Raw genomic sequence first — 548,865 nt, forward strand, 5'->3', positions numbered from 1 at the left:
GAATAATGGGAAACATATTACATGATTTTTCCTGCAATTAATTAATTGACTGCTGAAGTTCTTCAAGACATTTAAGTTGTGTTTGCGGAAGGGTGTTAGTGAGTAGGCAAGAAGATTAAAAAATGTGGAATACACATGTCACCGCTCTGTGGAGTACAGTATATGCTTGTTCTAGGTACTCCCTCTATCTATATTTCTCTGTTTAGACAGGGGCGTGTCTGTTAATATATTGCAATCACACCTCTCTGACAAAGACAGATCTATCACCAGAAGCTTAACTGTTGCATTGTATAGACAAGGAACCGGAAAAGAGTAAACTAAGCTTTTCTTATACTGCTTCTTTCCGTTGATATAAGCGTTGCAGTTCTCGTTTCCCAACTTTTTCACATAACGTTTGATATATGTAGCCTTTACATGAAAGGTCTGATAGGGTTGGAATTATTTTAACGCTATCAGGATGTGCACGCACATACCCTCGTCCTCTGGCGGACTTGCCTTGGAGGACAATGCGGGCTGAGGAGAGCGCCCTGTAGCAGCGTCGAGCGTTCAGTGTAACGCTAACGCGGTGCTCGATATTGTTACAGCTTTAAGTAATGGAATAGTTTCATAGGTGCTAAACCGCCGCCGGGAAAAGCGTTCCCGCCGCTCCGAAGGCGCTTCGCCGCGCGGCGCTAGCAAACTTCAGGCGCTCAGACCCATTTGGTAGCTGTGGAGTTAACTAAGTGCAGCTTACTGCCAGTTAGCCTCTTTCACCAGGAATGCAGTTTGTGTTTACCTATATAAGGAAACCTGTTAGACTTAAAGGAGCTCGGCAGGGCTGCGGGCTGCCTGCGAGAGGGGCGAGGGGGAGCCCGCGGGAGGGCGGGACGGAGCGCAGCCCCCGCCACGCCGCCGAGGCGAGGCGCCCGCCCGGGAGGGACCGCGTCCCCCCTCTCCTTCGGCTTCGGGAGGAAAAGAAGGAAAAACTGTCAGGGGGGAAAAATGGAGGAGCAGGTACGCCGGGCGGATGCCCGCAGCTGGGGGGCGGCGGGGTGCGGGGAGGCTGGGAGGGAGGCTTCTTGCTCTTGCAACTGCGGTTCCCTCCTGAAATGGCTTGCGGGTTTTACAGGGGCTGCAAAGCAAAAGCCTGCTTCTTGTGTGCGGCAGCATCCGTGCGAACGCTGGCTTTAACTCATCTGGCGGTCCGCCTGCTTCTGACTCGGGTGCACCTTCTTCTTCCTGAAGCGATTCTCAAACTTTCTTATCTCTCGTGGAACACAGATGTGAGCTGGGACTGGAAGTAGGGCTGAGATGCTCTGGGTAGCCGGCTGAAGCTTTCCAAACGCGCTGTGTTACGATCCTATCGTGCCTGGGAAAAAAAGTCCTTGGGTTTCTTTTTTTTTTTCTGATTTTTTTTTAATTACTTTTTTTTTACACCTTAAAATGTACCCTTTACAAAAGATGCGCTCCTTCAGCATTCTCAGGGTTTCGGTGTACTTTATTTTGATGTGTATGAATGTAGCTCAGTCAGCATAGCTGGAATGTGTTTGCTGGGATACAGGGAGTTCCTGCGGTAATAAAGAGGTTTATTTTAAGTGAGTTAGTTAAAAAATAAGCTGCAGGTACTGTTCTGGGATACGGAAGCAAAACTTGTTCTTCCACACTAGGGATTACCCTAGTTCAAAACAAGGATATGCGTTTCTTTGGAAGTATTTGCATATTCTGATAACCTTTACAACAGGCTCCAGGTAAAATCCTCATGGAGAGAGAGATTGTTCCTTGAAGATTTTTGGGCAGGACCGAATGGAAAATAAAGTTGAAAACTTATTTCAAACAGCTTTCTAGCTGGAAGAATACTGCCGTGCAGACCTTCAGCACAGTTACTGTTAAGTATCAGCACGTTAGTTGTGGAAGTTGACTCAAGTTTTATGCAATTATGGTGTAAAATATAGAAATGGAAAAATACTTTCAGTTGATTTCTCTAAGTACATTCTAAGAAAAAAATGAAGTGCAGAGAACGAGTCAGAAACAGGTGGAGTCCATTTTCAGAATGATTTTGCTTTTCTGATCTTAGCAACTGATAGACATATGATTGCTTTTCACTCATTTTCATGGTTAATCATGTTCATGTGCACACGCATGTGAATGCACTAGTTACGGGAGTTGTAGCTACATCTTTCCTAGGAGTCAAAGTGGGAAAGTAAATTACATTCCTACGCCTAAGTGTTTAGAAGCTTACAATGAAGATGATCACTATTCAAAAGCCCTCTTCCTTCTAAGTATTTCTAACTTTTATGAATGAATGTCTACTTGAAATTAGTCATATGGTATTACCTGGTTAACATTCATTCAGAACCAGGCATTGACAGAATTAAAATTCACTTGTGTAGATACAGGCTCTCATGCATTTGTATGCAAGACGCTTCTAAACTCCTGACTTCGAAAGTTTAGTGAGGTATTAATGGGAATGACATGGAACAGCTGTAGTAGTTTCAACAGAGAATTTTATAGGAGCATCAACATTGCAAAGAAAGTAGACAGCAAGTTCCTAAGTGCTGCTTCAGTGCTGAAGCTAATGGGATCATTGTCATGAAGCATCTTTGGTCTTGGTGGAAGTCACCAAGGCAAAGAAAGTAGGGCTGGTGGACCAGAACCATAAATTTCACTTGTCTCACTTCTCATCCTTGTGGTTTTGCGGATAACCTTTATTACTGTGAATTGAGTGGGAGCACAGAGGACAGACTTTTAGCAGGGGTGTTAGCGATCAAAGTGTGAATTTAAAAGGCAGGAGAAGACTCTGGGGGAACGTGCTTTTAAATCACTTTTTCTCGAGTCTCTCCAGTAAATTACATTGTCCCTGTCAGTTTTGTGTCTAGCTATGCCGCAATCGTTAGCGGTCTTTTGATTTCCTAGTGCAAAGTGAGGCAGAAGCCTGGTTCAAAGCCTGCACAGTATATTCTGGGTTGACACGAGCTTACTCTGCCCCAGGATCTGAGCAGCCATCTGTGGCGCCATGCTAGTGCAGGGCTGGTCCTGGCTGCAGCCTCCCCTAGGCGAGCTTTGTGCCTGTGACTCTTCCAGGGAGACAAGGGGTGGTGTGGGCTCTCATCCCTTCCAGCCACAGTATCTGCCTTGCACCCTCCTCTGCCACCCACAGCATATGTAATGGTGTGGCTACAGAGCCTGCAGCATCACGGTGGGACTTGCCTAAAACCAGTGTCTGCCCGAGGTATTTTGCCTCTGCTTGGTGCCTTGTCTGTGGTGTTGCATGTGTTTCCATTGGCCTGGGTGCACAAAAAGCAAATTCTTTTCAGACCAGGCTACATAGCTGGAAGATATATCTGAGGAAAATTTTATCCTTGTTTACAATAAGAAAAGAATTGCGAAGTAGACAAAGCAATTTAAATTGTGTGTTATCCTAAATCACAAGAAAAATCCAGTAGCTATGGCTGGGTTATACAATGGCCCTTCTGCCTGAGCTCCTGCAAACCAGCCTCCTACCCTAGGCACTGGTCTCCAATCTGGGTTAATAGGTGACGTGTTTCTTTCACTGCTTAATGAGCTAGCATTCATTGTGACCCTGTTTTAAAGATTAATTTTTTCATTCATTCAGTGATTTTATCAGTTTTAATAACAGAGCTGTGGTCAGGGTACAGTAATAATATTGGGTTGGATTCTATATTTTGAAAATGAATGTGCTGAACCCAATGAAAAATTGGAATTTTTGTTTGTATGGCAGAGATGAGAAGCACCAAATCATTTATAGGTATGGCCTTTGATTACCTGAACCAAAATTATCTTTTGCCTCCCTGTTGTATTACTGATGGGTTAAATTAATGAGAACTATTGCTCATTCATCACTTCCAAATCAGAGTACTTGATGTATTTAGCATAGAGTGTAATAATTTTTTGTTTAGAAATGAAAGAACATACTAAATGTCTTCACTATTTTTTCGCATTTAGTAACCTGCTCATCCTACAAAGTTGTTTTAGGGGTTTTTTTGTATGTTTGCTTGACTTACAACCATCACTGCGTACTTTCATTTTCTGATTTGCATAATATTTGGAGCTGAGTGCTCTTACACATCGACAAGAGGCAGTTGAGCACATCATGGTTTTTTTTCTGGTATCTTTTCACTTATTCAATAATAAAAAAAAAGACTATGCTTTCAAAGGTGTAACTGGAGAGCTTGAAATAATAAAAGAACATGCTGTACTAGTTGCATGTTCCCTTTAGGGTTTTGTTAAAGGCTTTACCATTCCATTATGCTATCATTTCGTAGTGTAAGCATTTTATATGGCACGTGTGATTTCATTGCCCTTAAGTGACCTTGGTAAATTCCTTATTTCCCCTGAAGCACATGCCTAATTGAAAATTGCCATGTGCAGTTGCAGAGCTCTAAGCAAGAGCTCTAAGAATATCACAAGAGGGAGATGGGTGTCCAGAGAGTGGGGCAAGAGCACTTCTGTAGTATTGACTCTATTGCATGAGGTTAAACCTTTGCTTTGAAGACAAATTATAAGAAATTATAGGAAAGGCATCTTAATCTGTCTGCCCAGTTCATCTGCCTAATAATGCTCCTGTTCAGAGATCATGTGATCGACTAAAAGTGTGTGTTGCTTGTTTCTTTTTTTTTTTTTTAAATTGTTTTTTTTAAACTTGTGTGTCCATCTTGTTCCACTCTTGGGTAAATGTATCTGGAGTTTAAGGTTAAAAATATCATTCCAAATCTGATCTGTGCTTTCCAGTCCAGCTGCTGTCCTCATACCACAGTGCCTCGCTTGGCTCTGCTGCGCCACTGCTTTTGAGGATATGGTTACTATGATCGCAGTCTGCAACCACGACCTAAAAATGAGACATTGTGTTCCCTGCTAGAAGCCTCTAGTCTAGCATTGCATTAGAGCTTCTGTGATCGTACGTGCTTAAGAGTCATGCAAATGAAGGAGGCAAAAAGCTGGACAGTGTAAAGCTAAGGAGTGGCTTAAGAAGGCACTTTCTTGGATGAGAGGACTTTAAACTGTGCCTTGGATTAGAAAAAGAAGTCTTCTGCGACATCTGTATATTTATTCACTAATGTGTAGTGCAATTGTTTAGAACGGGAAAAATGCAAGTATTTTAATTAGAAAGGGTTGAGGAATGTGAAGTGTGAGAAGTCTGTGATGAAGATGTGAAACAGCAGTTTTATCATGCCTTCTTGTATGTTTATTCAGTCTGAAAAGTTCAGAAAACTACTGGGCTGAAAATTAAGCCCCCAAAATTCTCTAGTCCGGTGTTATCTTGCAAGTAGTCTCATTTATGAAAGCTTATCCTTTGAATATATTTTTTTCTTGTGTAAATTCAAAGTTATATTTCAAAACTATTTATCAGAGTTTTGGAATACACACTACTTTGAGACTCGTACAGGAAGGTATTGAAAATATGCACCATGTGTTAGGATCTGAGTTTACCAGGTGCTTAGAGTATATTTCCCTGCTGTTTTGGTGCATTTTTTCTTTCAATAAAAATATTAATATTAAATTCATTTTTGATGGTGTAGCAAGTAATTAAGGGAATGCATAAACACTTCTTGGCAAATTTTTTGTGGTTCCATATTTTAATTTTTTCATGTTAAATATAATATACATTCAGCAAGATAGTTAAGAACATACTTGAGGCTGAAAGTCTGTACATAAACAGATGCATGTTTCCCAATGTATCTATATCTGGGATTGTAACACATGTTCCAATTCATATGCACCTAAATTCTCTACTGAACTTTTTACTAAAAAAGATACTATTCTCAAATTATTGTGTGTGCAGAGGCTGGAACAACTGGTACTTTAGGTAAATCAGACAACATTCATAGGATTTTCCTTGAACAAATTGACATCTTCCTTTTACAGGTTTTTGTAAAACTCCTTTGAGGAGTGAATATTAAATTGCACTTTTTTTTTCTTTCTTTTATTTCACTCAATGGTGGGTTTGATATTGGTCCTCTGGACGTCAGATTTAGGGAGGTGGCATTAAAAAAAAAAGATCCATTTGCTTTTGTTAGACATCAGTATATGAAGTTCAGCTTCATTTAGCATTTGGTGACATTCACATTCAGCGATATGAACGAAATGCCATTTTTGACACCTTGTGCATAGTTCCAGTCATTCCAACAGGCTGATAGCACTCTTGTTGGTACTGCACTGGATTATAGAGCGCTCAGAGTAATAGCTTGGAAGTGTCATGACTTGTCTTGTCTGCCGTGCTCCTCCAGTGATGCATGTACTCCTGCTGCTGAGGATCTAACTTCTGTTCTGTAGCTCCCTAGCCTGGAAAATTCCATCTAAAGCCTCAGATCACGCCTCCTGAGGTGGATATTTTTTTCTGGGGGGGACACACTTAATTTCACCACGTATGAAACAACGGTAGTGCTCCTGCTATGTTAATTCTGTAAAATGAGCAGTTGTTTTACTGCACCTTTCATATCTTTATTGTCTCCTTCACAAGAAATTCCACCCCATTTTAGCTGAGGAGTTTAGGCATTAGCAGTTAATTATGAAGTCTTACCTTAAGTATGGCAACGTACCCTAGGGTGGTTTGGGACATCTTGTGGGTTGTGGGTTCAAAGTTATGCAGCTGGGCTTAACACTCCAGTGGGCAATTCTGGCTACGTTGCTTTTTGCCTTTGATACGTTGCCATACCACCACCATTAGCGCAGTGCTTAGACTGCAAACATCTGTTTGCTTTTACTGCACATGTGTTGCTTAAGATGTTCTGCTTTTACATGATGTAAATCACTGGACTCAGCCGGCATGTATGATTCGTTTACTAACTAAACCTTAAATTGTGTCGGTAAAATATATGTCCTATGGGCTGACATGTATGGCACATACAGAAGAGAAAAATGACAAATTCATGTCTGGAGTCAGTGATATTTCATATTTTAGTGGTTTTTTTTAACTCGTTGAAGGGAGTCGTCATGTAAATGTCAGTACAGAAGAAAAGATTGCTGTGAAACTGGCATGCATCCATATATCAGACAATGATGATGGGAACAGAGAAATGCTCTTGATGTTAGAAAACAAAATGATGAAATCTCTATATCCTTCATTCTAGAATTTCACCATATTCATGGCATGAAATGGAACAAACGCCTATAAGAGAAAACAGATACCTTTTGATATGACCGTATATAGGTTAAAGTGCTCTCTTGATTGGAAAAGTTACCTGGATCTTGAAATCAGCTTGGCTGTTGATCTGGGCAACTTTTCAGCAATAACCTGTAGGTATGTTTATGTTTTGGAGACTTAACTAACATCTTAGCTTTAATGCGTACCATTTCATGTTGTTGGAATGCACCACAGGCTTGTTTTGGTTTAGATTAATGAAAGTGAACTCCATGAAATGACTTACAGTTGTTAGCTTGCTTAATTTTGGAGGTTAACCTAATGTGCCTTGAAGATTTTTTTCTTATGTTTCTGCTCTATGAAGAGCTCAATTTGAACATTTTGTCTATGTCACATGAGAACTAAAGAAACAAAACATGAGGAGAAAATGGAAGATTACAGTTGAGCAGAACCATCAGCTGAACAGGCCTTTACTTGCCCACAGACACTTAAAAGTTTTGGAGTATGCAGAATTGCTGTAATACAATAAAATTAAAATAAAAAGCTCTCTCTAGAAAGGACTTAGAAAACTGAAAAGTTTAATTGATGAAGTCAATATCATCTGCCAAGTTTCCAATACCTCACCCAGGCTGAGGGAGCTAGAACTAAATTTGAAAGTAGATTGATTAGCTGGCAAGCTGATCTGAAATCAGGAAGGTATAAGTGAACCAAAAGAAGCACAAGTCCTTACAGTCAGGGAAGAAAATATAATTTATCTATAGAAAATGGAGAATCATTCAGTCAGCAAGAGAATCCGTGGGCTACCACAAATTAGAAAGTGAGTCACCGATGTGACAAAATGTTGAAATGTGAAAGTCATTCTGGGACTTGTTACTGAAGGTATTGTATACAAGAGGATGAGAGGTAATTATTTTGCCACCTTTCGCTGTGATAAGCCCCCAGCCTGAATTCTTCATTCACTTTTATACATGATACTTTAAGAAATAGACAAACAATCTGGAGAAAGACTAATGGAAATCAAACAAAGTTGTAAGAAAAAAACATGAAGTAGATTGCAGGAACTGAGTATATTTTACTGAAAACCTGGATTCACAGAGTGTCCTGTGCAAGGACTTTTATGAACTAGTATTCTGTCCAGCTGCTGCCTTCACCCAGAGGTCCAAGGAGGAGCTGAGGGCAGATGCTGCCTGCCCACTTCTGCCTTCATATGAGAGCAAAAGGTGAAGCTGGAAGAGTGTGCTTGGGAACCAGCCAGAGCTGGGGGTGGCGGCTACAGCTGGGCAACTCATTGATTTTACTGTCAAAGTGATACTTGCACAAACTCATCTTGGTAAATTACTATCTAGAAGAGAATAAACTGTGCTGTAATGCTCAGACATGGTTATAAATATGACAGCAATTAATTGTTCTTAATCTCTGAGGATGCAACAAAAGGCAATTTGTAGCAATACTGGGTTTTGTTAGATTTTTAGGAAGAGCTCTGCAGCTACAATTGTATTTAGGCACTGAAATGGCTTACCCAAAGAAGCTGTCAGATCTGACATTAGATGTTTTTCACAGACTGAGCAAATACGTGTTGTGGATGACCTAGGTATAGTTCATCTTCCCTGGGAGCAGAGAAGTGACCCCATGTAGACACTCTCAGACCTGCATTTCTGTGATTGCTTCCTAAGACTTTGGCTGTGTCCCTAGCATGGAATCTGGAAATGTTCCCTAATTTCAGACCCCAGTGTGTCTCATGGCCATGTCCCAACACTGTAGAAGTGCCTAAGCTGGGTCTGCATCTGCCCTTTTTCTCTACCTTATGCCCCCAGTTCCGATACCAGGTGCTAGCAGATCAGGAGAGTGTGACTCTCTGGTGCCTTATGGGTGGCCCTTATTTCTAAAGAATAGGCTCAGCCTCAGACTGGTATTATATCTATGGTGTACAAGACAGTGGAGTGTACTGTTGCCCTCTTCAATCATTCTAATACTATAGACTCATTGTCTTGGAATTTGGGAACTTTGGCTACTTTACTTTTAGCTTCTACTTTGTTAATAGTTTCAAGAGTTATAGCCAAGACTCCCATTTTAACATTGGCATCTATTAACAATAAATACACATTTGATATGAATGAATGCAAAACCTAATAAAATCATGACAAAAGCAAGTGGAATAGTTACACATGTGAAACCATTGCTATTTACTCTAAGAAACGCGTACCTTTTCCTCTTACTGTGTAGATTATGTGATGTAGAAATAAAAACCAGAACAACATAATCTTTGTAGATATAAAGTAAGCAGGAATGTAACTACTGCAAACAAATGTGAGGAAGTTAAAACCCCCTTGTGTTAGTGCAGGAGAGGAGGTTGTTCTCCCAAGCCCTGTATCTCAGTCGAAAGTAGATTGGAGAGTTACATGAGAAGGCTCTCCTTGGAGATCAAAGCGTAGCGTTTGGTTTGTTCTGTAAAATGTGCCATTGGCAAGAAATTAGTACATCTACCATGGTTATGTAGCAGTGCTGAGTCATTGATTACTGTCGATCAATGCTGTGCACCGTAGTGCTATATCCATTAAGCTCACTATGAGAAAACAAGGCATAACATTCGATCAGTTAGGACCCAAGTTAAAGGCAATGATCCAAGAGAAGGAGAACGTAAAAAAAAAATAGAAAAAGAACAACTAGATAATGGAATTGAGATTAATTTCGTCTGCTTGATACCTCCCATAACCTCATTCTCATGACTCAGCATTTCTGAGGTCAGTTGTTTTGTGAGATTGGGTAAACCGAATTCCTAAATGATGGTCGACTTAATTCCTAGTGTGTAGGCCACAAAATGGCAAATATTGAACTGCTGACCTTCCTAAGATTATTTCTTTTTTTTCACTATCACAAGCATCTACTTCAACCAATCCATCTATTCACTTGTCTGTGAATAGAATATTTAGCTCTAATGGGGAAGGTGCAAAGGGGTTGCAGAAGGGATATTTGTTAGCAGAACAAACTGCTTTCAACTACGCTGTTCAAAGTAATCTCATGACAGCAGAGGCTGAATATGATCCTACTTCCTTACTGTAGTCAGAGGGCTGTTTTTCAGAACTGTTCTTCAGACCAGTATTTACCCTAAGTAGTGAGATGGCCACTGTGAATTTCACAGCTTTCTGAGTAAGACAATGTGGTTGATGGCTGGAGACTCTGTCTTGCAAGAATGATCCCATAACACATTCTGCTCATTCCCGTTGGAAAGTTACTGTCTTCCACAGTGGTCTCTGACTTAATCTAATCTTTTTTTCCGAGTGCAGAGAAAGGGAACATTGTCTCAGGCAACCAATGTGTAACTGCTGGAAAATACTTGTTTTGTGATTTAAATCATTACTATGACTTTCAAATACTGTCTTTTGGGGTGAAAGCATACTATGGTTTATGTTCATAAGCAAAATCACTATCTGACTCTCATTTCTGAGGTTTAGAAGTTCTGCATCTAAAAATATTTTGCACAAATTAAATTAAACCAGGCTACTAAAATATTCAGTAATTGTAGACAACTGTATAGCCATATGTCTATGCAAAAACAGCTTTTAACATTTTGCCTAGAGGAAAATGCTCTTTCAGATACTTGGACCAGCTAAATCTAAAACTAAAACTTGTTTGAAAGATGACATTCTTCTGAGCAAGGTTCAATAATTCTCCTAGACCAGGGCCATGTCAATGGTTTTTCATGGTTTTATATTCTGAACATATATGTAAAAGTAAAATGCTAATGAAACATGTGACAAATCTTATGCCCAGTAATGTGCAAATACAGTACTAATATTAAAAAAAAAAAAGGCAATGTGTACTTTGTAAAGAGCTGGTGCTTAGTGTTTTCCCCACTGAAGTCATTAAATGCTAGATCAAGAATGATGCATGTGTTATGAATCGGGTTTTGCTCACCTTCTAGGTGTGTGAAGTGTGATGTCAAGCTTTAACTGCTGTGCCTTTCATAATCAAGACCTCAAAACAAGACTTGCAATACAGGGGATGATGGACTGCCCTCCTCTGGAGTCTAGGGACACTTTCTTTAATGCCAGTGGACAGTTTCGTCTGCTTGGGACATTCTTCCAAGGGTAGTTGCTAATAATTATTCTCCCAAGAGCTGAGCAGAGCTCACCATTTTTTAAGCACAACTAGAGATGGCTTTGTGTTTTGTTTTGTGGTTTTTGTTTTTTTAATGACCTTTTACGTGACTAGCTTGCCCAGGAAATGCAAGATGTGTGCTGGAGATCTTTCCCTGCCTAAGGACGTGCTAGTCTGTGTTTAATATCTCCCAGAAAGGCAGTGCTGTGGCCATGAGGTAACAAATCCATGTAGACATAAACTTCTTATTCCCTCCTGTAGCGCCTGTGCTACTGGGAGAAATAATCCAGACTTTGTGGTCTTCTGGTGAGAGCTGTCACCAAAGGAAGGAGGTATCCTGGCTTTTGGGCCTTACTAACATAATTCTTAATATGTTTTACATTATGCAGATGTTGTCCAAAAAAAAACTCCTAAAGCACTGGATCAAGGACTTGTTTTTCCTCCCACGTGGAGGTTGTAAACACTTGGGAGATGAGAACTCCCTGGGAGAGGGAGAACTAAGACTAAATCAAATTAAGCATTCGCTAGCCTTAAAACCTCCACGTGAAGTTAGGCACATCCATTGGCTTCTGGCACTTGCACTAATTTGGGCCTCCTGAACCACGAATAGGTGGAGACAGCAGCTAGGTACTCCAATGTACAAGCACTGAATCAGATTTGTGTTTACCTTGGATTTTTAAACCACAAAGTTTGTCCAAATTAATCACAATCTTTTACCATAATAGTTTGGTCTGGCTGGACTCTGAAGAAATCAGTTTTATAATTTACAGCTGGTGCCTAGGTTGTGTGTTCAAGCCACTCCGTTTTTTAGTATAGGGTGAACTGGGCCATATCTGTTGAACACTGTGCTCGGAAGGTGACAATGTTATACTTTCCCACCCAGGAGGGACTGTTCTCCAGGCTTTTTCTTCTGTGCTCAAGAAAAACATATGGTCTAATTCACTTGGAGGATTCCTTCTGGTGATGCATCAGGCATAGTTAGTGCTTCCTTTCTCTGACTTACCAGCATCTTCATAGTAATATTGGTTTACCTGCAGTCCCTATGGAAGAAATGGCTAATTTATGAACTACTGGGAGCAGAGAGCCCTGTGTTCATGGGACCACGAGGTTTCAAGGCTCTGAATACATGAATTGATAGGTTAGTCCATGGAAAGTGAAATTGTCCTAATTCTTAAAAGCTGCAGATGCATACTCACTATGTGTTATGAAAACTCAACAGTAACAAATACATCTAAAAGCTCAGGGAAGTTTTTCTATTTTGTCCTGCGTTCACTGTTTAAGAGCTGCCACTGCTTTTTTGTGCTCTAAGATGGGCAGAAGTTGCTTGCTCATGTACTGTTTCTGCTGCGGGCTGTGTTGAGTGTTTGTGCCCAATGCGTGACTTCTCTGTTCTAAACTGCACTGACTTAGTTTGTCTTCTAAGTTTCTGTGAAAGTGTAGGGAGAAAGGGGCTTTTAAGATACTGTAAAAGAGAAATATTCTTGACTTTTAGTGTCACGCCTTCTTAGAAATCCCACACTTGGTTTTGGACAAAGGATTCCAGACAGTTGGCCTCTCTCCAAAGTGACTTATGGTTTTACTCTTAAAGGGAGAGAGCCCAGGTGCAGGAGACTTAAATAACAAGGGCTTTAATGTTACGTTGCAACCATAAATACACTTTCCTTATGACTTTTTTGGGTGTGACAAATACTGCTGAGCTGAACCCCACTATTCGTGCATCCTGCGGAATATAGGATCAATCATTCTTCTACCTTCCCACAAAAAAGACATCTCTTTCTGTTTCTTGAAGAAATATCAAAGCTATCTTGAAGAGCTATCTTCACCATATATGTTGTTCTAAACTTGAGTTGCAAGCTGTTGAACTGAAACAATAGGATCAAGCACGTTACAGACTTCCTTTTTCAGTATGGTGTAGCTTTTCCAGTGCAGTGTTTATCTGCTTCATATTCAAAATCGTAGCTATAAAGAATACAACTGTCTGAAAAGTTTTCAAAGGCTCAAAGAAGATAAATTGTTTAGACTGTTTCATCCCAGCATGTGTAATAAAGGATGTTGAGTAATTATTACAGAAGCACTCAAACTGCACTGATCAACACACAGAAATTAATATATGGTGTGTGTGACAATTTTTGGAAGAGATCTGTATCCAATTATAAATTCCTCTCTGGTTTATGAGTAAAATTTATGTGGAATAGTCTTTCAAGGGAAGTGGTAAAGCACTGTGTACTAAACCACTGGCAAATGAACTGTACAAAGTGTTTGAAGGGTCTTCAGAAAGAAGATCTAAGACGACCGGTGGTGTGGATGTGATGACATCATGGAGTTCCCATGTCTCAGTACTGACTTGCATTTTGACAGCTGTGCAAGCTAGAAAGTGCTGTCTCAGAAGCATCAGGATGCACAAAATTTACAGTGTTCAGAGCATAAGAACTCCTTCCTCCATCCCTGTTTCTGATTTTTCTGATTGAGCTGATCTGTTTGGGAACATGTATGCATTGGAGATTCGAGAGAAGCGTGCCCTTAAATAAGGATGGAGCCTCTGCACAAAGCACAAGAAATAACAAACTCTGAAACAGCAAATGTCCCACCAGCTAGATCACCAGTCTGGGTTATGAGAAAGAGAGACCCAGGTCTATCGCCTTTTTTTTTCTTGATTTCATGGGGTGGCATTAGAAGCAACTGTGGGCTTTGTAGCTCTCACATGAAAAACATCTCAGCAGCTTACTCAGAAATGCAAATAGTCATACTTCACATTTGCTGAAGCTGCTGTAAAATGTGCAACCTAGCTCTGCAGTACAGACAAATCTTGGCTGATACCTGTGAGCGTGACGCTCAATGTTGTATTCTGAGTAGCTTGATTCTACTTCAGTATCAAAGGAAAATGAGGTATTTCTGGTTCATGTTGGTTTGTGTATTTTTTTCATTAATTGTTTTTGATCTAAAACATTGGCTGGCCAAAACACACTTTTTTGCAGGACTCATTAATTTTGACTACACTTTTTCATTATAAGAAGAGTAGCCAGTAAAATGAGGGATGTGGAGGAGAAATGTAGAAGCTAGCTTCATAAGCACGGATAGTTTTGTTTTCAGTTCTCTGATATAGGCTCTGAGTCATGCCAAGTTGTGAACAGAATAGGATCTTAACCTTGAACCTGTCACATCTGGGATGGGTGACCCAGATCCTGGCTGCTTTGGCCTGTTCCTAATAGCTCCTAATGTTCTATTCTGTATAATAACAATTTTGTTTCTTTTTTCAGAAGGGCTCAGAGCACACACCTCAGGTGAGTGCCTTAACCATTTTATGAGTCTGAAATGAGGAGTCTTCCTATCTGTCATCTTTTTTTTGTGTTGCGGACCACTTTAAATTTACTTAGGTATAGAATGAGGCACTCCTGAAAGTAAAACTATTTTTGCCTAGCTCTTGCTTTGCCAATCTAAAGTAGTTTATCTCCTTAGTACTTCTTTCTGTGCCTCCTTTCTCTGCAGTAACTCCTAAAAAACCCAGTCTATTGGAACTACCACATGATGAAGCAGGCAAGTATGGCCCTATAAGGAAAATGGTTCTGCTTTTGCAATGACTACTCTATAAGGGAAGTTGAAGGGACCTTGTTTTCTGTCAGACCGGTGGAGCTGGCAGCAGCTTATACAACGCTGTCTGTTCCTGGAACAAGTTCAAATGGGTTTTAGTGTGGGGGCACTTAACCATGTGAGCTACCAGCCTCACCCTTACGATGCATCGTTCAAATGCAACCGGATTAGTAACACAGCACCAACGCCTCTTGTGAGGCCTCTCTTTCGAGAAGGACGGCTATTTTTATTCATTCACAGCTTCATCAGCCTGTCTCCTTGTCCAGGGCCATGAACATTTGTCCCCGCTGTTGCAGATGTGCTTCTTGCTCAGGCTTTGATCCCCCTTCCCCAGAGACACGATCAGTCTGCTGAAAGCCCGTTTGTTTCGTAAACTCGAGCTCTGGCTAAGCAGGGCTTACAGCCTGTTAGAAACCAGGATCCTTGAATCTAGCAGTTTTGTTGTTTTTCAGCTGTGTACATGTATGGTCACACTGAGAAAAGTAGTATGTCACTCACACTGGAACGGAGTGTTGTAGCCTACAGTAAGTGTGCCTGTACCAGCTATGTAAGCTAGCTATGGCGAATTCATCTCACTGGCCAGTTCTACAGCATTAAAGTACTTAATCTATCTCAGAATTAAGTGGTGCAAAGAAATTAGACATCTCACACACAGAGTTTCAGTGTTTAAATGATTTAAAAAGGTTAATGAAAGTGTAGCAGATTTGCATACAGTTTGAAAAAGCACTGAAGCATCACTCCCACGGGAAACAGGGGAAATGGGAGTAGAAGGAATTGAATTTATTGTAGATATTACTTGCTATGTTAGGTCATGCAGACCAGAACAGGGATCTAAGGCCCTGAGCCTGCAAACACTTACACACTTGCTTAACTTTACTACATAGTGTAGTCTCATGTAAGTTAGTAGGTCTGCTCATGGCAATAAAATTAAACGTGTAAGAAAGTATTATTAGGCCTGAAGCCTCATATTTGATTCTAAATATATTAGAAAACCAGGGAAGGGTTTTGTACAATGGCTTAACAGACCGTACTGGTAGCTAGATGATTTTTTTTTTTTGTCTGAATTTTGAACAGATGGCAAAGAGCCTGTACCTTGTAAACTGAAAATATCAGTAATACCTCCCTGTAAGTGTAGCAGTGACTGAAGTCTTACTGCAAGGATGCAGAAAGAGTGGAGTATGAAATATTTTACAGATGCTACCTTTTCCTTTTGCTCTTTTCACAGTTCTGAGATTGGCCTCAAAATGTTTTGACAGTGTTAAAAGCTATTCCCCTCCCTTTACCTATCACAGTTTGCTAACCAGCATTTTCATGCAAGATTTGAAGCAGAATGTTGTAAAGTTATATGCTTTTAGTCTGTAAAACTTTGGACTCTGTCCAGCAGACCGTTTTTACATGGCCTGGATCCTTTTCAGGCAAACAGGATCTGTACTAGGGTGCAAAATTTTAGACAACTGATGCATTCTTTAAAATAACTACAAGTTGGCTCACTGCCCCTTGTAGGAGTCTGTTAAGACTCCCCCACTGCTGCCTAGGAATATATTTCTGGAGACAGGAATTGAGAGTGCCAACAAAGTAACAAATTTGATGGTAACCTTTCTTTCCTCTGGCACTATGAAAATATCTTTGTAATTTGTTAGCCATCTAAGCAAGACGGGTAAGGGCACTTAACACGTCTGCATCAACATATCTGTAATCTTGGGGAATAAATATTTTATGATTTATAAAAGGCAAATATGTCACAAGAAGGTTGGGTTTTTTCCCCCCCCCCGGCTTTAGCGACAGACTGACTTCCCAAATCCATGATGTCATTCACAGAAGAAATTTGTTCCTCGATACGCTGCAAAGTACTTCAATTCAAGCCTCCCCCAGAAATCTGCTGTGGGTAGCAATCCCTGCAAGCCCATCTGGGGGAAACTCTACTCCATCTCCTTGCAAGGATTTAACAGTTGCATTTTTTTGCAGCTTCTTCACTTTTGTGCCCTGTATTCTTAAACCCAGAACTTCTGGATCTTCATTATTCTCTGTCCCTTTTACCTGATGGGATCACCTCTGTTTCTTGCCATAGCTGTGGTGGCAACAGATGAACTGTTTTATCTGTTCTCTACTGTTGGATACAACTAGGAGATAATTCATCAAAGGAGAAGAGTATCAGTCCTCATGGTAGGATGTGCAAAAGAGGGCTGGATGTGTTCATTTTTTTTTTTCTCCAAGGTAAATGGGCAGGTCTCCCTTAGCTGTTGGTGAGAAAGAGGAAGTTTAATAGGGAAGGGTCTTCTACAGGAGAAGAAAATGAGTGATGACTGCTCCTCACCTGACCAGTTAGCAAGGAAATGTGGCTCCAGATTATTTCCTATTAGCATGTCATTTTTTTTTAGACTTTAGATGGGAAATTTGGCAGCACTCTTACAAATATAGCTGCTTTTCCATGAAGTAGTGGTTTGCCTCAATGTCCTTAATCCTCCTTGCTAGACGGCAATCCTTGAGATGCTAGCAGAGACTGAGTGAATGTCCTCTATGTGTCAGCAATGCTGAATATGAGTAACTAAGGCTAGAAAGTCTGTCACACTTATGATCAAGCCAGTCTTTAATTCCAAACTTGCCTCTCAAGGGAACTGTGTGAACACATGCAGATTTTTGTCCTGAGGTTGGCAGGGAAAATGTGGAGTCCTTGGTACTGTTAGCGCTACAAGTGCACTGCCTACTAGTGCTGTGCATGGGCTGTGGCAGTTACAAAGTCACAAAATTACATCCTGAATGTGACAGCATGTGTTTTATCAAGTTTTCACATAACTAGGGAAAGTTGTCTCAGACTAAGCCCTATTTGAGTTCCTTGAGGCGTGCACCGTGACTCTAGAAAGGTACGTGAGCTCAGCTTGCCTTTAAAACCTGGGGGAATGGTGTAGCCAAGCTGAACTTTTGCAGAGGTGGCTAGGTGCTTTGGTCCCTCTGAATTCATAGGAGAAGCTACAGTCCTCCTCCAAAAAACCGGAGAGACATAACAGCCTAGCCACCTGCCAGCATTTGTTTTGCCTTAGAGGACATTCTTCTTTGCTCCTTTCATTCTAAATATAACTTGGGTTTGATCACAGTAATTATACCTTTGTACTGGGCCTGGCTAGGATAAAGTAATTTTTTTTTTCATAGCAACTTATACAGTGGTGTGTTTTAGAATTTTGACTGAACTAGAACTGATAAGACACTAATACTCTTAACTTTTGCTGAACAGTGTTTGTACAGCATCGAGGTCTTCCCTATTTTTCACTGTGCCACCCCAGTAAATAGATTGGGGTGTGGGGACACAACTGGGCAGAAGACCTGAACTAACCAAAGAGATTCCATACCATATAACATCACATTCAGCAATAAAAGGTAAAATAGAGGGCTTTAGGGAATTGGCCACCTCTTGCTTGGGAACTGGCTGGGCATTGGTCTACCCATGGGAGTTGGGGAGTGATTGCTTCTGCATCACTTGTTTTGTTTTCTTTCCTCTTCTTCCACTTACCATTTGCATATTAAACAATTACTTATTTTTGTTTGTTTTATCTTGACCCCCAAGTTTTCCTGTTTTTATTCTTCCATTCTTCTTCCTCATCCCACTGAGGGTGGCGAGGGGGAGGTGAGCGAGTGGCTGTGTGGTGCCTATCTGCCCATTGGGGTAACCCACAATAACCACACTTTGCAGGACTGAGCTACACATCCTCAGACGACTCTGGCATCATCAGTGTTTTGGTGCATCCAAATCTTTCCTGATTTGTACTTTTTTAAAAAAAAGTGTGCAAATGTGAATATCCGGGTTTGTGTGTGCATCAGTGGAAAAAGAAGGAAACCAACTGCTGAAGTAGAGCCCAGCTGAACAATCTGTTAGCATTAGCAGTTCTTTTCCTTTCATAAGCATTTTTATGACAATCTCCTACAAAGGGGAAAACACCTGTAGAGGCTTATTTTAGAGTGAAAATGAAACTTTTATCTCAGTTACTGAACTAACTTCAGACTCCTTGAAGTCAAAAGCTGGCTCACACCCTACTGGCTCACAAGTGGGCCATTTTCAAGATATTTATTTCCATATTTTTATTGCCTCTTTTTCTGTTATATATTGTTTTTGAAAAGTAGATACATCTTGGTTGTATCTATATTCTTTAAAAGAGATCAATTTAAGAGGGCTAAATGTAGCAGGTTTTATAGATGAGAACTATGTAAGTAGATTTAGGAGGAATATTTGTTGCTAGGTAGGCATATTTGGTCTTAACCTTTTTGCAGTGGAACCATAAGAAAGACAACAAGGAGAGGGTCTTGAAAGCATTTTCTTTGGAGTTGGTATGTTAGTTGTCTTGTGAGTACTCCTTGAGCACTGTTAATTATGTTTGAATAAGATCTTAGAATAATTAAATAGGGGTGTGACTTGGCTTTCTGTTCCATTGAGTATTAAAAAGAAGCCGTTCATGTGCAACGAAATACAGAATTTGACTTTTTACAGATTCTACTTAATGAAGGAAACAAAATGAAATTTCTGCCTTTTTTTCTTTGTCTTTTCCAAGCTCTGTATAATAATCATTACAGGAGGTGCTTTAAGTCTCCATAGGCTGTGAAGATGACTATCAAAAAATAAAATGTGGCTAGATAATATGAAAATCCTTTATTAACCTTTTTATTGACAAAATTCATGGCTGACTTTTTTATTAAAGTAGCCCCCCCACACTGCAGGAAGTGCTGGTTTTAATTTAAATATTAAAAACCAGAAACATAATAAGTGGTAAAAAGGAATTTCTGGCAAAAAGTAAAATCAGTATCTCTTTATTTTTTCTAATTTTTTTTCCCCGAGAGTTACCCACCATATTAAGCAACCAAATGTAGGAACATTTCTTGCAGTGTTTCAGCAGGAAATATGTACCTTTGGCTGTATAAAATGACAGTGCTCAGGAAGGTAAATGTATTGAATTACTCCATTAATAGAAAGGAGATGGCGGTACAGTAGTTCTCCCCCCAGGCACTGAGTTTCACAGGTGCTGTAATCATGGTGGGCTACAATGATAGCACTGTAAATGCAAAAATAACAATTTGCAATTAGATGCATTTTTGTGTGAAATGTGATAAATCAAGGGGTGGAATTTGTCAAGTATCAATTCCCTAACAGCAAGAATGTTTATCTAAAATACAAAAACCTCACAGCTGAAATCACTATTTCCTCATGTTTTCACTCAGCTCACAAAAGAAATATTAAAACACAGTTCCTAGAAGGAAGCTTTTTGGTTTCTTTTTTGCATTCATTAGAAAGCATTTGTTATGAAGGCATATTTTTGGCAATATCCATACCTTTATCTGCGTGCTTTCTAAAAACTGTCAGTTTGTCATGGGGGATGGCACTATATTGGTGCCACCTGTCATTTACTCCCTGATGCAGGAGGGGTAGAGTTGATAGATAAACAAGTCAGTTCTTGTGAAGAGTTCTGCACGCCCATTACTCTTGGTCAGTGAGAGGTGTTTCTTCCTCTAAGAGAGGATGTTGGCATTAACTGCAGCATGCTAGCCAGGTATCACTTAATTTTCTTTGATAATGCTAGGAAATGTGTTGTTGAAAAAATATGTAACTGAGAAAATGTAACTCCACAGTGATATAAAAGTTATTTGACCCATGACCTAATATTGGAAATCACATTTTCTTTGTGAATTTAAATATTGCAGTTCTTGGGCTGTTTGCTGAAGGGAGAGGTGGTGTTTGTTTTCAAGTATGGAAATAAAGTTACCAAATGATGCACATACAGAAATGTGGAGTGAAAGACCTGATCCAGACGTCACTTCTCCAGGGAAGCTGGCCTTAAGGAGGTGCCCTGGAAGCACCAGAGAAGTGGAAGAGGAGAGCTGCAGCTGTGCTGTGGCAAGGCAGATTAGCCTGTCCCCTGTCTCTGAGACCATTCCTGCGCCCATGCTTATGCTGCCAGCCATGACACGACCCCTCAGCTCTGAGGCTGAACTGTACATGTCCTCTCTTTGGGTGGATATAGGGTCAAAATCTGAACGGTGCAAGCACAGAGTGCATAGAAGCCTACCTGCTTAGCATCTTTTCTGGGCTGATTGAAATCTTCCAAGGTGCAGCTCCTCCCCAGCTTTCTATGCAGAATTTATTCAGTGGGATGTCGGCTGAATGTGACCACTGGGGTGACAAAAGAGTCCATAAGTACAGACGATGCACATTGATTAGTGACAGTAATATTTTATGTTCTGCAGCATTAACGCTCTTTAGAAATTGCCACATTTTTGTCACATATGGGCTAAAAATATAACCTTTTTCCTTTCTTTGTTTCTCCTGTTTTAACTGAAAAGTGAACAATTAGACTGCTACGGAAAGTCTCCATATCAAAACACTAGACAGGGCCTCTCTCGTTTTCTTTTTCTCTTTGTGGAAGTGAGTCATCCACCTACACAGCATTAATTTTTCTTATCCTGGTGAGTGCTCTGTGGATTCAGGGTCAAAGTATACAGTGCATTCAAAGCTCGTTTTCTGTTCCTCATGGCCCACCCAGGGTGCCTGGGCCACGGAGGACAAGACGATGCATGTCCCCAGAGGGTGCATGATGCCAGGAGCAGGGAGCAGATTTAGGGTCCAGGTCTCACTAAAAACAGTGCTCCTGGGTTATTTGCCCCCAGGATGTGTGATGTGTGAGACCTACCCCGTGGTCCATCTTGTAGGGGTAGCTCAGGGGAGTGAGACCCCAGGGACAAGCAGTTTGCTTTCCTGAGTTATACTCTTAGAGACCCTGCTGTAGGAGTAGTTGACCTCAGGCCAAGGTTTACTACCCTGTATGTTCTTGTTCCCTGAAAGTAGTTTAGTTTACTGGAATGTAATAAAAAATGCTAGTGCTTGAACATAAAATGTATGTGAAGAAGCATGGTTAATGTGTGAAGTGTTAACCAGAGTTAGGCAACAAATGGCTACAGTGGGGGCAGGAGTCTCCTGCCAGCCCCTGCAATTGAAGTAAATTTTCATTCAGTGTGGCTCTGAGTGACAGCCAGGACACAGAAGGAAAACAAACAGTGACTATTATTTTCCTGCTGAAGCAGCTCCAAAGTGAATATAAACACTGATTGTTCAGAGACCATCAATTAAGCTAAGAAGTATTTAGAGCAGGTGCAGAAGAGATAATGTATGAAAAGAGAACTTTATAGTCTTGTATGTTTAAAACAGTTTGGCTTTTTGATGTTGTTGACTGGGAAAAGTATTTAATTGATAGTTGGAGCCAGTGATTCATTTATGAACAGTTTTTAGTTTAATAAACACACTGCAAACATCAAGAGGGAAGGTCAAAATGATCGGAACTTTACTGCCAGAGGACGTTTTATTTATGACTACAGTAATACTGAAAGAACATTTGAACTTATGGATAGAAGTTTATGGACTTTCTTCTTAACTTCTGATTATTAAAGTATAGTTATGCAACTTTTCACATACTTAACTGCCTAGTGGTGTCTAGAGACATTGCTGGGGCTTTCTCCTGTTGGTCACTTTGTAATGATGTGGTTCCTGGGAATTTGAAAAGCCATTTCAGACACAGGCTAAGAGAAAAGAAGGCATTCATTATCTTCACTTTACAGAGGAGAATCTGAGAAACAGAGGAGCAAGGGATAGAGATTTTACGAAGAGGCACACTGCTACTACCAAAAGAAAATTTAATTGGCTTTTCATAAAAGAATTCTACAGATGAAACAGGAAGCTGAACCTTCATCTCCCAGTAGTAATTGAGGATAAATGTGGATCAATGTAGTGTTTTCATCTCTAATCTTGGCAACATCTTATATGTCCCTTCCTAAAATAGGTAACAGTGTGAATTTATCTTTTTGTTTGCTTTTAGCAACTCTTGCCCTGTGTTCTTCCAAGATTTAACTGTTAGTATTCTGCACTTTCATGCTTTCCACACCTTGTTCTCACTGAAATTTGAAGCAGCTTTTAATGGATTTCTTAGCTTCTTTGGCTTCTGTTCTGGAAAGACAGCTTTACTATTCAGGGCTAAAGGTGGTAGAAGGAAACACATTGGGTGTTAATCAGAAGTGCAGCCCTGCTTTACTGAATAGCGTAGGGAAAACTGCTTGATCCTTTTGGCCAGCGTAGTCATTAAACTGGTAAATAGAAACATGTCTTCACTGACCACTGGATCCTCCATCTGAGCCAACCATCGCCTTGGTAAATATATTACCATGTTAAAACTAGCTACTGCTAACAGAAGTGAAGCGACCCCATAAGCAAGGAGTTTGTAAGCTGCCATGGCATGTCACGATCACACCTGTGTTACACGAGGAAGACACGGATATCAGTGAGTGCTCTGCACCCCTGGGCAGTGCAAGGCAGAGGTTGTGCCTTTGAGGCAGCATGCGGCACGGCGGTGCCAGGGCACTGCAATGCAAGGTAACACTGATGCATGGGTGCCTTCCAGCACCTCCTCCCCCGCCCATACAGCTCTGCGTGATGGCTAGGCTGTACCGAGGAGAGATCTGGCAGAGTTATCATATGGTAAATCCTATTTCATACACCTATTATCTTGTGAAAGTTCCCTCCATTAAGACCAGCCAATCTTCCCAGAGGAACTAGAAGATAGCATCGCTCCCTATGGGAGAGAGGAGGTGGAGGTGAGACAAGGAGGCTAATGCCAAGAAGCTTGAGGTCACTGCATTTTTTTATTTCTCATCCCTCTATGGACAATCTTCCTGCAAAATCCCAACAAGATACTGTCTAGTCTGAATTATTGGGAAGGATTTAAAAGAAAAGAAATCAACATCTGATACCAGCAATGAAGCAAATGTTCCCAGTGATTTCATCCCATGTCTCAGTGGGAAGAAAATAAATCCTTTGTATAGGTAGTGAGTTACCCGACAGCCCCTGCGTTGACCAAGTGGGAAGGATGATGTGAGGATGAGTCTTAGGGTAAACAGAATCTGATGCCTCATGGACTGGTTAAATTAGTTAAACATCACCTTATCTCCAACACAAACAGGCATGCATAAAGACACATGGGAACATACAGTTCTTTACCATGGTTGAACATAAGCCTTTATTAACATAAAAAAGAGAGAGTTCTATTTCAGTCAAGCATAATATAGTTTGCTGTTAAATTTGCACTGAACATGTATTTGTACATTTGGTTTTAGTTTATCTCAAACTGTCTTGCCATTTGTTTTCAGTTGATCTCAAACTGCCTTGCCATTTTTAGGCCTTAAATATTTATAAAATCTCTAGAACTCCCCCTCTTTTTTTTTTCCCCTTTGGTTTTTTTTAACTAACCAGATGATTCAGTGATGCTTATCTAGTATATTTTTATGAAACGCATAAAACTTTTTACATAAAAATAACTCCAAACCCCCTCTCTGCTAAATCCTGTTAATGAAGAACCCTATAAAAAGTCAGTTTTCCTGTGAGTATATATAAAAGGAAGGGAGCAACAGGAGTGAAACATTCAGGTTTGTACTTTCAGTGTGTTATAAACAAGAGATGTGAAACCACACAAGCAAGACAATATTTTATGTATACTGGTAGCTGCTTTGAATTTGCTTTTGAATGTAAATATGAATTTAATTAGCCCTTTAATAAAATGTAGGGCATAAATATACTATCACTGCACACCAAGGTTCGCCTTGCAATGAAAAAGGATTTCTTCTTAAAATTTCCAGAAGAATGTGCCACCCTAGATGGGGATTTCAAATTAGCCATGTATGCTAATATGACTATATATATCTTGCCATATGAATTTACAAAATACTAACCGCCATGAGGATATTATTCACTTCTAAAATTCAAGCATTAATTATTTTGCTTTCCAAAGTGCCAAATTATTTTTCCCCATGCAGATGTACTTCAAGTTCTCAAACGCTAAAACAATTAGGGAATTAAAGCTAAGATTAAAATTGTCTCAAAATTAGTTTCCTGGCATGATTTTAATTAAATTATAGAGGAATTTTTAATGAATCTTCCATTCAGAAAAGTTTATTGCTCATGCTTTTTTGTGTGTCTGTCATACAACTGTTCAGCATTCTTTTAATTTGCATAATTAACTTAGATTTGTATTGCCTTCTCAAGATATTTTTCTAAGCCTTGAGGATTTGGAATACAAATACCATTTTAATTGGTTTAATCTATTAAAAATGTAGGCACTCTTTCTTTTCTTTTTCTTTCCTTTCTTCCCCACGCTTCTCTATTTTTTAACCAACTGCAGTTAAAAATAACTCTTTAACTCTGATGTTCCCACCAGCCCTCCCCACCAAAATATGACGTTGTCTGGTTCAGACTCAAAAATTCATCCTGTAGGGATTTTCATTATCATTTCATGCCTAGAACTTATGCTTATAGAAGAAAACACTTTTTTTCTCTGATGGAGAGTTACAGTACATGGTGGAGCTTGCAAGATCCTCAAGCAAAGGCAGCCGGTGGTAGGGTGCCACGTGTTACCTCCACCTTGTGGGAGGGCTGATTTTGGGGTGGGGGGGAGAGCAACCCTGAAATTTAATTTTCTTCCTCTACCTTTCTGTAGGTCATGGCACATGTCCTTTTGGTGTTGAGGCACCCATTGGTGGCAGTGTGCTTTTGCTTTTTACCCAGCCATCATGCACCCTGGAAGAGAACGCCCCTCTGCCACCTGGTTTTGCTGTAATAACCCATGCAGCCTGATTATTTTCAAAATGTCTAAACTTACAGGATAGACTTTTCTTGGCAGAATTAATTTCTTGTTTGTTGAAAAATTCCTAGTGTGCTTGTGGCTTGACATAGATACTATGTGGACTTCTCGTTTTCTTACTGTTTGGATGCTCGAATTACACACACAAGGTAGTTCCTCCGTTAGATGGCACTGCGTGTTTCAGCCAAGCCTTCAGCCACTCCTGCTGCGTTAAATTGAAAGTAATTAACTTTTAGGAGGTGTGTTTGTTATAAAAAACAGTCTCTCCATGTGGGCGTTACTGCTTTGTTCTTAACAGACTGAGTAAAACTGTCTTTCTTGCTCTCTCCTCCCCCCCCCCCCCCCCCCATTTGAATAGCAGTACTGGAAATGCAGAGCAGTAGAAAGTCCACGGAGGGTGTAGGTGAGAACAAAACCTGTATGCACCTCTCTTCTCTCACTCTGAAATCAAAAGGAGTTTTACCTTCGTATAGGTGATTTAATTTGGGTGCCTGTGATTTAAGAAACCGAACATCTGGACAAAGTTTATTCATTATTAATGGCCATGTTACAGGACAAAAAAAAAAAAAAAAAAAGAATCAAACCTTCTTTCTGTAAATTTGGAAGCACACAAAATTATAGAGCTGGCTGTGGCTCCCAGACCTATGAAAGAGGTGTGGATAAATACATGGTTTCTTTTGTGACTGAGCAGGAACTAAGCTATTACATTGACGCAGCTGCTATTTGATCCGTCTGTCATTAAAAAAGAGCGATCAAGTGAAGTGGTTTTTCTTTAGCTTGGACAGATATTCACCTCTGAATAAGGGGCCAGCAGGAGGCCAGGGCAGAAGGTCCCTGGGTGTGACTGGAAAGGTCTCAGGCATGATTTTGGCCTGGCAAACCAGCAACTGTCTTTCCTGTTCCCAGGCATGGTTTGGGCACTAGGATGAGCCAGGGATAACCCCTGTAAGGCGTTATGCCTGTGGTCACCCTGTTTCGGAGAGCAGGAGAATTTAACAGCGTGAATGTGAGTTATTCCATGCCTGTTGGCCTCAGTGCCGGAGAACAGTCCCAGGCTCGTTTAATTGACTCATATAATTGTAGGCACCATGTCCCAACAAAGCATTAAGCAAACAGGCAAATTTACCCTTTCTGGATTTTTCAGCCCTAGCGAGGCAATGAATAGCAGCGGTGTACCTGGTGAATATTTTACAATACACATTTTTGAAAGTGCCACTGCTCTTAGCTTCACCTACAGTGCTTACGTTATAAGTGCCTGTGAAAGCTAGCTTAGTCAAGAAAAATAACAGCAAACGGGATTGGGGCTCAATATTGTATTTAACTGAGAAGACAATATGACACTGCAGGCTGGACTGAGGTGGAGTAAACACGGATCACTACCTGGCTGCATTGTTGACTCTGAGCCAAATACATCATCTTCAGTTTTCAGAAGTGAGTAATGAGTTTTCCTGCTAGCCGGACGCACTTCTTTACAGTGTCATAATTCAGTCACTAAAATGGTGGCCTTCTACGCACCTAAGCCTGTAATTTTTTCAGGTTTGAATCTATAACACGGAAAAGGTAATAATGGTACTTTTCCCCATCCTTTTTCTGCCTGTTCTAACGTACTGTAGGTTTCTCATAACCAGAACTGCTTCTTGCTCTGTGTACCTGGTAGACAGTAATGACCCGAAACACCGTTTCCCAATCATACTTGCATCACATTTTGGCTGACAGAGTATACTTCTGATCCTTAAAATAGTATTCATGTTAACTTATATTAGCTGTATAATATGTTTTTATAACCTATGCATATAAACGAACATACAAATAATGAAAAAAAGTTTGAATCTGTAAAACAGACTTCATAGGCAAGAAAAAGAAATGTATATTTTAATAATACACTTTACACAACAATAAACTGTTAACAGTTCAGCTTTTATAAAGGATTAGAAAGGAATTCAAGCAGGTGTGGTAAATTATAGGTTGAAAGAAAAAAAAACTATAAAAATACAGACTCCTTATTGTTTAATTTCTACTGGATTTCCAAAACTTGAGTTAAGGCTCAATTTACATTTTCATTACAAGCAGTTTTTCAAGATCTTATTTAATAACTTCAGGCTATAAGTTAGCAAGTAAACTATATGCAGATACGATTTTAATTTTGTAAATCTACTTTAAATGAGAAACCTCTAGCCAGTAAAATTGTCTGTAAAACAATGACTGCGATAACCTTTAAACAGCTTGAGGACTAAATTTTTGTTGGTTTTTTCCATTAGTAAAAGGGATTTTTCTAGTATTTTGACTAGAATTCAAGTGTGGCTGTGCACTTCGGCTATCTGTCGTGACTGCCAAACACCACGCACACGTGAGAACCCTGTGCGGCACCCAGAGCGTAAGAGGTAGATGGGTGGCAGTAAGCTCCTCAGTAACTTGGAAATGCTAGCTGGTTACTTGCAATGCTAAAAGCCTGTTTCTGTGAAGCTTCAAAATAGTGTCTATTTTTGTTTTACCCTAGTGCAATGCTTATTATTTTTGCAGTGACTTGTTGCATTGGCTTGCTTAGGTAGGTCAGCCAGAGAATTGGCCTAGTCTCTGGTCTCCTGGTGATAAAACTGCGTTGCCTATTATGGCTCTGGATGCAATGCCAGTTGGTCTAATTAAAATGATCTTTACAAATACAGTTTCTCACACTTCCATGTTTGGAGCCTGATCTTATAGTCCTCATCTATCCTGTCTTAACCTAAATTAATTGAAAAACCTAACTATGCAAAGAATAAAAAATGGAACCTTTTGAGATCAGCAGTTTCCTACTAGGAAGAAAATGCATTCTGCATTCTTTTTTACATATGATGTTTCTCTGTCCATGGAAAAATGAAGTCTGAGAGATTCTGATGCTAGACTTTGTCTATAAGGTAGCAGTACGTGCTTAATTATATTTAATTAGAAAACCTAGTATCTGTAGGACAACATCACAGTTTTCTCAAGTTAATTTCATGTAGACTTGCCAGCCTCATTATCACTCTAAGTGTCCTTTCTAAATCCTCTTGTAGAATAGGAACTCCTGTTTGCAGCAGAGAACTAAAATTAGGAAATATAACAAAGCAGTGAAAGAAAAGGAAGTTACATCCATCCAATGTAAGACAGAGACTAAGTGGCCAGCACAATTTAATGAACTTTTGCCTGGATTTGCCTCCTTTTTCTTGGTCTGTGATAGGGAAGAAGCTCAGCACAATATAAAACCAACCCAAGTCTTCCCTGTACGCTTTATCGTCTGTAGCTTTTCTCATCCAAACTTAGTCTGAACTGCAGCATACAACTCAAATGTACAGGCAGATGCCAGTTGCTGGTAAAATATGTAGAAAACAGTAATATAGAAACATTATTTAGTTAAAAGAATTGGAGAAATTAATCACAGAAGCAAACACAAATTTTAAGATTTGTATAAAGAAGAAAAAAGAAAGGAAAACATGATTAAAAGATAAGTCCTTAAACCAAACCTTCATGTCCAGAGTCCTTGAAGATTACTGGTGAGTTCTGAAGGAATCTGATTTTGTCCGTAAATTGATAGAAGAGTGGAATCTGATTTTAAACTGGCAGAAATGGAGTGAAATAGAGGACTGTGAAGAGCATGTCAGGTGATAGAGCGGTGAAGAAAGGAGCAACAGACACAGAAATGTGTGGGTTGTACCTACAAGAAGGATAGGAAGGGAGAAGGTTCTGCAATGTCATATAGTAGGTCCATGGAGAACCATGGGCAGTCAACGAAGGCCCAGGACAAGAGACAAAAATAGGGGATGAGAGGGCTCTAGCAGGCATCAGCTCTAAGATGCTGTGCTCTGCCTGCTAGCTGGTTTTATTAGCTCTTCTGATAACACAACAAAGGCATCCAAAGACATCATATTTGCAGAAAATAATTTCCTTTGAATGGATACAAGTGTAGCGCTGTCATAATTAACTGAAATTAGGAGTCTCATAGATGTACACCTCTCTACAGGTAAAAATAAACATGGGCTAGGTTTTGTGATCCTATGGCATATAAACAGAAAATACTAAAAGTTTTTCCTGAATTAATTTAAATCCTGCTGTTTATGGGCTCAGTCACTTAGGGAAGAGAGATTTTTCTTTCTTTAGAAAGCAAAAAATCATTATCTTATTATTACCCGAGAATGAAGGGCACGTGCCAAATTTATGCTCTTCAGCAGTGTGTGTCTGCAGGACTTCATTTGGTGGTAGATTCCCATGGGGAAGTCCCATGTCCACATCTGATACTTTCTACAAACACAAATACAATCAACAAAACCTTGTAAAAAAGAGTGAGTTTTTTTCCCCTTCTCTGCTACCAGAAGAGGACTTTTTCCTTAAGGCTACGGGTCCAAAAAGAGCATAACCAGAAGGGCAAGCTATGGAGCTCTAAAATTGTTCTTTTGCATCACAGTGCTATGGCTGCTGTTTGGGGGTCTCTTGCTGGAGTGCCATGTAGGCGTAACTGGAAGTAGCTTATTGCCCAGGGAAGGGACAGTGGGCTGGCACCGCATGCTCAAGCCAGTGAGACTGCCCCAGGATTTGCACTGCCCGCCCTCAGCTTAAGTACATTAGAGATGGTATGTTACAAATTACAGTCAGGTAAACTCTACCAGAATGATCTGAAGGAAACAATGAAAGGATATTCAAGAGTGCTCTGGGGTTGTGGGTTGGTTTGTTTTGTTTCGGTTTTTTTTTTTTTTTTTTTTTAAATGATCTCAATATAACACCTATTTATCATAAAATATTTACTTTGACAGGTCTGAAAATATTATTTTGAAAGGTTGACTAGACTTACTTTTGGCTCAGGCTGTCGTTTCCTTTTTATTACTGCAAGGATATTTTTCTGCCTTTCTTTATTAAACTAGCATAATTGAGAACCCAAATAGCACCCTTGAGACAAGCATAGGGGCTGATGGCAGCTGCATATTAGAGTCAAAATCATCTTGTTATCAAAAATAAATCATGGTCTGTCTCATTCACAAGGTTTCTTTCCAGTGTTTTCTTTTTTTTTGTTATTATGACTTTTCTTCTATGTGAAGACTTGACAACTGATAATGAAAATCATTCTCCAGGCAATCTGAACTATAAATGAGAGATGACTGCATTTTAGGAGTTCAGCGTTTTGGAGGGTATCGTGATCAAGTGCCTGTATCAAATGCACGCTACACAAAAAGGTGATTTTTAGAAGAAAGAAACAGGAAACTTTCAAGAACCTTTTATTGATGGTTATGTGTAACATGCAAAAGGTGGTGCCAGATCAGTACAGGTTTTGTATAAAATAACTGATCACTACTCACGTCATCAGTAGAAATACTGAAATAATCAAATAGCTTCCTGGTGACAGTTGACTTTGAGACTTCAGTTTTTCAAAGCAGGAGGAACTGATCTTACAAAAATATTCTTTCAATGATTTCTTTTAAACGGCAGTGTTGTGGTGTAAGGTGAGAAAATGCAGATAATTTATTGCCGAAGTAGGAGGTTTCTTCCTGCTCAAAGTGTTCACTACAAGTAGTATTATGAGTCTCATTTCTATTACACTAGACAATGCTTAGGTTTGTAAATGAAAATAAAAATGGACCGGCATCAAGACCAGTATGATAAATGTGGAAAATATATTTTCTGTCTTTGTAAGGACTGTAGATAACAGTTATGGGTTAACAGCCAAATATTGCTTTTCTCTGTGCAGTACAAAAGGGAGGAAAGCCACTCAAGAGGACAAAACATTAGATGGGAGGAGAGGGCCCCGCGATCAGTGTGTCTCTGTGGTTGGTGTTACCCACAGTCGTACCTTCAACAGCTTGTTTCTCAGTGGAAATGTTTTCAGTCCCAGCTTTATGGAGTTACCATCCTGAAGAGTCTATACTCTTTTGGGATGTATGTGGGTATACGTGCTGTCCACCCACTGGCAACATGTGTAGGGCAGCTCTGAGATGCAGCAGAGAAGAGGGGAGGCTGAGCAGTGCTTTGTGGAAGGATGTTTGCACTCTACATGACACGGGATTCAGGGAGATGGAATCGGTTTCCTTGCGCAGGCTTTTGGTGTCTGTGCTCCCTCTTGCTCCTTCATGTGGCTGCTGCCTTCCTCCTCTCTTCTCACTGGACTGGGATGAAACAGAAGGGGATTCTGCTTTATTTCTCCTCCAACTGCCCTGCCATACCCCCATGTTAGATGTGGGACTTCCCATTAGCATCACTTTATCTCACTCTGCAGTTGTTTTCAAGGGCTGGAGAAAACATGTCAGCCACTGAGATACTGTTTGCAGAGAAGTGGCGAGCCTTCTGTGTCCTCCAGTGAGACAGCCACTTTCCGGAATACGTGCCCTCTGATGTGAGAGTTCTTGAAAGGGTTTGATTACCCCTGCTTCGAGGAGGAGGTTAGCCTATATGACCTTCCTGCCTAAACCTATCTATGGTCTGTAGTTCCATGGTGGCTGTTCAGGGCGGGGGGGGGAGGAACCAACACCAAAACCATGAAACAACAAGATAAAGATATATGAAAGATAAGGAGATATAATTTTCAGCTGTTAAATATCAGTATGATGATGCAAGATTATTGTTGCAGTACTTCCCTGGGGAACGAAAGCATAGCACTCCTGGGTGAAGCCTGTGGTGGGAAGCATTCCCAGCATGTCACACAATACTCCTGAGACATCGATGATTTGATTATTCTCACAACTTCAGCCACACTGTGTTGCTTAATTAAATAATGTAAACATATACATGCCATATCTGTGCTCACCATTTGGAGAGGCTTTTCAAAGCGGGTGGTGCTTGAAGTGGGAATTTTGTCAGTGCAAATTCGAAATGTGGACTGGGAAAAAGGTTACATTTTTGAAACATCTGTAATCATTTGTGTGTCGTATAAGTTAATTGGCTGTGTATGGATTTTAAGCAGTTGACTCCTTTTCTGTTATGTTTAGCCATATTGCATGTTTTTCATATTTGAAACCTTTACAGTTTTCCTAATATTTGCAGAAACAAAACCTGAAATCCGTCTAAACTATGTGCGAGATTCAATAACATAGTTATTAGCATAGCTAGTATCTGCCTGCTTTTTTTTTTTAATATACCTCTGGTGAAAAGAGAAAAAGGGTATCAATAAAGGTTAAGACCTAACCGTATGGCTTTTAGGTAGCATTATAAAAATGCATAAGAAAATTAGTGGAAAAGCGTCCTTCATTTCCCTGGCATAGGAAACAAACCTATGCATAGAAGTATGTAGTCCAGCCAGGAAAGTAGAGCATCTACTCTTACTACAAAACATAAATTGGCTCTAGGGTTTGAGGTCAAATTAAGCAAAATAAAGACCTTGTGGTACTAAATCAAGAGTGTGTACCAAAGGGGTTTTCCATGCCTAAAATCAAATTAGTTTAGAAATAATTTGCATCAGAATTACAGATTTTGGTAAATTAAAACAGTATCTGTGCAGACAAGCAAAGACTCTTCTTTTAATTCCTTTCTGTTGGTTTATGGTCACTAGTAATAAATAATATTTGTCTGTTTTCCAGGCGTTAAAATGCATTCTTATTCCTTACTCCAGTCCCTTTCTCCTACTGGTTTTCTTTTTTCTCTGCCCGTAATCCTGTGCTGGCTGCACTGAAAGACGATGTCTTCAGCTGTGCCACTTCAATTTTCTTAAATCCCTCATTCCCTTGAGCAGCAAGGTGATTTATTCCTCCTTTTTAAATCTAAACCTCACAGCTTTCTTTGTGCCAATATACCTACAGTCATTTTAAATAGAATAAAATGTGTCCTACCTTGGTGCAGCGTGGTCTTCTTCCTGGACTTCCTCTCCTATTTGTGTTTTAATTGGCAGTAATCTGAAACTAAACAGTCACTTATGGATTGTGGGGGTATGGAATCTCATGCATGTGGGCTTATGGAGTCTGGGAACTTGATTGTATTCAAAATCAAACTGTAAGATACTGAGAGAAAAAAATAACCCTGACAACTAGCTGCCTCATTACGAAGCCAAGAAACAAAGCCCTTCATTGTAGGTTTTCAAGTTCCTACTGAAGTAGATTGACAACACTAATAAACTGATTCCTGTTCGGTGGCTTATGTGCAATATGTAGTTACGAACATTTTGCACCATTGTTGTTGCCTCTGGCAAGCTCTCGAGACGGCTAAGGGTGTCGTGGAAATGAAAAGGCAATGAGCTGAGATGCTTCCCCTCAGCTGGATCTCAGGCATGGTAGCTGCAAGGCGTTAGGGGGCCTGTGCTGCTGTGCCTCAGACTGGTTGACTTGAAAGGAAAATTAATTACACCGTGCTGGGTCTCTTACCTCTTTCCTTGTAGGTAAGGCTCCCAGGTAGGATCCTGAACTCCTTTTTAGAATAAGTTAGAATAAAGCACCTTATTTTTTGAAGTGTTGAACATCAGGGAAGGACAAACTGATTCATTAGCTCTTCACTGCATGAATTTGAGCTGACTTTTGGTTAGTCCCATGTTTGGTCTCTCCATCACTTTCTGTTCTGTATGAAATCAGATTCTACCTGACACTCAGAACAGGAATGTATTTGCCAAAATTTTTTATTGTGGGCTTTCTTGAACCTTTTTAGTTATTTTGTTGGGTACTTTAATGAGCTTTTCAATGCATTATATGTAAGGATTATGATTAGCTAAAATCCTAACATGGGCTAAGTCCCACCTGCTGGTGAATAGCTGAAATTATGAGCAGCTGAGCTAGGTCCTCTTGCTGCCTGGTAATTGATTGGGAATATCATATCTGCCACTGAGTGTTTGTATCCTCTGCAGTGGCTAATGACTTTGTGCCTGGTAATAGGACAAAATCAACCATCCAAAACATTTCAAGCTATCAGATGGAATTAGTGATTACCCTCTGCAAGAGCATAGCAATAAATCTGCTCTATTCCTCTTTGGTCTTTGTGACAGCTAGTGGCAGAGAGACCCTAAATGTAATTGTTATGACTAGTGTCTGCCTGTGCCTTTTCTTCCTGCTATTTGTTCATTAAAGATTAGTGCTTTCTCTCAGTCGGATTGGTTATATGCTGCTGTTTTCAGTATCTTACTGTTTGTCTTTCTCATGTTAATACTTAACACATTTACACTCTGTTCCAGTTATTAGCTCCCCTTGGCTTATATTCTCAGGTAATCTTTGGAACGCCTCCCTGAATTAATATTACTTTCAGTTTTAATATTGAAATTTGAGATTACGAAATCAAAATGTAAGAGTAAGCAGCATCTGAGTTTGCTCTGGACTCTCAAATAAACGGGAATCAGCAAGAGCTGGAAATAATTTCTCCGTTCTCTGTCCTGTCTGATACTTACTCTCAGATGTTGTAGCTCATAGAGCCCTGCAAGACCATAGGTTTCAAAGCATTAACATTTGCTTGCTAGCTTTTCAGTACTGGTCATATTTCTGAACTTTATTTCACACAGTGATGAGTCACAAGTAAAATGAGTGACCTGTGCCACCCCTCTGCACTGCAGGCTGAGGTGCTGTGCATATGCCGCTCATCGGGCCTGCGCATGCATGATCATCTGCTGGAGCACCTCTTGTGCTCTGTGGAGAACACGCCTACCTGGGCCTCTCAGGTGCCTGGGCCAAGAGACATCAGCTCTTTGTGTCTTTATGTCCATAGCTGTAAAATGTGATGGATGATGGGAATGCCTTTCTTTGGGAAGTACCCCAAAAGCTGTGGAGGACACGTTGGGAAGTCCATGGTGAAGCTTTCACAGGCCTGGCTGAGCACTGCTGAGGGCCTTTCAGTGCTCTTATTTCCACGAGTCGTATTTACTGGGTTCTTACATACTCTGTTCTTGGGAACAGGGAAAATGATAAAGTTATGGGTCCGCTTGTGCTTTAAATGACATAATTGCTTTCATTAGCTTAAGTAGGATGGCAGAAACACGTTTTTATATTGTTAACATTTTTCTGAAGCATGAAGCCCTACCAAAAATATATAACCATGAACACTTCTTGCTGAAAGGAAGAGGTATTGAAAAGAAAAACAAAATACTTACCAAACACTTTATAAATTATGAATGAAATTAACAAATTGGCTATTTTTGTAATTAATCTTTCAAAAATGACATGACGCTTAGGCAAGTGAGAGAAAATTTTTTCGAGTTTAGGCTGATTACAGAGATTAGATGCATTGGTAGAAAACAACTCTTTGCCCTTGGACATCAGAATTAATGATATATGGTGTGCTATACTATATATCCTAGGCAAAAGGAAGGGGTAAATCATAGCTGACTGAAAATAGATTTTATTTATTTCAGTTTTTAAGTGGTTTAGCAACAGTTGTAAAAATTCTAGGACATAAAGTTCCATTAATAATACAGCATAAATACATCTTTTCCATTTGTTATTAAGAGATATTATATAAGTCAGTAGGAAGATAGCAAAATATTTTTACGCCATGGCACGGGAATACAAGTCAAATCTTTTGGTAGGAAGCCTGTAGCTCGGTAGCATCCTGTGCAGACTTTATTAGTTTTTTCAGATGTCTGGATTATTGCATTAGAAATCTTTGGTGTCAAATTGTGGAAAATGAAAATTCAAGGCCACAGGTGAAAGAAGCTCTATGAAATCGAGTTTCCAGAGCCAGAAACTTTGAGCAACTTCAGCTTTTCATTGGAACAGGTGTTGGCCCCCAGCTTCCTTGCAAAGCCTTCCATGTGCAATCCATCACAGAAAGTTCAAAGTTGCTTCTCTTTGTGCAACATTTTTAGGGATTTGTAACCTGCTTGGGAAAGGGTTTAACTGCTTATTTAGAATATAGATCCTTATTGCAAAGAATGCATGCTATATATGTAATGTGGTTGTGTGTAATGTGCTGAAATCTCAAAGGTGTGTCTTGTTTGGTCTATGTTACTTGAGCAGTCCTTTTCCCTTATAATCTCAATCTCTACAGTAAAGGTAAGAAAATCCTGCTCCTCTCCTCCACCCAAAAACCCCAAATGAGCCCCAAACCTCAGGTCAGGCATTTGCTTCTGGTGGAACAAACGTGTACTTTGCTCATAATTTAGATTATTACAGAAATCAAAAAAGCAGATCCTTTCTATAGTGTATCTTTTTAGTGCTACGAAGAACATTATCTGAAGGCAGATAAACTGGGTGTAGTTCCTCACAATAGTGCAATATAACTTTATAGAGTTTATGTGATGCATGTGATGATCTGCCCTTTTAAGAAGTGGTAACTGTTTTGTGACAGAAATGGAAGCTCTAGTCATAGGGTCTTACTGCAGTGCTTTTACTGACACTGGGCTTATTCTTTTATATATCTAAGACTATAAATTATTCGTATACTTAAAAATACATTTATGTTTAGTACCTTTGGAAGAGAGATGGACCTTTTAAAAGCAAATGGAGGTTTTGGAATGACTACAGTAGAGTCAGAACTACCATTATTGCTCTTACAAAGATAGTTTTTGGAGGACTGTCATTCATAATGAATTTATTCACAGATAAAACCAGTTCTGTTTAAAATGCACAAATTTATTCACAGATAAAACCAGTTCTATTTAAAATGCATAAACACATATGCACGTGCTGATTTTGTTGATTATATATAAGCATTTGTAGGTTTAATATAGACATCCCATTGACTTATTAAATCACTTAAAGACTTTATGGATATAAGGCAGATGTGGATTTTTAGCAGCATCTTATAATCATAATGCAGTTTAATATTCTGATTGAATATTCTTGAAAATGAAATGCATGGTTCATTGCCTTTTTCATCAAGAGTTTGGTGTTAGACTGGAGAAGGTGTCTGCCTTTCTGCACCCCTTTTCTATCTTGATTGTGGACACCGAACTGAATTACAGGCATATGTTTTATAAGGAAGGTTATTTGTTTTCTGAAGGTTTAGGTAGCATTTTTGGGTGAGTGAAAAAGATATTAGAATTGAACAGGTTGAAAATTTTGCTTTTTCTATTTCTAAATATTCAAAGGAAATTTTGCAATTAAATTGATGTCTTCAGGAATTAATGGGGGAGAAAAAAAATCTCATTTAATTTGGATGAATACACAGAATTTTTCTTTAGTTCACATCTATAACTCCATCCTTTTTATCAGTAAACACACACATTAAGAGAAGAATGTCATAATGTTTTCTTTCTTTGAGAATTTTGGCATGAGAATAGAGTGCGCATTCATGACAGCTGGATATATGACTGACCACAATAGCTGTAAAGGATCAATTATACTTTATTTGTTCAATAATTTTGCTAAGAAGCAAATATCTATTGTAGCTCTGTGGATGAAAAACATACACCAGATTCACAGCTTCAGGGGAGCATCATTATTCACATCAGCTAACATCCAAGAACAAGAGCTTCACTCTCCTCCTGGCCACTCTACGCTAGAAAAAGACATTGGCATGGGGTGGAACAGTGCTGGGAAAAGACTTTCTGCAAAGACTTTAAAGTTACCTTTTTAGTGTGATGTTGCAGGGGAAAACAGTGGAAGTAGCATGGTTTCGTTTTTATTCTGTAAGCAACCTACCTGTTTTTGCTAGAGTTAAGTTGCATAAGTTTCATAAATAAATGAATTTAGTTAACAAGGTGTATATCTGTGTAGTGGATCTGGGTAACCCCATGTGTTACCCAATCCAGATTTGATATGACAAGGAGTAATGGCTTTAATCTAAAAAAAAGGTAGGTTCAGACTACATATAAGGAAGAATTTTTTTACAATGAGGGTAGTGAAGCACTGGAGCAGGTTGCCCAGAGAGGTGGTAGATGCCTCATCCCTGGAAACATTCAAGGTCAGGTTGGACGAGGCTCTGAGCAACCTGATCTAGTTGAAGATGTCCCTGCTCACTACAGGGGGGTTGGACTAGGTGACCTCTAAAGGTCCCTCCCAACCCAAACTATTCTATGATTCTATGATTACGACAGTACAAGTACAATTTTACTGAATTGTAGCCATGTACAACTTTGGTGACTGGTTTCAGCTGGTCACGTAGTGGCCTTTTATAGCCAGAGGATAGAGAAATACTTTCAGAAGGTGCTGAATCTAGTTACAGACACTGATGGTTGAGCAGGAATTGCTTAGGTTAGGATGGCTGGTTATTGCTCACAGCTCCTGGACTGCCTAGTAGGCATGTTCAGAGAGATTAAAATTTTGGGGAATAGGGAGAAGAAAGGGAGGAGGGAAAGAGAAGGAATACTTTACTTAAGGAAAAATGTGTCTGAAGCATCTTAGAGCAAGGAGCTGCAGGAGCTGTGCAACCCACGCTCCTTATAATATTGCTAAGATACCTGCAGCAATTTGGTGAAACTTTTAAGTGCAATGAGTAGAATAAATAAGAAAAACAGAGTTCTAAATGTAAATTTACTTTTTACAGTTTCTTGGGTTTTGTAATCTGAATCTGGTAAACGTTGAAATAGCTTGCCTTTTTGATGCTTCCAACATTAAGCATTGCCTTGTGTGCAGGGTGAAGCCCAAAGCTGGCTTTTTCTAACAAGGACCCTGCTAGTGAAAATCTTCCTGTAGACAAGAGTGGTATTTTATCATCTGAACATCACATACAACCGTTTTAGTTCTGGAATTATCGAGCTGGTACTGACTGCTTTCTGCCACATGCTTCACTGTTGTGGAAGCTTGTATTGCTGATCATAAGATAAGGATTAATGTCAGCAAATTAGTAACAGAGATGTGATTTACCAAATTATGACTTTGCTTACATAACTTAAAAGCATATGGAGAATTAATAAGTTCAAGGGATTTTAGTCCTCAGGATTTTTTTTTAATTTTTTTTTTTATTTAGGCATTTGTACACTTTAACTTACAGTGTGGGGCCTCCTCTACTATTATTATGGTATTTCACCCTCAGTAAATGACAGGCGTTATTGGTACCTAGAGATACATTACACATTCTCTCACTGGAAAGCCTTCATTGCATGCCATTAGATAACAGCATGTGCTCAGTAGCTGTGGTCTCTTAGCAACTAACTCTCTTTCTTTTGAATTCTCCTTTTGTGACCCAGAGGCAGGTCTCAGACATAAACCTCAGCCTGCTTTCCTATTTCCAAGACAGTGAAAACTGGAATGTTTTGGGGTCCTTATATGAAGTCCCTATAGTGCAAGAATATGTCCTTCTAAATGTTTTGCAGGTACTGAAAATGGAGATAAATTTGTATTTCTTAATTTAATAATAAAGCACTATTAGAGTCCTGCCAGCTTATAGTATCGTTGGTAGTGACATGCCAATATATTTTAATATGAAATCTGGCTTTAAGAAAACACATAATTAAAATCTGCAGGTTTGGCAGTATTACATTTATGCAGAAAATGTATAACCCCTTTCACTGATGTAGATTTTAATGCACGTACTTTTTTGGGAGTTGATTTCTTGGGTTTTCTTTTTTTTTTTGGTTGCATATCTGTATTTGAAACAAGGATGGACAAAGGGGAACATTCCTTCTAGGCAGGAGATTAAGGGCTATGCTTTCAAAACAATTAGAGGTTTAAATTCAGATCTTTGTGTGTATGCTCCTAAAGCTGCCATTGGATTTTTTTCTTATTGGAGATTTTATTTGCCTTTCAGTGGCAAAGTGTACTTGCCACTTTCTTTCATTCCTACAGAAAACCCCAGGGTGAAGAAATATTTTATTAATCAAAATTCTTCTATTCATTCGATTAAGGAACATAAAAGAGTTACTCTGGTGTGGAGGTGTAATGAATCATGGTCCTTCTAAACTCCAGATATATTTTTATGTCTAGACAGGTCTGCAGTGGGGAACATATGATTATAACAGAATATGTCTGAATGTACCAAAGAGATTTTTCATAATAACCTTTTTTATTTAAAAAAAAAAAACCCAAACAAAAACCAAGACATGTATATTGTTTAGAAATCTTTCTGAAGTGACGATTCTAGTCGACTCTTCTATGTTAAGCTGATTAACTGTTTCTGACCTTTCAAAGTATGTTGTATATAATCCTAGACGACCACCAAAGTTGAAACTGTTCTGTTAGTTTTGACATTCCCATCAGGCTTCCTGTCTGTATCACAAGCGATCCTAATTCACTTGTTTTTATTTAATTTGACAGGTCATTGTTAACATCATTACTAATAGCAAACTGCTACAAGTTACACATGTTTTGACAAGAGGAGTCTTCAAGACGTGGCAATGCCAGTTAATTAGAATAGAAGGAAAGCGCTTATTTCTTTTGCCAATAAGCTGGTTATCATCTTAATATTTTGGAAGTAGAAAGAAAGAGAGTGTGTTTACTTCAGGAACAAACTTATTTCTGGCTGGCTGAAACCAAGTAAGAACTGAGATGGAAACTTTGCTGACACTGTCATACACATCATCACATTTAGAAAGTTTTTCTTTCTGGTAGCTATTTGTCATGTAGATTTTTGAGTGAATCATCACTCCTCTAATTAGAGCTGCTGCTAATTTATCTAGTATGTTATGACCAAGATTCTTTTTTGTATGCGAAAACAATTTTATCGTTGAATGTGAAATGCGAGCTCATCTGCTGAGCTCTTTCCCTTCCTCAGAGGCAAAAAGTTAAGAAGACACAGATCCTTACCCAGTGAATGCAATGTAACCCAAATGTGAGCCTTTTAAGAGAGAGATTCAAAGACCATCCCTGAAAAGCGTCAGGTGAAGCGCGGTTTAAGGAGTCATTTGGGTGAAAAAATGTTTCATGGATGAGGGAGACCAACAGTCATAAACAGTAAAGAAAGATAAGAGGGTGGGATTATGTATGGTTTAAGTGGCAGCAAATTTCAACATGGAAGAAGACATACAGCACAGATTTTTGGAGAGAAACTGTACAGAGATTTCTTTCTACTTCTATTCACCAACCAAGAAAGCATGCAAATGCTAGACTGGTCTGAAGCTTTAAAATCCAATCTCTGATTACTAAAAATGATTCTATCCTGCTTTGAGTTTCCCATTTTGGTATAAAACTTATAAACTACATGAAGAAGAGTTTGGCTTTAAAACAAGAACTGAGCAAATCTTCAGGAGAAGCAATCTCACAGTCTGGTACTATACTTGGAACAAATATCTATATGAGTCAGTCTTAAAGTGTCTTTATACAAGGCACTGAATCAAAGGCACATCCCATAAGATGTTCATCCATTTCTGATTAGACAAAAGCATTTGAAGGATTTCTGCGTGACCATAGCCCCTTTCTGTCATGGTAATGATCAGACCCCAAGGCCATACTTTAAGGTCTGACTTGTGGTTCTCAGCCCCAAGTGATACTGGCCAGGAGAGTGCTCAGCACCTCCCTCCCTGTCTACATGCCTGGCTGCTTTTCACTGGAAATATCTACGTGTGTGGGGAAGAGAATTGGTGCCTATAATCCTAAGAGTTACAGGCAAAACCAAACCCCACTTTTCTGTTTATCAGAAGTTATTTTCACCAATGCTAAGCAATGGCTCCTGTGCTGGTAGGCACTTGATGGAAATGGGGATCCTGCCACAAATGTAGCGATAGGACTGGTGTGGAAAGCACTTGGGAGGGGAACTGGAGGCAGCGGGTCCTGACATATCTAGCTGCTGCAATGAAACAAGTTGCAGTGGCCTTGGTTCTCTCTGTTCTAGGAAGAGAAAGAGCGAGCATCTTGGGTTGCAGCTGCTTTGTTTGAAAGGTTTGCTAACAAAATTTTTGTGGAAAATGCTTTCAGACAGTAGGGGAAAAAAGCAAGCCGGTGGTTTCAAAACTATGTGCTTCCATTCTTTGAACTGCAAGGAAATTATCCTTCTAGATCACTCATAGGATGAGTGATAATAGTGGTTTACTTTGTTATGGGCTAGGCCATGCCTTTTCCCTGACATGAGCTAGAAAGATCTCTAGCTTACTCTACTCTCTTTCCCAAGGCTACTTTTGTTGCAGTATTATTGCTTTCTAGTCCCTTATGTCTTAATGTCTTCATTTGTCTTACGCTTAATTTTATTATTTTCAAGAAAAGTTGTGTTAAATTATACACCTTGGTAATGTTACATACCTATTATACCCACATAGGTATACACCTACTAGAATGTTACCCTATAATATTTTTATTTCTAAAAGGAGAAAATGAGGACGTTGGGGTAATGATAGAGTGAATAAGAAGGGAGACAAACTTGAATAGTAGCCTAGGCTCAGAGAGTGTGCTGTAGTTTGGCATTTAAAGAAAAGAATGACTCTGAAGTTGCTTTCTTTAGGTAGTAAAGAAAATGCCAGCACAGCAATTTCTCTAATCACAAGGATCGACATTTGCTTTGAGATTGAGCCTGCCTGTTTGTTAATTAGCGTGGAGGAATCACATTGCACTCAGCCCTGCATCTCAGCAGGCCCCTGCTGCAAGATTTACATTTCACAGGGAGAAACAGTCTTGATAATGAAATGATGCTTTGCAGAGATATGTGCAGAGAAGCACAGCTGGATTATGTAAATGTGATTTATCCAAAGCTGTAGCGCATGGGTCCTGTTACTCAGATGCTGATCTATAACTCACTGATGGCTCTTGCGATTTCTCATATATGTGCTCAGTGATTGGTATTAACTTTTAAGATCATTTATTTTTATGTATGCCATAAAGGCTTGCATAAAAGTTAATACGTATTCCCTACATCTCCCCTGACAGCATTTTGCGATGTTTATCTTCTCCAGCTTTGTCATTGGTCACAGCGACGTTTTAAAAGGAGGAAGATTCCTGCTGAATGCATCCCATTTAGCACCAAAATTAAGTGAGATGCTCAGGAACTGAAATGAAACGTGCAGTACCTATTTGCTCTGTTACAGTGTCAGTGTTCTCCTTTCAGCTGGGAGAACTTTGTGTGTTTTTCTCATTACCTGGAAAGAAGCGGAAGTATGGGAAGAGGAGTTTGCAGAACGCTTTAATGGTACTGATGCAGTAGCTGAAGTTTCTGAGCAAGCTGTGCAGTACCAAAGAGCTGTTGCCTTTGTCGGGATTTGCTCCTGACTCATTTGACCCATGTTGCATTCCTTGCGCTTCACCAGTTACCCGTGAAAATGAGGACTCGGGGCTCTGTGCTTGCCAAAGCCAGGGCAAGGCCTTGGCCTTCCATCATTTTTCTGTTTCTCCCCTTTCATTCTTGTGAGGATCAGAACACGTTTGTAGCCCAGTTTCCTCATTAAACAATGCATGCCTGACTGTGCTCTTTGCCATTTTCCCTGTGATAGCTTTGAAACCCGACAGCCTGCTTCAGCCAGGTTTGGCAGAAAGGTGCAGCCCTCCAAGGGGATTCGTTTCTATGGGATTTGTGAGTAGTGGGCCCTGGGCAGAGGAGAGGGACCCATGCCTCTGTCCCAGCAAAGGGCTGAGAGGCTGCTGCCAGCTGCTGCTTGCTCCTGCCTGTGCAACTGTCAGGGGGCTCCAGCACAGGGGTCCCTTGCCTGGCTGGGCAGCAGCAGGGCGATGCAGCGGGGCTGGGGGTTAATGTGTGCCTGCCTGTGTGGAAGGGCATGGAGGGGACAAAACAAAATACCTGAGAAATCATCTTCGGTAACCAGCTTTTTTAATTGCTGACAAAACACAACACTCTTCTAAGAAAACCTTGATTGCTCTTAACTTGAAAATTAATATACTAATATGAATAACATGTCTGCTACATTAGAGTAATCTATAAGGGAGAACCAAGAGTTTCAAACCCCTGGTTTTAAGCTCATCACTTTGGGGAATTTCCTGATTGAATCGCTAAGTTCAAACAGAGAGAAAAACATGCTGACAGCATGTTGCTTTTTATTCTTTTTTGTGCAAGTAAGAAGATTTGAGTATCTAAAATCCCCATTGTATTTTAGGAATGCAAGATAGCGCCGGGAATTGTAGAAAACAGAAGTTACCATTGTTACTTGTTGACCTAGGAGCCTGTTCTGCTGATTTTTAAACAAGGGGGCAGGCACTGACAAGTCATTGAAAGGAGAAATTTGCAGATGGCTTGAAAACTGTGGCCAGAGGTAGAGAAAGCAGAGAGCTAATGAGGTTTGTAAATATGTAACAAAACTCCAGAATGAAAATACGTATTTAACTGATACATGTACGTGTATTTCTAGTTGAAAAACTATGGTCCTCATGGAGTAATTTTAAATTAAATGGTTTATAAACACTGTAAGCTCTGGTCTGTACCTTGTTTAAAAAGTATAATAAAGCATGATGGGTTTTCAGCTTCTTCCACACATCCAAAATGTAAAAATCTTCAGGTTTAATACATATCTCCTATAGGAAAAAAATGCATTTGATAGTGACAGTTGTGAGTTAGGATAATGTAAGAGGGTGATAGAAATACATAAAAAAAGATGCAGCTCCAAATCTCATAAATCTGACTTCACAAATGATAGCAGGAAGGATAGATGTAGGTTTGGCATTATCTGTGCTGTTCGCAGAGGCCCCAGATGTCCTCAGGACATCTAAGTAGTTACAGGCTGATTCTCTGGGCAATCCCTGTTTGTGTAGTTCCAAAAGTACTTCTAAGTAGACAAATTAAGTGCTTCTCATTTTTCTTTGAACTTGAAACATCTCAGTTTGAAATTCTTTCCTTTGAGAAAGACCTGAACTCAGTAAAGTACTTGGTTGGCTCCTCAACTGGAAATGCCCACAGGGCTAAACTGCAGCTATGTTTTAGTGGATCGAAGGGCTGGACTCACAAGGGAAGGCTTAAGCTACTGTAAATTCCACTTAAGTCTCAAAGAAAATTGATTATACTGCTTATTGACTACAGGAGAACAGAAAGATATTCTGCTTTGCCTTCTTTCTTTTTACATCTGAATATTGAACAGCTTTTGCAGTTCAGCCTCTGCTTTCTGGGAGATTGTGAAAGTGTTGCTGAGCCAAGGACTCGCTGTATTTTTCACATACTGTAGTGGAGGATCAGCCGCACTTATGCGTAACTATTCACAGGGTTTCTCATCCCTCCCTTTTTGCTTTCCTCCTAGCAGAACAAGGTAACTGACAAATTAGACTTAAAGGTCTGTCCTTGCCCAACAGCAAAGGTCCCCTCTTGAAAGTCTGTACCTTTTTCTTCAAATGGAGTAATGCAGTATTCAACCAAACTCTTTTTCATTTGCTGCTCGTGATGCTCTTACTCTTCCCACACTACTAAAAGATTGATATTTCACAGACGGTGCCAATGGCAGTAGCTGTTGTGCCATACCTCTCTCTCAGTACATTTATCTGCTGTTTCGCTTTATTTAAATTTCTGGTTATACTTCTTGCTAGGATCTTATACAGCTGACAGTAGTAGATTCCACCTATTAAGTATATGTTAATATGTAAACATTAGTGAAATTTAAAGTTATTCCTGAATTATTCATATTGATAATTTCAATCATTCCAGTGGATGCTTGGAGGTTACTACACAGTGTGTAGTAACACACACAGTGTGTTACTGACAATTAAGTTCTGTGTTTTTCTTTTCTGCAGATATGTTTATCTTGAGGCTTTTGCTTTTTTAATGCACAGAAGAACACGTGAATACTGTAATGGTATCTTTTATTTTTTATTTTTTAAAATTTTTATTTTTTTAGTTTTTTAATTATTTTTTATTTATTTTATTATATTTTTTTATGTCCATTGAAATGATGTTCCCAACCCGCCTTTTATTTGCACAAGGTATAGACTGTGACACTGGACTAAACCAAGTTGCCTAATGCCACACTGACAGTCTGTGGTAGAGGGAGGAACTGATCCAAAACACATGGCTTTACTATTGAGCTATAGTTTCTCTGGTTACTTACTGTATCTTAGTGTGTATATGCTTTCAAAATAATGCAATGTTATGAATAATCTAAAAATAACTGAATCTGAAACATGATTAATTGTCCTTGGCACTACTTAAAGAAAGCCATTAGTGTGCATATCACAGGCTCCATCCAGCTGCCACTGAAGTTTCTGTTAAGATTTCCATTTACTTCATTATGACCTGGAGCAGGCTTCAGGACTAAAAGTGTATCCTGTCCATTTGGAGTAGCATTCCAGTTTAACTAAAGCAGCTAGACGTACAGTTTTTGAACAATGGAAGAAAAAAAAAAGGCCAAATAATTACAAGGGACAGTTCTTTGACTAAATATCCACTGGTGTTTAATTTAAAATGAGAAAATAAAGCTATTGGCTCAGGACATCGGTAAATAACATGCAAAGCCTCAGGAGAGGCACAGATGTTTAAAAAAATCTTCTTTCCATTTTATGTCTGTATTTCCTGCAGAGCAAAACCAAAAATACTAAATAATGTGTCTAGTATCTTCCACAAGAAAGAATTCAGATGAGCATGAAGTGCATGAAATTTTAGGAAATTTTAACATCTGTGACAGTTTGGTGTGTGCTTTGGAATAGAAAGCAATACTAAATGAGAAACATTTAGTTGACACACACGTCCCTCAAGTCACTAGGATTTCAGCTAAGCTGAAGCCTGGAATCCAGACATCAAAACTTGTCAAATAAGATGTCTTACAACCCTGTCTGGTTTTGCCCAGTTCCTGGTCTTATTTCTAATTCCAGAAAAACTAATGATGAAACTCTTGTTCCTGTCACTGAGAGATAGCTGCGCCCTGCTATGAAGTTGCCATCTGAAATTCTACCAGGAATATATGGGCAACACTTGTCATGAAAGAATTTAGGATAAAGTTGAACATAATGATTTTCCTTTGCATCTGCATTACGAGCAACCAAAGATGTCCATCCAACTGATTGTAGCAGTGGCTGAAAACCGTGATGCTTCTGTTTGGCACAGTTGGTGTACTGAAACACTGAGTATTGTGTTGCTCTGTGATTATAGTTGGAAAGGCATCAGGCACCTCAAACCATGAAAAACGTTTCTACACTGGGTTGGTTTTTTTTAGAAGATCATATAAAGTGTATAGAAAGAAAAACCACCAACTTTTAGGTAGTGATGTTACTTGCTTTCCTATTGCTATAGTGACCGCTTGTAAAATATAAGACCACCTTGCATGACTGGCCAAACTGCTTCTGCGTGTTGTCTGCTTCAAACTGCTCAGCCCCGCGTGCTTTCTGTAGATTTGTGAGAGTTGAAATCCAGCTTTCTGCAGTCAACCTTAATGATCTCAGCAATGTTGCTACAATGAAACCGCCTCTCTTCTTTATGCACTCTTTGTTGTGAATATTTCCCCCAAATATTCTTAAGAACTGTTTATTAACTGACAGTATAAAGAAAACATTTCTGGAGAATGATCCAGGGAGTACAGAGGAAAAGCTCCTCTTTAAACTTTGTTTAAACCTTTGAAATTGTGAGCATTACGTGGCCATAGATCTTTTACTAGCTCTGGGAGCTGCAGTTGGTTTCATTCTGAAAAGGATGTATTCAGGATGGAATAGGTTTTCAGAAATGTAGGCATCCAATATATTGCCAAGAGCAAAGTTGTCAGTTACAATAATACAAGAAAATAATTTGAATTCATTAGTATCAGTTATCAGGTTACTGCTAATAATCAGAAGAGATCGGCAGAAACGGTTTAGTGAAGACGTTTGGGAATTGCGTACGGTTGCACAGTTTCATTGTTTTTCTTCAGGTTTTTTGAACAAAAAGTAAATTTGAAGAAACCCTTGTTCACTGCAAGGTGTCACATGCCATCCAGTTTTCAGACAAAATGTGCACAAAAACTATAATATGCATAAATCAGGATCATTCGTGCCAGACATATATTCCCCCTCACTTGATTTAAAGTGAAATGACGATCTGATGGGGAACTCACCTATTTGATGTTTCAGTAAGCTTGGTTCTTTGAAGCTTAAGAAATATAGGCTTATAGGCTTTGGCCAACGTGATACTCCAGTCATTTGTGGCTGTTGCAGTGGCAAATATCTTTAATTTGTAGTTACTCAAGACTTTTACAGAGCATAAAATATTTTCCTTTCTTTTCTCCTAGCCCTTTCCTTGAGAGTTTTTCCAGATTGCTGTCATCCTTGCTGTAATTAGATCATTTCAGAGCAGTGAACGCTCTGAATAAAAACGGTCCGTGTGACAGAAGACAACACTGGAAATTTTGGCATTGCGGCAACTTTTTTTCTTCTCATTAAGCATGGTGTTATATCTCAGATGTTTATGCCTTTTTTTTGAGGAAAACTGACCCCTTTCCATAATTTTTACTTGTGATTGTTTTCTCTTGGCCAAAGGAGTCTTGCCCAGCTGGCATCTCTTTAACCCACCACAAAAGATGTTTATTCTACCTAATTTTCAAAGCCTAATAAACCGTAACACCACAGACCCTTCCTGTTTATCTTCAGACAAGTGGTGTTTTGCTCATATCTGTGCGCTGGCCTTACAATGAAGCAGAACAGCTCACTGAAATCCAGTCCTGAAAATCAAGGATTACTTGTGCATTTCATTTTAGTACAAGCAGGATCGACATTTTTGCTGCAATTGTTTGATCTCCAAAATGGAGACTACTTATTAATTAATTTTACTGAAACCCAAGCTTATAAATGCTGTTGAATGCATTCCTGTGCAGAATTTTAGTCTGAAGTGGTTACAAAAGCGACTTTGGTTCTTGAATAAGATACAGTACTTACCCCTGTAATCCTAAACTTATTGTCCTGACAGCTGGGGAGCTGGAGAGGAGCAGCATTCTCTTTCTTTGTGTTTCACTCTTTGGCAACACTTACTGGTGCATGGTGGAAACACTGAAAAGAATATATCTTCCAAATGATGCTCTCAGCGCAGCCAAAAAAAAAAAGAGAAAAAGGAAATGCAGTAGATTAAAGGAAGAGACTGTTTATCACAACTGCAAATGATTTCATTAGAATTTTAGCAAAGTTTAGTTTTTAAAGGCTCAAGAAATGAAAGTTAATAACTTCCAGCACTGCTTTAAAATTAGAGAGATTTCTAAGATTAAGTGAATAAGGGGTCATCTAGCAGATGAGTGAAAGCTTTAGAAGTTTCCTTCCACATGGAGACTTGACATTACCTTTGGCACTAAACATTTTGTATTTTCTCCACAAGATGCAGAGTCATTCAAGCATGTGCTAGCCCATTTTGTACTTAAAAATTTAGAACAAATTTCATTTGAAGATAGCCTTGTACCCTCCAGGAGTTCAGGTCTCACTTCATACCTGTTGGCAGCTGGCGCTTTTTAAAGGACAAGTATTTTTAGTGGTAAATGCCTACTGGCGAAACCATAACTTGCTAACTTGTATTGGTTTAACAAAAAATTTAATTTGGAAAAACCAAGGCTGAAACAGGATTCCTGGTCAAAATTGGAGAGCAGTCTTTCCTGCAGTAGTTAGTCTCACACCAGGGTTGTGGCAGATAGTCTGGACTCATTGCTATGCCTGATTTGCTGCACAGATGTGAAAAAATCTGATTACATCTAACCTTAGTGATAAGTGAACAATTTTACTTACAGTTTCAGGTACGTACTGCCATTGCTAGCTTTTCTCCATGTATCTGCCTGCATATTTACACACCCCTCAGGTCTGTGTTTTTGGGGTACCTGCTAGATGGACAGGGGCTTGTGGCACAAAGCCAGCAAGGTCAGATGCCATGCATTAGGCGACAGTAACACAGAAAGCCGTGACTTCCATAAAACTAACTACTTTAACCAAGTATCCACAATAGTATTTGGAGTATCAAACAATTTAGATTTGCATAACCCCTCTGTTTTTTTTTTTCTTTATCATAATAATTTTTTTTTTCTAATTTCTTTCTGCGTTTACAGCTTTGGAAAGGCATTTTTGAGAGAGGCGAGGAATCTGTGGCAGTCCTGGGAATAAAAGTCCTGGCTGCAAATCATGTGTCTTGACCACAAACTTTTTCCGTCACAGAAAATCCAATTTTGTCCTGGCTTGTATCCTTGATTGCCTCTTTTTCTTTTTTCCTTTTTTTTTTTTTTTTAAGAAGCTGCAGATTTTGGCTTGGTTTGCATGATGTCATGCGATACTTCAGAATAATGTCTCAGACGAGCAACCTTTGAATTTTAGGAGACAGTATTTTAACTTTCTTCAGTAGTTGGTTTTTTGGTTTTTTTTTAGCAATGACTACAGTTATATTTCACCATTGTCTGTCCAGGATGTGTCTGATCCCATGATTGCTCCTTCATTTTAACAGTCATAAGTATGTGCATTTTTAAAAGGTGTGGAGGGATTTGAGCGTGACAAGAGGTCCTTCAGATGCCAGCTACCATTTAGATTTTTAATGAGTCACTGCTCATGTAAGTAATGAAAGCTGTGAAAGAGAGCTCAATAGGCCAAGTAGGCATTCATTTTTAATTGAATTGGTTTGTTCTTTTTTTTTTTCTCTTTGAGGAGCTGCTTCTGGGCTATTATAGTTATCTTATTAAACATATCTCTTCCACCTCTCTCGGTGAAATACTAGGAGGAAAGTGCTTCAATACTGTAATCTTTCTAGATACTAACAGGTGTTTTTCTGTTCAAGTTCTTAAAGTCCTAAACTATATGAAAGAGTTTTAATACAAAAATACTGTCAAAATCTTCAGATGCATTTTCAGAGTCTGCTGTCTGTGTACAGTTCATCGCTGGAAGGATAATTAGGAACTTAAAGGAGTTGATAGCCTTCCTTTGCAGTGAAGCATTGAAGTACTCAGGAGAAGTTTAAGAAATATGCAGATGTCCCTTAGTTTTGTGTTTCAGCACCATTTTCAGGTCTTGCGTGTTCTTTTTTTGGAGTGCCATGCTCCATAAATACCTGGAATTTGCGGTAAAATTGGAGCACTATAATAATAGTGCTTTGCTGTTCTGCAATGTTCTCTCTTCTCAGCACCTACTGAATGCTGTTCTGACAAGTACAGCAGCATATACAGTGTCAGCAAACTAGGGAATATTATAGGTAGGATCCCAAGTCAAGACTGCCAAGTATCTACTTTGAATTTCATGATCAGAGATATGGTCCTCATTTTCTGAGCTACTATTATGTAAAACATGTTTTTCCTTTCATTTCTATTGGATCATTTACATTTGTATGCCAAAAGCTTGTCTTGAAATGTGGACTTTAAAGGACTGCAGACTTTCATAGGTGAACATATTTGAGTACCTGCATTTGTGAATGGGGTGGAGATACACATGCTTAACATTTGTAATGCGGCCAGTAAATAGTATATTTTAAGTTGTGTTATAAAAATTAAGTATGGAATCACTCTTCTCCCAACTCTCAGAAAGTAAATGAAAGACGGCTAGTGTGTTTGGGGTGGAAGGTGGTCCTTGACACTTTATACTAATTAAGACATCATAATCTCTTTAGAAGAACTATACTTCATTTATCCTAACTCATTCATCGTATTTTTAACTGCAATATATGTGAGTGACATTACAGTGTGGGCAAGGACCATGCTCTCTGCATAGATTTCTTCAGATTCAGCAAAACGGTCCTTCTATTCTGTCTGGAACTTTTAGACCTGAGTTCAGCATATTTTTAAGTCATTAGTATTGAATATATAATCAGAGCTCTTTCTGTGGTACGCTTACTGCTTTAGGCAGGTACTCTCCAGTAATTAAGAGAGTGGGAGGACTTGCAGACTTCATACCCAGGGCAGTGTAGCATGAACGTACTTTTAGCTAGCATCTCATCCTCTGGAGAGCAGTGAATTGGTTAATTATTTTCTGTGATGTATATGTGTCCTCTAAAGTCACAAAAGTGCTGTTTAAAGTAAAGAGTTGGATGCAAACATCAGATGTGATTTGTTACCATACACAGATAATTGCGATAAAAATAATTTCCCTTAAATAATATGTGGTAGATTCCTACGAGATGTGGAAAATAGACTAAATGTGCTTGTGAGTAAATTACCTCCATAATTCATTCAAACAGCACCTTTCATCTGTTAGGAGCAAATTTGTCAGGAACATCATTCTGTAGCCCCAAATCTCTAGCGTACCCCTGATACATCCTCCTAACTCTCCCTTGTTTACTTGTTTTTCTCATCCTCTTTATCTAGCAAAAGAAGGGACAAAGGAGCAGAAAAGCAAAATATGTTTCAGATAAGGCATAGACGCAAAGTATAGGACCCACAGTGGGGATTAGAGAAGAATGTAAATTGTGCAGGACAGCGGTTCAATAGTCTCTGTGCCTGCTTGTCCTGTTTGTTTGAGTCACCTTTTGTTTAGTTTAACAAAACCTGCTGTAATTATAGCATCACATTGTTTTATTACACGCACACACAAGGATCAAACAAGGGCTGATATGATTCTGTTAACAATTTTTAATTCTTTGGTTTTCGTCATATGTTACACCTTAACTGAGCGTAAGAGAGAAACTCTGAGAGGATAAGCTCACATAAAGAAGCTGGAAGAAGCCTCCCTGATTGAAACATCACTTTCCTGCTTTTTCAGTACCACGTACAGGAAAGCCTCTTCAGAAAGCTTTCTAGTATAACGCTTGCAGACAAAAAGCTACTGCATCTTACCTCCAGTTTTCATTAAACTCCTTTATATATATTTGGATTATTCAAACAGGAAACTATTATTTCATAATTATAAAGCCTCTTTGCATTCAGTGGAAAGGTTTTGTGATTATTATTAAATTAGTTTATTAATTCCCATTCTTAGACATCAATTTTTCACCTTTAAGTGAAAACAGACCTGTCTAGTCCAACCGTATAAAATCCTGCCTACATTAAGAAATCTGTTCTGCAAGTCACTTTGGGTCCTCCAGAACTGCAGTAATGTGTCTTGATCACACATTCCCCAGGTTACACATGGGTTTCTACCCCTGCTCTGATTGTACTGTTGTTTTGGTGTTTTTTTATTTTTTTTTAAATTGGGATCACTGTGAGGCCTTTCCCTGTGGCAGAAAGAGTGGCTGTGAAGAGGCCATTATGCTAATCCCTGTGGAGCTCACCATAGGCACACCAAGCTCCAGCTGCTTGGGTGATTTGTCTGGTTATATGGGAGCTGCAGCACTGAAGACTGCTGTAGGGCCAGTGTTACATTTTGGTGCTCTTGAAATTACTCTGCCTTTTTCTTTTTTATTTTTTTTTTAATTTTTTTTAATTGCATATAACCCTCGTAGTCAAATTACTAGTTCATTCTTTTTGGTCTTTAAGCTAAGTCAGTTCATAGGATCAGAGAGTTCATAGGATCAGAGGACAGTTCAGGTTGGAAGGAACTTTTCAAGGAAACCTAGACCAAACCTTTGCTTAGTTATGAGCTCTACATACCTACACGATAAAGCAGTTCTTCAAGGATTTTTTTTTTTATTTTAAAGTACATATTTTTGTTGGATCCTAACTGATGATATAAGTAAGCTGATGATATAAGTAACTGATGATATTTAAGTAAGCTTACAAAAACCCTTCAGCTAACAGAAGTTTTCCCATGTCTATAAAAATTAAATTTCTATATGTGTGTGACTTAGCAAAGCTGACAATTGCAGATTTGTTATATGTTTATTTTTTAAGTTTCATCTACTTCTTGATCTTGTGTTCAAAACTGGAGCCTTTTGTGTCTGCTACTACCACCAGGGAAAAAATAATAAAATATTACTTTGAAAATGTTGTTCTATTACACGATGGTGTGAAAACACTTACCCTAACCCAACTTCAGTCATGTGGTGGGACATATATAAATTATACTTAAAGTAATGGATTTTAGAAGGCAAGATGACTGGAGGGTAGAAATACATTTCTTTCGAGGTTGAATCTGTACGTCTTTCTGTAGAAGATGTGTTTTCTTTTACATGTAATGATTCCTCCACTGAATTGTGCTGCTAGTGCAAAGTGTTAGGTAATGCTCCTCCTAAAAATAACTTACTGTAGAAACACATATTTGTATTTTCAGAAAGGTGTAACAGTGCCTTTTGATTTTACTTTTTGTCAAGTATTTCAGTAGGACAGTTCAGGGATCTGCTGGGTCTTCTTGCACCTGAACATTTATCTCTAAAGACAACGAAGAACAGATCATTACACATCTATGTTAACTACAGTGTGATTAATTAATGTGTCTGTTAATTGGGTGTGTGATGTGCCATGTTCCCTGATAGTCTCATAACTCCATTAGTGCCAGATGTCTGTCCTGCAGTCTTGAAGAACCCTCTTTACTGGTGCTTAAAGTATCTGGTACATCAACAACCACATTTCATGGATCTGCTAAGTGCAGAGATTGAATCCAGCTGTTTGCATTCTGTGTCTTGCTATCATTTGCCAGCCACTCTCCATGAGAGCTGGGCAGGAAACAATTTTCCCATCCCATTAAAACTTTCAGGGTTTAAAAAAAAAAAAATAAAAAAGGAAGAATATTTTAAGGCTGTTCCCTAGAAGGGGAAAACCCCACAAGATTCACCCCTAAAATAGCTTGTCCTTATGACAGTCACTTCAGATGAGGAGATTCAGATTCAAAACTCCAAGTTGGATATCTTTATGAAATGTTTATCTTTTTGAATAAATCTTTTGGAATGATAATTTCCTGATGAGTAGCATTTAATATCCCAAATTCCTGACTATTTCTACGTACCAGAGCCACTATTTGCGCATAGATGATCATTCCTCATTGCAAAAGGTTTTTTTTTTTCCATTTGAGTGACTGCCAAGGCTTTGGGAAAAGCAGACATTGCACACTGATTTCTCTCTCACCACCCCACATCATCCATGCTTCATAAAATATCATTCGGTATATCTGCTGAAAGTATGGATGGAATTTACTGCCCCTTTTTTCTTTGTAGTCGCTGTCAGTGACAAATCTAATAGGAGTAGTAGGTGTATGTCTGTTCCTACAGTGCTTTTTTTGCAAAAGGGGAGGGTGTACCCCGATATCTACCTCTTTCTATTACCCACCTAAATGTCAATTTTAGCTCTAATTTTAGTGCTTTATTATTAATAGTATTACACTGCATAATACACTATTATTTTTATATTCTACTGTACTTGAACAGTACATTATTCTAGGCACTGTACCAGCACAGTAGATGACTATCTTTCACAGCCTAAAACTGAGGATCTAAGGATTTACAGTCCTACTGTATTTAACCCAAATCCCTGCTGCAGTGTATAACTTAAAAGGTCTACTCACTGGAAATTTTGACCTAACACGTACTCTATGGCCATGGAGGTGTTGGCTCTTAAGGGAGAATGGGAAAGGGGAAGACAGGGAAAGAGCAATCTAAATTTTTTTTTTCCTCACCAAAGCTGGGTATACTTTGGGGGTTGAAGGCTAAGAAGGTCTGCAGCTAATTGGCGCAGAAGTGAGAAATAGCAATGTACTGATACACCAGGTAACTACAGCCCTGCAGATTTTCACAGTGCAGATCAGCAACTGGTTGAACACTGGGATTGCTGAAACCAACTCTCTAACGCTGCTTCAGGATGTCCATGTGTGCAGGAGCAGCTTGGGTGAATGCAGCGTACGCCTACTTTGGCACAGAATATGATGCTTTTCCCACTGGATGCAATAATAAGGCTTCCAGCTGTTTTTCCCATAGCTGAGATTTTATCTGCTGGGTCCCAGGCATGTGCTTAGAGTGTGTGTGTCTGTTCACTCCCCTAGATTTTTCTTTGTAGTACTACAAAGGGTGCATTATGTTCATCAGGAGGCTGGAAGTACTGGGCTAGTCTATATGGAGAAACTGTACTGGCACATCTGGCTCTTGGGCATCTGGCATACTGCAAAAGGTTGCCCAACACTGGTTTGCTCTATCAGTACAGCTCTTGGGTGTTCAACACATCACCTTTCTCTGTTACTGGTGACAGTATGATTTGCTGAATGTGATTTGAATGTCTTATTAAATTGTAAGTGAATCCTTTAAAAATGAAGTTCTGTATAGGCAAAATGACTAGATAATTTCTGCATACTATAAATCTCTCTTCTGATTTATGGTTATTTCTATTCATTCTGTGAAAAGATCAGCAGTAAAAGGAACACACCAATGAACAGCTTTTTTGATACTTTCCTTGACTAGTAGTGTATAAATAATATTTGAAAGATACCATTAACTTCCCTGGTGGGACAATAAAAAAGCTAAATAATTCTAAAGACTGGAAATGGCACTAACCACCAATCTATCTTTTATAATACCAATAATAGGGCTGGTACCTTCATGATTATTTTTTTAAAATAATCCGAAAACAAACAAAAAATATCAAGGTATAACTGTGAGCTATAGACCTTGTAGGACTCTCATATATATCTTTTATTTATAGACTCAAAGGCTTTTTTTATGCTACTCCTCCACAGCATAGCTGGGTATCTCATAAAGTTTAATGGCTTTCTCCTAACAATGCTTATCTTTTGAGGGAACAATATCTCCATTATAAAGGACAGGTAAGGAAAGAACAGTGAGCTCAGGATTACCCAAGGTCACAGCGGAAGAACACAATAGTAATAGAGGTGGAGTGCAAACTTCAAAATGGTGTATTAATACAAAGTCTCTCTCTTCACAATATCCCTTCCACTGCCACACACTGCTTATTTATAAGGAGCACCATCACATATTGTGAGATTTAGTTCCGTGTTAATGGCAAGGCGCCTACGATTATTTCTCTTCTTCCAATGCTCTTTGAAAATGTGTTCATCAGTACCCCAGAACGTCGCCTGTGAGCCATTCTTGTCACAGTCACTATTCAAATGACAGAAACACACAGAAAAAAGGTTTGCCTGTATGAAAGGATCCCCAGGATGGAAAGTGACCTCTGGCTGTTAGACGCGTCAGGCTGGTTCGCTGCGTGATCCAGCATAAGCAAGGCTGACTTCCAGCCTCCGAGCACAATGTGTGGTGTGCGGGGTCATCCTCCAGCTCCCCTGCCCCCTGCTCCCAGGCCGGGGGGCTGACCTACTCCCTTGGGGAGCGTGACCCCTGCCAACCCAGCTGAAATGGGCTCAGCGGACTCCCAGCCGGAGTGCAAGGCTCAGAGCAGGGCTTTCGGCAACAGAAATGGTAATAGGAGAAAACTTTTGTCTTTGGAGGCACCGCTACCGGCAGAGTAAACTCACCTCCATTCTCATTTAAATAGGGTGCATATTCAAGACTTCACTTGTTTTAAAAACTCTGTGAGATCTGGAGGAGAGAAAAAGAGAAGCATGCTGCCGAGCTTCTCCGGCAATTAAAAGAAAAATAAAGGGACACTTATTCTGCTGAGGTTTAGACTGTGTAATTTCAGCGATGTGTACGCACATATATACATATGCGTGTATATGTATGTGCATAGTAAGTCCGTGTGCAGAATAAAAATATGTGTTGCTGTAGTTCATCAGCAAAAAAAATGGGATGTCTGAATTAGTTGAGAAAGGTAATCTGTGGAGTTAGAAAGTTTTTTCGTGTGATTAATCTAAATTCACTCAAGTAACCTTGTTGAATTCAGTGGAACTATTTGTACGACAGAGATGCCACATCTCGTCCTTGAGTTAGTCCCACCAAGTGGTTACTCTGTGGGTTGAAATGACACACAACTGAAAACCAGCACATTTTGCATATTTTATACATAACTTTCTTCAAGCACTTATGATATTGTTTCCACTCCCTGATCATGTGGAAAACAAGTGAATTAGCTGCATTATAGAAAACTGGACATTTCCAGGGTACAATACTTAAGATTATGTTACTTCTCACTGTTATGGTATACATGATACTTATGGTTCAAACTGAATTTCACTCAGAGATCATCTACAGTCTGAGGATTAGATTAGTTTGTCCTCCACATCCTTGAATAAGAAAGGGCATGGAAAGGCCTTGAAATCTGGTGCAGATACTTCTGGATATGAAGGTTTTTATCCAGCAGGTTACTTCTTGGAGTTATTGTGACACATAACAGCTCCGTGTAACTTTTTCCACTCTTCAACCTCCACTCACATGCAGAGACCTGGGAGAATCTCTTTGTTCATCAGGATGAAAAAAAAGAGATGTAGGACCTTAGAAGAGAGGTAGGGCAATGATAAAGAAGATGAGGAAGAGGTCAATAAGTGAATATTTTCATATCAAGGACTAGTGCAATTAGCTAGATGTACGTATTTATCTTATTCTTTATTTTAGTAAAACTGTAGCTTATAACCAGCCTTGAAGAAGAATGCATTTTTAAATAATTTAACAGAGCAATGACAGAGTAAATGGATGGAGGTGGTATGCAAAATTATTTTACATGCTACATGTGAAATATGAGGTGCCCTGGTTGCGCTGGCAATTACTTTTTAAAGGCCATTCCTCTCAAGGATTTTGTGATTTATTTATTATGTTCTTTAAGGCTACACTCTTGTGACAATCCTCATAAACATATTAGCTCATGTATAAATAAATGTAACAAATGTACATAAAACTATGAAATCATGAGGGCTTCTTATGTGTTTCAGTTTCTATTACTTATTTGTTTCTTACTCATAGAATCACAGGATGGTTGAGGTTGGAAGGGACATCTGGAGGTCACCTGGTCCAACTCCCCCCTGCTCAAGCAGGCGACCTACAGCCAGTTGCCCAGGACTGTGTCCAGACAGATTTTGAGTATCTCCAAACATGGAGAATCCACAACCTCTCTGGGCAACCTGCACCAGTGCCCAGTCACCCTCACAGTGGAAAATTGTTTCCTTATGTTCACAGGGAACCTCCTGAGTTTCAGTTTGTGCCCATTGCCTCTGGTCCTGTCACTGGGCACCACTGAAATGAACCTGGCTTCATCTTCTTTGCACCCTCCCTTCAGATATTTATACACATTAATAAGAACCCCCTTCTTTTCTCCAGGTTGAACAGTCCTAGCTCCCTCAGCCTTTCCTCATAGGAGAGATGCTCCAGTCTCTTAATCATCTTCATGGCCCTTTACTGGACTCTCACCAGTATGTCCATGCCTCTCTTGTACCAGGAAGCCCAGAACTGTACCCAGTGCTCCAGATGTGGCCTCACCAGTGGTGACTAGAAGGGAATGATCAGTCTGTTATAATCAGGATTTGTTCAAGTTTGTCTGAAAAATTGCAGTGATCCTGACTGTGAAGAGTCTGCGCAGATGTCCCAGATGGTTTTACAGTGCTCTGCCACAGTTGTTAAACAGGCTTACTTTTGAGACAGTGACAGGCTGAGATAATGAAAGCTGGTTAAAAACCAGCTGATATGGCGTGCCCATTAGGTGCTTTTATTAAGCCTTCTCTTCATGTGCCAGCCCAGGGCCAGGTCCTGTTCCAGTACCAGCTGACCACTTGAGAAAATGTGCTGATGACCCAGGGAAGACACAGGACTAGCCCTTAAGCCACCCAGTCGCAGTTCAACGTAGTTGGCATGGAAGTCAGCACCTATCATCCTTCTGGCCTCAGCAGGAGTTGGAACAGACCCTCAATGCCCTCAGAAAACCTAACAGTTGTTGGCGTGTCAAAACTCAAATTAAATATGAAGTTTGTTTGCAGATGAATTGAATATTTATATGAAAATCAAAGCTGCCCTTTTTGTTTTTTATAAAAGCTATGGTTGTTTAAACTCTCTGCAAAAAGCTGGTATGTAGGACAAATGGGATTTCTCACCACATGAGCAGGGTTGGTTTTATACCCCCCTTTCCACTAATCTAAGATGCCTCGGAGAACTGTGTATATGTCGGGATGCATTTTATTGTAGAGCTTAATTGCTGTAAAGGATGATCTCTCTGCTAAATTTGTGTTCGCATTAATAAACTCTCTTGGTAGTTATATAAACATTTACTGTAGTCCATTAATGAAAAGTGTGCTGGTGCAGGTGTTGAGTGTACCACAATAAAATTTTAGCAGTCAAGAGGTTGTTTATTGTACTCAGTCACATATTCTGCTGTACTCCCAGGTATTGAGACTGAAATGGAACAAATGAAAAACCAAGATTAGAGCCTCTTAAAATGGGAAATAAATTAAAGGAAAACGTTTTTAGCCACTGTGCCTTTTTTTCAGTTACAAAACAATGCATGATTAATTTAGAGGAAGCAATATTATTTCTCCAAGTGGACTACCCATGTGTTTTTTTTTTTTTTTTACATAACAAATACTGTTGCCATAAAAACAATGGAAACCAAGAACTCTTGACAACTCATTTTAGGTCTGGTAGGCTTGAATGTAAACTGAGCTGCCCAGAGAGAGTTGGTGGAAGAGTTTACTTGCTGTAATTGTAATAAAGGAAATTTAAAAACCACAATCTGTTTCAAGTCAAAAACGAACGACTGAATATTGTCTTATACATTTGTTTTTTCCCTGTTCTTGGCATGCCTATGCTGTCTAGGCAAGTGGCATTATTGGAGTCAGGATACAGACGTTATTTCTTTCAGATAAGTAAAACTATGTTGTTTCTGAACCCATCAGTCCATTAATTCAAAGCTTGTAGTTTCAGAATCTTTGCTTTACAGTGTAAGAAAACAAAAATTAAAAGCTAGGAATAACTCACACGTAGGGATCGAATCCTATAATCTGTTTGTTTCTAGTGTTACACTTCATTTGGTAAACTTTACGCGCCTAACGGGTTTGAGATGATGTTAAGTGCATTTGGTTATTTTATGCAACATATCTTCATTATTTTTCCCTCTCTAATTCTAGAAAGGTGGCCCTTATCTGATTAGCCATTTTACCTATTAAAATATTATAAAAGCATAACAAAACATTTTAAAAAAGAATTTCGGGGGGAGGTGTTAACGTTTGTGGCTGGCATTAAGTTTTCATCTGAAAACAAAGACTAATGCCATTATTATTATTATATGATGTTATCGTTATAATATTATTTTTGGTGTAAGCAGAATATGGATTTCTAGCCCAGTTTCTAGATGTCATGCATACGTAATAGCGTGTTTTTTAATAGTTTTCCTTCTTAAGGTGGTGTGATGTTCTAGTGTATCTACCAAGTGACTTTATGTCTGAAGGATCCATGCTCTTGAAGGTGCTCACGGTTTTACTCGGTTTAACCATAGGAGGGAGCCTCTCCTCTTTCAAAGTTCTGCAGGAAGATGCAATCATGGGCTTTTGGAGGTCTTTTCCTACCAGTTTGCATCTGGAAGTGTAAATGCTTCTTTTTTTCCCATAAGGCTGATCCACTGCAGTTTCACAGTTAGGTACATTCACATGGGAGTCGAGCCTGCCCGTTCCAGAAACAGCTATGCAGAAACTATCAAACCGCGCTCCCAAAGGATTGTAAGAGTGTGACCATACTCGAACACAAATGGGATTCAGTCTGTGTTAGAAAATAGCTGGATCACATAAGTATTTGCCGGCATCACTGCAGCTGCTGCAGGAAAGAGTGCTTGTTTAGCTGATGCTGCATCTTGTTCCATGGCATCTCTGTCTTCATTACAGACAGTTGTTATTGGACAAGTAAATATTTTGGTTGTTGTCCATTTATCATAATGAGGTTAGGTTTGGCCTTAGCACAAGGTTTACACTGTTCAAAGTAAAATTGTGTTTTAATTGAGTTGATTAAATAGAAGAAAACTTCTGTGTGCGTATATTTAAATATGTTTGTGACTACATTGATTACACTGAATTGGATCAATAAGCTGATATAAGAGAGAGAGAAATTAATCTGTCGAATTAAAAACCATGAAATAAATGTAGAAAGGAAATATATCATTAGAGAAGAAAAAAATGGAGAATGGCTAGAGAAGTTTAATCAAAAGGATGAGTTAAAATGACTGATTATTAAAGCTTAATACCCAAGCTAAATTACATTTTAGGTAATTTAATTTTTTTAATCAATATAAAAGAGATCTAAAAGAAGTTACCCTTAAATTTTTGGGGGGCTCAGAAGTTATTTCCCAGGTTACTTGTGCTTGGTGTTTCAGCTTGGGTCTCCCCTTCATGGTGAGCAGAGATTTCTTTGATGCTTTGACCATCAGGCCTGCCCTCCTCTTCCTCATCTTCCAAGTCTGAGCTGGGGCGCTGGGTCTGGAGATCAGAGATCTCTGAATGAGAGAAGGCGATTGTTGCTGAGATGCCATAGAGATGCAGAGTGCTTGTGGTGCCTGGAGTGAGAGCTCACAGTAAATTCCAACAGGAAAGTGGAGTCTCATTTAGGCCGACCTGTTTCTCTAGCCTTGCAAAGCTGCTTCTCCAAGTTTCTTCCCTTGTTACTCCAGTTCTGGGCCATATTATTGCTTTCTGAATCCTCTGCCCACCCAGCGTATACACTGAAATCTGTCCTGGATAGCAACAAGTTTATCTTACATAATTTTGCACAAATGAAAAAAATCCCACATCTTCTCACAGCAAGAGCAGCGCAGGGTATTAACTCAGGCATTTCTCACACCTAATAGTCTACTACTTGCCTTGCATACATTATTGGACAATGTCCAGATAAAGTAATATGTTATTTTTTCTTGTCATGTGAATGTGATGATAACTCCTAGGAGGAATCTTTAATGAGGGGGTAAATCTGCAACAGTGCTTATGTTACAGCTCAGTACTACAAATTCTTGTTCATATATGTAGATTCCTTGTATGGAGTCTGATTAACTGTAAGACATTGATGATGCTTGTGTTTGCAGTAGTTTGTGGGGTGGTTTTCCATAAGCTATTTATACCATATGTCAGTATGCCACTTTACTCCTTACTTCTTCTCTCTCTTCCCAAATAAATCCAAGTTAACGATATTAATTTCTCTCTGTTTTGGAAAAATGGGCAATAATACCGCTATGTAAATCATAGCGTATATGTTTTCACTGTAGTATTATCCAAAAGTTGGAATTCCAGCTGTGCTGCAAACCTCTGAACTATAGGGAAAATACATGTGTCTCCTCGTCCAAAGAACTTAACAGCCTGAGGCTTCAAGCCTTGGAATTTTTTATGCAGATGTTTGTCTTTAAATACTGAAGGGGTTACAGAAATCTTGATGGTTGGGCTTTCAAAGGCCTTTCAGTCTTCTCAACGCCTATGTGCGCCTATGTGCGTGTGCCTGCTCCTATCAGTCTGTCCGTAGCTCAATTGCGATGGCAATGCCTGATCAATTAAAAAACGTGCAGGACGTGTCTGTAGTATGGATGCCTCCTGACCCCAGGCTGCCCACTCATCCCCGGGCTGGTACAGTGGGCTGCAGAGGATTGGCTGGACTATGGGGATTTTTTCCGGCTGCACAGGGGTGACACCCCACTGTCCAGAATGACAGCTTTGGTTCATCTCTGACCAGCCCTTCTCTGAGCAGCATGCCACATACACCAAAGCCTCTGAAAAGGTACTTGGAATGTGTTTTCTGTTCAATTTATAGAGAGCAACATCCTTCTTGCTCCTTACAGCTTATGGATGGAGGAGGGATGAAGATCTAACATTTTACAAGCCACAGGCTGTTCTTTCCATTTGCTGTTTCAATTTTGTTTTTCTATCAAACTTTAGGAAGACTGGCACACTTGCTGACATTTGCAGGCTAGATGCACCAGCGTTGGCTCACAAGCTTTGAAGTTCCAAGCCAGATATCCTCAGTTTCACACACACGCTCCTAATGTAAACTCACTTGCACTGCTGAATCCTTGCTTTAGTCCAACTCAGAAACAAAAGCAGAGAGTGGGTTTAGACTGAGCCCACAGAGATCAAACCCAAAGGAAATGCTATTAGAAAACCCTTGTCAAAGTGAAACACTGATTTGAGTATTGTTCTGTTTAGAGTGATTCTCTCTAATCACCAGAGTTTCTTGTTTCTTTTCCTTTTACCCAACTATCTTTTTCTACTGTGTTCTTCCCTCACTGCTAATAGTCATCCTTCCCTCTCACCAGGTCATTCCTGCTCCAGTTTGCAGAACTGCCACCACACTGCTTTCTCAGAATATAGATCCTGTGAAGCAGTTAAAGAATATCCCAGAAATTCAACATACATATGTTATAGGCTGATTAAGCATAGATCATTAAACAGCCTTACCTTTGAATGGTGAAGTTTTGATATTATTTGACTGTGTTAAGGAGCCTGTTAAAAGGTGTGCTCTCTAGAGCATCTGCTGACTATTTATGGAACTTATGCTTCTTGATCAAACGCTTAAAAGTCAGCTGATGTGCGTATCCCTAAAGTGTACATTTCCTTCTGTTTATAAAGATATGCTGCCTCCATTTTCTATGCTGCCTTTCAGAATTACTGGAAGTTTCTTTCTAGAAGGTAAGCAAACAAAATCAAAGAACTGTGGTGTATTGCACTAATCAATCACACCAATGAGTCTCAAAGAGCTTAGCAGCCTTTAAAGTTTAGTTTTGCTGGAGTCTTTTCCAGTGCAATTGCCTGCTTGTAGAAAAGGTTATTTGAAATACACTTACGATTGCTATTAAAAATGCAGGGCTATTATCCAAATGACCTTGCCTTATGCTTTTTGTTAATCCAAGAAACACGGAAAGGAGTAAATGCTATGCAAGAAAAAAAAAAAAAAGGTGTTTTCGACAGATGATACAGATAAAAGAGGACATAATTGTGAGCAAGTAGAGAAAAAACTATGCAGCAGAGTGTGTAAACCTGCTGATATTTTGTAAAGCTCAGACTTCCTTCAGGCATTTGTTGTGAGTTAGTCTGAAAGTTATGTTCTGCTACGCGAACAAGAAAAATGAACTCTTGCAATTTTTTAGTGCCTGTTGTTTTCAGTATTATGTCCTATTGTGAGATTTTTCTCCCCCTATGCAAGCGCATTTTAACTGGCTTCCAAGTACGAGGGTGGCTACACTTTTCATGCTTCATTCTTTCTTTTGACAGGTAAAGCGCTTCTCATTTGTGCGTGTCATAGTTAACTACATGCTGGATGGTATGAACTTTCGTTATTTAGAGGTTATTTATTTATAAAAAGTGGTCTGTGAAGAGGTCTTATTGTTTCTAAAACATTTAATGTATCTCCTTCTTTACAATGGGAACGCTCCCAGATTGTTAGAGAGAGACAAAGAAACAACGACAACACTTTAGAAGCTGTAATTGGGATATAAAGGGTTCACAAGTACATCTCTTAAAACTCCTTTTTAAAGGGTGAAATTCACACCACATGACTTTCACCATGCTAGGGTCCCACCTAAATCCCTGAATGGGGTCACCTAAAGCAGTGTGTAATTCTAAGGTGGTTCTTAGAAAGAAAAATAATTTAAAAATTGGAGTTGAATTGATGAAAGAAGATAACTGCAGGTATTCATTCCTCTGTATAAATCTGTCAGATTTTGCTTTTTTTGGGTATCAATCAGTCTCTGGCTTCTGTTTGACTGTCTTTCAGTATTATCACGACTTGGGTACTACCTTACAGAAATTTACAGAAAGAAAAATATTCGTAAATATGAAAGCACATAAATACTGTCATCTGAAACAAAGTGAATCTTTTTGAAAAGACAATAGTATTTTTTTTTTAAGAATGAAAAGGAGTCACGTATATTTATAATAGTTTTTTGCTACTGGAGTAACTTTGTGTATATTTTTAGATAGAATTATGAATACCAAATCCAAAACTAGAAACAATAGCAACATAATTTGTGTGATAACAAATACAAAATATATAAGAACTTTATCTCAAACGTAGGGTAGACTAGTTCTTGTTTTCATAAATCATCTTTCAGAGCATGAGGACCAATGCAGATGGGGTGCACTAATGTGGAACAGCGGAGACTTGGCTTCCTGCCCAAGACTTCCTCAGGCCAGGTAATTTGGCCTCAGTATCCACCCGTAAAATCAGAGATTTGACACCCTCCAGCATTATTATGATGAACCCATTTGATTAGATGAACAAGCAGAAACAAATACGTAAAGATATTAGCAACCTGTGTTCCTCTCTAAGGAAGTAAGAGGCTGACTTCACATGTTAGGGTGTCTATTAATGAGCTCAAGCCTATGGAGGTGGAGCCTTACATTTCAGAGAGTTCATTCACAATCTTCTTTTTTCAACTTTTTCATGGAACGGCAATTTCTTCACAGGCAGTTCTGTGAAATCTGGCAGGTTTTATCTTAAATCTGATAATCTTATAAAAAGATTTCTGAACTCATTTTAGCAGAGAATCTGCATTCAAATACTGAATTTGCAGACATTATTTTTAACATATATGAATCCACTGACATTTTACGGTAATTTTTAGGTAATAAATAAAAGACTTCACATTGCAATGGTTTGCCTCAGGTTACTGCAGTAAGGCCTTTGCCCAGTAAAGAATTGCCCAAGATTCCTGGTTAGGTAATTAAATTAGCGCAGTTAAGAGACCGTTCACAAAATTCACAGTCCAAGTTGGTCATAAATGAAAAAAACATAATCCATTCTTTCCTTCCTTCCTTTGTTCACTGCTGATGTTGCCATTTTCTTAAACTAAAATATGATTTGGAGTAAACGATTGGAACTAATTCCTCTCTTTGGAGCCTCTTTTTTATCCCCTTACACCCTAATCCCAACCAAAGTGGAAATGGATTCCCCCAGCTTCCCAATTTTGAGGTAGGAAAAAGATGTTCCAGGCATTTATTGCACACATTTGGGTCATTTTCACTGTTAAAATGGCTTTGTATGGTGGAAGATCCTCCTCTGCTCCTGTGTCCTCCTTCAGCAAAGCAATAATGGGGAGACAGAGCCATGAAGTCACAACCCATGTTGTGAAAAAAGATCTCATCCATCAAACTGTCACCTCAGTTTTCTGTCCAGGGTCACAGAGGAACAAAGTCAGCTTGTGTCAGGTTGAAATAGCATTGGTAAGTGTTAGTGTGTGTGAAGCTGGTGGTTTGAAGTCTATTTATTTTGTTTGAAAGGCTCAAACAGCATGCTGCCGAGCAGAGGAACAAGCAGGAGGAAGTCTCCTTATAAATTATTACTGGAAGGCTCACAGCCATCATTTAAGATGTGAAATTATGCCATCTGCTTTTCTAGTGCTTTGATTTACTTTGTGGCAGATGTCTGTTTCTGAGTTTCCGCATCTCAGAGAGAGGTAAAACCTGCATTAAAAACTAATATGACAACAGCATTTCTTTAACAAAGATTTAATGCTTTCTTGAAAACCAGAGAATATGCAGGGGATGTTATCTCATTATCTATGGCATGCTTTCAAGACAAATTATAAGAAAATAACACTGTTTCATTTTTCATAAACTGGGAATGTAGATAGAAATCTTTTTTCGTTGTGAAAAATGCAATTCTTTGTTCTGATTTTAGCTATCAAAAGCATTTCAGGGAGGCACCAATGGTTTCTTTTACACTGCTTTTAATTTGGCGATTCCTAATGTTATTTATTTCATGTCTTCAGGGTCTTTTTTCTTACACTTTTTATTATTCATTTTCTAGGGGAACATCTTTGTTGTTATTTGCTCTTTGAAATATTTAAAGTTTATTTACGTGTCCTTTGTTAAGAAGAAAAATCTTAGGCCCAACAACAGCTTTATGAAGTCACGTAGCTAATTTTAAAATAACAACAAAAAAAAAAGGCTAACTACTTCAGCGCAGGCTAACTGAGATGCACGTGGGGAACTCTTGCAAGTACCCAGGGGTGTGCTCATTTCAGAAATTAGCGCTGAGAGGGTGATGAATGGAGATGTGCACTTTTTGGTGCCTTGTCCTGATGCTCTGTCTCTGTTCGGAGTGTGCCGCCCAAGCGCCCGGCGAGCTTGTTTGGATACCCTCCCTGAGGATGGCCGTGCGGCGGGGGGGGAGCTGAGTGGCAGCATCATCTCTTCCCCCACCCCCCAGGAGAATCGCTTCTGCTGAAGTCATTTGGTGTGTGCTGCTTTTTCCTGTGCGAGGATTAGGGAGTAGGAGAATGGCTTTGTGAGGAGGCTCGGAGAGAGGGAGCTGAAGAGAGACTGAACAGAGGGGCCGAAAGACTTTAGCCTTTCATAGTTCTTTCAGGCAATTCATTCTGGGAGACCAATTGCATGCGATACGGCAGCTGGGGCTTTTGTTTTCCTTTCAGCTATATACTGTAGGAGAAGCTGGTAAGGTTATTTTTTTTTTTTTCTCCTTGTTCTACTGTTCCATGATGCTATTGTAATTGCTTTATCGAAGCGACTGTTTGGTGAGGAAGGGAAGTTGGTTAATGATGCTGAGGGTCCCCTGCATTGTCTCTGCTTTGTGCAGCTGCATAGTTTGGGGAGAGGCACTGTTTACAGTAGAGGGGCTGGTTTCCGTTGAACAACTTTGCTGTTATTTCTCCAAAGTTGTTTCAGCCTTTCTTTTGGCGAAGCTAGGAAAATAAGCAAATAAACGGACTCGGCTGTTTAGAAGTGGGTAAATTTATAGAGGCTGCAATTTGTTGAAAAAGCTGTTCTGCCGAAATCCCAGTTTCAGATGTTCTGCCTTTGATGTTACCGGATTTGTCACTCTGCTGGATCAACTCCAAAACTGGGTTTTATTTGAGAACCTTCTCTCACAAATCTTTTCTTCACATTTTCAGCAGGGACAAGATAGGTCACTTGAACTGATAGCCAAAGAAAAGAAAACAAAAATATGTCTGTGTAAGGTGGAAATATTTGGGGAAAGGAAAAATCCTAGGGGAACTCTGGAATTAAAAAAATAAATGAAGGAGCATTAATTCTTGGCACTAATTTTTAGCAGAATGCTCCTGATCAGTGTAAGAGGAAGCATGTGGCTAGGCAGAGAATATACTCTTTCAGAAGATTCAAGATGCACAGGTGCATATCCTGTCTAACTGCACCCTTCCAAAGAGAGAGTTATCATATTTCTCCTCTTTGGGGGGGGGGAGGAGGGGATGGGAAGGAAAAGAAAAGAAAACCAGAAGATCCTGGCTATCCTGTCCCTTTCCCCTCTTCTTGTTATTTTTAGAATAGTGACTTGTGTTTGTCAGAGTCTTTTATTTCCTTTCATATTATCGTGGGAAACTTTAGCTTGAATTGGCTGGACATACGTGAGCGCAGCTTGGGGCATACCATGTCTATTCCGCAGGCAGGCTATGAAAATCCTGCCTGTGACTCAGATGAATTGTAAAGACCATAATTGCTAACAAAAGTTTCTTTTGTGGCCATTCAAAAATCACAAACAAGGTAAGGGGGAATGATTGACAACAGTTACACTACTGATTGACAGAGAACCAAAAACTCGGTCTGTGACTTGGTATGTTAGTTTTTCAAGAAGTGTTGACCTTTTTCACTATTACTCAGTTCTTTCTGGTGGACTATTCCCAACTCCCCTATTGAGGCTAGGTTGTCTATCTAAAATGTGTCTTTGTAATTACTGCCTATAGTCTGTACATCTCTTAACAATTATATGCTTATTTGTTGATGCTGAAACAAAATTGAGAGATACATTGCAATCAGAGCTCCATGAAAGAATGTCTATCTTTTATATGACTCGCTTGACTATTGATTTCAGCTGCAGATTTTACTCTTATGAAGTAATGAAGTGCCACATCCAAATCCTGCAAATCTGTACTCGCAGTTCTAGCTCTTAATAATGGAAGGCCCAAGAAATTCAATGTGGTTACTCATGTGAGTAAAGATTTAGAGACTCATTTCCCAGTCATGAATGAAATGGTTTAGGAAGTGCACAGTTACTATGGTTCTCTTTTGGCTTAAAAACAAAAATCTCCATTAAAACAACCACTAATGAGATTTGTTAGAGGAGCCCAAGGATAGACAAATTCAATGATTTAATATAAGAACGTGGTAGACTTTTGACAGCAGTATTTCAAGAAGAATGATAAAAATGTTCTCTCTCTTCAGCTTATTAACAGTTTTAGAAACATGGGAAACATAATTCATCTCTCTGTGCTGCACCACTAGATACAGCCATGACCCTTGAAATACCACCACAACTGAGAGTTACTCCTCCCTTTGAGAATAAAAGCTAATTTAGCGTGGTCTTTATCACATACTTCCCCCTACTTCTAGTAATAACTGTCAGTTCTGGCAAATGACAACAAACCGATATTTCACGTTAGGCTTCTCCTGGTTTTCTGAAGACAAAGGTAGAGTATCTCCAGCACGCAGTGTTTATTACTTTCACAGCCTTGGTCTCATTGCAAGCAAACAAGGCAGGATGTGTTCCCTGGTTATTGATACACCAGTTAAGGCTCCTTAGTTCTCTAGTGGAGAAACTACTTTGGGTCAGTGTTTCTAAACTGTTCAACAGCATCCTTTAGTTTACAGAGATAGAGAGATGTATTTGCTGGTATTTCTTTCCTAATTTTCATGAATTCTAAATTTTCAAATGTGATTTTGAATTAAAAATAGGCATCTAACTTAAAAGAGCTCACAACTGATATCTATACATGTGGATGGGAAAGGAACTACACTAAAGTTGTTGTGCAAGAGAGTCCTAAAATTAACTCCCTGAAACAGTAAGTGGCTATCCTATAATTTTTTTTATAAAGCAGAAATACATATACTTTTATATGGTCATTATTTTTGGAAAAGGGCCTCTAATTGTAACTGAAAGATCACCACCAGTATCACATTTACTCATAAAGAAGTAAATCTTGGCTATAAATGTCTTTTATTAAGTTAAAGCTGAACAAAATTAATTCCAAAGGTGGAGGGAAACATATATAAGTAAACTTAATGCCCATTTACTCATAAAATTAGAGCCATCTAAACACATTCCATCAGTCATTAACTACCAGCTATTTGTCAAAACTGGAAGGTTTAGGCAGATGAAAACTGTAATATTGCTTCTCAAAACACATACGCATAAAAAAGAAATTATAAGGTTGGAGCTGCCATACTGGTGCTGTGCTGCAATTTGGTGAATTTTTTGCAAGCTTTTTGACATTTCTTAGTCCAGATGTCACATAAAGACCATAGCGCAAAAAAAAAAAAAAAGAAAAAGGTGAGTTTTCTATACTATATGCATACATATGTATGCATTAGTGGCAATTTATGAAAATGCAGTTGGCACACTGCAGATTATTTTCAAGCTGGTTTTGTTAGTATTCTTTTACTTGTACTCTTGCTTGCATCACTGTAAGAGTTGTTGTTGAACAGATCTATAGAGATACATCATGCATCTTCCATGTTAACAAAACACTTTCTATGTTCATTATTCACAGAGGATTCACAAAGCCTACGCTTAGAGCTCATGGCTACCCGTGTTCCTAGAAATAGCTACCTGAAGTGAATGTCACCATAAGCCATGCTAAACACAGTGTAAGAGAGTTCTAATTTTCTTATCCTTAACTGGAAGAAAACACATGTGGGTTCTCATGGGAAGCTGCCATTTTACAAGCAGTAAGCAGCAGGAGGTCCAGTCTGGTGCAACAAGGTAGGAGTTAGAGAATACAGTTCCCACTTGACACAAAGCAACACATTTTGAATGTTGCTTCAAAACCATCTTCATTTTTTCTTTTTAAATTGCTGTGAAAGTAGTTAGATACTAATTCAGTTACTTTTACTCATGCAGTAACAGAACATAGAACTGTCTATTTCTGTCATATATATTTAAATGATACTTAGAATTTTAAATACATCTATGCAATTTTCAAAACTTTATGATGAAATTCTTCATGGTTGCTGATGCATCTTTCTGTTATGCACATCATCCAGCACCTTAGATGCACAGCATGTTCCATAGCTTGGTATTTGCTTTGTTTTTAAATCCAATGTAAACAGAGATAAATTGAACTGCTGAGTAGGAGATCATCTGCAGGACTATTTGAGCACAAGAACGGTGGGACATTGTAACAATATACTGCTGAGGTTTGCAAAGTTCACAAGCATCCCACTATCTTCCCAGAATGTGTTTCAATGATGTATGTATCCCTTCACCTTTGAAAGGCTCTAACAGTTACAAGCATGTTGTCCCCTCTGGATGGATGTAGTAGGTGTCTTTCATCTTAGAAATCTGTCTTTTAGAAAAGTAGTATCCATTTCCATTATAAACTTCCAGGGTTTAAGAGATTGACTTGTAGTCCATTATAAGTTAAAATTTAGCCCACATGGTGTGGTAGACTAGGCAGGATGCTGTCTGTCAAGGTCTCATAGTTGATGCAGAACGAAATTATAGAGACATGTGGTCTTATCCAATTAAAACTTTGACTGAAATGTTAACCGTCTTTTGACTGACACTTTGGGAAAGACCACCAGTGATTTCCTAAGGGGAAAGAACTATTAGCTTCCAACCATACCTGAGTCTGTCCAAGCCCAGTACATTATTAGCTGACATCTATGTAGATTTGTAAGAGCTTTTGAAGTTTTCTGGATTACGTGCAGACAGAAAAGAGATGGATTATTTTTACTTCCATGAACTGGAGTATCATACTTCAATGCTAAATAATGGAAGCTAAGGGTCAACCTGTCAGTCAAAATTCATCTACATTAGAAAAACGTGTGAAGCTTTTTTTCTGCCACTGGTCCTTCTTATCCAGTGCAACCAGCTGTAGAAGTGGTGTAAGCTGAGACTTTGGGACTCCAAGGGCTTTCAGAGCATTCTCAGGTGGCAAATGAAGGAACAATGAATTTTGACTGCCTCTGCACCTCTCCCAAAGTAGTCCTAGAAGGCACGTTGGTGGGGATGGAGCTTACGTTAGGACTTGGATCACAGTTTTAACTTCTGGTTTTTTTCTGTTGAGTTTAACTGGGTCAGATTTAGGCAAATACTGATTGCCTTTTGTGACCTGATTTCTTCCAGGTTGTGGAAGAGATGAATAAACCCTGTTGATACTAGCATAGTGTCCTACAAAGAGACATTGCTTGTCTTTTGGAAGTTCTGTCAAAGACTTTTTTCTTCTTGCAGTTTCAAGGCCGTATATTAGACTTTGCACTGGGTGCTATTCCCTTTTGTAAGACTATTTCTGTACTCCACTCCTTTTTCCAGTCTAAGTTAATAAATTGCCTAGAAAGATGTTTTTGAAATGTTGGTAGATGCTGATAGAATGATATAGTGAAAGCTGGGAGCACGTACAATACAACTTGGGTGGGATTCAGTTCCAGAGAGGCTCTAAAACTTGGGCATCTGTGTGCAGATGTCTACAAGTGATTCAGCTCAAATGACAGCCAACACTATGGTTCAACACTGTTGCCCGCATACAGGCATTTAATGCCATTATAGATGTGTTAAGGTGCCTTAAACATCGACATAGGACTGAGAGGTGACACAGGGCATGTGAACACATTGTCTTTCTGGAGAAGTGGCTCTACCAGGGCATCTGAAATGATGCCAGGCACCTATGTATCAGCCCCTGAACAGGGAGGCCATCTCAGCTGGCCAGCTCAACAGCTCCTCAGGTTCCATTGCTCATGTTGGCTAGCTCATCACTGGCTACAGTGCCACCTTGCACAGTTAGCTTGCCTACAGACAGCTACCCACAATTTGAATAACTGCTGATTTTTTACATCTTCTAATTATGTCACTACTCTTGAAGAAGAAAAAGCTGAGTTATTTATGGTCCAAAATTAATGTGTTCCTGTTCATTATGGTAATAGGGGGAAGATGAAAAGCAGGAAGGAAGGGAAGAAGTGTATTTATCCTATCTTCTCAAGGATTCTACTTTGAATGCTGAAGTTAGGACACTGGGCTGCTTTGTAATCAAGAGAGAGAACGATAGACCTTATCTGAATTATTCAAATTCTGGATAAATCCCTAGCTAAGGGGAGACAAAGTTTCCTTGGACTGATTCAGGTGGCCTCGGTGAGATGCTGACCTGGTAACATCTAGGACCAGTCGATAGGAAACATCAGGTACCCTCATTAGCTCATCGGAAAATGACATACTACTTTCCTAAGGTTATTCTAAGTTCTGTTAATGTGTTCTGACTAAAAGAGACTGTACCCAACAATCCTTTTCAAGATATCTATGGTTCTATTCTAGTCGATTCATCTAATTTGGCATAACTTCTAAATGTACCTACCTCTCTTCATCAACTGCCTAGGACTGTTGCCTCTGAGAAAATAACGTCAGGGAGGGAAGAAACACTTTTGTTTTGTTATGCACCACTTACATTAAGTCCTTTTGCTGAGATATCTTTAAACTTCCGCATTGTGTATGCATATTTATAGTGCTTGTCTAAAGTATTCATGTGTATTTTGAAACAATATACATATGCTCTCCACCTCACAATTCTTTCGTGTGTGCCAGAAAATAATTTCCCTAAATGAACAACCTAAATTACAAGTCCAGTTATTGTCTGTTTTGAGGCTCATAATTAGAGCTCAGATGGTAAGGCAACTGCAGAAGAGAGTTTACCAATTTACATGTTAATCAAACATAGTCTGATGGGCCATGATTAACGTAGGCTCCGTCAACATCTTAATTAGCCAGAAGCACATCATGAGGCATTGGTGCCTGTCTTCCCACCCCTGAGATTTTTTTCCAAGCAAGTACAGGTTCCTCAATAGCTGTTTTCCGTAGCAGTGTTAAAGCTAAGACTTTAATAATTGCTCTAATGAGGGAAGTTAGTTAAAAACTGTTTAGCCTTGTGTAGAACACCTGAGGTAGCACAGCATCTTCATTAGAGGGCAGAGCCTGGCCAATTTGTAACCTGAATCAGGTACAATATTTAATAACAGATTTTTGCCAGAATCACAATGTATACAGAATAAATTTTTTAAGAGCTGAGGATGGTTTTATCTGATTGATTAGTTCCACATGTCCTCAGCCCCAGGAATCTCTCCACAGGAGCCCACATGGAATCAGGATAAGCACAATTTAAGTATGCCTTTGTAGTTGAGTAACCTGCTGAGCAGGACTTCATCTCTCCTACAATGTCTCTCCTGATATTTTGTTTAAAGGCTTGCTGGTCTGCAGCTAATTTATTTTACAAGTAAAAATCAACTTTCTCCATACAGATATGTTTTAAAATTCCTTGAATACTATCAAATATTGTTTTCAAAAGCTAGCCTGTCTGAGGACTAACTCCCAGTGAGACCAGGAGATGTTTAGAATTTTTCCCCATTTGATTCCTTGCTGTACATCTTTCATTGCTGCAAAATATACACGGTGATATGTAGATGGAAATGTTCAGTGTATATTTATTTTTATTTTTAAAAGGAAAATCTTGTAATGAAATGTTTGATTTTAGTGGGAAAAAGTTCTTTTATTGATGAAACCAGAAATTCTACCTCTCTCATTGTACATTCCCACTATCACAAGAATGCAGAATAAAAGTGCAAATAACATGTATGCTGTGTGCAATTTCTGTTCTTGCTGTTGTGATAGCCGGTGTAAGAGCTGCTGGTGGTGACAAGGAGGAAAACATCTGTTGTGTTTTTTGGAATTGACTGCTGACCAGAAGAGGGAATGATTTATGACCTTATATTTTCTATTATCTTCGGGCATAACATTGTGATTTTCTGCCTGGTTTCTGAGGAGAGGTATGAACTGTGTTTGGAATCAGTACCAGTCACTTCATGAGTGCTGGGTGCTACCCTGGCCTTCCACCCAGGGAACTGGTATCACAGCTTCCCATATAGGAAGTCTTTCCTCATTACGGAAATAAAGGGAAGATTCCCTGAGATCAAAATCACTTACCAATTACTGACACCTCTTGCCAAAACAGAGAGAATTTATTAGTGGAAAAGAACCAGGAAGCTCCCTTGGTCTATTTGCCTGCCAATAGCTTGTTATTTCATACATCCTCTCAAAGGCTTCATTATGTTCAATCCATCCTTGTAGGCTTTAGCAGCAGTCTGGCCTCTTATTTAGAGGATTACTTTTTTGGTATTAAATGTTCACTTCATGCTTTTGTTTGTAGTACAAATCATCCTGCTCCCTTCAACTCAGGTCACTAAACAAAAGAAGTACATTGTAAGTAATTATAAAAACTTTTTTTTTTTTACATTTCTGAACATAACTGTAAGCTTTGATCAATGGTAAGAATTTGTGTTGAATGCTTTTGTGAAAAGCTAAACTTTAAGGTTTTTTAAGCCCTGACATTTACCATCATGAAATAAGAATTTCATGCCTTGAGATATAGAGTTTTGGAAATTGCCTTTACATATAGTACTTCGAAATATGTTTAGCTAAAAAAAAGAGCAATTTCAATCTTCATGGAGCCAAACATTAAAAAAAAAAATAATCAGCAGCTCTGTGCAGTTGCTATACTGCATGAATGTGGATACTACCAATATTTCTTAACCTAAGTACAAAGAAATTGTTGGGTATGATCTTTTTTAGCCTAAACACATACTGACAAAGACGCCACTGAAGTTGCTGCAGTCTACAGATGTCATGTGGTAACTGAAAATGGCTGTTTGGATGAGTAACATGACTAGATCTAGGAAAAGTCAGTTCTTAATGGCTGAAAACCATAACAGAAAGCAGCTTATAAATGACACCTTTAAGCATTAATTTTTGAAGTGGTTTTGGTATTTGAAGTTTGGGTATTTTACTTACATTTTAACTATGGACAATAGCTCTGGAAACTCTGTTCTCTCTAAATCTAGAAGGAACTTCTTCTAACAGCAGGTTATAATTTTAGTCTTACTTACCCTGGGGCATCAGTGGAGGTAACTGGTGCTTGGTCGCCATTCTGTCTTTCAGTAGATCTGTATTATTAGTATGTATTTTATTGGTCCTCATTACTTTTCTTTCTGATATCCATCCTGGATAACTAATTAAAAATGGTAATTTATCTCTGCTAATCTCAATGAATCAAAATGTTAGATAATTTCATAGTTAATTCTGAAGGACAAGTCTTTTCATCTGTGCCTTCTGGAGGTTCATGTCTTTTTATGCCATAGCGGAAGTTCACATGCTACATTTAACCCCTAACTGCAACATTTAAAAACTAAGTGAGATAAATCTCTCCTTTAATGACTTAAATTTGGTGTCATTATAATGTTAAAATCTGAAGAAGTCCCAGAAGTATTCGAGTAACAACGCTACAACTAACACAGTGTTTTTCAGTACAAGGATATCTGTACAAAGTGCTCCCATTTTACAGAAAGGAAAACAAAGACAGAGGTTCAGCATTTTGATCATGATTCTGGTATTTCTGAGCCAAGATGATCTCTAGTGTTTACGATCAGAGCACTGGACATCTTTCACCGATGATCCTCTCTTGTCTATGAGAAGATGTTCTCCTGGAATCAGTCCCAGTGAGCCATATTGGGGGAGCAGGTGGGGATTTACTGAAAAGAAGTCACGGCTATTTGAACACTATTGTAGTCGTTAACAATACAGCCATTAAGCTGAACATACACAGAGAGTAAATATTTATGTGACTGGTAATCTAGATGGAAAAAATTGAAAACGGGACCAAAATGCCTATGTTTTAATTTTGTTTCAGTTAGGTGTCTGACTCTTCCTATTATGCTATTTCTGTGCTGTCATCTTTCTATAGAGCCATAGGCTTGGGAAATGCTAGATCAAACTGAGAAAGGTAAAAGTAAAAAAAAAAAAAAAAAAAAAGTTGAGAAAAAACAGGCCAAGAAAAACCAACTAGCTGTAGTCAATACTGTTCAGTGTGAAAAATGTAATGTTAATTCTACTTTTTTTTTTCTCTAGGAGATCATTAGAGTGCTTTATGGTCTTTCCAGATCAATACAAAAGACATTCTATATCTTGATGTGTCTCTATGAATTTGAAAGAGGTGACCTCTGTAGGGGATACTACTGTTGGTTTTACATCATTAATGGTTCCCTTCATTTATTTCTGCAGAATACCTGCACTGTCTTTTAAAGTGGGAATTGCCTGGGGTGACAAATTGAATCTTGAATCTTTGCACCTGATGCCATGAGAGCCTATAAATTAGTTATAGGCTAGGAAGATAGAATCCTAAACGTTTCTATTTCTCATAGAAAAAATGACCCTTGGGGTCACTAAACAAAGAATGAAAAACCTGGACTTGTTAACAAGAAAACAATTAATTATTTACACACATGTGAGTATTTGCCATTAGCATGCATCTTTAGAATTAACATCCTTGTTCTGCTAGATTTACTTCTACCCTCAAGACTCTAGTTGTTAAAAATTGGGTTCGGTCTAGCCCATTTACTACCAGGAAATATGAACAATAGAAACTATAAGCAGGGCTGTATGTGTCCATTGATTTTGGTTTCAAAGGAACCAAAGATTAAGCTGTCTTATTTCAAAGCTACAATAGTGTAGAATCACCAGAAGTAACTGTATCATTACCCGTATGGTGGTTTATTATTCTAGCACATTCATGGCCATGATGAAGCAAATAAATTATTGAGTGTTGTGGGTGATTTCATTTATTTATGTATGTATGTATGTCATTGTTAGAGCAAACAGTAGAGAAAAATCTTGCATCCTAATATGACTCCCATGAGGAAATCTTAATGCCATTCAGCCAGGTGGAGCTTCTATGTGTTTTTTTTCCATTAACTGCCGTCTGCCTATCCATCATAACGCCCTGAGCACTTCTCATCCATGAAAATTCCCTGCTATAGCAATATATAGGCTTTGTAAATAAAGTCTGGCACCCCTAAGGGGAACAATATAGACTTCTAGGAATTGTCATATATTTAATCTGTTTTAAGGCCTGAAAAGTATATTTCTGTAATAAAATATTTTAAGACCTTTTTGTCCTGGGAAATTTCTTTTCCATGGCAAGTGACCTTTACAGGTCCTCTCTGGCAGCATAACTGCTACGGATATGAACATTTAGGACTTTCAAATGGATACAGTATGATGCAGGCATTTTTAAAAGATTACTCCAAGGCTAAAGCACTTTCCCCCCCTGCAATATTTGAGCAGTTTGAAAGCATCAAGGCCCATGTTATCACTGCAGATACATGCAGAAAAGTCCCAATGGCTCCAGCCAAAGCTGCACATGTGGATCCAAGGACAGTACTTTGGTTCTGAAAGTTAACTAGGAAATGAGAGAATAGAACTGGGGTTTGTACAGTGCTTTTCATACTTGTTACACCTCAGTAAAGAACTTCTTCCTAACATCCAATCTAAACCTCCCCATATGCAGCTTGAGGCTATTCCCTCTCGTCCTATCACTTGTTACTTGGGAGAAGAGACCAACACCCCCCTCAATACAACCTCCTTTCAGGTAGTTGTAGAGAGCAACAAGGTCTCCCCTCAGTCTCCCCTTCTCCAGGCTAAACAACCCCAGTTCCTTCAGCTGCTTCTCGTAAGACCAGCTCTCCAGACCCTTCACCAGCTTTGTTTCCCTTCTCTGGACATGCTCCAGCACCTCAGTGTCCCTCTGGTACTGAGGGGCCCAAAACTGAACACAATATTCAAGGTGTGGCCCCACCAGTGCCGAGTACAGGGGGGTGATCACTTCCCTACTCCTGCTGGCCACACTAGTCCTGCTAGTGTGCCAGGATGCTGTTGACCTCCTTGGCCACCTGGGCACACTGCTGGCTCATGTTGAGGTGGCTGTCAAACAACACCCCCAGGTCCTTCTCCGCTGGGCAGCTCTCCAGCCACTCTTCCCCAAGCCTGTAGCGTTGCAGGACCCAGCACTCGTCCTTGTTAAACTTCATATAGTTGGCCTCGGCCTATTGATCCAGCCTGTCCAGGTCCCTCTGCAGAGCCTCTCTTGAGCAAATCAATGCTCCCACCCAACTTGGTGTCATCTGCAAACTTCCTGAGTGTGTACTTGATCCCCTCATCCAGATTATTGATAAAGATATTAAACAAGACTGGCCCCAAAACTGAGTCCTTTGCTTGTATATATGTGTGTGTGTATATCCCTTAAAGTATCCTTTCTGCTGTTCACTTTTTTATGTGGAGGTGAGGGCTATCAGTGCTGGTGCAGGAGCGAGGGTTTTTACCCATGTAGTGACTGGGACATGTTTTGCCTCCTTAACTCATACAAGGCTCCCTATTAATCTGTAGCTCTGTATTTTGGTATTGCAGTGGAAGCTGAAGAAGAAATAATATGAAGAAGTATGATAAGAAGCCTAAAAGCTTCTAAGCTATAGTGTACTAGCTAGAGCTAAGGGAAAATTTGCTGTCCTTTTCAGATCATGCCAGCAGAGTCACAGGCAAAAGTCATCTCATGAAGGAAAAAGTGGAGCAGGGTCAGGGTGCTTATCCATGGGGAAGTGTTGGGAGAAAGGAGAAAGCTGGAAAGGAGGGCCAAGGCATGACCTCTGGGCAAAGGGACTTGCAGCTGCTCCAGGTGCTGAGGGAAGGAAAGGACATGAAGGGCTGAGGTGCAGTGCCTGCTGGCAAGGAGCAGCCTCCCCCGGGTGCAGCCCCCCCCCCCCCCCGCCTCCTGTGGGGCACTCACTGCCCCTTGGCAAAGCAGGCAGCAAGCCTGTTGCCTCTTTCCTGCCCCCAGCAGCCACCTGCTTCCCTTACCTGTGCCCAGGACTGGCTGGCGTGGCTCATATGGCTTGCAGTACTGGCAAAAAAGGGAAGAATAGAAACCCCAGAACTGGGTACACATGTGCAGTTATACAGATGCGTTTGCCAGTGTTTGGCTGCAGGGGAAGTCAGGAAGGCAGGTAACAAATATCTTAATTAAAATGCTGGCATTGTTGACTATACAATTACCTTTTTTTTTAAAAAAAAAGGTAATGTATAGGTGAGCAATGTGGCTAGTGCCTTATTGATAAGGTATCAAGAAGGTACCCAGGTGTGGGAAAGGGGATAGTTTGTGTGTTGTCTTCAGAAACAAAGATTTCTGTAGTCCCTTCCAGTTAAAGAGATGGCAAAGCCTGTGCTAAAGCTAATGAAGGACATGGGGCCAGAAGACTGTTTAAAGCAACAGGTATTTAACCTGTGAGTCAGTGTGTTTAACACAACCTCCTCTGCATCTACTCCACAGAGGAAGGGAGCTTGCAGCAGCCTTTCTAGCTGTAGCAGGACACATTTTCCTCTTCAGGAGCTCCCTGCCTAGGCTGGCATGAGCACCAGGAGGATCTTTTCTTACCTGCAGAGGATGGCCAGCTTTCAAAAAAGCATTAACCTCCTACCAGGCTCCACCTCTTTCATAATCATAATATTTTAGCTTAAAAATCATAACATGTTGAAGACAATTCTGCATTCCTTTTCTCTAGCCTCTGGCTTTCAAATCGTGGGGTTATATTTAGGTCAGACTGTCAGCTCTCCCTCTGCAACAGTCTAAAGACTAAATCCCCTTTAAAAAAGAAAATAAATCTTCAGTTCTCACATAATGACTTGGTATCTGGAGCTGAGGCTTCACAGAAAAGATCAAATAGCCTGAGCCTTGTGACAGAACTGAAAGAAACTGCAACTCCTCATTATCCCATAGAGTAACATCTCAGTTATGGTATTAAAATGGACCAAAAGGACCCCTTCAGGCTTTGAATGTTCCCTGAGACACATGACCAAGGATATAGTCCCTGTGACAGGAGCTAGTACGGCTTCCATGCTGTGTTGTGTCGGTGACTGTCACTTGTGCTCTGGACTCTTACATTGTTCTAGCTGCTTGCTCAAGTGTTACAGGCAGTTAAATTGGATGGTTGTGGCATGCGAAGTAGTAAGAAGATGTGGAATACTGAGAAAAATTAATGACTAATGGGCACAGATGGGGCCAAAAGTGGTTATGAGCAGCTGCTTGACATTAAACCCCTACAAAGTTTGAGAAGAGAAGAGGTGGAGGGACTATACAGAGAACAGTTTGTTCTCCCTTGACGATCTTTCCTTAAAAAGAGAGCAGTATCCTTGGCCCATTCGGACCCAACCATGAGCTCATCTCAGCCTGCACACTCTTCTTCTCTAACAGCTGCAGCTGTGTTACAGCAGCCTCTGTGCCTGTGCTAATGGGATAAAAGCATTTCCATGTGCTCTTTTCATTCACAGAGTATAAACCCCTCCCCACAGCCTCCAGTGTATCCTCATTCAGTTGAAATGGATTCAAATATTAAAGCCTGTTACGTTTAATTATCGCTAAAAGTCTGGGAGGAAACAAAAGCTTATGGCCACTTTAAGCTGTTTCAAGATAGGTACCTATAAATCACAAATGTGCAATCACCTATGGGAAATTCGGAAGCTGGCAGAAAACAGTAATATGTACCAAAGAGAGTGATCATAAAACTTGCACGGTCTTCTTAACCATGTGTGTAGGGTTTTGCAGTTCCTGACCTGGTGAATATCATTCCTTAGTGAGGGCCTCTCACGGTCAGGACCTGCACAGGACAAACTCGCAGCCACGAGGCATCGTGTGGCGACGTGCCAGAGGTATTGCCTGCCTTTCTGGGCTTTCATAAACAAGCCCATGAAGAGGTAGATTACTACTGGGACAACTTTGTGCTTTATCCCCAAAATCATTAAATCCCCGCAATTTCAAATGAAGTCAAGGGGAAGAGCTTGCCTTCAACACTTTTACCAACTAGGTGCAAAACAAAATTTTATTCTGAGTTTTTTCACTTGTGAGAGTATTGAATGAGGCACACGTGGGAAAGTTTTCTACCCATTACATATACCCCTGCTGTCCTTCTATGCTACTTCTGATTTTGGAGAACTACTGCTCTGCATTTTGCATGGACATGGATTAGCGAGTGGACATCCACGCTTTCATTGGAATGGAGCTTTGCGTGTGTATCTATACACTTTTAACATACATTATGTATATACATACACAAACATTTAACAAGGCTGTGTCTACTCTTCCCCTCTCCCCCTTCTTTTTTATAATACAAAAGTTACTGCTTTCATTAAATTATGCTGTGGCAAAAGAGCACTATAATGAAAAGTAATTCAGTTGGGCTACAGTGAGGGGCAGTGTGAAAAAAAAACCCCAATATTGGCGGGTAGCTGGTCTTACGGAGGGGCTGAAGAAAGAAGTTTATTTCCTTCTGTTGTGAGGCTCACTTCAAATCCAAGTTCACAGGAAATCTCGGTTCACAATTTAGCGTCACTCTCTCTTCTCCCATTAGAGTATCCATGATGACATCTGGAAGCCGCAGCAGCAGCAGCAAAGATCCACTATCCTTCTTTTTAAAAGTATTTATATGTTTGTTGAGAAGCAACCACTCAATCAAAATAGAAACAGTGGCTTACTTCCAGTTTTGCACATGTGCCACATGCTGCTTAACATTGTCTTTTTTAATTAATAAACTATTTCAGTTTTCTTCTGATGTGTAATCACAGTACTCTTTCTTCTTGTATAAAATTTTCATGTAAAAGTTTAAAGCCTCCTGTTCCTGGTGGAAAGGCCTTCCGCCTTTCTGTTTCTAAAGACCTTTTTTTTTTAATCTTTAACTTCATGCCACACCGGAAGAAAAGCCGTTACTAACAGATCGGGGAGCTGCTATAAAATATTTATTGGAAGGAGATGCAAAAAAGCATATATCATGTTTTGTGGAGGATGCTGCACCTAGTATTGTGGTCAAGAGCTGAATCACTGTTTTTTTTTCAGATGGAGATGGAAGTGTTTGCTAATGCCTATTGACAGTGTGTGTTGATGAGCTCTAGCAAGTGCTGATAAATTCTCTAAAAAGACTCTAATGAAACATCTTTCAGAAACATTAACATTTGCTAAATAAACATATTTTCATCATCTCTATTGCGTGTAATGGATGGTTTTAACAATGTTTGCCAGCCTTTCTGCAAAGCATAGTACGTGGCCACTGCCTCTAATGAAGTAATTATGTTACCTGACCCTCTTCTTGGGAAAGAAATAGGTTGCGCTTGATTTCTCACTGTCTTACCTCCTGATTTCTGTGAAGCGTCTTGCATCTGTCAGTAGTATTTTCTGTTGATGACCCTGATGACACAGATAAGAAGAAAGTATTTGCTTGAAAAAAAAATCTATTGCCAGTTTTAAATGAAACAAGGGCTACTTCTTTTGGCATTGCTTTTTGATTTGGTCATCTTCTCTGTTCATCAAATGTGCAAGGGAAAGCTCAATCCAAAAGTCTGTGAAGAAGCACAGAGCTGACAAGCGCCAGCTATCACAGTGATCTTGGGAGTGCCCAGAAACACTCTCTTCTCCTTGTTCTACCCATAACCTGTTGGCATGATTGCTTAAAGGACTTGGTGTCGACACCCTCTGCGTGTCTTTGTGTGTTCTTGGTGACATGCTAAGCCAGCGGCTGAGTTTTATTGAGGTACTGAAGTGGCAGATAGTCTTATGCATGCGAGGAGCCATATGCAGTGAAACTGGCCTCTAAAATTGGTTGGTTTCAAGCTCCAGCATTTGTACAGACAGAGGTGGAGCCTTGGGAACTGCCCGATGGTGAGGTTAGTCTGCTCTCTGATGTACATGTTTGTCCTGCTGAGAACCTGAGTGCTCTATCAGAAGAGATGTGCTGGGAGCGTTCAGGAGCATACTGGCAAGATAGGGTCTTTCTGCAGCACGCTCCGGCATGTGCATGTGAATGGCAGAGTGAGAACAGAGGCTCCTCAGATTCAGAATATACTTGGTTCCTAAACATTTCAAGAAACTATTTGGCCTTTGACATTGATGACATACCATAGATTGCTAATAATAGCATGCCTGAATTTTTGTAAGAAAAATAAGCACATCCCTCAGTAATTCCCACACTCCCAGGTTAAATCACCACAATATTTTATTAATGCCAGGGCTGATGAAATATAGCGAAATAGTAAAACCTCAGCTGAATAAAACTTGTTCTCCTTTGAGAGTTCTTTTTATGAGACTGAAAAGAAGAACAATAAGATGTCAGCCAGTCATTTGTCAGCACCACTGCTCCTGGACACAGACAGAGTGACAGGATGCTCTTGTTGTCCCACCCTCTCAACAAGTGTCGAGAACTTGCACAAAGCTTCTGATGTTCTGCTGAATTAGTATGGCAAATGCAGTATCATCAACTACCCTCAAAATAAAGGAAGTATGAGTAAGAGGAAGAATTCACTGAGTTAAGATAGAGGAATTCCTGGAAGGAAGTACTATGAATAGACGAGCTTGGAGAGGAAGCTCAGTCTGAAGGTTAGGTTTTATTGCTTTTGTTTGGTTTTTGTAAGATGAATAAAATCTATCTTCAAGAGGAGTTCAAGCCTGGATACTAATTCTGGGTCTGCATGTTTTCTGAGCACGGAAGTAAGGACTCAGCCTGTTCACACCCACAAGTAGTATGAAACTGATTATTCACAAAGGGAGAAATAGTGGGATTTATGCTAAAATTCGCTAGTATTTACCTCTCATGCATCTAGGCAGAAATGAGTAACAGCAATCTGTGAGTGCAGACACAGATCTAAGCTCATTTAATTATGAGGAGACCTGGGTTTTGCATGAATCTTGGAGGACGTAGTAATTAACAGAATAATACTGTTTCCACAGAGTCATTCTGTATAAGATAGCTGCCCTGGTCTCGAACTCATTTCTTACCTGCCTGGACATGACATTCAAAACTGTGTTGTTTGTTTGATACAAAAATTCAGGTTTGGGTGTGCTGGGTACCTCTTCTGATGGTGAACAAAAAGTATGTTAAATCAGGAAAGACAGAAGGAATATGAAAATGAGCAAGATGGATTGATTTCCACATACTTTAAGTGGAATGGTTTGAGTTATCCTGAGGTTTACTCACTGCCGTTTTTATCCCCTTTATGCTGACTATCAGGATATCCTGTTGCTATAGGCTAATGTGGAATGCACTCTGCTTTAATGGTCAGAGTTCAGCGGTTTCGTCGTATTTTCACAAGCAGAAAGCTGGTCCTCAACAAAAATTTTTTTTGTCCCAAGGGGCCAGGCATATGCTGGGAAGAAAATGTATCACAAATTTCAAGTATGCAAACTCTTGTGGACTTTTAAGACTGTAGCTACAGAGAAATTACAGCATGGAGACCTCATGGTGGTCGTAGTGCTGGGCCATAATGTAGCGTGCTCCTGGTACGCACCAATAGTGTACCTCCTTCACCGACATTCAAACTAGGAGGAAAAATAGTTGCCATTCTGAACCTACGCTGTCCTCTTTCTATGCGCAGAGATCAGCTTTATGCGTTAGAAAGGTTTAGAAGCAGAGCTCGTGTCACATCTCAGGAACAAGAGCAAGATACCTCACAGTGCTGTAGGTGGCGTTATCAGCAAGAATCAATGTAACTGCCTGCTCCATGTGGTTTTTAAAATTTATTTTCACATGGCTCAATCTGGAGTCTGGAGTCTGGAGTCTGGAGCTCAGCGGAGAAGCAACCGAAACTTCGGAACTTCAGCTTTTCCCTGCCAACAGAAAGTTGTTGCAGTTCCTAGAAGAAACCGGTGTCACGGCTGCCTCGGAGGGAGCCCGCCGCGAGCCCCCGTCCCCTTCCGAGCCGTTTGACATCAAAGCTGGCGAACCGGCCTCGGCTACGCGGGCGCCGGGGCCGGTGGGGGCGGGCGGGCCGCGCCGAGGGGAGCCGAGGGGGCGGCGGCCGCCAGGGGCCGCCCTGCGCCAGGCCGCGGGGGCGGCCCGCTTCCCGCCTCCTTCCTCGGGCTGCGCGGGGCCTGCGCCTCGGCCTTCCCCGTCAGCCCGCGCTCTGCCGCTTGCTCTGCCTGCTACCAGTTACGTGGACTTGGTTACGTCAATAAATAACCATTGAAAAGTCAATCCCGAACCAACTCCTTGCTCCCGCGGGCGTCCCCCCTCCCCCTTAGCTGTAAATGAGAAAAGTTTTGGGGGGGTTGTTTTCCTGAGCAGTGCCCCTTTCCGATGTTCCGATAGCTTTTTCAGGTTTTGTGTATTTGTCAGTTTGGTGTTCATGAGTTTGCTACTCTATTTTGACGTAGATGCGCATAGTTGCGTGACAGACAGTTCGTTCTTTTCCCACTTCTCTGTCTCATCATTTACCACCCCATCCACTTTTTCAGGCTTATTCCTACAATCATCATTTATTCTCTAAGTGCCATAAGTACCTAAATACTGAAACCAGTGACAGAATTGTTGCGATAGAAGATATCTGTCTTGGTAAAGAGAGGGTTAGCTGTAGGTTTGGGAACAGATTTCCTTAAAATTGCTAAGCCTTCTGGTGTCTGACTTCACCATCACCTTCAAACTTTGCAAGTCCAGCTGGTGTGCGCTGAGGAAGGAGGAGGCAACAAAAGACATTCTTACACTTCAGAAAGGAACCCAAATACAGACTGAGTATGGATGGGTTATTTTGTGGATAACAAAAGTGGCACTTGTAGAACAAAGATGACAGTTTTACCTCTGCTAACTACAGCACAGAAATGCTTCCTGCTGAATGCTTATTATTGTATTTGCAGATTGACTTCATATGTACCACATGTGCTTACTGTTGTTGCGTTGTGATTTCAAGCTTTTATGAAGTGATAAGCCACATATTAATAGTTTTAACAGAAGGTGCTCTAGTTGTTAACATGGTAACACCTTGCAGGAACAATATGTTATGTCCATTTTTGGTTCTAGAAATGTGCAACATTCTGCACTTCAAAATACATCAGGTAAGTGCCTAGTTAGTACTTAGATCTGCTCAATATATTATCTTCCATAAATTCCTACCCTATTGCTCAGTCCTGCTATAAAAATTCGCTGCCTCAGACTGCAAAATATTAATTCATTTCCCAGGAATCTCTTTGGGTACAAGCTGTGAAAGCGGATCTGGAAGTTGCAAGCACATTTGCTCTTGCTTAATCTTACTCAAAACTGAGCTGATTACTAACACTAGTATAGTAACAGGTGTTCAAATACATCCAAGAAAGGTATTACCCTAGCTTGGAGAAGGGTTTTGTGGTTTGTTTTTTTTTTTTTTTTTCTCCTGATCGCAACAAGGTTATCGCTCGCATATGGACGAAATCCTAGTCACATCCAGCTCAGTAAAAACTGTGACGCTGCTACTGTAAATGAGTTTCATAGTAGCCAGATTCCACCCTATGACTGCAGCTGATGTCAATGAAAATTTTCAAAATAAGATACCATGTATATAATAGTCACAGTAGCCCAAAGAAAGTCAAACAGTGGTGTTTTGATCTTACTAAAAATTAGGGAACTTTATATTTGTTTACATTCCTGATATCTTAATAAACAAGGTAAAATTAAAAGAACGTAGCATGTTAAAACTTTTCTTTAGTTGCATCACAAAGGGGACAGACAAGGCTAAAAATACCAGTTTGGTATCTTTACAGTACTCCTTTCAACCTGCCCTTCTGAGTAGGCAGTGCATGAAAGCATTTGTCCATGAGTAATATCCTATTAAACTGTCATGATTTTATGTGACACATTTTTCTCCCAATTTGCATACCTGACAATAGACTTCCTAAATATTGCCTTCATGTCCATTCATGTCCAAAAAAAGTACCCATCCAGCAGAAACGTTGATTCAAATGTTGGTGATGGGACAATCTCGGGACTGCATCTGAATATGAAACAAAGGGTTCAGGCCAATATAAGCTATATGGTCTATTGCCACGCTAAAGTTGAGTTCTTTGTGTAGTGAGGGCTTGTTGCCTTGTAAATATGTTTCCACAACTCATTAAATCCTCTGAAATAAAAGCTCACACAATTCCAGTACAGTGGAGCAGTCATTTTTCGATTTAATTATAAACAGGCTAGATAATGAGCTACCTAACTTGTCCCCTTTGCTGGAGGAGGAGAATGGTTCGTGACCTCTCCTTTCTCTGAACAGTACTGAAATCCACTTTATTTGAAAGATGAAGGAGTGGAAACTCCTTGACAAAATAAAAGGGGTGCATAAGAAAATGCCAACTGGGCGACTAATATTTTACATAACAAGTAAGAATATATATTTTGTGAAGCTATTTAGTATTCAGCTTAAGAGATTATAGTAACCATAGCAACCCCTTATCACCTGTTTGAGACACTGCAACATCTTAATGAAATGTGCACTGAATGCCCTGCTAATATCTATAAAATGCTGATGATATTATCTCTTGGAGAGAGCTACACTGAGAGATAAATGCGCAAAAATGCTTGAAATTAATGATTCTTCTGTCTCCTATCTGCTTTCTCCTTGTCCTTCTACTTTATTTATATGTATAATTTTTATTTATCAAAAGCAAAAGATTAATGAGTGCAAGGAGTCTCTGGAGGATGCAGGGTGGTGGACACACATCACTCTTCACCCACAGCATGCCCATAATAACTGCCTTCAGTTAAGTGCTCTGAAGGCTTTAGTGGTTTGTGGTGTCCAAAGAGAGGCAACATAAAGGGAAAGGTTTCCCAAAAGGGTTGAACATGGGAACTCACAAGAAGGCACCCAAAAGAACGAGGTAAGTGCAGAACCCTCCCTTGAAGAATTTACAAAGACAGTTGTGCCATTTACTTTATTTGCTGGCTTCTGAATCACATAAAGCTGTAGCAATAACAATCCTTCTGGCTGTGGTGACAGCTTCTGCTGTTTTAGACCTTGCATTTTAGGTGCTCACCCTTCCTTTTCAGCTTCCAAGCTGCAAGAGGTCAGAGCTTTACGCTTCTGAAATCTAAAATGTGGATTCAGCAGGTGAATTTTTCTGTGGGGTTATTCCTGTGCCCCACAGCCCTAAAGCTAGGGATGCCAGGATGGTCTGCAGGGCTCCCCTGCTGAAGTGTCATCACCTTTTCCCAAAGCACTCTGTGTTTAGTCCTTTTTTGTGGTGGACTTCATTTTCCCAGTCTATAAACTACTTTTGAGAGGCAGGTGGTTATTAGTTATCTGAAAATCCCAATGAATTCATAGTGCCTTTGATAAAAGATATATGGAAACTGTGTTTAAATCATGGAAGACTTTCATTTTGAATCCTCAGTATGATTCTTCTTTTTCTCTCACTTCAGTGTGAAGTGCAGTATACCGTCTATGTATGTGTGCTGCCACACCCAAGTAGTCATGTGGAAGGAGAGTAGCAAAATCAATGGTTGCCAAGAGATGTGGTAATTGGGCAACATGGCTTCACAATTCAGCCTAATTCCTCTGTCTGTGCTGAGGGATCTTCATGTCTAATTTTAGTCTGCAGCACCATGTAGTACCAAGTTCTTTACTGGTAATTGAAGGTGGTGGGTGGGAAACTGAGAGCACTGAAAGCATGGGTGGCTGGAGCTGGCAGGATTATCAGGACATCGCTCCCCGTTCCCATTGACATAAAGGACCTTCTTGGTGCCCAAGAGGTGTGAAAAAAGCCTTTATGAAATGGGCATTAGGACCGTTGCATATCACTGCTGTTTCATAGTGTGTTACAGCAAAATACAAGCTAAGGAAGGTGTTGGAACAAGATGGGGAGACAGTATGAGCGTATGTGACAAAGTGTGACCCTAGGGATCAAAATCTACATGAAATGGCTTAGAAGGCATGCATTAACCTTCACTGTTGGGGTAATGTGCAGTAGCTGCTACTTCAGTACTCTTTTATTTTCCTGCTGTTAGTGCAAAATAATGATGTTGGAGTGTGTGTTGCAGTCAGGGGTTAAAATGACTAAGTCTCCCTGTAAATAAACGTGTACTCATGAAATAGGACACACTGGGTAGTATCTGCAAATTTCAGCACTGAAGTGACAAATATAGACTAATAATAAACGGTGGAAGTAAGAGATGCAAAAATTAAAGCCTAGTGGTGAGCATTTTATTTCTGTTCTGGGCTTCATATTCCACAAGTCTTACCTGAATCAGATTTTCTGAGTATCTTCATGAAAAAGTTTAACACCAACTATGAAAATATAGTTTTCATGGACCAGTCTGGTTTTTTTTATTTTAGTATTTTTTATAAGGGTAGCTTATAAAATAAGAATCAAAGGACTGGATTATAAAACTGGTTTGCCTGGAACCCAGAGAAGCACATTATCTTTTCAGTCATTGTCTTTTATTGCCAGTGCCATTTAACAAAAAAAAAAGGAGGTCTGAAGAGGGGACACATCTGGAAATGTCAGCTAAATAAAGTAAAAATTCTTTTGGAAACTGGTAAACCTATAGTATATATGCCTGTAATTAAAAGGAACAAGGTACAGTGGCTCATAAAAGTACCATCTGAAAGTGGTTTAAAGGTTAAAAAGGGCTACTTGGCACAGATAGAAGGGTGAGACCTGACCAGACCAGTCCTCCCAGGGCAGTCCTCCCAGTGGGCCTATTTTTAAGTATATCATTTCAAACCCCTCCTTAGCTGGTGTGCACATAAATAATTTTAAGCAATGCTCCTGGTGAGAAAAAAGCATTAATGCAATAGGGAAGACTCTCTGAAACAGTCTCTTATTTTACTGCTGTGACTAATGCTTTGTGATATCTGCCCACATCCCTGAATTACTTAATTTAAAATCCTCTGGTAAGAAGGTTCTTGTGATTTTCTTCTAAATTATTTGCCTGTTTTTCTCATTTGAAATTAGGAGAATGTGATTTTTTTTAAATGTAAAACTTCCCACATAAATGTATGTCATAGTCAGTACCAAGGGCCTCGCTCAAGCAGAGGGAAGGGGTAGTCATTCGATATTTCACAGGTAATCTGACCTTGACGGTAACCCCAGTGAACTCCAGAAGCTTGTGAGTCAAATCATGAGTCACATATGTTAGCAAATTCTCAGTTGTACAAAGAGGTTTTCCTGCGCGGTCTATGGACTTCAGGTTTGGGTTTAGGCTGTTTGTTGTCATTCCCCAGCCCACCCCCCACAGATCTCATCTCACCACAAACATTGCAATCCATTGGTATCCTGGCTAGGGAAATATTTCGCTTGGTTGTAGGGAAGACCACCTTAAGAGTTCTTTCTCTTTACCAGACAAAGTCTAAGCATATACAGTTATTTTTATTTGAAGAATTTGAATATATTTCTTTTACCCATTCATGCACGCACATACACATGTGCACGCAATTTTCTAGAAATAATTTCAGTTGTCTGCTTGTTGTATTGTCTGATTAATACTGTCTTTCCCACTCTAGCTACTTATATTTAGCCCAGAAACTTGTAGTCACGTCTACAATGATTAGTCTTTTTTTTCGTCTGTCTTTCCTGCTTATGGAAGAGCCTGTGCTGCCCTGATTACAATAATGTTTAAAGATGTTTCGGTATTTATAGATGTATTCTCTCCTTTACTATCTTCAGGATAACAAAGGCAGCTTCAATACACAGTTTGAGAATTAAAATGGGGGAGACGAAATGCCTTGCCCATGGACACACATGCACTTTACATGTTGCAGTTTGTATTACTACTGTTTAAGATACAATCCTGGGTCACTTCACAAGGTTTCCATGTGACCCTGTTGCTGTATAGCTGACAGACAGGAAACTTTTTCATCTCCTGTCCCATGAGGTTGTCTATTTCACAGAAGCCCTTTTTCCACGGGGCAGGCAGCTGGCATGGGTAGCCAGGGCATGAGAGAGAAGAAATAAATGAGAATTCCCTATGGGAATATTCTTGGGGAGGTTCAGCTGCAAAAAGTCATTTTCTCATGCAGATTGTTGGCAAATTTTTCTGCCTAGAAAAATGAAACAAAAGGGTTTAGTCTGGCTTGAACTTTTAGACAAATTCAGCTCTGTTGATCTGTGCTGAAACATCTGATTTCAGGTTGGTGAAATATTGGTTGGTTGTCCCTCTGGTGGCAGTTTGCTTCATGGGATTTGTAGAGAGATGCCTGAGCTCCTATTTTGCCTTAGTGTGATCAAAGTTACGCACCGTCATTGCAAGGAAATACAGCAGAACTTTGAAATATCAAATTTTTCCTGAGAACAAGAAATGGTGCACAAGTATTCCAGTTTTTCATATTAATGCCTTGCCTCACCGGGGGGGGGGTGTGGGGTGGGGTTCAAAAAAATATTAAAATGCCAGTATTTCTTCTGTTTTGGAAAGTTTTGCAACACAGAGTAGATCTCTATAATTCTTCCTGGACATGGCATAGTCCCAACAGTGCTTAATGTTTCTCACTTCTGCCTCTCAGGTTGAGGAAAAACTCTTTTAGAGCAGAATGGCTTGATTGTGAGAATGTTACACGTTTTTCGGTAAACCTGTGGTTAGGGGGTTTCAGCGGAAAGGAAGGACTTGCATGGTTTGATGGTCTCAGCTAACATGCAGATAATGGGACTTTGAGTAGGTATCTGCTTGCTTCAGGAGACAATTTACCAGTTTAGGTTTTACTTGTTTCAGTAAAATTATGGCCAGATGACTCTTCATTGAATTTGTGTGGTCATATGCTTGGACATAACTCCTGGGATAGCAGAATGGTATTGGTTTTGACAGCTACTATTTGATGTTTGGCTGTGAAAGGCATATATCATACAACTTTTGCTATTTGGCTGAATCTTTATTTGCTTAGCTTGAGTCATTGCATGACTGATTTTTGCAGTTGGTCGCTAAATGAGTAGTTGGTACAGAATACAATGAAATAAAGTTACTCTTTTTGTCTATGCTAATAGGGGTTACAGAAACAAGGCAATTCTTGTCTTGTTACTTTATCATTCTTGTTTTCATGGAGGCTTCTTAGGACTGGAATACTAAGAAAAAAATGTGCCATTTAACTATTATCTCCTACTTTAAAGAGTAATGAGGTATAATTATTGCTGAAGTATCATCTAATTGTAAAAACCTAGGAAATAAAATGGAGAAACAACAGTAAGCTGATTATGATTTCCATTTATTTCTGCATATATATATATACATGCTAGAGGACAGATGTTTTAGAACCTCCAAACCTTTATAGCATCCTTCTTTGTCAGACTTTTTAACTTACTATACTTCCATATAATTTTGGAATAGACAGTGTCTTCTTATCACTAATTTATTACACATGAATGCGCATGAACTTGCTCAGCCTAGCAGATCAAGTATCTGCCTCGTAGCAGGTGTGGTAAGATGAAATCCAGCAGATAGTATTCTTTCCATTAGAATACCTTAATCAAAAAGTCTAGTCAGTGTTGTCATTGAGGTAAGTGCAGATGGATTTGTTTTTAACCACCTTTCTGCCTCAGCTGTGGATTACTTAGATTGCATAAGTGGTGGAGGAAGAAGTTGTCCTGGAGACATCTTCCCTTCTCTCTTGCCTGCAGCTGGTGCAGCCCCAAGTGAGGTCAGAGCAGTTTGAGGGATGCTGTAAATAACCAAGTGAAGGTGAATAGTCATCTAAGGACCGCTCCACCAAGAGGGCTGCTTGGTCTGATCTTTCTCATCTCTGCCTCTTTTAGTGATAACCTGACAAAAGGCTGAGTCATCTCGCTTGAAAGGCAACGAATTTCCCAAAGGTCTGCCTTAATAACATCTTTGCACGCTGTGGCTTTCTGTAGGTATTTGTAAATTTAAGGATGTCTGACATTGCTGGTCTTATTTTTAAACTTCTGTTGGAAAACGTGTGTGCATTTAAACACCCACGAGTCAGACACTCTGCCAGGGTAATTAGTTTATCTTCATTGCATTCACTGCAGCTATGTTGATAAAAGCAGTTAAGTACAGCTTTGTGAGATGCAGCTCTGCGCATTCTTATATTCACAAATATTAACAATATATTTTAAAATCATGGTGAGACACTTTCATATCTTGAGAACAGTTTTTCATCTTAACACTTTCGGAATTTTTTTCATTTTTATACTGCCTTTTCAGAAATTTGTCTTCATCTTGCAACCTCATATTTTGTGCCAGTTCTAGAAGTTATTTTTACATTCCAGTGCTGCCTTCAGTTATATATTCTAGTGGTATCTGGGGTTATTAAATAGTATTTTGTATTCTGGACATCCTGCTCTTCCTGCAGGTGCCAAATTGCAACTGCCAAGGGAAGGACTATAAAAACCATTAGAAATGAATTTCAATACCAATAGTTTGGGTGTGAATATTACCTTTTTGTCTCAAAGTGCACCAGTTTAACTTCTTGTTTAGTATAAAAAAAAATCCCCGTGTCTTTATTTTTATCAGTTGTCTGTACTGCAAATTAAAGGCAATCTATTTGTGACTGACTTCATACCCAAAGATGCTGATTTTCAGGCTAGGTTTGTTTCTTTCTAACCTATGCGCTGGGTCATATTTTTCCCTGCTGCAACTCTTTCACTCCTACCATATAATCAGACCCTGGGGCCGGGTCTGTTGCTTTTTGGTACAGCTCCGTAAGGAGGCGGGGTGGTTCTTCTGTCTTTAGCACATATTGAATTCTCTGGGCCCAGAAGGATTTCCATGGCAGCTGGAATTCAGATAATGAGAGAAAGTCCTTTTCTCCACTTCCTGTTCTGCGCTTCCCCTGCAGCTGGTGCAGACCTAGCTTGGTCTGGACTACATAAAATTGTCTTACACCGAAAAAATTCCAGTCACTGAGTAATGCCACATTAGGTTGCTTTGCATCTGGTCCACCAGTTCAAAACTGTGCCTGTGTTTGGTGGTTTTTGGAAAGAATAGAGCTAATTACAAAAAGTTTAATGAACAAATCTGAATAAGCAAAAGTTTCAGATTTTGAAACAGTGCTAAATTTTTGGTATCAAGATTGTTGTCCTTGCCTTGTCACAACTTAAAACCTTCAAACTTGTCCACTGCATTGATAAGCTGTGAACTAAGCCTCATCCCACTATACTCAGCTGAACTTTTCCAGAAGGGGAGTTGATGTGTTGACAAAGAACTCACAATAATTTTAGTAAAAGTATGTGATATTTGTACACAACGTACAATTTGTAACTGGTATTACATAGTGGTGGGTTTTGCCGCATGTTTATAGAAACTCTCAAAGCTTTTTGGCTATGTAAGTCAGCTCAGGACACAAGCTAAAATTACCTCTTTATCTTAAGTAGCAATTGGAGACAGGATTGTGAGTTAGCACCCAACACCCTGAGCTCTCACAAGTACCTGCTGAACTACTTTTGCCAGCTCAGGAGCAGAACAGCATGGACCAGACTGAAGTTCTTGCTGGTCAGTACTGCTGGTAATGGAAACCCAGCTAAAGTAATCCCGCCTTACCTCTGTTTTGATGAATGTGGCAACATGATGCCACGCCATGAGACGTGAGGCTAGATGGAGGGCTTGCGTGACTGCCCTTTTTGCCTGGGAGGTGCTTGATATGTGATAATTAGTGTGGCAGACACCTGCAGTGAGCAGCCAGATCAGAGCTATTGTGGTACTTCTGTGTCTGCTGGAGTCACTGGTAACTCCGAGGGCAGTTTAAACTGAGGTTTGGTAAGGGGGATCCAACCATTACTACTGATAAACAGAGTTCACAGAACATAAAACTGCCAATGGTTTGGTGTACTTGTGGCCCTTTGTCTTTTAACTTGAATTAATTCCATAAGAATCCTCTAAAACAATCGGGCTCTCAGGCATGACTTTGGTCTTGCTTATACAGATCTTTGCTCCCAGCGATGCCTGAACTTACACCTGGCACCACCTCCTCTGGCTGCCCTTACCCCTGTAGGTTCCTACTAGACAGGCTGTAAAAGTTTCCTCCTTCAGGGACAGAACCTTCTTTCACTTCCCGGAAGACTGTATGACATTCTTATGCATGCACATACACTTGGATATAGATATGAAGCTGGATATTCAGAGGACGGTGCAAAAAACAGCACCTGCCTTTTCTTCCGTCCCAAGTGGCAATTCCTCTTCCTCACATCTGGCTGTACCATTGTGTCTTTGCACGCTGACTACCTTCAAAACCAGTTCAAACGTGGACCCTCTTTCTTCCTGTCGTGCCACTCAAAAGACATTCAGACGTTAAGTGCAGAACCTAGTTCTCTGAGTCCACCCTCACTGCTGCCGTGAGGGTTCATCACAAAGCACATTCCTCAAAAGGGGAAAGTGAGTGGCGGAATTCGGATGGGGGCTGTCTGTGACACTTGGTTATTTCAGTAAAAAAATAGTCTGCATCCCACCCTGAATGTGTGTCACTGATGAATTTTTTTAAAAATTATTTTATTTTTTTGCTAACAATAAAATGAGTTTTCAATCTATAGAACTAACTCATTTTTGGATGCCACATTCTGCTGAGTTTTCAGAAGAATACAATTCCCATCCCGTCCTGCAAGGAGTGCGTGTTGTGTATGAAAAGGCGTGCATGTGTAGAAAACTGTTTTATCTTCATAATATTGGAGTTCTTACTGGATCTGTTACTGTTTCCACATGAAACTCTGCAACTGCCCTCAGAATCCCCTTCTTAAAACCCTGAAACCAAATGCAAGCTTTTGGCGTGAATCCTTTATAATCCTTACTCATTTTTTAAGTTTTGCACCTTTTGCTAAACCACAGGGAAGTTTATCCCAAAGGCTCTAATTTCTTCAGAAAAGCATTTTTAAGCTTCCTTTGAATGCATCCTGGAGAGGCTTCTCCTAGATTTAATCTCAGTAAAAGGTCTTCGCGTACCACATACTTATTTCAAGTGGCACATGTCCACTGAGCTATGTTTGGGGAACGGGACGATCGCTCCTGTTAAGTGCTGTTAATGCACCTCGCTCCATGCGTTGCAGCTGCTTCGAGCTGTTGTGCAAGTGTGCAGGACTAGGCTGTCACTGGAAGATCACGAAGTTGTCTCCACGCTGGCTGGTGTGAATGGCTGGTCTTACCCTTATGCAATGTGTTGTGTTGATCCTTGGAGATAGTCCATTTGTGTTGTACGTTAAAGTATGTAACTGGATGCCTTCACCTGAGGATGTGGACCAGGAAAGAGCACAGTCAGCCCTGGATAAAGTGAAATAGTGCTTTAAATCACATTTTCCCTCCATCCGTGCCTCACTTCTGAGCTGGACAGTGCCAATATGATGCAAGCTACTTTTTGGGTTGCACTGATGAGAAAAATTGTTATTGCTTTTACATGGGAAAGCAAATGAATAAATTTTTCAGACTTTTTCTTCCTTTCCCTCTGACATACCCAGTGCTGTAGCTTATCATAAGTTAAAAGGAAATATATTTTAGGAAGCCTTTAATTAAAATCCTGGTAGCACATCATTGTAACTTTTTTTTTTCTGCTGCTCAATTCAGTATAATTTCTTGTACTGATAGGAATTTTTCTGGATAGTGACTACTTTTTGCCTTGGTAGATAAAGCCCTTCCAGAAGCAAATCCATGATATTGGGGCTTTTCTTCAGACATCAGATTTGCGTGATTGTCTCCTGAGATCAAAAGACAGATTTCCATTTAGAGTGCAACAGAGAGACTAACAGGCTTCTTAGCTGATATTAAGTTAGAGGCAAAGAATTTGGAGAAAAGTGGGTGGTATGAATTTTCAGGTTTGTATTTCTCCACTTTTTTTTTCTTTTTTCGCTCAAGAAAGGTGTAACTCAAACAGCAATGACACTTCAGATTTGGGATCTTTCTTGTTGCCTTTTGTTTGTTTATTTTAATGAAAACCACCAAGGGGCAGCAGATAGAAACTGATCACGTTGTTAAAATCTAAAACAAAACAAAACAAAAAGATCTGTTATTATTTTTCTTTAAAGTTGCAGTTGGGGTTCAGTGGTGCACAAGGAACTAAGCTTCAGGAATGAGGAAATCACCCTCTCTAAAGAAGGGAAAGCAGATAACACACTAATGCTAAGGATGATTAAGCATTTGCCACCAAGACAAATAAAGCTTTGCAACAAAACATTTCCAAAGCCTATGGATTCACAGGCGTTCTTCTGTTCCTTCCGGCAGACAGGCACTTGCTCTTGATGTAAACAGCTGTCTGTATTTTACTACTTCCTGCTCATATCATTATGTAATTTACTTTTTAATGTGACATGATCAAATCGGTGTTTCTGGAGTGCATGTGGCTCCGACACGTACGGGATGTTGCTACTTCACGGGGCGGCTGTTGAGTGTTTATGCCTCACTGTGATGTTTCTGTAGTTTCAACTGGACATTTACGTTTTCTTGCTGAAGTCCCGGGAGCCCGTTAAGCTTCAAGCAGACCCAGAGCAGTTAGATGAGAATGGGAATAATCTCTTACACCGCAAATTGACTTCCCTCTTTGTAGCCCTAGACACTGTTTCCAGCTGCTTTCAGTCTTTTAAATCCTTGAAAGCTTTCCTAATCCTCATGTAGGCAGCCTTTATGTGCTCTACCTCCCTCCCCTTCCTCCTGATTGGCGAGGCTATTTCATGGCCCAATTCAGCCAACTACTACATCCCTGGGCTGCGGTTTGAAATAAGAGCCAGGCGGACAGTTGCCTCCCCGCTCCTGACTTTTAATAGGCTGGGGAAGGAAGGTTGGGAAACTTGACATTGTCTTAAGAAGAGTTCCCCCCAGCAAAGGATAAAAAGGGGGGTGGCGGGGGTGGGGGAATACTAGAGGGGAGGAGGGCGGGGGGAAACTTGCTTACGGTGGGAAACTTGATGGATTTCTGCCCTGCCGACAGCAGCGTGGTGTGAGCAGCCCCTTGCCGGCTGGATGGATGATGGGAATCTCACCATGAGGCAGGTAAGGATGGGAATCTCACCATGAGGCAGCTGTCCCGGGCTGTCGGGGCTCGCCTTGCCACACTGGCCCCAGGTTGTGCCGGTACCAACCTCTGCTTTGTTTTTCCCTTCTTGTTTCTTAGCCTTGTCAAAAGTAAGTTCCCGGGGTGAAAAAAAAAAAAAATTAACATATTTGAGAGTTTTTGCTTAATCCTCCCGGCAGGCAGCGATGCCATGCAGGCAGGTCATTGTGCGTTTCGTGTTTGTATGGGGCATGGAAGCGGTTTGCGAGGGACGTAAATCAGTTCCAGTTTGCCATGGTTTAAATGCATTGTGTAGGCTGTCTCGCAGCCCTGTTTGTGACATGTGAAAGGAAAGAACTTGCTGTGTTATAAGCTTAAATATGCCAATAATTCAGCCCAGGGATAATTTATTAAACAGCTCTGCGTGAGTTCCTTGCCTGCCAGTGCTTTAATCTTCTGATTGTTTTAAAATGTAGTACTTTCAAGCTGTCTTACAGCTTCACAAATGTACTTTAAGATGGGTTTTCTAGGGATTTTTTCCTAAGATTATTCAAATGAGATTTTTTTTTTTTAAGACTTCTATTCACCTGAGGAGACAAAAGGAGCTTTTCTTCTCGTTCTCGCAGTTAAAAGGCACAGTGGCAAAATGTTTTTCATTCTCCCTGCTCATAGTTTTGCAACAACAATGTGCGGTTAGAAGAGCCTTGTGGGAGCAAAGAAAACTGGCTGGGCTGTATCTTAAGACTGAATCAGAGATCTGTCCCAGTTTAAAAAGCCTTGCTGCTTCACTTCTGAAAGTTGCAGTCACTATGTTATTTTCTAGGTAGGCAATGGGTAAATATGAGGAAATGAGAGAAGTTTTCTAGGTTCTTTTCTGTGTAGGTGTTATTCATTCAGCTCTCAGTGGGACTTTTATAGTACATGTCCAGGGAATGCATGTGTGAGGGTTTTGCACCTGTAGTGCAAATGTAGCATTTGTTTTCTGCTCACTTTCTAAAACCATGGTGGGAAATCTCAGCTTCCTTGCACCAGTTTTCTGTAAGTTACAGGACATGGGGAGGGGTGAAGAAAGAGATAATATAGGTGGTGGGAGGAAGAAAGGTCTTTCGTTCTCCCACTAGTCAAAAGCCCACTTTTGTAGCTCTTTAAAGAGGGAGAAGAATTTTTGTCCCTGTGAAGCAAAATGAAGGGCATTTTATGTACTGCATAGCTGAAGTCGGTCAGTTAGATGCACGTAGTTATCAGAAATAGTTATCACCATGAGAGGGTACTTTGGCACAGGGGGTTGCCAATGAGGAAGAACCAGAGATGTTACAGGATGGTAATAATAAAAAGTAAAATGCTCTGGGAAATGGGCACTTTACTCTCCTGAAATATTTCTGCCTAAATCATAAGGCTTCATGGGTAGTGAAGATTCATAGATGGTGGGTTAAAAGAGCAGGGAGGATGTTAATGCACACGTGAACTCTCCCTCCTCCTCCAAAAGAGGAGGGAGGGAGACATTCCAGCCCAAAAAGAGGTGCAGGCACAGGGAGGGGGCGGGCAGCTCCAGCTGAAGCGCTGCCAGAGTTTGTTTAAACACCTGCCTGTGAGTGCAGTTTCTCTCTCCTGTGCCAAGTAAACAGTTCAGAAGTGTTTTTCCGGGTTCTTTTGGTTTGTTGTGCACAAGCACTGCTGCTGCTAGGGCTTGGGGGCTTGGGGGATGAAATCTGGGGAGCTGGCAGGCAGGGGGGCAGGGGGACAGAGCCACTGGGCACATCGGCTGCTCCTAGCAGCTGGCTTCATGTTTTTATGGGAACTGAAGATTGTGATGAGCAATGAACCAACTGTACAAAATGTTTAGGAAATCCATTACAGCAGACACTTAGGAGCAGGGAAGTTGTGTGCAGCTGGAGCACTTGCTCCTGCTTCTAGTTTGAAATTGTTATGGGAAAGAGGAATATGCAGATGGTGACTTTTCTGTTGGTGCTTTCGTGGCCCTCTATTCAGAGTAACAGAGAGCTTTTTTCACCTACTCTCCCCCTGGCAATCCTCTCTCCCTACCTGTCCTGTTACTTTCCCTGCCTTTCCCTGCTGCTCCTTCCCCATCCTTACACCAGCTGGCTATAGGGCAGTGAGGAGGTGGGTTAACTCCTTCCTCTTATCAGGCTCTGGGAGCGAGTGCTCTCACTTTGAGAGGCTCTTGGTGGGAGCTATAGCTTAATTTGGGGTTGCAGAGTTAACCCTTATCAAGCAGGCAGGGTGTTGGAATGAAACCATGTATTGTGTTGATGACTGATCTGCCCAAAAGGCAGCCTACAGGTACTGAGGAATAGCACACAGCAAGACAAATGCACTAATTTCCCCAATAGAAGTGCACAAATTACTGTAGAAATGTAATATGCAGCCTGTTGAGTTGATAAGATTCAACCTACTTTACCGCTGTGCCAGGCCAATAGTCTGTAGCAAGGTAACAGGGGTTGGTGTAAACGTTGTGTTGAGATTTGTAAATGAGGTGGTATAAAGAAGTAGTCATTTTTAGGTGATAATTGAAAACCTCAGCAAGAGGTGTCTCCTTGCTCTCTGCTAGAATGACCTCACATATTATCTCCAGTAACCAAAACGGGAAAATGTCTTTTTTACTGCTGTGCATGTGGCATCTGGGAAAGTACACTGGTCACCGTGTACCTGTAAAAGGTTAAGCATCCACAGGAAATACACCCATTTGGGTGTGCTAGTATGTTGTAAGACTAGTGTTAGCAAGCAGAAGTGCAGTTTTTTAAAAGGTATCTAACACGATTGCAAGACAAAAAACCCAACTAACCTGACAAGAAAAAAATCCTTTGCAGGTAACATATTTGCTGCTTTGCAGAGTATTCGGTTGAGTTTATTTCTTAAGAAGAGATTCCTAAGTAAGGAAGCTTGCAGTTGATTGAAATTCCTGTGAAGATGCTCAGACTTCCTATGGTAGAGTGGCAATTTCTTGTGGCTGGACAGAGTTATGTGGCTGGATTCCCTGAGTTTGCTGCAGAACTGGAGAGGGCACTGTGGGCTCTGTTTTAAGTTCCCTAAGCCTACTTCACAGAAAATCAAATGTTTGAGTTTTAATACTTCATTTTCACTCACTTTAGCCCACAACATATCCCTGAAGTGCAGCTCGTGGGAGTGTCATTGACAACAAATGCAACTCTTTATTTTGGCCTCCTGCTATTGAAGTCCCATTGATTTTGACCAGGGTAGACTCGAGCCCTTTGTCACATAAAGAGGTTCAACAAAACAACTGTTAACTGACAGGTCACCTAAAAATGAAAAACTGTGTTTCTAAGGCACATAAAGCCATTACAATTACTTATCATGACTGCAGTCATATAGCTTTTAACGTGCATATAATTCACTGAATGAAAAAATGCTGCATACAATTTCAGTGCAAAACACATGCAAAATTCAAAATCAACCCCTTTCCTTACAGCTGTTTAAGTTCTTAGCATGTGTTTCTTATTTCCTATCTTCTTTTGCATACCTTTTAAAATTCTTAATGTGTTCCTCAGTAGGAAAGCTGTATTCTTATCTTAGAGTGCTGTAATCCTTAGCCTTGCTTTAGGAAATTCTTTTTTAAAGTTCACCCTGGAATGTTTTGTTGTTTGTTTGGTCTGTAAGGGAAGAATGAGCATCTCGGAGAACGCTGCTTTTTGTGTGTGTGTGCGCGCGCGTACCACGCAGAAGAAAGAAAACAAGTGTACAGAGTCCGCAGGCTGGGAGTGTATCAGTTAATTAGTGGCTGGACATTGCTCGGTAGGAAGCCTGGCGAGGTTTTTTGTGCGTGTGTGTGTGTATGTGTGTTGTCTGCTCCCTTTGATCACTTGTGTGGTAAATAGACATGCAGGGTAGCTATAGCAACATGTGCTGTAGGTTGGTGGGAACAGAGGGGACGGGATCCCCAGACAAAGGGTAGTTTGTTAGAGTGGTTGGTTCTGATTAGAAAAAGGTGGCACCAATCAGGGCATTTAAAAACATCAGTTTTGCAAAACGCAAATGGATGTTATCGGTTTCAAAGTAACGTTTGTTTCTGTAGCCCTGAAAGAGCAGATCATATGGAAGATTTGGGAGGAAGGGGGAGGGATAATAAAAAGCAGAAGCAAAACCCTGTAACACTTTTGGATATAAAAATGTTCATGCTGGATGTGCTTTTTCTGGTGTTGCTGCACCATCTATGCCTTTTGCAAGAATGTATTTGTATGAACCGAATTACCACAGATGATGCTACAGATAGTAGTGTTTTTAAAATATGGCTTAAAAGATGCAGTGATAATAACCTGATGTTCTATAGTACATCCGATCCATTACCTTTCTCCCAATTTCTGTAAGTCCCATGCACAATTTGCGATCAGAAGATGCTGTACCTATTTCAGCAGCCTACCTGTAGAGGTCAGACTTGAAGTTCTCAAAACCTTCACTTGATAGAATTTCAGCCTAAAGCTATAAAAGTACAAAACCAGGCATAGCCACTTTCTTCATTAACTTTATGTGGAATACTCTTAAAACAATATTGGTTTGTCAGTGTTGGGTTATTAAGTAACACAGCATTCTGCATTGATGGCAGCCTGAAATACATTGAAATTCGGCTTCATCTCACATCTTGAACAGAGCCCAACCTACAGCTTTTATTAGCACCTGAATTATTTAGATGTGTATCTCCCTCTCTCTGATCCCCACCAGGCCTCCTACCTTTGATGAGATCTGTCTCCAGCTATCTCCCTCCCGCCTGCCCAGCACTCTGCTGCACTGGCTGCCAGCTTCCCACCACTGCCCAGTCCCAGGGCTTCCCCGCTGGGGAGGGACGGGGAGGCAGGCAGCGGCGCAGAGGGCTGCAACAGCTTCTGAGCTCTGTAAAAAGTTATCATCAGACCTCAGAGTCCCTGCGCAGAGTAGCACCAGAGGTAAGGGCTCTGCTGGAGCCTGGGGTCGAGGAAAATAAACTGCTGGGAATGAGGAGCTTGTGGTGGTAAATGCTCAGAGGATATACGCTGAAGCTCAGTAAATGCTTCAGCATTTGGAGAAACAATTTGGTTTGGCTGTGGGTGAAGACTGAGCTGAGGGAACGGAGCAGACCTGTATTCGCATACAACCATGTGAACAGCTTTTTGAATGTGGTTGGAGTTTGTTTGAACTGAATTTCAGACTTCTTAGGGTACTCCGTTCTTGGGTTCGAAGTCTTTTATTACAGTTGTGCAGCTTAGAGCTTGTAATGCTCTAGCAAGCTGTAAGGAATTACTGTATATCCCTGAGATCCCTGGCTTGCAGTGCAGAATCCACCCTGTCTGAAAGCTGGAAAAGGCGCTAAAGGGTAGGAAGCTGATTTTGATCTCTCTTCTAAACAATAAAAATAGCTCTTAATTCTTTGAAATTCTTTCCTATTTGCTGTCATGTCATGACTGTATATCATTATTATTTGTATCTTCCCAGAGGGATGTGGGAGGACAAAAAAGCTGGCAAATAGGCGATGTTTGTTTGGCCCTAAAGTATGATAAAACTTTTCTGGTTGCGTAAGTGTTGAGATAGCTGCGTGCAAGAACTATTTTAAAATAGTAAAACGAATAAAAGGAAGTCCAGGCTTTTACTCCTGGCTTAGTGGGACCGTAGATGAGGAGATCGCGGGGCTGATAGTGTGATAGAATCATGAAAATATTTATGGTGGGATGTTTCCTGGCCACAGAAAGGAGCTGGTGACACGCTACGACACTTGCTCCACATTTTGGGGCAGGGAGGCCAACACATTTTTCACGCCTCTGGCGCCGACAGCTTCCCATCACGCTGCGCCCCGGCTGCCCTGTGCTGCCCGTGCGCCTGCGGGCCCGTGGTGTCGCCTGCCGCCTCCCTTCGGCACCCCTGCATCCTGAGCAGGTGCCCGTGACTAATGGCCTTAACTTGGCTCTTTGGGTCTGCAGGTATTTAATTACTGAACAGCTGCAGCAGGAGCTCAGAGAGACCCCCTACCAGATCAGTAGGTCAGACTCATTTGTGGTACCTGTGAGCTGATGCACTACTTTGAGTCAGGTGAAGGGAGAGCTTGCTCAGATGAGACCCCCCTGAGCATCTCTGGGATCTCCATTTCTGCTTTTTTCATTCGAACCTTTATTTTGAGCATTAGCTGAGATGGGTGCTTTCTTCCAAAAAAATACAGAGAAATCAATGGCAAAATGGTTCTCAAAAAAAGTTCGCTTCTTTTTTCAGTACATTTCCCATATGGAAACATGATACCTCTTCTTTTTTTCTTTGTTTTGGTTTACATTTTATTTCTTCCTGAGAGGTAATTGGAGAAAAAGAAAGAAGAAAAAAAGAGAAAATAGAAATACTATACTTTTACATATATATATATATATATGTAGTATATTTAGAATTGGAGTTGGCAAGTCCAGACACTCCATCATAAGAACGGCCAGTATTCCAGTTTCAAGGTACTCTTCATCACCAAGCAAGTTTCAAAACTGTTGGAGAGGGTTTTATCATTGGAACGTGTTGGGTTTTTCCCTGTAAGATTATGCCCTTCTTGCAAAATCTATATATTCTACAGAAAGATGCAAACTCTGTTGACAAATTCTGCTTTATGGACCACGAAGGTCTACCTCTGTCTCCTGTGTCAGCTTTTTTCCTCCTTCCTGACCAGTCCCAGCTCTCTGGGTAGCTGGGGCCTTGAGCTCTCAGCTTGGTCTCTGGTCCCACCTCACTCAGCTCTGGAAGCAGGGATATAGACAAATATTGCTCTCACTTCTCATGTTTCTGCTCTTGTGGGAGTCATGAGAGGCTGTAGGCGGGAACCTACACAACTCTGTTTATAGTCTCACTGAAAAATACATGTGCTGTAAATTGGAAGTGCAGAGGAGCAACAAGAGTATGGGAAGGGCAGGCTGCCCTGAGCAAGAGAAAATACTGCCCCTTTCAGGGCACCGGGTTTGAACAAAGCGCTTGGGCAAGGACACGTGAAGGCCAAGCACAGATGGGATTTGTCCACGTGATGCTCAGAAGAGTGATATGCCTGGGTTCTGCCGTGTGTTAAGTGGCAGAAAAATTGGTGTGCACTTTCTCACTGACAGATGTTACCTATGCGGACCTTGGTTTTGACTAATCATATGCAACTTTTGGAGCTTAGATTTTGACTTGGATGCAAAGTTACGCTATTCTACCAGCCCTAGTAGCACCTCCTGAAACAAGTGACCATAAAGAGTTAATGACTTCATTTCTAACTGGATCACCTCAGAAGTATAGTTTAGGCAGAGATTTCAAACTGGGAGTTAAGCAGTTCAAAAGTGCACTATATTGTGTTGGTCTAATTAACACAACATGGTGATAAGACATTAAAGCAGAGTGACAACACTATACATAGATAACAGGGGACATTAATGCTTGCAGACACGGTCTACATTGTAAAAATCTGAAAAAAAAGGCTTATTATGTTAGATAGGTCAATGTGATTTGACCTAGTTTTGCTTTGCTGCTTGGAAATTATGTCAGTATTTGTTATGTCATCTCCTTGGATGAACAATTTAACATCCTTTTTTCATTGCAGTGTTGTCCTAATATTTTATATGTATTTACTTACTCTCTAAAAGGATCCTTCAGGCTAATTCTAGAGATCTGAGAAAAACTGATACAAAACAAAACCTCCTGAAACTGGCTTCCCTTTTATATAGGTCCTCTGTGCAACAAAAATGAGTGAATTTAGTCACAGCAAAATTATAGCTACAAATTCTGAAAAGTATCCTGTCCCTTTTGCATGTAAAGCTTATTAAAATTAAGGAATAAAGCATGACTGTGGTAGCTCATATAGCCATGTACACCTTTCCCATGCAGGTTTTTTTTTTCATCGCTAGTAAAATGGCATTTTTAACTTTACCTGGATGCTTATGTAAAATAGAGTGGGTTAAAGGAATCATGCCATATACTTTCCTTGTGAAATGTAAAGTCTTATATGAAGTCATCAGTATTTCTCTTGGAAAAACTGAGGTTGTTTTTTAGTCTTCAACAAAATTGCAAGGGCTTCCCTTCGAATTTATGTTTACACTGGTTGTATTTTTTTTTCTCCTACCATCTGGACTTGTAAGGCAAGACTTTATGTTTGCCAGGACTCAAATTGTGGTACATCAGGGAACAACTAGAGGATTAAATGCTACTGTTCTTTGCTCTAATGGAAAAATAATCTGTTGCTGTTATAGCCAATTACAGTATTTTGGTAAGTGCTAGCAAATGAAAGCTCTGTCTCTTCCTTAGCTTCACCTGTCTGCCCACAGCTATGCCCCTTACTGGTGTGCAACCAATATAGGGTATTGCCAGGTTGCATCTTTTGCTTGATCCAAAATGGGCAGCTCTTAAAGCCTGATTTTGCTTCTGCTGAAGTCAGTGGGACTGGGGAGGTGGGTTGGAATCCTCCTTCAAAAAAATGTTGTATTGTAGTTATTGGAGAAGTATGTCTGTGAGTAAATTTGCACCCTTGTGACAAATGTTGAACAGATCAGGTGATGGAGAGCAAAACCAGGCTTTCTTTCCTATTTTTTAATACAAATTCTATATTAATTCATATTTTCTAGAATAATAAGAGGTTTGTTTTTGAGTTTCAGCATGAGCTTGTTCCTTGCAGTGTTAAAATATTTTAATGAAGTAAGAGCTGCACAGGTTCCTCACCATTTCTTTACATACATCTAATCTTCAAAAGGTCCTGCATACTCAGATTTTTCAGCTCAAGTAAAATTAAAAATTGTAACAGCTATACTTCACATGCAAATGCTCTCACATCCCTTGTTAGCCAGCTTAATTGGAACAAAAGCCTGATAAGAATGAGTGATCAGAGGTGCCTTTTCTGTGCTATAACATTTGCTCTTGATCCCTAATTAAGCCTTGTTACTGAAGGTTAAAAAATCCTCCCATAATATAATTCTCCTTGAATGTCTTGACTGCAAAAGAAACTGTCATGGGAGAAGTCTGCTATTGCTTCCCATGCTCATCCTCCATTTAAAGAGAACTAAGGTGTAAACTGCTTATGAAAGATTAGCGATGACTAGAAATAAATATCACATATCCCTGGAGTAGTAGAAGCACAGGTAATGAATGTCTTGGAGCGTGTGTGTGTTTGTACACGGATCATTCAGGACCACAATGGTTTATAAGCAAATAAGAAAACCTACCTGCCACTCCTTCAAGTTTACAGTCTCAAAAAATGAAGGATGCAACAAAATACAGCGCTGCTGTATCTTGTGTAGCAAGGCTGGGAAAAGCAAATCCCAATTTTTAAAGGAAGATACCTGCTGCTGTTAACCTATGAAGCTCAGTGTGAAGAAGATGCTTGAGGGTGAAGGTGATCGTGGACTGACAACACTATTCATGTAGTTAGAAAGACTGTGCACAGATAGGGATTCTCAGAAAGTTCACATGGGACTCTGGAGATCATCTGGTCCAACCTTCTCTTCAACATAGGGCAGTACAGCAATTTATTCAAACACTCTTGAGTGTTTCCAGCACACAAGAGTCCACCACTTCCCTGGGCAGCCTCTTCCAATCTCCAGCTGCTTACATGGGAATTAAATTTTTTTTCTTGTATTCAGACACAATTTCACTCAAATCAGCTTGTGCCCACTGCCTTTTGTCCTGTCAGTGGGCAGCCTTGTGAAGAGAGTAGCTCCATTTCCTCTATGATGAACTTTTTTAGATATTCAGGAAGTGTGATTAGATCCCCCTTGAGGCTTCTTTTCTCCAGGCTGAGCAAACCTGTTTCCTTCAGCCTGTCTTCATATGTCAAGTTTTCCAACCCCTTTATAATCCTGTTGGCCTGCACTGGACCCTTCCCAGCTTCTCCAACTGAGGGGACCAAAACTGGTCACAATATTCCAGGTGTGATGTAATAAGTGCCAAGTAGACTGAAATAGCCATATTCCTTGATTTACTGGTTGTACTCTTGATGGTGCAGCCCAGGAGACTGCTGGCCACCTTCCCTGCCAGGGCACACCTCTGGCTCCTGTTCAGCTCGCTGCCTGCCACCACACCCAGGTCTTGTTTAGCAGAGCTGTTCCTCAGCCCATCAGTCCCCAGCTTGTGCTGCTGCTTGGGATTACTTCTTTCCAGGTGCAGGACATTACATTTATCTTTGTTAAAGCTTATATTATGGTTGTGTTGAGAGAGTTACTTTACAGCCTCCAAGGGAGGCTTCCTGGCCAACATAACAACAACAACAAAAAAAACCCCAAACCTTTCCCCCTTTAGTTTGATCTTATTGCATGATTGCCCACAAAAGGCTTTAGTTGTTTCTCAAGCATCATCTGTCTTTCTGAACTAGAAATCCTGGGATAGTAGATCATGGAGCTTGTCTAATTTGTCTATTTCCATGATTTTTTTTTCTATTGTCTATGAATTTATACCTGTAAATATAGTAAATTTTGCTTTAGGAAGACAGATTGTGTCATTGTGGTGTGAAAAATCTGGAAACCGTTACTGGAGAAAACAGGTTTGTGGATAAATGCACTTTATTTCCTCGTTTGCCTTGAGCTGATGAGGTAGGCATGCCCCAAGAGAGACTAATAACTGATAATGCTGATTTTTTCCCCTAAGGTTCCCTGGAGTTTTCAGACTAATTCTGGTACATTCTCCTAGTCCAGTGATTCTTTTTTTTACCTCTTTGGATTGAGCCTTGCTGCCCCCCACCCTGTCCCTGCTCTAGAATTTCTATTACTGCCTCCTCACTTCTCTGTCCCCAGTGTTTTGGCTTCTGTCTTTAACCTCCTGCTCATTCCCCAGACATCTGGACAACACTAGAGCTCTCAGGAGCTGTAAACCCAGAGGGAAGAGAGGGGTCTTGAAGAAGGAGGGGAAATGTCATCTCAATCCCTCTTCCTTTTGAATGTGCTTTTAACCTCATCGGGGAGGTAGGCTTTGCCAGCCTGGAACTCCTGTCCCAGTCAGTGTGCAGCTGGAAATCTGAGCATGACCAAGAAAAAGAAAACTGGTAGCACTTTTTAAAATCTTCTCTTCCCTTTCTTCTATCATTGAACTGGAAACGGAAATTTTCCTTGAAAATCCTAAGCCTGAAAACATTTCTGAGTCTTTCCAAACATCTTTTGGCCAGTGTTTGTGCCATTGGTTGGTGCTACATCAGGGGATAACTAAATGGGCTTGCCTTTTTGAGGTACTTGAGAAGAGGTAAAGGAAGGGGAAGAAAAAGCAGAGGGCACCTCTGGTTGTTAGTGTGCTGTTCCTGTATAACAACAGGGAGAGCAGCTTTCTGTTTTTCTTGACAGCAGTACATTTTAAAATACCAGGGTGCATTCCTGAGACTAGACTAGGTTACTCAGAAAATAAAGTACAGAAGAGAGGGACAGAGAGGGGCCCAGAGGGAAAACAACTATGTGGGAGAGGAGACCAGGAGGAGCCTGCAGAGAAGGAAAGGATTACCAGACTTGCTTCTTAAAATTGCATTAGGAAAGCTGAGGAAAGAGCATTTATACAGAAATTGTGAACGAAGCTTGTTTGGAAGCCTTGAGGATGAAGACAGGACTTTAGGTGTTACAGAATCAGAAGTTGCCATTGTAAACACAGATGCATGGTAGGGGAGTAGTTCATAGACTTCAGGAGGCAAAGAGAAGGAAGGCAGTGGGCAGAAAGGTCGGGGTGGGTATAGAAAGCCCCTGAAGGCATGCAAAGGGGGTTAAACGCTCAAAACAGCCATTGTAGCTTCCCATTCTTTCTCCATTAAACTGTCTTACCTCTATCTTCTTGAAAGGACCCTTCCTGATGGTACCTGTCCTTTACAGGCCCCTTTGCTTTGCAGTGAAAAGATGTATTGGGATGATCAACAGATATGTGTTTTATAAATTCTCGGAAAACTGTTTTCCTAGCAATCTTTTCTTTCTAATGGGTATTAAAAAGGCAGTGCAATGTTTTGGGTTGTTGCGTTTTTAATGTTTCTAAAAGCAACTAAAATACAAGGCTTAGTTTTCTGATCAAACTCAAAGATTTTTGTCTTTTTCATTCTTGAGGTCATTACATAGTGTGTAAATAGATGTGTTCTACCAAGTGCTGAAACCTTCCATGTGAGGGCTAGAGGTATAAATAATCAGTTAAAAAGTCAAATATACCAGTAACTTTATATACCTTAATTTCTAAAATTTCTAAGCCAGACTTATGGGACAGCATCTATGTAAAAAAAATATGGGGATGTTTTTTACCATAAGGTACTGTTAAAAAAGCCTTCATCCCAGTTTTAAGACCCTTACTTCTAATGATCTTGTGCTGTGTCAACAAAGGACTCACCCTGCAGAAGTGACAATCTGGTTTTTAATAGACAGAATAACAAACCCATGTTGTTTTATTTTGCAAATGCGCGAAAATTCTTACTCCCCAAACCTAAACTTTTCCCACATGATTTCATGACTGCAGTTATATGGGAAAAGCTAGTATTTATGGAAAGACATTTGATGTTTTGATACGTCACCTCAGTAAAAAGTATTGCAAAAGATGTGATACTAGTTAGAAGCTTATATGACACGGACAGATACTGTACAATGCTGTACTTTGGACGGGGTATAATTCCCAGCCTTTAGAGTTGAAATACGGCTGACTTGATTTTCCCTGCTTTGGACTGTTTCATTTGAAAGTGCTGTGCAAAGACTTATCCACCTGGGATTTAAAGAATATGTGTTAGTGTGCTTTGCTGTGCAGATACACACTGAGCAGTATTGGGATGGTATATGCACTGTAGCAAATCAAGCAAGCTTGGGGATTTAGTCATATTTACAATAGAGGTTTGTTTACTTACTCTGTTCTCTTTCTTGTGTAGGGTGAAAAGGTTATGCATGTCTTCAGGTGATAATAGACAAATTGTTTAATTAATAGGGGTGGGTTGGCTCCAAATCAGAAGGTCAAGAATCTTTGCCTAGTGTGTGGGAAAGAATGATAGTCAGGGTGATTAACACCCAGAGGAAATTTCTTGGAGTTTATTTTGGCTGGTCTATGGTTGATAATTCCCTTGGCTAATGGAATGCCCGGCTCCACGTCAATCACCATTTGCAGAGCTTAACTCTGAATAGCATTTATTGGTCACATATGTTGGCCTGTCAACCCTTGTTTCAGAAACAGGATGCAAAATGGCACATGGGTAAACTGTAGCAATTTGTGTTTCTTTTTCCTATTTTTATGTTGTTGAAAGACTCGGGTTTTCAAAAAAGGGAATATAGGAAGGCTTTTGGTGTAAGTCTACTTATATGAAGTAAGGGAGTCTCCATGCCACAGTGCAGGCAGAAGTCTGAGAGAGGGAGAGGTTAGGAGAACGGGAATAGACAAACATCCATGGCTGTTGCCACTTGTGCCCTAGGCTGACAAGCTGTATAAGACTACTCTAATGATATTAAAGATTGTGTATGGATAAAAATTACAACCTAACATCATACCTTTGGTTGTTGATGATATGCGCTGTTGGCTTGACTTGTTTCCATAGAGTTGGAGAAGAGGATGCTTTTTGTGTCGGTGGTGTCAGTAGAGTGTTAGCTGATATGTGGTTCAGGGCAGCTATGACTTTCTGGTATAGTGCTGCTAAGGGAGTTGCAAGAACAGCAAATCCACACCAGCTAGCTGAAATGAACTGTTAAGCAGGAAGGGGAATTGGACAATGACATACTGGAGAGCCTTTGGAAAAATTTGTCATGCTTTGTTCTTATCTGGAAAATAGAGCTTACAGTGATGACTGAAAGGTGTTTTGAAGTATTCTTGCAGTTTTAATTACAAAGAACAGTAAGAATTGGTGATATTGATGATTTCAGAAGGCAAAAGAGACAGCTTCTCACCATAGGTTTGAAGGGCATACTGTGTCTTTGTGGCATATGTTTCTCTTAAAATGGGACCCTCTTCCCCAGCAATACCCTGTCTTTAGTCTCTCTCCAACTCCCTCAGAAAAAAATCCTTCCAAACCAATCAGCCTATTGAAACAGTTCCATTTTCAGATGACAGAACCCCAAAATAAGGCTAAGTTATGCTGTTCTGGGATGTACCTGGACTAAATAGTTATTTTCTTCAACTTGACTATATTAAAGCACTACATATTCTGTTGTACATACTATATGTAAACCAAAAAAAGGTTGTATTTAATAAATGGCAAAATTAATTGAAATAATTCCTTTTAACTTATTCCTTAAAACATTTCATTCAAGTTGACATACTCCTGAAAAATATGTATATGTAGATGAAACTGAGCTTTTCAACAGGGAATTGTTCTATCAAAAAAAATTGTTCTATTCCCGTGATCTGTGAATGAGACTGAAATACTCATTGGAATTAAAATATCTGGTGAAAGAGGAGGTGAAGATTTCACATTAATTTTAAAAACATAATTTCATTGTGAAATTTTGTGTCAGACCAGGTGATATAAATATAAATTTATGAAATTTAAAATATGAAATATTTTAATTTTGTTGAAAAGAATATTTGTGGTTTTATTGTTGATGAGCAAGTGTCCAGTGGTTAGAATTGCTTAATCTGACGAGTTCTTCTGACCTCAGTAATAACAAAATTGGTGTTTTTTATAATCACAGGACTACTATTATATTTTTACTATTCTGGAAGAGAATGAGTCATGATATGGTGGATAAACATACTTAGCCTAGCCTATAGGAAGGATCTTGCTAGCTACCTTAAGGTAAACATTGCAGGTACCTTGTTTCTTCATATGCTTTTATAACGAGATAACCAACATGTTTATTTTTTTATTTTTTCTTCCCTTGCCGCAACTCTGTGCTGATTCCAATCTCTAGTCTAGTTGCTTAAATATAATTCTAGCAACGACATTCCAGTAGTTCAGAAGGGACTGGAAGAGCGTTCATCCATTCTCCAAACCCTGATTATACAAGTAATGAGATGAGTCATGGTATATCATAAAATATTTAAGGGAGATGGTATAGAAGATCAAAAGCCATAAAAGCCTCTAGAATAACTCAGAATGAGGCTGATAAATTGCTGGTGTCCTTGCACTAGCAGGAAATTCTTGGGGGGGAATTGCAAATGATGCTAGGAAGTGGACTATGCCCATGCTAAGAAGGGCTGCTCCACAAAATAGACTCTAAATCCCCAAATCTGACCTGGGGAATTTCTGTCCAGACTTTAGATGTGTTATCAGTTTAACTTTGAGCATGTAAGGTACGTTGAGCATGTAAGCTACGTTGACCATGTTTTCCAGATATTCAGAATAGTTCATGTCAGTGCATGAAATAATTCGCAGATGTTTTACTATGCCAAAATTTGTCTGTGGTTTAAAGCATCATGTTAAAGGTTTGGTACATGGTTGGTATTTTTAGTATTTTTCAGGTTTATCTTTATCTTTTAAATGCAAATGTGCTGAGAAAGGAAGCCTGGACAGGAAGCTTTGTTACGATTTCATGTCTCCATGTGTCCGTGCTGTAACTGAGGAGTTACTTATTCATCTTGTTTGGGTGGTGGTGCCCAACTCTCCCAAGCTAAGAACATAAGCATAGGTACAAAGTAGGCCCCCAGTTCTACTTTCATGTCAGCTACTATACATCCCATATCCACCTCGGGGAGGATGCAGATTAAATCAGTTTACACTGCTAGTTCTCTACTACCTGTCTATAGTGCCCTCCCAGTGCCCAGAAGGTTGGGGAAGCCTTCCTGCAATTCAGTGGAAAGCATCATAAGGGGGTTCAGCTGCAACTGGAGGAACCACAGGAATTGCCCCAAGAAATCTTAGTAACCGACACAGGAAATTCAGTGTGAAGAATGGTGTGAAAAAAAAAGATAGAGTGAAGACTGTAAATACCTGTGTGAACACAAATTTATCTACCTTATTAATTGGATTTTAGATGTCTGGGACTAAATCTGTGGCTTATTATTTATATCAAAGAAGGGAGGAGGTATATACAAAAGGACCTGCAGAATCAGGCCTTTCCCTTACACACTTTGCATAACTATTCTTTATTATCTGTGCTACCTATCCTGAGACTATGTATGGATTGACATACAAAGCTGCAGCCTCTTGTTGTTGTGTGGAATGCTCACTTTAACTTAAGGAAGAAAGGTGGTGGTAAGGCTTTAAATCAATTGTGGTGAAAAATACTTCTTTTTAAACATAGGTTTGACCTAGGCAGAACAACACAGAACAATGGAAGTAATATCGAGCGTTGTTGCTGTCTGAGAAGTCAGGCTTAGTGAAGGAGTGCTGTGTTAATGTTTTAGCAAGGTCTAATACATCATCAAGGATCAGACTGGGGGAAAGGCACCTCCAGCAGGTTTGGGATTTCTAAGAAAACAATAAAAATTCATGCTAGATGTAAATCCAACAGTACGCTTAGTTTGCAGTGTTCTCCCCTCATCCTTACTGAAAAAAAAGACTAAAATGGAAGCGTTTGTTTTTAAGACAGAAATGTTATTTACACTATGAGAGAGCAAAAGTCTATGCTGCCTATAAAAGACATAGCTTTTAAAAGTGACTTCAACAGGAAATCCAAGTGTGGTATTCTGTAGGTTCAAAAGAAGCTGTTTTATAAATATTTGCAAGAAATTCAGTGACCCATTTGTTATGCTTCAGGGAAGGGCTGACATTCAGAGGGATCTTGACAGGCTTGAGTGGACCAATATGAACCTCATGAAGTTCAACAAGGCCAAGTGCAGGGTCCCACACCTGGGTCAGGGCAATCCTCAGTATCAGTACAAACAGGGGGATGAAGGGATTGAGAGCAGCCCTGCTGGACTTGATGACCGTAAAGGTCTTTTCCAACCTAAATGACTCTATGATTGTTTTGTTGCACTGAAGCCATATAAAAAGATAAATTGCTTCCTTGAAAAGCTTATCGAGTGTAAAAGGATCCCAGGATTAGTAGGATCTAGTTGTCTGTAGGCTTCTATGTTATGGACACCTCTAGTTCATCAGATGAACTGAAATACAGTATCATTTAGGCTGGGCTTTGTTTTACCTAGGATCTGTTATATCGCATTCAAAGATAGATGTTTAAGGCAGGCAGAAAAATCTTGTTTTAAGTTGTCTTTCTGATCTGAAGTCAGGTGAGCTGAATGTCAGTCTTTATAGAGGATGTGACCGATTAAGGTTAGCAGAGTGGTACTACAGTATCCTAGCAGCCAGGGATGATTTGCTCAGCAGAACTGATGCTACAGTTTCTTTTACATGCTACTTTATGATATTTAGTTACAGTAAACCTAGCAAGGGTCCACACTGACAACTTAATTTCGAAACTGTTGACTTCAGAAACATTTCTCCCATCCAGTATGGTAATATGGCTGACAGTTGTATTGGACTTTGCAGGTCTCCTAACAGGAATCTCAGCCTGTGACACAAATGTTACCTGCTTCATATGACACATTTTTATCGTCCTAAATCAGGACTCCACTCATAAGTATCTCCTGTCCTTTCGGTGTCTTCCACTCATTCCCAATCCCATGACTTCACTTTTCCCTGTATGCTCAATTTCTGAAACTACAAGTTCCCTACTTCCCATACTTGCCTGTGTCTGAATCCTCAGTCAGATTTTCCTGAAGGTGCCGAGCTTTTGGCAACTCAGTGTGTGTGTCCACATTAACAGGTCATGCTGGACCAGTTAACAACAGATCTGTAGAGTGAAATAATCGATGCAGAGAGCCCAGTACCCAGACTATGTACGTTTTACTCCCATACTGTATTCCTTCTAGGCACTGATTCATTAGTGGCTGAAGGTCATTATTAAGTGCTCGTCTAGAGCTCGTCATCTGGTTTATTTCATCTGGGAGGATGAAACTTCGCATGCTCCAGCATCAGTCAGCAATGTGAATGAAGGCTTGATTAATGGAGAGAATTGGGAGATTGCTCTAAAAATGTTCTCATGACCTGAGCTAAAGCACTAATGGGAAAACATACAGCAAGCACAGGGGCTTCTGCTTTGCAAAGGCACAGATATCCTTGAATTAGCATATGCATTTGAACTGCTCATTTCCCTAATACCGCTTTACAAACCAGGCTCATCCTGAGTGATGATGTTAACAATGTAGATACAGCTAATGAGCAAGCCACACTCAAACCACTTGTAAGGCATAATGGTGTGACTGTCCCTCAAGTGAGGAGGTTAAGTTATACATGAGTGAACTTGGGTATTCTGAGCACAGTATAAATGGTGAAGGGCAAACTTAGGAGGAGGAGGATGGTTTTGGGTCAGGCTGAGAGAGAGGAGTACTAATGCTAAACAGTGTTATAGTGCTAATCCTTTTAACTTCCTCTCTAAGCTTTGTTGCCAGACCCCTGTTGGGGCCTGATTATTCAGACTTCGCTCTGTCTTCGCGGGCATCTGTTTTAAGCAGAGCTGCCTCTTTCCGTAGTTAACAGCGAGCCAAATGGCAAAAGGTAGCTAGTGTTTCTTCAAGGTGGCAGACAGCTTTTTACTGTTAAAACTTTGTAATTCAACCAAAGGTATGGAATATCTGCTGACCAAGTGTATGAATGTGTTTAGGTAGCTATACTTCTCAGAAGTATGGAAGTATTGTATCTGTGTTGCATTATTTCTTATCTCTGCTAACCGTGGAAGGATCTCTTCTACACAAAAGCTCAGGACTACATAAAGGCACTGTTTTTTCTTGGAGTTAGTGAAGCTATGAAACACATGAACTTTACCCCCTGCCTCTACAAAAGGTCTGGCAATTCTATGAATTTTAAATCCATGGGAAATTTTTGTTGCCCTTGGCTGTTGAGTTTCAATGGCTAAAACTCCTTCTGAAGTTATGCTTGAATGCTATTTTCTTTATAGCCTCCAGAACGACACTTTATGCTTTTCCTGCATTCATAACACTGAGAAAAAGATGAACAAGTGTTCTCTGTTCAGACAACCGTCGTATATAATCTGGTCTGTCTGGCTGTTTGAATGTAGTGATTTAATGCCAATAATTCCAAGAAATTCTAAAATGTGTTTAGCAGTTTGGTGTTTTAAAATCTGGGAATAAAAAGGCTGATGTTATGATTCATGAAGGAATAACACATAGAAACTGGGGCTAGGGCACAAGAAAACTGGAACTGTTTCCTGTGTAATGAGCCATGCACAGCAAAGACTGTAAGGAACGGCTGGCAGCAAAGAGCTATCTACAGTGATGTAGTCATGTTAAGGTCTTGGTTTTTTAGTATTAAAACAAAATTATACTGCAGGAAAATATGGAGCCTGTTGCGCAGCTCTTGTAAGGAAGAAAATCAAACTTCAAAGTGTTGGGCTATCATTTAGAAGAATTGCATCCATCAAATTCTGATTTTAGCTGAGTATTTTGGCGATGGAAGGGGGGAAACTTTGATTCAGGAAGGAAATCGTGGCATACTGGGCACTGGAAATGTCAAGGTACACGTGGTCAGATGCAAACAGCACTTTTTTGGCTATGTGACTGCAACTTCATTTTTGCTTACTGAAGATGATGAGCAGAGAGAACAGCCTGTATTTTCAAAAGTCGCTAGTAACATATTAAATGGATCTGTTTTTCAAAGAGTATTGAGCACTTACTCCTCTGAAAAATTGGACACAAGCTAGGCATATAGAAATGTGTATTCTTGTGTGCCCTTTTGAAAATATAAGACACAGCAGTAAGGAAAGGGAAAAAATGACATCTCCCTTCAGTTTTCCCATCTTTATTATAAACCAATATCATAACCAAAGCCATTCCAAGATATGTTGAGGCTACTGCATCAGAAAACCAAAGATCCCCAATTGAGAGCTCGGGTAGGTCTCTGCATCTGTATTTTCTCCTATAAGGAAGACTGGGACTTGTGTCAGACAATTTACCCACCACTTCCCCATTGGGAATCCAACCTTACTTTTAGCTTAATTATCAGACACACTCCTAACTTTAAATACATCAAGTAAAACCCACCCATAAGCCTTGTGTCCAGATTTCTGTCTGTAGTGGTGTGTCCAGACTGACAGACACAGAAGCATCTTCAAAGAGGTGGGTGAAGGACAGTGTTGTCGAACACCAGATTGGCACGATGTGGAGGAATTCTTCCCTTTGCCTCCTTCCAGGTTTCTTTTGCTGCCGTAGCAACACCTTTCCTTAGCCAAGGAAACAATGGCTCAGACAACACTGTGGTCGTTGGCTGTGCAGTTGCCCCAAGCAGCCCTATCCTGCTCTAGATTTGAGAGACTTAATGTGAATTTGATCTCTGGACATTTAGCTTTCAACCTACTAAAGGTGCAGGTGTGATGAATTCTACCCTCAGTGAGGCTAACGCTCACTCATGTCACTCACTGGGTGGCTTTTGCAGGCTCGGCTGCAGTTAGAAGGAGTAGAACTCTTGTGGCAGTGCAGCAACCTGAACAAATCAAAGTCCGGAAGCGCATTGAAAGATTTCTCAATTTATTTTATGTCAAATTTAATAAAATATAGCTTTTAAGAATTTTTTTAATTCCTGTTTCTGACTTGCATGCATGCGAGGGTAGTAATAATGAGGCTCCCACTGGCCTATAGTGCTTGCCTTGTGGTGGGCTGTGATGAGAAGTGGTGAATATCAGATCCATTTTCCCTGACGGCACTCTGCTAACCAATTCAAAAAACAGTTGTCCTGGAAAAGTCAGCCTGTTCCAGATGCTGTATACCATCACACAGTTCTTTTCTGCTCCCCAAGCACCTGAGAAAGGCAGATGGGGAGGTGGAGGGAGGCTTGGTAATACTGACCATAAAAAGACACCCCTTCCCCCTACGTCTAACCTATATCTTTTTAATGTGTCATTTTCCAGTACAAACAAACATCTGCTTCTGAAATATGTAAGTTGAAAGCAAGACTGCGGCCCTGATTCTTTAACATATGAAGTAACAGAATAAAAACATATATGTGAGAATGCTTTAAAAGATTGTATATTTAAAATGTTTAGTCCTAAGAAGAAGCACTACTCAATGTACTAGAGATCTTTTCCAAACAAGTAATCCATTGGGAGAACTGGTACACTTCATGTGGTACAATAGGGTGATATTTATCTTCAGACCAGACAGAACAAATCTTTTTAAGCCCTTGTGGCCCTTTGAGTACTGGTCTGAACGAAAAGAAAAGAAAGATATTTATCAGAGAATCTCAAGTGGATGGTGAAGCATTATGTTTTGAATGGTTTATATTCTCCTCTCTCTCCTATATATTATTATAAAGTCTGTTTTGCTTTGCGTCTGAAATATGGTGGTAGGATATCCGTGTTCCCAATGCAACATGAAGGTACGTGACATAGGGGTTTTTGTATGACAGTTTTGGGGGAGGGGTGTTACGCAAATGCTGCTGAAAAATTAACATCACTCGCTGATTGAGGGCTCAGATTTCATATGTCTGATTTTCACTGTTAAGAACATTAGTGGTGGCATACACGTGAATAATTCCATTCATAATATTGCCAAATGCTTTTCCCTGTGACTTGGGTATAAAACCTGAATAATATAATTTACTTTATTGGCTTCTAGAAGTGAAAACTATTCTAGCCATTGTGGTCAGTCACTTGAATTTGAAATTTTTCACTGTAAAATTGAGTCATTTCAAGGATCTCTCATGCAACAAGTGTTTTGGGTTTTTGTTGCTTTTTCCTTGTGTGCACATAATATGTTGAGGTTTCCACACAAATGGAAGAGGTAACACCTAAAGAAAGGCTGATAATACCTTGGTAGTGTTTACATGGTTCCTAATTACAAACCTTCTTGACCACATCTTGATTGTGTACAAAGGGTCCAGCCCATCTTCCACCTAAAGACAGTTACAAAGCTCAGTTTGACTTGATAATAAAGCACCCAGAAAGACAAGGATAGTTTCTCACAGAATCATGATTTGGTACTTAGGTTTCCAGGAAATGGTAATTCTTATAACTTCATAATCACAACCACAAATATAATGCAGATCCATAGATCTTAATAATATATGGTTTTTATTTGAGTAGTAGCACTTCAACATTTCAAAATAATTTACAGTAAAATAAGTGGTAAAGGGAGCAGAGTTTCTCTGCTACAGGCGCTCTAAGTTCTGTGTGCATGATAAAATCCCGGCATGAATGCACATCAAAATGAAGTATTAACTTTCTTCTCTTCCTAAGAGTTCAAAACATTTTGATCCTGTGGGATTTAATGTAAGTGATGCTGGATGTTTAGTCTACAGTCTTCTATTTACCTTTGAAAAGCCTAGGTTATAATCTGATTTAGGTGACAATTGAAAGAGCTCAGTAGTCTCAGTTTAGTTCCATGTTTACGAAACCACCGTCACACACTTAACACAGTGCTGGGCATGTGAATAACGGACCTATTTTGAGGCACCCTGGCACAATCGCAGTAAAAGAGGCATGGAGTATAAACTTGGCTTTAAAGAAAATCCAGCAAATTCCTTTCTTTTAAACAGCACAAACATTTTCTGAAAATTCGCAAAGTCAAACCCTCCCCACTGGATGGGATGCCTTTATTCTCACAGATGATAGACTATTCAGCATTGCAAACGGCAAAGCTTTTGGTACTGCTGGAAACGAAATCCTCGGAGGAGCTGCATTATGGCAAAAGTGATTTGCACTGGTTTATGAAAGGTATCAGTATGGCAGAATCTGGCCAAATGTTATACTGTTAGGTGGTCATCAAGTCTGAAACTATGCTAGGTTAAGAAGATGATGACTCCGATCAACATCTTTAATCATCTGTTTACACCTGACCTATCCTGAAGTTGTAGTAGACATGATAGGGTAGTCTAAAACCCTGCAATAATAAATCAATTCATTAAGATAAGTTGATATTGGAATAAACTAAAATGTAGCCTTAAGAAATAAAGGCAACAAAAAACCAATTTATTTATAAAGAGGATGTTTCTCATCCTGCATTATTAAATTCTGAAAAGAAAGCTCTATTGTAGTTTTTGAAAAACACCATGACAGTTAATTTCATTTCTGTAACCAAGTAAAGGCTACATCAGTAAAGGTTTTTGTGAGATACAGAGTAGACGTAGAAGAAGAAAGAGGTTTAGAGTTTAGCACTTCAGGGGGCTAATGCGTGTTAAAGCTACTTCTTGAATGGACCGTAGCTTAATACCAGTGCTGCCAGTCAAGATAGTGATTAAAAATCACCCATCCAGGGAACTGCTTCTGGATGTTGATGTGCTGGGTTGTGGGGATGGAGTTAAGGAGGTGGAGAAGAGGTGGACTTATGTATGTATGGCTGATGTCTGAGCAGCTGAATTTCAAAAAGAGGAAGGGAAAGAGAGGGAAAAACCTTGTCTGGCCCCAAAAGGGAAAAAGAGAGAACAAAGCTTCCTTCAGTAAACTCAGCCAGTCATGTAATCATAATTTCTGAGTTCCTCACAAGAGAGCTACCCCACTATCACTACCTTAAAGAGGAAGCAAGATTGTGAAATCAAAAGTCAGCACTGGAGGGAAAAAAAAATGGTAGCTTGTAAATGAGGCAGGGTTTATAGCAAAGCAAAAACTTTAGCAGTGATAGCAAGACTCCTGGTGAACTACATGGTGGGTGTTTTAATCTGTCTTCTCAGATGCAGTGTGTCTGCCGTTTTTAAAGTAATTTCTTTGTGTCAAAGGAGTTTAGCATTGGTGACAGAATAACATAGTCTTTAATGTGAATATGGAGGAAAAAAATACCTTCCCCCATCTCCCCTGCTGGTAATTCTGCTTTGTAGATAATATCTCTATATTGCTTGTTTGTTTATTTTGTAGAATTTTTTGTAACAAATTACTACCAGATGACTTCAAAAATCAATGTGGAGAAAATACACTTGTTTTCTGGTTAACTAAAAAAGTAGGTAAGTGATGGCTGTGCTGCTGCCTTTTGTATTCATGCATGGCTGCTAAAATATTTAATCTCTAGGCTTTCTTGCACATCTCATCCATGCTAATGGGAGGAAAATGTGTTGGTTTCTGAACTTTTCCAGAGCATATCTCATTGAGTGGCTGGTACACTCAGCTCCTCCAACAGAGAAGGTAACATATTACTGATCATTTTAGCCCAATAGATTTGCTTCAGAGTGGCTGAAACACAAGGAGTCCTTGAGGACCATACATTTTTAATAGAACAAAACAGCATGCCATGAACTACTTTCCTCTGTCCTTTGGATTCATTTCCTTTGAAAAAAGGGAGAAAAATTAATATCACATCAAGTAGAAGGCCTAAGTTGGCAATAAAGAAGATAATTCAGAATATGGTCTACAGTTAAATTTAGGAATACAGATGACAAAAACAAGTCCTATCAGTTCTGTTTCCAACAGACACCCTTCATTTTCCTTTCTTTCTTTTTTTTTAATTGTTCATTTGGTGTTACTGCTTGAGAAATGGGCTGTACAACACCTGCAGGATATTCTACACATTTAGGACTGCAACACTGTGTGTTGTACAAAGGGTCTTTTGCAGAATAACACTTCAGAACCTGGTCTTCCCCCTGCTTTAGGAACACTGTTGTTTCATTGTTAAACTATAACCACATCAAGATGAGCTGGAAGCTCTGCCAGGCTCTGCTGCTACCACCTCATCTTTCATATCTTGTTTATATCTTTTGGACAGGAGACCTGTCATTCCTATTGCCAGGGATTTATAATAGTCCTTATTTTTCTAGAGGTGTCCATAGTTTAGGGAAGGAAAGTACTCCAGAAAATATCATAAAAGTAGTATTTTAACCAATAAAGTGTCCATATGTGGCCGTTTCACATATGCAGTGTTGCTGATTGAGTTGAAAGCAAAAAATTAGATGTGGCTTCTATAAGGGGTTTTTTCAAGGCTTGGTTCTTATGAGCTAGAAATGAGAGCTGCCATTGGCTTTAATCAGTATTTTAGATACTGTTCAAAACTGGGCTAAAATAAGCTACTGAAAAATAGACTTCGTTTCTTGCCCTGGCTTGTGTGAGTATTTTTATGTCATCAAGATCGAATCTCCCCTCACCACTGCATCTGGAAGTCTTCAAAGTGCACTTGCAACGTTAGTGGAAAGGGGGAAAGTGCAGTGGAACAAGCCCTGCCCCTTTTTCCCTGGCTTAAGTAGGTCTGGCATTTGTGAGAGTTTTGAAGGAACGCTGGGTCATCCACTCCTGATGGCAATCCAGGAACCTGAGCAAGCTTTGGAGGAAGTGATATAAACTGGTTATCATCTATCTGTTCACTGCAGTTATACACACCCCTTCCTTCCAGAAAGGACTGGTTTAGCTGTCTGAAGGTCGGGAACTCAGAATGTCCTGGCTGTACTGGCTTTCTCTGAGTTAACAGTGGAAGAGATGGTTACCCACAAACAGACACTCATGCTATCTATTTCAGACATCTGTCTCCAGAAGAAGATATATCCCATCCTGGAGTGCTTATTTCACTCCATTTTCTAGGCAGAACCTAAAGAGCTGGCTAAAACTTTTTCTAGCTTTTTAATGGCTAAAATTAAAGTTCTGCTCTCAGTCATGTCTAGAGGAACTTGTTTTTTGACACAGGAAACTTGACTTAAGCAATACATTATATCCTGCCCTGCCCCCTTGCCCCATTTGCCCTTTCTCAGACCTGTTTCTTGACAATATAATCAGCTGCATGCTACCCAGCTCATCCTGTCCATGGCACTAGAGGTGACCAAAGTTGCTTTTCCTAACTGAAGATGGGAAAAGAAGCTGCAAGAAATCTAATGAGCCAACGAGGTGAGATGTGATGCTGGACCTGATACTAACAAACAAAGAAGGTCTGGTTGAGGATGTGAGGGTTGGGGGTAGCGTTGGCTAAAGTGAGAAGTGGCCATGAGACGGTGGAGTTCAGGATCCTGCATGGTAGAAGCAGGGCAACAAGTCAGATTACAACCCTGGAGTTCAGGAGAGCTAACTTGGGCCTCTTCAGAGACCTGCTTGGAGGAATCCCATGGGTTAGGGCTCTAGAAGGTAGGGCTGTCCAAGAGAGCTGGTCAATATTCAAGTACCACTTCCTCCAGGCTCAAGATCGGTGCATCCCTGCAAGAAACAAGTCAAGCAAAGGAGCCAGGAGACCTCTATGGATGAGCAAAGAGCTCCTGGAGAAACTCACATGGAATAAGGAGGTTTACAGTATGTGAAAAAAGGGACTGGCCACTTGGGAGGAATATGGGAATGTTGTCAGGGTATGCAGAGATGCAATGAGGAAGGCCAAGGCCCACTTGGAACTAAATCTGGCAAGGGATGTCAAGGATTACAAGAAGGGCTTCTTCAAATACATCAGTAGTAAAAGGAAAACTGGGGAAGCTGTGGGGCCGCTGCTGAATGAGGAGAGCGCTTTGGTGATGCAGGATGCAGAGAAGGCAGAGTTACTGAACACCTTCTTTGCTTCAGTCTTTACTGCTAAGGCTGGCCCTCAGGCATCCCAGCCCCCAGAGGTGAGAGACAGCATCTGGAGAAAGGAAGACTTGCCCTTGGTTGAGGAGGATTGGGTTAGAGATCATTTAGGCAAAGTGGATCCTCACAAATCCATGGGCCCCAATAGGGTGCACCCACGAGTGCTGAGGGAGGTGGTGGATACTGTGGCCAAGCCACTCTCCATCATCTTTGAAAGGTCGTGGAGGACAGGAGAGGTGCCCGAGGACTGGAGGGTAGCCACTCTCACTCCAGTATTGAAATAGGGCAAGAAGGAGAAGCCAGGTACCTATAGGCCAGTCAGCCTCACCTCCATCACCAGACAGGTGATGGAACAGTTCATTCTGGAGGTCATCTCCAGGCATGTAGTAGAAAAGAAAGTTATCAGAAGTAGTCACCGTGGATTCACCAAGGGGGGATGATACTTGTCCAACCTGATAGTCTTCTATGATGGCGTGACTGGCTGGGTACATGAAGGGAGAGCAGTGGGTGTTGTTAACCTTGACTTCAGTGAGGCATTCAGCACTGTCTCCCATAACATCCTCACAGACAAACTAAGGAAGTGTGGGTTAGATGAGTGGACAGTGGACAGTGAGGTGGATTGAGAACTGGCTGAACAGCAGGGCTCAGAGGGTCGTGACGAAGGGGGCAGGGTCTGCTTTTGCAGGCTGTAACTAGTGGTGTTCCCCAGGGGTCTGTGCTGGGTCCAGTCTTGTCCAATATATTAATCAGTGGCCTGGATGAAGGGACAGAGTGTAACCTCAGCAAGTTTGCTGATGATACCAAGCTGGGAGGAGTGGCTGCTACACCAGAAGGCTGCGCTGCCATCCAGTGAGACCTGGACAGGCTGGAGAGCTGGGCTGAGGGGAACCTCATGAAATTCAACAAGAGCAAGTGCAAGGTCCTGCCCCTGGGGAGGAACAACCCCATGCACCGTTACACGTTGTGGGTTGACCTGCTGGAAAGCAGCTCTGCTGAGAAGGACCTGGGGGTGTTTGTGGACAGCAGGTTGATCATGATCCAGCAATGTGCGCTTGTGGCCAAGAAGGCCAACGGTATCCTGAGGTGCATGAAAAGGATTGTGGCCAGCAGGATGAGGAAGGTTATCCTCCCCGTCTACTCTGCCCTAGTGAGACCACATCTGGAGTACTGTGTCCAGTTTTGGGACCCCCAGTTCAAGAAAGACAGGGAACTGCTTGAGCAAATCCAGTGCAGAGCTACGAAGATTATCTGAGGACTGGAGCATCTCCCTTATGAGGAAAGGCTGAGAGACCTGGGTTTGTTTAGCCTGGAGAAGAGGAGACTGGGAGGCGGATCTTATCAGTGCTTATAAGTATCAAGAGGGTGGGTCTTAAGAAGATGGGGCCAGACTTTTCAGTGGTGCCCAGTGACAGGACAAGGGTCAGTGGGCACAAATTGGAACACAGGAAGTTCCACCAGAATATGAAGAAAAACTTCTTTCCTTTGGGGGTGACAGAGCACTGGAACAGGTTTTTCAGGAAGGTTGTGGAGCCTCCTTCTCTGGAAATATTCAAAACCTACTTGGATGCGTTCCTGTGCCCCCTGCTCTAGGTGTGCCTGCTCACACAGGAGGGTTGGATGAGGTGGTCTCCCAGATGTCTCTTCCAACTCCTACCATTCTGTAATTCTGTAATAATGGATTGAACAGGTCAAAGCATGGATTTATATTCCAGGTGTGACTCCATGGCAGATGATATTTCTGCCGCTATTTTGGGTGTGGATATCTGTGCTGATGAGGAACTTGGAAAGAGTAGTAAACACTGCAAAACATAATGCAGGAGCAGAGCCCTTAAAATGTCAATCTCGCATGATATAGCAACTGTATTTACTCTAACATCCAGTAGCAGCAAAAATGTTCCTTTTGGCATACTGTAACTGGTTTATTTGTTTGTTTGTCTTTCTATTTTTGTCCAGCACCTCAGGTAATACAATACCTCTTCATCATTTCTCGTGGCTGGAAGGGAAATTATGAATGTTCATACTCTGCTAGGGGATTTTCTCAGCTAGGACAAAGGCAAGCAGAAGAAAAGGTGGTGGGAAAATGTGACATTTACATCCTTACATCCTCTTGTAAGAGTCTGTGATTTTAAGACTGATACAGTAAGTCTCCTGTCAGGTGGAGTTAGCTGCCAGCCAGACTGGTTTCCCAGAAAAAAAGTGGCTGCTGTTTAATAAGTGCACTGTGGCTGTCATTGAAACTTTTGAGCAGATTCTTGTTCTTTGTTATGGAAAAAATGGAATTATTCTCTTTTTGTTACACAAAAATCATCATGATCTTGAATCTACCACAGGCTCATAGATGTTAGTGCAGAATAATCCAAAGGTTTGGCCTGTCTTGTCATCTTTTTTTTTTCAAGTCATGCTCAGATGTCGGATGTTGCTGAACCTGTTTGGCTGCTTTGTGAAATATGGATGGGCATGAACTGCCACCTGGAGCAGCTACCTGGAGCAGCCGCTACTATGTCTGACTAGTTAACAAAGACATATTTATTCTGCTTGGTATTAATTAGATGAAGAAGGTGGGAAAGAAAAGGTAAAAAAAAAGAGAGGTTATTGCATTCCTGAGCTGATAATACATACAGGACTGACAAGTGGAGAGGAAAATTGCAGAGCATAGCGGCTGACTCTGTTGGCAACTGAAAACTGAGCTAAGTCATCAAACGTGGCTAAAGAATAACCCAACCTAGTCCATTCTTCGCAGCCCGGTAACTTTATTTTTTCAAGGGACTTCTGCGTTGTCTGTTTGATCTAAAGAGAACTCAGTAGGATAAATTAGTGATAGCTGTGGCAAATAAATGTTACCTGAAATGGAAGATTGAATTAATTTGCAATTAATATTAAAATGCTGTGCAGCTTCATTATGTAAAGCACTACTAGGCGTTGCATCTGGGTTTTTTTGTGAAATTATTGCTCAGCAGGTCCAAAGCTTAAAATTAACCGTGGATCTCATTGCCATGGGATGCTATGAAGGCCCAGAGTACATATAAGGGCTATCAGAGGAATAACTGATGGGAGACGGGCACACGGATGGCTGTCCAGCTGCCTATTGCCAGCAGTAGAATGGGTGTTCCTGGGAGAGGTTCAGTCAATAACTGGGTTATTCCTCAGTTTTCTCTTAACTCACACATCTTCTATGTGAAGAGGAACATTTGGTCAACCTAGTGTGACTGTTTCCTTTGAAAAAATATGTGTGTGTTAAAAATGTGAGGTTCAATTAGACTAACATTAATAGCTGCATTATGTAGTATTCTCAGCTGTTCTTCTCTGTGGCACATTAGTGTCAGTCTTGTATGATCTTTAGCTTCTGAGACTGTGTGATGGCCTCTTCATCGACAGGAACTTGAAGTTTAACAGCCCTACCACTTAGAGGACTTCATCATTCCTTTCAGGCTAGAAAACTTCATGCTCGAGACCTGGAAGTTTTGTAACAATTCCTTCCTAAAGATATTGTGACTGCTTAAATAACCAGCTGATTTTTCTCTTGAGTCACTGCTGGAGCCTTTGTTCTTAGGTTTACCTGCTAGACTTTGTTGTTATTTAAGCTTTTTCTTTTTCTCTTGCTTGAGAATAAATGCACTGTTCCACATTGGTTTTGAGCTGGGAGGTATGCTTTTAGTTGTAATTTATGTTGTAATTTATGACTGGTTACAGTAGCAGGAGATTCTTTTGAAGAAAAACAGAAAGTAAACTGTACTGTATTTCTCTCCTTGTCTCTTGGTCAGCATTAGCTTTGGGGGAAAACTCCATACATAGACTACAGTGATAGTGAAACTGAGGATGGCAGGGGCTCTGGAGAGCCTACAGCTTTCGTGACAGGCTCTTCTTTCAGGCTGATGGGAGAGAATGCTTGCATGGTCCTTCATCTGTAGTTTGGCAGCGAGCTGTGTTTTTTCTGTCTAGGTGCAGGTGCACCACCCTGATGAAAGCACTGAGAAGAGAATAAAGATTAAGGAGTATGACACAACAGGAAAGTTGCCAGATAATCAGAGATTTAATAATAGAAAAAAAATGGTTGTTCTGTTCCCAGGATTGGTGATCATTTAATTTCTTGCAAATCACGAGTACTTAAAGAGGGAGAGTGATTGATGGGATTAATTAGAGCTATATGTTTAACAAGTGCTCCTAGCTATAATGGCCTTATTAATTAAAATGAACTTTGTAAGAAAGCTCCTTGCAATCCATATCAGTTTATGAATTCTCTCTTTTTCTGTTTTTGAATGGAGGAAAAAACAGATGAACAGGTCAGTAGTGCATACAAAAAATATGTAATGCATTACAGTGATTTATATTTCTTTGGAGAATCAGAAAAACATGAATCAACACATAACTCAAGCATAATCAGCAAGGCCAGCCTCTGTGGAGAGGTTATCTTTAGCAGTCTCTGGAGGTCTGTGTTTAAATTCATCTTACGTGAGGTCTTTGAACTAGCTGTAGACTAAGTATATCATTTTTATGTTTTAAGCAGTTTGCTTTCCATTGAGAACATTGAATATCCATAATCCTTTTCTTTTACACGCTTGAATTTGTAAGCAGTTTCATCTCTTGACTTGGTAAACTCTTACCAAAATAACATAAGGGTGTGTATGTTCCCATACACACCAAGGGTCTCAATCCTGCAGTCTTTTGCAAGTGTAGAATGCACTTAAGTCATTCGACAGGCCCTATGCTATTAAGTAAGAATCTGTGTTCCCTGATGCTTTGTGTTGTTTTGCATGAGCTGATGTTCTTTATTAAAAGAACTTTCTTTTACTAATACATTTATTGGAACTGCTTCAGACTGTGGCTGGTTGTCTGCAAGAAAAAGGCATGAAAAATTCAGGCTAATTGTAATGTGGACAAACAGAGCAGCAGGGCAGCACCTGCTAATAATACTGGTCTTTGGACTGGTCGATCCCAAATGCATCTGGATGAGTGTGAGCCAGCATGGCTGGAGGAACAGTCCAAAGAAGCTGCACAATGCTGTTTAATGAAAGATCAAGGACAGGATATGAGCTGAGGAATCTAAAATCCTTCCAGCTAGGACTTGTGGGCTGCATGTAACTTGACTTGACTATAGATTATCCATGGGCATTTAATATAATGAAAAAAGAGTTCTAATAATTGTAATCCATCTGCACATCTGTCCTGTTTTCTGCATGCCCATTTTGCCAGTTACAAGCTGTCATTCCACACACGTGCTAACACACATTGCCAGCAGAAACCTTTAAAAACCTTATGAAGAGTGTCAGGGCTTTGGTCTATTGTTTCAAGGAAATGAAACGAATAGGAAATTAAATAATCACAACAGTTGTTTATTGTTTCAATAAGAACAAAGTGCAGATTCATCCATGGAAGAAAGACCAAAGACAGTGTGTGGATTTGCAACCTTATGCTCGAATGTCTGAGGTATGTTTTGTTTCACTTTGTTGTGTTACCACTGTATGAAAGAGGGCATTGCAACATGAAAAACAGAAAACACAAGGAAGCAATTCTTTCCTGCTGTTTCCACTTTGCATGAATTTTTAACACCTTTGCTGGAGACCAAAAGTCTGGTGTGACTTCAGACAGGCTTATTCCTGGGCACTTTGCTGAAGAATTTGTAGTTGTTTTCTATTGCAGTTTGCTGCTTGCATGCCATTTTAGATGATGATGATGATGCTGATGATGATGCTGATGATGATAATGATGATGATGATGATGATAATAATAATAAAAAAAAAATGGAGCAACTCCTATCATCCTGTGTTCCACCTGCTGAATTTCAGAAAGTGGGGTCTCCATAGTGTTTGTAGGAAGGAAAGCCTTTCTCTCAGATACTAGGCTCTTTCAGACTGCCCCTACTTTTGGCAAACTCCTGCTGGATGTTGGGTTTTTAAGTTTTGAGTAATATTTGGAGAAAATAGACAAAACAAGTAAACTGCTTGTTTACTGTGAAGTCCGTCTTACAGAGTTCTGCCTTTCCAGAGAACAGCAATTTCTGAAATGTTCATTTTGCACGCGACAGGTTTGCCTAGTCCGGGTCAGCCTCCTGTTGGGGGGCCTGGGCACTGGTCATCACTCAGCGCTGGGTTAATTGACCCCAGGGTTGAGCTGGTCCTCACCCAGGCTGTGAGGCAGCGCCATCCTGCCGCAGCCCTTGGGCAGGTTGCTGGGATGCTCTGCGAGAAGATCCCTTTCTTTCTGCCTTCTCACCCTGCCAAGGCAGGCCCTTGGGAGGGAGAGGAGGTATTTTGCTGTGGGCGCAGCACGGAGGGCTGGCTTTGGGAGCACGGATCCTGGCGGAGGCAGTTAGGTGGAGCGGGTTTTCCTGTAATTGTAGGGGAGATTTTCCTGTTGTGTTTCGGCCACGACTGTCTTGCAGTTGCAGACGCAGTCAGTGCTGCCACCGGGCTACTGGGACGGTGGTGGCTGCTACCGCCTGTCCCGACTGGGCTGCCGGTGCTTTCCGAGAGGGTCAGCGTGGTCTCTGTCTCCACAGCAATGTTTCAGCCAGAAGATATAGGGCGGGATCCAGCGGTGGGTATGCGGCTGGGTGGCTTCTCGGGAGCTGGAGCCAATGTGTATGTGTAGGCTTGCCATTGCAAGTAATTTAGGAAGTATTTTATAATGCGTTTAGCAGTTGTAAGGGAGGAGTTGAGGTTTGTTCTGTTGCTGCAAGGAATTATCTTTTCAGTACTGAAAACTCAGGAAAAAAGGGAACTTTTTTAGCACAGTATTTATTGTCTTACATTTTCAAACAAGGGCTTATAGTTGTCTTGATAGTTGTCATAAAACTAGTAAGAGAGATACAGGGGTCATTAGCATCTTCATATTGTCAACATCTGGAACATTATAGCTCCGTTTTAAAAAAACAGATGAAGGCTGAGATAGATGTTTACATGAGAAAAATGAAAAAAATATGCTCATTCCCTAAAGCTTGCTCCATTCCTTGTGCAAAGTCTTTCAGATCCCATTTATTTATGTGTAACTGATGAAGTTACATAACCTAAAGCAATGACGTGTTTAAGTACGATGGCCAAGAGACAATGTTTTTTCAAAATATGTACTTTTTGTAACTGGCATGCTCAGAGTGATGGTCTGGTCGCTAGTTACTTTACATGCAAGTTCTGTATCCACAAAACATGCCATACATTTAGGAGGGTGAGAAGCATGTATAGTCCACAGGTACAGAATTTTTAATGTGATTTTCCCAGTACAATATTTCAAGCTGAGCAACTGTCTGAGAACAAGAGAAGCTGACATTCAGTCAAGTTTTAAAGTAGATATTAACAAGCTCCCGGAGGCTGGAGATTGTGCAGATGCATGCTAGTAATTCTTTCACAAGTGCTACTCTCTTTATTACAGTAAGAGTGACCTGCTTGCTAGCTGACAGGAAATGTATAACTTATTCAAGTTTTTTGAGATAAACTGTGAGACTGTATATGTTGTTGATGAGGAATGTCTTAAAGGAATGTAACTGAGCTATTGTTTTCTCTTTCCATGCTATCTTAAAAGCTACTAAGCTTTTGTGAGTGACGTTGAGAACGTTTTACTTGAGAGGCCTGTATGGGGTGTTGATACAGCTATTCAGAAGCAACTGCTCATTTTAGGTATTTTTTCGGACTCCCTTTTGGGATGTTCTGAAGACTATCTGCACGACCATTAATTTGAGGATGTCAAGTAAACTAGTAAGTAGTCCAGCCAAACTAGTAAGTAGCCCAACCACCTTTAGCCAAGGGATCCTTTTCGTGTGCATGTGTGTGCGTGCATACGTGTCTCTGTGTTTGGCAGAAGACAGCCATAGCCAGGTAGTGAAAAAGCATTTTCCATTAATTTCAAGGGCTAGTCAGCAAGGCCTTTCCCAGAATCAGGATCAGCACAGGAGAAGAGCTGTACAAACCAAACATCACACACATCTTCGGTCTGGAAGGAACTGGGACTCTAAGCAACGAAGACACTGTGTAGTGACAGCTCAAAACAACAACCCTTTCACTCAACAGAGTGAGCTTAAATTTAATACTGGAGTTTGTGGCTGTAGTACAGTTCTCTGGTTGATGTCAAGTGAAGCACAGGTAAACTGGATCATTTTTTCTTACCACTTCACTAGCTGGATTAGAAACTGGTGTTACCTAGTTTCCTAATTTACTCCAGCTCCCAGAGTGTCTCTCTGGTCATCAGTAAAGTTTAAAAAAACTAGTACTATTATTTACCACTTCAGTTTCTAAGCTACAAGTTGCATTGCTGATACAATGTAGCCCTTTGCTGCTCTTAATTTCTTAGCTTGAAGCAATGAAGTTTTGCCACAGTGTACTTACGAAAAACCTGTGAAGCAAGATTATGTGGTTGTGGTTAATTATTGGTTTTGCCTCAGGTCTTTAAAAGGTCTTTAAAGGATAACATTCTTAAAGGATGTAAATGCATAGAAGAAAATATTTGAGATCACCAGGGTTTATTGTGGTATGTTTCTGTTAAGTAACACTTTCTGAAGAAATAAAATACATGTGGGCGTGCCTCTGGCAAGCAATAAAGCATTACTGGTTCTTTGCAAAAAGCACCAGCTGACATGACTTAGAAAGTCCTCAAGAGAGATTGAGTGGAAACTTGCCACCTTCTTAGCATTTAGTTTTATTGGCAAGGAATGAAGACTAAGACTTTGCATCTCATTGTGAGTGAGGGGTGGTACCTCACTGAACAGACTGGGTTGGGATGCCAAATCCCTGAGTGTCTTAGGGGCAGAACAGCCAGCTCGTGTTAACGACTACATACAGCTGTGTACTTCTTTCTCTTCTCAGTTGATTTTGTCGTTTTCGTTTTGTGTCCTGTTGTGTCAGGGTCAGAATTTTTACTCATGCATTATTTTACTCATGCACTAACCATTTTGGGTTATTTGGCTTAATACTGCCATTTGATAATGCCAAGCAACCTGAGGAGGGGAGTCATAAACTTGTTACTACACTCCTTGGTTCTGTGAGTGGAAGAAATTTATCCCTTTGAAGTCTGTTAGAGGGCTGCAGTGGGATGGCAGTAAGGACAGGGATGAACAGTTGGAAGGACAAGAGTCTTGCACCTCATTTATGATCTGCAGTATAGGAAGGCAAGCTACTATTTTGTCAAAAAACTATGAATAAAATACAGAAGCTGAAGTCAGGCTTGTCATGCCAAGCAGGCTGGTCTTAAGACTTAGTGAAGACTCCGTTGCGTCTGGTTCTCAGTACCTGTCCATACACCCTTCACATGCAGCAGGGACAAGAACCATCTGAATCCAGAAAAATTCCTGCCCAGTAGTGTCAGCTGCAAATGGGTTATTTTGGGATCATTCTCCTGCAACTCAGTTCACTTTTCTGAGTATCCTCTTGGATCTTTAAATACAGAGAATGATAGAAATTAGTCACATTGGAAGAGAATTATTGGAAGCAAATTTGACTAAACAAGTGATTGTTGAGCTCATGAGAATAATGAAGAATAGACGTAGACTCTCCATTCTCTCTTTTTTTAAAGCTCAATAACACGGCAAATAGTTACTTGGTTGATGTAGTCTTAATTTCCTATGTTGTTAAGTTCCTTTCATACCTTGAATGACATAAGCATATCTAGAAAGCACCAATCACTTAATCCTAAAGATAATCTAAAATAGTTTATATGAGATGCCTTTAGATATGCCAGTTTCTTTCTATTGACTACAGAGACCAGTTCAGATGAATGTCACCCTCTGGGTTTAGTAACCACTGTGCAGCAAGAGAGAGGAACTGGTTTCTCATATTTGTTGGGCTCGTGATTTCCTACGAGGTATTTGCAGGTTTCTGTTCTGGTCTACAGGGCCATGGAATGCTCCTAAAATCATTCTGCTAATGGAGAACAGGAACCTAGTACCCCAGGGTGGGCTGGCAGAAGGATGGCCACATCACCTGGCCCTGGTGACACCGGTAGGACGGGAAATGTCCCCACTCCTCTTGGAGCAGGCCTCGGGGTCTGGTGAGGGTTCTGCTCCCCAGATGGAGGAGCAGCCCTGCCAGTTCCCATTTTGTTATTCCTGGGCCCAGGAAGCCCAAGCTCGGTGTTTCTTGTGCCAGTGACAGAGGTTTCTGTCAGAGGTCTAAAATAGATTACCTTCAGAGCACAGATAAAATTTGTTCCTTACCCTACACCCTCCCACTATTCACAGTTAATTTCCTCTTCTAATTACCTGATTACAGTCGTGATTTTTAAATACACTCTTTATTTTATGGAGTTCAGTATACTGAGAGTACAGCAGGCATAAATTAGAAGGAGCTCCTCGATGGTCGACAATGGAGTGGGTTTTTTTTTGCAGTCACCAAAATCTCTTTGTAGTCCTTGCAAATGCACAGAGTATAACTCTGAGAAAGTGTGTTTCTTTTTTTAAAAAAAATTAAAAACCTTTTATAGGCTTTTTTAACAATCACATGTGAGGAGCAGAGAGCAGGACAGCAAGAAGCTAACATTGTGTGCCTTGCAATGCAATAGGGGTAACTTTATAAACACAAGGAGCTTTAGTCAGTCAAAGTGTGTCTTGCAGGTAGTTTAATTCAGAGTCCTGTGAGGCAGGTGAGGCCACACCTTCATACCTGATGAAGCTCCTGGGACATTTCTTGCTGCTATATTAAAGGATCTCTTTGATAAGAAAGCAGACTTGAGGTTCTTCCTTGAGAACTTGTAATGTCATTATGTAGGTAGAGGCAATGATTATTATTTTAAGTAGTATTTATGATCCCTTTTACTTAGCCACAGGGAAAGAGTTCATGGAACAACTTTCTGGAAAGAGAATGCAATAATTTCTTTAAGCCACCCTAAGATCTTCCCCGGAAACTTGCAGTAGCTTAAGGGCCCTGGTGTTCCCAAGCTGCACTAAATTACATATCAATGTGCGTGAACACATATGACTAGAAGGAATATGCCGAACTGTTTCTGGCTATTTCTGTTGCTGTATCACCTATGCTAAAGATCTGGGAGTACCATGTCACCTAAGGCATTACACAAGTGAAATTCCCAGCTGGGGAAATGCGAGAGATTTTTAGCTTTGCTGTGCAAAAAACACCTTATGAAAACTGGTGGGTTTTGGTATTTACTGTTTGGGTAAAATTATTTGACCTTCCTTCTGTTGCAAGAGTAGCATCCATCATCTAGGAAGCTCTTAGCTTGAAATGAGAGAGAAAAATTTTCTGTGGTATATAGCAATTTGTCACCTTTGGCAAGTTTTTGGGGCTCTCCAGTCATTGTTTCCCATGCTGCCAGTATCCAGACTAAGATGTGAACCTGCTTCCTCGATCTTTGTTGTTGGTGTATAGTTTTGATATACCCCAGAATAAATACCAATTTCTCAAATGAAGAGTGTGAATTTAGTTGAAGAGGTTTTTGGAACAGACCTTCAGCCACAAATTTATTAGGACGTCACTGCTGATACCAGTAGACCTATGCTGATTCACATGTGCTAAAGATTAAACAATCCTTTCCTTTTGTTCCCCTAAAGCATTTATAGAAAAAATTAAATCTTATATCTAAAGAATGTAGAGGTACAAGAGTTGCATGAATATAAAAAGTAAAGGTCAAAAAGCATTCCAAATGTATACTAGTATAGATTTATGCACACATGTAATGCTGTATCTAATACTATAGATAATATTAAATCAGCTGTTTATTGATTGCTTTGGGATTTACAGGACGTGATTTTTTTTTTCTTGCCTGTTAGCTTTTAAGGCTCAGTTATTGTTTTAGCTCTCATGAGAAGGAATATGTGATGTTGTGCCAAAGACCTTAATTCTGTGAGATATTCTTGTCTTGCTGAATAACATACAGGATTCCACTTTTAAAAAATATATTCTCCTTCTAGCATAGGTTTTGACCAGAGAGGGATGTTGTCTAGGCTTTATATCACTACAAAAAGCATAACAGACGAGCTTTTGCGGTATTAATATCCTTTAAATGTTGCAGACAACTATTTCAATATCATGGAAACACTGCATATAAATTAGTTCTAGACAAGGTAGTTAATCATTCTTCTGTCAGTGAAAATGTATGAATAGGATGAACTAGTTAAGTATTTGCTTTTTTGCTGAGTATTTGTTTTTGCATATGAGGAGCTGTTGAACAGCGCTGTCATTTGATATTTATTAGTTTCCACTGCTTTGATGAAAAACAGTGGGAAAACAAGTATTTGCTTGCTTCAGGGTGCGTGCAGATTGCTTTCTTTAGCATTATAGAAGTTTTCATTAAACATTTTTAAAGAAAAAAAATCTCCCTCGACCTGCTGGCCACGCTCCTTTCAATGCACCTCAGGATACCATTGGCCTTCTTAGCCACAAGCGCACATTGCTGGATCATGATCAACCTGCTGTCCACAAACACCCCCAGGTCCTTCTCAGCAGAGCTGCTTTCCAGCAGGTCAACCCACAACGTGTAACGGTGCATGGGGTTGTTCCTCCCCAGGGGCAGGACCTTGCACTTGCTCTTATTGGATTTCATGAGGTTCCCCTCGGCCCAGCTCTCCAGCCTGTCCAGGTCTCACTGGATGGCAGCACAGCCTTCTGGTGTAGCAGCCACTCCTCCCAGCTTGGTATCATCAGCAAACTTGCTGAGGTTACACTCTGTCCCTTCATCCAGGCCACTGATTAATATATTGGACAAGACTGGACCCAGCACAGACCCCTGGGGAACACCACTAGTTACAGCCTGCAAAAGCAGACCCTGCCCCCTTCGTCACGACCCTCTGAGCCCTGCTGTTCAGCCAGTTCTCAATCCACCTCACTGTCCACCGTCCACTCATCTAACCCACACTTCCTTAGTTTGTCTGTGAGGATGTTATGGGAGACAGTGCTGAATGCCTCACTGAAGTCAAGGTTAACAACACCCACTGCTCTCCCTTCATGTACCCAGCCAGTCACACCATCATAGAAGACTATCAGGTTGGACAAGTATCATCCCCCCTTGGTGAATCCACGGTGACTACTTCTGATAACCTTCTTTTCCACTACATGCCTGGAGATGACCTCCAGAATGAACCGTTCCATCACCTGTCTGGTGATGGAGGTGAGGCTGACTGGCCTATAGGTACCTGGCTTCTCCTTCTTGCCCTATTTCAATACTGGAGTGAGAGTGGCTACCCTCCAGTCCTCGGGCACCTCTCCTGTCCTCCACGACCTTTCAAAGATGATGGAGAGTGGCTTGGCCACAGTATCCACCACCTCCCTCAGCACTCGTGGGTGCACCCTATTGGGGCCCATGGATTTGTGAGGATCCACTTTGCCTAAATGATCTCTAATTCATTTACATTCACTTCAGAAGGAAAAGGTTTCCCCAACAAAATTTTGTGTACATCTTAGAACAGGATAGGATGGCAAAAATGATACCATTTTCTTTTTTCTTTTCCTTTTTTTTTTAGAGCTAACAGAAGAAATTACAAGTGGTTTTTTATTGCCTATAGCAGATTTTATGACAAGAATGTAAATTTAAAATTTTCCCTTTATAATGCACTTAACAGAAAAATACTGCCACTTTGAAAGCTACAGCTGTGTGTTATGATAGTAGCCTGCTTGAGCACTAGCTGTAGGTTATTCAGGAATAGCATGTGTGTGTTGACTGTAATTCTTCTTGTGTTGTAAACCTAGGATACCTAATGTATGCGCACATACGTGAATGCATACGTGCATAACACATTTTATTACCTTTCAAACTTATGTTCATAGTTTGTACAAATTTTCATTTCATGCTCCTATAATACCAGCTTAATAAATTTTATTTCGTAACTGAAAAAGTTGGCAAGTGTTTTCTACAGAAATTCATAATCCTCAAGTGTTTGATCTTTAATTTAGCCTGTGGTCTTTTGTCCGTTTATGAACATTCCTATACATGGAGGGCCAGTGCTGAGATAGCCTTACTGTAGTAGGCATTCAGTAGTAGCTTTAACCCAACAAATTGTTAGAAAATATTATTAGGAAAAATGCTATTCAAACCTGCTTGGGTACCTTTTGGCCATAATTCACCAAAACACAACAAACTGCAATTTTGCCAGAGAGATAACACAACAAGGAATTTTGGAACATGGCACAAGTTCAGCTCTCTTGCCCAGTGATATTTATTACTAAGATGCTTAAAATTTGCAGAATGGCCCACAGCTCTGTTTCCTCCTTCAATGTCATTGGGTTCACTACAATTTAAAAGTTCACTGAAACAGCTTTAATTCGTACTATGAGCTCCACCTTTACTAGAGTAGAAAGCAAAGCTTTGTAGGACATTGTCTTCCACCACTTTTTCACTCCTGGTAGACTCTCATCTCACCTCTCCTGAAGGTTGTAGGAGCAGCTGGAATAAAAAGGGAGCAGGAGGCAATGCATAGCACACTAAAATATTGCCTGCTAACTTTATTCTTATAGCAAGTAATTTATTGTGCATGGGAGAGAATTTTATAGTGTTTTACTGAGAGAAAGTGGCCTCAGTATACGGGAATTTTTGATACATTCATTTTTAAATGTAGTTTTATATTTTAGGCATTTTACCTCAGATGTTATGTTAACACTTCAGGAATTCCATGCTCTGACTTGTATGTACTGAGTTGAGGTGAAGTATGTTCTTTGTCAACATCACGCTATGATTACTTTGTTAGTACAACAAACATAAATAATTACCCATATTATTGATCATCAAGTTAACCCCAATGAAAAACAGATAAATGTAAAGACCATATCAAGTCACCAGTCACCCCTCTGGTGAGTATTACTAGTTCGGCTGAAATGTCCTATCCAGATCCAACTTTAAAGAATGCAGTCAGCCTTCTTGAAGTATTTTATTACTGTAGCGTCACCAGGTCCTATGGTATTACTGCTGGATGTTTGTCTTTTTCCCAAGGAAGTTAGCAGGGTAATTGTTTTGGACATCAGCTGCAACTTTCTGATTGTCGTTTGGGTGCAGAAGGTGTGCTAGCCTGTGTACGGGGGCCGTATAGGGGTATTTGCTGTGAGAACAGCTCCATGTAGCAATGTGTGGTTTGCAATATCTTTCTAATGGCATGGGAATTCCTCAGAATATAGAAACATGTTGCTTCCTGTGAAGATGTGTTCACAATTCTGGTTCATGGAAGCCTCCCCTCACCAACACTTTCCGGTATTTTTATCCTGCTGCTTCTATATACTGTTTTCTCTACTTAAAAGTGTAGGGATAATCCACAAAACTCACACTCCCAGCAATGAAAGAAACAAGAGTCAGCCTGCAGTCATCCATGGGCTGATTTCAGGGCCACCGAATCACCAAATCTTCCTATAAATAACAATGTTTCAAAGAGTGGTGAATTGCCTATTTTATGTCCTCCTCAGGAAACGTCTTTTTGGGCTTTGATAACTAGGGTCTCGTTGAGATCAGTCGTACAGTTTTCTGGACTTTGGTAGTATCTCCGATCCATAGTTTTTCAAGTATAAAACAAATGGAAGATATGATACAGCATTTTTGAAGCATACCATTGCATCCAGTTATGAAACAGCTTGTCAGATTTTATTTTATTTTATTTTATTTTATTTTATTTTATTTTATTTTATTTTATTTTATTTTATTTTATTTTATTTTATTTTATTTTATTTTATTTTATTTTATTTTATTTTATTTTATTTTATTTTATTTTATTTTTTACCTGTTAGGCTCTACGCGTACTTAACATACTGAAATTTATCTAGTTCAGCTTTAGTTTTAATTTCTCTCATGAAAAGCTTATGAAAAGTTTTGGCTGTGCTTCTGTGCAACTGAAGGCATTAATGCCACCTGCAAAATATGTTGTGCTTAAATCAAGAGGTACAGACACGCTAATTCCACTAGGGTTAGTAGAAGTCTTGTGAGACCAGGATTTCATTTACGGCACTGCTTACCACATAACGCATAACTAATCATTATGTGCTGGGGAGATGTCACAAATCCAAAGTTACTTAGCTATATTTTTGATTTTTAAATAGCAATTGTCTTTTGATAATCACTTTTGCTTTGATATCTGTTCTTAAAACTACCTCTTGTGGGTAGGAAAATAATACTTCTCGTTTCCGTGACATTTTGTTAATAGTATAATTTTCTGCCAGTAATTCCATATTTTTGCAAATATGAAATTATGTACTAGAAATTCCTTCTTTCCTTTCTGTGTCTGGAGGCTGTCTATGTGGCTTTCGATTTATGGGCCATGTTGAATATGGAATATAGAATAAAACCATGTGCATATATAAACCATGCATATTGAGTTTCTGCCTACTCTTCCAGTTTACTATAACTATGGATTTTCTACCACTCTCAAGAAAAAAAAAATACAGAATATGAAACCTTAAGGCAAGGGCCAGTGAGTTTGAAAGATTTTGTAGCTGGATCAGCAGCACACTCTGTACTTCAGGTACCAACCTAAAAGCGAAAGCAGAATTGCAGTTGATTAGAGAGCAATCATTGGATTGTCCAGAAGATGCAGCCCCTCTTCAGTGCCTCTTAAAGGATTCATCACTCAGTCCCAGATGCACTGTGTTCTGACTTATTGGCAACTGCAAAAGAAGACAGGGAAATGTCATTTTTTTCATTTCTACCAGTGTGCTCAGCTTTGATTACCTTGGAAGATAGGCTCCTATTCCAAGACGTTTACAGTCTAAGATCAGGTTTTGGCACCCTTCCTCATACTGAATAGCGTTAGTCAGGGCTGAGCTGCTGCTCATTTAGGTCAGATAGATCAGAATTAGTCATCAGTTGAGACGGTGGTATTTATGTAGAGACATGATGGTGATTCAAGCATCTTTCTGTGAGGCAGTAATGCAAATGTTTTTCTGCTGCTTTTATCTGTTTATCTGTACCTCTCTTTTATACAAGTGCCATAAAAAAAGCCTTTGGTTTTAAAAAGTGCTTTAAGAAAGAAACTGAATGAATGAAACTGTTTGGCACAGAGGGAGCAGGAGGGATTTTGTACAGAAAGGACAGCGTGGAAGAAAGCCCAGTATTCCAGCCACGGTCCTAAGACACAAACTTGAAAGGCTGGCAGGTTTTCACCAGACTGCCAATAGATGAGCAATGACTAGTTTGCCTTTTTAAAATATTGTCCCCTGCCAACCCCAAATCCCCTTCTCCCGTTTCCAGTGCAGCATTCAGCCTGCAGGATAAGTGGATGATGAGGTACACAGTTGTGGTGTGGAAGGGATTCAAACAATGTGAATGAGATTTTGAACTTCTGGGACTTCTGTGATACAGAAAGTGAAGAGGAGGAAAGAGGAACTGGTCTTCATTTGCAGAAGAGGCTTTCATCTCTTCTGTGCTGTGTAGCTATGGCAGAGGAGGGAGGAGGGGAGTTGTCTTCCTTATATCAAATTGCCAGGCCTTTAATTTTGACCAGATGCACCATGCAATTATGGCAGCTGATGGATAGTTATAAATGAATTATTCTTTGGCAAACTGAACTTTGTTTCAAGTATGATCAGCATCACAGAAGGTACAGGAAAGCAAATTTTGTGATGGGGTCAGTGCATTTTTTAAATGCAAAAATTTCTTGGCAGAATAAAAGGACACATTAGTGCAAAGAGGCAAAGTATCCTAATTTCTAAGCATACCTCTGGAATAGACGCCTTGCTGCTCTTCCCACAGAGCAAGGAGGACTAAATACCCATGGGCAGTCTGAACCTTGCCTCTGTTTGTTGAACTTTCCTTTTTGCTGTGGTTCATATTGGGGTTATAGGTAGCATTCCTGCCACTGCCACCGCGCTCCCCACGCTAATTGTCATGAAGTACAGAAGGTTCAAACACGCTTGGTTCCCAAGCCTGCTAATGAGCCCTGAGCTCTCCTCACCCTTAATGAACCAAGGTTTGTTTGTGGGGATTCTTGTCCGTCCCTCCTTTTCCCTGGTCAGGGGATGAGGCAAGAGTTCACACAACCAAACAATGACTTTACAGTGTAAAGACGATGCAGCTGTGCCATCTGAAGCTGTCCTCAGTTATGAGCAACAAAGCTTAAATAGATTGTACTGTGAAGAGGTACAGCTCTGTGAGTGTGAAGCATAGCTTTTGCTTCTGCTTCACTGACCTGTCTGCTTGCGGCAGTGACGGGCCCTTGACGGGAGCTTAGGCAGGGAGAGCTGCGTGGGGCGACTCTTTCAAAACCACGCTCTGTAACGCTGAGCACAGGAAAGGAAGCAAAATGAAGTTTCAGTTGATTTCTGACGGGGCTGTACTGCTGTGTTCTCGAGAAAATCCCATGCCCTCCATTTAAAAGTCATTGATTCCTAATCCACTACAGGTGATTAAAAAGGCCACTAAAGAAAGTGTTGGCTCGTAAGTTTTAGCAATAGAGAGTACTCACACAAAAGTGGATGCGCATGCACACACACGCAAACTACTCCTAGGCAAATCACACATTTGACTATCTCATGACATTTTACCATCTTACTCTCAGAGGCTCTTCTTGTACCAGAGGTTAGGATTGTCAGAAATTTGGGCTAAGCTACTGTTTACCACTTACTTCACCCACCTTCCCGTAGGCATTTCAGTTATGACGCTGTGCAACCCTCCAGCTATATTTCTCTTAATACAAACACGTATGTGGTATATTTTTTGGTATATGTGTACAGGCACATATGCACAAAAGTACAGGTACATATAAATACAGTTGCATATGTTCTTGAAACACATAGGAGGAGTCTATTAGTATATGATATCTTTAGAATACTACATATTATATGTAAAATATCACATGCTTTCCTAGAGAATTATTCCCCATATATATTTAGATAAATATTTGAGCTATTAAACAGAGATCTGTACTCTAAATGCTGTTCACTTGCTATAAAAGCAAATGAAAATTTCAATCTGATAAAATAACTGTTAATTTTAATAGGGATTGTAAGGTTATCAGTTCTAATACTCTGAACTAATCCTTGCACAATGCTATACAAAGGTAAAGTTTTTAAAAAAAGTTTTACTATGAGTGAAGCCAAAAGCAGCATCCACAGAAGAAATCTAATTTTGCTGTAATAGGCTGTTTGAAGGTCATCATTCTGGTTTTTAATAATGCACAGAAACATCTGCTGTTTTCCTCGATAGCATGAGAGAGAAAGGGAAAGAGAAAGAAATTAAGAAGGAGCTTTTGTTTTGCATTCTTAAGTGAACAGGGAGAGGGGGGGAAAGTAAAAGAAGTCCAGTTTTAAATACCTTGATGTGTGCGTGTGCAGGTTCAAAATTTTAGATTGCTCTCCTGCCCGGCGTGGTGGGTTGATAGCCCTGGGAGCAGTGGCGAAAGTTGACAACCCCCCACGGCTGACCCCTCATGTCGTCTCTTGCCTAATCGAATTTTACATGTGTTTCCAGATAGCTGATCAGCTTCCCTGGATTTCGCTGACACCACAGGAAAGCTTTGCCTGAAGATGGAAACACTGGAGTCGGAACTGACCTGCCCTATCTGTCTGGAGCTGTTTGAAGACCCGCTGCTGCTGCCTTGCGCTCACAGCCTCTGCTTCAACTGCGCGCACCGCATCCTGGTCTCCCACTGCGCCACCAACGAGCCAGTGGAGTCTATCACCGCCTTCCAGTGCCCGACCTGCCGCTATGTCATCACCCTCAGCCAGCGCGGTCTAGACGGGCTCAAGCGCAACGTCACCCTGCAGAACATCATCGACAGGTTTCAGAAAGCCTCGGTCAGCGGGCCCAATTCCCCCAGCGAGACCCGCCGGGAGCGGGCGTTCGACAGCAACAGCATGTCGTCCTGCGAGAAGGTCCTCTGTCAGTTCTGCGACCAGGACCCTGCCCAGGAGGCAGTGAAAACCTGCGTTACCTGCGAGGTGTCCTACTGTGAGGAGTGCCTGAAAGCCACTCACCCCAACAAGAAGCCGTTCACAGGCCACCGTCTCATTGAGCCCATCCCAGACTCTCACATCAGGGGATTGATGTGCTTGGAGCACGAGGACGAGAAAGTTAACATGTACTGCGTGACCGACGACCAGTTAATCTGTGCTTTGTGTAAACTGGTCGGGCGACACCGTGATCATCAGGTGGCAGCTTTAAGTGAGCGGTATGACAAGCTAAAGGTTAGTGCTACCTTTCATCCCTCCTAGCCAAGCAGCGTGTGATTGGGAAGGACAGTGCGCTTTGGTTGCATGCTAAATTAATCATTTGGGCAGGGGTTGGGAAAGGTAGGTGTGCAGTCTCTATTTGGGCAAGATACACATACATATCTATAGGTGCATTTGCTCATCACCCTTTAAAAGGTTTCAGATTTTGCACAAGGAAATATTCCTCAGTTGTCCTTTGGTTTCTCTATAGCTAACATAAGGAATATGCAGCATATACTACTATTTAGGTGAATTTTCTTATCTACTTCCAGCTTTATTCATGGCAGCTGGCAAGGTTTAGCGCTGACTGCACATACACAGGCGCTGACTGAAATGTCAGGCATTCTTTGCGTACACTCTGCTGTTGATTATTTTTCATTTGGTTGCTTTCATTGTGAAAAGCTCTTCCCATTGCTGCTGACAGGAGATGCATTTTTCCATGCCGGCTTCAGGGATGCCGGCTGCCCGTCCAGCCAGGGAAACCGAGTGCCGGCTCTGCTCTTCCCATGCTGCCTCCCACCTCGGCTCACAGGCAGCTCGGTCCTGAAAACAAAACCAAAATTGTTTTTGAGCTTCCTGTGGCACTCCCATGGTTCTGCAAGCTCCCGGCACATCTTCTGCCAGGTAGCCGGGCAGCTCCTGCAGCCCCCTGGCCCCGTGTAGGACACCCTCAGTGGTGTGGCAATGGGCAGCCGGGTGTCAGGGTGCTCTGGCAGCTCTCCATGCTGCTGGCGGAGGCAGAGCTCCTGCTGAACAGTGAGGCCAAGGCAAGTGGCCTCCCACCCACCTGGGTCTACGCTCCTCTCATGCCAACTTCAGTGCTACTGCAGAGCAAAGGCAGGAATTAAGTATCCCAATGCCTTCCTCCACCTGCCACCACTGCATGGTCTGCATGTGCCTGTGCATGCCTTGGGGGGCATTTTTAAAGATGGACTGCAATCAAGAAATCACAAGTGTGAAGGGCAAAGCTTATCTGCCAGCCTTCTTACAAAGACTTTTGGAGATGGAAAAAGAAACTGTATTAATAGGTTTAACTAACTGGAAGGGTTTTCTTAAATACCTTCAGACAAAAATTTATGGCTGCACATGTCTATGATAACTTTAGGTGATTGCAGGTTAAATCTGCATACGTACGCTGTGTGGGTTTTGTGCCTCTATGTATGTGCAAACATGCAGATCATATTTTATTATTATATTAACATAATGAAAGCTGCCTCGTTACCTGGAGCTGGTAGCTTCCATTCATCTCTTAAAGACTTTTTTATTTACTAAGGAGGAGGTTTTATTTTTGCTTTCGTTTTTTTTTTTTTTCTGAACTGGTTTGTTATTTAATAGGTCAGAGTTTAGCCATGGATAAAATGGGTCATGGACTATATATGTGAATAGAAGATGCATGGACTTACAATGCTTTTCAATAATCCAATGGACTTATGTCCTTAACAGGTGCTACTATTTAGTAAGCTAACAGTGTATTGTTTATCAACTTTATATGAGTAGGAATTCACTACTTAACATGAAATACCTTCAACATTAAATACTGGATAAGTAAATTTTTGAGGATGTAAAGAAGTAGTAAATGCTTCTTAATGTTGATGCACATAGATATGGGAAGCCTTGAAAGAAGACTTGAAAAGGCATGTATCTTCTCTTGGAAACATTGACTTAATGTTGCAGATAACTAGGAAAAAAAAAAGAGGGGTTTTTGCATGACCTCTGACTTTTCTGCGCAAAGATGCCTAAGCAAACTCTGAAAGGCTATCTCAGACAGGCAAGTATCATTCACACTAGATGTTACCCAGTTTAGCTAACTTGGCAGAAGCCTAAATGAGTACTTTCCACCAGCCTCCTTAAAGAGTAATTCAAGTCCTAATTTAATGGTTAGCGTAGGCCTGAGTCAAATAACTCTTCCCTTATAATGGCAACTCCTAGCATCGTTTATAATATCTGTATGATTTTTTCGAGGCGTGAACTTCCTTTGCACCCAAACTGTTTAAAAGCAGTTTACACAGACAATTATTTGTCTATACAAAATCCAGTTTCTATCCTCTTTGTCATGAAGCAGCCTATTTCACTTTGCTAATGCCAGCAATGACATCAGTCGTTCCAGTTATGCAAGCAATTATGGCATGTTTATATTCTGAGCTCAGGAACAGTAGCCTAGGTGATTTCCATCCAGGTCCAGCATCCATTCTCTGTTCATAAGAACGTAATCTGAAAACTGGTTCTTTCCTTTCCTCATTGCCTCTTCCATCTCAGAAATTTGTGCTGTATTATATGTCAAACTCTGAGAACCAGATTTTCCATTCCATAGATTGGCATTTATCCCTCGGGAGTAAAGGAACGATACCTGTTCATACCAGCATTTTGTCCCTGAGAGGCAAGAATTACAAGTCTGTTTTCATGTTCAAGTCTCCTCCTTCATAAATGGTGATATGACCTCTTGAGTCACTGGTCATGCTGCTAACATAAATCTTAGGTATGAGCTTGCAGATGGTCTTTGTTAACTTACGGATAATGTGTATGTACCATTGGCAAATTCAATGTTCAAGTGGATCAGAAAATCCCCACCTGAAAAAATGGGTTGTTTCTTGCTGCATTGCTGCTGTGGGTTTTTAAAATACATGGGGTTTGATAGATAGGCTACCCAAATTGTCAAAAAAAAATTCTGAAAGGATGCACGTGCAGTAGCCAAGAGTAGAGTGGATTCATTAAAAAATGAGTGGTTAATTGTGTCTTTAAAAAAGAAAAGCAAAACCGCTTCAAGTGACACTTTCTTTCTTGGGTTTTTCTTTTTAAATCAACACATTGTTGATGCTAACAGCAGCAACTGGTGTTGCTCTGGGTGTCAAGCTATGCTAATTACTTGCATTCTCTTCCAGTGGTGTTGCTAATTATTTAAACAATATCTCACGCTTCATTAAGCATAGGACAAAAGATGCCATTACAATCCAGCTCCTTTTGTGGCAAGAATGAAACCCCTTAATTAAGAGTTCTGTACACTTGTCCAACAGAGGCGTCTGTGCTGAACTGTGTTTAACAGTCAATGTAATAGCAATTGTGGACATCTGAAAATGAGAAAGTGTTTTCCTTTGGCAACGACAGCTCTAACCCTGAGAGGTGCTTTTCTTTCTCGACTTGTACTGGGGTAGAGGAGGTTGAGGGCACTTATTCTCTTCCAGCAGCGTCCTTTCTTGCTTAGTTATGTGGCCACATGATATATCTTCACGCTTATAGCTGTTTTAGCGGTTATAGATGTGATGTTGGGTTTTTTTGTTTGTTTTTTATTTTTTTTTTTAAAGTAGATCATAGACAGGTGCATATTAAAAATGGGAAAATGATAAACCATGACCAAAACAGAGAACAGGAAATATCCTGGTGATATGCTGCATTTATGAGGTGGCAGTCAAAATTGTGGTATAAATTAGAAATAATTTTTGAGTTACATAAACAATGAGAGCTTTAAAAATAGAAGGTGCAAATGCTTATGCTTAGCCCACCATATTACCTCAAAGACCATATTTATGGCTAATTACTTGTGACACTGATTCTTTGCTTGTATTCTTGTTACAATGGAAAGGAGAAGACAGTTGAAAAGTACGTTCATTTTTTCAGAGAAAATTCATAAAATTGCCATTGTTCTATAGCTGTATTTATACTCAAGAAAGTGATAAGAAAAATTAAAAGATAAGATTTATTTTGAAAATGAGAGAATATTTTGGGGAGAAGTTACAAGGTGTGGATAGAAAGATATTGCTCATTTAATATTATCAAAGAGTCATGAAGAGGTGTAACAAAAGAGGAAGATGTATTTTTAAATGGTGTAAAGCCAGCATAACTACATTGAAACCAATATTTTTACTCATCTTATGTACTGAGAATCTGGCCACCGACACATATATTCTTACCAAAACATAATTTTGGCACAATTTTGTGGTGCTTAGTCAAGCAAGATCTTTTGTTGAATCGAAATGCTGTAGGTTAGCTGTGGTCCTCCATGTTTTTGTTTGAATCTTATTAGTGCTGACGTGTATTGGGCATGTTTACGAAGGCAGGGCAGTCCTCTGAATGGCACTCAGCAGTTCCAGAAACAAAAGGGAGCTTCTTGTTTGGGAGGTTTTCTCCTAGTTTCAGTGGCAGAATTCATACACTTCTGTCCTACATTGTTGATTCAGGATGCAAGGATTTGGTTTTCTATGGTGTGTCAATTCGATTACTCACAAATATTTCTTTTTGTGGGAAGCAGCCATGAACTGTTTCCACACAGGGAGAATTGCACTCAACTCTTATGAGCCTGCTTTGACTGTGTAAAGGCAGGAGACACTGTCAAGTCCACAGCTTCAATGAATAGAGCGCAAAAATATATCTGCTTCCCTGATACGTATATTATGAATTAAGAAACTTTTTATATTTAAATGTCTTTGCAGAGATACTGGCAAAATACGTGTTGAACCTTTCCGACTATTTTTATTTGGCATTATTTTGTAGTTGCAGCTTGATCATTAACTGGTGTACTCTGATACCGTATAAGAACCCAGCACTTACAAATCTATTCTCATATAAACAGTGGGGTTGACAGTGTGGGAACATTGGTTTTGGGACTTACATATTATGCACATACATGTAAATATGTGTCTATATAAATTTATTCATTTTATGTGCATATTTTTTGTGCTTGTGTTAGTGTATAAAGTCAATACTACATATGTTTGTATGTATCTGTGTGTAGACTTGTTTGTTTAGCATAGAAATACATGTAAATTCTAGTAATGTCTAAGTTCAGGAATATCAAACCTTGATTTTGAATAAATATGCCTATGTTTTAAGTAAATGTATACAGTTTCATATATATATGTAGGCCAGTAAAAACATATTTGATCATGTATCTGTATAATTAATTATATAATTAATAATACACATTGTTTTACTTGGTATCCATTTTTAACATTCCATGCATATATCTTTTTTAGTAGCTGAATATTTTCACATCTAAATGTATAGTTTCCCTGTGTACCCTTAACTTTACTAACTTCCTATTTAATGGAAGCTATTTAACTAAAAAAAAAAAATTCAACTGATATGTAAAGACATAGTATGTCAGTGTTACTGTGATATGTGTTATTAAACATTTACATAAGTGGCACTTTTCCTTACACTGTACTTAATAGATTCAGGGTGTAGAAAGTTACTTTCTATAGTGCCAGTTATACAGGTTTAACACATAGTTGAAACACTACATCCAATCTGACGAAATGTGGAACTTGTAGACTTTCAGTATTATTAGATTATTTTTAGATTAGATGAAGCTTGATATTATTATTAGATTATTATTAGATGTTTGACAGATATTTCATTTTTTATGAAATTAAAATGATGAATGGTCACATCTACTAGTATGGAATATTATCTGGTATTACTTAATGCAGAAATAGATGCAAAAATATAACTAATTGGCTGTGCTTCAGTTTTTGCAAAGATCCAGAAATACTAAGTCGTTGCATGGAAGAGGATCAATGTAGGAATGAACTATTTTACTACAAAGGTTTTCCAGCTACACTTACTACATTAATATGTAAATATTAAGACAGACTTTAGAACATTCTCTCTTTAGTCTAGTGTTATCTCAATTGGCTGTGCTTCCTTCATCTGGTATTTCTTTGGTGGAGCTTAGAAGGACAATTGAAAGCGTCAATACAGTAATAACACATTAGTCCTTTCGGGGAGGGAGCAGTTGTTTGTTTGGGGTTTTTTGTAAATTTTAGACTGTTTTAACATAGTTTGAAGTTCCTTGTGTTTATGACTGTGGGTAATGAGTTATTACTTCACAACAGCTTTAAGTACTATGAGATCGTTTTTATTTTATCTACCTAACATCCTTTAAATAACATAATCCATAGTTTTTTAAAACTTACTTTCACAAATTTAACAGTTGGCAAGTCTTTCAAAAATGTTCGCATACTATTTATTTCCTTCAAATTTTAGTGGAAATGATGGTGTTGAAGGCATAATCTATTCAGGAAGAACAAGAGAATTTAAAAAATTGTAACTAGTACTGCGTTATTATCTTTGCTCTCATGACTCTGGTTTCCGGGGAAGCCAAACTAGGCATTAAGTAGAATGTATTTTCATACTTTTCCATAGATGTGGTCCAAACTATTCAGATAACAGGCTTGTTCTAGCTCTGAATTTGCTTGCTGTAATGACCTCTTGACTGACCCTTTGTTGCTTATGCAATATGATGCTTGAAAATCGGTGATGGAATATAATGCATGGCAGATAATTCCTCAGAATGAGAATTTGTGTTTAAACAATAAAAAGTAAAGCAATAAAAAAACCCAATGAAAATGGAAATTAAGCAAATAGATGAGGTTAAGGGTAAATCATGAACTGTTTAGAGCATTGGGCACAGGTTGACCATTTGTTTAGGAAATGTAGTGTCTGCCTACCAGAGTAAAAAAGATAGGGCTTTTAACAGGAAGAGTTACAAACAAGTGACCTTTCAAAGGCAGAACATTTACAGATTTAGCATAACAGTACATTTTCTTATAACTGATAAATAGAATGAGAAAGCTAATTGTTTTAGTGCTTTAGTGGGGAATGATAAAGCTAGTTGGGAGAGTACGGCTGAATGGAGAGTAGGCTAAACCTCACACTCTTCAGTGGCATTGAAAGGTGTGTGGAAGAGTATGAGTATGTATGCCTATACGTTACGTACGTATATTCTGGACTTATTTTAAGGTATAACCTTATTTAAATGCAAAAAATTTAAAAAAACAATGTGACAGCAAATACCTTTTCAGACAACGGTGAAGGTCGTTAATAGTATGCTTTAAATAGGAAAAAAAAAACCACCCCAAAACCTGGATGCAAATATCTCCCAAATACGCACTGCAGAACACTCAATATTCAGATTTCTCTTAACCTTTAATTTAATGTTAAATTGCTCCATGAAGAGAAATACAAATTACTTTAACTCTGCCCTGTAATGACATACAATCATAAAAGCAGGATTAAAGCATTTTAGTTCTTCATCTTATGTTGAACAATTTTCACAGTCTATTTTTTTTTTTTTCATAGTGTCTGGTCTTAAAACACAAATCCAGGACTGATCCCAGTACACTACATTCCACTTCAGGCTTTACAAGTGTACATCTATTATGATTTTCTTTGGCCGCCTTTCTTCAGCAAAATGTACACTTTCTAGCAAAATGATAATACCTGTATGTACCCCCAGCACTGTGAGACTATACATAGGGGTTCATACCAGCCAGAAACGGTGCTTAGTTTGGAAAGCCTGAATAGTCCATGGAGAGGGAATCTCCTCCAGAAGGTCACGGACTGGAAAGCCGGGTTGCTAAAGCACACTTAAGACTCAAAGCCTGATATGGGCGATAAGATTGTGTGTTCCCTCTTTCTCCCATCTGTATTTACCTCTCCCCAAAGCCAGCCATCCAGCCCCCTATCTCTCTTGGCATCCCTTGACCCTCCACACAAGAAGGCTTTTCTTTTTCTGGGAAGGACGTCGTTGGCCCCAAGAGCAAGCCCCCACACCAAGGATGTGGGGCGAGGGGGTTCCTGCCCTTCACAGCTTTCACATCTCATTTATAATTCACTCTTGCAAATCAGACAGGGCCTGGTCTGTTTTCCTCTTATCTAAAGTCAGTGAAAAATGAAAGAGGAGCAAAGAAAATGGAAAATCAAATTATTTTATCATAGTGAGTGTATACTGAGGTATTCCTAGACTTTCTGTAAATGCTTATTTAAGCAATTCCTACCCTTTTACAGTATAAATGCTTAATTCAAAGCGCGTTGCCTTCATCAGTAAAATTCTTAGAACATGTTGGTTAGCCAATAAGTAAGTAATATATCACTGGCTTTCTTGATGTGCCTTGATGGTGCGGACAGCATTGCTTTTTACGATAGCCTTTTCTTTTTTAATTTCTGCAGGCTGGAGTGAAGTACCACTTACTTTATGATTTTTTTCCCTTTGTTCGGGCTGTTTGCCCTATGCAGTTATCCCAATTCACAAATGTGGAAGGGGAGCATATGCAGGGTTGTTTTAACGCCTTCGACCAAAGCGCTAGAGGAACCGGAGCTCTGTGCTTGCTTCTGTGCTTTACAGATCCCCTCTCTTAAAGCCTACCGACCTGCTTTCAGCTGTCCCCAGTGGCCAAGATGTGACACACTGTCGTCGTGTACTGCACTGCAAAGTTTAGAAAATTCTGTGCCATCTGCTAGCACCTGTATGTTTGCACCTACACCTTGGCTCCTCTGAAAGAGCTCCATGAGATTCTGAGTGCCAAAAACTGGAAAGGGAAGAAAAAGGGACAAGCAATGGGTCCATAGTCAGGAGTATGGTTCTGTAGAAATATTTCCCCATCCATCTCAGTTATGACACTATTGCACTTCTGGAATTTTTGGGCTATTGTCTGTATTGAACGCATGCTCAAAGTTGCATCAGTTTGACTTTGAACGCATCACGGTTTAGTGGTCTGGGCTTTTTTTCCATGCTCACAACATTTGTATTTTTGGAGAAATGTAAATTTCCTGCCAAAATACAGTCTCAGTCTTCACTTTTGAAACTTCGCAATTTTAGCTTCCTTACGATATGTTTGCCATAATAACATAAAGTAGCAGTACGATCCTATAATTATATTTTAGGGTATGAGAAGCATCAAATTCACTACAGATCAGAAATGTAGCTGGAGTGCCTGTGGCTAGCTTTTTGCTTTGTGATTTATCTGTTCAGTTAGTTGTCATATTGGTCTTCTAAACTACAACAGATCCCTCATCTATACCCTTTTAGTGGCCCACAGAACATTGGCTGCAGAAACCAAATGCTAAAAATTTGAAAAGGCAGGGATATTTTGGTGGAGTAATACACGATATGCAACTTCATATCCATATGAAAGTTGAGGGTTTTCTAAGAAAGAAAAAAAAAAAGGGGGGGGGGGAGGGAATTTTTGTGGGAATTTGTGACTAATTTGAAGCTGATGAAGAAAAAAGTAATAAAAGTGCTTCCCTGATCAAAATAATCCAGTTCTTCTCTTTTCTTCAAATTTTGTTTGCATATATGTGGATATGTTTGTGACTTGCCAAAGTCTCCTGTTTTCCCCATGCAGTTTATATTGAGATTTCATGCTATCTACGAACAACAGTGTCAATTCAAACTTGTAATGCATTTGAATGTCAGAGAAATTTTCCATATCTAAGTCTAGCTGATAGGTAAAATTAGTTAAAGGTAAAAAATAAATAAATACAACATCTTTCATGAACTACTAGAGAAACGAAAGCATCCTGTGGCAAAGAAAAAGAGAAGAACCTATGTTGCTGTATTAGTCATACAGATGAGTGTTCTTCTGGGTTTCGGGAGAGCTGGGTACCCTGACAGGGTACACTGTTTCACCAGCCGGCAGCTGCTGGAGGCTCCTGCATTACAGGAGCCTCCCCACTGAAACTTATCTCTGTGCTTGTAGAGTTTTACTGGCTATTTTGATACGTGAGGCTGTGCACCCAAGTGTTGTTATTTGCTATGATAGAGTCAAACTTTAAAAGAGATTAAAGGCAGGCAGCTGTTCACAGCATGTGTGTCTCATGGTAGAAGCATTAAGCAGACTTGTTAGGCTGAGGCTAATGACAGTGTGTGCAAAATTCATTTCCAGATTAAGCCAGCATCATATGGAGTATGTAACTCATTCTAACTGATTTTGAGCAATATCGATCTTAATAAAAAGCTACCAAAGAGAAGAAAACGTTTTGAAAAGTCTATGGATGGCAATTCATCTGAGTAGGTATTTGAAATGTTTTGTTTGTGGCCCAAAGACTCTAAACACATACATGCAAGAAATCCCTTCGAAGAAGTAATTAAAGGAACTATTAAAATATTACAAATAATATTTGGCTGACATAATAATTTTTTTAAAAAATAACATTTGTCAATCCAAAAATAGATGTTTCCAATGCCTTTCCCAATATATCAAACCTGACTAAATTCTGTAAACTATAAAAGGGGAAAAATATATGTGCAGCTATGCAAGGGATTGGTAGAGGTAAGTGCCTGGGAGAGAAAGCCCCTGTGTTTTTCCAGTAGTCATGGACCTCCTGGTCACTGTATGGTCTTTCCTATGGTTCCCGCTTCCTCCACGTACTCAGATGCTGGGGCAGTGGGTCACTCCAGGAAGGCTCTACCAGGGCTGGGGCTCTCCCACTGCACAGGGTGTTCTTCAGCTTGGCCAGAGTGAGCTGCATTTTCTTTTCTGTGAGTAAGCACTTGCTGTTGCACCGAGGGTTAAAATTCATCAGTACATTGAAAACTCTGCCATGTCAGGGAGCCTCTGCATTGAGGCCCTTTTTTTCCCAAAGGGTAATAGGTGCCCACTTAGTGAAAGGACCCACTGGAGACACCTGGTGAGGTTATGCAAACTTTGAGTGAATTTATAGGATGATGAAATCTTTTCTTTCATGTGCCTTAAGTATGGGCAGGTTTTGTTCTCTCCCTGCATTTGATTACAACCTTCAACTTAAAAAAAAAACCTGCAGCTTGTGGGGGGAAGGGGTATTATATTAGACATACAATAATGTTTTCACCCTCTTTTGAGCATTTCTTATGATCACTCTTGAGGAAAAAGTGACCTTTCCCTTCAGATCCACCAATTAGAGCAGCAACCATGAAGGTTTTTTGTGGTTTTTATGTTGCCTTTCCCTCTGCTGAGTTAGCTTTCTTTTCAGAGTTGGTAGACGTGCTCCAGCTCTCCTGAAATTCTGATGCACTGGAATTCTTCTGCAGACAGGATGCTATGAATTACCGTAGCTCTTCTGGAGTAAGAATATTATCAGAGGAACCTTTTTTACCTTTTTAATTTACTTGATTACTTCCAGCTTTATCCATATTTATACAAATTGAAAACCTTTGTCTGAACATGTAGTGAATTACTCTAAGCAATACCACCTCTTTAGATTAATAATTTCCTTGTAATGTCTTTTGTTAAAAGAGGCTGCGTAAAGAGAGTGATCATCTAATAAAACATTTTTCTGAACACCTGAAAAACATTTAAATGAAGTCTGAATTTTGAGCAGTTTAAATGGGTTCTTGCTCTGGCTGCATCAGTTTGCATGTTCTCACTTGAAAGCAATGTAATTTTTCTGTCAAATAAATCACTACTACTCTTTAGGAAAAATCAAACAAACAAAGACACAAGCAAACAAAACCAATTTGGAGTTCTGCTCTTAAATCTCATAATGCTTAATTTCAGCACTGTTAAAGTCAGTGAAGGCTTTAGATTTTGATGTGTACAATATCAAGATAATTGTGAATAAATTAGGAAGTTATTTTAGTCTAATTGTTGCCTTTATTGTGTGCAGAGTTGAGTGTTTGCAGTATAAGAGTACAAGTAAATTGTTGGGTTACAGATAAAATGATTGTCACAAGTTGCAAATTCAGATGTGGGACTGCTTATTTTGTAATAGCTCTGCTTATAGTTAGCAACGAAACTGTCACTCCAAGGAAGAAAACAACAGGGAAGTGAAGGAGAGGATGCTTGTTTTTCACATTTTTTTCCTGACATATTCTAAGCATGGTAGGAACCGCAATTCACCCTGAAGTTCAAGACTGGAGTGCTTCATTGAATGACTCCCGCTTGCAGAATGGGCTCTGAATCTGCTGTCACGTGTTTTCTTTGGAGGCACTCGTTTCCTTCCTGGGGAGGTCTGCAAGGTCAGGCAAATATCCGATCTTGGAAGCTGCCTGTCTCAAGGCTGCTCTCTCTGAGTCATTATTTCTACAGAACAATTCAAAAGAAAAGTCTGTCAGAAATCCTGGAATGTAGCTAAGCGCTTCAGTAACGGGAAGCCATTTTAAATTGGGCATGCCAGTTAGGAAAGTGGTTTGAAGCTTTGGGGGTTTTCTCTCTTATATAGTATATACCTACCTTCAGTATCCTTGCTTAAGAGTCAGAATTCATGTCATTGGTTTCCAGTTCTGCGAAGCAGTAAGAGCTTGATAGTGTGAGTAGAAGGCCTCCTGTCCAGTCTTAAAAATTTTGCCCATTCACTAATTTTGCTTTATATTATATTTACAGTATAGAACAACTTCTGGCCTCAGATGTACCAGCAGAATCCCACATTGCTTCAGCAAATATATTTTTTTTGATTACTCATACTTGCTAATCGTTTATTTATTAGGTACTTATTGACTGTCAGGGGTTTTTCTTATTTATACTGTTAGCACAGAGACTATATTATGGGATCACTGAACTGATTTAACAAGCCCAATGCTGCCAGAAAATGGTTCACCCTGTTACATTGTTTTCTCTCTCTTTCCTGCACAGTGCTGAAGCAGCTCGGGCACCTGTGCAACCCTTTGGTGAGCTCATTCCCTGCCTTTTCTGGCATTTGCTGGCAGCGAGCAGCAGTGGCAGAGGTGTGCATGAGAGGGACCACTGAGTCTGCTCCATTTTATCTCTTTTTAGGCACCCAGCCATCTTCACTGACCGCACAGGTGTACTCTAGGAAGACTGCTGCACTAGATGCTGATAGTAGATGCACAAGTTGGGTGCCTAAAATACAATTTCCCAGCAGCCAAGTCAATTTAATGGCTGGTTTCTGTGGGCCCACCATTTCCCCCCTCCTGTAGTGGTGCCTCCCTACCTCCTCTTCAGCATCTGTGCCATACCTCTCTGATCCCACCTCAGGTATCTGAGAGCTATGCCAGCCCTCAACACTGGTAAAAAAACAACCCTGCACAGTAAGCGAATAATTTTCTGGATGTCTGGCAAGTTGAAATGACTCAGTGATGGGTCAGACTTCCTCTGGTTCTGGCACAAAGTAAAGATGAAGGTCTTACAGAGTAGGTCAGGGAGGAAAGTAGTTGAATGGACTTTAAATATTATCCTAAGCAGGGAGGAGCAATTCAAGCCATAGCTCTTAACTGTGTATAAAATGGGGATATAGCAACCTCTCTGTGTCCAGCTCTGTTAAGCGTTGTTCTCTTTATCAGCACAGACTGCTGTTAAGATGTACAGATGTGACTCCTGACATTGAGTGAACCTTTCTTTTTTCTTGTGTCGTTAAGTGGCCAAAAAGTATTTTTGCTAACAAAAAACAACTGTATTGATAAACAAATCAAAATAAACTACAGAGGTACAAAAGTGGTGCTATAACTATGCCTATACAAAGACTTTTTTCAGTACAAAGGTTCCCTGCAGAAGTTACACCCCTCACATGATGTTAGCACTCTGGCAAAAACTTCTAATATAGCTTCTAACATGAAGCTGCAGCTTTTGTTGGGAACAGTGGTAGGAGAACAAATGTGATCTTTGGTGGTTTTTACCCCCCTGCTATGAATTTTGCCCTATCATTAGGATTCATGTCACCCTCTTGTATGTGCTTAGAACTTACTGTGAGTCTTCCAGACAGTTCAAAAAAATTGATCAAATATTTCACAAATCTGGCTTAAAGTTTGAGCTTGGAAGCAGTCACAGAAGTAATGTTTTAGATTTCCTTGAGAACCCTTACTAAATTTCTATTAAGGATATGATCTTTTCTGCGTCGGGAAAAGTTCACCCATGAAAAATATGGACAAATCTGAGGATTTGTTATTTATGTATTTATTTTGATTTATACACATGACTTTTGCAATAGTCCTGGAATATTCCTTAAAATATAGTGGAACAGAACTGTCTGGTAATTCTCTTTTAACCACAAACCAGCAGGACTTCAATAACTGAGCTGCAACAGGTGTAGATATATCTGATTTTTAAGAACTCCTGTCAGAGCCTTCGCACTTTCTCACAGACTGCAGGATGAAATGGGCTTGGGAGTCAAGCTCACTAAAACAGGGCTATTCTAAACTACATAAAGAGCAAATTCCAAAACACATCAGAACTAATTTGCCATTGTTTTCACCATAAACCATAATGAGTCCTCATCAAATGAATGCAGCTGCTATGGTGCTGTATCCAAAATAATGTAATTAAATTGCTGCTTGGGGAATTTTAGAATAAATTTGGCAGAGACTCGTTACTGGCAATTCAACAGCAAAACATTTATAATCTTATCCAGAGAGGTGATCCTGTGTTCCATCATTCTAAGAACAGAGAGAAGAGAAACAGAACCAGGATGACAAATGGCCAGACCGAAATCTGAAACAAGAAACCGCAAGAACTTAAGGCTAATCCAAGCCATGCTGGAAAGCCTATTGGGAAGGCAAGGGGAGGACAGCAGGAGAAACCTTAGAAGGGTTACATTAGAAAGTCTCCACCACATTACATGGTGACAAAGTCAATGAGGAAAGAGCATCCACCAAAGGGAGCCTGTGGGATCCACAGCTTTGCTACCATCAGGGTAAGAAGAGTTGCAACCTCAAAGTAGTCAAGGGTAGCTCTGGGGCATCATGCTTGGAGTTGACTCATCATCCCTGCCTCCCTGCCTCTTACCCTACAAAAACATTCCCCTCCCCTGTGCTGTCAGCAAGTGTGTGGATGCTTGATCGTAACTTAAACGACCTCCATCTGGGCAAAAGCAGTGTTTTTGGGCAGCCTGGCCTCTAGCTTGATTAATTTCGCTGGAGCTGTCAGAACCCAGGCTGGCACAGGGAGATACAATACACAACTCAAACATCTGTAAAAACTTCTGTGATTAATGTGTGCTGAACACACCAACATTTTCTTTGCTTGGGCTGTTCAAGATCAAACAAGCAGTCATCAAAGTGCCAAGAGCTATGATGAAGTGACTACCAGAATAATTTTCTTGGTTACAGAACTGTAAAACTAAAACCAGTGTCATCCTGTCTCATCAGAAAGCAGGTTTTATTTCTAATTTGTGTTAAAAGTGACCCCAAATTAAATTCTAATTTCAGGAGAGAAGAATTTGTATTGAGGCCAAATCTGAGCCTTAAAAATATTTATGTTTATTAAGCCTTAGTATGCCTATTCCAATTAAGCATATATGAAATATTGCAGCTTAAAGCATACTTTAGTTTAACAGCTATGTTTCTGTTCCTTTATATGCTAGGCAAAGCTCCTGGGATTGTGCTTCCAGTATAAATATTCAGTATTATGGCTTCAGAGTTGGATATCCATGAATATTTAACATTACATGTTCCCAGATGAGTTACCTAACACTTTGGTTCAGGGATAGCTGATCAGATGAAGCCAACAAAGTCCTTCACATTATATTCAAATAAAGTCCTTCACATTATCTTTTAATTTTTAAATTTTTTTTTTTAATTCCATAGTGCAACCCAGTTACTGGCAAAGTTGCAGAAGTAGCAACTGGTGGCAGTGCCAGCAGAACTAATTGCAAAAGGGAAGGGGGGAAGAGGAAAATTTCAGGCTTTTGATGAAAAGCAGAAAAATCATTTGCTAAAGAAAGGGAAGTGTAGAGATCAACTGTTGAGATTAGAGATTAACGTGTTCAACAGTAAAATTCACAGAACACTTTTGATGAGGAAAGACCATTAAAAAATGCTATGAGCAAAGAGTTCAGAGGTAGGTGCGAACCCCTATTATGTATGCATATATATACACACACATACCTCCTTAGAACTAAACTTTATGTTGAGGTTTGATATTCTTTCTACCCTAAGGTTTAAAAAAAGAAAACAGAATGAGCCTGCTGTATCCTTCAGTTGCTCAGCATAGGGCAGTAAACATTCTTTTGGATGGAAATAAAAAATAGTTGTTAGAGCTAACGTTTGGCCTCAAGGTAAATGTTCCAGCAACATAAATCTACTCTAGCAACAGATTGATGTCTCCTGAATTTGAACTTCCAGAAGGGGAAGTGAAAAGAGAAATAGGCAGGGTGGGATTTGTATGTTAGTCACGGATTTCATGTATTAATTTGTTCATGTAGCTTTGCAAACCCAAAGCTGTCTGATATTTAGAAAAACAAATATTCGTGCCTTCTCAGAGGTTTGCCAAATGACAGAGTGCTGGCAATCTTAGCGAGAGGCTGAAATCATTTGTTGCCATGTTGTTTCAGCTCACAATAAGCTTTACGGTTATCCTGGATTTCATGCGTAATACCTTCAGCATTGCTGAAGACAACTGGGTACCTCTATCCCATGCCATGCCCCAGAAAATAGTAGCAGTTGTTCAGCAACTCCACTGTGAGTTTTTTAGCATTACTGGATGACGACTTTGGTTTTGGCCTGTCTGGTCGGGTTAATTGGCTGCTGTAAAGTTCTGCAAAGTCACTGAGAAACTGCTGGCATAATCTTCAGCTTATTGGAAGGATCAGACTGGCCTTATCCTGTAATTTAATCAATAGAGTTGGGTAATGTTTTTAGTGACCACAAATTCATCACAAATGGAGTTTTGATCCTAAAGCTGTTTCCACTTCTGAGTAGAACTGCAAAACCGGTCTGGTGTGAGCTAAAAAGATAGCCTGGAGATAAATTCTAGTCATGTTGCCCCTCTTTTACCCACAGACTTGGGGATTATGAAATTTGATTTTTATCTCAGCATGAAAGTCTTTGAAACTGCATCTCCCTCTGCAAAAGGACAGTGTCTCCGAGGAGAAAATTAGAGGGAAGTTGGAGTGGGTTCTTCTCTTTCCCTCTTCACTGCAGTTTGTGTCTTTCACTTGTGAAGGTAGAAACAATTCTTCCTCTGACCCTTTCCTCAGTAAACTGCAGTAGCACAGTTTGTCCCTGGTGCCATGCATGGTGTCTCTTGTGCCCAGCCAGCCAGAGATGCTGGGCTTTGCCGTCCCTGGGGTCCACAGCCTGGTCTCCTGGCTGCTTTGGCCCACGGGGTCCCCTGCAGCGCATGGCCTTGACACTCACACTGCTGCTGAAACAGCTTTAACAGCAGAGATGTCGTTGCCCACGTTTGCCTTTCTGCTTGGTTGTCCTAGAACCTGGAGGTTCAGTCTTTCTTTAAAAAAAGTAGGAACTCCAGGTCAAGTTTGTTCTTTTCCCAGTCCAGGGTGGGGACAGGACCAAAGAGACACAGCCACGTTTTTGCTTCCAGTATTTCAGTTTGGCTGCTGACCCAGAAAATCAGTTACAGTCACAGACCTACGTAAGTGCAGAATAAGGTAATATTCAGTATGACAGTGGTTATGTCTGGCCTACGCGGAGCTAAGACACCTGCAGAGGCCGCTTCCTGTGTGCTGCTTTATTTACTTACCCCTTTATACTCCTTTACATTCTCCAAAGGAATCCTGTTTTCTGTGCAGGTTTATTTAAAATAGAGATGCAGTACATTAAGAGAATACTGACTTTTTTTTTTTTGGCACAACAGTTCTACAGACTTGTCTTAGATGAAGTTCAGCTAATTTATATACTAACAATAGTGAGCTGATATTTCCTTTGCTACTGAGACTTGGCAGAGAGGACCAGAAGGAAGTGTTTCAATCCAATATATAAGAGAACAGCAAAAGGGAAAAAAAGATACTTCCTCTTTATTATGTGAGGAGAATAATATATTACAAATAATTTCCACCCATTAAAACGCCCTTTTGTTCTTACAGCCTGGTTTGGGATATGTGGTCAGTCCAGTTTTGACATTGTAATACCTTTGCAACATCCCAGCTTTGCTTCCTCATAACTATAGCTTGCCTTTGCATGTCTGATGCCAGCTGCTTACATTCCAAGTTCGTTAACCAGGACACTTATTACTAAAGAGTAGTCATCAAAGTTTGGGCTATTCTGGCCCAGCTGTTGCGGCTGGATTTTTTTGGTTCTCCTCAAATCCAGTCATTTCTGGATACCCTCATCTTTAATCAACTGACCAGCTGTAATTTAGTGAGAGCACTAGTGGGCCAAGTTCTCTGAACAGGGATATTTAAATCAGCTTTCTGTAATTTTGCAAATCCCAATGTAAAATCGAGGTTGAGAAGCTTCCCACAGAATTTCAAGAAAAATCTTTGTGCTGTGCTCTCAGTTTTTTTGGTGTTTGCAGGAGTTATCACTCTGATTACTGAATGGTATGTTTTTGCATTACGAATGTATAATAACTGGAGGAGAAAGAATGTAAGGATTGACACTGTTCTTTTTTGTACACCACCAGCAACACAGCAATGTTTCATTCGTCATGTAAGGGAGGTTTTCTTTACTGGAGCACACAGCTTCTGTGGCCTGTTTTGTCCTACAAGCGTTAGGAAACTGTCTACTAGCAACTTGTCCCTGCAAGCATTATTTCAGCCTCAGAGCACTGAGGGGCTTGTTTTGTTTGCGAACCACACAGTGTAGAAGGGCTGAATTGCTCAAAGGCTTTTCCATCGGAGGCATGCCACAAAGCCTGATGCGTGACTGATTCGGAAACCCTGGGGCAGCGTGCAGTGTAACAGCAGAAGGGACTAGGAGAGACGCTGCCAAGTCCTGTGGAACCCACACCAGGTTTCCTAATGTGGCAGAGAAGGAAAGAAAGATTTCTATTGCCAAGGTTTTAAAAAAAAAAATCGAGGCATGGCAGTAAGTTCTGTGATGCCTTGGGAAAGGGCTGATTTCTGACCACTGATTTTTGATAGCTTCAGGACATAGTTCAAGCAATAAATGCCAAAAGAGTGCTGCTGTCTTCTGTACTTTCGCATTGGTTGCAGCTAAAATCCAGCAGCCTGGGGGCTCGTTTACTTCAGCCTATGGAGTGCAGTCCTGGGAATGAAAATTATCGAAATAATAAGCAATATGGAAAAAGTTGTTTCTGATTTGGTCAAATTTTTTTTATTTCTCTTCATTAAAACTAACTGCTATCATAATGAACCTCTCCTGAGAAGCACTGGAGTTTTTAAAATTTCTAGGACTTTCATCCAAAATGTTACTTTCTATTGCTTAGTTCTTATTTAAATTTACCATTGCAAAATTTCAATCACAGAATAAAGTTAGAATGGGCAAATTTTCTTTTGCAATGGTTATTGTGTGTGAGCCAGAGGTCCGTTCCCAATTCTGTGTTAAGAAGTTAACTTTTTTTTGCAAAATACAGATCCTGGAACTCTAGTAAGACAGCAGCAAAATGCATTTATCCATTTCTGGAAAATAACACCTTACTAGTTTAAATGGAATTTCTTAATGATGAACAGGCTAGATGAAGGTATAAATCTGGTGTTTACCCAGCTTTTCAGCTGACTTTAGCCTGTGTTCTAACAACACACCTTTCTGCGTTAACTCTGCGTCACATCTGAAGGATGTTTTCTATTAGCCTTGTCCATTCTGCTCAAGTGGACTTCAGGGGAGAGATGGGCTCAGGAAACCTGCTGTGGTTCCCCGATTTTGGCTAGCTAAAGTTCAGCAGCATTCATTATTATGATATATTTTTCACATTTTTATCCCTGGCAAGTTTGTAATGAAAAGCTTCCATACACCCAGGTTTTCTCAGGTGAGTCTTCTCTTTCTGGATTGTGCAAATTTTAAAGGCTTTAAGAGAGTGTCCAGAATTTCCAGATGGTAACTCTAATGGATCACACGCTTCTAATTTGGCTGCTCTTCATCTGGAATCTTAAACGCCTTTGGGATTTCCAGCGATCACCACCCCGGCATGTGCAGGTTGCTCTTTACCCGTACACAGGAATTCGGATGATGTCAGAACATCCCAGTCTTCCTGAACATGCACTATATTACATATTCACTCCCAGCTGTGTAATAAACCTTCAGTAGGTCCCTGGGAAGGGTCACGTGCTCCCCAGATGGCCTTTGCAGCCCCAGCAATTCTGTATGCCCTTAATACTTCAGATTTATTGAATACACAGCGAATGTTCACAGCCTTTTGATCGGGAAACCTTGCTTAGCAATAATAGAGTCCTCTTCTATGTAACCCACGCTCCTGCCTCCCTGAATGATCCAGATGATGGTAGACATAGGTGGAAACAAAACCACCAGCAGCGTTCTAACTACAAAGAGATTTTTGCAGAGTGAGAATGGTCCATTTTAATTCTGCTGACCCAATACTCTGTGTTGATACTTCACTAGAAAAACTGGCCTTGTTGGGGAAACATCTCCAGTGCATATTTAAAGTTTATATAAATGCCCTCCAAGCTTATTGGTTATATTAGTCTTGAAGGTAAAAGAATGACTGTGCAGTGCAAGGAAATTTGTCATCAGGATATTGTGCATTCGATCTTTATTTCATTCTTTATTTCTCTATTTCATTCTTCTTTAATTTCTTTATTTCATTTATGAACTAGTAGCCTGTGAAGTTACAGTGAAAATAGTTGGAGAATATGTCCTCTCTTTCTGCTATTGATTCCAATTCACGCAACACTATTTCAATAGGAATTTGAATTTCTGGAATGAGTTGTTACTATATCTACTTGTTTTATTTCTGGTCACAGAGTCATAAGAGACACAAAGTAAGTTAGTGTCTACATTAAAGAGCAGAAAATGATGTTTCTTGAAGACTCTTTTTTTTCCTTCTGAGACAGTATTCTTTCCTCCTGAATTAAGATAATGCTACTTTGATTTTTAAAGTACATAATTACAGATCTTTTGAGTACCCTAATGCATTTTTTTTTTTGCTTTCAGACTGCATGTTAAAAAGGAATAATTGCTATATCTCTGAAATTCATGGTTCTAATACATTTTAAGATATTTCTGAGGCAGGTATTTGGTGGACCTGTTATTTATTGACTTCTTATTTTGAAGAACATTGGTTTTCATGGTTTCATTATAGTTATTCTCTCTGAACATTATAACCTGCTATTTGACTGAAATGAAAGACTGCTTATTTTGAAGATGTATAAATTAATTAATGAAAATTTTGGTTTTAATGTAATTTAATAACTACAAATATTTCAAGCCAGATGTATTTTACTCAGTTAATTTGTAAAAAATTATAAAAGAGAGAAGGAGAGGAAAGAATGAAAGTTAGCACAGAAGATATGTAAGAAAAGAAAAGAAAAGAAAAGGTAAATAAAAGCTGTGTAAAAGCCCCAGTCCTGTACGTGGAAATCTTGTTGTTGATTTAAATAGAGGCAGGAACTTGCTTTTTAGCAGAATGACTGCTTACAAGACATGGGACTGTCATTATCTAAAAGGATTTTATGTATTTGCTATATTTTTTTCACATGATGGAAAACACTCAAGAGCTAAAGACCCCCAGGCTAGCATTTAATATCTAAAACAAGTTTAGTAAACCTCTTATTTTTATTGGCAACCTGCATTCTGTTGCAGCCTTCATTCTGCTGTCAAAAAAATGGTCTTTAGTGAGGTAGAACATGAGCTTTTCATGTTTGGGGACTTGGCAGAGGATGAACATTGAAGTCTCTGTTCGGCATCTGATGTACAATAGGTGATTTCACAAAGCACCTTTGCAATTTGGCAGCATTGTTTGCAAAAGACCTCAGGATTAAATGAGCCTATAGTGAATCACTTAACATTACCCCATAGAAACCTGCCTCTGTAGGTCAAATCAGAAGTTAATTCACTAAAAGGACTGCAGTTTCTCCTTTCTGTGCTGTTCTGGGCTTCAGAGTACAGCAGGAGTTGTCTAGCTCATCTCAGTACCTACTTAATCCTTTAGGTATTGGTGTGAAATGTATTTACAGCTCTGAAATACACTGATGAACTCAGTGAATAGAGATGTGCTGCTCAATGAGAGACTTTAAATTTTTTTTTTCATGTGAGATATGTATCCAGAATCACCAAATTAAATCTTACTGTAAATACTGTGGGTTATGTCTGAGGAATTAGAACTAATATTACCTTAGTTCTTTCTACTCTGGTTGTGACCATCCAGTTTTTAACATTTTATCCATTTTTAGGGGTGTGCTTCAGTTTCTGTACCCTACCTTTTTGAAGTTGGTATTAACATCGTTCTGTGGTGGCAGGCCTGATTCAGGGCTTATTGGCCTCAGCAGAAAAGGCCCTAGACAACTTTGGAGGTCACTGCACAAGTACCACAGGGAATCAATGGCTATAGCCATAAAAAATTTACTGGGATTAATTTGAGTGTTTTGTCTGCATCTTGAGTAGTAAAGTCTCAAGTGAGGTCCATGGAATCAAACTGTGTATAAACCTTTTAAAAGCACTGCAGCAAAAAACATGTGCTTTGACTGAGCACTTAATCGAGCAATTAAATGCCAAAGTACCATGAACTTTGCATTCCGAATTAGGTATCTGACTGCTATTTATTGATTAACTCCACTACAAGCCCTAATAATGTAAATTTATAGCATTTTTCTCACATATCTTTTGTCTCGTTCCATGCAAAATATGTCAGGAAACCTTTAAAATACAAGGTTTTTCTAAAATACATATTTTATGCTTGGTTTGGAGAAAAAAAAAATGCACACTCTTTCAGATTACTTTTTGTTCTATTTGCTCTTGGTTGTTTGATTTAAATTTTACAAGGCAGAGATCATGTCTCCTCTGGTTGTGTAAAGATCCATGGGTAGTTTTACCATACATAGGTGATGGAGGGTCTAATTCTAAGATTAGCTCTTCATAGGTAAGGTACTAAGGAGGCCATGAAACATTATGCATTATTAAATCCAGGTGTATAATTGTTTGCAGGATTGGGGTCTCATATGTGAATTCTTTAGTTCAGGCGTGTTTGATGCAAATGTTGCATCTAATTTTTAGTGCAGTTCTACTTTACTTAATTATCCATGTTTGACTGAGGTATAAGGAGGTCAATTGACTTTCACAAGGTTCATTGAGTTCCTTCACTCAATTCCTCAACAGCCAGCCTGAGTGACCTCCTTATTTAACACTCATGTCTTTTGGAAATTATAGAAGACCTCTTCTTTGAGACTCTTAGAGATACATGTTTACTAGCAGTATTTGTTTGATAGGTTTATAATTATTTCACATATCATTTTACACTGCACTTGTACAATGCAGAAACCTTCAGGATTATAGTTAACTCAAGACATCATGAAAAAAAGACTATGTTTCCAAATAAAGTCAACTTTTCTCAATATGTACATTAGATAAATTGTGGCATTTATCTATTGGCCTAGGTTAGGGATAATGGGAAGCTGTTTATTCTGCCCTTATAGGTAACCTGCCCCTTCAGTGCACTTAGGTCCCATGAGGTGGGATAACTGTGATGGGACCTCCACCTGGAAGAGGTCACAGCAGTCCAACGCATGTTGCTTGCAAATAAAAATTATCCTGCATTTTGTAGTATGATTTGGAACGGAACTTTTAGAGACTGCACATGTTGTCTCAAAGCTTTTAAGAAGAGAGGTGTATGAACAGTAAAAACAATATAGTGTATCAGCCACATGTAATGGAAATATATGGTGCATAGTGATCTCTTGCTGTTTCCAGTTGTACCACTTGCAAGGGTACGGGTCACTCATATGGGGTCTTATGGGATAAAGTCCAGGGCTGCCGTTTCAAAGCACTTAGCAAAATTGCTAAATAACAATATTTTCCAGGAATGCCTCCAAGTAACACTTTTTTACCACAGTACAAGAAACAACAAACTGAAAGCATCCCTTTCTCTTTGGCATATTTTCCACCACATGACAAAGCTATATAGACATGTTAGAAAAAAAGAACGTACTCTTTTACATGTAGGGCTGCATAAAGCAGGGCAGATTCACATGAAAATAGTAAATAAAAAAATAGAAAAAATTATTTTTTTATCCTCTAAATCTCTTGGTATCCTAAGTTTAGATAAAAAATTATTGCATCTTAAACATTGCCTGGGCCAGGATCCATTTAAAGCATTACAGCTAGCATTATTGTGTCTTGTAAGTTGCCATTGCAAAGCAGGAGTGTAGCATGTCCCAAATGTATAAACAACGTGCAAATCAGAGGCACAGCCTGTTACTACTAGCTGTGACTTTATTTATTCCTGTGAGTCACCATCAAATGTTGCAACAGAGATCACAGAGATCATGCAGTTTTTATATCATATAGTGGGTTGCACCTGAAAATCAACTCTTTCAGTCATTGGGCTAGCGTTACTCTTGGAGGATTTTGGAGACTGAAAATTATTTTGGAGCCTATGATAGGTATACCTATGATCTCTTGATTCGTGTCTGGACTTTTTAATATAGAGTCTTTATCCAAACTTTTGAGTTAAGGTTCTAGCTGAACTTAGGCAGGACAGGAGAAAAGCTTTGTCGGAACTTCAGAGAAAACCACGGCATGAAGTGGAAGCAATGTGACACTGCAGAACACCACAAACATTCTTTCACTGCTTCTATTGTGCTCTCTTCTCTTGAAGCACTTCAAAAATGTATCTACTCCCACACTTTCTGTGAGTGCACCCTTAGTTTAAAGCGAGAATGAAAGCATTGTGTTTGCCTCACCCACAGTCGTTGCCAAGCCTTGAGATGGAACCTAGACTTTTTCTTCTGTCAATAGTCAACCATAAGTATTGTGCTCATATTCTAACTAGTAAACAATGCTACTTCAACTAACCGGAAAAAAAAATATTCTCAATTCCTATCTAGGTTTCAGATTTGGGTTACCTGTTTTATTCCAAATGTTTCAATGCTTATTTCAAACAAGGAAGCTGAACAGATGTTTTATTTTTAATTATGTTAGACAAAAGTATCTTAAAAGTCTGACAAAGCATTGTGTCACAGTGGGACAAATAGAGCAACCTGAAACTTCACAAATAATGAATGCTGCAGTGTAACTTCCAATAGAAAATCTCAGTACAGGGCACAGGCAGATCAGATCAGGTTTATCTTTGATCGAGAGCCAAAAGCATTAGGAAAATAATGATAGTCATTTTGTATTCTTTAATTTTCATAGAGAACATGAGATAAGCATTGGAAACGGCTATTATTTTTTAATAGGGGAAATCATTATTAAATTACTTCTCCTAGTTAAAACAAAGCTAAGCCTGAATGAAACAAAATTGTATACTCTCCTCCCATCCTTGTTCTTAATATTTAATAAATTATCTTATCTCCTGTCATCTGCTGTCTAATATTCTATTCCATTCTCCTGTCTGCAAGAAAAATATTTTAAATTAAATATAGTCTAATGGCTGGGCACAGAGCCACTTTTAATACTCTAATTTGCTTCAATAGTTTTTGATCATTTCAGAACCAGTAACTGAATCTCCTGTCACTTATACACATTAATAGGTCACAAGGATTCTTTTTCCATTCTGGTGTAAACTTTCAAATACGGACACTTGTAGTGGTTTTTTTGTTTGTTTGTGTTTTTTTTGGGGGGTGTGTGTTTATTTTTTCTTGTTTTGGGGTTTTTTTTCTTAATTAAGGCATTCCAATCTGTGTTGCAAAGAAAAGAGTTAGTCCAAAGGTGAACCCTACCTATCTCTACAGAATGGTTATTACAGAGATCTATAGATACCAGGGTGATAGGATTGTGTTTAGGATTGGGAGCAGAGACAACTAGGAATTTGCAAATGAGCTTTCTATTGTGGGTTTTTGTAAATCCTGGTATATATAATTATCTTTTTTCCTCCAGGAGTGATCCATTTTTAAACAAAATTTCTGCAAAGAGAGACAGAAATCTCTTGAGGGAAAGAGAAAAGGAGAACCATCTCAGAATAACCTTTGTATTCTTCAGTAGTGATGAGGGACAACTCCCTGTTGAAAGTTCATAGCTGTTTCTATAAGTGACATATATGTAAGGGGGAACTTTGTGAAACTGCATGCTCCAGTCACAGGTAGGCTGCTAATTGACATTTAAGGTGACTTGTTCAAATCAATAATATGGGATACCAAAGTTCAAGTATGTGTTCAATATAATAGATGTTCAATATGTAACTATTTATAAACATTGAAATCACGGCAGGAACATGGACCTCACACACTAGTATATTCATACATGATGAGCAAATTGCTCTGCAATTCAAGAAAGAAAACATAGCTCCTTATAGGTGTAGCTATGTGGAAAGAGTCATCTTGGGGACGAAAGGAAATGTAGAAGCTAAAGCCTAGTTTTTTGTGTTTCTCGTGAAGTTTCTGACCAGTATATTCAGTTAATGCAGTTATCTTTCTACCATAATTTATACAAAGTTCTACAGTCTTCATGCATTTATTGTTAGAATACATTCAGCCAGCTGTGGTCTTCCTCACACACATTTCCCTCCCTGTGCTCCCACCCTTTCTTTTCATCCTTAAACCACAGGGACTTCCTTTCTCAATAGCTGCAACTCTTTCCTTGCCCCCATCTCTCTCTGCTCTCTTTATAACTTTCCCTCAGAGAATATGCATCTAAGAAATTAATTTTTAAGATTTTTGACACTCTGGCCTTTAATGACATTTGTGGGGCTTGACATCTTTTTCTGAGAGCCATACCTCACTATCCCGTACACTCAGGCAGTGCATCTCATCGGCATGCTTTGTTTTAGCTTATTGAAGTTAAGATCAGTCAGGACGAAGCTCTGAAGGGGAGGGAGCTGGCAAGAAACAAACACAGCTTGAAACAGACAGAAAAATTGCCGGGGTCTAGAGAAAATCAGCCAATCGCATGGGTTGAATAATGCATATTCACAGAAGTTATTTAATTTTGTCAAGATATTTTTGACCACTGACAAACATGTACATACACCTGTGTGCTTGTGTCTGTATATATACACACATATGCAGGTATACATTTTTTATATATATATGTGTGTGCATGTATACATTTGTGTAAAACAATGGTTTCAGACATGCTGAAGTTTCTGCTGTGTTCAGCCTTTCATTTTCTGATACAGCTGCTCACATGCTCGTGTCCTAGTTTGTTCATATGCTGATCGTTCCCCATATAGGCTCCTACTCTTGGCTCCTCAATAATGTTGATTCCAGCCTTGCTTTACTCCTCCTCATTGTCCAAGGTACTACTGTCAAAATTGTATGTCCCAGGTATTGCTTCAGCCATGTTACTTTGCCATCACTTCAGTATCCGCCTGTTTTGATGTCCTGAGTTACACCTTCCCATGGTTCCTTTGAACAGCCTACATAATGGTACTTTGGCTCCATCTCCTACATCTTCCCTGTTCTTCTCATTGTCTGAGTGCTGCCATTTTCCAGATACACATCCCCTTCCCACATTTACTCCCCTTACCTAGAACAAAGCTCAGTGATTCAAGACAGTCACTTAAGGCTCTAAGGTGGCACTTCTAAAGCAGTGAAGTCTGATTTTTTTGCTTGTTTAGAAAGGCATATGTCAAGGAATTAAGAAATAATGTTAATAAAAGGTGATGCTAATTTTTCGTGTTTACTTTCGGATGGGGACTAAATTTCTGTCTTGCATTTATACAGCATCTAGTAGAGCAGAGTTCTGATGTGTGACAGGACTCTGCTGCAGGAGATAGAAGAAAGAACACAGTATGTCACTTCAATTGCTTGTAAATTGATTGCTTTACTGTGGGTATTTCAAAACTACTGACTAATTCACTTTTAATCTTGGATCCACTATATAACAGTATAGTAAGTATTAAAAACTGCATGGAAATATTTTAAATGTTAGATTTATGATTTTTTTACTTATAAACATTTGGGATAGTCCTCTAATCATAAATTATTGTTTTTAAAGCATGCTCTGTAATATTTACATAGAAAATTGATAAATTAGTTTAATTTTGACCAACTAACACTCATCAATAAACAATTAGTCATCTGTGGGTTTTGTATAATTATAATTATTTAAGTTAGCCTAAATTCTTTAACATTTAAACAAGGCAGTATTTGAGTAAGTGTCCCTGGAGGGAATGTTTCAGTGCTCAGCTCTTCCCCTAATTGCCATAAATTTCTTTTAACTTCACAATTATTCACTAGTGACATTTTATTTACAGATAAATGTCTCATGCACTAAAGAAGGAAAAGGTCTCTAGCAGGCTCAAAATTCAATGTTTTGTTCTTTCCTCTCTGTTGATTGTTAGTATGTTAACTGAATCTCTGAATATTGATTTATTTCATGTGTTCATTTTTTAATAATTTGAAGGCTCACATCAGGTTATGCATGTTGTAGAAGTGGCATCTTTCAGATGGATTCCTAGTGCTGGGTAACTGTCTGCATAATTACAAAGGAGCTTAAGGGTGAGGACATACTTATGCAGCATGATAAATTCCAGCCTAAGTCCTCTGAACCATTGCAGGAGTTGAGAAAAAGGCTCTCTTCCCATGTGGAAATGGGGCACTATCATTGCAAATGGCAAAGTCTACTTACCTAGATATGATGGACTAGCTGAGTGCTTGGCATTATTCTTTGGAAGGAATTAGCTAAAAAACCAGCTGTTTAGGATAGACCAGTTCTTGGGAACGTTCTTTAAAAGTGCTTAGAGGAAATGTGCCCGTCTATAGATCCAACTGCATTATTTTGATAATTTAATCTTTCTTATTAATTTAGACACCTTCTCCAAATTTGACAGGCACACAAATATTGCAAACATGAATGTGAATCTCTGATAATACAACAAATGTGCTAAAAATGCAAAGCTGTATTCACTATAGTACTTGACTATAATCCTTTCCAGGCCATGGACTATTCTTTTACTCCTCCTGTTACAGCTAGTGATATTGCAGTAGTATATCGCAGTACTGCAATATAGCATACCATGTAATAATGTATAGTGTATAGTATCATATGTATTTTACTATACTACACAATGATATATAGTGGTACCCTGCAGTGTTGTTGGTGATACAGCCAGTATTATTGTAGTACTTTCCAGGTAAGGTTGATAATATACCTTCTGCTTTAAGAGTGGTAGATGTTCAAGAATTTAGCCAAGAATTTATTCTCTGCTTTTATTTCTCCTGTGGCCAGAGGTCGCCTCCTTTCCTGGTATGCATAACCCAGCCCCAGTCCAGGCTGCAGACTCTGGAAAGGTGGCAAGTGCGTTACAAAGTAGGCTGTATGGGCAACAGGATTAACAAACGTACAAGAAGGGTGGTTTGTGCCCGACAACCCCTCCAAATAAGCTTGATTTCTCCCATGCTCTGAAGATTCAGTTGCCCTTCCTTGCAAGGCTTTCTTGAAAACCCATGGGCATCCTCAGTACTTCTTCTCTTCTTTAGGCTACTATCTGGGCAAGCAGCAGTGCAGCACGGGGGGTGCTTCCAGGGTAGCTGCATGCTCCAGTAGGCCCTATGAGTCAGCTGAGTTCATACTGCTGTCTTCCTCCTCAACAGGGTCATTAACTGAGTCCTCACTTCACTACTCAGCAGTCAATTTTAATGAACTTTGTAGGACTTCAACGTACGCAAGGCTTTCGTCTCCGTTTCTTTTTTTGAAACTAACCATTCAGTTTGTAAGCTATTGGAGATGTGGCAGATAGCTGCATTGCTATATAACAGGCAGGCAGGTCAAAGTTAGAGAGAAGGATGAATTTAAATGAAAACCTGTTGGAAAGAAAACCATTTCTATCTTCAAGATATTCTCTCCCTCTAGAATGCTAAAAAGCAGCTTTTTCACCCCCTGCTCTTCCCTCCTTTCCCAGCACAACACCACACAGTTAGTTGGACCAAATTTTTGCAGGTAGTGGCTCTTGTATTTTTCTGTACTTATAAGTGACCACCATGCGTCTAGAGATACTCACCATTCTATAGTTGTAACTTGGCTGTCTATAAAGATAAGCAAACTACAATAGCATGCAAATAATGTATTTCTGACCAGCTGAAATCTGCAATCTGCCTGACCCTGTGCTCATAGAGCTAGCAGTGAGATGCTTCTTTGTGTGGCAAAGCATATAGATACTACAATGGGAGATGTAAATCAACTATGTTGAGCTTATGCAAGATTTGCAAAAGTTATTCAGTAGTTAGGGTGCCCAAAATGTAATGTTTCATGGAAGCCTAATTTTTCTAGTGTTTTTTAAAACCCATGCTTTGTAAAGGTGTCCTTCAAATCCAAGGCATCTGGAAAAACAAATCAGTAACATTTTTAAGTAAAAGGAGATTAATTTTGAGACAGGCTGTAAGACTTTCAACAGTCATAAACCGAAAGAAAATAGTGTAGGCTTTAGAAACTTCCGAGGAAAATGCCACTTAGAGAAGTTTTGTGAGCAGTTCCAGCTAATCTGAGGCCTTATCAATAGGAGAGAGGGTTCTGCTTCACCACTTGCTTCGAGATAACTTGTTATCCACTGCCTCACCATTTCTGGCTGTTAGAGTCATGCCCCTTTGGGCAGGCTTTGTTTTCAGCAGGATTAATATTTTGATGCACTTTACTATATGCTCTCACATGCTGTAGTGCTGATGAAAGGGTGAGAGCAGGAATGCCTCTTTCAACAATGGCATGTGCTTAAGTTATTTTAATAACTTTTGAAATTAAGTCACTAGCTGCCAAAAAGAGTAAGGCAAATAAAACTAAGTTTTTTTGTCTGACTATCTGGGGAAAGGAGCTTAAACAGAGTCCTTCCTCTACTCAGAGAAACAGTGTGGGGTTTTGTATGAGGAAGTCTTTTCTGGAGTTTCAGAACCAGTCTCGGAGTCACATATCGCACACTGACTTTGCTATCTAATTTCTCTCTTAAAATTGCATCTACCTTAAATAAAAGATGCAAGGATGCCATAAACTCTGTGTCAATTCACTTGTTCCTCACCAAGGAACTAACCCCACCTGGGAGTTCAGACCTTGCTGAGAATTCAGGAGCTGTGACAGTATCTCTCTCTAGTGCCGTGATAGGCCAGGTAAGGAAACCTGCATTCATAATTCAGTTGCCTGAATACAAGCATATACACATCGGGGAAGGAGTAGCTTTTCAATGGTCATGTGAAAGAAAGGTGCCAGTTAATGGAAGTAAATGAGGGCATTGGGTTTTGTACTTTAGAGCAAGTCTTTCGGCCGCATAGATAAGTTTAAAATAGACCTTAGAAGGGAATTAAGACACATTCATAGCAGAGATTGTCATGCCAGTTCAAAATAAGCAAATAGAACATAATTAAATTATCAGGTTTAATGAGTAAATAACATTAATTTGCAGCTGGAGTTGACTGGCTGTTTTGCAATTTGAATAATGTTTGACCAAGGAGACATGATCGCACACCTCAGCTTATGCTTTTCTGAGAACTGTCACCAGTTATGCAGTTATTCTATTTCTCCCCTTTCTCTTTTATCATTACATGCAGCATCAGATGCTGACTTTACATTTTTCTTTAGAAAATTCCTTCCTCCTTTTAATACCATAACATCAGTGAAAGGTAGTGATCTCTATAATTATATTTTACAGTGCTTAAAGGGACTTAGTGAGTCAGAATTACTTTTTAGTGAATCCACAAGTTGCTGGCTTTGGTGTGAACACTGCCTGGCAATTTCTGACCCTTCAGCACCTTGCTCTCCCTGCTGTGCGACAGCTCATCACCTCCTCAGCTTTTCTGCTACAACCATCCGTGGAGCTGCATTGCAAACTAGATCTCTCACACAGGTTTAAAGTATATTCCCATTCCCTCCTCCTTTCTTCCAGGGGTTTAGTTTTAACCCAGGCCTGGCTTACAGTGCAGCCACAGAGTGGTGCCAGCAGGGGTAGGGCAGTGGGGAGGGCAGGCCGTACTTCTTAAACTGGCCTTGTCATCACAGCCAGTAAGTGACAATATTGTGCTAAAGACTACAGAAATCTTCACATTCAGTGTTCTTATAACACTTCTGTTTAACCAGTCTCAATCAGTTGACTGGTGCACACTGAGAATTAGCTTGTACAGGCTGCCGGAACATTTGTAGCGTCTGCTCCCATGCCACGAAAACCAGCAAGCAGCAGTACATAGAGGGTAGCTGTGGAAGGCCTCTGGGTACTGCCCTGAGGCCAGTTTTGCGTTGCCTCATTAAATAGAGTTAGGCCAGTATTACTTTTTTTCTTTCATAGATGAAGGAACTGAAATGCTTAGTGATGTAAAGTGGCAAAGGCCAGAGAATGAACATCACTCCTGGGAATAAAAGTCAAGACAAAATATATCTGAAAAAATTGCTGTGTAGTTTTTTTTCTACCAGCCTGTGCTCAAAATAATGTGGCTCTCATAATGTTTTATTTTTTTCTTTGCTGGACGTTGCCAGTCAGAAATGTTTGTTCTTAAGACAAGTAAGTAACATAGTAAACCTGTTATATTTAAAAGCATGCTTAATGTGTACTAGTGCTATATGCCATGTCCAGAATCTCTCAAAGAAATAGTAAATCTTGTTTTACTTAAGTATTTTTTTCACAAGGGAATTTGGATTTGCTGGGAAAACTCTGTGTGTGTTAAGTCAGACATATGAATTTTATTTTCAGAAGCAGTTTTTCTTCCAGACAGTAACTTATTCCTTGAACAAATAGCAATATCTAGCAATGTAAGAGAAATGACTAGCACTGAATAAAAGTATTGGGGGGAACATTTCACCTTTGTCATATGGCAAGTGTTAGATGAAATACCTCTGAACCAGCTAGCAGAATCAGGCTGTGGCTATTTTAAGTAGTCTTAACTTGTGTCTGGATGTAAGGAGCACAAACAGGTGTGGTTATTGCAGTATTAGAGCCTAGCAATGGTTTTTTTCCATTGTGTGATATTTTCACCACATTTGGCCTCTGTGCAATATATAGGGAGATAGGCTTTGGGTATAGAAACAGGGATGGCTGAAGAGAATCATGTTTTACCTGATATTTTCTAAAGTTCAGAATGGCCCTTGCATTTAGGAGTCTAAGTCCCTTTGAAATTCATAAAAGTTAGATATGAACAACTTTTTTCAAAACTGTATTCTAGATGCCTGCTTCTGTAAGCATTTATGAATATCCCACAGAGAACATATTTGCAATTGCAGCCAACATAACTTTGAAAAACATAAGTCAACACATTAAGCCTGCTATAACACCAGCTGCTTCTTTACCTGCTTGCAGTCCAAACCAGGGCCTCAGAACTGAACATACACACAGATCAGAAATCAGTGCAGTTCAGCGCTGTACACACAGAAGGTCTCAACCCTGGTATAGAAGTGTTCCAGGGGCAGCTGGGCTGTAATGGCATCCTTGACTGGGTTCTACCTGGTAATAAAGGTGGAATTGAAACTCAGTGAACCCCCCACATGCTTTTGAAACACTTTGATAGCCAAGACTTTCAGTTCTTTTTTGGTGTGAGCAAAAGTGTTGCCAGGTGGTTGGGCACAAGTTTTGAATGCCGATGGTTGTAGGACAACATGACATACAGGGGTTCAAGGGCAGGGTGGCTCAATCAGGGCAGTGTGGGCAATAGGGCTAATGTGGGGACAAGTCCCTGCAGTGTAGCATATAGCTTGGTGTCACTGCAGAGCAAGGTGTCTCCCACTGTGACCCCAGGTGCCAGAGGGAGCTGCTCCCAAGAGATGGCTACAGCCTAACCCACCTTAAACCTGTTCGATGCATATCCACTGAGTAGCACACTAAAAAATGTCTCCTGGAGTTTTCTGATCTGTTTTCCCATTCTTATGACAAAGTTATGCCACTACTTTCCTAAATCCTACACTTCAGATCTGTCACTATATTTGTACTTGACTGTCCTATATTAGCCTGAAAACTCAGGGCTTTTCATGTTTTTAACATAAGCCTTTAAATGACTCATGTAGAACCTTAGGCTTGTATGTCAGATTAAATAGCACAGCCTCAAAAATATGATATCTGTGGGAGATTTGTCATGATTAATATAATAAAGTACCTTATCTGTTTTTCAAAGTAAATACCAGCAACACAGTTAGCGGAAACACATTCTCAGCTGACGTAAATAACTTTGTTGGAGTCACAATTTACATCAATGAAGGATCCGCTCCTTAAAAGCAGGTGCTTACAATCCTAGACACTTTCCAAAGCAACAAATTGCTGTAGGTCAAAACTGGTACATGTTTTGTGAGAAAACACATTTTGTGAAATAACTGTAATATGAGAAACGAAACCACTTTAATTTCTTCTTTGATTGGCAATGTTAAAAAAAATGAAAAGAAAAAAAAAGAACTACAAACACCACAGTCTTCCATTTTGAGAACTTATTAATGAGAACGCTAAACACTCAACCTAACTAAAGCTGGTGACAAGTTGCATTGTATTATACATTATATTGGTAGCAGGTAGAAGGAAATAATATCAACCCCTAGCACCCTGCTAACTTGGAGAGAGTAAAGATCTGATCCTTACACTGAAATATCCTTAATGAAAATGGAGACCAAACAATCTTATTAACATTGCAGCCTTTTATTAATTGAAAGCTGGATTAGGAGAACAAGTGCTTTATTTCAGTTTCCTTTTCAGAGAAAGATGGGGTGGAATCCTACCTAAATCAAATCAATGGCAAAAAATCATAGAAACAGAAATCACAGGTCAGTAATTTAGAAGAGTAAAGAATCTTTTGATGTATTTCCTTTTTCAGTGTCTACAAAAAAGCAGCATTTCCAGAGACAGCCATTGGACTGTTTATGTTTTTTACTTGTCACTTTTTGCACATAAGCAGAATTCCCAAGGTTGCTGAGAAGAATTTTGAGAAACAATTAAAAACAGAATGTTGCCTCTATTGGTCTCATTTATGTGATGCTGTTGTAATGTATGATTGCATTTCTGCTGGCAGATGGAAATATTTTGCTAAATGGGAAAGTATAGCTGTTATCGTAGGGATCATTTGAGAATTACAAGAATGCTGTCTGGAGCTGACTTTTTTCTCTGCCATTATAAGCCCACACAAAGGCTTGCAAAATTATTCACCTAGAGGCCTCTCCCTCTGAGGGAGACTGATTTCTAATTCCCATCTTCTTTCCATAGACTCAGTCTTCCCCTTTCCTGACACCCAGTCTCAGTCTCCTTGCCTGCTCAGATCCTTTTCCAGTCGTATGTGCTCAGAATCCATGCCCCAAGGGTACCATTCCCTTGGCACTACCTCTGCATTTATTCTGAACCTTTTCCTTTGGTTCCCAGCCTGCTTCGACCTCCATGGATGCTCATCTATTTTTGGTAGGCCTCCCCCCCCCGGACCATTGGTACTCTTGCCCCAGTGGCTCTGCCTTGCAAGGCTTTATTTTCCCAGTCCCAGCTGTTTCCCACCAGTAACTCCCATATGCAGATTCTCATCTAACTCATACTGACCTTGCCCTGGTCCTTCTTTTGCTCTGCTTCTTCCTCCCCTCACCTTAACTTTCAACCATCTCTGCCTCTTTTTCATTCCTGAGGTTATAATTTCCAGTATCTACCCTTCTATTTTACCCTCTCCCTTCCAGGCTCTCTTGTCTGGCTGTACTTCCAGCTCAACCAACTCCCAGTCTCAGCATCCTGCTCGTGCTGCTTTTCCAGCTGTCCATCCCCATTTCTTCCCAGCACCTCCTTCCAATCTAGCCTCACCAGAAGTAATTTTTATCCATTGCTAGTCTACCCAATCCCATGTCTTTGTCAAACTCCTTTCTCTGTCTCTAATCAAACTATGGCACTTGCTTCATTTCAATTTTCAGTTGAACTTCTCTGCATTAACGAGTGGGTCCTCATGGGAGGGGAACTGAGGGCACAGGAGAGTATTTTAGATCTGGTGTATGTCCCTGCCTTGGGGCATCAGGTGGGAGAAGTCATTACAAGTGTATTGTAATTTGGTTTTAATAGCCCTGAGCTGTACCGTGATGGTATACGTACCATCTGGTCAGCTGGGAGACTGGAGCTCAGCTAGCGTTGACAACCTTCAGAGCTTTCAGTTGCAAAACTGTGATGTACAGTTTTTCCAGATCTTGCCTGTATTTGAAAAGACTGGCAGCAAAAGGCAAAAAGGCATATACCTGGCACAGAAACCTCTCCTGCCAAATTTAAGTCCAGCTTTCAAAGCACTGAAGCAGCAGAGCAAAACTTTTTATCATTGACGGCAGCATATTTCCCCTAGCCTGTTTTATGAAATTAGCTGGTGGTTTTATCTGGCATCTTTATAAAACTAAAAATTAAATCAAATCAGGCCAAGGAAACACTGTAACTGGAAAATTTAATCTGGAATGACTGAAGTTTGACATTGCTGTATGTGAAATCAGAATCTAATCATGGAAAATGTCAAATGTGCATAATCACAGGTGAAACTACAATCCCTGTTAATATGGGTAACAGCTTTAAAAAGTCTGAAATATGTTCTGATTAGTTGAGGATAAATTATGAACTGAGCTACATCTCTGGAATTATTACATTCAACTAATGGCTGAATTTAGCGCTTTGTCCATGGCAAAACTTCTACTTTTTAAAACTTGCTGCAGGCAGACATTATAAATTCTCAGCTTTCTAAGTCCAGACATGACCACGGTAATTGCAGAATCTGACCTCATGTGCAAGAGAGGCTGCAACATTTTGCATACTAATTCTTTTATTTCTCCTAAAACTCACAGTTGAACAAGAAGATAGCTGTTAGTGTGTCTAAATCCAGCTATCAATATGCATTATTCAGGGGGGGCTGTTTCCTGGGTTGTATTCAAGAGAAGAGGTTGAGCCTAATGGCCGTAATGACATGACTGTATCTTAATGGGAACACACCACTAGCAAAACATTCCAATTAACAGGGGATGTACTGAGCTGAAATAAATGGTTTTAAGTGATGATCAGCCTGGTGTGAAATTATAAACTCTGTTGTTAGTATCAAAATGACTAATTACAGCTCTGATGCAGAATAGCACTCAAATTCTTAAAACGGTGGGTCTAAACTGAAAATGCTTTCAGCCTTTTGCGAGACCTCCAGGGAAAAATGAAGAGCGTGCAATTTTTAGCCTGCATTTTTATTTAATTGGTGCATTATTTCAGCAGAAGTATTATATAGTATTTCTTTCCTCATTCTCCAGTCTTTTTTTTCAGTTGAGTTTCCACAGGATGTCCTAATTAGTAGACCCATGCTGTATATCCTCAAAAGAATTGAGGATTTCACTTCAGCTAAGTGGCATTTTTGACTGTGGAAAAAAAGCACAATTTAGTGCGACAGAAAAACAAGGCAGCCAGTCTATTCAGGGAAAACTGAGAAATAGGCACAAGTTTTATCTAAGGATTTGTAATTCATTTAGGTGGTGCTCTTTTCTTTACACATTTCTAACACTGTATAGTACTAAATTCTCTTAATTTAATTTGTACTTCGAAGTAAAGCAGTCCACACATCTTTTAAGGCTTTTCTTCCTTTTGCCCTACAGCTTTCATATCAAGTATGCAAATGTTAAAAGCAGTTAAAAGCGGGCTTGAATCTGTTCTCTCCATTGATCGGTTTTAAAATTAAAGCTCTCTGAAACTTTTACGCCCGTCAGCGCAGCCCAGGACTACTAAATCACAACTGTCTGGTGCCACATGCTGACAAGCCAAGTCTTGAAAAAGGGGTAACCCTAGCTTAGAGTGCCGAACCAATGTTGAATGGAGGAAAAAAACCAGGTTTTTTTTTTTAGTAGAGTATATGAAATAGTAAAGTCTGAAAATGCCTTTGAGAAAGCTGAAAACATCCCTTAATAAATTACAATCTCTTTCTCTGTGACAGATTCCAGGTGAAGTAAAAAAAGGTGTGATATTTCCATAAGTGTACACTACCCAGAAAGTATATTAGTCACTGAAACGTGATATCCTGCAGAAGATAAGAATTCAAAGGACAGATTCAATGAAGTTAATAGAACAAGCTATGTAGCTGCATTTTTCACTCATGTTTTACAATTACATAAAATAGTGTAATCAAATCTACAAAAAAAGTTGGCACCTATGTACTATAATGATGACCATATTAGGCATACCTAATAAAGCTTACAAGCTTATCAAAATCCTAAAAGCGGATTTTCCTGAAATCTGTCTCCTTGAATATTCAACCCAAAATCTTAGATTCATAGATATTTATTAGTTCCTTGTACTTTTGTAAAAAGTAATTTGGCATACTTCACTTTTGGATATTATAGATCTTGTAGCTCTGGTGAATGATAATATACAAGAAAGCTTCTAAATAAATATACTTCATTAAGTTCTTTATATAAAAATTATTTAAGGCTCAAATATCTATCTCAAAAGATCTTCAGATTTTCACAATTTTTGTAAAATTTATGTTTTATGAAGACAATAATCTTAATTACAGAATTACAGAATAAATTAATTTAGAAGGGACTTCTGGAAGTTATCTAGTCCAGCCCCCTGCACAATGAGGGCAGGTTGCTTAGGGGCTAACTATTTTGAATATCTTCAAGGATGGGACCCCACAGTCTCGTTGGGCAACCAGCTCCAGCATTTGACCACCTTCAAGATGAAATAAGCCAACTTTGCCATGAGAGCACATGGTCAACTTGTTGTCCACCAGAATCCGCAGGGCCTTTTCCACAGGTGTCAGGGTGAACAGCTGTTTTACCAAGTACAGTGTTTCTTTACAGAAAATCACTGTGTTGTGCTATTAGATGCATCGCTTTTACAGTGATTTCATTTTCCTTCATTCTCATTTGATTTTAGTGCTAGTTGTTTGGCCCTAAGTCTCAAAAATGGTTTTGATGTACAAATTTCATTTGTACCTAAGACATCTCTGAAGGTATCTGTAGAGTACTCTGCAAAATGAAACAAACCAGACTTCTTTTTAGTTTGAAAAACATCCAGCAGCCAATGTCATACACTGGAGACATACCACAGTGCATGTTTAGTGATGGGAATGTACAGCCTTAAAGGTCAGGAACTACTGAAATCTCCGTTCTCAGACACGCAGTTTCAAAATGACATTCAGCAGCAAGACAATAATTTTTCATAAAATGTTTCTGATGTGCTAGTTTTAGAAGTTTGAATTGGGAATGTTTATTTGGTAAGTTTTCACTTTGATCATATATGAACGGGCTGTGGCAAGGGCAATGTACCTCTGTTATGTCAAAGCTAGGCATCTTTGAGTCATTGCTTTTGTTGTCATTGATAATCACGTATATGTTTCTTGAACCATAGCGTGATATCAAATATACCAACACTACTCTGACAACGAAGTAATAATTAATCAATATCTTGAGTGCCCAGATTACTTGTCTGTGCAAGGACATGTTACCAGCACATAGCATCTGTGACAGGAGGGACCTTCTTAGCTTTACAGGCTTCTGATGAATCTCATTCAAAACCCACTGACTTGGTAGAAAAATCAGTATGGCCTTCAGTGGGTTTTGGATTAAAGGCATTTGATCTTAGGGAAACCGAATAATCTGTAAAATAAGGATCATAATGTTTCTCTCTTGTAAAAGTAGTTGAAATTCATAGAGGGAAAGTACAAAGTATTCACTATTACTGTTTTATCTCTATTAAGAGAACTGGTTTTATCCATTTCTATTTAATTACTTAAACGACTAATTTAAGGCATTTTAAGACCTCATGTATTTGGCGTTTCATATGTTTCAGTTGAATCAAAGTGGTTACTATAGAAACAAAGACATTGCATGATTTGAGTTGCTGTTAGCTTTCGGAACAAATACATTATTATGAAAATAAAAAAGCCCCTGAGATATTGAACTGTAAAGTAGAATACGATCCTGATTAATTAACAAATCCTGGGTAAAAGCTAGATTTTTCCTGTAAGTATGTGGAATAGGAGCCATTCTGGCAGAAACAAAAAAAAAAAGAAAGTTAATGGAGCTGTCATTTCAATATTCAATAATATTATCTACAATATGCAATTTCCCAGATGTAATTCCCATATCCTGCATGAAGAGTTACAAAAAACTGAAAGGCTTACCAATGCCAACTTGCTTTTCCTGTCACAGTGTAACTGCAAAATATATAAAACACTTCTAGAAACAGTGGAGCAATTAGGAAAAGAGAGCCGCTCACAACATCAGTTATGCGGGCAGTATATGGCATACTGCTCCTGGCACCTCCCCAGCTATTTGCACAATTATTTTCTTGGCCATCTTGTAGACTTGCATGTTTATGCATGGGGCAAACAGGCGTGCGTGCAGAATGGAGGAATCAAAGCCCCTCAGTCTGGGAGAGCATGACGTCCTGAGGTTTGAGAAGCATTGCCAGGCTTTACCTTCCAACTTACTGGCAGTATGGGAAAGAGTGGACCAGGCCAGTAGGAGTTAGACAGAAGTCAGTTCTTCTCTCTCATATATAACTCACTTTTGACTGTTAGTGACCCTATAATGTTCAAAATCAGGAAAGAGTTGCATGATTGAAATCAGCTCAAACTGGGCAAATCAGCTCAAAATACAGGCATGGAGTCCAGTAAGATAAAATAAAAGCCCAGGCTAACCTGCAAGTTGATTTCACCATAGAATTTTCTAAAACACACCCATACGTGTACGCATGCACACACACACAGAGCCACACTTCGAGGAATGCTTCAATTATAGATACAGCTCTTAAAAAGTACTTAGTAAATCATCGATCATACAATTGATTGTATGATTGCCTAAGTTGGAAGGCACCTCAGAAGATGATCTGGTCCAAATTTTCATGGGAAAGGGAGCCTAGACGAGGTTATGTAGACTATCTGTTCGATTGCGTCTTGAAAAACTCCAGTGATGAGGAGTCTACCACGTCCCTGGGGAGGCTGTTACAGTGAATGATTGTTCCCACTGTAAAGAAGTTCTTACATCAAGATGAAACTTCTCCCAGTGCAGCTTGTACCCGTTGCCCCTTCTTCCTGTAGCTTCTTGTGAGGAGAGAGCCTCTGTCCTCTTTGTAGCTGCCCTTTAAATACAGGAATACTGTGATGAGGTCCTCCCTGAGCCTTCTCTTTGCCAGGGAGTAAAGACCTAACTCCTTCAGTCAAACCTAACTCCTTGAGTCAAGGAAAAGAACAAGGGAAATCGGAGAACTATATTTTCATGGGGTGTTTTAAAAACCGTTGAGCGTATGAAATCAGGCTCAGCCCTCAGTCAGCGTTGTATGACCTCAAAATGCTGTTGTTAATCATGCACAGAAACACCAGAAGAGACTGTGTTCTCCTTCTACACCATTTGCACATGGCATAACTTATTTTTTCCGCATTACAGAGCATGTATGAGTACCTATGTAAATGCATGCTTGTGTCTGTTTCATACAGCTAAAGAGAAGGTGTTTCTCAGAAACAATGATGTTAAAAATACAAACCTGAAGTAATGTACTGGATGAATCAAGTCCGTATCTTGTCTTCAAAGAAAACTTTGTCTGCGATCAAAATCAAAATTAGTTAATTAAAGTCCCCAAATAAATACTTCCTGAGGCTTTACAGTTTTTATATCTTCCCAAAGTGCCATGAAAAGCATACGTATTTAATCAGTATTGGCTCATGTTTTCAGTGGAAAAAGTTTGTCAGCCTTGATAGTAGGGAAAACTTCAAAGGCTGTGATAAAGCAAATGAATAATTTGTCCGGAAGAAGTCTGTGTAAATTGATCATGTTATCTAAATGTGTCAAATGAAATGTTAAGATCTCCCTCTCTCTTTCTCCAGGAATAATTAGATTTGCACATCTCTCTAAATTGCTTTTTTTTTTTTTCCACCAAAATGGAAGCACGTGTATTTTTCAATACCTGAATGCCTGTCATGATAAATGGTTACAGAAAAGTGGCCAGTACTGTATGGGAGGGTTCAGGCAGGCTGATTCTATACTTTCCTACTGTTAGCCCACCTCATGCGAAGACTATCAGCAGGCCATGTAAGACTAGCTCAGTTCTGCATCTTTAATTTAGATATGCTGGACTGGATAAGATGAAAGGGTCTAAGATTCTTTGTATATCTTTCAAAGGTAAGTTACAAGGCTTCATTACTCGTGCATGAGTTCCTCTAGGGGACCATCAGTTCTGAAGTTGGTATTCTGGAGGAAGAGGTAACAGGAAAATGGCACTTTAAAATTATCTTGAATATTCTAAAGTTTCTAAGGTTTTAAAGATGAGTTGGGTTATACATATCACTTGCTGTGCTATGTGATATGTGTTATGTGAAGGGATTGCGGATCCAGATGGTTTATTGTTATTCACACTTCTTTTTCTTAATCAGACATTTACGAAATTCTAAGATATGTATGTACTTAAATATTGCTTTAGTTTTCTACGCATTAAATGCTCTCTTTTCTGATGCCGATTTACCAAATTTACTACTGCAAATTTGGATGTTTAATGTTGACATCAAAGACAAAGCTTCTTGTCCTGATTTTATTAGTAAAATGTTGAAAGCCTCTTGCTATTAGAATATGTGGATCTCTTATTAATTGTTCCAGTTCTCTTGTGAAGACAACACGTAGATCTTTCCTGAGTGTTCTGTCTTTCAGCTGAGAATCTGAAATATCAAGAAAACAGAGAAGGTTTCAACCCAGAAGCTGAAGCACAAAATTATGTGTTAGAAATTGAAACAGTGATAGATAAGCTTGTGCCTGTGCAGAGTGTGAAATCTTACAGGTGCACATATTTGGGCTTCTATTTATACTTTTTTTCTAAAAATATTCTTTGATTTCATATGGTGTGATCTATCTCCTTGCCAAACTACAGCAGAATTTTACATTTTTGATGGTATGTTTTAAATGTCTTGAGAGACCAGAGTTCCGTGGCGCTACTAGGAACATATTGTCACAATCCACTGATTGTTACCGACAAGTTTCACCTCGTATATGCTTTCAAGCTGTGTGTAAACTGAAGCAACAAATGGAAAATAATGTTTGGAGTATAATGATGGGACCTCAAATATTGATGAAGTAGAACTGGCTCGAGTTATGTTTATGGTTTGGCATGCTGCGAATGATTTATTATCATAGGAACATAGTAAAAATAAACTACAAGGGTACTTGGTCCACAATCGTGCAAATATGCCTTCCTGAGCTCAAATTCACTACTTTGAAGTATCCTCATGCAATTGTTCATATTAGTATGAACAATTCATTAGTTCATTCTAATTGATTAGTTCATATTAGTAAAATTAAACACATCTGTTATTACCTGCAATGCTGAAATAAGTGAAATACTCAAGTCTGCTGTGGCCTCCACGTGGGACATTTGCTTTTGGTTTGCTGTTTTTAACCATTCCATATACATTTTAGAGGACTATTAAATATTAATCTGTCCTTCAATTATTGGTCCCTCAAATGATAGTCGGTTTAACATTGAACTGATTATTGCATTTTAATCTGAGTGAATGTGCACTCCAATAGGAACTGAAAAAGAATTTCTTAGCAGGGGAAGGAAAGGAATTCTTTCTTTGGGTGCTCCCCTGGCTGTAGAACACACCCCTCATCCCCTGCGCATTTTCTTGAGCATCTAAGTGACTTTCAGACCTTCCACCCAGAAACTGTTGGCACAGTGCACTGCTGGCAAAGCAAGAGCCAGCAACTGGGTTCAACTCAGGTTCATAAAATCTAGCAGGAGGTGAGGGGTACATTGTAGCAGCAAGTGGGCAGGTCACAGTGTGATCAAAGGAAAAAGGGCAAAATACATAGGTGTTTTGGAGGTAAGAGTGGTGAGGGAGATTGGGATGTCTGGGAATGGAGTTGGGTCAACTGGTGAGGTAAGGGAAGGAATAGCTTTTAGTGTTGGACATTAAATGGTGGAGGATGATACTTCTGCCTGCTGACTATTTCTTTGGTATGCTTTTCTTTGATTTATCAGTCGCAAATACAAGGCAAAAAGGAAGTGCTATTTTTGTTGTGGTTATTTTTCCAGTGGGTCGATATTTAAATTATACTCACACCTGAACATTGTTTTCCAGCCAAAAGCTCCTATTTTTTTTGTTGGTGGTGGTTTGGTTTAGTTATTGTCTTAGTTATTAGTTATTGTCTTTTTTGGTGTTGGGGTTTTTTGGTGTTGGGTTTTTTCTTGTTGGTTCATGAATTTGAAATCTGGAGTTGATCTCTGATGGTGTATTGGCAATAAGGGCTAGGCAGGTCAGAACAGAAATTTCACCTAAGTATGACAGAAATATGAAACAAAATCTGATTCCAAATCATAATCCCTACCTTGCTATTTATACTCATAACTGAGTTTAAACTTAGCTCATCACCATCATATTATTTTAATAAGTCCGTAAGTATGTAATTGCACTAAGATTATTTAACATTTTTCTGTGGTTTTATCCATAGCAACTTGGAAAGTCAAAGATTTCAATATAATAACAACTCTGTAGCTGAAATATGAATCAAGAATAATTATTTCCCTAACTCCTAAATTCAAGATCTGGTGTTTGGTCAAAAGCTTTGTACAGAAAAATACTGAAAAATTATGTTATCGGGCCATATTGACAAGTATTTGAGATTAATGTTTAAGCCTTCTTTTCAAAAAAGTACGTAAGCATGCCTAAACTTTAAAAATGTGAGTAACTCAAGTTCACCATGTCAAACTTCTTTTGGGGCATTTACTCAATATAGTAGAGGGGTTTAGTATACTGAATAGGAAATACAGCAAATGAAGAGAAGAAAACAGAGAGATTTACACTTCTGTCTAGACCAAGCTCTAAATGTGGGCAGCAAGACAATAAGCATGTGCCAGAATGAGCATTAAACTGGACAGATGCCAGCTTTTTTATTGCGAGTAGCCTCTTGCAACTGGAGCCTATTCAGTGGAAGGAAAAGGCAGAGCCACTCAATGACTCCAGTGGCGCAAAACCAGAGCGCTCCACAGTGAAAGAATTTGCTCACAGGGTACTTCTCAGCAAAATCCTGGAGAGTCTGTAAACACAAAAGAATACCATAAAACATAATTGTAAGTGGGGCTTTGTTTAGTACGATTTACCCTAAGTCAGAGTTGGGTCTTTTCGGCTGACGCTTGCCTCATGTACCATGCCGTTGGACAGTGGATCAGCATTTTCCAAAAGAGACTCTGTGCTCTGGCTTAACTTGGGCTTACCGATGGTGCCTGTATGGCTCCCAATATGCTGCCAGAGCAACAGCTGGGAATATATTGTGTTCACAGATGCACCTGTTTCCTCTCTGTAGAGGAACTGCACAGAATGTCACTCCCATTTCTTGAATAAATTCCGTCTGGTGCTCTGTTTAGCCCAACTGCTAGTTGCTGCACCAGTAGCAGACAAAGCCAGTGTGCGCCCTGGGCATCCCAGTCCTTCCAGCTGTGCCAGGAGATGGGCTTCCAGCTTTGTTCTCTGGATGGACAATTAATATCCTCAGGAGGGCAATCTATAGATGTCCTTCAAAGCGCTGTTTGCCATACTGAGAAACATAAATGCAGCTGCCTCAAATGGCAGCTTTGTTACAGGCCAGCAGAAAGAGCTGAATTAGGTTTGTGACAGTTCCAATGGTCTGCTACCTAACACAGACCAAATCACTATGTTGACCTCTACTCCTCACCTATCTAGCTGTCCTTTCTAATCTGCCAGTTCTGCATAATACTGAATTGCGTTTCATACATACCTGGTTAGATAAGATGGAATTTTTCAACCGCAAAATGCAGTAATATGTACTGACTGATTAAAACCAGATTTTTCGATAATGCAACCTCTTAAATAAAATACAAACTTACAGAAATATTTAGGCAGTCATCTGTAGAAGCCAGGACTTTAATAACACTGCATAAATCGTGGTTCTTTAGATGAGCTTTTTGCTTTCTCTTCCTATGAATGTCTGTCATTTTTTATGTGCAAAATGCAGAACTTCAGTTTTTGGAATGAATACTTCCCAGGTCTTGCTTGTGCAATGTTAGATTAGGCATCTCATGAGCAGGAGCTCTTGTTGAACATCTTGTTTTATGTACGTTTCATGTCCTGGGAGTTCGGAAGTAGATGCAGCCAGGATACTGCAGGGCAGCTTTGCAACAGTTCAAGTTCTCCTTAACCCTCTTCATTGCACTGGATTAGCCCATGGGGAAAAGAATGAGCTTATGAATCGTCTAGCTCTCCTCAGTAAGTCTTTAATGACATGCTTTAAATGTGCTTTTTTAACACTTCATCTTCCAGTTTGACTACTGCATTGAAGCGGGGGGAAAAAAAAATCAAATATATTTGGGCCACAAATATTAGCTCATATAACAGTCCAAGACTGGTTTTGGGTTTTAATTTAGTCAAATGCTTAATCTAGTCTTTCTTCAGCCTTGATTCCTGATCATTATTCTAGTCCTTCTCTGATTAATGATTCATTAGAAATAATGCTGCACCAACCCCCCAGATCCCAGCCAAGCCAACATTTTGATATCTTATAATAGTTTGATTGAAAAGGGAATCTTTAAAAACAATTACTTGTCCTATATTCAATTTTGTCACTGTCTAAACAGGGACAAATTTTTTATAACATGTTTGAATGCCCTGAGAAAACAAATTTTCTCTGTTTAAAAGAAAATGGTATTTCCTTTTCATTTTTTTGTATGTTCATTTCACATTATAATATTGAAAAAAAATAAGCAGTGTCATTTCCATCAGCCTGTGTTCTTGGTAGTCATGGTCCCTGTCACAGGCAGAATAGTTTTTAACTCTATATATTGTTTCTTTCCCAAACTTAGTGCTGCACATCAAAGGAAAAACTTTTGTTATAGTGTACTATGGCTCTTGTTCTGACCTTTTTTCTCAGAGGCCCCAGCTGTGAAATTTCTCTTATAGTCTGAGGAAGGGAGAAGAAGCAGTGAAGGAAGGCTAAAGAGCATGGCAGCAAAGCAACTCACAAGGTCGATTATTGTAGTTAAATCAAAGGGCAGAGCCATGGCTGCAAGTGGCAGGCACCCATGGTATATTTGAGAATGTGGCTTTGCGGAAAAGTGAGAGAGCAATTGTAGGTTTTCCCTAGGATATTGTCCTCTCAGTTAGTAAAGATTTTATGTGGTCAAGAACCTGAAATGCTTGGTTTTCCTTTAATTTTCACAATGCCCCATTTTAAATAAGGGTTAATAAAAAGAATAAGTGACATTCCTATGAAATATGGAAATAAGCCCAACTTAGTTAACAACATTTAAGTCATAGTGGCCTCAAATGAAGCTATTTTTATTGCACTTCTAATAAAAATAGTCCTGGACAATTAATTAACAGAACAGTATCTCATGGGTCTTTCCTTGTGATATACTGTAATCACTTGAGGTAAACGTCTTAGTCCCCAGGAGTGTATCAACATCATTGCTGTTATTTCTTTTCACATAGAAATGTGGAGTGCAGTTGTCAAGCTCTGCACATTTGAGACTTGAGGTCAATCATTCCTATTAACCGCAAATGTTACCATTCTCTGGCTGGAGAAATACGGGGTCGAGCATGTGTATCCTACGGAAGAGTAGTCATCTGTTTCAGGGCAAGTACATAGAATAAAAATTAGCTTAAGTTTTTCCATGTGCACCTGGCATGTCCATTTAAATAAAGAACACCAAAGGAAACACTAAACTTGCATACACCCAAAACCTGGCTCAAAACCATGCTTGGTATTCTGGCAGCTCTTCTGGAATTGATTGGCAACCTTTTTAATAAGCTAGACACAAGTCCTGGAGGCAACAGGCCTAGTTCATAGGGTATGTCACCACGACGAGGTGGAAGCGTAACTGGAGCACATGCAAGCATAACTTCTTCGGGTTAGGAGGAAAACAGTTGCAGTGAAGATGTGATTGCATGGACTATGTTAGTGACAGAGTGTATATTTATGATCTCCAGCCAGCCTGCATGTACTAAAGAGTGACCTGCCATGTCAGCACCGCTCTGGTTGCCTTGCTAGCTTGAGTAAGTTAGGATACGATCACACTTCTGCTTTGTGGCGTTTTATTCCTCATCTCCATTTTACTGCAGTGTAACTGTGTGGCTTTTGCTTACGTGCTTTAACCGAAAATATATAACCTCTGTTTCAGTTTGACCATTTGTAAAGAGGTGATGGGAGGATGGGTGCGGTTCTCATGAAACTTATGTTATTACTTAACCTAATTTCTGCTATGCAGGGCTTTGATAAGCCCAGAAGGCTCTCCAAAGTTGTTTTCTTCTTTAAACCAGGAGGTAGCCTCAAAATATGTCTTGCCCTGGTCAGTTCTACACCACGAGTAAAGGAAATGTAAAGTGCTGTCAACGTTTGCTGGCAAAGGGCTTTGATCATGATGGATTTGATGTAAATGGTAAGCAAGGCTGTTGTTACAAAGTACTGCCCCGCAGTGTGTGAGTCTTAGCACATCCTGCAGTTTCAGTGGGTTGGTTCTCAAAACCTTCCAGTGAGCAGTGAGTGGGCAATGCGTACTTATATTTAACGATGGCAGGAAAAAGAATATTTTTTATGAGAAAAAAGGCAGTGGCTTTATTTCAAATGGAATTTAAAATCTCATTGTAGCTAATAGCTGTATGTTTTATCTTGTGGCCCTTTCAACAGACATTTTGTATGGACCAGGAAAATGCCTCTGAGAAGAATATCTCCAGGATGTTTTTGTTTTCTCTGCTGTGACATAAGGCAGGAGCACACAAGTCAGCATTTTTCTTCTTCAGAAGCTTACATTAATTTATTTTGACAGCATTTTCAACCCATATAGTAGCTTAGAACTATCTGTTTGTGCTACCTTCCTATTTTAGACAAGCAATGCATTGCGTGAGACTGTTAATTTGGCAAAGGGCATGGGTTCACATTTGGTTTTCATAGAGTGATAGATTTAAAGGCCAGAAGAGACCATTATGATCAGCTAGTCTGACCTCCCACCTCAATCAGAGCACAAGTCTCATGCAATCGTTACTGCAACAGGATCATGACTTCATCATGAGCTAGACAGCAGCTTAAAGAAGGCATCCAGTCCTGAGTTGCCTATCTCTGATTTTCAGCATTAATTTTCCCAATTTCAGACTCCAGTTCCTGAATCATGTCATTTTATAGGCATGCAGAGTCAAAATGAAACATCATCCTCAACTGTCCTTTTCAATTACTGGTCTGTGATTCCATCTACTTGGATTTGTCCCAAGATCATAGGAATATCTATGTTGAATAGTTGTCAGACCATGCTAAATGGACAGTAAGCATTCTTATTTTGTAGAAATTCTTGATATTGTAGAAATAGTTGCAAAGCACACATGGAATGTCGAGATCTTGGGCTAGGTCTGCAGCATTCAGGCTACGTCAGGAAGCATTCGGCCTGGTTTTTGGTTTTTGAGAGCAGTTTGCATCCACTGAGTTAACGTGCATGAAGCCTGTTCACAGAGCAAATGTACAACAGCTATTGTCCTTCTTTTAAATACCAATCCCTGCATTTCTACAATCAGTTTTTAATAGACAGGTAATGACGAAAATTGGCAAGTGACAAAAAAAAGACAAGGAAAGGCAGGTGGAAATATTTAAGAAATTATGATTTATCTAGAACATTTCCAAAAATATAGTTGTAATTTGGTTCACCTAAGAGAATGGCAGTAGAACATTAGGTGCGAGGAAGGAAGATACTTTGAGTAAGCTTATTCTGCCACTCATTTTCACATATACTCATCACAGTATAGGAGCACACTTTCTCCAGATTTAAAGCCTGGCTACAATTCACTCTCCTAGAAATTCTGGTCTACAGCACTGCATCAATTTTTCAAGATGGCCAGAGCTCCAAATTTAGTGTTGAAATTTTACGCAACCTGGGAATTTTCAGATATGGATGTGAAATGAGTTTGTGACACTATGGAAAGTCTGTGAGCAAGTTAAACTACTTCTGAAATTTAAAAGGCTTTATGGCCCTTTCCAGTTCCCCCTAAGCAGAGTAAAGAAAGAGTGCAGGGCTTGAACTCCACTTCTGTTACTTACTATCATGTGGTAGCCAAAGAGGTACCATGGTCCATATGGGAATGGAATAGGTGAAAGAACTAGAGGAAGATACTGCCAAGAGAAAATCTGGGTAAACATACTGCAAGAATTGGTAGAGTTTTGTGACCTTTAAAACTTTCAGTTCAGGCCAGTTTTAAGAGCTTGCTTTCAGTACCTACCCTAGTGGAACTGAAAAGATTGACATTAATTTCAGAAAGAAGCTGCCAGGCTTTTGCTATTTAGTAAAGCATTAAACATAAACTGATGTTCTTCAACAGAAGTTTATCAAAATTCTGATACTTCTTGACTTAAAAAAACCCCAATCTCTTGCATACCAAACTGTAAAGAAACAAAATTTGGCTTTCCTGTTTGAAAATGACACAGTTTGAGGAGCTAGAATACAGGAATGCATTAACTCTAATTTTTGTAGAGCAACTCGCTTGTTTTGTAGTTATCCTCCATCTTCACAATCAGGAGATGCAGAGGACACTAGGAGGCCTGCGTGAAACCATAATAATATACATGAGTTTATGTTTATATTCACTGGATAAAGAACTTATTCTAAAATTTTGTTCTTTATGTAGGATTTTAAAATATCCTGAATATAATAATAATCTATATATAATCTATGAGTAAATAAATTTCTGTTTCAGAGAAAAATACTTATTCTTCACATATTAATGGCCTTAGGTCAAGACCCTTTCAGGTTTTTGAAAATCAATGCAGTAGTCCGTAAAAGCTTTGAGAACTTTTTTCTTCATAGTGTGTCAAGGTCCCAACTTCATTTACTGTGTCCAATAATAAGTTTGAAATTAGGCAATACCAATCAAGAATTTACATTTTTCATTTTAAATCTTTTGGTATAAAATATTAGAACACGTACAAAATGAATATATGGACAATAAGAAGGTATACAGATGTCCTTTCAAGAGTATATGCATATTTGGACCCCACCCTTAACAAACTGGGGTTTAAAGACGAATGTTATCTGATACTGTAACTGTATATGGTATTTTGACTTTGCATATGAGTCTCAGCTCTACAAAGGGACACCTAAGAGCACAGCAAACATGCCTTTGCAATTAAATGATCATTCACAGTACAGCTTATGGAAATACAAGATACAGCTCAAACTGTTCAGTAAAGAATGCCCGATCTTGTTACTCTTTGTTTTAATGGTCTATAAAATAAATGCAGTGTAGAAGGTATTTTTACAGCCAGAGCTTGTGATACATGATATGCATGGCTTGCTGGGAAGAAAATGCCAAAATTATGTACTTCAAACACCCATCACGCTTCTTGGAAAGCTTACATACGTAAAGCCGTCAAAATCCTGTGCTATCTTTAATGGAACAGGACTGACTGCATGAGCCCTGGTAAATGCCAAAGAACGTAGGGTTCAGCAGTGAAATACTATCAGTTTCATTTGTTTGTAGCCAATATGCAAGAAGGAGTAAGGAGACTGTGTGGCTGCAGAAAGGGAGGGCAAGGAACAAATTGTTTTGAACCAGCATGAAATAGACAGAGAGTAATAGCACCAGAAAACACAAAACACACACGCACATTAAATGCATGTACAGAGGTGGGGGGGGGGGGGGAGGGAAGGATGAGAGAACTCAGGTGAGTTCATGGTAGCTGAAGCGACTTAAGTGGTGGAATGGATACACTGGGGGGAAGCCAGTAGTGTGCAGAAAAGAAGCCCATTAATAAAAGATGAGGAGGGATGAAATTAATGAGAGCTCTGCAGAGACACTACAGCCCTTGTGAGGAGAGAAGCACGGGGCCCAGTTCTGGTGTTCTTGTTCAGTATTTCCTAGATACTGGGGACTGCTCATAGGACAAAGTACAATTAAAAGGCAGGGACTGTCAGCCTGTCAGGAATACTAAGCAAGGGACTAGTCTCACACACTTACATAGGTGAATAACTATGAGGAACAGTTTGTCATGCCAGCAGCTCCCAGGACTTTCAAAATGAAATATATGCCCCTGAAGTTACTGAAATAAATGAGTGTTTAGAGTCAGGACTCTCTTTAATGGCTTACTTCTTATTTTTCTTCTCCTTTTTTATGTACTCAAGTTGTATTTACAGAGTTCTTTCCTCTCTGTGGAAACTGCATTTATTGCAAAGCTAGGATGTTTTCATGCCCGTGTGTTTCCTGAAGATGGGATTTCATGTAAAACAGCAGCTATCTCAAAATGTGTAGTAAAAAGCAAGGAGCTGATAGTTGCAAATTCCACAGTGCACGGTAGGGTCCTGGTCCCAGGGCAGCCAGACTAAGGAGTGGGTCACAGCCGTCACAGACCTCCTTGTCCTCATGTGCTTGGATTTCCTTCCTGTGGATACGGAGGGAAATCTGACATGCAGTTGCACAGTGGCCAGGGTGTGGCCTCAGATGTGGAAGCTGAAAAGCACTCTGATCTCCCACAGTTGCAGATATTTATTGCAGCCATAATCAGTTGATAAACACAGACATAAGCCACAAATTCTCTCTTAAGAGTAATTAGTAAAGGCACAACCTGTAAGTATATATGTCATTCTTATGCGTAGAAAGGATGTTTTTCTTTAGAATTATTTATTTAAAAATATAAATCTATTGAACTAGGGAATTAAATCAATTACATCAATCCCTCCCCAGCACTATGAATCCCAAGAAGAAAGTGTTGACCCATCTACTGGGTCCTTACAAATGCAGTGCCAAAGGGGCACATACTTGGAGACCTCAGTTAGCAACAGGCTTTTAAATTCAGATGTTAGACTGAGAGCAGAAAAAAAGGAGTCCAAAGTGTTCTCAGCCAAAATAAACCACTTTTTTTGGTGAAACGTTTTTAGCCTCCCTGCTGTTCCCATTACTCCTTTTTTCCCCCTGACTTAAACTGCTTAATCTAATTTTTAGTAGGTCCTTCGAAACTCTATTTTCTAGAACTAGCTCTTATCTTGAACTTTTTTGCTCTCTTGTCTTTCCATACTTCATGCATAGACAAAACATTTAATAGACCGTATCAAAATGAAAGTCTCATGTTCATACGTGTATAATTACAAATTCAGATCCTGAAAAAATATCGATTTTTCAACTGTTCACCTAAACATTAAATTCCTCAAAATACTGATGTGTTCTTTTCTTTCTTTTTGACAGCAAAATTTGGAGAGTAACCTCACCAACCTTATTAAGAGGAATACTGAACTGGAAACACTTTTGGCGAAACTCATTCAGACCTGTCAACACGTAGAAGTGAGTACTGACCTCCACCTGAAATACTTGTAAACTTAATTACATTCACTTCTAGCATTCAGGAACAGAAGTTTAAACAACAACAACAACAAAAAAACCAAGGGCAGAACTAAATTAAAATAGTGGTAAACTCATTTGGAGCTTTTTTGCTGATAAACAGTATTCTCAATACAGATGACATCTTTCCCATTCCTTCTTATACCCTTTTAATGATGATATGTTTGTAAGGCCCCACCACTGCTATACTTGAGCACATCACTCACTGTCTGTAACGTGTATATCTTTTGGGGTCCTTTGTGAGGTAGAGTAATATTTGCAGGTGGAAAACTAAGGCAAAAAAATAGTAACACTCAGATCCACAATGATATTTAGGTTTCTATCAGCCACTGATTATGTTTTTTCATCAGAATTAAGTATATAAATACCTATGTGGGCTCAAAAGTCATACATGAAATATATCTATCTTCAGAAGAAGAAAGATGCCTAAAGGCCTTTGAGTTGCCTCAGTTACGTATTCCCCTTTGATTATCACAGAAAATGTTTAGCAGAGAGGGACCTGAATCCGTATTTCCCCCAAATCTGGGAGGTTTTTCAGATGGTCCCATGGAGGCTGCTGCTCTACATGCAAATTAAAATAATCACAGCCTAATTCGGTTATGGGAGCTGACACAGAAAGAGGTAGGAGTCCAAAATGGACTATTTTTTAACAAAACTTTTCCTTTTACTTTTTGCCACTGTATGAGACCTTTTCAGTTCCATATAGTGCATTCAGGTCAACAAAGTCAAAACCACTTTGAACAAAAAGCTTCCGTATCATTAAAAACTTGCAGAAGACAACATGAATTTATGCTTTTTGCCAGTAAATGCAAACATCCCCATGGCATCAAAACTTTATCACCAGTGCTTTCCTCATTGTCAGTCTCAGCCATGAGTCCCAGGTGACACACCAGACACAAAACAATTCTCCCCCTCCTCCATGTAAGTGTGGCTGAGAAACACTGGAAGACTAGGAAAGGCTCAACATCGTGAGGCACGTGTGCTTGTTGACAGATACACTGGATTCATTGAGATACACCAAGTTCACCATTTACAGTGCTCTCAGTTTTCATAAGTTCTAAACTCAGTTTAAGATGGTACGGGAAAGTTAATGGGGTAGGAATCAGAGGAGCTGGCAAAACATAAATACTACTGCTTTAGAGTGGAACAAGCTTTAGGCCTTAATCACAGAAAAAAGGTATTTTCAGTTGAACAGCTAATTACTAGTCAGATTACAAGGAAAACTAATTTTCCCTTTGAAGAATGGTTGAGTTTTTGTTTGCATTACAATGCTGTCTGTTGACAAGCTTCTGCATAAGACCGTTTTACTTCTGACTGCACTGCAGTTCCTGCAGCAGCCTCGTTTATTTAGAGAAGGGCTGTTGTGTTTTAACCCAGCAGGCAGCTAAACACCACACAGCCGCTCACTCACTCAGGAATAGGGGAGAGAAATGGAAAAAAGTTAAATTTGTGGGTTGAGATAAAGACAGTTTAATAGGACAGAAAAGAAAGGGATGATAATAATAATAATAATGATAGTAATAATCATAATAGTTATAATAATAGAATATACAAAATATGCAATGCACAATGTAATTGCTCACCACCAGCCTACCACTGCCCAGCCTGTCCTCTAGCAGCAATGCTGTCCTCTGGCCAATTCACTCCAGTTTATATACTGAGAATGACGTCGTATGGTATGGAATATCCCTTTGGCCAGTTTGGGTCAGCTGTCCCGGCTGTGCCCCCTCCCCTCCCAGCTTGTTGTGCACCCGGGAGAGCACGGGAAGCTGAAAAGTCTTTGACTCAGTGTAAGCACTACCCAGCAACAACTAAAACATCAGTGTGTTATCAACATTATCCTCATACTAGATCCATAACACATCACTACACCAGCTGCTAGGAGGAAAATTAATTCTATCCCAGCCAAAAACAGGACAAGGGCCCACTGTATGTTCCCAACAGACAGGCAGCATTAAATAATAATAGTGTTGTGTAGAAAAGGTATTCCACTTTGAATATGGGTGTCTATGTATGTGAAAGGAAGACAGGTTTGTTCACTGGTGTTACCTGGGGAATAGCCATGGGGAATTTGAGAGAAGGTGGTAGCCTTAACCCAGAGCTTCTGAAATGTGAATATAATTTAAGAGAAATGTAGCTGTGACATAAACTGCAGTAACATAGCCAGCTGCCAGCTCTGCAGACAGGCAATTGGTTTTTAGAGAAGGCTCTTCTTCTTCCTCATAGAGCCCCATGGACGTTCTCCATAGGACTTCTTCTTTTGTATTTTTTTCAGACTAAAATTCAGTGACCTAATTAAGCTCAAGAGCAACTTATGCTTGTGAATAGATTCAAAGTCACTTCTTGAAAATTTGGCATCTGCTTAAGTACCTTGTTGACTGTGGCAATGACACATGCTGCAGAAAAAAAAGACAGCAAAAACCCACCCCCAAAAAACAAAGCGAACAAAAAAACACAAACACAAAACAAAAAAACCCAAGACTGTTCTTCTAAAGAGATCCTCTCATCCATTTTTCTATCTGCTCCACCCCTGTGGAGCCTCACTGACTTCAGGGGGCTTAACACAACCATGAAAGTCTATCCACAGAATCAGACTTGAGGTGTACGGTTTGAGCTCTTTTACAGGCAGCAATAATGTCGGGCAGAACAACTGTAGTATCAGCTGGAATGACTGTAGTGGGTAATGGGAGGCAGAGACAAGGCACGTTTTCTTGCGCTATAGTTAAAACTCAGAGCAAAACTCATGAAGCAGATGGGCCCAGGACAGCATAAGACCTCTTCTTCATTGGTGGCCTATGTCCAAGATGGGCTAGATCTGGAAAATTTAAAATCATTCCTCCATCTCCTCTGCAATCCTGCAATATATTACCAACTCTAAGGTTTACTATTACAAAAAATCCAACTCTTTCAACTGGTAACAGATGTGCTACTGTCCCTGGAGCCCTGTTTTAGAAAATTTCTCTATAGACATAAAGCAATAGCAGCAAAGTTGTTAATGAATTCCTACCATGTTTTATTCATCAAATTAGTCTAATTAGCATTTAAATTAGCTAAATATTAAGAAATGAGCTTCAATCAAAACCCTGGACCTAGGCCACGCTGGAAATCGGGCAAGTGGGGATGTGGAAGTAAACTCTAAAGCTATCTCTCTTTCTCAGAACTCTGTGAAAACTTCAGATATGATGTGAATATTTCCAACATTGAGAAGCTGAGGCTTAGACAGATTTTTAAAGAGTCTGTATGCTTTCATTCTTTGTGCTTCTTCATGACAGACTTTCACCCCAAGCCAGAGATCTAAATGAAGGAAAGAGTATATTGGGTGTAACATTAATGTTACAAATTTTAAATTACAAAATATTAGGAAAAAGTTTCCAATGACTGTGTTAGTGTTGCCATATGAACTCAAAGTTTGAAACCTAACAAGCAGTTAATTTTATATTAAATGTTTTCATTTTTATTTTTGATACAAAGTATTACAGATTATGCTGTAGAATATATTGTATACAGTTTGTAAGCATGCAAAAATATAGGTGGTGCACTGTAAAAACTGCTGTTACATATCTAGATTTTTCTTACATAATTTTAAATTATTTTAATAGTGTTATTTTATTGTTGATTTAGATTTCAGGGGATGTAAAACCAGTTAAAAAAAAAAAAGAAGGGTTTCACAAATAATTTGAACTTTGAAAAACAAGAAAGGAAAGAAAATTATTATTCCTTGGGTTAAAGTTACCAAGTTTTTATTGAGGTGTATATAAACTTTTAAAAAAACTTATTATAAGTAACATTTATTTTTAGAAATAAACACATTTTTAAAAGCTGTTGTCCTATCAGAAACAGAAGAAAATCAGTATTACATGAAAAATGAAAAAGCAATGTCTTTTTTGGCTTTTGATATGGAGCAGAAGCTGATGTTTCTGAACATGAACAACAAACATGCTCTGTGTCTTCCAAATAAATGAATCCTTGCCAGCCAAACCAAATGTTGTCGCAGGGCCACTGTTTCTCATCAACCAAGTGAGCTGTTAACGGCTTCCCATCAACCAACTTCGCTGCAGATTAATTATCTATCCATACATCCTTCGCATCAGGCAACTGAAACTTTATCGATAGTAAAGGCCAAATCCCAATCATTTTGTGTTTTAAAACTAATGTTTATTCTTGTCTGAAAGAGAGTTGTTTTCACTTTTTACTCACTTGAGCAGGCAAGGACTGATCAGGGATGTTCATTATCTGGAAGCTGGATGCCTTCCAGCCGCTGGGGAGGGGGGATCTGGGGCTGCCTTTCATCACAGCAACAGAGGCATAAATCTGGCCTATTTTTAGATGGAGTTTATCAATTTATGACAGGTTTTATCTTGATGGGGGGCCTGATTTTGGGACACTCAAGAAGTCCACTTCCAGTCTTGCATTCCTGAGGGTGGTTCTGGGCATATCAATGGGGAAACTTTTGCGAATAAATCAAGCCAAACTTGTATTCTTTACTGCTTTAAGTACAGCAGAGATATTATTAAGCATTTTATAATATCTGAATGACTGATTTCATGCCTGATATGGAAGTAGAGTCTGTGCTAGTACTTAGTCTATGGCAACGCTTAATATTTAAAATCCCATTTTCTCAACGGGAACCACACCCTGAAAAGTGAACACTTGAGACTGTAAGACTCCTTTCTGTCCCAAATCTTTCTGTTTCGTTAGGAGCATCCTGGCACATTGTTTTTACTCCTATTTTAGACACAACCCTAACATGATTTTTGTTTTACACTTATTTTTCCATCTTTCCACTCTCCCTTACTCTGTAATCCCATCTGTCATTTCTTGGTTTTGCAGAAAGTCCAAAGGCGGTTAATTGGGAAAGTTTTGTTTTCCTTCCTTGGAGACGATGGCAGATCTACAACCTCACGCCTTTGGCCAGGATGCTTTCTGCAGAGCAGCTCTTGCTTGGGGCAGCTCTCTGGGTTGGCCCCAGTGATTCGGCTGTGCTCCTCACTCTCTTTAGGGACGGCAGCAGGCTTGGCTGCATCAAAGGATGAACTGATTCATAGGATAAAATACAGTTTTCTCTACAAACTGATAAAATGGAATAGAAATGGCTACTAATCTGAAATATGTTTATTTGTAGTCTGAGTTCACAGCATTCACACATCTCTTAGTATCTGTAGAAAACTTTTTTAAAAGAATTAAAAACTATCCTGGAGGATTTTATCTTTAAATTCTGTGGACATTCACCCAGTGAGAGAGCCCTCTCACATGTGGCTAAATCAGCATGTGGCTTTTAAAAGTCCATAAAAACATTCCTGAATGCTGTGAAAGCAGCTACTTAGTTCTGGAGCTGTTATGGGGGAAAGATGACTGAGGGAAAAGGAAGTAATGTAAGTATTTATGCTTCAGTATAAATTAACAGCCTAGGTCAAGCCCTCCACCTCAGCTGAGGGAGAAGAGGCTCTAGCTGCATCCAGTTCCACTGGGTGAAACAAGGCTGCAGTAATTCGCTCTTATCAAATGTGCTACACAAATTGCTTGTGTAAACATCTGAAGATTTCTGCAGGAGCCTTGGACAAATCTTCCAAAAACACTGTTGTAAAATTGGAATTGACAGGCCCAGGGTATAGTGATATGGGTTAATCCCTGGGTGATAGCATTCCCGTGGCTTTACTAACCCACCTCCAGGTCTCCCTGCCTCCCACCGTGTGCTGGAGGGGCATCAGGATGGCGGTGCCCTGGGGTGACTTTGCCCACCTCCTCTACCTGCCCCCCTGCACGCTGCAGCACTGCCGCCTCCCCTGTGCCGGTCACGGGCACAGCAATGGGGGCAGCATCCTGCTATGCTGACCTGTGGCTTTGCCAGCTACGAGCAGATCTGGATTTCGCCACTTGTCAGCTGAATCAGGGAAGGTTTTAATGCTGTAAGCGCTTAAGTTCTCCCCTTGGTTTTAGTGTCACAGGTTTTTTCTGGCTGACAAAGTGCTATGTCACAGCAAATTTGCTTCTTTGTCATAGTTTCCAAGCCATGTTGCTTCTATGAATGTATGAGGGTTCCGCAAGCATCTTTTAGATCATGACATAAATTGGTGCAAGGCACAAATTTGAACATAAGCCTCTTTTGCCAGTTACTTTTTTCTAAGTAATTTAAGTATTGTTTCTGGACTTTTTTCTCATCTCTTCTAGGAAATATATGATTAAACGTCTGTTATATAGTCAATACCATGAAGCTTCTCTCATCTGTTATGCAGAAACATAATCTGGACTCAGCTGGAGAAAAAATTGGAGCAATTATCTAGGGGGGAGGGGAAAGGAAATAGGTTTTGCTTGTAGACAGTTTTATAACATCTGTATCTCGGTCTTTCTGTTTGTTTGTTTTGTTTTCAATTCACCAAACGTCATAGGAAGCAAATTCTGGACACTGCTGCAAAATCATTTTTGGTTGTGTAAAGACGGGAAGGCATTTTCCTCTAACTGCGTAACCCTCAAACTACTGCATCCTTTGCTTTCTGTTTGTAATGCAAATGCTCCATTTCTAGCTCATTTTTAAAGATCTGCTGCAGGCTAAATCTCAGCATAAAGTTCCCAGTCAAAATTTGTTTTTGTGTGTGTCAAAGAGTGTTTTTCATAGCCATGTTATATAATCACCAGAAAAAGAGTGGTATAGTGAAAGACCCTTTATTCACCAGCACAGATACTGAACACTCACACATATCAGATATGTTTTAAATGAGTGTAACAACAGTCATGTGAATGTGATGAAAAGAAGGTGGCAGCACCTGGAAAATCCTGCTGTTGCTATTTTTTTGCGTGACTGATCAAAAAGAAATAAGCCAAATAGGAAAATGATAAATAAGGAAAATTCTAGTCTCTGATAAGTCTTCAGCTGCAAGAGAACAACTTCAAATTTAGCGACAGAAAGTCTCAATCAGTTTTTCTATAAGATACATGCAGCATTTCTGTTACTTGCAGGCCAGCAAAATCACAACTCAGCTGTCAGACTGATTCCCCGAGGACACTGTAACAATAAAGAGTCTTTGTCTGTGTCAATAAAAAACAGTGGGTACTCTGTTTTCACTGAGTTTCATGGTACTCACTCCTTGGGATTTGGGACTGTTTCAATCGAGGCCCAAGTAAACTGAGAAGCTCTCATTAGGAAAATTTAGGTGGAAAGCCTGTGTGTAAATCCTGGTGTCTGAACTGCAGCAAATGGCCTTTGTAGTCATACAAAGCTGACCACTAGTACTTTGGAGTTAGGAATCTACTTTGATGGGTTTTTTAGATAGTAGGGAAAGGGCAATGAGTTAAATAAGTGTTTACCGTCACTGTTGGCAGATAACTTGGAAAGAAGATCCACTGAAAGCTGCTTTTTCCTCTGCTCCAGTATCTTCTGTTTTTGCCAAGATCAGCAGCTACATTTATTTGCTATATTTCAGTGCTAGAAGTAACTGACATTTTTTGATTTGTGAAATAGACAGGAAAACATGACTTGAAGGAAATCCAGAGTTATTGCTCTCAATAAGAAACTAACTAGCAAACTTCATGATGTATATATGAAAAGGAAGTTTACAGCATTAGTTTCTAAGACAGTTTCTAATGAGAGAGGGTAAAAGAGTACTTTCTCCATTAACATTGTTCAGATGAAATTTATGGCATGATCTACTTTTGATTTCTAAATACTTTAGTTCTACATTTAATTCCACTGTCATGTAAGTTGATTTCATTCAGTGAAAATCTCAGGTAAGCTTTAGTCAGTGTCTTAATTTTGCATAGCATTAGAGAAAAGAGAAAATTCAGAAATAAAAACTAACAAAACATGCTGCATGGCGTATGGCAATATTCATCCAAGGATGTCCTAAGTTGCATGCCCAGTAAGCCCTAGCCTAGTAGTCAAATATTATTTGCCTAAAAAATTACGTAATTGTCTTCACAAATGTATAATTGGTCCTATATAAAATATTGGTCCTATATGAAGTGTGTAACTGGTCCTCTATATGAATAGAACTGCTGCACTTTTGCATACATTTTATGTACGGAATAGGCACATGCTGGAATACGTTAATGCGCCTACAACTGTTTTGTAACGTCTGGAAATTGGAGGCATAATTATGATGGAGGTCACATGGATTGTATAAACTAACAGCAGTGCTTGCCATTGCCTGTTAAGGCGGCCAGTTGCTGCTGGCTCCATCTCTCCCTCTGTCTCACATCCACACACGTGTATGTGTTCACGGTCTTGTTAGACTGATATTCCTCAAAAAATTTGGCCTTAGACTAAAAAACGGGGTTTAATTCACTGTTAATCACTGGTTATGCAGTGGGTAATACTTTGTGCCTGCTGTCAAAATGTTGTTACTTTTTGGAACCTTCTGTCTTTAAGACATTTGCCTTTATGGGAACAAAATACTCCTGAGTTTCGCCTTTTTCTGCCTAGCAGAAATAGCTGAACAGTAATTAGAGCAGCAAGGAGGCCAAAGACGTTGGTCCTCTAAGAAGTATGTTAAACACTAGGCTAAAGAGCCCAGATCCTGGATGAGAGTTTTAAGTACTGAGCTGTTGGCTACAAGGGCACTTGCTTCATCTTCATCAAAGTACGGGCAGTCCTTTGAACTTCAGAGATTACTTAATTGTTTTTTGTTTTTCTACCCTAAATGAAACACACCAAGTGCAATATTTTGCTCAACTTGAAACAAAGGCTTAATGTCAGCAGGGAAAACAAAATAAAAACAACAAATAAGTAAATATAGTTCAATTAAAAAAATATTTTCATTATTTAGGTTCAAAGAAAGGACTAACATAAAGGACAAAAATAATGGCTGAAAATAAATTATTCATTTGGCCCTTTTACTGCATCTTAAAAAATCACATCCCTGTTAGGGCTTAGTTTCACGAACAGCTTAATCTGATCTTGAGCCTCATTGCTGCCAGGAGCCTCCCCACCTCTGCGTCTGCCCTCCCTGTTGTGTTTCTTTACCTGCTTTCCATGTGTTTGTGCAACATCCGTATTAGCCAGGTGAGCTCAGTCCAGCCATTTACGCAGGTGGCTGCACCAGCTTCTGCGGATGAAAGGAAAACGGGAATACTTTTTTCTTTTTGGCAGTATGATCCCAGAGCAGTATAACCCTGTTACCAAACTGTGGTTTGTCTCTCACTAGATGTCTTTTCTCCAGTGTGCTTTCCTCTCCTGAGAAATGTCAGCTATAGTTTCAACATGATGCTGCATTTGTGTTTTATAAAGACAATACTTGGTTCATTGAAGCAAGCCTAGTTGTGGGCTTTACAGCTGTCAGCATAAGAGTATCTGGAGTAGCTCTTTATAAGAACTTTCCAGATCATCTAAGTTTAAGGGTTTTTTTCATGTTTTTAATGGAAATCTTATAAAAACAATTTGTTTGTTTTCCATGAGACTTCTGGTTTGGTTGTGTTTTGTTTTGTGACTGGATTGTAAATGTCACTAGAGGACTGCTAGGTTTCTTGCTGGTTAGTTTCTCAGCAATGTGTTTCAAAGCACAGCAGGCAAAATTTTTTTAAAAAATATTTTAATAAGTAACATGACTATTTCAAACTTCTAAAAAGATTTACTTTTTATCAAGATTGGGGCAAATAGTCTTATCAGCCTGACCTAAAGCAGTTTAGCTGTCCTGGCCTAATCGTTTCTTCATTCATAAAATTCCTAGGTAGCCAGAGTAAGTTGCTGTATTTTTGCAGTGACCTTTGTTTAACCTGCTCTGAGACTGCCTCTAAACACAGGTCTCCGGGTTAGAGATAGATGTGGAATGCAAACAAAAACAAAGCCTCTGGCACATTTGCAATGGGAGATGACCATTCCTTTCTCTTGTGCCAATTCACAATAAAGGAGTTGTAGATGATCCATTCAGATGGCAGGCTGATTAATATCACATATTTCCAAAGGCACAGTTTGTCATAATAGATAAAATCAGTTTTACACTTAGTCCTGGTTCAGCCCCAGTCGGCAACTAACCACCACGCAGCTGCTCGCTCACCCCTGTGGGATGGGGGAGAGAATCAGAAGAGCAAAAGCAAAAAAAAACAACTTGTGGGTTGAGAAAAGAACAGTTTGTTTAATAATTAAAATAAAATAATAATGATTATTATAATAATAACAATAATTATAATATAATAAAAAGGTAAAAGGCAAAAGGGAAAATACCAGAAACACAAACGATACAACTGCTCACCACCTGCTGACCAATGCTGCCCATCCCCGAGCCGCGACTGCTGCCTCCCTCCCCCGGCCAGCCCCTCCCAGGTAACCTACTGGCATGACGTTACATGATATGGAATATCCCTTTGGCCAGTTTGAATCCGCTCTCTCAGCTGTGCCCCCTCCCCTCCCAGCTCCTTGTGCCCCCGGCAGAGCACGGGAAGCTGGAAAAGCCCTTGACTAGCACAAGCCCTACCCAGCAACAACCAAAACATCGGTGTGTTATCAACATTGTTTTCATACTAAGTCCAAAGCACAGCACTATGCCAGCTGCAGTGAAGAAAATTAACTCCATCCCAGCTAAAACCATGACACTTAGACTAGATAATATCTGAAAAAGCTTTATTCCAAGAGTTGCTTTTGCTCTACAGAAGACTGAATTAAATAACCCATAATATCAAACAGGGATATGAAATGAAAGACGTTTGAATCCATGACTCTTATTCAGTGTAGCCATCCAGAAAAAGAAAGGGAAGAAATGTTTTCATAAATGTGCATTAACCATTACCCTTTGTATTTCCATTAAATAAATAAATGAAACGTGGATGATGTTAAAATGTTACCTCGATGTATTGTGGCTGTATGAATAAATTTATTCACTTTGCAACATGGAGTAATTAAAAAATAAATAGGCCTCTCTCTTTAGATTAATATAATCCTTTAATTCATCTAGAGACTCTAATCCCAGAAAGTGTGTTCCACATCTACAGGACAATGAAGAAAGTTTTCCTAGAGTAAACACGTGCCAGCCATTATATGTCATAATTTTATATTTTTTTGCCTGTATTTCTCGGTTTGGTGTAAGGAGGAATTCAGGCTCAATATCTAGACTGAAATACATGGCAATGATGTTACAGTTGTTAAGTGAAATCATTGCAATTTGCTTTTCTGATGTTTTTGTTTATGTGTGAGTACATAGTAATTCTTTAACCATCAACCCAAACCCCTGAAGAAAAGCTGGTACCTCTTCTCTACCTGTATGGTGACAACTGCAAAGAGATTATTTTTTGAGGCATTGAGACCATTTTTAAATAGAGAAGCTGAAACTCAAATTCATACCTCATCTTCCAAAGACAGGGCTCTTTCTACAACCTACTTTCTTTCATTCTGCATAACCAGTGGAGGACTAGAGAATAAAAATTACTCTGGTTTTGATTAATGTATCCCAGACAGTATAGCCTTAGAAAAGCAGGCCACCTCTAACTTGGGGTATCTTATTTTGCTTGTCATTCAGAGATCATTTGCTGAAAAGACACGTGCGTTTCCACTTGCGGACAAAATTGCCTCACCCATAAGGAATCCCAGAGGGAAGGTTTTGCTCCTGCAAGGAAAATTCTGCTGAGACTCTAAAAAATTATTTGATTTCAGTATATTAGTTGGGGAAGATTTTGTGGGTATGACACTATGTTTGCCTTTGAATTAACCAGACAAGCTCCTCTGTAACCTTGAACCTCTAGCCATGTTGTAGTTGTGTGATTTCCCAAACATCTGCTGGGGACTTTGAAACCACCACATTCATTTTCTTATGACCTAAGCTGCAATTTAACTCAGGTCTCTGAAGATGAAAGCCAAGGATGCCTCTACAGAGAGCAGAACAATTTCCAAAGCAGTTCTCAGCTTGTGGAGATGGGAACAGCTGGACTGCTCTCCCCTTCGGGTTGGGATGGCTTCTTGTTTCCAGCTCCCTGTCAGACATCTGAGGAACCCCCATTTTTCTTTTTTTCTACACCCACACCCTGAGGCAAAGGCCAGCAGTCCCTATCCATCTGTCTGGAAAACCTGGAAAGAACCTTAAATTTTTTTTTTTTTTCAGTAAACTGTCTGAGGTCTTCAGATATTACAGAAATAGAAATAAACTCCCCACAAAAGCAGCAGGACTAGAATCAGTCCTTGCTTGCTTGTTTGTAGTAGAAAATGTTGTCATTTTTGCTAAATTGTAACAACGCCTCCTAGTCAGTTTTAAAACAGTTTTGTGGCATAGAAGTGAAGTTTATAAAACCAATACCAACAAAACACAATGTTCTAGGTTCGAAGTAGTTCTGGACACAGATATCTAAGGAATTTGCTGATGCCAAAACTGAGTGTATTGATGTCAGTGAAATTTTCTACAGAAAGGTGTCCCAAAGTCCAGCATAAACTCTCAGGCAATAGATATCTCAGATTAAGGAGTCAACTTTCATCTGGGATGGAGGAAGTCCCAATTTAAGTCTGCTTTCTGCATGATTCAGAGCCTCCCACAACCAGAGTGAGCAATGCAGTCTCCAGACTTTGCTAATGCATCTCTCAGTCTCTTTTAATGAACTCCTTGGAAAGAGGGTTTGTTTTTAATGTGGAAAAATGTAGAATGTAAAACCTCAAATATTTTCGCCAGACAGCACTCTCATTCCTTGGCCAGTCCCAGCTGGAAGTTATTGTCAGGATTGCTGTTCATCAAAGGATTCAAGCAGAATACAGAACCTTATTCTGGTATTTCTGTAGCACCTGTACAGCTGAGCCCTGCTCCATGCCTGTGGCTCTTTGGTCTGACATATGACTCTTCAGAATCATACAAGTAAATAATATTCAATGTAAATCTCACAAATAGTCCCTTTAGGGCCACAGCTAATATGGTGCACTTAAAGTTAGGCATGTGCTCAATTATAAAGTTATTACTGAATCAGAGGCCTTGTAGGCTGAAAATTTGATTAAGGGGTATTTCAACTTGAGGAAAGCCCCCAGATTAAATGGGAGGTTTTTTCATACAAAGCTCAGACATATCAAATAATTTTGGAATATTCTTTTCACTTTTAATAAGCTTGTGCAAGCTATAAAGTTGGAAATGTCTTCAAATGAAGTTTATAAAAGAGTATACTTTTCAGATTTCAAAGAAGACTAGGCTGCAGTCAGTGTGTAAGAAATCCAAAAGTTTTTTCCAAGTGTTTTTTCTCAGTCTAGAGTTTTTTAAGTTAAGATTTAATTAATACTTTATTAGTCAAACCAAGCAGATCATTAAATGAAACAATGTTGACTTAACCTTCCTGTAACTCTATGTTTCCTGACAGTTACCCCAAAGATTAATTTTTCTGATCAACAAAACAAATTTGTGATGTAAGTGGCGATCGAAGTAACCCTTTGAGCAGAAGATTCTCAAAAATCCTCTGAAGCGTTACCGTAATTAAGTGCCAAAGTCGGCTCTGGCGTGAGCAGACCTCAGTATTGACACAGGAGTTATGCCCATGTGCAGTGTATGTGATCATCGCCCCTGACTGAGCCCGTTCGGGATTCCCTGCTCTTTGGTGGAATTTCAGTCCACTAGTGAAACTGGAGTCAGGGCTGGGGAAACTGGTGCACTGGACAGCTTGTCGAAAACAGCTCTGCAAAGTTTCATGCCAAAGTACAGCGCATGACGGGAGGGTGTGATGCAGCCGGGGTGGTGGGGTGACGGGAAGAGGGGGTATAGGACTGACAGTGTTGGCTAAGACTGACTAGTTCTAGGCTCCCTCAGTGGTCAGTGGAGAGACGCTGGCACTGCCAGAGGCTTTGGGTGAGCTGCTCTGTAGTCTGTCTCTCCTCATAGACCATGGTGGAAAGCCAGGCAGAGCAAAGAGCTAACATAAGGACATGAACAGGCACGTAAAACTGCATGGTGGAAGAACTTTCTATGTCTTCACCTACTGCATGCAGATCTCCCCATCAATTTCATCTGACCCCTTCCAGAATCAAATATATTTTCTCTTTATAATCCTGATATCTTAATTAATAATTAAGTCTGTAAAACATGCAATCAAACTTTAATTTTATGAAGGTTTGAGAAGGATAATCCAAAAACCTTAATGAAAGCAGGCCTTTGTAAACAAGTCCCCTCTTTGCCTGCAGGACACAATGTATTTCACGTAAGGCTATTTGTAAAATTGGCCCTGGTCCAAATTTAGATATATAAGCATTTGTTTAATCTTAATAAGCTCCATAATATGCTTACAGGTAAATGCATGCTTAAACACATTGTTGGAAGGAAAAAAAAAAAGAAGCCTAAGGCAGATCAAGGGGCTGACCGGACTGAAAAATAACCAAGGGGAGAAATATAGTTACTTGTCACACGGAACTGTTCCGTGCTGTTGTTCACCACTAGCTCTTAGTAGCCTAATGGAAAAAGTAACATGGCTCTAGGAGCAATTGGCCAGGGCTGAAGGTTGCTTTAGCCTCTTAGGAAAATGTGTATGGAAACACAGCTCTGAAATCACTCCTTTAAATTTTTCTTTATTCTAGATACAATTAGAACTTTTTGCCTTTTTCTCTGACTCTTTACGCATAGATGTAAGCTATATATACTACTGCTGGTGGAGAAGTACATTTTTCTTGTCATACAGAATGATGACTTTTCACTGAAAAAAATCAGTCTTCCCCAAATAGAGAACACTGTCAGCTGAGAACCAAAACTTTTCTGGTTTAAGTTTTCTTATTTTTTGACAAAAGTCTAAATTTTCCATAGGAAGCTAATATTCTTTGTCAGGTTTCTTTTGCATTAAAAGCAGTTTCACTGGTTCATATATTTATACCGTAGAAAGCTACATTAGCACAGCTATTATTTTCTATCTATCTGATTCTTTGCTGAGGCAAAGTGGTCATAATAAAGACAGTCAATACACATGACCTGGTAATGTTGCTTGGATCTTTGGTAATCTGAATCTTTCAGGAATAACTATACGGACACTGAAAATAATAAACAGTATTTTCAAATGTGAAATTCAGCAAATCAAACATTAGGAATCATTATGAGGGTAATCAAGATGAAGTAGAGAACATATCGTGCCACTCTGTGACCATAGTTTGTTTGCATTCTGAGTGCTTAGTACAGTCGTGTTTCCCATAGTAAAAAGGAGATGATAGACCTGGCAAAGTTTCAGAGAAGAAAAACAAAAAACTAAGGATGATTGAAGGTATGGTATGGCTTTCATACAAGGAAAAACTGAATCACTATACAAGGGAAAAATGAATCACTGAAGACTTTCCAATGCAGGAAAGAAGTCCTGCTAGAGTACAAAACAATGATCTATAAAAGCACAAGCAGCAATAGGTATCAGTAGTTCACTGTCCTTTCCAGTAAAAGAACCTGGGATCATTAAATACAGCTGGAAGGAGACAGGTTCAAATCCCTCTAAAGGAGGCCGTTGTTCACTTGACTCTGAGTTAAGCTGTGGTGCTCATTGCTGTAGGATGGTGGGGATACTTAAAGTTTGCAGGGGTTGAAGGAGAGGCTAAATAAATCCAGAGAAAATACCTCTTTTGAGGATTAGTAAGGATGTAGGAATTGTGCCTTGTTCAACAAGACTGTGAGCTGCAAATGGTTGAAGGATGAGAAAATATTCAGGGGAATCATCATACATGTTGTGACTTCTTCTTAAGATGCTTTGCTAGCAGATGCTGACACTAGCAGCAGTGAGAGGCAGGATACTGTACTAGATGGGCTGTCTATTCTGGTACTTGTGCTCTTACTTGCATTAGTATTCACTGCAGTCCTATACAGAGCTTGAAACTGATCTGTTCAGCACCTCCTGAAGAGCCTTCACTTCTCACTGGTGTCCGCTATAACTGACATCGCTCATTACTTGCAGGACCAGGCTTTTCTCACTTGAGTTAAATATACCTGATGAGTATCTATTTGCAAGTACTACCTCCTACACACAAGATATTCAGACTCATTTCAGTACTTCACAAAATCCAAGACAGGGAAAACCAAATAACACATAGACTATATGTTACTGTTCTCTATATTGTTAATATAGATTAGCAAAGAAGGTCTGGTTGAGGGTGTGAGGGTCGGGGGTAGCCTTGGCTGCACTGACCATAAGATGGTGGAGTTCAGGATCCTGTGTGGTAGAAGCAGGCCAACAAGTCAGATTACAACCCTGGAGTTCAGGAGAGCTAACTTGGGCCTCTTCAGAGACCTGCTTGGAGGAATCCCATGGGTTAGGGCTCTAGAAGGTAGGGCTGTCCAAGAGAGCTGGTCAATATTCAAGTACCACTTCCTCCAAGCTGAAGATGGTGCATCCCTGCAAGAAACAAGTCAAGCAAAGGAGCCAGGAGACCTGCATGGATGAGGAAAGAGCTCCTGGAGAAACTCACATGGAATAAGGAGGTTTACAGTATGTGAAAAAAGGGACTGGCCACTTAGGAGGAATATAGGAATGTTGTCAGGGTATGCAGAGATGCAACGAGGAAGGCCAAGGCCCACTTGGAACTCCATCTGACAAGGGATGTCAAGGATTACAAGAAGGGCTTCTTCAAATACATCCCATTCTACTCTGCCCTAGTGAGACCACATTTGGAGTACTGTGTCCAGTTCTGGGCTCCCTAGCACAAGAAAGACAGGGAACTGGAGAGAGCCTGGTGGAGAGCTACGAAGATGATCATGGGACTGGAGCATCTCTCTTATGAGGAAAGGCTGAGAGGCTTGGGCTTGTTCAGCCTGGAGAAGAGAAGACTGAGGAGGGTTCTTATCAAGGCTTATAAATATCTGAAGGGTGGTTGTCAGGGCAATGGGTCCAGACTCCTTTCAGTGGTGCCCAATGACAGGCCAAGGGGCGATGGGCACAAATTGGAACATGGGAAGTTCCACCTCAATATGAGGAAAAACTTCTTTCCTGTGAGGGTGCCAGAGCAGGGGCACAGGCTGCCCAGGGAGGCTGTGGAGTCTCCTTCCCTGGAGACATTCAAAACCTGCCTGGACATGGTCCTGTGCCCCCTGCTCTGGGTGTGCCTGCTCAAGCAGGGGGGTTGGACAAGATGACCTCCAGCGGTCCCTTCCAACCCCTACCATTCTGTGATTCTGTGATTATATACAGAAAGGAGGAAAAATTACAAAACCAACATTTTAGAAATGACAATTTTAACTCAGGAAAAGGAAAAGGGAACTGTCAAAAAAGGTCTTGCTAATCATAATGGTTTGCTTTCTAGGTAAATGCATCTCGCCAAGAAACCAAGCTGATGGAAGAATGTGACCAGCTCATTGAAATAATCCAACAAAGACGACAAATAATTGGAACCAAAATCAAGGAAGGAAAGGTAAAAGCTTTTCTTCTTTAGATCTCAAGTAGGTCAACACTGCTTCCTCATGCTTACAGCTTTTTGACCTCAGGTACTATTAATACAAATTTGTAAAAGTCCTTATGTAGTCCTTGGCTGCTGCTACTTTCATGTAAAGAGGCATGAATTATATCAAGATTAGTATGCTGGACCTCAACAGTTTATTTGGCATTTCTCTTACTACATGTAATTATGATTTTTAAGGATAAACACAGAAATTCTGTCACCATCAGTAAATTATAATAAAATTATGCCAAATTAATGATTTCTTTGCTCTGTTAATGTCTGAAAGTGTTTCCCCCAAAGTTTTCACTTTCACAAAGTGTCACAACATTCGGTATCATGGCTGGCAATTATTTACATGAATATGTTAGTCTAGATACTTTATTTATTAAAATACTACCACATAAAGAATTTGCTTCAGTCACGTACTTCTTGAGAATAGGAGGTCTAACTTATTTACCAAAAATTTTTTTAAAACATGCAGGAAATTAAATGAAGTGTGCACTTCTAATTAGTGAGGTACACTAATAATTAGTGATAAATATATTGAGCAGGAAAAATCTCTGATATTCAAGTTTCAACACATTTTGCTAGCTACCTGTTAATTCAGAAACACACTGAAGTTGAATTAACGTTCCTATTTACTGGGTACGTGGTGTTTACTCTTTAACTGCTAAACTAACTAAGTCAAATATAAACTCTTCTTGTGTGGGAAAAGCTCAGGAAAGGAATAAAGTCAAGAGCAGGTTAAAGGTTCATGTGCCTGTCAAGATATTCCAATTAACTTGAAACAAAAAGCCTGTAGGCAAGGGCTGACTTAAACATGTTTGAAACCACCGGTCCTGCACATTGTGTGACAGAACTTGAATTTCCTCTTGCTGTTAATAAAATGTAATTCCCTTCAAAATGGAAAAGATGGCCACCTTCATTATTGTTTCAATTCTGCTTCTCTATGGAAGCTGTGCTTCCAATGAAGTTGAAAACCCCATTCGTTTGGATTTGTGCTATATAGATGGGTTGCTTTTAAAAAATCTATTGCTTGCAAAGATATATTCTAATGTCCATAAGAGCATAGAAGATATACCATACAATTGACCCAAAATTTATTTGAATATAGCTGATATCAGAACCTATCTCCTTTCTTTGTTCTACTTTGTTCAACCAAAAGTGATACCAATGGAGGTCCAGTAAAGATCTGGAATGCTTTGCCCCAAATGTTGTTTATGCTGAAAGATTTCGGGGATTCAACAGACCTGTGTGAAAAGCCACAGGAAATTCTGCCCAATGTGCCTTCTTTTAAGAGGGCCTGTGGCAAAGAGTCTTTCTGGAAGGTAAGGCACAGCAAATTTGTCCATAGCCTATAGTTATGGCTACAGAGCTGGAAACATTCAGATCCAAAGTTCTAGCTATGGCTGCAAGGCTGCAGATTCAGACACACGAGTCTGACAATGTAGTGCAGCTCCATCCTTAATCTCATCTGTTGCCCCAAAACCTATAAAATCCCGTAGAGCATGTAACAGGAAAAAAACACTTAAATATCAAATAAATAAGATAATTTTATTGCAGACATCATTCCCACCATTGGGGGATTGGGGAGGTGTGGGGGGGAGTGGGTGAGATGAAACTCTTCCTTTTAAAGTTTATCATGAGCTGTCATCCTGAAGAAGCTATAAAAAAGAATCAAGAAAACAAAAAAAACTGTTCATATGTAGCTATCACAAATAATGACACGCCATCTGATTGCTAAAAGCTCACAAGGTAACTTTTTTTTTCAGTTCATTGTTTCTTTTGTTAATTGATAAGTAAATAAAAAGATGAGCTACTTAATAGTGCAATGAAACTTTCCCTGGTTAGACTGGTGTAGACCAAATTGTAATCTCTGGAAATGCACAGTTAGAGAAAATATTATGGTGTTAGTTCATCCTAGAAGCTGATCAGACCATTAGAATTATCAAAGTCTTTATGCTTTCCCAGCATTTTTCTCCCTTTGGTGTTTCTATCTTTAGAAGAAATACGAATCATACAGGACACTAATCATTTGGCTAGTATTTTTTTTTTTTTTAAAGTTTTCCAAAAGATTTATCTTCCTACTGGTTTCTGTTGTTCGGTAGGTTCACTAAGATAATTTTATCTCTGCTTAGGAGGCAATTATACCTGAAATTCAACTCAGCAACTTCATAGCTTGTGCCCTAATTGCTGAGATTGGGAAGGTTATCTTCATTATAAATTTGGATATTTCTGCCAATCCACTTGGTTGTTAGTTTCCTCCTTTTGCATGTAACTGGCTCTTAATGCCTTTCTAAACTCCAGAATTATTTAATTTCCTTCCTATTTCTTACTCCTGTTCAAACTATGATCCTAGTGTGAGAACAATGGGAAGGACTCCCAGACCTTTCAGGAACTAGAAGTATTGTTAGCCAACATTGTCTTTAAATGGAGGACTGACCGTGCCCCTCCCTAACCTTTCAGTTAATGATTGCAGTCACATCTACTGTGTTTATCTCCATCACATATGTTTGTAGTAATAATAATCAGCTCTCCAGCACTACTCTGCTTTTGTCCAGTTAAAAATATCCAACAAGAAAACACCCTGTTTGACTAAAAACACATAATGAAAAGGGCAGGCATGTATTGTTAGTAGAATTGAACAGTATTTTTCTTTCAAGTTTTATTTTCAGATTGTTTTTTATGAAACTCACCTCAGTAATAGGAAAAAAGTAGTTAATCTGTAAGATGCCTTTAACACAGTTCTCGTCACTTCAGGGAAATGGTTATCTAAATAGCCTTAGTTATCATGTAAGCAGAAAGTACCAGGAAATGACGTTTCTTCTGTTGGAAAAAAAGGCCAGCTGTGCTTGTTTTGGCTCTCCCTCTGTTTTTCATGTGGAAAATATTGAGGCAGAAAGGCTGTGCCTGTCCCCTTATTAAAAATGTTATGTGGCTAGATGGGGCTCACCATCAAGCTAGTGTGAAAGAAGCTCTTGTCAGTAAAGCCGTTCATCTTAACTCCCCCTTTGCATTCCAGCTTTGCCTCGGAAGTGCAAATGCAATCATGATTTGTGACCTTAGAGATGTGACTGCTTTCTTATGTTTCCTCTCAAGGTGGTGAGGTTGAGAAAACTGGCTCAGCAGATTGCGAACTGCAAACAGTGCATTGAGCGCTCAACATCCCTCATCTCTCAGGCTGAACAGTCGCTGAAGGAGAACGATCACGCTCGCTTCCTGCAAACTGCTAAAAATATCACTGAAAGGTAAAGAAGACGTTCCTCTCAATAAACAGGAACACCTCAGTTTAAGGCAGATTTGTTGTCATAGTTGCCACATTGTCTTGTCCTACCGCAAATGTGGTCAAAGAGAGGGGGGTGAATCGACACATTCCCCCAAAACACTACTTTGTGCTGTACCAGTGTGGGAAGGACCTTAATGTAATAGAAACCAAAGCATCCCTTTGAAAAGAGGAGCAGTAAAAAAAGGATGCAAAATAAGAGTCAGAACAGTAACAGCACACACCGATGAAGGAGGTAGAAGAGATGCCAAGCAGATATCTGGTGCTAAACACACTAAAAAAACTATGGGTTTCTGGAGGCAGAAATTCCTACTCCATGAAAAGTTCCAAGATTGAGAAAGAAATCAGGCAGCAAGTACATTCCTTAGAAGAAACCTGGAATTATCTTAATGGATTCGTACTCTTCATAAAATACCAAGCAGCAAGGTAACAAAATGTGTAACTTTGAGAACCTGCAACATACATCTCTGAGGCAGCCCACTTGAAGAGTTGGAGATTCAACAGCTTGGGTGTCTGGAAGTTACGGCAGCTGCTGTGTTGGGTCCCTGGGTGCAGGGAATTTCTACTGCTTCTAGGATCTTAGCTCCTTTTCAGCATGCCAGATATATCGAGGACCCAAAGACAAGGGAGAAAATCTTTGTAGGAAACTGTGCTGTCAGAAAATTTGGTCTGGTTTTCAGTGCAACACTGTGAATGCTGAAACATTCCCACTGAATTTCAGCAGTGTTTTCTGATGAAAAAATGTTCTGTTGGAATTATCAGCTGTTTAGCAATCAATCAGAGAATCAAAAAGAGGAGAATGTATCTAGACAATGAAGAAAACTATTTGAAAGTACGCTTATTTATTTGGCTGGTTTTTTAATCTGGGTTCACATTATACCTTCACATTGTCCAGCCAATTTTCACCAAATCCAAAGCATGAAGTTCCCTGCTCTTATGCATTTTTTAAAAAAATCTATCACTTATTCTGGAGTGCTGTGTTATTTTCTATGAATATCAGGCTTCATCTAAACTATTTAATCCATTTATAAATAAGCCAGCAACAGTGGGTTGCTTGTTATGGGTCAGAGAACTGCAAAACTGTTGAGAAAGGCAAGGCAATGGATTACATTTGGTCTGTCAGACTCAGCCTCTGCTTTGCATTCTGTCACCAAGCTACATTGTGGAACTTCTTTTTCCCAGCTGAAGATGATAGTAAAACTACCACATGAGTACCATGAGCAAAAAGGTAAAGGTGAGGGTCTGGCTTTTCTCAGTGTTTGGTGGAACAAGCAGTAGGGCAGAAACCTGTGGAGGCACAAAGCTTTTTAACTGACTACCAGAGAACATTCAGAGAAGCCCCATTTTCACCTTGTAAACATTAACAGTTGCATCATAAATACAGTCACAGGAGAGATACTCAGAGAGCAGAAATGAAACCAGCTGACATATGTGCCCAATCAAATCTAATTCTTGGCTATCACAGATTGCTGTCTGTAATGAGATGGCTGTGAACGCCCTTGAAATCAGAGAATCATTTAAAGCAGTGAATAAAACTGAGGGTAAAAAAAACCCGAGTGCTTGCAGACAAATTGTAAATGGAAAAAGAGACTAAATCTGATTAATAAATTATTCCCCACAAGTAACTCTCTTAGTTCTCATGTGATGAGCAATATTTTGCTTGCTTTCTAGATTGCTCATGTAACAGTCTCACCAGGGCCCTGAGCTCCAGCCGCTAAAACAGTCTCCTGAAATTATGCTCATTGCATTTCTTCATGCACATATTTCAAAGTAATTGCAGTATAATATTCCCTGTTGTAAGCACAACAGGCAACTATGTATAGCAAAGGCATTACACACACTACAATGATTTAGGTTGTGCATTATTTACAGTGGGTGAAATGCATTTATCCTAGAAAAGCCCTGTCCAACCAAGTACATTCTCAGATAGAGCAGGCAGAAGTACAAGAGGAAATTCAGCCCTCTAAACCTAATATGGTGACATGGGGGTTGAAACTGCGAACTGTTGAGCTTGCTGAAAACTAACTTTAACACACGTACTCACAGCACATCCTTTGCATAGTGCCATATAAAGTCCAAAAAGGCCTGGTGATATGGTCTTCAGAATAAACATGTGCTTTATGGAGGTACTCAGAGAAGCTCTTAATCTTAGATACTTGCTCGCTGGTTTCTTGGCAAAGCCATTGCTAATTTGGTAGAGTTGATTGCCCTAACACAGGCCCTACAAGAAATGCATGCCTTTTTTTCCTACTAGATATAAAACACCATAGTGTAACTGCATATAACTACTGGGAGGTGGGAGAGAAAAAAAATAGTGAAAGAGCTCAGGGAATTTTTCCCTCTAAACACATGGGGCAAAAGGCACTTCAATTACCCTCTCTAAAAAAACCCCATCTACACTATCTGTACTAGGACCTACTTTAAACTAAGTTCTACAACCACAGTTGCAAGAGAAACTGCACTGCAAACTGTATAACATGAATTATTGACTAGGAAACCTCGTCAGCTCAGCTTTTGAAAACTATGCTGAAGACAATGACATGTGCAACTCAGTTTTGGACTTTCCTAACTGCATTTTCCTAAAATACTCCACAAGAAATGTATGAAAACATAGGTTTTAGTAAGCATCTGGCCTGGAGTATTTCAGTCATGTCTACGGGGAAATACTCTGATTTGAGAAACTGTCAATTGAAACAATCAAGCTATTTTAATCTGACGTGTCACAAATGGCAGATAACTGACATACCTGTGTGCATGGTTGTGTGTTTACCTCCAAACTCAAACAATTAACAAATGAGGTTTAATAACCTCTTTGCTTAAAGGGACCAAACTTTCTCTATATCTGTACATATCCACCCATATGTACACCATAATGTATTCACTGTCCAGCTCTCCAGTAACATGAATTTTGAGATATCAGGATGAAGGATCTGAAAGATACATCCTGATGGCAGTTTTCTTGTGAAAGCTCATCTTTCTATATTAGTATGGCTGGACAGACAAAAAGTGGATGTAGCTCCTGAAACGAGGTAAGCAAGAAAACTTTTCCATTTTGGAGCAAATGTAGGTATACGCACACACACTTTGCAGGGAAAAGCCTTTCAAAATAAACTGTGCTGACACCTATTTGTTTTATCTCCCCCCTGTGCTTTCTGGAGTTAACAGCAGTGTGCTGTGCTGAACAGCTGAGGAGGTGTGGGGATCTGCACCAAGCCCTTGGGACAGAAGTGCCAAGGAATGCCTAGAGCAGAAAACTGCTTGGGAAAACAAGTGTGGGGAGAGATGCAGCATCTGTCAAGATTGCTTAAAACACAGATAAATATGGTGCTATTGCTACTTTGGTTCAGAGGGTGATGAGAAAGAACAATTCAAAGTATATTGTTGTTTAAACAATATTTTGTTAAAAACTTATCTGACACTGCATGATAGACAAAAGCTAAGAAATAAGAGATTTCTACTGAAGACTTTACTCTCAAAAATAAAAGTGGCAGGAGAAGCTGCTAACTTAAACCATATAAATAAAATACATGTAAAAGTTTTTGTCAAGCTTTTTTGAGAAATTATAACGCTCATAATGATCAGGCCCTACCTTGATATGAAAGTTATTGTGTCTTGGGTGATAAAAGACTTTTTCTTTTCATTATAGGGTTTCCATGGCAACTGCATCCTCCCAGGTTCTAATTCCTGAAATTAATCTCAACGATACTTTTGATACTTTTGCGCTTGACTTTACCAGGGAGAAGAAATTGTTGGAATGCCTTGATTACCTTACAGGTAATTTTTTTCTCAAGGTGCTACTGTTGTATGTTCCTCATAAAATAGTAGTGATAGGATTCCCTTCATTCCTCTATATGGTCAGTTAATTTTGGCTGCTCTCTCACTCCACCTCCTCATCAAGATGGGGAGAAAATAAGATGAAAAGCTCATGGATTGAGGTAAGGAGAGGGAGATAACTCAGCATTTACCGCTACAGGCAAAACAGACTCAACTCGGGGAAGATTAATGTAATTTATTGCCAATTAATTGTAAGAGTAGGATACTGAGAAATAAAAACAAAACTAAAAACACTTTTCCCCCACCCCATCCTTTTTCCTGGGCTCAACTTCATTCCCAAATCTTCTACCTCCTCCCTCCAAGTGGCACAGTGGGACAGGGAATGGGGGTTGCGGCCAGTCATCACATGTTGTCTCTGCCACTCCTTCCTTCTCACTCTCTTCCCCTGCTCCAGTGTGGGCTCTCTCCCACAGGATGCAGTTCTTCACAAACTTCTCTGACATGGGTCCTTCCCAGAGGCTGCAGTTCTCCAAGAACTGCTTCAGCATGCGTCGTTTCCACGGGGTACAGTCCTTCCAGAATGGGCTGCTCCACTGTGGGTCCCCCGTGGGCCTTGTTTCCTGCCAGAAGACCTGCTCCTGTGTGGGCTTCTCTCTCCAGGCTGCTGCTTCCTTCAGGGCATAATCCACCTGCTCCAGTGTGTGTCCTCCATGGGCTGCAGGGAGACAACCTGCATCACCATGGTCTTCACCACAGGCTGCAGGGGTATCTCTGCCCCAGTGCCTGGAGCACCTCCTCCCCCTCCTTCTTCACTGACCTTGGTGTCTGCAGGGATGTTTGTCTCAAATTTTCTCATTCTTCTCTCTCACTGTTGCTGTGCAGCCTTTTTTTTCCTTTCTTAAATATGTTATCACAGAGGCAGTAGCAGCATCTGTGACGGTCTCAGCTTTGGGCAGCAGCAGGTCTGTCTTAGAACTGGCTGTGTCCAACATGGGTCAGCTCCTGGTCTTTTCTCACAGAAGTCATCCCTGCAGCCCAACTGCCACCAAAACCTTGCCCCATAAACCAAATACACTCTCACTCTTAATCCTGAATATATTATCCCCAGCAGCCCCAGAATGCCCTGGGAAGGATTACGTGCTACAGAGGGCAACTGGAATGCATTTGCTACCTCCTCTCCTTGCATTCCTTCCCCCCATGGTGTGGGCAAGTGGGAGTGGGAAATGGTTAAAAGCCACCACAGCAGAGTGAAATTGAAGAACAGCTGGAGTTCAGCCTGGAGCAGCCAGAGGAGGGAGAGCAGGGACTAAATCCCATTTCCCAGGGGATGGATGCTCCAAATGTTACCCTGTCCCTTCGGGCTGCCTCCTTGCTGCAGCAGATTGCAGTCTGGCAGATTTCCCATGAGCAACCAGAAGCCGTTCAAGCAATCAGCTTCAAGGGCTCAGCAATGAAAGATGTTTTCTCATGATGGTGACACTGTGTGTTTCCCCCGTCACAGAACTGGAGGACCTTGCTGTGACTGGGACTAGGAAGCACGCAGTGTGCTCTGTGCCAGGGTGTGGAGTGGGCTCTCCACAGAGCAGACCTTCAGCTTGCTTAACTGAGAGCTTTGGCCTGAAGAAGCCTGCAGGATTAGACCCTTACTGAAGGCCTGAGTAATGTGCAATCTCAGAGTATATAATGACTCACAAAGAGAAACAAATTACTGTAATTTAGGGTGTTTTGATTTCAATGCCAGAATTAGAACAATTCATTCCAGTTCAATTGAAAACAGAAGAGACAGAGTAGGTTTTCATTTTGCAGGATCTTTAAGCATCTGCTGTTAACAGCGAGAATTTGCAATGAAAGTCACAGAGCACTGTTAGAAGAGCACTTGAAAATGCTTCCTGGGCCCATTCCTTAGCCCAGTTTTCAGGAGATATACCTGTGTTATTTCAGAAGAATATGAGACAGTGGAGTCCTCTCATTGCCAGCCACTGGATCTTTTCCATGCAGAGGGCTGGTTTCTGGCTTTTCTGCAGGGGAATAAGTGAACAGATTAATACTGGGAAGAGCAAGGCTTTCTGCACACACAGTGTGGCACCACCCTTGCATTACATAGCTGTGGGGTTCTTGCCATATCTGAATGAGAGATTTCATCTGCAAGAAATTTCTGTATTGCTGTGTAACTGGTGAATACAATCACCAATTTATGTTTAACACATACTGAAGTAAATAATACACAATAATAATGTGGTGAGAGTCACTTGAAGTTTTTATAGAGTGAAATGTTATGGTGTCTACCTCTCCCCAAAGTCTGCTGGAATTTTGCCACCATGTTGAGTATTCACCCCAACAATATAAAAAGCCAAGGAAATGAAAGGAAGGATTAAGAAAAAGCGAGGCTCATTTGCCCTAACCTAGGAATTTACCTGTAAAATAATCAGCCTCAGCTTCTTTTATAGTCAAAAAGAGAAAAAACCACCTCATTTTAAGGCAGGTATATCAGTCAATTGACTCCATTCTGGAGGTGCCTGTTTCTCCCACCTGCTCCAAACAGAGGCTAGAGGGACTCATTCAAATACAGATAATCGTTGTTTACATCTTTAAAGTTATAAGAGGGGAACTCCATCTATGAGTCTGTTCCCACACACCCCAGATCTTCTCCCCTTTGCACATCCCATGTCAATATTACCAGCCTAATTGCTGTGCACTGCAGAAAATGAAGGTTCTATCTGCACTAAAATAAAGGGTAGTCTTGCTACAGGGTGCAGTGACCCAAAGATCCTTTCTGTAGTCCATGACGCCGGCTGTGCTATTTACACAGATCCTTCTCTGCCTTCTTCCTACCTCATCCACAGTCTTGAAAAATTGCTCACAATGCAGTCTAAGGGAACTTGTGAATGTATCAAGGAGTTTAGCTGTTTTTTCCTAATCTACCATTTCTATCCGTGCCCTTGATGCCCAGTGAAGAACAGTTTTAGCTGGCTCTGACTTTGTACTATTTTTCTTCACATTAATAAATAGCATATGGCTGCATGGCAAAATCCAAAACACATGTCCAACTTATCTGAGCATAAAATAGAACCTATACAAGCAGATAAAATACATTTATGTAAATATATGTATATATGTAATATATATGTGTATATTTATAGTCCCAAAAGTCAAAGGTACTTGATTATTCTCTATTGTTGTTCAGAAACTCTACAGGAAGATTTATTTTATTTTACCCCTTTCAGATTGATGAACGGAATCTTCATAGATCTTAAACGTAAAACTGTGTGACAGAATGAATTGGGCTTTACTTTTATCATGTTTCACAGTTAAGTTAAATGAAGACCATTTGTAAGTCCTAGTGGTATATCTGTGTTATGAATCAAGTGAAGAAGCCTATAGTATATCGATCGTCTGTACTGCTTCTGAACAAAATGTCAAAGCCTGAATTCCAGCTTCATTCTCTCTGCTCTCAGTTATTTTCAAAGCAATTGACCTTGGTTGTCTTCTAGAAATTTTCTTCTCTTTTGGTTCTCTCCAGTGTACTATTTATCGGATCTTCATCCTCCACCTCCCCAACCCCATTTTTCTATGTGACACATTGAAATTTGCATTTTTCTTTCTTCCTAGGCTATTTCTTTTCCAAACATAAATTTAACTAGTTTGTGCTTATTGTATACACAGCTGTCTGTCCAAAGCTTCTGCTATCCAAATTAAAATCTCTGATATTTCTCTGAAATTTGCCAGCCAGACATTGAGATGTCAAGCTCAGTATAGTAAAACAATACCCTCAATCTTCCTCTGACTGTTCTATCCTCTGTATATATAGGCTTGATGTCTTTTGAAAGCTTTCTTATCTTGCCTGTTGCTCAAGCTCTTCATCTGGAGCTCATCTTTTTCTAAACACGTATCTAGTTAGATCCAGGCAATGCATATGACTTGCAAACTCTTTGCACAATATTATGAACATAAGGACTTTTTTATCCATTGTGAACCAAAAGTACTTGTTCTGTGTCTTAATACTTTGAAATCAATTACAGGAATATCTATTCTTTGACCTCGCAATTTGCCCTGCTTCAGAATCCCATCTGAAACAATGATACATTTTCTTCATCCATCACTTTAGCTATGACTGTACTAAGAAATATGCATTCCCTAGCATATACCTGCATTTTCTCACATGAAAACAACTTCATTCTGGAAACCCTTCACAACCTGTCTTTCCTCTTCACTCTTACAGTATTAAAAGTTCAAGATCCACCTCCAGACAGCTCAGTCTCATGCTTTGGGTGTAATCTCTTCTAATTCCATTGGTTTTGAACAGTTCTGGTCTACCCAAAAATTATGTCTACATGGTTGTATGACTCAGTGCTTGATGCCAACTCATGCGTGACATGTTACTAACACATCAAATTTGTATCCACATCTGATGTAACTGTGCCTTTCAAGTTCCTGTGTGCTGGTTCAGTCTACTGTCTTGATACACCATGGAGCCAATAATGAACAGCTAAGAGAGGTTCAGAGTAGCTTCCTCAGCTCCTTCATGTTCACACCAGCAATATAAATTTTTCTAGCACCATTAACTCAAGGAGGTGGCTTAGATCTTTTATTTTTACTCAGTGTCAAAATCAGTAAGGAACCTTTACAGAGTCAACCACCCCATGCCACCAGGGAGGTGGAGAATGAGCAAAGTTGAGGTGATTTTAGTCAATCTCTGTGACCTTGAGCTGAAAGGATTTAGAAGTAGTCTCAATAGTCACCCAGGAGCCACTGCATTCATGCTGGGATTCACCAACGAGACGTGGCGGTTTCCCTAAACTGCCTCTCAGGTGTATTGACCATGTGAGTCCTTTCAGTCTGCTTCAGAGCAAAAACCATGCAGTTAACATTGAACGGAAGGTGGGTTAGACTAACCCGGTTGAAAGGGAGTAGGTATACTCACAAGGTCCGTTACTTATGGGAGCAAATTTAAGAAGCTGCTTTTCTAAGATTAGTTGTTGTCTTTCAGGCACTTCAGAGGTGGTTCCTGACTAGTTAAGTGTCCCCACTCAGTTTGAGTTGCAGTCACACAAATGAACTAAAACAGCCTTCAGCAGTGATTCTCACTTTTGTCAGAGTGTGTTGATTCATGAATGCAGACAGATGAAAGTCAGTGTGACTGAAGCAGTTACCACTCCCAGATGTTTGCCCTGGTACTCTATGGAGACTGCCACCCCACAATCAAGGAGAGCTACAGGTGTTAGGAAGCAATTCCTTGAACCACTGCACCTTGCTAAATCTGCTGGCACTAATTCCAGGTTCCCTCATGTAAATTTGGGGTTTTCAAGAGCTGCTTCAAATTTTTTTCAGCTCTCCCTGACATTGGGTAGCAGTTTGTAGACAGTAGGCTGCCAACAGCTGAGGGTATTAATGGCATCAGCTGTCAAACTTCAGTCTTGTTATGGTTGCAACTCAGTGCTCTGTCCTCACCCTGAAATGGACTGGAAGGGTGATCACTGCTTCTCCACAGGGAAACAGGACCGAAGGGTGGATATGAGGCTTTATGTCTTCCATTGCTCTGCTGGAAGCATGCTGGCCTTCCTCTTTGTGAGCAGTGGTCAAGCACACCTGAGTCAAGGCCACATGGGGGAAGGTGCTGGTGCAGTCTTGAGATCGCTCTGGAGTCTCTGTAGAGCTTTCCCTGTGGCACCTGAGCTAGCAGTATTAGTAAATGTGATGATAATCAAATCACACACTATTAAACCTAATAATGAAGATAACTGATTAAGGTCAACCTCTTTAATTGCATTACGGACTTACACTCTCCAAAGGAGTATGTGTTGTGGAATGATGAATTTGGCAGTCAGGCTTCTACATTATTTTGAAAGTTGTAACAAACCATTTACATGTAGATTTCTTTGTCTGTCTGCAGAAGAAGCAGGTATATTGTGTTTTACCTGTTTTAGTCTCAGGTGAGTGCAGGTTAATCACAAGAGCAAGGGAAAATATGTCCTGCTTAGGTCAAATCTCTTTTTTCTGTCATGCTTATTACATGAAGGCTTGTAAATCTCCAGGCTTAAGGTCAGACACATGTGCATATAGAGAGAGAACTTAGGCTGCCATTTTCAAAGGAGTTGAAGACACTTCGGTACTATTGAAATGCAGTTTACAACTCATTAAACCTTCAGTAATTGTTGCTTTCCATTAAATTAATATTTATTGTCCGTGTTGTAGAAATAACAGGTACATTTCTCAAGTAAAAGGTTTTGCTCCGCCAGGTGCAGAAGACTGAAGAAGACTTTAGTTGAATAGCAGCAAAATGGATCCACTTGTGTATTTGTAATTAAGGTTTTTTTCAGATTTTTTTTTCCTTTGAAGGAAAGGCAACATATGAAAATGAAGCATCATCTAGAAAATAAAAATTCCTGTAGATTGTTCTGCTGGATACATTTTTGAAACATAGCTGATAGGACCAATGCAGTACTGCATAGCTTTCACAACAGTTAGTTGGCCTCAGTTAGTAGACAACCTCTAAGCTGCAGCACTAATCTTTCCAGAAGGTTGCAGGGGTTGTTTTTCTCCTTTTGTTTATATTCTTCTCCTGGATGACTGTTCTTATTTTAGTTAATTTCTCTCTCTATTAATATGCATCTGTCCCAAGGGTTCCTCTGCTGAGGCAAAAAAAAATAAGGCATTGGTAAGCTTCCGTGCTATAATATTTAGAGCATCACAAATCATGGTCATATCATGAAGCATATCTGAATGTTTCCTTATGCCCGTTGGTTGAAAAAGGCTGCTTGGAAATGCATCTGCACTTTAATCCTTGGAACATACATCAGTAAACCAGGGACATGAACTATAAAAATTCTTAATCAAAGTAAAAACAACGTTTCATAAAAATAAGGTGTCACAAAAGTAGAACTGGAATTCCTTCAGAGGGACTTTTTTTGAGGCCATTACTTGGGGCTCACAGAATTAAAGAGCTGACAGCAAAAATACCGTTCAGGGTTGCCTTCCTTTTCTTTTAATACAGGCATATTGTGTTTTTTTCACCTGAGTGCCCTCCTTCCTCAGTCTATGAAAGCTGGGAGGAACACAGTTAAGCACAAGGATTTTTTTTTTTTTTTTTTTTTTTTTATGATGGTGGCATGTAAGGAAGATGATTAGGAATGAAACTCCCACCGAGACAAATGTGCAGGAAGGCCCACCACTCTTTCAAAGAAAGACTCATTTGCTTCTTATTTAGGTGTTTGGTTTTGTAAAGAATGCAAACAAGGAAAATTTAGACCTAAGAAGTTTGCTTCAAGTTTCACTTCTTTAAATAGGTCTTTAAAACTAACCTGTGTGTTAATATGGGAGAATGTATAGCTTGCTACACAGAGATCTTGTTTGTTGATTAAAAAAAAAGAAGAGATGGACAACTTTTTATTAAAGGTTTTGGATTGTTTTCTAGAATTATTTAACTAGCAATGACATTGAAGTTTAGGTTGTAGTAGTCATTCTGTCATGATGTTATAAGGTCTCTTTATGTAAGGCTGAAAAAAGTGAGTTGTATAGCCAACAGAAATTATGTGTCTTTATTAGAAAGGACAGCTGGAAAGTAAATGAAAATTAACTTGGAGAGAGAAGATTGAGCATGAAAGTGTGAGTGTTTGGAGGCTTCCCCAAACTTATATTCTTTAAATATCACTTCGCTAATCTCTGGTAAGATAGGCTAGGCAAACACTGCTTTCAAGTCAACAGCAAAGAGTTTTGCCTCTCCCTCTTGATATATGCATCAATGAAACTTTGATAATTTTGGTGTGATGGTCAGAAACAATCCTAGAAAAAGTAAATTGTCAATTGTACCCATTTAATCACAGTTTAGTGTGATCACTAACACATCACTTCTGAAACTAAAGCTACTTTAATAAAAAATATTTTTAAAACCTGGAATTCCTAGATGGTTATATTGACAGTAAGAATACCTCTGCAACAATTTCTTGATAATCAAAGTTACTACTGGAATTAGCAAAAAGTTGTTCAAAAGTCTGTTGGATGGTATAACTACAAACTCATACATCAGATCCATCCCCTGATCTCACATTAAAGAGGGAAATATTTTACTGATTGTGAGAGTAAGTCTCCTCTCTTGTATCTCACAGCTCCAAACCCACCCACCATTCGAGAAGAGCTCTGTACAGCTTCTTATGATACCATTACTGTCCACTGGACATCAGATGATGAGTTCAGTGTGGTCTCTTATGAGCTGCAGTACACCATCTTCACCGGACAAGCTAATGTCGTTAGTAAGTATAAACCTTCTCTTTTCTAGTTCTGTTTCCTTATGGTTTCTCTGAAAACCAAGTGCCTTTAAATATAAATGTATGAAAAAATATTTTGTAGGAAGATTTAAAGCCAAAATTGTAAATCCAAACCAATAAGTATTTCAAGAGGTTTTAAAATTCAGAATTAATTAAGTTAAAATTTCTTGTGTCTTTTCTGGGAGTGCCATGTAGTGGGAGCTTTCAAAGACTAAAACTAGCACATATTCCCAAAGGTACAAATATAGTCCATGTTAACAGGACTTCTTTTTTGTGTCCTAGATGCCTTGGTGCAGATATAACAGGGACAAATTCTTCATTCCATTGTCTGGGCTAGTCAGGCACTTGGGACCCTGTGTTGAACCGGTCATTAGACATAACTGCAGCCCTGTTGTCATTTAGATACCCTTGAACCGGACCTTTGTCAGAAATAAAAATTAAGTCCTTCCCTCTGATTTTTACTGTCTTCAAGGCTACAAAGCATAGGTCTCAGTTAGTAGACTGAAGGCTAAGGCAGCAAACATCAGTGGAACAATTAATATGGTAACTTTTTCCTACTTATAATGACATTAACAATCATTGCTTTCTATTTTGTATTGTAGAACATTTTTTATCTTCTTTTTATGAAATACACTCTTTGTTTTAAATCTGTGACTTTCTTTGATGAACAAACTTACCGATTATTCCTTGGATTGTTTTGCTGTTAAATAACTATTCCTCCAAGAAAACAATATTGTCTCATCTTTGGCCAGGAAGTCAACACTTCCGGGTTCAGTGCATAGTGATTATTGACTATGAATTTGAAGAAGTCATTTAACTTCTTCCTGTTCCCTGTAAATTTAATGGGAATATCACTAGCCGACACATACTTGCTTTATGAAACAAGGATTCTGAAATTAACCAAATAAATCAAAAGGGGAAGTTTGTTCAGTCAGCATGTATTTAAATTGGGAACTCATTGCTGCAGAGGGTTGTTGTGTTTTTGAGTTCAAGAGATAACTAGACATATCATGCAAGAAAAATCCACTGAGAACAATGAGGTGCAGAGACTTCCTCCCAGCTTGGGAAGTCCCAGAGCTATAAGCTGTTGAGGCCTGGGAGAGCATGGTGAGAAATGATTGCTGCGTGCTTTCCCTGTTCCTTAACACCTTCCTGCACTCTTGCTTTCGTCCACCATCAGATATCCTGGCCACACACTGAGCTAGGTAGGCTTAGCTCTGCCCCAATGCAGAAATGTTTTTCATCTTACAAGATTTGTTGAGATACTCTGATGAAAGTCAGTGCTGTGGACATGTTTATATGCTTTATGTCAGTGGAAAAATGGTACGGCCTATGCCAAGTTTCAGTATTGAGCCCAGCTCTTGCACTAACTCCTCTGTTACTGTGTGCACCTCATTTTCTCCATCACAAAACTGGAGTTAGTTTTCCAAGCCATCTGAAAGGATATCTGAGGATTCATGCTCTGGTATTTTAGAACCATTTTTTAGTAGCATACTGTGAATATTTTATGGTATATACATGGTATATTATGGTATAGTTATGGATTGACTAAAAAATAAGGTGGACTATTGAAAATTTGATTAGTGTTTTGACAAAACCTCCACTTAGTATTTCACTAAACAGCCTGATTTTGGACAACACACTGTAAAATTTAAGACTGCGGGAAAGACCAAGTTTACTAAGCAGACAGGACTTAATGATAACACAGTACATGGCTTGTCTTCTAACCTGTTTTACCTATGGGTTTATGCTAGAAGACTTCATGCAAGTCAGTGAACACAGCAGCAGAAAGGTGTGCCTTTTCCACACCTCTGTGGTGTGGGATTTTACTCTTTGCTTACTAGTGAATAAATAACAAGCTATTTCATTTTTAGGCTATATTGTAGGTTTCCCTTGTGAAGGGGAAAACTTTGATCTGAAAAATGTGTATCAATTAGTCTACTTTCAGAGTTGCAATATGATAATTTTGGGGTATAGCATGAGGTGCTCAGTGTGCAGTCTGAACTTTCATTTTATCACTTTGCAAAAATGGTGTCATTAAAAGTTTGAAGACAAAACAAATTAACACTGTAAGAAACTTTGTTTACAAAATGCTCTGAAGACCTTAAATGATAGTGGAAAGAAATGAAAGAACTGGCCTTTTTTCTTTCTTTTCGTTTTTTTTTTAAATGCAAATAGCTCTTAGACAAAAATCCTGGCTGTTACTTTCAATTCAAAGCTATAACGTTAACCCAAATTAAATACAAGAATATGTAGGTATATGCAGAAGAGTTTTCTAAATGTTGTAAAGCTTTTTTTTAATCTTGTTATTTAATGTAGACTTGAACACCTCCAATGGAGATGTTCCCGCCAAATCTAACCACAACCAATCTGCACAAGTTTCTGACACGTGGGACTCTCCCAGTTCTTTCCAACTGCCACTGGTACTGGAGATTTGCCCAGTAATGTCCTAATTTTACTCAGAATGCTGCTCAGATGTTTCTTCACTTTATATTACTTGACCTGCAGAAGGGTCTAATACCCCAACTTTTATAAACGCCTATCCAAGACTGCCCCTATGGTATCGGAGTGTACCTTAGTAGTGTGGCTGAACACAGAAAGCTATCTTCACTCTAAATGTCATTAGCAGGCACTGCATTGCAGCCTTCATGTATTGATGAAATGAAGGTAGGTGATTTAACGGACTAGGTTTTGGATTAGCACAAATTGCTTTCTCTTTAGGCATTTGCATGCTATTGCACATGCTTTTTTTAAAAAATAATTTTTCTCTCATATCCCAAAAAGTTTCCGTTGGTATTGTGTGTTGCCTGTAGCAGATAATGTAAACAGGTTCATAGATTGTCTTCAGTGCTGTGTTTTTGTAGCTATGAATTTGTCACTAGGGAGTAGCTAGAGTACTGCATTAAACCAACAAGCTTTTTTTCCCTTGAGACAATAGGAATCACTTTGCATACATACCCACCTACCGTGCTAATGGAGGCTGTTATTTTGGAATCCATTTCTTAAAACCACATAGCCAGACTGACTGCACTTTCCACTCCTCAGTACATTTCCCCCACCAGAGGCATATATCATTCAGAGATTGCTAAGAATTCAGTAACAAAAACAAGCAATGCTATGTTTTTCTAGTGTATTTTCTATCCAACATAATCAACTATATTCTTTTTTATTAACTGAAAAATTGGAGAGTTAACATTTGATGGAAAAAGTCCAAATAGAGTATTTCATTTTGAATCCTATTTCATAGAGGAAAGATTATTTCCAAATGTGGCCAAACTGCTTGGCTATTAAGTGCTTGGCAGCTGTGTTCTGTGCATAAGAGCAATACAGAACTTTAAATTAAGCAGGGTTTTACTAAAGCAGTTGTTCTCAGAGTTATACGATTCGCACATTTGCATTTCTGAGAGGCAGCTAATCACCTGCAATCTGAATGTTGTAAAGGCTTTTAAAATGACTTTGTCACTAGCTAGCTAACATGCATTATAATTTCATTATTTCATTTCAATAAATTTCCAAGTATTTATTGAGTATGCATTTTTTTAACATCATGGAATTTCTTTAGCGTGCTTCAGGAAGGTTAAAATGTCAACACCCAGCTTCTTACTAGCTGCAATACAAGATATCTTCATGAAAAACACATCTCTCTCTTTGAGACAAAAAGCAGTAAATAATTCTCTCTTTCCTGATAAATAGAATTTAGGTTAGTTAGTATCATCAGCTAAAAACTAAAATTCACTATATTAGGGATACAGTGTACTGTAAGAACTTTCCCAGTGTTATGTGGTTACTCTTCCTAAGATAGGATAAAATTTTGTTGAAGAATCTAAGACAATTAGGAGCCCAAGCTCCCATGAAAAACAGTGATTTTATGATTCACCAATTACTTTTTGAATATTCTAGTTTTTCTCTGTTTCTGGAAGTTTTAATTTATCAAAAAGAAATTCCTTTCAATCTTCAGATTGGTACTGAGGATTTTAGTGGGTATGTTTTAATGGCACAAAAGCAAGTTTGGGATAAAACCAAGAAAACTTCTGGCTCTTGAAGAGTGTAAAAAGAGTGTATTTCTTAAAAAGAGGGCAACGGGCTTTGCAGAAATCCTGCATACATTATTTTCTTTCACGTGGGAATGCAGAGTGGGGGTGAAGAACTATCTGTTACCTTCACCTACTGTTCTTGTTCTACCAATTTGAATTGGTAATAATTTATTTAAGTAAAGCATTTTAAAATAATTGAAATACTCAAGAGGTTAAATAACCTTCTCATGACTTTCGTGCTCGTCTTGCCATTTTCAAGAAGATATATTTTATTAAAATCTACCACTGTAAATTTTAGGAGGATTTACACCTTGGGATTTTTCCCATCTGTTTTTTAAAGTGCATCAACAGCCAACACCAGGGAAATAGCTTTACAAGTTATTACCTCCAGACTCTGAGAAACTTGTTTTGAAAACTCACACATCCTGTACGGACATCACTGTGCTCACTGCACCATTCCAGGATGTAATTTAAATTCCCTACATTCTTGTAGGCTACAGTTTTTAAATACATTGTTTTACCATCTGCATTACCCTCTAAAAAGCCCTGGGTTTTTGAAACAAGAAACCTGAATGTAACCTGGGTTAGGAGCGGGTACAACAGGAGACCCTTAGCTCCTGCTGCTGTGCCAGTGAGGACAAGATGTATGCTTTTCCCCTTAACCTGCTGCCACCAGCAGGGCCCTTAGAGGGCAAATGCTACCCCTGGATGCCCACGTTACCAGTTTGCTTGCTCATTTCCCTGAACTTTTAAAATCATCTTCTTTTGTATTCAGAGAAGAAAGGCTGTCCTGACAGGGCATAACTGGATACAAATTCTTTTGATGCAGTGGCCAAATATTCTTCCATACCTAAAAGCTTAACCTGGCTGCCACTACTTACTATTCTCTGTTTTGAAGGATTTTGGACTTGTAGTTTGACACCATCAAAACTCCATTCCGAAGATTTTTGAATCGAAATTGTATTTAAAGCCTGTTATCAAATACCTCACAGTCAGGAGGCACATGGACGCCTTGCTGAGCCCCTTGGGGCATAGGCAAGAGCAAGCTTGTTGGAACAGCAAGGTTTGATGAGCAGAGTAACCGAGTCAGTCGCTGCACATTCAGCATTTATTGTACACCTGTAGTCGGGGATGCCTAAGACTGGAAGGACAAAGAAAAGAAACCCAAGGTGTCTTGTGTCATCAGAGAGGGTAGGGCATTCCCCTAGAACATGAGTCAGCTCTAATGGAGAGTTCCCAACTCTCTCTATTGACCGTGCAGAGAGATTAGGGAAGGTAAGGTCCTAACTCAGGAACTCTGCTCTTTGTTCGAGGTCGGGGGGATGAATCTATACCTGCCTGCGAGCATTTTGCTGTTAACTCCAGCAGCAGAAGCCAAGATATAGCAATACCTAAAATTATTGTGCCTCTGCCTTCTGTACACAGAAATCTAAACTAAGCATTAACTAGATTATTTAATAAAATAATAATTTACCCTACTGTAAGAATTTACAGACTAATGAGTATTGGGTATGTATAAATCCACATACACAGGAGGAGGGGATAGACTGGAGAGGAGACTCACAGCAATGCATTTGTACCTTACAATCCTTCATATATTAGATTCAAGTTTTGTACTTTGTTAAGGAGTGATCAGCCTCTGGACAGTAACATAAAAAGTACAATGCAAGCCTGAAAAATGTGCCCTTTAGAGAGTTATAGTGATAAACATCTAGTTTTGAGATAATTTAGCAAAACTCTGTGCGCTTCTGTGTCCACATAAGGGTTTGTTTATATACGGCCCATATATATCATAGACCTTTGCTTTTGAAGTCTGGTTGTGGAAGGAGAAGACACTTCCTGGACTCCTGTCTGGGTTCATCCCACTTACTTAAAGACTTAAAGGTCTTTTCCAACCTAAAAGATTCTATGATTCTACGGTCACATGTTATTTGATACCCCATCAGAGGCATCTGAATTAGGGATTTCTGGGTCATCCTGGACTTCCTCTCAATCCAGTGCTTCTTTTTGTTTTATTTTAGCTTAACGCTTATTTTGCAATAGCACCTATGAGCCAGGTAAGTGATGGTCTCAATGCAAAATCAATGTGGTAGTTCAGCTACAGAAGAATTGTGCCTTCACTCTAATCCCTGTGGCAAATTTTTATTGGGAAAAGATGAGGATTCCCCTGAGCAGTCAGTGAAATATTTTATGCCAGGAAACTGCCCCTTTTATTTCCTTTATTCCTCTTGGGAAACCCATTCACACCCAGCCTAAAAAGAATAAATAGCATTCAGTGGGTATGGTTCAGTAAAACAAGATGTGGACTGATGTTGCTATAAGCACTTTACCACAGGTACTAGGCACAACTGGGGTTTTCATGGTGTATTACACTGGGTTCTTTTTTTTTCAGGAGGTAGACAGATTATTGCTTTATATGATCTAGTTTTTCAATAGTCTTGAAGAAAACAATGATGCAAGGTTGCTTTTCTTTGCTACTTCTATCCATATATAACAAACTGAATCCCTTGTAGCTGATATTTAGGGAGGCTACACGTGGTCAGTGTGCTCACTGCTTGGAGCATAAGGAACATCCTAGAATTCTTTTCTCCCACTTTACACCAGGAAACTGCAACAAAGAAAGGTTCTCATTCTGGTAAATCATAGTCCAAAAGCCACAACCAATGTGTGAGTTCAGTCACAGGCTTCAACTTCCAGACTTCAGTTTATCTCACCTAATTATAGACACCTGAAGTTAAAGATCTCACCTATGCTAGTCAGCCAGGCTTCCTCCACGGCCAAGAAAAGAGAGGCCCTTGTGGTAGGATGTTCACACCTGGAGAAGTGATAGAAACTACTTACTGATTTCTGCCTCTCCTCCTCAGAGTCCAGAAAAAAATTTTAGGCATTGCAGATCTTCATTAGATGAGAAAGTGATATGAGTCCCACCCGAAACTGTGCCTCAGTTACACATTTGCGCATGAGGATGAATAGCTACCTACCTTTCAAGGATGCTATGTCATACAAAAGAACTTTGAGACAAAAGCTGCCACATAATTCTTAGATCGAAATTTGGGGTATGAGTTATGTTTCTAATGATCTTTTCCCAAATTAGGAAGCAAATTCCCAGTGTGGTTATGAATTGACTATAAGTCTGTAAACTTGTATCACAGGTCTTTTTCTTTCAAGTTTTGTGTCCAGTAGCCTTTTGATTTTTACTTTACATGAAGGTTTTGTACTGCCTAATACGCAGAGCTGAAATTACTACTGACTTCTAAAAGATTCCCTTCACTAGTACTTACTGGTTTGCTCATAAAACATGAGTTAAAAGCTGAAAGCTGTTTTTTTAATAACACGGTAGCTTTCATAACATGTTCTATGCCCAGTAAAAGCAGAGACCAAGAAGTCTGTCAGGTTGTTAATGCAGTCAAGCATTTTTCTCTTTTAGGTTTTCCCATCTTACATATGCACACACATGCATACATCTCCATCTGCACATATCTTCTTCTAGCTGTGTAGTTACATAAAAAGTTGTGAATATATACACACTTCATGAATTTTAAATTTTTTATTTATGTAAACATTTATAATAAGAGACCAGGGATCCATTAGACCAGGAGCTGTTCAAAATGTACAGTAAGTAATATGGGTGGTGACTGCCATTGCAGTTATATCACAGTAGGAAAAAATCATGTAGATGAGTAAGTTCATCTCAATGGAGTATTTTCCTGTTTTGCAGATGATATTGCTCCTTCCTAATTTTACTTACTTCCTACGTATTATACTTCTGTGGTAGGCATCAAACATACCCAAAAATGTTTGTATCTGGAAAATTATCCAGCTCGTACTCAGCTGAACTATAACCATGAGAACATAAATCAAAGTATTGTATCCATTAAATTTACTGGCTTAGATCACATCCTGGCAATGTCTGGAGTACAAGAGCCAAAACTTGCTCTGGAGCCCCCGGTCTATGCTGTTTGGTCTCCCATGATTTGCTTCATGTCCTGAAGAATGCATACCTGGGGACTGTCAGCAAAGGTGCCTCCCCAGCCCTCCTAGCTTTACTGCTTATGCTAGCTTTCTGAGGCTTAAACTGAGTTCATTAATCCAAACAGTAGATTGATGGGATCTCTATAATCCTCTAGTTCTTAAGCAATAAAGAATTCCTTGTGCTGGGATATGAAAAATCTCAGACTGCTCGTGCCTCCACTGAGTCATTTCTTAAATGTCAATTTTTTATGGGTGACTTAACATAGCAAGAACTTAAAATGTACCTTGGCTGAGAGCTGATGAAATGAGTTAGTGGCATTAAGTAGGGACTTGGTAAATGTACCAGCACTTTAAAACATACAGAAGCAAAATTCCTATCGGTCATTGGGTACTTGGGAGTGCTCTAAATGTTCCTCTGTTACAAAGTGTTTAGGATGTTATGACTAATGTGCTCTGTTTGAAATCGCAGGTTTATGTAACTCGGCCGACAGCTGGATGATTGTTCCCAATATCAAACAAAACCACTACACAGTGCATGGGTTACAGAGTGGCACTAAGTACATCTTCATTGTTAAGGCCATTAATCAGGCGGGCAGCAGAAGCAGTGAGCCGGGCAAGCTCAAGACAAACAGTGAGTAACGTGAGATCCAGCACGCTCACATTCTTCTCCTTTCTTGCCTTCCTTTTTAGGTTTGATCTTTGGAAGATACAAGAGCACAGAGCAGCTTGACTTGTTTAAAGTGCTTCCCACAATGAAAGCCACTTATTTAACTCGATTCAGGACTGCCAGAGTCTTCAGTAGGGCAGAATATACTTTGTGTTTTTTTGATAGATGTGTCTGTAGTTTGGTCACTGGAAATATCATTTAGGAACAGAGCCATCACATGTGAAGTGATTGAAAGTACTCTTTTGTGGTTTTGTGTTAATGTCCTCTCTATTCTTTTTCCTCTACAAAGCAAAAACTTTTATTATGTTTGCAATAGAACATTTTTTTTTATAATGTTCATAAGATAATTGCTAGTTTAATTTTATCCTCCAAAGTGATCTCTTTCTTAGGACACTAGAAAACTTTCTTAGCTCCATCCCTCTCAGTTTTTTATGGAGTTCAACAAGGTGGTAGAGTAGCCAGAGATCCCACTTCAGAAAAACAATGGTTACACAAATTATTAGCAGATGTAGTATAGCAATTTTAAGACTGGTTTTCAGCCTTTTTCTTCTTGTGTCCCAGCCAATCCCTCAGTCGTGTAGTCATCACAGGCAGCTCTGAGTGCTGGAATGGGATCACTGGGATTTGTGCATCCTCTGAATCCTGCTTATTGTAGGGGAGGGTGCTCGAAGACGGGTGATAGAGAATGTTGCAAAAAGGAGGCTGCAGGGAATGGAATGTACAGGTTTCTCATTTTCCCCTTTCTGCTATTAACCTGGCTTGCATTTCTATGTAAAAGCTTCTCACAAACCCCACATATGCTACCAAGAATCCACTTACTGTTAAACCTGGTAACCTACAAGAAAATGCATGACCAGAGGACCCATTTGGAAATGGCAATCTTTTATCCTTTTGTCTCTGTGACCCAGTGTGGTACAAAAGCAATGTCTCAGGTGACTGTGAGAAGTGATGTGACCAGATACATTTCAGTACAGAGACAGACATCTTTCAGATACTGCTTCAGCAACACAAAGGCTACTAAACAGAGAGTCGGGCCGTAGGTATTTTACTGCTACCAAGCAGTAAGAAAAAGCAGCTAAAATGTGCCCCAAATACTTACCAATGGGTTCATTTTATACTTGATCATAATACACAACTAAATACACATTATGAAAGTAGATTATAACTCCTAAAGCCAGAAGTACTCCTTGTCTAATTCCTGACTCATCTCTAATAACGTTAATTGAGAATTAGTATTGCCTCAATCATCTCTATTTTAAATGTCTGCATCTTCAGAATGCCTAGAAATCTGAACCAACACATATCGACTGTCACTGTTCAGATGAACTTAATTTGTTCTTAACCCCCACATTAACGCTTTCAGGTTTACTGCATGAGAAATGCTTCACTGTTCCTTCATAAATTCTGAACAATATCCATCTTCTTTGAAGTACACGTGTCAGTGCCTGGCGCAGACCTCATGAGAGCACTCATTTCTGTCTTCTGTGCATGTCTTCAAATCTTCCGCTTACATTTTTTTTCCCCTTGATATGAAAGACAGTCAGAAGGGAAAAGGGCTTTGCTGGACCACTCATGGAGTCATAGTTGCCTAGTTGTCTCCTGGTGGAGCTAAATGATCATTCTGCTTTTTGACACTATGAGCAAACCTGTCAGAATTGTGGTGGGCTTTATATACCTACAGGGTTCGGTTTACCAAAAAGCTTCCTGTTATTGTCTACAAACCTTGTGCTACAGCCAAAGATACTTGCCAAGAGCAACAGCCTCAGTAATGTTTTTACACCATATTATTTGGACCAAGTTACAGTTCACTTCCTTCTTTTTAATGCACAGTATCCAGCACCGCATGGGCATCCTTCCAAAGCGATCCTGAATTGTTGACTGCACTTGTTATAAATAAAGCTGTGAGTGAATGAACAGGCAGGGCTAGTGATTCTTCTTATTTTCAAACTCATTTTGTGGGATTCAAAATCATGCTTTTTTGTAGTAACAATGAAGATGTTATTTATGGAGCTTTATCCCTAGAGAATTAATAGAATGTAACTTATTATAAATCTAATATGCTGTGAAAAAAGCAACCCTCAGACCTTTATTAGCATGTATATTGGTTTCAATTACATGCAAGAATTAGTGTATTCAGGTTACCTTTAGGTCAGAGATAATGGCCATGATGATTATGCAAGGCTCTTTTCAGAGATTATCCACACCGGGAAGTTAGTGCACAATGAGATTGACAGTAAACTGACAATGCAAACTAGCTATTGGGGGGGCAGAATAGGTTAGCTGATCTTGAGAACACTTCAGAGGAGGAGATGAATATGGTTATGTAATCTTGTGGGCTTCTTAGAGGCTCACTAATCCACTCTCCTTTTCAAAATCAAATCCAAACTATTCTTCTGCCATCTTTGTGTCTGCCTCTCTAGGTCAGCCATTTAAACTGGACCCCAAATCTGCTCATAGAAAATTGAAAGTGTCTCATGATAACTTGACTGTGGAACGTGATGAAACATCCTCCAAAAAAAGTCACACGCCAGAGCGATTCACAAGCCAGGGGAGCTACGGAGTAGCTGGCAACGTGTTCATTGACAGCGGGCGGCATTACTGGGAAGTGGTTATAAGTGGGAGCACGTGGTATGTATATAAAAATATATATGAAAAGAATCACTCATTCACACCATATAGGTCCTGGCACAGTTTCTCTGACAGAGATCATCAGCAGAGGCATGGGGAACAGTACAAGAGCAGGACAAGCGTATACTTTCACATAGTTTGTCAGACTATTTTCCCAGTCTCCAGCACTTTTGGACTCTGGAACTAAATCTGCCAGACAGAGCATCTTTATATTTAGTGGCCTTCACAGGTCGTCTACTTCATGGTTGAGGGTGGTTGTTTTTTGAACCCACATACAGTACATTTTAAGATTCCAGTTAACTGGCGAGCTCAGAAAGTTTCATCTTGTATATACAACAGAGCAAACTTTCTAAGTGTGATCATTTCTTTACTAAACCTGAAAGATCCTAATGTCTTTTAGTAAGAAAAAAAACAAAAAGAGGACAATTTGATGATCCAGTTTCACAGGGGTGAAGGTCAGATTTGCTTCTGGGGAGGGGGTGTGGAGCAGCAGAGCTGTAGGTCTGTGACCCAGGGTATGAAGCAAGGGGCAGGAAATGGAGGAGTGCATTCCTCCGCTCCTGAATGATCCTCTGTGTCATACAGGGGTGGATTTCAGGGGCCCTTTAGTCTGTGGAAGAGATGTCATCCTTTGGGATTCAAAGGCAACAATCATGATGGACATTAATGGAGTGGAAAAATGAGTAAGGTCTTCAGGTATGCCCACTGTCTCAAACAAGAAAAATGCTGTTTGCCAATGCCAGAGCTAAGGGATGGAAATAGAGTAACTTATGGCACATTAATCTCTTGTTGGTTGAAAGCCCAACAAATACTGCAGTGTCTCTAGAACGTGAGGAACTTTTACATTTCAGTTATATATGAGAAATCAGGTATTTACCCTCGGTGTCCATTAATGAGAGCATTTTCACAATCCTTTTACCCTGCACATCTTACCATAAATTACAGTTTGCAGAGCAAATGTCTTCACCTACAATTGCTTCACTTGGCCCAAAACCCAGTCTCAAAAATGCTCATTTGAATCTAAAAACCACACCAACATCTGGCAAAACATATTTGGGAATGGCAAAAATGTTAGGGGTTTTTTTGTGTCCTTTGATGTTTACTCTTGCATTCCTTCTTCTGGGCCATATATTAAAGGAGCAAGGAGAGATCAGATTAGCTGACAGATAGCAGTGTATTTTCAAATCAATTAATCCCTCTGTATTCATCTGTTTGGAGGTGGAAATTTGAGGCCCAGTGATCTAAACTCTGAGTTGCTGAGTACTCAACAATCTTCCTTTTGAACACCAGAAGCAAGTGCTCCAAAACATTACCATAGCAGCCAAACTGCAAACAATACGTGGGACAATAAAGTTTCCCTGACCTGACCTCTCAGACCCCAAAAAAGAGATGGGGAAAACCATTAATTAAGCCTGTGCAGATACCGCAGTGAATCATCACTTAATCAGAACTTAACCAGCAGAAGTAGGAGGCTTGGGCATTCCAGTGAGTCCTCTGATCTAACATTTGACTTCATTGAGGGACAAACGTGGCAGGAAGCATTTGTTTCCTTGACTTGTTTTCTGTTTTGCAGGTATGCCATTGGTATTTCCTACAAGTCAGCGCCGAAGCACGAGTGGATCGGGAAGAATTCGGCCTCCTGGGTGCTGTGCCGCTGCAATAACACATGGGTGGTGCGGCACAACAGCAAAGAAATCCCCATCGAGCCCGCGCCTCACCTCCGGCGGGTCGGGATTTTGCTGGACTATGACAACGGTTCCCTTGCTTTTTATGATGCTTTGAACTCTCTACACCTTTACACTTTTGACATTACATTTGGGCAGCCAGTGTGCCCCACATTCACTGTGTGGAATAAGTGTTTGACCATTATAACTGGCTTGCCTATCCCTGACCACCTAGACTCCTCCGAGCAGCTCGCGTGACTGCTAAAAGCCAAAAGGTAGGACAATGCGTCTTCCCGGGGCGGCCAGGCGGCTGCTCGCAGGAGCTTGCCCAGAGCTGGTGGATCACGGAGCATCCCAGCCATCACTGACGAATCTGGCCAGAACTGAAAAGGGAAGAATATCTCTTTACTGTGTATTTTGTACGGAAGGACAAGAAATGGCTTTAATAATATCTTAGAACATTCTTTTGAACTTGGTTTTGTTTGGTTGGTTTTCTATTTAGTCTCTTACAGGAAGATTTATAAATTATTTATAAAAAAAAAAAAAAAAAAAAGAGAGAAAGAGAGAAGGGAAAGCCTGGTTTGGACACCTGGAAAAAGACTTATTTGTTTTGCACATTGATGGTCCTATTAATTAAAGTTTCATCAGCCCTTTAGGTCATTTTATTTTACAGTGGATAAAAGCAGGAAGTTGGAAGGATGAAAGCTGCACGGTGGACAAGTCAGTACACTGCAGGTTTTATTCGTGCCAATATTAGCACTCTCATTACTGGCCTTATTGAGTGCAAGATCTCCTAATTTCTACTTTGCACATGGGAGGGTGCAGACCAAAAAGACCAAAAATAAACAAGTGAGGAAGTGCAGCTAGCCAACACAGCAAAAGAAGACATTTAAATTTACTTCTGTTCACAGGGCAGTGCTCCCTCTGTTCATAAAAAACCATGTGGAATGTCTCCTAGAAATATGAGTGGATAAATCTTCTGGCGATTTATTTTGTTGATGGCAACATTCCCATCTACCAGTGCTTTGCCTTCGTCTCTGGGAAACATTGTAGAATCACTCAGGATGTGAAAGACTGATACCATCTCTGAGAATCAGCAACAGTGGACGAGAGCAGCCGATCCAAGGTCTGACTGTAAACTAATTTGATAAAGCACGGCATCATTTAAGGATTGATTGTAATAGAAGATGTCACGGTTCTGATGGTAGACATGTGAATGCTTATTGGTGATTTTACAACGTTCAACATAGCAAGCCCCACCAACAACTCGGAAGTGAGACATGTGCCACTTTACCATTGATTTTAAATTAAATACAAAAGTTTCATTGTTGTACACTATGTAGGGTCTATAACAAAGCAAGGAAATGTGTTTTACATGTGCTGTATGGAGAAACACTGCAGCTGGGATTTGCTCATAGTAATCATTGGCCTGAATTGTTTGGGAAAGCATAGTTCTCTGTGAATGAGGAGTAACAAGTTTTCAGCAGCAGTAGGAATCTGCACGGGCAGGCCCTACATTCATCCTGGTGTTGGTGGATGAGCTTCAGTGAAGGCAATAGAGGTTGTACCTACTTTATCTCAAAGCTGAATCAGGTGCATTTTTCTTCTCTTTTCCTTCCACAAAATAGAAGACCTTTGTAATTACTTACAATGCTTCTGTATAAATGATCATTTGGGGAGATGCTTGAGGCATATGACAACTTTAAAATAATGTTTTCCTACAGTGGTTTGTTTTTACTAGGCACATGGTGAAAATCTGCCTGTGGATAAATTGAATACCAGCTTTAAGAAAACATTTGCTCAGTAATTTGTAACCAGCTTTAGGTGTCTTTTGACAAGGATGCCTTAATGCACTTTGTTCACTAATGAATCCAAACTAAAATGGTCCCAAGCTCAGCTTCAGATTTTTAAAATACTGATTCTCCAGGTACCAAGCTGTACTACAGTTTGCTTTATGATGATGTAGAAAACTTACGAGCAAGATGAGGCATACATACATGCTTATTTGATTTTTTTCCTTTTTTTTTTTAATAGAAAATAAATGCCTATCCATCTTCCTTTGATTTCCCTTTACATGTCCTGCTAAATGCTAAATTAAATAGAGAAAACTCTGACAGTACATTGCTGGTGCCATGGCTTTCAGCTAGGGCTGTATCCCATGGTTCACAGGGGGAGTCACTCATCTTTCCGGAGTTGACATAAATGAGCAAAAATGCGTACATATAGAGAATTACAGTGTTTATCATAGTGTCTTTAATAACAAAGAAATGTATATCCTCAAAAATGAAAAAGTAAATAAATTCCCAAACATTGCATTTTATAATTGATCACAATGCTACTAATACAATCTGAGGTACATTGCCCAGATGGTCTGGCCTGGGGTGTTCGGAAGGTAGCTGAGACGGCGTGAAAATTATTATGATGACTTTACAGATGACTGATGCAAAACAGCGATAAAAAGATGCAGGAGGAAAGGAGTTTTAATGTAGGATTATTGCCAAGTTTCTGCCTAAAAGGAAAGGGTATATTACCAAAGAACATGTAGCTAGGCTGTGTATCTTCTTTTTGCCAGAAATATTAAATCTAGAAGCTGATTTCAGTAGTGGACAAACTGTTTGGCCATACAATGTTGGCAGAGATTGAGCTGGATAGAACTAATACCATGAATTTGGAAAGATCCCCTATGATCTCACATATTTTCATTGTAAAGATAGACCATGAGTCTAAAGACAGATCATGGTTTTGGGCAATGTAAAAAGAATGGCCTGTTATCTACAGGCCTTGCTGTATGTTTTTTCTTTTTTTACATGGAATACTTCATTTGGAGCTAAGCCACATTTCTCCAGTGGACTATTCAGTCAGTCAGTACTCTGTGTATATATGTATACATGTGCATGGGTACACACACACCAGTATATGCACAAATACAGTGTGTAGTTTGTTTATATGCATACATACATGTATACACACACCAACTGAGAGTAATTAGTCAGGTGTTCCTTTTTCGCTTGTTTCTTGGGCAATTTCATATTCTGTATGACTATGAGGAAACAAGTTTGCTATGAATGGTATTCTTCTGGACATTTTTTAATGAAAAAATCTGTTTATTTTACAATACTTGATTCAATGCCTGATTAATCAATAAAAACATCCATTTGAAAATGTAGCTTCTGTGGTCTGTGGCATTTTGCATGGTCCATAGTAATCAATTGAAATCTGGGGGAATGGTAATCCTCATGTAAAAATAAAACATGGTACTTTAATGTAGTGTGCAGTCTTAGATGAGGGGTTTTCCCTGATTTTTGAAAGTTTTGTGACTAGGAATGAGGTAGCGTTGAATAATACCATGTTTAACAAAGGCAGATTTTTGAGGTAATGGTCTGCTGAGATGCAAGCGATGAATGTAGTAGATAAAACCTGTGTTCGTGTAATGATTGTTTCAAATGTGTATTTAAAACCCAAGCTGGGATTCAGCAGGGGTAGAGGAAACTATAGCACAATTTTTTTGGAAGATAGTAGCATTGGCTCAGAGTAGTCAAAGCTCTTGTCTAGCTTGAGGTAGTGGAATGGTGGGGGACTTTTTCTGTCTGAGGCCAGATAAGATTTTTCATGTGTTAGGCTCCCATGTGTTAATACACGCCCAATGGGGAAAAAGTCATTCAGGAATGCACTGTATGTCATATATTATTTAGCAGACTGTCTCCAGCCCACTGTAGTTTCCCATTGTTAGCTTTCAGAGAGCAATGAGAGAGCTGAAGTGGCTGCCTTTTCTGTCATGAATTTATTCTTTGTCTGTTTTGGGTATCCTGTTTCTTGATTGCTCAATAAAAAGACCCCCACCAAGCAGTTGGTTCTAAGGGTAGGAAGCATAAAAATTCCTCAGGTGTGGGTACACTGTGAAAGCTGGAAATCAGCAAGTACAGGTGAAAACACATGCACGTTCTTTGTTATATTAGCAGTAGTAGGTCACTAAACAGCAGCGTGCATCATCCATTTCAATCCTGCATCTTAATTGCAAAGACTATATATTCTTTCCATATTAGAAAAAGCAACAGGAAACTATTGATAGCGCAAATTACATTGTCAGCTATTTAACCTTTTTTTTTTTTTTGAGATGTCCAGCGTTTATAGCACTATGAGGAACTATTGGCTGTCGGGGTTTTCATTAAACTGTTATTTGACATCGAACCCAGTATAAGCATTTCTTTCTTAATTATTCTGATAAAGCAGATGCCTAGTAGTTCCCAGATTCTGCTTTTAGTTACAACAGCACAAATTCCAGACAAGCCCATGCACCAAAACAAAGTGAGAACTGCTAGTGGCTTTTATCTGTATCACCAAAACCGAGGCTATTCATTTTAATTGGAAACACTGTGTCTTCATTTCTGCTTTAGGAGTGAAGAAGTGTTGGATCCACACAGAAAGCACACAGTGAACCACCTCAGTAACTGGCCAGGGCATGCCTGGCCTGAAGGCCACAGGTAGGGCAGCTTTGTGGGGTTAGTGATAAACAAAAAAAGTCCACAGGTTGCTTATGTAGTGATGTACTGGCAATTTTCTTGTAACAGGATCTCTGATGTCCTCTCACACTTTCCAGTACTGGAAGTATGTATTAAGATATAGGAATGTAAAGTGCAGTCTTTTCCCGTGCTACTGGGTTGGTTGCTCCTTTAGAAATTAGCATCTTCAGTGTAGTGTTCTGAACTTCAGCCATAATCTTTGTCTTCTTCACGTGGAGAAAAGCCCTGGTCACTCCCACGTGCTCATGGTGAGTGTTCCAAATTATGCTGAGCGATTAGTTCTTATTGCACTTTCTGAACTGAAAGAAACTCTCTTTACATTTTAACCTTTGATTTAGCACTTGATTTTCATATGAAAAATTAAGAGACTAAAGAGCAATGATGCTAACAATGCTTCAATGTGGATGAGACTCTTGGTTTGGACCGTGAGGCTCACGGCATCTGTGTACATAAATCTCTGTGCCAGGATAGACTGATTGGTCATTTATGTGGGAGTTGAATAGTACAGGTGCAAGAAGGTTTTCTTCTGAAGTAGGCTTTTGCATTAACTCCACTCTTGGAGTGGAATATTATCTTTCTATTTTTTAAATTGATTTTCTAATTCAAGTGCAGACCATGTTAGTAATAACATAATCTTTTACCATGTTACTTATTTTAGCAAGCCCTACCATGTCATGTGTCTCTGGCGGGTCGCTGAACACATTAGCTGCAACCATAACCTTTGAAACATCACCTCCAATGTGTAGACTGATGCTTAAGCCATTGACCAAGTGTATAACTTTCCCAGGTGGGATTCATCTTGCTTTGAGTAAGGAACTCTAGCACAAATGGTGATACCAGATCAAGGTGAGAGGCTCATATATTTCACAAAGATAATATAGGAAAGATATGGGCTTGAGTACCATCAGCGTTGAGGCAGTTCTGGTTTAGAAGCACGACAATGTATTAGGAAGGCATGAAGTCTTCTACAGCAATGTGACCAACAGTGTTATTATTTCTGCTGCCTGAGAGAGGGATGGAGGTAGCAAAAGAGGGAGTTCTGGAGCAGTGCTGAGAGAGATCATTCAGGCTGACAGGGCAGCTGGAAACATGCCTCTGCTCCCTGCCCTGGCACCATGCTGCAGCTGTGCAAAGCAAGTCTGCACCTATTCTTCCTTCTGTTACAGCTCAGCCCAAATTCACATTCCCAAATGACAGGGAAAAAATATTGCAATTAAATGTTTTAAATCTTAACCTGAATAAAAGCAGCAGGGCAGGGATGACAGCCCCAGGCCTTGATTCTCCTTTATTCACCCAGATTTTTGTGTCTGTTGACTTCAAAGGGGATAGTCCTGATTTACATAGCGGTAGGTACAAGCTCATGAATCTTCAGCTTCCAAAGGGTCAAACCCCAGTGAAGCAGGAGACCCTGTGTGAACAGCTCAGCATTCCTATTAAATCATATGTTTGGAGAAAGAACATTAGCTGCTAGCAAAACTGCAGTTTCTCATGAGCTGTTTCCCAAGGCCAGCACAGGTGTGTTTTAAAACGTATGGTTCTTTTAAAATGTATGGTTCAATAACATTCTTCTTGGGTGAATTGTTCAGGCAACGCTTTGCTGTTTCCTCCAAGCAGGGTGGGAACAATTCTTTTAGCAGGTGCTCTGTTACTTTTATTAAAATCATGAGAACGGCAGATACATAAGTTATGATATAATGCTGCAACATAAGACTATTGTTCTTGGACTTCCATTTAAAAATGGATAATAGTTAAAGCAGTTTAGAAGTCTACTTCCTCTAACTGTTTGTCCTAATGCATATAAATATTTGAATGTATGGAGATGTTTCCTCTCAAGGAATATCGCCTCTTTTCTTTTTAATACACACAGACACATAGTAATTAAGAGTATTCCTGGAAATCCATGAGTTCAGGGAATAGCTTATAATCAAGCCTTTGAAAGACAGCAAATGGAGGCTTTGTGTTTTGCATAACATTAGTCATTGAGCAGGTGAAAAAAGCTATAGCTGTTTAGATCACTAAATGACAGCCAAATGCCACACAAGAGGATGGGAAAGTTTTCATTAGCAATTTTTTTATTTCTCCCTCATTTTTATTTTGTACGGAAAACAAACTATTCCACTTGAAAATATTTCTCTGTTATCCTTCCATTTCTTCACCTTTCTTTTCTGCTTTCAGTCTCATTTTCAGCTTTTAAATATTAGAGTAGCAAGAAGTATATATTTTAAGAAGTTGGATTTATTTTTTTATTTCCTTGAAAATTACCTTTTTCAGATGGCTCACAGAAAATTAAATGAGAAGTCAAAGTACTAATGCAATATGGCAGCTTGAAACTCAAGAATATTTTTAAAGTAGAAGTTAAGGAAGAGTGCAGATAAGCCTGTCACTCTTCTACAATTACTGAATTATTTGGTTTCATTATTATGGGCTTAATAGTATTGTGCTCTAATTAAAACAGTGTTATGAGACCTGATTAAGGAGCACAAGCAGAGGAATAGTAGATTATTTTAGGATAACCCTGGAACAAATTCCCTTTAGTAGTAATATATATATTCAACCTTATTAATGTCAGCTTGGGTGGGTTTTTTTTTCATTTTTAAATATACTGTGTCCTTTCTAGCAGTAGTTCCCAGCCTAGAAATATGTGTCTCTTTTGGGAAACATAGGGTCTAATTCTTTATGGAATTGGGGAAAAAGCCCTCAATATGGTAGGTGTGAAGGTGGTGCTAGCACAGGAGGAACATCTCCCACTGGCAGGGGGCAATTTGATCTATATTTCTGTCATCTTGTCTGTGCAAGTAGTAGTGATGGCCAAACTGAGGATCAAATAGGTTCATACAGATTTGTGGGAAGAGGTGAACCCCGACTAGTGATTATAACCAGGGGTAGACCCAACCCAGAAATAAAAATTATCAAATGGAGATTTGTTCCTTAATAGAGTCAGTATCATACCCTTTTAATTTCTTCAAATGGCTGTGACCTCTCTCTCAATTTGTCCGTTTACGTCCACATGCTCATTGTATATCTGTTAAAATTGGAGTTGAAAATATTTGGTGGTTTTTTGTCAATCTACCTTGGAAACAGCATTGTTGATACAATGTCAGTAGCTTATGGCAGAAGGTAGAGGTGAGGAACAATGTAGGACCTAGAGAATAAACACAGATGCAGCTTGAGTTCAGAACAGCATAATACTGCTCATATACATAGTTTCCATCAATCCTAATTTAAATTATTCATGTATGTTAAGAGAGAGAAACACAACTGAATTCAGCCTTGGCATGCGCATAAATAACAGTCAGCACAAAGTAGCACAAGGGCTGAAACAATTGAAAAACAAGACTCTTTTCTGTAAAATTAATAGTTGATGTTTTTTCTTTCCTAACAGATGGGTCATAGCGTTCCTACATTGCATATAGTTACACAAACAGGAAGTATTATTAAGAAAGTCCCCTGAGTTATGCTGTAAATCCTTACAAATGCAAGACCAACTGAGGAAATTAGTATAAAACTTTGAATGATATACACACAAAAAAGAAAACCAAACCCAAGAACACACACAAAAAAAACCCCAGAAAAAAAAGTTATTCACAATCAATAATTCAAACAGCTGTACCCAGACCATTCTTTCTAGAATTCTGATGCTGCCTTCCTGTATCCCCCTATGGTGGGGATGAAACAAGAATGCTTTGTCTTTCTGTTCTTATGAAGTCAGTGCTCCATATTAGTACTACTTGGAAATCTCTGAGGATGAATAAATCTAGTAGGAATAAGTACAGAGTTCTCACCAGTCGTGAAGCCTAAATAAGCCATTAGCCAGTTTCAAGGCTGAATTACCATCAAGTTAGGAATGCTTTCATGTATTTTTAACCATGCAAGAAGAAATATATAGCATTAAAAAAAAAAGTGACCGATTTTATGTAGATGTGGGAATAGACGTCATTCTGCTCAGCTACAAAGCTGCTATTTGGTACAGGGACAGGAAAATATTTTTATGGGTTTGGTATAAAGCACCTGCACTTGTGCTGCTTCTCATGAACACAGAAGTACTGTAACCCTAGGTCCTGGCAACCTTTTATCTGTCTGTGGATTTCAAAAGCTCTGCAAATCATGCTGAGGGGTGAGTTGGTGTGTGTGGGTACAACGTCCCCTAAAAGTGCTCCCACTGCCCCAATTTTTCCTGCTTCCCCAAAAGTAGAAGGAGAGGAAAGCCAGCCTCCAAAGGTCTTCAGCTCTAATCCTCCCCTGACCCTTCTCATGGCAGGAGCAGGGAAGCCACAGGCTGGCCTCATCTCCACATCTTGTGTGGCAACAGAATTATGCTATGAAGCTTTTAGCAGGCCTCTCTGGCTAAGGACCCTGACCCTGCAGAAAAAGAGGTTAAACTAGCTCCACTAGCAGGGTTCAGCCATTTCTCCAGTAACTTCCCCAGCTTCTGCTATAGTCAGAAAATGCAAAGGAAATCTGCTGCAGGAAGGGTGTGAAGATGACATGCCTTCCAAAGGCATGTCAAAAAGGCTCAAAGAGAAAATTTTAAGTGGCATCCATCCTCATAGGAAGGTCTGCGTTAGAAAGCTGGGATACATTTTTCCATGTTTCAATGAAGGTATGGAAAGCTGCCTCCTTATGCCTCAGGTTCGGTAGTGCTTGTGGGCAGGAAGGCCTCGCAGTTAATTCTGAAGAGTGGAAAATCATTGTCCCATGTTTTTCTCCCCACTCTCCTAAAAGTTCGACAAATGGGAAGAAAAAAATCCTCAAATTCCACTGCACGAAGGCTCATACCACTGGTCTTAGTTGTCAAAATGAAGACAATGCAAAAAGAGGCAACCAAACCTGTATGTGCAAAATTGTTACTAGTTACAACTGACATATTTTTAATCAGATATTATAATAGTAACAGAAACAAAGTGGAAGATTTATCACGACTGGAACTCTGACAGAAAAAGACAGAAACAGAGGTTGAAGACAGAAATAAAATAACTGGGGAATGCTCCTAGGAAGGTAAGACCAGAAAGGGTTGCTACCCCAGTGCAATAAGTCTGGTAGAACCTCATGTGGAAGACTGAAAAATTCTGGTCTATTGTAGTCAAGAAAGGTGTTACTCAGTAACACTGGATCAGAGAAAGGATCATCAGAAGGGAAAGGCAAGGGAGAGACTAGGTTAGAAGGGGAGATGTATATGTGGTTTATCCAGTCTAGCAATTGCTATCTGAATGGAGATAAAGTTGTTGTGTCTGTAAACACATGATTAGGGGTAGCACCAGGAAAGGAGAATAACAGTTTTCTGTAAAAGTCAATATTGGTACAAGAATAAATGCAATCACCCTGTTTATGGACAGTTAGATCTACAGAAATCAAGGTTACTTCACAGGACAGCAAGAGGAAAAAGGGAACCTTGCTGTTTCTGAGATGAAGCTTTGTGGGTGAAATTAATCACATTTCAATCTAAATGCCTAAATATTACTTGACTAGACCTAAGCATATTTTCTAGGCATCTTCTATAATGAATGGAGGGCAAATAACATCTCCAAATATACATCCCAGGTATTCTAGCAACCTAACTTGGAACGGGAAGAAACCCACTTCATGACTGATCTTTCACCATTGGTCATATGAGGAGTCACAGGCAGCTAGCGTGTACTTGACACCTGCCTTTTAGATAGCTAAAGGCAGATATAGTGACTACCACTCTATATATTTAGCAAATGGGATATTGACATTTTTATAGTGCTGCTTATAGAGTAAATCCATTTCTTTGGATATAATACAGAAATTTATAGATGGCTTCTGACTTAAAACCCTTGCTGTGCTGAAGTAAGCAGGCAATTTTTCATTGGCCTCAGTGAAGCCCAGGTTTCACCTCTTAAATACGAATAAGGGGAAATATTGTAAGTCTAAGTTGTATTAAATGTAGATATCTCCCCTAACCAAAGACTGTTCTAGCCACTGAGTCCTTGTTTTTTCAAAGCAAGTTATTTATAATAATGCTTCAGTAAAATGGCCATCCAGGCAGTCAATGAATGAAAATGCATGTATTTGACCACAGAACAAGCCACCCTGGAGACTGTATGTGCTTGTATTCATTCTATTGCACTGATCATGTGCACTAGTATTTCAGACTCCAAACTGGGTTGCTTATCCAATGCTGCAAAATGGCGTTGTTCTAGCATTATCCTTAAAGTGTTTTTAATGGATGCTGCAATCGGATCTCCTCTGGTGTTTCCTTAATTCAACATGTAACTATAACATTGTACCAAAGCTAGAATAGCTAGATACGAGTTGACATGGCTGTGTCATTCATTCCTCAAAATGGCAAGGTATGATAGACCTGAGTACAAGTATCAAACTCACAATGCCTGTGCCAAATGGATTTTGGTTTTGGAATCAAAAGGTCCTCAGCATAATTTTCCTGTAGTGGAAAACTATTCAACAATTATAAGTTAAAAGGAATATATAAGAGATAGCTGAGAAGTGCTGGCTCTTTAAGTCGGATGCTGAGGTCAAAAGTACTTATTTTACCATATAATTTATTTGCATCTTCTGCAAAGGAAATAGGGCTGGTTCTCTGAAGGAAAACTGAGAGTCCTTTTGGTATTCATGGCAGATTGATTCGGTTGGCTACCGTGCAGAAAATCTTAATGGGGAGAGAAAAATTTCTGTGGATCGATGTAAATATCCCTTTTTCCAAGGTTTTATCTTAGACTCACCTCTTTACACTGTATAGGTTACTTTCAGAGGTTTCTTTTTTGCCTGTTTCTAAAGAGCATGAGTATTTATGTAAAGATGCTGTGGTGAGGTATGATTCATCCTTCAGGTTAATAGAGTGCACAGTTGAAAAAGCCCTTCACATGCAAAGTATTGTTAACTGCTTGTTTTTTTGCAAAAGGGAAGGAAATGACTCAGCCTTCAGAAATGTTATAGTGAAGATTCTTGATGTTCTTTAGGCTGATAGAAAAAGAATTGCTCAAATAAAAGGTGAGAATTTCTGCAGGAAGCACTTTCTGATGGGAAAAGGATTAGTGCTCCAGGAAGGAAAACTAGGCAAACATTTTGGAAAAGGCTTGGCAAAGAGGGATTTAATGGGGTTCAAATCCCAGTGAAAAATGGAATATGAACAGAACTGAGATAGTCTGCTGTGCTTTGGAGGGACCCATCTGAGGATTTCTATTTGCAGGGAGTATGGAAATAGCTTGTGAAACTGCACTGGCCTATCCTGCTTAGGGGTCTCGAAGTTGGAAGCAGCAGCAGAAAATAAAGGAACTGCAATACAGGTCCAGAAAGAAGGAACTGGGAACATTTTCTTTTCCTCTTCTACTGATTAAAAATAAAAAGAAATTTGAAATATCCACAGCAGGAAACAACACAGCATGAAAAACTTTTGTAAAATGACCGTCTTTCTCCTTACCTTTGTGATTTGTATCAATGATTATGGAAATGCAGACAGTTTTAAAACTGTAACTTATTTTCACTGGTTGTGGCAACTTGCTTCATTACTTTTGTTAATTGTCACTATTTAACAAAATGTTCCTTTACTTCTGCTGCCTAAAACTCAGCCTGTTTCATGTGTGAGCAGGGCTTTAGATCCTTAGGTATTTCCCAATCCATCAAGCGTGGAATAATCCTATCTCCTGGGCCCTTCCAATAGCATGGTGGGAATGAAGAGCCACTTTTTTCTGGCTCTACTTGACCCTACCAAGGTTTTTAGTAAATATTGTAACTAGGCAGGTACCGTGTTCCTGAGGCCTCTAGGTTTGAAATCTTGGTGGGTTGATGTGGCAGAGGGAGGGCTGATTTGTCTTTTACACAGAAGCAGGCACTGATTAAGTGGTTAAAAGCAATGATGGATGGTTTTGTGCTGAATTGCTAGAATGGAATGTGTCTGAAGGGCGGTGAGGACGTTTGATGCTGGATGATGAGGAAGTTTTGCCAAGACATTGGTGAGGTCTCACTATCGAGGGTGTTCATGAAATGTAACTACAGTCACTGTAATCCAAAAGGATTTTGACAAAATCTGTGTAAGGTTATTGTGCTCCAAATGGTGTTAAAGTATGGAATTTATGTAAATGAAAATGAACTGATGTTTAGTTATTGCAATAAGATACTGCAGATGTATTGTGGGATACATATAAATGAATGTGTAATCTAGATGATTTGGGTTATGAAAGATGGTGCTTTGGCCATCTGTCTGTAATTTTCTTTTACCAGGCTAAGGAAATTGTGGATATGAAAAGAAATAACAATTTATTAGCAAGTTTTGGATTGTATGAATGTGTCTTGATTTTTGTAATAAAGAATGTTAACTCTACCTCGTAATTTCTGCTAAAGTAAACCTGTAACTTTCCGTAATGATTTTAGATTTTGAATTTACAAAAGTAAGAATGGTAGTTAAACCTTATCTAATCTCAATTTAAGATAATGGTCAACAGCCTACTAATTTGTTCATGAATCACTGCCTCACTAAGGAATTCCCATTGAAGGGAAATCACGGGGCATCTGCAGCTGGAAGCAGCTTTCTGGAAGTCTATCCCTGTGATAACCTTGAGGAAAACAGTGAAAGCTGTAGTGAGGAAAAACACCAGGTCAACACATGGGGGAATTTGCCTGACTTTATGACCAAAGATAGCAACCTTCATGGCAAGGGGAAGGGAAGGGCTCCCAGCCTTCACATCCTCACATAGATCAAGGTAACTCCCTGAAACCAAGCCGCTCTTCCCTGCTCACACAAGCTTTCTTCTCCAAGTAATTTCAGAGGAACTGAAACAGTTCTGGAGCAAAATTATTTTGTGGTGTAGGACCATTGAAGTCAAGGGTAATAACAGCCCAGCTAAATTTGGAGAGGTGCACAGGTATGAGAGAGAACAAAGAGGGGTTTACTGGGATTAATGAGCTGTGGGCAAGATGAATAAAACAAAGTTCAGAGGATTTTTTTTCTCTCTCTGAATCAACATAGTTTTGGGATTATCTCTGCGTCACAAATTCCAGCCAGCAGAATTTAAAAAAATGGTTAATTTCACTTTTGGCTGAAAGAGAGCTTTCCATCACATTCCTGCTGCCTTGGCTCAGAGATACCCTATCTAAACTTGCTCAGAACTGTTCATCGAGCACATGCTAGAATAATCACACTGATTTAGTGACATTTTATTCCTGAAAAAATGAAAAGAATATAGAGTACATGAGCCAACAAAAATACATGATTTATAAACTCTACACTTTTATCCTGATGGATGCGTGACATGATACGTAGTTAATCGTTCCTTGAATTAGCATGCTTTATAATCGCTTTAGTCAAGGGAAGCTCTCAGCGAATTCAGTGTGCCTGCAACTATCGCAGTGCTGCGCTAGTGTCCCATCAGCCCTCCCCAGGCAGGGCTAGGCCGCGCCCAGGTGCTGGGAATGCCAAATACAGCATCCTTGCCCTCCTCGGTGTGTGTGTTGGACCCCATTATGGTGTTGTGGCATATCAGCACCAGTAAAAAGGTTTAACTAGAGCGCACATGAGCCTGCTAAATGAGCTTAAGTGACGCTAATTGTGACACAAAGAGCCATAACCATCCAAATACAGCAGTTAGGCAGCATTTTGCTTGCTGCGCTTCAAGACTGTTGCCACATCCCCTATGGTTTTTTTTCTCTTGTTTTAGGTTTAAAGCCCCTAGCTGATTCAGTGTCTCCACATAAATCATGTTTTTTGAGATTTGTCATCATTTGTATTCCTTCCTTGTGTATTCCTTTCAATTAATCTATTTTGCTTTTACTACAAAGGCAGTGCCCAGAACTGGATACAAAATTCCGTGCAAGATTTTAGCAGCTGTTTGGAGCAGGATAAAACCAATCATCTTCCAAGTCTTCAAACCCCAATATAGTGCTTGCCTTTCTCATGACAAGGTGGCAATGTTGAATAACATACCTGTCACAGTCACTGCAATCCCTGCAGACTCTTCAGGAGAGCTACATCCAGTCTGCCTCCACCTTGTCAGGAGCATATCTGTTTTTAATCCCACCCTGTCAGGATCAGCATGTTTTCAGTCCTGTGTTGCAATGAATTTACAGTCTGGTTTTGTGTCAGCTGCAAATGTGATAAATATATCCTCTGCTCCACCTCTTCGGGGCATCTGGGAGCTAACCAAGAAGTGTTCAGCCTGAGACAGACCCTCCCTTCCTCTGAGGAATACCCATCAGTGCCACTATTGTCACAATTAACTTAATGATAGCTGCTCTCTGAGCAGAGTTTTTCTAACGGCTCTTTTGCTTACTTGTGGTAGTTTCAGTCCGATACCACTTCCCTTGTTTGTTTCTAAGACTGTCACAGGACACAGTGCCAGAAGCTCCACTGAGTACTAACTACTTGACAAGTACTGCCTCTTGTCTCTTCCCAGATCTGGTTACCCTGCTGGAGAAGGAAATAAGATTTGTCAGATACATTTATTCTTCACAAATGCTTGTTAACTTCTACTCATTTTGAAGCTATTTTCTAGGTGCTTACCCATTTATTTTACATGAGCAGGCACATAAAAAGCTAACAATTATGACTGTTATTCTAAAAAATAATTATGTGATTCTTTTTCCAAAAACTACTAAATGCTTTCTCCAGCTTTATATGCAGTATAAAACAAACAAACAAATAATTTCAGATCAGATGAAAGAGGAAACAGATACTCTATGAGATGTTTAGTTCAAAACTAAGACACCTAAATGCCAACATGTAAGTGACTAATGCCTAAGCATAGGCATCTAGTGCCATAAGATGGAACCCCAGCGCATGGGAGATATCTACGGGGGCCGGCAGATGTGCCACAGGACCTACAGAAGACATGGCTTCCCCAGAGCAGCAGGCAAGGTACTCTACACACATAAAATGGCCCATAGTTAACAACTGGATCATTCCTTGGCTGACCTAAATTAATTGACCTTAATTTTGTCTTTTTAATCTCTAATGGAATCTCTGCTCATTCAGTTCTATGTTACTGCTGAACTTTGATACCCTGTTTTTGGTAGGCCCTCTTAGGCATATCATCTTGAGGCTCAGGCTAAAAGGAACACCCCACCCTCCACCCCCCTGCCCTTTATTTCCTGCCCTTTAGAATACAGTTATTTTTATGTGTAATGGGAAGGAGGAGGAGTATCTTCTCCCTTTGCTATATCCTCCTCATAGCAGATTTTTCAGTAGCTCTATTTAACTGCCTTTGCACCAGTAATTACAGTGAATCAGAAACCATTCCCAGCACTTCTACTTGCATTTGAATTACTGGTGTTCTCTCAAATTTTGAATAAGGTCAGGAAGCGAAGAAAGGGGATTCACATACTGGTCTGAGTTTAGAAAAGTCCTTAGTGGCTACAATAAATCACTAGCTTAATCTGGGAGGAAAAGAGAACATATGAAAGAAAAATATCTCATACCATTGGGAATCAGGATACCACTGTGGTGCAAATGGGGAATCTTAGAATCAGAAAATAATATGCATAAGGAAAAAGACAGAGTCAGTTGAAGCTGTTTTTACTTGCACAGAAGAAGCTAAGAAGTGCCCGTTATTGTACTTAAAGAAGTATACAGCAAAAGCACTAATTCCTCCATCTATGTCATGTGATTTATTCATTTAAGGCCAGATCTTTCTGTTTCCAGAGGACACTTGCTGCAATGGCTGGAGGTGCTCAGAAGTTTGGTGCTGCCTCCATGCTGCTCTCCTCCACACATGTTGCAGAGTGGTAGATGGATTTGTATTTGCTGGGGAATCAGGTGCTTTCTCTGCCTGAGAAAATCTAAATGTCCTTTCTGCACCCCTAACAGAGGCCACATATATGCTGAGGTCGCAGGTGCCAGATCCCTGTCTGCCTGTCCGTCCTGTCTGCTTATAGCCTGGAGAACCCTGGGGGGAGACTCGTCTTCTGCAGCAGCCCCCTTGGCTCTGCAGAAGTACGGCTGCCAGGGTGTCAGGCCCAGCCCTGGGCTCCCGCTGACCTCCGTGAACTCTGATGGCGCTCACAGGTTGCGGCTTGTCTCCCACGTGCCATAAACGTGTGGGGATCAAAATTAATGATGGCAGCATGTTGCCTTCAGCATTAGCAGGGAGGCCATCTGTGTGGCCAGGACCCATTACACATAATTATGTTCTCTTTTAGGTATGTCCACTTTGGCGAATGCCCAGTTTTTAAGCTGGCCATTTAATGAGCCTGTTGTGGTCTGGAAGCTGTAGAGCTGTGTTAACATTGGACTTTCCCAAGGTAACATATAATGTTAGGAGGCAAAGTGGAAGAAGTGAATTGATTTTTTGCAACATAACTCCCATGCTAGCAAAGCCATATACTTTCCAGCTGAGGAAGGCTTACAGATGGCATTCCCAGAGTGTGGGTCTTTATCCCTATGTACATCCACGCTTCGACCAATTAATATCTCATCCATTGGTGTAAGTGAAATACAAGCTAAGTCTTCATTAAATGGATCTGAAACAAAAACATTTTTTTAAGTGTCCTGGCAACAAGACTTAACAACATTTTTCCAAATATGTTTCTTTTAAAAAAGCCACAGATTTGTAGCCTTACGTTTTTGCCAGAGTTATATCAGTTAATTTAATCCAACTTCCCATCTGTTTTGGAGATGTCTTTTTTGTACTTTAAAAAAAAGTAGAATAGAAAAAGTTAAAGAAAAAAATGCATTCAAAAAGTTTAAAAATTATTCAGTTTATTTCAGGATCTATTTTAATGTAATATTAAGAACTGAAAAGACATGTGAATGCTGTGATTCCTGAACAGTTATAACATGACAAGCAACCTTAAATGTGTTCCAGTTATTAAGAATCTCATAATTTTAATTGTGAAACTGTTTAAATTACAGAAGGCTCCTCTTCTTTTCTTCAGAGTCTCCAGGCCAGATGCTGCCAGGTTTGGACTTCATACCCTTTGAAGTGCTTGGTAGCAAGTCTCAGCTTCAGCTTCCAGGGAAAGAGTCAGGGTAGGAGGAGAAGGTGCTTGCAGGACATCAATGAGGGTCTTAAGCCATTTAAGGAACTTTTTTACCCCAATCTACTTGTAAATCAGGGCATAGATTCATTAAATAAATGTGTATATATTCACACTATGTATTACCTCCCTTTAATATTATGCCTAAATAAATGAAAGCTTCATGCAGATAGGGATCTGGATAGCTGGATTGCTAGTTTTACGCCCTGAGAGGAAGACTGGCTGCTTCTCTCGTTTCTGTGGAGGGTGGCCTTGGAGGCCATCCCCTGGGCTGGGGGCTCAACCTTTGCTCGCAAGCCTGCTGTGAGCATGGCAATAAGAGGGAGCAGGAACGCACCCTTCAGAGGACACTAGGCACTGCGTGCAAGCCTGCCAGGGCAGTCTGAGGGCTGGCTCGGGGAGAGGGCGGGAGCTGCTAGCCAGGGGCAGTCAGGGCATGCCACGGGATGCCAGCTATAGATCCAGCTCCCTCAGATGGTATTGGCATAACTCTAATGGGGGAACCTATTAAATGGGTGTCTTTCAGCCTGTGTAAAGACTTGAGGAAGGACTATACACAGTTTGTGAGTACCTAGCATGTATTTATTGGCTAATAAGTACTAATATGCTCATGACTCATTGATGAGGCTCTGCTGGCCCTGCAGCCATCAGTCAGGCAGGGAAGTACCATCCCTCATTGCATGGCTGAACCTTTATCTTGCTGACTTGCCATCATCTGCCTCCCTATTTCCCACCACCAACTGGTTTTATAGCCTTCACATCAATATTTCCTCTGAAGCCGTTGAATAACCATCACAGACTCACTCCCATCTTTGTTTTCACTTTTCTTTGCTCATGTGGCTTTATCTTAGGCGAGGGCCCACAGCCCCCCAGCAGCACTTCTGCAGGAGCAGTGCTGAGCAGGGCTCATGAAGGCACCTTGCAGGGCCAGCCCCAGGGTTTTATCACCTGTGGCATTTAAAATCAGTTTCATTCAATGGTTTCCCTAACTGTGCACTCAGGGTAGTTTTAAAGATTTCAATAGATGGATAGTTTTTATATAGAATTTTTTCCAGTGATTAATGTAACTGAATTATGGGTTTAAAAAATAAATCTTACCTTAATTCCACTTTTAATTAGTCTAGTTTCAGCTGCACACAAAAACACACAATTCAAGACGTAAACAAATCAAAAATCCCTTTTTGAGAAATAGGTATACCTGAAAAAATGGAGCTGGAAGATTTCTTAGAAGAATAATGTTTTTAGAACTTGGCTTTATACATATGATTGCTTGGGGAAAAAAAGGAAAAAGAAGATTTTTTCGGGAAAATTGTATTTTTCCCCTCCAGTTTAAATCATCAGATAATTCAATAAACAGAAGAGCACCTCTCTCTGCTTGTCATATTCTCAGCTATAAAAAGCTAGTCCATTGTTGAGACTTAAAAACCTCTACTGTGAAAGGGAAATATAATAACCTTTGCTGTATATACACCAGGTGTTTTTCCCTAACGAGCACTGTTGATAGAGTGATGTTTAATCTTTGATGGTTATATCTAGGACGTATTGGATTGCAATAAAAACACTTTCCAGACACAGTATCTTCCAGGATTATAAAATCTATGGACAAACCATATGATTCTGTACAATGACATTAAACACTGACTAGCAGTGCCAGGGAAATTCAGGTAATGTTGTAAGTTTGATCTCTTGTGTGGGAAAAATCCAGAGTGTTTAATAGCTTTTTTAAGCAGCAAGATTTTGTTCCTGTGTATCAGGTCAGCAATAAATTCTTACGTTACTACTGTTATAAAACTCAGTAACAGAAACCTGAAGCTGTGTTATATGACTCTCCCCTAGGAAGGGCCAGTGATTCACTTCTTTCAGTGCTGCACAATGTCGGCAGGAAGCACCAGTTTTACACAAAAAATTAGGAAGAATTGTGATCCAAACTCGGTACTACACAACTGCAATTTAATGTACCGCTATTGAAAAACTCATTTGATTATCATGATCAAAGTGGCTTCTCACTGAAAGCAGAATTTGGGAGGCAAAGTGTTATTAAAATACACTGAGAATTCTGCATGAGCTGAAAATGAAAGGGAAGAGTAGAGGAAGAAAAGGCTAGAGGCAGAAGGTAGAGTGATTTGCACCCATTCTCATATAACATTCTTGATCAGGCACCTAACTTGTTCATAATTTTTAAAATCCTGTCTCAATCTATCATCGTTTTTAATCCTATCCTGCGAGATAGCTCATGACCTTAAATGCCTGTGGTTTAGTCTGATGCCCTGAAAAAAGCAGGAAAATCACCACCCTTCTCAACATGAAACCCATAAGTAACAGAGCCCCAGAAAAAAAAAAAAAGTCTTTTAAGGCCTTTGCTTAGGATATCTTTGCATTTCTGTAAGAAAAGTAAAATCCAGGTTTCAAACAGCCATGGCGACAAACTGGAACCCTGGAGCAAGTTGAGATAAAGGGTTAATGTGACTCCAGCAGTTTAGCACAAGGCAGAAGTCTGTCTCTGTGTTCCAGAGCTTGAAACATGCCTCATTTCCACCTCTAGGCAATAGCAAAGTATGTTACAGAATTCATGGGCAGGCATTAAGCATGTTGTAGCCAGGGAGGTTTTAAAATGAACTGGGATTAATCTTGCCTACCAATTAAATGCTAATCATTCAGCCTAAACTAGCACTTAGCTTCCTGCTATAGCCAAGGGAGAAGGACAGACACCTCTAAAGAGTGATTATTCCACCCTCTACTGAATACCCAGGGTGGGATGAATCACCTTTCATAAATGGCTGTAAGTCTCCACAGAATACAGAAGCAGTCTAGATGATTAGCTAAACTCACAACTTTATTTTGAGTCAGCTTAAACTAGATGAGATTAATTTCATTGCTGGTGATTAAAACAAGGCATTTTTCACTGCTAGCATCAATTGCCCAGACAATTGTCAAATGCATCCACTTCTATCCAGTCTCATAAATAGAGGAAAACATGGAAATGGAGTATGGTATTTCAGCTAGTTCATTTTTTTCTTCCAGGTGGCATTATTTAAGTTTGGCATGCATAGTCTGAGTCAGTGGCTTTTCCTCCAGATGCTGATTCCTAATAGAAAGAAAAGCAATCTTATGATGTTACTGGCTACACCAGAGCATCGTCAGCCTTCTGTAGGCCTGACATCACATAATATCCCATCGCAATCTCAAATATTACCTTTATATTTTGAAAAGATGAACAAAAAAAGAACATTTGGGCTAGAAAGACTATTGCCTACCATGAGTCACTGACTTCCGTTAAGGAGGAATAATTTAAAACATGATAACGTCAATTACTCCAGGTGTGGTGACTCTGTAACTCATTCTCTGTAGCTCTAGAGCTGCAGAGAGCCAAAAAAATAGGAGCTTTAGGGTGTGATTGGTATTCATTGTCCTAAGTAATATTATGGTACCTTGAGGACCAGTTTGGCCCAGTTATGAAGCATGATGGCAGATGCCATATGCTTTTCACTATCTGCCTCTCAGCAACTTTCCCAGGCTGGAGACAGGGAAACGGGTGATGTGACTTTTCTAACTTTCTTAATCTTTTTGAAACTATGGCTGTTTTCTGGGAGTTTGAAAAGCTAACTTCTTTGAAGAAGGTGTTGATAATTTCCATTGGCAGCAGACAGTATTTTTTCTACCGGCTTTCACCTGTCAGGGAGAGTACAAATCTGCTTTGTAGGAGGCAGCTCACATAATCCTAGGGGCTTCTAGAGTTTCATTGTCATTGATGGAGGTCCATTATGCTGGGGTAGTGAGGTGGTTAATACCTACCAGACCAACTGGAAGTTTTCTGCCCCTGTGAGTTCCTGTCGCATTCAGTTTATTTCTTCTGCAAAGTAAGATGAGAGTTCTTTGTAACAGGCTGGTCTCAGGTTTAATTCAAAGACATTTGGTCTTTGAATGTCAGCTGTAACTGGCCTTTACTGATTACTGATCACATTATACTTAAGCAGAAATTAAAATACAGATAATCAATACAGGTAGATAGAAGTAGATAGATAGATAGACATACATATTCACAGACACAAAGACAGCCTTTAAACAGATGTCATGCATAGAGCTTCCTACAGCCCACAGTTCCTCATCTTCTACAGAGTGTATCCCTAGTGCCCACACTGTTTGCCAAAAATCAGCTTTTCTAAAGGGAAAAAAGATTTAGCTAGCCCCTTAACTAAGCAGTCAGCCATTGAGTGTGCATAGAAAGGCATCGGTGTTCCCAACAAAACCTGGTGAGGAAAGAAAGCAGCTCCAAGGAAATGAGATCTCCCAATTTTGTGGTGGGTTATATAGCAAGACGATACCAAGAGTGGTAAGACTCTCTGTGGTCCTGCTTGGGGTTTGCAGCCTGTCTGTACGGTTAAAGAACTGAAGAGAGGCTGAAAAGTTGGGTTGGGAATCTATGTTTCCCAGGCCCAAGCCAAGCTGACTGCAAGACAGATGCTGCTGGGGAGGAGGAAAGCCTTTCTAGCAGGGTAAACCTTGTGCCTGTTCATGTGAGCAGCTTGGACCAGCAATATTAACCCTGAAACAGAAAAAGGCTTGTCTCTGCTCAGCTTCCCTGGGTGTCCCACAGAAAGTGGCATAAAACAAATCCAACCTCAGCATGAATGACCAGAGTCTGGATCAACTGTTTTTACACTTGCACCTAAAAACAAACCAAACCCAGATTAGGCTGGTACATTGTTGGGAAAATGGCACAAATGACAGGACTGCTGAAGAACACACCAGGATTTTGCCATATTCAAATGGTTGCCCTTGTGTGATTTAAGGAGACAGTTATCCTTCTAGATAATTTTAGCTGACTATCATTTATCTTTATTACTGTATCAGCTGTAATTACAGAGCAACTTGTGGACATCCTGAGGAATTAAAACTACCCATTTAGCTCCAAAGCTTTATTAAGATTTTCTTGATCTTTTACACCTTTTTTGGTATTTTGAAAGGACATTCTCAGCAAATTCGAGACCTTGATTGAAACGACTGTGAAACAGCCATGCATTCTTCCAGTGAGACATGCCACAGGGCACAAGGAAGTAAAAAAAAAAATACTCCTTGTGCTCAGGACCAAGAGGCATTTCTCTCTACAGGGTATCAAGTCTAAATCTAGCTACTGTCAGCAATGGCTACCCTTCATTGTTACCCCATGGCTCTTCGCAGCTTTGGTTGGGATTTCTAATAACTATGCTGTAAATCTGTCATCATTTTCCCTTCTAATTCTGAGTTACTTTTCATCTGACAACATGCCTAAGAGTATATCACAGACATTTTTTCAGTATCAAATGAAAGGCAGAAGGGAATAATTCTCTTTGTTAGTTCCCACTTGTACTCACATCTCTCTTCCTCCTCAAAATACATCCCCACTGGCACCTTTGCTCTCCACAGACACTTTTTCTTCATCTTTCTGCTGTCTTTTTTTCCCATAATCTCATCGGATTCCCTTTTCCATGAAGTTTTGAAGTCTTCACTGTTTTTTCTTCCCCAAATAGTCTTATAGTATATTTTTTCCATGGTGTTCCTTATGCCAGAGCTTCCTACATACAACTACTGTCTCAGCATCATGCAGAGACCACAGGCACAGAGCTGGGCAGGTATCAGCTTTCAGTTTGTTTCTGGATTATCCTTTCCACAGCAGGAAGCTGGGGGGGTGGGATGGGGTGGGGAGCACAGGAGAGTTTCAAAATCATGGTCAAAAAGCTACAGATGTTGCTTCAGAACCACAGAGGATCCAGGTAAAAATCAGAAGTTTAGCAGGTTCCTAGCTTTAAAAGCAGGTTGATAAAATAGGAAGAAGGGGAGAAACAAGAAATGAAATAGCACTTGCAACATAGAAGAAGAAAATAAAAGGAGCCGAGCAGGGACCATAACTGAAAAACACTGTAAAAGAGGTGAAATTGCAAATAAATAGTAAATGGGATACAGAGAGTAAAGAAAACCATGGCCTCTGCTTCCCTATCCTTGGTACTGTAGTAAGTGGTCAGGGCTCTAAGTACCTGTGTTTTTTAGAAAGCCTTTATGTATGCAAGTGCTGGAAAACAGATGCTTTGACGGTTTCTGCATTCCTTCTGGTAATTGTCAAAGACTGTAGTAACACACTGCCTGGTGAACTCAGCTGAAATATTAAAAGGCCCCTGCTGCAGACGAGCCATTCACTGCTGACCCAAAAATGGGTACTTTCTTAGATGGTGGAAAAGTCCCTGCCAAGTGAGACTGGATTGCTTGGTATTCTTTAAAAATTGCATGAGATTTTTTTTTTTTTTCCTCACATCTGTATGCAGTATTAGCTAGAAACTCTTATTGACTGAACAAGAATGGTGTCGTGAAAACATTTAATATGCAAAAATGTACCTTTTAATATCACTCTCAATTTTAGCAAAAAAAAGTGTCTGCTGCATTAGTACATCAAAGTGTATTTTGTGTGAAAACCACAGGTGATTTGTAGGTATCTGTTGTTGCCTGACCCTTCATTATAGCTAACACATGTTTTTATTTATAATTGGACAGAGAGACACCAAACAAGGCTTGAGCTCCATTGTCTTAGGCAGTCTACAAGTTCAGGATAAGAAATGAGCTAATAAGATGTCTAAAGACGTGTGTGTGTGTGTTTGTGTGTGTTTGCATTAGTTTTGAGCATATCGGTATTTCCATTTGCCTGAGATTTATGGGTCCTACCTTATGTGCATAAAAAAAATAACATGTACATCAGCACACTCAGGTATGATGTGCAAAATTAATTTCATAGGCGTACCACAGAGCAGTGGAGTTTGAAAGGGACATCTAGAGATCATCTCATCCAGCAATTCTGCTCAGAGCAGAGTCAGCTGGAGCAAGTTGCCCAGGACCTTGCCTAGTCACATTTTGAATGTCTCCACAGACAGCGCCTCCACAGCCTCTCTGAGCATGAGCAAACTGTGCCAGTGTCCAATCACCCTCAGGGGAAGAGGCTGGACATCAGGAAAATGTTCTTCCCCCAGAGGGTGGTGGAGCACTGGAACAGGCTCCCCAGGGAGATGGTCATAGCACCAAGCCTGATGCTATTCAAGAAGTACTTGGGCAATGCCCTCAGAGACGTGGTATAAATTTGGGGCTGTCCTGTGCAGGGACAGGAGTTGGACTTGATGATCCTTGTGGGTCCCTTCCAACTCAGGACATTCTATGATTCTGTGAAAGTTTTTTCTTAGGTTTAAACAGAATTTCCTGTATTTCAGTTTGTGCCCACTGCCTCTTATCCTCTCATTGGGCACCACTAAGCAAAGTCTGGCTCTTTCTTCTTTACTTGCTCCACCAGGTGTTTATATACATGGACAAGATCCCCCTGAGCTTTCACATGTCCAGGCTGAATAGTCCCATCTCTCTCAGCCTCTCTTCATATGGGAGATGCTCCAGTCTCTTAATCACATATGTGGCCTTCCACTGGACTCACTCCAGTATATCCATGTCTGTCTTGTACTGAGGAGCCCACAGCTGAACCTAGCATTCCAGCGGTGTCTCACAAGGAAGGATCACCTCCCTTGACCTGGTGGTGACACTTTGCCTAAAGCAGTGCAGGATGTTGTTGGCTGCCTTTGCCACGCTGTCTCATGGTTGGCTTGATGTCCACCAGACTACCCAGGTCCACTCCTACCAAGCTGCTTCCCCGCCACTTGGCCCCCAATTGCCTGGTGTTATTCCTTCCCAGGAATAACAAATGCAGGACTTTGCATTTGTCTTTCCTGAACTTCATGCTGTAACTCTCTGCCCATGTCTCCAGCCTGTGAAGGTCACTCTGTATGGCAGCACACCCAGCTAGAGTATCAGCCACTTGTCCCATTTTTGTGGCAAACACCTGCAAACTTGCTGAGGGTGCACTCTCTCTCAACATCCCTGCCAATAATGAGGGTACTAAACAGTACTGGCAATTGTACCCATCCCCTGTGACCAGCTTCCAGCTGGGCTTTGTGCTGCTGGTCACAACCATCTGAGTCTGGCAAATCAGCTGATTTTTAATCCACCTCATTGTTCATTTATCTTGTTCATATACTTTTTGCAGTCCTCTTGGCACTTCCTTATCTGCATGTATATGTTTGAGCTGGGCCTCCCTGGCCCCAGTTTGTTGATCAAGAAATCTCTCTTGTGCACATCACCCTGCATCTTACACCTTGCTTAGCAACGCAGTCTACCATTTCCTCTCTGGACTGTGGGTCATCATTTCCATCCCTCACTGTTCCACCTTTAGAGGTCTTCTCCACATATTGGCCAGCCTGTTGCCAAAAATGCTTTTGCTCTATTTGATCTTCTAGGCAGACCCCAACAACACAAGATGCACAATCAGGCATTGAGCTGCAGGATCTGTCCACTCCTCCTGAAGCCCGTCCCCCTCATTGACAAAATGGAGGAGAAAATCATGTGCATGTGCACTCCCAAGCCTTTCATCCTTGCCGTGAGAGCCACGACTGACACTTTTCAGGTCTTCCCTGGCCTCACTGCTTGTGCCAATGCAAAAGAATAACATGGGACCAAGGGGGAGACACCTATGGCTGTTCCTCCAAGACCATGGCAAGCAACAACCTCCTCCAAAAGCAGAACAGGCTGGCAGAGAGGGGCCTCCATCCCCACAGGAAGGAGCCTGCCACTGCTGCCGCTAGGTGCTTCTTCCAGGTGCTGCCATGGGGCTCAGGCCCAGCAGCTGCAGTGCTGGGCTGGGGAGAGCTCCCAACCCTTTGACTGCTACAAGAGCACTGAACCTATTTGGTAGGTGCAGACCTGCAGGCAGAGAAACACTATTTCCCCTGATGCCTGAAGTCATGAGCTTCCATCCTTTGCCATTCTGTCTCTTTCTTAAACTGATAGGCACAGACCCTGCCTGCCACTCAAGCTCCTCTTGTAGCCACAGAGAAGCTCGGGTGACTCTCCTTTTCATCACCCCTGAGGCCATGCATCTTTCTGACTTCATCCCCCTGCTCCTTTCCCTGTTGACATAGAGCCTTCCCCAGACATATGGGCTTCAGGTGAGGAGCCCCGCTGCCTATATCACAGAGGGAGGCACTGAGACCCCCTCAGTGCCCTGGCCCTGCATCCTCCTGGGGGATTCTTGCTCCTGGTCAAGGCCTCTGCTGTGCCAGGGGGAGTTGTTCCAGTGGGTGCTGGGGACTGTGCTTTGTGGCATGTCACCACCGTTGCCAAGCATGTGTACAGGGTTTCTGTCCCCCTCTTATGCACCCTTCTGCACTAAGTGCTGTGCCTGCTGGCTGCCTTTGCTAGCTGCATGTGTTCTTCATGGTTTGCTCAGTTTCCATTCAGGTCACCTGACAAATCCCTCTTCATAAAAATTCCCAAGTTTTTAGAGCATGCCATCACATATTTTATGCATGCTTACAGAGACATGGACTCAAGCTCACCTGTTAAAGCATTATGCATAGTCTTGTCCTTGCTCCTTTTGTCTATACATAATGTATAAAGAACAGGTTAATAATGTAGTTATATTGAAGATACTTTTGCATATAAATAAATGATTAAATAAATGAAAGCACATGCATGCACAAGCACATATATGCGTCTGTGTATGTGAAGAAACATCCAATAAGGCAGACATTCAGCACAGGGCCCGTGGCAATGTGAGAGGTGTTGCCACAATGCCTGACAGCCAGGAAGCCAATTCTGCCAGGCTCATTTAGGGGCTTGAGAGCTCTAGTCCCTGCATGGGACACATTAGGCTTTCAGACTGGGGTTTGCTACTGCCAGCGTTGTGGTGCCAAAGACAGCCCAGGGTTTCATGCCTGGCTGTTCTAGCGTCAGTGCCCGTATTTGCCTAGGGAGCTACCTCAGTAGTAGGTGTTCTGGGAAAATGGGATTTAGTACCTGAAAGAATTTTCTTCTTTTGGACAACTAGAGTAGCGGTTATGTGACTTTGATAGTGAACTGAGGGCTCTGGAATTACAGGTGTCCCCTGGTGGAGCAGCTGGCCAGCTTGGCACATCAGGAGAGCCACCGAATCCTAAAGAGCAGGGGAGCCTGCACCACCTTTCCTATTGAAATTGGGCTGGCATGCAGCCAGGAAAGCCGAATTGTGGGACTCACCTTTAGGTTTTAGATGAAAAAAATAAAACAAGCCAAGAGAATTTCTATACACAAAAGAATGGAATAATTTTTTTTTTCAATCAAAATATTTCATGATGATAAATAACTCCCAGTGCAATGAGAGCTGCCATTTTGACAGACTGAGCAGAACAAGAGCTTAAAGATTAAAAATAAAATGCAGCTAGAGATGTCTTGGTCTACCAATAAAAGCCCTAGGCTTTTGCAAGTGGCACTGGGCTAGAAGTTTACCAGGACCAGGAGTTGCTTGTTTCTTGCTTTTTTCTTTCTTGTTATGTGCTATAATGGTGTGCAAGTAATGCAATGATGAGACAGTAAGTGTTATGAATCCAGTTACTACTGAAATGTTCCTGAAAACATTCCAGGAATTTCAGGTTGCATTAAAATTCTGTGAACTTTTTTTTTTAATTAGTTTAAGACTTTTCCTGGAAGACTCCTTACTGCTTTAGAAATACAAGAAGAATATCTTATATGTGTTTTCTGAGTTGTTTTGGGGAAGAAAAACTTAATTATCAAAAGAACAAAGGAAACAGATGCACAGCCTACAAAATGTCCTACAAAAATCTTACCTATGAAGTCTGTCTGTCAAAAATATGTACAGCAAGTCAAACACAGAGTTGGCAGTTGTCTGCCATGTTTTCCAAAACAGGATGGGTGTTAATTGCTGAATAGTATATCCAAGGACTCTTTGTGCTGAATTTTTTTGCTATTTTGGGATTCTGAGATTTCCAGAGACGTCTGTATCCTCTCAGAGAGACTGAAATTGTATGTCTGAAGCAAATTTCTTACAGCACTTCTACATCCTTAAAAGTCATTGACAGGAAATAGTATCTCTGAAAGATACCACTGAACAGAAGTTAAAGTCCACTCCAGTTAGTAATTTCCTTGTCTGTGAATGACTGATCCCTAAACACCCTTTTCAAACTGTATAGCTCAGCCTAGCTTTCAAATGACCTCAGAGCCTTTAAAAAATCTTAGTGTCAGAGCTGAACAGTGCAGTCATAGAAATACGTCTCAACAGAAGAAAAATTTTATTCACCTTTTGAATATTCAGGAATGAAATACAACAATGCATGACTTAAATTATGCTAATCTTTACATATAATGAAACATACTTTAAGCCCTCCTTTTGGGAGTCTACATCAGAGTTCAAACCAGAACTACAATGTTGATATATTTATTGTCTGTCAGTAACATAATGTATGCCTTGGTCAGGTAACGGGACCAAAGGCTAGGGAATTAATTGTTAGAATGGGGAAAGATTATTTATCCATGCTGTGATGGGTCTAATTTAAGGGTTTGAACTGTCAGGGAAGGAAATGGTGTTTAAAATTCTCATTTTTATTATTACAGTGAGTCATTCTGGATTCACACCAGACTCCAGTTTTTCACATTCTAAGGCTGATATGAAGCCCTCATTACAACTGGAACAAAGCCTTTAGCATCTCCTATAGTTCATTAAAACTTGCACTTACTTTTATGGTCTTTCCTTCCACACATCCTTTAGCATATATTGTCTCAAACTGACCATTTGTTTAGTGTATAACCAGGTGGATTTGTATTTTTAGGCCAGTTGTTGTGGGGAAACAAGGATCTTGAGTGACATTCTGCAGATTTCCTTCACGTTTGCTCAGCTGAGCATCTACCTTTGGCATCCATTCAACAGTTGTCTGAGAAGCTCCATGGTTTGGGATGAGATTTGGGTTTTACCTTATAACCACGATTTTGATGCCATGTGCTGATCAAGCCGTTTGCAGTCGTAACCTCTGTGAGTGTGAGTGAACCTTGGGGCTCTGTCCTGAGCCTTTCAGATCTTTCATTAAATTTAAATCTCCTTGAAGCATTGATTGTGTCATATGGCTTTCATTACCATAAGCATGCTGATGATATTCAGATTCATGGTTCACGTTAACCTTTCCTACTAAGGTCAGTAACAGTATCTCTGAGCACCTAACAGCTGTCTCCCTGTGGATGTCTCATAATTTTTTGACATTAAACACAGGCAGTAGGAGGCTCTGTTAATTGGATCTGACAGTTCCTATTCTTCTTTTGCTTTTCATTTCATGGAATCTGCTCAGTACCTTTAGCTGGGAACTTGGGTCTTATTCCTGACAATAATTTGTCATTTACTGCTCTTAATTTTTTTCTTAAACGAAAACCATGTCATTATTTAACATCTTATAAATTTGCCTGTACTTAATCATTACATAAATAAAAACACCCATCTCTGTGCTTGTGGTTTTGTGTTCAGAGGTTGCCTTTATTCAAAAACATACTTGTCATGTCAACATATTCATTCTCTTCTGTGTGTAGCATCGCTCATACTGGTGGCATCTCTCCTTCTGCTGGATCTGCCAAGGTCAGTAGGTGGCACGTGGTTGGTGGCAACGTACATGAGCTTGGGCACGGTGCCCCACTAATGCACAGGGCACTTGTCTTCTGGGCTAGAGCGTGTTTGACCAGCTTGGAGTATGGGCAAAGGAGCCAGTCAGAGACAAACATTTTTATAATTTAAATAAATTGTCTCCATAGGCATGAAAGAAGAGCATATGGTCTGCTCCCTGCTTCTCACTAGGGGCTTTTGCTCTCAAGCAGGGTATTAAATAAAACAGTACTGTCATTCTCTGGTGGTCCTTGAAGTGATTAGAGGAATACTGTTGTGTCTGACCGCCAGCTCCTCTCCTGAGTGACAGCAATGGGGCAAGTAAGAAGATTAGTAGAGGGAATACACACGTGTTTTTCTTGCACCAAAGGTTAAAATAAAAGCATTAAGTTTTTTTTATTTGGTAGTTATTGAGAAATGACAGAGATGGTTTTAACTTTCTGCTTGTGCTTAGTATTAAATAGGTGCCAGTAAATAGGTGTTGGTTGCCCTGTCAGAGTTAAAAAATTGCCCTCATCTGGGAAAGACCAAGTTGTACTTTTTTTCGTTTTAAAACCAGGAACAGCAGAGTTATAACCATCAGCCAGTAATGAAAAAAAAAATCAACAAATTACAAAAGCGTCAAAGGTCTGAAGGTCTGGAGATGGCGGTGTATATAATCAGGTACCTAAGAATAATGGTGTGTGTCAGGTAAATGGTACTGCACATCTTGGTTGTCCTTTACAACAGTGAGACCCAAGAGACACATAGAAAGGAAATTCGTCTCATGGTAAATGGACACAGTAAGTTGTTTACAGTCAATATTGTGCTGCTCTGCACCTACTGGGCTCTCTTAAGAAGACAGAGCTCAGCTCTCAACTCAGCGTTGTCCTTCTCCAAGCAGCTTTGCAATAGGGAATAACGGAACATAAACCCTGCGTATGTTCTAAGAGCAGCGTGCCTACACAGGAACAATGCTAGCCCCAGGCTGAGCAGGTCACAGAGTAGTGTCTGGAGAGTTATGTCAGAAATGCATGACAAAAATCAGTGCTTGAACTATTCTCCAAAAGATTAGCTTATGTCAGATTTGGGTGCATTGGGACTGCCACACCGTACTGTTGGGCTCCCTGCTCCCTACTGGCATCAGTAGCTTCCCTACAGCTCACCTGCTGCTTCTTCAGTTCGTGGAGAGATGGTGGCACCCAGCAGCGCTACGCTCCAAGGGACTGGCTACCAGTGAGAAATAGCCCCAGGAAGGTTTGGTTGTGGACACCTCGGGTGCTCGGGTCTGCTGCCAGGCACCCTCACCTCAAGTTTAAGGCAGGTCACTGCTTTCTCAGATAAACTCAGTGGTAATTGCAGCGCTGGGAATTTTCACCTTCACATACATCTGCTTTCCTCACAATCTGGGAACAAGGGTTCTCCGCTTCATTTGAAATTGGGATTTGAACCTCAGTGTGTCACCAGAGTGCCCCAGCTCCTATGTTCTTCAGAGGCAAATGTCTCCCGTTACACCTGGGCATTTGTTGTATGCAGTCATTATCCCATAAAGCAGTATGATAAAAGTCTTTCCTACCAGGCTGTGATAAGTCTTAATTTTTGTGCCTTCCTCTGCTCAGTGAACAGGGCATCATTCTGACATTTAGAATCAAGAAAAAGCATAAAAAAATAAGTGTTCTACTTTATTGCACTAAGAAATGTTTCACTTTTTATATATTTATACTTAAACAAATGGGAATCAAAAAAAGCTAAGACAGATTTCCCTATTCAGTGAAATACTTTGCAAATGAGGATAGAAGAGAAAATTTGGGGAAAAAACATGATGCATGTTTCTTATCTATTGTAATATCGTCTTTTCTAGTTGGAAATAAGTTTGGTTTCTCCACTGCAAGGATGGCAAATAGCACCATGAATCATCATCTGAAAAAGATTGTTTCAACATGACCTGCAAATGGAATGAAAGTCATTACAAGCTGAAGGACTGGAATCAGACATATTTTTAACAGTATTATGCTGCAGGGAAAAATAAGTTTTAACAAGCCAAATACTTTCTGGGAAAGCAGGAGGAAGATTTTGGAGAATTGTGTGGGAAGTTTGACCGACATTTAGTTGATGGAACAGGTAGTGATAATGGGTTTATTTTCTAACTTCATAGCATTTCTTAAAGCATTAGTAGCTGCAATCTGGAGAAAAAGAAAAGAACAGAGGAAAACTTTGAACACTGACTGTGTAATTATTAATCACAGAAAAAACTTCCTCTGAATTCAAATGCCTCTACTTCATGCAGCTAGATCATTTGCAGACATTTTCAATGACTGGTATAGTTACATTTTTTTTTCCCACTTTTTGGACAAAATTTCTCTTGCCTCCCAGAAATCTTAAAAGAATTTATGTATGTCCAGCAAGTCAAAAGATCCTATCGAGACATAACAAAAACAGTCACAGTGAAAGGTAAAAAGTACAAACTCTTCCCATTTATTTGCTTACCTTCTGCATATTTCACTGATGAAGGTGTTACCAACACCTCATGCTGAACACATCTATTAGCTTGAATCCTAGGAGGACTTTCTCTATTTAGACTCTGTTTACAAATATTTTGTAGGGCAGTTTCCTTTGTCAGAGTATTTAAGTCTCTTTCACTGAACGCCTATAAATAATTTTTGCATTTCTTTCTTTCTAAGGTCATTCCCTTTTGGGACTACCCAATAAGAGCAGGAGCAAACAACTCCTGGGGACTGTCTGGAAATAAATGCATCTCCAAACTCTCCCTGGAAAAGAGTGATTTGAAGATGTTTGTTGAGAAATTTCTTAAAATACAATTGTAAAATGTCCTAATCCCAGTCCCATTTCTCATTATGGCCAATAAAGCTTTTAAGATGATAACAAAACACTAGTGTATAAGTAAAAGCATGTAAACGTATAGGCCCAAATATGCTATTCCATTCTTCTGCAAAAGAGCTGTCTCTGTCAAACACGAGCTTATATATCCTTTACTTTCCATATTAGCTACATACAGCTACCCTATCTGCTCCGAACTGCTAGAGGTTTTGAACAATCTGATAGAGAAAGTAAAAATACTCCTCTTGCCCTGGGTGTATGGTGTGTCTCAATGCTCAGTGCTAATAAACATGGTTCTTACAGGGCTGTAAAGGGTATACCAGCACAAGATCCTTATAACGAACTGCTGAAGACAGGATAGTATTCTTCATTGCATTTTTACTACCTTCATTATATGGCAAAGCATCACTGGTGGATTTATAAACTTGAGCATCACAATAAACTTAGAAAGCGAACTGAAATGAATTCTGGTCATGTCAATATTGATGCAATCTAAAATGTCACTGCCACTATTTCTATTACAACACATTTTTGCTAAAGAGAACTATGTATGGCCCAGACTGTGGTTCATATCCCAAACTTTTCACAGTTCTTTGCTTCTGATAATATTTTTCTTAGACCTTTTTCCTCCAGCAAAGTTTTATAGAGTAAGTATTACCACTTTACTAAAGCTAAATTCCGCTTTACTAAAGCTAAATTAGAAAAAGAAATCTGAATTATATTGTCTAAAACATTACACATTTAAAAAATGTCAAGTTAGAAAAATAATAAGCTAACCCTGAAGAGATTTTATTTCTATAAAAATAGGCACATAAGAGCATTTAAATTCAAATTAAACCAGCGGTGGTTAGGGCTTGTTTGGCCATTCTCATAAGACTGACAAATCTCACATATGGGAACTACAAATTTGGTAAAGAAATGAAAGACTAACTGAGACCTAATTTGTTTTATTTGACTTGACCATATAAATGAGAACTACATTTTCCCCATCTTGGCTACTATAACATACATTTTAAAAGTTGTTACTCAAAGCTAACTTTCTTAGCTCATGTAAAATGTCTTCTGTTAGATATATTCCTTTAGCATCTTTGGTCTAGGCAGGGACAGATCCTAAAAACACCCAGAATTTCAAAATAATATAATGTGCAACTGAACGGAAAAAAAAAAGAACTAAAGTCATGTTTTGTGTGCATTCCAGGACCATTCAGAAAATCTTTGTACCAGAACCACAGATGATGTAAGGCAAGTATCAGTAAAGACCTAAAACATGTGCAAGTTGTGTAAGGTGTTGCATATATGCTAGACACTTGGCTTTCAGACCGTGATCTGAAATGAAGAGTGAGGACCTAGAATCTCTCCTCAGTGCATGGGTCCAAGAAGATATTCCAGAGGACCTTTCCATAGGAACCTATGCACTGAGTGAAGAGGTGCTTTGACTTGTCACTGAGAAAGCTGAATATTCTCCTCCAGTCTGCCAGAAACAGGGATTTCATTTACACAACAGGTCTTTGTGAAGTGGCTGACTTTGACTGGGTGTCCATACAAGCAGCACCACAGAGGGCACAGCCCCGCTGAGCAGCAGAGCCCTGAAGCAGAGGACTGGCAGAGGGCATTCCTCAGCTGGCACAGCACCCTGCCCCTGCAAAGCACCTAGGCAGGAGCGCGTGTGTTTCCTGCACTGCATCTGCATCAGACACACATCTGCTTAGATTTGGTTTGCTGTGTACAGACACTTATGATGCCCAGGTATCTAACTGAACAGTTCAACCCTTATTGAACTCTGTACTGCCTTGTCTGCTGCATGTGTTTTAATGTGCTACAATATGTTTAATTAACCCTTGCAAACACCAGCCTTTTGCCCTGTTCACTTATGCCTTGGCGATGCAATGTCATCTTGACATTGCCTAGCCTCCCCTTAAGGACACCAGAACCCATCGAAAATATAGCAACTATCAAATATTGTTGTATCCTTTCTTTTTTTAGTTACATTAATTTCTCTTCACAATATCTGCTGTACCTCTGTTTTCCAGCTTCTTTTAACCAATGTTTTGTGATTACTAAACTCTAAGGGCTTAAGGGGACCTCTTTGTTTGTTTGTTTTTTCCTGATAATTTCCAGATGTTTCCTATGGCGATTTGTTCTGTGATGCAGGAATTCCATCTGTTCCTTCCTATACATTGGCTCTGCTTTATTTCCCATCTGCATCACATTGTGATTCAGAGGGTTTGAATTAGTACCTCTTACTTGCTGTACCATCTATTTATCGTAATGTCTGCATTTGCATATTGTCTCTTCCACTTGTCTGAGCTAATTAGTGCAATAAATAATAAATAATTCATCAAAATGCATTAGGCACTTTTCTATACACTTCAGTGTACCTCTAAACTCATATTTGAAACTCCTTGCAAAAAGCTATTCCTGATCTTAACACAGTTCCAATGATATGGGTACTTGAAAGGTGACAGTTAATAAAGACACTTAGGGTAGCATTAATACATAGGTATGACAAACATAAAGAGTCTTGGAAAGAATATAAACCTCCATTTGTTTATTGCAAAATAGTACAGACAAGTTAGTACCCAGCTTCCTGCTACAAAGCCAGTAGTTCTCCAAAAATTATGAGTAGCACTCGGAAGTACTAGGTCATTACCAGGACATTTTATTTGTCTTCGGTAAATAGCTGTGTTTACAGGCAATACCTTTGCTTGGCTTTGACCCAACAAATTTTAAAAATATCTCAATGCAGAAGAGAAGTTAGACTCTGATGATCAGCCAGCAGTTGTGAGATGTGGGAAAACTGACACTTTGATAAAGTTTATTAATCATAAGAAGCACCAGCTGGGAAGAGTTCATTAGCAATGGACTGCTCTGTATGAAACCAAATATATGAGAGGACTTTTGCCTCTGTGCATTATCCTGTTTAGAAGAAAAGCATCCCTACTGACAGCCAACAGCTTCTTAGTTGGATTAGCAGTAGGAAACCCTTACAGAGCTTACCAAAATCCAGAGTCAACAGGCATGGGTTTTACCTATTTCTGTGCATATGTCTTTAAACATCATAATTACTTTTTCATCCTTGCAATTATTACGAAATTCTTTGTTACACTTTTCTCATGTTAAATATGACTTGAGGATAGCTGGCTAAACCTGAGGAAGTTTGTTCTCCAAAGGAGTGTTTCTAAACAGGTTGTTGGTCCATTCTTGTCATGTCCAGAACCCCCAAAAAGACTGGGCAGCAAAAACCTTTGAGATGGAGGGGCTCAGTTTGGTTATGCAGGGTAGCAGCCTAGAGAAAGCATTTCCAATGAGTGAAATATGTCTTGTACGCAAGGAGGATGCCTGTATCATGGAAATTTTCTTGAAACTGTAAAATTAGCTTTTGAAGTTTCCACACAAATCCTTGGAGTTATAAAGAATGTAAAACTTACCTTTCAAAATTAACTTGGCTTGTTAAATTCAGTCAGAACTGTGAACTTTAAATACACTTTTTATTTATGAACTAATTCTTTACTAAGGATAAACAAGTACTGACTGAATTAGTATATTTGAAGATGTGAGGTGGTTGACTGAAGGTAAGAATCAAAGATGGCATTCAAACCCTTAGAATACTTCTCAGTCCAGTTTTAAGGCATTTGTTTAATGCAATGCCTTTGTTCTCATCAGCAAGACACCAGGTTTGCTATATTAAACTTTTACATACAGGCTAACAAATTTCATAATACAAAGCGTGAGCTGGTAGTAGTGGCTGGAGGAAATCCTGCCTCGTGCTCCAGCACAAGTCTGTGCACAGCTGTTGTGAACTAAAAAAAAAAACAAAACAAACAAACAAAAAAAAAAACACCAAAAAAAAACCCCAACAAAAAAAACAAAACAGAAAACCGCACAACCAAACCATAAAAACCTGCCAGAAATTATAGTGAACTCACTGGGTCCCGAATAGAGTTCACAGTTTATCCATTCAAGAATCTGTGCAGGAAACTCAGGAAAAGATAGTAATGGGAATACCTGCAGCTGATATTGCTGCCAGAGACTTCGCACTGTGCATGTTCCTGAGGGCTGAACATCTAACTGATGTACCCTGGGTCGTTATGTTCCTTACTGAAAGTTTAAGTCTTCTCCTCATACTTTCTTTGGCATTCTTGCTGCTTTAGGAAATAATATTCAAGAATTAAGTGCTTAGATTTTGTGTGTTATCAGTTATCTAGTTAATTAAATCAGATTCCCTTCTTCATTAACCTAGTATTTCCATAAGTGCCAGTGTTCCAATATTGACATTTTAATGTATCTCTGATGTAAGGAATTTTACATTTATATTTTTTAAAACGTCAGGTTTTTACCATCTCCCCATTGAATATTAACCTCATGTCCAAAAGGTCCTCTAGAAGCTTATCTCTCTTCTATGCAGTCTGTTGGTACTAAATATATTCTTCTTTATTCCAGGAATTTCTCAAATGCATTCCGTTCTGCACACTGCTAATGCAGTGAAGACCAAACATTTGGATTGTGTATATAAATGTGATTTATATGGCCTACATTAAAATAACTTGCTTTTACTAGCACACTATACTGGTGCAGCTATCCAGAATGCAGCCTGCTTTCAATCATTCTTAATTTGCATTTTAAACAGCCTAGTGAGTTGCTATCATCTCTGTCTATAGTGTTTAATCTCTGTTTTGGGCACTCCTAAAGAGCTGAGCCACGTACAGAAAAACTTCCACCAAAATTACAAAAAACTCTCCTGGTGGATGAGTTGCTTATCTAGAAATACAAAGTGTAAACCCCTAAATATTCACATAAGTTTTGAGAAGCTTGCTTGCGTATTCAGCATCATCATTATGTCTTGTTTTCTCTCACCCTAATAAGGCATAAAGCCTCCTTTATTCCTTCTAACCCTTCGCTGTGGATAGATTCCATCAGCGGAAACCCAATACAGCCATTCCTGTCAATTTACAACAGAAATCCTTTTCTTCCTTCCTTCCCTCTGTTTGTTGTCTTTTCATATAAACTGTTTAGAAAGGCTACTGAGATTAGACTGCTCCTTGTATCAGTAGGCATTGCTTTCCCAGAGTGACAGGCTAATTTCCTCCTTTTCTCTTCGTAGCCTTGCACCCTGCTAGCACTGTCGTGGGAACTGGAGAGTTCGCCATTAGCATCCTGAAAAGGTTTACCTAGGTCTTCATTTGTATGCATTGGCAAGTGAAAACCAGAGGGATAAAAGTGAAATGCATGGGGTTCGGAGGTGGGGCTCTACTGCTTCAAGTGTTGTAAATCAAACCATCAGGAAAAAAACCGTAATGTTTGGGGCTCTAACACTGTTATGGATATTTTGCAAAATGTGAAGAATTACGTAATGGCAATGTTTACAAAAGTATGAGTTTAAAACCAATTTAGAGGATATTTTTATGAGAGGAATGAAATCACCCTTTCTTGGGAAAAAGCTGAGGTAGTACACAGCAGTCTGACAAACTGGCACACCGTGCCTCTTCCTCCCGTCGTCGCACAATTCAGTTTGGTTTCTGTTTCCACGTCAGAACAACAAAGTGTGAGTTTTGAGAACTGAGCCAATACAGAAACATATAATAGATGGGAGGGGATATGACTGAGTGCAAGTGCACTGGTTTTGTCCATGTCAGCCATTAGATGACCTTTAGATGTAATCAGGTCCTTGCTCAGCTGTGAAATCTGCTGCAGAGAGGAATACTGTAACTGAGGTGAAAGGCATCTCAACAGCTTCTCCTCAGGGTAAGATGTTCTGGTCCCATGAATTCTTCCCTGGACAATGTCACAGACAGGGCTTGCCTTGTCCCTCTGGCATGTGGTACAGACTGCAAGGGCACTTTCTTTCATTACTGGGTGACCACAGTGGGAAAGTAAATGATAATGAAGTTTTGATTTCAGCTGCTATCTCACTGCAGTGAGATCCTTTGCTCTATACAAATGGGTCAAAAGGAGATTTACTGTCTGAATTTTTAGCTGAATCATGAATCTCCTCTGAATCAAAATCAGGTATTCTCCTTTTCCTGAAAGCTAAAGCTGAGATGCCTATTTTCAGCCAGATTCTACTGCTGACTCCCTTTACATTTTATTCCTCAAGCTCATATTTTAGGACATCACAATCTTACTCTCATATTGATTACTCCCTCACCATGAAACTCTGTTTCAATCTCACAGTAAGATGTAGCACTGATCATATTAAAGACCACTGAAAGCCCTTACCCTATGCACTGATGTCATACCCCTTTCTGATAAACAGCATTAAAAGTATATTTATTGGATATCAACCTTGTGTGCCTCTTACCTACTATGACCATAGTTAGAAATCACTTGAAGAACTGCTGTTTTGAGAACATCTTTAGTCGAACAGCATGAGATCTTCCTGACGGCAAAATATTTCACATCTGAGTCAGGATGAGTCTGGACTAGTACTAAAATACAGATGACATTCAGTATTTTTACGGTAAAATCCATAGACATCTAATCTGGAGTACAGAGCAAAATTAATTAGCCCAGCAATTTAAGCTAATTTAGTACAGCAGTACATGCTAATTTCTTTTATTTGCTTTCTGTCATTTAGAAGCTGTCTATTTTAGGTAAATAAAGACACACTACTCAGTCTAAACTGTCCAGCTGCTCAAATGCCAGAGAGCTGGAATAATTTTTTTGAAAATCTATGTCTTAGGGAGAGAGGTGGAGATGGTATTTTCTGCAGCAAGCATCTTTTTCCTTTGCTCTTTTTGTATTAAAAAAAAATGAAACAAAGATGGAAAACAAAGTTTTCCTCTATGGTTCTTACCTCCATGGGAGGCATATAATTAAAGTGTGCTCCAGAAGCAGGCATAAAATTAGCTTGGGTGTCAGTGTTTAGAAAAGCCAAAAAACAAATAACAACACCCTCCACCCCCAGTTTTCAGAAGGTGGAAAAACAGTTCCTGTCTTGAAATTGCTTTAAAGGGTAGACCCATCCTTGCTTTAAAAATAGATTATTATAGCTTGGCAACAGCAATAACCAGAGGTAGGATTCTGCCTCTGGACCTCTGGGCAGCTTCTGGAGTGAGACCTGCTCATGCAGGAGAATTTACATCTCCCTGCAGATATTTTCTGAAAATGACAGTAAGAGACTGTAGAGGAAAACAACTGGTCGGCTAAATCTCTAGGTAGCCTGTGTAAAAATATAAAGGCAAAAGGATTCAGTACCAAAACATGGTTCTGTTATAATTGCCCAGAAATTCAATGCATTGCCAGTATAAGCCCACCAAGTATTTCAGTTATAACAGGTGAACTGTAAAAGAACAGCCTGGCATATTATTATACAGAACTCCTTTTAAGTTCAGTGAGTTGAAGCCTCTTTAGACCTACATTTGTTCTCATTAAAACGTAAAGATTTTCCTTTTAATCTCAGTAGATCTTATCCAAACAAATACAAAGGGAAGAGGCTGATGTGCTGAAATAATAATACACAATACAGATGGCATTTTTCTCATCTCCCCTTTGTTGTTTTCCTGTAAGCTTTTCACATAGGTTCCCCCTCTAATCAATGTAGAGTGGGTGAGCTCTTTCTGCAGAAAGGTTCATTCCACATTGAAGGCTGGAAACATCTCTTTCTGCTGACTGTGGAGGGAGTTGAGAACCAGATGAAACACAGGTCTGAGCCAGAAATTCAGTTCTAGATTCAGATTTTTGCATTCCTGTTACAATAAATGTAAAATGACAGCTCCATTCAGTTGCCCCACCTTAGCACCTAGTACTAAGATGCTCTAGGTAAGATGTTTTGTCTGCCTGCCAGTTGCCTGCCCATCATAGTGTGGGTCACCCGTAAAGCCTGACCCATATTTGTAGTACCTGAGTAGATTCTCCTGACATCTTGAGTCCTCTGAAATGGCCTATTTTTAGGCCACCCTTACTTAGGCAACTGAATTGGTCCTCTGGTAACCACAGTAAACAAAACATGAGATTCAGTTACCAAAACTTTGGCAGCTAGTGCCAAATGAGACGCCCTAGGGCATCCAAGGCCTTCACTGCTTGGGGCTGGCAGATCCGGCCTATGACTTTCTGCAGCCATGTAGAATAACTGAAACTGTCTAAATGGAGAAAACATTTACCATTATGAGAGGTGTGTTCAGGCAACAGATCTGTCCGTCTCCCTGGGTCTAAAGATCTATTCAGCTGATGAAAAGTAATTCCAGATACTGGGTTCAACTCGTGTCCAGAGGGTAGGGTAGACACCTAAATACAGCTGTTTGAATATTGATCTGTAAATTCATTAATTTTAGATGAGATGAAGGCACTGCGGTTGCTTTATGCAGATGAAGCTATATATAAACCTTTGCTGATCTGGCAGTGATTTCCATGATTAGAGTTTGCAAAGTACACATTTCTACTGTCAATTATAAAAAGAATACCTCACAAAATATGCACATTATTTATTGCCATTTTACTCTCTAGCATTGTGATAGTTATGGTTGTCAGCATTTCTCTTTACCTTTTATGAATCTGACTATTCTCAGTGAGTTTTACAGCATTAGAGTAATTTCTTTTAAAATTAAATTATACCCTGTTTTCCTTGTCAACAGCCTAAATACATTTTAACCAAACATTGTAAATCAGGGAAAACATATTAACCTCAGGCAGGTTAGTTCCTCTAGACACATTTTGGACACATTATATATAACAATTTGGGCTGGAAACAGGAATTTGGCATCACAATTTTAGTTCTTCCTGAAGACTGGACTGGGCTGCACATTCCTTTTAGAAGCTGTGATCAAGGCTGAGGCAAAACTTTCTTTTTCAACTTAGGTTTAAACTGTTTGGGGGGATAGATTTTTTTTTTTTTCACAAGCCAAAGCTATTAGCTTGAAAGTCTGGAAATTCAAACTATTATCACTCATTAGAAACAGTTCTGGCTACTTGAGACCCTTTCTTATTTCCTTGACTAATTTATGGTTCCACTTTTACTTCCTTACTTGATGGTGCCTTAGATGTATATCCACATGCCTCTGTGGTACATATTAATTGTTGGCTACCAGGTTAGCAGTCCTATGAAAAAAAGATTATTATTGATGTTGGAATAGGAAAACAAGAAAATTAACTTATGTGAACCGCTTGTAGGTACAACAAAAAGGTCTAGGATGCAAGTACTGGTCACATATTTCAGCCATAATAATGACTTTGCTTCTAGGGTTATAGAAACAAGCATCTCAGATGTCTTGCTTTTGGATGAGTTGGCTTAGTATCCAGACTATCTGCCCTCATTAGGATGTACAGCAGATATGACATGTTAACTTAATTGTTGCAGCAGCACAGAAAAGTGCCATGGGGAAATCTGTTGTCTTTATTCATCCTCATATGTTAGAAAAAAAGATAATGTTTTGACTGGACCAAAATAATTACCTCTGGAAACTGTACCCTGAATGTAACTTTTTTTACTTCTTTCCTTTTTTAATTCTTACTCTGTGTCTTAGGACAAGTAACCACCATCATAACTTTACACATGACCAATAAAATAAGACTGGTCCAAGAAAGGACTCAATACCCCCAACTATCGTGTCTTTGCTTAGGTAGACAACAAGGATTCCCAAGGGGTCCTGAGACATTTTCTGTTTCTGCAGTTGATTCAACAGTGCATGGGAAGAGAAGTCTCAGTGCTTAATGAAGTCCCAAAAGAAGTCCACAACCAGAATTGCTGATCTCCTTGGAAAGGATGTGACTGCAAGCACTGCGAAGTGTCTCCCTGTGTGTGGTTTCCAGTGGCTGGGGTCACGGTTCCCCACTGCCAGATGCTTTCTCCACACTGCCTCTTCAGAGCCCAGTTCCTCTTGGCATTCCCCTCAGCTGTCTTCTGCATCCAGCTTGCTGCCGGGAACTGCTGGCAACTTGCACTTTAGAGGCACTAGGCTGCTACAGAACAGATAACTCTTTGTGAACTGAACTTTCTTTGTCCTAGAAGAACGATATTTTCAGCAGTAAAAGTACGCTTCCAATCTGTGCAGGTAGTCAAGTTCCCTAAATGGGATAAATGGTGGCTGGACGTTTGCTTAAGCATTGTTTTGATTCACCACTGGTTGGAAGGGACAGATACTTTGCAGAAGAACAATGCTGTCTGCTGAGTAGGTTAGTAGTTTTGCAGCTGAACCTAACCTCCTCCCCTGTATATGTATTTACTCTCTGTGATAGGCAACTGTATCACCTCTCACTGAGGATCTAAAATGATTTGTAAATAAGAGTCTAGTTATATCAGCTTAATGCATGTGAGACTGAAACACATAATTTTTCATTACTATATGTCATATTCTTGTACGTGTCATTGTTTTCTTCTAGAAAGCTGTTTTCATAATATGGGGGAAAACCTATCCAACCAAAATCACTGCAGTATTGTAGAAATTGCACTCTACAGCTAGTGAATCTAATCAGACTAACTCCTTTTCTATCAAATTTTAAATTCCCCTGAAAAGTCCATAGCAAGCATTATCTCTTATATTCTAGGCTACATTAAAATAGCTGTAATTTTCCTTCTGACTCCTGAAAAATTTTCACAAGCACTAAAAAACTCTTGGCTGAATCTTATTTCCTTTATTCTGAGATTTAGTCTGGGTCTTACTGAAATTACCAAGAATGCTTGCATGAGTAAGGCAGGAAACATTTTATGCTATCCCCACAAACTATGCGATAGGGAAATTTGTCAGCCAGGCTTTCCAGGAATGATTGCATTGATTTATCTTCAGTGTGGTATGTCTCAACAAGATTTCTTCAAACACTTCATTCTTAAAGCTATTTCCCTTTAAGATATTCCTGACATCTGCAGCTTTTATAGCTTGAAGCGCTAGAAGGTTGCTCCTCAGATGGTCGTTACTTCACAAACAGTCTTGGTTTTGACAGTCACGGGCTATGCAATGCAAAATACCAAATCTCTGCATCAGAGACTGGAATTCTTCTTTTAGAGAATAATTCTTCTGACTTTATCCAACACTTTCTTGTTTTATTTTCTTCGTTTCTTGATATACTTTCTGGAGCCAAAAAAGGGTTCTTTATCCTTTCCCATGAGCTCCCTACATGTCACGCTTGTGAGAGTGTTCTCTCCTGTGCCTGTCCTCCCAAAAACTTCTCTGCCATGGCAGTTGGCTATGTTACAAGTGGAGGATAAAGAATAACAATATCCCCAGGGCCCCCTGACTCCAGGGGAAATCCTACATGGCAGCGACAGTCACTACTTGTCCAGGAGAGTTAGAGCAGGACAGATAAGAAAGGCATGTGGGCTCTGGGGATACCCTCCACAGGAGGTAGAGGCCTCTGCAGAAGCGGAGCTCTAAGCGCCAGGAGGAAAGTGCCTGGGATATGTCCCATGCAGAATGACCAGAAAACAAGAAGATATCCTAATTCCACAGCGAGTTCAACCTTTTTTCCATTACAGACCTTGGAGTTTTAAATAGTTCCTGTTTTAATCTGGAGCCTCCTCCAGTAAGACCACAGTGGCATTAACCCTGAGCCGTGTAGGGAGAACTTTTGAAAGCTCAGGCTTGGCAGCTTTGTCTGGAAAAGCTTTGCTGCTGCCATAATGCCCTGGGAGAATGAAGGAGAAAATGTAGGCTGTTAAAAATTAAAAGGATGAATAATGTAAACAAGCTGATTAGATTTTGTAACCTCTTCAACTTCATGGCTCTAGGGTGGCTTATGTTCTGCAAAAATGAATGCATTCTGCAAGCTGGGAGGAGGAAATTAGAGTTGGCTAACGGAAAAAAAAACCAATCAGTGTGCAGGAAAAGATACAGATAAGATACAGATACAGAAAAGGCACAGATAGCTAAAGATAAATTGCTATTCTATTTTATCCTTCTGGTCTACCCTTGCGGTGATCTGCTTCATTATTTCATGAAGTAGAATATGAAAAGTGCCTACAGAAAAGGCTTTACAGAATGCAGGTACTTCTTTCTATCTAGTTATCTGATCCTGTTTAAAGCAGGTTTGAAGGATGCCATGCCCCAAGCACTTTCCAGGGTAACTGTGTCCATCCAAATCTAAAATACATGGAGATATAATAAGACAAAATCCCTGTTCTGTCCTATTTCAAAATTCCTGAGATGAAAAGTGTCCTCAAATGAAGAAAAGTATGGACGATAAAACTTCTTGCCAGCCATTCCTTTATAGCACAGATGTTTTCATGAAGATTAATGGGATCGACTCCATATAACAAGGAATGAGAGAAAGAGTAAAATAAAATATTAAACATTCCACTGGTGTCATTTTTACATGTGTGAACTTAGAAGAGGCACGGGATGTTTTGTGTCTCTGTCCTTTGCCAAAAGATTTGTTGGGTTGGGAAGCTTTATCTTCTCTGGGGTGTCCCAAAGTACCTACATGATGGCAATCCCATGAAGTATGAACCTACTTTGTCTGCATCTGGACACACAGATGCAGCTGGAGAGCTGTCTTTGGCACTACCATTAACATGCTCGATAAGCCCTCTGGAGGAAAATATAGTCACAGGGTCCCTCATGATCCTTGGGGTTCAAAGGTGGTCTCCACTACAAGAGGACACATGAGCCAGTAAGGGTGCAGACGGGCAGCTGTCCCTGCTGTCTCAGGTAAGAGGTGCAGGTGATGGGATGTAATACTCTGAGCATGCCAAAATGGGGTATGTGTACCCATGGCAGTGGAATAAGACAGAAGAAACATCCCTTTTCCTCAGGAAAGTGTGTGGAAAATCAACACTGAAAGGAATCCATGCAAGCCTTGAGCTGATAATGTCACTAGCAGAGCAAGAGGTCAAGCAGAGTAGAAATGTTCCTACAGGTTTACACCTACCTAGTGAACACACTTCTAAAGAGACACACCAGTGTTGGAGAAGTGCACACTTTGCTATGAAAAAGGATGAATCTACCACTCGGGAGGTCTTGGGTCAGAGAGGAACATGATGTAATGAACAGAAATGACTCATGAAGTTATCAGTCCTGTTTCTTCTCTCTCATATCATGAATACAGCTGGTGTCCCACACAAGGAATTCTGGCCAGGCAGGAGAACAACTGAGAGGGGTTGAAATAATCCAGTAAGAATCAAAGCAGTAGAGGGACTTCAATGAGTTCAGTCCCCTGTCATTTCTGGCAGTCACATCATGTAACCCCATAGGTTTATAATTGATCAAGCTCTATTTTACAGCTAATTAGATTTTTTTTCCTTAATGCCTCCAAGTAGAAATCTATTCCAGATCTTCAATGTAATAATGTCTAGAAGTCTTCTAATTATAAGCATAAGCTTCTTTATGTCCAGGTTATATTAGTTCTTTAACCTAATAACACTTTCTCCATGATGGGATTTCATTTGTTAATACATTTACTAAGACCAAACAAAGCTCCTTTCAGAGATTAATGGGAACCTAAACAAACCAAGTCAGCTGCTTTCTTATTATTTACACATGCTATCCTTTACAAATAGGAGTGGGGGAGGGAGACATGGGAATCTGGGGACACAATCTGCATTCAACATGATAGGAGTCAGAGGGTGAAGCTTCTGCTCATCACTCAGAAGAGAAGCACCTCTGGGATCCTCCCTTTCTAAACTTGTAGAAGAGTGAAATAGTTCAGACAAAACTCTGATCTCCAATTGACTGAATGGTACTAGATACCTAAATATTGCCCTTGATATAAATTAATAATGAGCCAGCCAACATTACTATCATTATAAACTCATGGGAATGAGCTTTCATACATGTACTGTACTTTCTCTCATTGATTTCTTTCTGCATTCTGGTTTGTTTTATCTTCATTTACTTGTAATAGGGGGAAGATAAACCTGAACTGGTTTTCCTATTCAGTGTTTAAAGTGTTTTTATAATTTCAAGCACGTAAGAGAAAATATCATATTGTTAATATGTGCTTTTATAAATTCTTTGAAAACTGACTTCAGTGGCACTGTTTAGACATTGTTTACATAGAGACAACATTTGGTATAACAGAAACAGTGAATGGAAGCTGAAATGAAAAAAAAAAATCAAATTAGAAGTACAATATAAAATTGCAATAGCCAGAACCAGTGAACTTTGAAACAGGTGATTTAGAATAATGGGAGTTTCTACAGCAGCAGAAATTTTAAAGACAAAACTGTGTGCTTAGAGAAGAAATTAACTCAGTGAAGTATTTAAGTTACACTAGGTGTTCATAGTAATTCTGTCTGTCAATAAAACCAAATTGTTTAAAATTATTGGATGTATTGTATGATTATTCAAACTGCTGTAGACTAGAGCTGTAAAAATTAGGTAGCTCCACTGCAGAGAGGTGAAGCTGGTAGCTACCTACTCTAATAAGAAGTTGGAGTAGCAGCAAAAAAAGCTTTTGCACAAATATGAAATCATTATGCTTGCTTTTAATGACTGTTTCTTGTTAAGATTCGCAATTTCTCTGGAATAATGAATACAATAGGCAAGGTATTCACTGTTATGGGTGGCATGGGGAACCAATCATACTTGCAAGGCCAGCTCCTATTTGTGCTTAAAGAAGCAATTCCTGCCACTGAAAATCCTTGTGAAACGTCTCCATAGGTGTCAAGGACAGTGGGAGAAGCTGACTAGAAGCTTTCCACTACACAAATCTCAAAAAAAAAATATGCCAAAATGTGACAGGTTTATACTGAGTATAAACATGCCCCAGTACACCAGACCTGCCTTTTCATGGGCAGCGTGAACAAAGTATTGCCATATTGTAAGCAAGATTCTTCCCTAGAAAATATGTGGTGATACAAAGCAGATGCTGCCCTTCAGTCACCAAACCGTACAGTTGTAGAAATGCTCTTTGGAGGAAGACTTTGGAGTCATCTAGCTCAAAAAACTGGGCTACTGCCAGTCATCAGCCCTGGCATTGCCTTACCACACCTTCAAATCCTTTGCGGAGGGAGATCCCACAATGTCTCTGGGCACCTGTTCCAGCACTGCACTGCCCTCCTACATTTTTCATATGTTCTGCCTTCCAGAGTTTCCTACCTTCCAAACTTAACTCCCACTCTGTGGGCATTGCCCTCTGCCTTAACATAAATTGAGAGAGCTTGGGTCCATCATCTTTCAGCAATCTTTCCTTAGCAGGATTGTCCCTTTGGCAAATTTTGACTTGGTTTGCTCTTCACTTACAGTCATATAACTTTCTCTACCTCTTTATTGCCTTCCACCCACTAGTTAGATTTCTTGACACCCCTATATTCCAAATTTTATGGCCATTTTAGTATTCTCTGATGGGGAAAATCATCGCATTTCCCCTTACCTCGTAATGTTTCTATGATGTAATTCTAAGATCTGCTTGACTTATGAAGCATTTGAGAGACCGGCTCAAAGTTCACTGAAACCTTATGGGAAAGGTCTCAAAAATGCTGATTTGATTTCAGCTTCAGGTGAGCATTTATGACCTTCTTCAATGTATCGACCATTCCAGAAGTAAAAGTGCAATAAGATTGCACAGCGGTTAGTTTCCCCACATACCGCATGAGGCTTAGCAAGATAAACTGGTACAAGGGTAATGATTTTGCCCCTCTGTCCAAGTGGGTGTGAATGCAGGCCTTTCCTATTTCTCAAACAAGTATAGAACAGGCTGAAGTGGGGCAAAATATGAGGAATTTTCTTTTTAACATAATGGTGATGGAGTCTTTGACAATAAGTATTAACCAGTTTCATGCTTCTCTTCTGTAAGATGGGGAAAGAGGAGCATAAGACAAAATTTTTACCAAGTGCTACCATGTATAAGGTACGTTCTTTTGAAGTATCAATGCTCTTTTAGAGCATCTGCTCTTCAAAAGAAAAAATGACAACTGGTTTGAAGAGGCAACCTTAAGCCCTAAGCATAATAGATAAAGAATGTGAGTGTCTTTTGATGTAACCAGAAGCCTTTGATGTATTTATAAAATCTTGCAACTCATCTTGTATTTTCAGCCAGTTAATATATGGATTAAAATAATTAGTTATAACTAACACATTTTACAATGTTTTAAAGCTGTCCTCCTGGATCTCCCCTTTTTTCCTTCACTGCTGACATGCCTACTACTTTTGGAAGCCATATCACTGGTTTCTATAGTCAAAGGCAGATGTGCTAATAAGAAATGCTTAATGACCCAAATAAAGCTTCCTTAATACAAATGGAAATTAAAAGCAGAGTGTGTGTTGGATGAAGGAAACCAGGCTGTTGCTATGCGGCTGGTTTCATTTATAAAGTTGACAGTTCCCTTGCTTAGCAGAGCAAGAGCCAAACTATACTTTCATTTCATGACACGATAGTATAATCCACACTAGCTCCACTGAGGTCAGTGAATTTATTCTCAGTTTGTCTCTTGGGGAGCAGTATTTGGCCTTCACTGGAATAGGATTTCATTTGCCACCTTATAAGATAAATGTGTTTGAGACTTTTAAGAAAAATCTAAAATGAAGCATTCATTTTGTAGAGATACCAGGTGTTATTAAAATCATCTTATTCCTTTTCAGTGACTGTCTGATATGAAGAAAAAAACTCTTCCTCTGGGTTTTGGGAATTTTGTCTGACTAGCACTCTCTACTGCTCCTGTCCTGCAATCTGAGAATAATGCCTTCCCTGAAGCCCTCTGTTAATAGCTCCAGACTTGTCTGGTGCTTCCATTTGACAGTCCTTGCCCTCAGAAAATATCAAGAGTTCTTTTGGCTTTTTGGCCACTCACGACTTTATTTTTCACAATAAAATCTGTTGTTTTCAAATCATCAGAGTGTAATCGCATGTGCAAAGGGAGCATTCACATCTCCTCTGCTATAATGAATGTGTCCCACGGCTATGGTATCTATCTGCCCTTCCAAACTGCCTGCTTAATTTTCCCTGCAGCAGCCCAGCACCTGCTGCTCATTTCACCATGGGGACACATCGTGAATTTTTCTAATAATATTCATGCACCTGTCCTGCACACTTTCTTATGTGAACATCTCTATTACTTTCCTTCAATCAACCTACCTTTGTTTCTGTGACCTTTCTTTTATGAATAACTAGGGACTTAGTGCTATATGAAGCTTTATCACACGAGTGCCACCTGCTCTTCAAAATTGTCCACATACCTGAATGGCAGATATGATATACTAAACACCAAAAATACAACAGAAAACCTCCTGGTCTTTAGTTCATATATTTTGTATTTTCAGAGCAGGTTCTCCTTGTAAAATCACGTGGTTTAAGGAAAAATGTCAACAAAATGCTCTTTCTGCTTCATATGGCTTCTGTCTTACTTTCCTCTTATCACTTCTTTTCTTGCAGGTCAGTGCAATTCCTCCAGCAGAATTATTGTCAAACATTACTACAGTTACTAAGTAATGATTCTGCTCTTGGCTTGATTTATTGCTTTGTTTGTTAGAACTCCACAGGTAACGTCACCATGGCTCTTTTCCAGCAATGTACTGGACAATGTGGGGGCATGATTCAGCCTGGGATTAAGACATGTGAATTGAGGTGTCTATGTTTGAGCTACAGGAGAAAATCAGTTGCAAAACTTAGCCTGAAGCTAGGTGCCTCATGTCAACTGAGACATGCCAAAACATCCAGCATATCCATAAAGGAGTGGCAGGTGTGACACAGAGGTCATGGGAGATCTTCTGGAGAAGCAGGTCCAAGCAGAAGGCCACATAGCATCTAAACTTATGTTTAAACTTCTAACACCAGACAACTGCAAGCCTGTTGCTAATACTGTCTTTTTGTCAGATGTCCTATTCTTGAACTGAATCTTGCCGTATGTTATACAAGAGGGATCAGTCTAACATGCTGCATTCAGGCAAGAACTACTCTGTTGGTGGATGGGCTTTTGCCTGAACAAAGCCAGTCGGGTTGGGTTTCTAAGCATGTGTGTGATTACTTTTAATGCACAATCTACTTGAAATATTTGGTTTTGTTTAGAATATCCTCTGTTACAACCATTTTTGGTTTTTTTCCCTAAAAAATACCAGGCAAAAGCTGCCAAATTTGAAGGTTTTCTTTTCAATTCTCATACAGTAACTTTCAGTTTTTGCTTCCTAAGTCTAGCACATAGGTTTCTCATTATTCCCATTTGAATTGCTCCCAGATACATTATGGGGCCTATTTGCACTCTCATTGAATAGGTGTCATGAACAATGGATTATGCTTAGCACTTTATTGCATCAGGCCTTATCTTCACATATTTTATGTGGAAATTCTGCAACATTAGGAGCCAGATCTGTACTGTGATGAGAGAATCAGCACAACTCATATCTGGTGCGAGAAAGGCGGTTTCCAAGATTTGAGTAGTGCACGATGATCCAGCTGATGCTTTTCAGACCTGACCTGAACCATGTTTTTATCACAGGTGGCCTCTTGCCTTTAGTACACATTAGAAAAGGGGTTGCTGTTCATTGATTCTGGAGAATGAGCTAAAAAGAGTCTTCCAAACTGGCATCTCTTGCACTGTACTAAGAAACACTCTCCCAGTTTGCACCACTTCAGTAGTGAATAATGGTAAATGAGATGCAGAATCTGGAACAGCTTTGTTCAAACTTTTCAGATCCCCCATCCTCTATCTCTACCCCCTCAGCAAGAACAGCAGTGTTGTGAATTGTCATAGGAGTTCCTGCTCTGGAGCCTCTGCTTGACTTCATAGCACTTGGGGCTGAGTAGCTATCCCAATGGATAAGGTCTTCAGATTGTCTCTGGGAAAGTTTTGTTTACTTTTGACCTTAAAAAGATGAATTTATTATAGCCTTTGAATTCTGATTTTTACCAGGAATCCTTCTCTCTCCTGGATTAAAAAAAAAAAATCCCAGAGGTTTGGTTTTAATAAAGGTGACTTATCTTCTCTGAGATTTTCTTTATGAATGTGACTCTCCTGGTTTTGCAAACTCCTCCTAAAATCTCCTGCTGATGCCCCATGTACATACATCAGGTGGATGAGTAGAAGAAGACAGGAAGAAAAACTACAGTGCTTCACTGAAGCTGCATTATATTTCATCTCCCTGAGATACATAATGCTTTGAAAGAATGAGTAATGCAGCAAATTAAAAGGAAAAGCTACTCAGTGGAATTGAGTGAGTTAATGAGAAAGAGACAAATACCAGCACAAAGAAAAGGACTCAAAAGAGAGTAAGGCAAAGAATCAAGAGAAGACAGTTCAGTGAAGTCCACCTTCAACCTTTAAACATAATCTTTTCCCTCTTTAAACAAAAATAAAAAGCTAGAAAAAAGCCTCCTGTAAGAAGTTTGAAAAAGAAAGTAATCAAACAACAGTTTGAAAGTTCAAATAAGGAGTAAAAGCTTGGCAGAGACTTCCTGGGTCACTGAGTCTGATCCTCTGCCATTTCAGACAATCCTTCTCATAAACTGAGCAACCACCCTCAAACTAGCTGAGCTTTTTGTCCCTTCACTCCTAAAGGAAGGCCACTGCAGCATTGCTGATTTCCTGCCTAAATTTGTCCAGATTAGTGCAAATCAATGCATTATTTTGACAGCATTATTAATCGACTTCTATATCCTCTTATGTTCTCCTCATATGGGTTACTAATACAAAGAAAACTTTTTTAAAAGTCAGTTGTTTTAAATTTCTCCTTTATGGATACATTATGATGACCACCAAATTTAAGTAGCAAGCATTAACTTGCACCAACGATTAAGATTATTGCAATGTTATACTAAGATTTTAGAAGAAAGTTTAATAAAGCTCTTGATAAAGAAATTGCCCCATAACCCAAAAAAAGTAAGAGATACAGGTTAACAGTGCATATTTATGGAAATTGAAGAGTATGGGTGATGCAGGCTAATATGGATGATAAAGTCTCCAGTACCCATATTAGCTTAAATTTCCCCTTTGGCCTTGGGGTGTCACTTTGCCAGCCTGTGCTGTGCTGTCCCCATATTCACTGAAACGGGCATAGCAGCACGTGAGAGTCACCACGAGGGTAAACGGTTTCAGATCCTTGATAACAATAGTCATATTTTAGACAGACTGGCAACAGGTGTTTATTGTGAAAGCTTTGCGCCCTTAATTCTTATATGGGACAGACATATGTTTCATATACAGTACATAAAGTGTGTGTCATATTTCATATAGCAGCACTGAAGACTGCAGTATATTAAAGCTTCTTTAATGTAATGACTTACTCTATGATCTCATATAAATTCAATCTGTCAAACATTTGCAATGACTATAGTGTTTGTTAAAGTACTTGCACCATATGAAACACAGTATATACTCACCAGCAAAGAGCATGTAGCATCCTATTCACATCATGGTGCATAAACGTATTAATAAACAGAAAATTCTAGTAGTGATAACCTAGAATTAATTTAATACTGGTTGTGAGAGACTGAGCAGTCAAATAACCCTGAATATTTATATAATTCACAAATTAGAATGGGTTACTTGATTACTTCTGAAAAATGCATTTAGCCAAATGAAAATCTGAGTGGAAAAGGGGAAAACCTTCAATTTCTCTTCATTAAGGGAAAGTAAAGGAATTTAATTATGGCAATTAGTCATAGAAAATTCTAAAAGAAAATGAAGTAACGTCGGGGCAAATTTTTCTGTGTTCATACAAAGTAACACTTGACTTGGCCAAGAGTTTCACAGATTGCATCAATTTATGTGGACATTAAGGTGTAACTCATCTCACCTATCTTTTGGTGTTTACACCTTTCATAGCCAACAGGGAGAAACAGATTTTCTGGGTATGACCCACAGCATTTTAGATGCCAGCTTTAGACAGAAGGAGTCCTGTCTAGTTTTGACTGACTATAACGTGAGGTTAGACACTGAGCTCAGAGGCAGAAGTACACTGTGGTGCATTGCCAATGTGTACAACAGGATTCATGTGCCTGAACATAGGCATGCAGTGGGTTTTTAGGCACTGTTGGGTGTCTCAACTATCTCCTGCTATTCTAGCAAGATGTAATGTCTGCTGTTTCCATGCATGTATCAGAACTGTATGTCTGTATTTAGGCAACAAAATGGTGTCCTTGCCATTGGATAGAAAAGTGCCTCAATTTAGATATTGAATGTCAGACCTTACTTCAGACCTTCAAAGGTCCATGGCATTACCATCCAAGGGGCATATAAAATAAAAACAAAAAGCATTGAAGAACGTTTGTGGGAGAGGGAAGGAGGAGGGAGAAAATGAACTTGAACAACTTCAAAAGTACCATATGTACTAAGCACTTCCAAAAGGATTTCCTGTATACTTAAAAGCCACAGCGATCTAACATGCCCTGCATCTGGAAGTCCAAATCTATATGCTGATTAACTTGGACTACAGTTTGAGGTCTTTAAATGAAAAAGTAGGTGTTTATCAAAAAAGTGGGAATGTTCTTAAAACCTAGTTGTAAACTTTGACCAGTCACAGAAAGAATAAACGATTCTTAATGTTTTACAGAAAAAGAAAGGTAAAGCAAGAATATTTTAAACTGAAACACATGGCAATATTACTCTTTGCCCAAAGGAGTAATTATTACAGAAAACAAATAGTTACAACTGCATTTTCCTACACTGGATATGAAAGTTCACCTCTTAGCAAAGGGGTGTGATGCAGTCACATTTGAAATTGTCTTTGTATGGGAAAAAAAATCTCTGTGTGCATGTAGATCTGTATATCGTGAACATGATTTCTGGAGAGGTTGATTTTTGCAGGGGAACGGAGGCTGCTTATTGAGCCGCATAATGAAAACACTAGCACATGCACTTTATGAAGCTATCTTCATATCATTTTCTTATTAGAGAGTAAGGTACATGGCAGATGAAGCAAAGAATTTAAAGACTTTTTCTTATCAAAGGCTTTCAATTTTTGCTACTCCATTTAGCCACATGGACACAGAGCATTAAAAACACTGATCATCTGTGGTAATGAAACCTATCCCCGTGGCTTTGCATCGTTTACCTTCAGGCACCTGAACAACCTTCAGAAGTCATCAAACTCTCTCCAGTGACTAAACAGGAACATATACTTCAGTATTACAGAATCACAGAATCACAGCATGGTAGGGGTTGGAAGGGACCTCTGGAGATCACCTTGTCCAACGCCCCTGCTTGAGCAGGGACACCCAGAGCAGGGGGCACAGGAATGTGTCCAGGCGGGTTTTGAATGTCTCCAGGAGAGGAGACTCCACAGCCTCCCTGGGCAGCCTGTGCCACTGCTCTGGCACCCTCACAGGAAAGAAGGTTTTTCTCATATTGAGGTGGAACTTCCTGTGTTCCAACTTGTGCCCATTGTCTCTTGGCCTGTCATTGGGCACTATTGAGAAGAGTCTAGTCCCATCGTCCTGACACCCACCCTTTAGATATTTATAGGTATTGATGAAAACCCCCCCTCAGTCTTCTCTTCTCCAGGCTAAACAAACCCAAGTCTCTCAGCCTTTCCTCATAAGGGAGATGCTCCAGCCCCCTGATCGTCTTGGTAGCTCTCCACTGGACTTGCTCAAGCAGTTCTGCGTCCTTCTTAAACTGGGGAGCCTAAAAATGGACACAGTACTCCAGATGTGGCCTCACCAGGGCAGAGTAGAGGGGGAGGATAACCTCCCTCGACCTGCTGGCCACAATCCTTTTCAGGCACCCCAGGATACCATTGGCCTTCTTGGCCCCAAGGGCACTGTGCTGGCTCAGGGTCAGCCAGCTGCCCACCAGCACTCCCAGGTCCTTCTCAACAGAGTTGCTTTCCAGTAGTTCAGCCCCCAGCCTGTACTGGTGCATGGGGCTGTTCCTTCCCAGGTGCAGGACCTTGCGCTTGCTCTTGTTGAATCTCAGGAGGTGCCCCTCGGCCCAGCTCTCCAGCCTGTCCAGGTCTCGTTGGAATTCTGAATCATGTGTAAGCTAGACATCTAAAACCATCTTTTCACAAGTGGCCTGAACTGTTATATTCCTGTTACAGATACCTTCTTTCCTTCTTGACCTACCCTGGTTTCCTGGTCACCAATGGTCTTATCCTCCAATTCAGTCTTTTTGTGGTCATGTTTGATTCTGGCTTCTGCAACATCCTGTGGTAATAAGTTTCCCCTTCTTTATTAAGTATTATGTGAAGTAAATAACTGTTTTGCTCTTAAGATTTTCACCTTGGCAAAACGGAGGTGTGTTAAAACTAGACTACACGTAACGTTAACTCTGTGCGTTACAGTGCTTTTTTACCCTTACAGATAAGTATGCCATTTGAGAAGGTACCCGCATGAATAGCCTTCAAGACTTAAAAATCAAATTACATAATTTTTCTGTTGCTTCTTCAGAACTCCTAAAATAAGTAATTAAATGCACACTGATTTTTTTTCTAAAATCTCCAAGAACTGTACAGTACTGGAACCTCACAAGGCTGAAGTAACCTATTTTTCACTGTGCACAGCCAAACTGCATGAAATGTAAGCCTGCTGAGTTGCAGACAGTCTTCTTATTACAAGGGTATACAGTGCCTACCACAAGGGAGACATAACTCCTGGCTCTTCCTCTGTGGCTTTTTTATTCTCCCTGAGCAAATATGTTCTTGTCAACGCTGCATCTATGGTTTGGCTGGGTGTAATAGGATGGCTTCTGTATTCTTTCATTGGTTGGCCATTTGTGTTGGAATTAGTGTTTGTCTAGTCATCTGAGACACAGTGTCAACATCTGGAAAGCTTTAGTACATTGGGGACATTGAGTTTGTAATTTTTCCTGTGTTTGCAACATTGCCTATATCTCTTAATGTGAGCTATTTTTGTTGCATTCTTAACATGAATTTATTGTATGCGCTGGTAGATTGAGAATGATTCTGTTTTATCATTTTAGATATCCATATGTACAAGATTATTTTAAAGACTATGTTTTCCAAGAGTTTATTTCACCTACGGTTTCAATTGTGGCTATGAAATAATTCTCAAAATAGATAGATAAAAACATTGTGGGTGTTTGGCAGGAAGTCTTTTGTGGCTGACTACAAGAACCAGGAAAGCTGCAATACTTTACTCAAAAAACATATTCAGACCTAAGACGCCTACTTGACAAAGGGCGTTTTCTGGATTGAATCTTATGCATCTCATGAGCATTTTCTATGAAAGCCTTAGCTGGAATTTTACATCATTGAGTATTTTATGCCACATGAATCTTTTAATCTTCCATCCTTAGTGTTCTGCTGTCCACACCATTATTTTTAGGTTTTTACAGGCTGATTTAATAATTTATGTACAAACACTGTTTAATTTTTTAAATGGGTAGTAGGCTCAGTTTTTTATCTCCTTTTAAGTAAATTTAAATATTAAGTATTTTGATACCTTTAGTATAGCTAAGCCTTAGAGCATTAGAAGTTCTATTGGCAAACTTTATGTTTATATAGTATATCATAATGAATGAGTCACAATCTCTATGCTAGAGTTGCCTCACCTATCAAACTAGGGCCAATAATCCCTACCAATCTCATAGGGATAAAGTCACATTTGTAATATGTTGTATGGCTCTCTAAATATATAAAATATAATGTGTGATTGTCAGTCACTACTATTAAAGACTCATTGTTTTGAAGTAGATCACTTTTCAAATTACACTTTTTCAAAATATGAGTTAATTGTCATTAAAAATCTATTTCTCTGTCTCTGAACTCAACTGCTATAGCATTGAATTGTTATTAAAGAGAGCTGAATTGTCTTAACCTATGAGGAACTTTGGTTCTGAAAGTGAACAAGTGAATTTAACTAATGACCTGATACAGAAAAATAAAGGAGACTGAAAAAACATTGGGGCATTACTCCTGTTCAAATTGCTTTTAAACTTCAGGTTTTCTTCAGTCTTCAGAGAAATGCACCTAAATCTTTCGTAAAAGGCTCTGTATGCTCAGAGTAAATACTGTCATCTTATGCTAAAATCCTTTCTTTAAGAAAAAAAAATCTTTTTTTAAGTCAAGCAGATGAATAATAAAAGAAAGAATACAAGAGTCCATAAACCCTATTTTTTTCTTTTCACTCTTTTTTTCCAGTTAATTCTAGTTCCAGGCCTCAAACAACAGAGTTTTAGTAGTCTGCAACTGTCTATGATCCATAACACTTGTTTTTAATCAAGAGAAATTCTACTTTGATTAAGAGTTTTGAACACAATGTGATTGTAGGCATGAAGCACTCCCACAGTTCCTCAGGAAGCTGTCCCACCACGCTGGCTGGCTGGAGGGATCTCTGTTACAACCACATACAGCAATGCATGGCCGTCACAGGGAGGGAACTCGTTCGTGACCTGCTGGGTAGAAATCTCTCTGCATCTCCCCCCATCCAAAGAAACCAAACCAAAACAAACTTTTGGATGTGCTGCTTACAAAAAAAAAAAAGCCTTCCACAAAGCTTTACCCAGATAATAAGCTCAGAAAGTCTTTACACGCACTCCTTCCTCTTCCACTGCTGTCGCCTGCCTGACAGTAAAAAGCAGCCCTCAAGCTCACTGCCATCTCAAATTTGTACAGCTTTGGGCCTTTCCAAGTTGTAGAGTGCATCGAGTCCTGTGCAAGAGGCAGCAGGCCATGGCTTATGATGGGTTTTAGGCCACGTTGGGAAAAGAAGAGGACAGAATAGCTCTCCCTACGGTTTCATGGAAAACCTGTTTTCTCTGCTGAATGATAGTAGGTGACAAAATAAGACGAAACCCAAATAATTTGAAGAAGCTAAATTCTAAAGAAGCAAACAGAAAGGAATGGTTTAATGATGTGAAAAAAGAAGCTTTTGAAGCCTGGTTTTATACCAGGGCTGCAGTAAAAGAGGATCTCTTGGGCAAGGGAATAGATGCCAATCGCAGGTGAAGAAGCAAGGTAAGGCTGCAGCTCAGAGTGGGCATCTAATTATCCTTTTACAGTTAGGGCACCACTTAAGAGAACAGAGAAGGTAACATCGAGCATGTCTGTCTTGGCTGCTGAAGGCACCTGTGCAGGTAACAAATGAGCAAATGTGGGCACAGAATAGTTGAGAAATACCTTGCGTGATATGTGGGAACCCATCTGTCTGAGTAGGCATGGTAGGTTTGCATTGGGCAGGGTGCCAGCAGCTTTGGGGTGGGCTGTCTGTATGATATTTGTTAGGCAGTCCCACGAAGAGAAAGCAGAGCAAATCCTAAGGAAAGCTGCTTTGGAGCTTCTGCCTCCAAAAGCCCTTACGGCTTGCTGGAAGCTGCTTGTAACATGAAGTCTGCAATCTAATGCATGTCTGCATGCCCCTTTGCCAGAAGGTGGAGAAAATAATTAAATCTAGGTAGATATAAATTCATATACTTGTAAGGACTCATATCAAGTAGTTATAATCCCACAGTAACCAGATAAAGGGATGTACAGTAAAAAAGGAAGACATAAGGGAGGTAAAGAGGAACCAATCTGGAGGAAAAACAAGGGTGAGAAATCAAAATTGAAGGCAATGAGAATCATGTATGCATTGACTAACACTGTTTAAAGTCAGGCTAGTAGTTTTTTGGTCAAGTATGCGGATACGTTACTTTGGTTTTGCTGTTAGGTATTTCTCCAAAATGCTGATCATCTACATGTTACCTGAAGTTGAACAGAGCCACAGAGTGTAATGGGCTAAATAGGGAACCAGGCATTTGGTACTTAAATAAAAGTCCTGGTTTTCTTTGTAAACAGATTAGTACCACTTTTCTTATTTTTTTCTAAATAAAGGAAAATATTTCACTCCTTCAGTTTAAACTCCTAAGGCAGAATGCATTACTTCATCAGGCATTATCTAGTTAACAGTTAAATATTTTAAGAAATCATTACTTAGAGCTCTCTGTCTTAGCTGAATGAGCAGCTACCTTTGGTGGCTTAAAACCTGCCTGGAAAGTCTGTAGATTGTATGTGCATGTAAGAGGGCTAGGAAGAGGTAAGGAGAAGTACTCAGGGAAAAATATTCTGGATAAATATCCAAAAGCCATGATCTGGCCAAAATGCTGACATAAAAATAAACATGGCAAATATTTCCTAATGTAAAGTGCTTAGTTTGAGTTCTGATCTAAGATGTTTAAATTCTGTTTCTAGCTGAAATTGCAATCCAGATAACTGCATTGCCTTCAAAATCACTAGCACCATAAGGCAGTCCTAGAATTCAGTGAGATACATGGAACAATTTAATTTGGTACACTTAAAAATGCAAAAAAAGGAAACAAAAAACCCCAGTCCTAATCCAAACCCAAGCAAACTACTGTTAGTATTTTGCACTAATATTTTTTTACTAACAAAGACACTGAAAGGCAATAAGACTGCACAACATTACAAATCAACACAGACTGCTTTTATGCATTCCCTCTACTCCTAATCTTACTCTAAAAGATCAGAGTGAATTGTCCCAGGCTTCAGGAACATTAAATCCCCAGGACATTGGTGATTCCAAGAAGAGAGTGAGCATTGATCATAAAAATTAATGCCAATAGTCTGGTTTTCTTCTATTAACAACTACTAGTGGCAGTGTGTTGAATATCACCCTCTCCTTCCCTCATTTCTCCGTCCACCCACATACTAGTTCAGAATCAAGTAGCCAAACTGATGTTGAGATTTTAAACTGCTTTATACTCTCTTTCTCTTTTTCCTCTATCATAAGGGATCCTAGACTCACACTGGCCCCTGACAGAAATTAAACTACTTTTATTTTAGGTAAATCCCTATCAACTTTGATTCTCATTATCAGAGAAAAAGCATTGCAAACTCCCGTAGTGTCAGTGCAAGTGATGCTGATAGCATCTCAGCTGTTTTGCCCTGGGCCTGAAAGGCACTTACTGGGTGACCGCAAGACTCTGCTGCTCTCTCTTTGTCAAAGCAAGTGTCCAGCAGCTGCAGTGCTGAAATTTTGGTGCTGTCAGAAAGGAGACTGTCACAAGTGCCTCACAGCTCCCACAGCATTTTGGGCACACTCTGTCAAATCCTCGTATATTTTCTCCCAATGTCAGCTGTGCCATGAGTCCTGTTGGTGAAAAGACATGTTGTTGCAGGGTTTTGCTGAAGAAACATAAAAACTAGACATGAGTTGTCTCACTGATTTTTCTGGCTCATGACTAGTTTGAAATAGACAAGTATATATTGTATGCTCTTTGCTCTCACCATCCTGCTTTCTTTTTTACTCTTCATGGCAATTTCTCGTGACGGCTTTAGTGAATGAAGGAGAAAAAGAGACATAGGAGGGATGTGCTGCTGCCACATGTCTTGGTAGCCACTCACAGTCCCTTGTCCCACCCACAGTGTAACAATACTCTTCACTTCCATGCTCATCTTAATGGCAGCAGTCACCTGGTTGCAGACTTTCCTTCCCAAAGCAGCTTGGCTCAGCCTCCAACACCAGAGAGCTCATGCTTCTAGGCCACATCAATACCTCAGTCTTGAGATGGTTGGAAAAAGGTTCCATACAAAGCCAAGACCCTCTATAGGGAAAAGGACCTCCTCTTTCCCATACCCAGTGATCAGGGTATTTGTTCCTGTCTTTTTATTTTCTTGCTTAATTTTGAAAGGGAGAATGTATGGGTGATGGGGAGATTGTCTCACATTGTCTGAGGGAAGCAAAATTCAGTACCTCAGATTTGGAAGCAGGATAAGGAAGAAGGAAATTTTATAAAATATAAACCAAAATGCTTTTAGTCACCCTTTGCTTTCCATCCCTTCCATGCTTTGTCCCACCAGAACATAGTCCTGTTGTCTTCAGGTACAGGGAACAAACTATTATTAGATGCTGCAGAGCACTGCCTGGGTCCTCTTTGTTTATCTTTAGTTGTCCTGTTATCTTTCCTGATAGTAGAAACACGACTCTGCTTCTTTCCTGACTGCTTGTAAAGAATTTCTCAGGCTGTTATGCTCAGGAGTAAGTACCATCCTGTCCTTCTTTCTGTAATCAAGGTTGAGTTTGGTTGCTCCAACTCACTCTATGGATCATTAACAAATGGAGCTGTAGAATTTCTAACACGACGCTCTGTTGAGCCTTCATAAGTATTTAGTCTGAAATACTGAAGGATTATTATTCCTCTGGTGGTGGATCTGCCTGTGTTTCAGTCATATGGGAAATTGCTGCATCCATCAGAGCTCTTTACAGGTTTTTTTACAGTTTGCAAAAATAATATAAAACTGATACAATATCTAAGACAGTTTCTTTTTAAGACAATTGCAAAAAGTACTGGTGTCTAAATATGCTCCAGCTCATTTAAAAATTGAAAACAATCCCATAGTTGCTGCTTTTTTTGCCTTCCCCACCCCACACCCCTTTTTTTAGGTTGCCTATGTACAAAACATGAAGCTAATCCAATGCACAGAGTATATAAATATTAATGTCATCCCCCCAAAATAAGAATCTGAGTCTCAAAAACCTAAGGCAAACACTTTTGTTCATTGACTTAAAATAAAGAGATGAATAACTCTGCAATTTTAGGTCATGTGCAATTACCTAGAAGGTCAGACAAAAAGCTATTGAGAGAAACTCGTAGGCAGCATGGGTTGTTGGGGAAGGAATCTCACTTAATGGAGCCCTGCAGCACAAATGTATGAGGCTGTTTGCGATAACCTTGGAGCATTTGATAAGAAATGTAAGATGCTTTTGCTCTGTGCTGCTTCTCCAGCTCTCCACCAGTTTACCATGTAGTCAGTCCCCCTGCTTAAGAGCTTTGACAATTTTGCTATATATTGGACCCCTTCAGAGGTCCCCTGCACTCTATTTGTTTGTTCCCTCAGGATTTGAACGCTGCATAGCACAGAGGCCTCTGTCCCCTTGCCATATATTCTTCCCTACTATTCTCTGAAATAGGTTTCCTGACCAGCTAAAGGATTAAAGCTGAAGAAAACCAGAGGCCACCAGCCTTGTCCCTGATGCTGACCAGAGGAATTCTCCAATCAGCAGCACTTATCATCAGTCAAGAAACATGAACTTCCAATGTCCAATATGTGCTGGGGTCTTACATATTGAGGGCTCAGAATTAGACCCCAGTAACATGTGAGGCACTTTCTACTAGTTTCAGTGGCGTTAATCTAACCTTATTCTAAGAGTTAATGGACTCAAGTCTTTAGCATACTCCTTTGAAAACTACCTGGTTTTTTTCTGGTGTGATACCTCATGAGGTGGGATACCGAGCCATGGAAGACATTAGAGAGGATGATAAATCAGGGCTGTATGTGCACGGGATCTGTAGGCCATTCTGTAATATTTCTGAATGGTTATCATACAGAGCTATGTGAGGACAGAGCTTCCCTCTTCATGGGAAAAAAATCTTTCAATTAAATATTTTTTAAAAAAAAAGCTTTAATTCAGAACATCCCCTATGAGAATCTAAACAACTTTCACTCTAAGTTTTCTTTGTTGTCAGACTTCATTTCCATGATCCTTCATTTTCTTACTTCTCAGTAGAAAAGGAATCCCTTGATGTGATGTGCTCTGAAGGAAGTCGACCTCGACCGACTGAGGAGTAGAGGAACATTAAGTGTTCAAATGCAGTTCTCCAGAGACATCACTGTTACCTCAGATTTTTTACAAACATTCTTCTGTACCAGATATACTATTTTCAATATGGCCTTTCAACAGACATAAACAATCAACGTTCTGCTTTTAAAAATACACAGATTAAAAATGTTGTTCACCTTTATTTCTTGTGGAACAATAACTTTTTCAGGAAACTTCCACTTCCTATTGTAACATTTTCTTTTCGTCTCACTCTCCTACAAATTTTTCCTTCAAATTGTCAGAATTACATGGACACAGCATAGCTGCACAATTCCTATATGATCCTTTGAGAGTAATAGGACTGGATTGCTGTATGCAGTTGTTCACCCTGAGGAAGTGAGTGCTAGGTGGAATGAAGCAGAAGTGTCTATTTCTGGTGGCTCATGTGGGAAAATAAAGTGAGTGCAAAGTTGACAAGACACCTGAGTGCATCTGATTTGTCAAGAGACTCTGCTGCCATCAGGTAGCTTCCCCATCAGTCAGTCTTGCCTGCTTTTACAGGGTTGCCATCTCATTAATTTTAATAGGGTTGCTTGCTTGGCTGTGGGGGTCAACACTGATTAAAATTGTTTCAGATTGTTGCTGATAAACTGGAGCCCAGCTGTAATCCTAATGAAGGGTCAAGAAAGGTCATGAATCAGATCCTGCTAGTTTTGGACAATTAGGCCAACAGTTGTCAGAAGAGGAGGGAGTGCAACTAATAAGCTCTTACAAGTGACCCAATAAACAAGTTACAAGGAGGTAGCAGAAATATGGAGTCCTATATATAAAGACCATAGTCAGAAGTAATAGTTATGAGGCCTGAAGTACCAGTACTGGTCTTTATATTAGGAGACATTATTCCAACAAGACACCTCTTCCCTCTTTCTCTCTTTTTATGATATAAGCTGTAGCAGTAGGTAATTACACCTCAGGTAAATATCCCAGGCTCACTTCACAGCCAACAGAGAGAAAGATGTTCTTCTAAGTGCAATTAATCATTTTGTAAAATATCAAATAAACCCGATGAATCACACCATAGAGGTTTTCTCTGTTGACTGCAAATGAAGCTTAGGATGATTCAGTAATCTCAGGTGCAGATATCTTCATTGTTACTCTCCGGAGCCAGGAAAGATGAATCTCACTGAAAGGTACCATATTTGTGAGTATGCTCTGCTTTTATTAATGGAAAGGCCCAAACTCAAGGAATGTGATCTTGTATTGAAGACATTAATTTCTAGCCAAACCTGATTGTCTGTATAAACACTGTGTAAGGAAACATGTAAATGCAGGTCCTGGTGCAGTTCCCAAGTCACAGGCCTCTGCTGGAAATAAACCAAGCTGTTGGAGAAAAAACAGTACTCCTGAACACCAACTTTTTGCACAACCTCCATAGAAAATGGCTGGTTGAATGCAGAGGGACCTTCAGTGACAAGCCTATGGGGTTTGTTTTGGCTGTCATGCTTGCTTGCCCAAAAGCAAAGAAGGCATAGAAAAAACAAGAGGATAAAAATATCTTTCATTGATTTTACTACCCAAATGGCTCTTTTTCAGACCCCCGTGTCTTCAGGCTGAATCTTAGCAAGCTAATATCTACATGGGTAACTAATAAATCAAAATGCAAACTAAGACTTTCTTTTAATGAGAAAATGTTTGTTATTAGAAAAATCACAAAAATAATAAAAAGTAAATCCATAAAAAGTAAAATCATAAAAAGTAAATTGTGTATCACTTCCTTTTCTTTTAAGCCTAGGAGATGCAGAAGTGATAGGTAAACTTCCAAAGGGCACAAGGTACAGTTTTCCTTGGATGTTCTTCATTATGCTAGTTTTGCCTTCTTTGGCTGGAGGGTCTTATTAAATATCTTAACGGGACAAAGCTTCCTATAAGATTTCCTGACATCAGTTGCCTCTGAATTTCTTGTGAGAATGTTTTTTTCTTGTGGAGTTTTGGTTTTACTGCCTTTGATCTCAGTCCACTCCTAACTGTTGAAATCAACAGAGCTGAGTGAGATAATTCTGATCTTTAAAAAAAATTACATCTCGAGTCTTCTTACTGAACGTAAATATTTCATTCCTGAAACAGGGGCACAGCTTCTTCAGATGGCTGACCAGGTTGACACACCTCTGTGGTCTCTGCTGAGATGATTCCTTAGTGACTGCGCTCAGCTCCCTCTTGCTCAGGCTGGTGCAGGTAGTATTATGTATGAACAGAGTTGTGAAGATCAATGCGAACATGATTAGTAACAGCTCAAAGCAGTTTAGATATGTGCATGTTCCTTATAATGGAAGTAAAGACAACAAAGGTGATACCAAACATCTGACTACTGGGCTACCTTTGCAGAAAATGGAGATGAGGTCAAATACTGAAATCAGCTGGGGGACTATTGGATGGGAGACCTTTATGATAACTGGTGATATAGCTCATACTGTTAGTGGTAGCCATAAACTGAAGAGCTCTTTCATGGAAAATTTGGTTTTTTTCCTAAACTTCCTGCAAAATAAACCATCCCAGCCTATATAGTCATAGCAATACCGTATGTGCAAAGAGGGTGCCTGGTCTAAACAGGGTAACTTTTGATGGTCAACCAATTAGAAGTCCAGACTGAACCACCTCAGAAACTACGCCTTGTTATTTACTCTCAAGTACTCATCAAATTCAAAGACTCAGATGAAAGATGTTGAACTCGACATACCGCATTTTCCAATTATTTTTTTTTTAATGGGAATGTTTCCAAATAGTTCAGCATACAGAATTTTTCTTCAGCTCCAGAGAGCACCTGGAAGCACTGTTGAAAAATCTCCGTGAGGGATGTAGCTGGACATTTAAGGATGACAAATTTCACCCTAGGTCAATTGAATAAAAAATCAGTGTTTGACCTTGTTTATTCTGCGTACTCTATATTCCATTGAAGAGTTATCCAAGCCTGTCTTCCTATCCTGAAGCTGTCCTACCTGTATTAAACAGATATTTTTGGAAGTGGTAAACTGCCCCAGAAGTCTCTCTCAAGTTAGGTGAGAGGAGTTAAAATCTAAAGTGCCACATAGTGGTAGTTTGCAAACTCATAATGTTACATTCAATCTAATTAAATCTAGCGGTGTGCAATGATTTATCTAGCCTTGACTGGACCCTCCTTATTTCAGTCCCATTATTCTCTTTCAGTAAACACCAAATGCCACAGAGAGGTTTGGGCCAAGAAGTAATTTTGGGACCATAAATTGATAAAATTCCCAACAAAGGTTTTTTGACTCTGATATCAAGAACCAGAGCAAGTGATCAAAGATGGGAGAATAGGGAAAATGGGAAAGTTACCTTGTAAAAGCATAGTAAAAGCATAGTAGCTGTGCTTACATTCCTTCAGGTTGTCAGTATCCGATGTTCGTCTGGGGAAAGTTATATTTAACATGATGGTTTGCAAGACATCTGCAAAAATGAGTTTCTGTAGCACTGCTCTATGCTATGGCCATGCTGCAGGCACCGGGCAGCAGGGTGAGGCATAGCTGAATGAGGACAACTCCTATATATGCAGGTTCTCACGCTTTGCTGTGACAGATCATGTAATTTCCATACATCTAGGCTGTTTGCCTACAGTTTTGCCCATTGACAAAGAAGAGATATTTTAGAAAAAAATCCCCATTCCCTAACATTTTAATCCAGTAGCCCAAAGTGACCTTGGCAGCTTAGTAGAAATCGCAGCACCAGACTTTCTCAGTTCATCTTCCACATCTTTTCTTCTGACAGGTTTATAAGTTCTAGCTATCACGTATGCACACAGCCGAAGTCAACACAGCTGATGAGACCTTACCCGTGCCCCTTTCTAGAGACCTTTTCAGCATGCCCAGGTTCTTGCTTTGGACTCCTTTCTCTTCCCTGCCAGAGAGAACTCCAGGTCACAGTAATCACACACAAAGTCTTGCTTTAAAGTCATTCCCTTGATCTGCTGTGCACCCATGTGAGATTGCTTGTGGTTCTGATACCGAGCCTTCTGGGGCAGTTTTTGGCTGCTGTTCAACAGACAGCATTTATTCCAACTTTTTTTTTTTGCCTTTTTTCTTTCACATCAGAATATGTATTTGAAAAAACTGTCTTCTAGCACATTATAGAATAGAGGAAATCCTGATCAGAAGAGGTTTAACAACTTCTGGTTTGAGTTGTTTTTTGGTTGGTTTTCTTTCTCTTTTGGTATGGTACTGAAAAAGAACATCTTAGACTTCCCTGTATGGTTTTGTGAAACATTTACTGGTGCTGAAAATACTTTATGGATTCCAGTCACTATTGCAATACCTTTGATCTGGAACTGGGACTTGTCCAATAAACACATTCTCTGTGCATGATGCACTGTATTTCTTTTTCACCTGGTCTGTTTCATTTAAATGATTTCCTCTCTGTACATTGCTTTTAACTCTTCAATATTACTATTTTAACTGTTATGCTCATGATTTTTCTCTGCTTCTCAATACAGTCATATAAAGCAAGAAATAGTATAAAAATTATTGGGAAGTAATGAAGAGAACTGGTTTGAGATGAGAAGAAAAGTAGCCTAAATCTCTTGGGACTTGCTTCAGAAACATGTACAGTACTTGTACTTTTTAATAATGAACGTTACATTCTAAAGCAGTGCATTGCTGTAGCAAGAAGTCTCAGCATAGGACAGAAACGGTTCAGTAACAAGTGTGATAAACCAGAATAAGGACATCAGGATTTGCTTCCAGTAATTTCAGGGCAGGCACAGGAGCAAAATTACTTTCTGAATGCCAGGAGAAATATTCCACACTCAGCGACTGTATCCAATGTATGCAGCACTGACCTATCAGTTACACCAGCCATTTGTCTCCTGCATTCAAATTACGAGTTTTAAAATGAGATGGTAATCACAAATTAAGGTCATCAAGCAACAAGTCGGGAACAAAACAAACCCGTAGGAGAATAGGTAGCCTTTTGAAAAGAAAAAATGCATAAACAATTCAAAAGCATAACAGCCACTGATTTATTTCTTCTTGCCAAGATCCATTTTCACTTCAACAACAGAAGATTTCTTTCTCAGGGCTTCCAGCAAAGAGCATTTGTACATGTTTACATATGTCATCCAATATCAAGGGTAAAATAAGACATTTGGGAAAATGTTGAAGTGCCTTATACCAGGAAGGAAGACTTGTTTTCAGTAACTTGATTTTGTACTCCTAAATGAGGTAGGCATATTTTAAACTTCCAGTTACTTTCTAAACCCTTTCATCTTTTCACAGACATCAATGCATTTTTTTCTGCACTACACTAGGAATTGAGTCAACAGAACACTCAGATGTGATTTATCTGACCAGATATAGATATTTACATGTAAGTAGGTCATGTGGCTGTGTTACCTAGCAAGGACTTAATAGGTGAAATTCATCTGGAAATAGGTACATCCCTTTATAAGGTATGTTTCTATGCATGCTACAAGAGCCAAATCCTAGGAGTGCCTCTTTCTTTTCTCTGCCTGTGAAAAGAGGTATGGGTGAGCAACCCAGGTATAAACCTTTTTATGGTAGTCAGGTCAAGTCAGGTAGGATTAATCCTGGTTTGAGAGTCAGTTCCAGACAACACATCCACATTACCCATACCATACCAGAGAGCTGCCATCAGTCTTCATTTGTTGTTAAGACAGGAGTCTTTCATCCTTATCTTTTATCATTCTAAAGCAATGGTGGTGATGCCATGACAGAGACCGTACACCAGCCAAAAAATCTCATTCAAACAAAATACACACAGTATCTCTACAACTGAGACACCTTATCGCTCTCTACCTGAAAGGAGGTTGTAGCAAGGTGGGTGTTGGTCTCTTCCCAGGTACTAGCGATAGAATGACAGGAAATGGCTCTAAGCTGTATCGGGGAGGTTTAGGTTGGATATTAGGAAAAATGTCTTTACTGAAAGAGTGGTCAGGCACTGGAACAGGCTGCCCAGAGAGGTGGTAGAGTCGCCATCCCTGGAGGTATTTAAAAGATGTGTAGATGTGGCACTTCAGGGCATGGTTTAGGAGACATGGTAGTGTTGGGTTGACGGTTGGACTTGATAATCCTAGACGTCTTTTCCAACCTTAATATTTCTATGATTCTATGACTTTCTCAAAAGTTTTCCTACCTACTGTGTCACAGGGCCAAGGGCAAAAAAAATCGATACATTATAGTTACCTACTATCAAACTTCCCATCTTTGAAGCTATGTTCCTTATTTTATCCCTTTCTGACAAGAACTCCACATTTGACCAAAAAGCTCTAACAAAACATGCCACCATTTTGTCGAGTTGTCTTTTGTATTAAAGATATGCTAGTAACAACAAATCCTAGCAGATAAGGGATTATTTTTGCCTTCAGGGACATTGCTACTATTCCCAGCTCCCCCATTGGTTAAAAAGTGTTCAGCTGCACTTGGTGGCACATCTGCATCCTTTCTGTTAGTATTCCCAAACACGCTGCCTTTTAAGCTTTTTCCCCTCTTTTACCACATTTGACAGCGCTGTCTCCATTTCAGACTCAGTGCATTAGTGAGGTTGCCTTGCACAACACAAAGAATTTCTGTCTGGTTTTTGGGATATTTCCTGGGTAAAATATACAGTGATTTGTCATTCAGGCTGTACTGCAAACTGGCTTATTATACCTGACAGCTGTTGAAGAGGGTGGCTGGGAGGAGGGAAGAGCTGCCTGGTGTCCCAGGCTGGCTTGTGCTGGAGGGAGCAACTCAGGGGCTGGTTGTGCACGTGCGGCCGCACATCACTCCAGGCTGCTACAGGACTGTGGCAGTCCCATCACACAGGGCTTCTCTGCCCATTGCCCCTGTGCCCTTTAATGTCATGTATTGTAATTCATTAAACTAGGATTCAATTGAAAACAAGGCAGGGAGAAGCGGGAAGTACTCTGGGCTGTTTTCTTTTCGAAAAGGCACTCTTCTTTCAAACTCAGTCAGTCCCAGATTTTCAAGACTGTGATTCACTTGCTAGGTCCTTGTTAGAGGGTAACCATTTTGTCCCTTTTCAAAGTAGGAATAAATAATCCAAGTACAAATTCTTAATTCTCCAGTATAGTAAAGTGGCTACAAAAAGAATGCCATTCCAAACAACAGCTCTAATTCTTTTCATCCAATATTTTTTTCCCTCTGAACTAACTCATAGGAACAAAGCTCATATCTCTGAAAAATCTGTTTACTGATATATGTATTTGTGGGAAAAGATAGGTCCTTGGAGTAGTAACTTTAGAAAACTCAGTGAAGCAACTGGGAAACTGCTGTTACTCTTACATATCTCCTCTGGAATACATTTACCTCTTCATGCATGGCTGCTTTTATATGCACTGCTTGTGATCTTGATTTTGTTTTAATTAATTTATTCTCTGTTCAGAAAACATGTAGACATCACCACCTGGCTGAGTCTTATTTTAAATATGTAGGATAGAATAAAGCCTAACAGAACAAAATAGGATAGGACAGAATGAACATGTCAATGTAAATAATATAGGATATTCTAGCATTTATAACTTTTTAAAGTGCACTTCAGTCATATGCATATTTTAGCTTTTCTCTGCCATCATAATGGCCAAATTATTATTTTCTCTTTTTCAAAAAATGTCTTGCATATTGGATGATTTCAAGACATAAGTAGTGTGAATTATCATGAGATCTGTCAGAAGTTGTTGAAGTTGGCAATGATGCTTAGAGTACCAACATTTGACTAATTTTTTGCAAATGATAAGAAATAAGACTCCCTCGGACTTCTTTGTTTATTTGGAAAAAGAAGCAGCAAAAACCTGCAAGATTCTGCTTGTAATGGTTTATATTGAACTTGTCTAAAAATGTTTAGATAAAGGTATTTCTTTGGGAGCAGTAGTCTTCATTCCCAAATCCTTTGTCTGGATGGCTGAGTGCGGCAGCGCTGGGTAACAGAGGGTTTTTGCAAACACTGAAGAAATAACGTTTTGGCTTTCTTTTGAATGGTGTCTATAAACTGGAGCTTGGCTAATTTTGTCTGGCCAGACTTTATCTCTCTGGTCTCCCTCTGCATGCTGCAGAGAGAAATAATTACCTCCAGGCATATCCTACCATGTCAGCTGAAATGCCCTCTCTGGGTGCCTACATGTCTTCATGGAGGGTGACTTGATGAACACTGAGAATAAATAGACAGCTTTTATGGAAGAAAAAAATTAGATGAGATGGATGCCTCCTGATAGATCATGAGAGGAAAGAGCCCTGCCCCCATCCTGAGCCAGTGAAACCTGCTACAATAACTCATCCAGGCTTTAAACAGTCAAAGTGCTAGCGATCCCACATTCCTCCGTACATGATGTGGAGAGCTTCAAAGCGAGCTTGTTCTGCACTCAGACTTCAGCAAAAATACCAGGTCAAAGGTTGAGGGTTTGTAAACTAATAATCCCCAGATGACAGGAGAGAGGAGCCCTTACCAAAATTATTTCCCTCTTTTTTTTTCCCCCTCTTCTCTTTAATTCATATTAAAAAATGGTCAAAGGAAGTGAATTTTTAACACAAGCAGCAATGATGCAAATATCTTGGGTAAGGTGGGAGAGAATACATACACATTTTCACACATACATTTTAAAAAAGGAATATGCATCAGCCTAGAAGAGGCTTATGGTTTGACTCACTGAAGACTATACTAGCATTTGGAGCAATGCTTATTTTTGGTGTTTTTCTCCTACCCTCTTTTGGTTCTCTGGGAGCTACTGAATTGTGCAATAAAGAGGAAAAGCAGGAATTTAGCTGATATCCCCACATTTTTTGGTAAATAAGTTATTAAAAAATACACAAGACAAAGCAGATACTGGATGCAAACTTCAGTACCCAGTCTGTACATAGGTCTGCTTTACTAATGGAAAGCTTAGAAGTTTCATATGGGGAAATTTGTAGGCAGGGAATGTGCGTGGAAGCTCTGCAATGACCTGAGGTGCTGAAATAGCCTTTAGGAAAGCGATTTCCAGCCAGAGGCATCTGTTGCCTCTCAGCAAGCAATCCCAACCTGTGCAAGATCAGAAATTTATCTCCAGGAAGCTTTCTTTAGCTCAAGATTCCACAGCTCAAGTACCTCCATCTCTGAAAAACATGAGACAGAGCAGCTCACTCTTTCACCCGTGGTTCCTAACTACTTGGTATGTGAAGGAATTTCTTTACTGGGGTTTCTATGTGTGCATATAGATAATGAAGACATTTACAGCTACACTAAACAGGAGGAAAGCAGCCAGGGAGCAAAGTGGTGTGAACAGCAATGCTTTCCCAATGAACCACCACACTTCTCAACACATGTAAGGTGCCACAGAGAAGAGCAAGAGAGAAGCCAACTACTGATATCAGGGAGGTATGAAATTTCTTGACTGCCCAGCAGTAGGACAGAGGCTAAAAAGATTGGACTACACTAAGGCCTGAGAGCAAATGTTGAAAAAACATTGACTTTTCCACACAGTTGGTCTTTGACTCCCACCACAGCTTTCTTGGACCATTATGGGCTTTTTCTGAGAGAGGTACAGTCAGATCAGATATGACGGTCACTCTGCATAAGGGACTCACCAAATCAGCTCATAGGCTGTCTTGCAGCTAGAAACATGGATGAAGAATGGACATAACTTTATCAGTTTAAAGGTTAGATGGCCAGTCTGAGCTGGTTTTCCATGCTTAACTTAAAACTTTTAACAGAGGTGAAGGAATAAAAAAAGAATTTTGTTAGCAGCTCCTCTCATGTCATCTGGGAATTATTAATTTGCAAGCCTCATACTCTGACTAAATTTTTGCTAAAGTCTAAGTGGGAAATAGCTGCTTTGAAGCTCTTCTCAACCTCGTGCTATTACAAACAGATCTTTATAACTCAGCCTGTCTGAAGCCCAGATGAATTACTGTAGCAGGTTTCACCAGCTTAGGACAGGTTATTTATGCCCATACTGCTTACTCCAAGTGGGAACCATCTTCACATGCCTAAAAGATGGGCTGATTTAACCTTTCAGGCTCTGCTTAAAGGTTAGGAGCCTTTAGAGGGTAATTCAGCCACCTCTCTTGGACACCTGTTTTAGGACCGGCTGGACTGCCCTCTTGAGTTGCAGCTCTCCCTCTCTCCCTCTTGCATTGATCACAGGCAGCTCCCAGGGAGCTGGCCCAGAAGAGGCACCTTCTCCGAGGACTCCAGTGAACTACTCAGAGAAAATGGCAAAAAGAGGTGTGGAAGAGGAAGGCGAGAACAGTGAGCATAAAGCTAAAGAGTAAAAGGGTTATGGCATGTACTGCCTCACAAGTGGAAAAATAAACTGTGCATCCATTCATTTATACCCATACAACTGCTTCCTATGCAGTGCTGCTGTTTCTTCTGCTGGGGGCTCTGTTCTATCCTTCATCCAAACAAAAATACTTCAGTTTTGCAGAGAAATAGCTTAGTCTGCAAACTTTTTTGTCTTTGTGAGCAATGACCAGAAAAAGTTGAAGGTAAAGCCACAGAATGGTGGCCCCTGTCCACATTTTCTACCTCCAGTGTAGCCAGTGTGGTTTTCCTTAAGAATAGCAAATTTGTCATATAACAAATACATGACATGCTCCGTATGGCTTATCATAGCCAAAAATACATGACAGAGAAAAGAAGGAAAATGCTTAGTGTTACAAAATCAACAGACCTCATGCTCAGAAAAATGTAAGCAATTTATTACAAGTCTAACTGGTATCATTCTGCACGATTGTAAGAAAGCAGGGGAGTTTAATTGCTGGGAAAAAACCAATCAATCTTCTACTGGAATCCCAAGGATCAAGGCAAAACATGGCACCGAGCCCAGCTTTAATAACCTTCAATGACATATGAACCTTAATTTTCTTCAGTAGAAAGGTATTTTTTTCTTCAAGTATTTTTTTTTTCCTTTTGGACAGATATTTGACTACTGTAGAGCACATAATACACACAAGTTGCCTTCAATTCATTTTTTTATAAAGTATGTCATGGCCAGTTCTGGATTAACTGGAACAACTGGATATCTCCGAATATATATTTTAATGTTTTTGAGGATTTTCTAACCCTCCTATGGTAAAATAGATGAATTAATTTAAAAGTTAATATGACTGGCTTCTATGGAAATAATTAAATTCTCGGGTCTCAAGCTGTAAAACTGTACTGCCTTTTAATATAAGCATACCCATTATTTGATAGATCTGTGATCATTAATTATTTTTCTTGTGTATCTGTCCCAGATTTTCCTCGTTTGTGTTTTTTTTTCCCACTGGCTTACCTGCAAGGAAAATCCCAGCTGTTGTTAAATCCAAGTACAACTGAAAAAACCAGACCTTTGAATTTTCCCACAACACTTCTCCTTCTGCATTTCCTAGATGATGGATGAAGATTGGTTTGAGTCCAAGAGTTTTCCTGTGCACTATGCCATGAAAAGGTGGGGGTGAAACAAAACAGGAGAAGTCTCAGCTAGGTTTTGTTGGTTTTGACCTACATTTTCCTCTTGTACTCCCATTGTATACACAAAAGCTTCACCATTAAATTCCATTCTCGCGTGCAGCCAGTGAACCGTACTAAAGTCTGCTGAAACTGGAATATCTCTATGAATATATGCAAAGTTAAAATATGTCTTTTAAACATCTGTAGACAGAACTAATTCTGCTGAGAGAACTTAATACACCCTTTATCACACATGTGATGCTGGGAAACATTAGAAAGAGCCCAGGGAAGGAATGTTGGCCTGGACATTAGCTCTCCCTTCCATCGTTCCTAGACTCATCCTATATAGGTGCACTCAGTTAACTGATAACAAGATGTTTTGTCAGAAAATAGAGCTTCATCCAGCTCTGGGACCCCCAGTACAAGAGAGATATGGACCTGCTGGAGCAGATCCAGAGGAGGGCCATGAACTGAGAGATTGGCTTTGTTCAGCCTGGAGAAGAGAGGGCTCCGGGGAAACCTTATTGGGACCTTTCCATATTAAAGGGGCCTATAAGAAAGATGGAGAGAGACTTTTTACCAGGGTCCATAGTGATAGGACAAGGGGAAATAGTTTTAAAGTAAAAAAGGGTAGATTTAGATTAGATAGAAGGAAGCCTTTTTTTTGTTTGTTTGTTTTTTGGTTTTTTTTGTTATGATGAGGGTGGTGAGATACCGGAACTAGTTGCCCAGAGAAGCTTTCTGTGCCCCATCACTGGAATCGTTCAAGGTCATGTTAAATGGGGCTTTGAGCAACCTGATCTAGTGAAAGATGTGCCTGCCCATGGCAGGGTGGTTGGACTAGGCAATCTTTAACAGTCCCTCCAGACCCAAACCACTCTGATCCTATGAAAACATCCGTTGCCTTTTTACGTTTGTGCCCATATTCTGGTTCCATTTTATTTCCATGTTACTAATCATCCTTTTTCCTTTTTTCTTCTTCCCTCTGTGCCCTAAGAAAAATACTTTGGGCTACTGGACAATGGAAATTTTAGAAAATGTGATTTTCCAATTCCTTTTTGGATGGGAAACAAACCAAAACCTCACCAATGTTCAGGAGATTGGGAAAGACTTTCCTTCTCAGTTTTCTTGCTAACAGTTCCATTTGACATATACTTGATCCAATGGTATCTGTGCAAAAAATTTCAACTGATTTTAGCCAAAGCTTCTCCTACGTCATATCTTACATCAACTGAATACCTGAAAATATGATTCTCTACTGCCAAAAGATAGAGAGAGACTACTCATTCGTATTGATGTAGATATAATTATTTTAACTTTTATCTGGAGGTCCTGCAAGAGGAAAAATCTCTTCTCTGATAGATATGTAATAGCCAGCGTGCTGTGGCCAGGGATATTTCTTCTGAACAGCAGAGCAAACCCAGTGTCCTTGGTGCTGCTAAAGTGCAGAGCTACATCAGTTTGTATGCATCCGAATGAATTTTATTATACATTTAATAGACCTTGTTACATCTCTAAAGTCAAAGAAGATACAAATACCTGTGTCAGTGCTTAAAGGTATCACTACTGGTATTCTACCTAACACTGCCAAACATACTACTAATTATACAGGTGCCTCAAGTGACTGGCAGTTACATTAAGTAATGAGAGTAAAAACTTGCTGAATTTCAACCAGTTGGAAACGGCTGGTTTCTGCCCTGCTGTTTTGGTTGGATTCTAGCTTTAAATCAAAAAGTACGTGAGTGAGTGTATGAAAATTCCCAATGGGCAAAAATTGTAATATGCCAAAGGGAACGTGAATGACTCACAGCTATTTTAGGAAGAACTTGCTGTGACAAACTTAAAACCCTTATGACGGATTTATAACTGCATTTATTTTCAGTACTCCCTCCTGCTATAAAAAGGTGCAGAAATTATTTCATCTTTCTCTTGCTGGCTGAAAGACCCACACAAACAGGTAATTTCAAACTTCAGGAAAGCAAAAGGTAGCACAAAGAAAGGGAAAAATGTTTTCCAAACATAGTCTTTCTATGAATGACCTAAAACAACTGATTTCAGCTGATAGTACACTCAAAAAGTCCAAAGACATTAGCTGATTTTATTGATCCCTATTCTGTTGTAGTAAACCACTACCAGCTCCACATAAAATGACCACAGTTTGATAGCCACTGTGATGATACGTTTTGAAATCAAATCTTTGGAAGCTAAGTTTTACCACTGCTCATTACTGACTTTAAATTCAACTGGAAAAATGACATCATGATCTCACATAGGCAATTATCAATGTTTGCTCTGGGGACATTTCACTTTGAAGAGAACTAAATGATATGGTTGTTTGCATGCATAATATCCTGATATTTGCACAGGCTACATGTATTTGCACCGGGCTGTGTTTATACAGGTTCCTGTCTGAAGTGGCTAGCTGAAAACAAACTCCCTTCCTAAAGCTATACAATCACGTCAGTGTGGAAGGATGCCGGGTGGACTATGTCAGGCAAAGCACTTCATAGGCTTTTTGGATCCAAGCTGGTTTCAGGGGGTCAGCTGCCTCAAAACACGGGGGTCTTGGGCTTTGCTGCACTTCTCTGTGCAGATGTTCCCCAGGGCTGCACGGAGAGCTGTTTGGTGGCTTCTCAGCTCCCAGCTGTGCGTCAGGGCTTTGTGTCTGCAGGCAGACAGCCAGGACAGAGGAGAAAGGGGCACAGGCCAGTGTGTGGTTCTGCGCCCCAATCCCAGCTGGGCCTGCAGTCAGCCGGTTTAGAGACAACATTCACGTTTTCACTGGAGGCTGAAATTATCTGTAATGGCTTACAGGTTTAGCCCAGATTCTGTAAACACTTAAACATTTGGGAACAGTCAGGGCCGTGGCAGCGGTGGTGCTGGAGCAGCTCCAGTACCTGCCGGCAGAGCGGAGCCATGCAGGCGGGAAAGGCGCCCGAGCCCCCCATTCCATCCTTCCAGCCCAGCTGGTGCCGAGTAAAGAAACGAGCACAGACAAGTTACCAAGAGATGAGCCTGGGGAGGTGTGCTGGGGGCAGCAGGACAGCATGCTGGGGTGGGGAGCTCTCCTCCTCTCCCTCCCGCTGCACACGCCAGCTGCCCGGCCATGCTCCCCAGGAACAGATAAGCATCATCTTGAACTCATTAAAATTGTCTTCTTCTCTTATGGTTTCCCCCCCCCCCCCCCCCCCCGCCAAAACAAATTGTGTTTACCTTCCCTTCATCTACAAAACAAGGGTGATATCCAGTGATCTGGTAACCCCTCAAGTTATTTATTTTAATACACTAGCCTTTCACTTCTGAAGAGTAGGGAGTCCTCTGGGGGCCAAGAAAACCTTAACAGTGAAATTCAAAGGATGTGGAAACATTTTGGTCTGGATTCATTAAACATCTTACATGTGTGAAAGACTTCTTTACTAGTTTTTCTAGTAAGGCCAGTACAGCACATTATATTCTGGAACTGGGTTTGAGTTGAGACATTTTTCCTGTTAAAAATGTCTGGCTGAGTCATACGAAGATGGATGATCTCTCTGCTCCAAGACCTGGCAAGGAAGGTTCTGTGCTGTGTGAGGAAGAGAGAACACAGGGGGACAGTAGTAATCATTAGGATGTGTCTAACCTGCTCTGTGGGCAACTGTGCGAACACCCCTCCTGTCCCCGCCAACACAGGGAGCGGCACTGGCTGCAGGGCAGCCATGGGTCCCGCAGGAGGTACTTCTGCCCTGAGCCCCCGCCGCAGATGGGCAGCAAGGGTGCAGGCTCTGGGGGCAATGCAGGGGGGACTCCTCAGCAATGCTGGGACTGTTTCAGTGTTAGATATCGCTGCCTTCAGAAATTAAAGCTGTAAGTGTTTCTCCTCAGCAATGAAAGCTTCCGCTACTGGCTTTGGCAGGAGCAGGTGCACAATTAGTCAAGCAAAAGAGCGGCTGCTGGCCCCTGCATACAGCACAGATACCCAGACCAGGGATGAAGAAATCCAAGGGACTGACGCAGTTTTAAGAAGTAGTTATGAAGAAATGTAAATACATCCATAAAATTCCTGGCAGATTATCTTCTTTGGTGAAAAAATTGAGATGCTTCTTGTCCCCTGTTAAAGCTTTGTATTGTTTCTGTCACTTAGAGGAGCTGCTGAGATGTTTCTTTTAAAAATGTGATATTAAGAAATCAAGGTCAAAGGCTTTACTGTCTGGCTGCTAAACGGCTGTCTCAGAAAGTATGCAACTCTTTTTTTTTAGGGAGGAAATGGTTTTATGGATTAAAATTCAAAGGATAAGGTAAAAAATTGCACATGCCTCTTTACCACAAAAGATGATTTTTCCCATCAGTGCAGGTTAGTGCTTTCACAACAGGCTGATGAAAGAGGCCCTCGCTGCTTTCCTTCCCCCCTCCCCGCCCCTTGCATAGGCTACATAGGGTCTCAGGTGGAGTAATAAAACATGGTAGAGCAGCACAAGTGTATATGGAGGAGAGAGGGGAGGAGGAGGTAGAACCAGCAAAATTAGCTGCTGATCGTTGACTATCCCAGCTGGAATTAGATTATGTCACTTGTGAATATTTCATAGTTACCAGCTGAAAGGCATCTAGTCAAGCAATTAAAGCCAATCAGTGGAAGATCAGCGTGTTTTGCTTCTCAGCCAGCTAAAATAAGCCATGAGCTGTATTAACATTTTAAGGGGAAAAAACAAGAAAAGCAATATACTTGGTCCTACCAGCGACAAGAAGGAAATACAGGTACAATTTTGTCAGTGAGTGTGCATTGCTGAACGGTAATTGCAGAGAATAAAATGGCCCGGGGAACAGCTCAGGGACTCCTGCGGGAAGCAATATGCTAGGGGAGGGTGGGTGTGCATCTGCGGTGCCCTGGTCCATGCACGGGGCATCAGGGAAAACCACTTCTTCCTATCTGACTAAAGCATGCTGGAGGATGTTTGGGTAGCTTACAAGGCCTTCCCCTGAATCCCATCTCCAAGCTACGCTCTTACTAATGTGAAAGGCAATAGTCTGAAGGAGGCAGCAGAGGCAAAGCTTCATGTTGCAATATAGACCTCCCCCACCCCTCTTTTTCTTCTGATGTGATGCTAGGGCCATGGAGCAGATTGATTGCAGTCGAGAGCAGAAACAAAGTTTTTGTTTCCTGAGCACCAGCACATGAGGAGATATTAAACCTAATGCTCATTTTCTAGAATAGCATTAACTTCTTTGAAGAAATTAATCGTTCAGCTGGCCTCTTAATCTAGATGACAGTTTTATTACAATTAAAATATCACCTCTAGGAGGCCCTTTGTTTGCATTTGACAGATTTTATTGTATTTATATAGGCTAATGAAGCAGAATTAAATTATGCAGCTTATATTAAATTTAAATGACTGATTTATTGTATTTAAAACCCAAAATTTATCACGCATGTTCTTTAATGGCACACAAACTACATTAGTTCACTGCTGGTTTATATTCTACTTCAGTGATTTGCCCAATCAAATAAGGTTTTGTGAGTGCACTAAAATAAGGGGAATTAATGTCTAAATAGTTAAAACAGGAAAGACTGTCTTTAAGCATTTTAGAAGGGTAAAAATATTGTGATGCTAGGTCTAGCCTGTGCTTCAGGTCAGTGGCTCTAATTTCATGGGTTACTATCAGTGATTTCACTGAAGGGCTTTAATTTGAGCCTTTGCCAGCTGACCTCAACTTCCCACCCGCTCATTTTTGTTGTTGAGGTTTCTTGTTACTTATTTTTATTGATCTAGTAAACTCTGTTATTCCCCATTGAACATGCCACTCAGATGGTCCCTACTGCATACTGTAGTCGATAGAAAGGAGCAGCGAGTACTCAGGTTTCCATGTAAGTACTGAGCTGATCGTCATAAATCTGAATACAACTTGATTCACAAAAATATTTTCTGATTATGGAATTCCTCTCACTATAATTTAGATTTCTGTCCTATAGATGCTTACTGTTCTTCTAGTTACTCCATGTTTTCTTCCTTCATTAACAAAGAGAATTAGATATGTGGTGAGATTTACTGGATATGTATTTTAGATGCTGACTTTAGGATGAAGGGGGTTGTGCTGTAATGCTTCTATTCCTTTCCATATAGCGGAAGCCAAAGGTGATTAGTTTAGATGTAGAAGACATCTACAGTGCATAAATCTGTTTAGTCAGATTAATCCCATGGCTAGTATCTGAAATATTGCTAAGACACAGTCCAATCACAGTGAATACTGGTGCTTTTTGTTGTCAATACAAGCACAAGTGAAGGGCTTGGGATAAAACTTTTTCTAAATCAACCTCCAAACCAAATAGCTGGAATCACTGCTGTTAAGGTGTACCAGACTTAATGCTAGGAAGCTTTATGGAGACCAAGAAGTGCTATTTAAGAATAACAGGTTTTCTGAAAACTTGACTTTCAGGGATTAAACTAATTTCATATATTCGGTTTGAATCTGATAAATAATTTTGGCCAGAGGAGCTATAGAAAGAGAATTTCAGAAGACCATTTTTCTTTTTTAACAGCAGTGTCTGGTGAACTTATGACATCACTGATTTATTTTCCTTTGTAGTACTGCTATATCTTCAGCTTGGCTTTCTGCTTTGACTATTAGGTCATTGACATACATTGTTTCATACGTAATACTATGGGGAAAGAAAGATATGGGGGCTGATTTTCTCCTCAGTTATTAAAATGGCATGACTGAGTGAACAACTTAAACTATTTCTGTGATTAAATGTATTGTGTAACAATGCAGATATTTGTGGGTATAAGTAAGTTGGACCTAGGAGTCAGCTTTAGTTTCTAGGACTTTATGCAGGATGGTGAGTCCCATTGCCCTCATCCTTCAGCTCCCAGCTGTCTGTACACAGGGTCTGTAGACTATGGATTTGTCTTGCCTGTGGGTGGCATTGACCAGTTTCATCAGCAGAAAGTTTCGTTTAACCTCCAGGACTCGACTCAGCTGTGTCGATATCAGTTTCTGTTCAGTGCAAGTAAAGATTCAGTAACTTTCATTCCTTTGTGGTGCCTTGTTTGAACTGTAGGCAATTAAGTCTAAGCAGGAAACTAGGTGGAAATAGGCTCCTGGCAGATCATTCCTACTTCTTGCTAATTCCTCGTTCAGCCAAAGAGAACACATAGGCTCACAAGCTTGTTAAGTACCTATAGTGTACAGGGATTTGGCAGCTGCCATGCGTCAGAGGTAGGGAATCTCCACAAACAGTATCTTCTTTAAAATATAAAGACTCTGATTCTGAAATACTTAGTTTTTATATCCGATATGAGGAGCAGCTGTGCCTGCTGATATAAGTTCAGCATGAATTTTCCTCTGCATGACTCATTTGAGGAAATAACACTTCTCTCCCATTGAATTTCTAGTGAGAAAAGTTAACACACCATGTTAGAACACATAACCCAATACTGAAAAATCCAGCTGCTTTAATATACCAGAGTCATCCTCCCTAAAATCAAGTGGTCAGGTTACGGCCCATCCTGCAGCAAAGGGCCTAGACCAAAGTCCCATGTGTTGCCCCTTTCAAGGTCTGTAGCCTGAGAATGGATTCGTGTCTCTCAGGCAGGTCCAGGGTCCTGCCCACGGATTGCATGAAGAGCCCAAAAGCCCTGGCAATCCTGGAAATCTCATTAGTGAAGAATGAGTTGCCATGGCAGCCTTTCTTATATTTATTAAAAAAAAAAAAGGCTAATATGCCGTTGAGTAGGGGAACAATACACTTCCTCCCTGGACCAGCATCACCTATTCCTTGCTGTCTGGCTTCTGTCCTTTCCGCTCTACGTAAATCACAGTGATGCAATAAGCCTTATAAGCAAAGCTGTTCCTGTGTGTTAACGATGTGCTTGCCCACTTGGCGTTGTTAAATAATGCCTGGGCAAACTGTTGTATTTTGCAGAAGATAATTTGTTATAAAATAGGTATCAGTTTGTGATGCAGAAAAAGATAAAGAATTTGTGATAAAAAAGGAAAAGGTCCTTTCTGTGAGCTTGTGTACCCAATATCTATGAAGGAGAGGTCATGCCTCTATGTATGAATCAGCTATAAGTTGGACACAATATCCTTGAAAGTGATGAAGCTGTTTGGAGTTAGAGGTACAAAGAAGTTTATAAAGACATTTGATGCTGTAGAGATCACATTGTATTGAGACACTTACCTGGGAATAATGTGCTAGATAGGATTTTGGTGGTTTCTTTGTGCTAATTGAATAACTTCCTAGTTTCTTAGGACAGCAAAATTAAACATGTAAATCTTGATTGTCTGCTGCTTTTCTTGTGGTGTGATGAATGACTCATTGCTTTTCCTCTGGTGAGTTTTTAGGTGCAAGATGGACAAGACAGTTTAATGGAGGGCCTGATGGCCACAGAGGACTGTCTTTACTTCAAACTAACTGTAGAAAGCCCTACAAGTTTTAAACCTTTATTGGCAGCTCATGCTGTTAGAGATTCCATACTTTCATTTTAATGCTGTTATTTTAATTTTTCTTTAAGTCATTTGAATTAGGAAAGGAAGATATTCCATTCACAGTTCATCGGCAGAAATCTGTATGTTAGTGTGTTTAATCGGGCCTGTTACAACCTGGATCTTGCAGTCCAGGCTGTATATGGTAAGGCTATATTGAGAAGTGAATATGCCAAAAAAGCGGTCAGCCCCTACAGTTGCCAGAAAAGGTGTTTAATATTTTTCTCCATTCTTGCAGAAGCATATTGGGATATGCAAAGCTGGTTCGTTAAGTACCACTGCAGAGTGACAGATGCTGACATATATAATTTGACAGCTGCAAATACCAGGTACTAGAAAGTGTCATTTCCCATAAGTATAAAATAATGGGTCATTATTCCCTGACAGATTAAAAACCAAGTACTATGAATAAATGAATCAGTAATCCTGTGTACTTTAAAAGAAAAATAGAAATTCTTTTTCTTCTTCCAGAAATAAAGGTGATTTCTTTTGTTCTCCTCTCACCTGTGTGCATCGCTGGCAATTACCAACCCACTGGCGAGGTGAAGCAGAGGAGGTAGTCACTCACACCATCTACGTAAGGCATTTAAGACCTTTATGTTTCCAGATGAGGGGTACTGGTTCCCTAGGTAGCCGGTGCAAAAATGGCACATGTACCCAGCAGACAGTTCAGAGGAGAGGCTTATGGCCTTTTTGATTGCAAGAGGGTCTCAGGAGCACAGGCTGTCTGCCTGATATGAAGGGTGCAAATACTTCTCTTGAGGGTTTCCTGTCCTGCTTTGTGCTGGATGATAGGATGCATGCTGTTACATGGCCCCATAGGAGGGCCTCAGCTGTGACTGCTTCTTGCCTCTACTCCTGAGCCCGTGTTTCTACTGCTGGAGCACTGGCTGCAGTGACTTTCCCCAGGCAGACAAACAGTGGGGGACCCCTGAGATTTCAGAAGGAGCACCACTAAATATCTTTGCTTTGCTCAGGGCAGGAGGAAATCTGTCTAGTGGTTGGAAGTGAAGCACAGGAGGGGAGCAGGAGCAGATCATACTCAGAAAAGCTCTGCTGGGGCTGTGCTTGCTGGGCTCACCGGAGGGGACACGTCTCTCTAGAGGCTGGAGTGATGCTCTGCCTAATACAGTCTGCGTCCTAGAACAAGCCACCAGGCACCATTCCCAACATGAATACACTTAACACATTTAACAGGAATCTAATTGATGTCAAATTAGTTTCCAGTGCCTGTCTGTACTTATCAGCCTTGCACCTACAAGTATGGCTATACTGTACCCTGTGATTAGCAGTTAAAACATGTTTATAATATACCTTCTTTCCTCCCTCCTACCTGATTATCAAACCCATCCTCACAATAATATTATATTGCACTAGGTGTTGTTGAGACTGAAGGCTGCTCTCCAGCTGAGGCAGTGGACATTGTCCAGTCATCATAACTCCAACATTGTTGTGGAAAGGAGCATGGCAGGAGCTTTGGCAGTGCCTTTGAGTCATTGGAGAAGTCACCTGAAGAGAGGATGTATCTTGACATCTAGTTAAGTGGGCTCTGACAACCCTTCCCAGCAGCTCTTCAAGAGCCAAGCAGCTTTTTGCTGCTTGAGCAAAGTGCTCTTTGGTGTCTTTTGGGACAATGTTTTCTTTTGTGCATTAGATACTTTTAAAAAGAAGCATTATTTATTCATCTCTTTCAGCTTCTTTAAATCTACGTGCCTCAGATGTAACACAAGATAGGGTCATTACAACTGACGAGTTTGAGCTCTTGTGTAATGGAGAGCCCACAGAATTTCACTTTAAATCCTGCATCAGGGACTTGCTCTTTTTTTCAGATAAGCACAATCGCTCACATGAAAGGCAAATAAAATAATGTCTTCACTCATTACTTACTGAACCTGTGTTGGTAAGGTTTTTAACAAAATATTTAAAGCTTTTCAATGAATTTTAAAATGTAACTTGCATTATACTGCCAGAGCAGTATAGAGATTTAGATGCTTTGGCAAATCATGCCATGTTTAAGATCTGTTCTTTGTGTTGATTTTTAGTAAATTATGCTTGCTACTGTCTTTGTGTGTAGCAGATTATTTAGAAACGTGATAAAATCAACTGGAAAAACAACGCTGAAGTTAATGGGTGAATTTCCTATAATCTTTGGGGTTCAAGACATTTTTGTTATGTCTTCTACATTTAGCGCAGTAGCCTTCTGGTCTGTGACTGGGCTCCCAGGAACTATAATCATATAAATAATAATTAGATGGAAGTTAAAAACAGCATGACTGTACTGAGCAAATATGCATAATTACAAATGTGTATCAGTGGGAGCTAAAGAAAGTGAATATACTTCAAATGTTCAGATTTTAATACTTCATTACTCAGAGAGAATAAATATTCATTTAAGAGATGGATTAGAGGGATTCTTCCCCTTCCTCCAATCCACTTCTTTCTTCTTCCTTATTTAACAATTGACAGTGGTTCAGAGATCTGCAGAATTTGTTGAGATTTTCCCATGTTTCATTCCTAGAAGATTTTTGTCTTCAGGCTGCCAATCATCAGGCTGAGCTGGTTCAAGGGAACATTTCTGGGTGTCTCACACCAGTCTGTGAACTCAGCCGCATGTTATCCATGGCATAAGATGCTGGTGTTCAGCACTAGTTCTGTTTAAAGACAGATACTTGGACTGTTGGTTGGCAGTGAGGTATATTCTTGGCTTCAAGAGCATACTTTTGAAGTCTTTGAAGACAAGAAGCATTGGAACAAATTTGTAGATAGATTACAGCCAAAACTGTGTAGCCAGCATTGCAGAGATTAAGTAAGTGCTTTCCTCAGTCTCTTAAGCTCCACATTAATCAAGCCAAATATTAAAGAGCTGTTAAATATTGTTATCAATGATTACTTAGGCAAGGCCTGAACTTCTATACATTTATAGCCTATGTAGGATATTTGTATTTATAGTCACATTGGTTAACTTTCAGAGAATATAGGTCACTTTTTTTTAACTCCTGTATCATAAACAGTGGAGTTAATATGTTTTTACCCCCTCAAGGGCCACAACTTAAAAGGGGAAGAAAAAAAAAATCAAACAAAAAAGTAAAGTTAAAAGCTTATATTGAGGGACCTGGGATGCCTGTCTACATGTTATCATTTTTTTCCTATTAGTTCTCGGGGTTGGTAACTGAAATTTCCCTTTGATAGAGGAGACAGATACAGTAACAGTACGTCTGCCTCCTTAGTATTTGTTGGCAGTCTAGTTTGCTTTTGTGTGTATAAAGTAGAAAGGAGCTTTAAAGGCAGTAGCTCAGGACGTGTGGTACACGGAGCGCTAGTAAAGTGGTTGAGACGCTGCTGGCAGCAGGATTCTGCAAAGAAACCATCGTATCAGAATGAAAACAGCTGTCTGCCAGCACCATAAACTTTAGGGAAATGTTGCGGGTGATTAGTTGCTGCTCCTAATGTGTGAAAGTTGGCCTGTCTGCGTACAGGCAAAATAAACTCCCTTTTACTTCTTGCCACTCATACATAGAAATCACAGGACATTATGGGATTGATTATAAGTCATAAAAGCCAGGAAGTTCAGTTTTAGAGTGAAAACCATGGCAATGACTGTCTCTTTCTACTTGGATGTCATTGCGTGAAAGGCTAAGGTGAAATGAAAAGGAACAGGAAAGAAACCTAAAATGGAGAATGGGACAAAAAACTCTAATGGGAAAAGCAACTCAGTCAGGAAGGAACGTTCAAGCATATAATATAAGGCACCTGGCCTCTCTGAAACTTCTGGTTTTATAAGTAAACCTTAGTGGTTCTGGAACAATAGCACGAGAACCATCCAGCAAAAGCACATTCTGCTGATTGCCACATAGTCGTCTTCCCCAGAGAAAGACGTCTTTCCCATTTCCACCATCCCACTAGACAGAATATTCTGAATAAACTCCACTTCAATGAAAGCAAAAAAGAATCCAGGTTGATTGCAAAGAAGATAATATAAAAGGGATTTTTTTTTGTTATGAAACGCTTCAGTTGCATTTGTCTAGGATAAACTGTTTCACAGGTCATTTCAAAATTGAATCAACTGTGACTGCAAATCTGGGAATTTAACATGGATTAAAATTATCCTTGTTTTGTGCTGCAAGGCAGTTTGAATGTTTTCTTTCTGTGAGGGATTTCTCTCACTGAATTGATTATGAAATAGATGTGAAAACCAAGGGCAGAAGGTGGGGCTACTTAGGGTTTGTTTTTTTTTTTATTTTAGATACCTCTGGGCCTCTGTGTTAAGCCATCATAACAAAGATAAATATTTATATAGCACCTGCCAGTCTATGGCTTAAAAGCACTTAAGACACTTTAATATATACTATTGCACAGAAATAGAAAAAAAAATTTCTAGGGTGAAAGGTAATTTCTAGCTGATAGCAGTGCTAAAAATCAGAGAGTAAACAGGGTTTAGAGCAAAGTAAACCAGAACTATTCGAACTAGGAGTTGACTAGAAGAGCAAATTTAATACTTCCACAGCTGCAAAAATTTGTCGGCAGGTATTTCAAAGACTGATTTTTCTTATCTTTCATAAACAGGCTGTAAATCTTAGGCTCCACGAAGTAAACAGATGGTTTGGTACTTACTCTAAAAAAGGACAAGATTTTATTCCCCCAATTTAGTAGGATACAGCCTTGGAAGAAATGGTAACATCTGAGCTGAAGTGCCCACAAGGGGTTAAGAGGGGCTGTAGAAATTACTAATGCCTTTGCCTAAGCAATAAAACTAAATTATTGGGGGGACAGACGGACACTGCAATATTTTTGAGTGCTTTTTCCTCACAAAAATGTCACAGGAAGATTTTCTTTCACTTGGTGTGATCCACTTCATTGTATTTGCAAGAAAAGTAAAGGAAATGAAGACTTACTCTCGGAAATGCCATTTTCACTTTTTAATGCTAGTGGGCAGCCCAGTGATTTAGGAGCCATCCTCGGGAGAATACCAGGACTAGCAGATGATATCAGAGAGAGCTTTATTTTTTTTTCTATTCTTACTGGTCAACATTGACTAAAGAATTAACAGTTTCCTAGAGAAAGCTAGGGAACAGCAGAACCTCAGGCCTTAGGTAAAAGTCCTAAAGGCTGTTCCAGAAAATCATTCTTGTTCTGTGAAATGCATATTTAGTATTCTGTGGAAAGTAGGACACCCCCGAGAGGAAGGCATGAAAGAGTCCTGCCTCCAAATGCCCTGTCTCACAGGACAGATTTATTTCATAAACATAAGCAAACTGCTAACTTTTGCATGTGTAACCTTAATTATAGCCAAATTTAACTGTCTTTTTTTCTTTTAAGAAAGGTAGGAGATTTTTCTGCTTACTGGGGAGACTGTTTTAAGAATCAATTTAAATATTCTAAATGATTGTGTGTATATATAGTACAAATATACTAAATTTAACTTTTTAAGTAGTTCTTAGCTCTTTGGCTTCCAAAATGAAATCAACTGAAAAAAATTGCTCTGGATTAAAGAGGTGTACTCTGTATTTCACTCTTGGCAGAGAGAGACTTCAGTCAGGGCTGTAAAGGTACCTATTCTGTAATAAGCACCTTTGGTCCCTAACAACCTCAAATGAGGTTTCACAAAATCTCCATCACCTCTCTCAGATCCCTCAAAGTCAGCAGGAATTGATTTACTTACTGCCAGCCATGTTGATCCAAAAATGCTAGCACAAGGCAATAGGTGTTGTGCCAAGACACTAACCCAGGTCCCAGGTTATTCTAGCTCTATAGGTACAACACTTACTCTCCACTAATCTCTTCTCCACCCCTCCTAGGAGGGAGGGTTGCAGCTAGGCCAAGGAACAAGTTGTGTTGCCTCCTATTCAGGATCCGTATCTTTCAGAATCAGCTACAGATCTCTAAAGAAGCGTGCTGTGCTTTGCCATGACTCCCTAAGCATTTGGAGACAGCCTCCAGCACATGGGAGAACTTCATCTGTCTTAGCCAAGCCAGCCTGCTGGTACCCACCTCCCACCTTTTGGGGCTCACAAATCTGGCCTCCCCCCTGACTGAGCTGGTGCTCTGGCATTGCTGAATGTCATAACCTACTTACTTCCAGGTACATGACCCAAGGAAGAAGCAATGTACCAGAAGAGCAGCACCTGGCTGTAAGACCCTCCTGGAGCTGTCAGCAGCCACAGCCTCATCTCTCAGGGGACTGCCCTGATCTTCAGGCTAGGAAAAAGCAGAGAGAAAAGCGGTCTTTGCCTTTTCTGCTGAAGCTGGGCCACAGTATGCAAAGGGAAACTCCCTAGCATAATTGCTGTGGCATTTACTTCAAGAGGTGGGAGACTTCAGTTCTGTCCTTATTCCTAAACCCGATGATATACTGTACATTTAAGAAAGGTAAGTATAATACATAAGCAGAGTTGGGAGAAGGGGTGGGAATGCAGAGCTTCCTTCTCCTAATAACTGCACTAACAACTCTCTTTTCCTTCCTGCCTTTCCCACATTATTTTTGTTTGGGACACTGGTGGGATGGGGGGGTGTCAGCCTCCTGAGAAGAAGTGGTGGTGGGTGGGTGGTGGTGGTGGTGGAAAGCCCTGAGCTCTCATTTTCTGCTTCCTGCTCAATGATCTAAGCACATGTAAGATGTGGGCCGCTGCACCAGAAGCACTTCCACAAGTTCTCAGCCATTTTTCACAGGAAAAAAGTGAGCAAGGGCTCTGAGACTTTGCCCAGGCATATGATCCACAGGGACAGGAGACTCCTGTGATCTCCAGCACAGGGAAGAGGTGAAATTTTAAGGTCTTCTCTGGTATTTTTCAATAGCTAACATCAACTTTTTGCCTGCTCTGTGTGCTGGCTACAGTGAAACCCAGTCCTTAGCACTTATTCTCATTATATTTTTAAAAGGGTATTTAAGCACCTAACTTGGGGTTGTAAATTGCACAGAAGCCTAAAGGTTACATATGGTAACGTTGCCCACCAAAGAGTCTATGCTGTTTTCTAGATCTGACTAAATGCTTTACAGGGAAGGCCTTTTACTCAATTCTCTAATAGTATTTATGTATGTTTTAGAATTGCCATTGCAAAACAAGATATTTCCATGTTCTGAGGGTCTCTGTGCATTACCTACACAGACTTTGCTATGCTGGGGGAAAAGCTTATGCAAATAGGAATGATGATAAAGTGGAGGAGAAAAATACCAGGACAGAAGAACAAAACTACATATCTTGTAGCTCCATAGGTTTGGTTATATTTTCTTCCTGGCAGCAATTTTGAAATGTCAAAGGAATTCCTTCTTCCATCTCTTCCTGTGACTTAAATGCATAATTGATGAAAATGTATTTGTTACAAGAAAGCCTCACAGAAACCACTAGGAAAGCATTGCAGATCATTTTTTCCTCCTTTTGCCACTATGTTTTTACAGATGTGATATGTGGTGTAAGAAGCCAAAGCAGACAGTCGTGCTTTAGCCCTGCCAAATCATCCAAACAAAGAAAAAGGTTTCTTTCTTTCTGCTTCCTTTCCCTTTCCCTCCAGAGTATCAGTATATCAAGCTTAAAAAAAAAAAAAAAAAGAGTATTAGCTTTATTAGCTTTTAATTGGTATATCTAAGAGAATTTATGAGAGAAACTACACATTGAGATCAAACAATTAAACAGTGTTGATTCCTACAAGAATCAGAAGCCAGGGGACAGCCAGGGCACCCCAATGGTCTCTGCGGGCCTGTGCACGGCTTGCGGCACCGGCGCCTCAGCCGCCACCATGCCGAGGGTTTGGGTGCCACCTAGTGGGCCTCCGCGGCCTGAACCTGCCAGAGCCATTCAATTAAACCCCTGTTTATTACCCTGACACCGATTAATAAATATTGTGGCTGAACCTAGAGCCAGTGGATCACAAAATACGCCGAGTAATGAGTGCAGCAGTGGATGAGGGGAGCATGTGCCCCAGCGTGTGGTGGGGGTGCTGGAAGCGTCATCTGCCGGTTGAGCGGCAGCACATGCACGCAAGGACCTTGGCCTCTCTCGAGTGTCCTCTGGTACTTGAATACCCTGATAACAGATAAGAACTTCTCTTTGAAGCTCGTAGAAACTCTAAATATGAAGATAACTGTGGGGTGCTTTTGGCACTGCAGGAAAGAGAGGAGGACAGAGCGTGGCTGCCTGCTGCCAGCCTGCCATGCTTGGTGCAGATGGAGTTGTGGTAGGTGTAATGATGGATTTGGTTCTCCATTGATCCGGAAGAGGCCAGCTGCATGCATCTGTAAGAAAATAAGCTAACTGCGATTCCTGGTATGGCTGTGTAGTGCAACCCGTTGAATACTCCTCCCCTGACAAGCTACGAGCTTAGCAGGAAGGAGCGTTGGGAAGGAAGTGGCCAGACAGGCCTTCTAAGGGCTAGCTAAAAGGTCAGTCCCAACAGGGAGGATCCTTGGCCAAGTATCGCATTTCTCCACCTTTTCCTCTGGGCATTTCTGTTCCCAGAGCCCTGCAGCGCCAGGACAATGGAGATGGGAGGAGGTGGTGGCGGCGGTGGCCTCTGGCTGTGCTGGGGAGGAGGTGTCCACACTGCTGCTCTGACTTCTGTTGCGTGTTGCTCCAGGCAGAGAAGAGCTCCTGGTTTTCCTGTGTGTGGGGCTTGGTGTGCCAGCAGTTCAAGGGAGCGGAGTGATGGAGGTCAGGCTTTGCTGGAGGGTCTTCATGCCAGGAATGAAGTAAATGAACAAATCAATATATTGCTGAGGGAGCATAGCGGATGAAGGCATTACCTGGGCGGGCAGGGGTAGAAAGGGTCAAGCGCTTGTTTCTTGTCCCATACCTTGTGTCAACAGTGAGCTGCAATTCTCCATTTAAGGAAGAGTAAGCTTCTGTAAGGGGGTGGGAAGTGAGGGCTCACCCTTTTGTGGCACCCCATTGTGTGATCCATGGAAGAGCAGGTCCCATTCTTGTCTGCGAGAGGCTGGCCACCAGGCACCTGCATGTGCTCCCGCATGCCCTTTTGCCATAGCAAAACGTTTTAGTCTTGCCCCTCAGTCCCTCCATGTCTATCACAGCTGTTGCAGGTTTTTACACTGGAGATGATGGTCAGTGTTAACAGGCTGATATGAAGGGCTTACGCTTCCTGTGTGATGTCTGGTGTTACTCTGGGCATCTACAATAGAAATTACAGGTGCTGGTTGTCTTGGTGGGGTGCTGCCTGTTAGAAAAATGGAGGATGGGTGTGCATTCAACTTTGCCTCTCCACAGGTCTTATTCTGGGCTGAATGTCTAGCTGGATCTCACAATGTCTGGGTTTGGCACTTACACTGGCCATTTCTCATGGTTCCCTTGTTTCCCTGCATGCACAGACTTGTCTCTCGAACACAAACATCTCGGTGGTCTCAGCATCCCCTTGGGAGGCAGGAGCCTTGGGTTCAGTTCTTGCCTCTCCATCCAGTGAGCAAAAGCCAAACAGGCTATTCTATTCCCTGGTGTAATGGATATTTTCATGGAGAATGAAACAACTTCAGTAAGAGAAGCAAAATGCTTCATATCCTCATGAACAGGGCATTCTCCTGAGGAAAAAAGTGTCTTGGCAAGGGAATAATTCCCCGTCCCACTTATATTGTTGAAGCTTGAACACCAAGAAGCCAGCCATATAACATGGAGCCAGAAGTAGAGCAAATGAGAAGAAATCTGTTATGGTGGTCTGTATGTACCAGGCCATCAGATGAGCAAGCTGGCTTCTGGTCCTGGTCCCTCAACAGCTTGTCTTGTACAATTCACCAACACTGAATGTTTATTCAGTGGAAATAATGCTGGGAACCAGACTATTGCTTAGTTAATTACTTTGTTCATGGCAAATTTGCATTCTGCACAGTAGTCCGGCTTCAACAGAAAGAGAAGATATGTTGGATTTTTGGGGGTTTTTGGTTATTACAGAAAAGCTGCAGCAGGGAGGCAGAGTGGGCTGGGACTGGAGGCTGAACAAGAAGAAAGGCAGAAGGGTTTGGAGCAGAGCAGGGAAGCACGAAAAGGAGGTGGGAGATGGGGGAGTTAGTTACCTGCACTACCTGGTCATCCTTATGCAGAGGGAAAACGGGTACACTTGGAACCGTGCCTGTGTACCTGGAAGGAGGCAGTCATGGCACAGCAAGGTTTACTAAACAGGAATTGCTGTAGCTGTTGAAAGTGCAGGGATTTTTATTGCCCAAACCCAGCTTGGCAGACAGAAAGGGACTTGTTTCATTTACATTCATTCCCGCAGGCTTGGAAAAGAGAGGTGCAGCAGAGATTATGACTTATTCCTTGTGCTTCTGTTACTAGTGCGTTGTAGTAACATTTCTTGAAAGTTGAGATGTGGCCAAAACATAATTCAGAATCAATGTTGATTATCTGTGATGTGGAAAACCTTCAGCCAGACTATGTTTTACCTTTGTCCTACCCCTAATTATAATACCCGTTGACTTAGAAAACTAACTAACTAACTAAATAATATGATGAAACAGGTGCTTAAATGTAGGACCAAGATAAAAAATCATGGATGACTACAATAATCCAAATTATGATTGATCTCAAGCAGTGACTGTATAGATGAAGATTAAATATTCTTGTCAATGACAAATGGATGTTAGGTGTTCTGTTCTTTGGCTTTGTTCGTTGTTTTTTTTTCAACCATTTGAATATTCTGTGCCAGTGAAATACCTTTAGGAAACAGAAATTGTGAACCAACTGTCTAACAGTCTGGAAACCAGGATTTTCAGAAGTGAGGAATTTTACAGAGGTAAACTCAGACTTTTTCCATTCTGTTCTTGTAACTGTACCTACATGAAGCCAAGTACTGTGTTCAGGCTACAGCAAGGCCTAAAAATGTGATGGACCACCTAGCCCCACCCCCACGCCCCCCCCAGTATGGTAATTATGAGAATATAAGCAGGAGCTTATGCTTATGTTCCTTATGAAAATCAAGGTACAGAGTCTGCATCTCAACCTCAGTCAGAATAGCCAGCTGAGACATCTCTAAGGAGTCTACAAATGTTTGTAGGGCAGTGCTCCTCCTGGCTTCCCAAGAAAGCTAACCAGAGCAGCAGTTAGCAAAGGAGGAGCTGCGCTGGGGTAAGTGAGCTGCACTTATATCAGGAGGCCAGGTGCCACTCAACACCAATTGTTATACATATTGTGTATGTATGACATATGTATGTGCTTATAATAGTATATTATGTATGTATTATGGGGATTAGGACATTTGTCTAACATTATAATTGGATCCCAGCCCTACCAGATCCCAAGAATCTCTAACCATGAGGCTACTGTGAAAAAGTAAAGGGCGGGTGATGGCACCTCCTGTGCTTTGTTTTTTTTCTGGAACTCAGTGCTGACTGGGGCCATTCTGGGCCCTTTGGTAGAGTTTGCGTCCCCCACCTCATCTCTGAATTGCAGCTGAGCGTAGGTGTTTCTTTTCCCAGGCTTGGGGACTTCAGGAGTCTGGATGTTCCCTCTAATTCATTCAGAGATTTTGGTGCCTAATGGTCTTCTAATCTGGGAGTTAGGTGAGTAAAATTTGTCTCTGGGCAAAACTGCAACTTTGGTAATGATCCAAGCATAAATATACTTCATAAATCATAAGGCTTCATAATAGGGAAATACCTTTCCATGTTACCTGGTGGCAAACTTTAGAAGTACAGAATTACAGTTCATCTCACTTTTTAATTACTTGGAATGGTCCTTTCCCCATGGCACAATTATTGCAGCCATTCATTTCTACTGCATTTATCAAAGGAGAAACACTCAGCTAGCATTTGACACTCCAGCCCTGCAGCACTCCCCATCAAATTGTGAGCAGCACAGTCACAGTCCAGTTCTCACTAGCAACTGTTGAAAGAGCAAGCTTACTTCAAAGGGGGAAAAAGTTGTCCTTTAGTATACACTGCTTGTACTTGACAAAGACATATATGATTTTAGCTTTATTTTAGGTATTACTCCATCCTAGTGATGAAATTAGCTAGTGAACACAAGGGATGGTTCTCCTGAGAGTTAGATGCCTCTGTGGACATACTTTTAAGACAATGAAGCAACCCTTCCTAGCTAATGTAGTCAACTGTCTAGTTTCCTAAGCAATCTGCACATTTTTTTCTGTGCCCTTTACTGAATTTTGTGTATTAAGAAAGGATATTTAATCTGTAGGGTGTGTATTCTATAATGATGGCTGGCCCATGCAGACATTGTTCCGAATGCCATGCAAGCCAGGACTGGGCAGCAGGGGCTTTGCAAATCTCCAGAGTCATGCACTGATATTTTTTTTCAGGCTGCAGTATCATTTCTCAAATGAAACACAGCTGAACTGCCAAATACTGACTCTCCCCAGTCTAGCCGTTACATATGGTAGTATCTTCCTAACCAGTTAACTGCTGTGGCTGGGGAAAGCACTGTATCATAGGAACACAATTGTTTTGACCCTGACTGTATGAGATAATTCTGAGGATAGCAAGGGTTGAAATCATTAACTGTGCTCAGATTACGCTTATAATGTGCTCAAACTGAGCATATTAATTATGCTCAGAATGCAAGAAATGTTAAAGGAGGGATGCAGAGTGGACCAAATGCTGCACATACCGGTCAGCAATTCCTGCCTCATTCTGCCTAAGAGCTTGTAACTGCTTCAGGATACAGGTCTCACAGCCACGTCCCAGTGCCTGGTAGCCTTCACTGTGAATTCACTAGTTACTGGTTGATATGGTGAACACACATACAGATTGATCTGTGCAAAAGCAGCAGCTATTTTTCTGAAAAGTCCATCTTTTTGGTATTGCATTAAGATAGCAAGCCAAAACGCAGTCAAAAAACTCAGTGCAGCATACCAGTACCAATAACACCGTGTTAGCCATGTCCTCCAGCAGGGAGCAATGCAAAATCCCACATGCCATGAGAGGGCTCTATCTACTACTGGTGCACCTTTCTTGTGTGGGATACAGCGTCTGTAAGACTGTTCTTTTTGGGGATCAGGGCCACCACAGTGGAGAGGGCTTGGAAGCAAGATCACATTTGGAGTAGAGGAGCAGGCCAGCACAGGGGAATAATATTTCTTGTAGGAAATATATGGGGAGGAAGGGCCTCCCAAAAGGCACATGGATGGCAATAGGCTATTTGGTTTAGACAAAATGAGGACCTAGGCCAGGATACATGGTGTATAGCTGTAACAGGGCAATGCTGAGTTCCTCTCAACATTTTCTCTTCTGTTTCCCAGCTCTGCAATCGCAAGTGATGACAGGTAGGTCTAAGGCTCAGTCCCTTATGACCAACTACAAACTACAGGAACTATTACTGCTTATTTAAGTTGTTGCATGCCTGATGCCTCCTGGCTTTTTGGTATGTGCATTGGGCCGTGTTAGGGCAAACAGCCAACTGTTAAGGCTGATTCTTGGAAGTCCACTGTGAACTTTACTAACTCCCTACTTAACATCAGCTAACCCATAACTGAATTAGATACCCTAAATTGTTCATCAGGCTTGAGTTACCCCTATAGGTGGGAAAAGTAAATCTCAAAATCATACAGAGACAGTAAGTGAAATAATTCTCTAATTAACAAAATGTTCAAGAAATGTTTCCAGTACTGTAAGTCAGTTTTATTTAAAAAATAGAGTCCAAACATTGTTTTTGATAAGGTGCAACATATATACTGTTTTCTACAATTAAAAAAACCAAGACCAAAAAAGCAAAACAATATTCATAATTATAGTATCATTCCAACACGGAATCAGTGGGTCTCCTGTCATTCTTAAACATTCTTTCCCTGCTTCATCAAAGCATACAAATTAATAATTAGTATCACTGCGACAGCCAAAGGGTCTGGCTAATGTCATCCATGTTCTGTACTTTAATAATAAACTTTCTGGTACAGATTGCTTCAAGTACACGTCAGAAGCTGAATGTAGCTTTAACACAATTCATGCAAAACAAAAGTACAATACTGAACTTGCATCAATTAAAGATTTTTATTCTCTTGTTTAGTTTGACATCTTTGAAGTCCAACTGCTTGAACATGAGGATTGAACCGAGGTTGCATAAAGTGAGCACTATATACTAAAGTACTTACTTAACTCTCAGATTGACCAGGCTACGTGACCATCTTGAGCTCTAAAAATTCAAATAAATACGTAAGGCTGAGATCTGTGTCTCTTGGAGTCTATTCAGTAACTTCTGAGACATACTTGGGAATACAGATGGAAATGAGTAACTGATAATGGGCATGTCATGGGGAAATACATGAAATCATTACATCAGAACTGCATTTTTTGAGAAAAGCATGTTATTAATTTATATTAAGAGTGTCCCCCATTGAGCACTCAAGCTAAAAGAACAATGAAGACTGTAGCACAGAGGAAGTTCAACAGAAAGACAACCAATTACCATCTCTGGAAGTGCCTGGAGTGCTAAATTCTCTAATTAGCAAAGTCTGCCCAGTTTCAAAACTCTTCTTGTCATTCTAGCATCACCTCAGCCTTGATAATACCAAGCAGCCAAAGTTAGCTGTGGCTGTACCATCCCTGGAGAGCTAGATATCAGTCCCTGTTCTAACGGGGTTTAACGTATTTTGAACATGGAGGAGCAGTCTAACCACCCACGTACAGTTACACATCCAAAGCTTTTTTTCCTTGACCCCTTAGATATTTAAACCTTCCCCTCTAAAGAAGAATGTGTTTGACAGAAAAGAGCTGGACCCCCAGCTACCTGCCTTCTGCTTGGAGGGGGTAGTCCCAGGGTCAAACTGCACCTGCATAAATCTCAATTCCTTCTGTTATTATTTCTTACAAACCACCCTGCTCATTTTATGGATCCTGTTCTTAAGCCCTGAGGGCTCATCATATGCAGTCTAATGTGACAAGCTAGCACAGGGCTGACTGTTGGTTTTAGTGTATCAGGCCTCTGGGTATTAATGGGACTTAGCCACAAAAGTTTATGCCTGTGCATAGGCACGGACTGACTTTAAGCTGACAACCCAAGTCAATACCCAAGTGCATTTGTATTCATGGCCAGTTTAACCTCAGTTAGGTGACTCTGTGTCTTTTTCTCAGGAAATGACAAATTTTTTCAGTGCTGATACACCATCCTGATTCCTGTTAGCAAACATTGCGCTCAGTACTATCAATGCTCTCCAGAGTTAGCTCTGCCATGGACTACATGCCAATGCAGCATGGACTAAAATTTCCTTGGCAAACGGAGAAGGCTTTAGATGTCGCCTTTTCCCTGACGTACATGAAGCCTTCAGTTTGATTTCAAAGAGCAGATAAATTCACTTCTCAATTTATTTCTTTTGGCTTATAAGCAAAAGAGATATTCTAGTGTTCAAGTGGGGAAAGCACGCACACTTGTTGCCTATGTAAGCATAAAGGAAAGTGTTCATCAAACAAGTCTATATTAACATTAAGAGATATAAAAGTGAAAAGTAAAACACAGTCCTTCAGGTTTAATTTCAGAACAAGATTGCCTTCAAAAGTCAGCCTACTTGTCTTAGTCCAAATCCCTTAGGTTCTAGTTTTAGGTAGGACATGCGTATTAAGCCCTTTTTGGGTTTAGTTGTGGGAACACACTGATATTATGATGGCATCTCTGTTCAGATGAGGGAATCCAATCTTTATGAGCTTGGTTGTTGATGTGGTTGGGTTTTTATCAATTTGGGTGATGACAGCTTCACAGAAAAACATAAGAAACAACAATATTATGCTGTATTTCCTATTTTCAGAAGGAAAGGGCTGCTCTGTTCTGTAGTTTACATAGTTTTAACAATATCCCTTTAATAATACATTGTACTGCAGATGTTCAGTTAACAAAAAGTATACACTGGAATATTTGTGGACTTTGGCCAGAGCTACATATATTTATGTCAGTCCGTTGCAAATACTATTGTTAAATGGAGTACTTAGCAGATTAAAATTATCCCTTTACTTCCGTTTCTTTTACTTAAACAATTTGGGCCATACTTTGTGTGAATGCAGTGGGACACATGCCAGAAGGAAGCAAGGTCACTGGAGATAAGAGGAGGAATTTGTGACACGTGACTTTGGGCAACTAACTTTGGGTGCACCTGGCTAGCTGTCTCCATTCAGGGACACAATAATCATGCACTTTGCCTACAAGCTGGATCAACAGTCTGGCTTTTGTCTACAGTAAGCAACAGGCTCTTCTGGCATGAAGAGACTCCCCTCATCTCTGTCCATGAAGACCATCTGGACGCAAATAGCCTTGAGCTACTGGTATCTGTATGAATTTGAACAAAAATACCAGAGGTCTTAGATTTCTAAAAGAAGGGTCCAGACTCTTGGAGGGTCTGAATGAATTCAGGGCATCTAAGTTAGGATGCAACCTCTCTCCAATCTTTAATCTTATAGTTATAAAGCAAACACTGGGAAGTGTGGATTATGTGCTACTGAGAGTAGAATTTGGTGTTCTCTTACTAATAGCAGTAAAGTGCTAGTATATTAACACAGACAATGTTGACTCTGTGCATCTCACATAGGACCAGAACAAGGGTTTAGGAAAATCTAGGATTTTAGCCTGAGTGACTTGGAGGTCCCTACTGGGGGCTGCTATTTCTTGTGTTCTTGCTGCAAACAGTTCAATAATTAAAGCTTTGCTATCGCTGTTTGCATTCTCAGTCCCTTTGATCTTATCCAGCCACAGTGTTGTGGGGATGGATTCCACAGTCCTATGACTGGCAGATGCATAAAGAGTAGATCTGCTACAGAATAAATGTATGTGACTGTTAAATTAACTTCAGCAGTCTCTTGGCAGGTGCATAAAAATGCCAAGAAATAGCAACAATGAACTAAATGGAGAATCAGGAATCAATGCAGAAATTCATTAGTTTGTGGAAAATGAGGATGTACACAAGGGGAGACAGGTGAGGGATTCAATCTCTTGTCACTAACACTGATAAGAGCTGGATACCAGTCTCCCTTTACTGCCTTTGAAAATTCCTCCATAGGCTTCTATTTTTTTTCCTGTTCTCTTAGCAAAACTACGTAACACTAAATACTACAGTACCTGTATGCAAAATTGCATACAGAAATAATAAATCCTTACAAATAAATACAAATAAGTCACATTTCAATGTTAATAAAGGGAAGCTGATTGACAGAAATGCTAAACTGTATAAAATTCAAAGGACTAAAGCAGGGAGCTGGGGACACTACATTTTGACATGTGACCTTGCTCCTTTATCTCTATTCCTGATTCACTTAACTTTTACAAAAATAAATGAAGATGACAACATTTTTCACTTTAAAATATGATTTTTTTCCCCTCATGAAAATGTTATAATTCGGTAGTAAATAAATAGCCATGTTTTCAGAACCAAAAACAACTGATGTTACTCATACACAACTCTCTAGTTTGGAACACAGATCCTTATCTCTGTTAACAGCTTATACATAAACTGTGTCTGCTTGTCTTCACACCTGCCTCAAGAGTTACTGTGAATGTTGTTGCATCCCGCTGGCACTCCTGGCTCTTTCTCTAAGCACTACATCACTTACACCCACCAATGCTCCAACTGAGCTGTTGGGAATCTCATTAAGGAAACAGCTGGATGTCTGCAGCTGCTCAGACCTTCTAAACTGCATTCTTCATTAAATAAGTGCCATCCCGTATCCACTCCCTCTCTCAGCAGCATATTGGGACATTCCTCATACATGTTGCATTTTCTCTTTAAACAAAACGAAACACCAAACATAAACTTTGAGTTAATCTAGAAGGGATTCCTTTGGGGTTACTTTCTTCTTACTTTACCAGTCTAGTTAAACATGATAGATTCAGGGTCCTGGTTTGCCATTTGAGCCATATGTCTTAATACATCCTTTTTAGTTATGATACCCAGCAGCCTCCTAGAGGAGAAAAGGAAAGGAAAGGTCAACAACCATGCCATAGATCATTCGGGGTTTTTTCCCCTGTTCAGCTGCAGGGACATTTTGTGAGCGCTTCCACATAGCACTGTCCATCTCATCCATTCCCCAAGATTATCTTTTATAAAAAGTATCCTCACCTCATGTTTTTTTACTATCCCGGCCAAAATCATTAAGTGAAATAAAATGCTTTGGGTTGTAACCTCTTTTTGTTGGAAACATGACTGAGTAAGGAGCTACAACTATTGGCACTTGGCACAACAAAGTAGTGAGTTTCCTTAGGCTCAGGCTGCAGAGAAACAACAGCACAAAACCAAGGCACCAGTGCCCTGAGGGCATGGGGTTTAGTAATACACAAACTAAGCTAAAGCACAGACTTTCTGAAACTCTCATTGTCCAACAGCATAATTCCTTCAAATTTGAGTGATAATTTCTCATTTATGTGAGCTAAATTAATTATATCTGTCAAGAAGGATGAGGCTCATGGGATGTCTGTCCTCAAGACTCAAAAATTTCCTAACCCTCAGTATTCAAGGGCTTTTATTTCCAGTCCTTGAAGGCCACAAGGCACTGATTTTTGAAACTGTATCATCGTTAGTTTGTCCACCTTTTTCTCTTGTAAGTGCTAGAACTGAAGATCAAAATTTCCAAATCCAAGCATTAAAATCAGGACCTAAATCTGTATCTCAATAATGGTCCTTATTTTCTTAATGCTGAGGGCACTGCATTGATACTAACAGCTGCAATATGTCTGAAAAACAGAAAGGCTTTTTGTAGAAGGCTAAATTTTACACCGCTGCATTTGAAAATGATGGCTCTGTTTTTGCTATCCTGTTGTAAAGTTTTTTCTTACCACTAGATCCTGGGATAAGCAACGCCCCCAAAATAGCTCAGATCCTTTTGGAATTATGGGATGTTATTTCTAGTGCACATGGTACAGCTTTTCACTCTTCTAATGTCATGTTTGCCCACACTTCTTCAGCTGGTTTTTTGTGGACTTTCATTTTATATGCCTTTTTGTTTTCCTTTCAAGAAAGCTGAGCAGATTAATATTCCTCTGCTGACATCTCTATCACAGTCTTCACAAGCATTTAATCTATCTGGATGTCTAGAAACAGTCACATCCTTTGCAAATACTACTACTTGCCAGATCTGCCTCTGTTGAAAACTGAATAATAGGGGGAGTCAGAAGAGTTTATTTTTTATTTATCTTTACCTTATCTAAATGAAAATACACTAAGGATTTGGGAGGACAGAATGAAACATGACACCCGGCATGGGCCATTTTGGTTCTGAGTCTGACTTGTTTTGCTGCCTGGAGAGACACTGGGTGAGCTTCCCTTATTCTTCCATTCTCAAAATAGGCAAAAATCAAAATAGTCACTTGACTGTCTCAGCAGTGCTGATTAGTTAGCTACTGTCTATACTTGGCTTTAAACAGGAAAAACGGTGTTTATGTTAATGCTGAAGAAAATCTCTGATTCTCTAAGCGTGCTTGACTCAGCATCTACTCACCCACTGCGAGTGACAAGACACTGCCGGAGTCCAAGTTTCCGGAAAATATCTACCACAGTCTCCATTGGCGTGTGGTCAGTGACAGTGAAAGGGCTCAGGTTGAGAATACGCCGCAGCTTCAGTGGGTGGGGACTGTTGGGTGGCAGTTCTGGGGGATCTTCAGTGAAGTACACGATAGAGTTGCTTACCACCCCATCCTGACGCTGCCTGGCATTCTCTGTAGAACAGGAAGATCAAGGTAGACAGCGAGTTAGGCTTGGTAACAAAACAAAACAAAAAAATTATCCTCCTTTGGAAAGCAAAGGTAGTAGAAACTTTTTGTCATTAACGTAATGAGGCCCCAGAAGTTGGGGTTGCAGAGCAGACTTGAATTTCCTTGCAACATTGCTCCCTTGAAGCAAACAGAAGTGATACTTTTTACTAGCATGTACCTTTGCTTGGTTGGGATAATGCTTTTTTGAATAAATATGCAGCTCATTGCATTCACAAACATCACTAATCCAATTTCTGTCAAATTCAAATGATAATATGTCATTTCCTCCATTGTGAGAATCACAACGGAAACTACTATTATATGCCCAAAGGAGTGGAGTCAACAGCCTGTGTACGGTCCCAGCTGGCTTGGAGCAGTATGTTTGTTCCCAGACTTCTCAGTGGAGTGGGGGAAATCTGGGCATGGTGAATGGGTTTATGAACACAAAGCTACGGAAAGGCAAATTCACATCCCAGGGATCTGGAGGTGGTGTGGGTGTTGTTCTAGGCCAGCACACCTCCCTGGCATGCAGGGTAAACTTTGTTGTTTTGTACTTAATGCCTTAAATAGAGTTTACATATCTGGATTTTAAGAGGGGAAAAAAAAATAGCAACCTAATTAATGGAAAATAGTAAAGGGAGGAACAATATATAGCAGTAAATGAGTTTGATACATTTTTCATAACAGTATATATTTGACCACTTTCAAAAGTTCAAAAGCTATCATTCATACTTTAATCAAACTATGAAGTGAACTTTACACTACATCTGGACTTTGCATGATCAGTATAAGCCTTTTGCTTTAAAGTATGCTCCAACAAAAATTCTTAGCATTGAAGTGGTTTATTTTCTTTGTAGTGTTTACCTCATTTCTACTCAACACTACAGGGCACGACCAACATATGAGATGGATTTCCAAATGATAGACAACTTCTCTCTCCCCAAAATAAGCATGTCGTGTGTTTCGCTCTGAGGGTTTAACTCTTTCTTCTTTTTCTTTTTTTTTTTTAATAACTCTTGGAAATGGCTGGAATTATTATCTTTGATTAATATAGGTTGCTTCTGTTCTTGAGAGGTACAGCAAATCAGACATACTCAAAGCGTATGTATATATTCTTGGAGCTCATTGCCATCAATCAAAGTGCAGAAACCCGCTCCTGTGACTTGTAATGTGTAGACAGTAATGGTTTCCAACATGTTCCAGCTGCATTTTTTTCCCTTTAATGATCATTGTCTTGTAATATTTCTGGAACTGGAGCAGTGCTGGCTCAAACCTAATATCAGTATGGTATATGATTTTCAACCTTCTCACCCCACATATTACAAGCCCTATTGCAATTTATAGGAACGATGCTAACTTTGCCTCATCTTGTTTTGATTCATACACCTAATTTCAAGTGTGAACATGCCTGCACAGCTCTTTGATATATGATCTGTGGTAAGAGGTAACATTAATCAAACTGAGGGTAACTCCCACCCTTTGATAAAAACCCTTGACAGCTAGGTATTTCCTTCCTGAAGCTGCACCCAAAGCAACAGGCCCAAGTTTTTCAGTTACCACATTGCTGTTCCCAAGGCAGCAATGACCCTGGACAACAGTGATTAGCCAAAGCCATGACTTCACTCTTCAAAGTCAAACATCTCTCTTGAGAAATTTGAATGATGTAGTACTATTGAGCAAATTCAGTGGCATCAGAAAAATGGTGGACTTTGTATGCAGTCTCACTGGATGGGGGAGTTAAAGGTAAAACAGAAGAACAGATCAATTTTGCAGTCAGTGTGTAAGAAAAACAGATATAGCTTAACAGAAAGAGCAAAGCAAATGGATGGCAATGTCTGGTTTTAGAGAGTAATCTATGCAGAAGACTCTTGTCATAGCTAGAGAGTGAATTAGTTCTCTCAAATGTGGAACAGCCTCTCGTATTCAGGAGTTCACAGTTCACAGCCTCTATTAACTATGTTGTACTCTCAACTCCACACTGGGAAAAATACATTATACAGGCCACCTGGCTTGTGTTCAGGACTCTGCCTTTTGTACCACGCCTCTGAAGCTGGCCAAATCTAAGAAGAGCTTTACAGGGTCAAATACTCTCCTCCATAAGACTGTAAAGTAGGTGCCATCTAAAATGTAGACCCCTTTTCCCAGAGGGTGGCTCTACCTGCCTAACCTGCCTACCCGCTCAACAAGTACCAGTGGAAGGACACAACCCTCCTGAAGGTGCTTCTGAGCGATTGGAAGTGGCATTACCTTTCACTTTACAGGGACTGGATGCATTTTAGAGCGTGCTTAGTGTTCCACTTAGTAGGAAAGAAATTATGTAGGGGTAAATCAGGAGGCAGAGACCTGTGTGTGCACACGTATTTGACACAGGACTCAACAGCTATTGCCTTCATCCTAGAAGTCAGTTGAGTGAGGAAATTGGAGTACTTCCCCAGAGTATTCCTTGGGCCACCACACTGCTGATGCACAATTTTTTGAGGCCAGAGAAAGGAGCTGAAGCTTCTTGGTTGAAAGTATGACTACGTAGTGCAATGTGTTGTCATATAGAGGCATCAAAGCTAGTTCAAACTGAGGAGGCATTCTGCATGGCGCAATGCCATGAAAGAAGAGATACTGGTGCGGCCTGAGTCTGCCTTTCAGAAGACCTCATTCCCTGGCTCCAGTGCTGCACAGATGGGGCTTATACTGTTCCCAGACATAACTCCACTGTCTCTGGATGCTGTCAGGCTGAGCAGGAGACAAGAACATGAACAGGAGAATAAAAGAAGCTTCACTACATGTGATGTTTACCTCTTGGCAAGTAATTTTATAGTTTAAGGAGATTTATTGGCATAGGAGTGTATGGCTCCATGAACCCAACTATGAAGCAAGCTGAGGTGAAGGTTTGCAACACATCAGCTACTCTGTAGTAATGATGAGCAGTGACAACTTCTGCAATAAATGCAAAGCAACGTTAGCCTTCAGTGAAAGAGGATTAGCTATCAGGAAGTTGCTAGCATGGTACCAAACCAGTGTTTTGCCCTGTGCTGTACTGGAACCATATACTGTGTCTTTTGGAAAAGTGAAACCAAATACAGATTTTAAGTCACAAAGACATAAACCATACTGGAAATATTAATAATTTATCACAGAATGACATCAGGAGCTGTCATACTCAGACCAAGAGAAAAAATGTCACCAAAGGTCCCTGACAGATGAGGATTTTAGGAAAGCTTATCTATGCAGCAAAGTTTTTTATTTAAAATCTCAGTTCTGCCTCAGATCCTCTGAAAGATGCTCGTTATCAGAGCTGATCAGGAAACAGTACATTTTCCTCTGGAAAATGTGGACATCTAAGAAACAGTTTTCAAACAGGAAAGTATTTTGATCTAAAATGTTCACTGAGTTTATTTTTAACTGATTTCTTTGTTATCAGTGCATAGCTGGACATTTTCACACACTAGCAAGCCCATTCAGCCATGTTGCCATTTATGACCTGAAATTACAATTGTACAATTAGAGGAGCTGTAGAACTGACCGGTAGTAAGGCCTGTTCTGCTTTCCTGGGTTTTGAGAAATCAGTGATATAACTAAATGCAAAATTAATTCAGTTCATAAACTATTTTCTCTAACTGAAATGACAACTTAAACCACAGAGGGAAAAAATGAGAAAATAATTTCTTACTGAAGAGAATTCCGCACTACATTTTAAGGGGAGAAAACTGGGCTCTGTCATTTCTTTTCTTCTTCTGCATGTAGTATTGATGAAGCATTGGTGACTTTCTGCTATGGGATGAGAAGAAGGGAATCAAGTAACAGCTGAGCGTCCTTAAATAAATGAATATAAATTTTAGGTCTAATCACTTAGAGTCTTTTTACCTCCAGGAGATGAAAATAAATATGCATTTAAAAAAAAAAAAAAAACAAAAAAACAAAACAAAACATGTGCTTTAAAGAGCACTGTTATATCAAACTTTATTTTAGTTTTGTGAGAAGTGAGCAGGAAAGTGGCCCTCTAAAATACCCCTGATTTTCCATTTATGGATCTTCTTTTCTGAAGAATATGGGAGTTTCCATCTGAGACAACAGTTTTTTAAAACTGCCTGAAGCGGAGGGATGAAACAAGCCCACACAGAGAGGAATAATTCCGTGTCAAGGAGATTCAGATATGCCAGCCATTCTACTCCCATGCCAAGCATAAGGCAACCGTACGCAGCCAGCAACCTGCCTGCCTGCCCAGCTGGCCCTCAGCACCACAGGACTGCCACAACTGGGAGCGGACCCACGGGCTTGATTTGCCAGCCTCACAGACCTCTGCAGACCTCTGGATGCCCTGGGTACGGGGGAGGTGGGAACACTTGCTTTCATCCAATATACCCATCTTTTCAATCCCCACCTAGCCATCAGGCCAACCAGGAAAGGACCTGATGGGTCAAAACCTGTAATGAGCTGGATCAGGCTCTCAGGCAACTAGCCAGCTATCCACTGGATGCTTGACAAAACTCAGCCATCTTTACCTACCAACATCCTCCACTGAAAAGCTTTCAACCCCTAGCACAAAAGGCCTGCATGTGAGACAAATTGAGATAGTGCAACAGAAAGAAGCGCAGGGACCTGCACTTCATCACAGGGTGACAAAGGTTCATGACTGCCCCAGCTGCTACCAGAGGTCCATGGACACTACAGGAAGCTCAGCACGGCAGTGGCTTTTCATCTGGTTCTGACAAAACTTCTGGCCATATGAGTCAGGTTTGTCTGTTGTATCTAGCAGAATGGTATTGTACTTTTGTGAGTGACAACAAAATTAAGCCCACAAAAGTCAAGCCCACAGAAGTCTACCAGGTGGTATGCTACAAATAGAAAAGCTTCTAGCTGTGGGTCCTAGCAACAAGTAACAGCCAGACTTGGGGAAGAAGTTAGGTTTGGTTCTTATTTATCCATTCTTCAAGGTGAATAATACTGGTAATGTCTTACCCTATCAAAATTCCTACCAAAATCAAACATATGTACATTGATACTCTACTCACTTATTGCAAGAATCAACTCTCGCCTCTGTGCAAATCCAATAAGTCTCTCTGAGTCTTTTGAAACCACTACTGGAAAGCCATTGTAGTCAGTCTCCTTGATTAGCGTCTCGACATCCTCTACTGTCATGCTGTCCTGTGTCAGAACAGAGAGGGGAGCTTCACCACGCCTTGGTCTCATGACATCAGTTGCTAGGGTTCGGTGGGTGAATTCATCCTTCACATCCAGAAACGGGTAGCCGTTCAGATGAATGTGAGCTTCATAGATACCTTCTTTCCCAAAGGCGTCTGCCACCCACTTGCTTGTGACAGCTGCAGCCATAAGGGGCACGATGTACTCCAAGCCTCCAGTTAGCTCAAACATAATCACCACTAGAGAGACTGTCATTCGAGTAACACCACCTGCCAACAAGGAAAGCAGTCAAGTTTCCCTCAGTGCCCTTGAAGTAGACATACTAAGCAAGTCATTTATATTTTTGAGCCTTACACTCAAAAAGGCATGAGATTATTTATGCTGGGTACTTTGCCCTTATACTTTGTCAAGTATTTTTGGGCTTATTTTACTGAAGAAAGAGATTTTTCATTTACTGCAATTTTCATCAAAAAGATTGAATGAACTTGTTCAAGCCAAAGGTGCTAACATTGAAAAGCAAATGATGAATGCTAAAAGCCTGAGCTATCAGACCAGAAAGCATGCCAAAAAACCAGCTATACTGGATACTTGAGAAATTAAAACTGATTCCTGGCATTAGCCTTCTAAGACGACTCCAAGAATCAGCTAAGTACCGTGGCTGAGGCAGGCAGCAGCATTGAGAGCTGGCCTTCACATTGGTTTACCTATCGCATTCACACTGAAGGGAAAGTGAAACATTATCTTTGGGCATGACGTGGTTACAAAATTCTACCTAAGGATGGTTTAGGGCCACTGCAAGAGCTGTGCTACAGCTTAAACCCTAGCTTTTGGTACCAGCATAACATACAGTTTGAACTGTATACAACTTGGTTTGAGGCCATCTAGGCATGCAGCTGTAGATGGGGTTGTAGCTCTATTTTTCAATCTAGTCTTTCTGTATTAATTTCATAAGCAAGCTCCCTACTCCTTCAGTTTATATTAAGGGATAAAAATAACCACATAACCACAGACAAGTGTGTATATATCACTGAATTATTAGGTAACATTTCTTTGCCTCTGTTCAAAAGGTAAATGTAATAAATCTGCTATTTTTAGACCTCAAAATACAGCACCATTTTAGACGAGAGAAATCAGAAACAGGTCATTAAAAGATGCTTTTAATCTGGGAACATACGGGAAAATTAAATTGTTGATTATTTAACACAATGATCCGGATATGACTTTCTTTTGAGGAATGCCTTAAACTTCTGACTCTGAAAAGCTGAGAGCAGACACCAGAGTAAGGATCATTTAATGCTTACTCTATATCTCTTACTCTAAGTGAGACAGGTCTTGGGCTTAAGAATGAGCAGTGACCATTCTGCCGTATGTCTCACCATACTATTAAAATTACTGCGTCTTGATTTGGACCTTTTAAAAGAGGAAGTGATTGCTGCCTAGCAGATCAACTCGAATATCAGAGCAAAATCTTCACGTATCACTTCTTTCATTAACATTAATGTCATTTATGGATAAGAGGAGGTGCTTCACTCTTTTTGACAGTAGCTATTTTATTGTGTCTACACTGCTATAGGTGTTACCATCCACAAGAGTGATCCAGATTGCCTTTATAATATGTGGAGAAAAACAGGCACTTTTGAGGCCAAATTCATCTGTTCATTTGCCTGGTTTTAGATGTCTATTGCCAGATGAGAATGATCTTTCCAGTATCTCATTTTTCTGTTTTGACTGTGAAGGGTATCAACACAGCTAGCTCAGATGTTGATGTCTACATTACAGACATTAAATTTAGATGGGCAAATCCCACCCTTCCTTCCTCTATAACTGATGGCACAAATGAACTTACTTTTCTAACATGAGACTCCAAAACGGAAACTTTTCCAGCTCTTCCCTAAGTACATATTTCATTTCAAATCTACCCAATTACACTGATCATGTGTTATGCCTCCCCACTATTATTTCATCATCTAGTGATGGTATCAACAACAACAAAAGGAGGTAGAACATAGAAGTACAGAAGAGGAAAGACATGATCAGACAAAAATGTGTTCAGTTGGTATGCTTGTAAAACTCCTGTTGCATCTATGACTAGAAATTTGATATGTGAGGTATTGTTCAATGATCCTGCTTTAATAGTTAACAGATCATTCCTGTCAGATCCAATAAATCCTATTGATCAAATGTAATCAGATATTAGCCTATGGTAAAAAAAAAAAAACCAAAATACTGCCCAGCTGACTGTAGCGTGACACACAGCAAAAATAAGACCCAGAATTTTTACCTCTATGTAACTTAAAATTTGGCCAGAACTGGGAAGTCTGTTCCCTGCACTGATAGAGAGCACAGTCTAAACAAGGAAGTAGCATTAGTCTGGCTACAGTGGATTTCATTACATCAAAAGAGAATAAAACCAAGCAAAAAAAAACCCACTCCTTATTGGACACCTGTAGCCTAAGTTTAATTTTTTCTTTCCTTCTGTGTGCTTTTTGGCAGATTACAAGGAGTAGGCATTGGTGACTGCAAGCCTCTCTTTCATTGACTCCCTGGCAGATCACTGGAGAGACCATCTGGGGGAGCTGCCCGTGCTTTAGCCCATCACACCTAGTATGTCCAGAAATGCCAGCACAGCACCTAAGACAAACACAAAGCCCCTCATAAACAACTTGTAAGTCCCCAAACATCAGTGTTGTCCATGCACAAAGCAATGATCAGCAGGTACTGTACCCAAGCAAGCTGCTGCTCCCACCATAGCATAAAGTCCAGGCGTGACGCAGTCTGCCCCAGGTCTGCACCAGTTCCTGAAGATAATCCAGTCATGATGGTGGTATGCCAGCTGCTCTACTCCAATCCCAACCATTCTGCCAGCCATGGCTCCAACAGCCATGCTGGGAATGAAAAGACCTGAAGGGATCTTGAATAAAATATAGACACATGAGTGCCTTGACAAAAGTGACTAGTAATCAACTTACAGATCAAACAATTTATTATTAGTGGTTTCCTTATTAAATGCTAGCTCGGAAGGCCATAGCCTTTTGGCAGCCTACAGTGATGCTCCCCATCATCTGACACAGGTTTCTGCAGTGACTGAGTTTGTGTGGCTACATATGTATTCATAGCTTTATAAAATTTTAATGCATTTTTGAAGTAATTTTGAATCCTGCCTGCTGCATCATACTGAATTTGATAGAGAAATGGTACTTCTCAACAATAGCCTGCTTTTAAAGTCAAGATGCTCCTGGTTTTGTCTTTATTGCTTTCTTATCAGGAAGTCAGGAGCTGCTGATGGTTCTGTCATGGCTTGAGAATAAGCTTAACTGAAAACAACATCTTGATTTCAACCTCTATCACACAGAGTACTTTACAGTTGTATTACTACTCTTTCAGGCTAAATCAGACCAGATTTTAAATTAAATGTCAAACACAGAATAAAAATTTACAGAAAGGAGGCTTACTGCTGAGAGGCAACTATTTTTTCACCTCAGTTTGCTATATATTTTCCAGGAAGTTCTGTGAGTCATTACCTTGCTGTCTGCTACACAGACAAGTCACAAATCATTACAAAACAGAATTGAAATTAAAAAAGAGAAAATTTAAAAAGATGAAAATTCACTTTGCCTTGGCTAAGTGCATTTCCTCTTAGATGTCAAGTGCACCCACCAAGTTGGAAACAAATTTCCTAGTGGAGAAGACAACTCAGATCTGTTGCAAAGGCTTGCATGGAAGTATTTTGTTGTTTTTAGAGAGGAATCAGAGTCTTTTTAATTCTGAAAATATACCTTGAGCTTCCTAGACAATTAAACTAACAACCTCAGCATGGCCCAGGGACGTTAGGGCTGATAATAGCAGGAGCTACCTTCCCCACCACATTTTGTTGATACAGTCGGATTGGGCCTTTTAGATTTGATGGCTAAAGTTATTTTGTCCGTTCTTTTCCAAAATAGTTGAAACTGTCAATTGCTTCTAACAAAATTTAAATATATAGAACAAGTAAAGAACCACATAGCAAACAAAGAACCAAGCTCAGAAGTTTCTAAACAAATGAACAAGCATCACAGCAACTGGCTGCCAGCCCCCAGCGCAAATCACTTTCTGCCGTGAAGAGCATCTCATTTCAAATCCTCCTCCAGAAATATTTCATGCATGTTCTTAGACTCCCACTCATTCTCCCTGCTCAGGAAATCAGCAGGACTCAGTCACTGGTCCTAAGCGACCCTCTACCACTCAGTAGTTCTTGTCATCAGGGACATCCCAAATGGAAAAAACACACCAAAAAAAGCAAAACTCCAACAAAGTTTTTTTGAGGTAACAGACCTTCTGAAAGATGGATCCTCAGTTCCAGCTCAGTTTTTAAGAGAAAGAGGAGATGCTTTAGCTTTAAGTGTGGCATAACATAGAGTGTATAACTCAGAAAAACTTCCCCTCATCTGCTACAATCAGATCCAGAACTAAATGCTCAGATAATGGGAGCTGTAGACAGACAGATATGTGTTTCATATGGGTTCAAGCAGTCAGATATATAAAACTCACCACAAATAGCTTTGTATATATTGAAAGCTTGGATGAATTGTTCTTGGACCTTTCATCACCCATTTATGGGGAGGAGGAGGAATGGAAGGAAAACGTTGCAAATCCAGAAAAATCAAATGATACATCTGTCAGTCCTCCCACTCATTCCCTCCTTTTTTCCAAGCTACAGTGCTTACAAAAGATTCAAAAATAGAACTTTTCAGGTACTTTACTTTTGTGAGGTTTTAAATGTGTAAATTAGTAAATTCAAAGATATTACTTCCCTGAGCATAGCTACCTTGAGGCACGGTAAGACACTGACCCAACAAGACAAACAACAATGTAAATAGTCCATACCCCTGCGAGAGCTGAAAGACAGCTGCAATGGGAATCCCCTGAATTTGCTTATTGGCAAGAATTTAAGTTCACACCCAGATTTCTTTTTTACTTAATAAAACTGCAGATGACTAGAAGGTGGAAAAGCAGGGCTCACCCCTTTGCTGCAACAGGGGTCCGCAAAGCAAGGTGGTGGTTGGTGAGTGAACCACCAGGCACATCAGCTACACCTATGTTGATTAGGTGTAGGTCAGAGGCACTCAAGCCCTGCCAGATAGACACAGCTGCTGATGGCAACCCATCTGTGCCGCATGCTCGCGACAGCTTCTGTGCCTGTCCCTGATTTACCTTCATGCCGAAAGTGAATATTGTGATGACAATTTTAAACACCAAAGCCAAGGCGAGCTGCCACATGGCGGTATAGACTCCAGGGCCAGCAGGTCTGTCGGGAATGTCATCCACCGGCCGGGTCATGTTTGGGTCATTGATATAGTCGCAGAGCTGTGAGGACTCCAGGGCACCGCAGTCATTGAAGAGCTCTGAGATCAGCTCACTGGTGCTCCTCCGGGTGTAGGGGTTGGGGTAGGCAATGATGGCGGTGATAGCCGTTATCACGATAACCTCCAGGACTGGGTATTTCCCAAGTCTGGTAGTTTTTCGCCTCCTACACCAGGCAATGTTGCATCGGATAAAGAGGGTCCCCCAGAGGCCACCAAAAACACCAAGCAGGATGAAGGGGAAGAGCTCGGCCATGTACCAGGGGGTGTGGTACTCCACGTAGAACAGGACCAGCCGGCTGTTTCCAAAAGGATTGATGGACCTCAGTGTGAAGGCAGCCACCAGAGCAGCAAAAAATGACCTCCAGAGGGTTTTTAGAGGAAAGTAGTAGCTGACCTAAAACAAAGCAAAGACTGTGAACACTTCACTGAGTGTGACAGAGGGGGTTTGCTTTAATTATTCACTGTAGCACTGTGCACAGTAAGTCATCGCCGCGTGTTTCATCTGTGACTCTATGTATGGCTTTACTGGGAACGCCAGTCCTTACCACAGCCGGAACGTGTTCACAAAGGTATCAGAAAACACATTTTCAGATTTCAGACAGGGAGCAGCAACCAGTGAAAAATCGATAAATCTAAATCCAAAGTTTCTGGCTAGAGACAATAAGATGGGTGCTCAACAGCGTGGCCCATGCAGCAGCAAGCTGAAAGCTGGAGAAAGCTCAGCACTGTGATACACTTCCTGATTAAATAATTTTGTTTGATTCCAGAAAGCCAGTGGTCTTTTTTAATTCAGATTATGCTAAAATATCAGGTTATTTCTTATTACTGGAAATCAGAGATTATTTTTGCTTTAGAAGAAAACTAAACGTACAAATATTTGAAAAATAAAGAGGAATATTAGAAGGCGGCATCAAGTGAAAGTATATTTATTGACACAAGTGAACTGCCAGGTCTCACCTCTTCCAGACTAAAAAGCACGCCTCCAATCGGAGCCCCAAAGGCTACAGAAACTCCTGCGGCAGCTGCAGCCGAGAGCACCTACAAAGCAAATATTTATGTACAAGGCATGAGTCCTTTGAAGCACCAATTATCTGGACAGGGAAATTAGAGATGATTTGAGCCAACCTCACCTCTCTCCTCTTTCCTTCATTCTTGCTGTACTTTGAGAAAAGACTGCTGAAGAAGTTTCCGCAACAACAGGCCACGTGGACTAACGGCCCCTCTTTCCCAAGGCTGAGGCCCGAAGATACCACCAGAACCAGGGTGACTGTTTTGATTAGAAGTGTCCACTTTCCCAGGTAGCCCCTAATAATGAACCCACTCAAGATGGTTTTTATCTGGAAAGCAGGAAGAACATGTTGAAGAGCTGAAGAAACCTTTTCTACTCTGAATTTGTAAAGGGAGTTAAAAAAAAAAATAAAAATCACAGACTGCTTGAAAAGAGGCAGTGATGGAGAAAAAGAAACCGTAGGTAGGGCAACTTTCCCACAGTGATAGCTGAGCAGGGGTTAAGCAGACCACACTTTTACTGTTCTTATGGGTGGTCCCCTGCATCGGTAAGGAGTCTTACAGAGATCAATAGAAATATGAAACTGTTACATATCTCCTTGGCTTACAGGATCAGACTTAAACTACACCCAATGTTAACAAAGCAGAAAAAAGCAAATAAACAACCACAGACTTTTCCCAGTTAAAACAAGAAAAAAAAAGTTCTAAATATTTGGAATGGCCATGACATAAAAGCATGCAAGTATTACGAAATGAGAATGTCTAAGAGATCCTATTTTTACACATTTCTTCTTAATTTTGCATGGGAGTGGCTAGAATAGAGCACAGTGCACGTGCATGATACACAGGCTGCAGGGTAGGATTTGGGTTTGGGCTCTGGCCCTGGAAATGGACTGCAGCTGAGCATCACCTCACATGAGAGATTTACCACTCAGAAACTAGATTTACAGTTAACTATGAAAACTTTGGACTAGATGATCCCTGAGGTCCCTTCCAACCTGTGATTCTGTGATTCTTTTTAAAAACACTTTCAGATATATCAAATATGTAACAAACACACACGTGTGACTACTTTTAAACATGGAAATGATTTAAATATTTTAAATTATTTGTGGTGGGATTTTTCTTGGTTGGCAATGAATCGTTGGGATGCTTCTGCTAGAGATGAAGAAAATAAGTATGCCAAGATTTCTAAAATTTGGGCTGTTGATTCTGTTTGCCAGATTCCTAACAATAATTCCAGTGGTTCTATGGCACTGTTAACAAAATACTGCCCTCATTTCAAAACTTTTGAGTAGCTATGCTGCTTGAATTACAGGGTTCCTTATTTTAACAGGGACTGGGACTTAATATGTAAAATATTGAAAACCAAGAAGAGATTGTCGCTCCCATAATGCTGTCATGCCAGCATGACATGGTGTACAAGGACACAATTTGCAGAAGATGGGCAGCCAGACACTTTTCAGGCATCCCAAATGATGGGCATCATGCATCTTCAGTAGCTTAGGAAACCTTAGCTTTGTAGCCCTCCCTCTTTATTTTATTTTTGTTTTATTTAAAGCCTAGCCTAGAAAATGACTGGTTTTGTAACTGGCCCAAGTAATTTCATCCAAGGAAAATTCTATATAATCTTCTAGTGAGTATGTGCCTCAGCCACAAAAAGTTGGAGTCCATAAAGCAGTGACTGGGAGATGTTGATTTTTAATTCAAGTTCTGGCGATGAAGAAACATATACATTAACCTGTCACAGTGGCATTTGAACGTTTTCTACTACAGAAAATTTAAACGGGCACCAAAAAGGCACGTTAGTCAAAGGAATGAAGGCAGATGAGGTGGATGGGAAAAAGTGGCAAATTATCTTTTCTTTGTTTGGTTTGGTTTTTGGATATTCATCCACAAAAAGAAACTTACCTCTGGGATCCCAGAGCCACAGGCATAGGGAGCAAACACTCTGACCAGGGAGACTGCCAGGAAAGCAAAACATAGAGCCCACATAATGTATAGAAAATAGTTTAGAATGTAAGCACTTGCACCCTAGAAAAATAACAGTAACAAACATTGTTAGACAAATGCATGTTGGTAAATCTCACACTTCTACTAGGGATCATGATGGTGTGGAGCCTGGTCTTTTCATTTACATGCTGGCTGCTACTTTTCTGCAGGAAGGACAAATGATTTTATGTACTCCAACAGTTTTATTACTCATGCAAAGAAGCAGCATACTAACATACACCTAACCCAGTCCATACAGTCTGTTTGCAAGGGATCCAAACACCTTAAACAGAGCATCTTTCCAGCACTAAAAAATTAAGCCAACCACAAAAAGTTCCAAAATGTCAAACAAATCTGTCATAAAGGCAAAAGTAATTGGTGATAAAAAAGCACCTAATGAAGGAATTTACTGTTTCATCCCATGGCGGGTGACAGGGGACGAGACCCTGATGCGTCTTTTCTGAGGGCTGGTATTCAAAGGTCAGCTTTCCATGCAGATGCTGATCTTTTCAAATTACATCCCTGTGTATATCAGTAGCCCGTTCAGTTCACAAATGGGAAGGGTAAAACCATAAATAAATTCTTTCCTTCTATATGACGCTAGCTATGATTGGGTTGAAAACCATTTGAAAACACAATAGCTTGGCAGATCCCACTCAGACACATCTCAATCATTTTTTCCCTGATACTTTAAAAGCATTCCAGTCAATAATAAAACCTATCTTCAAACTGAATAGCTTTACATTAATGACAGAATGGAAATGCTAAGGATCATTAGGTTGACTGTGCAGTGTCTTAGTAAAAGCATAATCAGTAGTGACCTTCAAGCTTTCTACCTGTCTCCAACGGTCAAGTCAAAACTGTTGTTAAAATCTGCCTTAGAATAACCCCTCCCTCTTCACAAGCATAATTTTTAGATTAATTTCAAAAACTCCACCTACACAGACAAAAGAGAATCTAGCCAGAGGCATTGAATTGATACAAGGAGCTTAAGCCTTCAAACAATCTCCTCTAGCAACACAATGCTACAGAATAAAAAACAAGATGAACCTTGGTGCATGAACTGGTATGAATCCTTCACCTCTAAGTGAACTCTTCCTACCGGATGCAATTCCAGCTGCTCAGGAACATCGGGGCCCCTGTCTTTGCTCTGCAGGACAGCAGCCTGGATATCAACATTATGATAAATCAAGTAGGAAAGCAGGCATTAGTCTGTTGTATCATGTCTTCAGTTAACAGAGCTGGCCAGGCCCAGTTCCTAATCGTAAAAAACGTAGAGCTGAGAAGTCTCCCTGTTTGCAAGCCTGCAAGGAATCAGCCTTTAACAGTATGAATGCTTGCTAGTCTCCTTCTCCAGGTCTCTGCCCAATTGAAAAGACAGTAAGGGAACCACTGCCCTTATCCTTATGGATATATTTGGAAGAAGAGCAATTTGTTAAGGTCCTCTTGTGCTTGCTGAAGTTAGTAGATGGCTCTGCTGATAAGAGTGGAAGAACAATACAATGCCATCCACCAACACCCTGAGACTAAGCAGTCATGGATCCCACACCTACAGTGATTGGCATCCATCTGTAGTACTCACGAATCTTTGTTGCTACAGCTGAAGATGGTCTCATTTCCTCATGAATGTCTTCTCCTATTGTTTTCAATTACAAACAGCTATGGCAATATTTACTCTTACTCTAGAGAAAATTTTGGATATGTTGCCCCAGGGCAAAATTCTCCTGTCAGCGTGAACCTGAAGTAACTCCAAAGACGAACACCATTACAGCAATTTGGCCCTGCAATGTTGAGCAAAAGCTTAGCTTTGCTTTTAAATTCACTGGAGTCAAATTAACTTTGTTTCCTTTTACTTCCACTTCTTTCACATCATGGAAGTCACATGAAAACTATGTCAGCTTGTTACTGCAATCACACATACACCTATAGCACTGTGGAAGGACCCCAGACGAGTCTATATGGCCAGTTCAGACTTACCCTTTGGGACAACTCTCATTGTTACACTTTCCAGATATCTGGCATTCTGCAGGTCCAATTGCAGGAGTTTCTAATGATTAATAGTGAGAAAACCTTTGGGAAGTGAAGTAGTAGTAATTTAATATTGCAAATAGCTCATGTCTCATTCATTACGTGCCATTACTAAGGCCCTGAATCAGTAGAAGTCTTAAGCATGTACACTGGAATCAGAGGCCAAAAATGCTCAGCAGCAGAGATGATTCTGGTAAGACCTTTTCCACTAGTGTCTTGTAGGACTGTGGCAGCAATAGTAATGAAGCATACAGGGGAACTGAGCAAAACCTTGTTTGCAAGACCGGGCAGTATTTCAGATCTGCCGCCAGTCCAGTTCAGGTACAAATGGAGTACAACTGAAAACAACCGTCACAAACTCAGAATTCTGAAAAAAACCACATCCGTCAGGATGCCATCCATGGCTGACCAATGCTTGTCTTCTCCAGAGGTTGAGAGCTCTAGTCTGACTTGACTTGGGATCTCACAGCTTGCAGGCTCCCTCCAGTAGAGGTTACTGGGAAGTGAGTTCCAGGTGTAGAGGGTTTTCCTTGTCTTGCAGGCCTCAGCTTCATGACAGGAGATCCAGAAGGTCTGGGATGGGAATACAGTCTATTGCTGGATCCAGTGTCACGAGCCATGGAAGACACGGGGCCCTTTCTGCTGCTTTGGACAGATGTGAGACAACTGAAATGGGGTCCTCAGCTCCAGTGAAGCCAAGGTTAGGACCAATCTGGACCTGCAGAACAGGGAAGCTCTGGGTCATCAGGTACTGGCTAGAGATCTAGCTGAAGGGGATGGCATCTAATGTGCCTTAACACACTCACTCCTTCAGTAGATTTGAGGTTTTGAAACTCCCTTGCATCAAAAAACTCTTCACCTGCTCTTTGGAAGCAGTTCAGGACCAGAGGGATGAAAGTTAACATTGGCCTAGCAAACAGTAATTAGGGAAGAAAACATATAGCCTGGTATGTTTTAGATGTGCTATTATGTCTTCCATAATAATTTATATCAAGACTCCACTTTGGGCTCATTTTATAGGAGGACTGGAGTGAAAACATTTTTCAAGAGATGTCATAGGAAATGTCACAATTATCGGTGAGAACATATGTACAGGGTTTATCATAGCCATAAATCAGCAAAACCACAAGGAAGAACTGATCTAAATTTTAGTCCTCACAATGTCAAATTTAGTTGTGTATGATGAGAAAGAGTCACAGTCACGCCTAAAAGAGAAGACACGATTGACAAGAGTACCTTTAGGGAAACTGTTCCAAGTACTTTCTGTCTAAATTGTGCTCCAAATTTGTCCTTCTGTGCACTGTGCATTTTATAGGGCTGTTACCCAAATATCAGGCACAAAATGAAGCAACATACCAAAAAAAAAAAAAAAAAAAAAAAAGAGGACAAAATTGTCCTGATATCCTGAAACGCAGTCAAGTTCACTGTATTTTGATCCATCCTAGAGTCCCTTACAGCTACGGGAATCATGCAAAGCTTGCCCATATTGTAAGCCTTTTGCTGCAAAACAGAACTTTTGCTTTCCATATTCACATTTTTGTTGGGCTTTGCCTGGGATTTCAATGGAACAGCCATAGACAGCTATATTATTAATATTTAAAGCATCCATTGGGCCGTGGCAGCCAGAAACCCACAGATCTGAGAGGCCCATTTGTTTTGAGAAAGAGCCTAAAACTAAGCCAAGATTAACCTTCCCCCGCCCCGTGGCAGTATACTAAGGGATGAGAAGCCCAATCTGAATACAAAGTGAGTAAAGTTTCATAGTGCCCACTAGCTGATACTTTTCCTATCGGCGCCAGCATACAAGTCACGACTGCTGACTTTGAGTAGCAGGTGAAAGCAATAAATTTTCTCAAGGATAAGCTCTGTTCATATATCCCAGCCTTTCAGAGTAACAGAATGTCAAACACATGCACAGGATTTCCAAATCCCATAACAATTCAAATATTCTCCTCTTTTTTCCTTTCCCACATTTTTTTGTTCTCTTGAATTACAAGATCGTCCCCAGTTCTGCAACTTTATACCAGGGTAATATTTCTTCACTGTTATAAAGACTGAACCACCCAAACCATCAGTTGATTAAGACCACCATGAACCTAGCAAACCTCTGGCAAAGGGAAGCTTGGTGCTGTGGACTGGCAACTGTGCAGAGAGACTTCTGCTTGTGATCAAACGGTGGGAATATTCAGGAACAGGGAGTACCCCGCTACTTTCCCTGCAGTTAATTAGAACTATGGAAAATTGGGCTGTACATATTCACAGTTGCTCTCATCTGGTACTACTTGTACTGTAAACCTAAAGCGGCACCGAAGGGGACATAAACGACCAACTTGTATGGTGGTGAAGGTGCCCTCAAATGCTTTCTGCAGGACCAGACCAGCTCGACCAGCTCCACATTGTGGGAAGATCCAAGACAATCTCACCCAGTCCCTCTTTTTTTAATTGCCTGACTGGAGTTAATTGCTCCCACAGAAGTATGCATTTTCTCCTATTGTTGACTAAACTGCACTACGAGATATACTTTTAAAAGTCCCATTACATACTTAAAGCCAGTTCTCCTCAAAGCCACATCCATCCCACCTCCATATCATATTCAGTTTTTGTCATATTCAAGTCACCTGCAGAAATGGGGGGGAGGAAGGATTCAGGACAATTATTCTGCCCAAAAACTTGAGTTGTGGAGGGATTAATATTATTCAATACATTGAGTGGCTTAAATTGAAAATAAAATGTCCTTTTCATATTTTCTATAAAAGTATCATCTGCTAAAAGGAGTATAGGAAGGCTTCTTCTGACACCTTCAAAACAAAAGTTTCACCCGCATTGCTTTGAAACAACATTCTTTGTATTTAAAATCACTACAATTAAAAAAAAAAAGTTAGGAAAAAAAGCTCTTAAAATGTAAGTTTCATGTCAAACCAGATCATCTTTTTCCCTTCCTGTCCTCTCCCCCTGCAAGTTTTTCACTTTGGCCACCTCCCAGGGAGCCCGTTCTTTCCCCAGCATTCGACGCTAGCTAAATCTTTTGCTCTCTGATAGAGAAACTGATTGCAAGGGCATAACAAGCAGTTCTAATGCAGCTCCCACTACTACTCACAGCATTTGAATACATTAAAAAAATCTGCAACCCTGAAAATTTCCTCTTAAATGTATTTGTCAGGGATCATCCTTTTCTTTCCCCCCATAAAATTGTGTTTGAAAGAAAAAGAATGCATAGCAGCTCAGGTCCCCGGGTGATTATGTTATGAGTGTTATGAAACACTTCTGGTTTAGTACTGATAGAAAGAGAGAGCGATCTCGCAGTTTTCCAATTTCCATCGCACATGACGCTGAAACAATAGGACCTCTCCCAGGTTAAGCAGATATTGCTTGTGGAAATGTCTTTTTTGTCAGCGTTCTGAGTTCATTACTTTCTCTTTCAGAGCAACTCTCTGGAGGGAGCATCAGCAAGTATGAAAAAAGGGCATTCTTTGGCCTGCTGTGACCCCCAACTCATCGGGTCTCCCATACCTCGGACTGGCTTACAAGAAGTTCAGACCATTTCTGCCACTGGGGACATTTGTCCCTGTCATCGAATGTGGTTTCATTAGACGTCCAGCAGCACTGCTCGTGGCTGTACCAGAAGGCAGACAGGCAGACACCCTCTTTCAGGTCCGTCATCCAATCCACAGCTAAATCTATCACTCCGGCTAACGTGCCTGGAAAAAGAAATGCAGAAAAACAAACCATGGCATTAAAAAATATCAAGTCACAAGGAAAATATATCTAATTGCAATAACAGCAAAAACTCACGATTTTGGGAAGCAGCTGCGACGCATAAGCATGAATATACCAAACAACGGGGGGTAACAGTGAGTTTGCAAAGAAACAGCCACACCAATGCATTGTCTGACCTTCAATGTTCTCTTGGAAAGCTTTTATTTAAATATTATCATTTACCTACTGACTGATTGCCAAATAGGGGAAGGCATAACTGATTAAGGGCCTGATCCTTCAGTCTGTCCCAGGCAGTGCACCATTTGACTGAGATAAGCAGGACTTCATGCAGGGTCTCTATACAGAGGCTAATCTGCAAGTCTCAAACCACACTGTATTTTGGGGTAGGGGAGGAGGATACATATTTTTTCCTATAGCTTCACTGGTCCCAAAACAGCAACCTTTTAGAAGAATGATTTCAGTAGAGAAACAATACGGATGCCGAATTCTGTCATATGAATTTATCGGAATCAGACTCCCGATGTGTACGCTCATTAGCAATTCAAACACGCAGAATAACATTATCCTTCAAATCGTCTCTGTACCAAACTAACACTTCTTTCAGTTTTTCCCCAGTAATTACAAAGAGCTACAGTGACACCCGGTGGCCACCAGACACAGACAAGAGTAAAACTGGTGTGGCCAGACACAAAAAAGGAAATCCCGCTTTTCTAGACATCTGCTCATCTGCAATGATCACCCGCCCCAGCACCAGCACCCTCAGAGCAGATGTGTCCTCGCGAACGCAACACCAGCAGGAACGGGGAGGCTGGGAACAGCCAGAACACAGAAAGGCAGACCTGCCTTCGCTCCCGACGTCCGTACTTTCTAGAAAGTATGAAACCACCAGCTGATAAAAGAGTCATTTAGCGTTTTCCAAAGCCCTCTCGCAAACAATGGAAAGCAGAAGTCAACAACATTTTTACTGGTAATCATTAATACAATCTCAGGAAACCGGTAATGAATTTGAACAGAATTCATCGGTGCATTTCAGTAGGACTAAAACACTGAAAAAAATGTTTTGGAAAATGCAAAATGGTTTGGTTTTATGTTTCCAAAACTTTTAGCTTTGTGGCCTCTGCTAAGAATGTAATTACATGAAGCAGGGCTGGGGGCTGCCCCCACTTTCCCCTAGCAGCTGGTGCAGACAGGTAGGTTCAAGAGCAAGTTTATTTGAAGTGGAACTGATGTTTTCTGGTTTTCATTTCTGTGAAAGAGGAAAAAAAAATCAAAACTTCAAATAATTCAGGCATGTGTAAACTGTTTTTTATTCTACAGAACAGAAAAACCCCAAAAGCGTTCACAGAGCCTTACACAGAAGTATAAGAAGGATATTTGTCACTCCCTTAGAAATTTTTTTGTATAGGAATAATCTGAAGAAATGTACAGATACACCAGACAAGATCACACAAAAAAAAAAAAAAAAGGCCGCAGCTGGGAGTAACGATGTCTGTACCAACTGTTTTCTTTCACAAATACCTCGGCTTTCTCTTGCTTAGTCTTTTCCGTTTTCCCAAGTTTCTATGGAAACAATGAACCATATTCTTAGATGATGATAAATCACTGCATGGCTACGAATGTCAGCATGCGTAGCTTACTGAGTTTTGCAGTAAACTCTAAATTCTCCTCCAATTTTCTGAAATGAAACGCTATTGTTTCGTTTAGGAAATAGTACAAAGAATCCTCAGGCCTTGGCCATGAGCACGAAACACTGTGCCTTTTGCATCTCTTGATGGATCGATATCGTCCTCTGCAGTTACCCCAACCTTCAAAGCTCAAATCACACTTAATCAGCCAATTGATTATTAATGCTACCTAGCAGAAGGTGCAAAGGAAGGCAGGTTTTTGAATGTTTTTCCCCAAAAAAGTTAATAAACAGAGTGAGGGAGAAACATTCAGTTCTGTAATAAAGCAAGCTCACGTGCACCACAGCACTTCTAGGAAAATATGCCTCTAGAAGAAAATCCCTTTTGCCAAATGCTTTGGAATCCACATAAAGAAGGAAATGCTACATGCTTTACAGAGAAGAAAATCTTACAGGATAATACTGCAATAGTTAATGCTTCACAAGCCAAGTGACCAGGGCTAGAATTTTTCCAAGTTCTGAAACTCTGCAACTTTAAGTGAAATTAATGGAAGTTGCAGAGCGTTCAGCATCTCAGAAAGTCAAGCCTTTAATTTCTGGTGCTTACCATGGCTGTCTAGACACATCAGTGCACCTCTGCAATATAGCAGGAGTTTATTTCCCTACTTCTCCATCACAGGCACTGAACTTGTTCCCTATTCTATGTAACCTCCTGCCGAGAATGAAAAATAATGAGGTACTCCAAAGCCAAGAAATGCTGAGCTTCCTTTTACATATTAGCGTTTCACCTCCTTTTCCTTTGGTTGATGACAGCCAACACTCATCCTTTACAATGCCCTAATGAGAATGCTAAACACTTGCTGTGAAAACATATTTTTCCCAATGCACCTGTGCCAGAAAACTCTGTCACCCAAGTGGCATGACACTGAATTACAGAGGGGACTTTTGCACCTCCAGCTGCAGTACTGGAGCATTCCAGTATTGTTACAATAGTACTTTTTGTCACATAGCTTTAAAAAACACAGACTCTTTTGTTGATCATCTATAAGTAGCACATACCTTCAGTTGGCTAGTAAAGGCTAGGTTGAGGGATGGCCACTGGTTTGCAGGCAGGATGGGCAAAGTGAAAACTCAGAATTCCTTAAAAACTAAAAATTTGGCTCTCACTCCCAAAATTTTTAGGCTTATTTCCCTAAACATTTCTTTGTATTTCTCCAGAAAGCATGCAAACTTTCTGACTAAGAGAGGCCCAGATAGTACTCAGTATCTTTGTCTGGAGCATCTTGTGAGCAGTTTTCATCTGATCTCCACACCAAACAGCATTCGTGGTGTTACGTGTCGGACTGTGGTGACAGTGAGGGGCTCTGCTCAGGCTAGTTTAGGTGTGTACACTCGCTCATGAAACTTTGGTCTGATCCCAAATGGCTGCTGTTACATTCTTAATGTACTTTGATGTTACTCAAAAGATACAACTCTAACTCTGAAGCTGGCTCTGCTGTGAGCAGGAAGCCAGAGCAAACCCCCTCCAGAGGTCCCTTTCCCCCCTATGCTTTTTCTGGGACTAATGAAGGATGTGGGTCCAATGACACTCCAGAAATGGCATGAGTAAGGGCTACTGCCAGGCGGGATGGTCTTCTCCTTCCTCCCTCCATCAGCTCCTTTCTGTCAGCAATATTTTGATTGCTTGCATACAATCAATGCAATGGTCCTGTGGTGACCACCCTGCTGAGTCCACTGATCAACTGAAAACTAGTCTGGCCAAACCCCATTTTTTCTCCCAGACCAGCTCTCAGATCCAACCGCCCTGTGCAGCTGCACATGCACAAGGCAACCGGCCCTGATGGCAGGGACACCAGAGGGCAGAGATTACTACTTTTGGCCACATCAGCTTGCACTGGCTGTGGAGGTGCAGCTTTTGAAATTTTGCAAAACCTGAAAGATTCAGTTGACCAAGTTGGTGGTATTTCGGCTTCTAGATCAGTTAAGCTCACTGGAAACTCCTGGGCTTAGGTAAATCTTCCAAGGGCCTTTGGAAACACATGGAGGCCCCTGCCATCCCCTTCCTCAATAGTCCTACCTTGCAGCCCTCCATTCCCAGCAATGGGGCAGCAGGGGCAGGGTGCTTTATAAGACCTTCACACCTGGCTATTTATCGTGCTGCTTTCCTCCTCCTCTCCCACTCCTTGCCACCCCCTCTCCTTGCCTCAGGTAATGCCTGGACTCAGCTGCCCAAACCCACGCCCAGCATCCATGCAGCTGAGCCAGGCTGCTCCCCTTGGAGCAGTGGTAGCTTCTGCCTGTTCAGCAGGAGAAGAGGGACCATGGAGGAGCCAGGCTGGTCAACGCAACCCTGTGTGATCATACAGGTGTCCCCATGGCAGGCAAGCTTCTTTGAGCAGGCAATATTTCAAGCAGAGAGGGAAATGACTTGAAGTCCCTCTTGACTGCCCCACCAACCTCACCTCCTCCCGCCCCAAACCTGGTTAAGAAAACTCATCCACTCATCAATAATCCCCCCACTCATCAAAGGAGTGTTGACCCATCGCTGAGGCTGAGATAGGGACTCTCCATCTTTGCCCTGTCCCAGGAACACTGGAGGCACAGAGCACATGTGCCATTTCAACAGCAGGCAGAAAAAGTCTAGAGTTCAGCCCAAATCATGAACATGCGGGTAATTTTTGTTTTCCAGCTGATTCACGAGTCCTTGCCCTAATTTAAAAACAGACTAATTTGATCTGACTCTGAGGCAGAACACATTGCTCTGCACCCTTGTCATTGTAAAGGTTGTAAAAGCTAATGCATCTCAGCTGCAGTTTACCCTCCACCTCCATTCCCAAACTGGATGTACCAGCATTAGGGATTATCAGAGGTCAGCAACTCTGGCTTTCAACACCTCAAGGATTTCAGAATGAGGTTTCACTGCAAACTGGTACAGACAAAACCTTACTGGATATTTGTACTGAAATGGGAGTGAGTGTATACCACCTTCTGTATATGAGTGAGGGGATTACTGCTCAGCTTGTGGAAGGTTCACTACGGCCCTCAAGGGCTTGCTCTAACTTTATTTGCAAGCAGAATTCTCCATCCCAGATGAGGCCATGCCTGGCCTTCAGAAAGGGTTCAGCAGCCCTGATAGTCCACAGTCTACCAGACTCTCTTCTGTTCTCACTCTCCCATCAAAGCTTTCATGGAAACAAGTATACCTCTAAGAAATAACAATTCAGCAACATTTTCTCAAGAACTTCCCCACTACTTCTGAGGCTCCTGATCAAACTGTAATAAACATGTTAACTTGGCAGCTGGTAAGCAGGAAATTCACACCATTTGGAAACTGTGAAACTTTACACCATGCTTTTACCAAGCAGCATGATACAAGAGCACCCTGACATCACCAAAAAAGCATAAAAAATGGCAGCTGTTTCAACTTGGTAATAGAAGTGCAGCTTTCCAAGTTGTAGGATGTGCTAAACTGAGCAGAAGACAGGAGCAATTTGGGAAATTAATGAATCTGCCATCTGAGTTTGAGCAGGCTGTTCAATATGTAATGTCTGTCTGGCCTGGAAGCAGATCTGAAGCTGAGTCTGAAACTGTATTTTCCCTTCATACATATATAAAGACGATAACCCAGTGGATATAGCAATTTACAAAGCTCCCGCTTTGAGTGCCCATAACCAACATTTCCCCGCATCAAAATACCTACTTTCACAATTAATGTGAAGACAAGAAGAAAAAAATCCTACCAATAAAACTGACTTCTGTGAATCAAAGATTCAGAAAGTCAGAGTAGTCCATCGAGCGTAAAGCGTTCAGATGTATATTTCCAAAATCAAGAGAAAAATCCCTCTACTGGTGAATAGCATTTTTTCTAGGTCAGCACTCAGCAGGAGACTTTGCAAGTGGGTATTTTTATTAAGCATTACAACTGCATGGAGGCATAGCTGTGTTTTTAGCTTGAAACATCAGTGGAGGGACAATGAAGTAAAAAGAGAAGCAGACAGCACTGCAGCAAACTTGGGTGAGATGGATCCAGGCATAACTGTAGTGCTAACACACACGTACCTGCCAGCAGTCCTATGAGAAGCATTACAACCCATCCTGACCAGGCATCCAGCAAACTCTTGATGAACTCCCATATGGATTCCTTACTTTTGCTTGTAATCTGAAATTTAACATATATATAGACATGATGCTGATTCAGGCTGATGACGTTTTAGTGTATAATGTTTAAAACAAAAAGTATTTAACCTCCTAGAAAGTGTATGCAATCTCTCTACTCTATAATCCCCCCAGTCCAAATCATTCTCTAGAGGTGCTCTGCTGAGTAAGTTGCCCTTTCATACTTAAAAACCCAAGATGTAACCACATCCATATTTTTAGAAGTCCTGCTCAAGTCATACAACAAGGTAGGAAGCTATAGTTCTGGGAAACTGCTTGTTTTTCTCGCCACCAGCACGGCTGTAACACAGGGGGCTCCATCAAAGCCCGACACCTTTACCTTTCTATGGCGGTCAGTGTCGCGAGATTTCTCCCGCAGCCAGTCGATGGTGTGGAAATCTTCATAAGTCCCAACGTCAGGGAAAGGCTCATCCAGAAAATCCATCAGGTTGCCAGAACCGTTCATGTCTCCTGCATTGACCATATTAGGGTCTGTATGTAGAGGAAAACCAAGTATGTCAATAAATTCAAGGAGCTTTGCCAGACATTTCAGAATCAAGTTTTCCAAAATGCCTCCACCAACCACAAAGTCAAGAGAAAATGAGTCAGCACTCCTGGTGGGCACTTCCTGAAATCTATGCATTGCCACTAGAAAAAGTATTTTGCTGAAGACTACTTCAACAGCTTACATACAAAAAGCACAGTGTCCCCATGCAGAAATACCATCTTTCCTGAAAACAGAGCCCCAGAATCCAGCATGTTTCTGGACTTCCTCTGCAATGACACATCCTGATCACATGTCAGAAGAATTTCCCTGCCTGCATGGAGATTAGCAAGTAGGCAATGTCACCAGCTCAGAAAACAAATGATAATACACTAGAGTTTACCATTCATCATGAATTGCAGATTTTACATGGCAACATTAGTCATAACGTTGCAGCGTTGCCTAGTTCTGCACGCTCAAAGCTCTCTGCATTGATCCGCTTTCCTTCCACTGCCCAGAGAAGGCAAAGCTCGAGACCACAGTATGTCTGCTCTGCATCAGGTCTGGAAATGCAGTATCTTCAAGTTTGCTTCTCAAGGGCTAGGAGCAGGACTGTTCTTCAAAGAACCTGAGTGGTTACCTTCTGTCCCTTATACACCTTTCCAAATTTGCTTTTAAGAAAGCAGGGGGAGAAACAGCCACCACCTGTCCTGCTAGAGCACAAGAGGAAATACAAAGCTACCTGTCCCCAAAATATAACAGTTACCAGAAGCATTTGATAGTTAAAAAGGAAACCAAAGTAGGCTGTGAAATACTATACACTTAGCGTGTGGCAACAGGCTGAGAGGACATTTTCAGCCCAGAAGTTTTTGGGGACATGCTCTCTGGTTTTACAGACTACAGCTATGAAAGCAGAGAAACATCCATGTCCATCACTCTGAAGCCCTGAAAACTATACCTTGTTCATGCAAGCCATGTAAGCAAAGCATGACAAAGTTAACCCAAAACCACCGTACCCCTTTTTCCCACAGAGAGCTCGGCAGCCCCTGGCTAGGTGCAAAAGTGACTGTTACCTCTTTCCAAGGTGATGTCCCAAAGCAGTCACTAATATGACGAGCTGCAGAAACAGCTGACATCATTCTCAATGAGAGGAGTCTTTAGCAGCATAAGAATCTATTAAATGAAGTAGTTCAGACACATAGGGTTGGATTCATCCAACTTAACTTCAGCCATCTGAAAGTTTGGTGTCTGGACTATAAGAACCACCTAGGCTGCCTCTAGAGACAGAGGAAGAGGGTGTAAGGGTGTGCGGCAGGTGAGTGCCTGCTCCTTGAATGGTATCTGGTCAAGGACCGTTTTCAATACAAGGGATAAGAAGAAAAGGAGGAAGCCGTGAACAAGAACATACAGGGACACAAACCTGATGCAAATGATAAGGGAGGCGGTGATGGGGACCAAACCTGGTCAGTCACACTCACTGGTGAGGGCACGTGGGAGTGTGAGAATGTCTATTCCAGTGAGGTTGTCCGATCAGGGACTATGTCAGTTGGGAGACTATGGGAAAAAGGGGGAAACCAGAAACAAAATACACAGAGGCACAGACCTGACAAAGCAAACATGGGGACAATGTCAAGAAACAAACCTCACCACTCACACTAACTGAAGAGCTATTAACTGTGTGTGTGTCTCTGGGACCCATGCTCAGCTTTGCCACTGGTTGAACCTGCACACGGGAAAGTGCCAGCCACGTTTCCCCACGTGGGCAGAGACCCCGGGTCCACAGGCTGGGCTCCAGTGGCCGGGTAGGAGGGTCCTGGGCTGGGGTGGCTGGAGGAAGCTGCTGCGCACTTCTACATCACTTAACAAAGTGTTGTTCTAAAGAGTGATTAATCCCATCCATCCTAAAATATGTGCCTGGGAAAAGGGTCTTCCAGAAGGTACCTAGGGGTTTGTAATCTGAAATGGCAAGCCTAAAAAAAAAAGACCAAACCATTTAACAGGGGGTTACAAGAGAAAAAAAAACACATGTAAACACATAAACGTAAATGGGGACAGACACAGACTTTAGAGGTGTTAAAGAACTGACCCTGCAGAGCCTGTAGCTCCTTGACAGACACCAGACAACTTTTGCAGGTCACTGACACGGTACTAACAACTGCTACCGACTTTCCTCTGTCAGGTACAGAAACAGAGATTTCACAAGTAAAGAATTTGGATCTTCGAATCTGTGAGGAAATTTCCCAATTCTGTATTGGAACAGGCAAAAATCTGGCAGATAAGCTTTTAATCAGCTGTCCATACACCCTGCTGCTCTGTTCAGCCCCCTTTATTTCCTCTTCATTTTCAACTGTTTTACTTGAATCATCTCCATTTAATTTTTTTCCCCGGTGGTGACTTCAGGGATGTAACAAGCGTGAATACTCAGCTTTGTCTGTGTCCGCTCTTTGCACTCCACTGGGTAGGACTTTTTGGACGACACAGACAATATGCTCAGCACAAGCAGCTGAGAAAAGCATTATCTTACAAGGCAACCAGCAGGTCACCATTATAATTCTATAGAAGCGCTTTTAAGTGTGGAAATCAAGTAATCTCCAAGCACTGTGGCACGTTTGTCTGAAAGAGAATCAAGCAAGGGAGTCGCAGCCCAGGGAGGGAAACCAAATGCAGAGCAGGTGTCCCACATGGCGCTGCTGAGCACGAATAAGCTGCCACAGGATTGGGGTGATTTAAAAAGCAGCAGTTAAGATGAGTGGCAATTGAGAATAGCGAAACTTAGCCAAATGGATGAGAACACGCTCCTACATCTGCTAAGGGAAACGAGAGCCTGAAGGTGGGATGCTGTGGCTGACACCAGGGAGCTGAACTTGCAAGTGGACCTTGTGTTCAGCGTCTTGTAAACCATGACCAAGGACTGGAACGGGAAGATGAAATGAGGTGAAAGGATTAGACCGTGCTGTTATCTGTAATGCTGTGATATTCTGCAGATCGTTTACGTCAACCTATTCTTCCCATACAGCAAAGAAGATCCTGTAAAGAGCATGCAGTTCGGACTGCTTGCCTGCACAAGGCAGCCCCCCCGCCACAAAAACAAACTTCTGAGAACTCTTGTGCTGAAAGCATTGGCAAGTTTTCCTTAACGCTACAAGAAAACTCCCCAACATGCTAGTTATATCACATAAAAAAATAGCTTTTTAAGCATGTTGTCAATGCCCAGCACATGACAGTATTGTGGTGGGTAATACCAAGCCAGACCACAAATATGTAGGATAATTACAATCTCAGCCTGAATCTACCCAAAAAATACGTGCTACCCAACATGTCCAGGGAGAGAAAAATGTGCTAGAGACCACAGAGCTATGGAAGACTAAGCAAACACACTGTGAACTCTAGGTAGTGTACCAATACCTGGAAATCACAGTTAGTGGGATGATTATCACCCTTAAAGTTCACTTCAGATACCACGCTCTTGAAAGCAGAAATGTGATATCAGGTTAAGCAAATCCCAATTCTTGCAAATAACACCTGTCTACAGATCACTTTCTTTATTTTGCATTTATCTATCTCACCTTACTTTGACATCTGAAACAATCTCCAAGGTTTATTTCAGGATAAGCTAACTTGCCCTCTCAGAGATGCCAGCAGAAATAGAACCTTACACAAGTCAGTCAGTCGCAGATATTTTAATTTAATACACATAGGTTAAAGGCAAATTGATCTCATTCAAACATGAATTGTAGCCAGATGTACTGCAGTAATCCACTCTGACGATGGCAGTCATCATTTGTGGTGCGAGTTGTCTCACCTAGCATGACAAATCTGCACTAGACTCTGGACACTAAAATCTAGGCTCTTTTCATAGCCGATAAGGGGAGATAAACTCTCTTCAGACGCAATTTATCTAATGTATTTTAGACATCTACATTAGAATGAGACAGATTGTTTCCCCAGAAGTGCTAGTTTCTCTTCACTGATTACCAGGAGATGTCAGAGGTAGACATCCACATCTCATCAAATGAGTCCGACACTACCCATTCAAAAGAAAACATTGCAATATCATTACATGCAGAATTAGTAACAAATGCAACTCACAGCTACCCCTAACACCTGAGCATCTAAGAGATTTGCATAGTCTGACAGAGCTTAGATACACTGAAAGGTGCTGAATCTTGCTGAGTAACTGTTTGTATTTGGTCCCTTTGGTGTTTCATGACTTAGACGTCCTTGCTCTCCTTTCCACTATTGCCCGTTTGTGTAAGGGCAAAGGTTTCCTGCCTGTCCCCTATTCTTTTCCTACTACTTCCTGGCATTCCACCTGTTTTCCCTGGGGCAGACATCCAACATTTTCAGTGAGCAGTCTGCTATGCTCCATGAGAGGCAGCAGCCGGTTTGGAGCCCATCATTCTGTAGTCTCTTAGGGACTTTTTCTCCATCGCTTTGCCTCTGTTGACTTTGAATTGCACCTGCCATTTTATTCCCTGCAATTCAGTAGGGTGCCTCCTTCAGCTCTTCACAGTGAGCGCTCACTTTTACTATACAGCTTAGCGCACCTACGACTGAACGTTTTTGTCAACACTCTGCTTTAATAATTGTAAACAGGTTCTCACTAAAAGCTGAGTAAGGAAGCAAAGAAATCTGACTGAACTACATACCTCCTGAACTCAGAAGAGTTCCTCCTTGGAGCTTGGTTAGCAGACTTCCTTGGATTTAGACCCATGTCAGACTACAGAGGTCCTGTAAATGGAGCAAGGTCCTGGCAGGGATCAATTCACAAATGAGAGAGTTCATAGCACTAGCCTGGCAATTGTGCCTCTTGACAGAGGCTCTCCTGGTTGCCACATAGCCCTAGACATCTTCCAGAGAGCTTGTGCCAGGTCAACCTCATGTGCAGTCCCAGATCTCCCAGCTAGGCACGCTTGGTGCGCAATATTCTGAAGCCAGACAGGCAGAGATGCTGCCCTCCAAACACCTGAGGTGTTGCGTGAGAGCAACAGGTAAGGATCAAAAGAGCTAGTCCAAAGATTAGCCTGCAAGGCCTGCAGGAAGCCAGATAATTTTTAAGTAATCGATGAAGCCTGCTATGTAAAGAAAGCAAAGAAGAGATTAGTGCAAAAAACCTACAGAAGCTGGGGTGCAAACACAACAAGCGGCACACCCCGGCGGGCTGGGACATGCCAACAAGCACAGCAGGTATCGCATGGACTGCGGGTCTCTTCTGTTATGTTTACTCACTTTTTGTTATTTTTAAAGAAGCAAAAGGTAGTATTATTATCATATTTCAGGTCACGTTCTTTCTGCAGGTCTCGCAGTGTGTAAACTCATCGTGTGCTTCAGACCGGCTGTACAATACACTGCAGCTTGGAGCTAAGTTTTATAGAAGAGCAATAAATTACCCTTACAATGGAAATGTTGACAACCTCTCAGCTTTATAGCATTGTTACGGCTTGTGCAAACGTAAAAGCCACAGCTCAAAGAGCTCAATCAGTGAACTGACGTTCTAGGTATTATGTTGACTGACTGATTGGATCTGAAACATATTTGACATGGCAAGCACAGACCAAAACATCCCATGGTTCAAAGAAGCTGAAAAGTATACCAATGGGAAACAACCAGCTGAACAGCCATCAAAGGAAAAGTCTTGGCCCTGGCCTACTGCTACTAAACCTGCTAGTTCCATGCTACGTTCTCCTCATCCTGTTTTCTGTTTTAATTGGACACGTTGCATGGAGGCAGGCAGTGCGCTTTTTAATGCGATTCCAGCTAGTTTCGAGTTACTTTCAACAGATCACAGTTACTGAATTACTTCCACACTTCAAATGTTTCTAGCAGATAAATATTCACCTACGTGCTTTCATCTTTATGCTGTTTTCCTTGAAGACAGTAGCGGGGGGGTTACTGTGTGAAACATAACAGCATGCAGGCAGCAAAACGTACCTCTCTTCAGTGACTCCTCTGCTATCGCATAAGGTAGAAGGGAACGTGGCAAGAGGCGGGGGGAAGAAAGCAGAGGCCTGAAGGCCTGTGGCAAGTTCCTCAATTCACATTTGTGTGGAATAAGTTTTCCAGGGCATCCAAAGCATCATCTGTTCCATCTCTTCCAAATGTGGCGTGAGTTAGCCAACACAAAAAAGCAGAATAACAGTACATCTCAGCGCTTTTCTATGCTCTGGTACCAATATACATGCAATGAGAAAACAGGGAGGTACTACTCCAGACACAACACTTTTGAAATGATTCACGGTCATTTCAATGACGACCCCACTGGAGCTGAGCATGGCACCGATCTGATCTGTGCTCATATGAAGCGATGTGGCAGCATGTACTGCACAAACGAAGAAGCATGTGGGCTGTGAAAAACCCTGGAATTTATTTTTCCATAGTACAGAGTAACGAGCAATGCAATCTTACTAGTTTACTAACTGGCAACCACCACAAGACTTCTTTGTGCTGATGGATAATTTGCCACTCTCTATGCCCTTAGTACTTGTATTGACCCTTCCTAGTACCACGTTCTCAAAACAGCCAAGCATGGTGCCCCAGCCTGATGGCCATTAACTGCTCAGCGTGATGTGTCGAGCAAAGGCACCTTGTCTTGAGAAGCAGGTACTCTGCCAGCACCCACCCACGCCCCATCCCAAGGGATTTAGACCTAGTTGCAGAGATGGATGCAGAGTACTCTCCACCCAGGCCTCAAAGCAAGATTATTAATGGGATCAGCTGGAAAGAGGCGACTGAAAAGTACAGAGGGATGATTTGGGGCATACGTCTTTCGGGGAGAGGTGGGAGGATGAGGTCTGTTCAGGGTGGATGTAATTCCCCCTTCCACCACCCACCACACCTTGTAGAAGATGATCTAGAAACGGCAATGTGACATTGCACCCTACAGGATATAGGCTGCAGGTAAAAGGTTATGAAACATTCTTCTGAACAAGAAGTAAGACACTGTTGGGTGGTGATATCACAAGGAAGATGTCTTCAGCAAAAGAAAGCAGGCTGAAAGACGAGGTTTCTGCAGGTTGAAAAATATCCATGGGCAATTTAAGACTACTCACCTTAGAAGCCTCAGACTGAACAAGCCATTGATTTATTGACCACCTGTCTTAATGATGGTGTTTCATAAAAAACATTAAAATGGCCTTGGATCGGAGCAAAGTTGAGGCTCCGGGAAAAATAAGAAAACACTGAACTCAGTTACAGGCCTTTTTCTGAAATATAATGTGCATGTAAAAAAGTGGAGAATAGTTAAACTGGGAAAATCCAGAGGGAAAATGGGATGTTAAAATTGGCAAATGCTTTTATTCCAATTCAGGGACTAATTGTGCAGTCCCCATGTATCAGTAGATAGCACTGCAAACCCTCAGCCTCCTGCCTTACGAGCGCAGGCAGGCTGCGGTATCAGAAACACTGTAAAATATTGCAGCATTCTACTGTATGGCCCCCCCCACCGCATATTAAGGAGTTTCCTGCTATGATACTGTGGGCAAGCTAAATACAGTCACATCTTTGATGTGCAGCTTTACCCTGACTAACCTCTATGGAAAAAATTATGAAGCCACAGCAGAGCTCAAAAAACACAGGGCACCAGATCACAGGGGAGAGGGCCTGGGAGAGAAGGGGAAGGCGGGAGGGAACATTTGGGATAAATGGCAGAAAAATGAAGCACAAAAGGGTCCTCCAGACCAAACCAGAGCCTCCAACCGCCCCTCCTCAGCCACCACACGTGCTCACAGGGCAAGCACAAGGAGATAACAGGGCTGGCCGGGAGCGCAGGCAAAGAGAGGCATGGGGGGACATGGAGCACACCAGTGCACCCTGGGAGCTGGTAACCAACCAGCAGGGCTTCTCGGCCCTTTGGACATGGCCTGACTCCCTCTCCTCCTTTTCTCCTCCCGGGACGCCCCTGGCTCACCACGCTTCTCTTCCCCTGAGGAGCGCACCCCTCCAAGAGAGGGCACCTCGGCCCGGCGTCCTGCTCCCCACTCCTTCCTGGGACGACTCTCCCTTTTGTAGCCAGTTCCTTTCAGCATGAAATATCGTGTGTCTGGTCTTCATTTGAGCTTTCTTGGAAAGTCTGAGCAAACTTAGTTCAGCTGTTGAGTTATGTCAGAAAAGGAAGAGGAAAAAAAAAAACCCCAGCTCTTTCCCTGTGAGTTCCAAGTGGAATTTTTGCACTCACATAACTCATGATCGCTCTCTATTAAAAAATGCTAAACTCACTTCTCTGTTTCTAGGGAGTCTTAAAGGTCCCTCCAATAAATTTAGTTGTTAGCGTTGATGTTGGGCTGTGGAAAAAGCAGGAGGGAAGCGTTGTTGGCCCTGGGACATCCATTTGCAGTTTTCAAACTGAGCTGAAACATCTTTCTTAAAGGATGCCCTTCTGCTAAGAGCCCATCAGCTTGGGCAGACGAGTCCTGTGGGCCTGCATCAACCCTGCACACCCTTGCTTCTTGAAGGAAACAAGACTGATTAGGTAACATTCAAAAACCCTTCAGCATCTGGGGTAAGGAACAAAGCTTCAGAAGACAAGACAGACTGGAAATCAGGCCACCAGTGTAGCAGCACGTATAGTTTCTATTCTTGATTTCCCTCTAGTCCCCTTCCTCCCAAAAAAGAGACGGAATTTCCCTCCTAGAGCAGCTGTTTCTACTGTCACAGAGCTCCAAGCCAAGGCTGAAGGATCAGGGGTGCTGTACAGTTTTCCGCCCTGTGCCATATACACGCTCGAACTTTGCAGCACCGGGTTTGGGTTTTCAGCACTGCTCTTTGTCCCCTCACTCAGAAAAATGAAAAGATTCAGGCTGGGAGGGGGATGGAGAATGGTTCTTGGACTGCAAAAAAGACAAGTATATTCAGAGAGAACAAAGTTACACTGTCAGAAGGGAAATGCCCTGGTATATAGTTACTCCTAAACAGCTCTCTCCTTAAATGGGGTGTTCAATGGCATTAAATGCACCTCTTGCTGAAAACCTTTTTAAGCTTTCAGCTTCAAGCTGATAAACCTGCAGTAGAAAAGCCATTAAGCTGTTCTAGCATGTCGCTTCTCACGATTTGAGTGGAGGCGGTGAGTCATTTTCACACAGGTGGAGGGTAATGTTTTCTTGTTCGCAGAGCACTGATTTTTACTGCTGCATTTGGTGCCGATGGGCTGCACGGTTACAAATGATTTACTTCATACCGCCGAGAAGGAGCTCCCCTACCTGCCAGACGGGGAACCCTTTTCCTTGGGATGATGTTTGAGAGCAACATGTTAAAAGTGTTTTAGGAATAGCAGCCTACCTTAACCCTGCCAGAATTTCTCTTTTGGCAGTAACGACCTTGTGTGATTTTTTTGGTTGTGCTGGACAAGAGATGAAGACGTCTGAGGAAACCCGATGCCTGGTGCGTATGCATGCCACACACACGCAGATGAGTTAAGAGTCCTACTCTACGACCTGATTCCATTTCACTAAATGGAAGAATCAACACATACACACACACCCCGCTTGGGCACCCTGCAAGAGGTAGCCTCATGGCAAAAGCAAATTGGAAAAGGGCTGATACCTACAGGCACTACATCGCTGTTTGGGGGTCGTGCGCCATGCTGAGAGCCAGTCAGACCTGAGACGCTCACACGACACAACACTGATCATCAACGCACATGAGATGGCCCTGAACCATGGGTGATGTGGGGGGTTGGGAGCCTCCCCCTTGCCCCCGCACAAGTGCTAGGCTACAGTCACGATGCCGCTCACCTTCCCCTCCAGCCCAGCAAATAATGGCTTTGTGATGAAGCAGCTCCCAGACCCGGGAGGTTGTGGCGCTCCAGAGAGCCTGTTTGCTCCAGGCAGACAGGAAGGACCCAATCCCGGGGCAAACGCTCCCATCCAACACCATCCCCTTCCCCTCCTCCAGTCTTCTTCAAAAGCTACCAGCCACTGCTTTTGAGAAGGCAGACCCTGACATGTGCAGAGAGCCCTCCAGCTGGGGATGTTTCAGGACCACCCTTTTAAACTAAATAACTGTTAAAGGACTTAAGTCCCGAATTTCTGAGTTGCCGCAGCATACGCTTACAGCTGGCGCCTTGTCTTTTTTTGCACAAAAGATGCCTGACTCAAACTGGGAGACCCGCACGCATCTCCTCAGCGCATTCAGATACAATCCAGGGTAGGGGGGGAACCCATTGCGCCTGTGAAACCCACGCGTGGTGGCCCTGCTGTGCACTTTGCGTGGGCAAAGAGCCAAGCCTCGGTGTGCCTGGTGAGCAAGAGCACGGCCCAACTCACGCCCAGGGCTGGAGAGGGCTGACCCAGCCTTGACTTCAGAGGGAGCCAGGAGAGCAGACCCAGGACGGGCGCTGTAGGATGGAACCCCCCCTGCCACCTCATACAGTGCCGGGTTTGGATTTATATCGCTTTTGAGGCTCACTCTTGGGGAAAAAAACCAAAGGTTCTGCTGGAGAAAAATAAAGTTGAAATGTATTTTTCTTTTTGTTTTTGAAGAACCTGCCTTACTTTATTTCAGTAACTCATTACACACTTCCCCTGCCTCCCCACCCATTATTTTCTGAGCCTGACACTACCGCAATACACAATCGCTGGACACCAGAATTTACCTTTCACTAGGACATACAACCTCCTTCAGCACAGGAGATCCAAAATCTCCCCCCACAAGCATACGGGTGAGCACACAGACACCCCAGGCCTGCCAAATTTTCAGATTTTTCTAACAGAGGGAAAAATTTATTGGAAAAATGAACAGGGTTTTCAAGAATAAGAAACTTCTTGCAGACTAGGAGTGAAAAGTCACCTGACACTCTGTCTGTGATGAAGCTGCAGCTGAGTCATCCTCCGTTCTCTGGCAAAGGCACAGAATTATTTATCAGAACTCTTAAAAAAGAAAAAAGGTGTAATTTTATTTTCCTGACTAGTATAAGCTCAAAAATTAATTTAGCTTCTTGCAGTCTAGCATTTGTATTAGAATAATTTTTAAAAGGAATAAGGTGTTTTAAAACCCTCTAAGTTATATTAAAAAAGCAATACAGAAAAACCCTGCCACAGAAGGGTCACCATTTTTTCTCTCCACAAATGGATGCCTTCATATATTTGTATAGAGTGCATAAACACCCACACCAGGAAAAGAGAACAGAGTCTGGACTTTGCTTATATAAAACCAACAGTCCAAAAAAGCAGTTTAGCATGGATTTTTCAGCCTTTTGGTGATTGGCATTTTGTGTAAGAAGTAAAAATCTGCTTGTCATCTTGTATGTCTGTTCTGGAAAATAATTTTTCATGCTTCTGTTGGGCGACAAGCAAAACCTCCCTTACACTACAGCAAATTCTGCAGGAAACCTGTCGGACTCAGTACTCTCAAACCCCGTCAGCAAAAATTAACAATAAAGGAAAAGCCTCTTTCCCCAAATACATCTACTAACCCCCTAAGCAAGTTAATCCTCATTCCTTTATAAGCTCAGACATATCTATCTGTACAACAACAACTTCCCTTAGGCATCCAGAAAAAAAAAGGAAAAAGCAAGGAATGCAAGCAAAACAGTATCGCTGCTCTCTCTCCGCACGACTGGATGATGATGGCTGCTCACGTAAATACAGAATTCAGCAGGCACCCGAAGGAGCCATAGCAAACGCGACGGACAAAGGGCCTTCTTCAGCTTTAAAGCTCCATCTGGCAGCATTTCTGCTGGGGATGTCAGCCGGTAGCTCAGCGCAGAGCCAGCAGGCAGCCTCTGCACCTGCAAACCCTCTGCCTGCAGAGAAACTGTGCCGCTTTATTTTCCAGCAGAAACTCTGCCCGGCGGAGCTGGAGCTCTGGGACAGCAGCACGCGAGCAAGTGGCAAATCAATTTTCTGAAGAATTACGTTGCTTACCTGCAATGCAACATCATTTAGCCCAGTCCCAAAGATTTTAATAGCATCCTTTCTTGGGTGGTATGGCTGCAAAAGCAGTGATGTCATGGGGAGGAAGCAGTAACAATCATGTGACTGCATCCTCCCTCTATAGCATATCTGATAGGGGACGGGGACAGGGGAGACGGACCAGCCTGTAATCCCGCAGGATTAAACCGCAAGCCTCTTTACCCCTGCCCTACCTACTCGGTCACCATCAGAACACGTGCTGCTTTTCCCCCCCCCCCCACCCTAATTATTTTTAAAAGCGTTTGTGGATTATTTTTGCAACCACAATCACATTTTTCACAAGCAAAAGCATAGCAAGTATGCTGCGTGCAAACCAAGAAGCATTCCTGCTGGCTCTGCAACAATGCCAAGGTGTCACATTTTCTTTCATCTTTATGAAACAGGTAATCACAGCAGCTTGGAAATGAGGCAAACCACAATTTCACCATCCCTTGCATTTTTCCTTCTCACGGTGCTCCATTTCAAGCTTATCCAGACTGACTTCTCTCCATCTTCCGTGTCATATTCAAGCTTTGCAAGCTTACCTCATAGGTTTCATCCCTGTTATCTTCACTGCTTCATTCTCCCCGCCCTCTGTCCATCCACCCATCGCTCCACTTGCAGCCTTCTGCCTTTTCTTCAATGCAACTGCCACTGCTTGAAAGATCCTCTCCTATATGCCAGCCTACCTTTCCTTTTCAAAACATCTGCTTAAGTTTTCCCATCAAATATTTAAAAACTAAAACATTCTAAAATGTTTCATTAAAAAAAAGGTGAAAAAGCAATTAGCCTTTCACACCTCAGAACCATCTATTTGGGGAACTGGGGGGACGCAGTTTGGTTGGGGATTTTTGTTCGGGATTGATTTTGGGTTTTTTTTCCTTAAAAAGCATTTTATTGTACTTTACAATGTATTTGAGTTCTACAACAAAATAATAATTTCCAAAGTTCTGATTGTATGAATTTTGTACAAGCCACTAGGATCGCGTTCCCCAAGGCAGAGCTTGTAACCATTCTTTGTGAAGATCTCGTACATGTTCGCACATGTGCAATGTGTTTTATTTCAGGACGTTCACACCTTACTGCTCACTTTCCCATATTTGAATATTGTGCAGACTGGTTTTCCCCTTAAGGGAATCCAGGGATGTGCTTTGTATTGCCAAGCAGATGCAACAGCTAGGTAGAGGGAGATCTTGCGCAAGGACACACACGAAAATATCCACGGGTGACTGACTGAAGGCACATGCGTGACTTCCGCTCACTTCGAAGGCAGGCAGTTCTGGGAGACCTTTCTGTCCCCGTGTGTCTGAGCAGGTATTTATGGATGCGCTAAGCGGGCAGCCCAACCTAGCCAAGCAAGCCAGTTGGTACAGGGTGTCCAAAACCTTTTTTCCAGAATGGCTACCCAACTCCTTCAAGTCTTGTCTGTGAGTGGAAGAACTGTTCTGGCACTCCTTATTTCTGATGCCGACTCCGCATATGGATTTTATTATTAAATTTGAATCCTTCACTTGCTCCACCTGAAGTTCCCACACGTTTCTGGAGTGAGAAACATGCCTTTAGAGAAGAGGTTTGAGGATGCCCTTCATACACAGCACAGCAGATCACAGTTCTTCATCGTCACGGATCGGTAAGAGCATCAGGCCTACCCTAACCATGTCAATGAAGTGTGGAAAAGTGATGGAAGCCCTAACTTCCTGCCAGCGTCTGTTCTTTGCGCCCATTAAAATCAGTATTAATAGGCCAATTGAATTCTGTGGAGGAAGTTAAACCAAGACTGAGCACTTAATTTATTTTCTTGATAATGCCATCTGGAATTTTCCTTAATCAGTTTATGAGGGGGGAACATGGAAAACATCAAGCAGCAGTTAGCTGGTCAGACACAAGCATCTATACCTAGGAACTTCTCTGCCACAAGACACTCTCTGTAACACAAACGCCAAGTCCTAGACAGCGAACAGTAATTTTGTGCACTAACCAAATGAGCACAAGGGTTTCAATCTCCCATTTTTTTCCTCAACAGTTTTTCCTAAATTAGATCCTTAGTTTTCTCTTCTCTTACCACAGCTGAACTCATCAAGTCACTGCCGAACACGTATTCTTAGCTGGATGGTCTAACTGCAAACAAACTAAAAGGGACAGAATACCTAATTCTCAATATAAAATGTGATTCCAAATGCCTCGATGCATATGTACAAATTTAGGAGATTATAAGAAATCATAAGAAGCCAGAAACAGCTCCTAAGAAGCTTTTAATTCCAAGAATACTGAGATTTTCCAAAAGGCAAGCAAATCACTTAACTGACATTTACAGATTCCAAAACCAAATCAACTTTACTCTTTGGTATCATCGGAAGCAAATACTTAATCAATTGAGTGGCCTCAGGAAAAGAAAATACTCTTCACATGATGCTTTGGAAAAGACTGTTCTTGCTTTCACTAGCCTGCAACTTTCTCAAGTCTCTCTGTAAATATATTTTTCTTCCTCTGGAAGATATATGACTCTATAGCTAAAAAGGAGACTGGATGCAAAATAAGCTGCAAAGTGCCCTCTTCCCTAAAAAATGCAAACTTCAGGTTTACATCTACTGAAAACAAAATACATAGTTCATCCAATTCCTTAAAAAAAATTTGCTCTTGTTGTACAGCACTTACCTTTAAGTCTTGCAAAGTGCTTATAAAAATGGCAGCAAGGAATACATATAGGCCTTCATTCTTATAACAGAAAATCCATACTGACATACCCATTATAGCTTTTGTTGTTGATCCTGGCGGTGGTGAGACAGAGACGGTTGGTATTCGAAATGACTATTTCCAGCACGCTGTTTAAAAATAACCTAAACTCTGTCATACCCTTAACGCCTTGTAAATACTGCACAGGGACAGGAGTCATATGTCAGGACGATGACTTTTCCTGTGGCTCCTGCAGCTTCAGGCTGCCGAGAGACACTGAGAAATGGCCTTTCTGCAATTCTGCAGGTTTAACGTTTCCTTTGTGAAAGCAGCAGAAAATGTTCATCCTAAAAAAGTTAACTCGTATTCTTTTGAGTGGTTTCCACCTTGGAATTAGTCATAAGGAAGATATTACAGAACTAATAATGTCAACTTACTTCCAATACAAATCTACAAAGTACAAACTTCTGTTACGATGAAGAAAGGCAGTTTGATGTGTTGCAAGTGGAGCTACCGCGAATTCTGGGATTCCATCACAAGCCTCTGATACAGCTGTCAGCTCCTCGTGAGCGATAAGCAGGTATGTTCTCCCACGTGCCATTCCTTATACTCCACATCCCTTTCAGGTCTTCAGTGCAACCTCTCTAGGACCTCTGATTTCACATATTTCCTCTCTTTTATTTGAAAATTCATTCATTCACCTAAATTACAGCGTTATTCAAAATACAAAATTTTTTAACGAAAACGTCATGAATGTGGCAAATATGAAACCATTCAAAAAATACCTTATGCTTTCATATATAACAAAACTCTATTTCTGTTTATGGCAAATTATTTTATTTTGTAGAAGAAATACTTTCAAATAATACAAAAATGACACAATCATACAGAACTGTGACAACAACAAGAGAGATGAATACTGAATATGGTAACTCATTACCACATCAAGACAGAACTCATTACAGCAGTCAGAATCACAGACCCAAGAGATCCACCAACAACGTCTCACAGCAGTCGCTGTTTAAGAACACCAACTGAACGCCCTGACAGAGAGGCCACCAGGCATCGCCCCTTCGTTACACAGTTACAGAACAATTCGGGGCAGAAGGGAGGTCCCTACCCCAGCCCCTGCTCAAAGCTGACCTAACAGCCGCCAGGATGCTCTGGGCTACGTCCAGTCAAGTCCTTGACCCCTCCATGCACGCACAGAGAGCTCCACCTCTCTGGGCAACCTCTTCCACCACCTGACCGCCCTCACGGGAACACGGTGTTGTCTGTTCTTAGCATACAGCAAGTACTTCTAGTGTCACTGCGCGGTGACTGTTGCTAAACACCACTAGGTAAGGGCCTCCACTGAAAATGAGACGCAAAATTCCGACTAACCGGCCTTTTCAAGTAATGAGCACTGAAAAGCTTGCTGTCCCTAGACTTTCACCCAAACACTAAACGTTTCTTACATGATTTGGTTTTTAACTGCATAGTTTCTGAATAAGTCTAGTTACGCCCGAGGAACCCTCCATCTATACACCCGCCGAAGCTTACTGGTGGAAACAGACTTCAGGATGGTTAGCACGATAAATGCTACGTGTCCTTTCGTTTCACATATATTGCTATACGATCGGAACGCTTGATGCCTGTAATGATTACAGGCCATACTAGGAATCAGGGAATACTACCTTAAAATTAAATGTCTGTGTTAATCTTCCCAACTGATTAATGATTTAGGTTTACAACCTTTTTCCCCATTACTTTTTGCCTCAGCTTGGACAAGTAAAAGCAATTTGGTTTCACTTTCAGGTTTTCCTGATCTTTGACAGGGTAACAGAATACAAGCTCTTGATATTTTAAAATATTCTGATTGCTTCTGATAAGTCTGCTTCAGTTTTGGCTGTTGTTGTTTTGATTTCCTGACATATAAAAATCTGGAACCAATTTGATCTTTAATTACAAGACAGCATCATCTTCTTTCTAGGAGACTCCAGCAATTTGCAAAGTCAGTCTTGTGTTGGGCACCTCTCTTTGTAGGTAATGTATAATTAGAAAAATATGAGAAACTATTATAGTAGCTTAGTAAAGAAGTATTTTTACATACTTGCAGGATGCAAGGACACAGAACTGGCATTCTCGGGAATTTAGGGTGACAGTCTTTCATTAAAAGGAACGAACGCAAGTAAAATTATTTCTTACCAGATTTTAGCTGGTCCAACTAGCAATCAAGTGAGCTGCACCTTCCCGAATTATACACCTTCCTCCTGGGAAGTGTCACTGTTCAGCAGAACTTGCAATGCAGTAACCTCAAAGCACATCCTTTAGGACGAAGGTGCGTTTAAGCACCCTTCCTTAATGCAGCCGCTTTCTGCAACCAGCACATATGTACTTTCCTGAATCAGATCAGAATCTTTAAAACTGTAGAAATGACTATAATATTCCTTTAGCGGTCTTTCCACACAGCTAGCTCACGTTGCTCTTTTAACTCCTTTTTCATTAAACGGCAAAACAAAGGCCTGTCACCCTTCTCCTTCCTCCGTTTAAACTGAGAATCTAGTAAAGAATATCAAGATACTTTAGACACAACTGAAATGAAAACAATCTATTAGTGCACAGTAAGAACATGCAAATGAATTCTGCAACGGTTAACTTCACTTCTAATCAGTGTTACACACATTGCAGGTGATAATATTTTGCTATAACACAGACAGTGCTAAAGGATACAATGTACATAATAAGCTACAGGTAATAAAGCTGAAAAAAGTGACAATTTTAGAACATAGTATTTTCATTTCAGGTATCAGAAACAAAACCAGCTCAATGGTTCCATTCTACTGTATGACAAATACTGAAGAACAAAATTTCAGTCTTAAAATACATCTTAAAGTAGGTATTTTCCTTCAAGGAAAAAAGGCACTATAAATAAATTACACTACAGTGAATTTGCCTGAACTCACTTTGTTTCTGTCTTCCAGCCTTTAAGTCAAATAAAACAGCATAAAAACTGTACACGCTCTTAACAGGATAGTCGATCTTTTATAAAATAAGTTGTCTTCAGAGATGTCAGTTTCACAACAAGGAAAAACCAAGCCTTGTTGCAGTCGCTATTATAAAATATATATGTATATATATTTATATATATGTTTTTGTTTACTTTTACTTTTTTTACTTTTTTTATTTTTTACAAAACGTGTATATTAGCTTTTGCACATTTTTTTTAAAGAAACTTGGCTAATCTAATAACTTCATTAAAATAAAAGCGATAAATACTTCATGTTTACAATGCAACATGTCATACATCATCAGCTGGCAGAGGAGGTATGTTAATCCTTGGTCTTGTAAAAAAAGCTATCTTCTCTCTGTGATCAAAACAAGATAAAAAAGGAAGTCAACCAAATAGACACCTACATTTTTCCCCCCCCAAGAACACTGTTTCTTTACTCTGGTTAGTGGTTAGTATTTATTACTTACATACTGAACTGACGGTTTATTTGAGCACAGGAAACTTACAAAAACTATCAAACCTCACTGTACAATTTTGGCAACATTCCACTGAGCACAATTACTGTTTCTGAAAATTTAGGTGGAAGCTGTGTATACAGCTTATTGAACATCAGTCATAGTTGACTGTAAAAAGGTTCCATAGGACAAGCCCTGCATAAGCCCCTTCTGCAATGCAGGGTTTACCCTTGTACATTTTGCAATAATGCCTACAAAAAAAGGGGGAAAAACACACAAGATGGCATTCAGAGTCAATTTTTTGCTTCTTTACTGAGCAAACAGTACGTGCTGTAAAGTAAGTGTCATAAGAAATGGATGTGTGCATAAAAAGGGCAAGAATTTAAACAAGACAGCTTTTACTTCATTTTCTACTTCTTGTTTTACTCAATCCCTCATATCTTTTTATCTCAGTAAACAAAGCACAAAATTCCCTTTTCTTATCACCAGAAACATAAGATGTCAAAACAATGCTACAATTCCTACTCCTCCTCCTTCCTCCCTACCTTTGTGAGAAACACCTTTCCAACATAATTCAAGCAAAAAAAATTACATCAAAGGACAGACAGCTTTTCCATTTCACTTAGCTATTCCTTGCAAAAAAGTTCTAAAAATCCAAGCGCTGGACGAAACAGTATAACGTAACAGCGTAGCTGAGCTGTCCTCCACATCGACACTGCACTAACCTTTTCTCACTCTTTCTATTACTCTCCCCCCAAAAATTATAAAAATTTTAATGATGAAGTAATAAAGCCTTTCTGTGAAATGCACACTGTTTATCAATGCCACTTGTACACAAAACAAACTCTCAGAAAAAAAATAAAGCTAAGAGGACCCATACCATGTGAACACAGATGAAATAGGAACAGAAGTCCAAAGAAAAGGCTTCTTGAGCAAAAGCTGGAATATTATTGAGTAATTTTTAAGGGGAGTGTTACTAGTAATGAGTATGTATTACATTAACTATTTATGCCCACAGGCTTGCATTGAAGAACTGACAAATCATTTGAACTGAACAGTGACTAGGCTAAGTGAGAGAATCACCTATGTCTGCACTTGAAGACCCTTATTTTTTTAATTCCATGTGTTTTAGAATTGAAACACTGCAATTTTACCTTAGCTTTGGCTCTTTGCACTACAAATAATTCAAAGGAAACTCGTGTGTCCAAATCAATATACAGTTAAAAATTACTGGCTACATGGAAGACACACAGAATTTATGCTAAATGTTTCAGAGAGGTTTAACCTCTCTAACGAACTGTTGCTATGCGATTTCAGTACACATTACCACTTACCTAAAAGTCTGCACCTGAATAGGCTCCTTCTGATTTTGCCCACGCAACTGGTATATTTCTTTTGATGCTTTCTTCAGCATCTTTTCAGCTGCTTGCTCCTGGTGATGTTCAAATTTGGTCTGTCTGGTCTGAAAACAAGAATATAATGCTTAAAATGGTCATGTGAATAAATAAAACACAAGAATACCCAGGTTAAAATAATGGATTTTTCCCACTCACCACAGTAAAAGCACGCAAGTACACTGTCTGATATAGCTGGTCATCCAAGAACTATCAATTTAAGAGAGTGACACGAGTTGTTTCATTTCTTAATGCTCTTTAGACAGAAATGTATTGAATTAATGAAATTTACTGCACATAGATCTGTCAAATAAGACCTTGAAATAAATTTAGGCTCACTCTTCGTCTCTGGTAATCTAGTGTCAATTTTGTTTCTTGGGCAGTTTTTGCACTTTTTGCCTGTAACCTTCTTCTCCAAGAATAAGGGGGGGGTGGGGAAGGGAATCACTTAGGGAACATTCCAAATAGTTGTTTAAAATGAAATATCAAATCAGCAAAATTTCTTTCAAAGATCAGAAGTCAGGAAATTATTAAAGTTCCAATAATAAATATCTGAAACAAAAAACCCCAAACCAAAATGAAAAGTACCACTGGCAAATAGTGCCATGATCCAGTAACTGTCCTCAAATACACACAGAGTTTGGTAATAATCAATGCAATCGTTTTTTATTGTGCTAACTTCAAGAATATAGAAGGAACATTCGTTGTTTGAAGTTCTGTGAAAACAGCTCTCTAGACATCTTGTCACAATCAAGAAATTTTGAAAGCAGAAGTTTCTGAACATGTTGAGTGCTTATCTCGTGTTACCATACCTGCCTTTCTGCTTCCTTCAACAGGTTTCGGAATCGCTCATCCCGAAGGACCCAGTGGGGTAGATCTGTCTGCCCTCTGAGTTGGGCATCTTCCAGGCGCTGTCTCAACTCTCTTAAAACACATATCTCCTCGTTCAGCTGTCTCTGTCTAGTTCTGGATGCCTGGAGATCCAGCTCCAGGTCTAACGATGTCCTTGCCATAAGCTCAGCCAAAGATGATCTGCAGGACTGCTGAGTTATTCGGATTCAAATAAAATGCACAACATATTACTCTCAATGTGGTAATACTGGTCTATCTTTAGCTATACCGGGCATACATTTTTCTGTACTTGCTTCACATACACAGTCTTTCTTGACACAGAGTGTTGGAGAGGTGATTTGATCAGTAAAAGACTAACTAGCTGTAGAGGTGTTCTGTACCACAAACTTTCTCAGTCAATGCTTTCTACTACCTCCTTTAAAGTCTCCTTTTGGCTTATAAATATTTAACTAATTTAAGTTCATGGAATGAACTTTCATGCTATGATGATAATAAAAGGGATGGAACATGAAAAACTCGTAACGATTCATGACGTTCGAAAATACTGTACTGAGCAAGTTTCCCCTTAAAGGGTGTTATTCAATACTGGTTTTACAATACATTCTGAATCAAAATGGGAGCTATGGCTATCTACTTGCCTACACCAGCAAGAAATTAACTTCTGCTGGCCAGGCTAAGCTGTATGTGATTTATATACAGGGCATTAACACCTTACCTGTCTTTCTGAGCCTACTTGTTCTGCAGCATGCAAGGTGGCATGGGGGCACAAAAGGAGAGCTTAACCTACTCATTCCTGAATACTTGGGCCTCAAATACTATGGTTTGCTAGGCTGCATGGGGGGGGAGCTGGATGTTTTACCATCACATCCACACACACTTCTCCGGGCTTGCACCCCGCATCATAAACTAGATTTTAAATATTTAACAAAGTTTACACCTAAATCAATACAAATTCAGTCCCCGTTAAACTAGTTTTTGTCTGCCAAACTTTTTTTCCTCTTCCTCAATAATTGTTCACAACTATATTTCACTTCTCTATGTCTACCTTTTAGCTTAAAAACCCAAACCAAACCCAAAACAGGCACCCCTCTCCCAATTACATTACAGAAGCCTTACACATTTCCTAAGAGCATCATAAGGTACCTGTAGACATCTAAGGCTTAAGTAAAAGAGTACCACTGTTCTGGCAACTTCGTGAAAAGTAAAAACCAGTTTCATCGGTATACCTGCTTATACCGTAGAGTACGCCTCTCCAATGTATTCCGGACAAAAGGGGACTTCCGTGGCAGAGTTGAACTGTCACTGTCACTGCGATACAGCTAATTTGAAAAGATATTGAAAATACAGGTTGCGTACAAGCCCATCCACAGTAAGAAACCTGGATTTTTTTCCCCCTCTCTTGCTTTTGAGATTTATTTTTAAAAATGCCCTGAAACTGCCTTGTTTTAAGCAACTGATTTTTTTTCAGCTTCAGGTATTTATAAAGATTTATATATAATAGTGCTCATACTGTATATTTACAATAATTCCAGAAAACTTCAAAACCATCAGTCTTTTACAGCCAAGTTTCATCAAGCATTCTATTAAATATCCAAGGCAATGTAACCTACAAAAAAGGGGAGGGCAGAGTTAAAGGCAATAATATTTCTTCCTAAAGCATTTACTGGGCAAAACCAATACAGTCTCCCACTTTTATTCCCTCTCTGATTTTAAGTAAATGCAGATTAAGTGAGGGTGTTTAACAACCTTTTCCTTTTTGCACTGCCTTTGTTCTCATGTGTGAGGGTGTTTTATTCAGATTCTCTGTATCATGAACAGATATGGAGTCCAGAAATCAAACTGAAGAATTTGAAGGGATCCATAGATGCACTGTGTGCAAGGTAAATAAGAGAGCAAAAAGCAGAAGATCCTTGATTTCGGAAAAAACTTAAAACTTAGAAGTCATTGCTGCATTTTCAAACTCAAGCTCTCAAAAGCTTATGAAAGAGTACAATTAAAGATATGTGCAACAATATTGCAAAATCAATACCCGTGCATTGATCTGCAACACCACGAACCAACTGCTTACAAGCCTTTTGCCACTGAATGTAGCAACCAGCTAACGCGAGCTTGAAAACTGTTGTGCCAATCCTCGATTCCTTGCACCAGTGCACCCAAGAATCCTGGGTCCCGCTGTAGCGGGCATCTTATGACAGACATTCGTGACAGCAACCAGTCGTAATATTATGCAATAACCCTAAGATTATGCTTCAGTCCCCTTTCCCAAACTTTCAGGTACCTGAAAGTTAAACATGACTTCCAAGATAGCTGTTTACACACCTCATTAGACAGCAGTGCACCTCTGTAAAATCAATCACCCCAGCCAAACGTCAAAGGGTGCCAAGGAAAAGAGCTTAATATCTAATTTGTCATAGATTCTTAAATTTTAAGGGAAATAAATTCAGGTTTAAACTCTTAAAAATAACCAGGGGACCTCTTCCCCACTGCAATGTTTAAATTAAATGAAAGATTATTCGTTAATATTAAAAAAGCAGGACATATTTCTTATCAATGTAATAAAGTCTTAAGAAGAAATTTTTTTTGTACAAAAACGTACAAAATGCTTGTGTGGAGGCCCCGCCACCCCCTTCTTTTTGAGCCTTACTCACTCTGCAAACATATTGACTTCGTGCTCCAGGCGAGAAGGTCTGGGAACGAACAATAGTGCTACTGCGAACAAAAGCAGAACCCCGTGGCCTGCGGCTAGTTCTCTCTTTTGGAAGAATAGCAACTTCTTCAGGAAACAGATCCTCAGTGTTAGTTTCCTTATCCACCTAGAATTTCAATGAAGGAAAAATTTTTTTTTTTTCCTTATTTTCTCTCTCACCAAAACCAATCAGACATTTCAACAATATCAAAAGTAAACAATCTGACCTGCTAGCTAGGTTCAAGTTTTAAAGAACACTGAGAACAGAGGATGAATCACCTCATTTTTAAAAAAGTTTTAAAACTAGGTCATTTGAAATTATAAGATTACCTTTCAGAAGCCTTTGCTGGAACAGTAACAATTATGAGATGCAGTTATAACGTGAATCATAGCTGCAGAGCACAAAGACTGCATTCAGCATTGGCAATTGGGCATTAACCAAGCTACCACCTGATCTCCAGGCTCAACAGAAGAAAACCGAGTCGCCTTTCAATAAGCAAGGTGACTTTGAAACAAGCAACCACATTAAAACTGGAGGAAGTCAAATGAAGAGAAGAAACTCAACAAAAGGGAACTGAAAGACTGTTGAAATAATGACACAAGAACACTAAAATATTCGGAAATACAGAAAACATATGCTACTCCAGCAAAGCTTCCAAACTTTACAATAACTAACTCCTCAATAGGAGGTATGGTCTTCCCTAAAGGCAACACAAATGGCTTATGCTCCTCTGCTTCAGTGGAAGTGTGCCGATTTCAGCTTGTTCAGGATTATTTTCAAACGTCTCATATCTTGAATACAAGGGATCATAAATACATAATTTTCAGCACAATTGTTCCAAAAATTTCAGCTGTATTTATTGTAAACACTGAAACAGCAATGCAAGTCTTAAAACATTAAGCTGCTTTCTTCACAATTCCATCAAAAGTTCCTATTTCTAAGAGCGCTGGGATTTGATTGTGATCTTTTCTGTTCCAATTTCAGGTCAACACAGACACTGATACAACTGCATATTTACAGATTAGATAAAGGCCACAGTAAAAATAGCTTGCCTTTTGATGTAAAAGATCTGACTCCGTTCATAAATAACTAGCAAGCAAACAAAAAACCCAGCCCTAAAGAGGGCATTTTTAATAACTCAATAAGCACACTGCTGTCACAAAGGCAATGCTCATACAGGGTTAATGAAATTTCTGCTTCTTTTCTCTTCCGGTCAATTTGGACTCAAACTCAAGGAGCAGCAGCAACACACACTCTCTGTGCACCAGGCAGCATGGGAGTTTCTGTACTGCAGTTCTTCTCTCATTACCTTCAGTGGTGGAGGCTGCATTTTTCCAGAACTGTACTGGCCTGCTTGAGTTGCAAACATGTGTCCAGCTAACGAATCCCCACAAAACGGCTCTGGATAAGGAGGACTAGTCTGGGTGCAATTACTGCATCCACTGTCAACAGATTCTGCTTGCCAACTCCTAAAGTCAGAACATCACAGGAATTTTGTAGGTATTAAAAAAACTCATGCAATTATTTGTCACACGTATATATTTCATTATCCATGTCAGTTTGTCATTTTAGACTATTATTTCTCCAATACAAATACAGAATTTTCAAAGGGAGAACACATCCCACTTGCATTGCTGCAGATGCAGACAAGCAAACACATTTCATGTCAAAAAAGTCACCCTCCCCCTAATTTTCATAAAGCATGTGTTTTCTTTCTATAGAGACCAGAACATATAGTAAGAAAACGTTTAGTAAGAAAACAACAAAAAGAAAAACGCAATTCATTTAACAAACTAGCAATATCATTAATGATGAAATAGCATCGTAACAAACCCTGAAATAATAACAGCTGTGCTGCATGTTCACTCCATAAGCATTGCAATTCATCTTTCGACAATTTTCCATGCTACCACAAAAATATTATAGTTTTTAGTACAGTACTGTTGCAAACCCATTACAGTTGCCTCCCCAGCAAAGTTTCTGTTTGATATGATATGTTCCCCACTCCCCAAAATGCAAGTCCTCTAAACTCAGCCAGTTATTCAACTAAGGTTTTCTCCTATTTGCACATCATCACATAACAACAGAATTTTATACTCCTAACACTAGCAGGGGGCAGACCTCAGAATGAGGACCTGTTGTTTCTCCTGCTGTATTTCCGACTATACCCCTAGTGTAAATATAACCCAGCTGGTTGCTGAGATATTTAAACTACTCTTTTTACCTTTCTGATATGGCTTCTGCCTGATCTTCCTTTCTTTCCATCTCCAGGATTTCCTCCTCTGTGTACTCCAGTTTGACTCTTTCTTCTGCCAACTCTCTCTCAACTGCTTCCAGCTGGGCAGTTGTCCTAGCTAACAGGGCTGTCACCGCATCCTGAAAGGTAAACTAGACTTCAAATAAAACTGTTTGACAAGCCATTGCGTTTAATGTATACTATTCAGTGAAAATAAAACCAGAGCCATTGTATGCTCCTTAAAAACAAACAAACAAAAAACCCAACAGAAATCCCACAAACCTGTCCTGGATCTTAATGATCAAAACGTATGTGGCATTCCATGAATGTAACTTCTCACAGAAACTGGGCAGACTTTATCTCACTGTGGAGCACCATCCAGCAAGTTAGGACCAAAGAAACCTCTGGAGGTCACCTAGTCTGATGTGCTGCCCAAAGCAAGGACAGCTTCATAGGCACATCAGGTTGCCCGGGGCCCACTCAGGGGCTTAAAAATCTCCAAGGACAGAAACTGCACAACCTTTCTTGACAACTTCTTGAAGTGCAGTGGCAGAAATTTTCAATGAGTTTTAGCTAGTTGGACTGGAAGTGTGCATAAAAACATACACAGATTACTACTTCAAGCACCTGTCCAGACATGATCTAGCTTTTAATTATTCTTCTTAAGTCTTGTGGCAAGAGCTGGATTTTAATGAAGGCATCACCTTCTGTGCACCTCAAAATCAAACTGCACCCAAGCAAGATAAGATCACAAACAACCACCCAGCACGTCAAATAAAGTAAACAAATCACGTTTCAGAGCCATACTGTTTTAACTGTAGTTACATTTCCAGAAGACCGGGGGATACTTTCTTCACACTGGTTTTTGTTCTTTGCTCTCTGGGGGTCTGAACCAGTGAAGATCTGAACAGAATACCAGTGAAGCTGCATCTCACCAGAATTCTCTGCATCAGTCAGGTTTATCTGAGCAATGCCCTGTGAATAACAAAAAGCATCGATCACAATAAGATAAACATACACTGAAAGACAGACATCTTCTCATTTAAAGAGTACTTTCGTTATAATGTAAAAACCCCACTTTATCAAATAATGTCTCTTAAAAAGAGGCATTTTGTTCTGTTGTGTTATGATGTCTAAGATACTGAATTTCTTGCCTCCTCCTTACTACCAGAAAGGATCAGAGTAGATATTCAATTTTTAAGTTGAAAAATAAAAATTCTATGACTGATATAGGTATCATTGTTACAGCTGACAACTCTTAATATTTTATTTTTAAAAACCCTCTCAATTACATATCTGATTCTACATTTGCTTAAATTAGTATTACTTTAACAATTTTCCTTTAATCTGTTTTCTTTTGAGGGAACTATATTCTGAGATACCCTTCTGTTCTCTGGTCCTCAGAGGCATCTCCCAAAAGGGCAAAAAATGTCATATAAAACAATTTTTTTTTTCTGCCTATTTATATGATATGGTAGTCAAATAGGCCATAAAGCCACCTCTCAATGATGTCAAACAGAGGGGTTAAAAAATTATGAGAAAAGGATCAGAATTTAAAATTACGTTAAAAAAAATAATCAAACAGATGTTTCAAAATAATAACATGAAATGCAAAAAGACAAACATTATGTTTAAGAAGAATTCAAATAAATTAAGACATGGGGAATAATTGGTTGGTCAGGGCTGTAAAAGATCATAAACTGGGCCTGAAACAGCCATTGCACGTGATTGCAAAAAAAGGCAATTGCATTTCTTTGATGTTTTAACATAAGCTATATACACTAATCATGGAAAATAACTCCCTTATCTCAACATTGATGAAGCCAACAGGGAAGAAAGGAGCCAACTTAAGGAAGCACAGTTTCAGAAAGCTGTAGGAAAACAGAAAAAGATCTTTCAGGAAGGCAGGGCATATGAATAAAAGGTTGAGGGAATGGAAAGACCATCCCACAAGTTTAGCAGATTTACTTCTCTATGTAAGTGAAGCTTAGAACTATTTGCCAGAGTATTTCTCTTCCCCCCCCCCTTCCCTGTTATGTACAAATACAAGTATTTGTATAACTTTGGATAAACTCCAGCCTGACTTCAGCATTTAGGAAAGCTTTAAGCTGGTATAACCTAATTGAAAAGAAAGCAGTCATCAGGAACTTCAGAAATATATGGGTGATTAATTAGATGGAAAAACCTGTAATCTCAGTGGAATAAATTTTCAAACACAGAGGCCTTGTTGATAGATGCCATCACAGCAGTTCCAAAGAAAAGTAGCAAATGATTTCTCAATTTGAGACAATGCTTATTTTCAACTTACAGCAAAAGAGGACAACGAGCACAATGCTTAAATACATACTTCAACTCACCTACCTTAAGAAACCGTGGCATTGTTTCTCTCTTTTTGAGTTACATTGTTAATTTACCCTGAAGTGTACTACCAACTGCTGTAGACAAATGTCTTTCTAATAAAACTACACTAAGACTTTGAAAGAGAAAAAATTCCTACCAAAATAACCTGAAGACCTATCATTTTTTGCTAATTCAGTAACAGGAGTTAAAATAAAAGCTCCCTAAACTTAGGTGCGCTTGTGTCAATCTAAAGATGCTTGCCACTGAAATAGCTATTTAGCTTCCCAGAGGAACGGGCTACACCAGTATAAAGTGTTTTACACCATTATATCCAGCCTGTTCTTGAGACGCTTTTTCTTTCACTACATTGTAGGGCAAAAATGACAAAATTTCCTACTGCAGACAAGACCTTGGGTCCGCTTCTGTCAGCATTAAGACCACTGTTTATGTAAGACGCTACCTAGTATTAAAGGTGGACTAACAAACATGCATTCTTGACCAGATTTGCTCAAATAAACACCTCTTATCCATAGTCCAGCATGACAGCGAGATGCCTGTGTCTCTTAACTACTTTGACAGGCTCAAAAAAAATTTCACTAACCCATTCAAACCAACAGCCAGGACATCTGCCCCAAGGCAGACATATTTAAGCATATTTACATTTGGCAATAGCTAAATGAAGCTAACATCTAACACATCCAAAGTTAACGCTGTTAACACATTGAACCTGTTTAAACAATTGCTACATTTATTTGAATGCCTCTACATCAGATATCTCAATCATTTTAAAGGAAAAGGTTGGTGTAACAGAAACCTGCCTAGACCACTATTCACCTGCAGCAAAGTTAAGACTAACGGTAAAGACGACGACTATTATCACTGTTATATAGCAACAAGGGGTTTGTATTTGTTATCTTTTTTATTAGGAAACTAATTTAATGATACTGATTCGTCATGTACGCATTACAGTGCCATGCAGAAACACAAGTCTCAAGTACACTGTAATCTAAAAGCTGTCAGGTTAAGTCTTTGGGGAAAAGTTTAGTTTTTAACACGATGCTTTCCTTCTTGCACCCAAATTTAGCAACAGCAGATTTTTCAACTTCCTCCAAAGCAGACCTTTGTAAGAAATTTATTAAATAAACTCTTCATCTACTAAATCCCATAACAACAAATGTAACCTTATATCAATTTTCAACACGCCTCTGCAAGATAACAGTAAACAGTAGTACAGAAAACATTACTTTCAATGCCACTTAAAATACTCCAATTCTCAACCTCTGCTAATTTTGCAAATCATTGCCAAAACTTTATGTAAGCTAAAACGCACATATTTAAGCTTCTTAAAAATCCCACCTTTTTTATTAACAGAACTATACTTACGTATGTGAACAAATGGGCACATTAGCATGTAATCCTATCAGCACTTCTTATAGAACAATAAAGTCTTCGCTTTCTCTTTTTAATCTTAAAAAAATATTCCTCAAGTAACTTTAGTTTCCCACATCACATGGCTTTTAAGAAAAAGGACCACTTACCAATAATTCTTCTTGTTGCTGATGGTCAACTGAACAGATATATAGCTGCAGTGATTTTAATTTCAGAACACTTGAATGCACGGGGATTCGGAAAACTTCATTAAATATTAACGGAGTTTGGAATTCCAAAGCTCTAGAGCAGTAAGTGGTTGGTGTGCCTGACTCAAGTGGTGGCAAATAAACTCTCACATGACTGGGAACAGCAAAATAGACAAATAGCACAATTCAGACAAAGAAAGCTGTTTTGCATTTCTCAAAAATCAAGCTAAGCAAAAACATCAGCATGACTTCTACATTAAGAATCTGCTCTGGGATCTCCTCATTACAGGAATTTACTTTGTGTTCTTAACACAGAAGAACTGCAAAGATGATCTGGAAGCACTACCTTTTTCAAACCTTTTTTTTTTTTTTTTTAAACTTGGTGCTTAAGCAGAGGCACTAAGTGGCACTTGAGGTGCCCTGAGGTATCGAAGGCATCTACATGGGGCTAGCAAATATGACATAGGATCTATGTGAGAGCTACAGCCTTCCCCTGAGCAGCAGCAGCTGGGGGCCAGGTGCTGTACTATGCTATTTCAAATGGAAACACATGACTGTGTTTAGGCAATTGAATTGCCCTGTAAGCGTCACTGATCCATTTCTCCCTTCCACCCACTAAGTATACCTTTCTTCCCCCCACTAAGAAACTCAGCACAAAAGGATAGCAAAAGATTTGCATCTGCCATCTATAAAAACAGATTTAAATATCTGGTACCATCTTGTTTGAGACTCCAAGCCAAAAACAAATCCGCCATTTTAATCTGACAGAAAGCAGCAGCAGTAGAGAAGTGTTTCTGTGTTCTCTGTGTCCTGATTGCTTGTCCAGCCCCTGCAATACCCTATTTTTTGGCCATACCTTCCTCTTATGCCAGCAAACAGCTTCATGCAATTGTGTTGTGAACCAGATTAGAAAATTTATCTGGGTTAAAAATCTAACCTAGCAAAATTTAATCTTAAGGATTAAAAAAAAAAATCCATCTTAGAGGCTCACTCAGGTTGACTACACAGCTGCATGACAGTCTTATGCCACCACCAGATAGGGGGCTGACACTGACAGGCAAGTAAACAGTTAGAGGACAACTGCAAGATTCACTATAGTGGAAATGCAGTGCTGCCGTGTGGAGCATCAGTTAGCTAAACAGCTTTACATGCTGTAAAAAGAGAACAATCCAACTCCTCCGTTCATCAGCTGCTGCAGGTAACTTCACCCCTGCTACCCCCAGTAACTCCGATTCAATGGACGTACAGTTGCATGGAGGAATTCATTAAGCGCCAGTTTAATTATTAAACGCTACAAGTGGCTAACAGAGAAGGATGGGGAACAGAACCGGCTTTTTGAGCCGCTTAGACACCTGATTGCCTTGATGACAACGTCCAACAAACCCTCTGTCGTCCTTTTTTACCTTGCTGACTCTACTTGACTTTCTTCAGATGACATTTATTTTTCTAATTACAAGGCAACATGGCTGAGTACTACTCAATACTCGCATTTCTTCCTTATCACATGCCCTTGCACTCACATTAAACACAGTGCAAAAGACTGACACTGATGCACTCACTGATATGAAGAATTTCCACTAAAGGTTTGCAGAGTTACCAAGATCAAGCGTTCTCAACAAAGATCAACTCATTTAATAATACGTACGGCAATTTAACAAGTCCCACAGAATGACTTATATTACAATACAACAATGTTATCACACCTCCATTTTCCACACTTTTCAAACCTCTCTGAGAGATAAAGATCAACAATTTTCACTGGTCAAATCTCTTTAAAATATGTTAAGATACATATCATTAGATAAGACTGTGTTCTACGGTGTCCTGGTTTCGGCTGGGACAGACATTGCCACTATTTAAGAAACATTTATTAGAATAAGCTAAGCAACATTCTATATAAAGCAACCTGGAATTTGAAGTAGCAGCACAGGCCAACAGAGGTTAAAAAATTTAATTGTTTGTACTGATTCTCAACTCGTTGTTGTGTTAAAATAATTGTGTTAAAATTTGAAAGGTGTTTCACAGATACTCTAAGAGCGCTGTAATGGCCACAGAACCCTTGCAGACATCACCTTTCTTTTATTTCTATTTTTTTTGGTCACTATAAAGGGCAAGGTATCTCTCTCACTAATGAATATAAAAGTTACAGTAGGAATTTTCTCAAATTACACTAAGCTTATTCTGGGATACATACAGATAAGCTGTAGAGAAGTCATACAGGAAATAATATTTCTGGAATACTGCAAATAATGTAGACAGCTTTTGGGCCAGAAGGCATGGGGTGATGGAAGCAAGACTTTGATGTGTTTGAACAAATTTCCCTGTGCATAATAAATACCTAAGAACATTAGAGAGTATGCTTGTTACCTGACTGTTATGACACAGGCTCTATAAAAGGGGTACTTTGTGCCCAAAAAATGAACCCTACCCTCAAGTAAACTAAGACATACCATCTTCTCCAGAAATGGCTTAGTTTTGCATGAAAGGAAACAAATTTATGGTATTTACGATTGTGGCACCAAAGACGCAATAATCAGACTTGAGGTGAAAGTTAAGCTTACATTTTGCAGTTTTCTTTAACAACTAGACTAGCAAAGTTCTTCAGCTGTAATACATGGACTAACAGACATTCACTTCCACTGTCATGCCTGGAAAATAAATTTCCTGAGTTAGTCACCAAGCATCAATACTTTGCTTAAGAGATAAAGACGAAAGAATAGAAAGATTTTAAGAACGTAAAAGCACCTTGTGCTAACTGTTAAACAAATCAATTTAAACTGTAAACTTAAATCACTTACAGTGTGATATTGTAACTGCTTTTGATTCAGCTAACAGAACATTATTAATAATATTAGCTACAGTAACAAAGTTATCAGAACTAAGAGAATTAAGCACTATTCAATTTGAAAAGAAGAATATTCCCTACTGCGACTCCTGATAGTGAACAGGTTTTATAAAATACACTCCTTGGTTTAAACAGTTGCACCATATGCATACAAATGGGTGTGTGTATGCATGCACACGTGTAATGTATCAGTTACTTTAGACACAGTCAGCATTATTCTCATGGGTTAATGAAAATAAATAAATAAGGAAAAATCTACTCATTCATATCAGCATGAATTTTGAAATGGAACTAACAAATCTGGTTGAGATTTGAAAACTCCCAGTCTTGGGAATTAGTTTTCCAAGGGGTACAAACGATCCTGGATGGCTGCCTAAGATACAACATCCTGCCTTGCACTGCTATGTAATCTGCCCTTCCCCACACTACTCCCACTACTAACAATAGCATGCCCTAAGCACAGGACTTCAAAGCTATATTTGGGAGCTGTATTTGTATTTATGCCTCTTCACCTGTGACTTTCTGAAGTCAATCCTCCTTTATCTGGCACAAAAAGTCAGATCTCGCACACAGAGACATATCCCTACATCCACACACTTGTTAACGGCCCAGACAATGAAAACGCTACTGAAAGTAGTAACGAAGGCCATTTTATCAGCCAGGATTGAAAGGACACTGAATGAACCATGGTTAAGGTACATCCCCAGCAGAAAGCGGCATGTGATGACTAATCTGTACATCCACTGAACTTTGGCTTTCAATTCAGAAACTTCTTAGAACTATCCACTGCAGTTAAGTTTATTAAAAAGTTGAAAACCAAACCCAAGAAAACTAGTGAGCAATTCCCGCTGAGCTGACAGGGAGAAAGAGGAGTAACACTACTCACAGAAAACCAACATGTATTTGTGGTTCTTCGCTACTGGCAGCGTCACCATAAACAGGCTCTTCCAGATCTTCATTCCTGCAGGAACAGAAAGTACTGTAAACTACATACTGACCTAAGCTGTTAAAACATAATGAAGTGAACATTTATTTAATGATTTATGAATATAAGCAATTGTTTGGTAATACAGGAGGGATTAAGAAGGGATTACGGTTGGACTCGATGATCTTAAAGGTCTTTTCCAACCTAAATGATTCTATGAGTCTATAAGATACCTATTTAAAAACACACAGAAGTAGTAATTCACAATTTTAAAAAATTAGTTTTCAGAATACCTCTTTCAAGATATATAGGGTAGTTTAATATTTAGTCCGTCTTCCAACTCTCTTTACAATCCTCAAAATCTTTTCTTCCCAGTTACTGTTTGTTGTGCCAAAACAACTGTATAAAATAACATGTCTTTACCCATCCTTCAATCACTTGATCAACCTACACATTTTTAGATTCTCAGCAGTTCATACATTTCTTCCTTGCAGTTATATGTTTATCACATGCTACTCAGAACTATAAGTCACACTGTAAAATTTTTTGTTACAGATGGTTGAAATAAAGTTACTGATTTATGACTAATCAGCTGAGAAAACTATCTTTCAAGGGAGAAGTATATGGTTTTAAAATGTTAGCGGCAAAGTGAAAGGGTCTTGGCACTTGTGAAAATGACAGTGGAACCGGATGTAAACATGCAACCTAATATTCTTATGTTACTAAGAACCAGCAATTTTGAAAGCATATTCAGAAATTTACAATGAATTCTTTCAGACCGTGTGGTAGAACAGGAATATTTCCAGCTTACTATGCATTTATACACCTGACCTTTTGCTTAAAGCTTCAAACACGCCACTGTCACTAGCCAGTGAATGATCTGAGAGACATGCTGAAACTCGCCTGGCTCTCCTCTCCGATCTTCTACCACTGTCTCCTCGCAGAGTTACAGCTGTCATTGAGAAAAAGTGAAAACAACATCAGCTCAAGGCAATCTCTAAAAAAATTAAACAAGAAACATTTATTGTATCAAAACCAGTGACAAAACAGATGACAGAAACACAGTTCATTGCTTTTTCATCTAACTTTAAGTTAAAAACCCTAAAATACAAAGGACTGGAGATTTTCTTTGGGGGAATTAAGGAAGGAAGTTTGTGGCTAATTTCTCTCTGACAAGACTAAGTATAAACCAATTGCATTGTTATTAAATGCCTTTCTGGTAGAATAATCCCTCCTGGAGCAAGACTTAACATTAATTCAACACATGTACACACGATATCCTGAAATTTTAGGACTTAACTACTGAATATACAATAGGCTGAAAACAAACACAGAGACTAATTCTTTTAAGAAGTTTTCTGATAACACAATGTGAGGTTTTGTTCTCATTTGTTTTCTAATACAAGGTCTCAAAGCATACTGTTTATACCATGGCATAATAGCAGCTTTTATTTACAGTCTGAGAGGCATTATCAAAAAGAACCAGCGCTTTCCAGCTCACTCAGACCACTGTTTTTCCAAATTCTTGGTGAATGACTTTGAATGGGGGAGGAGGAAGCAATATTCAACCCCCTCCTTCCACCCTTCCCCACATCACCAGCAACACCATAAATAGCGACTCAGCAATCATTTTCATGTTGTGAGTGTATCAACAAAAATTATGTTATATATCAGGTTTTGCACTGACAAGCAGGTATAGCAGCTACCAACCCTTTAACGTATGCGCACAAGTGGTAATGCTCAAGAATTGTACAGGTAAGGTTTTGACACTGCAGCAACAGCTCCTAACCAGAGGTTGTTTTCTTTTGCATCCTAGAAAGAACCATTAAACAGACTTGTGGGAGTGCAGTTTCTTCACCGTGCAGTGAAGAACTTTTGCCAGCTTTCCCCCCCTTTTGCTTAAGGCTCAATGACTGTCCTCAAAGCAGAAAAGCAACAACAAAGAGATGCCACTTCAGAGGTAGGGCAAACATCTTATTTGCTTCTACCCATGCTCAGAAACTTAAGACAGCATGGAAGTATTCCCAGTTTTAGCAGACACTGTTTGGAGTGACAGTAGCACTGTGCACATCACGCTAGAGGCAAGTACCAGCTGATGTTTACTGCTTACTACCCCTGACTAAGAATGAAACATGCCTTACTCACAGTAACCACTCGTTAAGTATCTCTGTTACATGTTACCTAAAGGCATCAGAAAATAAAAGGCTGGCACCAGCCAACAGCCTGAGCTCCACCTGCAGAGCCCAGCTGAGGTACAGACAACTGAGCCACCCCATTGCATGGGACCCATCCCACCTCCCACCCAAGCACCACCAGGAGAGGACATCAGGACTTGAAGCTTGATTAAAAATCCCACAGATTAATACAACCGTGCCACTGCTGTCAACAGATGCGTCTGGCTAACGTTAGCTTTCACCCACAGTGAGACCGGGAGACAGGATGCACTGAGCCCAGCACGCCCACGCCAGCCTGATGTACATTCCTTTCATCAGGGCACTAACAGCACAAAATCCCAGAAGATATTCCAAAACCCACAGGGTGCTGTATGGAGCTAAAAATCCCTAGTTCTGTCCCAGAATGTCCCGAAAACCAAAAATTATGTCCCCTAAACTGGACAGAGCCAGTTCTCTAACCTTCTGGACCTGTAAGTAGCTCTACAGGCCTCCTCTCCAAATTCAATGAAGGATTTAGCCGTCTTGAGCTATGCAGCAAATTTACCTGCTAGCCAGGGACATCCCAATCTGCATTTGTCTCTGCGCCTGGAGAAAGAACCCCCTTTCCCCCACCCCTAATTACAGCATCCCGTTCTTACTGTACATCACACATCGTGCAGTGTTACTCATTTCACCCTCACAGCAAGTGACAGCCAAGTTCGAGCTAGCTCACAGAAAGCAAAGAAACTGTATTTGGACCGTGCTCTCCTCCATATCACCTATGCAAAGTGGTGGGTTTGGTTTCATTGGTGGATTTTTTTGTTGTTGTTTTTTAAGAACTACTAATTTGGTGAGCCCACCTCTGAGTTTTGTCACTGCTATTTATGCAGAATCAAAACTAGCACTCTGTAGAGGCATCTTTTAATATGTAAGTTTCCCAAGAAATCTGACATAACTGGAAAGAGGGTGAATTTCACAAAAGCAGGTATATTTTGTATGAAAGTGCTTCTATAATTTCTGTACTAATTTCAACAAGTTACGTTAGGATGACTTTTTGTAAATAAGCCTTTGGCTCACCCCTCTACATGAGCACTTTGTATAGATGTAGCAAACAAAAGACCCCATGGGCTCTCTCCTTTGGAGGCTTATGTTCCTAATTTGTCTGGAAGGAAAAATTGGTCTGAAGCACCAATATAATGTCATGAAAAAGTGACATGTTAAAACAATGTTGTAACTTGACAATGATTTGCCTGCTGCCTGCAGGCCATGGAAGCATTCGATAACATCTGGACAATGCCAGTGAACTTGGGAGAGATGCAAACACCAAAACATGCCCTTGACTAGGAAAAAAAAAAAAGTAATCAGCAGAAAAAATTGGTCAAGACGACAGAAACAGAGATTTTGGTTTAAACAGAACAAGGTTTAGCACAGGTTACAGACCTTCCAATGCTGGAAGCTAAAGAATTGTTTAAAAATAAACTTTTTAAGGTGGACAAATATCTTTTGTTATCTTATTTAAATAACAAAATCAGTGAACAATAAACATGATTTTCCAGAATTACTGGGTGCCAAAGCTTGATAAACATAAGACAGCCCTGATTAAAAGAATATTCTCAAGTGTCAGTAGTTGGAAAAACTGAACTTGAAAGGAGATTTTGGTGTCCAAGATTTCATTAGCTAAAAAAACCTACATAAATCTAAAGCATGTTTCAAAAGCTTAGGAGGCTAGAAATACTGCACATCTGCTCAAAATGCACTAATAAAACAGTCAAACACTCTCATAAAAACTAAATCAGAGACACAAACAGCCCTTACCTACCATGATGCTGTCAGGCATTACTATGATGTAATAAAGCTGAAGCTCGCAGAACACTTTTTCCAGGAATTTAACTACAGCCATGAATATATTGTTTAGTTAACATAGCAAAAAATTAAGTATGCCATAATGATTAAACAGATACAGCACAGTATCAAACAAAACCAAATGTAGCGAAATCTCCCGGTTTTTCACATGCAACTCAGAAAACAACAAAACAAAACAAAACCCACCAACCAACACGTCACACAGAAAGACACGCTGGGAATTACAGGCAAAAACAGCACAATAAGTAATTTTGGGTTCACTTACAGTGAATTTTTCTGTTGTGCCGCATGAGAAACAAGACAAAATGAAAAGCACACAATGATAAATCACCTTTTAGATCTATGACAATATTTTGCAAACAAGAGATTATATAGGCATTAAAAGGAAACTTAGCACTTGAAAGATTATTTTAGGGTAAAGAGGAAAACATAGTGAAGATATTAAAGCCCAATATTTTATTAACATTTCCTCCCACTCCCAGCATTATAAATACAATGGATTTAACCTCTCAGGCACGTTCTCTCCATTCACACATGCTAACATATTTCACAGTGTGTCCCTGAGACAGATGCAGAACAATAAAACAGCGGATCAGCAACTGAACATCAAAACTGCAGATCCTGAAGAACTCCTTGAACTTGCTCAAGTGCTGCTTCAGTTCAAAGTATATGCAGTTTATTCAGTGTTAACCCTCCCAGCCCCCAAAATCTGCAAAATTATCTCATGTTTTGTCTAGTGAAGGAACAGGCAAAAGATTTGTCCAAGCTGAGACTTACTGGTTTTCCAGCGTCACATTATGCTACCAGACCATTGGGTGGCAGCAGCAAAGCACACTGCATAGTACCTTAGTGAAAACCAAACCCCCCCCCAACATCTGGGGATTCCCAAACTGCGATACACAAGCTTGATGCTCCATCAAAATTCTTCAAGAAAAGAGTACAAAACTAAAATAATTTAGAAACTTCCAGCTGCAACTTGCAAACAACTGCATTACAACTGCAAACCCTCCAGCTAGTGAGTGTGGAGCTCAAAGTAGTTAAGACTCCAGCCAAAAATCAGAAAGGTTAAACAAATTTTTCTTAAGCAACTGTTTTCAAATTCAAATATTAAAAAAAAAAACCAAACAAACCCAACCACCCACACAAGAGTCAAAAAAAGACAGTCTGGCTACCTTTTAACCATACAGGCCTCCTCAGAAAGCAACACAAATCACTCTGTGGTACACAGAGAAAAGCTGTAACCCCTGGACTAGCAGCTGGAGCCACATCGCAGCAGTGACCGTAGGGTAGCACAGGCATTTCTGCCAGAGGTTTTCAGAAAAAAAGTGAAACGCATAGAAATGTGACAGAGAAGGGAGAACAGAAAAACCAAAGCAGGAACTTGACCCTCATCTCATTGCTCCCTAGGCCTTCAGACCAGGCCTTCACTTCTAGGAAACACGTATGAGCTATAAATGAACTACTAACATAGTTTCACTTACCACAATGGGTGAAGACATGCTGTGGTCTGATCTGAGGTTTAAAGAAAGCCTCAGGAAGCCTCTTCACGGCACTAATTTAAGCACAAGCTTACATGCTGGTCTCTGGAATTCTGTTTATTTTGGTCTGAAAGCTGCAATATGGGCACTAAAAATATTTGCATCTAGTAAATGTAAATTTTGCAGCAGTATCTTCTGGCAATGCTCGCTGTGTTAAGGGAAGTAGGTGAGTCTAGACTCAAATGCTGTTTGGGCAATACAGGTTTTTTAGCAGAGCGGTGACATTTTCTTTTTAAAAACAAAAAGCTGAAAGCTTTTTGTTAGATACTGTCAACGTTCCTTCTCATTATCACTTCACAAATAAGGTTGTGGTAGGATAATATGACACATCCTCTGGTTGTATTTCACGTTGCTCCTGATGTCGTAAGTCCTGAATGCAACGTTCTACACTACTGCTCATACAGAATTCTGGATATAGAAATAGGATGTGAATGACAACCTTTAATATTAAAAATATTCTCTAAAAGCCTTTCTCTACTGGTATGGTTTTATTAGAAATACAAGCAAGGCAACACACAAAAACACCATCGTGAAGGAACACTTTTTCATTTTAACAGCAGTTCTTCATTTGATTGCTTAAAACAGGAGAAGACATTTCTCATGTGCCTGTATGCTCAGGTTTTTAAATTTGTTTTGTTTTTCAAACAGGTTTCTGTTTCTTCTTTTGGTCTCTCTCATTTATGTTTCTTGACTGCAGTGCCTCAGAAGCTTCCACCAATGCAAGCTAAAGCAAGTCCATCAAACTGCACAGTCAAGCAGGAAAAGAAAACTCAACAGTATGTGTGCCGCGGTAACTGCACGTCGCTCCTCTGCGATGACAGAGCACAGCCCCACTGAGACAAATGCTCAAGCGGATGCTTAACTTCTCACACACCCCCTAACAAAAGATGGTCCTTGGCTGATGAAGCACTCTACTCATAAGCACATTGCACCATGCACTCATGGCCACCGTGCCACTGCGGCTTTTGCTGCATCACAGAACTTTGACACAGGAACCTGGTCTGGCATGTGTACATATTCAGCACGGAGTCAGCCAGCCTTCAAGCACTGTCAGCAGCATCACCTCATGCCTTGTTTCTGTTTGCATTTTTTTGGGAGAGTTGGCGTTCTTCCCCACCCTCCAGGTTTGTGTTGCTTTAAATTATCAGAATAATGGTACAACTGGGGGCCTCAGAAGTAACTAAGACATGCTTTTTTTTAACTAATTTCCACTCCAAGACCAAAATATTTACTCCTTGATGCGCTACGCTCCAAAGCAAGTCCATATTCCATTCCCTTTCTTCCACCTAATTCACCACTATTTTAAGATCTATTTACAAGGATTTTCTCTACTCTTTCACCTCTTTGCCTTATAACTAAAGTTTGGGGGGTTGGGCTTTGTTTTTTTGCTTGGTTGGGTTTTTTTAACAGCTAACATCTACCATTTAAGTTTTAACTGATATAAGTAAAATAAGCCAAACTGAGGAACAATCCCTACTGTGCTAGTATGCTTAGATCTGTGTGACTTTTTCTGTGATAATGTGACAAAATAATAATGTCCAGAAACTCACCTCCACCAGTTTGGACAGCAGTCAGCTGTGGTCCCATTTCTCGCAGCCCTTCATTGTCCACAGGGTAAGCGGACGTCTGAGATAAGCTCGTTCCTTGCGTATCATCGTCACCCAATGCTGTGGTCTGAGCCCTGAGCATTTCCAGGGCTCCTATGCTTGCCATCTCCTCAAAACCTTCCGACATCTGAGCTAAGGGAGAATCTCGAGATGCAGAGAGAAATGGGGTGTCCAGAGGAGAGCTTGGCGGGGACAGGGATGACAAGGAGGACCGCGATGACAGGGAGGCCAGGGACTGCGGGGTATCCAGAGACCTCCGCTGCTTATTGAAATTTGAGTGTCCAATGGGATCAGCGTACGGCACATCCTTTGTGAGAGACTCGAAGGGAATTATGTCGAAGCGTAAATGCTGCCCGTAGTCTGTAATGCTGTCTGATTTGTCATACTGTGGAAGGCCATAGATGTCCGTAAAGCTGACCGAGCTGAGGGAGCCTCTGCTGGAGGCCAAGGATCCTCGACTGGAGGCCAGGGATCCCCTGCTGCTGCCAGAGGACATTGTGAGGGTGCTAGCCGACAGACTATGGCAGGCAAAGAAAGAAAAACAAAAAAGGCCCTTTCAAATATAACCAGAAACACCAGTACAAACATAAAAATGTCAATCCAGATTACACAAGTAATTTTACACTTATTCAGTACAGTGACATGGAGAGATGATTTGGCATTTTAAGTCTAGGTCGTGCCTCTTGCCCTGGTCTCAAGCAAACCATAACTGGAACAGTGCAAGTGACAACCAAATCAGGACCAAGTGCCTGAAGACAAACAGTCCAACAGGACAAGCCTCCTCTTTCATCCAACGTGTAAGCATCCATAATTTGGCAGAAAAGAGGCCAGAGCGGGATCTGGATCAGTGGACTCAACATAAAGCCAGGAAGGGTAGATGACCATGATCCAGCTTGAATTTACGTTAATAATGGGTCACAAACATATCAGGGAGAAGAAGTGTAAAGGGATTTAGAACGTCCTAACAAACTGCTGTGTAAGCCTCGCCCTCACAGGTTTTTCCAGTGCAAAATAAAAAGAGACTTTAGGATGAATCCTATTCCAGCTCCTCTTAATGCTCTCAGACAGTTACGGAGAGAATAATATAAGTGACAAAGAGAGATGAAGTGAGACACCGCAGGAACTGAGCTTTTGATGTCGGCGTCATGTTGAGCTGAGAAATCCCCAAGAGCTGCATCTAAAAAGGCAGCTGCAAGTGTGAATATGCAAAACACCCTGGGCTTCTGTGTGGGTCTTAGCACATTCTCGTATTCAAATGGCAAAATTTTGTCATCTCACCAGGGATCAAAACCCCCTTCTTTAGAGAAGGTATCAGAATATTAAAACCTCACAGAACTTAAAAGAATGCTATCTTCATATTAGTAAAAACCGTAACAATATTACAACGTGTTTTAAGTACGTATCTTCTTTTCAGAAAATGAAATAACACAAAATTCCCAAATACACATAATAACCTAGCCCAAACAGCCATCATTAATACTATTTATAGAACTCCATCCAAATCACCACATTCCATAGACCAAACTGTATAAATTTGATAAAAAATTAAATTTAGTTGGCACACATACGTAAGAGTATTAAAAGGTAAACTTTACAGATCATTAATATCCTTCTCTGCTGCAGTTAAACTTCAAAACCTGCTGGTTTTACATAACTTACCTTTTTAACTGGGAGTGTAAATATGAAGTTAAACGTGTAGCTTCTTCTAGTTGCATAAGCAAACAATTTTTCTTTTCCTGTAACAGTATCCTATAATTAAACAGATACATATTACTATTTTTCCTCATTACAGTAGTGCTCAGGAAATGCTAGGAGCTTTCCATGTACTGAAAAACATCATTGCATTGCGGTTTGCAATATAAAAAGAAGCTTCACTGTATAATCAGGAGTCTTCATTTACGCAGCTCATATGCAACAATGGTAATTCCAGTGAGAACACAAGAACCAAGACTCCAGCAGAATTCCCAGGCAAGAAAAGTAATTGAGGCACAATATAGGAGTCATGATGTTGAAAATATATTACAGCAATTATCAAAGTCATAAAAAGTCCTAGGTAAAAACATCAGACTCTACCAGATATTTTTCCCCCCCTCCTTGCATCAGCCTGATTGTGCCAGTAAAACAGAGAGAACTACTATGACTTTCAATGCCTTGGCAGGAAAAAAGTACTCCCAATAGCCCTATTATCCAAGCTAATTAGTGTCAAATTTCAAAGATAAAAGAAAATTTTTGGAGTACTTCTGTTAAGCAGTAACCATAAAACTCAGCTTTAAGCTCTAATTCTAGGTGTTTCAAGTACATCTATATATCATATTTAAGCAGGTGATACAGCATTTTGAATACTAAGCTATGACAAAAATGTGTCGCTGTGACTTATTTTTTGCCCATTCTAATAACGAGCAGCTGAATTATTCAGTACCACTGCCACAACACAAATGGAATGTACCTATAATGCTGTCAGTCTCACACACCTATAAAATGCCTTAAAATCTGTATTTTGAGATTATTCAAACTTTGAAGAATAGATTTTATCTATTGATATCACATTTATTCTTTTCCTAAATCCAGAATTGTAAGTATTTCTGATTGGGCTTGGAGAAACACAGCACCACTGAACTTCAGAATAAAATCAGGGTGGTAATCTGTTTTGTGTTGTACATTTGTACGTCCAGGACAGTTACTGCTCCAGCCCTGCATTCTCGAGTTGGCTAGAAATTGGGATTCTCACAGAGAGTTTGGGGAAAGCAGATGAAACTTATTTGAGTGCTTCAGACCTTCCTCCAGTGCAAAGACAGCTGTTCGAATTCAACATGTTAATAAGCAGGATTAAAAAAAAGTCAACAAAAAGGGAGTCCTTCTGGATAAAACAAAATGGCAGCATTAGTTTCAATAAACTTTGGATGGTTAAGATATGAGAAAAAATATGGTTTTGTTAGCAGTGAAAACATAAATCTTTCAACTTCTTTGGCCTCCAACTTCATCAATTCATATGCTGGCAAGGGGTTGCAGTGCTACACCCCAGCAACCCCACCACCCTCTGGGGAGGCTCCCTTCATTGCAACCACATGGCAGAAGCTGCACACCCGAGCGTGTGCAAGGCTGAAGCTTTTCTCCTGCTTCTGTGGACCCCAGAGCAGGTTAACCAAGTGGTGGAAGGAAGGCTGCAGCTCAGCTATGTACTTACATGATAAAGACTCTGCATGCAGGAACCAAAAGAAAGAGACGAACAGATGCAAGAAACTTTACTGACTGAAAAGCTTGCAGGGAAAAGAAGGGGTATGCACACCACCTACTTTAGAAAAACAAAACAAATGTAGGAACATACACTCCCCAGTGCTGTAAGGTAGGTACCTGCACTAAAGGGGAAGAGGTGCCGCCAACTAAGACTGCCAGCCAATCTTTAAAAAAATAAAAAAAAAAACCAACAAACAAAAAAACCCCACAAGCAAAAAAACCACAAACAAAAAAACCACACACAAACAAAACAACATAAAAAAAACAACAAAAACCCACCACCCCTGCCATACAGATTTTAAGTTAGTTCTGATCTGCGTGTAACTCAGCGTCTTAAAACTCAGTAACAGAACAGGACTGGTAATTATTTGAATAGGAAATTTCTTTGTATTTCCTCGATTAGGAGAAAGTGGAAATAGAAAAGCAGAACTAGGAATGGTTCTGGTTATTCCTGAACCTAAAACAAACAAACAAATAAATTAGGGCTACTAATAATTAAGCTTTCCCTCTCCAAATTGTCACACAGAAATAGAGCGCTCTTCAATATTATTCTAACTTCTACTCAACTTTTTGCTAGCATTTGAAACATTAGTACCACACTGGAACCCTGGTTTCCACAGCATGAACTACATGGAAAAATAGCTTGGCCTTCTTGCCAACATAGTATGCATTACCTAACATGACAGCCCAAAAACAACAAATAAAACTTACTACACTGCAGTGTAAAGTGAACTCCCTTTTCTGTCAGTTTAAGCTGGAAACCCAATGTAGTGATATTGCAAAAATTGCAAAATATATAACACTGAACTGTAGGTTGGCTGTGAATTTCCTATTTATTGCCTGAATTTACTGTCTGAAGTAAGCTTTTTCAAAGGAACTGAGGTTCTCAAAATTTGTATATGGAAGGCACTTCCAAATATTTTTCAGGTGTCTTAATTTTGTAAACATTAACCTTTACACAGATGACATTAAAGGTGGTTCATGTAGTTTTCCTCAAGTGTCAAACCTCAGGTTTTACCACTATTTAAGAGAAGCAAGTCTGGGAAACAAGTATTTTCTCACTTTCACTGGAGGCAGTCTATGGTAACAAGAAGCGGTTAAGAGACTTTGTCCATTTCTTTAGCTATAGGAAAAACTCGGCAACTTTGAAATAAACACAGTGTTTCCATTCATATGATTTGGGGGTTTGTTTTTACATATAACTTGATATTTAATTTAAGTTTTCAAGAATGACTCTGTTTATTATTTTCTCTGCATGTCGGAGTTGGGATGTGCTCACTGCTGAGATTGCAAATTAAAAGCAAAAATTGTATACAAAAGGCAGTAAAAACTAAATCATTTAACTTTCCTGTTATGAGGCAGAAACCAAACATAGGGAAGCATCTTTGTTCTGACCACAGAATGGTAGGGGTTGGAAAGGACCTCTGGAGATCATCTTGTCCAACCCCCCCTGCTTGAGCAGGGACACCTAGAGCAGGGGGCAGGTCCTGGCAGGTTTTTAATGTCTCCAGGGAAGGAGACTCCACACCCTCCCTGGGCAGCCTGTGCCACTGCTCTGGCACCCTCACAGGAAAGAGGTTTTTCCTCGTATTCTGGTGGAACTTCCTGTGTTCCAGCTTGTGCCCATTGCCCCTTGTCCTGTCACTGGGCACCACTGAAAAGAGTCTGGCCCCATCCTCTTGACACCCACCCTTCAGATATTTATAAGCATTAAGAAGATCCCCCCTCAGTCTTCTCTTCTTCAGGATGAACAAAACCAAGAAATGCTTTTGGAGATGAAAATTACTACACTGCAGAATAACAGAAAAATTTTTCACTATCCAGGTACTGTTATCAGGTCTCTTTATTAGACAGCATCACTCAGACTTTTTCCAAGCATCTTTTGTGACTCTGTTCTGATCTCTTCTTCCTATTCAGACTTTTTAAATGAATGAAAGGAGAACTAACTAGTCAACATCACTAACTTCCTTTCAGAAAACTTCAAGACAGACAGAATGACATAACGGCAGTCAGGAGCAGGCTCTTCCTTTTTTGAAAATACATTAGTAACATTTTTGTTTGTTTTTTAAACAGTAAAATTTCTTATTCTTAATTTTGAAACTACCTATATGGATCGTACAGTAGATAAGAAACAAGTTCCCAAACCTTTCAGTGGCCCCATGGGCAGATGTTGCTCGAGCCCGTTGAATTTCATCCTCCAAGCGTCTTTTTTCTTCCTCCAAGCGTGCAATGTCTTCCGGGGATCGTCTCTGCTGACTGATGAGCTGCAACTCCTGAAGAAGAGCCTCTTTCTCTTTGATGAGCTGAAGACGGTCCCTGTCCGCTTCAGCCATTCCTGGCCAAGATTCATTGTCTAGCAAGGCCAGTTGCTGCTGTATATTTGAAACTCTTTAAAAGAAGATAAATATATTTTAAAATGCAGAAGAGACAAAGACAACAATTAAAAGAATAAATACCAAAAGGTAAAGCCTGTTGACTGCTGTGACTTTTTTCTTCTAAATTTCAAAACAAAAAAATTTAGAAGACCTTGGAAGGAGTATTTGTTTCTGGGTTTTGGTGGTGTTTTTGGTGTTTGGCTTTTTTTTGTTTGTTTGTTTTGGGTTTTTTGGGTTTAGGGTTTTTTGTTGGTGGTGGTTGGTTATGGGTTTTGTTTGTTTGTGGGTTTTTGCTATTTTTAAAACACTCAAGAGCTGCAAGTGCTCCTAAGTATGTAGCTGCATAAGAACTACAGCGCATTTATCTATCACATGGACAATGTGTGTCTTCACGGATTCCTCATTTTGTAAGAAATAAATTCAAAATTTGGAGGTCTTGATTTTGTTGCTTGTACTGATTAAGTTGTAGATGATTAAGTTGAACACCCTTTCATTCCTGATTCTTCTACTATCAGATCTTAAACTGCCATTTCAAAAGTGCAGTGAGAAGTTGGAGGGGATGAAGGGGAAATGCTTATCTAGTAACAATAGGTCCATATATTCATGTCCCACCTGGCAGAGGAATGGTTCAAGGGGCTGAGAACAGTGGGTGGTCCTGACCAACAACAAAATTTTAAGAATAAACAAGCTGTGAGTAAAACAAAAACATAGATATGGAAAAAAGATGTACTGGTTACAAAATACAGGTGGCTTCTGATGGATCCATCATCAAATTAAGCAATTAAATAAGCTAATTTGATTATTTTGTAGTAGTAGTAGGCTTTATAGCCAAAAGCGGTTTCCTATATCTCAATATGCTGAACCACTATGTGAAACAACAGCCATAAGAATAAATCCAGAGTTGACATTTTAGGAAAACATTCTGCTAAAAACAGATTTTGAACTCTTATGAATATTACAAAAAACCCTAAAGCTAGAAATTTCACAAATGTTTCTTTTGGCAAAATCAAAAGGTATACAAGCAGAACAGGGAGAGCACTCTTTTACTGCTAGGTATTTATGTTTGTCTTAAAACGGACAATTTAGACACTTTAGAATGTTACAATTAAAATGAAGAGTAAATAAAAGAAAATCTAGCCGAGTTTTGAACGTTTGAAACTAAAGAACTGTACAACAGTTATGCAGCTGTACACCTTGGTTTCATCTTCACTTTGAAACGGTAGCACTCAAAGTTCTGTGCACCATAAAAGATAATCACTCTTTAAATAAATAAAAGCATATTTAAAGCCAGCCATAAAAGTGGGATGTGCGTTCATTTTTTGCTTTAAGTAATCTTTTTTTCCAAAATATCTGGTAAGAAAGAAAAGATAACAACAACCACAGCAGGGTAAAAGCACATAACATGCAAGCAGAAAATCCACAATGTGACAATGTGTTTAAGAATGAAAGAAAAGGCATGGACATGACAAAGGTAGGGTTTGCCCCATCTGAAAACAAAACCTTATGCAATGTTTATTTCATGCTGACATCTGGAAAGTATTTGGCCGTCTTACTATCAGGGGAAAGGAAATCAAGTATCAATATAAGTCATTTCGCAATGACTGCATTCATATATGAACAGGAATTTTACTGCGAATTTTGTCAAATAGATTCCCCCACCCCCACCCTTCGATTTGATTCACAGCAAGTAAAGAACTTGGGTATTTTGTTACATTTTAGTCTAATGCAGAATACTCTATCAAGCCCTTCAATACCATTTCCTCCTCCTTGCATTAATAACCAACTTCCTGCCAATAGCTACTAAAAGCACCATTGTGAATTGATATGTATAGTCTACATATTTCATGCCTCGGCTATCGTGCATGAATTCCAGATGCAGCTTCCTGAAGAACACCTCGCCCCATCGACCAAACATCAGGGCCAGGAAGAGTGAGCAGAGTCAGGACTCCTCCTCTCCCCTACCCAGTTGCTATGCTGTTAAAGATTCAGTAAACACTCCTGAAGGCATATACAGCTTGATTTTCAAGTGTCCAGTGCCAAATGAAACAAACGGGGACTCAAGGTCCTTCCAACAGAATTACAGAATTCGGGTACAATTGGGTTATCATAGCTTGGCAGGCAAGTGTGAATCACGTGAGCCCTGGCAATGTATTTGTGTGACCCTGTTCATAAGCTCATACGCAGCTTGTGGATGAAAGCAGATGAGATGTGTCTGGTGAAGTCTCTGGGTTGTTTTATAAGATAGCCAAAGGACTGACCCTCTCCTTCATTTTAACACTCAATTGTTTTGCTAGCTACTTTTCTAATGCAGGGTGAGCTAGTTAAGAAGCTGACCATAGGAGCAAATAAATGCTAATGGAGGCAACAAGGAGGAGAGAAGAACCAGCAGGCAAGAGAGGAAGGTGGGATCCCCCCTTTCAGGGCTAGTAACCACTGAATCCGCTTGGCTGCAGAGTCAAACACCACCCTCAATACAAGAGGTTTTAATTTAGACTCTTGAGCTTGTTGAGAGCATTTATCTCCCTTTGTGTATGACATTCCAGTTTAAATTTCGGGTTTTCCCCTCAATTTCTGTTATGATCATGCTTTGAAAGTACAAAGCTGTTGTACAGTAACATATACTGTTATTAAAGGGAAAAGTACTGCTGTGGACAAGGTTTGCATCACCAAAAAGTGTTCCAAAATTTGATTAGGTATTTACTTTGATTCCCTTGACACTCTTAGCATCTCAGCCAGCTCTTCTTGTCTGTTTTCCCCTTAAGCAAACAAAAAGCACTTGCAAAACACTACATAATACAGGAGTCGTAGGGAGGGGAACTTCAGGACCAATAAGGCAGTTTTCTGCAAATGAACCAAAGTTTTCGGGGAATTCTATTGCTTTCTTTCTACCCAGGACTCCCTCTGTATGATAAGCTGTTCCAAAAAGCTACCAATGATAAACTTTTTAAAATTTGTCTCCTTGGCTAGAAAACATCCCTAAGGCTTTTATGGTATCAATCCCTCAAACCTAAGAAAAATACCTGAGAAGCCACGTTCAGTTCTGCAAAAAACTTAATAAAAAATCCTCCTAAGCATGTTACAGAATTGCAATTTGCCTCCTCCCAACACAAGCTTTTCTTCCCAAACACAAGAAATACAGAAATAAGCAATTTCACTGTGCTTGTCCATGCCAGATTTTATACCTATACCACAACAGCCATCCTCACTGCTGGTATGTTACCAAAAAGTGGCTTTTTTGCATTTTCAGACTCAGTACATATATTCACCTACCTTAAACACCCACTTAAATAAATCAATGACTTGACATAGATTGCAATTTAAAGGAAAAAACAAAACAAAACACAAAAAACAAACCAACATTTAGGATCCTTTATGAAGGATCCTCTGTTTTTCAAACACATTTTTCCTTCCTACTGTGTATTTTTAAGATACTACTTCTTAAGTATAGTCGCTGTAAAAAAGTACTTTTATCTGGCCTAATGCCAAATACTGAGGTCCCTACTCATATAGGAATTTTAACATATTCCTGGGCAAAAAACAGTTAATTTTGAGCCATCAACATTCCAGGCATTTTGCCCATTCCCATCCTTGCATAACAAGTGCTGGAGGAGCTTGCATTCCACACTCGAGTAGGTGGTATCAAATGACTGGTTTCCTAGGTAGGCAGACCAACTTGCTGCTTATTTCAGTATTTAAAAATTTCAAATGGCGATGAATATAACAGCTCCCATTAAGCAGAAAAGCGGGGGGGGCCCACAGATAGGATGACAAAGGTTTAACCTGCTGATCTTAAGTAAACAGTGATTAAAAATTGCCCTGAAACGGCCATACTAATGTAGCTAGAATGATGCCTAGCCCAAGATAATGTAGACATAGCATGAGGGCAGAGATCAGTACAGCCAGCAGTTACAACACAAACTTCATCATGGGGGTAAAAACCAATGTATTTTCAGAATTTACAGCATGTCTGAATCATTATGTATCTACCCAGACCCTCCTATAGAAGATAGGGCAACCCTTCTATCATTGAAATATCTGGAGAACCTGAAAGATTTTGTTACCATCTAGAACCTCATTTTCAAGGCTGCTCTCTGAACCTAGCACTAGTGAAATTATACTGCTGAGCTCAAGAACATTTCAGTTTAGAAGAGGGTACTCATTAAAATATAGCATGAGAAGTGAGATTAAAGTAAAAATCACTTTTTGTGAGATGAAAGAGTGTGATTTACAATTACAGTTAACCCCATGTTTAGACAATTACTCGGATTATGAACAAAACAGGTGTCTTGGGAAGGGAAATACTCTGAAGCACTACAAAGGTCCTAACTCATACTCATAAAAGGGACAAATTATGGATATCCTACAGCTGGCACTTCCTAACCTACAAGCTCTGGCCTTTATACCTTAAAGAAGTTCTTCGAATTTACTTTGTTTGAATTTTCCAAGTAAATAAACCAATACCCCCCTAAACTTAAATTCCTAGAATTTTGGGTAACATATCAGAGGCCTTTGTTACCTGTGGAATGGGGAGACTGGTGGGGATAAAAGAAAAAAAAAATCCACAGTTATTATTTGGAGAACAGTGGCTAAGATCACACAATTATGCAGAGACGATCAACATAAATCAGCCCAGCTTACTCTTTTCCTTAGGCTTATAATTGGACCCAGTTCTCTGCCACTTCAGGTAATGGGGAACTTCTCCCATGTGCAATACCCAGAGGAGGTGGCTGTAGGACCGAAGACACATAATGAAGGGTGTAATAACTTCACAATTTCTGGTATTTATGGACCCTCTTGACAGTGGATTATGATTTATATACAAAGAGGGGAAGGCTAGAGAAAGGGAAAGAAAAAAAATGGAAACAACAAGAAGCTGGGGAACTTGGCCAAATGCTCACAAAATTTCTCCACTGTGTCTACATTTCTGTTTAATATCTTTATCAATGATCTGGATGAGGGGATCGAGCGCGCCCTCACTAAGTTTGCAGATGACACCAACTTGGGTGGGACTGTCAATCTGCTTAGAGGGTTGGAAGGCTCTACAGAGGGACCCGGACAGGCTGGATCTATGGGCCACGGCCAATTGTATTAGGTCCAACAAGGCCAAGTGCTGGGTCCTGCACTTGGGTCACAACAACCCCATGCAATGCTACAGGCTTGGGAAGAGTGGCTGGAGGGCTGCTTGGTAGAAAAGGACCTTGGGTGTTGGTTGACAGCCGGCTGACCGTGAGCCAGCAGTGTGCCCAGGTGGCCAAGAAGGCCAACAGCATCCTGGCTTGTATCAGGAATAGTGCGGCCAACAGGAGCAGGGAGGTGATCGTGCCCCTGTACTCAGCACTGGTGAGGCTGCACCTCGAGTACTGTGTTCAGTTTTAGGCCCCTCACTACAAGGACATCGAGGTGCTGGAGAATGTCCAAGAAGCGTCTAGAGCACAAGTCTTATGAGGAGTGGCTGAAGGAACTGAGGCTGTTTAGCCTGGAGAAAAGAAGGCCAAGGGGAGACCTTACCGCTTATTACAGCTACCTCAAAGAAGGTTATAGCAAGGTGGGTGTCAGTCTCTCGTCCCAAGTAACAAGCAATAGGACAAGAGGAAACAGCCTCAAGTTGTGCCAGGGGAGGTTTAGATTGGATATTAGGAAAAGTTTCTTCACTGAAAAGGATCAACAAGCACTGGAACAGGCTGCCAGGGAAGTGGCTGAGTCACCATCCCTAGAGGGATTTAAAAGACGTGCGATGTGGTGCTTAGGGACATGGTTTAGTGGTAGACTTGGCAGTGCCAGGTTAATGGTTGGACTCTGTGATCTTAAAGGTCTTTTCCAACGTAAACAATTCTATGATTCTACTTTGGCTGTTCCTGCAAGTATGTGCCACTGTGGCTTTGGCGGACAAGACGACCATGCTCTGTAGAATATCCAGCCTTCCCGACAGCCCGATTCAATAACAAAGAGGTCTTAAATTGGCTTAAGACACTCACAAAACCTTTAGAGTCCACTGGCACTTTGCAGATAAAAAAATTAGGTATTCAACTTCAGGAAAATTGCAAAGCCTGCTAAAACCAATGGAAAAAAGGAATTACTGTTTTCCCCAATTCACAGGTAAACTAGTATAATGAAAACTTCAAAGACAGTTAAAAGCATGTCTCAGCACCCTTTATAATACAAAGAAAATTTTTATATTTAAAATCTGACGCTGGGAGGTTTAGGTTTAGCTGCATGCCTGAGCCAGATATTTATGTGGTATCAGACAAATCACTTCATCCCTAAATCAGATTTTCAGATTAGTTTAACAGAATAAAGCATACAAATCCACTGAATTTCACTAGAAATTAGGCAATTACACCCTGAAACCTGCCTACACAAGATTAATTTTAACGGGAAAATACTTGACTATGTTATAGTATCAGTACTGGAATGTTGCTATCAATATCCAACTAACATGTTTTGTCAGTACAAGCACAAACTGCACTGACACACTTCTGCTTGTGCTAGGGCTTTTAAAAGCCCAACTGAAAATTAATTTTGGTAATGAGACAACAAGTTTGCAACAAAGTAGCTATTCAGCAACTATACTGAAATGAAAGAAGTAACCTTCTTAAAAGGAATGTGGAAATATTAAGCATAGCTGAGGAGGAGACTTTTTGGAGGCTAAAATAAATCTGTTGACAGCCACTGTATGATTTAAACAATTGAACTGAAAACTAACCCGTCTGAATGTAAATTTACAGAAGATGTAAACAAATTGTTGTTTTTGCATGCATATGGGATAAGCTGGTTGAAGATGCTTGGATGTATTAGTTCATTAAAGTCAGCTACCATCAAACGGAATTTCTTAATCACCATTAAAAAATTTGGTGCTTCTTATTAGAGGGGACATTTTTCATCTATTGATTAATACATGTCACAAGGTATGAGGCACCTCAGCAATGACATTTCATGATCATGTGCTAATACACTTCATGTAGTTTATACTGAACTGCACAACTTAAGAGAGTTATCAAAGAAAAACAATTTGCTTTTGATTTCTCTTTCTATGAAACAGTCTATTCAGAAAAATGCTCTAGGGGTACACTTTCCAGTGTGCAAATGCTTTCATGAGAGGTGGTCTCACTGAAATAGCAACTGAAACTAAAAACGGTATTTATCTAGGCAGCTTGGGGCTGTCTGTTTAAAGAGACCATCCTCCCTCCCGCTTCTCTGGAGGGCCACACTGACAGATCTGAGAGAAGAAATTTCATGGAAATAAGGTACAGTTTATTTAAAAATAATGGGGGGAAGAGAAGAGTAAATAGCAGCAGAAGAGTGACTGAGCCTCTCTTTAGTATGACTGGTGACTTAAAAAGTAGAATTTACACGCCTCCTCCCAGAGCCTGGATCAGACACAGGAGAGAGGACCTCTTCCCCAGCATGCTGAAGATGTCAGAACCCACAGCTCACAATATCCGTGATACCCACGGGAAAAATTAAATTGCAAATTATCCAACTTCCTTCCAGTGGGAAACTGAAGGGAATTAAAAAAAAAAAAAAAAAAAGAGCTATGTGAATGCCTTAATTTATGCAAAGGCCAAACCACTCAGTAGTTAGTTAGATTTCTGAAGGAGGAATTAAAAACCACATTATCTTTTAGAGGGAGGAGAGATATTTTGGGAGTATAAGTCAACATTTCTACTATCACTGGATCTCATCTCCTGAATTCCTCAAGACAGTTCATTGAGAAATCCCAACACTGCATTTCCTTGCTAAGACGCCATATCCAGAGGACATATTTTTATTTCTAAAAACTTCTTTACTACATATGGCAAATATTCTGCTTGTATCTAGAGCTGTACGATCTTCTGGATAGATTTACAAGAGTGACTAAAATGCAACACACTACCCTTCTGTTTGTAGGGCTTTTTTCCTGCTTTCCTTTAGGGGAAAGGACATACTTTTTTCCTGCAGCGTTTTTTAAAAGTCTCCCATTAAAACATGTAAATAACATAGTTTGCCTCTTGTACTTAGTTGTTATATGTTTCCACACCCTGTTTGACAAGCAAATAGTCATAATATACTGCTTTACAGTTGTGACATACTGTAGCATTTTAATTTTCTACTTTGTAGATTTTAATCCATCGCAACACATTCCATCACCCACACTGTGCAGTAGCAGTAGATATTTCACCAGCCAAGGGAGAACGAACACAAAGATATTTAGTAGAGACAAAAGCCCTACAGAAATGCCAGCAAGCTAAGGGGAAGGAATGCATGATAAATGAAGAATGCAACCACTGAGATAACTGGTAGGGGCAATGAGCTTTGTGCAGTTCCACTCAAAAGCTGAAAGCCGATTACTTCCGTACAACATCCTGGGCAGAATAAGGCTGCTATTTTAAAGTAACTAACATGCTTCTGCTAAATAACAGACTATTGTCAGAGCTGCTGTCCCAGGACAGCAAAACTACCCTTACTGCAATTACTGTTCTCTAGATGGAAGGTTAGTTACCCAGATTTCCTACACTTAATTAACATCAAGCCCCAGCTCATTTCTGATGCTCAGAAATACTGAATGCCACGCATAAACAAATGTTCAGCATTTGCAGCTGAGAAATGCTTCTGCTACTAAAAATTTTAAAAATAATTAAAAAAACCCAACCCCCTAAACCCTCACCACTCAATATTTTCCCTGCAATAACATACAATTGTTTTGAAAAACACATAGAAAAGGTGTCAAAAAAAAACCCAAAACCAAAACTAAAAACATTTAATACAATCTTCATAGCGTCAGTAGCTCTGTTAAACTAAACAGTATAAAACTAAGTTCTATACTCATCCTTTCAGCAACTGTCATGAACCCCTGAATTATCACTGGACTGTTAAGTGCTGAGGGTTAAGCCCGTGACCAAACAGGACACTGATGGGTTTCTGTTTTACCCTTTTTTTTGCCCAATTATTTAACCTTTATTAGGTAATAGCCACTGGTATTCACATGCGGTATTTCACAATGCAGACTTTCATACCAGTTACAAATCCTGAAGATTTAGCTGTGTATCTCTAACACGCTTGCACCAATTTAATTTTTCTTTAAGCTTGTATTGCGTCCAAATGTGGGTAAATTTTCCAAGAACAAAATGGCAAATTGCCTATACAGCTTCCAATCCCTGCCAACACATATGACAGCATTATGGTTTCCCCCAAAGGAAAAGTCAACATAATAGGAAAAAAAAGGAGGCAAAGTATTGAACTTTTTTTTTAACCCTTGTTCTGAGAGATGTAAGAAACTGGCAAAACAGACAAAGTTGAAAAGAAAAAACAAAAATCCAAATTTAAAAAATTTTTAAAAATTAAGGTTTTCAAAGTTAACTATACAGAATCTTTTAAGTGTCAGTCAACTTTAATACGAGAATGTTCAATCAGCACAAATTAAAATAATCGCAAGTGCATAAAATTACTGCGTTCACGTCATCACCTACACTATTATCCTGAATATGCGGCAAATAGTTTGAAAACAACAGGGTTAAATGAGGACCCACTAAACTATACTAGTGGATAGTGTTTTTAAAAGAGTACTAAATAAGAGTAGGTTACTTTTACAACGCCATGAAAAAAAACTGCAGGACTGACCTTCACAGAAGAAATACTTACGGTAAGCAATTAGATTGAAGGACATAGTGAAGAATTAATCTATTTCAAGTAATTATTTTTTTTTAATCAGGTTTTTTTTTTTTTCAATCTCAACATTTATTTTTATGTACCCTTTTTGTTCAGCTCTGAACATTTTAATTTATCCGCATTCTTTCTTCACACCGAGTTTACAACTTCAGTACACTGAACTTAGGACACAGGTATGCAAAGCTTCAAATATACTGACAGACCCAGCTGGTAAGTGTAAATTTAAAGACAGTTTATACTGAGGGTTGAGAAGAAGGGGAAAAAAAAAAAACAAAAAACCAAAAACCAAAGTAAAACCGTTCAATTGAACTACTGCACTTTTGTGTTTATACAAGCGTAGAACAGGGCTGACATTTAGTTTTATCTCTGCAAACAAATACAATAATCTTATGATAAAGTCTTATGTTTACCTAAACTTTTATTATCTGTGAACTGCTCAACAATGAGCAAATTAGTCTTCCTAAAGACATTTCAGCTAGGAGGCTGCTTCCAGTTCTACTTTGAAAGCTTTAATCACAAGAATAAAAATAAAAACCAACAGATTTATCTGTAATTACCTTTTCTTGGCCTCTTCGTATTGCCAGTTCAGTCTTACTTTGTCTACAAGTCTTGTTTTGTCATCAAACCCAAACTTTTGCAGAGTTGAAGAGGAAGGAGAGGGGAGAAAAGAGAGGGAGAAATGAGATTTTAAAAACACTCTCGCAATAAAGAAAGGGACAAATCAGTCTCACTTACCGGACTCACTAAAAAACCTCAATGCTTTAAGTAATAACATAAATAACATAATAAAAGTCAATTTTATGCTTTAAAAATACAAAACTGGTTGTTGCTAAAAATACAGAAGATAAATTAGTCCTTTCAATAAATTATTATCCTGGAAATCAAGGGTTAGCAAATAGAACCATTGGTGAATGGTCAAAGCTTTTCAACTTTATCCAAGCCTAAAACACAAAGAGTGTTTTTAATTGAAGCATTTTACTACTTGATACAGCTATTTTATGGGTAGTTTAATTAGAAGGAATTCAGATTACATTCCCTGTACTGTGACATGTTACCCAGCACTTAGATCCTTAGTGAGTTTTAAACACTATTACAAAACCATCACCTGATCCTTGAAGCAGTCGTAGAATGCACATTTATGCTACAACTCCTACTGTATACAGTCCAGCTTCTACAGCAACTTCTCTCCATCCTAGGGTATCAGCAGTTCCCCTCGAGAAGTCTGCATACAGTCTAATACTTAAAATTCAAGTCCCTATTTAAGTGCATTGCTGCACCTCTGGACTTCTCATCTAACTGCTGCTTTTGCTCTCTTCATCATCACACGTATAGAAATCCACCTCTTTTTTAACATCATTATGTATTTTATTTTCCTAACAAAAAAATCTATACCCAATAAACACAATTTTCAGACTGTATTTAGCTTGTCTTGGGTGGCACTCAATGTTTATTGTGAATGGGAAAACGCTGCTATTTTCCTTTTGGTAATTCATTTTGGAATTCAATAATCACATCCACCACCAGTCCGAAAAATGGCATCCCGAAGGCACCATCTACCTAACACACTGAAAGACCGCCTCATGTTAGCTAAGTTTTCTTAGATGCTTTAGGAGTATATCTTCTTAAAATCACAGATTTCCTCTTCTGTAGGGGCCCTCTGGAGGCATCCAGTTTGGCAACTAGGCATCAGTGGAAGACGACAGTAAAGGAGAAATGGGATGATAAAAGCCTATGATTAAAAAGTACATAGTTCAATAAAAATTTCTAACTGAATGTGGAGTAACACCTGAACTATAGTGCTACTGAACAACAAACTGGATGTCTTCTTGCTGTGTTGTCAGTCTCATCGACAGAAGCAAATGTTTTATTGCTCAAGAACTCTTAGGCTGCCACAGTGCAAGCCAAACTTTTATTATTTGGAATACACAATTTCATTCACACAGAACTATTTCCAAGGAATGATAATATGTTCCTCAAATACCACATTTAAAGGCACATTTGAGCATAAAGCTATGACAGACTAGAGCAGAAGAGCTGTTAGTTTTTAAGAAACATATTTTGGGACTCTAACAAGTACTTCCCTTTTCTTAGACAGGAAAAAGAAACAGAGGTCTACCCTACATCTTTGATATGCTTGAAGGATGATAAAAAGCACGATAAAAACAGGACTTAAAAAAAGAAATACGTATCCATCACTACTAATGGAGCACTATTGCACAATCAGGTCTCTACTGCAACTTCAAGCTGGCCAAAGCACCTTCTTCCTTCCTGCATAATTGCAAGCATCAGTAAGTAAGAGCTAGTGACAAGAAGAAAAGAGCTCTGCAGACACCCCAGCAAGAGCTGGGACTCAGAGATGAACCTGTGGTCACCAAAGTGGTAACACAAGAAGTGCTCTGCTGGGCTGGCTGAGTCCAGGAACTGATTTTACCTCTCACTGACCTGCAAGCACATCGCTATGCCCCTGGGCCACACTCAAGTAGCAGAACTGCAAAGCCCACCACTCATGAGTACCACTCACATGCCCTGGAAATAATAAAAAACTCAACTCCCTTGCTTTGGCTTTTTCGTTCTGCTACAGCCAACACCTCTTAATTTAAAACAGGAAATAACGATGTATCACTTTAGTACAAAAGCAGCTTATTTTCTACAGCAAACGTCTTGCGTAGGAACACATACCTCTCCAGTGATGTCAGTCTGAGAACAAGCATCGCAGTGTTGTTGAGGTAAACAGGAGTCGCTGAGCAAACTAGAATTGTGCTGGAGATCCTGCAGGGAATCTGTAATACAACAGCTATTCCTGAATCCATCTGTTAACTTGGCCAGGCTCTACAGGAGAACAGGTTTAAAAAATAATAAAATTTGGGTTTTCTTCATTATTATAATTCTTTTACTAATACAAAAAATCTACTTTAAAATATGTCAGGTAGCTTGCCTATAAAGAGCTGTGACAGAAAGTAAAATTCATCATAGTGCTACTAACATGCAGAAGCTTTGCTTTGAAATAAACCTATCCTTTTAAAAGATGCATCTAACAGGAAACAGGATTTTTTATAATTATTTCTTTTACATCTAGGAATATTTTAGCTTTTGTATGGCTTGCAGTTCCTTAAATGTAGCAGCTGTCAACTTTCAGGTTAGCTGATAAGGAGGACAAATGTGATTCACGTGCCCTTTTGCCATCTTCTGCACAGGTTACATTCCTTAGCCACTACTGCTATCACATCCGACTTGATGAATACCTTGCGTTGACTGTATTTTTATGACAGCTGATTTCACCCTTGTGCTCCCTTACCCAAGGTTCACATAGTTAGTGATATTTTACACTTTGGGTTAAGCAAGGGACACCTCTGAGATGTCTAGACAGTGACACAAACTGTAAGCGTAAAGCAGAGTCCTCAAGCAGTCTGCAAGGGGAAAATAAGACAGAATCACACAGAACAATAACGAGAACTTGTCTGACAATCAGAGCTGCGTTGACAGGCCCTTATAATTCTTTAAAACAAAACAAAGATGTAATTGTTAATATTGCTTTTCTTTTCTGAATGTCCATTCTCTACTCTTCAAAAACGAGAGATTATGTAGTGTTAATAACAAAACCATGGTGCAGGTTCTCACTCATGACTGAGGCCCCTACCATTCTGCATCAAAACAATAAAAAAACAACCTTAATTCTGCCCCCTCACTATAAGATGAAGGACAATCAAGTGATGTAAAAAGAATTTATCGGAAATTTGAAAAGCTGCATCAATTTATAAATCATAACATATTCAAACCATTTGGTTCTAAAAACAAAACTAAAACCTCTCAAAACTGCCTACTGCAGTGTCCAAACCACAGAATCAGAAACGATTCTGAAGCACTGCAATGGAAAAAGGCTGGCCCTCAGGAACCTCAGTGGCTCTGACAACTGGTGATTTGCAACAAGCCCCAGTTATTGTGCATATCCAATTACCAGGAGATTTCTCAGTCTTCAAAGAGCAGTTTAAAACAAGCAAAGAGCAACGCTGCCTTTTCTTACAACAAGTTCAACTAATGGAGTCAAGAAGATGAGCCTGTATAACAGCAACTGGTTGCTGCTCACAGAATGGCATGGCCAACTTGAAGATGAAGGCATCCAGATTCAGAGCCTAGGAAGCATCCATAGGAACTGCAGCAGGCCTGAAACTAGCTATAGAAAGGAGCTTTTTCTGGTGACCTCCATTTCCATCATACACAGTCTGTCCCTTCATTCTCATTATATATTGGTCCCTCCCCCTCACGCCTGCCTCCACTGGAGATGAAAAAGACAGAAAATACCCAGCCTGGTTCAGGTCAAAGGAACAGGCGGGCTCTATAGACACAAGAGCAGGGGGTCTCTGCTCCCCCCTGCCACCTGCCTGAACACACACACACTTTGCCCTCTTCCTACTGAGGAAAGGCAGGGAGAGATGTACATACCTAGTATGTCCTTCTTAGTATGAAAGACAAACAAAACAGTTTCTTCTCAGTCCTGAGAAAGCAAAATTCAACTTCAAGTTACGTTGCTGAGAAGTCCCTAGCTAGCATCTCGTTATCCTCTGAGACTTGCTGCACAATGAACTGTTTTACAATGTGGCAAAAAGAAAACCGAAGTGTCTTCCATGTTACAAAAATGGAAAATTGCAGAATCCCATCCAATGACCATCTTCAAAACTCACTGGAAATCATCCAGTCCTGTCAGTCTCCTACTGTCTGGAGGATCAAGATGGATCCCTAATGGGTTTATGACGTGGAAATAATCATTTCAAATCATAGCTACAAACATCAAACACCTAACTTGTCCTCTTCCCAGTAAAGATGAGCCAGTGACATGAACAAAAAGTGAGGATACAGAAAGCCTGAGGTTTCTCCCAAATAAACTCTGTCCCATCGGGCACCTTTGGCTAACATGTATTGTGTTACAGACATGTGTAACACCAAAGGTCTTGATGCCAGAACTTAAATCTAAACTTCTTCCCGTATTTCAGCTACTTCATGCACTCCCGCTGTGCTCCCGACACCCTCCAGCATCTCCCTGGCGGGTAACAAAGGGCTACGTGGCTGCTGGCCAGGCTTCCTATCCGGGCACTGTTGCTGAACCCTGGATACTGCTTGAAAACTACATAGCATTTGCCAAGTGGCCATCACCAAGTAGCATCACCTTAACTTACACCCACGTGCATAGGTGACTGTGCTCTAGGATAAACACATATGCTTTGAGTACTTCTAGTTGGATGAGTGAAAGCACAGCCTCCAGCGATCCTAACACGGAAAATTACAACCTGAGTTACCATACTTTTAGACAGAAAATTTACATAAATGGCTAGGAGTAATATCCTCCTCAGCTATATGGAGGAATCCATCTTTCATCTGGGGTTTATGGCTATCCCACAGAAACTGCCAGACCAGCCTATCGTATGGATGTGAAGTTCTAGACACACCAGCCTAAAGTTACCCAAAAAGAGAGAAGTGAACACTCTCATTTCATCACTGATCTGCTGCTATCTGATTTGGGAGCTCTCTGCCATGTACTATTTCAGTGCAGTTCCAATCTAACCTATTTAACTTGTAAAGAAGGGGGGGGGGGGGGGGGAACCAACACAAAAAACCCAACTCCAATGCCTCCTAAGGATAAAGGAGAACATTTTAAATCTTATGCACATACTGGAACAGAAACGGAAGTATAAAAGGGATGGAGGGGGGAGAAACACAGACACTGCTTTCATGAATCTAACCACGCACCTTGATTACTCAGTCTTATATAAAAAGTTCACCCACTTTTTTTGAGCAGTGACAGTGCATATTTGGCTTTATGTTTAACCACTGTACACAGTTTAAATCTGACCACCCTCCCCTTCCCTCGTCAGCCCTCTCTCCCACACAACTCTATCCAATTATCATATTTCTATGACAGCTACAATTTTCCAAGCACCTACACAAGACTGAGTCACTTCCACTATGTTTAGTTCTGTTGCTTACACTGCCCAGATTTAAATTAAGAAATAGTATGAAATTGTCTCTTTCCTTTCTCTGAAACAAATCCCCAGCTGTTTACACAATACTTCAAACTCCTCTATAAACAGCTTTCAAAATACAAAAAAGTTTTTCGTAAGAAAGCTTGTCTTACCAACAATAGCTCGAAAATGGAACATTTTCAAGCACATATCAATTTAAAAATTGATAGGAAACTAAAAATAAAATTCTGAACTCGTTAGGAAGATACTTAAAATAGACTTGCACTTGTTTGACAAAGCTAAATAAATCCATAACAATAATCTTAAACTCATTATAAAAAGGCAAAGCACAGAAATGTTTGGTGACAACAAAAATTTTTTTTTTTCAATTTTGACCAAAAAAATTTAAGTTATCAGGCAGAAGGCTAAATATTTTTGCAGAGCACAGTAAGTTGGCAGAAATACACAATTTTTACAACTGTAGATCTTGTAAACAATGGCATTTAATTCCTTATTACAACTGCAAAGAAAACATGCAAAACTGTTTTGCATGCTGTGTGGAACAACTATTTTCTAGATTCTCCTGGACTATATGTCTATTATTGGATGCTATCACAACAGATTGTCATAAATAACAAAAATTATACCGCCTAGACTGATATTTCCTGTATGTCACATAGACCCATGAAGAAGGATGAAGAAAGATGGCAACGCTTTTCCTTTTTGCTTCTATCTTGTGCAACGCCTACATTCTGGTGCTGCCAGCATTGCCCAACCCTGATGCTAAGCTTGATCCTAGATGTCTAATTCCCTCAGCTCTGTATATAAAGAAACTGCAAGTGCACTTAAAGTTGTTTTAGCAGATATGATTTTCAAGGCATCACAATGTTTACAGCTGGATTTAGTGTCACTGAGGACTAAAAATGTAAGGAAAGGCACAGGGTGGGGGGGTAGGGAGCAGGAGGAATCTAGCTGGGGAGTCAAAACAAGGCCAGTAGTTAAGCTGCTCCAAGATCTCACACACAAGTCTTTAAATTACCAGTTAGTTTCCTAAAACGTGCGTCACTGCATCCATGAAGAACTGCCTTTCTAATCATTTCTTGCTAGCCAGGCATGTGGAAGACTAAGAATCACTTTAAAACCTGGCCAACACAAAATATCAAATATGTTAAAAGTTGCCAAGGCAGAAACTTTTTATAGTGACTTAAGTGTTCTGTCTATTTGAACAAGGATTTGTGGTCCATCAGCTGACCTTTGGGTAATGCTTTAGATACTGAATAATTGTATAACTAAGGAAATTCATTATATGTAGATTACAAGCTGCCCATATCATTTAACAATTAAAAATAATACCAGAGAAACACTATTGCAGAGAAAACTGAAAGAAAATGTCTGAATGGTAACATTAATTTAGTATGGTCCCAAAAATTTAGGTAATGAAGACGCCTTTTTCCATATAGCAGGTTGAAGACTGGGTGAAGAGAATTGTCCTTGTCACCCCTTTATATCTGCAGCATATTTGGGCAAGTCTATGCTGAAGTCCCTGTGGTGGCAGAGGCTCGTGGCTCTTCAATCAAGTTCCCATCAGGTTAATATTGCAGACACAGCAACTGAGAGTTTGGAGCAGGATGCAGAATCCATTCAAAAGTTAGATCACTACTCAGGCATGTATCTCCCCTCAATCCTCCTGCTCCAATTCCTAAAATAATCTAAAGCTTGCACGATGGTTTCTGTGTACACTGTATTTAATCACACCTTTGACAGTTTTGTGACATTTTACATCAACATGTGCCTTGATATGGGTACTTGAGAGTTTGGGGCAAAAAAAGGAGAACTACCAAACCATGGCATAGTGACATGGAGATCCAGTTTTGTGAAATGGTTATAAAAGGAAAAATATGGCAGACGAACTGGTAAACATTTTAGCACATGAATTCTCAGTCCTACTTCATTATAGGTAATACAAAAAGGCATTAAACAAAATGAAAAACAAATACTGTAAACCTTAAAGATATTTTTTTTAATGCAGCCTAATTACTCCATAGCAGCCTTCAATATAGTCGGAAGCAATGGAAAGCTACCTTCAACAGAGACATTGATCTAAATGTAATGATAACACATTATCTAAGACAAAAATAGGAAACATATACGTTCACAGCACAGACAATGACTACTTACCTCTTTCGAGCTGCCTGCTATTGGCAATTATCAAATAGAAAAATCAGTTTAGGCCACCCCACTTCCTTATTTAAACTTGGTAACCACAACAAAATCACAAACAAGAAAATAGAGGTAGGTTATTACTTTTTAGCAGCTATTTGTTCAGCAGCATATTTTTTACCTGCATAAGGTCCTGCCTTTCTTTTTCACCTGTGCATATAGCTTTCTTTATGGTTCGAAGCTCATTCATTATAGCCTGTGCTTCATCCAGTCTATAATTTGTATGAGCACTTGACATTTTGCGATCAATCCTGTTGAAAAGATTAAGACAAATTCAGGAATTTTCACATAGTTGGAAAGAGCACAGGTATTTTAAGACCTCTGGTTTATTCATGTACAACTTTATTTGCAGGAATAAAATGATACTCCACTTGGAATTAACACAGCACTCGGTACCTAGTACACTCTAAAGACAAAGCAATGGAATTACCTACCCAGGTTCTGCAGAATCAACAAATTTCCTGTTTTTAATGTCCTAATACAGAGCTTGCTTATAGGCAATGTCTGTGGGCTCTTTTGTGCAACAACAGCAAAATCAACCTAAACCTAACCTAAACAGTAATAACTCAAAAGATAAAGGTATTAGCAGTCTAGCTGTCACATTTCCCATGCAGCATTACACATTGCAACATCTCTTTCAGGACTTCTATTTCATCTCGTTTTAGAGGTTTCTAACAACAGCTTTTCATTTTCTTTGGAAGATATTTTTTATTCCTAGAATTTTATTGCAAATGCTTTCCTGCCATTATGGGCATCTTTGAGTATATTTTCTAGAAGACATCATCGTCCCACACTAAGGAACATCATGTGAGACCATCCAGAAGATTTCAAATGCAAAGTCAGCAAGAAGCAAGAGCACTACCCGCTACATCAGGCTGAAGTACTACTAACATTTCCATTTTGACATAAATTTCTCTCATCTTCTTTTAAGTGGGGCATCCTCTGAGTTTTCAACTTTTTTTTCCAGCAGTTCTCAATTGTAATGCACAACAGATCAGGACGCAGTAGCCTAGTCCAGTGTATCATCTCGATAACTTGCTTTGATTTATAAAGAACTAGACCAGAGACTCTGCAGAACTTACTAGACCCACCACTTCATCTTGGATTTATAACAAACAGTTATGCAATTTTAACAGGCTACCCACAGCATTAGTGAAAATTGTGTTAAATTCCTATAAAAATACGAAAACCTCAATTTTCCTGTTAACCTAGGATAGAAGTGTGTGTACAGAAAGAAGGTGGTATGTGTAATGGTCCCTGCACCAATGCTAAGAATGAACATATCCAGGAGGTGTCTGTGGTTAACAGAATTAAAGATAAAACATACATCAGTCATTACATGGGACAGCAGCTTATAAAAAGATGTAGTAACAGAGGGTATGTTGTACCTATTCCACAATAATACTCTACTTAAAATATTGAGAATACCTAAATGTTTCAAGATAGGCATTATATTAAGCTAAGAGTATCAATAACACTCACTCAACATGTTCTGCCAGTTAAACGAAATCAGTGAGGTTCCACTTAGAGCAGATTACTTGCTTTAAAATTAACATATTAAAATGAAAAATCAAAAGGCTTGAATGAAAATCCTGTGCTTTTATTGTGCAGCTCACAGTATTTGGAAAAAAAACACAGGTTGGGTTTCTACAGTTTTGGTTTCTTTGTTTTTTTATGACTGTTCCTGCTTTTGGAGACAACACAAAATAAGTCTGAACCTCAGCTTTCTACTTAAACACAATTTTCCCTATATTGCATAAGAAAATATATAAGCCTTTATTATTTTTGGTTCAAGAACCAGAAGGACTTAAACACCACAGGGATTGAAGTTGGGGGTTTTTTTTGTTTAGTTGGTTTTGTTAAACTTTTAAGATATTGACTTGAGTCTCCCCTACTCTTTTATCTAATCCTTTCAGGATTTTAGCTAAACTGTGGTAAAACAACTAATTCAATTCACTAAAAGACTGATGAAAAAGATAGCATGGTTTTATCTGAAGGTTCCATTAATGTTAAGAACATAGGTTCCACTCAAATATTGGTCCAGAAAATGCCTCCTACACAACTGTTCATTATACTGTTTACCAGATCCAAGGTGGCATTTCAGGAAAAGGAAACTATTTAGTTTCAACCAGATTTTTGTCCAGTTACTCACATATTCATGTTCCTGGACATCACTTTGGAGCCCAACTTAAAAATTGATGTTTGTTTATGGAAGGAATCATAAAAGCTTCTACGGCCAGAAATATTTAAGCTTAAATCAGTATTGCTGTCAACCCAAACTGACTTAAGCATCTTACAAAATAACTAGTTGATGGTGTTAGGGCTTTTTTTCCCTCCTTTAATAAAGCTCTAGTTTTGAAAGCAACAAAACTAACCCGAATCTTCTGTTTTATTAATGGAAAATACACAGAATCACAGAATGGTAGGGGTTGGAAGGGACCTCTGGAGATCACCTTGTCCAACCCCCCTGCTTGAGCAGGGACACCCAGAGCAGGGGGCACAGGAATGTGTCCAGGCGGGTTTTGAATGTCTCCAGGAGAGGAGACTCCACAGCCTCCCTGGGCAGCCTGTGCCACTGCTCTGGCACCCTCACAGGAAAGAAGGTTTTTCTCATATTGAGGTGGAACTTCCCTGTGTTCCAACTTGTGCCCATTGTCTCTTGGCCTGTCACTGGGCACCACTGAAAAGAGTCTGGCCCCATCCTCTTGACACCTACCCTTCAGATATTTATAAGCATTGAGAAGATCTCCCCTCCGTCTTCTCTTCTCTAGGATGAAAAAACAAGGGCTCTCAGCCTTTCCTCACAAGGGAGATGCACCAGTCCCCTGGTCATCTTCGTAGCTCTCTGCTAGACTTGCTCTAGTAGTTCCCTTTCTTGAACTGAGAAGCCCAAAACTGGACACAGTACTCCAAATGTGGCCTCACCAGGGCAGAGTAGAGGGGGAGGATAACCTCTCTCAACCTGCTGGCCACAGTCCTTTTCAGACAGCCCAGGATACCATTGGCCTTCTTGGCCACAAGGGCACGTTGCTGGCTCAGGGTCAGCCAGCTGCCCACCAGCACTCCCAGGTCCTCCTCAACAGAGCTGCTTTCCGGTAGTTCAGCCCCCAGCCTGTACTGGTGCATGGGGTTGTTCCTCCCCAGGGGCAGGGCCTTGTGCTTGCTCTTGTTGAATTTCATGAGGTTCCCCTCAGCCCAGCTCTCCAGCCTGTCCAGGTCTCACTGGATGGCAGCACAGCCTTCTGGTGTATCAGCCACTCCTCCCAGCTTGGTATCAGCAGCAAACTTGCTGAGGTTACGCTCTATCCCATCGTCCAGGTCATTGATGAATATATCGAACAGGACTGGACCCAGCACAGACCCCTGGGGAACACCACTAGTTATATGGGCCTCCAACCAGACTCTGTCCCATTGATCACGACCCTCTGGGCTCTGCCGTTCAGCCAGTTCTCTGTCCACCTCACTGTCCACTCATCTAACCCACACTTCCTATGCTTTCCTGTGAGCATCCTGCATCACCAAAGCACTCACCTCATTGAGCAGCGGGTCCACAGATTCCCCAGTTTTCCTTTTACTACTGATGTATTTGAAGAAGCCCCTCTCATTATCCTTGACATCACTCACCAGATGGAGTTCCAAGTGGGCCTTGGCCTTCCTCGTTGCATCTCTGCATACCCTGACAACACTCCTATATTCCTCCTAAGTGGCCAGTCCCTTTTTCCACATACTGTAAACCTCCTTCTTCCATGTGAGTTTCTCCAGGAGCTCTTTGCTCATCCATGCAGGTCTCCTGGCTCCTTTACTCTACTACTTCCTCATAGGGAGGCACCAATCTCAAGCCTGGAGGAAGTGGTACTTGAATCCTGACCAGCTCTCTTGGACCACCCTACCTTCTAGAGCCCAAACCCATGGGATTCCTCCAAGCAGGTCTTTGAAGAGAATACCATGATACAAATACGTGACACAAATACAGATCAGACCTTTGTATGAACGCAAAGAACATTCAACAAATACACAAAACTATTAATAAATATATATTTTCTGAGGAATATGCTTCCAGGATACACAGACTATTAATACACTTGCAATAGTTTCAGTCCCATAGGGCAGTTTCTGTGTTCCTCTATTTTCCTCCCTGTGCTTTCAAATATGCAAGACCCACCCCATCCTCACCAAAACACAGACCTGTAGTTGAGTTGAGACCTAATTTTAAAGCTTTTGTCAGGTCTCTCATCCTCTAAACTAGTCTGTCACTACAAATTGTTTAGTCAGTCCTAATTCCCCGTCTCTCCCAACTTTCCTCACCATTCCCTCCACTCTCACAGCCAACTGGCCAAGTTTTCATTTCCTTTGTTGCTAAACGCCTTCTTCCTCCAAAATTCCTGCCGGCTAGCGGAAGGGTCACTGAAAACACAGGGGAGGAGGCACCGCGCCTCGCTCTCATTCCCCAATGCCTGCTGGGTCAGAGGAAGGGATTAATTCCAGGAAAGGCTCATCTTTAACCCTGTAACTCTGGGCTGCGACAGCAACAGCCGCACCTTGGGGAGAAAGCGCCTGTGGAGGCTGGGGAACACCACTGCGCAGGGTGGGATCTTTGCAGGCTTTAAACAGTGAGCTCTAGAAAGTCTCCAGTGGGCAAAGGCAGACAGTGATATCCAAAGGCTTATCACAACACTGCCAAATTTGGGTGAGGCTGCAGAAAATACAGCCCTAAAAAAAAGCTGCAGCACTACAAAATTTGAAATTCTGACTGCATTGAAGTTGTAGAGCTATTTTAAAAAACCCTCAATCCTCTCTCCCCATAAAACCCTACTTTTCTCTAATTGTTTTGTGGTTTTGTTGTTTTCAGGGTTTTAAATTATTTAATTATTTTTTTATTCTTCTCAAAGATGGTTAAGCCATTTTACTAAAATTAAAAAGGACAGAAAACAAAATGCAGTCCAAGGCAGACACTGTATGTGGAAAATGTCAATGCAAGAGGCTTGCATTTAACAAAGGCATCTGAATCAGACAGCAACATCAAATGATGGAAATACTGAGCAACCTGACCACCCTCACCATAAAATTTGTCTCTTCTCTGAGAGCTCTACCCAGCAGAGGTTGCACAGGGAGTTGCACGGCAGCAGGTTTTGATACCTGCTCATAACGCCATTCTGGTCACACTTTCAAAGCAAACATTCAGCCAGATGTAAAGCCCAAAGTGTGACAGCTCCTAATATTGTTCTTGGCTTGTACTTGAAATAAAGTGAAGAACACAGCTTTAAAAACAGCTGAACAGGACACATGCCATTCTAGTTTGGCATCTACTTGAAGATCTCTGACCTAGCACAAGAAGGGAAAAAAGTTATGCTGACCAAAAATTTAGAGAAGGTAACAAAAAAGGGAAATGTCTGACATGTAAGAAAAATAAAAAAGAAAAAGGGGGGGGGGGGGGGTTGGTTTTGAGATGACATGGAAATCCCAGAATTTTTGTTTTAAAGAAGGAAAAGTAGGAGCAATATGTTTCTTCTTAGACAGTACACTTTGTGGATATACAAGAAGTAAAATACTTCAGCTTTGGTACTTGCCTTGAGTGACCCTTTTCTCCAAAATATACAAGGAATAGGAGAGAGATCACCCACGGACAACCTAGAGCACAGTTAGGCTTTTAGCCCGATTTGTCTGCTGACTACATGAGGAGGCTAGAAAAACTTCTCTCTTCAGTTGCGAGATTGTGCAAGTACTCTCCAAAACGGGCTCATTCCGCACTAGAAGCGAAATACTCAAGAGTAAGCACATATCTTACCAGACAGACAATTAAAAAATTACTTAAACACACAAACCAAAACCAAACCCACAAGCCTCTGGTTCACGAGCAAAAAAGTCACTGCAGAGAGCAGAGCTCAGCAAGGCACAAACACTGATAGAAATTCACTGTAATCTCAGATAATGCATGGGCAAAATGTTCTCCCCAGCTTCAGCAAGCAACAACAAATGCCACCCAGGGCACCAACAGGACAGAGAGTGACTCTAGCAAGAGCAGTGATGAGCAGCACCAAAGCACTGAGTTGTCATGCTTGAACTTTTAAACAAATGATTAAAGTGACCACGGACTAATCAGATATGCTTTGAAATCATTCCTCTCTTGAATGTCTCTCATATACCCCTCATCCTGGAGTATGGGCAACTTCACTTGGGCTAAAATCCAAAACTAACATTTGTATTCTTAATCATTCACAGACTTTACTTTTCAAAAAGTTGCACTATTTTGCTGGAATATCTTAAATGAATTACGTTAATTAAAACAATCTTGAGTTTCAAATGGCCTTCAAATATTTTCATCATCCTAGTCAAGTGGTTAGGCCTTTTATAAAACAATTGAACCTATACACTTAAAATAACCCAATAACCAGGAGAAAGAAAACAAATAAAGTAGAAAAGGCATGGCAATTCCTACTCGCTTAAAGAAAACATGATTAAGAATCTTAAGACAAAATTGCTTTTGTTCTGTTACTGCTTACATATCTAGGCCACCACCCTAAAATGTTGACTATACTTTAAGTAATATTTTAAGTATTTGCTGTTTCAATATAGAGTGCTTTATTTTACCCATTTTCAGTTAATATCATTCATTAACAACTGCCCTAACTACCTGTAAATGCTTCGTGTGATCAACAGAAATATATTTATGCCTGAAAAGTATTACATTATATCTGCCAATGAAGGATTTAGGTTGAACAAGTTTTCTTCTTTGAAGCTTTTAAAATGCATTATAAAACAAAAGAACCTTGTAAGCTTAAAAAAAAAAAAACCAAACCCAAAACCGGAAGCAAAACAAAACCCAAAACAACAAACAAAACCCACTATGAAGTGCATGGGCTAATCTGAATATCTTCCTTCAAATCATTTTGTCAACGTAATACCCATCAAAATCAAAGTTGGAAAATAATCTAATTGCTCTGGGACCCCTGGAACTTTGTCAGGATTCCTGAAGCGGAAGTGTGCACCCATGCTTTGTAGCGCCACCGCAATAAATCCAAAGCTTCAAAATATTTCCACAGATACTGTACTTGCGCTGCAAAACGCATTAGACATGCAACAGTTCCAACATTTTCAGGAAGTGCCTGCATTAGGCAGTTCGTTCTTATGCATGCTGGAAAAATGGCCAAGATTTCTGAATGCGTGGCCACATGTCCAAGGCAAATCCAAGAGCTGTTCAACGTATGGTCTAGCCTCTGGCCTTGTTGAACAGATTGGGAAGTCACAACAACCTGTGTTTACCTGCCATCTTTTCCATGGCCTGGCAACCTCTCTCCCTATCCCACTGGGCATCCCATGGATGTGCTATGTGTGTAGGTGATTAAGCAGTGCACTGATGGAAGACACTCAGTTCCCACCTGATGGCCTCCCGGAAGCGTGGCAGGGAGGTCACCACAAAAGTTCACAACCTTTGCCACTACTGAGCACAAAGGAAACAGAGCAAGGCTGCCTATTAGCCCTGGGAGCAGCGGCAAATTGCCCCCAGCTACCATTCCTCATAGGGAGGAGACAAGTGGTCACATTTTCGTGCACTCATTCTGCACACATGCAACAAAATCCAAGGTCTCGCAGATCATCAGATTCACAATGCACGCACAAATGGGCTATGCTGTGCAGAATGAGACTGCCCAACCATCAGGTAAAAGGAAGAAACAGTGTTGTGGTGTACAGCCCCCCACCCCCACTCCCGAAAAATACCTTGCCCAGCCAGAAAGCCTAGGTACTGTTCACAGGAAAACTACTCCACAGCGTGGTGCTTCTGGCTGTCCTCCAGGTGGTAGGTATCTCCAGAAAATGTTTGGAAAATATTTCAATATAGAAAATCAAATTCCACCTCAACAACATTTGCCGGATGAGTTAAAGAACAGGGCCTATAAAGCTGTTTTTGCATGTGTATCTATGAAATCACCATTCCAATCAGTTCTGTCCAACCGTCCTTCCATCATTTCACACTGTTCTCACCCTGCATCACTATCATAGCAGAAACTCTGAAGCAATTAAGAGATTTAAAACTTTTTTTGGCAACAGTTTTCTAAGAAATTCATTCCAAGGCGAATAGAGTAAAGAAATAAAATATCCTCCCACAAACTCTTAACTTACTCTTGCAGAGTTTCCACTCCTTTTTCCTTATATTGCAGCTCCTGCTTCATCTGTGCCAATTCTCGTTTTAGCCTAGAAAGCTGAACAAAATAATTTAAAGTAATAATATGTAACAAACTTTCATAATATAAGATTTTGTATTTGAAAAACAATTATTTAAGTTACTTTAAGAAATTGTACGGGACAATCTCAGTTCTCTTCTTTTTTCGCTTTAAGATGTGTATTAAAACAACTTAAGTTTCTCAAATACTGCAAGACCCAATCAAATAGCAGTCACAACATTCAGCTTTCAAAGTATCAATTTCCTCATCTATTCTATTGGTTTTCTATCTCCAATAGCTTATGCTAACAGCTAGCAAGTTTCAATCAGTATGATTTTTCTTCTCCCCTGTAGCAGACAGACACCTCTCAACTGTCTTCAGTCAACTTAAAAAAAGACTGAACATCCAATGCCGTTAATTTTTCAAGCTGGGAAAACAAAATCACTGGCAACAAAACTGGCCTCTCCCCCAGAAATGGCAGCATGATTTTCTACGGTTATTTTCATCTCTCTCAATCCCCCTGCCAATTAAATCGATCGAACTAGCGAGTGTAAATCAGAAGTGACAAAGCAGAGATGTCTCCATAAAACATATTTTTGTGGTTTTATGAAAACAGTTACCGGAGTAGGTTAGGCACACCTTAGAAGAGCGCTATCAGCACCAATAATTACCTGCAAAGAAATAGCTTCTTGCCCTCCAGAGCTGATAGATACCTGAGGGCAACAGGGGCAGGAAGGTTCAAGGGACTACAGACAAATGGGGGGCACAGAGGTGTTTCAGTGTGTGTTGGTGAGGCATAAGCCTGAAATGAGAGCTCAAAGAAGGGCAGTGATGGAAGAAAAAAAGCTCTCAAGCTGTCAAACTTGGTACTTTTTCTAAGATTTACCCAGAGTGCTCTTGATTTTCACACGTACATCAATAAATTACAAATAAATGACAAAACTACTACTAAAATAAATAGTAAAAGAAAATTCCTACATATCCAGGCATAGATTAATTTTGTCAGCTCTACTCCAAGAGTGAGGGGCTTCACAGCAGTTCCAGGCATGCAAACCAGGCCTGCCAGCGTCCCACCATCCTGCGTGGCCCTCCCTTCCCCACATATTCTTGCCCTTTCCTGAAAACTCATCACACCAGCCCCCCCAAAACTCTTAAACCCTCACAAACTCTTTCAACGCTCACCAAAAGTAAAAATGAAAAAAAAAAAACAAAACAAAAAACCAAAAACCAAAACACCTGATCAGGTACACAAACACTTCATAGTGCACATTTTATTCTATTACCTGAAACAACTCAATACCTATACACACATTCAGTTCAATGGGTTATCCTATGCACTTAGGAGACCATTTTGTTTTAAGATGCAGGAAGAGAGAAAATCAGTGATGTAAGTGAAGACCTTGTTTATTTTCTTTAAATGTTATTTAAGCAAATAAGGCTTATTTTCTTGTTTGGAATATGCTGACATTTAGAGTATGCAAAACAAGCAAACACTAGTCAGCACGTAGTAAACATATACAGATAGAATAAATGCCTTTGAAGGGTGGTGAGCAGGATTTATTTTCAGAGGCACTCATGTGAAAAGTGGTCACTACAACAAAAATGGAACACTATCCTGCAAAGATAAGTATTTTTTATTTATTTTGTGAGCTGAGTGCCTGGCATGCTAAATCCCATTTTATCCATTAATAGAAATAAACTACAATATAGAAATAGGTTCTAGAGCTTAATATTATAAACTGTTTTTTATATTTGTTTATGACAGCTATATCAATTTGCTTGAAACCAATGTGCAGACTAACTCTTTGCTAAAGCAGCATGGGAGAAATTCAAGAAGTCAGCTATTCTTCCTTCAGCAAAGACAGTACCAAAAGCATGATCCTAGTTTTAAAAAAATGAAATATAAAAATGGGACATCTTTACTACAGAACTGCCTATCATCACTGTCAGAATGTTTGAACTCCCCTCCTCTCATAGAGGAGCTCTGGCCAAATCAGCTAAAAAGTTCTATTAGGCCAACATGTCTACTGAATTGTGAACAGATTTCCAGATAAATGGCTAAATCTAGAGTTCAATAACATCCACGGACCCCCACTGAAAATGGGTAGATGGGAAAATATGAAGACAGTGGGTTTGAAATGCACTTAAGAAAGAATTTGGCTGCAGAGTATTTACTACTCGTGGCAGTTCGCACAGAGAAAGCAATATCTGAAAGCCTGGCTGAGTTTGCCTCTGACATCCGTGACAAAAATCTTTACACTTTTAACATGGAAAAAGCATTACTTTGCAAGTCACTCACAATATAGGCTCTTTTTAATAGAACAGTAGGTCAGAATAGAAAAGCGTTTTTTAATATTTTATTTCCAAAACTGCATGCAACACCCAGTGTAAATGCTAAGGTAAAAGACAAACACATAGTCCCCCTCCCCTCCTCATGCCTAATTCATATTTTTACAAAATTAAAAAAGATTACTCACTCTGTCACGGCGGCTGGCTATTTCTGCTTTAATCTGATATGGGTCATACTTGGTATTAGCTGAAAATCCAGAGAATGCTAAACAGATGGAACACAGTATTTTACATTAATTTTTTTTCTTCTTTAATACACTTGTTAAGATATGGTACTATTTAATAGACCACTGCATTCATTCTTTGTGTTACAAGTCACTAGGTTTTAAAATAAACCTCTGTGCTAAAGTACAACTGAAAAATTAACTTTGGCCTGCCTGAATTTTTTTTTTTTTTGGTCCTGAACAACAACAAAAATTGTATGTAGGAGCACTGCATGCATACTGCCTAAAAGCAACCAGCTTCCATGACAGGATGGTGGCATTTACTGATGCAAGCAATTTGTGTAACTAACAATTGCTAATTGCTTCCTAGGCATGTTGACATAACAGTATGATAGGGACTAAAGTAACAAAACTATTGTCAGAACAAAATTCAACCAGCTACAGAGAGAAGTTGCCTCCTAAAGCAACAGTGTAGGGAACCAACGCACAGATCAACCTCTGGCAAGTGAGCTCTTAACGCAGTGTATCTAGAGTCAGGCAATGATTTCGAGCTGTGGCATTACAAGCTAAAGCCTAGACAGATGAAGTAAAGGTCCTAGAGGACAGGCTGGGCAAGACCAACCATGATTTACTGAGTGACTCATTCACTGCAGCACTGGCCCACTGAAAAATGCCTGGTATGCAAGCGGATGGGTTTGTGCTGTTAGACCTGCCATCCTTTTGTAGAGCTGAAGGCTGCTGCTTTGAAACCCATATCCATGTCTGCGTTGCACTGAGCCTTTCGACTCTCGAAAGAATACCGCAACGCCAAGGTCATGTCAAGCATGCAGGAACTTGCCAAAATGAGTAGTCATGCCTGGACTAATTCTCTAAATCCAGGATTTTCTATGGATTTCCCCCCCCCCCCCCCCCAAACAGTGCTGATCACAACTGAGTCACAAAACTGCTGCATGGGCACCTCCCTGCCAACCCACAACCGCTGAGCTCACACCACCTCCCACTCATGAGCACACAACACTGAGTCAATGGTAGCACCCACAAGCAAACAGAAGGAAAACAGTTTGTAAAGTTTTAGTTCTTTTAATGCAACAGACAAACAAGCAGTGGTGGAGGCAGGAATACTCATAATATAAGTGCCCGACTTTGGCCATATAATTGCACTTGAATTAGGAGCCTAAGATTTCTGTATGATAAATGGAAAAGCAAGCATCCCAGAGTGAAGTAGAGGAGTTGAATTAAGAAAAACAAGTGAAGAAGCATTGGGGAATCTGGAGTTGATAGCATGATTAATCCCCAAAGGGATTTTTTTTTTTTTATTTAAAAAAATATCATCTGACTAATCGTCCCACCCCATCTTCTCAAAACAGATGCATATATTAACACATCCACAGAAAATTAAAAATTTTTTTCACCTCTAAACAAGTGAAAGGTTTTAATTAATGAGATACTGTAAAATCATTTCCACAGATATACCTAGAAAAAAACCAACCTATCAGAAGACTGAGAAACATAAAAGTCAATTGACATAGCATTTGCATTCATGCTACAGATAACCTCCAATTTTGTCATTTTCATTCATATTTTGTTGCTGTTTCAAGCAACTGTTTTTTCCAAGAGCTAGACTGTTTTGACTCTTGAACAAAGACACCTTCTCCTGTTACACAGCCATAACAGCGGTGCAACAAATTCAGATTTCAGAAAAAGCGTATCATCTACTTCAAGCTACCAGAGACACCTGAAGAATGAAAAGGGCAGGAAATCAAGGCTCTACAACCTACACCACCAGCATTAGAATCAGAGGCTGGCATTCAAGAATGATGTGCACTAATAAAACACCACTTCCTACTTTGTGGTCAGAGGTACTTTGACCACAACACCTTGTCCCTAACTCTGTAAAGTCGATAAACCAACCATAGATTTGCAGAAGGCTTCCCCTAAGCTGATGGTTCCCCCCCATGCCGAGGGTGGAATAATCTATACATTTAAGAGTGCAAGTAGGTGGCTGGTCCAGCAACATTCAGTCTTGCCTTTGCTGCCTTGCATGAAGCATCACTACAGCCAGCTCGGAGATGGCTAGAGATGCTAGCTGGGATATATACCTGTTTAACATTTAAAAAGCATATTCTAATAGACCTAACAGGAAATGGAAGTCCCTGCATAGCAGAGTCAAAGGATAGTGCCTCAATTCTGTAGTCAGGGTTTTCATGCAGAGAACCAGGTGATAGAAACACTTCACACTATTTCTTATACCACAGGTAGTGAGACACAGGTGGGTAAATCAAGAAAAGACTAGTAAACTCACAGCTGGCATAAGAACGGCTGTCATCCTCACACATTTTGTGCAATTGTTGATATTCTTCTTGGGCTAGTTCAAAACGCTGCTGCTTTATTTGGTAAATCTCTTTCTTGGCATTGAGTGCCTCCTGGGCAACTATTAAATATTCCTTTAGCATGCGTTCCTGCTCCCTTCTCCATTGCTCCCTTGGGTCCTCAATTTGTGTGAGCTCTAAGGAGAAAAGCATAAAAAAATAACTTTTAAGAAACTATCCACAAAGCACAAATTATTTTGTTAAGCTCTGTTCTCAACTAGCACACCTAACGCTACAGTGCTCAAATCACTCCAGCCTGGATGAGAAGAAGGAAGGATGCAGAGCAGAACAACAGGAAAAATCCCTTTTAATTATAAAAGTCATTTAAATTTTATTATTTTCTTTACTAACTAGAGCAAACCCAATGAAAGCAGTGTTCTGGCTCTAATCTTCCCTCATAGCCAACTTGAAAATTCTGAGAACTACCTAAAAACCCAGAACCACATTGAAGAGTGAAAGTTATCTCAATGCTTAATTGATAACTCTAAATGTTTGGAACAACCTTAAGATACTCCATACAATTTCCCAACTATAACATCCTGAAAGGTCAGTGACTACACCTGCGTAATTAAGAATAAGGTCATTCAGCAGAAAAGTTAGCATTTTAATCTCAAATCCATAAAAGCAATTGAAATGCTTCTTTTTTTGTCTTAAGAAACAGCATTCTCATGCTTTCCCTTTCCAGGGTTTAAAACAGTTTGTATTCAAACACAAATCAAAAATAGGTTTCCAGTACAAATCTTTCCCATATATACTGATTTTCAAAGTTATTACCATACAGCAATCTCTTTGCAGCTGCAAAGACATTTGAGGACATGTGCATTAAAATCCCCAAACATTATTGGTTCATTTGCTTTCTTTTTGCAGTGATGCTCAGGCTAGCAATACGTTTTATATGAGGATGTCCATGTAAAGTCTCACGTGTAAGTGAATGTTAATTTCTGATGAGTGAGTCTCTACTGGTAGGAAGTTGCTGCAGATGCAACGTCAGTGTTCAGAGCAGAGTCAGAACCTGCAGCACCGTCAGGAGGTAAGCACCTAGTCATTTTTTCCAAACTTTGTTTCTCATGAGAGATGAAAACCAGTTATGTTTTGTATTAATCTTGTGTACATAATTCAGTGTATTGGTGTCAGTGATCAAATAAGAAACTATAGAAGATTGAGCCCAACAGATCAAGAACTCTAATGTTGTCACGGTCATGCTAGCCGCTCTACCATTTGAGAGACATCTAAGAAGTACCTAAAACAAAACATGAAGCTCATCTATGAGCAGTACTTCCAACAGATTTGCATATTAGGTTCCTAATAACCTTTTCTCTCCCCAGAATGCCTCACGTTGCAATAATATAAAGATCGTGCCTATGGTTCTGCAATATCTCCCCATATCCCAGGGACCCTGGGTTCCCAGCAGCACCTTCTGGCTCCAATGCCCCCAACTACCTCTGCAGCCAGGAAAGCATGTGTTGTGGCTTGCTGCAGCCTCCTTAAATCCTCTGCATGCAGGGCAAGCAGACGAAAACGGGAGTTCACATTGCAGTCCATCCTTTACTGAGGGCATGATAATGGGCAATGCTATCTCATCTGCCCATAAATATTCCTGAAATCTGTGCAAATTTAATATTCCTAAAACTGCTAATTGCCTAAGGAAACTATGCAGAAATTAATAAATATTTATGAGCCAGAAAAACTAGCTTCTACTGTCTCTTTTTGAATAGGAAATTAATAGTTGCAATCTCAATAACAGCCCAGGCTAAAATGTTATGTTGTATCACACATTAAGCTTCTGAGGTCCTATACTACTGGGCACTGCATTTCCCATCAAATTATTTCAGAAGCCTTCCCAAAAACTAGCAGCATTCTTCTGAGGCAGAAAATTTCTTCAGTACAGTAGTGACATTCTCTTCTGTTTTATTTACTACAGAGGCTTCACTTTGCCCTGGATTTCTACACGAGTTTGCCACGTAAGAACAAAACTAAAGCTATGTTGTATGATAAAATTAAACTTCCTCAATTTCTTTATAACCAATTAAAAAAAAAAAACCCTACTACAGTAATTCAAGAACAGCCCCAGACAAATGCAGAGAATATATTAGTCCCTCACTGGGGAATGCCCAACTGGTTAAAGGAGACTTCAAAGGCTCCCAAGACTCTGAGGAGGAGGGAAAGGAATTCTGCGGCTGGCAGCCACCACGGTTTTTAAGCAACAGTTGGACAAGAGCCAAGAGCAGCTTAGTAAGGGTGTCAACAAAGTACTGAATTTACAGAACAAGATGAAGATCAGGGTTGGAAGCACCATTGAGATTTACAGAGGATTCCTCTCTTCCTGAGGTTTTTCAATATAAATGGAAAGTTATTGCTTAGAAAGCTTTTTATTACTTTCTGGGTAAAAAAAACGTAGCAAGAGGCTTGGAAAAAATCAGATGTATTACTCTCTTCTTTTGAAAGGCGCAATGGCAAAAAGCTTGAGAGAGTGCACAAAGCGTGAGAGGTCCTTGGTAAACATAACTGTAGAAAAACTCTTTGAGTTATCCCTTTCATTTTCTCAGTCTCTTTCTTGAAACCAAAGCACATCTAACTGTTTTGTCAATTAACACCAAACTCCAACCCTGTATAAAGCATAACCTGGTCAGCCACAAAAGGCAGTCTGAATGTTTTCTACGTGGAAGTTGCCATTCCAAGTTTTTAGACATAGTTCAGAATACAATGTAAGGGATTCATTTCAGAAAAACAGTTCTTTAGTTCCTACACCATTTCTGCCACTTCCCTGACATCATCTCATGATGCATGATTGTCTACTCATCAGTTCTCACTTCTACAAAGGAGGTTAATGCAGTCCTGATCGGTACCTTTCTTGTCTGCAGTTTAAAATTGGACCGAGTACCCTACTAATTTTTGAATAATGATTATCCAGCTATAACATCAACTCTGTCTTCCCTCTGAATATAAATCTTGCTTGTATACATAAGCACCGTATTAGCCTAAGGGTGACAAACCCATTTTGCTGTGACAGCTGAATTACCCTTTAGGATAATATCTGTGGGCTGCAAGTAATTAGTTATCATGAAAGAGACAAATTTTGCAACCTTGTTAAGTGCAGAATGATTCCTTTCGCTCAGTTCAGCACTGGTTCAATGAAGTTTCTATCCCTCTGTTCATATATTACCTTTATTTAATACCTAATACGATTAGCTTTACCTTCTCAGACCAATTTTTATTAATATTCTCTCTGTGCCTTTCCATTGAGCATTTGGGAATTCCATTTCTTTCTGCAGAGACTCTCTTCTCCAGTTTTTGCTCTCAGTTGCACACAAAAAACCCACAAGCCTACAATGATTAATATCCTTTCCATAGGTTCAAACTTGATGTCTGTGGTAAAGCAGCTAATAACAAAAGGGAGTTCTTTCTCTTGCACGTGATGGTGATTGCTGTCCCCATCAAAGATGCCTATCAGTAGGATGCTTCAGTAGCTTTTTTAGTCAAAGCACTGCAATGGGAGCTCGTGTTCTAGCCGTTATTTATAGGGGCTCCTAAAGCCTTTAAGAAAAAAAAAGAAGAGCTGCCAGCATTCTCGTTTGTATTTATTTTTAATATGTGCATTCACACACATGTAGGTATGTTGGTGCAAGTGCACTCCATTACTGTACTCTGATGTAAACCTCATTTTTTATTAAACTTCAACATTAACTGAAGTTACTGTGACAGTTTAAACAGCCATCATTAATCTACTACTTCTTTTAAACACAGTTATTGTAAGAATTACTTAACAGGCTGCATTTATTGCCTTTCAATTGTCTCGGCTATCTATCCTTGTGATCAGTGCATTAACAGCTCTTTAAAGTGTATTATTTAATTTGCGATCCTTGTTAATTTCACAACAATAAGTGCCTGTTTGGGTCAAACAATATCATGGGACCATTTGTTATTGGTTTGGGTTTGGGTTTTTTTTGTGGGTTTTTTTTTGTTTGGTTTTTGTTTTGTTTTTTAAAATAAGTAATTGTGAAACCACAATACACAAGTAATTCCAATGATGGCAGGAAGCCAAAAAACTATTTCTACACTTTTATTTTTTAATTGACTAGATCTCAAGTAGATAGCATTGAGGTTGCTTTTGCAGATTATACTATTTACCATTGCCATGATAGCCCATATAACTACTTTCTTCTTTTCCCTCCCTGCTAACTGCCATTCTCACAACATTGAAAGCATTCACTCTTTGGTGATAAGAAGCTTAATGATAGCAGAACAACAGTAACAGCAGCAGTAGTACAAAGCTGTAAAGATAAGACTTTTTTTTTTTTTTAAATTAGAACTGGCAAATGTGCCAGACAGTGGTAATACAAAGCTCAGCAATAGTCCAAAAGGAAAAAAGTTGGAGATTTCTCCCTCTTCATTTCCAGAAGGGACATCTTTTGTCTTTTTCATTTTATACTATATTAAAACATAAAACATACATTTCTTAGGAGAGGATGAGAGTATCGTATTTCCTAGTGCTTCCAATTAAAAAGCAGCACTTTTCTCTCTGAACGTATTTTGTTTTTCAACATACAAGAGTGAACTATGGATGACTGGAAAAATAGGAAATACAAGAATACAGCATGAAAATCTTAACTGACGTATGACAAAAAGCAACAACAAAATTACTGTGATTCCACAGTATGACAAAGCAAAACAAAACATTTTATACACTATAACTCACTCATAGGTTGTAAAATTCTTTACAAATGGAGGAAGGATTGTGCCCCCATTTGAAAGATGAGAAAACAGATACTGCAAGAAATTACTTGCATACATTTTCTCACTGTAGTGTAAGGTGCATAAACGGTATCAGAAGCAAAGTCAGTGCCATCAGTTAACAACAGCTTGCTAGGATTCCTAAAAACAATCATACAACTACTCACGATTTATGTGGTCCATATAATAAACTCCAATCTGTTGATCGTAAACAGTTTCCCATCCTAGAGGAAGCTCATCACCGACACAGTCAGCAAATGTCAATGGCTTTGTAATCCTGTAAAAATAAGAATAACACAAATAACATTCATTGCACTGTAAAGTCTGCACCTTTTGTATGTATTACATGTTTTGAAGATACCTCCATCATTTGATCACAAACTAGTTATGCTGCTCAGGAATGCGCTCATAATTGCAAACATACAGTTTCAAAATAAAATTTCATTTAAATATGCTGACAGATACTCCCCAAACAGGTAAGACAAGCTTCTCCCTTCAAGTTTCTATGTTTAACAGTTTAATTACAATGGCATGCAGTCCTGCCAGTTTTCCTCCCATATTGCAAAGAACATAAACGTGAAGTTGGAGTGCACGACTTCTAAAAATTACTAGAAGCTTTATAGGCTTTACCTTTTATAAGGTGTCATAGCACTATAATTGTTTCACCTTAAAAAAATGAAATAAAATTAAAGAAAGCGCTATATAATAGATCTCTCCTCTTTTTAATTATACATTTCCAACTATTAATGATATTGTCTTGGTCCAGACCCGTCCAAATTACTTCCTCGTCCTCAAAAAGAAGAGGGACACACAAATGTCTGAAGAATTCTGAAGCCATCACAGCAGAAATAGTAACTAATAAGTAACAGCATTACTATCTATCAGCTTAAAATACCACACCCCTTGCTAGGCAAACTCTTGATAGAACAGTGGTAATAGAAAACCAAAACCAAAAAATTTCAGTATTGACAGCAGTGTTGAAAATACCAGGTTACAAATTCTACAGAAAGACTCTAAACCAACACTGTTCTAGAACATCAAGGTATATTTAAAAAACCAAACAAAAAAAAAAAACACCAAAAAAAACCCCCCACAAACTAGGAAAGAACAAATGGGTGCAAGTAAAAAAAATCCTTTTCATTTGAATCATGCTTATTTCCCAAATCATAATTTTAACCATTATTTAACCCCTAAGATAACATTTTCCTCTAAAGGCTGCCAAAAAATTCCTTTTCAGAAAAGCCATTAATATAGTCATTTCAGTTATACATGGGACATAGATCCAACACCTTCAACGTTTATTTATTGAGGCATTTGTAATACCTAGAATGATGATAAGCTTTGCAAAGATTAAATGCATGCATTCATTTAGGGACTGACTTAAGTTCATTATAACCTATGGCATATCACTGTTTGGCGTATAATGGAATATCCATTCGTATGTTCTAATACCCAGTGAAGGTTTTCTGAAACTAGGTCTGGACTATGCTTACAAATACACTACAGAATAGAGGGATCATTAGGACTAGTAATTGCACTTCATCTGATAACACCTGTACAAAACAATAATTTTGCCTGAACTAAAACATGTCTGTCTCTGAACTAGAAGTCCTTCCCCACCCCAAAACAAAACCGATAAAGACTACGTATTTTCCAAATGATGGAAATCCTACTACAGCTACATTCTGGCTATTGCAACGGTCCAGTAAGCACACCACTGAACCACTAAAAAAAGCACGAAACTTTGCATGTAGCGAAACAGAAAAACTGCATTTACCTGCCTCCTAAAACTATTTCAGTATTCTTGAGATTAAAGTGGTCAAAATTAACTGTAGTAGCTATCTTACATGCAATGTTTGAACAGCTCTGTACAACAGTAAAAAAATCAAGTTATTTAGGTCAAATAATAAAAAGCATCATCATATGCTATAGATTCTCAAACATGTCTAAACAGTTTAATAAGACAAATATGTACATAAATTTGCACACCACTATTTGAAGTAAAAATTTTCCATTACTGGCAAATATGTAGTTTACATCATGTAATTATGTAAATCCAAAGCCGCTGTATTCAAGAAAGAAAATATTACTATGGACTGGCATATGCATTCTTTCAGTAATTCATCTAGCAGTCAGGCAGACCAAGTATTGCCAAAATACTTCTGATTTCCCTGGAATTCAGTCAGATATTAAAAATACAACATGCAGCATTTTTTCTTAAACTCTCATGGTTTTGTTCTGAAGACATCATGTTTACAATTTCTCAAAAGTAGTCTAGACATCGGCTCCTAAATTACCACACTATAGACAAGATTTTCTTTGGAATGAGTTTTGAGACATGCTTGCCTATTACACAAACTCTCACCCTTTATTCGTAAATAAAACCCACACATGGTACTCTAACCTTTTACACTACAAGATCTTTAATTCAATGTTCTCCACGATCCCACCAGGGCTCAGACTTCTAGGACAAGGACAACGCTCACTTTCTGGAAAAGGGAGACTGAAGAAAGCCAATCCATCTGGTCTAGCCACTTTTCATTCCAATGTTATAAAGCATGCATGAACAGTTTAGTTGATGGCTTTGAAGGAAACTTTGTAAGAAAAAGAATACGTAAAAAGCTGTCTTCCAGATACTCAGACCATTATTAACTTGGTGTTGCTCATTTTAAACTATATCCAAAGTTGCTCCAAATTCGATTCCCTTCAGGCAAAGCATATCATCACATTGATTCTCAATTCAGTCACATGTATATCTACATAGCTTGAACCTTCTTCGTTCAATTCATCTAGGTCAAAACATGCAAAGCTTAAACTAAGAGTTGGAAGTTTCTCCCTGTGTTTTGCACTGTTTTAACTAAGTCAACTGAAAAAGTACATTTCTGGTTTAACCAGCACAACTCTGAGGATGAGATTTTTTTTTTTTTTTTTTTTTCCAGTTAAGGAAACTACAGGTTTCCAGAATAGCAAAGACAAAATGGAACAGATGCAGATATGGATATTGGAGGTCAGCCACGAACTACAGTAGTAGATTCCTGAAATTAAATAAGTATCTTCTGGAAATACTGCTTTACCCCCTGGGTTTTTTTAATTAGCTTAAGCACTGTAAAACAGGACAGGTCTTTTCTGCTTCTATATAAAGTATTGTAAAGGGTACAAGTACATCTGTTAAAACATTTCAAAGTATTAAAATAAAGACAAAAAACTTTTTGAAGCATTATGAAGACAGAATAAAAATGCTGCCATCAGGGCTGCCCTGAACTACGCTACTCACAGTAGTAAAGGCTACAGCATTTTATCTGTCACCAGCCAGCATCTCCTGTCCACCCCGCAACTAGTAAGAAGGTTCTGAACTTCCAGCTGAAGACAGAATTCCTCTGGGACCATTTTACAACGTTAACTGGTTGCAGCCACTGGATCTACATCCCAGGTACAAGTGATAGCTGTCCACAGGGGCCAATTTTGCATATATCAAACAGCCAACCATAACTTCAGATTAACTGATTTGCTGATTCTTCATTATCTTGAAATGTTTATCCTTTCTAAAAGTAGTGATGCTCTTCAGTCATTAAGCACCCAAATTTTGTGACTCTGAAACCCTTCAAAAACAAATACAGAAACACATAAGAAAGCCCGCATAACCCAAATCCTGCACAGCAAGCTGAGAGGAAAAATCTTTGAGCATTGTCATGCACCTTGGATCTGCCACCTCTAACTCTGCCCAAATTAAATGTTTTCGTTAAGAAGAAATGGAAGTCTGGTATTTGCCTGCAGGAAAACAGACATATCTGGAAACCCAAGTTTTATTCATATTTTCTCTGCATCAATTAGCAAGCTGAACAGTTACAATACAGAAATCAAACTACAAAATAATACCAGAACAGCTTTATTTCACTGTTCAAAGAGGTGTTTTTCTTCCTCCTTGCATACTTATTTCATATCTTTACCCATTACCCATGCACAGAAGGATTCCAGAATACATTACTACAGCTTTCTGAATATGCAGCAGCAACAGACATTTCTTGAATGCATCAGTTCATGATGGGGAGTGGGTGGGAAAAAGACAGCAAAAGGCAGTAGCTAAATACCATTTTAGATAAATTACTACAAAACTGTGCTCAGCTTTAGCATACTCTGTTAACAGAATCTAATTTCAATCCCCCAAAACCCACAGAAAACCTCAACCTTTAAATAATAATGGAAAACTTCTGGGTTCAATGAAAAGACATACTTCGACTCTCCAAAACACAGTTTGACCGAAAGCGTGGGGCAGCAATTTCATTGTCATGGAGTTTCAAAAACAGAACCAGATCACTAAAAACACAGGGCATCAGAAAATATTAGATAAGATCCTCAGTCTTCCCATGGCCCTGATGCCACATCAGAGGGCCCTGGCTGCTTGAAATCTCTAGGTCTAACTGAGCAAAACTTCCCCTGGGAGGAACTAAATTAAGACAAACAGAGCCTGTTTTTCTAAGATCTTGAACAGGAAATCGAAACGGTGTTTCCAAAGCAGAAATGCTGCTGCAAACTAGCTGTCATCTCTCAGACGACATCTAGATAAATCTCGCAATACGTTATCCAAAGTAAAGTATTACGCTGAGCATATTACTGAAGCGTCACAAGGCAAGAAAGAGAGAAGGCAAAATGAGAAATCATGCACGCACTTAAAAGCTTTCAGCCAGACATTTTTTCCTACTTCCTTTCAAACATGAATCTAAGTTACAGCCATTGTTATAAAATTCAATTAATCCTCCTGTCCTGTATCATGGCTCTTATTCTCTCCAACCGCACGGGGGGGGGGGGGACACCACCCAAAAAATACACCAAGAAATTGAGCAGGAATGGAAGACTTTTTGTTATTTCACAGACATGGACATGAAGAGCTGTTTACACTGAGGTGGAGGATGAGGGGGTGGAGGGGGTGTTCTTGTTATTTTGTTTTTCAAAGTCACAGTGCAGTCCTGGAGGCACTTCACGGACATCATCCTCCACCACAGCTCGGGCCTGGGCAGCACTGCACCCCGAGCTTGCAGGACCTTGTCTGTGAGACACAGAGAGGATCTGTGGCCACCCAGTTGTGCCATGACACCCAGCAGCCCCAGCCCACCCAGCTCCCCCAAGCAGGCTGCCCTGAAGTGAGCACCCCCTCCTTAGCAGCCACTGCTTCCCACCTCACCAAGCAGGGCAGGGACATGTCCCGCACACACTGCCCTGGCTGCTGAAGCAAGGAGCTTCCCACACGGATCGGAAACAGCCACGCAGCAGCGAGACCCACGCAGCCTCGCCTCGTGGCAGCACACACCAGCCAGGCACGGGCTGTTGGCAGCAAATGCCGCCACCAACTCCCGACCCCCTGTTACAGCACTCCGGAGCACACCGTGGTTTTCCTCACTGGCCATTCTCTATTACGGACTCCGCTCTCCTCAAGTAGCTGAGTCACAAAAACAAGCTGGATTTTGAAAAAAGGTTTGGCAAATTACGTACTAACTGCTTAGTCAAAAGTACAGCAAAGTTTACCAAACTGTATGTATATTTTCAAGATAAAAATCCCTTATAGCCTCCTTCTTAATCCAAATTATGTATCTTCATTTTACCGCTTAATTTAACCTCGAGTTCTGAATAAAATAAACTTACTGAACATTTACTCAAGCCTTCATTAAAATAAATCCACAATACAGAAGGCCAGACAGAAACCTGCACAAATGAGATTCTGTGCTCAGGACAAACACTTAAAGAAGGTACCTTGTATTCAGAGTCATCACTGGCATACATTTCCCTTAGAAATAAAATGCTACCCTACAGCAAGGAAATAACAGCACCAGCTCTTCTAAAGGTCACTTGAAATCCAGTCTTTTTAAGACCACGCTATATTTTGCAGTAGTTTTCATTCTTCTTTTAAAACAGCTGCAAACAAGCACATGAAAGAGCGCTAACAGTATCAAATCAGGGTATTTGCTTCAATTAATTTTACAGCAACATAAGCAACACAGCATACATCAATGTGCAAAACAGAAGGTGCAGGATGGCATTAGCCAGCTACAGTAATGAATCAACATCTTCAAGTGTGGGGGAAAAATGTGTGTGCGTTGTTAGACTATTTTTAATTAACTTTTTTTAAAAAATGGAAACGACTGATAACTGCCTTTAACACATGGTATTACAAACCAGGACAACCTATACTGAGACAGCTGACAAGCATGTCACTCCCACAAATATTTGAGTTATTCGTTGGTCACCACCTCCTGAGCCATGGTTTGCCACTGTTTACAGCGTGGCAAACAAGCTGGTGGCAGTTCCTTTTAACCCCACTCTGTAAGCTACAGTGCTTCACGAGCTGGTTAAAAAGCAGTTTTAACACCTGTGGAACAGGGCAACATAGACGGTAACTTCATCAGCCATTCTATTCCTCAGTCCATAACTGCCACCCGAGCCTACAGGGGTCAAGAACAGTAAGTGGTATCAGCCATCCACCTCTCCTGTGACCTTGTGCTGAAGAAAAATGTTCAGGAAAAACTGAAATAATATTACAAAAAACTCAGTAGATTGACCAAAATGCACCAGCACTCTGTTTCGGCACCCAAAACCTGAATGGAATGATTTTGTTTCCTACAGCGTTTCAGATGATCATGTCCTGTGTTGCGCACTACATTGAATGAGTTGACACCAAACCAAAAAGAATTCACTTTTTCATGCTAGGCAGTCCCTTTACATTTTTTTAAATCTCACCAACACTTTTCTGATGGGCAGGGTATTACACACGTATTAGATGAAAACTGTTCATCATACACAACATATTCGCTGCTACATGTAATGCTAATAGGACAGGTAGCCACGAAAACCCTGAACAATTAGATTTTGTCATGCAAAAGGTATATGAAGCTACATGTATGAGTAAGAGATAACCCATACGATTTGTTGACTTAGAAGTAATAGAAGTTTATATTCCCTACAAACACCTAGGAGAAATGTACCTGAGGACACCCTCTAACCGCCTTTCACTATTCTAGAAACAATAAACATTTACTAACAAGCAACAACAGAGAAATAACATGCTTCTGTTTTTATCCTTTATCATATTCCCAAAAACCAAAACAGCTAAGAAAGATTGGCTTAGTATGTTGAAACATAAAATAAAATGCTACATCCAACTGCAGCTCTCGCATGACTCGTCTGGCTGCTCAGGAACTGCTGAAACAGTTCCACACAAGCAGCCAAGTCTTCCAAGTAGCTATCCATTTCTGAACAGCGGCTATAATCCACATCCAAATAGAGAACACAAATATTATGGGAAATTCTTGCTGAAAATATACCCCCATTTCATCAAGATGACCAAAATTCCTCCTTCAAAAATCATAGCCAGGTTAAAAGTCAGTGCTTCTAAGAAAACTGCTTGTTTCTGCTATTTACTATATTTTACAGAGGATAGACAATGAAAATAATGGGAGCAGAGGGGTTAGTTAAGACTGTCCATAAGCACTTTAAAATATGTTTTGTTTGTGTAGGCACAGATAGCCCAAAGTTACAGGTAACTGTACAAAGCCACCACCCAGAACCTTAGATTAGCAGCAGGGCAGAGGCAATTGCTGGAGGGGCTGGCTGAAGGAAGGCAGTCTGGGCAGCAGGTAACTTGACATCTAGACCAGAAAACAAGACAAAATTACATATGGCAGCTGGGAATAAGCCGTAAGGGCACAGCAGAAATAGGCAGCAGATAAGACAGTTAAGGGGTGGAAATTAGGAGACTACAGTTCTACTAAACTGATGTCAAATTGGACCTTTGTATTGAATATGCTCTTAGCTTGAAACAGTAATGTGCAAGATATTTATGCCTCTTCTTTTGCCAATCCTAATGTAGCTGCCTTCGTTACTCAAACTCTCTAAATATTTACAAGATCTTCTCAAGGACTTGCATATTGGGAAAGACTTCAAAAAATAACCCAAACAGATAAAAATCAGAAGCATAAACTAAAAGATAAAATTTAATGGGGAACTTCAGAATCTGAGAAGCAAACTGAATTCTTCCACCTGTGTCGGAAGCCTAACATGACACTACACCTGTCCAGACACAGCACAGCTTTAGAGCAGGCAAGTAAAGCAGTGTTCTCGTTTCACTGATTCTGCATTAACGTTTATAACTTTTTCACCAATTTCTGTAAATAACAGCGTTTTCCAACTACATGGTGTTGGTAATTAATGTCCTAGTTAGTAAAGGCCAGCCCTGCAGCTAGCTGTTTATTTCTTCTATCCTGCAAACCATAACTCTGCAACCTTCTGCTGGAGAAGAGCAAGTCACGCAGCTTTCAGATTTTCTACGTCCTCAGTGCATATTAAAGCCTATTTCTATGTTCAGATCAGCCTAGCAAACTACTTGGCAGTTGTAGCCTTAGTTTTGCAATGACTCTTCTGCTTTGAGAACTCAAATTTCTGACTAGCTTACTTGGCCACAATCCTGCCCACCAGTTAACTAAACCATCACAGAGGAGTCACTGGGGGAGGTTATGAGTTGCTTACAGAGGACTGTGTATGTGCTTGTATGTAAGCGCATGCATATGCCCACAAAATTGGTCGCTTCTGACTTCTGGTCACAACTTCTGTATGCAACTACCAGATGAGGAGGAAACACCTGTACTTTCCTAATGGAAGTCAGCTGAGCAAGGGTGAAAAGGTGCATCTGCGAGACCTTACCAGCAAGCCCTCTGCACATGAACAAGAGTAACAGGAGGAGTTCAAAGCAGGAACAAAATGAAGCAGACAGGAAAAGGAAGGTTCCCAGCAGACAAGGAGGAACAAAAATGGGACATAAAACTCCAAATTCCAGTCCATGAAGTTCCACACATTAGAAGAAAAGGAGGCATCAAAAGAAGTTTTACATCTCAATAAACTAACTAAAATGGTCTTAAATGCTGCATAACACTATCATGCAGTGGAGTACTTCCTGCAGACTCTTGCAGGATCACTTCGAGTTTATATCAGAAAAAATTAGCACATCCTCACTATTTCATTGCCTCTTTCATTTCTAGTTTGTTAAGGCCATCTTTCGAGTAGTACAGAAGCAAAAGGGTAAAGTTCCTCAAAGCTGTCCTCCCATCTACCATGTTCTCCCGCTAACCTCATATGCCCTACATCCACAAAGATTATGCCAGCATTTGCCGACTAGCTTGTTACCCTTAAGTCTTGCTAGGCTAAATTTTTGTTCAAAATTTTGAAGTCTGTCTGATTATACCAAATGTTATGGCAGAGATTTTTCTAAAACATTCTAACATCCACTGGTAATTCAAGACCCCGTATGTTTGTAATTGTTACCTCTGCACTGCTGAAGGCCTTCCCCCTCTTCAATTTACCATTCTTCTTTACCAACTAGCCAGACTGGAAATAACTAAATTTATATATGTGCATATGCACACATAACACACACAATTTATTGATTTGTCAAAATATCATTGAAGTGTCAAACAACAGAGGCTTACCTTAAACATTCTTCAATAAAGAAAGTGCTGTAAAACACTTCTGTGAACACTTTGAATCACTTTAGACAAGTCTCAATCTGCAAAACTGAGAATCTTACATTAACTGGTAATATTCGGGCCGATGAGAAGGCAAGTAGTTGAAGATGCACAGAGGTTAACACCAGAATCTTGTGGTATATAAGCAATTACATCCTGATGTGATCTACAACTGCTTATTAACTGAAGAAAACCCTTCTCATACGCTGAGAAGGCACATCATGCTAGAAAACATGCCAACGAATGCGATATTGAAGGGATTTTATACCTCTGTGGTCTGGGAGAAACAATGTTTTAGAATACGCTACAGCCAAACTGTACTTAATTCCTAGTGTTCCCCTAGAGGTAAATCGAAGTTTAATGAGATGAAACAGACATCTGTCATGTCTATGCACATAAACAAGCTCAGCACTACCATCGGTGAAAATTTAAAGTAATTTGATGTTTTAAAATATTTTAAGCCCCAATCCTCCAAAAACTTACTATTTGTGGAGTATATTCAGTTACATTTTACTGAAATAAATTTCAGGAAACTATTTCCACCAATAAGTATTGCTCAATGATACTAATGAAAGAGAAAACACATGTTAAAAGCTACCAGAAACTGTTTCTAGAGAAATGAAGCAGAAAGTGACAAACAATGGGAGGAAAAAGTAAATGCAACTGGACTGAATATAAAACAATGGTTGGAAAAAATATATATTCAAGAGACCATTCTTTTCAAGTCTCGGAACAAAGTCATGTGTAGTTAAGTGCCAAAGGAATATGCATACCACGACTTCACATACATCCTATTAAAAACAAATTGAGAGGTAAAACAGTAAACAAATGCCTCACGCCCAAAAAAGTCTACACTGGCAGCTAATATTAGAAATTCAAAACACAAGAGTTTCTCATTTAACCTTTCAGAACAGCTTCACTCCTTCTTCTCCAGCCCACCTGAAGAGAGTGTTATATTCCTCCTGTATTTTTCCTAAGTACCACCATCTATGGCATTTCTCAAACATGTTCAATTATCACATTCCTGAAAGCTTTATGGACTCTTGCATCATTTCTGTGTAATGTCTTCTAACGTGCTACTGCGCTGTCATACACCAACTTTGCTGTGCAGCAGAAAAATTCTGCCTTGTAAAAGGCCACAGCCCTGGCCCCAAGCCTCCCTTAGTGGAGCGGGTACCCACGGGCTCAGAGGGAAACCTGCGACCAGAGAGGGCATTACAGTATGCTCCAGCAGACCCCGCCCAAACTATGCCACAGATGTCTCAAGCAAAGCCTGAGAAGCCAGACTGTTTCTCAAGTTTCTGAACTACGTTAATAAAGCAATACTTTATGTTGGAGTGAAAGGGTGCAACTAATGTGACGCATGCACACACACACACAATCCAAGGGCACCGTTTCAATCACTTGCCTGAAGTGCTACTAAAGCTTGACTTAGCTCTAAGCAACTGAAGTGGAAATATGTTGACAGGATCTTTGATGCTTTTGGTTTCAGACTCCCCTTCTTGCAAGCAGTGATCTATGGGTCACCTCATTATTTAAGGCTTTTCCGCTCTTCCAGGAATTAGAGACCCTTAGTCAAGCACACACGAGTGCATATTTCAGCTGCCTAGAAGTGGTGATGGACAAGTCATTAGTGAATATTGTATAAATCAGCACACGCATACAAACACCCTCAATGTACCTACTTATGTAAAAGCTCCGTATTTTAACTGGTAGTACAAAAACAGTTAACAGTTACCTTTAATGTATTAGAAGTGGTCTAAAAATAAATCCGGTTAAATAAAACTGCGCTTAAAAAGTGTCTTTTATTTTCCAAACATATCAAGAGATCTAACAAAAGAAACTATCTCCCTAAAATCTTTGCTGCTTTTATACCACTGGAGCAACAACACCCCCCACTAAGTAAAATCATTTCTTTAAGGCCCAGTAACCACCTAAGGAAAAAAAGCAATGGTTCTGCAATGCTTTGCTGCACTTTCTTCTCCACAGCTCACTCTTTGACTTCAAATTTACAGGTTTAGCTGACAAATTATTTACATTTTATGACATGCCAGTTTATCATTTCTAAGCTTTTGATCCTCAACATTCTCAACATACCAGTCGCAAATACAGATTCACATAAGCTACAAATATATAACGTTAATGCAGGTGTTGGGGAGAAGATTCTCTAAAATATGTACTTAAAACCTTACAACTGCTTCCACACTCCAGGCTGACCCCCTTGTCAGCCAGTAATTTTCAAGCTTTTAGAAAACTTATCCCATTTTCCAAAAATTTAATTATCCCAATATTATTACCATTCCCCAAATACACTTGCCTCCTACAGTCCTCCTTAATGCTGACCTTGCGAACTAACGCAGTGTATTCCCCAATCAATATTAGTATTTAGTAACATATCCTAATCAAAAAGAAAGTTTCACAGATTCACGTTCATCTGAAATTTTTTATGAGGTTGAAGTTATGAAGTTTGATGCTGTTACTTCTATGGTTGCCAGTACTTGTGCATTATATTTAAGCTTCAAGCTAGACCAATAAAGTACTTCCAAGTAAGTAATATGAGGAATCACTCATAATTTCACTGTCACACTTTTGCTAAAATACAGGAATAAAAAATATTTTGTGAGAAGTCCAGAGAAATCCAGCCAGATAACGTACCTTTTATGAATAGTAATAGTGCAATAAGGAAAAAATATCTTAAGACAACCTGCGCAAACACAATATAAAAATATTCATAACTATGAGAAAAATTCATTTTCAGTATAGGAAACAATCAAAGAGTAAGGCAGCACAAGTAATGCGGTTTGGTTTTTGTGTTGTGTGGGGGGTTTCTGGTTCTTTTTTTTGTTTATTTCATTGGGTGGTTGGGCTTTTTAAAAGTATAACATTTCAGATCTACCAAAAAATGGGAAAGCAAAAAACAATCAACAGGAGATAAAGCACAATTATAGAAGACACACCATGCCATTGAACCTATGCTGATCTTAATTTGAACATAACTGAACACCCACAAGTGACAAGTACCTCTTCATTAAATCAGCAGTGAAAATGACATTAACTTTATACAGTATCATACTAAAGAGACTTCAACAGTAGATGGCCTCCTCTTCTTCCTCCCCCATCTCCCATGACTGAGAAGGTTAAAAATAGAAGCTTCCGTTTCCTTAGATTATTTCACTTTAAACTTTTCTAGAGCACTGAAATTAGCTACTTTGCCAGCTTCCTACATTTGTGTTAGAAAAGAAGGAGTGTTAAAAGCACGCTTCCATTTACAGCAACTCAGGAAACTGACTTCTGCGGTTTGCATTATTATTATCATTTGTAAATGAGAAGTCCCTCTAGAAGTTGTAGCATCTCTTCCAAAGTTTCCCTCTGTGTATTGCTCACCCAAGGGCCCCTTGCACCACATCATAATGTATTTTGGGGGTAATCTTCTGTACTTGCATATTTTCCTACTTTTATGCATTCCTTTGCAGTTAGTAAACACAGATATTTCAGTGCACAGCTTCCAATTCCCCACATGCAAGAGCAGCTCCAGTACTAGGAAGGAGAGCTTAAGAGCCACAGAAAGTCAGCTTCAGCTCCCTCCCTCCCCACCCTGAGCCTTCGAGGAAGTCAGAGCCGCAGGAAGCATCTCTCTTCCACCATGGTGGCAGAGTACGGCCCCAGCCATATTTTATGGTCAGAAGGAACCACTGTCATCATCTAATTGACCTCCTGCATAATACAAGCCACAAAACTTTAGCTAGTAATTCTTGCATCTAGCCCAACATCTCATGGTTGACTTAGATCGTATTTTCCATAAGAGCAGTGTTTGTTTGTATTGAAAAAGACATATATTGCAGAATAAGTATCCAAACTGTTTATCTGGAAGTATTGCATATCAACGAACAAAAAATAGTAGGTATCCCAATACTGCTCTAGTATAAAGTTGTACCATCTACACATTACTCTAACTGCAGTGCCGCCCATTCATTAGGAAGTCTGGTATACTTCATTAGGCATTGCCTCATTAGGCAGTTTTTTGATTGCTTCTAATTTTGCTAGACTGAAATCGTTCTGGCTGAAGTTCTCCCTCCTGAGGGTGTGCCCCATTCTCATCTCTTGTGAGAAGTTTCAATTAAAACAGCTCAACCTTTTGAAACAAGAAAGCAGATGAAAATATGCTGTCCCTCCCCAACGCTGTGCTAGAATTTCTACAGCAGTGTCCCAGAAAATCTCAGCGTTAATAACGCCAGGACCTGGATTTTTCCTACTATCCCCACAGAAAAACATTCAGGTTTGATCAAGACACAGGGGAGTGGGAGAGGGAGAATATTGTTGCACATGCTCAACATAACTCTGTGAAGTACGGAAGCCCTGTTCTTTAGAGATTTAATCTCTACTGAATATGTGCCAGCTTCTCAGGACCTCTCCTGGCTCCACACCCACCCAACCTCAGAGTGTGCAAGGCCTGCTCCAGCTGCACAGAGCAGCTCCAGAAAAACATTTCCAGTACAACCCTGCTCCTTCTATTCCAGAGCAGAGACTAGGAAGCCAGTTTCTTCTTCCAGCCTCAGTGCAATCCCTGTTAGCACCTGAACACCATGGAGGAAAAGAAAGCAGGCAAGCAGACACACCTAATACAGAAGGATGAGGAGAACAGGAACCACGCGCTGGAAGAAGAGAAGGTGGCAATCAGAAAGCAAGGAGTGGAGCAGGGAGGCACAGATGGAGAAGGAGGAGGACAGTGGGAAGGTCTAACAGCAGAGCTGGAGCAGATGGGCATGGCTGGGAGTAGTATAAACAGACCACAACCTAAAGAGCAGGACAGGGAAAGACAGGACTACCCAATGTATCAGGTGCTCCCCTCTACACCCCTCTGCTCTGAGACTCTGAAAACCCAAAGCAGAACATGGCTCTATTTTCCCTTGTCCACTCCACTCAACATAGTTACCAACCTCCAACTCCACCATAAACTCCACCTGCAGTTTTGTAGGCAAGCTGGATTAACAGCTTGGTACCATTGAACTGGAGATCCCTGTTGTCTTCAAATGCATCACCCTCTGCTGCCCTAAACTGCACAATCCTATCACTTCATAGCACTACTACTTCTGACACTCATCTGATCATACGGTAAGCTAGTAGCAGGTATGCTGTAACTCACTAGAACTGCGAAAAAAGTAATAGGGAAGAGGGAAAGTAGTAATTCAGGGTTTTTCCCATGGTTACTGAATGGAATCAGTTTACTTTGCTATCAGATGAACAAAAAGGCAACGTAGAGGAGGAGGGAGGTGAAAAAGATCTCCTACTATTCGTAAAAAGCTGTTAATCCAACTTGCAGTGTCCTAAGGGTACACAAAACGTCACTCCATTGCCGGGGGGGGGGGGGGGGGGGGGCGGTGAGGGTAGACCAAATAAAACCTACCCAAACAAAACCAGAATGCAACCACATAAAACCAATTCACAATAATGACAATGTCAACCTTAATTCTGGTGATTTAGAATGTGTCTAGGTTTGGCTATGCAACTTTAATAAACATGAAAAAACCTTAAATAAGCATCACAAGAGTATCTCAGCTAGGAACAGTACATTTAGGCACAAGGATCCATATCTTAAAGAGCCTTCTAAAGTTTGGGGGAAGAACAAAGCCTATTTTAAAAACATCTCATTCTTTTCTGAGAAAGTCAAGTATACAGCAAATGAAAAACCAAAACCTCAGAAGCACCTTTGAATATCCACTGCAAGGCAATGGCAGTTGCCCCCAGGAACAGTAAACCCCAATACAAACACTTCCATCATTGCTCATGAAAGGTTAAGACCTAACAATATAGGAACTGGACATGGATAACATGTTTGGAAACCACCTAATTAATCCATTTATCTGTAAAGATTGGTTAAAAAAAAAAAACCACACACTGGGAGCTACTCAGGAAATAATTAGATATTCATGAAGGAAATGAACTACTAAGACACATGCAAAGTTTGATTGACTAATCAACTGTTAACAGAAAGATGTGCAAAGAGGGGCAGTTACTGTGTTTTGAGACATATCCTCAATAACATGTTCAATAAAAGCTATTTTTTCATAGTAACTGCAATTGAAATCTCCACCCAGCTTCTCTTCTTTTTCTCAAATATGATGAGGTCTATCTTTAATGCAGAGCGCAACTTACATACAACAACAGAAATGCCATAAAGACATGAGAAATGCAGATTAAATGAACTGCAGGAGGAAGTAGTAGAGGAAGAAGGAGAAAAACATTTACATTTCCAAGAGGCCAGTCTGGTACCAAGTAAACAAGCAGGTTGGACAGATGCGTTCAGAAGAGAAGTAGGGGTTTAGGTCTGGCAAACTAGAAATCTAAGCTCTTCTCAGTGCTAGCAGAAGGGACTTAATGTTTCCTTTACTTAAAATACAGAAAATTACCTGCCCACAGAAATGATATGAAACCTTGGCAGAGTAACTGTTCCCTGCATTTCACAGCGCTTTGCAATACTAGCAGAGGAAGCACCTAAACTTCTAGCTTCTTTAACTCCAATTTACCTACTTTCTTCAAAATTATTTATGGGTGAGACCTAACCATCGATGGGACCCTCTCAGTCTTTGAAGTGAGGATGCTGGCTGGAACTGCCTGCTGGACTTAATAGATTTTTCAGTAATTGGAAATGCCTGGTATTGTTGGGAAAAGTTTGCCACCTGTCTCATTTCGCTGATCAACTCCTGATTCAATCACTGAGTAGCTTGAAAGATAAAAAAATCCACAGTTTTCAGAGGTGTCGTAAGCCTGCTTGCTTAGTTGGGTTGATGAGCAATGCTTCAGGAGATCCAGGAAAAGGAGGGCATGAAGCAGACTGAACCACGATTACTATTCCAGACAGCAGATGCCTAATGTGTGCTGAAAACCTTGTGACTAAAGTCTGTTTAAGAGACCAGGACTTCAAAACACTTACCATCAGCTCCTCAAAGGCTATTAGGAAACCTGAGTGAAGTGAAAGGGAAATGATGGCGCATGTGAAGGAAGGAGAACGTACAAGCATGACAGGAAATTCCCAGAAAAATGTGGTAATGACTCTTACACACTTACTCTGCTCCACACATTTTCATGTTGTATCGTTTTCTAAAAACCTCTTACTATTGCCCAGTAAGCAAGACAGCCTCTCACAAGACAGCTGTGGAAAAAGAAGTACTCACTCTTTCCTCCCCCACCTTGTACTTATGCCACAACTGAACAACTAATTTGAAGAAGAGGTTTTCTCACCATTTCCTAGACCGCTGCTGCTGCCAGGAAAGCCTGTCTTCTGCCATCTCCTTTCGTCTGCCTTCCTTCTGCAGGTCTTACTTCCCCATAAGTGAACACAGATGTTTACATACATACTCACTCACTCTTGGCTCTTCCCAGTGTTAAATCTACAGGACTCTTATTCATGGGGTTTGGATTTTCTGATTTCATACAGCCGCAGCACAATAACAAGGAATTACTAAAGACAGAAGTTGTCAGAAGAGCAAAGGTCTTCAGTCCATCCCTTCCCTACTCACCATCATAGTTGAAAGTCTGATCCTAAATTTTTAACATACTCAAGAAGCTAACTTCCTTGACAATTTTGTCCTCAAATTCTAATTAGAGTACGATGAAGATACCACAGGTTAAATAAATTGTTATCATATTGCATTAAATCTATCCCATTCTATCCCCCCTCCAAATTAACAAGGTGTTTTTAATTGCCATTCCACAGCACTGCTTTTCAGCCTGATCATCTTCAATCTCTTTTCAGAACAGCCTTCTGATGCAAGGAGCCTCATTGCATGCCCAGTTAAACCCTGTTACTGTGCTATATTTTAATGGAAGCCTAAGTTTTACAGATATGACTGGTCTAGACCCCCTCCTTTCCTCTGGCCATATATTGAGCAATGCATCTTACTCACAATGAGTTAATGCTTCCAATTCCTGCAAAAGTTAACTTCATGGAGATGATTAATTTCCCCTAACTCCTCCCAGCAAAAAAGCAGTAAAAAATACACTCATTAAAGACACCAGTCAGGTCTCAAGTGGAATGCTGATCTGGGGAAGAACACCAATTCCAAACCCTCACCCAAAAAAAACCAAATCAAAAACCAAAAACCAAAACCAAAAATGAAACAAAGCCCAGACTCTCTAAAACAGAGAGCAACATGCAAGGCATCATGTCAACTCTCCAAGACACCTCTAAACACACTGCTTTCTGAGATGGCACTAGAGCAATGCTAAGGGTGGACATCCATGGACACAAGCACATTTTTACGGACTGAATAATCTGTACTTCTCAAAATTCCAGCAAACACATACAAGGGGCACTATTCAACATTTACTTCTTCCCAGAAAATGAATAAATGAATGCTGACAGAAGCAAAGGATGTGATGGCATCGCTGTTGCCATAATACTTAAAATGGTAACACAATTTATTGACAACTGAGCCAAAACAATTTCACAATGTAACATTTTATTCAACCCAAGAACAGTATAAAAGTAACCAAAAATGTTTAAAGGGCTCTTGTATATGGGCTCAAATTCTTTTAAAAGGAAAACAAATTACACAAATGCAATTTTCAATAGCAGCTTGCCTAACACATGGTTTAATTTAACAGGTATTAAAGATATTGTAAGATATTGTAAGCATGGACAAGTTCTGGCAACTATTAACATCCATCAAACTTTAATGTTGAGAAGAAAGAAAAACCATTGGCTTCAGAGATCCGAGATTAATTTTATTTTTATTTCTTGCTCCCTTCAAAAGTAGCCATGAAAATGAACTCACCTTGTCCACAATAAAGAGCTCATGCTCATGTATTTTGTACAATTAAGCCCAGCACATTCTTCCATGGTTTTGAACCTACACCACTTTGATGTCCAGTTTCCAAAACAAGAGAACTACAAAAGCATTCTCAAACACACCGTCCAGATCAGACACACGCTTCCCCATACACACACATATTAACAGCATAAATTACTGTGTCCTTTACATGGCTGTTAATCACAAGCTTTATAAAAGTGTAAATTTTGACAGTACAAAACACATAGCTATCTGAACAATGACAAAAATACTCCTTTCTTAGTACTGCCTCCATCTTTCTTTCCTGGAATCACACAAATGCCTTCTCGCAGCAGGGGGAGCTACCCCAGCCCTCCAGAGCTGGGGACAGCTGGTACCTGTGCAAGGTTGTCCCGCTTCAGCTGTGCCTTTGTGAGCACCACTGCAAGCAGTGCCTCATGGCGCGCACTCCTCAAGCTCATTTCAGTGCACAAGAGCGGGACGCAGCGCCCATCTCAGGAGCTGGCATAGGAACAGCACATCCACACAGCTTCACAATGCAGTGTCATGGAGGAGAAACTGGAGGGGTACTTGACGCTCATTTATAAATACAAGTTTTTCCTATCACACAATGTCAATAGTCACATGCATCTTATCAATTTCCAAAGTATTACAGTGACCTTATGGCTACTGCTTTCCCTAAACAAAACCACTACAGGCTAAGCTGCCAACCATTCTGTACTGCAGCAAACACCTATTACTCGCCCCCATCAACCTAATACAAAGAAAACTTTTAACTCAAGTACATAGCTAGAAGACACAGCTTAACACACCAGTGAAAGTCCACCTGCAGGAAGTGAGAAACATCTACGTTTATCGTATTGTGCTTGGCAAGCACAACTGTAATATGAAGATCAATAAACACGAACAATTTCTAATGCTCCTTAAAAAACATTATACCTACTGCCTTTCACAGCAAGGTAGAAAGGAGGTGGGGAAAGAGGGAGAGAGAGACCACACCATTCCATCCTCAGATGGAATGAGATGGAATGAGAGCAAGCAGATCAAGCTTGCTCACTGCTACATTTCTTCCTGGTGTCATCAGTAACACTTTATTTCAAATATCTAGTCAAAGTAATACAAGATTCAGGAAAGGAGGTCTTCCACCTTTGGAAGACTACAACTGAGTGTGTAGAAGTATCATCAATTATTGAATCTTTACTTGTTTTACTTGTATTCATACAATCACATCATTCATTTATAATCAGAACAACACTGTAAGGTTAAGAAGTACCACCATTAATACCCACCTGAACACCAGACACAGGAGTTTAAAAATAAGAGTACACAAAAAAACCACATGTGGCAGAATAGAGAACTGAACCCCAATCTCCCAAATTCCAAACCAGTAGCACTGAACCATACCTTCTCTTGCTTTGGAGGGGCATGATTAAAATAGGCAAACAGCATTTTAGGACTGGTATTTCACAACTAGCAGAGGAGGTCAGAAGAGGCATTGCAGTAATACAGCTGGGAGATAGGGCAATGAATCTAAAGCAGGATTTTGGAAGACTGGGAAGAAAAACTTCAGGTGCTTTTCTGTTTCTATCAAGTATTTGAAGAGAGTAATTTAATTGTCTACTTTGAAGATTCAACTTATCCTTCCAAGTAGCTATTGTGATTGGATTATATTAGAAATCTTCCTGAAGTCATGGCTTTATTTCAAAGATCTTTGCTGAAGATAACTTTATTATGTACAAAATGCTATACTACTGCAGATCAACAGGTAAGAATGTTATGAATCCATTTAACTAACACTGGTGATACATCCTACGATGATATACTTTTACATATACTTTATGAATACAACCCTACAAAGAAATAACTAGCACCTACAACTTGTACAAAAAGAATGTTAACAGATCTCTGTAAAGAAAGTAACATTACAGTAAAGGTACTGTGAATTCATACAGTAAATCAGTTACTCCACATAAACACTTCTAGAGTTTCTCTACCCAGGATGTTTCCAGCAGACCCAAAGCAGCTCTGCCCTGGCTCCCACACGTACAGCTCCCAGCTACTTCAGCATGGCATGGAGCTCCATCTAATATAACCTAGCCTACACAGGCTTGTTAGCTCAGGTTCGGTGATGCATTAACCACAGCCACCTGGCTCCTGACCAGCTCAAAGCACGAGCCGAATTTGCAACACAGCATTTAGACACAACTGAGAGCATCTCATAATGAAATTGCTTACTCACCTATTCACCTCACTTACTTCATCTAGTGGAATAAACTACTCACCCATATTGCTACATGAAAAGCGTTCACACGGAAGATCGAGTGCCATATTCATTCACACCCAAGCTTTCTGAACTCCGGCTTTTCCAGGTAGAAAAATATGTGCTTAATGAAGGTCAAAACCAAACTGAACAATCTTTGCTGACAGCAAAACCAATGGCGCCCACTAGGCTTGACAGTATTTCACACGATACCTCTCTGATCCTTATGAACAAAAAAAAACCCGACTGCTAACAGCTCCAGGAGGTACATTAATAGCAGGTATCTTACCAATAAACCCCCTGCAGGGCTCCGGATCTCTGCTCCAGACTGCACTGTTTCTCCACACATAGAGGAAACCAAGCCTAACAGCCAGGCAGGATACCACAGGCAACGCAGCCCAACAGCTACACTGGAAACTTAAACCTGTCTAATGCTTTGTTTCGTTTGGGGGTGAATAGTGCATCCATTGCACACATACCACAGAACGATTATAGTGTGCCAGATTTTATGGACTAATCTCAAAATATACTTCTGTTACTAGGTAAAAACAAACACTTTTTAGGAATTGGCTTCTCTTTCAATGAACTGGCTACTAGAAGCTAGCAGACAGCAGGGGCATTAAAAAAACAAATCAAGGTCTTGTAGGCCCACCTCCTATAAAAATATGGATATGCTATTTTTATTAATAGCAATATTAATAGACCTAAGACTATTTGGTTTTCATTCCATTGATGAGTTTCGAATTTTAGGGAAACACCCTAGATAATTCAAATACCTATGAAAGTTTATTAAATTGGGAGGCCCAGTAGAACACAATAAGTCCATGTTTACACCTAATGAGGTATCAGAAATCTCCTCAGGAGCAAGTGGATGCAAATACCCCAAAGGCAAGGCAAAAAGCATCCAGCAGAACTTTCACCTTCCCAGACACCAAAGTCAACCAGCCGTAAGACACAAACCCACAGGAAACCAGACTTCATTAGTTCCGGTACTCACGGAAATACCTGATTTCTATAAATGGTAACATTTTCCACATAACATCTACTGCGAGCTTCTTTAGCACATCACACTTGGTACCCTGCAAGGCATCTCCCTGCCCTACCCTAGACACTCACGTGCAAGCTACCCAAATATTTTCCCTTCCAAATGTTATTTTCTTTAAAAATACATTAAATATTTCCTTTAAAAATCCACAGCTAGTCCTATTTATGTGACTTTGCTGGGTGGAACAAAGTTAGACGCTAAGCTGGAAATACCGTAACAGCTGAGTATTTTAACTGGCAACACCCTTGTAATGACATGCCTGTGTGTCATATCAGCTATAGACTCCGCAACCTTACAAATCTGACATCTCCTGGCTTGCAAAATTAATTTCGCAGGTTTGTCAGAATTTCAAGTGCACTTTTTCACAGACATTCTTGCATTAAAAATACCCTAGAGGACTGTAAAAAGCATTACTGACAAGTGTCAAACTTGAGAATATACAATCTCAGTAGTCAACTCAGGCAGGTCAACATGCCATCCTTACAAAATTGGATAAATTGTATTACGGTATGACACAAAAGTTTATGTTACAGTATTTTTTTTCTGTAAAATAAAAACCCAAAGTGGAAGTCATATATTGTTTTTAAACACTGAAACTTTATCTCTTTCCAGATAAAAATCTTATTACCTGCACTGTTCTATCAACACAGGTGTGCACTACTTACACAGATGAGCAGTGTTATACAAGGAACCTGTCCTAAATAAACACATATTGTATAATAAAGATGCTGCAAGTCCTTGTGCATCTAACAGTGCTGGGCTTGGGAGAGTTTTTTTTCCCCAAAATTTGAAAGCAAACATATGGCAATACATAAGATGACTATGCTAGTTTTTCCCCTAACGCAGACACCAGATGTATTGAGAAGAGACAGGTTTATTCACAATTTTAGTATTTCCTGACAGTTTGTTGCCACATTTTAGAACCTGAACTTTGCTGAGGTTTCTTTTCGTGCACTTTGTACGTGCAACAACAGAGGGGAGAGTGGAGAACCGAGGTACCGCTGGATTCGCTAATCCAGTAGATATCGAAGTCTTGATTAAAAATATTTCTCCTGATTAAAAGCAACCCACCCATGAGAATCAAAGAGAGAGGAATTTGGAGACATGCCAGTTCATACAATAACTATGTTTATTTGTCTTAATAAATATTTAAGAAACATGACTTGTGGTATTTGATATAACTAAGACCATGGTTAAATGGCCTCTCTCCATGACATAAGCAAATACAGTCTATCCTCTTTATTTGTCTGACTTCTCTTCAACATTCAAGGCTAATCTAGTTTTAGGTCAGGAAAAAGACTGCAGTCTATCATTTTAAACAAACCATTGTAGTAAAACGTGAACAGGAAATTCCTAACTACACTGTTCAAAGAACAATGATTAGAAAAACAACGCTAGCTCACAAAGTACAAGGAGCCTACAAACTATCTCAGGACAGTTTGGGTGGAAAATAAAAATAAAAAACAAACCCACACATATACAGTTACCTCGCACATGTTTTCTTTCCCCCCCACCGCCCCCCAACTCCCCACCAGGGCCAGGGGTCCTTCAGACCTTGTCAAGGGAGAAACCTTGGGATCTGAAGGGGAGAAGAGAGCAATATATACGGCTCTGTCTGATACCTTGGAAATATCCGGCCTGCGGGAGTTAGCGCAGGCATGCCATTCATTCCACAACATATAAATGCCCTCTTTAGAGCCTCATCTAAGCAGCAGTTTCATTTGGATTTTGAGGCACAGGTCTGCCTTGTTTTTCAATAAGCTGCAAGCTATTTTTACCATGAAAAAAAAAAACAAAACCAAAACTCAACATTTTAAAAGCATGCCTGCTAGCATACAGAGAATATATAAAATGGGTAAAACGTGGACTTGAGGAAAATTCCCTGTATTAGCATTCTATTCATAGCACAGATTTCCCTCTCCTTAAAAAAAAAAAAAAAAAACAAAAAACACAAACCCATGACCAAACACCAACATCCACAACAACAACAAAACCTAAACCCAAAACCCACCAAAATTCATGTATTTCAAATTCTGCTAAGTATAGTAAAACACTTAGAAATTAAAACATTTAGAAATATTTTAACCTAAGTGCTCTGAAAACTATCTGGAATTTATTCTCATAGAAGTCTGGACATCTGACCATCTTCACTAATGGAGAGGAAAAAAAAGATGTGTTTTTAATTTGAGACAGAAGTCATAGTAAAGGGGACCTATATAATTTTTAACATTATGTACTAACATTATGTTAAGAGCCTATTAAACTGTATAACATCTCAGGAAAACATTTTGTTTCTTCACAGGTGACACATCCTAAAAATGTCTGGATACAGGTATTAGTATCAATATCTTAACCCACTTTGAAAAATAAGCTTCAGAGCACATACATAAAAGGCCAAAGACGTAAAAACGAACATATGATCTCAAAAGACTTGCATTTTAAAGAACACCTTTCATGGACTGGACGGTGGGGAGAAAATTTCCATATCCAGGACACTATCCACAGTTTTGGGGTGTTCCTAATGGAACCAGAGTTTTGGACACGGGGTAATTTGTTTTTTAAAGAGGACAGAAAAGCCTTTTATAAATGTTCCACAGATTCTAAATGTGAAGAAAAGAAACTTACGGTTGTGATTAAGGTAAAAAAATAAACATGATTTTCTTTATCAACTGACTTCAGAAAGAATGAAACAAGTATCTGAAGAAGAGCGTGGGCAGTCATATGTGCAAAACTTCAAAAACCCCAGATGTTCACATGCTGTACATAATTACACAAAGGAGATATTCCAGAAATTTATGACAGTAAGTTTTAACGATAAAATGATGCAGATGTGCTTTAAAACAAGAACAACAAAACTTTTTTAAAATTCTGAACCCCTTACATGTAAGGCATAAGAAGCAAAACAATTTAAAAAAAAAAAAAACCACAACACCAACATTATCAATATCCTCTTTCGGATACTACTTCCACAAGAATCAGCTAATGGCCAAAGAGAAAGTCTTTAACTCAAGGATCCAAAGTGAGTCCTGGTGAATCGTCATGAAAGCGTATTAGCGCCTTAAGAGTTGTTTGGCAGATACTGTGAAAGAGAACATCTCCTAGCAGGCAGATGTCCAGGGAACAAGATCAGCTGCATCATCCTGTTACCAAACAGAAGCCCTGAACAGGCACAGACAGATCTACAAGATTACTCCCAGACGTACAAGAGAGTTCACTCTGTACCTGTAACAAGGTCTACATATAAGACACTTGATGTTTCAGTGGCAGGCAGAAGTCTACAAAAATGGACTGTTCTCCGTAATCACTGGAGCTTTATCTAGTCTGTCAGATTTCCAGAAAGTTGTGACAAATTTTATGAATGTTTGTTTAACAGAAATAAATAAATCCCTATCTTCACCCATATGAACCGTCTGGGGTTTTGCCTTTTATTAAGTCGTAGGAAGAGATCCTATGACCTGGCTTAGCATGAAAAAAAGGTTTGCATCTAAGCTCAATGAAACGTTCAGTGGTTTTTTAGATGCCCTTCTGGTAAAACTTAAGATTTATTGTTTGGGCTTTTTTAAGCATATGACATTCTCCTAGAGGAGAAGGTGGTGGGATATAAAAGTTTTCCCAATTTGCTCATTCCCAAGCTGTTTCTGAAAACGCACTGAAAACGAAGGTAACTGATAATTCCCTAAGACACCCTTGAATCCCTAAGAACAGATTCAGTACAAAGAATTAGGAGGTTCTGGGTGCCATTTCCGGCCCATGATAGGAAACACTCCTGTGCTTTTTTATTTTTTTAAGGGAAAAAAAAACACCCACCATACCAAAACCAAACTGATCACGGCTCTGCAAATCTTCGACAGATCATTTCACACAAACATTTCTCAGCTCCAACTTTCCAAACTGTAAAGTCAGAATAATGTTTACCAACAGAAGCATTGAGGCTACAGCTGTAAGAAAGCTTGTAGGTAAGTTGCCTGAAATTTCAGATTATTAAATGACATTGCACAAAAGATCCACATACTTCTTCCTAAATACTCGTGTTTGGATACCTGCTCAGGGACTAAAAGGGTTTCTTGCTCTGAAAGCCTTCTACCATGTTTAACTGAAGAAATCTGTAACACTTCCCCAAAACTTCATATAAGTGCATACAGAAATTTATTTAAAAAGACAACCAGGAATTTGCAAAGCAGCTTATTTTACAATAGGAAAATAATTCCTGAAACTGGAAATACCATATCTTCATAGTACCATCAGTCAGAATCCAAGAGTTAGCCTTGACTATTTACTCCAAAAATAGGCTAAAGAAAAAGATTTTTTAAAAGCAAAAATTGAAGGGTTCATTTCCTGGAAAAACATCTGTAGCTATACCCTACTCAAAAAGAAAAAAACCAAAACCAACCCAAACAAAACAAAAAATCCCAACCTACCACTTTAATGCTGCTTAAGACAAGCACGCAGGTTTCAGCAGTTATATTTTCCTTCATTATCTTCCTGATTAGAAGGCACTTAACTAACACACACTTCAAGAACAGTAATCATGCTCCACACTGCAGATCAATATAAAGGGACTTAACTGAAACTAGTAATTCATTAAGATAAAAAAAAAAAATGCTTCTTAAATTCAGTGTATTACATGCTGTTAAGAGAAATCAAGAAGTTTAGCTGAACCAGTATGGAAGACTCTCAAAGTGCAGAGAACTATTAAATACAAACAACACAAAAGGAAGGATCAGGCCAAGCCCTAGGATCTCTTGTTCCATCTCTGTGCATGCTCCCCTTGACTAAGGCAAAAGGCTTATGAAATCTGTTATTTCTTGGACTCCTATATAGGTATGTTGTAGCTACTTTTGATGAATACAGGTAACTGGAGAGTCTCTTCTTTCTGAAGCCCTGGCTATAAACAAGTACATTAAAACACTGGACCATGTGTGCATTAAGCTGCAGTTTCCAAGGGTTGAGAACTGTGTGAAATCAAAAAGAAGTTTTCATAACAGTTCTTCCCCTTGATGACATGAGATTTACTCCCAAAGTTCGCGTAGAGCCAACACAAATTTATGGCTAACCAGTCCAGATGCAAAATAAAGCTGATCCAAAAATAACTGACCATTTTTAATTAAAATGCTTTTGCTTTCCTTTCGAGGAAAATAATTTTTTACAACCTCTGTGAAACATGGAGATTTAGTCAAAACTATGTCTTTTGCCATACAGACAAGATAGAAGCATCAAAAAAACCCAAACTGCGATTAATAAGTAGGCTACAATGGATTATCAAAGTACTTCTAAAAGAAGAATTCACTGTCTGAAGCATTATCAAATGAAGACACTGGAAGCTCACACACGTAGGTGTACTTAGGGAAGGCCTGTATTTGATTACTCAGAGGAATCTCGAGACACATGAGAAATTAGACCATCATTTCAAAGGACAGCATTTTTAACCATCTGTTCTGCAAGCTGGTACTAGTAAACATTTTTCTAAACGAATACTTCTATAATTTAGTTGGCCCAACTGAGTAGCTACATTAAACACAGAAGTGGAATTCAAATGTCCATGCAGAGCCTTGTGCACATGGTGCCTATTTATCACAAATCTCAGTACACCCATAACCACAAGAGCATGGCTAGGTTTTTCCTTGAATAAACTATGAGCTGGCAGAAAAGCAAAGATAAGACAACTCAAACCAACACAAAGTAGCATACGCTGTTTTTTTCCCCCCAATGTCATCACTCAGTACGCTGCATACAGTTGGAAATATGCATATGAACACGCAATATGAATATACATGTTCTTTAATTGAATTTTGACAAATTATCTATTGCACTTCCAGTCTTTACATGCATTTCCAATTTTTTTATTACAGAAAGGAGAGATCAGTTACACTTTCTCTAGCTCATAACCTGATGATTATCATTAATTTGTATTATTCATCAATTTAGTGTTAGAGACTATTTAGATACCACTAAAACTGATCTGTGATCCAACAGCCATAATGTTCATTAAATCTTTTTTTTCTTGGGTTTTGCAGTTAACTCACTTATTCTGAAGTTTGGGGTTCAGAGATTTTTACCAATGTGCCATATCATATCTTTCATCCTATGAGTCTAAAGTATTATCCAAAATATGTACTATGGGGAAAGCAGAAGACACGCAAGTGTTTAAACAGTAATTTCTGAGCACATGCAATATTTTCTCCATCTAATTATCCCTACATTGAAAAAAAAACCCAATGGTAATTTATTTTTTATTCTGAAACCACTTAAGCATACATGGAATTGCTGTTCAAGTTAAGTAACTTTGGACTGTATCCTCATTTGAGAAGCGTGTCACAATTTGTTTATGCTATAGAATTAGATAATCATGCAGTACTTCAGCTGCCTTCCCAAACATGGATAAGGCACTCTTTCTAAGAATGTGTTGTATATGAAGTTCTTATTTTTAGCTGTTTAAACTGTAATCCAATATTAAATAAACTTTGAAATATCATGCATTTTTACCTTTGATACCATACTTTGCATTTTGCCATAAAGAATCCTAATCACTGTGTGTGTGAAAGAGCTTCAGCCTAAGTATGATATAAATCAAAATGGTTTCAACAAGATTCTTCATAGATGTTTCATCTTGAAAATAACTCTTTCAGAAAGCTATGAAAGATAGCCTTTGATTCTCCATTGCTGGTTCACGGGTGTTGCTATCACTGTACTGTATTTTTGTCCCATTGCCAATTAAATATAGTGAAATAGAAAAGTCTTTGAAAACAAAGACAAAAAACCGAGTCGCTTCAGTTTTTGATATTCACTAATTCAGCCTTTGATGGTAATCAGCTCCTTCAGCCAAGAGAGCTAACAGTACAGCACAGAATCGCCTCCACCCTGCAAACCACAGGGAGACCACCAAGCTCAACACTGGACCCAAGAGCCTTTTGTACTCCAGCAAACACCCACAGAAAGACAGGCAGAGAAATTAACTGAGAAATACTCCAGCTTATTTGACCATGCAACATACATCTAGAGCAAGCCTCGCCAGAGGGCTAGCTGTATTAAATGGCTGACTCAAATGATTCAATGGGCCATTAGAAGTGACAGATCATGTCTTGCCATGCTTTTAGCACACCCTAATTGTACTAAGTCCAAATTAATTTTCCTATCTGGAACAGAATCAAGAAACGGTTGAGACCCTTGTAGCATGGCAGAACAAAGATTACATCCCTGTTCCCTTGCCATCAATGACTAGTTAAGAACTGAGGGATTTAGCTCCACAAAATCAGCTTGGGATCAGTAGCAAGGCAAATACCACATCAAAGTCCCTCCTCTTCTCCATAAGCAGAGACAAAAATCTTGTTCATGTAATATTTGAATTAGAATCTCCCCCTCTATGACCTGGCAATTTCAACCTTGACCCATTCAGGTCCTTTAAAAATTTCTCCAGTCATACTGTCACAATCTTTTGATTAATTACAGCTCCAAAAACTGGTGACAGAGCCACCTTCTAAGTCCCCCCAGTAGCTGCTCTGTATATTTTGTTACTACCTCTACATGTTTTTTCATGCTCCACCCTTCCCCAGGTACACCCTACACTTCTACACCCAACTGAGATCCTCCTCAGAAGTGCTCCACTGTCAAGATCCTCCCCAGTTCCTCCCCACATCCAGCTGATCGTAAGATTAGATTCCCTCTCTCACACGCCTCCAAGGTACCACACTGCTGATATCCTCCCCAGATACCCATCTGGTCCTAGATTCGATTCTCTCATGCATCAACTTTGCCCCCAGCCAGCAACAGCAACAACGCTCACCACTGACTTCACCAAACCTTTCATGAGTGTTTCCAAGCTGTTGCTGATACCCCAAACTCAGTCCCAAAATCGATTATGCTGCTTGCAACCCTCTCACTTCTTAACGGCCACTTCAGTGCTGCCGCTCAGCTGAAAAACTGACCCTGACACCTATTTAACCAACTTCTGTTTGGTTTTGTAGATCCATCTTACACCTGAAAAGTGAATCCTTCCTTTTAAACATAACTTGAAGCTTATTAAGAAACATGTTGTTTTAGTATGGGAGTATTTTAAAAATCAGTAGTCAGGACTGCCATTCACAAAGTGGATTTACTCAAAGAAGGTTTTAAACTGACTCATCACTTTTGCCTAAGCCAATTTCTTATTGAATTAAACTTAACTGACATAAGCCACTTAAATACCCATCTGCCCTGAAGGTAAGGCAGCTTAGGAAACTAAACCAGCTGAAAACTACCCTGCCCAAAAAGAGACAAATGAAATACTGCATAGGATTTTTTTTTTCCTGCTACTTCATCTTACCCTAAGGTCAGACAAGCACCGGTTCCAGTGCGAGAGAAGGGTGAGACCACGTGGCTGGCAGGGAGGACACTGGTGCTTTTGGCAGCAGCTAACCAGTGGCCCAAGGGTGCTGTATTGCAAAACCTTGCTGAGCGTGCAGGCTGCTCTGCCACAGCAGGCAGAGAGGTAAGAAAAGTACCTAGAGCGTGTTTTCTTTAGCTAGATTCTTTCAACCAGAAACAAGTTGAAGATTACTTAAAGAGCTGCGATACTGGCTGGCTTTGCTGGTGAATGTGAACTGTCACATCTGCAGCAGATAAGATATTCAGGAAGTTCTATTTTTAACTGTAGACAGAAAAGTATTAGTTTTACTTTGTTTCACCAAAATATCAACTAAATAGTCTGTCCGGCCTCACATACAACTTTACAAAGCTCTACCTTCCGTTACACAACACAAAATTATAAACCAACTACGAAGCCTGTTAGAAACTTATCTATAGCAAAGCCCTGCTAACTTTTTCTACCGCCTACAAGTCATTTGTTCTTACGTTTGCACTCTGCTGTCACTATATTTACATTCACTAAAAACACTAAGTCATTATCTCTCAAACTAATCACTCGAATCCAAGCCTAACAAGGAATTTTTTTTCTCCAGAAAACAGAACTTAAGACCCGGACCCAGCCGTGTGACTTTCAACTCCTGCATTCTCACATGTGCAGATTATAGATCCTGAAAAGCAGACACTTCCCCCTCACACCCTTTAGAAGATACGTTAATGTAAACACTCAATTTCCTTTTAACAATGCTTGGTGCTGTTTAATGACAATGAATACAACCATTGTGCCTACATTGACTCAGGTATACGTTGATTTATACACACAAGAAAAATACCTACTCCAACAGTTTCAAGCGCTGACAACATCCAACAGATCACGGTTTCTCAGTTTGTAAGATCCATTTCAGATGTGAGGCAGTCAATACCATCTCACAGAACCCTTCAAGAAAAAGCCCTCACAACATCTGCCAACCCGCTGAAGTCACAAGTGCTAATTTAGTCCTTTCTAGTATGCACACAAATACAATAAAAGGCAGGTGCCTGCATTCCTCATCTAATTGCTGAAAATACTTCCATTTAGAGGTAGAAACTACACATGCACACAAACAACCCCTTCACTTTTAACAAAACATTAAGAAGCTTAACAGCATTTTTTTTGTTAATAAGGTTACCATGGCTCAATGGCTGTTTTGATGCTGTAGCACACATGCATTATGTCTCGCAGTTTTATGCCACCTAAGATAGATTTTCAAAGCCTATCTGTTTCAACCAGTAAAAACCAATTAAATAAACCATAATTCACTACTATTGTACTTTAAGGAAAACCTTTCACTTTTAGGAAGAAAGAATGGATGCCTTCCACCTCTACTTTCTGAGACACTGAAACACTACTAAAAACATTTATAATCCTCCATGATTGGAGATGTAGCGCTCATTTTAAACTACTCTTATAATTCAACAATGTTAATCAGAAAATGTCGATGTGCACTTCATACAGGCATTGCTTTTTCCTAAGCAACGTAAATCTGACAATAAATTAAAAGCTACATTTTTAAAACGTTTAAATCAGAGAGCTGAGATAGAAAAAAAATCACCCCAATAGTTTAAAATTATTTACCATGAATCAGCTGATTAACATTTACTTGTTATCAGAATATACCAATCAAAAGAACAACTCCGCTTGAAAAAACATACCTACTCCCAACTAACATTAATTATAGGATTCGTGTGCCTACATTCATTTTTAATCATAAACATTTTCATGGAAGTCGCTCACAATATGAAGTTAAATATCTGCCTGGCTGAAGACCTACCGGCCACAATGAAAAAAATTATGAACACATCTACCTCCTGAAAGGCAGGGAAGTAGATTTATCACGGCATATATATATATATATATATATATATATATATATATATGAAATTTGCAAAACAAGTGTCAGCTACAGCACACCTTTAAAAATATTACTGAATTATTCTGAAGAAGAACTGAAGTTCAAGTATGTGCACATTGCCCAGAGAGGCTTAGGGCACCACAGCCCTTTCTTAACACCATGTGCTGCAACATGTATTCCCAGTCACATGCCAGGAGAACAGTCACACAGCTGCACAGCTTTCCCATCCACACTGGGGCTGCATCCAGGCTTGACATTTGCACAGAAAATTCAAAACATCTGGATCTCAAGTACTACTTTATACACAATGCTTTAAATATAAATTCTATCAAGTCCACTGTATTTACTGCTACCTTGAGGTAATCAAAGGATGCGACTGCAGTGACCCAGACGCCTCAAGTGATGGAGATAAACTGGGCTTCTTCCTTGCGTTAAGAGGAACAACCAGATAGAGAAGCCCTCCACTTCCTCACGAAAGGACGGCTGCTCTGCCAATTCTTGTAAGATATATTTAGCTATATATATTATATATAGGTCAAATGATATATCATGCAATGGAAGCAGTAAAAATAGATGGTCGTAGACAACGGGACTTCAAGCAATAGCTGACTTAAACCAAGCAAAAAAACTGAACTAGATAATTTTATCTAGAGAGCTAAAAGGAGTAGAACTACGACATTTAATATATGTTACTATTAAAAACATATCATATCTCCACTTCTGACTATCAGATATTATTATAAATCTACTAAACAAAGGAGCTCTAAAGTCCCTGGTATTATCTCTTTTTATGAACAGTACTCAAACCACTTCTTAAACACCTCTTCAACTGAATAAATTCAGCTCTTTTGCTTTCATGTAAGCGCATGTTTTCCAGACCCATACTCATTCAATTTTTTTTATCTTTACAACCATCTCCATCTTGTGACCTTGGCATTGACAGCCTAGAGAGACAATTTATAAAATCACAACCAAATTAGTATTTCAGTAGTTCTGCTCTCCTTTAAATATTTTCAAAGTTTCACTTCCAAAAATACATTTCTGTACTCTATAGGTTACATTGTGTTTTACATTAGCAGTCTGCATCACAGTCAAATAAAGCATGTGATTTAAATCTGTCCAGTCACCATCATATTTTCAAAGGGAATGTGAAAATAATGGTAAATAATCATTATTTTCTTCCCATCGCACAAATAGTATTAGTTCAAAACAAAACTGTTAACACAGTTGATAATCAAAATACAACAAAAAGGAAGCAGATGCTAAAAGTCTGAAAACATATACGAACTTGAAGCAAACTTTCAAAAATGGCAGTGGCACTAACTAGTCCATTGCCTTAATTTTTCTGATCTTTTGGAATATAAGTATTTGAACTCTATTACTGAATGACAGTAATTGTGACTCTCAGTGCAGGGGTTTAAGCCAGGCCCAGAAAAATGCTATTTATGAAAAATCTTTATTTAAATGCTTCTTCTGATTGTCTTTGGGTTGCTGAGCAATGTCAACTACATTCCAATACTCTAGGAGATATTATCTTGCCTTGACAAAGCGGCCACTGCCTTTCTAACTGTATCGCATGCTGGTGTGCCAAAAGATCCTTTGCCTCACTAGTGAGAGGCACATCTTCCACTTTTGGCAAAACACTTTGGAAGCGATTCTCATCTACTTCACAGCCCTCTGATCTGTCCTCAGAGTTGCTACTCTCCATGTATCAAATAAGGCAAGAAAATACATGAGAGAGTCACTAAAATGCTCTCTTAATAAAAAAAGAAGTAGTTAAGTGACTTAAGTCTGGAATTTTCTAGCTCTGAATATCTGACATTCATATTCTCTTGATTTAAGCATCTTACTTGCAATCTCCTATTCCTTTATAAAACTAAACTGGGGGAAGAGAAATCGCATCGTGCAGCATCACACCAGCACCTGGGTTTAACACTTCACTTTGCCACCTGCCCTAACAGAGGAAACAATAGTAGTAATGGACTGTTTTTGTCCTACCCGATGGACAGAAGAGGCAAACTGGGTAATACAGACATTTGCTAAAAGCAAATAAATTATAACAACAAGGAGTCTTGAAAGAGTTCAGCAAAAACCAACCAGCACTTCTGGACTTCTCTGCCCATTACTCACTTGAGCATTTCTACTCTGCACCCCTAACAAAACAGATGCCTGCTTAGTGACTTTCTCAGTCCAGCTCCTTGTTTCAAGCCCATTTAGCCCTTCCTGCTTATTTCCAATCTCTACAATTCCAATTTTTCATCAGTCTCCTTGTCCAGCACATCTTACACTTCCTGACCCCCATTCTCACATTTCACCTTCCATTTATCTTCCCTCCTTCACCTAGACTTTGCATGCTGCCCCACATAAGTATTTTCTGACTCTGAAGATTCCTCATCCAGGAAGGTGCTCCTTCTTTTCCCTCAGGGTTCCCTGTATAGCCAAGAAAAGAGCTGACACCCTCATCCCTCACCAGACCGGTTTCTTCTTACCTGTTTTTCCCTGCCCTACTGGTTTTCAGTCCAGTTCCCCTACTTTTTTCTTCCCAGGCTTCAGGTGCCATCCTCCTTCTCCCTACCCCCAACTCCTGATTGCTTTGCTTTCCACAACCTACTGAAATTTCCCCCACTCTCACAAATTCCAAGGCCAATCCCTCTTGTTCCCATCCTCCTTGTTCCAATGCACCTCCTCTACAAGGCCAGGGCTTTCTCCTGTGCACAAAACTAAGCAGCTTTTAGGTCTCGGAATTAAGATGATGAGGACACAGGACAGAGAAACTCCCTGATTTCAATTAACGTACCAGCAGTCCAGCTTGCAGGAATCTTCTGCAAACGCAGCTGCTAAAATCTAAGTCTTCCCCTAGCCCATGCTGATTTTTCAGTGCCTCCCAAACCAGCCCAAATGGATGATTTCTGCATGCAAAAATACTGCTACACTGTACATGTTTAAAACCCTCGCTCAAAACCAAGATGATTTAAATCTGCAAACAAACAACTCACATTAAGAAGCTGAAAGAAACTTCCTCTCCTCTAGCCTTGTTAAAAAAAAAGAAAAAAAAACAAACAAACAACACTGTATTTTAGCTGAAGCATCCATAAGACTCACCAGCTCAGAAAGCTTTTGCCAAACTCCAACAGTTTTGGCTAAGCTCTAATCACTTGAAAACACAGTCCTGTAACAAACAGCAACAGTAAAAAGATCCTTGGTGCCACAAGGATCACCATTATCAACCACAAACATAGTCAAACTTCTGTAAGATCATTTACAATCTCCAGTTATTGACCAGAATCTCAATATAGCAAGTACTGGGCCAACACAAGATAAAAAGGTAGTTTGTTGCCTTGAAGAACTTACAACCTATTATGACAAAAGACGACTACTACCCCAAGACCAAAACATACACCGAATGATCCCATTCTGAGATCTACAGGATCTGGTAGATAACCGTCCACAAACTATTCATTACACACAATCCACATAGATCAACACATTATCTTTCCCAAACTAAACACTAATTTGATACCAAAGATAAGATGCTTCTCGAATCTGCTCATTTTATCGTTCTTCTACTATTCCCCTTTTCTTCACTTATTCTACTTTTTCATACCATAGAAAATCATACAGTATCCACTTATGAGTCCTTTATCCCTTCTTACTCCATATTGCTTTGACTTATCTCCCTTGCCCTCATCACCTTCTCTTTCCCAAACTCCAAAATCCTTTATAGAGCACATTTCTCCTTTCTCAACTTCTCTAATTAGGATTTCCTTCTCTTCTTGGCTTCAATGGGAAAAACACTGGGGGGGGGGGGGGGGGGGGGGGAGCGTTGTGTTGTGGGTTTTTTTTGTCAAATAACTGTTTTAAATTGAATTCACTAACCAAACTATACAAAAGGCTGAGAAATCTCAGGGGGAATGCTGAAAAGAAAAACAAACTAACAAACTACTAAGTGCCAGCTACAAGGAAAGAGGAGCCTGCAGGAACACTTAAAGAGACTACTGCCCATAGGAAAGCTTGGAGGTGCTGATCTCGGAGCCCTGATGAAGTACAGCATGGCCTGAGGTCCCATAGTTTTTTCCAATTCCTCCTAGACAGAAATGAAACCACTCAAACACAGAAATGGGGGCTGATCTCTGTCACACTGTGTCAAACTCAAAATGTCGAGGCAGGTGTGATACAAGTAGGTTATTCTGACTCCCCAGTTCTTCAACTTCTTTTTGCAAAAATACAGCTTTGGTACCATTTCCCTGCTGCTCTGACCTTTCTTTTCCAAACTTTGGCAGAACACAACTAACCTGATCCTTTTCTACTTTGCTGCTGCCGACGGGAATGTGAATAGCTGCAACGAAAACCAAAAAAGACTAGTCGCCTTCCGCTATGCAGAAGAACACAGACACCTCACTGAAGTCACAACAGTAGTCTATCCTCAACCAGAGATTAACTCTGCAATCATAAAACTAGCTCCTGCTACTTGAGTTCTGTAGAAACTACTGATAAGCGCTCATGAAAACATCATCTCTCTTCTATCTGCCCCAGTGGAAATGCCTCAATCTCTGCTCTACAGCCTGTTCTTACCCAACGTGAAAAATAAACCTAAGTTTAAACATTGGTGTGAAATATTGAGACACATTTTCAAGCATCATGTGGCATTTCAATTATTTCTTCAAAACATGAAGTCATAATTTTAGCAATTATTTAAGTTGCATGGCAACTGAATTTAAACACTGTAGTAAATGGCTAAATCGTTTTTGTAATTGTCTGTATGCAAGATATTCCAGAATATGAAACTGCACACCCTCTGAAATTTAGTGGAAAGGATGACATACAGAGAAGCACAGACACGTTGTTATGCCATTGGTTACCTTTATAACAGCGTATTACAAGTAAGCTAAGGTTAAAATACATACAGACTGTAGAAAAATATGCCATCTGAAGCACACCAACAAATATTATTTTTTTGCTGGGGCATTAAGTATGTGCATGCATAAGTACATCCAAGTAACAAAAGATCTTGATCTGCTGGGTAAATATTTAGGCTACCTAAACAGTTATGTATCGTTGTGCAAGACGGGCAGGAATCGCTCAAATTACTACAGTCTTTATCCCAGACTGCGCTTAAATGTTTCTGTGGCCTGCTTAACATTCCAGGCATACTTCTGGCAAGGTAGCTCTGGCGGAGGTTCAAACTGTCCTTGTCCAACTTTCACTTACTATAAAAACATTGTTTAATATAGAAAAGTATACACAGAGACATATGTTTCTTATTTCGCAGACACCTAGAATACTGACACTTGTGTTCGCTAACTCCGCGTGGAAATTTTTAGGCGAAGGCTTTCACGCGAGGTCGCGCTCTCCGGGCAGCACCCGCTGCAGACGGCCCACGCTTCCAACAGGTTTAAGCCATAACGCTTAAACGTTGCTTCTAACGCAGTGCAACCGAAACACCTAAACCCTGTCCGTATTTATTCACCCTAATTAAAATGAAAAGGCCTATCCCAATCTTACCCCGCACCGCCAGGCCCGAGAGTTGTGAAAACGCCGTCCCGAAACAACGCAGCAGACGGGTAATTTGTAGCAGACCGCGTATTTGTCAAATTAACTGCAGGAATTTACCGGTTTGCTTACCTCCACGCAGCGTTATCTTTTATGAGGAGGTAATCTACCAAATTACTTCAGCATGCCTCCAGCCTGCTGCTGCCAATTAGTTCAGCCCGGCTAATAAATCAGGATGGCCGAGCCACTGGGGTACAGTGGGGATAGCCCAATACTTGAGGCATAGAAAAGCAGCCGGTGGGTCCCTGCCTGCCCGTCTTCTTCCCCCCCGCCCCAAACAGAGGCTTGGTCTGAGCACCCACCACGGGAACAAAAAAAAAAACCACCACCCAAAATTCCCGTTTTGTTTGCTCTAATTTAACATTAACGCTGGCGGCAAGCTCGTCGGCCGCCGGGGCGGGGGACAGCCCCTCAGGTCGCCACACGCATCGGGCGAGGAGGGCCGGTGTGACAGGGCTTCCCCCCTACCCCGGCCCGCCTTCCCGCCTCGGGGCGAAGCGAGGCGGAGCGGAGCGCCCCGCCGACAGCGGCACCGGCGGCCCCGCCGCCCACACCCTCCTCCCGGCGGCCACAGCCGGGGCAAGGCAAAATGTCGCCGACGGGCCCGGCCCCGCCGCCTCCGGCCTCCCCGTCCCCCTCTCCCCGCGCCCTCTCCCCCTCAGCGGCGGCGGGGCCGGCGTCCGGCGGGGTGAAGCGGGCTCGGGCCCTCCTTCCCCCGGGATCTCCCTCGCCCGCCAGCGGCTCCCACCCCTTACCTGTCCCGGGGGTCGATCCACGAGGTCTGCCGGGTATTATGGTCGATGTAAAAGACTCGCCCGTCGAAGTCCCTCGCTTCCTCCCAGCCTGCGGGCAGCGGTAGCTCCGAGCTCTCCCGGCCCCGCTGCCCGCCCGCCGGCGGCCCGCCGCCCTGTCCCGCCGCCACTTGCTGTTGCCGCCGCCGCCGCCCTCCGCTCAACCACGGCATGGCCGCTCCGCCGCCGGGCCGCCGCCGCCGCCCAACTCCGGTCGAAACCCGCTCCCCGCCCGCCGCCGGGGCAGCTCCCGTCCCGCGGCCGCCCGCCGCCTCCTCCTCCTCCTCCTCTTCCTCCTCCAGCACTAACAGGCGGCCCCGCAGGGAGCGGGACTCGGGCGGCTCCGGCTGCGCCGCGCCGGACTCATCCTCCTCCGCGCCGGGACCAGCCCCGCCGCGCTTCCTAACCCCGCCCGGGACCTGCCCCGCTCCGCCGCGGCTCCCAGCCCCCGAGCTCAGCCCGCCGGCCCGAGCGCCCCCGCCCCGCCGCTCAGCAGCGCCGCGCCGTCGCCTCCCCCCGCTCCCGCCCGGCGCCTGCCCCGGCCATCTTCCCTCCCTCCCTCCGCCGGGGCCCGGCCCCCGCCTCCGCCCCGCTGTTCCCACGCCGCGGAGGGCCGGGTCGGGGGAAGGGGCCGGGGACCGGCCTCTCGCCCCAGCCCCTTCCCCCGACCCGGCCCGGCTCTGCGTGGGAGGAAGAGGGAAGCGGCGGGTCCCGGCCGGGCGGCCGCACCCCGCGGCGCGGAAGCCGGGGCCCAAACCCAGACACGTCGGCTACGGAGAGGGCGGCAGCCCTTCGGCCTGGGCCTGGGTCGGGGGAAGGTGGCTGCCGGGCCCGGCGTGTCCTGCCCCGGGGCTTGTGCTCTGCTGCGGCCCGTTGGGGACGCGGGGGAGGGTGAAGGAAAACGCACCCCGCGGTGCCCACCCGAAAAGCCTCGGGGGTGCTGAGCAAACTGGATGTGTGTAGGGATGTGGTGAAGAGACGGGGGTCAGCTGCAGAGCCAGGAAAGGTGATGGAGAGGTGTTGAGGACCACGCGAGTCACACCCATCGTGCTATATTGATACTCAGATAACGTATGGTGGAAAATTATGCATCTGACTCGCCTGACATCTCAGGCCTTAACCTCATCCTGCAGGAGCAGAAAGCAGCTGTGTCTGTTTCGACCTGAGCCTGGAGACCACAATCCAGAGTTCCAGCTACCACCTAGAGTTAAATTCCCCGAAACTTAGAGTTAAACTTGAGCTGTGGCACTCTGTGCCTTTCCAAGATGCCGACTTCAGTCAAACCTTTGAAAAACCTGGAAATAGAGAGTTCAGGTAATGCAGGCTAAGCTTTTGAAAACTAGGAAACGAGTTAATATATTCTCAATCTTAACTCAGCCCCCTGAAATCAGCAATACCCTGCCAGGGATTATATTGCAATGTCAATTATGCTCCACTTGCATTCACTGTTTTAAGTTACAGCTCTATGAACATTAATTGCTGCAGTGTGGTTATAAATGCATGAAATTAGAGGACTTTTCCTCCTGACTTCTTAGGCCTGTCCTTATTTCTTTTTACTTCTCCACACCCCCCCACCCGGACCATTAGTTATCAAAGAACAGAGCAGTGCATGAGAGAGGTGGTATAGATAATAGGACAGATTGGGCATTTTACCTATGTTTCATAGGTTATTTCAATCGTAGTAGACTGGAGTCTTCTTACCAGGGCTATTGTCAGCAGTGAGGTGTGATAGAAGAGCAATATGTGGGTTTAGCGATGAAAGCAAAGCAGGGTATGAAACTCTGAGGGCAATGGTGAAGTAGATTTAAAATGTGGTAAAGGTGTAAAATTTAGCAAATGCGAGGTTGTAGATCTGATTTTCAAAAGCACAATGGCTTATGTTTGGATCAGCTCATCTCAACGGAGAGTTTGCTTCAGCAAACACTGGGTGTTAGACTATCTTGTGTGGTCCCGAGAGTTCAGCGGTATCTCTGGGAACAAGGTGCTGCTTATGTGCTAGGGATATTTTTGAGGCATATTTCAAAGAGGGCAGAGTTAAGGCATGGCACAAACTCTCTATTTTTCAGTGTTTGCTGTGTTTCTATTATTTTAAGTATGTCTCCCAGATTTTCAGAGGTTTTATTTAGCAGAGGTAGGCATTCTCAAATGGTCCAGGTCTATATTAACAATGTTTCGGGACATTGGATTTAAAAAAAAGAAACCCTGTCCTCTGTGCACCACAGCTCAACTCTGCCTTCGTTGCTTTTAATGTCCTTGCAGCAATTACCTTAGCACAATGTCTGCACAGCACAGCGCCATGCCAAGACACTGGACTAGTTCATAATACCTGGAAGCTGTAGAGCCAGGTTGCTATAATGAGCCACAATTAGCCGTGCAGAGGATACATGCAGCGTCACCCTCCAGCATGGGCCGGTTCTTCCTCATCAGTCCCCAGAGCCCCAAGAGAGGGTCAAGCTTCAGTGAAGAACCTGTAGATGGATGTAGATGCAGAAACTGTGTGTGAGACTGACCATGGAGGCAGCAAAAAGATTTCAAATAGGGGTGGGGAGCTCAACACAGCAGTGGGCAAGAGGGGAAATGACAAGACTGAGTGTGGAACATTTCGTTCAGCTCACAGCCCTTCAACTAAATTCTTGTCTTAACTTTGGCAAATCACTCCTGGTTAGAGCCAGAAAAGGACTTGGCTGGGCTGTGGTTTCTCAGGCAGAATTATGATGCAAATGTTCCGTGTAAAACATGAGCTGTGTATCCAGTGGGGCCTGGATCTCATGGACTCATTATAAATGCAGCTGAGGATGCATATGCTGCTATGTAAAGGACAGGTCCAAGACTCTCAGGTGCACTGTAGCTGCTTCTGCAACGGATAGGTTACAGCTCCCTACATCTTGAACAGACATGAAAAAAATGCTTAGATTCTGCCTGGGCAAAGTTTGCATGCTAAACACAAGAACATGTCCTAAAAACTTCAGATTTAAAAGTGCCCTAGACTCCAGATTTAACTTTTAGGCTCACTGTGTTTAGAAAAACCATTAGCTTCAGTTAGGAGCTGCAGCTTCTTAAATGCTCATGAATAAAGGTGTTGAAAAACCTGATTCCAAGAATCCAGCCAACTGTGCACAGAGCTGCCTACAGTAACCAGTAGGAAATGATAGGGCTAGCAGTTGCCTCACGAGAACAGAAACTCCCTCTGTCTGCAGCATGCTTGCGCCAAGATACCAGGCAGGAACTCTCCATTATTTTTCAGGCCAGAATGGTACCCTTCCTCGGATGTTACCTCATCCTTCTGCCTGTTCCTTGGGAGGAAATGAACAAAGCGTTCAGGAGCCAAGGATTATTTTTGAGTAACATGAAGAGGCAAGAAGAGAAGAACCTGAAAAAGTCACTGTAGTTTTCATGCCAAAGCACTAATTTGCAATGCGTTTTGCCATCCTTACCCTACAATGAAACTCTCCCTAACCTGTCTCCCTGCTCCCTCCCCTTTCTTTTCCTTCTTCTTGCACGTCTGTCATATTTCATTAGAGTAAAGGCAAAGAGAGGGATGGAGAACCCGATGCATCACAGCATCTCTCTGTTTTGGGTTGCAGAAAGAAACGTCTCTGACAAACAAAGACAACCTGCATGATATGGAACAGGTAATAACATGGAAGACTTAGAAGAGACTGAAGTCTGTGACAGGAAATTAAATGCTTGCGGTGCATATTTTAGTCGATCTACACAAATGCCAATGTATCATATTTCATATGAAGGTATACCTCTGTAAATTTACATCAGTCCCTTGTCTCACTTATATCTTTTCCATATACACATCATACAGATCTCAATTCTCGTGTATTTCACACACCTTCATTCCACACCTGTGTTCCTTTTCTTCCATTTTTTTCCACCCACAAACATTGCTCACACATTCACTCATTCCTCAGGCACACCTATTCCCATTAACTCAAAATTACATAAGTAGCTTTTCTTTATGTACCCTCCCTTGTCGTCTTCAGAGTTTATAATCACAGATTCTACCTACACATCTTCTCAGTTACACGTGCTCTCATAACCAGGTCTGTAGCTGATATCACATTTTCCACAGAAAATGTAGATAACATTTCCCACTGTACGTTGTTGATATAAAGTTCCAGCTTCCCTACTGTCCACAGGAAAAGCCCCTTAATTCTGCATAAAAATCCCAACCTCATTTTGGCACTCCACTTCTTTCTCACAATTGCTGTGAAACAGCAGCCAGTCAGAACTGTTATCTCCTTGTGTATAACAGCTCCATCCCCATCTCCTAGTTGTGAGCACTTACCTGCAGTTTATTTCCCATTTCCCATTTCCCATATTGTCTAGCCTGTGTGGGCCCTTTATATGCCCTCACACCTAACTAAAAATTGTCACTTCTCTGTGATCATGTCTTCTGGAATGGCAAAGCAAAGGCTCCTTCATCACCACTGTCCTGATGGCCAGCTATCACACTCATCCTGCAAGCTGCTGCCTGCTACTTTTCCCATATCCAACAGAATAAAAGGTTCATAAGAGACCGAGACATATTAATTAGCTCTGTTCCTCTAGGTCCCTTTTGTTCAACACACACACATATGGAAAAATACAAATATAAATTAGAGGTAGAGATGCACACACATATACATATCTCCGAAATAAATAAATATACATACTGCATATGACAACTTATTATCTGCTTGAATTGCTTTACTGCCAGGAAATCTGACTCAGGGGAAGGCTCTCCTTGGGCTGCCATACAGAGATTCAAGCATCCTCTGGCGTGGTAGATAACAGGCTGGATGTCCTGCTTCTGCAGCCACAAGCTGGTGCAGCATCTGAAGTTCCTTTAGAGGGTCGCTGGGCAAAGGATAGATCTCACACTTGGGTTTAAGTATGTGGAACGAGGCAGGACATTGGCCCTTCCATACAGGATGTAGTAGGAAGCACGATCAACAGTTGCCCACTTCAGAGGAAAGAAGAGTAGCAAACCCTCAACCTGTGCTTGCTGTCAAATGCCAAGAGCAGGGCTCCGGGAATAGAGGGTGTCGATAATCGCTCTCTGGCTCAGCTACAGGTGTGAAGGGTGCTGAGATGGAAAGCAGAGATGTAAAATCCCTGAGGGCTTCCAGGGTGGGAGACAGAGGAGGGAGTTGTGTCTGTGTACACATGAAGGAAGCAAGTCTTTCCCTCTACACACTGAACAGGCGTGGTGAGAGACTCTTATTGAGGGAGCATACTTCCACAAAGAAAAGAGACTGAAAATCCCAAATCAGTGGGGAAAAAAAAACAGAGGGGAAGTCTGAAACTAACATGAAGTGCAACTAAAAGTTTTCATAAACAAGGGTGTTTCATCAAGGGGCATGTATATAGGAGAAGATTTATTCATTCTGTGGCAGCAAGTCCATCTGAGAAAAGGAGAAATAGTCCCACAAGCCTTTTGTAGTCATTGATATTTTTCTCCCTGCCTTTTTTCTTCATAGTAATTCCAATTAAATGGACCATGGAATGTCTGTAGTCACGGTCTTTGGGTCATTAGTCCACATCCAGCCAAGGAAATAATAACAAGCTATTGTTTGAGCTTCGCTTCCTGGTAGGGAAATAGCATAAAGAGTTGCATTGCTGTAGTGCACAGTATGCCCAGGTGACACGTGAGGTAGGTGACAAATAAGACAGTACATCTGGGCACATGAAGAGAATAGGACCTTACAGTATTTTTAGTTCAAGTGTTAAGGGTGCGGCTAGCCTTTGAATGAATGCAAACCAAGTGCTGAGAGACTCACTGCAATGAAATGTATATGCAACTATTTGTTCTCATACAATTATGCCCATAAAACACTGAAATATGTATATAATGTGCTTTTATAATGCACATTTGAAATTCCATGGCATGCAAAAATTCTTCATTTATGACACTGATTTAATACACAGTATATAGCTGGAATTATTGAACAGAAGATTTTAAGAAAACTAAATTATATAGAAACAGGAAGATACACTCCTCTAGGCTTCACAGCTTCATGAGACTATATTAGCTGCAAAAAAGAAAAGTTATGAAATAGACAGAAGTCAGATATTAAATAACTGTAGCAATAGATTTAAATATAGATTAATTCCTCCAAGCGGGCAAGGCTGCTGACGTCCAGCTTGCATATCCCTTTTTAATCCTCCATTTCATGGCACCTACTCATTTGTCTCTAAAAGGCCTGGGATAAAGGCGATGTGAATTTCTCTTTATCATTCCTAATATAACGTTTCACTTGACTTATTTATCAGCTGTCAGTAGTATTTGCTTTGAACAGCATAAGTGCTCGTACTCAGGAAATCCCACTGACCATGTTACCCTCGACAAATCCCATTCTTCATGCTACACCCAGCTTGCCAACCATTTAAATGCCCAGATTTGGCATTTTATCTATCAAAACATTTAGGATGTTTATAGTTATGAAAAGCTTTAAAATTTTTTGCTCATGGAGACATGAGTAGTTTTTCACGTGCCTTCCTGTGGTATGTTCTGTCCCAGTCAACTTTCAAGTCCAAAGGTCATCATGAAGTGCTGTGCATAAATTGCACAACATTCAAAATTTTAGATTTTTAAAATTCTCAGTAGGGATCTGATGAGTCGTCAAGCTAGGTCGGTCAACATAAAACTCCTGCTCTAACATCCCACCACAGGGCTTGAGAGGGTGGGGGGTAGTTACTCCACAGTCGACTCCCTCTCATCTCTGTCTTCACTGTGAATACTCACCCACTTACTCTATTTGCAAACTTAAGCCTATTTCACTTAAGTGCTTTCCCAGACAACTATAAATAGGCTCTTGGAAGTGGTAATTAAGTCAGGACCACATTCACTCACAGGAATTTAACAGCTTCTCCTGGCAGAATACAATTGTTTTTTCCTCCTCCATCTAGGTCTTTGCAATTGGCCACAGAGGACCTGGAACGCTTTAATGGTTCAAACCATTTGCAGTGTGATTGCATACCGGCACATTATTATTCCTTCTGCCTCATTATTCATGCTGCTATTAATTTTTATTTAAAAAAATAATGTTGAGAAACAGATTCAGGCTGAGCTCAGACTTGTCATGCGCCCAAAATTAAACGGGATGGTGGAAGAGAAGGATGGAACTGACCTAGAGGACCCAAAGGCTGGAGGACGAGATGGTGGGTGCTAGGGAGAACCTGCGGAGACGTCAGCAGAGAAAATTGTGAACTCCCATGTACAAAAATGTATTTCAACTGGCTGACATAATTTAAGGCTTATTGTACTATAATTACCCTATATTATACTAGCTTCATTGACTGCAATGACAATTTTGTGTTACTTGTGTCATTGTGGCATGTTGCTGTTAGGCAACTTATCTCAAAAACCTTTGCTGAAGTTAGCTTGATTTTTTTCAGATGTTAGTTAATTGAAACTTGGAGGAAAAAAAGTTATCTTCTGGAGTTTCATTTCACTTTATACTTGAAGTAAGGGAGAGTTATTTGTCCTGTTACGTTTTACAAAGAAACGTCTCGTGCCAGCATGCTTTATACACCCGGTGACCACAGCCCGCCGCATTTCAGCCTCAACAGGACATGGGTTTTTGCTTCCTGGCCTCAGAGCCAGCGCACGTGCTGTGCCACCCCACGGCAAGGAGGCCCCTCCCTGCTGCTGGTGCTGCTTTCCGCTCGGATACAGTGCTCGGCGGAAGGCCTGAAGACTGGCATGTGTCCTGCGTCGTTTTGAAAGATGGTAAATGTATTCGCTCTGCTGCATAAAGCTTTTAAAAAACAGAAATAGAGAACTTTCCAGATAAATTACCATATATAGGCTTTGTGCAGGATTCCCCAGCACATTCGTGTAATGACTCCCAATTACTTCAACGACACTGTAGTGCCTGTTCTCACATTGACATCACCGGAGAGATATTTATTCCAACACAAGATGTTTGCTGTGCAGAATATGCCCGGCTTTGTTTTAAAAAAGCACATTATTACAGTTCATTTTTCATTTTCATCCAAAGATGTATTGTCTGTGGTATTGCATACTCTTAGGGAAAGAAACAACACAAAACAATGCCCCACAACCCCCCTTTTTTCTTCATCTAAAGAAACATGCCAGTTCACATGCATTCCTGTAAGTGTATGTTCCAGCTCAGCAATATGAGAATAACACTGGCAATGCGCGTCATGATTCAGATACTGGAAATGTGCTATAAAACCTCTGTAACGTGAGAGCAATTCTGTCAACTCAAACCAAAGCCCATCCAGCCCAGTACTGCATTTCTAATGGTGGCCACTAGCAGCTGCCCAGAGGTATATAAGAACAAACCAGACATATAGTGACATTTTTCGCGAACCATCTTCCAATCTCCAGTAAATTCCAGCTCAGGATGTTCTGGCCCAGAGCTGCTGCCCTGGTATTCAACAGCTCCCGAGGGATTTTCATTATCAAATTCATCCAATTGTTTCAGCATCCTCAACAGATGTGGCAAATATCTTTAATTATACACTTTGAGAAGTATCACCTTTTGGGTTGAACCTTCATGCTATTACCAGTTGATGCCACCTACCTGTCATGCGAATTGAGACTGCCATTATTCTCTGTCTTCTCCATGCAGATGCATCGTAGCCCCCCTTATGGAGGAAGAAATCCCTTCTTTATTTCACTCAACTTGGACTGAAGTGATCATTGCCCTTCATTCACCATGATGACTGACAAATAAATTAGAAAGCAGGGTTGGATAATAGTCCCCACTAGTCTGTCCTTTCTGAAATGAAGGCAAAAATACAATTCAATGATTTATTTTGACCTTCGGTGCACGTTTCATGTGTGATGGATGTACATGGAAGTGCTGAATCTCAGAACCCGCAAAGGCTATACCAGTTCAGAAAAGCAGAATTTCTTACAGATCTCCCCAGTATGCCCAGGACAGAAAAACACAGCCATGGTACTATTTTATTAAAGTTATAGAGGTATTACATTCATAACCAGAATAGTTCCTCTTATATAGCAGTCTTTGATATTTGTTCAGGGATTTTTTCTTTTCGATTTTTGTGTGGGTTTTTTTTTAAATTATTATTTATTTATTTATTCTGAACAGCACTGCCAGCCCAGCTGGATGGATACTGTTCTTTTTAGCCAACAACACTCTCAGAAATCAAGTCAATATTTTATAGTAATGTAACAGATCGTAGCTAGATGCAAGATACATGCAAAGAATTTCTAATTAAGGTTTAATGTTCAAAAGAGCAAAATAAAAATAAGCAAAATTAGTTTGATGCTCGTCCCTTGTAATTTTTGTCCTCTGTCATCCCTTAGTGAACATTGTCTCACCAAAACTACTCAGACAAATTACCTAGGCAGAAGACTTCCTTGTGCTGAGAGCTTTTAAAGTTCAGATATCCTCAAGTTCTTAAGTTTACATTAACATTGACATTTAAACGGTCCTCCAGAGGTTGCTTTTTAAATATAGTTGGATTAATATTCTCAGTGGATAACATACAATGTTAGGGAAAGTTTAAATGATCATTTTGGCTGCTTAGAATTTTTACATTATTTAAAAACCTGTAATTGGCTTTTAAAGTTTATTTCTAAGATCTCTCAGGCCTTTAAAATCAAACTTGTAAAATCAAGGCTCTTTTCCTTTATTTCACCTTTACTATAGGAAAATCTGCAAGTTTCTGTAATGCCTCGTTTTGTAAAAAACATATTGCTATACTTGGTATAGCAATAATACAGACTAAGGAAAAGCATCTGCTGAGCTCACTATATTGAATTAAGATCAGTATCCAGCAGTGCACTTCTGTCACTAAACAGAGCAATCTGGCACAAAGTTAAAAATCTAGTTTTTTGTATGGTACTTGATCCAATACCTCATCTGCACAGAAAAATCCTTATGTCAAGGTCAGTACCTTCAGAACAGTTTGATGCTGGGGAGATCCATGCTGAGTTACTCCTTGTTTCATGCCAATATAACGTTGAAGATTTGGTCCGGCTCCAAGCAGAGAGAGCTTCTCTTCCATGTCCCTCCAGAAAAGTGAATGTATTTTCCTCTCTATTGACTCTACCAGCAATGTAGGCATCTCGCTTTGGAAGCTTTGCATTTATACGTCCAAGTTACACACTTTGAATTGCCCAAAGCGGATGACGAAGACACTACCCTTTTGTAATATCTGTTGTAAATGGCTGCCCATCATCACAAAGAATGAAGAATTTTGTGGCAAAGGCAAGGCCACAAGACAGGTCTCTGGGGCAGGAGGCAGCTGATTTAATCATCACACTTTCTCTTTGTGCAGTGTCTTGCCTTGTTCACTAAACACTTCCAGCTTTTGGGATGCAAAAGTGAAAAATGCAAAGTTCTGTCAAAACCAAAGTTGAAAGGTTTAAAATGACACCGAGTATGCAGCTGAAGAGACCTTCCTGGACGACCAGACCAGCATGGCACCAACCAGTGCTGCTCATGCTTCACTCTGCGCGTCCACGTTTCCTTCACAAGCTCTGACACTGGGATTGCCAGGTGGAAATTTTCATGGGGGAAGGTTGAGGGTGTGCAGTGTGCAGTTTTTTCCTTTTAGTAGTTACTAGTATCCTGCAGACATCCAGTCGAAAGATGGAAAGGGGGCTGCCATGCCCAGCTTCCAGGCCTGGCTGTCCTAAAAAAGGTAAGCTGCCTGCTAAATTATTCCTTCGGTTTGTAGGTCTCGGAGACCATTTCTGCCAGTTGCTGACATGACTGCAGGACATTAAATGTTTCATGGAATTGAATCAACACAAAACCAAACAAAAAAATCCCAAAACCAAACAGTATGTGTGATGCACCTTAAGTCTGGTGAGATGTAACTATAAGCTACATCTAAACTGAAGATTATGGACTATACTGGTTTAGTTTCATTACCCAATCTGATAGAACAATATGGAGGTCACACAGGAAAAAAAAAAAAAAGGAAGAAAAGAAAGAAAATGAAAGCATTAATTTACAATGTTATTCAGAATGTGATAATTGTGTGCATGAAAGCTATGGAAGCCCACCGGATCATCCTGTTGCCATCCAGCTGGCATACATTATTAGTATGCCCTTTTCCATGACCACTAGCTCTGCTGAAGTTTTGGTCAGCATATTTAGGATATCCTATATTCTGCTGTGAGAATAAAGGAAAGTCTCAAAAATGAGCCATGACCATTTCAGGTGGCGTTCTCTTTTCCGTTGTGAGATTCCTGACTGCAGTTTCTTTGTTTGCCATGGCCATCAAAATTATGATGAAGTTTTAGGACCGTGCTGTACTAAATATGCCCCTTGAAGCATACGTCAGTGGTATGCTTTAGGGCTGAAATAGTAGAATTTTGCTTTTGTCTGGAAGAACTTATAAATGACATTTTCCTTTCCACAGACGTTATTCCAATGCATTTTTTTTTTTTCTGTGAGACAGACTGTATATGAACTAGGTTAATAGCAGCTAATTTTCCTAATATCATTACCCTTTGGGAGTATCATTTTACTAGAAGTAAAATGACATATAATCCTCCCCCTCAACACCACCATTATTTATTACTACTCTATGAATAGATCCTGTAACTTCTTGATTTTATTAAGAAAAGATATGACTGCATATTTGGTTGTAACTCTCTTGATATCAAGGCAAAAAGCCACAAGATTAGAATCATATTTTCTCAAAAACACTTTCTAACAATAGACAGAAATCACACCAAAGAACATCTTGCTAATAATAGATGGAATTATTGTGTAAAAATGCTTCATGCACAATGGAAAAAATTCCAATAATTTTGGCTGGGAGGCTATGACAATTTGTGACAAAAAGAAAACGATGCTGTCACAAGCGCAGGAAAATGTTCTAGCTCTGCTAGGGTGCTCTTGATTGCTCATGCCCAGATGAGCATTTCACGCTCTTTTGGAAGAACTTAAACCTTTTTAAAAATTTGCCACTTTTAGGTGGTTATCTATCTCCTACATTAAAAATGTAGTTGTGACTACCATATGTGAACAAAAATCGAGATTACTTTTTCTTTGGATCATTGTTTTTTTGAATGTGTGTCACCCTCGTGTACCATGCCCAGAAGAAGAGGACCGCTTCAGTAATATCTTCAAAGCAACCCCACTAATCCTCAAAACACAATTTGATGATATCTACACAAAGTCTGTATCATGCTTTCCTTACACGTCTGTCCTGACTTTTCAAGCTCCTTCTTCAGCAGAACAGGATCATACCATTTTTAAATGCTAGTCCATAATTAGTATAATTAGCAACAGCAGTTTCTTCATTCTCATTTGTAGCATACAAATACCCCTTATACCTGGGTACTTATACATCCAGTTCCTTTTGTTTAGGGCTATGCAGTGTTTTTCAAGGGTGGCAAATCACATTGCAATTACCATGAGAAAGGACGGTCCATTATTAGGCTATAATCAACATATGTGAAACGTGCATGTGTCACATCATGTGAATACGACTTGAACAAATCACCCCTCGATGCAGCTGTTGTATCCTAACCAAAGCAAACAAGCTCACCTCCAGCTCCAGCTCATGAAGCAGGCGTGAGCACGAGCCCACTACCTGCGCCGTGCAGAAAGGCGACAGTCCCTGCTGCCACGTGCCCCAAGAGTGGGGTGGGGAACCGAAAGCCCAGCAGGCCCATTGGGGTTATGAGAGTGGGACCTGAGCTGCAAGTCGCCAACCCCTCCATCTGGCTGCGGGACAGCACCGGACGGCAGCCAGCTGGGTGAATCTCAGTCTCAGCGGGTACTTGATGGGCTGAAAAGCAGGGAGGCCTGGTTCTGATTCAGTAAGCCTTTCCTCTGCCAAAGCAGCTACAGGTGAATGTCTCTGTGTACCCCATTTAGAGAAATTTAAAACCTACTGTGGAAAAAATGGTACCTTTTATTAATATGTTCTCATTTAGATGTATTTTATTTAAATGCTTTCTTAATTTAATTTTGGACTTGTCTATCCAGAAATTTGGAATGATCTAAGAAATCTGTTCCTGGCAGTTCAAACAAAATGTGTAGCTTTGAGTGTAGACAGGGCCACGGCATCGGAAGTACTACCACATTGTACAGCTGATTGATAGGAAGGTTAAGTTTAAAGCCCTCTGGAGGCCACACCTTCTGAAAATAGCTTAATTCCCTTTTTCCACAAATCACTGTGGTTTTTTCCACGCAAATTTCTTGGTCTTCAATATCTTCTCTACATCCTGTGTGAAAAGCAGTCATGCACTGCAAGAGCTTTTTAAACAGTCATGTCTGGAATCCAAATTTCCCTCTCTTAGTTTGCGGCTTCAACCTTTACTTCCTGTATTAGCCACAAAATGCAGAACTGACTCTTTAAAAAGGAAAAAAAAAAGTTAGCCAGTGTAGCTTGCAGTGATTTTTATGTTCTTTCACATTTTCCTGCCACACTTCCTTTATTTTTGTCTGTCATTAGGTTAAGTGTAATTTCATCTGGCACAGGCATCTGTAATTTTGTTTATCTTTTCTGCACCATGCATACCAGTGGCACTGTATAAGTAACAGTACAAGTGTGTTTATGTTAGTAACAACTAGCATACAAGGAATTGTTCTATGTCAGGTGCTATCTTACAGCATCCTTTAAAAGAACAGATTACCAGTGAATACTGAACACCTGCTTTTTACATTCTTTAGTAAATGACTAATGTTTATATACAAAGAGAAGGTGACATCAATTGCAAGCTGTAGCAGCTGGCAGTCACATTGCCAAATCCTTGCAAATGTTAGCCAGGTAGCAAACACAACAGTTTTCTTTTTGTGACTTGCAACCGTCAGCTTTATTTGTTCGCAGCTAACTCAGGTATTCCCTATACGTAGAGGATCACAGGCCAGAAAGCTTCCTGCAACTGGCTGTTGTCACCTTGTGTGCCCCATTGATCGATAGCTAAGGTGGCGCGATCAGAGGATTTATCTTGACAGAAGGCTTCACAGGTTATCGGAGAAAGATCCCATATGTAAGCAATGCAAAGCCGTACAGGGTGCCTAGAGGAGGAGCAAACCGGATTTCCTGCCTGGCTGGGATGGAGGGCAGGCGGAAAGGAGGAGGAAAGGAGATACTTCCATTGTTTACAATAGAATAGAAATTCCAGCTTGCAGAGACTGAGAAGCAGAGGCCTGAAAAGACGTAATGGCATTCCTCCTGCCTCACGTGTTCACCTCCAACTGGTCTTTGAGAAACGTTTCCATAAATACCTTCCAGGAGGAGAAGGTGAAAAGTAGTCCTAATCTTCCCAGAAACATGCACAGAACACAAGCATCTGAACAACAAACATTTCTAGAGAGAAGAATATTTCATTGAAATTAAAATCAAGACAGCACACTACATTATAGTCAACGGACACCTCTAGTTTGGAGTTTCCATATTCCTACCCAAATGATGCCAGAGGCAGAGATACTGGTATGATTCACAAACCACAGCCTCCAGTTTGCCCGCTCCTGGTATTGCAGATTAAAAGCTAGCACAGTAACCAAAAGAGAAACCAGCTAACTTTCCAAAGGAAATCGCTTGTATTAGAAGGAAACTTTGAATTGCAATCTTCAGAAGTCTTTAAAAAAGCTAAGCACCCAAACAGGTTCTTACGGCAGCACTGAAGTAAAACTCAACGCATACATTATTATCATTATGTGTATGCCAATTAAAAATAAACCGATATAATTACTAATATTGAATGTGGGTTTTTATTTCCCAGTTGTAAGAAAATAAAATCTTTTGAATGTGTTTGCACTATTTGCCGCAGTCCTAGAAATTGTTCAGTTGTTTTACTTTACTCATTCATATCTATGAAGTTGCTCAATCACGTGGCATGCGCATTTTGGAAATCTGAAAATTTTGGAAACCTGAAAATTATGAACAAAGAATACAAGTTCTATCTATTTCATGGTTCTGTCTGTTGTTTTAATTCAGTATTTCATATTACATGTTTTTGTCATCTTTTGTATCGTTGTATTTACTCAGAGCTACCTATATGTAGGTCTGAGATCTTTCCCCTAGATTAATGTTACTCTAAGTTCATTCATTCCATCTCAAGTTTTTTTGGGACCCAGACCAAGCCTGAAAATTTCCAGCCTGAAAGATGTTTATGCCATTAGGCAGAGCACAGCACATGCCTATGTACAAGCAAACTCCCTGGTGCTGCACAGTATTGCAATTTCTTTCCAGCTTTGTAGATCTTTATTAGAAAGTAGATTTATGGGTAATGCTTATCCAAATGAGAGCTGTCATGACAGCATCTGAGTTAAATTAGGTGTAGCCTCATTCATTTTTGGGGCAGCATTTGTCCTGCATAGCTAGTTTTTGCCTTGTCTTCTGTCTTGTATTACCTACCAATGTTACCTGCTAAGGAGTTTCCTTTTTCCACCCCAGCTGAATTTTCAGGTTTTCATTCAGATAAAAACCCAAAAGCTGGAATGGAAGGGACCTTAAACATTTAGGTGTGCAATACTGACTTCCAGTCAAAGAAAAATAAAAACTTCTGGTCAAAAGCAGTTGAGCACCAATCACCCTTAAATCTTTTGAAAAATCCCAGCCCGAACAGCATGTGAGATACAGTGCACTGTGCAGCTAGCCTCCTCTCCCAGCTTCCCTAAATCAATGTGGAATGACAGCAGCTCAAGTAACATGTGTTTAAATGGTAGAGCAAAGGGCAACTCATTAGCTGTCTTTGATAAATACAAGATTTCTGCACCGTTGTGTTATCAGAATTCTGTGATATCTAATTATATAAATCCTTCTGAATGTTTATCATACAGTTTAAAGTGAATGTCATACCCTGCTACCCACATGCCTTAATGACAGATTTAAAAGTAGAGAGAATATTAAAAATCAGGTGCTTCCTACCTGGTCAAGGCTCTTCCTACTTGTGTCTTTCAGATAACCACAAGTTATTTTTAAATAAAAAGCTTTTTTTTTTTTTCTTTCCGTAAATTCTCCAAAGAAAGGAAGTCTTTACCAGAAGGCTCTTCTGGTTGGTTTCCTTTTACTGGCATAAGAAATGTCATTTGATGGTTTGCCTTGAAACGGAATCCAAACATCTCATCACCGCCTGACCAGGCCCTCCTCCAGACTGACTTCATTGGTCAGATTAAAATGTGAACAACCTGCAACACCCCTAAGAGTTTGGCATGTGATACACAGTGTGTTTCTCATGGCTCATTCTTTGTAATGTCTGCCTCCCTGAACCGTCAGAGATGTGGCAGTGCCATGGAGGGGAGATTACCAAACAATGTCAAGCACCAGGAAAATCAAAGAGAGAAAGGAGAAAAATTTCTCCAGCAGTAGGAAACAGGTCTCAGAAGACAAAGATTGTCTTTCTGCCTTAAAAACTGAAAAAGAAAAAAACCTCTTTCAGAGTAATCAAAATTATTTTTGAAAAAAAAGAGTTGCTGTAAAATAAACATGTCCTCTGTCGCTACATCAGTGAATTATGATGCAAGTGACTCTCAGCCCAGGCTGCAGTAGACAGAGTGGTCTACCATGTTGTCATACTCAACTGCAGTCTCCAGAACTAAAACAGAATTATGGTACAGTGCTGTTCCTGGAGTAGATTCGCGCCTCTAAGGTTTGCTCTCAGTGTAAGACAGCACAACCCTGAAAATGTTATATGTAAATTTAATTCTGCCCTGTGCTATACACATAGCAGTACCTTCTCTTGTAATACGGAAACATATGTTTTTCAATCAACACTAGCATCCTTTTACCACACCAGAGTAGCATTGTGCAGTGTGGGAACAAAGCAGGCACCCTAGGAAGGCTCCAGCTCAGTACAGCACACCAATATTGCACGGTTCAGAAAGCTTTATGGTCTCAGTCCTGAAAAACTGGAGTCAGATGAATTTCTGAAATTTGTTTCCTAGGAGTGCTAGAACTTCAAAGTCAGTAGAATAAGGCAAAACGCATTGAAATTTCAGGGAAAAAAAAAAGTGAAGGGCATCTTTATTCCCCCTTCCTGCATGTTCTACATTTGACCTCAAGAAACACTTTGTGAACATCAATAGTAAAAACGGCCCTGTGTTCGAAGGCTCAAGTCTATTAAACTATGTATTATTTGGGGGAAAAGAAAGTTTCTTGAATGAATACAACTAATACACCTTGCACCGCATGCTGCAAAAAATCAATGATGCTACACAGGAAATGAAAATTAAAAGACATATTAATGATTGGAATGATGAAAACACAGGGCTGAAGGGATGTAGAGGGTTTATTGCATCCGTCCTCCATCAAAACCGGTTCTCCAGCATTTTGGCCACACATCTCCTGAGAAACCCTTAGGAGACCTGGCCTGGGCCACCTCCAGCAATGCAGATGCAGGCTTACACGCTGCCTCGCCTCACCTGCTCCACGGGCATGCTGTGGCAGGGCTACAATAAATCGCCTTAAAAACCTCCTCTGTCTGGACACCAGCGTGGTCTCCCCTTGTCTTGTCTGTAGGCAGTGGAGAGAGGCACCCCTCTGAGGACAACCACTTGGGGCTGAACTTCCAGACAAAGCTCTGCCTTGTGAACCCAGAGGCAGGGAGGCCCGGGCGGCCGGAGCTCCCCTGGAGCTGCCCCACCTGCCCACCGGGGCCGGCGCCTCCCTCCCTCCTTCTCCACCTGAGAAAGAGACGCTTTCCTGACAGACCGGACAGGCCTGACAGGCCTCAGCAGGGAGAAAGGAACCGCTTTAAAGGCGGTGCCTGCTGGCGATTTTGTGCTTTGTTACAACGCCTGCCTAAGGCTCCGAATGCGAACGGTGAAACCGCGACAGCGCGGGGTACGCGGGGGGGGGGTCGGGGCGAAGGCAGCAGCGCGGTGCTGCGGCGGAAATACCGGCGCCGGGCCTTCCCGCCGCCCCGCTCGCCAACGGCGGAGCCCCCGGGCCCGGCCCGGCCCGGCCCGCCGCCTCCCCCCGGCGCCCTCTGCCGCCTCACGGCAGCGCGGCACTGGGGGCTGCTCGACCCCGGCCTCTCCAGGGCCGCCGTCAGGCTGTGGTGCCCTCGGTTCTGACAGTTTCCAGTATCTTTTTTGTGTGTGTTTTCTTTGTTGTTGTGGTTTGTTGGTTGGTTTTTTTTGGGGGCGGGGGAAGGGTGTAGGGAGGGGGCAGGAAGCCATGTACCTCCTCCAGAGAGCTCTGCAGTGTTGGAGTGCCAAGCCCACGTTAGCAAGTCCTGCGGCTGGGTGGGAGGAGAGCAGTTGATTGAAGCCGAGGGTGCTGAGGACCCTGAGCACAGAACAGAACAGAGCAGAATAGACTAGACTAGACTAGACTAGAATAGAATAGAATAGAATAGTTCCAGTTGGAAGGGACATACAATGATCATCTCATCCAACTGGCTGACCACTTCAGGGCTGACCAAAAGTTAAAGCATGTTATTCAGGGCATTGTCCAAATGCTTCTTAAGCACTGGCAGGCTTGGGGCATCAGTCACCTCTCTAGGAAGCCTGTTCCAGTGTTTAACCGCCCTCTTAGGAAAGAAACGCTTCCTAATGTCAAGTCTAAACCTCCCCTAGCACAGCTTTGAACCATTCCCACATTTCCGATCAATGGGTACCAGGGAGAAGAGATCAGCACCTCCCTCTCCTCTTCCCCTCCTCAGGAAGCTGTAGGGAGCCATGAAGTCACCCCTCAGCCTCCTTTTCTCCAAACTAGACAAGCCCAAAGTCCTCAGCCGCTCCTCACAGGACATGCCTCCCAGCCCTTTCGCCAGCTTTGTTGCCCTCTGAATGTGTTCAAGGACCTTTGCATCCTTCTTAAATGGTGGGGCCCAGAACTGCACACAACACTCAAGGTGAGGCTGCACCAACGCTGAATGCAGGGGGATAATCACCTCTTTTGACTGTCTGGGTTACGCTGTGTGTGATGCGCCCCAGGACGTGGTTTGCCCTCTTGGCTGCCGGGGCACACCGCTGACTCGAACTGAGCCGGCTGTCAGCCAGCACCCCCAGATCCCTTTCTGCAGGGCTGCTGTCCAGCCACTCCTATCACAATTTATACTTGTGCCTGGCGTGGGTCTGTCCTAGGTGCAGAATCTGACATTTGAACTTATTAAATTTCATCCCATTAATCATTGCCCAATGCTCCAATCGATCTAGATCCCTCAAGAGAGTCAACAGCACCTCCCAGTTTGGTATCATCAGCAAACTTGCTAATGGTGCATTGAACTCCTGCATCCAAGTCATTAATAAAGATATTGAACCAAACTGGCCCTAGAATTGAACCTGAGGAGCCCCTGACATTTACACTACATATATTCCGTAGGCTTCTCTCTCAGATCTTTCTATTTTTCCTAGACTGAACATCCCAATTATTATCCATATATATGATTTGAAGCTATTTGAAGCTTTGCTTTCTTAACTGTAGACCCCTCAGCAGGCCACCCTAGGATGCCCCGTGTAGTCCTTTTGTCTGTCTTTCACTAGCGATGTTACCAGCTTGCTGCCCGTGCCGCCATTGCTTGTATAAAGCCGTGCACGTGAGAGCAACCTGTTCGCTGCTGATACACCTGCCTTGTTTCTGCTTTGGCTCATTCACAAATGAGCATGGTGCAGGCTGTCCACACCTTTTTGTGACCCTGAGTCTTGTTATTGTTCAAAAAGGAAGTACCATTGGGAAGGAACTGTGGGTTTACTGCCACCATCAGCTCCCAGACAAACCCTGGAGGGCCATCCCAAATGAACTGACCCTCCTGGGAGTCCTTTTGTCTGAGGATGAAGGCCCAGATAATGACTTTGGGGAAATCTGTGTCACCTCAACTGCTTTCCACCAGAGTAGGTTGGGACCGTATTACCCTTGGGATAGCTGGGAATAGGTGCAAAACTTTCAGATGCAGAAGTGCACAGTGGAGACCGCTGGCCATCAGCTGGAGCCACAACACCATAGTCAGTGAATGAGCTGTTGATGGGCCACATGGGAGCTCTGAAGTACAGTTATGCCCTGTGGAGAACTGCAACACTCCCATGTCTACCAGCATGGCTGGACAGTGCAGGCAAAGCTGTGGTTGTAAAGTCAAACTCCAAACGCTCTGCATTCAGATAACACGAGTGGGAGATGCTGATGATATCATGACACTTTTGCTTTCTGTGGCTGTCCGTAAGGATGAATCCCTTTTAAAGGCTCTAACAGCCCTCACCAACAGAATAGCGATACCCACTAGCTCTCTGAAACACTGGGTGTATCACCTGGCACATATTTAGAGTGACTCTTCTGATTTAACTTTCTCAAAAATGAAGCAAGTTCACACTTAACAAAACCTCTTTGCAATACAAAACAATGGTGCTAGTCATATCCGACGTATGTGACTTTTCATTGACCTGAACATTTACGATAAAGTTTGCCATGTTCTGGGTACATCAGGGTAATTACTCGTGCATCCTAATGTCTGCCCACTGAACCCCCAGCTCGTTTTCTTAGTGAGTCGTTGGCAGGTGTGCACCTCCCCTTACAAGTTTAGTTAAAGGCAAGAAAATGGAGAGCTAAACCTACCTCTCCTTCCTTTACTACAAAGACCAGGGTTGTGACTTAGCTGCAAACAGAAGTAAGGCCGGTACAATGGGCTCACAACTGTGCTGCCTAAGGTTCCTTGTGCCCTCTTCTGCAGCTCCCTTGCACGTGCACTCAGGGCAGCCCCAAAGGAACCGCAGAATCTTAGTGGCAATGCAGAAAACCACTCTAGGACAATCCCTTTCCAGACAGACAAAGATTATTATTATTAAATTTTCTAATCTTCATACATTCTGAAAGGTGAAAATAAACACAAAGTTGTGGCTGTGGACATATACATGAGTTAAGCCATGGAATGTAAAGCTAGCTTAAAAACCTGCAAATATTTGACACGGCCATTACAGGCAAGATTTCCCTATCCCAGTCCTGGCAAGTTTGCCCACTTGATGACATTTCTCAGATTTGCAGGCTGTGCTTTTGAAGATCACTCTACTAATTTCTTGTGCTTTTACCTGTAGGATTTACTTACTTTTATGCAGTGCCACAACAAATTTATGCATCAAGTTTTGCTTCCCAAAGTGTGGGACGTTAAGAGGTAGAAAGTATGCACATGAACCAGACATCATCAAGAAAACAAACACCTACCCTTTCTTTCACTTGTTAAGACTTTTTTAATTTCAGTAAAGGAATAACTTGACAGAGAAGGAAACAGCTGAAAGTAAATACCAGCTGTAGAGTAAACAATTCCTTACATCCCTATAGCTTGTAACTTTGTCAATCAATAATAATATATTATTTTTAAAGACAATTTAATGAGATGCCAAGTCTAAAATGTAAAATATCACCATCTGTTAACTTTAATGATGTAAAGGCGTTCAGTCTTTCAGTGTTTGTACATGCCCATGGGTATCAGATTGGAATTTGGTGAGGTCAGGCCAACGCGTGGCCTCGATAGGGACAATATCCTGCAGGAGGCAGTAGGAGGCACAGCACTCACTAGAGGACACCCAAAGCTGTTTTCCCACTTATACAGGTGCAAAACCTGTGTTACAAGTGACAGAATTTGCTTACCCACGCGGTAGATACATTTAAGTGCGTAATGTAAAGAACTTGAATGAAAGCAACAGATAAGAGGCCAAAACTTTTTAAAACCTGAAAACAACATAACATGTGAAGTGCTAGTCCATCTTCTGCCAGATATCCTTCACTTTGTTATTCCTTTTCCAGAGGTTTTATGAAACTTCTGTTTTAAAGATGCAGTTTGAAACTGGCCAGCCAAACTAAAGATAAAGATTTTCTCCATGAATTGCTGAAAGATCCATGATAGCCCTTACAGACGTACAATTTTGCCATAGAAGATATCCAACAGCAATGTGGGAGAGGCTGGTCTCAGGTTTTTTTGCAAAAGTTCTTTTAAAAATGCAAGGTATTTCACGTAGACAGTCCCAGAGCAACTATCAGTTACAAATACTTTCTCTGAGCACCATGAATCAATTGATAACCCAGAGCTACAAGGACAGGTTTGTTCTAAGTCAACAGAAAGAATTTTCTTTTTTTCTTGTTTGCAAGACCCCAAATTTAGACTGTTTTATTTTATTGGTAGGACGTACCCTATAAAAAAAAAAATTCTGCCAAAGATCATTAAGACCCCACTTAAGAATGGCGTAACAGCAAAACTGAAATCAATAGAAACAGCATCCCCAGCTTCCTGAGAAGGAACCCACCTCCTGGGTTGGAGGAGATTTCAAATTCAGGAGAAAAACAAATACCCTGATTTTTAACTATGAATTGAACTCAAGATTACTGGCATTAAAACAGCATTGCTGGGAATGGTGTTTGGGATTCCTCCCACTAGGCAAAATGCAATACATTTTTGAAAGTCTTTGTTGGAGATATTCACAGAGTGAAGCGGCCCAAGCATATTGCTGCTATCTCCATGGCAGCAGCTAGCATAGGGCAATCTTGGTTGGCAGTAATTTCTGTGGAGGCAGTAGGATTATAACACAAATGACAAAAGCTTTTAGAAGAGTTCTTTCAAATATTGTGGGGCTTTCCAGAGTCTGAACCATAAAACGTCCACACATGAGCTGAAAGTAGCATTTTCAGTATACCACAGTTTCCATTCTATAGGAAGCATTAATGCTATACAAAAACCCCGCTGTAACATACAGAAAACAATCAAATTAGGTGATATAAAAAATGATGGTCAAGAAGTTTTTAACCTGAAGGTGATCAGCTGTTGTCGTATTTTTGTTGGGTATGATATTGGCCATGCAGAAAACTAAACATTCACTGAAAAAGCCAGTGCATGTGGTGAGTATGAATTTACAGAAGGAAAGGCCTGAGTTCTGGGGTGGTCCAAAGTCTAAGTTGTGCTTTTTGTGTCCTGCAAAGCTTTAATGATGCTTGAAGTTCTGTAATGAGCAACAGCCCAAGATTTCCCTGGCCAGGTAGGTAACTCCTGCTAAAGCCCTATTAGCCTCCAGAAACATGATCCATACACACCTCTGGAATACCCTAAAACCAGGCAGCTGCAGACAGAGCACATTGGACTCTCATCAAGACAATCCAGCCCCTCACAACATGCAGCGACAGCTACTTTAAAAAATGCCTGCAAGATGTTAATCACCATTTTCTGTCATAAGAGCACATTTCTTTTAAAAGTGAGTGACCTGGGTTCAAGGCCCTTCTTATCTTGAGCAATGAGACAGGTCCTGTGGTCAGTACTGCCGAGACCCCAGCTGTGCAAGCCAAGCTTTTCTGTATGATCAAAGTCTTGCTTTTTTGTTTTGCCACCGGGTGACCCAAATTCAGTAGAAGGAAAGGAGGAGTACGACATCCCCAGGGTTCCCAGGCATTTAACTCTGTGTGGTACTTTGTGCTGCATGTAAGGCTTGAAGTTTGTTTTTTTAAAATCCCATTGAAGAAAAATATTGATTTTTATTCCCATTCACTGTGCTGGGAGCAAAGCTGTAAAATCTCAGGTTTTTGGGCTTCTAAAATTTACATGTTAGAATGTGTTAACATGTGGGCATCCAGACTTTTGTCTGAAATAGGCACCAAGACATTCCTCACCCCAGCCCAGGTCTCCAGTAGGTAAACCAAAGGAGTAATTTCAGAAGCTTGTAGCAATGATGAATTATTGCTTGATTTCACTCTAGTGGGCTGCAACTATTAAGAAAATTCCTCAAATTACTGCCTAAGGTTTTAATTTAGCTATTTAACCTTTATCAACTATCTGGATGAGGGGATCGAGTGCACCCTCACTAAGTTTGCAGATGACACCAACTTGGGTGGGAGTGTTGATCTGCTTAGAGGGTTGGAAGGCTCTACAGAGGGACCTGGACAGGCTGGATCTATGGGCCAAGGCCAATTGTATTAGGTCCAACAAGGCCAAGTGCTGGGTCCTGCACTTGGGTCACAACAACCCCATGCAACGCTACAGGCTTGGGAAGAGTGGCTGGAGGGCTGCCTGGTGGAAAAGGACTTGGGGTGTTGGTTGACAGCCAGCTGAACATGAGCCAGCAGTGTGCCCAGGTGGCCAAGAAGGCCGCACCTTGAATATTTTGGGCCCCTCACTAAAAGAAGGACATTGAGATGCTGGAGCGTGTCCAAAGAAGAGCAACGAAGCTGGTGAAGGGTCTGGAGAACAGGTCTTACAAGGCATGGCTGAAGGAGCTGGGGTTGTTTAGCCTGGAGAAAAGGAGGCCAAGGGGAGGACTTATTGCTCTCTGCCACTACCTGAAAGAAAATTGTAGTGAGGTGGGGGTCAGTCTCTTTTCCCAAGTAACAAGCAATAGGACAAGATAAAATGGCCTCAAACTGTGCCAGAGGAGGTTTAGATTGGATATTAGGAAAATTTTCTTCACTGAAAAGGTTGTCAAGCATTGGACCAGGCTGCCCAGGGAAAGTGGTCGAGTCACGATCCCTGGAGGGATTTAAAAGACGTGTCGATGTGGTGCTTAGGGACACGGTTTAGTGGTGGACTTGGCAGTGCTAGGTTAATGGTTGGAATCAATGATCTTAAAGGTCTTTTCCAAGCTAAATGATTCTATTCTATTCTAAAATTATAAACTAACTTACCTAATCAACATTGAAATTGTTAAAGGAGGTAGATTTACATTAAACAAATGTGGCAAGGAGCCATGGATGGCAATTGCAGGTCAACACCACTGCAGTTGTGTCTGTGGTCTAAAACACTTGACCAAATTATTTTAAGATGAATCTTTCTCTTTTAACAACTTTTCTTAAATGCATAGGAAGGAAACTTTCTTTTATGCCTTTCATGGGAGTAGAGAGTTTCTCAGTCAAGATAATTTCCTTTCAGTTTTTACAATTTCCTTCTGCAAGAATCCCCAGGCTTGAATCAGTTAGTTCTGTCAATAATAACCTTCCAGCCTTTTAGTCTAAAGAAGCAAAATTTAGCCCATCAGAAATACCCATAAAAAAGAGGAAAAATAATTCACGCAAAATAAATAAAGTATTATTTGACAAGTAATCAGAAAAGGGGATTCAAATAACTTGCACAGACATCACAAATTACATGTGGGGGGCTTTTTTCATCACCCCATTGTCAGGTGGTTACTCCACAAAGACTGAACAAAGGCTAGTAGAGTTTTCAAGCATATCTAACCTTCATGTATGTCTATTATAGGACAAGACCCAGTTTCTCTACTAATGTTAATTGGTTTCATTTTATGATGTCAGCTGATAATCTTTTTCCCAGCGATGACTTGGCAAAAAGGCATCCTGTCCTAAATCCAAGCTGGTATCTGCAGCTTCTTGCTTACTGCTCACTCTGAATGCTGTTAGTTCAGCCGTCCAGGTGTTGTCTGAGCAATGCAAACAATTTTCTGAGTACTTCACGGACACGAATGCATCTCCCAACATTTGCGCGTCTAGCCATCCCACAGTGATTAGATCATTTACCACAGGAGCTGGGTAACAGCATTTTTGTGGTTCCTAATCCAGACTTTGGTCACCAACACCAATCTGCCAAAGTGGACTGATATTAAAACTTCTGTTATTTGTAAAAGCTTGAAAGCAGAAGCTACTCCTATCAAGCCTGTCCACTCTGCTGTCGAATATTTCTTCTTTAAAAGACAAAGAGCTCTTTTTCTTTGGGACTTTCTGGGTTTTTTTGTTTACTCACCAGCACTGAATTCATCAGAGAGAGCCTTTGTAAAGGCTGTGTTAACATGGGCTTCCTCTGCTGGCTTTCCAGTAGCTGAGCACAATTTCTAAGATTTTGTGTAAACAATGGATTAAACTGGCTTTGGGGTTACATCTTTGTCTTGCAGCATAATTCATCAGACTGCAGTGAATGGACGGGAAAAGCTATTAGTTGAGAGAAACTAACATGGATATACCCGCTCAGGAAGAAGACGTTGGTCGTCCCAAACAAGATGTTGGCCATCCATTTACAAACCCCTCTAACCCCAAAAGTTAATTCCTGAGAGGGGCTTGGGTAGGTGAATAGTAGTATGAGGACAAGAACTGCCAAGACTCATGTATGCTGCAAAATATGTTTCAGATGTGTTATATAAATCTGCAGTCATTTGCATTCTCCACTGCCAGATGTACCAACTCTAAACTCTCCCGATTTGAGTGCTAGGTCCTCTGTCAACCATGAAATCACAGGCCAGCTAAGTTATCTCTCTGTGTAACTTTTATTTTTTGCTGTCTTCCTTCTGAATCTGAATCCCTCAAGTAAGTGTGAATTCTCATTTTCTGAGTAAAAGACCATTTCAGGCTGAGTTCTGCACAGGCAAAAACTATTTTCTGAACCCTCAACCAGATTTTATCCTCTATCTTCCCTGTCACTGTTAAATCACCTTCCTCTCATTTTCCCTTTCTGCTTCTCCGTTCTTCGTTTGCATTTTCCCGCCTCTCTCACAGTTTTGTCCTCAGTCACTCACTCGACTTTTTTCTCCCTTACTCCTCACAACCTTTTTTTTATAGTTCTCCTGTTCAGTGTTGCTCTTCCTCTGTGCCTCCCATGGTTTGTCCTTCATTGCTCATATACTTGTGTGTTCTTTTGTCTCACTCTTGATCTTCAGTTTGCGCTGGTTGTTTAGACAAGAAAAAAATCTTTTCGATCTCTTAAGGCGTTGGAGTGGCGATTATGATAAGGGCGGTTATAATTTAGGCAATTTAAAAAGAATTGTAGTTCCTTGTCAGATTTTCTGGAAACAGCATGATTTGCAAATAGAACAATGAGGTAATTTAGATGGTATGGACTTCTGATAGTTTTCTTCAAACCATCTAATTTTTCCTTAGCTTAAACCAAGAAGTTTTGACAGCATGTCCTTAGGCGGTTACATTGCATATCAGAGCTTAGCCTTTTTACACTAGAATTAAAGAGCAATCCTGCAAGATGCTGAGTACTTTCCTAAATTCCCTTTGACTCCCATGACTCCTTTAAGACTCACTTTTCAGGCTAAAAGCCTGAATTATCTTTTCACACTCAGGTTCATTTGGTGATACCTACTTCAGAGCACTTTGTATTTGCTGCCGCAAATACGAAGTTCCACTAACGAAACAGGATTTTCACAAGCACTGCTTGATCTCTGAGAAGCAAGCAATGCTTTTGTCAGAAGCAAGTTCTTCTGACCGAGAATAACAATCTTCATGTGACTGTTGTTTAAATGCTCCTGTCAAAGCTTGTGAAATTTGTGGACTAAACTCCACCTGGCATAGGGTATGGGTGATGTCAATGCTTCTTTGACGGGATTGATGACCAGCCCTTCAGAAGAGGGAGCACCACCTGACAGCAACGTTGGAGGCCTGAACCGAGCACGCTGGCTAGAAGGACTGTGGTGGCAGTGAAGACTGCCACCAACTTCGGTGTCTGTCTGAATCAGCTTCGAATGTCACCAGGACCATCTGGGAATTCTGGACTATTAGCAAACCAAGCAACATTTACTATGTACAGCTGCAAAATGTAAGTCTCAGAATTCCTGAGTTTTCACTGGAAATGAAGCTATTTATAGAGAGAAGTCCTGGCAGATACAAACAATTCTGAGAAAAAGCGGCAAGAAGATAAGGTATTAGTGCTCTTGCAACTATCACGCTGATAGATTCATGGGGTATGCTTTCATGGTCTGCGCTCAGAGAAAGATAGGATGAGCTGGCATGTGGTGAGCGCCTTCCTGCCAGAGGGGCATTATACCAGTTAGTTGGAAACTCTTACATTAAAAAGTACAGTCGCTTCAACAATCTCATTTTATTCCTACCATAGGTTATAATCTTTAAAGCTACACCTAACCATGGCAAATATCGTGTCTGTCCTCCTGCATTATTCAGGCCATGATATCTGTGTAAACTAGTGCAGGTCAGTTCTAAAATGATGTTATTATAAAAGGCAGCCTCTAGGTGCCTTTTGGTAAAGAATCCATTCATACAGGCTTTGATTACAGTCGGCAAAATTCAATTAAATGAACACTGAATTTACATACCTCTGAAAAACAAACAAAACTAAGTCCACCTATGCAGAAGGTCACATTAGAAATAACATTCATCAGCAACACTGAAGTGAACTCAGCTACCCAACCAAGACATAGCAGTTTTTCCCAGTTAGTTAATAAGAAATAATTCTTCAGGTGAAAGTCATTTGTCACGTAATTTATTTCTGTTTCCCCTGAATTCAGCTGGCAAATTGTGACTGTCACTGAAGAGTCACAGCTGAACCCAGAGAGCTCCTTGAGCAGATGAAGTCACTGGGTTGCTATGTTTATCCTGTAGCCCTGCCTCACATTTCTCAGAGGCATCTGAAGCCTGTATTATCAGAAGGAGCCTTGGCATCCAGCACAATAGCATGTTTATGTTAAAGAGAAAGGGTCCCACTCATGAGTGGCAGGAGAAGGGCTGTAATCCCAGTAGGAGCAGCAGCACTGGCTTCCTGTCCCCAGGCTGGCGTGGGGAGACAGGGGAACGAGACACCGTGGCTGCACGCTGCAGAACAGAAATTGCAGCTCACAGGGATTAACACACAGCAAACATTTTCAGCATCCCCCCAGCTAGGAAAAAGCTGATACATGGGTTTTGAGCACAACCCTTATAAATATTTCTTAGAGCAAAGCTTGTAGGTTTTTCCTGGTGCTCTCAGGATCGTAGGAGTTGGTGAAAGCATCTGAGCAAACAAGGTTTCCAGGGGGGAACAACTTCTCTGAGTCTGACTCTCTGACAGACCTTCATTCAAAAGACCCTGGAGACTGCAGCAACTGCTCAAGTTTCCCAGCTCCCACCCAAGCAGTGCTGGAGGAGACGATGGAGGTGTCATTGGTGTGCCATGCTCGGCGCTGCTCGGGAGGTGACACCCGGCATCCAGCCCAGCATACCTGACACTGATCAGCTGAAGGTGCTGCCAAACAGGGCATGGCCCAGACACCTCTGCGAACTGCCACAGCCATCCCATAGGCAAATGTGGCCCGGAATGGATGCATTGGGGGTGGGGGGCGGGGGAGGAGGGAGGAAAATAAGCACAGTATGTTATTTTACTGCCTGGCCTGAGCAGCACATGCGGCTGCTGCCTGCACTTGGTTGGTCGGGTCCCTGGTTTCCTCAGTCCTGCAAAAGGCTGCGGTTCCCACCTGAGTCACTGACATCAAGGAGGACTGTGCCAAAGCCAGTGTAGTTAGATGCGAGCATAGTGGGCCCCCTCCCTGCTCTTTTGCAGTGTTGCCTTCTGTATCATCTACCTCTTGTTTCCTCTGCTTTTCTTCAGTTCATTTTCACTTCTCTTCGAAACACGTGATTCCTGCTTTCTTGTTCAACATTTTTTCCATATCTGACCCACCACTTGTTAGTCAGCCCTTCTGCCTGGTGTTGAAATTTTAATGAAATATTTATTATCATGATGTCAAATAATGATATTATTTTGTATAGTATTAATATAATCCAGGAATTTGTCTCTTTTTCCTTTTCACTCCCCCCTTTTCTTCCTTTTTTTCCCTTGCTGCCCCTCTCCGGCCCCCCCCCCCCTTGCATGCCATCATTCCTCTTCTGCCTCTGCTCTGTTAGTAACAGCAAGGCAGCTTCACACACCCAAGGGACTTCTGCATCCCTGAGTATGACTTTGGAGTACAAACAAAACACGGTCGTTCAGCAGATCTATTTCAGTGCCTTCTGTGGCTCCCATCATACTAATCTTTGATGTATTTATTGCCATAATATTTTGTGAGTTGCTATCTTTATTTTACAAATGGGAAACTGTCATATGGAAAGACTATGGGTCAGACTTTACACATATTTGTAATACTAAAAATCAGATGTAAATAAGGCTCTGAGGTCCACTGACATTAGTTATTCCAAAAGTTGCGGTTGGACAGCTTAAGCTTTTCAGTAGGGCTTGATATTTTCAATCTCTTCTCCAAGCTGTGAATGCTTCATTTCCAGTTCCGTAACCTTCAGGGGCTTTTAAGCACTTCTGTTGTGCAAGTGATTTTTTTCCCCCTTCAATTCCAGTCAGCCAGCAGCTGCGATATACCTACGTAGTGGGTGCAATGCCTCTAGTTTCCAGAGGCCCATATGCTTTCTCTCCTACTTGCAATGTCTTCTCTGAGGCCATGTGGGCAGGCTGGATGAGAACAAATTGTTCTCATCAGCTGATCTCAGGTATCTGGTCATATTTTGGCAACGTTAATTCTAAAGTGAGATCTATTTTTTTACCTTTACCATTTTTTAATTTTTTTATTCTGTAATGAGTCTGCGTATCCAGCTGCTGGAAACCAGCCTGCACATGCAGTAACCTCAGACAGTGCTGGGTATAAAATACCGCCCATAATGTGTATGCTTCTTCAAAATATCATTCTGGGAATTATCCTCATCCTTGCTGTGTTCCACATATATCCCAAGAGAAAGGGGGCGACATGATGTTCTGTGAATCGGATCTTAACAGTGTGTACTGTACCCTATTCCCAACTATGAGCCCGTATTTATTGGTTTTATAATTCTGAGATGAGATTCACTTACATTTGCTTGATTGGCATCTAGTTGGTTTTGACACAGTAATTGAGAGCCAATGCACTCCAAACCATGGTGCTAATTATTGTGCAATCTCACCTCTCTTAAGCAAGGGAAATAGAGTGAATTATTTGAGTAGTGGAAAGGGACTATGTCAGTAGAAAAAAATATTTTTATGAGCTGATACTGGATCTGACAATACAGATGTTGGCAAGAACGAAAGGAATCTCAGTTTGGTTTTGAAAAAGGTATATTTGCTCAGAGGACATATCTCTTCTGGGAACCTTTAATTTAATGTACATTGGTTTCCTATTTTAAGAAAACAATTTGCTGTTAAACGCTATGCCAGCCAGACTTACCTTTTTTAAGCAAAAACTCTTTGTCCTAAAGTATTTTAATGGCCTAAAGAGCAGGAAATTGCCTGTGACATTTCAGTTTTTCCATTCTAAGGGAAAAATAGTCCAAGGTCTAAAAATAGCTCTCTCCTGAAAACCACCCTGCCTCTCATCATTGTAATATACCGTAAGCCATGTGACAGCAAAGACATTTCTTTCTGACGCTAGCGTTGTTTTTAATCAGCGAAAGAACTCAGAACCGACAATTAAGACTCTTTTCATGTAAAACTGCTGACTGGAATACAAATTTTGCTTACTGACTTAAATAATTTGGTGACCTACTCTGTAGCACATCTCCAGTTTCTCCCTCTTCCTTTACCTGAACACGGATTATATTGGTCAGAACTGCATATTCACCTGGGAAGAAAATCTGCTCAGTAGAGTTTGTGCTATTGGCTTGTTTTACTATCAGGCACTTTTCCGCTCCATCTGCTCTTTGAGCACCCATCTTGGAGAAGAATACTGAATATATAATCCTGCACATTTTGGTCTGCAGCCATGAATGGACAGGTGAGGTAGATGGTACGCATAAATAAGGTTAACAAAACACATCGTGTGGTAGATTAATGCCACGGGGTATGTTATGGAGGTCAAAGACGGACGCCTTACCATTAAGACACCCAACAGAACTCAGAGGGAGTCTTGGTATTCAGATCATTCACCCAGCAGTGAATTCAGACATGTGAGTGAATCACAAGATACTTGTTTATTGTCAACTCAGAAAAAATAAAGCGAGACTGGTTTATGTGTAGACTGAGGCTAGTGTGGAGACATTCCTAGACAGGGTGGAGCCCACAAGGCGAGCGGTGCTGTCACTGGGGAGGCAGCAGGTCCCAGTCTGCGCTGAGGCTGGAGACAGAGCTGCGCGATATGATCTCTTCAGTGGTGACATTTATTTAAGAGGGTCTTGCCCCTTATGCCTCTACCTCAAGGCCCCAGCCACTCACTCCTGCTTTTGCACTCCAGCTCACTGCCTGTCCTCAGCTCTGCTATTACAAATGATTGCAAGGCCAGGCTACAGCGTAGCTCCCTAAAGTAATCTAGGTTAAAAATAGCCTTCCAGAAAAGTTTTACATTTTTGAGTTTTAAACTGAAATCATTTCAGCTGCCTGATTTTGCAGACAACCCTAGAAATAGCTGCATAAGCACAACTGAAATGGTAATAAACTGACCTACTGAAAGGTAACTTAGCTTCTCAAATTCTGAAACAAATGGGTCGTGAAAATATGCACAAAGAAACTACGCCTCCTCGCTGGCAAAGTAAAAGCGCAGGAGCTTTACTTTCCTCCAATACAAAAATCTTAATGAACACAAATAACCACTAAGATTTAATGAATCATGCAGCCTTCAGGGATCAAGATTAGACAGGCTTGATCCAATTGAAATCAATGGAGGTTTTGCCCCTCCCTTGTTTTGAGCTAAGATTTTTTTTTTCCTCCTATCTTTTCTTCAGGGATGGACTGCAAGTTTTAATATAGCCTGGTATTTGACCATAGACTACTTTTTATCATTTATCAACATATAGCGTGGACCGTGTGACTATTGATAGACTTCTGTATTAAAGACCCAGGAAGTACAGTGGGAAGGGATGCCAAGAGCTCCATCTAGATCACCCCTCTGTCCTGAGACAGGCTCGCTCATACCTACAGTCTTCGTGGCACTATTTGTCTAAACTTATTCTTGACAAAATGTTATTTAAAAAACCCACACATATCCTGAGGTAATCTATTCCAGTGTTTAGATGGGGAATTTCCTCACCATCTAGTCTGACACACCACCAGCATTCTATAGCCATGCATCAGGGCAGATCAACAGAGTCCCAGGGGGAGACAGCTGTGGCAGCAACGCAGAAACTTGGTGTGTGTCTGATGTTGTTTGTTGCTTTTCCTTTTAGCCAAGAAGAATAAATGTAAATCAAACCAAATCATTTAGTGAATATAGCTGAGAAATACAGTTGCTGTTATTGACGTTTCTGTGCATACAAGAACTCAAAAAAACTTGAAGAATCAGTAATTTTCTGTTAAAGTTCAAATTCCTTGCCAGGGACTATGGGTGGTTTATTAGCATGGGGAAATGCTGGCATAAACACATGGATAGAGCTCTTTTTCTCCTTACAACTACAATAAGATAAAATCTAACATTATTTAGGCCCTGTGGGAAGAGATAACAGTTCTATTGACTTGCACATTTAAAAACAAAACCTACTAACATTGTAAAGGATGTATAGTAGAAATCAAACTAGAAACAATATATAATAAACAAGCTATTAAATCACTTGCCTTCATTGAAACACCACTTGAAAGTGCTTTACAGCATTGTAAACAGTCAAAAGATAAACCCTTGCAGCAGATGAAAAAATTACCAATATGAGCAGAGCTGCTGTTTCAGAAGAGGCTGGAAGACCGGAGAGGAAATGAAGGTGCTGTAGGCATTCGTATAGACAGACAGTACAGCAAAGCTGAGAACGTGTGGAAGATGTGGAGGAAGAATTGGACTGCTAGGACAAGTTGAGGTAGTAAACAAGCAACAAGACCTGGTTGGCTGGCATTTTACCTTTGCTTGCAATGTACAAGAATTATTATTACATTTTGGTTACATTTTCTTCTTTCTCTGAATCCATGAGTATTTCAGAAAATGGAGGACAATTAAAAGGGTAAAACTGAATTACTTCGATTCTTGTAGCATTCCTTTAAGTGTAATAACTTTTTGAGGAACCTGTTTTCAAGAGGTCGCCAGTTTGTCAACACTGTTTACTCATTCCTCCTAACCTCTTAATTTTTTTTTATTGCCCTTATTGCAAAATAGTTTGGGACATTTATTTTTTTTTTTCTTAATGGCACTGGCATGTGAAATGCCACGTAAATGACAGATTCATTTCACCTAACTTTATCTAGCTTAGGTGAAGTTGTGGGTTAAAAGAAACAGGTTTTTAGGGATCATGTCTTCTTCCAGCCATTCTAGGCATCTATTTTGGACAAGACTGCCTTTGTCTCTACATTGACTATAAATGGAGCCTGAAGTGACCGGTTTATGTATAGATGTCTACATCAGGTCAAATGAATCATACCCTGTAAGTTGTACTGAATAGTCCCAGTCACCAAGAACACTGATTTTGACAGCAGTTTTGTAATAGCTTGTAGAAGCTGTTTCCATCTTTTGCAATACCTTTGGATTCAGTGAAGTGTCTGATGAAGGCACAAACACTTGCAGACTTTTTGGCTCTGCCTAAGTGAAGATCTAGGAGCGCACCTTGCCCACAGGCAAACATGTTGCAACATAAAATGCAAATAGCTTGAAAGAAAAACAGAAGCATTAAAAAGACACAGCTCTTCATGTACCCTGGAGGAAGAGGAGAAACTGGCAAGACCTTTGTAAGACAATTCAGAGAAGACTCATTTGACCCAACCATGATGACAGTCATACTATTGGTATTAAAAGTCTTGACTTGTCACAAAGCATACTTTGCTACAGATGTAATTAAATAATGGACAAAACAGTTTAGTACCAACAAGGAAACAAGTTCACATTTAACACATGTTATTTCACATTTTTCTAACAGGACAGTTAATTCAGAGTCAGCTCTTTGAGCATGGCAAATATCTTACACAAAAAATAAATTAATAGCATTTGTGTGTACAAAAGAGGACAACTGGTAAAAGATAATCACAGTTGCTGCTCAACAGCAATTATGTCAAAGTTGAACCTCCGGTCATATGTGACAACTAAGATGGTAATTCAGCTGGTTCATATAACAAAATAGTGTGGCTGCTATAGACCAAAATTAAATTCTGTAGATCCTTGGTTATAAAATCACTCATGCCGCTGACCTTTTCTCTCGACTATGCTCCTGTTCTGAAACAGCACAGGGAGGGATTTATCCTGTCAGGAGTTCGTGATAGTGTTTGCAGTCACTGGAAATCTGTATGAGAGACAAAAAGTCCCACTTAGCAGCAGGAGGATGACAGCTACAATCCCGATAGGAATGGCAGCACCAGCTTCCTGCGCCGCTGGGCTGGATGGCATGTAGTAAGAAGGAGGAAAAGCAATGCTCTGATTGTGCGTTACCGAATAGAAATTCCAGCTCACAGGAATCAGGACGCACAGACCAGCCAGTGTGTAGAAGAAGCCACCCACCAGGAAGAAACGGGTAATGAGAGTTTTGTGAGTGATTCCCATATAAACATTTCTCAGAGCCAATACTGTGGCAGTCAATCCCAGCAAGCCCACGCACATGGCGATCAACAGGAGACCCTGAGCAGCATAAATTTCAGGGGGGATGGAGGAGTCATAGCCACTGAATTTATGGCAGAACTGTTCTTTATAGCCAGGCGAGACGTGAAGGTAACTGATGAAGCAGACTTTCCAAATCCCCACCCAGGCAACGCCAGAGGAGATGATGGTGGTGTTGTTCACGTGCCACACTCTCCATTCCACAATTCCCATTGAAACGGTGCACAGGATCCAGCCCACCGTGCCCAGAGCAAAGGCGGCTAGCTGGAGGTGCGAGGTGCTGACCAGGGAGCTCATCCTCTGGAGCTCTCCTACTCTGTCGCAGACACGGTTGCCATGTGAAGAGAGAGAGGTGCTGGAAAGGAACACAGCATAAAATTACACAGGCAATTATCTGTGTGAGCAGGTGAAACTGTAAGTGAAAAAACAGGAGAGAATATGTGTGCAGAGGGAGGATGGCAGTCATCTTAGACCAACTGTAGTAGTTTGTTGACGTATAATACCCATGGACAGATATCTAACATCTAAGCTTAATTCTGTCTATTTCATTGTATCCCAAGAAGAAAGCGTCTCTGACTGGCTCCCATTACAACTCCATTTTGCATTCCAAAAAAGGGAAATTCACATCTTTTTTCAAGTTATTCCCTTCCTTGGTAATTAACTGTTATGTTCAAAAGTCCTTACATGCATTACGTGTTATCAGGAGCCCTAGTCTTACTGGCTAGTAGAAACTAAACCTGACAAAATCCTCGGGATCGTAGTTCAGAGGGTTGAGCAAATCCAGGCCACAAAGTCTAATAAAGACCACTGAACTTTGACCATTTTTAGATTATTTAACTGTGAATGCATGATCAGAAATATTTGAATTAATCAGAAATATAACGCTCTGTGCAGGGGCTGGAGCCGGGATGTGCTGCTGTTGCTTTCCCAGCATCAAACTTTAACCAAGGTTTCTTCAGTGTTTTACCTTCACAAATCACACTCGTTCATAACCTGCCTGACTTCTCCAGCTCAAGTCACCCTACCGCTGTTGTGGAAAAGATTTTAGTCATTTAGCCTAGCAAAAGGTTTTAGGTTTGTTTGCTGACTGTATGTTTGCTGACCATATGTTCTGAGTACAAATTAGTAAAAAAAAAAAAAATCTGTTAATTTCCCACGTCTTTCATACAACCTTCTGAACTATTATAGGAATGATTTGTGATTAGAGAAGGTGCGGCCTTGATTTTACTGTGTAGATCTCAAAGGTTCTGGGGATCTTTATATTTTATAAGTTAGCTAGAATACCTTTTCTCCTGCTCCCATCGTATTCAAGACAGAAGAAATACTGTACCAGGTTCACTCGAATAACAAGATAGACCTGCAACTATGTTTTGTTCCTAAAGCAATAGCTTTTCGATTTACTTATCTTAACCTAAACAGATTCAGTGATGCACTCTAGTTGCAAAACTCCAGCTGTGGAAATATTCGGTAAAAAATATTTTCACAGCAATGTGACCTTAAGCACACACTTTCCATCTTCTCATACCGGTGCCCACTATATACTTACTTCAGTCTTGAAGCTGAGGCCAGTGATAAGAGGAATGGACAGAGTGGTTTTTGACGCCAGCCAAACACAGCAACATCTGCAATTTTGTCATTTTGGCCTCCCAGTTCATCTATGTGTCTCCGGTAGGACTGATTTCCTGTGGGACATGTTAATCTCCATTACTGCAAAGGTACATTTAACCCTTTCTTGCATGGAGGAAATTGCTCCAGAATAGCCTCCTGTGTTTTTATCTATTTAAAATGAAACCAATTTATAAATGCTATCTATCTCAGTCTGCTGCATTATTTACAAAGTGATTATAATCCCCACTATCTAATTAACAGTTGTTACTAGCCATACAGCGTAGTAGCCCCACACGAAATGATGAATGGCTTGCTTCTGTCCCGGTTCCACATCAAAACAGTGTCATTTCTGTATGTCTAGTGATGGGAAGGTGCTCGACAGAAAAGAGCGTGATTAAAGGAGTCCTGCACTGATTGCCTTTTGCTTCTGTTTGAATCAGCTGAGCACACAGAGGCCAAACCTGAACCATATTAAAATACCGTTCTGAGCAGAGTCCATATTTTTTGTAACACTTTTCGTATACATCATAAACATTAATTTAAACAACAACTTGCTGATATCAGAGTCATAAAAGGCAACCAGGCCAATCCATGTCACTGAGAGCTGTTCAGAGTATGGTATCAGTGTGTTTCTGCATGGATTGAATTCACTCACCTGTCTTCCCACAGAATTAAATGAGATCGTACCCATGATTACTGAGCCCTCTGTCAAACCTTCATGTGCTAAGTTACTTAGAATGGTGCCCAGAACTGAGTTATAAAATTAAAAATTAGGAAAAGATATTTTTTTTTCCTGTGAGATTCACAAAGGTCACAGAACAAGCAAACACGCAGGATGAAAGAATTCAAAGCTCATGCAAAAATTCTGAAAACACTGAAGAATAACCAGCTAACAAAGATGAGCTTTAGATGAAGTACCAAATGTCTAGACACAAAAAATTGCTTAGGTAGGAAATGATTCATTTTGGCTCATTTCTCCACACCCTGCCCACTGGGACTTATTTGATCTAACCTGATAGTACTGACTGACTTAGAGAAAAATCAAGGTGAAAAAGAAGTACTTTTGAGAGCGATGATAAAATTGAATGGCAGTTGTCATACTTGCCTGTTTCGGAAAATCAGACAGAAGCCTCCGCTGATGACCTGTTGGTATTAAGATTCAGCAGGAAAATAAGGAGCAAAATACCAAGGCGGCATAGTGACGGGAATTTGCTTGCCACGTGAAAATACGCCAAAACGAAAACAAAGTTCTAGCTCCCGATTCCGGTCTCCCCCGTTACAAATATTAATGAACGCGCTCCAGGCTTTTGCTGGTACCGTCACATGAGGACAGCTACGTGTCGTTTGCCAGAAGCGTTGATTTGAAAGGGAAGACGTTGGCTACGAGCAAGTGGCGTCTCAGGCTTCTGCCACGCACGGCCGCCGCTCGCAGCATCCGCGGCCCCTCGGGCGTGCCGTGGGACCCCCGGGGCGCGGCACCGGCCGAGGCCGCGCCGTGCGCCTGCCGGCGGGCAAAGAGCCTGGGGGAAACGCGGCTTCTCCCAGAGGCGGCGGGGTGCGGGCGCGTTTCGGGGCTGCTGCGGCAAGCAGCGCCGGGCAGGCAGCCGCTTCGCTTGCGGACGCCGAGCGAAGCCGGGAGTGAGCTGCAGGGGGCGCCTCCCCCCAGGGCTTCGCCCCTCCCGGCTCCCTCGCTGCGGGACCGCCACGGGGAAGGAAAGAGGGAGGGAAGAAGGACCGACGTCTCGCTTCGGAAAGGAGGAAGCTGATCCATCGCTACCTTGCCATTCGCATAAGAGAGCGAAGAAGTGTTTCCTCTTCAAGAAAACCTTTTGGTTTCTGTGCAAGTGCTCCTTCCAGCCTTGCAAGAGAAGAATGTGAAAGGTCAGTCCCTGCGTGTTCAGAGCTATACTGGGGAAAGTGCGGTTCAAAGCCCAGATCATACGGCGGCAGCATTGGCATAGTCTATTGGCTGGTGTCATGCTTTAGTAATTATATAAATATTTTTAATTCGTTTAATTAGTACAGTAAGATTGCCTCTGTGGTCTGAATAATACAATGATGTAACATGATCACTTTATGAAATTTCCTAAGGCAAATGAACTCATATTCAGTCAGCTGCAGGAGGTCTGCTGAGTAATTATTTGGCGTTACTGGCACGCACGCGGTTCTTGATTCGGAAGCTCACTCGGAGCTGCAGGTTTCAGCATTCAGAGTGCGCATGCCAGCTGTTTCATAGGATGGCGGTAGCCTGCAAAGGCAATCCTGCCAGGAGGAACAAGCTAGGTCTATGTGGTGTGTATGCCAGCGGATGAAAAGCGTGACTGAAAACCCTTTTCGCCCAAATAAGCAAGAGAAGTGCATTAAGAGATGGCTAGGGTTCCATCTCTCGATGTGCCACGATTTCATCAACATTTTCATTTAAAATTGATTCCGTCCAATCCAACAAGCATCCCAGCAGCTTCTGGGGACCGCCTTTAGAAAGTCTAGAAACAATAGCTCAAAAAGGAGAGCCGCTTCTACAGGCTTCTCACCTGATAGTCCCTTGCTATCATTTTCTCTCTTAATACATCTTTCATTTCCTTCATGGATGTCTTTTAAACTAAACTTTTACGTGAGTAAAAGCAAAACGTAAACTTGCTAGGATTCAATGGAAATTCGCACAGAGAAGACAGAAGCTGTCAAGACAGTAAAAGATGATACATGCTAGTGAATTCATCCAAATGCAGAAACCTGAAGGATCCCTTTGTCCTTATTGCTTATTTTTATTTAAATCGAGCATTGCACAGTGAGTTGCTGTTTAAGAAAAGTGAGTTGAGCCATTGCCCATATACTTCAGGGACAGAATGAGACATGACTTTCTCCCTCTTAGCTACAGGAAATAGATGAGGGTGCCCAGGAGATGTATTGACTTTCTTACAGCTGCAAAGCTTGCTGCTAGGAGGAAAAATGGAAGCAAGCTGCTCTCTCAACTGCCAGGTGGTTTCACAGAGTCTTTTTTGGGTCATCCGTGCATCAGGCTTACCTTTAAAAAGACTGAAACTAAATGCTGGAGTCGAAGAGGTAAAGGTCAGCTCTCTGTGGTCACAGTTCCTCCTCCTGATGTTCTCAGCAGCAGCAGCAAACAGGAATGGAGCTATACTTGAAATTTTGTCACCGCTTCTTTTACTTCCAGTAATTGCTCGTGACAAAAGGCCGGAGGTATGATATCAGTTCTCAGAGCAGAGGAACTGAAACGGCACCAAATACTTTTCGTTTCTGGAATTAATACTGGGTCCTCTGAAAAGCTGTTTTAATTACATTCAGCAGTCTATATGCCTCAGCTGGGTTTCACATCCGCTTTCTAAAAATCAACCTGCCATAAGCTCCGGAAACAAAGATTTTAAAAAACCTGCAGGTAAATGAGGAAAGGAAAAAAGCTAGCATAGTTTCCTAATTAGGGCATTTATATACAATTGGCCCTTTCAGGTTACTGAGTCTCACACTCCCTCATGGGGTGAAGACCTGTGCCAGGGGTGATGTCCAACTTGTAGGGTGGCATAAGAGAGTGCCACCAACCATGCAATCACCTGCAGGACTTGTCTTTAAATGCATTGTTTCATAGGATGGGTTGAGGGCCAGATGGCACTAGTTTGCAGTAGCATGGAGGGAGTTTGCCATTTAGTAGAGGTCCTGTAGAGGTTGGTACGTGCTAGGTAATACATTCCCAGCAGCAGCAGTCCCTCTGCTGTGTCTCTCCCCATCTGGGACCTCAAGTACCAGGCAGAGCTTGATGGGCCAGTCATCAACACCTGGCACAGAAGACCTCGGACACTGAGAGAGGCTGCAGGGAAGTGTGAGATGGAACTGGGGCTTGTCATGTGAATTTGTGAAAGTCCTACACAAATTGCATGATCCTTGACATGGTACTCAAAGACTGTACTAATGCTCTACACCCTTGAGTTCGGATGTGTCTGGAAGAGGACTTCAGAAATGCTTTTTATCCTTCTGTCATCACTGTTTCAGCACAGCTCTGGTTGAAGTGTGGCTTTACTTCCAAGGTTATCTTTTTGCTGTGGTCCCTGCCACAAGGGTTCCCAGCAGTGACTGATAAATCAGTCTATTCCTAGCTTCTTCAAAAGGCATTTAAATAACTCAGCATGGCAAGTCTTTTGCTCCTGTTTTCCTAGATACAAAGTCAGCTGCATTTACACCCTCTTCTTTGAACACAGTCTCCTTGACATTCATGAAATCTCGAGGCCTCATCTCTCATGTTGAGGTTTCAGCTGACACTAACGTACTCATTTTCAATTAAAAAAGACAAATTAGTGGGACTTAAAGTTTAAAAGTCATTACAGAGCATCTCCAAATTTAACACACCTTATGTACCCCCTTCCTCCCAAATGCCAGTATCCGGTCTTATGAACTCTGCTCCTTCAATTTTTTCTTCGTTGGTTCAAAACAAGTGGACCAAAGCAATCTTCACTTCTGTTCCACCAAGTAAGAATGCATTGAAATTCAGCTGTGTAAAAGTCCTTTGTTCATTTCAGGAAAAGATTTAGTCTGATTTGCTTTGACGGTGGTATAGAGAAACTCATAACTTCTGTATTTTCCTTGCTGTATTTCACGCTCCAATTTACTTTTCTGTGGTTAAGCCACCTCAAGCTTTTGTTAAATAAAGAATCGTTTGCAGGCTTGTATGGAGTGGGGCAGCAGTAGTCTTGACCCAGGAGCCAGATGACCCCATATTATCATAGTTTCTACAGATTGTTTTGCCTCTGCCTTGAAGGGAGCTCCGTCCAGAGCCTAAGTAGAACAGTTTAGGGACATGCCAGGAACGACAGCCCCTGAAAAACCAAGAGACCTACACTGGCTATGCTGGGATGGGGTCCTGTTAGGAAGCTTCAGAGAGCAGAGAGAAGCTCAAAAGCTTGCCTGGTCTGGCTGTCTGACACAGAGAAAAGAGCACAAAGGGGTCAGGAGTGTGAATAAGGCAACCACATCCAGGTCCCAGAGAGCTCACACACGACTGGGAAGATGAGGGCACTGAATACAAGCTTGGGGCATGGGAAGATGTCACCCAGAAGGAGTCACCTTCCAGCCAAAAGAATGGGAACTAACGCTGCCTGGTGCCTGCAGGAGAAATAAAGGACACCTGAAGCACCCAGACCATCAGCCTGGACATGTTGCACGGGCACCCAGTCAGGAGGAGCGAGCCTTGCCTGTGCTGACAGTGCGTAAGGAACTGCCTACAGGAGGGGGAATCAGAGAGCACACGACCTGCACACAGCAACCTGATGATGAGGTTTTCTTCATAGACATTGGCTGGGTGGTTGAAAGGAGAGCTTTTCAAAAAGGTAGGAGGCAATACTCGTTTCTTTGTGAGTGATAGCACAGTTAAATTAAAATACACTGAAAAAAAAAGTAACAACAGAGGAGCGAAGTATGAGTCTCCCTGTCTGCAGCACATCTGCCTGTTGAAAGATGGTTTTACTTTAGGAATTCTACTGCAGCTCATAACCACCTTGAAGAGAAAGTTCATGCTAAACTCTTCCTATATAAAATATGCACAACGTTATTTTTCCCAGCCTGTGTAAGCAGGAATTCATTTATTTCCATTTATTTAATGTTTTGAGCAAATATTTTTGCTTTAGATGTTGCCAGACACCACATGCATTTTGAAATTAACATTCAAATCCTGCTTTTGTAAAGTTTTATAGCCTAGATGCAGCTTTATTGGTCTATACTGGACACGGCTTACTAACTGAATCCTTTGTTCAATCTCAGTCTTGCAGCAGAAAGGAAGTTTTAAAAAACCCAACAGCATAGTAATTAAGAAGGTCTCTTCTTAGCAATATTGCCGTGATTTAATGCTTGAAAACTTAATTCTTCAATTCCCAGTTGGGAAAACATTCTTTATAGGAAACAAGTAAATATTTAAATCTCTCTCCATCTGTTCTCTATCAGCACTTCATAAAATAAGTCATATTAAAAAAAAAAAGGAGACTTACTTCTGTGAGTCTGAGAGTTGCCTAAGGCTCTGAAGCAGTGTCAGCTGGATGAAGCAAGTTCCAGAAGGGAGGTGGAAGAAAATGCCCGTGCAAATTATCTGGCTTGTTACGCTACCAAATAGTACCTTGCAGTTCCTTGTCACTCTCCCACTAAGTCAACAAATATGTAGGAAGTCAGTTAATCATTAACATATTATAAAAATATGAAAGCTTTACCATATGCCATTTTTTCTAATTGCTCTAAAACACTTACTGAAGTTATATAGATAACTCCCATGGAAAATACAGTTTTCTGTAAGACACCCTTTCAGAAAATCTGCCTATGTGATTACATGATTTTCCAGCTTGAGACCACCACGATGTGCCAGCCTCACAGCCTGAAGGACACAGAATTCTCATCTGAAAGAGAATTAAGTGATTTCATAACCCTTTCTTCATTGTTAGAGTTTTCTTCCTGTGTTTACGCAACCCAAATCAGTGCAGCTCTGCAGCGGGAAGAAATGTAGGGGAGACGGAGAAGGTTTTCCAAGGAATAAACTCAAGCTATGCCACACTCTTGTTGGAGTGTGGTATAGCAGTAACCATACTTAAGTACAAACAGTACCATGCTTGCCATCTCAGGTGCTTTTAAGAAAAAAAGAGAAGACAAACTTCTTTTTTTATTATGTTGGTTGCCTTGCTTTGTGGTTTTCCCACGAATGTAAATAGTAGTTCTTAAATATGGTAGCCCAGTTCTTCACTCCGGTCTGGTTTTTCCTCTTTGAAACAAAGAAGGTCTGGTTGAGTATGTGAGGGTTGGGGTAGCCTTGGCTACAGCGACCATGAGATGGTGGAGTTCAGGATCCTGCGTGGTAGAAGCAGGGCAACAAGTCGGATTACAACCCTGGTCTTCGGGAGAGCTAACTTTGGCCTCTTCACAGATCTGCTTGGAGGAATCCCACGGGCTAGGGCTCTAGAAGGTAGGGTGGTCCAAGAGAGCAGGTCAGTATTCAAGTACCACTTCCTCCAAGCTCAAGATTGGTGCATTCCTAGGAGGAAGAAGTCAAGCAAAGGAGCCAGGAGACCTGCATGGATGAGCAAAGAGCTCCTGGAGAAACTCATATGGAAGAAGGAGGTTTACAGTTTGTTAAAAAAGGGACTGGCCACTTAGGAGGAATATAGGAGTGTTGTCAGGGTATGCAGAGATGCAACGAGGAAGGCCAAGGGCCACTTGGAACTCCAACTGGCGAGGGGTGTCAAGCATTACAAGAAGGGCTTCTTTAAATACATCAGTAGTAAAAGGAAAACTGGGGAAGCTGTGGGGCCGCTGCTGAATGAGGAGAGCGCTTTGGTGATGCAGGATGCAGAGAAGGCAGAGTTACTGAATGCCTTCTTTGCTTCAGTCTTTACTGCTAAGGCTGGCCCTCAGGCATCCCAGCCCCCAGAGGTGAGAGACAGAATCTGGAGAAAGAAAGACTTGCCCTTGGTTGAGGAGGACTGGGTTAGAGATCATTTAGGCAAAGTAGATCCTCACAAATCCATGGGCCCCAATGGGAAGCACCCATAAATGCTAAGGGACCTGGCAGATGTTCTTGCCAAGCCACTCTCCATCATCTTTGAAAGGTCATGGAGGACAGGAGAGGTGCCCAAGGACTGGAGGGTAGCCACTGTCACTCCAGTCTTCAAAAAGAGTAAGGAGGACCCGCGAAACTATAGGCCAGTCAGCCTCAAGCCTCACCTCCACCACCAGGAAGGTGATGGAACAGTTCATCCTGGAGGTCATCTCCAGGCATGTAGAGGACAAGGTTATCAGAAGTAGTCACCGTGGATTCACCAAGGGAAGATCATGCTTGACCAACCTGATAGCCTTCTATGATGGTGTGACTGGCTGGGTAGATGAAGGGAGAGCAGTGGGTGTTGTTAACCTCAACTTCAGCAAGGCTTTTGATGCTGTCTCCCATAACATCCTCACAGGAAAGCTTAGGAAGTGTGGGTTAGATGAGTGGACAGTGAGGTGGACAGAGAACTGGCTGAACGGCAGAGCCCAGAGGGTCGTGATCAATGGGACAGAGTCTGGTTGGAGGCCCATATAACTAGTGGTGTTCCCCAGGGGTCTGTGCTGGGTCCAGTCCTGTTCGATATATTCATCAATGACCTGGACGATGGGATAGAGCGTAACCTCAGCAAGTTTGCTGCTGGTACCAAGCTGGGAGGAGTGGCTGATACACCAGAAGGCTGTGCTGCCATCCAGTGACACCTGGACAGGCTGGAGAGCTGGGCCGAGGGGAACCTCATGAAATTCAACAAGAGCAAGCGCAAGGTCCTGCCCCTGGGGAGGAACAACCCCATGCACCAGTACAGGCTGGGGGCTGAACTGCTGGAAAGCAGCTCTGCTGAGAAGGACCTGGGAGTGCTGGTGGGCAGCTGGCTGACCCTGAGCCAGCACTGTGCCCTTGGGGCCAAGAAGGCCAATGGTATCCTGGGCTGTCTGAAAAGGAGTGTGGCCAGCAGGTCGAGAAGGGTTATCCTCCTCCTCTACTCTGCTCTAGTGAGACCACATCTGGAGTACTGTGTCCAGTTCTGGCCTCCCTAGTTCAAGACAGACAGGGAACTACTGGAGAGGGTCCAGCAGAGAGCTACGAAGATGATCAGGGGACTGGAGCATCTCCCATACGAGGAAAGGGTGAGGGACCTGGGTTTGTTCAGCCTGGAGAAGACTGAAAAGGGATCTTCTCAATGCTTATAAGTATCTGAAGGGTGGGTGTCAAGAGGATGGGGCCAGACTCTTTTCAGTGGTGCCCAGTGACAGGAGAAGGGGCAACGGGCACAAACTAGAACACAGGAAGTTCTACCAGAATACAAGGAAAAACTTCTTTCCTGTGAGGGTGCCAGAGCAGTGGCACAGGCTGCCCAGGGAGGCTGTGGAGTCCCTTCCCTGGAGACATTCAAAACCCACCTGGATGCGTTCCTGTGCCCCCTGCTCTGGGTGTGCCTGCTCAGGTAGGGGGGTTGGACAGGATGATCTCCAGAGGTCCCTTCCAACTCCTACCATTCTGTGATTCTGTGAAACCTAGAATAACTATGTTAATCTCCAAACGATGCAGTCTTTCCTACAGTGGGAGGACATTTCAAAGGCTGGTGCTGAAAGCAAGGAAGTTTATTTCATGGAAGTATCCTGAAGTGGGAAGCCTTCCTTGAAAAATTCTCAGCTGTAAGGCACACCATGGCTGATCATTGCCACCACGGAAGAAGGCTGTAAAATAGCATCATTATGTATCCTTTAATTTTCTGCATCACTTTTAATCCAGTTTCCTCCTTTCTCTTGCTGTATCTTCCAGCTGATGCTGATTCACTGGTTTCATGTGCAGGTAATGCAGCCTGGCTACGGCAATACAGTCCTCTCTTCTTCTGCAGCTCACCAGGCTGGGGTCTCATCTCTGGCTGGTCACAGCTAGGTGGTGGTAGTTTGTTGCACAGGCAAGCTCAGCTACTTAGGCTTTGCGGTTGTGTGCCAAAAAGCCCCAACACATACAATCCCGATGGGCTTCTTGTTAGGTGTTAGACTCGAGTATGGTCTTTTGACATGGTAATGGGTCTGCTGATTCAGGACAGCATACTTGTGCAGTAGGCAGCTGGCAGATAGGTTCCTTTTCTTGGATTTTATAATGGTGTGAGACAATATTTGCAGGCAAACCTATTGCTGATTTTATGTAGCTGCTGCACGCAGCCTATTTGACTAACCGTGCGATAGGAGCGGCAACCCCTATGCTACTCTCAGAACAATACTTTGCCTGCATATTCTGTATCTCTGACCTATTTGTTCTCAGTTGCAAAAAAATTTGTGATGTTTTAATGATTAAATTGTACTGAAAAAGAATAATTTTGATATATTTGCCAGCCACCATCAGTGCAGTGAAGTTTAATTCAACTGGAAATCTACAGCGCATAGTCCATGATAACATAACCAGCAGCATAAGCACCGTTCATTAATGCAAAATACAATGCACACAGAATGGAATGGAAGCAAGACAGGAAGCAAATGACAGCATTAAGTGTTTTTCCTTCTCAGTATATTATGACTCCTATAAGTGCCCTCCTTTTTAGTGGATCAGTGGCAAATTATTAGGAAGCAGATGGAAATTAAATAAGTTTCTGACTGCCTTGTTTAAAGGAACACATTTTACACATCAAACTATATTGTTCTTTGAGTGCCGATAGTTAACAAATTTTTGGGCAGAAAACATTTGCCTTCTTCCTCCTGTGGCCTTGTCCCAAAGCGCACTGAAATGAGTGGGAATAGTTCTGCTGACTTCAAAGACCTTTAGATCAAGCCCAGTCCCTTCTGTGGTTTACAATTTCATTGTTAAATACCACAGAACAGGAAATATTTGTTTCAAGTTATTTTTCCTTTCATTTGCCACGTTGAAAAAAAACAACCTGAAATCAATATGCTGTGCAAGATATATTGCCCAACGAGTGGTACCGAATAGGGAGCAGGCAGAGCCCCATTAAACAGCTCGGAGGCTCAGGTGCAAGTACTTTCTCGCTTTTTGTTTTGAGACAGAGGTTACTTCTCCCAGGAAACACAGCAGCCTCCCTGCACGCAGCTTGCTCAACCGTGATCAGTGAACAGGGGATTAGAGGTGTTGCATCCTCACTCTTTGTTGCTGCTTCTCCTCAGCAGATCATCAGACCAACACCTCTCACCTAAGTGTGGCCCTCTAAAATCACAGCTTGAGGCTGAGAAAAGTATTTATGTGAACACCTTTCCTAACTGTATAACTTTATGGACAAACTAAGTTGACCTTTGAAACCTGGGAAATTCAGAGATGAGACAAACAACTCTACCAAATGATGTAACTCACGTGACAAAGTGCTTCATAGCCCAGCAGCAGTAATCTCTCTGCCCATTTTGCCTGTGCCTCTTTGAACGTGGATGACGAATACCTTATCAACAGTATGTTAAATGACACTGAAAAGCAGGACACTTAAAAGATGAGGCTGAGTTTTCGGAGAGTGCACAATGACCTTGTCACAATCGTTGCCCCACTGTTGAGGGTAATCCCATAGACAGCCCACCAGACACCTGCATAGATAAACCCTACAGCTGTTGCAAAAATAAACACTCAAAAGCAAGGTGGGCTTTTGAAAGGGTTAAAACCCCTTGCACTTCATCCAGCATGCCTTAGGAAGGGGGAAGAAAGCTTCCAGGCAAGAGGGTTGGGAGCCCTCCAAGTGGGTAAGCTCTGTGTTCCTCTGCAGGTGGAGGTGGCCAGCAGTGGCGGGATGGATGGGCCACAGCAGGATCCTCCCCGTGTTGCTAAACACGACCCCGGGGCAGGGGTACTCTTGTTATAGCATGGCAAAGGGCACAGTTGTTAAACAGCTTGACCTTAGCTTTTAGAGTGGTTGCGCTCTCTTTGTCCTGTGAAGCCTGGCTAAGGCTGGGAGTACGAAGCGGTGGGTCTGCCCAAGGCTTTCCTCTAAAGAGAGGCACCCGCTGCCAAGCTCAACAGATTACACGGGGAAACACTACACATTATCAGATACTCAACACAATCCCAGACTACGTTCACCCTGTTCATAGCTGCCAGTGGATGCTGCTTGCTTTTATGGTTAATCCCATCAGTTGGGAGGTTCTCCGACTCCGGAGAAATTGGTAATAGTTCTGTTATGCTACTGCCAGTATGTCATTGCATTATGCTGGCTTTGATTCCTCTTCTGTTTTGTGAAGTCCCAAATAAGTGTCCAAAACGCTCAGTCCCTACCATCCTCTGTGTCAGTTCTGGCTGTGTTTTTTCTGTCCAGTGTGGGTGAGATTTAAACACAGTGTAGTCTAACACTCCAGTGGACTCTGACTTTATACGAGGGGCATTGTATGTTGTCCCTCCTCACAAGAGAGCAGGTGTTCAATGTCCAGTTTAGGCACTGGAAGCTGGGAAGCCTGAACTTCACCCATGTCTGGACCTGTTTCCCTCCAAACGATCTTACACAGCACTAATATCCCTAGCAATGGTCAAATACTTGTTTAGTGCTTCTTCTATCCAAACTATGTCAGAGATCTTTAGTCCACCATCGAAGCCACCAGTAGTGTCCTCAGACTCCCTACTGACACACTAACAACTCCTTTTTTCGTTCTTACCTTTCCTGGATTGCCCTTATTACTGAGCTAGAAGACTTGCAGAAACTTCCTGTGAAGAAGTCCACCCTTTTATGATCGGTCAATTCCAACCAAGGGGGAAATGAAAACAAACAGAACACAGCTGCCCTGATTGTCTCCAGGATGAGTTGTTTAGACTTTTTCTTCAAAGACCAGCAACCGTAGATCCTTTGCAACGGGCTCAGTAATAGTTTTTGAAGGAAAATTGAGATGACGATTACAGCCTCAATGATTTCAAGAGAGACGATTTCACTGTGGTCGTGACTCAACATGGGGCTGATTTAAAACGAACAAAATTTGTCTTTGGCTCAGCAAGAAATCAGTGTTTTTTCCTGGAGATGCAGAACACAAATGCTCACATGCAAAAAATGAAGGGCTGCTAAAATTAGATGCACTGTTGTAGTTTTCTGGTTATTCCCAGATACCCAAAAGGAGGTCATTCAAAGCTTAACAAAGACATTTTCCTCGGACTTGTTGACGTTTTAGAGCTAGTGGAAAGGACCACCTGATGGGAGGATGTTATCAACATGTCACACTCGGGTTTTGCTCCGCCTTGGCAGTGTTTCTGCACTGCGGGAGCGCGGCAGTGTTACAACACCAGGCTTTTTTCACTTCATTGGAGCTGCCTTAGCAGCTTGTTCTTATCAGCCATTAGAAGTCACAAGAAAATAAAATTCCTATAAATTTCCATTAAAGGCAACAAAAGTAAGAGATTGATAGAAACCTTTAGCTGGTAAAAATCATGGGGGTTTTAAAGCTTTACAAATCCTGCACAAATCACGGGGCACTTTAAAAATACTGCTTTAGGACAAATGTCTGAATCACTGGTTGCCCATTAGCTGATCATGGCTACGACCTTGGCTACAAGATCTTCAGGATCTTTACTGACACCCTAAAAGGGTTTCTGTGCCTTTACCCCCATTTCCTGGTTATGGTCATGCCTGAACAATGAATGTGATCTTTCAACTGGTCAATACCCTATTAAGACCGATGCAGTAGGAAATAGATACAAACACTCTGGCGAGACAGAACACCAATACAGTAGGATTCTGCAGAAAGCAAAATAGATTTCTTATGAACTATCGTATCATCAAGAGCGGGTACCGGTGGGGAGCAGAAGGGTGCAGTTCTATAAAGAGCTCCAGACAGGGTATATCCCTTAAATATGTGAAGGGCAGCTGCTTTTCAAAAGCATTTTATTGCAGCAACCTTGCCTCAAAGGTAAGACAGCTCTGCTTTTTATCCTTGTGCTACTCTGTCATTTACATGGGCACTGGGGGAAAGAGGTGACAAAAACTGCGCCTGCTTTCCCTCAAAGCACTACGTAGCCGGCTTGCAAACCTCAAAGCAAAGGAGATGCAAGGCCATTGATCCTCCAACGATATGTGCTCCAGCATACGAGGGGGACAGTTTCAAAAGCCAGGGGCAACCACCTGGATGGAGCTGATGAGGTGAGATGCTTTTATGGACAGCTAGGTTTGTCACTACGGCAGCACTGGTAGGAGACTCGCCCCTATGCAATGCATTATGTCAGAAGGCAGGAGGAAAAAACAGAAGCAAACTTAGCAACTAACCGAACTAGTATATCGAGAAGAGTTTGTGGCAATTCCTGTAGGTGCATGCATGGAGAGGGTCTGTAACTGAAGAAGAAAGATCATCTGACTGAGATGTGCTGCCTGAAGGACTCAAGCCCCATTTCCAAGCTGAGGGCTTACAAACTCCCATCAATTTTCCTGACCTGTCAGTCTACAAAAGCCACGTGTTATGATTACCTCTGCTCTTTTAAGGCCCCAGTTACAAAAATACTGGCAATATAAATATTTACCAAAGTAGTCACACCTTGGTATGTGACCATGTAATGTAAGAACTTCAAACACAAAAGGCAGATTTATGGTAACCAGAAATTTTTCATTCTGAGTTTCCTGACTTCGAGAGACTCAATGCCTGACCTTCACACTGCACACCTTCCCCGCCGTTCATGACACCAATACTGTACTCTTGACACCCTTGAGCATTTGCACCTAATTTTTATTTTCACGTGTCTGTCTTGCGCTTGCTGGTTCTCGACAGGATTTTCTCTGCTAAATGACTCTCATTTTGTATGTGATGCTGGGTAACACATACACAGCTATCTTTACTCTCAGTTCTGATAGACTCTCTAATAATTTAGATGAGTCTTTTCTCACGTTTTCCAGTTTTTCGACACCTTTGCATTGGGTATGGATAGTAGAATTAGACACAATATTTTAGATACTGCTTTCCCCATGTTCCCCTTCTCTACCAAGGCACTATTTCAGCCTTTTTCCTAGAGCATAGAGTTCATATGAGCTGTTCATTCACTGTGACCCCACACACAGTTTTTGAGAGTCACTGCTTTTTGGTCTATATTCCATCACCCGTCTATGTGATCTCCATCACCTGCTCCTTGATTAATTGCTTTGCATGTCATTGTATGGCAATTTGTTTGAACACACCCAGACTACCAATCTTGCTCTACACAACTTGTTTGCCATGTATGTGGCAAGTGGTGACCATACCACTGTGCCTCTTTTGTAATCATCTCTCTTATTTGTATGGTGGAACTGCCCATCGCATGAAGACGCTAGTCTAAATAACTCCACCTTTGCAAAACTAGTGTGACAAGAGAGTTTACTCACCTAGTTCTTTTTTCCCCCGTTGCAGTAAAAATAGGAGGAAAAGCTGTTTTGTTTACTTCTCAAACTATAAATGTATACAGACACAGAGTACTTGGGGAACAGAGTGACTGAGCAGAGTTTGTAAGAATTCCTAGATCTCAAACCCCAGATGCATACAGTCTATATCCAAATCAAAAGGACTCAGTATGTGCAGGCATTTGACAAACAGACCTGTAATGGATACTGCGTACTGCAATACCTGGGCTTTCAGAATTTAATGCTAAGTTAGGAACCTAAGGCATGGATTAATCCCACTTTTGATTTCAGTGCCTAAATTAGGAGCTCTGTCTTCCTAGAGAAAGAGGAGGTGGGGGAGAGGTATCGGGGTTGAGACAAACTCTTTTGGTAACCTTAGCTCAGCTTGCCTACGGAGGGACTTGAGGACAGTTAGGCTCCTAATATAGGCCCCCAGCTACGTACCTAAACGGTAATCCAGATCTAGCAGTTCATACACACTGAAGAGTTAGATTTCAGTACTGATATTAATATCCGTGTGTGCACCCTGGCACCTCAGACTAGAAAAAAACCCGTGAGAAAAGTATATCTGTAGCTGTATCCTCAACAGCCTTCGGCACTTACCTTAACGCTGCTGTTAGCCAGCACTTTAAGCTTGGATTCAGAGCCTGACACCTGGTGGGTAGGTAGGGCAGCAGGGCCAATTCTGCTCACCCTTCTCCCTGGACTACTTCTGATTTTTAATTCACTGGCTGCCTACCATGAACTATGTAAGTAGTCCTAGGTGCAGAAACTCCACTCCCTGTTGATACCCAAATGCCTGGGCTGAAGACTTAGGCCTCCTTTGCTTCTGGCTTTCTAAATCGTTTTCTTGACAGCACATGATGGTCCAGCTTGAGCAGGAATTAGATATTGCTCTGCCCTCAACACTTTAGTTGGTAAAGCAAGCTCTTAAGAGGTGGCAATTGTGGAAGCACCCAGGTAGCCTGGCTGTTTAGAGAATATAGGATGCCTAGAGCAAAAGGATGGCTTCTTCCTCAATGCCAAGTGCTCATTAGTACAAGTCTCCTGAGCCAAGAAAGGGGCATTATGAGTGCATTTAACAGCATGATGGGCTCCTCCTGACAGGGGAGGTATCCTCTGAAATTCTGAATTTTTCCCCATGAGTTTAAATTTCAAAGATGCTTTAAGGGTTTTTTTGTTACGCTACAGTAATGAAAAATGCCTGCGCTGGCACATGGAGACAGCACGGTTTTGCTGTCTCAAGTATGGAGAAAGAGAAAATCAGGAAATTCACAGCCCTGTTGCACCTTCCTGCTTGTTCAGTTCTTCTTCCTTCAGGTCACTGATCCTTCCAGGTTTTCTTAGTTTTCACTTCCTCGAGATCTGTATCACCCCATTACTGATAAAAAGAACTTGACCCGCTCCACCCCTTTCAGGCCAACGTTGGCCACGTGGACCATCACAGCTTGATTTCCCTTTTTATCTTTGGAGGAACCATACCTGCGTGTCAAGGCTGCTGAAGCTGTAACTCTTGGGAGCAGCGATGAATGGTACTCACAAGACTCATGCTTTTCTGTTTAGATACTGAGATAAATAATCTTATCTTCCATTGCTTATTATTTAGCCTGCCATTGCTCATCGTATTTATATTTCTCTGAGGCTGTTAGAAAAGACACAAGCCTCATTTATGAGTAACAAACACTTTACAAAGACAGCTGCAAAGTGAAACAGATGCTGCAACTAAATGCTTGCAATAATCTTCATCGGGAGGATTGTTCGTTCCCTCTCAGGCTTTTGGACTTTACAGCTCTACCAAAACAACATTTTGGTAAAACTCTTGCAACTATACATCCGTTACCCTGTTTACAGACTATGCTCCCCATCAGGAGCCTTGGAAATGATGCTAATCGCAAGGAACAGCAGCAAACTAACAACTCTTGGTAGAGCATGTCAGACCACAGCTTTTTCAGAGCTAATATTGGCTCCTCTTATGAAAGTTGCTTGGAATAAATAAAGTCTAGTTAACACAGTTGCAACTTCGTATGTGCTTTCGCTAACTCCATGAACACAGTCCTAGAATTCTTGAGTATTCTCACCTGTGACCTGTGGCATGCAGGCTTCATTTAGATAACATTTTGCCAGAGATTTATACTACCAAAAATAAGTATGATTATTCTTCTGTATCTTTCAACACCTTGTAAATCTTTGGCTCCCCTGTCACAAATCTATTTCCTGTAATTAAATATTCTCCCACGTCAAGACAGGCAATCACAAATAGCAAATAGAAGTGGATATGTGGTGGGAATCTGGTTCTTGTCTAGTGGAACTATTGTGCTTTAGGTTAACAATTCACACCCAGCAAGCAGGAGATGCACAGAATTCCTCCCCCTGCTTCATCCCAGAAGAGATGCCAGAAACCGCCACATTAGTAGTCCAGATACTCTCGATACTCTGCCCATGGCAGCATCCAGCACCAGGCAAGGTCTTCTAAAGAAGCAGCAGGCAATAGGTAATGACAGTGGGTAAGTTCCTTCTTAACCCTACCAGTTCGCAGTTGGTTGCATCCAGAAGAATTAGAGGAAGTGAGAATTAGATCTGTAGCAACAGACTCCACTAATACTGACACATTTTGCAGTAGCGGGAGGCACAGCCTAGTCACACGGCCATCTCCCCCTGCCAAATATAGGACACTTCAGCCAGGGCAGAGATATCAAAGCACCTAAAAATTAAGCCATTGTGAGAATTTTTAGCATAGGAGAAAAACAAAAGGCATTTTACTAGCTTTGTTCTCAGGAAAGGCTCAAATGCTTTGACTGAAATAAAACTCTTAGCCTAAGATAAACAATAGCCATATACAGCATCTACCCACACGGCTACAACTGAGAAACAGGTCCTAAACTGTGGCCCATCTTGAACAGACTATACCTGCTCTGCTTTGTAGGTGGGCTGATGTAGTCTGGGAGAGAAGTTACCTTCTGCTATTGCATTGAATTTACTTCAATTCAAATTTTCCTGAGGTGTTGCCCTGGTTTCGGCTGGGATAGAGTTAATTTTCTTCCTCATAGCCGGCACAGTGCTGTGTTTTGGATTTAGGATGAAAATAATGTTGATAACACACTGAGGTTTTAGTTGTTGCTGGGTAGGGCTTGTACTAGTCAAGGACTTTTCCAGCTCCCCGTGCTCTGCCGGGGGCACAAGAAGCCGGGAGGGGAGGGGGCACAGCCGGGACAGCTGAGCCAAACTGGCCAAAGGGGTATTCTGTACCATATGACGTCATGCCCAGTATGTTAACTGGGGGGAGTTGGCCAGGGGAGCAGCGATCGTGGCTTGGGGACTGGTGGTGTCGGTCGGTGGCTGGTGAGCAGTTGCATTGCTTGTTTGGGTCTTTTTCCCCCTGGGTTTCGCCTCTATCTCTCCCTCTCTCGTTGTCTTCCTTTCCATTATATTACTATTACTATTTTATTTCAACTATTAAACTATTCTTACCTCAACCCATGGGTTTTCTTGCTTTTTCTCTTCCGATTCTCTCCCCCATCCCAGAGGGGTGGGGGGAGTGACTGGGCAGCTGCATGGTGTTTAGTTGCCTAGTGGGGCTGAACCACAACAGGTGTATTAAATTACAATTAACCTACTTCAAATGCAACAACTTTATTCATAGAAACATTATCGAAACAGTAGGTCAAGAGAATGAAACCCAGGACTTCAGAAGTGAACTGCTAAACCAAATGGGTAACCCATTGTACAATCTGTGGATCATTGTAATTAGTTAAGCTACAGACTGGAACTGTGGTAAGTAAATGTGATATCCAGTTTACCACTGCTGACAATTGACAATATATAGTCCAGCACATTTAAGATGTAGTTGTTAATTTTTATAACGTCTACTCTGTGGGCAGGTTCCACTCAAGTATGTAGAAAAAACAATTTATACTCTAAACATCCCCTGCCCCCCCAGCTGGGAAGCCCTTAATTAGGACAAACCTACAAATCCTGCAATAAATGACTGGACACCATTAGAACAGGAGTTACTATTCTACTGTGCACCCATCATAACGCCTTGCTAGCTACTGGATTCTCAACAGATCATTTTGGCTGAGACCATTAAGTATATCAGAATTAATCAATGGGGCTTGATTAGGAAAGAACACCCTGAAATGGTGACTCCTTTGAAATCTGAGGGTCTCAAATACCCCCAAAACCAGAAAATAACGAGTGTACTTTTCAGTTTAAAGAAAAGCATTTTTTTCCAATTCAAACAGTACACAAAAACTAGACTGTTATTCCCCTATAGCTGCCTTCCTGGATTATACCAAGTGCCCAGGAAAGCAGGCACAGAGGTGGGTTCATGTATGTGCAGAAGGACAAAAGAAGGGGGTGAGAAGCATCGTTAAAAGTTTAGAAAAATCCTACAAATAGCCAAGTATTTTTCCTTCCCTAACTTCCTGTTCCCAGACAGTTTCTACAATGAAGACCTTCACAGACAATTAATTTCCAGGTTGATTTATCAAACCATAAAACATTGCCTGTGGCCACCTCTACAACAAATTTGTGCATGCTTGACAGTGTTTCCCAATAAGGCAGAAGATTCTGCAGTTAATCTGAGAACCCCTATTAAATTGATATTAAACAGTTTCTGTGGAAGTCTGTTAGAGATGGAGAGCTCACAGTGATCTGTGCCTGCAAAAAATCTTGAGAACCACTGACTTCAGATATTTCCATATGAGGTATCACACTCGATACAGGATGAAGCCAAACCAGTGTAACTGCCCAAGCAGAAAAATCGTTAACTCCCTCCCTGGTATACCCTAAGTCATGAGACATGGATTTATTTTACCCACCTCATGGCACATCTTCCTTTCTGCCCTCTCATACTCATACACTGAAAATACTAAATAGGCATGAACACATTTCTGGTACTTACTTACACTGGGAACTTGAGAATGGTCAATTAAGTCAACGCGTTAAATAATCTGTGAAAAGACAGCAACCTACTTCAGACCACCAGATAACTGGCCTGGCCTTTAAAACCTACAGGCAGCGTTGATGGGCACCACGAGATGGCTAACGCTACACGGCAAAACAGTAGGTTTCGACAGTTAACACTGCACACAAAAACTAACTCTGCATTGAAATATACAGTTTATTTTCTCAAAGTCAAGCAATACCATTTATCAGTAGGTAAGTGTTAAGTGTCAGGCAGGAAAACTGTACATTTTCACTCTGGGCTGCAGGATCCGAACAGTTGGAGAAACACAGTGGAAATCTTTCACTATACAAAGAGATCTAGAACGGAGAACAACATAAGGTGAAGAAACAGCCATCCCCAGGATGCCAAAGGCAAAACATTAGCACCAGATTTTTTCAAAAAGCAACAGTATAGCTATTTACAGATTTACATATAACATCGGGAGGCAACCATCTTCAGGTTCCCAGGGTGCGAGATCTTCAACACAGCTTTGAAAAAGGAAAGGAGAGAACGGCGTCTACGCGACTGTTCTGTGAAAAGGAGAATATATATATAGCATTCACAATATTGCTACCTTTTATCAGAAAGGTCTAAATCAAAGTACTGTATACAAACACATTGTAATTATATTATTATTCACATTTCACATACACATTTCAGAGTAACCACGATATGTAAAATTTTTAAAATGCCACAGATAAAACAACGCACACATTTCTCCAAGCTAAAAGACAAGCATAATTTATTTGGGAATTGTTTAGTTTTGGGTTTGTTATGGTTAAGGGATAAGTTTAAGGACAAAGGGATCGCTTGTCCTAGGAACATAGCAGCAAACAACTGTGAGATGCCAGAGACTACATTTTTGAAACAGGAGGAAGAAACTAAGGTCAGCTGTGGGTCTTGTAAAATGGTAGCTCCATTTGACCTCAGCTGATACACATCAATGCAATTTCATTGAAGATTTGGTCCAGGTATACAAAGTAGTGCACTATAAGGGGGGCAACAGTCCTTTCAATGTTTGCACCTGCCTGTGAAGGAACTGGTTCCAGAAGATTTTTGCTCCCCAGTTCCCCAGCTCACAAAGAATTCGTTGATCAGCACCTCTCCGGTTCTCTCCCCGCAAAAGAGAGGATTCAGGTAAGACGGACAAAAAAAAATAATCCACCTTTTGTGAATGCTGCCACTGCAGGAATAGCAGGAAAACTATTTTCTCTCTTTTTCCGACACCTAACTACTTGTGTTTTCAGCCTGCTTAGCCAAGGACTGGTATTCACATCCGCCTTGAAAATGGCTTCTTATTGAGCAATCTGTTTGCCTACGGAGACATAAATGTTTTCCGAACTACAACGTAAGTGGCGTATACACAAAGTCATCCAAGACTTTCCTGGGCCCGCAAAACTTTATCTTAACATAGACCTTGACACTTAGACACTACAGAATTT

The 548,865-nt window shown here is 40.4% G+C and overlaps 4 protein-coding genes across 13 annotated transcripts; 1 reads left to right on the top strand and 3 right to left on the bottom strand.

The window, feature by feature from the left end:
- Positions 1-711: 711 nt before the first annotated feature.
- On the top strand, positions 712-256,456 carry MID1 (midline 1). Of its 4 annotated transcripts, none has more exons than XM_064475584.1 (10): positions 712-993; positions 144,714-145,429; positions 197,927-198,022; positions 215,220-215,327; positions 218,454-218,602; positions 222,284-222,411; positions 230,514-230,657; positions 239,148-239,309; positions 241,766-241,973; positions 243,547-256,456. In XM_064475584.1, exons 2-10 carry the CDS (start codon positions 144,770-144,772, stop codon positions 243,893-243,895), a joined length of 2,004 nt encoding a protein of 667 aa, XP_064331654.1. In that variant the 5' UTR covers positions 712-993; positions 144,714-144,769; the 3' UTR covers positions 243,896-256,456. The 4 variants fall into 4 exon arrangements, with proteins under 4 accessions (XP_064331654.1, XP_064331661.1, XP_064331638.1 ...); XM_064475591.1 differs by lacking the exon at positions 712-993 and adding an exon at positions 67,860-68,081; XM_064475568.1 differs by lacking the exon at positions 712-993 and adding an exon at positions 99,039-99,146.
- Positions 256,457-340,134: 83,678 nt separating this feature from the next.
- On the bottom strand, positions 340,135-386,973 carry CLCN4 (chloride voltage-gated channel 4). Of its 2 annotated transcripts, none has more exons than XM_064437112.1 (12): positions 386,307-386,973; positions 371,534-371,685; positions 371,098-371,197; positions 365,208-365,395; positions 359,589-359,711; positions 357,800-358,006; positions 357,627-357,707; positions 356,518-357,063; positions 354,052-354,238; positions 351,198-351,596; positions 345,939-346,155; positions 340,135-344,405 (listed from the first exon to the last, which is right to left on the bottom strand). In XM_064437112.1, exons 1-12 carry the CDS (start codon positions 386,308-386,310, stop codon positions 344,315-344,317), a joined length of 2,295 nt encoding a protein of 764 aa, XP_064293182.1. In that variant the 5' UTR covers positions 386,311-386,973; the 3' UTR covers positions 340,135-344,314. The 2 variants fall into 2 exon arrangements, with proteins under 2 accessions (XP_064293182.1, XP_009510574.1); XM_009512279.2 differs by lacking the exon at positions 386,307-386,973 and adding an exon at positions 383,536-383,622.
- Positions 386,974-387,049: 76 nt separating this feature from the next.
- Positions 387,050-491,620, bottom strand: WWC3 (WWC family member 3). Of its 6 annotated transcripts, none has more exons than XM_064437099.1 (24): positions 491,034-491,620; positions 453,067-453,176; positions 448,102-448,305; positions 445,764-445,840; positions 443,246-443,325; positions 435,249-435,378; positions 429,633-429,782; positions 427,511-427,584; positions 417,079-417,321; positions 413,359-413,448; positions 411,643-412,217; positions 405,442-405,490; positions 404,500-404,574; positions 403,330-403,416; positions 400,730-400,922; positions 397,659-397,826; positions 396,840-396,991; positions 395,925-396,084; positions 394,577-394,741; positions 393,155-393,247; positions 391,889-392,119; positions 391,017-391,144; positions 389,522-389,582; positions 387,050-388,776 (listed from the first exon to the last, which is right to left on the bottom strand). In XM_064437099.1, the coding sequence occupies exons 1-24, from the start codon at positions 491,240-491,242 to the stop codon at positions 388,720-388,722; spliced, it is 3,561 nt and encodes a 1,186-aa protein (XP_064293169.1). In that variant the 5' UTR covers positions 491,243-491,620; the 3' UTR covers positions 387,050-388,719. The 6 variants fall into 6 exon arrangements, with proteins under 6 accessions (XP_064293169.1, XP_064331697.1, XP_064331690.1 ...); XM_064475627.1 differs by having other exon boundaries at positions 397,677-397,826; positions 405,370-405,490; XM_064475620.1 differs by having other exon boundaries at positions 396,840-397,003; positions 397,677-397,826; positions 405,370-405,490.
- Positions 491,621-523,595: 31,975 nt separating this feature from the next.
- Positions 523,596-527,749, bottom strand: CLDN34 (claudin 34). Its single transcript, XM_009508250.2, has 2 exons — positions 527,616-527,749; positions 523,596-526,424 (listed from the first exon to the last, which is right to left on the bottom strand). Exon 2 carries the CDS (start codon positions 526,364-526,366, stop codon positions 525,722-525,724), a length of 645 nt encoding a protein of 214 aa, XP_009506545.2. The 5' UTR covers positions 526,367-526,424; positions 527,616-527,749; the 3' UTR covers positions 523,596-525,721.
- Between the last annotated feature and the right edge of the window lie 21,116 nt (positions 527,750-548,865).

The sequence above is a fragment of the Phalacrocorax carbo genome, chromosome 1 (genome assembly GCF_963921805.1).
Source record: "Phalacrocorax carbo chromosome 1, bPhaCar2.1, whole genome shotgun sequence".
Taxonomy (NCBI): Eukaryota; Metazoa; Chordata; class Aves; order Suliformes; family Phalacrocoracidae; genus Phalacrocorax; species Phalacrocorax carbo.

What these genes read in the sequence shown, in the direction of transcription:
- MID1 (XM_064475584.1), top strand. Translation starts at nt 144,770, where the DNA reads ATGGAAACACTGGAGTCGGAACTGACCTGCCCTATCTGTCTGGAGCTG. An exon ending in AGACCTGTCAACACGTAGAA is followed by an intron (nt 198,023 to 215,219) that starts GTGAGTACTGAC and finishes TTTGCTTTCTAG; the next exon opens with GTAAATGCATCTCGCCAAGA. An exon ending in ATGCCTTGATTACCTTACAG is followed by an intron (nt 222,412 to 230,513) that starts GTAATTTTTTTC and finishes TGTATCTCACAG; the next exon opens with CTCCAAACCCACCCACCATT.
- CLCN4 (XM_064437112.1), bottom strand. An exon ending in AGAGTTGATTCTTGCAATAA is followed by an intron (nt 346,156 to 351,197) that starts GTGAGTAGAGTA and finishes CCTGTTCTACAG; the next exon opens with AGAATGCCAGGCAGCGTCAG. An exon ending in TGTCTTGTCACTCGCAGTGG is followed by an intron (nt 344,406 to 345,938) that starts GTGAGTAGATGC and finishes TTTCTCCTCTAG; the next exon opens with GAGGCTGCTGGGTATCATAA.
- WWC3 (XM_064475602.1), bottom strand. Translation starts at nt 491,242, where the DNA reads ATGCCGTGGTTGAGCGGAGGGCGGCGGCGGCGGCAACAGCAAGTGGCG. An exon ending in TTATATGGACCACATAAATC is followed by an intron (nt 448,306 to 453,066) that starts GTGAGTAGTTGT and finishes TTTTCTCCTTAG; the next exon opens with AGCTCACACAAATTGAGGAC. An exon ending in TGCTGTCCAAACTGGTGGAG is followed by an intron (nt 405,491 to 411,642) that starts GTGAGTTTCTGG and finishes TCTCAATGACAG; the next exon opens with CTGTAACTCTGCGAGGAGAC.
- CLDN34 (XM_009508250.2), bottom strand. Translation starts at nt 526,366, where the DNA reads ATGAGCTCCCTGGTCAGCACCTCGCACCTCCAGCTAGCCGCCTTTGCT.